At 41.6% G+C, this 558,938-nt stretch overlaps 3 protein-coding genes, 1 long non-coding RNA gene, 2 other non-coding genes and 6 pseudogenes across 24 annotated transcripts, besides 40 other annotated features; 4 read left to right on the plus strand and 8 right to left on the minus strand.

Moving 5' to 3' along the window:
* Window positions 51,475-51,574: a silencer, noted in NCBI's record as "silent region_956". NCBI's record gives its function as "represses an Ori minimal core promoter by ATAC-STARR-seq in GM12878 lymphoblastoid cells {active_cell/tissue: GM12878}" and the evidence as "EXISTENCE:reporter gene assay evidence [ECO:0000049][PMID:35858748]".
* Window positions 51,595-51,794: a silencer, noted in NCBI's record as "silent region_957". NCBI's record gives its function as "represses an Ori minimal core promoter by ATAC-STARR-seq in GM12878 lymphoblastoid cells {active_cell/tissue: GM12878}" and the evidence as "EXISTENCE:reporter gene assay evidence [ECO:0000049][PMID:35858748]".
* On the plus strand, window positions 51,821-139,978 carry RAVER2 (ribonucleoprotein, PTB binding 2). Of its 3 annotated transcripts, none has more exons than NM_001366165.2 (12): window positions 51,821-52,167; window positions 75,402-75,468; window positions 84,369-84,838; window positions 88,126-88,317; window positions 96,134-96,260; window positions 109,722-109,807; window positions 111,480-111,584; window positions 111,737-111,851; window positions 113,952-114,220; window positions 119,484-119,595; window positions 121,450-121,586; window positions 137,585-139,978. In NM_001366165.2, exons 1-12 carry the CDS (start codon window positions 51,919-51,921, stop codon window positions 137,729-137,731), a joined length of 2,076 nt encoding a protein of 691 aa, NP_001353094.1. In that variant the 5' UTR covers window positions 51,821-51,918; the 3' UTR covers window positions 137,732-139,978. The 3 variants fall into 3 exon arrangements, with proteins under 3 accessions (NP_001353094.1, NP_060681.2, XP_011540008.1); NM_018211.4 differs by having other exon boundaries at window positions 111,519-111,584; XM_011541706.3 differs by lacking the exons at window positions 113,952-114,220; window positions 121,450-121,586; window positions 137,585-139,978 and having other exon boundaries at window positions 119,484-119,589.
* Window positions 133,877-134,056: an enhancer, noted in NCBI's record as "active region_1129". NCBI's record gives its function as "activates an Ori minimal core promoter by ATAC-STARR-seq in GM12878 lymphoblastoid cells {active_cell/tissue: GM12878}" and the evidence as "EXISTENCE:reporter gene assay evidence [ECO:0000049][PMID:35858748]".
* Window positions 139,975-374,492, minus strand: JAK1 (Janus kinase 1). Of its 12 annotated transcripts, NM_001321853.2 has the most exons (27): window positions 374,350-374,492; window positions 373,374-373,548; window positions 263,680-263,763; window positions 193,005-193,087; window positions 190,023-190,221; window positions 185,771-185,894; window positions 180,116-180,269; window positions 176,057-176,220; window positions 173,612-173,954; window positions 171,533-171,718; window positions 166,851-167,008; window positions 164,402-164,525; window positions 162,255-162,444; window positions 157,550-157,656; window positions 154,278-154,421; window positions 153,395-153,482; window positions 152,259-152,386; window positions 151,500-151,635; window positions 150,810-150,961; window positions 148,197-148,347; window positions 147,991-148,085; window positions 146,349-146,541; window positions 145,211-145,335; window positions 144,678-144,850; window positions 142,844-142,961; window positions 142,142-142,252; window positions 139,975-141,403 (listed from the first exon to the last, which is right to left on the minus strand). In NM_001321853.2, exons 4-27 carry the CDS (start codon window positions 193,008-193,010, stop codon window positions 141,308-141,310), a joined length of 3,465 nt encoding a protein of 1,154 aa, NP_001308782.1. In that variant the 5' UTR covers window positions 193,011-193,087; window positions 263,680-263,763; window positions 373,374-373,548; window positions 374,350-374,492; the 3' UTR covers window positions 139,975-141,307. The 12 variants fall into 12 exon arrangements, with proteins under 12 accessions (NP_001308782.1, NP_001308783.1, NP_001307852.1 ...); NM_001321854.2 differs by lacking the exon at window positions 263,680-263,763; NM_001320923.2 differs by lacking the exons at window positions 373,374-373,548; window positions 374,350-374,492 and adding an exon at window positions 273,627-273,682.
* Window positions 153,030-153,531: an enhancer, noted in NCBI's record as "H3K4me1 hESC enhancer chr1:65311967-65312468 (GRCh37/hg19 assembly coordinates)". NCBI's record gives its function as "activates a minimal SCP1, AML or CMV promoter by ChIP-STARR-seq in primed H9 embryonic stem cells {active_cell/tissue: H9 hESC(primed)}" and the evidence as "EXISTENCE:reporter gene assay evidence [ECO:0000049][PMID:30033119]".
* Window positions 153,030-154,548: a biological region, named in NCBI's record as "BRD4-independent group 4 enhancer GRCh37_chr1:65312286-65313485".
* Window positions 153,349-154,548: an enhancer, noted in NCBI's record as "BRD4-independent group 4 enhancer chr1:65312286-65313485 (GRCh37/hg19 assembly coordinates)". NCBI's record gives its function as "activates an origin of replication core promoter dependent on BRD2, P300/CBP, MED14 and CDK7 cofactors, and independent of BRD4, by STARR-seq in HCT116 cells {active_cell/tissue: HCT116}" and the evidence as "EXISTENCE:reporter gene assay evidence [ECO:0000049][PMID:35650434]".
* Window positions 167,754-168,299: an enhancer, noted in NCBI's record as "H3K27ac-H3K4me1 hESC enhancer chr1:65326691-65327236 (GRCh37/hg19 assembly coordinates)". NCBI's record gives its function as "activates a minimal SCP1, AML or CMV promoter by ChIP-STARR-seq in naive H9 embryonic stem cells {active_cell/tissue: H9 hESC(naive)}" and the evidence as "EXISTENCE:reporter gene assay evidence [ECO:0000049][PMID:30033119]".
* Window positions 168,388-168,437: an enhancer, noted in NCBI's record as "active region_1130". NCBI's record gives its function as "activates an Ori minimal core promoter by ATAC-STARR-seq in GM12878 lymphoblastoid cells {active_cell/tissue: GM12878}" and the evidence as "EXISTENCE:reporter gene assay evidence [ECO:0000049][PMID:35858748]".
* Window positions 189,501-189,680: an enhancer, noted in NCBI's record as "active region_1131". NCBI's record gives its function as "activates an Ori minimal core promoter by ATAC-STARR-seq in GM12878 lymphoblastoid cells {active_cell/tissue: GM12878}" and the evidence as "EXISTENCE:reporter gene assay evidence [ECO:0000049][PMID:35858748]".
* Window positions 190,001-190,170: an enhancer, noted in NCBI's record as "active region_1132". NCBI's record gives its function as "activates an Ori minimal core promoter by ATAC-STARR-seq in GM12878 lymphoblastoid cells {active_cell/tissue: GM12878}" and the evidence as "EXISTENCE:reporter gene assay evidence [ECO:0000049][PMID:35858748]".
* Window positions 198,411-198,460: an enhancer, noted in NCBI's record as "active region_1133". NCBI's record gives its function as "activates an Ori minimal core promoter by ATAC-STARR-seq in GM12878 lymphoblastoid cells {active_cell/tissue: GM12878}" and the evidence as "EXISTENCE:reporter gene assay evidence [ECO:0000049][PMID:35858748]".
* Window positions 202,442-202,511: an enhancer, noted in NCBI's record as "active region_1134". NCBI's record gives its function as "activates an Ori minimal core promoter by ATAC-STARR-seq in GM12878 lymphoblastoid cells {active_cell/tissue: GM12878}" and the evidence as "EXISTENCE:reporter gene assay evidence [ECO:0000049][PMID:35858748]".
* Window positions 222,652-222,946: an enhancer, noted in NCBI's record as "tiled region #6411; HepG2 Activating DNase unmatched - State 1:Tss". NCBI's record gives its function as "activates a minimal TATA promoter and a strong SV40 promoter by Sharpr-MPRA in HepG2 cells {active_cell/tissue: HepG2}" and the evidence as "EXISTENCE:reporter gene assay evidence [ECO:0000049][PMID:27701403]".
* LOC100130270 (cytochrome c oxidase associated subunit FA4 pseudogene) lies at window positions 225,115-225,587 on the plus strand (annotated as a pseudogene).
* Window positions 240,536-240,585: a silencer, noted in NCBI's record as "silent region_958". NCBI's record gives its function as "represses an Ori minimal core promoter by ATAC-STARR-seq in GM12878 lymphoblastoid cells {active_cell/tissue: GM12878}" and the evidence as "EXISTENCE:reporter gene assay evidence [ECO:0000049][PMID:35858748]".
* Window positions 241,052-241,346: an enhancer, noted in NCBI's record as "tiled region #2453; HepG2 Activating DNase matched - State 5:Enh, and K562 Activating DNase unmatched - State 5:Enh". NCBI's record gives its function as "activates a minimal TATA promoter and a strong SV40 promoter by Sharpr-MPRA in HepG2 and K562 cells {active_cell/tissue: HepG2 | K562}" and the evidence as "EXISTENCE:reporter gene assay evidence [ECO:0000049][PMID:27701403]".
* Window positions 263,514-263,563: an enhancer, noted in NCBI's record as "active region_1135". NCBI's record gives its function as "activates an Ori minimal core promoter by ATAC-STARR-seq in GM12878 lymphoblastoid cells {active_cell/tissue: GM12878}" and the evidence as "EXISTENCE:reporter gene assay evidence [ECO:0000049][PMID:35858748]".
* Window positions 263,824-263,993: an enhancer, noted in NCBI's record as "active region_1136". NCBI's record gives its function as "activates an Ori minimal core promoter by ATAC-STARR-seq in GM12878 lymphoblastoid cells {active_cell/tissue: GM12878}" and the evidence as "EXISTENCE:reporter gene assay evidence [ECO:0000049][PMID:35858748]".
* Window positions 266,862-266,911: an enhancer, noted in NCBI's record as "active region_1137". NCBI's record gives its function as "activates an Ori minimal core promoter by ATAC-STARR-seq in GM12878 lymphoblastoid cells {active_cell/tissue: GM12878}" and the evidence as "EXISTENCE:reporter gene assay evidence [ECO:0000049][PMID:35858748]".
* Window positions 266,922-267,001: an enhancer, noted in NCBI's record as "active region_1138". NCBI's record gives its function as "activates an Ori minimal core promoter by ATAC-STARR-seq in GM12878 lymphoblastoid cells {active_cell/tissue: GM12878}" and the evidence as "EXISTENCE:reporter gene assay evidence [ECO:0000049][PMID:35858748]".
* Window positions 269,194-269,293: an enhancer, noted in NCBI's record as "active region_1139". NCBI's record gives its function as "activates an Ori minimal core promoter by ATAC-STARR-seq in GM12878 lymphoblastoid cells {active_cell/tissue: GM12878}" and the evidence as "EXISTENCE:reporter gene assay evidence [ECO:0000049][PMID:35858748]".
* Window positions 272,640-273,519: a silencer, noted in NCBI's record as "silent region_959". NCBI's record gives its function as "represses an Ori minimal core promoter by ATAC-STARR-seq in GM12878 lymphoblastoid cells {active_cell/tissue: GM12878}" and the evidence as "EXISTENCE:reporter gene assay evidence [ECO:0000049][PMID:35858748]".
* LINC01359 (long intergenic non-protein coding RNA 1359) lies at window positions 286,323-309,222 on the minus strand. Its single transcript, NR_119383.1, has 7 exons — window positions 309,075-309,222; window positions 301,733-301,834; window positions 298,044-298,187; window positions 296,181-296,240; window positions 294,009-294,419; window positions 286,557-286,614; window positions 286,323-286,478 (listed from the first exon to the last, which is right to left on the minus strand). It is a non-coding gene; the product is annotated as a long intergenic non-protein coding RNA 1359 (long non-coding RNA).
* On the minus strand, window positions 289,528-292,854 carry SLC2A3P2 (solute carrier family 2 member 3 pseudogene 2; annotated as a pseudogene).
* Window positions 309,238-309,317: an enhancer, noted in NCBI's record as "active region_1140". NCBI's record gives its function as "activates an Ori minimal core promoter by ATAC-STARR-seq in GM12878 lymphoblastoid cells {active_cell/tissue: GM12878}" and the evidence as "EXISTENCE:reporter gene assay evidence [ECO:0000049][PMID:35858748]".
* Window positions 309,448-309,587: a silencer, noted in NCBI's record as "silent region_960". NCBI's record gives its function as "represses an Ori minimal core promoter by ATAC-STARR-seq in GM12878 lymphoblastoid cells {active_cell/tissue: GM12878}" and the evidence as "EXISTENCE:reporter gene assay evidence [ECO:0000049][PMID:35858748]".
* On the minus strand, window positions 329,714-329,820 carry RNU6-1176P (RNA, U6 small nuclear 1176, pseudogene; annotated as a pseudogene).
* Window positions 332,741-333,558: an enhancer, noted in NCBI's record as "OCT4-NANOG hESC enhancer chr1:65491678-65492495 (GRCh37/hg19 assembly coordinates)". NCBI's record gives its function as "activates a minimal SCP1, AML or CMV promoter by ChIP-STARR-seq in primed H9 embryonic stem cells {active_cell/tissue: H9 hESC(primed)}" and the evidence as "EXISTENCE:reporter gene assay evidence [ECO:0000049][PMID:30033119]".
* Window positions 364,501-364,588, minus strand: MIR3671 (microRNA 3671). Its single transcript, NR_037443.1, has one exon. It is a non-coding gene; the product is annotated as a microRNA 3671 (primary transcript).
* Window positions 365,180-365,254, minus strand: MIR101-1 (microRNA 101-1). The gene has a single exon (NR_029516.1). It is a non-coding gene; the product is annotated as a microRNA 101-1 (primary transcript).
* Window positions 373,621-374,220: a silencer, noted in NCBI's record as "silent region_961". NCBI's record gives its function as "represses an Ori minimal core promoter by ATAC-STARR-seq in GM12878 lymphoblastoid cells {active_cell/tissue: GM12878}" and the evidence as "EXISTENCE:reporter gene assay evidence [ECO:0000049][PMID:35858748]".
* Window positions 382,272-382,321: a silencer, noted in NCBI's record as "silent region_962". NCBI's record gives its function as "represses an Ori minimal core promoter by ATAC-STARR-seq in GM12878 lymphoblastoid cells {active_cell/tissue: GM12878}" and the evidence as "EXISTENCE:reporter gene assay evidence [ECO:0000049][PMID:35858748]".
* Window positions 382,342-382,391: a silencer, noted in NCBI's record as "silent region_963". NCBI's record gives its function as "represses an Ori minimal core promoter by ATAC-STARR-seq in GM12878 lymphoblastoid cells {active_cell/tissue: GM12878}" and the evidence as "EXISTENCE:reporter gene assay evidence [ECO:0000049][PMID:35858748]".
* Window positions 384,158-384,368, minus strand: LOC100129205 (ribosomal protein S24 pseudogene; annotated as a pseudogene).
* MRPS21P1 (mitochondrial ribosomal protein S21 pseudogene 1) lies at window positions 398,771-399,431 on the minus strand (annotated as a pseudogene).
* Window positions 412,449-412,649: a silencer, noted in NCBI's record as "peak272 fragment used in MPRA reporter construct". NCBI's record gives its function as "represses an SCP1 promoter by STARR-seq MPRAs in K562 erythroleukemia cells {active_cell/tissue: K562}" and the evidence as "EXISTENCE:reporter gene assay evidence [ECO:0000049][PMID:32103011]".
* Window positions 446,536-447,075: an enhancer, noted in NCBI's record as "OCT4-NANOG-H3K27ac hESC enhancer chr1:65605473-65606012 (GRCh37/hg19 assembly coordinates)". NCBI's record gives its function as "activates a minimal SCP1, AML or CMV promoter by ChIP-STARR-seq in naive and primed H9 embryonic stem cells {active_cell/tissue: H9 hESC(naive and primed)}" and the evidence as "EXISTENCE:reporter gene assay evidence [ECO:0000049][PMID:30033119]".
* Window positions 454,116-454,355: a silencer, noted in NCBI's record as "silent region_964". NCBI's record gives its function as "represses an Ori minimal core promoter by ATAC-STARR-seq in GM12878 lymphoblastoid cells {active_cell/tissue: GM12878}" and the evidence as "EXISTENCE:reporter gene assay evidence [ECO:0000049][PMID:35858748]".
* On the plus strand, window positions 454,298-538,891 carry AK4 (adenylate kinase 4). 6 transcript variants are annotated; one of them, NM_203464.3, is made up of 6 exons: window positions 454,298-454,411; window positions 455,024-455,298; window positions 497,456-497,575; window positions 525,500-525,672; window positions 531,498-531,616; window positions 532,809-538,891. In NM_203464.3, the coding sequence occupies exons 2-6, from the start codon at window positions 455,154-455,156 to the stop codon at window positions 532,921-532,923; spliced, it is 672 nt and encodes a 223-aa protein (NP_982289.1). In that variant the 5' UTR covers window positions 454,298-454,411; window positions 455,024-455,153; the 3' UTR covers window positions 532,924-538,891. The 6 variants fall into 6 exon arrangements, with proteins under 6 accessions (NP_982289.1, XP_016856102.1, NP_001005353.1 ...); NM_001005353.3 differs by lacking the exon at window positions 454,298-454,411 and adding an exon at window positions 454,599-454,803; XM_017000613.2 differs by lacking the exon at window positions 455,024-455,298.
* Window positions 454,366-454,865: a silencer, noted in NCBI's record as "silent region_965". NCBI's record gives its function as "represses an Ori minimal core promoter by ATAC-STARR-seq in GM12878 lymphoblastoid cells {active_cell/tissue: GM12878}" and the evidence as "EXISTENCE:reporter gene assay evidence [ECO:0000049][PMID:35858748]".
* Window positions 455,246-455,545: a silencer, noted in NCBI's record as "silent region_966". NCBI's record gives its function as "represses an Ori minimal core promoter by ATAC-STARR-seq in GM12878 lymphoblastoid cells {active_cell/tissue: GM12878}" and the evidence as "EXISTENCE:reporter gene assay evidence [ECO:0000049][PMID:35858748]".
* Window positions 455,246-456,197: a biological region, named in NCBI's record as "OCT4-NANOG-H3K27ac hESC enhancer GRCh37_chr1:65614416-65615134".
* Window positions 455,479-456,197: an enhancer, noted in NCBI's record as "OCT4-NANOG-H3K27ac hESC enhancer chr1:65614416-65615134 (GRCh37/hg19 assembly coordinates)". NCBI's record gives its function as "activates a minimal SCP1, AML or CMV promoter by ChIP-STARR-seq in naive H9 embryonic stem cells {active_cell/tissue: H9 hESC(naive)}" and the evidence as "EXISTENCE:reporter gene assay evidence [ECO:0000049][PMID:30033119]".
* Window positions 455,606-455,885: a silencer, noted in NCBI's record as "silent region_967". NCBI's record gives its function as "represses an Ori minimal core promoter by ATAC-STARR-seq in GM12878 lymphoblastoid cells {active_cell/tissue: GM12878}" and the evidence as "EXISTENCE:reporter gene assay evidence [ECO:0000049][PMID:35858748]".
* Window positions 456,198-456,916: an enhancer, noted in NCBI's record as "OCT4-NANOG-H3K27ac hESC enhancer chr1:65615135-65615853 (GRCh37/hg19 assembly coordinates)". NCBI's record gives its function as "activates a minimal SCP1, AML or CMV promoter by ChIP-STARR-seq in naive and primed H9 embryonic stem cells {active_cell/tissue: H9 hESC(naive and primed)}" and the evidence as "EXISTENCE:reporter gene assay evidence [ECO:0000049][PMID:30033119]".
* Window positions 458,507-458,556: an enhancer, noted in NCBI's record as "active region_1141". NCBI's record gives its function as "activates an Ori minimal core promoter by ATAC-STARR-seq in GM12878 lymphoblastoid cells {active_cell/tissue: GM12878}" and the evidence as "EXISTENCE:reporter gene assay evidence [ECO:0000049][PMID:35858748]".
* Window positions 460,270-460,771: an enhancer, noted in NCBI's record as "NANOG hESC enhancer chr1:65619207-65619708 (GRCh37/hg19 assembly coordinates)". NCBI's record gives its function as "activates a minimal SCP1, AML or CMV promoter by ChIP-STARR-seq in naive H9 embryonic stem cells {active_cell/tissue: H9 hESC(naive)}" and the evidence as "EXISTENCE:reporter gene assay evidence [ECO:0000049][PMID:30033119]".
* Window positions 461,192-461,476, plus strand: RPS29P7 (ribosomal protein S29 pseudogene 7; annotated as a pseudogene).
* Window positions 514,204-514,283: an enhancer, noted in NCBI's record as "active region_1142". NCBI's record gives its function as "activates an Ori minimal core promoter by ATAC-STARR-seq in GM12878 lymphoblastoid cells {active_cell/tissue: GM12878}" and the evidence as "EXISTENCE:reporter gene assay evidence [ECO:0000049][PMID:35858748]".
* Window positions 520,273-520,372: an enhancer, noted in NCBI's record as "active region_1143". NCBI's record gives its function as "activates an Ori minimal core promoter by ATAC-STARR-seq in GM12878 lymphoblastoid cells {active_cell/tissue: GM12878}" and the evidence as "EXISTENCE:reporter gene assay evidence [ECO:0000049][PMID:35858748]".
* Window positions 538,892-558,938: the final 20,047 nt, after the last annotated feature.

Consider the following 558,938-nt stretch of genomic DNA (forward strand, 5'->3'; position numbering starts at 1 on the left):
AGAACATAGCTATCCCTTCCTGAGCATCTATATCCATGTCACTAATAATAAATGGTTCTTCTCTAACTGCTAGAAGGATTAAATGAGTTTCCTGCCTTCCCAGAAAATTAAACTTCTTCATGGGATACTAGTTTGTTTCCTAAGGTTGAGAAACTCTGTGTTAGGAAATTGATTGAGGAGGGAGAAGTGCAGTGGAAACTTGGTGCTTTCAAGAAAAGAATCACAAAACTTAGAGCTTAAAAATGAAATAGGTACCCCTATAGAAACACAATAACAGAATACATTTTGTATCTTTTGGGTTTTTTTGTTTGTTTTCGTTTTTGAGATGGAATCTTGCTGTGTCACCCAGGCTGGAGTGCAGCGGCATGATCTCTCAGCTCACTGCAACCTCTGCCTCCTGGGTTCAAGTGATTCTCCTGCCTCAGCCTCCTGAGTAGCTGCGATTATAGGTACTTGCCACCAGGCTCAGCTAATTTTTGTATTTTTAATAGAGACTGGGTTTCACCGTGTTGGCCATGCTGGTCTCGACCTCCTGACCTCAAATGATCATCCGCCTTGGCATCCCAAAGTGCTAAGATTACAGGCGTGAGCCACTGCACCCGGCCCATTTTGTATCTTTTGTGGTAAGAGTTTTTCCTATTCCGAACTTGAGGGGAAAGTAATTGAATGTTTATACCTAAACCAAAACATTGCTGAGTTTTAAAGATCCTGTGAAATATGACATATAGGCTGAAGTTTTGATCCTCTATAATTATCTTTTATCTAATCCAAGGGTTACATATAATGTCATTTAAACATTTGTTGTCATTGTTTAAAAGGAAAAATATGTTTTCAGAGACTTTTTATCATGGTGCCAGTTACCAGTGTTTGTTAAACATGAGTCTTCCCTGAGATCCTGAAGGAGGTCCTACCAATATCTTTTCATTCACCAAAGCCTCCTGCTGCCAGTAACCAACATTGCTTATCAATGTTGGTAAGTATCAAAGCTAAGGAAATTCCAGGTCACTTTATATAGCTAGGAAAAAAATGTCCTATTGTAGCCCAAGGAAAACGTGGCTCAGGCTCATGCTAGTCCTCATGGTATATACAGTTCATCTGCATTTCAGATAGGTTTATTTTAGAAATTTTGTAAACTATACTGTAGGGTATGTTTTTTCCTCCAGTTGATTGAATACTCAACTAAACCTCATTGATAATATATTTGAAAAACTTAGGCAATATGAACTTGTTTTGCCTCTCAGAGTGACTGTTATGTGGAAAGAAGTCCTGAAATACCACAATTTCATTTCCCCATGGCGATGGACTATCCTAATGATCACATTTTTAAAAATTTATATCTGGCAAAATAATTATATTCTTAAAACATGCCAGCCGGATCCAGGTGCCATGTCTCACACCTGTAATCCCAGCATTTTGGAAGGCTGAAGCGGGTGGATCACTTGGTCAGGAGTTTGACCTGACCAGTATGGTGTAACCCGGTCTCTACTAAAAATACAAAAATTAGCCAAGCATGGTGACACATGCCTGTAGTCCCAGCTACTCTCAAGGGAGGATTGCTTGAGTCCAGGAGGTCCAGGCTGCAGTGAGCTGAGATCACGCCACTGCACTCCAGCCTGGGCAACAAAGTGAGACCCTTTCTAAAAATGAAACAACAAAACAAAACAAAAACCCATACCAGCCAGGTCTCATCTATGTTCCTTTTGGTCTGTTTCAGAAGACAGGAGTAGTGATTTTCCTGGCTGAGATAGAATGCCATATTCAGAAATTTTTTTCTAATGTTTTAGTTAAAAAGAATTTTAAGTTTCCGTATCTATTACTTAGGAACTATAACTAGATATTTTTTTGTAGTTAAGTACACACACACACACACACACACATTGAGATTGAGATTTTTCTGGATTTCCTCCATTCTCTCTCATCAGCCCTAAATTGCTCATTAGGGCCCCTTCCTTCTCTTAATTCAATGTTTCTCATTTTTTATTAATTATTGCTCCCTCCCCTTGAGGAAGAAATTTTAATTTAATTTAAATTCTCCCTAACAAGGGAAATTAAATACTAGAGGTTAAGGTTTTTTTGGATTGGGTTGCGTTTTGGAGAGCTACAAATCATTGTAATCTCTGTTTCTTTTCCTTCTGTAAGAATTCATTTTCACTCCTTTATGGGCAGTATCTCCTCCGTTGAGAATGTGTGCCCTAAATAAAGGGGTTCTCCAAAGTTTTGACTTCAGCCCCTTTTTTCAGTACTATTTGTTGCCTTCCATCTCTTTTTAAGCTACACATGCTTGTCATTGCTTGGGGTGGTAGAGCACTGAGTTGAAAGCAAGAAGGCCTGAAGTTGAGTATATAGGAATGAATGAAACAGGCATGATCCCTTTCCACACTGAATGTGGAGATGTAAGTGGATAACAGGGTTGACTCCCCAGTATTGGACTCCCAGGATTGTTTATCCCACAGTTCCATTGACTTCAGTCATAGGGTGGGATTTCTTATTCCTATGACAAGAATAATAAATCCATCCTACTTATTTGGTCAGAAACTAAGACTTACTGCAAACAGCATAAAGCATTGTTCCTGATGATAGTTAGGGGGAAACATGTGACCTAATTTAGTTCAATCTGACTGAAAGGACTTTGGTTGCAAGGAAAGACTCTGTCTCCCAGTAAATGTGAAGAAGCCAGCAGGTAAGATCCATCCTATCTGGCTGTCATCTTTATTTCACCAGTGTCAGCAGCTTCAGGGTGACACTGATGCCATGGACAGTGGAGTACAGAGAATGAAAGAATAGGACATCTTAAACTGCTGACTCAACCAGCTCTGAATCCCATCCTACCTCTGGATTTCCACTCATGGGCGATAATAAAATGTCCTATTGTTTAAGATCAGTTGAATTGGCTTTTTAATACCTCTACTTGAAAGCATCTGGTATAGACATAAAACTAGCAAATACAAAAATATAAGTACATCTTTGCATAGGGCTATTTGCTGTGAAGGAATTGGAAGAGTGATGGGTGAATTAGCCCACAGTGGGAGTTGGGGGGGGCGGACAGAACCTGCTTTAGATTTGATGCTCGTGGGAAGCCTCTGAGAGGGTGATGTTGAAGCTGCCACCTGAAGAATAAGAAAGAGCTAGACAGTCAAGGGTACAGTGGGCAGGCAGATATTTCAGACAGAGGGAATAGAACCTCCGTAGGCCTGAGCTAGGAAAGCATCAGGTCTAGTGCATTGGTCAACAGAGGGAAAGCGAGATGCAGTGAGAATGAAGAGGCAGGAAAATTGAGTCCTTAAGCTATGGCAAGAAAATCAGTGAAGTAAAGGGAGGGGAGGGTGAGGAGATATATATATATCTCCTCACTATGTTGCCCAAGCTGGAATGCAGTGACTATTCACAGATACTATCATAGCACACTACAGCTTCAAATTCTTGGGCTCAAGCAATCCTGAGAAGCTGGGACTACAGGTACATACCACCATGCCCGGCTATCTATATTTTCTTAAAGACCATTCTGAATTGAAAATACATTGTAGGGTACCAAAAACGGAAATGTGGACAGGAAACCATTGCAGAATTCTAAGTAAATGCAGGATGATGACAGTGAAGACAAAGGAAAGTGGAATGGTGAAACATATATTTTGGAAGCAGAAAGAATAGGGCCTGGCTGGTTGTGGGCCGGATATAGAGAGTGGTGAGAAAAGGGTTCCTGGCTTGAATGATTACATCACTTGCTGTGCTGGAGGAGATGAGCAGGAACAGTTTGGTGCAGAGGATAAGGAATGAAGAGTCAATGTTTGATGTGTTTGGCATAAAGTGGCTAGAGGTGTCAAGATCATTCTGCACACCTCCGCCCAATAACAGTAATGCTGATGTCGCTCATGGAACACTTGCTTTGTAATAGGCATTGTGGTAAGGTCTTTCTGTGTGCTAATTCATTCAGTATACTTTAGCTCTGATTAGTCAGTACTATAGAAGAGCTGTCAGTCTAGCCTCTTTCTCTACCTAATTCTCCTAATGGCATGTTCCACAGTTCAAACCCTCCTTAAATTCAAAACCTCACCCTGCTACCCCTTGCACATCTCTGCTATACTCCAGCCAGCTGGTCTACTGACCAGAAACCATCTGACTTTCTTGCTGTGGTATGTGTATTTATGTGTTTGATCTTCTTGTGTGTTCTCTTTGCCTCTTAAGAAAAATAACCACTCTTTTCACCCCAACAAGTCTCAATTCAAATGCACCTTAGTCCATGGCCAGGTTTCTTAACTACCCCACTTACCCACCCCTATGTCTGATTTTTAAAGTGAGCTCTGACCCTTTGAATCTTCCAAAGCTCTTACTTCTCCACCAGTCATGAGATTCTAGTTCATCTTGCTTGGATGTTAGCTGCCTTTTCATATGAACTGGTTTGTTTTTTGTTTTTTGTTTTTTGTTTGGGGTTTTTTTTGAGACTGAGTCTTCCTCTGTCACACAGGCTGGAGTCCAGTGGCACGATCTCGGCTCACTGCAACCTCCGTCTCCTGGGTTCAAGGGATTCTCATGCCTCAGCCTCCCAAGTAGCTGGGACTTCAGGCATGCGCCACCACACTCAGCTAATTGTTGTGTTTTCAGTAGAGACAGGGCTTCGCCATGTTGGCCAGGCTGGTCTCAAACTCCTGACCAAAGTGCTGAGATTACAGGCATGAGCCAGGACGCTAGTCCCTCCTTTTCATATGAACTCTTATAGCCCCAACTAGACATCAGCTTTCTCAGGGCAGGGACTATTTCTTATTCCTCTTTGTAGCGCTCATGGCACCACACCCTAGACTTACACCACTAAATTTCTAGAGTGCCAACTGCAGTCATAATTAGTTGCAAGTTATAATAATATATATAATATTTAAAGCAGTGAATGAAGCCAAATGATTTCTCCAAATCATATGCTTAATCAATTAGTACAATAGATTTTTTAGTATATTGTACTAACAATTTACATAATGTTGCAGGTTTGAGATTTTTTTTAATGTTATCTCTGGTACGAAAACCCTCAACAACTTCCTAAAACATACAGTTTCAGTAGATGGGCCTTTTAAAAGCGGCCTATATTTTATTATAATAATTTATATGACATAGATGTACTCCTAAATGCAAAAATAATTCCTAATGGCTAATTTAAATATAGAGTTATCTATTCAAAATAGTTTTAAATAACATTTCTTTTGAAAAGAGAACTTATATACGAAAGATTTTCAAATCCTATTTCTTATAATACTACTTGTATTTCTTTTATGCCATTCCCATTCTATTTCAGTGAGACTTGATTAAAGTATTTTATGTAACACTATACCCACCAGGATTACTCTTAGTTCTTAGGCCTAGTACTTTTGGGGGAAAAAAAAATTACATAACGAGATGCTTGGCTCCCCTCCAAAGGTATGTTCTTGACTTTCAGGGATCCTTGGCAATCCTTTATCCAGACCCAGTTTACTCACTTGCACTTCCCTCTAAAATCCCTTCCCATGGCCGGGCACAGTGGCTGACACCTGTAATCCCAGCGGCTTGGGAGGCCAAGGCGGGTGGATCACCTGAGGTCAGGAGTTCAAGACCAGCCTGGCCAACATGGTGAAGCCCCATCTCTACTAATAAAGTACAAAAATTAGCTGAGTGTGGTGTCACTTGCCTGTAATGCCAGCTACTCGGGAGGCTGAGGCAGGAGAATCACTTGAACCCAGGAGGCAGAGGTTGCAGTGAGCTGAGATTGCGCCATTGCTCTCCAGCCTGAACAACAAGAGCGGGACTCTGTCTCAAAACAAACAAACAAATAAACAAAAAAACCTTCCCAAACATGTCCACATCCTTTGCCCCTTTTTTCTGTCCTGCCACAGTTTCTCCAAAGCTGCCCTTAGGTTCTACCCTCGCATTTGGGTAGAAGTCCCATAACTTTTACCCCTACCACATAAAAATTGCTCTCAGGCATCATCCTGCTCTCTATTCTCTCTCAGAGGAAGCAATGTTCCTGCTCCCTTGCAGGGCCAGCCTGTACACTTTTGATCTAGTTGCATCAAAAATGCATAGCCTCAGCTCCGCTTTCCCACCAGTGGTTCCTACTCTTTGAGCCTAGTGCACATTCAATTATCCTCTAACCTAAAAATACAAAACTTCCTTAGCTTTGCTTTCCCCTCACATTACTGTTCATGTTTCTCTGTCTTTCTGGGCTCATATTTCAAAATCACAGTGTTCGCTCAAGACCTCACAAACGGCCTCCTCCTGTGGCCACATTGCTGCACGTGCTGCCCCTGCTGAGTTCATCCCGGGTCGTGACTTCCCCTGGAATCTGTAAATGCGCTCCTCCTCCTGCGTCTGCACCCCTACCTCTGCCCCGCTGTCTGTTTCCTAAAATCCTGCCCCCTTATGCAGTTGTCTGTGTGGTTCTCCACATGAGTATCTCCCCAGCAGTTCCAGCACCAGAGATCCCATTGTCCCTTCCCTACTCTGAGCTACTGTCACTGTGCACCTGGACACTGCAGCAGCCTGCCTGTTGTTCTCCTCTCCATTCTTTTCCTTTTTCTTTTTTTTTTTTTCAGACAGTCTTGCTCTGTTGCCCAGGCAGGAGTGCAGTGGTGGGATCTCAGCTCACTGCAACCTCCGCCTTCTGTGTTCAAGCAATTCTTATGCCTCAGCCACCCTCCAAATAGCTGGAATTACAGCCATGCACCATCACACCCGGCTAATTTTTGTATTTTTAGTAGAGATGGGGTTTTGCCATGTTGGCCAGTCTGGTCTTGAACTCCTGACCTCAGGTGATCCACCTGCCTTGGCCTCCCATAGTGCTGGGATCACAGGCGTGAGCCACCATGCCTGGCCTTCCTCTCTCCATTCTTGTTTCCTCCAATTCATTCTCTATGCGGTGGGCAGAGTGATCTTTTTGTTATTGAAGTGCCCACTCCTATGACTGATAAGTATGCATGTCACATACCATAAAACTAACCACTTTAAACTGTACAATTCAGTGGCATTTTGTGCATTCAAAATGTTATACCACCTACACTTTGAGAAATAAAAATGAAATCCTAAGCCCCCACACTGACTGACCAGACTCCCTCTTGGCCAAGGGGACCCCAGAGAAACCTTAAAAACTGATTTCCCAGCCATGATGGGACCAGAGGTCCGACGCACCTCAAGATGCCCCTTCCTTACTAAGCTTTAACCAGAATTCTTTCCTAAGGAGTAAGCAGAGACCAGCTCTGGAAAACAAGAACAGACAACTCATTCCTTCATTGCCTTTAGCCAATAATCTGAGGCCAAAACTGGACTCCTCTTCCCTTTTCAGTTTCAACACAGCAAGTGACCAGCATTTCTTACTGACAAGAGAACACCTACCACGGGCTGGTTCTGCAGGAGATTTCTGTCCCCTAATTCATCTTTTTATTTTATTTATTTATTTATTTTTTAATTTAAGAGTTAGGGTCTCACTGTGTCACCCAGGCTGGAGTGCAGTGGCACAGTCATGGCTCAATAGTAGCTTCAACCTCTTGGGCTCAAACAATCCTCCCAATTCAGCTTCCTTAAAAGCTAGGACTACAGACACATGCCATCAAGCCTCGCTAACTTTTAAATTTTTTGTAGAGACAGGGTCTTGCTATGTTGCCCAGGCTGGTCTTGAACTCCTGGACTCAAGCAATCCTCCCACCTCAGCCTCCCAAAGTACTTGAATACTGGGATTGAAGGTGTGAGCCACCATGCCCAGCCTTCTCTTAATTTCTTGAGTAAACCTTGCTCTACTCTACCTCAGAGTCTTTGCACTCGCTGCTCACTCTACCTGGACCACTTCTTCTCCAAGCCCATCTCTCCCAGCCCCATCCCTCACCTGAATAACAACCACTCCTCCTCAGATCTCCGCTTCCATGCTACTTTCTCAGTGACTACCCACGATACACTAGCATGCAAAAGAAGTTACCTAAATGCAAAACTAAGTTTGGCTGTGCTCCTGCCTGCTAACAAGAGAGGGAGCATAGTTCTTATCAAAGGGAAAATCTACCTGCATATTGGTCCCTTCCACTTACAGAGGGAAACAAAGAAAGGCTGAAACTCTGACTCACCTGTCAGTTTTTGCTGTGCTATTAAAGGAGAAGCCTCTTTTTTTTTTTTTTTTTTTTGAGACGGATTTGCGCTTTATGGCCCAGGCTGGAGTGCAGTGGCACGATCTCAGCTCACTGCAACCTCTGCCTCCTGGGTTCAAGTCATTCTCCTGCCTCAGCCTCCTGAGTAGCTGGCATTACAGGCGAGTGCCACCACGCTCAGCTAATTTTTGTACTTTTAGTAGAGACAGGGTTTCGCCATTTGGCCAGGCTGGTCTCGAACTCCTGACCTCAAGTGATCTGCCCACCTCGGCCTCCCAAAGTGCTGGGATTACAGGCGTGAGCCACCGCACTCAGCCGGAGGAGCCTCTTTATTATGTGACATGGGTCTGCATAATAAACTGGGATAAATTGAGCTTCTGAATCAAGAAGCTGGGAGATATGTGGAAAGTCTTGAGGCAGAAACGGGACCCAAGCACAAAGGCTTTGGTACCCACGGAGAAAGGTCACCAGTGAACATCATGACAGGCACCAGTGGAAGACAGCTGAAGGAGTGGTGAGTGTAAAGCTCCTCAAAGTTTCACTGGAGTTTCATAAACTCACACCTCGAATGAGTGACTTGAGGGGAAATCAAGGAGAATGAACCAAGTTCCAACGGGCCAGGGCAGAGCAGAGAGAAGAGAACAGCTGCAGGGATGGGAGAAAAGTGAAACAGAATTGAGTGGGGCAAAGGCTCAGAGCCAAGGATAGCAAAGCCCTGATGAATTCACAGGAATCTTGAGAAAGTTATTGGACTTCCTGCAAGACATGGGATGAAAGGTCCAAGCTAATTTTATTTAAGCCTCCAAGGACAGCATGACCTCAGTGGACATCTGGATAGGTGTCAGCACCCTATGCTTGATGTCTCCTTCTTGGCTCTAATCACACTTACTGTTATTTGTTTTATTTCTGCCTCCTCACCAGCCTGTAAGCACTGCCTGGTCAGGAGAAAATCAGTCTTCATGCTACATCCTGATGCCTATCTCAAGCAGGCACCTAAAACATATTTACTGAGTGAATACATTATTTTTTTGTCTGAACAGAATTTAAAGTATATTTTATTTAATTTTTAATTTTTGTGGGTACATGACATATATACATATGGGTTACATGAGATGTTTTGATACAGGCATGCAATGCGTAATAATCACATCAAGGTAAATAGGGTATCATCACATCAATCATTTATCCTTTGCATTTCAAGCAATCCAATTATACTCTTTTAGTTATTTTTAAATGAGCAATTAAATTATTTTTTCTGTAGTCACCCAGTGGTGCCAACAAATACTAGATCTTACTTATTCTATTTTTTGTACCCAATAACTGTGTCCCCTTTCTCCCCACCCCACCCCAGCTACCCTTCCCAGCATCTGGTAACCATCCTTCTATTCTCTATCTCCATGAGTTCAATTGTTTTAAGTTTTAGCTCCCACAGATAAGTGAGAACACGTGATGTTTGTGTTTTTGTGCCTGGCTTATTTCATTTACCATAATGACCTCCAGTTCCATCCCTGTTGCTGCAAACGACAGGATCTCATTCTTTTTTATGGCTGAATAGTACTCCATTGTGTATATGTACCACATTTTCTTTATCCATTCATCTGTTGATGGACATTTAGGTTGCTTCCAAATCTTGGCTATTGTTATGGTGGATTTTAAAGAGGAATGTAAGACCCTAAAATAGGATATTTTTATATTGTTTATTTAGCCTCCCCACTGAAAGCCCGCTCACTGCCAAACTGGAAATAGGGTGAAAGACACAATTGTAAATTCAAGATACCTGAAGTGGTAGGAATATGTTTACTTGCTAGAAGACTGGAAGAGATTGGAGTGGAGTTGCTCTATTTATCCAAATGTCCCACAAGCACATCAAAATCAACCTACAACTATAAAAATCTCAGAAGGAAATAAAACCCTATGCTTATGACCTTAAAGTGAAGAAGACCTTCTTAGAGCCTGAAAAAGCAAAACTCATAACCCAAAGGTTGGGAAAATTTAAAAGTTTTGTACCACAAAAATAGCCTTTCCTCCCCAAAATGGGGTCATTTTAATTGCAAAAAAAAAAAAAAATAGAAGAAAGGTTGGCACTTAGAATGCTAATGTATATTAAAGCGAACTCCTAGAAACCTAGCAAGCAAAAGAGAAATGACCCAATAAAAACACTGAACTGAGTTCCTCTTCAGTGAAAAGACAAGACAAATAGCTAGTAATCATGAGAAAAAAAATCCAAACTTTTTAGAATTTGTGAAATACAAATTAAAATGGGGTAAGATTTTTCAACCATAGAGAAGCCAAAATTTCAAAGTTGTCTTAACACTCTAAGCATTAGTGGGAGTATATAAATTTGTGTAGGTACTTTGGCAAATCTATTGAAATTTAAATGTTCATAACTCTCTGACTCAGAAATTCTACTTCTCCACACCTATACTACAAAAACACATGGGGCCAGGCACAGTGACTCATTCCTGTATCCCAGCACTTTGGGAGACCAAGGCAGGCAGATTGCTTGAGCCCAGGAGTTGGAGACCAGCCTGGGCAACATAGTGGAATCCTGTCTCTACCAAAAAACGTTAAAAGTTAGCTAGGTGTGGTAGCATGCGCCTGTAGTCCCAACTACTCAGGAGGCTGAGGTGGGAGGATTGCTTGAGCTCAGGAGGCAGAGATTGCAGTGAGCCAAAATCGCACCACTGCACTCCAGCCTGGGCAACAGAGCCACACTCTGTCTAAAACCAAACAAAACAAAATAAAAACACATGTGCACCAGGAAATTTGGCAAATAGGTTTACTGCAGCATTTGTTGAAATGGAAAAAACTAGAAACCATCTCAGTAATGACTCAAATATTGAATATCTATATTATGAAATACTATGCACCATTTTAAAACATAAGGTAAATTTCTCTACACAGACATGGTTATATCTACGATATATTGTTGAGTAAAAAAAGCGGCCGGGCATGGTGGCTCACACCTGTAATACCAGCACTTTGGGAGGCCGAGGCGGGTGGACTGCTCGAGGCCAGGAGTTCGAGACCAGCCTGGTCAACATGGCAAAATCCCGTTTCTACAAAAAATACAAAAGGCACGTGCCTGTAATCCCAGCTTCTCCAGACCCTGAGGCATGAGAATTACTTGAACCTGGGAGGTGGAGGCTGCAGTGAGCTGAGATCGCACCACTCCACTCGAGCCTGGGCAACAGAGCAAGATCCTGCCTCAAAAAAAAAAAAAAAAAAGCAAATTGCAGATATATAGTGATGCCTGCTCTCTTAAAAAAAAAAAAACACAGTAAAATTACCTGTTTTCTAAAAGAACAGATACATGTTTGTGAATACATAGAAAGAAAAAATCATTAGGCTCTGAACCAACAGACCCCAGTAATTGCCTCTAGGTAGGTATAAGAAGGGGCAGCAGTGGGCAAAAGATATTAGACTTCTGATCTGTCATGTTTCACATTTTTGCAGGATAAAATGTAAACATGTATCGTTTGTATTATGAAAATAATTTAAAATTCAAAATTAAAAGCATAAGATACTACTCAGCAATAAGAAGGGATGAACACGGGCCAGGCACGTTGGCTCACGCCTATAATCCCAGCACTTTGTGGGGCCGAGGCGGGCAGATCACCTGAGGTCAGGAGTTCAAGACCAGCCTGGCCAACATGGTGAAACCCCGTTTCTACTAAAAGTACAAAAAACTAGCCAGGCATGGTGGTGCACACCTGTAATCCCTTCTACACAGGAGGCTGAGGCAGAAGAATCACTTGAACCCAGGAGGCAGAGGTTGCAGTGAGCTGAGATCGAACCACTGCACTCCAGCCTAGGCACAACAGAGTGAGACTCCATAAAAAAAAAAAAAAAAAAAAAAAAAAGGATGAACATGATATACATAACATCACGGCTGAATCTCATAGATGTTATACTAAGCAAAAGAACACAAAAGAGCACATTTGGGATAGATCCTTTGATATGAAGTTCTAGAACAGGTAAAATTAATCTATAATGGAAAAAAATCTAAGCTGCGGTTTCTTCTGAGGGTCTGGGGCTGACTGGTGAGGGGCTCTGAGGTCATAAAAAGATGTATCATCTGAGTGAATCCATTTGTTAAAATTGTATAGTTGTGATTGGTGCATTTTGATGGATGTACATTTAACTTCAAAAAATAAAATTAACAAAATTGAGTGTCTAGTGTTGTGTCTATCTTGATACAATGTTTTAAAAATCCATTTTACCGAAAATTAGACTATCAGTTCTTCACCAAACATGGTCATCCTGGAATTCCCATCTCTGCCATCCTATTGTTGATTACCAGTTACCCAAGACTCCACATAAGGATGACCAGGCAGCTATAGCCACACACAGGAACATGGTTTGAGGGAAGGAATATGTTAAATTTGTTAAACGTGAGCAGTTGGCAGGGGTTTTATTTTTGAAGAATGAGTTGTGAGTACTGAATGGCCAGCCACACCAAGGGGACACAGGAGAGGAATTGTGAGTCACTTACTGTGCTAACTGATCAGCATATGTCAGGAATCAGTTTACAGAGATGGGGAGCAGAATAGATTAATAGGAAAGGGATACCATTCAGCCTTTTAATTATGGAAAAGTTGGAAAGGGCAAAGAAACAAAGCAAATGGGCATGTACATGTAAGAGAAAAAGAGGCAGCCTTACAGCTGTAGTTCTTTATTGGCCTCCAAAGGGCAATGGCCTTTTCATTGCATCCTCTTTTCATATCTTGTAGAAACTGGGATGCAAATGTGGAATTTCAGCAGACAGTGTCTATGCTAGTGGTGAGGAGAGGGACAGGGTAGATAGATACTTTTCCTCCTAGGCTGATGACTAGAATTCCTGACAAAGTATAACAACTTCCAACCAAGTTCATCATAACGTTTAAAATATAAAATACTTGAAGGGTGTTATGAGGATTAAATGGATCCATAAATTAACAACATTACCTGGCATTAAAAAGCAATCAATAAATATTACTTAGACCAACAGTCACAGCAGTAATAATATGAAGAAAAATTAAATTCAGACTATTTTTGCTTTTTGCAAACACTTCTTAGTTAACTTCAGTTTTTAAGGACTCTAGCCTTTCTCAGCTGGAAGAAAAGCAAAGAGAGAAAATAGAATACTTTCACAACTTGATCCAGATTGATAGGGTAGTTAGAAATTGCTAGTTTCCTTTTTGGGGTTAGGGATGGATGGCATGGACAGCCTGGATACTCAAGCAGTCCCTGCCTTCGGGGAGGCTGGGGCAGACAGTGAAATAGCATCCAGATAAGAAGGGTATGAGGGAGGCCACTGGGGCCAGAGTACCTTTGAACTAGAGCCATCCACGTAAGCTACACTGTGGGCTATTTTCTCCATTTCTCACTGTCCCATAAGCCTCATTCATTAATGGATTAAATAGCTGATCCTCAATGTTGGAGGACAATGTTTGAATCTATGTGGGTACTTTTTTTTGTTTTGTTTCTTGTTTTTCTTTTGTTTTTCTTTTTTTTTTTTTGAGACAAAGTTGTGCTCTGTTGCCCAGGCTGGAGTGCAGTGGCGCAATCTTGGCTCACTGGAACCTTCGCCTCCTGGATTCAAGCAATTCTCCTGCCTCAGCCTCCCAGGTAGCTGGGATTACAGGTTCACGCCATGATGCCCAGCTAATTTTTTGTATTTTTAGTAGAGATGGGATTTTGCCATGCTCACCAGGCTGGTCTCAAATTCTTGGCCTCAAGTGATCCACTCACCTCGGCCTCCCAAAGTGCTGGGATTACAGGTGTGAGTCACCGCACCCGGCCTGTGTAGGTACTTTTTAAAATGTTTTTATTACCATAAAATATATACAACATAAAATTTCCTACTTTAACCATTTTTAAGTGTGCAATTCAGTGGCATTAAGTGCATCCAAAATGTTGTGCGACCACCATCACTATTTCCAAAACTTTTTCATCATCCCAATATGTGGGTTCTTTTTAATTCCTCTGATTTGTGAAATGATAATTTCATGACTGAATGTTAGAGCTAGAAGGAACTTGAAGATTATCTCCCCACCGCATTCGTACAAATAAGGAAATTGACATACTTGAAGGTTTTACTCAAGGCCACAAAGCTAGATGATGGCAAGGGCTGGAACTCAAATACAGGCTTCTTGATTCTTAAGCACAAGAGAGTAGTTTGAATAAGTGAATTAATGTCTAACAACCTGCAGAGGTTAATAAACAAAGGCAGCTAATTTTAGCTTATTATTGCCATCGATGGTGTCAATTTTTTAAAGAAAAAGGAAAGATTTTCATCTGAATATCAATAATATTAAACATCGTGTGGGGGAGAGAACATGTTTGGAAGGTGTAGTCGTTAATTTTGTGTGTCAACTGGGCCACAGGATACCCAGATATTTAGTCAACCATGATTCTGGGTATTTCTGTCAGGGTGCTTTGGATGAGATTAACATTGAAACGGGGAGGCTGAGTAAAGCAGACAGCCTTCCATAAAGTGAGTGGGCCTCAGCCAATCCGTTAAAAGACTGACTAGAACAAAAAGCCTGGTCCTCTTCTGAGTAGCAGAAAATTCTTCCTGCCTGACAGCCTTCGAACTGTGATACTGAGATTTTTCCTGCCTTTAGACTCAAACTGAAGCATAGGCTCTTTCTGGGTCTTGAGCTTTCTGGCCTCTGGACTGGAGCTATACCATCGGCTTAGTTCTCAGGTCTTTGAACTTGGACTGAAACGAAACCATTGGCTCTTCTGGGTCTCCAGCTTGTCAAATCACCCTGCAGATTTGGGGACTTGTCAGCCTCCATTATCATGTGAGCCAATTCCTTATAATAAATAAAGATATTCTATTGGTTCTGTTTCTCTGGACAATCCTGACTAATACAGGATTGAGTCAATATTGAGGCCCCTGGACACCCAGCAATCTAGGTGTGCTGTGTGGGAATCATTGAAGAGTGTGAATCCAGCAACTATCAAAGTGCCTGGAGTGAAATAGACAATAGACAGAATAGACAATCGGTGTTTATTTGGATACCTAAATGACTATATCATGAATAAGATTCATCATTTTCTCCACAGATTAGAACTTCAGAGGTATTCAAGAAAAGCCTACAGAAAAAATGTTTGTCTTCAGTGGGAAGTTAAGTAATTGACCAATCAAGTTAGTTATTCATTCATTCATTTGTTGACCCACTGATGTATTAATCATATATTGTACTATGTACCAAGCACAGTGCTAGATATTGAATATGTAAAGCACAAGGATACACAGTCCTCGCCCTCCAGGAACCGGCAAGCTCACATAAAGAATTATAACACAGTGTCATATATGTTACCAGAAAGATGGTACCCCATGCAGGTGTGATGAAAATGTACAAATAGGGGTATATTTGAGGGGCTCAGGGAAAAGGTGGGAGGGGCAGAAAAAATGAGTAATGGTCTACCAGTGACAGGTTGCAAACAGAAAATGAAAAAGAGGAAATGGTTGGGTAGATGGTGATTATAGCTCTAAAATTCTACATTCCTCTTGTCTATGTTAGGAATGCTGCTTACAAATGGTGGTAAGAACAGTTGTTCAAGTAAGCTTTTACTATAATGCCCTGAAACTACAGATACCCCTAATATCTTATGTTTTTGTACCCCTTTTATTGACTAAAAGTAATACTTATAGAAGTACATCAAGATTTATTTACAAGGATATTTACTATCTGGTATGGTTTGGATTTGTGCCCCCCCTGCCTCCAAATCTCATGTCAAATTGTAATCCGCAATGTTGGAGGAGGGGCCTGGTGGGAAGTGATTGGATCATGGGGAAGATTTCCCCCTTGCTATTCTTATAATAGTGAGTGAGTTCTCACAAGATCTGGTTGTTTGAAAGTGTGTTGTACAGTACCTCCCCCTTTACTTGCTTCCTCCTGCTCCAGCCATGTAAGTTGTACCTGCTTCCCCTTTGCCTTCCACCATGATTGAAAGTTTCCTGAGGCCTCCCCAGCTATGCTTCCTGTGAGCCAATTAAACCTCTTTTCTTTATAAATTACCCAGTCTCAGGTATTTCTTTATAGCAGTGTGGGAATGGACTAATACAGTATCAAATTATCTCATTATTTTCAATAGTAAAAGTTCAGAAATGAGAAAATCATGAAGAATTGATTAAAGAAACTATTATGCAATTGAATACCTTGCAATCATTTAAAATTGTTTTTAAAGAGTATATAATTACATGGGGGAAATGTACAAAATGTAAGTTTTGAAAGGAATAAAAAATGTTTAAAACCAGATTTAAAAATATATAGACAGACCAATTTGCATAGGTAAAAAAGTAAAATGCAAATGGTAACAATGGCTTTTTGATTGTTGTGAATGTTACAGATATTTAAATTTTTCTCTATATGTCTTTGTTTTCCAAACTTGTAACAATGATTGTTATTGCTTTAGTAAAGAAAAAAAAAGTTATTTTACAATGTTATTTTGGACACATAGTGGGTTAGCCAGACAGACAATTTTTCTGGAAAGTTTCCCCAAACTCCCACCCTAAATCCACAGCTTCATGGAGGTAACTCCAGGATCCATGAGTGTACAAAATGACCCTACACCCTTGGCTACAGCAAATTGGTCCGTAGGTGGGCATCTGACCAAAGCTAAGCCAATCAGATTACATATGTTGAAAATTTGGAGATTCAAATGATTACCAAACCAAGTGTTCCTTTGAATGGAAGAGATACAAACTTGAGAACTGGAGGGTGACTTTTTGTTGTTGTTTTTTTTTGTTTTGTTTTGTTTTGTTTTTGTCTTATGGACTAAGTAGTAGAGAAAACTAGTTTTCAGGAATTAAAAAAAAAAAAAGAATGTTGCCAATGTATAGAGAGAAACACAGCAGAGAGATAGCAGCTGCCAGATTTTCATGACAGATGTGACTCCACTTTTTATCCTTCCTGAGGCCGTGAAGCACCTACCTTATATTCCATGATTCCATGAGATATCCACATGCCTTATAAGATTTTTCCTTTTCTCACTTAATCTGAATCAATTTAGCTTTTTTTTTCTCAAAACCAAGAAGTCTATTAATACAATATCTTTGGGAGCATAAGGAGAAAAGCCACACTCACTAAGAGAGCTTCCAATGATACTAACCCATGAGGACAAGGACTGCATTTCTCAACTCAAGTTTCCATCGCCTAGCCCAGTTTCAAGCATGTGGCTGATGCCTGTTACAAGCTTGCTGACTGACAGTCTGGAAGAATGAATGATGTATTGCTATGCCTTTACTCCCCTTGCCCTACATTCCTATTTAATAATTAGTAAGAGTTCATCAGAGTTAATGAAAAGGACATATCTGAGTCCCTCTCTGCTCCCTCTTATAGGAAAAGCACTCAATGTAGGTGGCCTGGGAAATGTTATCTATGGTTCTACTCCACGTAATATTGTTGATGCTCAAATTCACTTGTAATTAAAGGTTAGGTGTAGCTGAAAACCTCTCCCTAATTGCTTAGGAGCAAAAAGCCTTCATTTGGAAAACCCAGAAAGTTTCTCATTAAAGAAAAATAATGCAAATTGATGTAGAAAGGTAATCAAATGGTACTTTCTTTTTTTTTTTTTTTGAGACGGAGTCCCGCTCTTTAGCCCAGGCCGGATTGCAGTGGCGCAATCTCGGCTCACTGCAAGCTCCGCCTCCCAGGTTCACGCCATTCTCCTGCCTCAGCCTCCCGAGTAGCTGGGACTACAGGCGCCCGCCACCGCGCCCGGCTAATTTTTTGTATTTTTAGTAGAGACGGGGTTTCACCGTGTTAGCCAAGATGGTCTCGATCTCCTGACCTTGTGATCCGCCCGCCTTGGCCTCCCAAAGTGCTGGGATTACAGGCGTGAGCCACCGCGCCCAGCCTCAAATGATACTTTCTATAATTTACTATTCCTTTGCTCAGGCCTTCAAGAACAGCCGTAATGTGCACCTTGCTGCCAGACCACTCTCTATGTTAAACATTATGGTGAGTTAGAGATAGAAAAGTGCAGAGCAAATCAATTGAGTCAATGGGATAAAATATGAATGGTACATAAATAGGGTGACTTGTAAACGTTTTGAGTGTTTTTAAAATGATGAAACCAGGTCAAATTTCTCAAGTTTCCAACAACTCCAAAATCTCACTTTGGAAATGGGAACATATGTTTTAAAGTTGAGAAACCACTTGCATTAACAGCATGCCTGAATGTTGTAACAGTGTGAAGTCTTTAAGAAGTTGTCTGACCTACTAAATTTAATTAAGAGTTTTAAAAGGCTTCTGGACATTGCATAATGGACTACCTTCAAATTGCCATGTCAGGCTGTTAATTGATGGGTTCCATGGCTAATTTAAAACTCTTCTATCACACCTATGACTTATACAATCATATAACTCTGAAGGGAGAAGTTGATAGGACCAATAGCAAGAAAACAGAAACAGTGTGAATCACAGCTATCCAAATATTTCAAGTGCACAGCTTTAACTCTTTGGGAAATAGACTTGTAATTTTCATTCACAGTCTTTATAAGCTGCAAGTTGACATTTGTGTTAAATTTCTCTTTAGAATCATGAAGATATTCATTAAGCCTTCGCCACATGCCCAGTGCGGTGCTGAGTACTGGAAATATAACGATGAACAAAAAGGGCAACCTCTGCTCTCACATGGCCTCCCTGATAAATGTCCTTCAGGTTAGGATCAGAAGGATGAATATGATCATATGAAAAAGGAAAGGAAAGCTGTTCCAAGCCAGGGGAGAGCATATCAGAAGACCTGAATGAAACAGTTTCCTGAGTTACAGTTTTAAACAGTTTTAAACTGTAACTCAAGCTTAAGGGATCTAGTGAAGTACTGCCCCTCCCAAAGTTAACTAATCCTCAGAGACTGCAAACAACCTACCTGTGAGCATGCCTTTGATATGCAACCCAACCAATCCTGAGTTCACCTATCCCTCTGTCCTAAATTACATCAGGGTCAGGTACAGCACAACAAAGGACCACTCTCTGCAGCCCAGAGCCTGCCAAAATATTCAAACTGGCCAATCCTAAATCTACGTACCCTGCCTTGCCTATTTCCCTTCAAAAAACACAACAAAGGCCGGTGCCCATGTTTTCCCCTCACTCCTGCATCCTGACCACCCTGGCACTTTCCCATGTGGCCCAGCATATTGTGGCGTGCTCCCTCCTCTTGGGAACCGTGAATAACAAACTATCTTTGCAACAGCAGTCATCTCCTGATCTGTTGGCCTCACCATAGCTGAATAAAAACAAAACTATGAATACATGTTAAAGCAGTACCTAACTCATAAGTTATCACAGAATAATCAAAATGGACAAAAAGTTATCAAGATAAACACTGATGAGAGAAATATTAGTAAATATACTACTAAAAAGGTTTTTAATACAAAACTGCAAAAAAGGTTCTTAGGGAAATGTCATGCATAAGAAAGAGTGGCGCTCATTCATTCAACATATACTTATTGAGCATGCTATGTGCCAGGGACTAAACTAGGTACTTGGATGCAATAGTGAACAAAACAAAGATCCCAGTCCTTGTGGAGCTTATATTCTAGTGGGGGAAGACAGAAGACAGGTGGAACAAAAAACCATAAAGTATATAAATACAAAAATACAATGAGGGCTAAGGAAAAAGATTTGCAGGAACAAAGTGGTCAGCGTGGGCTTCATGGAGAAGGTGGCACTTGATTAAAGACTTGAAGGAGATGAAGGCCATTTGGGTATCTGAGGGAAGAGCCTTCCAGGCAGAAGATGCAGCTAATGAAAGGCCCTAAGATGGGATCGTGTGTGGCTGAGCTAGAACACTGTGGCTCAAACAAGGTGAAGGAGGTGGAGAGGGCTGACCAGATTAGAAAAGTGACAAGGTTGGGAAGGTAAGACCGGTTTTGGGGGAAGGGAAATTTGTGCTGGGACTTTTGGTTCATTTTAAGCACTTTGGCTTTCACTCTGAATGAGATGGAGACCCACTGGAGGGTTTTGAGAAGAGAAATGACCCAATCTTAGTGAGGTTTTTAAAGGATAATTTTGGATCCTGTGTTGAGAATATAAAATAGAGTACAAGGGTGGAAGAAAGCACCCCTTTGGGACAACTACTGAACTAATCCAGGCAACAGGTGATGGGCTCTCAAACTGGAATGGTAGCAGTGAAGAAGGCAAGAAGTGAGCAGAGTTTAGATAATTTTGAAGGTTGAGTCAACAGAATTTCATGACACATTGGATGCAAAATATGAAAGAGTCAGGAATAATGACAAGGTTTTTGTTAAACAAGTGGAAGGAGGAAGTTTCCATCAACAAAGATGAAAATGACTGTTATGAAGAGACAAATATAGATGTCTGGAGACAAGAGAGAGGTTCATGTTGATAATATAAATTAAGGAGTTGTCATCATATAGATATTTAAAGTCATGAGATGGGTTGAGAGTGACTGCAAATGGAGAAGAGAGCTGATACCTCTGCAGAACACTTTTCCTCTACCCTGCAATGTCAACTCCTCTATCTCTTTCATGTCATTGCTCAAATGTCACCTCGGTGCAACCTGTCCCCTCTACCTGACCTCATAATTATCTGTATATCCTGCTCTTTTTAAAGCCAACCACTTATCATCTTCTAACATACTATTTAACTCACTTACTTATGTTTATTATTTATTTTCCACTTGCCCATGCTAGAATGTAAGCTCCATGAGGGCAGAGATTTGTATTTTTATTTTTGTTCACTGTTGTATTCCAGGTACCTAGAACAGTACCAGCTTATAGTAAATATTGCTGTCGAATTACCCCATTACCACAGGGTGCATTTTCTTTTCTTTTTTGAGACAGAGTCTCACTCTGTCACCCAGGCTGGTGTGCAGTGGCGCAATCTCGGCTCACTGCAACCTCCACCTCCCGGGTTCAAGTGATTCTCCTGCCTCAGCCTCCAGATTAGCTGGGACTACAGGTGCCTGCCACCATGCCCAGCTAACTTTTGTATTTTTAATAGAGACAGGGTATCAGCATATTGGTTAGGGTGGTCTCGAACTCCTGACCTCAGGTGATCCGCCCACCTCGGCCTCCCAAAGTGCTGGGATTACAGGCGTGACCGTAGGGTGCATTTTCTATGGGCCTCTTAGCGGCCCATCAATCCAGTATTGATCCTGGTTCTTCCGGTAAACTAGGAAAGAGATGATAACAGCTTAAGTTGATCGAGTGCTCACTCTGTGCCAGACACCGTTCTAACAGCATCACATGTACGTATATCATTTAATTCTCACAGTAACCCTCTGAGATGAGTGTTATCATTTGCCTCATCATAGGGGAGGAAGCTGAGACACAGAAAGGTTAAGGTTTATGTCCAGCGCCACACAGCCTCGGAGAGGCAGAGTTGGCATATCAACCCAGACAGTCTGGAAGCAGTCTGTGTTCTTCCCCTCTACGCTCTATACCCCTTAGAAGCACAGGCATTCAGGGAGTAAAGCTCGATGTGACTCTAGATGCTAGATATCATGACCAGTATTTGCTGAAGGTGCAAATGGCCTCCTCTTGGCATCATCCCCGATGACTTGAATGATTGTTGAGAATATTTTCTATTCATGGAATTTTAAAAGATCAAGTTAGTAAAGATTTGTTCCAATATTTTAACATTTCTTTGCTTTTTCTCATTGGTAAGAAAGAAAAAAACTATTTTCCCCAGCATTCACCTGGAGAATATTAATGTATTTCCTTCAATAAATTACTTTCCCAAATAAAATCCTTGCTTTGATCATTTTTGCATTAATGGGAAAATACATTTTTAAGGGAAGCCCAATCCTGATATTAATAATAATACTAAATTGAATATATATTATAGGGTAACTAATTGAATATATATACCTTGGAAGTATTTTTTTGGCTATGAGAAATAAGTGGTGTAATGTGCTCAGCAGAACTTATTTCTAAAAAATGGAAATAGGTTAAATTGGTCTTTCCAGTGCTGTTTGGATATTTTTATTGCTACACTAGTGGGAGATTTTATATAGTTCTTTCCTTCTGTGTTCATCTTCCATGATGATTAAAAATTTAAATAAGTTTGCCAGAAGGTCTGTTTGGCAGCTGTCGTGCCTATTAAATAGAGTGCATCCTTAGAGCATTTCATTCACTGCTAAAAGGAAAGGATTTTAGAGAAAAATAACCTAAGTTCCTGGGGGTTGAGGAAGTCACACATGCTTCAAGTGATAGCTAAGATGCAATGGATTCGTTGTGAATAGGTATCACTATAATCAGCAAGAACCTTGGGTCTAATTATAACATTGTGATCCAAACTTCTTTGGTTGTGGTGAATCTAACTAAGACAGCAGTTGATGTGTCTACCTTTCTCTGTGACTTCTTAAATTCTGAATTCAACAAGGGCATGTTCAAAGTGAAAAACTCCGGTACCTCAATACTTGGCACATGTGAAATATCTAGATATCACAGAGCTAGTTATTGCTTGATTGTTTTGAGAGCATGCAAGTACACTTTTTCTTATTTATTTTATTTTTTTTGAGACGAGGTCTTGCTCCATTGCCCAGGCAGAGGTTGCAGTGAGCTGAGATTGTGCCACTACACTCCAGCCTGGGCAACAGAGCGAGACTCCATCTCAAAAAAAAAAAAAAGACATGCGATCGTGCAGTGGCACAATCATGGTTCACTGCAGGCTTAACCTCCCTGGCTCAAGGAATCCTCTTCCCCTAGCCTCCCAAGTAACTGGGATTCAGGCATATGCCAGCACACCCAGCTAATTTTTTATTTTTTTGTAGAGATGGGGGTCTCACTATGTTGCCCACGCTAGTCTCAAACTGGGGCTCAAGCAATCCTCCTGCCTTGGCCTCCCAAAGTGCTGAGATTATTGGCATGAGCCGCCATGCCTAGCCTGCAAGTAGGATTACAAAGCCTCTTTGCAATCTATTGTCTTTTTTATTTATTTATTTTTATTTATTTATTTACTTTTTTTGAGACGGAGTCTCGCTCTGTTGCCCAGGCTGGAGTGTAGTGGCACAATCTCAGCTCACTGCAACCTCTGCCTCCTAGGTTCAAGCGATTCTCCTGCCTCAGCCTCCCAAGTAGCTGGGATTACAGGTGCACGTCACCACACCTGTCTAATTTGTGTGTGTGCGTGTGTGTGTATTTTTATTAGAGATGGGGTTTCACCATTTTGGCCAGGCTCATCTTGAACTCCTGGCCTCGGATGATCCCCCCATCTCAGCTTCCCAAGGTGTTGGGACTACAGGTGTGAGCCACCACGCCCAGACTATTGTCATATTTATCAGAGGAATAAGAAGTGCTATTCACTCTGCAGAAGGGCACTATAAGTGCACATAGGAATTGTCGAAATAGTTATCCTATATCTGAGCTCTTCAGGTATAAGTAGTATATAATTACTATTAAGAAAAATTATAACATTAGTATCATATATAACTAGTGTTTTTAATTATCACTAATATTGAAGGTATTTATACAAGGAAAGTATTTAAACTGAGGCTGAATTAGCTAGCTAAGAATTACCTAAAGAGCTTTTTTAAAATGCAGAGTACTGGGAAACATTCTCAAATATTCTGATTCAATTGGCTACAGCGGGGCCTAGGAATCTGGATTTCTAAAGGTATACCAAGCTGATTTTGATATGTATTCATGTATAAGAGCCAGAGTTCAAAGACATTCATATAGTCCTATCATAGATTCTTAGTCCCTAGCCACTGCTAAGATCATAAGCAATTTGAGATAGATTGTCTTACATATCGTTATATCCCCCTCAATGCCCAGCACATAAAGGTTTGTTGTTTGTTTGAAGTGCATTGCTTTGACATGGGAAAGTCATGCCTTGAAGTGAACACATTGTCAATAGAAATCTTCATCCCCTTTGCACAAAGCGATCTGTTAGGTAGGTGAGTGAGTCAGTTATTTCCCACCACAATCACCCCATGGGAGAGAGTTTGGACTTGAGAGTCAGAGCTGGGTATAGGCATTGACTCTTGCCCTTGACTACTTGTAATACTTAACCTCTTTCATCCTGTTTCTTCATCTGTTAAATGGGTATAATACCAACCACATAAGATCATTGTAAGGATTAAGTGACAAAATGTGTTAGATTCTTGCTACAAATAATGTGCTAAATATATGTAAACTGTCTACATTATGTCTTTATATTCTTCTGTGTGGAGCTGAAAATCATGGTTCTATGATGAGAATAGAAGAACAGCCCTGGCAACATAGCAAGACCTTTTCTCTACAAAATTTTTTTAAAAAATTAGCTGGGTGTGCTGGCACATGCCTATGGTCACAGCTACTTGGAAGGCTGAGGTGGGAAGATTGCTTGAGCCTGGGAGGTTGAGGCTGCTGTGAGCTATGGTCATCCCATTGCACTCCAATCTCTGATCATGCCATTGCACTCCAATCTGGGTGACAGAGCTGAGAACTTACATCAGAAAAAGAAAAAGAAGAAATTATCATCAGCAGTAACATTGTGACAAATGGCCACAAACTTGGTGACTTGAAATCATAGAAAGGTATTCTCTCACAGTTTTGCCGGCCAGAAGTCTGAAATGGAGGTGTTGTCTAAGCCATGCTTCTTCTGAAGGCTCTAGCAAATAATCACTGCCTTTTCTAACTTCTGGTAGCTCTTGGTGGCTTACTGCCTTTTCTAGCTTCTGGTAGCTCCTGATGGTCTTTGGCTTGTGGCAACATGCATTAGTCTGTTTTCATGCTACTGATAAAAATATACCCCAGACTGTGTAATTTATAAAGGAAAGAGATTTAATTGACTCACAGTCCCACATAGCTGGGGAGGCCTCACAATCATGGCACAAGATGAAGGAGGAGCAAAGGAATGTATTACATGGCAGCCAGCAAAGAGAGAGAACTTGTGCAGGGAAACTCCCCTTTATAAAACCATCGGACCTTGTGAGATTTATTCACCAGAACAGCACAGGAGAGACCCCCCCCGCATCCATGAAATAATTACCTCCCACTGGGCTCCTCCCACAACACGTGGGAATTGTAGGAGCTACAAGTCAAGATGAGATTTGGGTGGGACACAGCCAAACCATATCACAGCACAACTCCAATTTCTGCCTCTATCTTCACATGACCTTCTTCTCTGTGTCTCTTTGTATCCTCTCCGCTTCTTACAAGGACATCAATTTTTGGATTTAGGGCCATTCGAAATCAGGGATGATTTCATCTCAAGATCTTTAACCAATTACATCTGCAAAGACCCTATTTCCAAACAAGGTCACAATCTGAGGTTTGGGGTGGACATAAATTTTGAGGAGACACTATTCAACCCACTGCACTAACCATTTGTGATACAGATTGCTAAATATCCCCCCACTCCATTTATTCTTTCTTTCTTACTTAGTAATATAAACCTCAATTCTTAGTTAAACACAGGGCTATCCAAAGTAAAGATTTCATTTCCCATCCTCACAACTAAGAGTATGATCATGTGACTACATTCTGGCCAATAAGATGTAATCAGAAGTATAGTGTGAATCCCTAAAGAGAAGAAACATGCTCTTCTACCCTCTTACTCTTTCTTGTTTCCTGGAATGTAGATGTAGTGGCTTGACTTAAGCAGCTATTTTGGACTATAACAAATAAGGCACATGTTCAGGGTGGTAGAGCCTGGGTTCCTGACAACTTTAAGAAGTTGCCCTGCCTGGCCGTGGTGGCTCATGCCTGTAATCCCAACACTTTGGGAGGCCAAAGTGGGTAGATCTCTTGAGCCCAGGGGTTGGAGACCAGCCTGGGCAACATAACAAAACCCCATGTCTAGAAAAGAAAAGAAAGTTAGCAGGGCATGGTGTTCTGTGCCTGTGGTGCCAGCTACTCAGGAGACTATAGTGGGAGGATCACTTGAGCCTGGGAAGTTCAAGGCTATAGTGAGCCGTGATCACACCAGGCTGTGTGGCAGAGTGAGACTCTGCCTCAAAAAAAAAAAGAAGCTGCCCTATTCTGGGCTGTCTTTTACTGAACTTTGTGTAACAAAGAAATAAATTTGTCTTATATAAGTCTCGTTTGTATAAGTCACTGTTGTTTAGGACTTTTCTGCCACATTTCTGCTGGACCTAATCTCAACAAGTATATTATCTGTCTTCTGTTACAAAATGGATTTGAGGTTTAAAACCTCAGAAGAAAACATTAGAATTGCATTGAGCTTTTTTTTTTTTTTTTTTGTAGTGATCATTTTAATAAAAATCTCTGTGGTTCCAAATAATCAGCCCTCCATCTCGGGGTCTCATTTTCATTATAACCATACTAACTTAGTTAATAATTTAGTAAAACTTTATGTTATAGTTACTGTTTCTGTTTACTTTCTAACTTCCTTGTTATGAGACAAGCCAAATAAAATAATTTTCATGCTATGCCTCTAGCTCTCTACTTGGTTGGGCCATGGCATTGCCAAAATCCAAGAATGCCATTCACAGTGTAGCATTCTCAGGGCACCATTGCAATGTGAACAGTGTCCCCTGGAGGTGTGCAATATAGTAGCCCTGCTGCTAGGCTCCATGCATGATGGGGAAAATTTAAAAAGCAGAAGATGGGTATGATCCTATAAATTTAACCATGTTTAGTTTTTCAACTGTATGTCAGTATCACATTCTTGAAAATAATCACTCAGGGCTCAATTGCAGACAACAATATTCACTCCAGATAGTTTAAGAAGAAAGGAATGACTTACTGGATTAACAGGATGGCCTGGGCTATACTGTGGCAACCAACAGCCTCCAAATCTCATTCTATAAAAGAAATAAAGGTTTATTTCTCACATTATACTATGTGAACATTGTGGGTTTATTGGGGATTCCATTTTGTAGCATCCTCATTCCAAGTTAAAGGAGCAACCACTTTCTGGTAAATTGCTGTTACCCATGGTAGAAAGAGAGGGATGAATTGTGCACTGTTTCTTGAAGCTTGCATCCAGAAAGCACACTTTTGTTCTCATTTCATTGGCTCAAGCAAATCAGATAGCCAAAATCAATTCCAAAGCGGCAGATGGAGCAATCCTACCATGTGCCTAGAAAACAGAAAACCAGAAATATATTTGATAAACAGCACTAATGACTTCTTTGCTTACCCAAGCCCTAGAAGGACTGGAGGAGGGACATCTAGGTTGAACTTCCACAAACAACTCTCAGAACAATACTGCAGAACTGACCCATCAAGGATGCTGCTGCCTCTTCTAAGACTGGGAAGCTACAGCCGTGACAACTGATTCTACCACCACACAGCCTCAGCCTCGTTATTTCTGAAACACTCTCTTTCTTAGGGTTCCGAGCCACATTATCAACCTCCAAATACCCACAGGGGTAAGGACCAGATACTGGAACCTTGGCTACCACTGCTACAGAAAGATAAATGACCTCTGGGGAAAATTGGCAGACATATGCTCTCATTTTACAAGAGCCATTTTCATCTTCCAGTTTTTGTGTAATATACCTCTGTGGTAGAAGTGAGGCTACATATGGAAAATGAGATGTAAGGAAGTCTGAAACACGGAGGCTTGAGCTTTCCAGACTTGATTGTTCAGTAAGGCATTGTACAGGGAGGTTGGAATGGAGACAGACATTCTATATTACTTTTCGTGCATTCAATATTCCTTATCTTTCATACATTCTTTCATCCATCTTTTCGTTTGTTCTTTCATCTGATACTGAATGAATTTTTACTGTTTCTAGACACAGTACTAGATGGTTGGCAGGGGATGTTCAGTGAGGAGGCATGTCAGGGAAAGAAAGAAATAATGACATGCTTTGAAATTATGTCTAAGAACATTTCCAGATCAAATTTAACAATCCATGGACCTAAACTTGGAAACAAGTTTGAATGGAGGTGTGGAAACACATCTTTTTTACACATACCACAGGAAGTTGGTTTTTTAAAAATCACCCAAAATTAAATACTTTAAAGTGTGTAGAAATCAAAAGGTTTACATATCCAGAGGGGAGTAACGGTTAGTAAAGTACTTGAGTGGGAGTTGGGAGACAAAAAGCACTTAGCAGATTAGTTCCTTGTAAATACTAACTGGTACCTTTAGGGTTTTTCCTATTATAAGCAATGAAATACATGACATTCAGTTTAATTAGCTGTATAAATAGCACCAGGAGAACAAGTTAAGCCTCTTGTTCACCACCAAGACGACAGTAGTATTCACTTGAGAATGCAAAAATGCTTATAAAATTTTAGAACCCTATGAACATATCTACTCTGTTGAATGAAAAACCACAGCTGTCCAAGCATCATTATTCTTCACACTGAGAAAGTATTCCCGCTCTTCTTCTTCTCATCCCCCTTCCCCACCCCTGTACACCTATACTGGCATCCCACAGCCTACCAGCAGCTCTGCAGTGAATTGTAACATCAGTTATGTGAGTTAGTTTTCTTTTGGAGATGGAAAAATTACTGACTGAAAACCATTGCATCATCCATTTAAACTCTCATTCTCAACTAGCTCCTTTTTTGTTAGTACTAACACATGATCAAGTCTTTCACTGTAAAAAAAAAAAGAAAAACCAAACCTTCCTCCCACTCCCATGTTCCCCTTGAGCCCCACCTTATCTCTCCCTTCCCATCACAGCCACACTGCTTGACATGTGCTTGCAATGATGACTGTCCGGACCCCCTTACCTCCCTCTCACTCCTCAGCCCACAGTTACATAATTCATTCCCCACCATTCTACTAAAACCATCCTTGGCAAGGCCATCACATTTTCCCTGGGATCCAGTGGACACTTTTCTGTTCTTATTTTTCTTGGCCTCTCAACAGATTTCAAACTGTTGGAATCCTTCTTTCTTTTAGAAACTCTTTCCTTGGCTCCCAAGAATCTATGTCCTCCTGATTTTCTTCCTACCTCTGGTAGTTCATCCTCAGTCCATTTGGAGATATAATAAAATGCTAAATGAGACTCACCCTGATGTCTCAAATTTAAGCTGCAAACAAATGACATGGACCCCCACATTAAAAAGAGAAGCATAAAGAGTGGACAGATCTTGTCCTGTGCCCCTTTGCTCACTTAGGGATTCACTGGAAGATTTCTTGAAAGAGAGCTGCTGGCCAAGTATGGAGTGCTGTGGCTTATTTCTGTTCAAATAGAGGAGGTAAGGGGTGTGCTACTCCACTCGAAGCCAAATGAGAGAGGCAAAAGTGAAGACTCAGAGAAGCTTAGGGTTGGTGTTTTCCACAAATAAACACTGGCCTCTTACTTTTAGTTAGATGATTGCTGAAATGCAAAAACTCCTTAGCCCACCTTCAGGCTCTTATTAGAGCCAAACATAAAATTTTGGAGAGCCTGGCATGGCCTTCAAAGAGTTTAGGAGTCAATGATAAAGACAGAAGCTGGCTGAAAAGGCTCTGTCAGTGGAGCGAGCAGGAAGATGGGGAGAGACGATGGGAGCAGCCTATGTTCCCAGGGTTTGGAATTTTCCCTTGAGGTCACCTGGACCATGTGGAGATATGATAGTCATCAGAGCTGTTTAAAAATATTCTAATACTTCTGTCTATCTGAGCCTGTGGATTGTCCATCAACATGTGACCAGAGGGTAACTCTTTCAAGTTAGCCTTGCATATGTGACCAGCTTTGGCTCATGAAATGTGGGCAGAAAAAGAAGTATCACTTCAGGGTAGGAGCTTGAAGATCCAGCGTAGGATTCACTGTGGTTTTTTCCACCTGCTATGGTTATCACAGCATTAGTCAAGAGGCATTCTCTATCATCCTAGGTCCCTGAACGACTACAATAAGCAGAACCTTGCTGCTAACCTGAAATGTACAGCTAGCATGAATGAGAGTGAGTATCTACTGAAATTTAGGAGCAAGTGGCATAACCTAGCCCATCCTGATTAATAAAGGAAGGCAGCATGATCTTGCAAGGATCCTACCCAAGAAGTGGACCATGTAGGAGCTAGTGACTCCAGCAAGAAAAATTAAAAGGTGGAAATTGTGGGGAATGGTAAGAAGCCAGTTAGATAATGAATTTTTTAAGTCAAGGAAGAGTAGAGGTCCCCAAAAGTTTTGGGGGAAGATCAGTAACAAGCATCCTTAGAGAGCTCACAAGGTCCCCCACGAGAGGAAAGTCATTTTATCATTGGTCATGGCAGAGGACATCTGACAGCCAACTGCAAAAGAAATGTTTTTTCCATGTTTTCTCTTATCATACCTTCCTATCTTAACCTGGAGGGAACCAAGAGCAAGAGAGGAATGGGGGAAAATACGGACCAAAAAAGTGAAAGAATAGAACATAACCCTTTCCACTCCATGACTGGGAGCCTGGATCGGGCTCAAGCTAGAGGAAGGAAGAAAGTTTGGACTGGATGTGAGATAAAAGTTTTAATTTAGATTGGTCTGAATGTTTTAGTATATGAAAATGGGACTATTTGCATACCAATACATTGACAAAAATTAATGGATTGCGCTCAAGATATTTTCCCCAGGTATAATGGTTTTAATGCAATGATGGAAGAAAAAGAAAGCTATTTTCTAAGTATACCTTACCAAATGCAACAAATTCAATAAACAAGCTCTAATTCCTTTGAGAAAAACAGAACCTTAAATGTAGGTAGTCCTCAGAGTTTTATTCTAGGCTCTCATCTCACGGGCTGCTTTCATATATTTACATGACTGCAAATTTCTGTGGCTATGCCTTTCCCCAAACCTGTTTTTCAGGCACAGGCCACTGTCCTGCCTGAGTTATAGAGCTGATATACATAATTGCCTACTGGGCACTGATACTTGGATAGCTCATAGGAATTCACACCAACTGGACTCATTATCATCTACCTGTGGTCTCCTAAACCCGTTCCCCCTCAGGGTTCCCTTTCTCTTTTCATTACCCAAGGTGGAAATGTTCACTTTTTGCCCCTGCATGGCTCCTAATATTCAATCACCAAGTCCTAACTACCCTCCCTTCTAAGTATGTCTCAAATCTGTTCATTTCTCCACATCCCCACTGTGACTACATTGGCCTGAGTCATCTTCATCTCTCATTTGAAGAACTGCAGTGCTCTCCATCTGGACTCTGCTTCTAGTCCCACTGAATTCTAATGTATACTTTTCATTGCAACTACCAGTGATCCCTATAAAATGAGCCATTCATTCAACAAATATGTATTTCATACCTACTGTGTGTCAGGACCTGTGTTAAGCTTTGGGGGTAGGTGCAGAGCACAAAACAGAGTCCTGGTCCTCATATTTATTTATTTATTTATTTTCAGACCCTGTGTTCAGCAAAATGAGCAGAAGGCAACTATTAAACGAACAAAATGACCCATAGCATGGGTCAACAAAGGATTTTAAAATCTGTAATTATGTAGTTAATTATACTTGGAACTTTTCTGGGTATGATATATGTGTCTGTGTTATATTAACAGAAATACTGGTATTAAGTTAGTGTGTTTAGAAGAATGCGTTTTGACTAATAAAGACTTAAACAAGATAAATAGATATGAAGTGTTTACATTTTACAACCACATAATTGAGATAAACTAAGCATTTGGGAATTTGACAACATAGAGCCAGGGGTCTTCCTAAGACTCCACTGCGCCAGCAACATTCCCAGCTGTCTCGGTTACAGGCTCACATCCCCTTCCCCGCATGGGAATGATGGCACAGGGAGAAGAGCCACATGCAAGTGAAGTCAACTATCATAAGGGATGGAATGATCTCCAGAAATTTCTAGGGATTGAAGACCTGTTATAGCTCCCACAGATTTGATCGTAACTAGTGTAAACACACTAGATGGAGGGGTTTTTGGTTTTTGTTTGTTTGTTTGTTTGTGTTTCATTTTGTTTAGAGACAGGGCCTCATTCTGTCACCCAGGCTGGAGTCTAGTGGTGCAATCACAACTCATTGCAGCCTCAAACTCTTGGGCTCAAGTGAGTCTCTCTCCTCAACCTCCTGAGCAGCTGAAACTAAAGGTGTGTGCCACCACACCTGGCTAATTTTTTCTTTGTGCAGAGACAGGGTCTTGCTATGTTGCCCAGGCTGGTCTTGAACTCCTGGCCTCAAGAGATCCTCCCACCTCCCAAAGTGTTGACATTACAGGCACAAGCCACCACACCTGGCCCAGATCAGATATATTTAAGTCTGTTTTGCCTGGCAACATCACTTCCTGGAAGGAACCTTGGATTAGGAGACAGAAAAATCTTACTTTCCTGGTGGCTTTTGTCATTAGCTTCAGTTGCAAATTGATATCTTGATGCCTGGCTGCTCTCCTACCATGCCAACCCAAGAGGGGTTAAGCTTACCCAAGGTGTAAGGAAGATAGGAGGTTGCATCAGTCATAATAGATTAGGTTTGCTATGACAATCAACAATCTACAAATTTCAGCAGCTCAGCACATAAAAGATTATTTCCTATTCATACCAAGGCTGATAAGGAAGTGTTCTGCTTTCTCTAGTCATTTAAGGGCTTACATGACAGATGTCTGTTAACTGGAATGTTGCTGGCCACTTTGTCATGGGAAGAGTGAGGGATTAGAGAACCACAGAGGGTCTTTCACTGCCTCAGCCAGGGAGTGACACACATCACTTCTGCTAACATTTTGTTAGCTAGCTACATAGCCTAGATTAATTACAAAGGAGCCAGGAAGTGTAGCTTTCCATATGCTCAGGAAGGGAAAGAGAACTGGGTATTGGTGAGTATCAGAAATGGCTACTACCTAAGCCAATAGTCACTTTGTTTAGAGAGCCTTTTCTGACCAACACTCCTCAGTTTCCAGACTAGGTATGATGTTGCTTTGTTGTGCTTCCCTAGTCCCTTTAAATCTGTTTCTGTATTAGTTAATATACATTATTTTACTGCTTATTTATGTTCCTGCCTTATTACATCTCCTCTCTGCCTAAAACACCCTTGCTCCTATACTTCACCTGGCTAACTTTGACTTACCCTATAGATGTCAGTTCAAATTACTTCCAATAGTCATGAGGAAAAATACAAACTGAATTCCTAGTCCCATAGTTCTTCTTTTAAAAAATTATTCACTAAAGAACTAGGGCTCCTTGTAAGGTATATAGTACCAGATCTTAGGAGAGGACAAAGCAAGAAGTGCCTGATACATCTCATTGCTGTCAAACACTAAAGATGTTTTTGGAAATGCCTAATTAAGTGTTAAAAATAAGACAGTACAGCCTAGAGAGAATAGTCACTGGGCAAAAGGTAACAAATTTGGCATTAAAAATGATCACAATAATTGGAAGATATTCAATCTGTTTTTGTTTTTTGTAGAGACAGGATCTTGCTATGTTGCCCAGACTGGTCTTAAACTCCTAGGCTCGAACAATATTCAGTTTGTTAAAGAAGCTATGACGCCGGGCGCGGCGGCTCACGCCTGTAATCCCAGCACTTTGGGAGGCTGAGGTGGGCAGATCACGAGGTCAGGAGATCGAGATCATCCTGGCTAACACGGTGAAACCCCATCTCTACTTAAAATACAAAAAATTAGCCAGGCGGGCGCCTGTAGTCCCAGCTACTTGGGAGGCTGAGGCAGGAGAATGGCGTGAAGCCAGGAGGCGGAGCTTGCAGTGAGCAGAGATTGCACCACTGCACTCCAGCCTGGGCGACAGAGCGAGACTCCATCTCAAAAAAAAAAAAAAAAAGAAAAAAGAAGCTATGAGTTCATTGTAATTTTCAAAAGATAGAAGCTGTATAGTTTTTGTATAAATTTTGTATAAAATTGTTAAAAGGATGGCTTGAGGTTAATAAATAGGTATTGAATAAATGAATGAATGAGTTGTCTTTTGATACAAATGGAAAAATGGTAATTTACACAAAATTGTATATGAAATAAATAGTTACAACTTGGGGAATATGTTTGCCCATTGTGTAAAAATACACATAATAAGAATTTTAGTCAGGCACAGTGGCTCACACCTGTAATCCCAGCACTTTGGGAGACCAAGGCAGGTGGATTACTTGAGGTCAGGAGTTCAAGACCAACCCGGCCATCATGGTGAAACCCCGTCTCTACTAAAAAAGTACAAAAATTAGCTAGGTGTGGTGGCACGTGCCTGTAATCCTAGCTACTTGGGAGGCTGAAACAGGAGAATCACTTGAACCCGGGAGGTGGAGGTTGCAGTGAGCCGGGATTCCACCACTGTACTCCAGCCTGGGCAACAGAGTGACAATCAGTCTCAAAAAAAAAAAAAGAATTTTAAATTTCTATATCAGACATAATAAAAATGGATTTGAGCTACAACAGAGACATTTTTATAATCAAAGAAGAAATTTCTGTCTCTACCCATCGTTAAACTCTAGAGTGAGCTTATTGACTAATTTTTCTGGGGAACCTTTTGTTCCACCTTGTTTGTGTATGTACAATTCTGCCTGAAAACAGGAGAATACAGTGGAACTGAAACTCCTTCAGGCATATGATTCTCCAAGATGGTTATTTTGAGGCAGTTATAGATATGCATATACTATGTTAGAATCAATTTAGTGGAAACCTGGGTGAGCTTTGTGAATGAACACTTTGTAGGTAAAATATAATTGCATCAATGTGCAGTTGCACCAGAGATAGGTTCTATAATCATGGGCACCTGGGAAACTTTCAACTGTATATATGGAATTAGCACTAACCCAGTTTACTGAGGTTTTCTTTGTTATGCCCTATCTTGGAATCTTTTTCTGTGTTAGAAAAAATTTCACCAGCTGAAAAGTATATTAAGAAAAAGATCTGTACTCATGTGAAAACTATTCTGGAACAGTGCAGCTTCAAAGGTTGGGTTTCTCTTACTGGGTGAATAAAAGCAAAATGCTGCCCGTAAATGGACAATTGAGTGCAAAAGCAGAAGGAGTAATGGAATATTACAACCAAAAAAGAAATGGAAGAGCTGGCAAGAGAACTGGGATACAGCAAAATGGAGAAATATAAAATTAGCTGAAAACAGAGGCAATTGTAGGAACACTCCTTTTGAGTGGGCAGCTCAAATGTTAATGATTCTACAATAAATTCATGCTTTAACTGGAGAATCCTAGGAATTTAGATCCAGCAATATATTTGGAAAGGTGTGGGGAAAATTAACTTGAAAACCCACACCTCAGTTGGCTCAGAGGGAATGTGTGAATGTAGAATCTGTGAAAAGAAGTTTAATATGTTTTTAAAAACTGTCTGCTAAATGAGACCAGATAATTTATGCATTGATGATATGAAGCACCTGTTAGCTCAGTTTCAAAAGCAATAATTGTCCAAGGACTGTAATCTATTACTAATCAACTATAAGACTGTTGTCAGGACTGACCTAATTGGATATGGTCTTTAAAAGTACGCCTGAATGCCAGATTCAAGTGTAGATTCACAAAAACAGCCTGGAAATGTGCCAGGGGTGGAGCACTCAAGGGGCTAAACTGAAGGGGTAAAACTGAAGTGGATTTATCTAAGATGGCAGAAGAATAAAACAAGAATGAACACATATTGCTATGTTTTGAATGTTTGTGTTCCCACCAAATTCAAATGTTGGAATCTAAGACCCAATGCAATAGTATTAAGAGGTGAGCTTTTAGGAGGTGGTTAAGTTATGAGGGCTGTGCCCTCATGAAAGGGATTAGTGCCCTCATAAAAGGGCTTGAGGGAACTAGCTAGACCTTTGTTGCCCTTCCACCTTCTGCCATGTGAGGACACAGCAAGAAGGCGCCATCTTAGAAGCAGAGAGCAGGCCTCACCAGACACTGAATTTGCCAGCACCTTGATCTTGGGCTTCTCAGCCTCCAGAGCTGTGAGCAATAAATTTCTGTCTTTTATAAATTACCCAGGCTCTGGTATTTTGTCATAGCAGCACAAAAGAACTAATACATATATCAAAGTTTGTAGCAGATTCTAAATATCAAAAGACAATTTGTCTCAGTTCAAATCCTCCAAGAAGCAAGGCACCAAGAAAGAATGAGATGGGTAGGTGATTTATTGGGGGAAATGCCTGTGAAGAATAAAGGGGAGAGGGAGCAAGAGTAGGGGGGGTGTCACAAAATACAAGTCTGACTCTTGTACAAGGAGAGAAGAAAGGAAGGAGGATCTTGTAGAAAGAGCCCTAGACTGCAGTGCAGCCAGGCCAATGGCAAGTGTGCCCCAGCATGGAATGTTCATTACAGCAGTCATGCACTGTGGAGCAATGACCCAGTGCTAGTGTCCTCACTGTGCTCTGTCATTAGCTAGGAGCACCCTGGGGACAGTATGGCTTTAGCATGAATGCTGTGCCAGGTCAGAACATGCAGCAGCTAGATGTCGTCAGCTAGCTGTGTTCTTCACAGCAGGTTCTTTGGAAGGGACATCAGAGTGGCACACCACACGGCTGCTATGGCTTAACCTTGTGTCACACACATACATGTTCCCACACATGTTTATAGAGAAATCCTCCATGGTTCCTTTGAGCCTCTCTTCCTGAGAGGAAACTTCCAAGAGGGAGGCTGGCAGCAAAAACAACACCCCTAGAAGCTGCAGCTGATCTCAGAACTGTAACTGGTATTCATTTTCTCCCTCCTCCACTGTCCTTTCTAAATCCCTCTCACTCTCAATCACCTCTGCCTTTCCTGGTGGCTTACCTGGTGGTATGACCCAAAGTTCCATGCCTGAGGGATCTGATTCCTTGGTCATCACACCTTGTCAGGCTAATATGTCCATTCACGTGTCTATTCATAATTATAATTAGGCAATGCAGCACCAAGAGGTGCCCAAGCAGATTGTATTATGGAAATGCAGCCCTACTTCCTCCTGCTTTCCTGAGTCTATTGCCCTGGCTAAGATTGTTACTTCTCTTCTTTCCTGCTTGTCTCTGGACACAAGGAGTCCAAAATGCTCTGGAAGCAGCCATTGTTGTGGTTAAGTGGGACCTGTTCCATCCCTCTGGCAAGAGTGTGCTTCTTTGGGGATGAGAACCTCACCCCTCTGAGCTCAGAGTTGTGGGGACAGGAAGCAAAAAGTTCTCCAGTAGGTCATTGAGAGTGATGATAAGTGGGTCACAACTGCTTCTACTCTCAGGTTCCTATACTCATGTATTCTTTCGTTTGGAGACTCAGTGCCAGATGGAAGTCTCTGGTTTAATGCAAATACTGTACCCTGAATAATGTCACCCCACCTGTCTTAGTCTGTTTTGTGTTGCTATAACAGAATACTTGAGGCTGGGTAATTTTTAAAGAAAAGAGGTTTATTTGACTCATCATTCTGGTGCTGGGAGGTTGAAGATTGGGCAGCTGCATCTGGTGAGGGCCTCAGACTGCTGCAACTCATGGCAGAAAATGGAAGGGGAGTGGGCATGTTCAAAGAGATCACATGGTAAGACAGGAAGCAGGAGACAGAAACCGAGGAAGCCAGACTCCTTTAACAACCCACTCTCAGGAACTAATCCATTCCCTCAAGAGCAAGAACTCACTCACCCTCAAGGGAGGGCATTAATCTATTCGTAAGCTATCTGCCCCTATGACCCAAACACCTTCTACAAGGCCCCACCTCCCAATACTGCCACATTAGGGATCCAATTTCAACATGGGTTTTGATGGGGATGAACCACATCCAAACCATAGCACTATCCTTCAGATTATTGCCTGAGTTGGTTCTTCAGCTGTGCTTCAGTGAACTCTTCCAACACTTGATGCGGCTGGCTACGTTGAGATGGTGAAGGATCAGTGGATTCCATGGTCAAGGGCTCACTCTTGCACCTTCTTCACTTTAAAGCGATTTCCCTGGTCAAATGGCATGTTATGTGGAATTCTGTGCCTGCGAATCATGTATTCTATACATCATTGGATAATTAATGCTGGCTGCAGCTCTTCAGGCAGCAAAGGCAAACCCAGATATAGTGTTTATCACTCTGAGCCTGAACCACTGGCCTTTCTAGGACAGAAGAGCTCAATAGCACCAAATAGCTATTGGTCTTCTTGAGGAATAGTGTGATATCAGGTCTCAGTGTTGGTTTCTGTTGCTGATAGACTGCATATCCTGAGGCAGAAGTAGTTAGACTGGCCTAAGTAAGGAGGGATTCATTGATAGGGCCCATCTTTGCTACTACAGCCATTCCATTAATGTGCCCATTGTTCCAAATCTAGAATGGCCATTGCTGATGGCTAGCTAATGTCAACTGGCCGAGTCATTTTGACTATTTGGTTTTTCAGTGCCTTTTCCAAAATGAGTACTTTCTAGGGGCATTAACATGTAACACAAAATAATCTTCTCATTTTATGTTCACTCCCTATGTCTATCCACATGCTTCTGTGGCAGACTTCCTCATGTCTCATCTTCCAGTGGTAAGACTGCTTGAACTGCAGCCTGAGCCCTCAGAGCTCCTTTTGGCTCCAATTTCTACCCAAAGCTGGCTGCCTTCCATATCACCCAGTTCACAGGCTGAAACTGTATTAGTTCCAATATTAAGTGTGGACAGGGTTGCCTCCAGAACTCCGAGAAGTCCAACAGGTGTTGTGCTTCCTTATTCTTAGTAGGAGACATAAGATGCAGCAAGTTGTCTTTTACCTTGGAGGAGAAGTCTTGGGCCTGGCCCTGGTCACTGAATTCTTAAAAACTTTACTGAAGTGGCAGGTCCCGGGTTCTATAGAGGTCTTATCTCCTGCCTTCTAGATCTCATGTACCTTCTCAAGGCCTCCAGCATATAAGCCACCTCTTGCTAGTCCTGCATTATATCACTGATCAGCATTATATCACTGATGTATTGGATCAATGTGATGCTACAGACTCTTTAAACTAGATGATGACAGAGGGCAGCATGAATATAGCCCAGAGGACAAAACTGTAAATTAATCTTGTCCAGTTCATGCCAATGTGAACTGTTTCGGATCCTCTTTTCTGATTGGAATAGATAAGAATACAATCACCAAATCAATGGCAGCATACTCTAGAGCTGAGGCCTGATAGATTTACCATCAACATCATGTCTCACACAGCAACGATGACTGGAGCTACTACTTGGTTGAGCATGTGGAAATCTATAGTCATTCTCTAGAATCCATGTGGTTTCTATAGATGTCAGATTGGAGACTTCAATGAAGTCAATGGAGGTATGATTGGGACCACCCCTATGCATGCTTTAAATCTTTAATGGTGGTTGGATTAGTCAGGGCTCTCCAGAGCAACAAAACCAATAAAGGGTGTGTGTGTGTGTGTGTGTGTGTGTGTGTGTGTGTGTGTGTGTGTGTGTCTGTGGAGAGAGAAAGAGAGAGAGTTTTTTTTTTTTTAACAAATTGGCCCATATGATTGTGGAAGCTTGATTAATCCAAAATCTGATGAGAGAGGCTGGCAGGCTAGTGATCCAGGAAAGAGTCCCAGTTCAAGTCTGAAGGCAGTCTGCTGGCAAGCTAGGAAGAGAAAATGTTGCAGATGAAGTCTGAACAAAGTCTATTGTCAGAATTTGCTCTTGCTCTGAAAAGGTCAGTTTTTTGTTCTATTAGGGCCCTCAACTGATTGGATGAAGCCCACTCACATTATGGATGGCAATGTGTTTTACTTAAAGTCCACTGATTTAAATATAAATCTCACCTAAAAACACTCTCACAAAGATATCTGGAATAATATTTGACCAAATATCTGTGCACTGTGGCCCAGCCGAGTTGACACATAAAGTTATCCATCACAGTGGTATTAATGTCTGTCATCATTTCTGGGATGCAACATTATTTTTGATTCACTATCTTTGCTCAGGAAAGTGGTTGTTTCAAAGGCTTCCTCTTGGCCTTCCATGGTATGATGGTTCTTACCCCACTAGCTAAGGATCTACATGATAAACCCCAAATCTAACAGGGGCCCCTGAGATACTTTAAGTCTTCAGGCATCAATGTCAGCTCAGACAGTGTGTCCAAAGCCCTCTACATGTGTTTATTCTTCTTTCTTCAATGCATAGTCACATAAGTAAATGGGTGCAGGTCCCTTTGGGGCAAGACTGGGGAAATCACTATAGTTTATACTCATGGTGTTGCACAGTGCTTCCTTAGAAACAGCCACCTCTCAATCACTGCATTCTGGGTCTGAAAATCATCTCAGATGCAGGAACTGAAGGGTGAATTATGAATTTTTATTGGCACGACCACCTTTGTCCTGCTGCCTTCTCTGTTCTTGCCTGTTTCTGATGATAGATGTTAAATGCCAATCTCTTTGGCTGCCCTTCTATCTTTCCCCTGGAGACACCAGATTCTGTAAGTCATTTCCACAACTTCTTGTGGGTCATGCCCCTTGACAGCTATTCCAATATTGCTGGCAGTTACAATCATGGCAGCCCTCTGACTTCTGGCAGTTAAGCATTGTTACCTGGCCTCTACCTTCTTGGGGTACTATTGTCCCTATTGCTATTACTGAACCCAACTCTGTGACAGCTTCGGCTCTGGCCCATAAGGAGAGCCACCACTAAACTTCTTACTGATGCTGGTGTCCCTCTCACCAATGCATTCCTGATGGCCTTGGGGAATAATGTGTTATCTGAGCTGTGCTGCGGAACATAGTGTGGAATGCTGTGGTTTTCTGGCCTTGCATTATGAATCCACTTCCAGCAACCTTTATATTTTTCTTCCTCTACCATTTGCCATGGCAACTCCAGTATTTCCAGTTCACTCAAAATAGGCCATCACTGCCTCTAGGCTTCTGGAGAGCTACTATACAGTGAGTTTGCCCCATCTTGGGGGTAGAGATGGGGTTTTCCTTGCAATGATGTTAAACTCCTTGACCCAAGAAAGTGCTCCAAGTTAAACAACCTCTCTGTCTCTCATACTTTGCCTTTTACTGTTTCATTATTTCTCAGTTTCTCATCCCTCTGCAGGAATCCATAGAACTTGAGATAATCAGCCAATAGCACCATTCTTGTAGACATCATTCTCCTCATATCTCCCAAGTGCCTAAATATTTACATTAGCAAATCTGCTCCCCTCCACCAGGATGCATTCCCAAGCAGTATTCATTTCTCACATTCCACTCGGGATCAGATCCTCCTTGCCAGCCAGACATGAGTGAGCAGTCCCCAACTCTAATTTTACTGCCTGCTTTCTCAGGCCGTTTTTTGCCAAGTGTGTCAACTGATAGCCTCTGAGTAGCAGACACCAAGCCAAAATAATATGTGAAAACAATTTTGGTGAAAACGTCTGTGAAAGATAAAGAGGAGAGGAGCAGGAGTAGGTGGGGAGAGATTTCAAACCACAAGGCAGGTGTGACACTTGTGAAAGAAAAGAGGGAAGGAGAAAAAATGGGGTAGGAAGAGCTCCAGGCTGCAGTGCAGCTCTGAGAAGTCTTGACCAGGTGATTGGGAAGGCCTCTTGCAAAGGCCGTCCATTAGAAGAAGCTTCTGTCAGGCAGAAATGGCCCAGCAATAGTACTCCACTGTACTCAGGTATTGCCTGGGAGCAGTGTTGGGGAGAGGGGAGAGAGGCCTGAGTATGAATGCTGCAGATCTGTAGGTACAGCCACTAGCTGGAGGCTGCTGGCCAACTACACTCAGACGGCGTGTTCTCTAGAAGGGAGAGAGGCCTGAGTATGAATGCTGCAGATCTGTAGGTACAGCCACTAGCTGGAGGCTGCTGGCCAACTACACTCAGACGGCGTGTTCTCTAGAAGGGAGATCTGAAGGGTACACCTACACAATCAAGTCTAAGCGGCAGGAGCAGTAAATTAAGCCAAGGCCAGGAAGCCAGCTGGAAAATGGGATGGGAGCCTGCAAAGGGGCTCCCATTGTAGGTAATAAGCAAAGGCATGCGCAAATTCTACCTTTATTTACATGTGCATGGCTGTAGTGGGTGGGTTTAGTGTATGGGTGTATGGACTGGTTTAATGTTACAACAAGCATGAAGGAGTTCATGTGAGTACATGGACAGCCATGAGAAATGTGCATTGATAAGGAAGGAGACAAAAAAAATCTATAAAAAGCAGACACAAGAATAAAGAGGGTATAGCTTTATGGAGCCATTTAATATACGAAAAAATCACACTATAATCCTCAGTATACCCAGAGGGCAATCACTGTATTACTGGAATCATCACGAAAGGGCAATTCAAGTTGAATATCATCTATTTCAGGAGGTAAATATGTACACCTTAATATGTGTTATTTTAAAAGAGTTTCAACAAAATGGTTTTTAATGTCACATGCTTAAATGGTAAGTCCCTCCATCCTATACAAAATTTTTATAATTTAAAAAGACTTATTTCCCTGCTGGATAGCTGGGTTGTACTTTATTACCTTTCAAACATTCATGCTGCCTGCTCCATGGTTTTTTCTATAATTTTATAGCTTCCATTCTGCCAGTTTTATAAATTACATTTCTGATAGAAAGTACACTACTCTCTTAGACTGCCACAATTCAGAAAGCAAGTGCCAAAAGAAACTAAACTTTAATGTCCAAGAGAACAATTCTTTTTGTGTCATTTCATACAATTCAAGGTTCAAGGGAAATGTTCGTGGTTTGCATATTTATAATTTTTATAATACCTTCCATAACTGTACAAATAAAAATAAATGTAAATCTGTATCAGAGTAAGGGCTTAAAATATTTTTAAGGTATGTTTAGATTATGACAAGTGAAAAGTCTATGAGTGACACTCTGTGGCTAAATTTAAACTAAGAAAAGTCATTTGTATTAAGTAACATCATTTAGTTGTAAGTACTCACAGGCACTGTGTTTTATGGCATAAAGTTAGATATGAGGCCATGACTGCAGTTAAATTTTGAATAGCAGAAATTTAATTCCTCTGTTATCATCAGCACCACCATCAATTCATCTTCCTCATCATCGTTACTATTACTATATACTTATATATAAATAATAATATTTATACTACTACTACTATCATCACATCTATACTTTCACATTCCCCTTGGTGGCTCTAAATCTGAAAGCAGTAAGAAAAGCAGAGAATGTGGGAACAGACCTGGGTTTGAGTTCTAAATTTGCTTCATACTGGCTGTATGACTTTAGGCAGTTTTCTTAACTTCATTATGTCAGGAGACTTGTTTATAATGCAGGGATAATAATACCCACTCCAAACAGTGCTTGTGAGAATTAAATATATGTAAATCACCTATGAAGACAACAAATTTTAATGTCCTGCTAAAATCTCCCCACTATCAGAGGATGATTCCTTCTGCTTCTGGAGAAAATTAGAATGTTTAAAGTTTATTGAACTTTTTTTTAATAGGTCACTCTCCCTATTCTCTCCCCTTCAATAAACACGCTTGTTTATTGAAGTTGCTCTCATTCAAAGGCACCAGAAGCTTCCTAATGGCCAAATCCAGTTATAGTCATGCACTGCTTAATGACGTTTCAGTCAACAATGAACCACATGTAGGAAGGTGGTCCCATAAGATTATAATGGAGCTGAAAAATTCCTACCACCTAGTGATGTCCCAGCTGTCCTACAGTCATAATACAATGCATTACACATGTGTTTGTGGTGATGCTGTTGTAAATAAACATACTCCTCAAGAAGAGCCCCAGGCAGGTCCTTCGGGAGGTATTCCAGAAGAAGGCATTGCTGTCATAGGAGATGACAGCTCCACGCCTGTTATTGCCCTGAAGATCTTCCAGTGGGACAAGATGTGTGGGCAGAAGACAGCGGTATTGATAATTCTGCTCCTGAGGAGGCCTAGGCTGTTGTGTGTGTTTGTGTTTTTAAAAACACTTAAAAAGTAGAATAAATAAATAAATTTTAAATAGAAAAAAGCTTACAGAATAAGGATATAAAGAAATATTTTTTGTATAGCTGTACCATGTGTTGTTTTAAGCTAAGTGTGTTACAAGAGAGTAAAAAGGTTAAACAATTTTAAAGTTTATAAAGTAAAATAGTTATAGTAAGCTAAGTCTATTATCAAAGAAAGAAAATTAAAAAAATTAGTGTAGCCTAAGTATACAGTAGTTATAAAGCCTACAGTGTACAGTCATGTCCTAGGCCTTCACATTCACTCACCTCCCATCACTCACTCACCCAGAGCTTCCAGTCTTGCAAGCTCTATGCATGGCGAGTGCCCTATACAGGTATGCCATTTTCTTATCCTTTATATCATATATTTGCTGTATTTTCTCCTTGTTTAAATATGTTTAGATACACAAATACTTACCATTGTGTTATAATAGCTTACAGTATTCAGTATGGTAACATGTTGTACAAGTTTGTAGCCTAGGAGCAATAGTCTATGCCATATACCCTAGGTGTGGAGTAGGTTACCATATATACCTAGGGTATACCATATACCCTAGGTTTGTGTATGTACATTCTGTGATGTTTCCACAGCAATGAAATTGCCTGATGATGCATTTCTCAGAACATATCTCCTTCGTGAAGAGATGCATGATTGTATCTCCTTTATAGTCCTCATTCTATTTGTCCTCTCTGCTGCATGGATGTATTAACCACTCTCCTTGAAACTTTTTGTTCCTTGGCTTCTCTGAAGCCACTCTTTCTTTGTTCATTTCCTTTTTTCCCCTTTGATTTTGGGTTTTTTAAATAGTGGGTATGACACGGATTGCAAGGTAAGTAGCAGAAAGCAGTGAATGGTAAGTTGGTTCTGCTTCTGATCCAAGAAGGAAGTCAAAGACATTCAAGGTCAATACTGTGAAGACACAGAAACCAAGGAGGTGATGTGCCAGAAGCTATCATGGGAAGCTGGGGCCAAGGATTAGGAGCTGAACACCAATAAGGTACGAGGAGACAGGAATACAGGGAACAATACCTAATGTAATCCAACTAGTTTTGCCTGAAATCTCTTTCATTTTTACCTGGCTGTCATTTTGTGGGCTGGGCACATAAACAGTACAAGCAGAATCTTAACGAAAGTGCCAAATACTTTCTACTTCCTTTCCTCTCTGGCCTCTAAGTTGGTCCCTATAGTCCTATTTCTTGGACTTCTCTATCAATCTACAGACTTAGCTTGGATGATCTCATCCAGCCTCATTTTTTAACTACCATGTTCTCCTACAGTTTCTAAAGTGTCTTCCGGGTCTAGCTTTTTTTTTTTTTTTTTTTTTTTTTGAGACAGGGTCTCACTCTATCACCCAGGCTGGAGCACCGTGGTGTGATCATGGCTCACTGCAGCCTCGACCTCCCAGGTTCAAGCAATCCTTCTGCCTCAGCCTCCTGAGTAGCTGTGACTATACGTATGGGCCACCACACTAATCTTTTGGGTCTTTTTAATCTATATGCCCTGTAATATTTGAAGCTCGGATGCCTAAATCGACTTTGGTAATATGACTTTCTAAATTGCTACCTCTTTCAGTTGCAGCATCACCACCCATGCAATCTCTTATATAAGAAAGCATAATATATCATTTTCTTTGCTGACATCCAATAGGTCACGAAGAGTTTTATTTTTTTTTAATTTTTGTAGAGATAGAGTCTCCCTTTGTTACCTAGGCTGGTCTCAAACGCCTATCCTCAAGACATCCTCCCACCTCGGCATTCCAAAGTGTTGGGATTACAGGCGTGAGCCACTGGGCCTGGCCTAAGATTTTTAAAAATACTTATTTATTATAATTATTAATATTTCGACATGACTGTCTTTTGTCTAGCCCTTGAGCTAAGCGCTCTGCTATCCCTTTATAGATAGTACCTCATCTTGGCTGGGAGCAGTGGCTCACACCTGTAATCCTAGCACTTTGGGAGGCTAAGACAGGCAGATGGCTTGAGCTCAGGAGCTTGAGGCAGCCTGGGCAACATGGCAAAACCCTAACTCTACAAAAAATCAGCACATGCTTGTAGTCCCAGCTACTTAGGGAGCTAAAGCGGGAGGATCGCTTGACCCAGGAGGTCAAGGATGCAGTGAGCTGTGATAGTGCTACTGCACTCCAGCCTGGGTAACAAAGTGAGACTCTGTCTCAAAGATAGATAGATAGATAGATAGATAGATAGATAGATAGAATCTCATCTAATCTTCAAAACATCCTTTAATGATAGCCTTACAGGTTTTGTTATCATCTCTGTTTTAGAGAGAAAGAGTCTAAGGCTCAGCATATTTAAAATAGTCTTTCATGCTTTAAATATTAGGTTGGTGCACAAGTAATTGTGGTTTTTGCCATTTAAAGTAATGGCAAAAACCACAATCACCTGTGCATCAACCTAATGGTTGTTCCAGTTAACACAAAATTGAATTCAGGTAGTTTGACTCTAGATCCTGCTCTCTCGCCACTATATTCTGCTGCTTCTTTGCTCCATGTATTTTTCTCAGAAAAGTCTCACAGATCCAGCTCTTTCTCTGGCTACAGTTACACAAGGTTACATACCCGGGCTCCAAAAGCAGATGGATTTGCATTGGAACCCTGGGGCCCCTGCCTGCTGTGTGACTTTGAACAAGGCTCCTAACCTTCTCTGCCTTTGATTCCTCATTGGTAAATAGGTACATACTAGCAACATCACAGGTTGGTTATGAAATCACATCACAGGTTTTAAATGAAATAATATAAAGAAAAATGGAATGAATAAAAGCTTAGCTAACCTATGTAAAGCTCTATATACTTAATTGCTGTTTTTATTATTCTATGCCAGTATAAGCCCTCAAATGTTTCCACTGTGTTTCAAAAGATTTCTAACTGGTCTCCCTAACATAAGAACCGATAAATTCATTGTCTTGATTGTCAGAATTACATTTTAAAAAGCTAAATCTGATCATGTCACTTCCCTGCCACAAAACCTCTAATGTTCCTATTCTCTATTTGACTGCCTTTTATGCCATACTGAAGTATTGACTTAAAATGGAATCAACTTCTTTAAACTGGAATGACATCTTCTGCCTTTCTCGTTTATTTCCTGCTACTCTCCCAAAAGAAGTATAGTCTTCATAAACACCAAACTTATTCTTCCATAGACCTACCAGTCCCTTTGAGGCCTTTGGGCCTCTCTGTTTCCTGTTTCAGTACTTGCCCCATTTCGTCTAGAAAACTCCTACTTGTCCTTAAGACCTAGCTCCTCATAATGGCTTCCTCTAAGTCAAAATTGAACGCCTGTCTGTGCTACAAAGAGTACTTTATTCATGGCATTTATGACATGGAATTTACAATTACTGAGTTGCAATGACTTTCCCCAGGGAAAAGTCCATTTCTGAATAAAAATCAATCAAATTCGGTGTGTGGTACACCGGTGTACAGTGTCTGGTACATTATAGACATTCAATAAATACTGCTAAATGAATAATGTGTATTGTTTATAGTTTACAAGGTCTTTTCACATACTTAACTTATTTTCATCATATTATCATATCACATAAGCATAAGAGTTTGGATACAAGAAGCTGTTGTTATTACTATTATTATTAAACTGAGACTTAGTAAACATTTCTAGCATTTTCCCCACCTGCAGAACTTTAAAAATACACAAAAATTACCAATATGGGACAGTAAACTAGTTCAACCATTGTGGAAGTCAGTGTGGTGATTCCTCAGGGATCTAGAACTAGAAATACCATTTGACCCAGCTATCCCATTACTGGGTATATACCCAAAGGATTATAAATCATGCACATGTATGTTATTGCGGCACTATTCACAATAGCAAAGACTTGGAACCAACCCAAATGTCCAACAATGATAGACTGCATTAAGAAAATGTGGCACATATACACCATGGAATACTATGCAGCCATAAAAAATGATGAGTTCATGTCCTTTGTAGGGACATGGAGGAAGCTAGAAACCATCATTCTCAGCAAACTATTGCAAGGACAAAAAACCAAACACCACATGTTCTCACTCATAGGTGGGAATTGAACAATGAGAACACATAGACACAGGGTGGGGAACATTACATACTGGGGCCTGTTGTGGAGTGGGGGGAGAGGGAGGGATAACATTAAGAGATATACCTAATGTAAATGATGAGTTAATGGGTGCAGCACACCAACATGGCACATGTATACTTATGTAACCAACCTGCATGTTGTGCACATGTACCCTAAAACTTAAAGAATAATAAAAAAATAAATAAATAAATAAACTTTAAAAAATTACCACCAATATTTAAAAAAATAAAGGCTAAAGCTAGCATAGGGCTCATATTTTAATAACATGGTCATTATATAGATCATGATAATTACCTGTGGGTATTGGTAAATACATTGCTGCTTGATAATTGTACTTCACTTCAAGTTCAGATTAGAGTGTTCCTTTAGTATGCCATGGAAGCAGCTATTTAAAGAGTCAGGCTAAACCTGGCATGAGAGGAACTCTTTGGAATTACAGTAGCATTCCAAAGTCTTTGCAGTTTCCATCCAGTTCTTTTATGTGGCAATAACAATTAATTCAGTTTAAAATTATTTTTAACCAGTAGATTCTGCCATTTCCCTTAATTCCTTGAAAACAGTTGAGCAAATGTAAAACATACTTGATTTGAAATCTAGGGCAGTGTTTTTCGAAATGTGAGTAAGGACTCATTAGTGATATGCAAAATCGACTGTGTAATTCAAGCAATTTTAAAATGGAATGGAATAGAATAGGAAATACTAGAATGTGCTACATGATGAAGGAGCGTGATGTTTTGTGAAATCTTCATTTCGATTGTGTGTGTGTTTACTAAATTGTGATATAAAATATATTTCCCACTGTGGCATATATTTCCCACTAGATTGGGTCAAAAAAGTTTGAAAGCCACTACCCTATACGACGTAGCAATATTGCACAAGGAGTGGGATCAATTCAAAGTAGCCACTTAATAAAATTGGCTTAATAATTTGATAACATTGTAATCATGTCCCCATTGGGGCCAAAACTGGAATTACATTATCATAACTCCCAAAACATAATCAACACCTGATTCATTCACCAGACTTAACCTCAAATAACATTTAATTATTTCCAAAAATTAAACCCATCTCTAAGAGGTGAGTATTTGCTACCACATAAACTATGCAGAATAATTTGCTGTAGATTATAAAGTCAATTCCAAAAAAGCACTTTGGGGCTGGGCGTGGTGGCTCACGCCTGTAATCCCAGCACTTTGGGAGGCCGAGGCGAGCGGATCATGAGGTCAGGAAATCAAGACCATCCTGGCTAACATGGTGAAACCCCGTCTCTACTAAAAATACAAAAAATTAGCTGGGCTTGGTGGCACACGCCTGTAGTCCCAGCTACTCTGGAGGGTAAGGCAGGAGAATCGCTTGAACCTGGGAGGCGGAGGTTGCAGTGAGCCAAGATCACGCCACTGCACTCCAGCCTGGGCAACAGAGCAAGACTCCGTCACAAAAGAAAAAAAAAAAGCACTTTGGAGAATGTTTTGAGCAAAAGCAATCACTGAAGTTATATTCAGACCACTATCCGTTTGCATATTTATTATATTTAATTATAATCATTGCATAATTTTCTCTCAGTGAGACTTAGCCCCTATTGTACAGGAGCATTATTTTACTATTTCTGTCTTCTTATTGCCTTTATATATTATCTAGCACATAAGGGACATTTAATAAATGTTTGCCAAGGAGGTGGTACTCATTTGGATAAATACATGTTCTGAAACATAATGAATGACTCAAGGTTACAGCCTATGCTAAGGCTATTCATGCTTCTTCACTTCAAAGAATGTACTTTTCAAAGTCTCTCAGCTCTACAAAATAGGGCCTTATTGGAGTTTAAAATGTATACCTTTTAAAATCAAAGGAATACAATTTAAAAGCAAAATGATACATTAATACTAGAATATCATGGATGCAAGCAGAGAAATAAGTGCTCTTATACAATGCTTGTGATAGGGAAAACTGAGGTAAGTTTGTAAATACATACAAAAAATCCTTAAATATGCTTACTCTAGATGCAGAAATTTTGCTTCTAGTTCTTCACTCTGTGGAAAAGTAATGATCTTCAAATATGTATAGAGGGTTAAACTCAGTGCTGTTTACAATAGATAAAAATAATAGGAAATACTAATGCTAGGAAATAAGTGAATTTTCTAATTCAACAGAATAATATGCAGCCATAAAAACCATGGTATTCAAATACATTGGCATAGAAAGGGATTCAGCAGACATACTGTAAAAAGCAGAAAACAGAGCTGTAAACTACAGAATATCATTCAAAAACATTTTTATGCAGTAATAGTCACGTAATAAAATTAATATTTTAAAAGTGAATAGTTCAGTGACTATTTAGTACATTCATATTATTGGGCTACTGCCCCCTCTGTCTAGTTCCAAAACTAGATTTTCATCATTCCATAAGGATGTTTGCACCCATTACCTTCTCCTCCAGCCCTTGGTAAACACCAATCTGTGTTCCGCTCTATGAATCTACCTATTCTGATATTTTATACGCATGGAATCATACAATATATGACCTTTTGTCTCTGGCTTCTTTCATTTAATGCTTTGGAGGTTCGTCCACCTTGTAGGGGTCCTTAATTCCTTTTTATGGCTAAAAATATTTCTTAGCATATATATATCCCACGCTTTGCCTATCTGTTCATCAATAAATGGACATTTGGGTTGTTTCTATCCTTTGGTTACCAGGAATAGTGGTGGTATAGAAGGGTGTATTGCCGAATATCATTTTAATGATACAAGTATTAGCAGCCATTATTTTTGGGTGGACGGATTACGGGTGAATTATTTTATGTTATTCAGAACACTGGGCTTTGGAATCAATCAGAACAGATCCCATTTCCTCACGTGTAAAGTGAGGAAAACAAAACCTACGTAATTGAATGATCATGAAGAGTAAATAAATATGTATATGTAAAGCATTTAGAAATGCGTGGTTGGGGGGAGCACATGGTAAGGACTGAATTTGTAGTATTTTTAAAAAATCTTTAAAACATTTTGTTTTTCTTTTAATTAGTGTTAAAGTCTTTTTTTTTTTTTTTTTTTTTTTTTTGCTAGTGTACTTGCATGCTACACAATTAAGATGCATGGTCCCCTTCGCTGATGGTCACCTGGGCTAGTGCCAAAGGCTGCTGGATTGTTTGATCTGATGACATCCGTTTGACTAAGTATAGTTCTACACTGTAACTCTCCCTCCAAGTTTCAATTAAAATAATGTTCCAAGCAGCGTATTCTCCAGCCCCTCTGCCACAGCTCCTTTTCCATTCTAGTCTTTGTTTCAGCATCACTTTCCATGTTGCAGACCCAACTACCCAGGTTTTACATTTTAGGAACTGCATGACAGGGACAGAGGGACAGGTGAAGGGCACAGGCTTTCTCATACACAGCTAGCAAAATACATTACGATCAGGTTTTACCAAATACATAACATTTCTCCCACAATGTCCCTCTTTTTACTCCCCAGAAAATCTCATTGTAAACTCAAACTTTGCCAAATATGCTCTTCTTGAACCAACAGAAGGGTTACCATCGGGAGCCAGCCGGGCTGCAGGAGGCGCCCTCCTGCCACCCCTCCAGCCCCATCTCGGGTGTGGGAAGACCGAGTTCGCGCCCGCAGCCCCCGGGCCGCCCCAGCGCGGGAGTTTCGAGGGGAGCCGGGGGAGAGCTGCGGCGTCACATGGGGGGCCAGCCGGGGACAGGCGCCTGGGGCTGAGTCTCCCGGCGAAGCCACCGCGAAGGGGCCGCATCCCCCAGAGAACGACCCTGGGCGTTCGCGAAGGCCTCGCAGAGAGGGGGAGCCCGCCTGCGCGTCCGCGCCCTCACAGGTGTCCGGGTGGCGGCGCCCGGCCCCGCCTGCGGACCCGCGAGAGGCGGGCGCGGGCGCGCCTGTGCGCCGGGGCCGGGGGCCGGCGGGGGAGGTTCCCGCGAGGTGGTTCTCGGGCTCCTCCTCGGCGCCTCAGGTTTCCTCTCCCCGCCAGCAGGCTGCTGGCTGCGGCGCCGCCTCTCTCTACTCCCTCCTCCCACCGCCCCCCTTCCCCGCGGTTGGGCCCACTCTGCGGCCTCTGCCCGCCTCGCCCTCGCCCGGGCCTCCTCCCGCTTTCTCTCTCCGCTTCCCCTGGAGCCTCCGAGGAGTCCGCAGCCGCTGGGCGCCCGGGAAGATGGCGGCGGCGGCGGGAGACGGCGGCGGCGAGGGGGGCGCGGGCCTGGGCAGCGCGGCGGGGCTGGGGCCGGGGCCGGGGCTGCGCGGGCAGGGCCCCTCAGCCGAAGCGCACGAGGGCGCCCCGGACCCGATGCCCGCCGCGCTGCACCCTGAGGAGGTCGCCGCGCGACTGCAGCGGATGCAGCGGGAGCTGAGCAACCGCAGGAAAATCCTGGTGAAAAACCTGCCCCAGGACAGCAACTGCCAGGTACTGGGACGGTGATAGGGGCGACGCGTCCCGAGGGGCGGCGGGGCGGCGCTCCGTGTCCAGGCTGGGATCGGGGGCGCCTCAGAGCGGTCCTGGGGAGTGGGTCGGCGCCGAGTGGTGAGAGCGGCCCCTCGGTTTGACTGAGTTCTTGGGGTTTCTAGCCTGCAGACGCCCTGCCAGGGAGGGGGGCAGATTGGGAAACTGAGGCTCTGAGTGGCGAAGCGGCTTCTCCAAGGTCACGGGAATCAGGGGCTGCTGCCTCCAAGTTCGGCCCGGTCTTTCCTTCCCCTACGGCCGTAGAGGAGTAGGAGGTGAAGGAGAGTGGAGGTGAGTTGTGGAGCACACATTTTGCGGGGGGGAGCGGGGGTAGAGGGGGCCGAAGCTTCGGGAGCACCTTGGCAGGGGCGAGGGCTCCAACGTATAGTCCCCGGTGCTCGGGAGTGCCATAGGGGGCAGGGGCACGAGAGAGCTGGGAGTGAGTTTCGCTGTTGTTGCAGAAGCACTTGCCCAAGTTTCTATGAAACAACTCTGTCTTCTCAGTTTGCTAAGGCCCCAGAATAGAGTTATTGCTGCGCTCCTTGGAGCCTTGCAGCCGCCTCCTGCTACGCCAAGTACAGTACTGGAGGGTTTGTTCTCAGTGACTTGGATGAGGTTTAAAGATAGCTACTCTGTGTATTTAATCCAGATTAACTGTTGCTTTTAAGATTAGAAACTCTGCATCTATTTAACTTTTTTTTTCCCCTGATTTCAAAAGCTGCATGCTCATTGTAGGAGAGCTAGGAAAGACAGAGAAGCACAAAGGGGACACAGAAATTACCCATATTTCTGATACCTGAAGATAACCATTGTTATCCTGGGATGTTGTTCTTTTCTCTTTTCCTATGCATATATATTTTTGTTTTATCAAAAGCTTGAAATCATTTCTTTGATTCTTCAGGATTTCTTAGCTGTCTGGATGTTCACACATGTTTCACATATAACCTGAATTTATATACTGCTCCGAGTGTGGTGGGCTGTCCTGGTAGTTGCGGATTTGTAGTTCCTCCTGTAACCGGATGCATGAAATTGCAAGAGGGCTGGCTATTGACAATTGCATGGCAGTTCTTCCATGTGACTTATAAAATAATGAGACCAATGCCCCATTACTATGTAATGAGACCTTACATAGCCATTCACAATAAATATGAACATATAACCTTATAACCCGTAGGCATGGGGGGCTATTTTGTTTCAAAATGCAGTGTCTGTCAGTATTGTTTATCTCATCTGTCTTTCAACTCTTTCCATTCCGCCATGGTCCACTTCCCATCTGTCAGGTAATGTTTTGTGATACTACCTGTTAAGGACACCTGCAATGGACTGATTTCTTGGAAGCAGCCTCCCCTGCCCATACAAATAGAGGACTGTAAGGGAGCTCAGGAAGGAGGAGGCTTGGAAGAAGCAGATGGCATTTTTTAAAAAAACAAATTTAAAAAATAGCAGCTCTTTGTATAGACAGTCTAGGAGGAGAGAAATAGAGAAGTATCTCAATGTCTTTGTAGAATGTCAGCTGTTTTTGTTATCACAATTCCTTGCATTAATTCTAAATATATTTAGACCCCAAATTGAAGACGTTCTGTCTATTCTTGCTTTGCTGTTGGTATCTTTCTCATTTCCCTTCGCAATAGACATGAAAAATATATCAAAGGGTCTAATAAAAGGAGCAGTTTTAATTAGTGATAGAAGCTTTCTCAGAATTACACTGGGATTTGTATTTTTGAGATTTCATCTACTTAAACTAATATTTTCATATGTTCTGCATGAATTTTTTTGTATTTTTTGTTTTAACAATTTCCCTTAATTATAATGTCTGCTTTTTCTTAGTGACTATATTTTACTGTCAACTTACTGATGAAAGTTTCACTTTATTTTATTTTGTGTCTTTTTGCTAGTAAGGCCTACATAAAATCACCTGTGCTAAAACTACATATTTACCCTTATGAAATGGTTAATATGGCTTTTGTTCAATTATTAAGTAATCAGATATTTTTGAAATACTAAGTTCTTGTTCTTTTCCAGAAGAGACTGTGTTTATTCATTCATTTCTTTCTTTCTTTTTTTTTTTTTCTGAGACAGAGTCTCGCTCTGTCATCCAGGCTGGAGTGCAGTGGCGCGACCTCAGCTCACTGCAACCTCTGCCTCCCAGGTCCAAGTGATTCTCCCTGCCTCAGCCTCCCAAGTAGCTGGGATTACATAAGCCTGCCACCATGCCTGGCTAATTTTTGTATTTTTTAGTAGAGATGTGGTTTTGCCATGTTGACCAGGCCGGTCTTGAACTCCTGACCTCAGGTGATCCCACACGCCTCGGCCTCCCAAAGTGCTGAGATTACAGGTGTGAGCCACTGTGCCTGGCCTCATTTCTTTATTTTAGAATATCACTTTAAGGATCAAAGACATTCATAACTCTAGTTCTCAAACTGTGTATTTATGTCTCTAGAAAATACTGATCAATAACTTACTAGTAGAAACCCAATAATTTTTTCTTAACATTTGAAATATATGAGTGTTTTCTTTATTAAATGTAGTTTTCATAAATCTCAAATTTTGTTTTATTTTTGGTATAGCAGATTTATAATAGCATCCCACAACTTTATAGTTCCTATAATTAAAAGGCATACTGAAAGTATTTTTAACTGGAAGCTTTTAGAGGTATGTTTATCAAATACCTTATAGAAGTACCGGCTCTAAAAAAAAGTGAACACCTTTATATTAAGTTCTCAAAAGCTTTCTCACTGAATAATTACTGTGCATTCAGTCAAGCCCTGTCTGGTCTGCCTAAGCTTTCTGGAATCTTCCTGGCCCTCTTTGTTTTCACAGCCTCAGCTCTGGTTCAAGTCCTTTTCGTCTCTTGTTCACTGTTAACAACTTTTCGGTTTGTCACCTACCTTCATTACTGTCCTGTTTCTTACATTTTAGCTCCTTCTGCATGCTACTTCCCTTGAGGGATACTCCTGAAGCACAAATCTGATCATGTCACTCTCCTGCTCATAAAAAACCAGCCTTTGGCTGCACGTCCTCTCAAACTTTTCCTCAAATTGTCCTTAACAGTAAAGAACAGTGAATCTGAATTAGACTGTTGCAAGACTGAAATTGCTTTGAAGTTTTGTGTTCTGTCTGAGAATTTTATATTAATTTTATATTCTATTAGTAACATTGGATTTAACACAAAAATAGCATTTAACTCCCAATTTTTTTTCATAAACTTGACACTTATGGAAAATGTACTATATTTGACTTTTGATTCTCTGTATTTCTGTATTACCATGGAGTACACAGATATGAGTTTGAAAAGCATGAAATGATAGGACAGCAGTCTAAGATTCTTAGGCTTTTTGTGTGTTGGCCCCTGCCTACGTTTCCAGTCTCATTCCTTTTTAGTTTTTATTTATTGTTTTGAGACAGGGACTTGCTCTGTCACCTGGACTGGAGTGCGGTGGAACGATCACTGCTCACTGCAGCCTTGACCTTCCAGGCTGAAGCGATTCTCTCACCCTCTAAAGTAGCTGGGACTACAGGCATAAGCCACCATGCCAGGCTAATTTTTTTTTTTTTAATTTTTTGTAGAGACATCGTATCTCTATGTTGCCTAGGCTGGTCTTGACCTCCTGGACTCAAGCAATCCTCCTGCATTTGCCTCCCAAAGTGCTGGGACCACAGTGTGAGCCACTGCACCCAGCCATCAGTCTCATTTCTGATTAGTCCCGCATTGGATTCTGTTCATTTCTGATTAGTCTTGCATTGGATTTTTTGTTTGTTTGTTTGTTTTTTGAGACGGATTCTCACTCTGTCGCCCAGGCTGCAGTGCAGTGGTGTGACCTCGGCTCACTGCAACCTCCACCTCCTGGGTTCAAGCGATTCTTCTGCCTCAGCCTCCCGAGTAGCTGGGATTACAGGCATGTGCCACCACGCTCGGCTAATTTTTGTGTTTTTAGTAGAGACAGGGTTTCACCATGTTGGCCAGGCTGCTCTCGAATGCCTGACCTCAGGTGATCTGCCCGCCTCGGCCTCCCAAAGTGCTGGGATTACAGGCGTGAGCCACCGTGCCCGGCCAGTCCTGCATTGGATTCTATTCCACATTTATCAAACTACCTAGATCCCCAAGTACCTCATGCCACTGTGAATTGAATATTTATAGTTATATCTTTGTTTTGGAATGTATTTATAGTGAGTACTTTATAGTGAATAATATTTATAATTATTTTTAATGAATAATTTATAGTCAATAGTAATGTTGCAAATGCTGGTTCCTATTCATAGCCATTGTATATGTGTGTGTCTGGTCTTTTGCAACTGAATTTAGAATTTTGATTGGTTGAGGTAATGTTTTAATATTTTTTCTAATATATGTGTTATTGTATTTCTATAAATTGTATTACGGTTAACCTGGTTCTGTTTCAATATTGTTGTCATTGGGGTTTCAAAATGGAGAAAACAGGGGCATTTGCTTCTTAGATTATTTGTGTTCACTTAGGTTTTTTTTCTTACAGGTCTTATGTGTGTGCATGTGTTTTGTTTTTGTCATCTTGTTTACCCTAAAATCTTGAAGAGAGTCTCTTGTGAAATTAGAAGACAATGTGAAGTGCTTAGGGCCAACATTCAGGATCAGTAATAGAGGAAACAAAACATTCTATTGTCACTTTGGATATTATAAACTTACATTTCAAAGTACTCTAATATGATAGTTAATTTGAGAAGCTTGATGGTTTATTTACAGAGACCCATTTGAAACCATAATATTACCAAGTAAGCACTTTTTAGAATCACAAACAACCAAATGTAAGAAACTCTAGTTAATCTTTTTTCGTAATTAAATTTTTTTCTGCTCTTTCTCTTTTCTTTTTCTTTTCTTTTTTTTTTTTTTAAAGAGACAGAGCAAGATTTCTCTGTCTCCCAGGCTGGAGTGCAGTGGTGTGATCATAGCTTACTGCAGCCTTAACTCCTGGGCTCAAGTGATCTTTCCATCTCAGCCATCTGAGAAGTTGGGACCATAGGCATGCACCACTGTGTCCAGCTAATATTTTTTAATTTTTTGTAGAGACACGGTCTCTCTATGTTGCCCAGGCTGGTCATAATCTTATTTATAAAAGCTACGTATTCCTGTTTATACATCAGTATAAAAAAGAATTATCTTACATATTTTATGTCCTTTAACTGTGGGATTTAAAAATGTACTTTGTTTTCTCTAACAATATATTTGGTAATTATTGCCTCTTTTTAAAATAGGGCTATTATTCTCTACTTTTTTCCTGACAATATTGGGGTGTTTTCTCTTTTTGAAATTATCCTTTCTTTAAAATCAAAATGCCATTGCTTACCTCCAAAAGTTACTTTTCTTAGTGTATGCTGTGCAAAAATTATCTATTAAATTTTCTTTTCTAATGCAATTAAACAGAATTGAATTATGGGTTCTACTTCTTTTTCATGTGTTTTGTTATCCTATTCTCAATGTAACAAGAACACTGAAAGCTGCTAGGGAAATGTACTTCTAGATTTCTGGGACACCACTGTCTCCTTAAGTTTCTAGTTTTGGAAGAAATTCTTGAAAAGTGTTTGAGAAATGCAGTTCTCTGCTATGAAAACACATTCAAGAAGAGGAGGAATACTTTGTGGTTAGCATCAAAATGCTGTGTTAACAGCCATTCCAAAGAAATCTCATGTAATCTATAGCCCATTTCCCAGTTAATGACTGGGTTATGCTTAGAAATTCTTTTTTGAACTTGTGACATGTTTTCACATAGAAAGAATATAGTAGATGGTATTTAGTTTTCAGGTTAGCATTTTAGCCTCTATTTAAGTTATGATTGTTTATTAAGTGTAAGATTACACTAAGTAGTACGACAACATCTAACAAAGCTCCAGCTTTGTGCAGGAGCAGAAACTCTCCCAGCTTCAAATCATCAGTAGGTACTCCTGCATCTTATGGCAAAAGCTCAGGAAGAAGGGAATTTAAGGAAATTGCTCCTTGAATTAACAAGACTCAGATCAGGGAAGCATTAAATGAAGTCAACTCTGATCAAAGGCTGTTACTGCAAAAGGGGTTCCTATTACTAACTACCTGAGTTTTGTCTCTTGATTCTTCTATTTGCACTTATTCTTCTTTCCTTATGGACAAAAAGTTTTTGTTTTTCATTTTTAGATACGGGATGTTGCTATGTTGCCCAGGCTGGAGTGCAGTGGCTATTCACACATTCACAGGCATAATCATAGTGCACTGCACTGTGGCCTCAAGCTCCTGGCCTCAGATCCTGTGCTACCAAGCCCAGCCTTGATTTTTTTAAAATCTTTACTTTATTTTGTAAATTTATTTTTAATTTTTAATTTAATTTTTTTAAAAAAAGCTTTATGCTTAACTTTCCTCGCTCAGCTAAAACAGGCAAACCAAGGAATATTAAAATGTAAATAAAATTATTTATATATTTTTAAATCCTAAAATTGCTTATCATGTGTCTCGGCTGTTTGTATTTTGTTTGCCTAATTACACAATTGCCTGACTCTAAGGAGATAGTATGAACTGAGAGGGGTAATAAGTGAGAAGTCGGAAGATCAGATCACCTAGAACATTTGGCTATACAGTACTGTATATTTTTTGGCTGATGATTATGGGCAGGATAGCCCTTGGTGGTTGTGCTGAATAGCTTCCATTTGCTCTTCCAGATCTATTCTCGACCCTTCTCACCCACTCCTTATCCAGGGAGGCTAACCTGTACTGTGGATTGCACCAACAAGGCTCTCTCTTATCCTCTGTTTTATGGTTGCACTTGGCCAGAGCCACTAGTGGGGGATCAGAGGGTTGAGGAGAGGAGCATTTATTCACCCAGCATTTATTCACAGGTGACTGTGGGTTGGCTGCTTCCTCTTTAAAAGTCGGTTTCTATCCAGTGGCTCCCTCCATACCACCCAGCTCTCCTGGTTATCATAACCATTCTTCTTGTCTCTTTGGGTCCAGGAGGAGTACAGGAATGTTGCTAGCCTAGGATTTCTTCAAATCTTTGTAGATAGTCTCTTTTAAAAGTTCTCCCCAGTTAGTTTCTGAGTGTGCCTTCTGTTACTTGCTGGGGCCCTGATTCTGTTGCCTACTCAGTTGCCTTTCTTCCTCTTGCCTGTCCTAATTACACCCAGATTTCCCCTTGAAGACCTACCTCTTTTTTAGCAACTGTATGATTTGGGTGGATTTCATCTCTATCCCCATCTGTAGGGGTGACATAAACCAAAGAACACAGTTCTTCCCTTTTTCGAGAGGGATTGGTTAAAGACGGGCAATAACCTGGACCAAAGCCCATCAATACATGATAGCCCCTTGGTCATAGTGATTATTTCAGCCTGGCTTAGCAGACAAACTTAGGACTTGTGTTTGGTTGTTAAAGTAAGTGAATCTCTTTCTCTCTGCTGGATATGAATGCAGAGACATATGGCTCTGGCTGCAGCTGACAGTCATTAAGGGAGCAGACATGCAAAGGAGGACTGACCTTGGAGGGGAAATGTAGAGAAGCTGAGCTGGAGCCCTGATCGAACTATATCTGAAGCTTAACCTGCCTCTGGACTTCATATATATGCAAGCCACTAAATCCCTTTTATTGTTTCACTTATTTCAAGTTGGATCTTTTGTTACTACCAACCAATAGTATCCCAGATTAACAGGTTGGAGTACAGTGGCACAATCATGCCTCACTGCAGCCTCGACCTTCCTCGCTCAAGCAATCCTTCTACCTCAGTCTCCTGAGTATCTGGGACCACAGATGCATATAACCATGCTGGCTAATATTTTGAATTTTTTTCTAGAGAGGGGATTTTGCCATGTTGCTCAGGCTGGTCCCAAACTCCTAGGCTCAACCAATCTGCCCTGCTTGGCCTCCCAAACTGTTGGGATTATAGGTGTAAGCCACCATGTCTGGCTTTTTTTAAAAAAAATATTTTTGTTTCAAAGAAATCCCCACAAATAAGGTATCCTATTCCATCTTCAGACAGCTTTCTTTGTTATAAAGGTCTTATTTATGTGTAATATATACAATGTATTCACTTGAAGTCTTGATCCAACGTCTACCCTCTGGCAATGTATAGAATTCTTTTTTTTTTTTTTTTTTTTTGGAAACGGAGTCTCACTCTGTTGCCCAGGCTGGAGTGATCTCGGCTCACTGCAACTGTAACCTCCGCCTCCCAGTTTCAAGTGATTCTCATGCCTCAGCCTCCCGAGTAGCTGGGATTACAGGCGCCCGCCACCACACCTGGCTAATTTTTGTATTTTTAGTAGAGACAGGGTTTCACCATGTTGGTCAGGCTGGTCTCAAACTCCTGACCTTGTGATCTGCCCACCTCGGCCTCCCAAAGTGCTGGGATTACAGGCGTGAGCCACCGTGCCCGGCCTCTCATTTTTAACTTATAACTTAAATTCCTTCAAATGACTAGTTTTTAGGACATGATTCCAAGTTTCCTCGCCATCTCATTTATTTTTCTCTGAATACACATCATTACCACTTTGTCATTGTATCTTTTAAAATATGGTACCCAAAATTGAGTATGGTAGTCTAGTTGAGATCTCCCTGTAATCCCCAGCCAGAACAAATTTCTCTTTCCTCTGGATGTCTATAATAATAATAACCTTTGTTTTTTGGGGGCCTACCATTGCCAGGCACCATACTTAGAGTTGTTTAATATTATATTTAATCCTCATTTTAAGACTATAAGATTGGAATTTCTTATTCCCATTTGATTGCTAGAGAAACAAAGATGCAAAATTAATGTCAAACAATTTGCCCAAGATCATTCAGCTAATTGGTGGTAGAGTGGAGAACCAATTCTGTTTGATTCCAAAGCTTATATCCTTATCTCCCATTGTATTATAATTCCTCTCTATGCAGCTATATTGTTAGTGTTTCAAAGGGCAAGGATCATGTTGTGTTTACCTTTGTATCCTCAACCTGTAACCTAGAAACTGACACATTGTTTGAAGAGAAATGTAAAAGAAGCGGACTACCCACCTACCTTGTTCTAAAATGCTATATTTCCATTGAGACGTCTGACCCCCGGCACACTCTCAGGATTGATTTGTTAATAAATTTTGCAATGTACCACTCTGTTAGCTTTTTTGGCAGGGAACTCTCTCCATTCACTTATAATTATTCAATCAGTCAACTGTTTATGGCTTAAGAGTCTGTTGAAAGCTGTAAACCCTCCAAGAAAGTGCTAATATTCATAAGCACACAAAATTTGCATATTATTTCAAGGGGGTATGGATCTCTTATAGCTTATCCCTGATTTCATTAGGGGATTGTAGACCCTAGGTTGAAAAGTGCTGTTGCAGGTCAACAAAATTTTAGTCATGTCTTTGGGACTTTACCTGAGTAGGGACCATTTGGGCAGATCCAAAGCTGTTGCTTCAGTAGAGTTTTCATCAGAAACTTCTGTAGGCCACGTTTATGCATGAGGGTTTGGGTAGTGATCCTTTATCTGGGCAAGAATATAAATCAGGCTCAATAATTTTCTTTTTAAACAAATCAACCATGCGACTTCATGTTTGATGCAAAAGCTTATTGCTCTCTAGTCACTCAGCAGCCCACAACTGACATTTTAGGTTCTGTGCCTGGCCCAGAGTGGATGCTCAACAAAGTAAATTTTTAAAGAGGTTTTCAAGAAGTTACAATGTAATATTTCCTCCTTAACATTTATTAAAAGTCAAACATTGATACAAAGAATGTTTTTCTTTAAAACAAATCAAGAATATTATCCATTCTGTTTAATGTCTTCACAATAAGTATCCTGATTTCTTAGTAAGAAAATAAGTTTCTCTTTTGTTAGATTTTAGGGGTGCAACTCATTGTGAGCCCCTAAACTTGTCTTCTAGGTATTTGGAGCTTAATTTTATGTTTATTTACTACTGTTATCTTTAGGTTTGTAAACTTATTTCCCACTTCCCTATGTTAAGGCATTTTCTTTGTGTGTTTGAGACTTACTGTTTAACTTTTATTTCCATATGAATGCCAAAAATAGCATTAGATTCATTGAAATTTGTTTGACTCTGTATTTGTACATGCTTTCATTGTCTCTCTTCCTGCTACTCTCTCCTGCCCCTACCGTACCCCACCCTATCTGCTCTACCCTTAGACAATTGCTTTTTATATCTTTCCTCAACCCACTGCAGTGATTATCTGCTCTTAGTTCCTGGCTTGCCTTTATTTCCTGGACTTTGGATATTCTATTACCCTACCAGTTTAACTACTTGCTTTCGATTCCAAAGTAATCTCCATTTCTCTGACTTTATGCTTCATAGTTTTTTTTTTTTTTTTTTTTTTTTTTTTTGTAGCCAGAACTAGAGTAGAAAGTGATGGCAATAAGCAAGAACATGTGAATCTGGGAAGTTTTACACTTTGAAATAATCTCAGACTTACAGAAATGTTTTAAGTATAGCGTAAAGAATGTTTTCCCCCTGAACTGTTGGAGAGTGCTGACCCAATGCCCAACCACCCTGAATACTTTATTATGTATGTCCTACAAACTAGGACAACTTCCAACATAACTGCAATGCTACCCTCAAAGTCACACTACTGCCTCCCAGTCCTCAGATGCATTTAAGCTTTGGCAGTTGTCCCATCAATGTCCTTTACAGTGAAAGAATTCAGTTCAGATCATATATTGCACTTTTTGTAGAATGTCTTTCAATTTTGGTTCGTATGGTGTTCCTTCATGATTAGAGTCAAGTTTTATGTCTTTAGCAGGAACATCACAAGGTGGTACATGTTTTACATTTGTCCTATTGTTGATAAAGTTCACTTTGATCACTTTGATTCCCTTTGATTAAAGTGGTATCTGCCAGGCATCTCCATGTAAAGTTTTCTGCTTGTAATCTATAAGGATTTTGAGGGGAAATTCTTTGAGACTGTTTAAATATCCTATTCCCCTTCAAGCATTCAGTTTATTCATTTATTTATGGCAATATAGGCTCATGGTTTCCTATTTAGTTCAATGGGTTATGCTGCATTCCTACTACCATTACTTATTTCGATGCTTTGTTTTAGATTTGGAGAGTGGGAGCTTCAAATTGGCCCCTGTGTCTTCTTATTGAATAAGCTTTTTATTTTGGGGTGATTTTAGATTAGCAGAAAAAGTTGCAAAGATAACACATAGAGTTCCCATGTATCCCTTACCCAGTTTCCCCTGATGTTACATCTTATACAACCAATGTACATCAGTCAAAACTTAGAAATCAACACTGGCATATTATTTTAACTAAATTACAGACTCTATTTTAGATTTCATTAGTTTTTTCACTTAAGTTCCATGATTCAGTCTGAGATACATAATTGCATTTAGTTATCCTATCTCCTTAGTCTCCATTCTGTTACAGTTTCTCAGTCTTTTCTTGTTGTCTATGACCCTGATGGTTTTGTTTGGGTATCTTTTAGAATGTCTCTTAATTTGGGTTTGTAGGAGGTTTTTCCTCAAGATAAGATTGGGGTTATAGGTTTTGGGGAAGAATACCACAGAGGTGAAGTAGCTTCTGATGACATCATATCAGGGGGTACATGACATTAACATGACTTACCACTGGTGATGTTAACCTTGATCATTTGCTTAAGGGGATGTCTGCTAAGTCACTCCTCTGTAAAGATACTATTTTTCCCATTCACTATTCTTTGGAAATAATACATTAATTCCAGCATACACTTAAGGGAAGGGTCCTATGTCCTTTTGACGTGTCCCCAGCATTCACTGAGTATGTCCTTTGTTTTCAACACAACAGGACATTGCAGCTTATTTTGTAGTTTCTGTGCTCCAGCCCTAGAATCAGCCATTTCATGAAGGTGCCTATTTTAGACTGAATGTTTGTGTCTCTCTCCAAATTGATATGTTGAAGCCCCAACCCCCAGTGTTACTATATTTGGAGATGGGGCCACTAAGGAAGTAATTAAGATGAAATGAGGTCATAAGGGTGGGTTCCTGATCTGATAGGATTAGTGTCCTTATAAGAAGAGATAGCAGAGAACTTGGTCTCTCCACTCATACACCAAGGAAAGGCCATGTGAGGACATAGTGATAACGTGGCTGCCTGCAAGCCAGCCAGAAATTGAATCAGCTGGAACCTTGACTTGGACTTCTGGCTTCCAGAAATGTGAGGAAATAAATTTCTGTTGTTTAAGCCACTCAGTCTGTGGTAGTGTGTTAGGGTAGCCTGAGCTGACTATTACAGTGCTTAGTTTCTTTTAGGGGGAAAATGCTACCTAGAAACCAAGATCTGGAAACTAGCTATACTCATTGCCATTGGGTGTCAGTGCTCTCAGGTCCTCTTAGTAGACAAAGCTAGAGAATATATAAATGTGTGTATATGCACACACACAAACACTTATATTTCTATTGAAAGTAATGTGTTCATACCAATACATTAAATTTTAATCATTCCAGTTTTCTCCCATTCTGTATTTGTGACTCTTTCATCTGAAGTGAAAAGTTTGGTGTTCATTATCCTTATTTTATTTACTTATTTGATCAACCCCATTTACATAGGCATCTCCCATCACCGCTGCAGATGCTTGCCCCATTCCCCCCACAGATACCCACTTCACCCAATTCAGGCTCCATCCTCCTGCACTGGGTTTCTCTAGTAGCTGGAAGGCACCATCACCTTGCCTGGGTTCTGACACTCTGCTGGCTTCCTTCATGTACAGTGCCCTCCTCACCATGTTTGAGCTTTGAAACCTAAGATACTAAGTTAAGATATTTTGTGTGAAGTACATGTAAGTGTACAGTAAATGCTATCTATTATTTGTGCAATTGTGATAGCCACAGTTCTAAAAATGGTCCCCCATATTTTCTACCATAATCCATGGGACTTTGACTATAATGAGGTATCACACTGTGATTATGTTAAATGGCAAAAAGGGACTTTTTTGCAGGTGTAATTAAGGTTACTAATCAGTTGATTTAGGGTTACACAAAACAGAGATTATCTAGGTGGGCCCAATCTAATCACATGTGCCCTTTAAAAGCAGAGCATTTTCTTGGGCTGGAAGCCTTAGGGGAAATTCGAGGATTGAAGCACAAGAAAGACGTGATTCGCTGTTTGTTGCTGGGTCTGAAGATGGAGTGGGCATGGGCAAGGATGTTAAAGCAGTTTCTAGGAGCTGAGAGGGTCTTCAGCTGACAGCCAGCAAGAAAATAGGGACTTCAGTCCTAATACCACAAAGAACTAAATTCTGCTAACTACCTTAGTGAGTGGAAATGTATTCTTCCTTAGGGTCTCCATATAAGAGCCTAGCTTGCCTGACACCTTGATTTGGCCTTGGGAGACCCTAAACAGAAAACCCAATGGGGCCTGCCTGGACTTATGATCTACAGAACTATGAGAGAATAATAGGTATTGTTTTAAGCAACTTAATTTGGAGTCATTTGTTGCACAATAATAGATAACTAATACAGTATATCCAGGTGATATTTGAAAGAAAAATATTTAAATATTTAATATTTACATATTAAATATTTAAATATTGGAGGAGAGATTGTGATTTATGTATGGTTATTCTTTGGATGGATGACTATCTAAATCTATCTCTTGAAGATTAAAGCCCTCTTTCTTGGGATGTCTGCAAGCAAAAACTGCTCAAGGAGAACCTTTTATAGTTAGATATGTAATGTTAATTAATTTGAGCTATGTAAGTATTTTCTTTTGAAGAAGTGAGTTACAAATTAGGTTAGTGTACAGTAAGTATATTTTCAGGTGTAAGTATATTTTCAGGTTTTTTATTTTTTATTTTTATTTTTATTTATTTTATTTTTATTTTTATTTTTGGAGACGGAGTCTTGCTGTTTTGCCCAGGCTGGAGTGCAGTGGCGCGATCTTGGCTAAGTGCAACCTCCGCCTCCCGGGTTCATGGCATTCTCCTGCCTCAGCCTCTGGAGTAGCTGGAACTACAAGGCGCCCGCCACCACGCCCGGCTAATTTTTGTATTTTTAGTAGAGATGGGGTTTCACCGTGTTAGCCAGAATGGTTTCGATCTCCTGCCCTTGTGATCCGCCCGCCTCGGCCTCCCAAAGTGCTGGGATTACAGACGTGAGCCACCGCGCCCGGCCTATTTATTATTTTTTTGAGACGGAGCTTCGCTCTAACGCCCAGGCTGGAGTGCAGTGGCGCGATTTCGGCTCACTGCAAGCTTTGCCTCCCGGGTTCACGCCATCTTCCTGCCTCAGCCTCCCGAGTAGCTGGGACTACAGGCGCCCGCCACCACGCCCGGCTAATGTTTTATATTTTTAGTAGAGACTGGGTTTCACTGTGTTAGCCAGGATGGTCTCGATCTCCTGACCGCATGATCCACCCGCCTTGGCCTCGCAAAGTGCAGGGATTAGAGGTGTAAGCCACCGTGCCCGGCCTATTTTCAGGTTTTTTGAGCACTCTAAACATATTGGTTTATGTTAATGTCGTAAAATAATCTCAGAAAAAAAGATGCAGCATTAGAGTTGATAAAGGTAATCTATGGAAACAAAATGTCATATATTTAACAAATATCAAAGGTCTACTTTCTGCTAGATATTGTGCTGGATGTTGGAGATCTGTTTATGCATGAGGCAGATATGTGATACTTGCCTACAATCTTATGAAAATTATAAGCATATAAGCAGTTAAAATATGGATGATAGCTGCTGTAAGGGTTGTGATGTGGAAAAAAAAAAAAAAAAGCCTGTGGAAACACAGATATCTAATCCAGACTTGAGAGGTTCAGTGGCTGGAGTCACATGGCCACAGCCTAAGTCACATGCTGGGAAGCTACTTGTTGGGAAGGCTGAGAAATATAGTTGTTATTGGGCAGCCCTGTGTTCAGCTATATGTTCTCTCACGTTAGAAAGAGAGCAGTCTGTGCCTTTCTTTCCAAACCCTTCTCCCAAGGGAGACAACCCCAGATCAACTTCAGAGTCCAGAATCTCTGGGTGATGTATGTTTCAGGAACCTTTAGTTTAAGACAGAGAAAGTCACCTGAGTCCTGGGGAGAGAGATGGTAGCTAACGGAAAGAAGGGGAAGAAAGGGATGTAGAACATCCATGGCATTAGTAACAAGATGTACCAAGACCTAAAGACAAGGAAAAGCGTGGCCAAAATTAGTTCACTGTGGCTGAGGCATAGAGTTTGATAGGGTTAGTGGTAAAATATAGGGCTGGCACATTTAGCATTACTAGATGATTGAAAGTGTATAGGGCATGTTAGGGAATTTGGATTTTATTTAATGGGATATATTTAAACAAGGGAGTGATGCAATGAGATTTCTACCTGTCAGAAAGTAAAATTATATTGTTTTTGCTTTTACCTCCAAGGAATTTGCATGGTAGACATCCCAAATGTTGTTCTTGGCCCCAATTCCCATTCTAAGATTAGGAGGCCAGTGATGCAGTGAGCTTTAGGAATGTGATGGGAATGAATATTTTATAGATTTTGTTTTTGTAATGGCAATTCTTAAGGTACACCACTGTATAGTTGTGTTTGCTGTAGAGTCTGTCAACTGGGTTTGAATCACAGCTGTGTCACAAACTGTCTGTACAAGTCACTTAGTTTTTCTAGGCCTCAATGTTCTCATCTTTAAAATCTGGATGATAAAATCCAGCTTTAAAATCAAATTCTTAAGGTTGTTAGGATTAAATGAGATAATGTCTATAAAGTGCCTGGGATAAAGTAAATAATCAGTAAATGATTGTTTTTTATACTGCCAATAAAAAGCTGAAAGTTTATTAATTTATTTTAGGCCAAGTCAAAATGTGCTCCTGGCAAAAAGTTGGTATTGAAACGAACTTTCCAGCCAAAACCCTGCATTGAAAGCAGTTAAAAATTTAGCCAAGATAAAATTGATACCACATCCACTCAGCCAACATCATATATGATAGGACTGCGTTGGGCCCCCCCCAAAATTCATTGTCTGGTGTGGGACATCCAAATGCAGTTTCAAAAGAGGGAGAAGGGAATATATAGGCTTGGAGCTTGGGAGAGAAGTTTGAAATGGAAGTAAGAGTTTGGAGATTAACTATCATGAAGATGAGATTTAACTCATCTCAATGGGTGCAGAAAAAGCACTTTATAAAATTTAACACTCATACATCGTAATACTTACAGCAGGCAGGAATAGAGAAGAATTTCTTCAGACATAAAGATTATCTAGAAAAGCCAAAAGCAATCATATTCAATGGTGAAATGTTGACAGCTTTCTTTCTGAGATTAGGAACAATACAGGGATCACTGCTATTCAAGACTGTATTGGAATTCCTAGCTAACACAATACACCTAGATAAATAAAGTTTAAAGATATAAAAAAAGATGTAAAACTGTCTATTTGCAGATAACATGATTGTGTATATAGAAAATAAAAAAGAATCTATAAATAAGCTATTAGAAATAAGTGGGCCAGGCACGGTGGTTTACGCCTGTAATCCCCGGACTTGGGGAGGCCGAGGCAGGTGTATTGCTTGAGCCCAGGAGTTTGAGACCAGCCTGGGCAACATAACCAAAACCCTGTCTCTACCAAAAAAAAAAAAAATTAGCTGGGCCTAGTGGTGGCACATGCCTGTAGTCCCAGCTACTCAGGAGGCTGAGGTGGGAAGATCACTTGAGCCTAGGAGGTTGATAATAATTAAATGAATTTACTAAGATTGATACTTGTAAGGTCAATGTACAAGTATAAATGATATTTCTGTATACTAGCAATTGCTAGAAAATTAAATGTCAAATTTTAAAAATAGACTTCAAATAACATCAAAAATGTCAAATGCAATTTAAAAAATCTGATAAAAATATGCGAAATCTCTACACTGAAGACTATAAATATTTCAGAGAAGAATTTAAGAAGACCTAAATAAATGGAAGAACATTCCACATTTGTGGATTGGAAGACTCAGTATCATTTAGATGTCAGTTGTTCCCAAACTGATCTATAGTGTCAATGGAATCCACTCAAAATCCTAGTAGGTTTTTTTTTTAATGAAAACTGATTCTAAAATTTGTACAGAAATGCAAGTGACCTGGAATAGCCAAGATACTTTTGAAAAAAAAAAAACTTGGAAGACTTACACTACCAGATTTCAAAGCTTACTATAAAGCTCAAATAATTTGTTCAGTGTGATATTGGTACAGTGACTAGACAAGTACACTAGTGGGACAGAATAGAGTCCAGAAATTAACCCACAGAATATAGCAACTCAGTAGTAGAAAGAATAGTCTTTTCAACAGATGATGCTAGGGCAGTTTGATATTCAAATCAAAAAAATTGAACCTTGACCCCTACCTAATACCACTTAGAAATATTCTATTAAGATGGCTTATAGTCTAAATGTAAATGTTAAGACAATAAACATTCCAGAAGAAAAGATAGATCAGTGTCTTCATGACCTTGGGTAGGTAAAGATTTCTTAAAGAGGTCACAAAAGGCATTAACCAGAAAAGAAGATATTATATGATAGATGGGACTTTGGCAAAATTAATGTCTTCTTATCAAAAAGACATTACTAATAAATCAGTAGGCAAACCACAGGCTAGATGAGGATATTTGCAATACCAATATTTGACAAAGGAGACTGATATCCAGAATTTATAAATTCTGCAAGTTGACTGGGCACAGTGGGTCACGCCTGTAATCCCAGCACTTTGGGAGGCCAAGGCGGGCAGATCATGAGGTCAGGCGATCGAGACCATCCTGGCTAACACGGTGAAACTCCGTCTCTACTAAATATACGGGTGAGGTGGCTGGCGCCTGTAGTCCCAGCTACTCAGGAGGCTGAGGCAGGAGAATGGTGTGAACCAGGGAGGTGGAGCTTGCAGTGAGCCGAGATCATGCCACTGCACTCCAGCCTGGGCGACAGAGCGAGACTCCATCTCAAAAAAAAGAAAAATTCTACGAGTTAATAAAAAAGATAACCCAGTTAAAAATAGATGAAAGATTACAACAGGCATTTCACAAAAAAGGAATATCCAAATGGCATATTAAAAGGTCAGTAATATCATTATAAGTCAAAGAAATACAAATTAAGGCCATAGTTGGATACACCATTCCCACCAGAATGGCCAAAATTAAAAGACAGGCAAGACCAGGTGTTGGCTAGAAAGTAGAGCAATTGGCACTCATATTCTGCCAATAAGTGTGCAAATTGGTTACAGATTTTTGGAAAACTGGGTGTGTCTCTTAAGGATAAACATATACCAGCCGGACATGGTGGCTCACGCCTGTAATCCCAGCACTTTGGGCGGCTGAGACGGGCGGATCACCTGAGGTCAGGAGTTCAGGACCAGCCTGGCCAACATGGAGAAACCCTGTCTCTACTAAAAAAAACAAAAATTAGCTGGGCATGGTGATGGGCACCTGTAATCCCAGCTACTCCAGAGGCTGAGGCTGGAGAATCACTTGAACCCAGGAGGTGGAGGTTGCGGTGAGCCGAGATCACACCATTGCACTCCAGCCTGGACGACAAGAGTGAAACTCCATCTCAAAAAAACAAAAATACACACACACACACACACACACACACACACACACACACCCCTACCATGTAATTTAGCAATTCTACTCCTTAGTATATTCTACTCAGCAATTATACTCCCAGCTTCATTCTTGATAGCCCCAAACTAGAAACAGTTCAAATTCCCATCAACAGGAGATGAGTTACATTGTTGTATATTCCAAAATGAATATTGTACAGCAATAAAAAAGAGGATTTGTTTTGTCAGATATCAATGTTTATAAAGCTTTATTTAGGACAGTATAATATTAGCACAGAATAGGCAAAATGTCCAATAGAACCAGAAGCAAGAGACAAAAATATCCATGTATATCTTGGAAGTTGATATATGAGAGAGACAGCCCTGCAGATCATTGAGGAAAAGATGGACAATACAATTATGGTGTCCTAATAGTTGATTACCCATATAGGAAAAAAAAAAACTATTTTCCCATATGGGAAAAGGGAAAAAAAAACAGCACACAAAAATGAACTCCAAACTCACTAAAAACTGAAATGTAAATGGAAAAAATTTAGAATGATTGAAAGATGAAATAAGATCCCTTTATGACCTTGTTTAGGAAAGGACTTCTTAAGCCACAAAAAGCCTACATTTTAAGGAAAAAGATTGATAAATTTGATATTATTAAAATGAAAAACTTCTCTTCACCCAAAATCCCACAAATAAACACAATGACTCATCACACTGTAGGAGAATACACTCATAATACAGTTAACAACAAAAGGTGAGAATCCAGAATATATTATTTTAAGGATTTGGTTCACAAGACTGTGGAGGCTGGCAAGTCCAAAATGTGTAGGGCATGCCAGCAGGCTGGAAACTCAGGCAGCTGTTAATGCTGTAGTCTTGAGGCAGAACTTCTACAGGAAACTTCACTTCTTGCTCATAAGGCCTTCAACTGATTGGATGAAGTCCTCCTCTCCCCAACATTATATAAGATAATCTCCATTACTCAAGTCAACTGATTATAGATATTAACCACATGTACAAAATACCTTCATAGCAACACCTATATTAGTGTTTGATTAAATAACTGGACACTGTAGCTAAATTGACACATAAAACTAATAATCACAATGCCCTACATTGTTTATTAATCATGTAATGGAAATTAAGGCCACAATGAGACACAATTTTATATCCATTAAATTGACACAACTTAAGTCTGATAACACCAAGCATTGAAAGGAGTGGATCAGCAGGACTTTTATCTACTGTTGATGGGACTGTACACTGGTACATCATTCTGGCAAACAAGTTGGCACTTCCTCATAAAGTTGATCATATGCATACGTACACCACAGGAATTTCTCTCCTTGAGGAGCTCTTGCACATGAATGCAAGGGGATAAGTGAAATTTACAAGAATGTTATGGTAGTTTTTTAAAAATTCAAACAGTGAACAACAACCTGGAAACAAACCAAATAATCAGTCATAGTAAAATGGATACATAAATTATACTATAGTCACAGAATGGCATAGCAAACAGCAGTGAATAAATGAATGACAGCCAGGTGGAATGAGTGAATTTTAGAAACATAATATTGAGTCTAAGAATCAAGGCACAGAAGTTTAAAAATAGCATAATACCAATTTTATAAAACTCACAAATGAGTAATACAAAACAATATAATGTTTGGGGCCACATGCCTACATACAGATACAGACCTACATGTGAGGAGGAAGGTGGAGGAATGGGATAGTGAAGGAATGCAGAGGTGGATGCAAATGTCAGTGTTCTCGTCAAGTTTGGTAGTGAGTTTCTGGGTATTTATTTTGTTTATTACTACTCATAATATATGTTTGGTGTTTGGTGTTTCATCTTTTCATTTTATCAAGTTACATAAAATTTTAAAAGAAAATGAACAAAAACGTGCTTCCATTTCCAGTCCAAAGCACTGAAATTTAAAAGTAGTGTTTTTTAATCTATGAAAACATTTCTTAAAACATTTTTTTAAAAACTGAAACTAAGTCTGTGAAGAGCTTAGAAGACAATGTAATTCAGGTTTATAACTAAGGCCATGCTTCATCAAGGAGGTCTAGATCAGCTGGAACAATGGTTAACTTTTTTGTTGAGGGTGGGGTGATGACGTCATTGACTGACTGCTTTGCCATGGAAGCTATTGATCGTCTCTCCAGAAAGCATTTCATATGTGCAAAACTTGTCACTTCAGCAGGTGACACTGAATCTGGTATGGAAATAGTTTACTAAAGCTATCTAATACCAATTTTTATTAACTTAACTTGACATTGGCAGTCAGATGACAAAGTGTTTTCATCAAAGGTGCTACTTTATTCCTTAAAATCAGTAAGTTAGTGGAAATGTTATAAAGCTAAGTTAGTATAGGGAGGCTCTAATTTTAGTCCTTTTAGTTCTGTGTGATGGAGCATAGAATTATTTTGGCAAATGGTTATTGGGACTCTCTTTCAGGTTTTAAGTTTTTAATTTGGCCAACTTACCAAGGCTCAAATTGAGGGATGACCCACTTTTGCCTGGGTCAAAGCAACCAGGGCATGGAGAAAAATAATTGGGTTTTTCTTTGTAGGAAGCTTTGTAAGGTTTCGCAGTTGGCAAACTCTGTATCCCACATCTGATACATAGAAGAGCTATGAGTAGAGATATGGGTGTTTTCAACATAACATTTCTAAGTTGCAAAATGCACCTTTGAATACTTAAGCTCTCTTAGGTAATTCTCTTAGCTGAATGAGTAACATAACATGTCATTTGTTTACAGATACTTGATAATGTGAAGAGCAGTATCATGTTTTCTTTATCTAGCATTTGATGGCTGTTAACCAGTGAAATGAGAGATTAGATTCTATGCAACTAAAAGCACACACTGGATCCCTTCAAAAAAACCGTGTCACCTTCTATATAAAGTATTAAATTCGTTGATTGGCAAGATGCATATGTTATGCTGCTGAGACAGTGATGTTTTCTTATTGAAGAGTACAGTAGATGTTTTTGTAAGTTCAAGAAAATGTTGAAGCTTACAAGATAAAAATTACCATAGTAATATGTAAACTAATCTTTATAATTGAGCATAGTACCATATGATTCACCAAATGCTATTTTACAAAATTGGTAAGTGTATGTATTTTAAAAAATTTCTAATACTGGTTGGTAATAAAGAATACTAAATTATCAACTTTATCTTTCATATCATAGAGGATTACCTTTTTTCACTCAGCTTTGTTTTCATGCTTTGCCTATTATATCACTCTTTTCTCCCTCTTGGGTTGGATTAAAAGGGAGAATATTTTTCAACTTCTGTCTTCTTATTTATTATCCATTTCTATATTACTCATATGATTACTTATTAGGGCACTCGTGGTATTGTTTTTATAACTGTTAATGATAGTGTACTGTTTTTAAAGTTAATGCTGGAATGAATAAGTCAATATGGCATAGAGGTTGAGTGTCATCCTTGGAGCCAGACAGATAGAGTGAATCTCCTCTCAGCAAGTGACTAGCTATATGTCCTTGGCAACTTTACTCTGTTTTTCCTGATTTTTAATAAAAGTGAATTCAGTGCCTGATACCTTGTGATAACTATAATAATAGCAATAATAAGATTATTATTGAATTCAGCATTTTAGGTTACATACTTAACATAATAGCACCTGTGTATATTTAGCATATTCATTTGCAGTATAGAACAGGTTGGCTGTAACTCTCTAATCTGGAGTCAGAATGTCTACCTGTGTGAGAGTCTAGTTCCTTTGAATATATTGTAACTGCATCTGTTATGTATTATGAGTAAAATTTTTCAGGGCCACATATTGATTTAACAACGAAACAATTATATTCACTCTAATGTATGTTTGAGTGCCTACGATATGCAAAGCAATGCAAGTAGTATATAAATATGTAAAATGCAGTTTCTGTTTCTAAGTACCATCAGTCTAACAGAAAGGATTAGGGAAATAGAGGAAATCTACTCTTTTGGGCACCCAAGTGGATAGAGGTTGTGCTATCAGAAAAAAAAAGTTTAGGCTATGTTAATAATAGAAGCAGAATGAACCATAAACCAGTTTAAACATCTTGGGGAGCCAAGGGGAAATAAATGGAACTGCATGCTATGCCTTAGTAGTTAGTTTTTTTCATATCCAGGGATCTCTAAGCTCAGGTTTACAATCTATTTTATTTTTATTTTTTTACAATTTATTTTTTCTACGTTTGTGCTCTAAGCATCTACAGGTGTATTACTTGTTAAAAGCTCTATAGCATGCAGAAATAGAAATAAGTATAATACTTATTTCCACAAGAGAGGCATAAATAAAGTTATGACCATTGTTAGCATAAAGGTGGGAGAGGTCACATTCTGTGGAAAATTATGAGAAGCAACTTCATGAAAGAACATTTGAGCTGAGATTTCATAAAGATGCATGTGATTTCAGGCAAAGTTTGGGAAATTTAGTGATATGTTTGCCTCCTGCTACGTCAAGGAATAAGTGTGAGTAGAAAGAGAACAGTGCATGGTATACTTGTGAGATAGTGAATCTTCCATTTGAGCAGGAATGTGGGCTTTGTGTAGGATGTCTGGGGAATCTGGAAGACCTTTAATTTAAGTAAGTAATGGGGATCCATGAAATAATTTTTTTTTTTTACATGGGACATGGTGGTGGTAATGGTGGTGGTGGTGGTAGGCTAATAGAGCTAGATTATCTAGTAACTGCATTTGTATGTTTACTGAATTCGTGTTTTTTTCTCTTTCAGGAAGTTCATGATTTGTTAAAAGACTATGACTTAAAATATTGTTATGTGGACAGAAATAAACGAACAGGTAAGATTTCTATTCTAAGTGTCTAATTTCATTTTGATTCTCCCTGTACTCGTTATAGAACAAAAAAGCTCAGTGTCTTTTCATGCTTAAGCTAATCATGGAATTTTTAAGCCTTAAATCATTCGAATGTAACCCACACTGTCTATTTTCTGAAGGTAATATTGGTATCCTAAATATTAATTGCATAAATGAATATAGTGTTACTAGAGACTTATGAATTTTTATAATGAATGTTCTGTTACAGTGAATGTTCTTCATAGGCTCAGAGTTCCTCGATTTTAATTGTATGTTACTGGACTTAGTGAATAGACTGTATGACTTGACCTTTAGCTGGGGAAATTGAGAAACTCATTTAGGTTTTCTGGGTATTAGTTTTATATCTGTGAGATTAAAAAACTAGATTATTTCCTTTTTGTGCATGTAATATGCAGCTGTTTAAAAGCATCCTTTTGAGACTAAAAATAAATTATGGAGGATAATGTAATTACTATGTACACATCCACTCCCAAATTATCAAATGGTAATATTTTGTCTTTACAAAGTATGTACATAGCTAGAGCCCTCATGTAGATCTGTTGAATTTCTTCAGATTCAAAAAAAATGGTAAAAAGGAACATTACAGATAAAGATGAAATTCACTTTCTACTACTCTGATTCCATTCCCTCCCAGCCTCCTTGTCTAGGGGCAGGCACTGATGAATTTGGTGCATATTTTCCAATTTATGCAATTACATTTTGATAGCCATTAAAGCTGTTCACAAATTCTTGTTCTTTTTCTTCTGAGCACAAGGTAAGATAGTACTTACCTGTGCCTCTTTGAAGTTGAGAGTGGACTTGTGATTTGCTTGTTGATGAATGAAGTGAGAGTGAAAATGACATGTATCCCTTCCAGGTGAAAGATTTCAGAGCCAGCATGTGATTTCCTGCTCACACTTCCCTGTGCTAAAGTAATTGGGGAAGTAACAGAACCTCTTTCAACCTAGGTCTCAGAGTGACTATAATGAGCAAAACGTCCTTCCTTCCTTACCTTCAGCATGGGATATGCAGCATGAATCAGAAGAAAGCCTTTTGTTTTGTTATGCCATTGAGATTGTGCAGAAGTTTGTTACCACAGTATCTTGACTAACCTATAATTTTACCATATGTGCCTATATATAATTAATGGTAGTCTCTGTTTTAAACTTTTCATAAATGGCATTCTAATGTATATTTCATTTAGCAACTTGCTTTTTTTGGGTTAACGCAACATTGTTTTTCAGATCTTTCCACATTGATATATATAACTCAGGTTCATTGATTTAAGCTACTACATGTAATTATCATGTGAATTTATTACGATTAATGTATTTGTTACTGACTGGCATTCAGGAAGCTTTACCTTTCCCAGTATTTCAAACAGTGATGCAATGAATAGCCTTTTAGTTGATTACTAATATACATTTCAACTGTTTCTCCATAACTGAAGCTCTGAGTCATAGGTGTGCACAATTTCAATGTTACAGATATTGACAACGGGATTAGAGGTAACAGCCTTCACAGCTCACATAGAGCCAGGAATAGTGCTATTCCCACTAGTCAGGATGATAAACCTCATAATTCATGGGGCATTAGAAGTAATAATCAGAAAGTTTTTGCTCAGGAATGGGGAAAAGTAACTCAAGACCAATGATGCTCTTGTCCTACCTAACAAAACTTAAAAACAAGACCAGAACGGATCAAAGTGCTTCCTCATAACTTAACCACATCCTGGAACAAAACTCAAGAATATTTGTATGCATCCAAAACATCTGACACCCAACAAAGTGAAATTTATGATGTCAGACATCCAATAAAAAAGTAGCAGACATGATGAAGAAGCAGGAAAACCTAATGTATAACGAGGACAAAAATCAATCACAACTGGCCTAGAATTGACACAGATGAATTAATAAAAATGGACATTAAACCAGTTTTTATAATAGTGTTCCATATATATAGTAAGTTATAGTAAAGATTGAACATGGTAAATAGAGACTTGGAAGATATAAAATATCCAAATCAAACATCTGGAGATGAAAATTACAACATCTGACATGAAATACACTGGATAGGATTAATGGCAGAATAGACACTGTGGAAGAAAAAATTAGTGAACTTGAAAACAATGATGTAAGTGATCCAAAATGAAACACAGAGAGAAAAAAGACTGTAAAACATGAACAGAGTATCAGTGAACTGTGGGACAGCTTCAAGAGCAATTAGAGTCCCTGGGGGTAGGAATAGTTAAAAAAAAATTAAAGAATTAGTAGCTGAAAAGTTTTAAAATTTTGATGAAAATTCTAATCCCAGAAATCCACAGAGCTCAACCAACTTCAAGTACAAAAGCATGAGGAAAACTACAGTGTACGTTGTAATCAAATTGCTTACAGTTAGTGATAGAATGTCTTAAAAGCAGCCAGAAAAAAAGTATACATCATTAATACATTTAGCGGGACAAAGATTAAGATGACCATAGATCTTGGAAACAACACAATTGAAAAGACTGTAGGGTAACATCTTTTCATTCTTTACCAAAATAAACAAAAACACAACAGGTCCACATAGAATTCTTAACCTATTGAAAATATCTTTCAAAAACAGTGATGAAATAGAGATGTTTTTCAGTCATACAAAAGTTAAAAGAATCATCACCATTAGACTTGCACTATAAGAAATACTTAAGGAAGTCCTACAAGCAGGAAGAAAATTATAGATGGAAATCTGGACCTACCCAACAAAATGATGAATACGTGATATGGTCATTACGTGGGTAAAGACTTTTTTCTTAATATTGAAATCTTTTAAAAGTATAATTGACTGTTAAAAGCAAAAATAATGACATTACATTGTGAGATTTGTAACACATGTAGAAATAAAATGTGTAACAGCAATAATACAAAGGCTGGGAGAGGAGAAATGGGATTGCACTGTTTGAAGTCTCTTATACAGTACATGAAGTGGTGTGATACCGTTTGACAATTGACTGTGATAAGTTAAAGATGTATACTGTAAACCTTAAATCACCTGTTAAAATCACACAACACAGAAATCATTAATTGTATTAAATGATTTTGCCTTGGATTTTGGAACCTATAGTGGTGTTCGTGGAAACAGATATAATTAATAACTCAGTTGATAAAAGATGCAATTCTTAACTATAACCTTGCAACCAGAGCTTCCTATGGTAGATATGAGGAAATTATTATAGTAAAATAGGATACATTAGGGGAAAAAGTTTTGGCACATGCTTGCCTTCAAATTAGACCCAATAATAAACTAAATAGTAGACCATGCAATGACTTTTAAAAGAATTGGGATCAATTGTGGGATATTTAAATTTCACAAGGAAAATGGTAATGTAATTAATCCCAAATTCCCTTACAGCCTTTTCTCTGTAGAGTGACATCTACCATTTCTATGAGAACTAGTATGTGAATTTTTTTATTTTTTATTATTTTAGAGAATTCGTGGCCTTGGAAAAACATGGAAGAAGCTATAGAACAGAAAATGTGACCTCCTTTCCCTACTGTCTGAACTTTTAAATTTGTTTCATTATGTTATTTAAATTCTTCCATAAAACCTAAGTTGAGCAAATGCAGATACCTAAGAAAAGGACAAAGAGATTTTCAGTTTTTAAATTATTAGTTGATTTATATATGCATTTATTTATTCATTCATCTAACACAAAGCTTCTACCATATGTCATGCACCATGATAGTTGGTGGAATTAGGGAGCTCACAGTTTAGTAGGGTAGCAGGCATCTAAGCAAATAGATTACGATGTGATGTGATCTATGCAATAATCCGAGCAATGTTCAAGATAGAGAGGTATAAAAAAATAAAGAATGGTTAACTCTAAGAGAGGATCAGGGAAGCTTCCTGGAGATCATGATGGAGTAATGCATGGACGAATTTGAAAATCAGCTAAAAGGTTCTAGGTATCCTAAGGTATGGGGAGTGATCTTATAGGCAAGGGAATTAAATGTGTAATATATGGATACCTGAAATAACTGGATCTCTACAGGGAGCTACAAATATTTCAGTGTTCTTGGAGAATAAAGAGCTGTTGGGGAAGGGAGGAAGTATGGCAGTTAACAAGGCTGGAGTTAGATATAGCAGGCATTGTAGAGCATGATTACCAATCTGGCACTTGGCTTTTTTTGTGAGTAATAGCAAACCTTTGCATTTAAGGCAGTAAACAGGCACAATTAAACTTCTGTTTTTTAGAGATCACTTTATTGTCACTGTGGAGAAAGGATTAAAAAAAGAAAAAGCTAGAGGACTGAAGAAAGGGGGATGGATTCAAGACCTATTAGACGGGTGGAATTTGAGGATTCCTTTTATATGGGAAATGAGGGAGACAGAGTCTAGGTTAATTCCCAGGTTTCCAATTTCTGGGTGTTGTGTGACCAGCTAAAATAGGGAATAAAGGAAGATGAGAAGTATTAGGATTTTTTTTTAATATACTTAAAGTTCTGGGGTAAATGTGCAGAACGTGCAGGTTTGTTACATAGATATACATGTGCCATGGTGGTTTGCTGCACCCATCAACCCGTCATCTACATTAGGTATTTCTCCTAATGCTATCCCTCCCCCGCTACACCCCCCGACAGGCCCCAGTGTGTGATGTTCCCCTCCCTGTGTCCATTTGTTCTCATTGTTCAGCTCCCACTTATCAGTGAGAACATGTGGTGTTTGGTTTTCTATTCTTGTGTTTGCTGAGAATGATGGTTTCCAGCTTCATCCATGTCCCTGCAAAGGACATGAACTCATCCTTTTTTATGGCTGCATAGTATTCCATGGTGTATATGTGCCACATTTTCTTAATCCAGTCTATCATTGTTGGACATTTGGGTTGGATCCAAGTCTTTGCTATTGTAAATAGTGCTGCAATAAACATACGTGCACATGTGTCTTTATAGTAGAATGATTTATAATCCTTTGGGTATATACCCAGTAATGGGATAGCTAGGTTAAATGATATTACTAGTTCTAGATCCTTGAGGAATCGCCACACTGTATTCCACAGTGGTTGAACTAATTTACACTCCCACCAACAGTGTAAAAGCATTCTTATTTCTCCACATTCTCTCCAGCATCTGTTGTTTCCTGACTTTTTAATGATCGCCATTCTAACTGGTGTGAGATGGTATCTCATTGTGGTTTTGATTTGCATTTCTCTGATGACCAGTGATGATGAGCATTTTTTCATGTGTCTGTTGGCTGCATAAATGTCTTCTTTTGAGAAGTGTCTGTTCATACCCTTTGCCCACTTTTTGATGGGGTTGTTTTTTTCTTGTAAATTTGTTTGAGTTTTTTGTAGATTCTGGATATATTAGCCCTTTGTCAGATGGATAGATTGCAAAAATTTTCTCCCGTTCTGTACGTTGCCTATTCACTCTGCTGATAATCTTTTGCTGTGCAGAAGCTCTTTAGTTTAATTAGACCCCATTTGTCAATTTTGGCTTTTGTTGCCATTGCTTTTGGTGTTTTAGTCATGAAGTCTTTGCCCATGCCTATGTCCTGAATGGTATTGCCTAGGTTTTCTTCTAGGGTTTTTATGGTTTTAGGTCTTACGTTTAAGTCTTTAATCCACCTTGAGTTAATTTTTGTATAAGGTGTAAGAAAGGGATCCAGTTTCAGCTTTCTGCTTATGGCTAGCCAGTTTTCCCAATCCCTTTCTTAAATAGGGAATCCTTTCCCCATCGCTTGTTTTGGCAGGTTTGTCAAAGATCAGATGGTTGTAGATGTGTGGTGTTATTTCTGAGGCCTCTGTTCTGTTCCATTGGTCTGTGTATCTGTTTTGGTACCAGTACCATGCTGTTTTGGCTACTGTGGCCTTGTAGTGTAGTTTGAAGTCAGGTAGCCTGATGCCTCCAGCTTTGTTCTCTTTGCTTAGGATTGTCTTGGCTGTGTTGGCTCTTTTTTGGTTCCATATGAAATTTAAAGTAGTTTTTTCCAATTCTGTGAAGAAAGTCATTGGTAGTTTGATGGGGATAGCATTGAATCTATAAATTACTTTGGGCAGTATGGCCATTTTTACGATATTGATTCTTCCTATCCATGAGCATGGAATGTTTTTCCATTTGTTTGTGTCCTCTCTTATTTCATTGAGCAGTGGTTTGTAGTTTTCCTTGAAGGGGTCCTTCACATCCCTTGTAAATTGTATTCCTAGGTATTTTATTCTCTTTGTAGGAATTGTGAATGGGAGTTTCCTCATGATTTGGCTCTCTGTTTGTCTGTTATTGGTGTATAGGAACGCTTGTGATTTTCCCACATTGATTTTGTATCCTGAGACGTTGCTGAAGTTGCTTATCAGCTTAAGGAGATTGTGGGCTGAGATGATGGGGTTTTCTAAATATACAATCATGTCATCTGCAAACAGAGAGAATTTGACTTCCTCTTTTCCTAATCGTTTTGTTTTTTGGCAGAGATAGGATGAAAATCGTGAGTTATGTTTGGGAGTCAATATGAAGATATATGTGGCACTAAAGGTTAGAAAGATAGATTGGGGAGTATAATGGTATGGGAGGCCTTTTGCAAGTCCTCAGATGAGATTATTTTGCTCATTGCTTTCATAGCCCCTCATACTTCCCCTTTGGGGACACCACATTTGTAACTCTTTGTTAAATGTCTAGCTTCCCCTATTAGATTGTGAGCTCTGTGTTGAAAGGGATCTTACCTGTTCTGTTCACCAAAACATTTCCAGTGCCAAACTTGGAATCTGGCACATGATACGGAATACATGGGAATGGGTGTGATTGCCCCCAGAGGAAGAGGGTGTAGAGTGCGAAAAAAGATATTCAGCGGCCACACATTGAGTAACACATGTGGCCACACAGGTGTTACTGTGTGTGACTCTGCCAGGAAGGCACCCCAAGGAGTACTACCTTACAGCTGTGAGTGGAGGAGAAAGAGCTAGCAAAGGAAATAGAAGAAAGAGCTTGGACAGTTATGAAGCAAATCAAGAAAGAGTACATCAAGAAAGTTAAGAAAGGCCTGGTGCAGTGGCTCAGGCCTATAATCCCAGCACTTTGGGAGGTTGAGGTTGGTGGATCACTTGAGGTCAGGAGTTCGAGACCAGCTTGACCAACATGGCGCAACCCCATCTCTACTAAAAATACAAAAATTAGCCAGGCGTGGTGGCAGGCCCTGTAGTCCCAGCTACTTGAGAGGCTGAAGCAAGAGAATTGCTTGAACCTGGGAGGCAGAGGTTGTGATGAGCTGAGATCGGCACCACTGCACTCCAGCCTGGGCAACAGAGTCAGACTCTTGTCTCAAAAAAAAAAAAAAAAAAGGAAAGAAAGTTAAGAAAGGGAATGATTAACAGGTTCAAATGCCCTGAGAATTCAAGTTAAATATGACCTGAGATTTTATGGGCTGATACGAGAATATAACCAGTATTTACAAACTGTTGTTGGCTCGTTTGTTTTAGGGAAACAGAATTAAATTGTATTTTATGTCAGCATAAGGAAAAAAGACATAGAATCAAAATCAAGCCTTTTAAAAAAGATTGTTAGAAACTAAGAGATAGCCTTTTAATAAGGGCAGTAAAGCCATTTTTTCTCATTTTTTGGAAGAGATGTTGGAACAGTTAGCTGTTCCTTTGGCAATAGTTTTCTTGCGTGTGGGACATGTGTTAAATGAAAAATGTGTTTCTTTAAATGTTAGCATCACACTTAGTGTGGTGAGATGCTCTTACTCTGAGAGCCGCATGGCACTAAGACCAATTGAGGGCAGAGAAGTTTAGTGAAATGACAGGCAGAATTGCCCATGCTACTTAAATTACTTCTCTGTCTCTTGCTATATCCATATTTGCTGTATACAACATATTGTCATGCAGTTCTAATTGAATTTGGGTAAATTAAATGTTCATATGGAGTAACTTCACTATATATTTCAGAGGGAGAGGGAGAGGAACTTGTAGAGAGCAATTTATTTGTAATTTGTGGATTGCTATGTATTTTTTAATGGGGGCTTTAAACTTTTCCTATAAAATTGCTCAAAACCTTTTATATTCTTTTATTGCAAAAGGTAAACAAATTGATATGGTTAAAATGTAATTTTACCAGATATGAATGTACATAATATTTCATTGATTTAGAATGTTATATTTGTATTATGTTTCCAGTTATATAAGCCGTCATATGCATTTGTTGCTTGATGCTGGAACAACTTCATTAGCTAGACAGGGCAGACTATTTTTATTGTTTTATGAATATTCAAGATCTTGTCTTAAGATCAGAATCCTGTAACCTTTTCATTTGATATTATTCATCAAAAGTGTACCAAATTAAAAGTGTCTGTGTGTTATGTCAATCTAATCTGATATTAAGGAAATATATACATGAATTGGAGAAAGAAATGGCCTCCTTTATGCATTTTGATGTTTTTGCTGTACCTTCATTTTTTCAGGTCCTTGCTGTCAAATAGGCTCTTTTAGAACTCTTTCTAGGAAGAAAGAAAGATTTTGTAACTTCATTTTTATTTCAGTTAAGTTTTATATAAAGTCTTCATAAAATTTTATATCACAGGTTTTTGGGTGGGAGGAAATCAAATATGTGTGTGATTGGAAAAGACTACCAAAAACCCCCCAGAATATCATAGGATTTTACAGTGAAACTCCTAATATAATCCCTGTACTTTCTATTTTGGGTTACTGTTGATGAAATTAGTTTAATGGAGGTGTCAGCATTAAAAAACGCACTGAAATAGAATAAAAAATGTCACAATGCATTGCATATAGTAGGGGTATTAACTTATAATTTTGTTTCAGAAAAAAGGTGTATGTTTATGTGTACCAAGTCACAGAAGTAAGATATATTTCTTACTGTGTTTTCAAACAATTTGAAAACTCTTTAATTCATTTCGTTATCTTCCAGCTTTTGTTACCTTATTGAATGGGGAACAAGCCCAGAACGCAATTCAGATGTTTCATCAATATTCTTTTAGAGGAAAAGACTTAATAGTCCAGCTTCAGCCAACAGATGCTTTGTTGTGTATTACCAACGTGCCCATTTCTTTTACATCAGAAGAGTTTGAAGAACTTGTTCGTGCTTATGGAAATATTGAGAGATGTTTTCTGGTCTATAGTGAAGTTACTGGCCATTCCAAAGGCTATGGATTTGTGGAATACATGAAAAAGGACTTTGCTGCAAAGGCTAGACTGGAGCTATTGGGTAGACAGTTGGGAGCATCAGCACTCTTTGCACAATGGATGGATGTTAATCTATTGGCTTCAGAGCTCATTCATTCTAAGTGCCTTTGTATTGATAAACTCCCCAGTGACTACAGGGATTCAGAAGAGCTGTTGCAAATTTTTTCCAGTGTCCATAAACCTGTGTTTTGCCAGGTATGTATTTTTAAGAGATTATTGAAATATTTTAAAATATATACATATGTATCTAATCTACATACACTCACAAATTTATCATACCTGTGTGATTAACACAATGGAAATTTAATTCTGCATCATTCTGTAGGGAAGACTTTGATCTCATGGGAAATTTTAAATCAGTTCCTCTGTTTATGGGCCAAAGTATGTTGTTATGTAGTTAAGTATGCCTTAGCAAATCCATTGCTTACTCATTCACCTCATTCCATCCATTCGTCCCACCATTTTTCCATCAATCCATTTATCTATCCAACTTTTATTTACCATCTTCTGTGTACCAGACACTATGCCAAGTGTCAGAAAGGCAGAGAATGGAAAGATACTCTATCTCAATACCTCACAATTTTGTAGAAGAGACGGACAAGTAAGCAAATAATTGCAAATCCTATATGAAGAGTGATATAATGGAGGATAGAAAAGTACTATGAAGTTTAAAAGGAATGTGTAGTTCTATCTTAATGTGGTCACGGTAGGTGAGACATCTAGAGAAGATCCTGAAAACTGATAACACTGGCGAGACTTTTCAAGCACTTTATCATAGTAAAATTAAATACATTCTAATAAATATATATATATATACTATATATAACACTTTTCCTTACAGAGTTTTGATAGCAACTGATCAATTATTTCTCTCTTGTTTCTCTCCATTTCTTCCTTCTCCGTTTTCCTTTTTACCGCACTCCCTTCCCATCCACGCTCCTTTTCCTCTTACCTCTGTTGTTTCCTCTCCTCCTTTGCATCTTTTCTTTAATCATACATTTGTTGATTTCCTAGTATTGCAGTAGAAATTTTGGAGTTGGAGTACATATCTATATATGTATATAAATAAATATATTATTTAATATTAAATATATATTAAAATATATATTATTTAAGTTGACAGTTAAAATTGTATTTATCATGTATAACATGTTTTGAAGTATATATACATTGTAGAATGGCTAAATCAAGCTATTTAACATATGTATTACCTCACATAGTTATCATTTTTGTGGTAAGAACACTTAACATCCACTCTCGTAGCATTTTTCAAGAATACAATATGTTGTTATTAACTGTAGTCATCATGTTGTCCAAAAGATCTTTTGAACCTATTTCTCTTATCTAACTGAAATGTTGCATCTTTTGACCATATCTCCACAAGCTCCCACACAAATCACCCCAGCCCCTAGTATCCACTATACTTCTTTGAGATCACCTTTTTAAGCTTCCGCACATGGGTGAAATTTTGCAGTAATATATATTTTTAACATTTTTTTTTTGAGACAGGGTCTTTCTCTATTGCCCAGGCTGGAATCATGGCCCACAGTAGTCCCACACTCCTAGGTTCAAGCGATCTTCTTGTCTCAGCCTCCCAAGTAGCTAGGACTACAAGTCCACATTACTATGCCCAACTACTTTTTAATTTTTTTTTTTTTTTGGTAGAGACTGGGTCCTGCTATATTGCCAGGCTGCTCTCAAACACCTGGGCTCAAGTGATCCTCCTGCCTTGGCCTCCCAAAGCTCTAGGATTGGCTTATTGATATGTTCTTCTTGAATACTAAGAATTATATTATGTTGTCATCCTGTGGCCTTTATTTGAGGCCTTTGAAGCAGATGCGAAGAGAAAAGCCATTTATCATAAATTGTATTTGAATTGTGAACCCCCCCGAGTTGGAAGAGCCCTTAGAGATTATCTAGTATAGCTTTACATGTCATAGAAAATATTTGCTACCATATTTTTGAGTGACCATTTAGCTTCTGCCAAAATACTTCAAAAGAGTGGAAAATTAACTACATCACAAGTCAGACCATTGTGTTTTTGAATGGCTCTCATATTGAACTGAAATAGCCCTCTCTGAAACTACTGATGCCGTGGACTTAAAATGATTTTGTTTTTTGAAAGACTTAAAATATTATAATTTATACAGGCATGAAGATCATTATAATGAAATAGAATAGTAAAAAAAAATTTTTAAGTTTTCAAAAGATTAATAAAGCAGCTTTGGGATGGCTCTTTATCAGTGGGTCTGTTAACCTCAGGCTCTTTTGCATGGTAGATTGGCATAGACTGTATTAAAGACACAGCCTCTTAACTTGTGGTCAAGAGACCAAAATGATTAATTAGTGGCTTTTACAAACCTGATTTTAAGAACTGGTTTGGATTATAAGAGGAATAGGGTTGTTGGAGACATGTTTAGAAGAGGTAGATGTTTTTCCTTTTCCTGTGTGACTGGAAAAAGCTTTGTGGAGGAAAAGATATTTGTTGACAGTTTTTAAAGGAAGAAGTAATGTGAAGGAAAAGATAGAAATTTGATCTAAATATACAAGGAAGTAGAAGAAAGTTAAGCTTCAAAAACAAGAGAAAAGAAACTGAGAAGGACTAAGAAGTGATTTAGTTGTAATATCAGCTTATGAGATGCCACACCCAAATAGAAGTATTGGAAATGTGTCTTCTCAAAGATATACTAAGCTGAATTTTGTGTCATTTATCACTTTATAGCATGAATGTATTTAAGATAATTCAGACGTGTTCAAAACCTAGAAAGGTTTTAGTGTCTTATCTTGTTCTTATTTTTGCTCTTTGTACCAGTCTTTTCAGATCCAGGACTTTAGTATCTTCCATTACACTCTTACAGGTGGGTGACTGGAAATAAATCAAGTTCTACATGGCAGGAGTTTATTTAGGGCACATTCAGAAATAAAAGTTGTGTGTTGCTTATAATAAACCTGGGACACAGTTTTCCTAAATAAGGTTTGCCTGGGTATACTTGACTAAATTCCTGGGATCTGCCTAAAATAGTGAAATAAAAATGAAATATTCCTCCTACCTTCTCTTGATAATACTAACTTTATTTTCCATTGATGTGTGGTCAAATAATTTGTTCAGTATGTTTCACTGTCCATGTACCTGGTGATTTTCTTTTAAGGAAAGCTATAATTATTGTGTCCTCATGTTTTCCTATAAATTACCAGTTTATATATTTCTTAATATATAGAGACTATTACCATCTGGGCTTTTACTGTTAAAATAAATTAGAAAATTAAAGAATTGAATAGAAACTTGACAGACTCCTATCTTCCTGTCTTCAAGAAGAACTACATCTAAGCAATTAGTAAACATTTTCATAAAGAAAGAATATGTTATTTCCACCAGTATCATGCTCCAATGCACTTGTTCTTGAATTTGAAAATTATATATCGTAAATAAATGTTTCTAAGTAAAGATCGGAATTACTGTTTAATAGAATGTATTGTATCAGCTTGCACAGGATGAAGGTAGTTACGTTGGTGGCTTTGCAGTGGTTGAATATAGCACTGCGGAGCAGGCTGAAGAGGTCCAGCAGGCAGCAGACGGTATGACCATCAAGGGCAGCAAAGTCCAGGTTTCCTTCTGTGCTCCTGGAGCGCCAGGGCGAAGTACATTAGCAGCATTGATAGCGGCTCAACGTGTGGTAAGTTTTTTCTCTTTCTGTCTCTTTTTTTAGAGTATAGAAAATTCTAATACTATTTTAATCTATCCAGTCTAGCCAAAGTAATTGATTGTCGATTGCACCATCATTGCATTTCCATCACACTGAAGACTTTTCCTTTTTTTTAAAAAAGGTTAGCTAAATGGTTTCCTTGTTAAGTCAAGCCAGAAGTCATTACCAAAAAAAGAAATTGTGTTTAGTAAAGTGTATTTATCTTGAGAAATTTTTGAAGGAATTTCATTTATTCAGCAAATATTGAGTTCCTCTTGTGTTATAAATTTTGAGTGTAACATGCCTCCTTTTTCTTTTTCTTTTCTTTTTTTTTAAATTTTGAAATGGAGTTTCACTCTTTCACCCAGGCTGGAGTGCAGTGGCACAATCTCAGCTCACTGCAGCCTCTGCCTCCTGGGTTCAAGCAATTCTCCTGCCTCAGTCTCCCGAGTAGCTGAGACTACAGGCACATGCCACCATGCCTGGCTAATTGTTGTATTTTTAGTAGAGACAGGGTGTTGCCATGTTGGCCAGGCTGATCTCGAACTCCTGACCTCAGGTGATCTGCCCGCCTCAGCCTCCCAAAGTGCTGTGATTACAGGCGTGAGCCACCGCACCCAGCCGCCTCTTTATTCAAGAAGTTTTCACAAGTAGAGGAAAATACGTGCCTTTTTGCTTATGTGGCACATTGTACTTCCTTCTTTATAGTAACTGTCTACTCATTCTTCTCTACTTCTTTAGCCTGGAGGATCCTTGGAGATGGAGACTATACCTTCTTCACAGTTTTTACCCTAGTACTTAGCATAGTAAATATTTGTTAATTGAATGAAGGAATACATTTTTGAAGGAATTGGGAAAGACTTTATGCTGAAGGTGACATTTGAGTGTGACAACGAATGGATGAGATATTGACTTGTGTTGATGAGAAGTGAATAGGATTGCCACAGAAATACAGATTTTTGCATGAGATACTTGTACTAAAATATCATTCATTGTTTATCCGAACTTAAAATTTAACTGCACATTCTGTGTTTTTACTTGCTGCATCTGGCAACCCCAAAGAGGGAAAGTGAGTAGTCACTCTAGGTGGAACAGAAACTACTCATACAGTGCTTGAGGAGTGGTAAGTGGTCTGGTTGCAGAGTGAATATGAGGATGCTTGGATGTAGGCTAATGCCAAAGCAAGGAAGACTATTGAGTACTCAGCCAATTACATAGGTATACATGTGCCATGTTGGTTTGCTGCACCCATCAACTCGTCATTACACTGGGCATTTCTCCCAATGCTATCAATCCCCCAGCCCCCTACCCCGCGACAGGCCCTGGTGTGTGATGTTCCCCATCCTGTGTCCATGTGTTCTCATTGTTCAGTTCCCACCTATGAGTGAGAACATGCGGTGTTTGGTTTTCTGTCCTTGTAATAGTTTTCTGAGAATGATGGTTTCCAGCTTCATGCATGTCCCTGCAAAGGACATGAACTCATCCTTTTTTATGGCTGCGTAGTATTCCATGGTGTATATGTGCCACATTTTCTTAATCCAGTCTATCATTGATGGACATTTGGGTTGGTTCCAAGTCTTTGCTATTGTGAATAGTGCCGCAATAAATATATGTGTGCATGTGTCTTTATAATAGCATGATTGATAATCCTTTGGGTATATATCCAGTAATGGAATAGCTGGGTCAAATGGTATTTCTAGGTTCTAGATCCTTGAGGAATCGCCACACTGTCTTCCACAATGGTTGAACTAATTTACACTCCCACCAACAGTGTAAAAGCGTTCCTATTTCTCCACATCCTCTCTAGCATCTGTTGTTTCCTGACTTTTTAATGATCGCCATTCTAACTGGTGTGAAATGATATCTCACTGTGGTTTTGATTTGCATTTCTCTGATGACCAGTGATGATGAGCATTTTTTCATGTGTCTGTTGACTGCATAAATGTCTTCTTTTGAGAAGAAGACATTTGTTGTCTGTTCATACCCTTTGCCCACTTTTTGATGGGGTTGTTTTTTTCTTGTAAATTTGTTTAAGTTCTTTGTAGATTCTGGATATATTAGCCCTTTGTCACATGGGTAGACTGCAAAAATTTTCTCCCATTCTGTAGGTTGTCTATTCACTCTGATGGTAGTTTCTTTTAATGCCCTAGAAGAAAACCTAGGCAATACCATTCAGGACATAGGCATGGGCAAAGACTTCATGACTAAAACACCAAAAGCAATGGCAACAAAAGCAAAATAGACAAATGGGATCTAATTAAACTAAAGAGCTTCTGCACAGCAAAAGATACTGGGCTTTATAACCATGCAACCGGTTGCCTGAAGAATTAGGCCTCACTTATTGTCACCATTTCTTAATTTTCCATTTCCCTCTCAAGTCTAATGCAATGTAGTTTCTCCTCCACTGTTCAAGTGAATCTGTTCTCATTAAGTTAACAGGGGTTTTTAAATATTCAGATCTAGTGACTACATTTCAATCTTTTATTGGTTGGTCCCTTCGCAACATTTAAAACCTTCTACTGGCTGGGCACAGTGGCTCACGCCAGTAATCCAAGCACTTTGGGAGGCCAAGGTGGGAGGATTGTTTGAGCCCAGGAACTCGAGACTAGTCTGGGAAACATGGTGAAGCCCTGTCTCTACAAAAAGTTAGCTAGACTTAGTCGTGTGCACCTGTTAGTCTCAGCTACTTGGGGGGCTGAGGTGGGAGAATAACCCGAGCCCAGGAGTTTGAGGCTGCAGTGAGCCATGATTATACCACTGCACTCCAGCCTGGGTGACAAAGTAAGACCTTGTCTCAAAAACAAAGCAAAACAAAACAAAACAAAGCTCTCTACTACCTTGAATTCTGCCACACCATTCATTTTCCTATCTGCCTATGTGTTCTTTCCCTAACTTATTTTTTCCCCCTAAGAGCTGATATCAGTAGATTTCCATATTTGGCCTTCTCATTTTCTTCCTGTTATATATGCCTATTAGTGATTACTTCCAAGCATATAATTTCAGACCAAACTGCTCTCAGTACTAAATTATGTTTCCAAGGGATTCTTAGACATTCCCACTTCATGCTATATAAATAGTTCAATTTCAGCATTTCAAAGAAGACTTTTTTTCTGGGACTGCTTTTCTATGTTCTATAATATCTATATATGGCATCAGTTCATCCAAACTAAAACTATGTGAATCAAAAACTCAGTTAATCGTGATTGGTCTCCCTCACCCACTTTCTAATGTAAATGTCAGAAATACTATCACATCCTTTCAATTTCACCTCCTAAGATCTCTCAAATCCTTGGGACCTTGTCAGCATCTTGATTACTTCACTCAGGATCTCATCTTTTCTCATCTCTCTGATTAGAATAATTCCCTGCGTGGTCCCATGTCATTAGTCTTTCCCCTTCTAATCCATCTTGCACAGTGCACAGGAGAGCTCTTTCTCATCCTCAAATCAGCTTATGTCATTCTCTTGCTTAATATTCTTTAATGCCTGCATAAGTTCACCTTCCTTAGCATGGCATGCAGGCCCTTTACAGTCAGATAGTAGTGACAGTGAGAAATCTCAGTCTTAAAAATAAGGTATTCTAGATAATGTTTTCTATAGGTTTTTGGTACATATCCTTTGGTAATATCAAGTTTTCTGAGTTTTTTAATGTCATAAATAGGTGCTGACCTTTATCAGAATATTTCTACAACTATTGAGATAATCATGATTTCTCCTTAATTTCTTTAGCGTCGTTTGAGAGTTACACATTCTATCTCTATCCTGCTGGTGATTGTGCCTGTCCCTAACTTTTTTTTTTTTTTTTTTTTGAAATAGAGTCTTGCTCTGTCGTTCAGGCTGGAGTGCAGTGGCACGATCTTGGCTCACTGCAACCTCCGCCTGCCGGGTTCAAGCGACTCTCGTGCCTCAGCCTCCTGAGTAGCAGAATTACAGGCATGCACCACCACGTCCAGCTAATTTTTGTATTTTTAGTAGAGACGGGGTTTCACCATGTTGGCCAGACTGGTCTTGAACTCCTGACCTCAAGTGATCTGCCAGCCTCAGCCTCCCAAAGTGCTGGGATTACAGGAGTGAGCCACCATGCCCGGCCAATTGTCCCTAACTTTTTAACATGCATAGGTTTATCAGAACTTCTGTCTACTCACTTATTCTCACCTCCATCTGCTTCCTCCTTCCTACCATACCTATCATCATATTGGTGTCTGCCTTTTTGCATTAGGATAGTCTTAAATGTTTTTGGGGTGTTTTTATGGTTGTGGCTTTGCATACAAGATTAAAATTATGATATTGTGTACCTCAATTTCAACATATTATATAATAACATCTTGCATTTATTTCTTTTCTTGCTGGATTACTTCCTTCTAGGGCATTTTGAAAGATAGTATTCTTGTGGTAAAAACTTTTGAGAACTTATATAGTTGAGAATATTTTTATTTCTTTGTGATACTAAATAACTTAGATGAATCTAAAAATCTAGGCTCAGAGTTCTTTTCTTACAATACTTTGAAAATATTAATTCATTGTCTTCTTGAATCTAATGTTGATGCTTTGAGAAAGAAGATTATAGTAATTTGTTTCTTGTTCCTTTAGAGATATGTTCTTTTTAAATGGAAGTTTTTAGAAGGTTTTTTGTTGTTCTTATTGGCTTTGATGTTCTTAAATGTCACACAAATGTGACTAGGTGTGTTTTTTCTTTAGAAATCATATTTGGAAGACTGTGAACCCTTTCATTCTATGCTCTTCAATTGTTCTTTAATAATGGGAAATTTCTCAGCCATTATTTCTTCAAAGATCTTATTTTCTTCTCCTTCAGAGACTTCTAATATTACAAGTGTTGATGCTTCTACCTCCGTTTTCTTCGTCACCCTGCTTTTTCTTGTTTGTTGGAATTTTCAGTTTCTTTAATTGGATCTTTAAGATCACTACTTTGGGCCAGGTGCGGTGGCTCTTGCCTGTAATTCCAGCACTTCGGGTGGCCGAGGCAGGTGGATCACCTGAGGTCAGGAGTTTGAGACCAGCCTGGCCAACATGGCGAAACCCGGTCTCTACTAAAAATGCAAAAAACTTAGCCAGGTGCGGTGGCAAGCACCTATAATCCCAACTACTTGGGAGGCTGAGACAGGAGAATTGCTTGAACCCAGGAAGCAGAGATTGCAGTGAACCGAGATCACACCATTGCCCTCCAGCCTGGGTGACACAGCGAGACTCTGTCTCAAGAAAAAAAAAAAATACTATTTTGTTTTTTAGTCACATATATTCTACTATTTAACCTATCTGTTAAAGCACAGGGTAAATGTTAATAATAATGCTTCACGAATTCCTTCAGTTTCTTTATCTATAGAATGGAGATAATACTAAGCTTATAGAATTGGTTTTTTGAGGATTAAATGATCTGATTCATGTAAAGTGTTTAGAACAATGCCAAGTCTATAGTAAGTGAGGGCTGCTATTATTTTTCCTCAATACTTATGTTTTTCATAATCTAGCATTTCTCATTGGTTATTCTTTAAAAACTGCTTGTCCTTCATGTTATGAGTAAAAATCCATTTTATTTTTGTAATGTCTATTACATTTATTTGACATTCTTATTATTTCCTATTCATAATTCTGCTTTCTGTCTTATAGGTGGTTCAGTTTGTTGCTTTTATTTTTTAGTGACTGCATTCTCCAAATGTCTAGCTATTTTTCTTTTGAATGTATGAATATACATTTCCTGTGGGGGCTATCACCTTTCTGTATGTCACTGTTTAGAGGTTGTGGGGAAGGGGATGGGCAGAGGGAAGCTAAAGCCTGGTCTTAGCTAGGGTTTAGGGAAGGGCAGGCAAGGACCTCAGGGCAGAGAAGTTCTGCCTTCACCATCTAGGCTTGAGCCCAGCCCTTTTCCCACCCCAGCCAGGCAGCCCTGCACCTTAGAGAGCCTCTCTTCATTTCCACCCCTGCTCTTTTCCAAGTTCTGCCTTCCTCTGCTGTAACTCTTCTATCCTGCAGAGTGGGTGTGGGAGGACCTGAGAAGGTCGGGGAGGTGGGAAGGTTTTCAGTGACCAGCTGGTCTGCCCGCCTAGTGTTATCTTGTCCCCATTGTCTCTGCACTTGTGTGCCATCCTGCTGTTCGTTGGTCCTATGGCTGTCACTGGGGTGATGCTGCTGTTTTCCCACCTCACTGTCCTGGCCAAGAAAGCCATGCTCTCTGAAGGCAAAGTAGTTACACAACTCAAAAGTCCTTCCCTGAATTATCCTGTGTGTGGACCCATGCACTCTCATGCTCTCTGCTGATGTTTACCTTCACATCTTCTATCTCCCCAGGGGTTTCTCACAGGCTTTATGTCAGTTTCTTGGATGCATCACCTTCTCCCTCTCAATTTCGCAGTATGTGGGTTGGGAGAAGGTTCCAGTTGTCCTTGTCCGTTCTCCATTTTCTCATAGCTGAAAGTTTTTAATTTATCTTTTATGTAATTATATATATTCATATCACCATCCATCAAGCTGGTTTTTAAAACTGAAAATTATTTCATGTTTTTAGGAAGCTACTCGATTGCATGTATGTAAGGCCAGCTCATTTTAATCTCATATTAAGTTAATCAAGTAAAGACCTTTATAAAAAAGAAGATTTTGGGCTGGGCACGGTGGCTTATGCCTGTAATCCCAGTACTTTGGGAGGCCGAGGTGGGTGGATCACGAGGTCAGGAGATCAAGACCATCCTGGCTAACATGGTGAAACCCTGTCTCTACTAAAAATACAAAAAATTAGCCAGGTGTGGTGGCGGGCACCTGTAGTCCCAGCTACTTGGGAGGCTGAGGCAGGAGAATGGCGTGAACCCAGGAGGCAAAGCTTGCAGTGAGCCGAGATCGCGCCACTGCACTCCAGCCTGGGCAACAGAGTGAGACTCCGTCTCAAAAAATAAAAATAAAAAAACAATAATAAAGAAGATTTTGGGTCAGTCGCGGTGGCTCACACCTATAATCCTAGCAGTTTGGGAGGCCGAGGTGGTGGATCACAAGGTCAGGAGATTGAGACCATCCTGGCTAACATGGTGAAACCCCGTCTCCACTAAAAATACAAAAAATTAGCCAGGCGTTGTGGCGGGTGCCTATAGTCCCAGCTGCTCGGGTGGCTGAGGCAAGAGAATGTCATGAACCCGGGAGGCGGAGCTTGCAGTGAGTCGAGATCACGCCACTGCACTCCAGACTGGGTGACAGAGCGAGACTCCGTCTCAAAAAAAAAAAAAAAAGAAGATTTTGAATTGTAAGGCAACCCACATTGTTAAACTTCGTTTTATTTTATTTTTATTTGAAGTTTTTATTTGTAAAAATATAGAAACAGGGTTTCAATATGTCACCCAGGCTGATCTTGACCTCCTGAGCTCAAGTGATCCTCCTGCCTCAGCCTCCCAAAGTGTCACGATTACAGGTGTGAGGCACTTTGCCTGGCCAATTAAACTTTAAATCAACATTATAAGAAGGCTCTTCTGTAGTATCAAAGTATCCATATTGTGTCAACAAGTTATTAATAACTTCAGATTCCCTTGTCATCCTTCTATTTGTATGATATGATGAGACTCATTGTGCTAAATTGTCAGTCCTCTTAAAGCCAGTTGGTATTTACCTGAGACGTTCTATGAGGATTTTATGCCATATGTATAATTGAGAACTGCAGTAGAGAGTATAAAATAGATATATAATATAAATCAAATTATGTTTATCATAAAATAGATCTTGTCAGATGAATGAGGATTTCTAGAAGAAAGCCTTTGAAATTGTGTCTTTGTACTTATGCTGTTCTAATGTTTCTTATTTCTATATTCATTGCAGATGCACAGTAATCAAAAGGGCTTACTTCCAGAGCCAAATCCAGTACAAATTATGAAAAGTTTAAACAACCCTGCCATGTTGCAAGTTCTTCTACAGCCCCAGTTATGTGGACGAGCTGTTAAACCAGGTATGGACCATGTATGTATACTGATTAATTAAAGAATGCTAGCATGAAGTTAATTTTTTCACATGTGAAATATGGAAAAATACATTGATTTGTGAAAAATATATTTAAATTAGTATAAAATATTTAATTTTTCTAGGACCTGTTAATGAATTTTAACAATAATCTGAGGTGATATATTTTGACTATTTTTGACATATACAACCTGCTTATGTGGTATTTTTTACTATTAATAAATGCTAAATATCAAACCTTCTGTTTAGCTCTTAGTTGACATGAATTTATAGACCAAGGTAAAGGTTAACACACTACATTGTTATAACCTATATTAACAAAGAATTAATACTCTTCTATGTAATATTTTTAGCAGAATTATTTTGTTGAAAAGTGCCAAGTGTTTGTTTCCTCTTTGTTCTTCCCCTTTTTGTTGTAAAATTGTTTCACTTTGTAGCAAATGATGAAAACATTATTATTTTCTAAGTGTTATGCAAATCTTTATAATATCAGTATACATTAAATATCTACCTATTTAGTATTCTTTCTCTAGTAAGAGCTTACCTTCTGTGCATTCTGAAATGTACAACTTTTTATGTACAAAAATGTCTGTTTTAGCATTATGAGGAAATGAATGCCTATACAGTGGTCTCCCCTTATCTATGTTCTTGTGTTCCACAGTTTAGTTACCTGCAGTCTGAAAATATTAAGTGGAAAATTCCAAAAATAAACTACTTATAGGTTTTAAACTGCATGCTATCCTGAGTAGTGTGATGAAATGTTTTGCCATTCTGCTTCTCCTGCCTTGGCTATGAATTACCCCTCTGTCCAGTGTACCTACTCTGTATACATTACCCACCCATTAATCACTTAGTAGCCTTCTTGGTTATCACATCACCTGTCATGGTATTGTAGTGCTTATGTTCGAGTAACCCTTATTTTCCTTAATAATGGCCCCAAAGCGCAAGAGTAGTGATGCTGGCAGTTTGGATATGCCAAAGAGAAGCTGCAAAGTGCATCCTTTCAGTGAAAAGGTTAAAACATTTCCAACTTAATAGGGAAAAACAAACTGTGTGCTGAAATTGCTAAGATCTACAGTAAGAATGTATTTTCTATCCATGAAATTATGAAGAAGGAAAATGAAGTTTGAACATAGCGTATATAAATTTTGGTACTATTTATGGTTTCAGGCATCCACTGGGGTTCTTGGAACATATCGCTCGCTGATAAGGGGGAACTAATGTATTCAACATTTAAGTTTACAGCAAATATGTATAGAGCAAATATATTAAATACATTTATTATGTTTCAGTCCCAACTGGTCTAACACCAGCTCACCTACTGCAATTCAATTCTAGCACTAACTACCTGGAGTTAGCACAGACCCCACAAGTTAAGAGCTCAATCTTCCATATGGCTGCCCCCACTTTAGACCTAGACACAAGTTCGGGGGATTCTCCAGGCCATGTGCACTTCTGACCAACTAACTACAAATTTGGGAGTTCCCACAGTGCCCTCAGGTTCAATAGTTCAATAGAATGACTCACAGAACTTAGGAAAGCACTATGCTTATGAATACAGTTTTATTATAAAGAGCACAGGCAAGGGAAGATACACTTAGGGAAAAGTCTTGGAGGGTCTTGAATGCAGAGCTTCTGTGTCCTCTACCCATCAAATCAGGCCATGTCACCCTCCCAACACATCAATATGTTTTCCAACTGGGGATCTCTACTGAACTTCGATGTCCAGAGTTTTTATTGGAGTTTCACTATGTCAGTGTGATTGATGGGCCCCATGATTGAACTCAGTCTCTAGTTTGCTTCCATTCCCTGGAAGTTAGAAGGTCAGGCTGATATCACATGATGCAAAGCTCCACCTCTCCTTATAGAGTTGGTCTTTCTGCACAGCCAGCCCTCATCCTGAAGCTATCTATGTGTCCATAATGAGTTACCTCAGTAGCATATCAAAGACACTCCTGTAACTCAAGAAAATACAAGGATTTAGAGTCTCCCTCAGGAACCAGGGACAAAGGCCAGTCAAATTCTTTATTATACAACAATATTCATATTCAGTACTTCATATAATTATTTGTGTGTAAGAAGCAGCTTTGGTAGTTTTCTGGCTCAGGCTATTATGCAATTAGATATCTCTTTTACAATTTTAATAGTATAGAGATACTCTTTTTTGTCTTGACAACATGAAGGATTAGAAGCTCATTACTTCCCAAGGCAGCCTATTCCCTGGTTTGACAGTTTCAGTTACTGGAAAGTTTTTATATTACTAATATAAGTAATTTTTAGCCACTTATTCTGGTTCCACCTCTGAAGAAATACAGGATAAATGTATTCCTTCTTGCATAATAAAAGCCTCCTAATATTTGAAGACAACTACCATGAAACCTCAGTCATTTTTTATTTTACCTGTCTTCTTTTCTCCAGACCAGTTCTTTTTTTTACAATGCAACTTTATCAGTAAAATAAATTTTGAGCAGAGCCCCAGTATATACCATATATGTAAAAGATGTCAGTTAAACAGATGGACCATTGACAATCCATATATTTAGAAATGATCAAACCTAATGTTTTCCTTTTTTAAGATGAAAGTAAACATAAATAGAGATGGTATTTTTTTCTGCAATTCTCTTTTTATACATCTTATATCTCTTTGCAGATTACAGTTCTATATTTGACTTCCCATAACATGTCACAGGACATGTGCTTTAAATCCCCCACAAGTTGTTCTCTTGTGGATATAGTCTAGGTCTTCTGGGTTGTCCCAAAATATGATGTGCACAGACACAAACATATTCTGTATATTGGTTTTGATTAACACAGAATGCAGTGGGATTTCCTTCCTATTATCATTATATTTCCCTTAATGCAGTCCAAGATTATGTATTAGTGTCTAAAGAAGTATACCACATTCTTAGGTCTTTTAGAAAGTATCATCTGCCTCTTTGGACTCTGGGCTATCTTTACTAATTCATCTCAAGTATTATTTTTGTCTCTTCTTTTCATCTAAGACTAAATATTCTCCACTCTGCTGTTCTACTCAGATTAATGTATGGCCATATGGCAGTAGACTTCTTTATACTTAGTGCTTTCTCAATTTTAAGATGTTTGAATATTACACTGATGCAGAAGTTATTTCATAAGCATAGCTTTTTCTTGTGTGGGGTGGAAAGGGAAGAGGATTAAATCACTGCCTCACTTGAGCACATACATAGCTGGAAAATGTGTGGAAAGTTTCTTGATGTTGAGAAAAAAAGACAGTGTCTTGTTAATCAATAAATTCCGTTTATTTTTCTTTTACTATGTCCTTTACTATATCATAACTGTAGCCTTGCTATATCCTGAACTCCTCACAAAGGCCTTCTCTGAGCCAACTAAATTAATGATAAAGAATTGTAATTCTTGGCTGGGTGCTGTAGTTCACGCCTGTAATCCCAGCACTTTGGGTCACTGAGGTGGGCAGATCACCTGAGGTCAGGAGTTCAAGACCAGCCTGGCCAACATGGCGAAACCCCATCTCTACTAAAAGTACAAACATTAGCTGGGCATGGTGGCATGCACTTGTAGTCCCAGCTACTCGGGAGGCTAAGGCAGGAGAATGACTTGAACCCTGGAGGCGGAGGTTGCAGTGAGCCAAGATTGCACCACTGCACTCCAGCCTGGGCAACAGAGCGAGACTCCATCTCAAGAAAAGAAAAAAAAAATTGTAATTCTTATACCCTTGCTCTGCTTCTTTATCATTGTGTAATTTTAAAAACAACTGACATATATTATACAGGTACTTGTTTATTGTCTATTTCTACCACTAAAATGGAAGCTCCAACTGCTATTAGATTAATTTCCCTCCCAGGTCCAATTTTGATTATGTTACTCTGACCAAGCTGATCTTTTCTCTTCAATCTAGACCTTTTAACTACCTTCAAAAATACAATAAATATAATTATTCTAGACTTCTTTATGTATGTGTGTGTTCCTAATTTAACTGTTGTGTAATCACTTGATAGTATAAACTGTATTTTTTTAGGATAAACTATTTTTAAACAGCTTTATTGAGGAATAGTTTATGTACATTAAACTGTAGGTATTTGAAGTGTATGAATTGATATGTTTTGATGTTATGTATATACTCATGAAATCATTACCACAATCAAATAATAGACGTATAAATTACCCCCTAAAGCTTCTTTTTGTCCATTTGTAATCCATCCCCTATCCTGTCCCCAGGAAACCACTGATCTGCTTTCTGTCACTACAGTTTGTATTTTCTAGAAATTGGTATAAGAGGAATCGCACAGTCTGTACTGTTTGGCTTCATTTACTTAGCTTACTGTTTTGAGGTTCATTCACGTTGTTACATGGCTTAGTAGTATTTTTTTCTTTTTATTACTGAGTGGTATTTCATTCTATAATTTGCTTATTCATTGATTTGTTGATGGGCATCTGGATTATTTCCAGTTCGAGGTCATTACAAATAAAATCTCTATGGACATTTGTGTACTAGTCTTTATGCTTTTATTTCTTATGCTTTTATTCTCTTTGATAATTAACTATCTGTGGAATGGCTGAGTCATATGGTAGATATATGTTTAAGTGGTAAGAAACTGCCCAGCTGGGCCAGGCGCAGTGGCTCATGCCTGTAATCCCAGCACTTTGGGAGGTCGAGGCGAGCGGATCACGAGGTCAAGAGATTGAGACCACGGTGAAACCCCGTTTCTACTAAAAATACAAAAAATTAGCCGGGCGTGGTGGTGGGCGCCTGTAGTCCCAGCTACTCGGGAGGCTGAGGCAGGAGAATGGCGTGAACCTGGGAGGCGGAGCTTGCAGTGAGCCGAGATCGTGCCACTGCACTCCAGCCTGGGTGACAAATGGGGACTCCGTCTCAAAAAAAAAAAAAAAAAAAACTGCCCAGCTGTTTTCCAATGTGGTTGAGCCATTTTACATACTCACCATCAGTTTCTAGGGCTCCAGTTTGCTTAGTATCCCCACCAGTACTTGATCTGTTGGTCTTTTTAATTTTAGCCTTTCTATTGGATGTATAGTGCTCTCTTACTGTGGTTTTAATTTGAATATTTCTTTTGACTAATGATTTTGAGCTTCTTTTATTGTGCTTATTTGTCATCTTTATATCTTCTTTGGTGATATGTCTTTTCAAATATTTTGCACGTGTTAAAAACTGAGTTGTTTGTCTTCTTATCAAGTTGTAAGAGTGTTTTTTTATTTTACATACAAGTACTCTGTTGGATATATGGTTTGCAAATATTTTTTTAACAGTGTCTTTTGAGGAGCAAAATTTTTTATTTTGACAAAATCCAATTTATTATTTTTTCTTTTATAATTTGTACTTCCTGTGTCATATTTGAGAAATCTTTGCCAAATTCAGGTTTTCTAAGATTTTCTTGTATGTTTTCTTGGAGAAAGTTTTATAATTTTTATCCCTATATTTAGGTCTATGATCTATTTTGAGTTAATTTTAGTTTGTAGTATGAGGTAAGAGTCCAGATTTTTTTTTTACATATAGTTATACAATTATTCTGGCATCATTTGTTTAGAAAGATAATGTTTCATTGAATATTTTGACATTTCCCAAAAATCAGTTCACCATATATGCATGAGGCTATAACTAAACTGTGTTCATTGACCTAAATGTCTGTCTTTTACCAGTACTGTCTTTATATCAATACTGTCTCTATACCAAAATATATGTGTTATAAATCCTGAAATCAGTTAGTGTAAGTCCTTCAACTTTATTCTTCTTTTTCAAAGTTGTTTGGCCATTCCAGGTTCTTTGCATTGACTTATAAATTTTAGAATCAGAGTGCCAATTTCTATGAAAAATGTCGGCTGGGATTTTGATTGAGATTGTGTTGATTTGTATGCTAATTTAGGCAGAATTCACAACAATTCTGAGGCTTCTGATCCATAAGTATGGTATATCTTTTCAATTATTTTGAGGTCATATTTAATTTCTCCCAGCAATGTTTTATTTTTTCAGATACAAATCTTATACATCTTTGGTCAGATTTATTCACAGTATTTCATATTTTTTGATGTTATTTTAGATGGTACTGCTGTCTTAATTTCAATGTCCTGTTGCTTGTTGTTAGCATATAGAAGTATGACTGATTAAATATTTATTTATCTTATATCCTACAGTCTTGCTAAACTCACTTATTATTTCTAGTAGGTTTTTGCTGGGATTTTCTATGTAGATGATTATGTTATCTACAAATAAACATAATTTTACTTCTTCCTTTCCAACATGTATGGCTTCTATTTTTTTCCTTGCTTTTTTGCATTAGATAGAAATTCCAATTGTGCATAGAACTGGTGAGAGCAGACATCCTTGCCTCATTTCTGATCTCATGGAGAAAGTATTCATTCTTTAATTATTAAGTATTATCTTAGCTAGAGTTTTTTTTCACAGATTTCTTTTATTAAGCTGCGGAATTTACCATCTATTTCTAATTGCCGAATTTTAGCATGATGGTTGCTGGAACTTGTTGAATGCTTTTCTCCATCTATTGAGATGATCATATATTTTTCCTATCTGTTAACATGATACATTACATTGATGATTTTTGAATGTTATACCAACCTTTTATTCTTAGGGTAAACCTCACTTAGTCATGTTATATTATAATCTTTTTTATATATTGTTGAATTTGATTTAATAAAATTTAGTTTGAAATTTTTGCATCTATGTTTATGAGGTATATTGGTCTGTAGTTTTCTTCCCTTGTAATATATTTTCTGGTTTTATTATGCTGCCCTCATGGAATGATTTGGAAAATATTCCCTCTCTTCAGTCATCAGGAGAGTTTATGTTCAGTGCTATTATTTCTTCTTCATATGTTTGATAGAATTCGCTAGTGAAATCAGCTGTGTCAAATTTTTTAAGGAAGATTTCTGACTACACATTTAATTTCTTTAATATGTAAGAGCTATTTCAGGATCTTGTTCTTCTTAAGTGAGCTTTGCTAGTTTGTATCTTTCAAGGAAATTGTCTATTTTGTGTAAGTTATCAAATTTATTGGCATAACATTGTTCATAGTATTCCCTTATTATTCTTTAATCTCTGCAGGATCTATAGTGATGGCCTCTTTCACATTCCTGATATTTTTGTCTTCTCTCTTTTTTCCTGATAAGTCTGGCAAAAGGTTTATCAGTATTATTGATTTTTCCAAAGAGCTAGCTTTTGTTTTCATTGACTTTCTCTGGTTGTTGTCTGTTTTTTATTTCATTGATTTCCGCTTTAATTATGTCTTTCTGCTTACCTTGAACATATTTTGTTCTTCCTTTTCTGGTTTTTTAAAGTAAAACTAGATTATTCACTTGAGACCTTTCTTCTTTTAATGTGTTTAGTATTACAAATTTCCTTCTAAGCACTGTATCTCACAAATTTTGATATGTTATTTTCATTCATTTCAAAATACTTTTTGGTTTCCATTTTGATTTATTTGGTCAGTTGGTTATTTGTGTCACTTAAGTTCCAAAATTTGGAGATTTTCTAGATTTTTTTGGTTATAATTTAATTCACTTATAGACAGAGATGATACTTTGTACAATTTAAATTTATAAATTAGAATTTAGACTTGTTTCATGGTTCAGAATACAGGCTATATTTGCAAATAGTCCATGGACACTTGAGAAGAATATATGTTCCGCTCTTACTGGATGTGGAGTGTTCTATACACGTCAGTTAGATCAACATGGTTGATAGTGTTCATGTCTCCTATATCCTTACTGATTTTTCATCAACTTATTCTATCAGTTATACTGAGGAGAAGGATGGGGCATAGTGGGAGTCCTAGCCATAGCTAAGGGTAAGAGCAGGTAGGCATGATGCTATGGACATTTTCAGACTGTTTTTATTCTGATTGTTGTTTCTGTTGTTGTTATAAACTGGAAGGTACTGTGTTCAGTAAAAAGCTGTGAAGAAAAATTATTTCAGTTTTTTATAATAAAATACAGTGATGATATGAAAAAGAGAAGAAGAGTTGTTGAAATTTTTAATCATAATTTTGGGTTTGTCTACTTTTCCTTTCAGTTCTGTGAATTTTGCTTCATATATTTTGAAGCTTTGTTATTTGGTGCACAAACATTTAAGATTGTTGCATCCTCTTGATTAATTGGCCCATTTATCATTACAAAATGGTGATCTTTATCCCTGGTAATATCTTTTGATCTGGATTTTTTTGATATTAAAGTAGCCACCAGCTTTTAAAAATTAATATCACCGTATCTATCTATATCTATATGTTTATATGTTTAACAAAATATATTTTAAGTTGCCAAGTGGGTTTGTATTTTCTATTATCTTGGAAAATCCTTTTCTGATATTTGCAGTATTACTACTGGCTACTCCATCAATAATGTGTGACTTTAAAGTAATGTAGTTTTTTTTTTTCTTTTTTTTTTTATTATACTTTAAGTTTTAGGGTACATGTGCACATTGTGCAGGTTAGTTACATATGTATACATGTGCCACGCTGGTGTGCTGCAGCCACTAACTCGTCATCTAGCATTAGGTATATCTCCCAATGCTATCCCTCCCCCCTCCCCCCACCCCACCACAGTCCCCAGCGTGTGATATTCCCCTTCCTGTGTCCATGTGATCTCATTGTTCAATTCCCACCTATGAGTGAGAATATGCGGTGTTTGGTTTTTTGTTCTTGCGATAGTTTACTGAGAATGATGATTTCCAATTTCATCCATGTCCCTACAAAGGACATGAACTCATCATTTTTTATGGCTGCATAGTATTCCATGGTGTATATGTGCCACATTTTCTTAATCCAGTCTATCATTGTTGGACATTTGGGTTGGTTCCAAGTCTTTGCTATTGTGAATAATGCCGCAATAAACATACGTGTGCATGTGTCTTTATAGCAGCATGATTTATAGTCCTTTGGGTATATACCCAGTAATGGGATGGCTGGGTCAAATGGTATTTCTAGTTCTAGATCCCTGAGGAATCGCCACACTGACTTCCACAATGGTTGAACTAGTTTACAGTCCCACCAACAATGTAAAAGTGTAGTTTTAAAAGTGTTTTGATATCTGTTATTTGTGGTTTCCATAATAGTTTTTTGAGGGAAGAGACTTCTATTAATCTTTCATAGGTAATACATCTAGGGCTTTGTAATTTAGATGTATTTCCCCAGGTGGTCATTAATTTAACAAGAAGGGATGTGTCTTAAAAACTCTATTTTTTGTACTTCAACTACAGAATTTGAAAAAAATTAACTCCTCCACTCAAGTTTTTTTCCATTAAGAAAATTTTTAATTGACATGTAATAATTATACATATTTATGGGGTACAGACTGATGGTCCAATACATGTATATAATCTGTAATAATCAAATGAAGGTAATTAGCATATTAACCACCTCAAACATCCATCATATCATTGTGTTGGGAGCATTTAAAGTCCTCTCTTCTAGCTATTTCAAAATATACAATAAATGTTTGTTAACTTAGTCACCCTACAGTACTATAGAACATGAAAACTTAATCAGCCTATCTAGCTATAGTTTTGTAACCATTAACCAACCTCTCCCTATCATCCCCTTCTCCCTTCTCTTCCCAGACTCTAATAACCATGATTGTACCTTCAACTTCTATGAGCTCAACTTTTTTAGCTCCTGTATATGAGGGAGAACATGCAGTATTTATCTTTATGTGCCTGACTTGTTTCACTTAATATAATGTCCTCCAGGTTGCTGCAAATGACCAGCTTTCCTTTTTTCTTATGGCTGAATAGTATTCCATTGTGTATATGTACCACATTTTCTTTATCCATTCATCTGTTGGTGGACACTTAGTCTATATCTTGGCTACTGTGAATAATGCTGCAATAAACATTAGGATGCAGATATCTCTTCAAGATATGGATTTCCTTTTCTTTGGTTTGTTGTTGTTTTTGTTGTTATTTGTTTGTTTTTTTGAGCTAGTCCCACCCTGTTGCTCAGGCTGGAGTGCAGTGGCATGATCTCAGCTCACTGCAACCTCTGCCTCCTGAGTTCAAGCGATTCTCATGCCTCAGCCTCCCGAGTAGCTAGGATTACTGGCATGCACCACTACACCCTGCTATTTTTGTATTTTTTAGTAGAGACGGTTTCGCCATGTTGGCCAGGCTGATCTCGAGCTCCTGACCTCCAGTGATCAACTCACCTCAGCCTCCCAAAGTGCTGGGATTACAGGTGTGAGCCACTGCACCTGGCCGTGATTTCCTTTTCTTTGGATAAATATTCATTAGTGGATTGCTGGATCCATATGGTAGTTCTATATTTGTTTTTTTGAGAAACCATCGTACTGTTTTCCATAATGGCTGTACTAATTTGCATTCCCTCCAGCAGTGTAAGAGAGTTCCCTTTTTTCCGCATCCTCACTAGCATTTATTATTTGTTTGTCTTTTTGATAATTAGAATTAGCTGTTCTAATTGGGGTGAGATGGTATCTTATTGTGGTTTTGACTTACATTTCCCTGATGATTACTGATGTTGAACATTTTTTCATATACTTGTTGGTCATTTATATGCCTTCTGAGAAATGTCTGTTCAGATCCTTTGCCCATTTTTAAATTGGATTATTTGGGGTGTTTTTTTGTTTTTTGTTTTTTTTTTTTGCTGTTGAATTGCTAGAGTTCTGTGTATATTCTGGATATTAATCCTGTGTCACATGAATAATTTGCAGATATTTTCTCCCATTCTACAAGTTGTACGTGTTCACCCTATTGATTGTTTCCCTCATTGTGCAGAAGCTGTTTAGTTTGATAAAATCCCATTTGTCTATTTTTGATTTTGTTGCCTGTGCTTGTGAAGTGTGACCCATAACATCTTTGCCCAGATCAGTGTCCTCAAGTGTTTCCCCCATGTTTTCTTCCAGTAGTTGTGCAATTTTTAGTCTTACATTTAAGTTTTTAATAGATTTTGAGTTGGTTTTTATATATGGTGAGAGATAAGGGTCTGGCTTCATTCTTTTGCATATGAATATTCCGTTTTCCCAGCATAATTTATTGAAGGGGCTGTACTGAAGTTATTTGTCTAAGTCAAGTAATATTTTCCCTAATTTTCTACATTTAATTCCCTATCACTTGCAGAGGAGTTCTTTTCCGTGTACCAGTTTTCCACTCAAAAATGCCTTTTTCCTCATTGAAGTAGATAATAGAATTCTAAGTGAGTCATCTTCCATATATCCTCACATTATCATAACTTTCCTAAAATTATGCTAGAATTAAACATTCCCTCCAATCCTGTGTACTCTGGGCACTTCCTCCTTTGCTAGAGAGAATATTGAAAACTGTTGAATTAAATAGTTTCCTGTGATTATCTCACTGATATCATTCTACTCCTGAAACCAAGAAGTTGGATCATTCTTGTCTTCTGAGGTGGTCCCAATGTAGACTTAGATGGATACTAAAAAATTTGGTTACAATGAGGATTTATTTCATTTATTTATTTATTTTACCTTTCATAGTACAGTGTTTTTTTATTTTGCTACATATATATTACAAGAAGATGTTGCCAGAACCTTTTCTGGACACTGTTTGTATATTTTATATATATATATATAATTTTGTATATTATTATTATTATTTTGAAATGGAGTCTCACTCTGTCAGCCAGGCTGGAGTGTAATGGCGTGATCTCAGCTCACTGCAACCTCCGCCTCCCAGCCTCAAGCAGTTCTCCTGCCTCTGCCTCCCAAGTAGCTGGGATTACAGGCATGTGCCACCATGCCTGGCTAATTTTTGTATTTTTGGTAGAGATGGGGTTTCACCATGTTGACCAGGCTGGTCTCGAACTCCTGACCTCAAACAATCCGCCCACCTTGGCCTTCCAAAGTGCTGGGATTACAGGCGTGAGCCACTGCACCCAGCCTAATTTTGTATATTATGATTATTCCAGTTATTTTACAATAATTAGATTAAATTTCTAAATATATTTTCTATCTCATGGTCCTCTTTGTGTCTCTATATTATCTATTCTAAAAACATCCTCCCTTTTTTTTTTTTTTAAAGTCAGAGCAAGTTTATTAAGAAAGGGAAGCAATAAAGAATGGCTGCTCCAGGCCGGGCGCGGTGGCTCACGCCTGTAATCCTAGCACTTTGGGAGGCCAAGGCAGGTGGATCTCAAGGTCAGGAGTTCAAGACCAGCCTGGCCAACATGGTGAAACCCCATCTCTACTAAAATACAAAAATTAGCTGAGCATGGTTGTGAGCGCCTGTAATCCCAGCTACTTGGGAGGCTGAGGCAGGAGAATCTCTTGAACCCAGGAGGCCGGAGGTTGCAGTGAGCTGAGATCGTGCCATTGCACTCCAGCCTGGGCAATAGAGTGTGACTCTGTCTCAAAAACAAACAAACAAAAAAGAATGGCTGCTCCATAGGCAGAACAGTGGCATGGGCCACTGGTTGCCCATTTTTATGGTTATTTCTTTATTATCTTGATTATGTGCTAAACAAGAGGTGGATTATTCATGAATTTTCCAGGAAAATGGTGGGCAATTCCCAGAACTGAGGGTTCCTGCCCTTTTTAGACCATATAGGGTAACTTTCACACGTTGCCGTGGCATTTGTAAACTGTCATGGTACTGGTGGGAGTGTAGCAATGAGGACGGCCAGAGATCACTCTTGTCACCATCTTGGTTTTGGTAGGTTTTAGCCGGCTTCTTTATTGCACCTTGTTTTATTAGCAAGGGCTTTATAACCTGTATCTTGTGCTGACCTCCTGTCTCATCCTATGACTTAGAATGCCTAAATTACTGGGAATGCAGCTCAGCAGGTCTCAGCCTTATTTTACCTAACTTCTATTCAAGATGGAGGCACTCTGGTTCAAACATCTCTGACACCCCCCACCTGCTCCCTTTTGTAAGTTTTCCATTCTAAAAACATCCCTTTTGAAATGTACTCTGGTATTTAGACTCTTAGACGCGATTATGAGTATTGTTACCATTTATTCTTTTTATGTCTGTGTACAGTTTTGCAGTTTCTTTTGATTTTATTATGTAAATATTTTTGTGTACATATATTGTCTTCTCAATTGGATTTTATGTAAGCTTTTCAAGGACAAGGATTGTATCTTGTCCCCTACTCCTACCCTCTGCCAAAATCCCTGAAATACCAAAAAAACACTGAATAAATAACATGGGTTCAATGAGTATTGTGCTTATTAAAGGTGGATGTGTTTTGTTGCACTAAATTCTAGAGAAAATTAAGCCTAGGTTTGGAGTTTTACAATTATGGCAGAAGGCTTTTGAATTTTAAAGCAAATTCCAGGGTTGAATCTCAGGGAAAGGTACCTATCACTTTTGACCAATGACAAGGTCACTATATCATTGAACTTTCAGTGGATTTGTTAATAGTTTAAAGAAATATTCATTTACCCTTTTCGAAGCTTGGTTTTTAAAAATTTTTAATTCCATATATAAATTAAAGTTTTTACTTTTATTTTCTCAAAGCCGTTCTTGGAACACCTCACAGCTTGCCACATCTGATGAATCCATCCATCTCTCCTGCATTTTTACATTTGAATAAAGCACATCAGGTACATAAATAACATTGAGTACTGAAGCATTAAATATTCGGAGTGAATATTTTGTTTGTTCTTAACACTTAAAGTTCTCAAGAAATTAAATGAGTATTTTGCTTTTAAAGAAAATCTTTAATAATAAGTATAGGTATGTAAAATCATAACTTATTGAGTATATCAGATTCAATTAAGCTAGCCAAAGCAGTAGTTATGTACCATGATAAATATTATTGATTCCAATTTGTATGGCATTAAGAAGGAAAGTGGTATATTTTTTTCTAGATAATAAATAAGTTGTTCAAGACACGGCTTCTTATGTGGTCTTAACTCAAAAAAGTATTTCTAGAAAGAAAATATAAATGAACAGTAACTTAATTTTTAAAATTTAATGACTATTATAAAAAATAACTCATGTATATGAGAATAGAGTATGTTTCCTACCTTTTTTAGATAAATATTTTAAATGTGTGTTTATAGATTTAAATGTCTGTAATATTAGAGATAAGCATTACTCATTAATTTCAGGTACTGTTTAAGAACATAGAATTCTAATTACAAATCAAACAATATATAATCGAATTTTAATATAAGTTGAATGAATGAATATCTGGTCCTAAATCCAGCTTTTATTTTTCATCCTTAGAATCTAACACAGGACTTGGTGATACATTATAGAGTTTTTATTCATTCATTTACTCAATGTATTTTATTGAGTATCTGACATATATGTATTAGACATTGTGCTAATCATTGAGGCTACTGTGTGGAATGTAACATTTAAAGTCTATGTTATTATAGAATTTCAACCAGTAGGGAAAACACATTAAACAGTTAATTACAATAAGGAGTGGAGAGTAATATGAGAGGGGAAGTTCAGAGTATTGATAATATTCCCTGTGTTTTAAGAGAAACACCAAAATGCATTACCTTTAAGGCCCATACATTTGAGCTGGCCCCTCCTGCCTCTCAACTCACTGCAGATCGCTGTCCCACTACAACAGCCTGGTTTTGGTCCTCAAAGGACCTTGTTTTTTCCTCCTTTGGTCTTTTCTCCTGCTGGTCCTTCTTCCTGGAACGCTTCCCACCCCAACATCACCTAATTCCCTCCCAGACTTCAACTACAGCCTTCAGATTGCAGTACAATAATTAGTTCCTCCAAGAAACCTTCCTTGAATCTTCCAGGCTAAATAGCATTCCTCCACTATTTGTTCTTATAGCCCCCTGTATTTTTCCTTCATGTGATTACCATGTGTAATCCTGTGTTTTTTTTATTAATTAATGGCTCCCTTCCTTAGGGGATTGTAAGATCTATGAGGGCAGATCTTATTGTACTTCTCACTAAGTAGCACAGTGCCTAGAACATAGAAAGTGCTCAATAAACCTTTGTTGAATGATTAAATGAATAAATAAATGAATGAATAGAATGTCACTGTCATTGAAACCAAAAAGGGTTGAGAGGAGGGAACGAAGGATGAAATAATGTAGAATTATTTCATGACTGCATGGCCCCCTCTTGTGTATTATTAAAATAATTAATTAGCTTTGTCTGATAAGTTGGAGAGTGAAATATGTTTAGAAGCAGTTACTTTTACTCAGATCGACTGGAGAATTGAACTTCAAAATGAATTGGGTTATACAACATGTAGCTTTTCAAAATTAAACTGACAACGTTTTGTCATTTTCACAGAGCTCAGTTATGGGTAATACTTCTAATTTATTCCTTCAGAATCTTTCTCATATACCACTGGCACAACAACAATTAATGAAGTTTGAGAATATTCATACTAATAATGTAAGTATGGTATCATTTTTTCTTTTAAAATCAGTTCATTTCTTTTCTAGAATCAGGCTGTGGATCAGGTTGTTTATGAATTTTCACGTGTGTAGCTTTTTTTAGGTTATATCTTATGGCCATGGGTCTTACCTTTTTTTCTTCTTTTGTAGAAACCCGGCTTACTTGGAGAGCCCCCAGCTGTGGTACTTCAGACTGCACTAGGGATAGGGTCAGTGCTTCCATTGAAAAAGGAGTTGGGACATCATCATGGAGAAGCACATAAAAGTAAATGATGTGTATTTACTGAGAAGTCAGTAAACAGTCAGGTTTGAGATTTAAAGATAGTTTACCTATGTTCTAATTTTATTTACAGGGAGGTCAAATTTGAGTTTTATTTAGTCATTTAAAATTTTGAGAACCCTCTTGGCTTTTCGATTTTCAATATTGGTAAGTTACTGATGGACTTGCTTCCATGCCAAGATAAGACTTCCCCTATTGGATATGCTTTAATATTTTATGCAGGTTCACAGCAGTACAAGGTAAAGACACAGATCCATTTGAGACTGACATGCTGCCCACTGGGCTGACAGCACATATGGATCCATGTAATTATTGCTGGGATAAGAAACCATTCACTTTTATTTTTTAAAATCTAGTATTTATAAATTTAAAGTTTGATTATTTATTTGTATTATTTAAAAAAATTTAACCTCTAAATCAGTAGTCAAAACTAATGTGTGTACTATGTGCTTCTAAAAACATGGCAAACAAAATAGCTTTTTTGGCAGGAAAACAGAAGCATGGTGTTATACTAAGACTTCTTATTTGAATGTGATTTTGAAGGGCATTTTCAGCTTGAAGCTTAATTGAAATTTGCTTAGAAGTGAGCATGCTGAGTAAAAACAGAAGGGCCACCAATAATTTAAAAAAAAGTCAATTAAATATGCGTAGCTTACTTAACCTTTTGTCCAGTGATCAAATAACTTAGTTCTGACTGTTGAAATTGACTGGACAAAAGTTAAGCCAGTGAAGAAATTTTGTGATATCATGGGGTCTGTATTTCCAAAAAATTAAATTTTTTATGTCTAAAAGCTTATGCAAATATGTATTATTTGTGTTGGATTAACTAATAAATTATTTGCTTTAGTATATGCCGCTTTAAGAACACTGAAAAGTCAGTGTCCAAATAACTATATTCTAAACGTTAGGGGAACCAAAGTATCCATCTCTAAATGATTATTACTAAAAATAATTGAAGAAATTTGTTTAGTAAATTTATAAAATGGTAAATCTGACTTAGTTGTCAAAATTAGCTTTTTCCATTTAATTTTGACCTATAGATTTTTTAAAAAGTGGAACGGTTCAGAATTTTCCTATTAAAACTTTTATTTGCCAGCCTGGGCAACATGACAAAACCCTGACTTTACTAAAATGCAAAAAATTAGCCAGGCATGCTGGCACACGCCTGTGGTCCCAGCTACTCAGGAGGCTGGGGTGGGAGAATCACCTAAGCCCAGGAAGTCGAGGCTGCAGTGAGCCATGATTGTGCCACTGCACTCCAGCCTTGGCGATGGGAATGAGACCCTGACTCAAAAAACAAACAAAAAAACCCTTTTATTTCTTCCAGAATTTCTTGTTATTTTCTGTAAATAAAAACATAAAACTTTCATGTATTTAGTGCTTATCTATTAACAAATACTGATTTAAAAAAAGAAACCAGTGATATGCTGATAAGTGTTTAACAACCAGCTCTCTAGGTTGAAAAAAAGGGCTTGATTTGTAGCATTTGTGCATTTCTGTTTGTGAATACTCCAGCTGTGACTGATTTCAAGTTACCAATATGAAGACACTTAACTTGATAGCTGGGAAGAGATGTGTATTAATAGCTCTCATGAGCTGATGGAAGCCAGCTAACCAAATTTATTATTGGAGTCAATCAAACTTCATTAAATTTTAATTTCAGATAACTTTTTAAACTTAAAACTTAATTATTTCCTTCAGTTATGGAAACAGTCAAGTTGCAATGACTGGGCATAAAAAAAAGCACTAATACAGCTTAAATGCCAAAAAGTACATAAACTTTGCCCTCAACTTTAACAATATATAATTAACAATTATATATAGAATTTAAAAACTTAAAAATTCCTTATCATTGAGGTTACCCTGAAAGTTGCTGAAAATAAGAGCATTATTACTATTGTAGGTTTTTGTTTTTTTCATAAAGGAACCCACTAATTAACAACCTCTAACCTTACCTTTTGCTGTTATCTAACAGGTACAAAATTGGTTTCTCTGCATTTTGCTCATAACTTAACAAAATTAAAAGGACTATTGTGAATAAATATTTTCTAACTAAAAGCTTTTTGCATTTATGGTTTGCTACAGCATCTAGCCTGATTCCAACTCAAACAACGATAACAGCTGGAATGGGCATGTTACCATTCTTTCCAAATCAGCACATTGCTGGACAGGCTGGGCCAGGGCACAGTAATACTCAGGAGAAACAGCCAGCCACGGTGGGAATGGCAGAAGGAAATTTCTCAGGGTCGCAGCCTTATCTTCAGAGCTTTCCAAACCTTGCTGCTGGAAGCTTGCTGGTGGGACACCATAAGCAGCAGCAAAGCCAGCCAAAAGGCACAGAGATAAGTTCAGGGGTAAGAAAACTGTGGGTGCACACAGATGTATATATACATGTATATGTATATATATTCCTTTTAAATTATGTCTTAAATTGTCGTGTCAATGAAATGATGACTTTTTCATAGTTTACATTTACTTTTCAAAATTGAAGAAAACATTGCATTCTTTTAAAAAATCTGTTATAAATAAAGCAAACAAAAAATCCATTTTTTGATAAGTTATGCTAGCTGGCATTTGGGACTATCTTAATTATTTGCCAGTTTGTAAGTAAAGTAATTTTAATTTGTGTAAAATGAGTTACGTCTCTTATAAATAATTTAAATGTGGATTCTTTATTCCTTATAAGAGAATAAGGAATTTCCAAAAAGTTTGTGATATACATGGTTTTCAAAAATACTTGCTATTTTAAATATAAGATATAAACTAGTTTAAGTTCAGAATTTTGTAGTTTGAAAAAGCTTAGGAGTATCAATGCTTATTCGCTTACGTAGTAATGTTATTTGTAAGGCTTTCTAAGTACATAGTAATGCTGTTCTTTCAAATATACTTTTTTCTATCTTAAATATATATTTGGTAGCTAATTAAAGTATTTTAATATTTAAAGGCAGAACCAATTTTATCCGGAAAATATCAAAACCAGCTATTAAACTCTGGTCTGTTCAAACTAATCTGGTCTCTCTTTTAATTCTGGAAGATTTTACCGAATCATTTTATTGGCTAAAATACCACTGATATTTATAAATGTTGTAATAAGTAGGTAGACTAAAGTACATCTAATTTTTATTATATTTGTACCCTAAAATACACTGTGGTTTGTAAGTGGTATAAAACTTAGGCTTAAGCAGTTTGTAAGGAAAAAAAATCTATGTAGTTTCTTGTATTCAAGTGTCAAAATAATAATACTGAATTTGTAAGAGGTTTTAGTGTTACCTAGCCATAGCAAGAGGTATGACTAGAATGCCCTGCAATTGTATATTGAGAAAGCTAATGCAGTCCTTTTTTTTTTTTTTTTTTTTTTTGAGACCAAGTCTTGCTCTGTTGCCCAGGCTGGAATGCAGCGACACAACCTCGGCTCACTGCAACCTCTGCCTCCTGGGTTCAAGTGGCTCCCCTGCCTCAGCCTTCCAAGTAGCTGGGATTACATGCACACACCGCCATACCTGGCTGATTTTTGTATTTTTAGTAGAGATGGGGTTTCACCATGTTGGCCAGACTGGTCTCGAACTCCTGAGCTCAGGTGATCTTCCCGCCTCGGCTTCCCAATGTGCTGGTATTACAGGTGTGAGCCACTGCACCTGGCCGTCAATTCTTTATAGAATGAATTTTAAAAATTTATCTGCAGTGTTCATTGCTTGGGTTATTGAGGGAAATTACACAAATAAAACTTGTATATGAATACTTCATGTCTCTTTGCAATCTTTAATTCACTGAAAGCCTCAGAGTCTTTAGAAGAACTGTGGATTTTAGGTGATTCACATAATGGGCAAATGAGTCTATCTACAAGAGGACAGCCAAAATGGGGGCAGGTTCTGGAAAATAAGTCCTGTGAAGAAGAATTCAGGAGAAATGGATATATGGAACCTGGAAAGGGACAACCAAACATATACATTGTTAAAGCTATTTAAAGAGTAGTCATACAGTATTGTGTGTACCTCCAGTGGGCAGAACTGGCTATTAAGTACAACATACAATAAAGCAGATTTAGGTTTAATATAAGGAAGAACAATTCAAGCTTTTAAGCAAAGAGAAAGTTTATTTCACAAAGATGTGAATGTCATATCACCAAAAGCAATTAAGCAGAGCCCAGGCAAGCATCTGTAAAGGATGTTGTATTAATAGAAATGATCCCTCTTTCTGTCAGTAGGGGTTGTACCAGGTAACCTCAGTGTTTTCTAATTGTGAGATTTTAGACTTGGCTGAAATGATTGGTTTAACTTTGCTTCAGATGTTTAGACCTGCATCTTTAATATTGTGTTGGCCAGTAAGTCTTGAGTCTACCTTTTTGTTTCCAGAATCACCTCTAGTGCAAAAATAAATAAATAAATAAATAAATAAATAAATAAAAGAGATTTGGACCCCAACTCCAACCTTTGAGAATTTTATTCAGGGAGACAGGGATGATAACCAGTTTCTGTTTATTGTGGTAAAATATACATAACATACAATTTACCATTTTAACCATTTTAAGTGATGTGGCATTAAGTACATTCACATTGTTGTGCAGCATCATTACTCTCCATCTCCAAAACTTTTTCATCATCTCATACTGAAACCTGTACCTGTTAAATAATAACTCTCCATTTTCTTCTCCCACTAGCCCAGGTAACCACCGTTTCTACTTTTGTCTTTATGAATTTGACTATTCTAGGTACCTAGGTGACACAATATTTGTCCTTCTGTGTGTAGCTTAGTTCACTTAGCATAATGTTTTCTAGATTCATCCATGTTGTAGCATGTATCCAAATTTCCTTCTTTTCTAAGGCCGAATAATATTCCATTGTACGTATATACCATGTTTTAATTCAGCCATCCATGGACATGTGGGTTGTTTCTACCTTTTGTTTATTGTAAATAATGCTGCTGTGAACATTGGTATCTGAGTCCCTGCTTTCAATTCTTTGGGGTATGTACCCAGAAATGGAATTGCTGGATCATACCATAATGCATGTTTAATTTTTGTTGGAACTGTCATCCTTTTTTCCACAGCAGCTGCACCATTTTACATTCCTGCTAGCAGTGCACAGGGATTCTAATTTTCCAACATCCTTGCCAACGCTTGTTTTCTGTTTTAGCTGTCTGTAACAAAAATACCATAGACTGGGTGGTTTAAACAACAAACATTTATTTCTCACAGTTTGAGAGGCTGGGAATTCTAAGAGAAGGTGCAAGGTGCCAGCAAATCCAGTGTGTGATGAGGATACTGTTCCTGCTTTACAGATGACCATCTTTCCATTCCATTTTCACATGGTAAAAGGCTGGAGCAAGACCTTTCATGTCTCTTCTTATAAGAGCACTAATCCCACTCTTGAGGGCTCTACTTTAATGACCTCATTACCTCCCAAAGGCCCCACCTTCTAAGACCATCATATTGAGGCTTAGCATTTCAACATATGAATTCTGGGGAGACTTAAACATTCAGTTCGTAGTGATAGCCATCCCAATGGGTGTGAAGTGGTGTCTCATTGTGGTTTTGATTTGCATTTCCCTAATGATTAGTGATGTTGAGCATTTTTGTGTGTGCTTACTGGTCATCTGTATATTTTCTTTGGAGAAATGTCTATTAAAGTTTCTGCCCATTTTAAATCAGGTTCATTTTTGTTGTCATTGCTCAGTTTTTAGGAGTTTTCTACATACAGTTGACCCTAGAACAACACGGGTTTTAACTGCACAGGTCCACTTATACTTGGATATTTTCCAAGAAATATAGTGGGAAATTTTTTGGAAATTTGAAAAAGTTTGAAAAAACTCACAAATGAACCCCATAGCCTAGAAATATTGAAAAAATTAAGAAAAAGTTATATATGTCATGAATGCATAAAATATATGTAGATATTAGTCTAGTTTGTAATTTACTACCATAACATGTATACAAACCTATTATTAAAAAGTTAAAATTTAGCAAAACTAACATACATACTTACAGACCGTACATGGCACCATTCACAGTCAAAAGAAACGTAAACCAAAATAAAGATGCAGTATTAAATCATAACTGCATAAAATTAACTGTAGTGTGTACCGTACTACTGTGATAATTTTGTAGCTACTTCCTGTTGCTATTGCGGTGAGCTCAAGTGTTGAGAGGATCCACTTAAAATGCTGTATGTTGCTAATCATCTCCATGTGAGCCATTCATCTCTCCAGTAAATTGCTTATTGCAGTAAAAAGTGATGTCTCGTCATGCTTGCATATTTTTCATCATGTTTAGTGCAATACCATAAACCTTGAATAACATCCTACAATCCATAAAAATGCCACTAGCGATACTAGAAGTGCTCTCAAGAAACAATGTCATGACATTGTAAGAAAAATTCGAATTGCTTGATGTGTACCACAGATTGAGGTTTGTAGCTGCTGTTGTCCACCATTTCAGACAGATCCATATTGTAAACAAATGATGTAATTTATGGTATTGATAAATACTACAGTACTGTAAATGTGTTTTCCTTATGGTTTTCTTAATATTTTCTTTTCTCCACTTTATTGTAAAAATACAGTATATAATACATGTAACATACAACATATGTGTTAATTGTTGGCTGTTGGTAAGGCTTCTAGTTAACAGTAGGCTATTAGTAGTTAAGTTTTTGGGTAGACAAGGGTTATACATAGATTTTCCACTGTGTAGGGGGTTGGCACCCCTAACCCCCATGTTGTTTCAAGGGTCAACTGTGCTAGAATCCTTACACCTAACTAATACATAAAAATATACTGATATACATTTTCAAGAAATGTGTATTTCTAGCATCATCTAAATGTGGAGTTGGAGTTTATTAAACTCATTTATTTTGTTTGACATTATTTTTAGTACCAGAGGTAAATAAGCTTTGCTTTTGTTATTTGGTCATAAAATATAAAAATCTCAGTAAAAATATTGATAACAGGCCAGGCGCGGTGGGTCACGCCTGTAATCTCAACACTTTGGTGTTGAGCCAACACTTTGGCCAAGGCGGGGGCATCACGAAGGTCAGGAGTTCAAGATCAGCCTGGCCAACATGGTGAAGCCCCATCTCTACTAAAAATATAAAAAAATTAGCCAGGCATGGAGGTGCGGGCCTGTAATCCCAGCTACTCAGGAGGCGGAAGCAGGAGAATCGCTTGAACCTGGGAGGCGGAGGTTTCAGTGAGCTGAGATTGCACCATTGCACTCCAGCCTGGGCAATAGAGTGAGATTCCATCTCCAAAAAAAAAAAAAAAAAAAAATAGGTAGATAGATAGATAGACAGACAGACAGACAGATAGATAACAGTGTTTCTGGAAAAGAGATATGGAATTTGGTTTTTCTTGTGAAGATGAATTCTTTCCTGGTTCAAATGAGAAGGTTGTATAAGATGTCCTTTCATTCTCTTTTAGTTCTAAAGTTCTATGGCTCTACAATAGTTTTTTAAAAACCTAATTGAACAACTAATAACAGGTGAAATGTGATAATTTTAGTGAACATCCATAAATATTTCATAAGTACACTAGATGTATTGAAAAATAAGTATTTCTCTATTCTTTATTTTTATTTTCGTGTACCTCTCATTAAGTACTCCCTCCTTTGTTTTTGTTAAATAGGCTGCCTCTAAGAATCAAACTTCACTCTTGGGAGAACCACCAAAAGAAATTCGGCTCAGTAAAAATCCATACTTGAATTTGGCAAGTGTGTTGCCCAGTGTGTGCTTATCATGTAAGTAGGGGCTCAGTATTCTTGTTGTGGAGTTTTACTGAATACTTTTCATAATAAGTTTTACTTTAATTTTTGACTTCATGGAAGCAAATAATACCTATTGACCAAATTAAGGCCTAAATTATTCTTTAAATTGAAAGAATAATTAAAACTAAGACACTCAAAATGCGTGCTATTTTATTTAAGGAAAACATTACAACTCATAGAGAGTCATTTTTCTTAACCAGAAGTTTAAACCTATAAGTAATCTTATATATCTTGAGTATTTGAATACTCCCAGAATGTATGAGCTACCAATAATTGGTGGAAGTGGAATTCTCATTTACATTTTGGAGGAAACCCTCAAGCCTTCAATTACTATAAATCAACTATTCATTCAAATATCGTTTTAAGAGAAAATCACAAATGTGATGTGCTCCAGGCACAAGGATGTTCACTGCAACATTGGTTGTAAATAGTGGGAAAACTGGAAAATACTTAATATTTGTCAATAGGGGAATGCTTAAATAGTTCATCATAAAATTGAATACTGTGCAACTTTTTTTTTAATAATTGAGGGATATCTACATATACTGATATGAGATGAACTCTAAAGCATATTTTGGCAAATATATGCATAAAATGATTCCATTTATGTTTATTTAAAGTTATATATCCTTACATGTATATACTTGAGAGTGCAAATGCATGAAGTAAATCCAAAAAAGTAAATTCTAAACTATTACCTCTGGGAAGAAGAATAGGATTAAATGAAAAGAGATGAAAGATGAATTTCATTTTTAATATACATCCTCTGTATTTTATGAAATATCCTTGAATCCAAACATTAATTTGTAATTTTTTTTGAGCTGGAAAAAAATGTAAAGGCACTTCTAGTATACCTGTTATATATTGATCTGGTCTAAAAATTGATGGTGACAATTATTACATTTATAAGAATGGTTAGTTTACATTTTATATGCCTTGTTTTAGAGACTAGACACACACACACACACACACACACACACACACACACACACACACACGTTTTGTTTTGGGTTATTTATTTATTTATTTTTTTATTATACTTTAAGTTTTAGGGTTTTGCTTTTTTGAGACAAGGTCTCCCTCTGTCACCCAGGCTGGAGTGCTGTGGTGTGATCTTGGCTACTGCAGCCTACACCTCCTGGGCTCAAGTGATCCTCCTAACTCAGCCTCCCGAGTAGGTGGGACTACAGGCATGTGCCACCATGCCCAGCTAATTTTGTGTGTGTGTGTGTTTGTGAGACAGAGTCTTGCTCTGTCACCCAGTCTGGAGTGCAGTGGCATCATCTCGGCTCACTGCAACCTCCACTTCCTGGGTTCAAGCAATTCTTATGTCTCAGCCTCCCAAGTAGCTGGGATTACAGTCATGCACCACCATTCCTGGCAAATTTTTATATTTTTAGTATTTTTATAGAGATGGGGTTTCACCATGTCACCTAAGCCAATCTCGAACTCCTGGGCTCAAGTGATCCTCCCACCTTGGCCTCTCAAAGTGCTGGAATTACAGGCATGAGCAACCGTGCTCAGCCAGACATATATGTTTTTGAACCTTTCCACCAAAATTATTTACCCATGAGACAGGTGTCCATTTTAAGTTGTTCCAAATGAATAAGACAGTATTATATACTTCTCAGGGGAAAATTATTTAGTTATATATTGGCAAACTAAAATTTTGTTCTATTTGATAATGTGCTGAGTTACAATTTATAATAAAATATAATTTGTTTATAATATAACTTATAATAAAATAATTTATTTAAAATAACCTAAATAAAATAAATTTATAATAAAATAACCTAAATAAAATAAACTTGTTGATTCTGCCTTTAGCCCCTGCAAGTAAAACCACTCTTCATAAGACTGGAATTGCAAGCAGCATTCTGGATGCAATCTCTCAGGGAAGTGAATCACAACACGCATTGGAAAAGTGCATTGCTTATTCTCCACCTTTTGGTGATTATGCACAGGTAAATAATTCCCAGGTTCTGATGATACTCAGAAAAATTGGTTCAACTATATATTGAGTTCACTGAATATGAAATTGTGATTTCTATATTATTAACGTAGGCAAATCAAATTGCACTGATCTATGTATTTCTTACTCATCATTTGAAATTTGGGAATGTGTTCAAGACATTATTTAGTATCATTTTGCACTAGATATTTACCTCTCACTGTTTACCTAGTGGTTGGCAAACTACAGCCCATAGAACAAATCTAGCCCACCACCTGGTTTTGTAAATAAATTTGTATTGTAATACAGCCATGTCCATTCATTAACATATTGTCTATGGTGCTGTCATGCTATAATAAAAGAGTTGAGTGATGACAGTAGAGACTATGTGGCCTGCAAGATTAAATATTTACTATCTGGTTCTTTATAGAAAAATGCTGCTAACCTCTGGTTTGCACTAGTGTAGACCTAAGAAACCCAAGGGAATGCCTCTGTTCTTCTCCACTGATTGTAGATGGAGAAAGATGATCATATTTACAGACACTACTGTGCTAACTTCTAAACCAGCCAATCAATAACATAAAAATATTATGTTCATAAGATGTCCTGTGTCATTACTTAAATATTTCAGTTTTGCTTTGGCCCTTCTTCAGCTTACTCTTAGTGGTGTAAGCTGAATATATATCATGTTAGCCCTGTGTGATTATGGAATCATAAGAGTCCACAAGAGTCTTATAATTATCAGTTCTGACTCTTACTTTCCTAGAACAGCCAGCTTCTTCTCAGATCTATCCTGTTCGTTGGAGTCTTGTCTCCACTTTGATTTCCCTGGAGCAGCTTTGTGTTTGCCTGACCCATCCCTAATAAACTTAGAAAAGAAAACCACTTAGAACAATTGACGCCTGATTATAAGAGTACTAGAAACAGCCCAAGTTCTGTAAAAATGGTGCAGCTGGATATTAGTGAAATATTTGCCATCTCTTATATACCTGGGACAAGACGGAAAAATATGGGTTGGGTAGATGATGTAATTAGGTGACAGTATATCTATATTTAGAGAACAGTGATCACAAATTGCTGCAGTCTGAAGGCATTCTCTTATATTGATTCATAAGAGTCATCTTCAGTCCTTTATTAGATAACATTTGAAGTAATGACTTAGATAAAGACATTAATTGTAAAATTTACAAGATATAGTCCTGTACAATTCCAATTTGTTTCTTTTCAAGAAACAAACTTTTTATAAACAGGAGAAGCACAATAAATTTTTTAAAAATTCATTAAATACATATTTAAGCTTTAAAAATTTTTTGAACTTTTATTTCTTTTTAAATTTGCCTTTTTCTTAGCAGTTTTGCTTATTAGATTACTGTGATTTATTGTATACTTATATCCATGGAAAGACTTTCTCATTCACACATGGAGAAATTCTGTGATAATGATGCCTTTTGCATTACTGTATGTCTTCTGCCTCCACACTTGCTTGCCCAGAGATATGGTGGGGAAATGAATCCTCCCTGCACTGTTCAGTGTCTCCTTTGACAGTCCCTGCTTCTAGCGCACGCTTGTTCATAAAATGGGATTTGTTCTCTCTCTCGTGTTCTTTCTTCCTTATAAACTTAATTAAATGTTACTAATGGAACATTAAAGTACATGGAATTAAACTAATGGAATACTAAAATAACCATTATAGAAAAAGGTGGTCGTGTATTAGGAATTCCTTTTACTATTTCCACTGCTGGGATGAAGGAAGAGGTCTAAGGGAAAGGAACCAAAAGTGTTTGTTTTCTTTTTAACACTTGCTATATGCTTTGTGACATAAGTGATTACTATTTCTAAAAACCCTGTGAGATTTAGTAAACTGGCTAGCCATATGTAGAAAGCTGAAACTGGATCCCTTCCTTACACCTTATACAAAAATCAATTCAAGATGGATTAAAGACTTAGATGTTAGACCTAAAACCATAAAAACCTTAGAAGAAAACCTAGGCAATACCATTCAGCACATAGGCATGGGCAAGGACTTCATGTCTAAAACACCAAAACCAATGGCAACAAAAGCCAAAATTGACAAATGGGATCTAATTAAACTAAAGAGCTTCTGCACAGCAAAAGAAACTACCATCAGAGTGAACAGGCAACCTACAGAAGGGAGAAAATTTTTGCAATCTACTCATCTGACAAAGGGCTAATACCCAGAATCTACAAAGAACTCAAACAAATTTACCAGCAGAAAACAAACAACCCCATCAAAAAGTGGGCAAAAGATATGAACAGACACTTCTCAAAAGAAGACATTTCTGCAGCCAACAGACACATGAAAAAATGCTCATCATCACTGGCCATCAGAGAAATGCAAATCAAAACCACAATGAGATACCATCTCACACCAGTTAGAATGGCAATCATTAAAAAGTCAGGAAACAACAGGTGCTGGAGAGGATGTGGTGAAATAGGAACACTTTTACAGTGTTGGTGGGACTGTAAACTAGTTCAACCGTTGTGAAGTTGGTGTGGCGATTCCTCAAGGATCTAGAACTAGAAATATCATTTGACCCAGCCATCCCATTACTGGGTATATACCCAAAGAATTATAAATCATGCTGCTATGAAGACACATGCACACGTATGTTTATAGAGGCACTATTCACAATAGCAAAGACTTGGAACCAACCCAAACGTCCATCAGTGATGGACTGGATTAAGAAAATGCAGCACATATGCACCATGGAATACTATGCAGCCATAAAAAAGGATGAGCTCATGTCCTTTATAGGGACATGGACGAAGCTGGAAACCATCATTCTGAGCAAACTATCACAAGGACAGAAAACCAAACACCACATGTTCTGACTCAGAGGTGAGAATTGAACAATGAGAACACTTGGAAACAGGAAGGGGAACGTCACACACTGGGGCCTGTCGTGGGGTGGGGGGAGGGGCAGGGATAGCATTAGGAGATATACCTAATGTAAATGACGAGCTAATGGGTGCAGCACACCAACATGGCACATGTATACCTATGTAACAAACCTGCACGTTGTGCACATGTACCCTAGAACTTAAAGTATAATAAAAAAAAAACCTTGTGAGATTTAAATGATCACCTTCATTATACAAATGGAGAAGGGATAAATAATCTCTCCAAGTTCATACAATTGGTAAGTGATTTCTTGATTTCAAAGGCCACATTATTTATACCATTGAGAAGTTTCTTCAGGCATGGAAGTAATATCTCAGAGAAACTGTGTAGGCTGCTCTGCTTATGGATTAGGAGAGATGAATATGTCAAGGCATAGAGGGACAAAATAATCTTTATCTCCAATAAAACTATCAGATTTAAAAACCTAATTGGCATTTCCATTATTGATGTTGTTGCTTGTATCATACTATCTCCCTACAGATAACCATTATTAAAACTGGACTAGGCTGGGCGCGGTGGCTCACACCTGTAATCCCAGCACTTTGGGAAGCAAAGATGGGCGGATCACAAGGTCAGGAGATCGAGACCATCCTGGCTAACATGGTGAAACCCCATCTCCACTAAAAATACAAAAAATTAGCCGGGCGTGGTGGTGGGCGCCTGTAGTCCCAGCTACTTGGGAGGCTGAGGCAGGAGAATGGCGTGAACCCAGGAGGCGGAGGTTGCAGTGAGCCGAGATTGCGCCACTGCACTCCAGCCTGGGCGACAGAGTGAGACTCCGTCTCAAAAGAACAACAAAACAAAACTGGACTAAATATGAATGAAAACCAACTACTTGAAAGCACTAGAGAATGAATGACCAAAAGCAGGCAGAAACGGGAGAATTATTCCTTGAAACAGGAAAACATCACTGTATGGTATTTGTGTTTCTGTAGCTTTTTGCCTAATACCACTCCCTAGATGGAGAAAGCTGCAGTCTCACTAGCTTGAGGAGTCAGAAGACAGAGTTCAGGACTGTTAGCAAGGCTGTTAAGTGAAGGGGGGACATCGTGGAAAAGAGGGGGTTGCATAGGAAGGAGTCTCAAAATCTATGTGTAAACTTAACCCAAATACTGTTGGCTGGCCCCTAAACTGTGTTTGTCTGAGGAAAACTCCAAGGGACCTGGTAGAAAACAGCTGAAAGGCTGAAAGAACTGAGAAGAGATTCAACTCCTCTCCAGCACAGAGGAGACAGAGTTTGGAATTTGAGTTCAGCAAAGTTAACTCCTTCTAGAACAAAAATCAACACTCATCAGAGGAAGATAATAGAATCTGTAGGCTCTACAATATATTATAGTAATCAATATGTCCAGTAGAACAAAATTACTAGATAGTTGAAGAAGCAAGAAAATGTGACCCACAATTAAGAGAAAAAGTGGAAACGACCCCAAGGTGACCCAGATGTTGGTCTTATAGACAATAACCATAAAACAGCTATTATAAATATGTTTAGGAACTTAAAAGAAAATAAAGTAATAATGAACAGGTATGGAATCTCTGCCAAGAGATATAAACTAAGAAATAAAAATTTTGGAACTGAAAACTATAGTATCTGAAATAAATACACTAGATGGGCATAGCAGAAGATTGGAGAGGCCAGAAAAAAAAAGGTTCGGTTAACATGAAGACAACTCAATCTGAGGAACACAAAGAAAAGAGATTTTTAAAAGCACAATGAACATATCCTCAGGGACCTGAGGGAAAATATCAAGCAGTCTAAAATGCATGTAAATGGAGTCCTGGGAGAAGAAGAGAAAGATAATGGGGGCACATATTGTTTGAAAAAATAATGGTCAAACATTTTCCAAATTTGCTTCAAAAAACTTACAGATCTAACAGGCTCAGAGGCCCTCCTGCAAAGCAGGATAAATAAAAGGAAATTTTTACCTAGGCACATTATAATTAGTATGCTGAAAACTATAGTTGTAAAGAGATAATCTTGAGAGCAACCAGATAAAAACAATGCACGTTGTCTTGAGACAGGTTTCTCAATCTTGGTACTATTAACGTTTGGGGCTGAATAATTCTCTCTTAAGTGGGAAGGGCTATTCTTTGATTGTCGGAGATTTGGCAACATCCTTGTCCTCTAACCCCTAGATTGCCCCCACCAACACACACACCATTGAGAACCACTGTGTTAAGGCAACAGTAAACATGCAGGTGACTAAAAAAGACTATATATTTTCTCTTAGTTTATTTAAAAGCAAAAATTGTAACATATAGGGTTTATAATGTATATAGATATAGTATATTTGATAGCAATAGTGTAAAGGACAATAAGGTAAATGAAATTATGGTTTTGGGGTTATAATATTTTACATGAAGTACATCAAAAGTAACTCTAAGTAGGTTGTGATAAGTTGTGGAACGCATATTGTAATCCATACAGCAACCATTAAAAAATTATACAAAGAGATATAGCTAAAATATGAATAGTTTAATTACAATGAAATTATGAAAACATGTGATTAAGCCAAAATATGCCAGGAAAAACAAAAACAACTAGGTCTAATAAAAAACAAATATCCGAATGGTAAACCTAAATTGAACAGTAGTAATAATTATATCAAATGAAAATAGACTGCATGCTCCATTTATAACATATTTTCTTTTTTAATATTTAAAAATTTTTAATTTTAGGTTTGGGGGTACACGTGAATGTTTATTACATAAGTAAACACATGTCACAGGGTTTTTTTGTACATATTATTTCATCACCGAGGTATTAAGTGCAGTACCCAATAGTTATCTTTTCTGCTGCTCTCCCTCCTCCCACCCTCCACCCTCATGTAGACAGCAGAGTCCATTGTTTCATTCTGTGTGTTCATAAGTTCTTGTCATTTAGCTCCCACTTACAAGTGAGAACACGCGGTATTTGGTTTTCTGTTCCTGCATTAGTTTCCTAAGGATAAAAGCTTCCAGCTCTATCCATGTTCCCACAAAAGACATGAGCTCGTTCTTTTTTATGGCTGCATAGTGTTCCATAGTGTATATGTACCACATATCCAGTCTGTCATTGATGGGCATTTAGGTTGATTCTATGTCTTTGCTATTGTGGATAGTGCTGCAGTGAACATTTGTGTGCATGTGTATTTATGATAGAATAATTTATATTCCTCTGGGTATATACCCAGTAATGGGATTGCTAGGTCTAATGGTAATTCTGTTTTTAGCTCTTTGAGGTATTGCTACACTACTTGCCGCAATGGTTGAACTAATTTACACTCCCACCAACAATGTATTAGTGTTCCCTTTTCTCCACAACCTCGCCAGCATCTGCTATTTTTTGACATTTTAATAACGGCCAATTCTGATTGGTGTGAGATGGTATCTCATTGTGGTTTTGATTTGCATTTCTCTAATATTCAGTGATATTGAGCTTTTTTTCATATACTTGTTGGCCACATAGTATGTCTTCTTTTGAGAAGTGTCTGTTCATGTCCTTTGCCCACTTTAATGGGGTTGTTTTTTTCTTGTAAATTTAAGTTCCTTGTAAGTGCTGGATATTAGCCCTTTGTCAGATGCATAGTTTGCAAAAATTTTCTCCCATTCTGTAGATTGTCTGTTTACTCTGTTGATAGTTTCTTTTGCTTGCAGAGGCTCTTAATTAGATTCCACTTGTCAATTTTTGTTCTTCCTGCAATTGCTTGTGGTGTCTTGTCATGAAATCTTTGCCCGTTCCTATGTCCAAGGAACCATATTGCACTAAAACCGCCAGTAAAATGTTGAATAGAAGCAGTAGAAATATGTATTCACACCTTGTTGAAACTCTGTTGGAACAGGCACATAGACCAATGGAACAGAATAGAGAGCCCAGAAATAAGGCTGGACATCTGCAACCATCTGGTCTTCGACAAAGTTGACAAAAGCAATGGGGTAAAGACTCCCTATTCGATAAAAGGTGCGGGGATAACTGGCTAGCCATATGCAGAAGATTAAAGCCAGACCTCTTCCTTACACCATATACAAAAATCAACTCAAGATGGATTAAAGACTTAAATGTAAAACACAAAATTATAAAAACCCTGGAAGACAACCTAGGCAATACCATCCTGGACACAGGAACGCACAAAGATTTTACGACAAAGTATGGCCCATACACAAAGGGAAAGTAATTAATAGAAACTGCCCATAAGGAAGTGTAAACACTGGACTTACTAGACAACGATTTGAATTAAAGGGAGCCATGTCTCAGGAACTTTTAAAAAGTATGAGAGGCCAGGCGCGGTGGCTCACGCCTGTAATCGCAGCACTTTGGGAGGCCATGGCGGGCGGATCACGAGGTCAGGAGATCGAGACCATCCTGGCTAACAACAGTGAGACCCCGTCTCTACTAAAAATACAAAAAATTAGCTGGGTGTGGTGGTGGGCGCCTGTAGTCCCAGCTACTCGGGAGGCTGAGGCAGGAGAATGGCGTGAACCCGGGAGGCAGAGCTTGCAGTGAGCCAAGATTGCGCCACTGCACTCCAGCCCAGGTGACAGAGCGAGACTCCGTCTCAAAAACAAACAAAGTACGAGAACAACATCTCATCACTTAGAGAATATCAATAAAGAGAGAGAAATTATTTTTAAAAATCAAATATAAATTCTTGATTTGGAAAGTATGATAACAAATGAAAAATTTACTACAGCACAGCAGTAGATTTGTGCAGGCAGAAGAATCAACAAACTTAGAATGTAGGTCAATTGAAATTATCCAGTCTGAGAAACTGAAAGAAAAGAGAATGAAGAAAAATGAACCATAGCAATGTAGGCAAGGATGTGGAGAAATGGGAATCCTCATACAGTGCTGGGGGTTGGTGGGATGTAAAAGGGTGCAGCTGCTTTGGAAGAGTGTGGCAGTTCATCAAATGTTAAACATAGAATTACCAGATGGCCCCAGGATTTGACTCCTAGGTGTATCCAAGAGAATTGAAAACTTGTGTCTGTACACAAATGTGTACATGCATTGGCACAGCAGCATTATTCATAATAGCCAAAAAGGAAAACAACCCAAATGTCCATCTAGTGATGAATGAATAAACAAAATGTGGTAATATCCACGTGATGGAATATTATTCACTAGAAAGGAATGGAGTACTGATCCATGCTACAACATTGGTGAACCTTGTGAACATTATGCTAAATGAAATAAGCCAGACAAAAAGTCCACATATGATATTCCATTTATATGAAATATCCAGAATAGGCAAATCCATAGAGAATGTAAGTAGATAGTGGTTATTGGGGGCTGGAGGAAGGAGGAGTTGGGGAGTATGATTAACAGGATTTTTTTGGGGAGGGGAGAGTGATAAAAATACTCTAGAATTCAATTGTGGTGATAGTTGTTCGTAAGTTGGTGAACCTTGTGAATCAACAAATTTTGGACTCTTTAGAAATTAAGCTTCAACTGTACTAAACAGAGAATAGCATTTTCATTTAGTGTTTTAGAGATCCTAAAAGTAGTTAGTTATGAGCAAACAGATCAGATCAGTTTTTCAAGATCTAGGTCTAATTAGAAATCAGTTTTAAATGGACTACCCCTTCCATTTCTCTAGTCAGTTGTAATAATTAATTAGAATTGCCATTGAGCTGTGAATTTTCTCAAAAACTGCATGTCTTGAATATTTGAACTATGATTGGGAAAACTTAAATCAGAAATAAATTATTTAAAAATTTGTAGTATACACTCTAGCAGTTATTAATAGCATTATAGTCAGCTATGTAATCCTGTCAATATGAATGTACAAATTGAGTTTGAAATTTCAGATTCTGAGGTCCTTCTATGTCAAATGGTTGGGAGAAGTCTACCTTAAAAGAGAAGCTTTTGAGCCCATTTATTAAATGTCTATTAAACACCTAAATCTAACATCTAATTATAATCAGTCAAAGACAAAACATTTCACCCTTCCCCTTTTAATTAAAATAGGTAAAAATATATCTTAAGCACCTTTCCAGTTTGACATAGTCCCAATAATGTAAAGAAAAATGTAAGAGGTTTTTCAGCTGTTTGATATGACTGTGTAAGTTGTGATTTTTTTTTTTTTTTTTTTTTTGAGACAGCGTCTTGCTCTGTCATCCAGGCTGGAGGGCAGTGATGCAATCTCAGCTCACTGCAACCTCCACCTCCTGGGTTCAAGTGATTCTCCTGCCTCAGCGTCCCGAGTAGCTCGAATTACAAGCACCCACCACCATGCCCAGCTAATTTTTGTATATTTAGTAGAGACAGGGTTTCACCACATTGACCAGGCTGGTCTTGAACTCCTGACCTCAAGTGATCTGCCTGCCTTGGTCTTCCAAAGTGCTAGGATTATAGGCATGTGCCACCGCGCCCGGCCTGATTTTTGTTTTTCATTTAACACTTGCCATATGTGGCAGTTGTCCAGCATGCAGCACAGCAGTGTTATCTACTTGCACGGTGTGTTCTTGTGTTACCCTGATTCCAGGGATCTCCCCTGCCAGGAGGCTGACTGCCTGTTCCAGGGAATCAACCACAGAATATATGATGAGATGATGTGATGAGGGGAAGAGGAAAGAAAAATGAACAAAAGACCTGGAAAATGAATGCTTGGTCCTTTCATATGGAGCCTAATGCTGCCACCCAGTGGTCAAATAATGCAGACAGACTTGCCAAAAAGTACATTGTGTTATGTAATGAATGCTGTGTGGATTTTTGTATGGACCGTGATAGATCCGAATCGTGTGACAAACACCTACCATACAAAATATGTTTTAAAACATAAGCCTACTTTAAACAACAATTATGGGAGCACAGGTTATCTATATATTAACCCTAGACAATAACTTGGAAAGTACTTTTAAAAAGTGATTTTGGTTAAAAACTGGAAGTAAGGAAAGCAAGCTGTTGAAATGTATTTCGGCTGGGCGGGGTGGCTCATGCTTATAATCCTAGCACTTTGGGAGGCTGAGGTGGGTGGATCACCTGAGGTCAAGAATTCAAGACCAGCTTGGCCAACAGGGCGAAACCCCGTCTCTACAGAAAATACAAAAAATTAGCCGGGTGTGGTGGTGCACGCTTGTAATCCCAAATACTCAGGAGGCTGAGGCAGGAGAATCGCTTGAGCCCGGGAGGCAGAGGCTTTAGTGAGCCGAGATCCCGCCATTGCACTCCAGCTTGGGCAACAGAGCGAGACCCTGTCTCCCAAAAAAAAAAAAAAAAAAAAAAAAAAATTAGTGCTGTGCAATACCTTTTTGGGGATGAATCGTTAAATCCAAAGTTAGGACTCAACCATTATTCATATGAAGAAAGACAAGTAGCTGAGAGGCAAATATGAATATGAACATTGGAAACATTTGTTATGTATATATATCAGACAGAGACATTTTATTATATCATTAATGTCACAGAATGAAGCATATTGATTTTGAAACATTTTTAACAATGGGAGAAAGTTATATTTTTAAATAAAAATTTAAAAATGTTTAATGCAGAAATAATGATAAAATTAATTCATGTTTCTGTAGGTCTGAAATCTAAAAGCTGGACTTGAAGCTATAAGAAAGGGACATTAGGGGCTTGATTCAGATCTCAGGAGAACTAGTGCAGTCCCATTTTGGTTCTCCGTATACCTGACTCCACTGAAGAGACAAGACTTAGAAAAGGTGAAGTGGGGCTGAAGGTAAGGGTGAGACTGAGGAGTCCTTGAGGCAGAATTTTCTGAAAACAAATTTCATTTTGTATTTAAAGGGCTACCTGCTAGATGCTTATATTCTTTTCAGAAGAACAACAATAATAAATATCTTTAATTGGACTGATAGCAGATGAGCCTAATGGAATTCACTGTTGACATTAACATATCCCAAAGGAATCTTCTGAGGGATAGTCAAGATTCCCCTTTCCCCAATTCTTACGATGGCTTTGAAAACTAGCCACCAGTTCAATTATTGACATGAGCTTAAAAATTGAGCTTAAGATACATTGTATTAAAAACTGGCAGTCAACAAATGATATTGTGACATTCTGTTTCTACATTCACTTGGAAATCAATGGGATAAAAGAAAGTCTACATTTACATGAAAATAAAAAGATTTGCTTTAATAAAAGAAAATTAACTTTTTAAAATCCAAGAATAAAATAGCGACTGCATAGAGAATGGGTTTCATAGTAGATGTGTGCAAAAGATTGGATTGGTGAGCAACATTTAAAAGAGCCAACTAATTTGAAATTCTAACGAGAGGGCAGGTGCCCAAAGCGAGAAGCACATTAACCTTTGCTTTGGTAGGCTCTAGTAGATTACGGTGTTCAGTTTTTCCATGTCAGAGTGTCAGAGACCATGGCCCATGACTATTTGCTGAAGGAGCTGGGAATGGATGCTTAGAAAATATTTTTTGAAAGGTATTCATTTACTCATTCAACCAGTATATACTGAATGTCTACTATATGACAGGACTGTTCTAGGCACTAGGGATATGGCAATGAACAAAACATCAAAATCCTTATAAGAATGGAACTTACATTTAGGGGAAAAAATTAGTAAAAGGAATAGTGATCGCTGCAGAGAAAATAAGATGGAGGCTAAAGAGTGTCTGGGAAGTCTTGGAGTTTAAATACGTGGTCAAGGAAGGGTTCATAGTAAAACTGATTCTTGGGCAAAGACCAGAACTTTAGGGAGTATGCCACATGAATATCTATGTAAAGTACATTCCAGGGACAGGGAACAGCAAGTGCAAAGGTACTGAGGCAGAAACATGCTTGGTCTGTTAAAGGAACAGCAAGCAACCTTTAGGGCAGAAGAAGAGGGAGCAAAGTGGAGAATAGGAGATGATGTCACAGTGGGGTCGGGGAGGCAGAGGGCACAGACAATTTAGGACCTTTTAGGCCCTTGTAAGGACTTTGGCTTTTACTCTAAGATAGAAAGCCACTGGGATGCTTTGAGTAGAGGGATAATTGACTGTATTTATAGTTTAACATGCCTAGCTGCTGTGTTAAATAATGAATGTAGAACATAGCAGGGTCAGTTAGGGAGCTGCTGTGGTACAATCCAAGTAAAAATGCTGACTTGGACAAGCCTGGAAGCAACAGAGGCAGTGACATGTGGCTGGACTGGAGACATTTTTGGAAGCTGGAGTCAGTGGGGTATACGAGGGTAAGAGAGGAGCCAAGTCCCCAAGAGTTTTGGCCTAGAAAAATGAATTTGTTATTGATTGAGATGGGTAAGACTGTGTGGGTGGAGCAAGTTTTATGGGTACGTTTTAGACATAAGATCCCTAAGTGAAGATGTTCCTTTATTGGTGTTCATTATACAAGTCTGGAGGTGAGGGGAGAGTTATGGGCCTCTAGAGGTACATATTTGAGAACCATCGCATTCCTGTAAATCGCTATAATTGTGAATTGCATGAAATTGGATGAGATCACCAAGGAAGTGAGGGTAAGTAAAGACACCAGGGGTTAGTCACTGTGCGTCTTAAGATTTCTCTTTCGATTTTGTTTTCTTGGTGAAATAGAAAGCAAAGCATCAGCTGAGAGTGAAGATGAGGGTGTACTGTTGGAGCTTCGAGAAAAGAGAAGGCTTGCAATAGTCACTTAGGGGAGTGGAGATCAGTGGGCAGGGTAGGGTGGGGATATAGTAGGATTGCCCAGGGGCATGAGGGTGAGGGGCCTCCGTTGAAGTTATGCCCATTCTGATAAGGAAGTATTAGACTTGGATTGTAGTTCCAAAGTACAGAATGGAACCACTGGGTGCAAACTATTCATAGAGTGGTTTCAGCCAACCCTAAAAAAGACCCTGCTAAAGATGAAGTCCTCTAAAATGACTATTGTGTTTGATTTCCACCTGAATATTAGACATGTAAAACTAGAATATTATAGCTTCTCTAAAGGTCTTCCTTTTGTTTGGTATTCAAAGCATAAATGCTCATCAAAATTGTTTTCAGATTTTCTAAATATACCACTTTGTTCTGTCTCATCTGTAAGTTTCATGCTACATTTTAAATCAAGTCTTAAATCACATATAATCTGTGTGTTTGCTCACATGCAAGTATCTAATAGGGACAAGTTCAATAGCCTCCTGGTGAGACTTAATAATGCCTGTCTCCTTCATTGCCATACTTTTTACAGAGCTGCTTATTAATCTTGCCATATTCCAAGATCAAGGGTATGGTCCTGTTTACAGTCCTTAGCCTGGCGTTCCAGCCCTCCATGACTGAGGCCAGCTTCATTTTTCAACCTCATTTGCCACTGCCCTCTTCTGCCTGCCAGCTGCTACCATCACAGGCCTGGCTTTTTTGCCATCTGCCTTTGCACAGGCCCTGCCTTTCTCCTGGAAGGGTCACCACCTATCTCCTCATGTCCATATCTGACCTCATCTCCAAATCCTAACTCAGATGCTATCTTATCCATGAAACCAGTGCCTGTACCTTTCAAACCCACCCCCCCCACCCCCCGCCCATTTTCCTTGTCTGGAAAAAGCTTTAGCACTTCACTTCTATTTCTCTTTTGTCAAAGTGACAGTCCCCTTTTAGAATTATGTTTTGCATTCCTCTTCCTTCCCCTCCTAGGATATGAGCTGTGGGAGGGCATAGTCCAAGTTTCATTCATCCAGGTAAACCTCATAGCACACAAGCCCAGTGCCCGCAATAGACCACTTATGAAGGAATGGATGTCTAGATCCTACAAATACAAAATAGAAGGAAAAATATTTGCTAACTTTATATTCTTTCCCTCTTTTGTGTTTTGTTGTGGTTGTGGTTGTGGTTCTTATGTAGGAATTTATTTCTCCCAGAGCACTGAGCTTTCTTTCAAAATTTTAAATCATCATTCCCCATTCACCAGTCCTTACACTAGAAGTTAGATATCTTTGATAGGGCGTATCAGAAGAATTACCTTTCTCCCAGTATCACATGGGCTACAGTGAAACCCGTTTTCTTTTTTTTTTTTAAGGTTTAAATTTTTAATTGTGATAAAAACATAAAATTACTATTAAATATTTAAGTGTATAGTTTAGTAATGTTCAGTATATTTACATTATTTTGCAACAGATCTCTAGATTTTCATTTTACAAAAGTAAAATCTGATAATTAATAAACTGCACTTTTCCCCCTCTTCTCCTCAGCTCCTGAAGAGAACATCATTTGACTTTCTGTTTTTATAACTGGGACTAACTTTTATATCTCACATTGGTGTAATCATACCATGTCTGTCTCTTTTTGAATGTCTTATTTTACTCAACGTAATGTTTGCAGGCTTTGTCTTTATTGTAAGATGAGTGACACCCACTTTCATTTCCTGTTCTAATATTTTCCTGTGCTGCTCAGTGAAGTTTTTTGCTGATTTCATAGGTCTCAGTTGGTTCTCACTGTGAATGGTGTTAGCACCATTGGGAAGCCCTTTGAATAAAAGAATGTAATAAATTTCCTATCTGGCTTCTGACAGTGAAGATGGTATAGAAAGACAGAAACCCAGGCTGTTGCTTTGCTGCATGCCAAGACATGAAAGAATAGATAACTACATGGCAAGAAGAATTGGGGAAGGTGGGTGAGAAGAGCAGGAGCATCCCAGATCCCAGAGTGAGCAGTCTGCTTCCCTCCCCCAGTCTTTGGAAAATCTCACTTGTAGAATGGACTGATGACTTCTAAGAGGAGGAAAGCTGCTAAAAAGAGTTCTTTATACCTGAAGTAAGGTCTGATGGTGTTAGTGGCTGGGGTCCAACATTCAGAAAGATCACCTACCAGCGAAGGGGCCCTAATGAAGAAGGCAGCTGGAGAGAATAACCAAGAGGCTGGAGACTGGGAGGAAGGGTTTTTGGGGCAGAGGCTCCACCTAAGAGGTGAGCAAGCTGTTTGGTGCAGCAGCCCTTCTCTAGGGCTGAACCCCTCGTCACCATCAACTCAGCTTTGACAACTATCAACTTACGGCAGGTCTCCTTTCATCTACCCTCTCACCTGCTTCCCTTCTAACATTCTAGCACAAACCCCAGACATACTTTACTACCAGGAAAAAAATGTCGAGGCAGAAATTCAAGCCAGATTCTTTGCCCATCAGCTTCACTCTGTGAAACATTCCTTTACACTGGGCTTGTGTGAAGACGCTTTGTATTGGTCTGTCCCCACAGTAAGCCACTTTGAAATGAGATACCAGAGGACGCAGCGTTCTTTCAGTCTTGTCATCCCTCTAACATGGACCACTGAGAACTACTTTAGCAAGGAGTTGAGAGAGACCTATCATCTGTTCCCTCTGAGGCTGGCTGCACTTTTAAAAATTGTGACCGTTGTTGGTTCAAAAACAATTGCAGTTTTAATTGCAACGTGAGAAGGCTCCTGTGTGTTACTGGAAGCTTTACTCATCAGTCATTTCTAAGTTCTTGCATATTAAGTCACATAATTCTGCATTGATAAAAGCTTGCTGCACTTATTTTTGTAAAAGCTGAAACTAAGAGGCATTAAGCTGAGCAGTGCTACACCATCTGATTTACTGTGCTGATCACTGTGACCACTTGTGAGGACATGTGGCCCACTTTCAGGTCAGAATCTCTGGGATGGTGCCTGAAAACCTGCATTTTAATATGCTCGCCAGGCGATTATTGTGGAGACCAAAGCTCTGAGTTTCCCATTGCTCTCTAGAATGTTTCATGTTGTTTTCTTTGATGTCATTTGTCAGTTTCTACACCTATTGATTTATTCTCTCACCACTCCTCTTGTCACCAGGCACACTTAACATCTAATTCAATATGCAGCTTGATGTCTTAGCCACTCCTCCTTCAGAGGAATACTGACATTCGGTGTTGATATTCTGAGTCCGTGGGTTTAACTAGCTGTGATCAGCAGAAGCAGCTGCATGCAGTGCTCTAATTTTTTCTTTTCCCAAAAAGTTGGGGTTGGGAGTGAAGGTGCTGAGACTGGTTTGTGTCTTGCAGAAATTCCAAAGGCGATGTTGATACAGAAATTTAAAAGTCTTATTTAACAAAGGGGTTTGTGTATTTTTTGATAGTTTGGGTATTTATCCTGTTATTCTATATTCACCAAGTCAAAGTGGAATGCTTTTCTTATAAATATCTTTAATGAATAAGCCAACTTTAGATTTTAAAACTAGCTGCAATTTTATTTTCTCATAGGTGTCATCTTTAAGAAATGAAAAGCGAGGCTCATCATATCTCATCTCTGCCCCAGAAGGTGGTTCAGTGGAATGTGTTGACCAGCATTCTCAGGGCACAGGAGCATATTACATGGAAACTTACTTAAAAAAGAAGCGAGTATACTGAGTTAAGCTCTCTCCTAATAACCCCCTAAGGTTCTCTGCAGTATCTCTGCTGTTCATCGCTGCCTTAACTTCATTCAAACTAGCCATATCCTTTAAATACGGGTTTATAGTTTCCCAGAAGGAACTGTGTTGTGCAGCAGGCAGAAATGCCAAATAAAAAATAGCAATAAGAAGAGACATCAATTGAGGACATTTTCCACTAGAGTCAGATGCATCTTAATCAGTGTGCTAACTTACAATCCATTGGAGAAACTAACAATGTTCCAATATTCCTTGATTTAGGACTGGGAATAATTCTGACACCATATATAAAAGAAGTTTGAAGCAATAAATGGGAAACAGTGTTGTTTCCTGAGCCTTAGAAGAATGAGTTTCTTATAAGCCAATGTGCATTTCAATTTACTTTCCCTAGAAGTAATTGCATTTATAGATTTTTAGGACTTTTCCTAGAACTACAAGGGTGCAAGTACCAAATGTGCTGATGGTAATATTATAAAGATGCTCTACATGCACACTCAATTACGCCCACACCAGCCATGCAAAATTAAACCCGGTAAGAGAGTGACAGTGATATCCAAGGTATCCACTACTACCGATGCTTTAAGATGTTGTTTACCATTTATACCTTCTGTGAAAAATAGAAGGTATTTTAAGAAAAGTAACTTTGGTGATCTAATAAAAGGGTTTGGCAAACTACACCCTGGGTCCACATTTGGTCTACCACCCGCTTTTGTGCTGCCTGCAAGCTAAGACTAATGTTTACATTTTTAAATGGTTGGAGGAAAAAAGAAAACTTATGACATGAAATTTATATGAAATTCAGATTTCAGTGTCCATAAATAAACTTTTATTGGGACGTTGCCATGCTCATTCATTTACGTGTTGTCTGTGGCACTCTTACGCTACAAGGGCAGAACTGATTAGCTTCAACAGAGACTGTATGGCCTACAAAGACCATATGGCCTAAAATTTCAAGTATCTGGCCATTTATATATAGTTTGCTGATCCCTGATCTAATAGCACTAATTCTAATAGCAACTATTCCTTTCAATTCACCTAAAGACAGACCTTTAGCCTTTAGACAGACTTGTAAGTGGAAAGGAACATGGGTTTCTGTGCTCATTTCATAGCGTAGACTAGTAATGATCTAATGACTAGAATGGGGCCTATTTTGATCACTAAATGCCCTATTATTTCCACAATATAGTATAGTAAAGCAGTCAATACTGCACTTTCTGATGGAGTCTTAAGGAGTCACAGTATTTATAACCATTTTGAGCTAATAAGCTATACCTCACTCTCTGCTTTCTCTCTCACTCTTTTTGATAGTGTGTTAGGGTGAAAAATCAGTTATTTAACCCAATTTACTTGTGAAAGAAGTTTTATCTTTATGGACTATGATGACTTTTGACATCACCATTTCTTGAAGACCTTGGTATTAAATGCATGAGAAACCTTTTGCCATCTAGAAATTTCTAAGTTTGTTTATGTTATAAGACTGTAATTAATTGATAGGGAATTTGGGATCTCAATCCGGGGCTTTTTGAAATCAGATCATTAAATATCTCGTCACTTTGGGGACTTGTTATTTTTAACTATGATGTGGATATCCTGTTTTAATTATGAAGTCTAGAATTGGTACATATGTTGTATGCTTTGTAAAGAATTTCACTTGGTCTAATTTATTGCATATACTAGCTTCTGTTGGAAAATGACTGACAGCTAGAAAGTTTAAGGTAATTTCTAAGTATACTACCTATAAGTAACTGATAAGAATTAGGCATCATTCAGTGATATAGCAGATGACTAATGGGTTTTTCAGGCCCTGCACTTCTCTTTCCCATTTTCCTGTTGCATTCAGCCTCTTCAATGCTTAGTCACACCTCCACTATAGTACAAACAAACAAACAAACAGAAGAAAGGAAAGATGGTGAATTTTGCAACAGAGCTGCAAAAAGTCAGTCAGTCAAAGCAGGAAGAGGTTGAAGGAACTAAAACAAACAAACAAAGGTGTCTGGACTACAGCACAGTGGACATGCCATCCATACTGGCCTGTGCCCCGTTATCAATCACTGGGCACAACAGTGAAGAAGTGCAAATCAAGTGGTGTTTGTTTGTTTGTTAGTAGTAAGGACCGTAACCCACCCCTTCCTCCCCCCAAAACTATACTGTTATTTTTCTATGTAAGCAAATTGTTTGAAATGCTTTGAAAATGAAATCTTAATATTAAAAGGCATATGCATGTAAAGTCTTTAGTATATTTATTTGTATAAAGAGTAAACAAAGTGCATATAGAGTGGCCACAGGTTTGACACAGAGACCTTGGTGATGTAGGCTATGAACAAATTTAAATGGCAACTTCATTGCTGCCACTGAACCAATCCTGAATTTGGGCTCAACAGGTGAAAAGTAACAATATCAAACGAATACTAAACAGCATAACAAAAAGATTTTCAGACTCTTGGTCATAAAGACCGTAATCGTTCACATTGAATCAATGACTAAACATTTTTGATTACCCAGCTACCTCCAAGCAAACTGAAAACTGTCTAGTGGATCCTGAAGTCCATAGTGCCTCTAGCCGGGTCTTTCAAGTGTTGCACCACAGGGTGATGATTGATGGTAAAAACAGGGATCAACCCTTGTAGATCGGTGGTAAGTATGGAAACCCTCTAAGAACAGTGCAGCGTATGTGGTATTCAGACTGGTTGCATACAGCATTCAAAACCAGTGCTGGAATAGCTTGCCCCAAAGTGGTAGAGTTATAAAAGGATATACATTGACGTTTCTTAAAAGCATGTGTAATAGCATCCAGGTTCTGGGAATGAGTTCTGATTAAAGGTATACTGCTTAGGAAAGCACTGGCACAGGCTTAGTTCTTGAGAATTAACATGCAGCAAATTATCTATTCCACAGCTATCCCCCCATGTAGAACCAGCTTTCTCAAAAATGGGTGCTAGTGATCACCCAAAGGAACAGGAGCTAAGCCACTGGAGAAACAAAGTTTAAGTCCTACTGGTGAGAGAATACAGTCATTTTTGTACAGAAACAATATATACTACCTGGTATCTAATATTTTAAGAATGCATGGTCTAGTACTGTATAGATACTGAAATTTGAGGGCTAAGTCCATCAATCTTTCTTTATCTATGATTAATGTGCCAGCAAAACATTTCAGATCAGCTGGCAGCAGGGAAAAGCAATCATCTTCAGATATTATTTTGGTCAACTCCTCGTTTTCAAAAATCCCCTTTTGGTAATGCAGTTGTGATGGTGAACTAGCCAGATGAAATGGTGGTATATTCTTTCCACAAGGAGGAGTGCTTAAGTGCTTTCAAATATTTTGGTTGTCATTATGTGTCACTAAGTTACTGGTACCAAATTTAAAGAGGAAGTCCTTACACATATTAAGCACTACAGTGTGCCTTATACATGTATATGTACTGAAGTATGAGTTCAGTGACTTTTTGGACAGAACACAAACTTCTTTCATTAGAAATTTTTAAAAAATGACTTGGGCATTTGTTGCAGGAGAAGGACTTGATAATCTGTGGAATTTAAATGTTATTCATGCTTCTTATTTTAAAAGTGCTTCAAATCCTTCAATAAGGTTCTGAAAGCTTGTCCGATTGGATGGTTGGAATTCCCAGCATTTCCTCATAAGTTGATAAACCTGTAAAAAGAAAGAAGTAACAACAGTAAAAATGTTAGATCTGGGAACTTTAAAAAATAACAGAAATATCAAGAGTAAGAAAATAATTTTGGAAATGCAATGACTTTTCCTTAAAGACTAGAAAAACAAGAGTATTTGAATAGTTTAAAACACAGAAAATGGGATACAACTCTAGTTCATAAATAATATTTTAACATTTGAGAAGCTCAAGGGTTGACTGGCTGCAATAAAATCCAGGTCATTCCTGTAAACCAGTTAGAGGGTGAAGCAGAATCTCAGTTCAGACTTGAACTTTCCAGACTGGCTGCCTCACTCTCTGACTCATACTGTTCAGTGTGTCTTACACAGTCTCAAGAGTTTAGTATTAAAGGCTCAATTCACTTAGAAAACTGAATTATAAATGCTAATAAGTGGGATAAACTTACACACAAAAAATGCAATTATATGTATTTGTCACACTAAGGCTACACCAAAACCTGTCCCTCTGGGGCAAGCAAGTGGATAAAGAGGGGCTGGCTTTTGGAGGGAATCCTTGCTCTGAACCTAACTGGTGGCTATCATCTAGCCCCAAAGGCGATTTCTCAGTTATCTTATGTGAAATTCAGCTTCAGAAAACTATTTTACAAGGACTTCACTGCATCATTTCCTCGCTCTCCCCTCTACCCATTGCTGGACAACTCAAGCTGCGAAAACATAATAGAAATGGAGTGTTATTACTGTGACGTGGCCCATAGATACCTCATCTGGACAGTTAGGTGGGCACGGCAGGCGTTTTCCTTCTTTTAACGTATTCACAAGTCTTGTGACTGTCATCTGGCCATGGGTTGGGCCTATCATTTTCAGGAACAACTATATAAAATAAAATCAAACAAAACGTTTAACTTTGCAAGTATTTACATAAATGCCAAACAGATTAAGGTGAAATTTCTACAATCAACTGGAAATTTAAGTAGCAATAAAAAGGCTTTTCTCCTTAGTAACTTTAAATAAAAATCCAAAATCCTTATTAGCTTTCAATGATCTGTCTCTAACCAGTGTCTTAGACTCTACCAACCACTCCTTGTGCTTGTGCTGGTCAAGGAGTCTGTTCCCAAGAAAATGATCTGATTTAGGAATGAAGGAGGCACAGACAAGGCTGGTCCCTACCCAGTGCTACCCCACTTAACTTGCTCATTTTCCCATAAAACTGCCCTTCATCTCTACACAGATAAGATCCTTGAGAGTCAAGGTCATCCTATAGAACTCCGGGCTCGTTGTGAAAGCAAGACTTTAGAGATTCACAAATAACTGTCAAGTAGCAAACCAAGTTAATGGGAAAGTGACATTTTCCATTATAATACATTCATTGGATTCCATTTAAAAACAAAAGTTAACCAAGCAGAGGGATGGACACATTTTAAATGGGTACTGGATTCAAATGAAGAGAAAAGTAGGACTTACAGCCATGGGACTAGAATCTGAATCACAGTAAGTCAGCAGCTCATGCAGAGTGACTCCAAAAGACCAGACGTCAGAGGCAATATAAAATTTAGATTGCATTAAACATTCTGGAGCATACCTTGAAAGGAAGCAGAACACAAAACTTCATTTCCTGGGAGGCACACTCCATCCGACATTACAGGATAACTGAAAAATCACCTCTTCGGTTTTTCTTATAATTTAATACAGCATCTGACTGTGTATTATATATTTTACACATACCATGTATACGCTGCTATGGTGCACATCTGACCTATAGTACGGTATCCTTTACAGGCTCTCGGTAGCACGTATCTGCCCTAAAATAACACGCCAAGTCTGTGCTCTTCATTTCACTGAGAACATGCTCTCAGGGTATGGGAGGAGGTGGCCGTGTAATGATGAGCCCCAGGTCTGATTTGCCTGCAGGCTCTAAATGAGACAGCAGTGGCCTCACTGCACAATGTGGCATCGCTGTCCAATCCTCTTCCAGCATTGCCTACTTTGCTGAATGACACCCACTTGCCCAAGCCAAAAATGAAGGCATTCCACCGCACCCAATCTCCTTATATACTCCTTGAACCTACTCACTTCTCTCAAACCCTACTGTCACTCTCCCAGTCCCTGTCCTAATTCATGCTGTCACTAGCTCTGGCCTGAGCTGTTGAAGCAGCCAAATCAGACTCCCTGGCTCCAGACTCCCTGGCTCCAGACTCCCTGGCTCCAATCTTGTTCCCTTCATTCAGTGGTGGTCTTTTTAAAACAAAGTCTCCCTCCTTAAACTCTCCAGCAGCATCCCATTGTTCTTGAGATGAAGTCCCAGCTCCATGACTCAAGCTTCCTCCTGCAAACCTCCTATTCCATGATCTGACCTCACTGAGGTTCAGTTCCTGGGAAATCGACTGCTCTTGTCTCATTCTTCCTAGTCACGCATGCTGTCTAGCAACCGTCTGTCTAAACCCGCATGAATCTTTCAGGTTTCTTCTGAATACTCACGACTTCCAGAAAACCAAGCCCGAACCCTTCTGTATGTTTCCTGCTCCATGCCGTTGGCTGCCTAGCCTGTTAAACTCTAAACTCGGCCTACTTGTTCACCATATCTCCAGTACTGGCACAAAGCAGGACCTTGATGCATTTTCTTAAATGAATGAATGAGTAAGTTTAGGCTCCATAAGTGGGAGAGGTCTATGTTTGTGTCCATGTAGGATGCACCTAGGGGAGTGCTGATTGGTTATGTCGTTATGTGGTTACGTGGCAGGGTGCGGTAGAGATGTAAGCAGCCTCTCCCCTGGACAGTGTTCCCGGCTGAGACATGGTTGTAGCCAGTGTGTGGCCTTCTAACCTGGGAACCTCTGGTGATTCATGAGACAGCCAGGTCTCCCGTAGGTTTTGCTCTGCTCTGTCCAGGAGTTCCCTGAATCTGCAATGCCCACTCTGTCCTACAGCCTCCCTCTGCAGGAATGTGTTTAAGAAAGGAACTAGATTCTCTCCACCTGCTCACAGTTTTAAGAACTGCATCAGATGAATGCCCTCTCCTGGAAAGCTAGGAATGTTGAGCTGGTGGTTAGATTTCTTTCATTCCTTGGAAGACGGTGTCATATGAAGCTCAGTCATTTATATAGGCTGCTTTCAATGAAACAGGCTGAAAGGTGTGTTTCTTGAAGATAAATATCAATCAATTCCAAATGTTCTAAACCTTCTCTAACCTTGAGTCAGGCCAGAGGAATGAGACACATTAATATAGCCAGAAAGGGCCTATTAAAACAGTGTAAACTCTATGAAGCATTGATAAAACCTAGTGGTTTGATTCAGTTACCAAAACACAGGGCTGTCCCGGTCATCCTTGACGGTGTAATACTCCTTATCGGTTTCAATTGCTTTGGTTAAACCGAAGTCTCCAATTTTCACTTGGTGTTCACTCTCAACAAGGACATTTCTTGCTGCCAAGTCCCGGTGAACGTATTGCCGAGAACCCAAATAGTCCATCCCCTGAGAGAGAGAAGTAAAAGTCAAGCACATTGCTAAAGTCACTTTAGATTGTATTATCTATCACTTCATCAGAAAAAATAGAAATGTCATTTCATTCACATATCACTGACAATTTTTTTGGTTCTGACTTTTATGCAAGAATATTAAGAACAAACTGATTCAAATAAATACACATTAAAATAACCATATTTAAATCCGTTTACTTTCTTAGTAGAAGCTAACTTTTCATCTAAATAATGCAGAGAAAAACAAACAGTATAATTATCATAAACTTACCCACTTAGAGTCAAATTACAAACCAATTACCCAGGACAGAGTGCCTGATGTCTTAATCTGTAACATGATGTCTTTATTTTTTACCTTACAAATCTGAACGGCATATTTTAGCTGCTGTTTGAGGTTTATTTTGTTCTTATTCTTTGGAAGATATTCCTTAAGGCTTCCCGAAGGCAGAAATTCCATGATGAGCTTAATACCATTTCCTCCTGTTTAGAAAAAACATCCATCAGTCTGAGGCTGCCAAATGAGGGAACCATGGGAGAGGCAAGGGCACAGGATATGAGACAGAGGCCCTGAGGTGACGCCAGCTTCGCCCCTTCATTACAGGCATGTTACTTGACCTCTTATGCCTCAAGATCCTCAGCAGTGAATGGAGATGGTAACAATGGTGTACCTACCTCACAGGCATAAGCACTCACTGAGATAACAGTCAGAGTGCTCTGTAAACCACAGGCAAATGACTGTTTTCAAAAATTATCGGGCTGGGCGCGGTGGCTCACGCTTGTAATCCCAGCACTTTGGGAGGCCGAGGCGGGCGGATCACGAGGTCAGGAGATCGAGACCATCCTGGCTAACACGGTGAAACCCCGTCTCTACTAAAAATACAAAAAAATTAGCCGGGCGTGATGGCGGGCGCCTGTAGTCCCAGCTACTCGGGAGGCTGAGGCAGGAGAATGGCGTGAACCCGGGAGGCGGAGCTTGCAGTGAGCCGAGATTGCGCCACTGCAGTCCAGCCTGGGCCACAGAGCGAGACTCCGTCTCAAAAAAAAAAAAAAAAAAAAAAAAATTATCATCAGCTGTCAATTTCACTACCATGAGTAGATGCTGGCTTGCAAATAAGATACAATTATTAGTAAATATTACTTGCCACTTTGATTTAGACAACTAGAAAATGAAATACCCTGGCTAGTATTGGATCAGAACAGGAAGTGGGTGGAGGTAGAGTAGGAATCAGTTTCATAAGGCATAAGTGCAAGTGACGTGGAGAGACAGTGCTGGAACCAGCCCCTGGATGGAGGGGCCTGGGTGGCCTCCTCAGGAGCCCTGCAGCTGCTGAGGGATTTGACATATGACTTGGAAGCCTTGAGAGTGTGTGGGAACCACCAGCTAGCATGTCAGACGCCCAGGTAAGGCCACGGAGTGCCTGTTTTGCACTGGCCTTTATGACCCTAGACAGTCACCAAATCTTTAAACCGGACCCCAGCCTTGCATAACATACCGTCTTCTGTGCAGATTCCTTTGTACTTCACAATGTTCTCATGATAGAGGTTCCTTAAGATCTCGATTTCCTTTTTCAGATCAGCTATGTGGTTACCTCCACTCTCAGGCTTCAGAGATTTAACAGCCACCTGCTCCCCTGTATTGTCCCCTTCGGGGTCATACCTGCAGAGCTCAACCTTCCCAAAGTGGCCCTGGAGGGAAAGATGCATGTGCTGTTATCAGGGAAGCCCCATCGTAGGCCACGGAACACACAGAAGTCTTGCTCCTCACAGCCGTTCCCCTGAGGGCCAGGGGTTCTCGCTGTCTGGCCTTGCAGGCAGAAGCCTCTCACCTGGACTGTACTTGCTCACTACAGCCCCCTCGCTCTCTTGGCCTCACAAACTGTCCCCTCAGTTACTGAGCCAAGACAAAGTAGCAGGTGACGATGAACCAACTCATCAATCCCAATTTCTATGACCACAGGAAATGAAGGTTATTTCTGGGCCTGCAGGACAACTGCCGTTCTCTAAAAGCCCTGGGCTCACGTTACAGGACAGGCCCCACAGCATGGCTGAAAAGAGCAAATGCATGAGGAGTCTTTAGAAGACGTGAGATCAGGTTCCAGCCAAGCCACCTGACAGCGACAGTGGTGGCCAAGTCCCCAAATCGGAGCTGGCTCCTGATGCACTCGCTGCATACAGAAACTGGCCTCGGGGACGGTGGGGGGAACTAAGGATGCCATGCTTCTGACAATGCCTGGCACAGTGGCTGGCACACAGCAGATCCTGGAGATGTATCAAGTCTGTTTCATTAACCAGACTACAGAAAATCTGTATAAAGACACAAATCTCAGTAGCTTCTCTAGTCACAATTAACTGTTTGGAAACTCCCATTTAAGGTCCAAAGAAACGCTGACACTCTATTTTGGGATTCTGTGCAATAAACCTATCCCTGCTCTAAAGAGCCTTACAGGGCTGGGTATGGTGGCTTATGCCTATAATCCCAGCACTTTGGGAGGCCTCCTTGCTTGAGGCCAGGAGTCTGAGAGCAGCCTAGTCAACATAGCAAGACCCCATTTCTACAATAAAAAATAAAAAATATTAGCCAGCATGGGGGCGTGTGCCTGTAGTTCCAGCTACTCAGGAGGCTGAGGCAGGAAGATTGCTTGAGCCTGGGAAGTTGAGGCTGCAGTGAGCTATGATCACACCACTCACTCCAGCCTGGGACACAGAGCGAGACCCTGTCTCTCGGGGGCAAAAGAAAAAGAGAGAAGCTTACAGGATATATATGCCCGGGAAAGTCAGAGGCAAGGATTTTCCTATTCCACCATATCTATACCTACTCCCCCATCTCTCCCTCTTTCCATTCTCTTCTGTCCTGTAGAGAAAACTCAAGTCTCTCAAGGGAGCTGCCCAGAGTCCCGTGTGCATACACAGTCGTGCATGCAGGCAGGGACGTGCATTCCGTCCGTGCCGTGTGTCACATGGAGAAAGACACAATCCCTTGTGATGAAAGTGGCCCCCAAATGCAGTAAGGTGCTTTCGCTCATGGACCTGGCCCCAGAATGAAAAAGAATGGAGAGCAGCTGTACGTGCAGAGAGTGGCGCTGTGGATGGCGGAGGGCTCTGCCATCAGCAGCAAGCAGCACGGGTGTAACTTACCTCTCCCAAGTCACGGATCCTCTTTAGGAAGCGCTTTTCAAAATGTGTGGGGTCCACTTCAGTTGCTGGTTTTTTTTCTGAAACAATATCTGGATCTAACAGAAGAGAAAAGAAAACAGAGTGAAAGGCAGTCGATTGCCAGGGATTGCCACCCAGGCTCCTGTTTCTCCCCAAGCTGGGTTAAAGCAGCACATGGCAGGTCTTACTCTGCTCTTCAAGCTTATTAATGTCTCTCATGATGGCTCGGAAGAAAGGCCTCTGATTGGGGTCATAGTTCATGCAGCGGGTCATGAGGTCAGCCAGCTCCTTACATGATGGTGTCACTGGCCTGCACCGGCTTTCATAGAATCTCTCTTTCTGTAAACAAGAGGGGCACATGGAAGAAACCAAAGGAACCACCTACAAACTTCTCAGCCCCAGGTCAGGTGGAATTGCCAATTCCTCATTCGATTCTCAACATCTCCACTTACAGGTAGATTTCGTAAGTGTTTGTTACTGCTGCCTTATTCTTGCAAGGGGAAATCACAGTCCTAATACTGAATAGTCCAAATTCAAGGAGACTGGGCACTATAGCCCAGTCCCAAAAAGCTTCATTCAAGTAAAGGCATGCAGCCTTTCTGGAATACAATTGGGCAACATGTACAAAAATCTTCAGATTCTTCAAACCCTCTGATGCATTAACTTCAATGACTGAATGACTCAGAAATAAATCAGATATGAACAAATATTTATGTACAAGGATGTTTCCTGCAGAATTAGACAGAACACTGGAAATTTGAAAACTTAAATGCCAAATATAAAATTAGTCAAGTAAATTAAACAAAACAATTAACTCTTACATTAAATTTGTAAAAATTATGATTTAATCTCACAGGAAAGCATTCTCAGTATTAAATGAAAAAACTCAGAATTTTATATAACTCTATCTAGCATGGCCCCAATTTTGTTTAAAAAAGAGAGATACAAACAGGCTGGAAGACAAAATGCCAAAGTGTTAACAGTGGTCAGGGATGACAAGAATGCAGTGATTGCTGTTTTCTTTTTTTAATAGTTTCATTTTAAAAATTTTCTTCAACTGTTTATTACTTTAAATTTTAGAAACAAGAACTTATGCTACTTTTGGAAGATGAAGTGAAACCACTGCATTCCAGTTTCTACTTCATAGCTGGACTCCAAGGGTACTAAGTTCCTCTCTGGTCCCCGTGGGCCCTGGGGTGGGGTGGGGTGGGCAGGCCCCAGAGGACAGGGAGGAGGGAGGACTGGAATTAAGGAGCTGAGAATTGCTCTTGTCCTTGAGTGTCACTCACACATCCCTGCGTCAGTGCAGCCTGCAGAAAAGCCATCTAACCCAAGGGGACTTAGGTGGAGAGAGACCCCTATTTTATTAAAGACACGGGTCCTTCCTTACACCACCCTGTATGCTGTTCAGCCCAGGGTACGCAGCACGTGCTCAATAAATACTGACTGATGACAAAGGGTATGTTGTTTCATTTCCAAGGATCCAAGGAAGTTAAAAATAAATATGAATTTCCCAAAAGCCTAGGCTGAAAATTCCAAATAGCAGATCTGTAGATCTGATGGTTTCCCTGCGGGTTTAAGATCCTTTCCCAAGTCCTGCACCATCATTAACTGGCAAGTCATAAAGGTTCTACCTCTTCAATATCTCCCACCCTGCACTCTGGACTTCCGCTGCCATTTCCGGACATGGGGCTCCCATTGCTGAGAGACTCGGGGCCCCTGTCTCCCTCCAGGTCTCTCCTCTGTCCATCCCAGCTACTGCATCCAGAAGAACATCCCAAGGCCGACCTCCAAGCCCCTCCCTCCTCCACCCAAATCCTTCCTTGTCCCATGCCACCCCCAGTAAAATGTAGGTTCTGCAGCCTGGAATCAGGGACTTTAAAAATCTGAACCCAAATGGCCTTTCCCACCTGATCACTGTTATTCCTTTCCCCACTCCAGACACTCAAGGCCAGGCACACCAAACTACCCAGGCTCCCGACACAGCACTGAAACCAGGCTCTCACAGCCGAAACTGATGCCTGCCCCCTCTAAACAACAGGAGCACATTCCAATTGCAGTCACTGAGATGAAGGGACAATGGTCTTTCATTGTGATTTTTACTACTTTACCCCTTTGGAGTTAGAGTCTCCACTTTTTCCACAGGTAGATTTGGAGGAGGTCCACACCTCGCCTGTTTTGCATTCTAGCTGAGGAACCCAGGTAAGTGGGGCTACCTGAGTCTCAGTTACCTGATCTGTCAAATGAGGGTAATGACACCATCCTACCTAATTTGCAGGGCTCTTAGGGTGACACTTTCAGGTATTCTTTCTGGAATTCTTACCGTTGTTATTTTAGCCTAACTCCCTACCATACCCTAAGGCCCTCAAGGGAAGGCAAGGCCTGTATCTTATTTTATAGTGAACCTCCAGCTTTTCCCAAGCTTGATGCCTGATACACAATAGGAACTCCATACGTATTTGTGTGGTAATTTTGCTGAATAACAGGCACTTAAAATCTCAGATAAATAATACTATAACATCTATCGAGCTTGTACTGCATGCCTGTCACTCTATATGCATTATTTAATCTTCACAACAACCCTACAAGTAGTTACTGATTATCCCCATTTTATAGATGATGAAACTGAGGCTCACGGAAGTTCAGTTACATTTGTGAGGTCACACACCCAGTAGGCCCGTGAAGAGATTCAAACCCATGCCCATCTCTTCCCACAGTGCCAGGCTTCCGACAACTCCTGGGAAGCCCACGAGCACCTGAAAGCCCTCACTTGCCTCACGCCCCGGGAAACACCTGCTCACCTCAATCAGCGTCTTGTCTTTCAAGGGGATCTCGCCATTGTAGCAGATTTCCCAGAGCGTGGTTCCAAAGCTCCACTTGTCAGCAGCCACACTCAGGTTCTTGGAGTCCTCAACACACTCAGGAGCAATCCATGGGATTCGTTCAATGCATTCTGGAAGACAACAGACACACTGATGGAGCAGTTTCTGGGATCTCCTAGGGATTCAATTACTGTCACTGCAGCCAGAACAGTGAGCCAATGAAGGAACTACTTCAAGCAGTGTGCCCAAACATGGCCCATGGCCACATAGGCCCTGTGCGGGGGGCCTGCAGGCGTGCAGCCCTCCAAGCCACCACCAGCACTTCTGATACATCAGTCTGGGTCACAGCCAGCAGATGGGTCCCTGCCTCCAAGCTCCCCAGGAGGGTCGTGTGAAGCCAGGCTTCTGAAGCCCTGGCCTTAGGATCAGCAAAACATCCCAGGGTGGGGGCCATCACCCAGGGCAGGAGGACGAACGGGGGCTCGTTCAAGGACTTAAGAGAAGGCAGGAGATCAAGACCATCCTGGCCAACATGGTGAAACCCCGTCTCTACTAAAATACAAAAAAAAAATGACTCTCTAAAAGGAGACCAACCCCAGCCCAGCCCTTCTCTCTGCTGACTTGCCCCTGACTCGGGGTGGGGCCAGAGGGAAGAGAGGGGAGACACACCTTGCCTAGACAGCACCGTAATGGGGATGCCGGGGTCACTGAGCTTGATGAATGGGCCACACTCACTGTCGATGCCCTCACGGGCCAGGAGGAGGTTTTTAGTACACACATTTCCATGGACCAGGTCTTTATCCTCCTGCAGAGTAAAAAGGTCAAGTTTAGCCAAGCTGCTCCTTCCCGCATTCTATTTCCAACCCTGGTCCCTCAGGTCATCTCTTCCTACCCCCAGCTACAGCCAGATCTGGACAGCCTGGCCCTGCTGCCAATCATCTGTGTGACTTAGGCACATCACAGGTGCCCCTTGGCTCCAGCTCCCTCATCACTGAATGTGGCTAAATAGTGGCACGTATCTCATTGGGCTTCGTGAGCATGATACTGATTAGAATCTGTGAAACGCCTGAACAGCTGACCCATGGTGAGCACTCCACACGTCAGCTACTAGATGCTGGCAGTTCACTCATTCACTCAACACGTACTGCACTGCTTTCAGCCTTGCCATCCATATGCTGCAGTATGCAAGTCGGCCCTCTGACGTGCTAACATTTCCCACTAAACAGAACTCATGTGAGCACAGGGAACGGCCCCAAACGACCATCTTCAGTAAGCACCAGGCACACCTTTGTTCAACCACAGAGCCCTGGCCCCATGGAACCCAAGGACAGGCCCCTCTAGCTGCTTGGCTAGCACCTCCTTCCTGCCACCCCTCCCAGGACACTCTGGTTTCTGGTGGGACCATTATGGACATCAGGACATTCTCACCAAGTAGCTCAGGGCACTGGCCAGCTGTTTGGCAACTTTGAATTTCCATGGTGTGGTAAGGACATCGCTTTTCCGGTGCATGAAGAGATCCAGAGGACCCCCTTCCACAAACTCTTCCACCATGATATCTGTAGGCATAAAAATAGCCATGTCTGGAACCTGGTCTGTGGCACGGTCCTCTCCTTCATCCCCTTACGACAGTCCACTTCAGTGGACACTACTCGGCCTCAGAGTACACAGATATCCTTGGGGGGTGCAATGGTGCAGGGGCTTCAGAGCTGGAAAGGCCAAGTTCAACCCCAAGCTCTTCTTCTAAACGGTGGCACTGAGCAAGTGACACTTCTCTGAGCCTCAATTCCCTCATCTGTAATAACAGATGGCGGCTAAATGTCACAAGGCCTGGAAAGCCTTGGCGGAGGGCCTGACACAGAGAACAAGGGCTCTGGGAACAACCGCCACCACTGCTGCTGTTCTACAACACACTGTGATGCAGAGGTCAGGCCGCTCACACGGCAAAACTTCCCTCTCAACAGGACTCCTGTGTGAGTACACGGAACAGCTCACATTGTTGGATTCCACAGGGAAGAAGTCACTTGGGGTTAAAAAAAAAATCGCTCTTCTTCCAAACTTACATGTCAGGAACTCAGAGGCCAAGGCCACCCCTCCATCTCAGTGTGCAGCAGCAGCCCAAGGGCCCACCGGCTCAGTGGCTTGACAACCAAGAAAGGGCCAAGCCTGCCTGTGGTTAAAATGGAAGCCAGTCCATTCGAGGAGCCAGCGTCTTGCTGCTTGTGGGGTGCGCTCACCTCGCTCACCTGCCCAGAGCTCCTTGGGCCTGACTCTTGTGGCCTTGACCTCATTTCACTCACCTCAGCCTCCCAGGTCTAGCACAGTGTAGGGTTCTTGGCCAGCGTTGACAAGAAAACATTACACAAATGAATGAAAAGCAATTGGTTTTAGTTCCACCTCCACTATTAACTTAAGCAAATGACCTGCTCAGTCCCTCAATCTCCTCAACTGCAAAAAGAAAGGCAAGAAGCCTGGGCAACGTGAGGGTGGGAAGAGCCTCCACCATCTCCACAGCACCCAAGCTCCCCAGCCAGGCCACCCACCCCTTTGAAAGAGAACACACTTACTCTCCACGTCGCGGACACAGACGCCATAGAGGTACACGATGTGTTTGTGGGAGACCTGTCTCATCATGCTGGCTGCCTCGAAGAAGGCCTGTGGGCGAGCAGGACATAGGAATGTCTCAGGCCAGCCTCCAGGGGGCTGCTCCCCAGGGGCTCTGTTGAGGGGAAAGCCAGTGGACCCAGGAAAGCTCACCACTGTCGCCACCCCAGGCCCTGAACATCAATCCTCTGGCCTTGGCTGTCCAGAGGCACTGCCAAGCCTTGTTCTCTGGGCCAACCTGGCAGGGATGTGAGGTTTATTTAGAAAACCTAACAGGATGCAGAGCAGGGCTGGTGGGAGAAGCTGGCTAAGAATTTTCCCACTGGATACTCATGCCCACCTCTCTCTCTTCCTTTCAGCTCTGGGAAATACCCATATTTAGCACTATGCTGGAACAAAGGGGAAATGAAGGCAGCCGATCTCTGCTCAAGATTTGACTGTGTCACTCTAATAGTCTGTAGAATCCTGGGTGAGTCCTTTTACTCCTCTGGGCTTTCGTTTTCCAGACTGTGTGGTGAGAGCCATGGACTGTATCAGGAACTTTGAACCATTTGGCCAGAGTCCTAGGGCTCCACAGCACAGCCACCTGGACCTGTCCTTAGGAAAGGTGGGGGTTGGGGGTGGAAGGGAGGGCACAGGCTGAGTGTGAGGAGCTGTTCAACCCACCTCACTTACTCTACATGCAGGGTCCACTAAGATCATATGTGGAGAAAAAAATTCTGAGTAAAAGGCAAGTTTGAAAACCACTGGGCCACAAGAAGGGCAAGGGTTCTTCTCAACCCATTGTGTTCCACTGGCTCCAGAAACGGGAGAGGGGAGGGGAGGAGTTCAGAGGAAGACACTTGCCAGGGAAATATCCCTGTGGCTGGGGTCTAAGACTTTGAGGATCACTTTTATCTTCTTCTCTTCAGAAGTTCCTTCGTCATCCTTGTAATCCATCAGGGTCCCAGAATAGATGTGTGTTCTCGTGCCTCTCCCAAGGTGCTCGCCCTGAGGGAAGAAGCAGAAGGCTGGGTGACCTCTCTGTGCCCTGAAGTGATGGACCGTCTGGGAATGGGTCCTCAATGGGAACATGGACTATCAATGGGATGGGGCAAAGGCAAGAGGGCTCCCTGCCCCAGCTCGTGGTCCCCAGGCCTCCAGAGAAAACAACAAGCTATTTGGCCAAACACAGTGGTGACATTTGCTGGGCCCCAGGAGACAGTCCTCCTACTCCCTAAACGGCTCCTTGCTTTCTACCCCTAGGAACAGCCTTTGGCCAAAACACAGTCCTAACATGTCAGGACACTGCAAACAGGGCCATCAACAGCCAGCCACATGGGTCCCACCCCAGGCCTCCAGAGAAGACTCAAGAGAGGAGCCCCCAGGCAGCTCCTCTACTCACAGGCTGTGCTACCCTGTGAAGAGGCTTGCAAATCCCAGCTCTACTACCCGCTGGCCATGTGACATGGGGGCAATCTCTGCCCACTTTCTGCAAATGGAGGTAATAATGGTACTGACCTCATAGGGCTGTGGTAAGAATCAAACCAGGAAACAGGGATGGAGGCTCCTGGTACAGACTCAGGCACACGGGGGGATGCGTAGAAACCCATCTGGTGGATCCATGTGTTATCTGAAGCCCTCTGGCACAGGTAGGCACAGTTTCTCACACTGGAACCATCTGTTTCCCATCCATTTATCCAGTGTGTGTGCTCATGTGTGTGCATGCACGCTAGGATTTAAAATTAGTGGTGCAAAGTACACCTGCATTTGCCCTGGCAACCTCACAGAGGAGATGGCAATGTGAAGATGAAGGTGGAGCCTGGGGTGATGTGTCCTGGATTTCCTGACATGTGAAAGGGAACAATACCCCCAGATGAGTGGCAGGAGGACTGAATGAGATGATCCGTGCAAAGCCCTAGCCATACCATGATCTATTTCTGAGGACCCTTCCAGTTCAAGTTGCAATAATTCTGCTTTTAAAATTCTTAATATTTGGAAATCGAAATGGGATTCACGAAACTTAGGCAATGTCAAGTTGTTGACATTAGCACCACAAAACTTGTAAACTGAAGATCCATTATTCTATTATTTGAGGACCCCCTGGAAATGCAGAAAAGGGACTGTCACTGATACCTAGGGAATCAGTCTTATCCCCCATAGGAACATACACCATTGTTAATCAGGTATATTAATTTGCACAAATGCCACCATTTGTTATCTGTCAGAGCCGAATGGCGATGCATCCACCCTGTCTGCTGTATCCTGGCAAGGTCTTTGGCTATTCATTAAAGCTGCATCTGTCATGAAGTGATCCATCAAGGTTATGGGAAGCTGTATTCCCAGAACATCCCGTAAAAGCCATATGCTTTCAGAATAATTGCTCTTCCCGTGGCCAAGTCATGACACCATGCTGTCAGGATTCTGCAGGGACCCACAAAGGCCCATATGGCCCACTTCATCCTCCTCTGATGCTGTTCCCTCCACCTTGCCTAGCTACTTGAGTTCATCCTCCAGGAGGAGACCCTGATTTTTTTTTTTCCCCAGACAGGGTCTCGCTCTAACACCTGGCGGGAGTGCAGCAGCACAATCATAGCTCACTGCAACCTCAAACTCCTGGCCTTATGCAATCCTTCCAACTCAGCCTCCTGAGTAGCTGGGACTACAGCTGCTTACCACTACACGCAGCTCATTTTTTCATTTGTATTTTTAGTAGAGATGGGATCTCATTGTGTTGCCCAGGCTGGTCTTGAACTCCTAGGCTCAAGCGATCCTCCCGCCTTGGCCTCTCAAAGCGCTGGGACGACAGGTGTGAGCCACTGTGTGAGCCGCTGTGCCTGGTCTGGGACTCTGCTTTGATACCGCTTCCCCCAGGAAGCTATCTCCGTCCTCTCAAGATTAGGTCCACATCCTGCTGTACTTCCCTACTTTGGAACTTGACTCTTGCTAACGTGATTACCCCCTCAAAATAGACAGGAGCCTGCTGAAGCAGCAATCGTGCCTCGCACGTGTAATGCTTGATCTCTGTTGGCTAAGTGGATGTGGAAGGCATGGAGGATGGTGGTTACCTGCTTGGAGGCTCGAGGCAAGGGAAAAGAGGCAGGCCCCACAGACTATGTCAAGTTCTACACAGAAAAGAGGCTATGAAACTGTGGCTCTGGTGACTGTAATCTCAGGACACAGCTCTCACACCACGAGAGGAATAGAGAACAATGATGGGCCTTTGGTGAAGAAATGTACCACGAGGGAAGTGAGGCAGTTTAGCTGTGGATTTCCACTCCCTCAAGCCCCATCCAACAATCTCGGGGACTCACTGAAAAAGGTAAAGTAACAAACCCCCGAGTGCCACTCTCCCCAGGCTCCTTCACAGCAGGCAGCTTCCGCCTCACCCTCCAACACCTCCAAGGCGCTGCCATCTCCCGAGGTGGTGAGTGGCCCCGTGCTTGCTTCTCTCCAAGGCTGCCGCACCATCTCCCTGATACCCCAACGCGTGGCCCTATGCAACAGGGCTGGGGAGCGGTGGCAGAACAGAAAGTGGGCTTTCCCTGGGCCTCACACCACCAGCAACAGCTCCAGGGCAGCCCCTGGGGAGATCCTGGGCTCCCCGCTCAGCCTGTAGATTCTGGGCAAAAAGGCCTCCAAAGACTGGGATCTGTTTCTCAAGATAGTTCTCCTTCAGGCCCAGAGTGTGCATGTCCTCTTGTTCCCTCCCTGTGTTCTCTCCTCCTGAGCTCTGCTCCTTCTGGAAGCATCATCAGAAAGTGCAGGACTGAACTCTGGAGGTGCTCCATCACACAGCCTGCTGCAGGCAGCGAGGTGTGATGGCCATGCTCCCCTGTGGAGAGCCACCTCCTGCCCTGCCACCCCTTCAGCTCACCACAGAAGGTCCCTGCTGTTCTAGGTAACCCCACAAAGCCTGACCAAACCACTTACCTCAAAACATGTCTCTGAGGAGCATCAGCAAGGGTGAAGAGGATGGAGGCAATGGTTGTACGGCTTTTGCCATCAAAGGAAAGTCTCCCTGTTCTTTTTCTACTAAGATTTCCCCAAACACAGCCTTCCTTCCCCCAGATCCCCAAGCTGCTCCATCGTGGGGAGGCAGGACCACAGCTGGCCCACACCCTGCAGCCGTGACTCACCTGCACCAGATCCTTCTTGAGGATCCGATCGAAACTCAGCTGGCTCATGGGGTAGACGGGCTGCCACTCCTGGGCTTTCTTAGTAGCCACCAGCAGGTTGGAGATTTCTGTGGAAGAGATTGGGGGAGTCTGAGCACAGCACCCAAGATCCGAGCTCTCAGACAGCCAACGTCTGCTGAGCCGGGGCCGTGGGACCGGTGTGCGGGCGCTTGCTGCTTCAGTCATTCGACAAGTGCTTATTCAATAGGCATATGGCTCCTACCCTCCAGGAGCTCAGAGGGTAACGACAGAGCCAAAACTCCCAAATAAACAATTAAATGGAAAGCTACAATTTGTTCAGCTCCTCTAAAGAACAGGTGTGTGGTGCTCCAAGGTTGGCATGGCAAGATCTGTTCTGGTAAGAAAGGTCAGAAACAGTTTCCCTAATGAAATTAAAATTTAAAATGTAAGACTGGAAACTGAAAGAAGTCAGAGACTGTCTATCTTATTTTCTTCTCCACCTCCACAGCCCGGTACATAGTAGGCACTCAATTATTATTTGTTAAATGAGTGAATGAATGACTGGCGTCTTTCTAAAGGATGAGAGCTATGGAAGGAAGAAGCAGTACCCGGGCCCAGGGCATGATGGGAACCAGAGGAGGAGGTGAACAAACGCTGGTTTTGAGCCAGAAGATCAGGGCAGGAGACCCATAACAGTGCCCTGTCTGAAGCTCGTGGTACCAGCAGTGCCTGACATGGAGAGGCGCTTACCAAATGCCCCCTCAATATGCAGGTTTAAGTAGACTATCCCCCAGATTCTACTGATTCAAACAGCAAACCCAACACATTACAAAATCCTCGAGGCCAGGAAATCTACAATCCATAGAAATCACCTTTCCCGCTATGGAGCTACTGCAAGGAACGAGGTTATCATAAGGCAAGAAAGGACCTTCCAGATTCTGACTAGCAGGGAAAGTATTCTGGGAATCTCTGAAGACTTGTATGTTTTCATCAATTTTATTAACTGAAGCAGGAATATTAGCAAAATGACAACGAACATGCATTTCCCTTCACTTCCTCTTTCCTGCACTAGAAGACAATAACAAGTTAGGGGAGAAAATGTAGCCATTCCAGTCCTGATTCCTGGACTGTAACAGAAGGAAGTTCCTAAAAGAACATCTGTAGAACAGCCAGGCACAACCCATGGAGGCCACCACACACACCGCTGGGAGACAATGGCTGCTGAGCGCCGGGTCCCTGCACAGGGCCACGTCTCTAATCCCTGCTATCCCTCAGGACAGGGCATTCTTTTCCTTTCTAATTTTTTAAGCTCACATATTCCGACTGTTTTCTCCATGCCAGCCGGTGTTCTATGAGCATTATACACATTAACTCCTTTGTCCTTATGACAATCCTGTGGAATACACAGTATTCTTATCCCCATTTTATAGATGAGAAAACAGAGATTCTGAGAGATTAAGTAATTGGCCCAAGGCCAGGCAGTTCGTAATCTTAGGATTCACACTGAAGTCAGAGATGCTCTCGTCTCTACCCTTCCCACAACATACCTGGCCCTAATCGGGAGAACAAATGTGGGTGCCAGAAACAGGGCTCAGGGAGAGGCTCCCCTTGTTCTCACAACCTGGGCACTCTTTTTCCAGAGGCTGCTCCCTCCATACCATTTTCCTGACTCCACTCTGTTACCTGGGGAAAATCCGATTCAGAGGCAACTCAGGCTCAACTCAACTCAGGAGAAAAGGCATCAAGAAGGGGCCCCGTGGCTGGTGTCCACAGGCAAGAGGCCAGGCAGCAGAGCCACTTGGGAAATGAGAGGCGGATGGAACCGAAGCCATTTATGGACTATTCTTTGCATGGGCACTTCAGGGAACATGGCACCAGGGTTAACAATGTGAATGGGGGAAGCCACAGTGCCTCCATGAAGGTGTTTCCTCACTAGAAAAATGGGGGCCACAGTTGTGTCCTTCATAGGTTACCGTGTGGAAGAATGGGATGACGCAAGGGAACGGCTGCCTTCAGTGCCCGGTATGGAGTAAAACGCTCCCTGACTGGTTGCCGCCGTGATTATGACTGGCATTACATCTTAGTCACTGTCATCATTCTTCCTGTATCATCAGGGTTCTGGAGTGGGAGATGGGTAGTGGAGCTGGACACAGGACACAGGACTAGAGATGTGGGACCTGCTGAGCCGTCACGCCCACTCTGAATGGCCTCCTGCTTTTTCACTTTGCTTTTTATTTATCCCATGAAGAGTTTCTTAGTTGCATTTTCAAGTGAGAAACCCAGATCAGGGTCTGGCTATCAAAACCCCGTGGTTAGGAGAGCAGAGGAGCTGAAGAACCCAACACAATATTCTCATGTCTAATTTTCACGATTTCCCCACTTCTCTAATTTGCACATGGCAAAGGGAAGAGAGAGAGCTTTGGGGGACCTATGTAAGGAGGCCTCACACACAGGCCTTATTCTTACTCTCCCAAGGTCAGGAGAATTGGTGCCTGCTCTAAAGTCCTAGGCTGATGGCTGCACCTTTCCAAAGACAGTGTGACCTGGGCAGGGTGGGGGCAGTGGTACAGAAGGAATCACTGGACTTGGAGTCAGACAACGTGAGTTCAAATCCCCACTCATCCTCTACCTAAGTGATCTTGGGCATGTATAATTGGGATAACAACATATTCTGGGTTATTTTGAGGACTAAATGACTTAAAACATGAAAGATCTCCAAACAACGCCTGGCAAACTGTAAGCCCTGCTCACATGATAGCAGCCGTTCTTATTAATTATTACTACTGTTCTACCTACTACCGATACTACTAGCTACATGGCCTTGAGCAAGTCACTTACCATCTCAAGTCTCAATTTCATCACCTTTGTAATATCTACAAAAAGCTACTGTGTAGATGAAATAAATGAGGTAGGTACATAAACTGCCTGGGCCACAGTAGGCACCCACCATCCAGCAGCTCCTGCTACCTGTTCACTTGACAGGCATTATTCACGCTGACTCCGTGCTGGGCACTGTCCTCCCCACGAGCCCATAGAGTGGTGAGTGAGACTCAGGTCCTGTCTTAAGAGTTCACAGTCAGGTGGGAAAGGCAACAGGAAACACATTCAGCACTGAGTTTCAGGAGCCTCAACTGGGGTTCGTTCCAGTGTGTTGCTGTGAATAAATAGGGCTGTTGGGCTTTAAGGTTTGAACTTACTCTGAGGTCTCACAGCCAAGTGGCAGATGTGTTTTTACCTTTGCGGAAAATCCTCAAGCATGAAAACAAAGGCTGCAGTTATTCTCTGAGCCTGGCAGGAACCCCTATCTGATCAAGAACACAAGTCCCTCCTCTTTCACCAAGTTCAGTGACAAGCCCCTTGCTGAGACCAAAAACTGATTCAAACATCAAGAACCCAGGTCCCTTTCTATCCTGGTGCTGCTTCCTCTGCCCACTCCTGGTGGTGTGAGGGTTTATGGACACGTTCGCTTGGAAGAACAAGATGTGTCCCAGATAAAGACTCCTCAGAGGGTCTTCCTCTGACACTCATGGGGCCTCAGTGGCAATCGTGCTGCTCCTTCTTTGAGGCCTTCCTCCTTCTAAGGGAAGAACCTGACGCATGAAGGGCAGCATCTTGAGGTGAGGAGCAGCAAAATAAACCGTTCTCAAGAGCTAGGGCACTCAGGTTAGGCCTGGCACTCAAGCCCCTCTTTGACGCTGACCTTTGATGAGACCCACTTCGCTCTTCTGGGCCTCAATTTTCTCATCTATAAAATGAGACAGTTGACTGTGTGACCTCTACGTGTCTTTCCAGTCCTCACATTCTAAGAGACAAATCCACCTGCAGAACATCAGTGACGCCATTCAAGAGGCTTAACAAGAAACAGCTGAGTGGCTCCCCCTTGGATCCATTTCACTCCCTGATCCTCCCTGGCCCCTACAGCCTGCAGGATAAAGACCCAGCTCCATGGCATAGCACTCAAGGCCCCCACACCCTAAGCTCAGCCTCACCTGCCCCTCCCTTCCACCTTCACCTTCCTTCCACCTTCACCTTCATGGCAGCCCCCGCCCATGCCTCTGTTTGCACGTGCCGAGATGCCCTGACCGCACTGGCAACCTCCCACTCATCCTCCCACACTCAGTTCAAGAGCTGCCTCCTCCAGGCAGCCCCCTGTGCCACGGAACTCAGGGATTTTGACCATCCCTTTCTGTTTGACTCCAGGGTATGATATCTATGTTAGTTAAAACACCCATCACAAACTGCAGTGGCCTCATTTACCTGTAACATCAGCATTAGGCTGGGAAACCCCCAGAGAGCAGGGACTGGACCTTATGCATTTCTGATTCTTTGCATCTGATATAGTTCTTGGCCCACAAAAGATGTGCCAGGAATATCTCTCAGATAAATAAACCAGTGACAGGAGACTCCTCAAGGCATTTTATCTTAAGGAAGAAAGAAGTGATTTTCTGCTTACTAATGCTGAGCATGCCTCTTTCTGCAGCCTAATGAGATGCTGAGAAAGGTATATGCCTCTTCTACAGAAAATGCTCACACTCAAGGGATTGGATGTGAGTTGGGCACAGAAGTGTAATTAAACTCAATAAAAAACACCTAGAAACTGTGGGGAGGGTCCACTTTGTTTAAGTCAGTCAGCGTGTTTTGGTCGATCTGGGTCTCAGCACATTACTGATGGGATACAGCCTGGCTCTGGCACAGGGAGACGAACCTCGGGGCTTGGGCTGGCAGCAGCGTTTTAGCATGAAGCTGATGTTATCCGTGCGCAGGATCTGCTTCTTGAGGTGGCTCATGAGGTCTCCCAAGCTGGGGAAGCTGCGGTCCGAACCGTGCAGACTGTAGCGGCCCTTCTGCACCTCGATCTGAAAGTTCTTGAACTGCTTCTGGGCACCCTGCACCTGCTATTCGGGAAATGACCAGAAATTACATGTTTAAAATGGGGTCAGGCATGGGTATGTAAGATATTAACATTAGGGGAAGCTGCATGAAGAGTAATTTTGCACCATCTCTGTAACATTTCTGTAAATCTAAAATTATTCAAAAATAAAGTTTATTATCAATAAATAATCCAACCAACAACTAACTAAATAATAAAACAAGGTCCAGGAGAAGGCATTGATAAAAGGGAGTTAATACTACAGCAGACACAGTAGCTATTTCTACAAAAGCGTCACTTGGTTTTTCACCTGTAAGATAAAGTTCATGAAAATCCAACCTCATAGGATTGTTGCTACAATTATCTAACATGGTGTATTGAAAAACTTAGTAAGCCCTTTATAAAGTCCAGCAGATATTATATATGAGGTAATAATTATGATGGCACAACTTCTCAAGGAACAGCCTCAAACTGAGCCCTTCCAGGCCATGTCTCCACTTGAGGAAAACCACACTGGGAGCTGGTGTTCAGTGTCTGACCCAGGTTTGGGACACTGTGGTGCCAGATAGGAGGTATAAGCAGTTTTCCCTCATGGGCTCTTTTTGTACAAACTAAACTATTTTAGTGGTAAACAATGAGGGCCAGAAAGACTTACATAAGCTGTAAACTAGGAGATGATATTCAAAATCTCAGTTACTTCATCTGTACAATGGGATAATATCACCTACCTAATATGGCTATTACAAGGCTTAAAAAAGCACAAGTAGGTACAACGCTTGGCACAGGGTCTGGTGGGCCACAGTGTGCGGTGGAAGTAATCATTTCTATGACTGCTGTTTTCCCCGGGTGATGTGACATTGTTAGGGAGTCACGGACACTCTTGGTACTGCACAGGCCAATTCCACTTCAGGAGGAGGCTGGGCTGTCTCATGCACCCCTCCATCGTAAACACATTAAACTTCCTCCAATGACTGATGAATAGACGGCAAGCATTCTGGGAAGGCAATGAACCTGACAGGCTCTGAGCCACGGAGCCCCGAGGCCCAGCTGTTCAGCAAGAGCCTGGGCAGGTGGTGGTGTTCCTGCATTGCATCACCCAGGACACTTGGCAGCGCTGGTTCCTTCTGCCGTTTCCTCCTCCCACTCTTGACTGAGTCCAGCCCCAGGGGTTCGCCAATAAGCTGTCCTTCCTGCGTCTACCCTCCGTGCCAAAGGCCCCTCCGTGTCCCAGGTCTCCCCATGCATGTGGAGCCTAACCAGTACTGATTAAAGTGTACTGATGTAAAGTGTTTTGTAAAACTCACTGTCTTTGAAAATATTCCACTTTGTAGTTTTTTTAATTACATGAATAACAAAGGCATTTGTGGTCTAGTGAGGCAAAGTCAGTAATTCTGGTGAATATCTTAGCCCTCAGAATGTATCTCACATCATCCCCAGCTTCAGCTACGCTTCAATCACTAAAAGACATCTCTATTCATTGTTCTAAGATGGGGTGGCAATTTGTTAAAGTGTCTGAAGCTACCATTTGGAAAAAACTGTGTTAGGCCATGTGGATGAAGTGGCATTTGGGCGCTGGTTTGTACCAGTGAATGCTGTAGACAGGCATAGCTCTGGGTCTGAGATGATGGTGGCACTGAGTCTAAATAAACCACTCTAAATAATGACACTATACTTTCCAAGTGTTGGGTGTGAATTGGTTTTCTGGTCATGTTCTGTCTTCCAGAGCCATGGTGGACCCCCACCATGGGTCCCATGAAGGAAGAAGGGCCCTACAGGGGGAGGATGCAGGGGTCTGGCTACTGGGGAGCAGTCTCCTTTTGAGAGCAGGGGCCCTTGCCTGACCTCCCAGGGATCTTCTCAGAGACCCAGGCTTTTCAGTTCCACCCTGCCAAGGGTGGTTCTGTCTGCAGCAGCTCCTGAACCAGGCTACACTGGACACCTCATGGCTGTATGGCCTGGTCCAAGCCAGTGTCCTGACTGACCTCAGACTTCTCAAAGCAGGTGACGGTCATGAGGATGTTGTCAAAGTCGGTGCAGCTCCACCTCAGCACGTACATCCCCTCCTCGCTTCCTTCTTGCCGCAATTTATTGATGGCGTATTCTGTACTAGAGGGAGAAGTAGGCAAAGGGAGAAAGAGCTCACACCAAACAGGACTTTGAACCTCTGGGCTATCCACTCTCCTGAGCTGCCTCAAGTCTTAACAGCCCCATCACACTATCTGCCCTGCCTGGGATCCTAAAGTCCCCTCTGATGCCATCCATGAGCGTAGCGGAAATACCGAGTGGCCTCAGGACCGATGGAGTCTCCAAGGTTGAGAAGAGGACTCAGACTCCTGCCCAAGGCAATGAGCCCTGCTTGTCCCCGCATTCCCTACAGACATCATCTCCAGCTCAAGACAGAAGAGCCTCTCTGGAGGCTGGTGATGAGCATCTGCCACGCCTCCCCTCCACCCCTAGCCAGCCCAGTGGAAGCACAAACCTCATGGGGGTGGGAACTGGAGGCCATGTTGTTTATTGTTGTATCACCATGGGCTCACACTGAGAGAATACATCAGTGAGGACTGGACAGATGTTAGTAGGAACAGGCCTGTCTTACATTTCTTTGTATCCCCAGGACCAGTGAGTCCTGGCATGTAGAGAGCAGTGAATACTGACTGAATACATCCCTGCATGAGGTGAGTGCTGCTTGCTAAGTGCTGGTGAGAGAGGGCCGCCATGGTTCGTGTGTTTTAGAGAGACAGGGACATTGTGTACTTTCTAACTGCGCCATGCCTTTGCATGTGCTGACCTCTCATCTAGGTACCCTTTCCGTGCTTTAAGGCCTGGCAAGCCATCATTGATTCTTTGGTTTAATCAGATTTGAATGCCACCTACTCTGAGCAGGCTCTTTAGGCAAGGAATGTCAGCATCCCATCAAACATGAAATATCCATTCATTCAACAAATACTCACTGAGGGCCTACAATGTGTCAGACCCTGTGTGTGCTAAGAAAGCAGTGAGCAATGCAGCCCCAGCCTTTGGGAAGCTCATATTCTGGGAGGTGAGGGTAGTCAGACCAGGAACAAATGTTATGTTATGTAAATAAACATAGTATCTCAGGAGGTAACAACTGCCACTGAAGGAAAATAAGGTAGAGTGCAGTGGCCAACATGTATGGGATGGAGAAGGGAAAGAGGTATGATTGTATATAAGGTGGTCAAGGAAGACTTCACGGATAAGGTGATATCTGACTAGCACCTGAAGGAAGTGGAGGCTGTGCAGATTCTGGAGGAAGGGCATTCTGGGCCAAGGGAAGAGCGAGTGCCTGGGCCCTGAAGCACAACCATGGCTGGGACATTGGCAGAAGACGCTTTTCAAATGCTCAACCCCTTGCTCTGCCATTCTTTGTGTGTCTGTTTCCCTATGAGTCTGTGAGCCTCTCAAGGCCAGGGCCATGTGACTACTAAGCTACCTGTCCACAAGGCAGCCGGAAGAGGGAAGAAGGTGAGAAGCACATCATGTGAAAGGTGGCAGAAGAGATGCTTCCCCAGATATTCTGTGGTCTGAAAAGAGAGGCTCAGAAGAAACACAGCAGCTGGCTGTTTTCCTTTGCCTGAAGGGCTGTCATATGTAAGAGAAAGTCAAAAGAATCCCTGTTGTCTCAAAAGGCAGAATTCAAGTGAGTAGGCAGAAGTTACAGAGAAGCCAACTACAGCTCCATATCAGAAAGGTATGCACATCTCTCACAGTCAGAGCTCCAATCCATGGGCTGCCTCACACATTGCCCATCACCAGAGGTACTTCAGCACAGGCTGCCAGTTCTGAGATGCAGGTGGGACAAGGCATCCCACACAGCCCCTTCTGGCCTTAAGGCTGTATTACCCTCACGGTCCCCACTGTTCACCTGGCACCTTGGGACAAGCTGACTGACAATTCCATTTATTACACTGTCTGATGCTGAGATCATCATCTGATCTTTCTTTTTCTTCTTTTATATATTTTAGAGATGGGATATTGCTATGTTGCCCAGGCTAGAATTGAACTCCTGGGCTCAAGTGATCCTCCCACCTCAGCCTCTCAAGGAGCTGAAACTACAGGCACATGGCAGCACGCTCAGCTGTGTTCAGTGTTTCTTGAATTGCCCACATTGTTTGACACAGCAAGAAATCAGAAAGTGTAGTACTTCTTGATCAGCTATGGAGAGGTGAGGGGGTTAAACTATGAAGAGAGATCCAAGTAAAGAAGCAGCATTGAGGGGCTGCTGCAAAGAGGATGGTAGGAGATTACAGGAAGGCCTGACCAGAGCTTGGACAGCAGGGAGGAAAGGAGGACAGCCAACAAGTACCAGGCAGCATGGTCAACTGGCCTGACCTAAACAATGATGACATGCCCCATCACTAAAACACGGGCTCTCTGCACACCAAAGGCAACTGATAAGGTTCTAGGACCAACCAGATTGGACCATGACAGCCATTCTGTATGTTGTGGACGATCAACGGGGGGGCCACGTCGGTGCAGAGGTAATGATGGGCATCTGCTGTGAGCCGGAAGTAGCCATCTACCAGGGACACAAAGGACAAGGCCTCCTCGTGGGAAGAGAGCTTCAGTTCCTGTTGAGAGAGAAGAAATTCCCACGGTTACATCATGTCTCTATCAGCTTAAGTGGCTGACTCTGTAGGGAGGTGCACAGTGAGAAGATTTTTATAACCCAATGGGAACCCCAAAGGGAAAACCTTTTCATCAATACTAAATATACCCCTTGCATGCATTTATTTATTTATTTATTTATTTATTTATTTATTTATTTATTTATTTATTTGAGATGGAGTTTCACTCTGTCGCCCAGGCTGGAGTGCAGTGGTGAGATCTCGGCTCACTGCAACCTCCGCCTCCTGGGTCCAAGCGATTCTTCTGCCTCAGCCTCCCAAGTAGCTGGGATTACAGGCACCTGCCATCACACCTGGCTAATTTTTGTATTTTTAGTAGATACGGGGTTTCACCATGTTGGCCAGGCTGGTCTTGAACTCCTGACCTCGAGTGATCTCCCACCTTGGCCTCCCAAAGTGCTGGGATTACAGCCGTGAGCCACTGTGCCCGATCCCCCTTGCATTTATATAGGACTTTCACTGTTCAACACATTTTCCCATCTATTATCTCAAACTATCAGATGACTCTGTGTGTGTGTGTGTGTGTGTGTGTGTGTGTGTGTTGGGGGTGACGCGGTGGGGGAGGCTGTGGCAGGCAGGGAGACATGCAGAGAAGCTGTCCCCTGGGTCCGTGTGTGTGTGTGTGTGTGTGTGTGTGTGTGTGTGTGTATGTGTGTGTGTGTTGGGGGTGACGCGGTGGGGGAGGCTGTGGCAGGCAGGGAGACATGCAGAGAAGCTGTCCCCTGGGTCCAGATGGGAGAAGAGGAAGCCTGAATCAAGGTGGCAGAGGCACAAAAGTGGAGGTGGGAAGGGGCAAAGCATGCACCGTGATCTTGGCACTCAACGGTGAATGGCTAAATCGGCATTATTCCTGCTTAGGAGAAAAGAAACAGAGGCAGTGTGGTTCATCTCATAGCAGACTTGCTCTAGAAGGTGAAACTCCCGGATTTTAATCTAGGAATAATCCCAGGCCCAGTGAAGAGTTTGCTAGATTAAGCCTAGGGAGCTCTGAGAGTTGGAGAGAGCAGAGTGTCTTACTCAGAGTGGGAAGAGGCAAAGGCACCTGTGGAGAAGAGGAGGGAGGGGATTTCCATCAAGGAAGGTGTTCTGAAAGACACCTGTGTTGTAGATTTGGGGTACTTTTGTCCTGATCATTGATCCCTGAAGAGACTGCCCATTTGACAGGAACTATCAGGTCAATCAAGAACATTTCCTGGCAAGGGAAGGTATGCAAAAGCCATGATTTGGAGCTTTGACTCACAAAAAAACATTAAAAAGCATCTGAGGCTTCAAAAAAGGGCAAAATGACTCTTTCATAGCCCTGTAGAAAGGAGAGGCAGGTGGCAGAAATGAGAGGACAGTGAAGGGAAAAAGGAGCAGGGGAGACAAGCCACTCGGCAGGAGGGAGGTCAGGGGCCTAGTGCAGCTGTAATGCCGAAGGAAGCATGCCTGGGGCTATGAGGAAGGAGGCCTGGAGAGGGCAGGGTCACCATAGGAATGGCACTTCAGAAAAAAGAAACCACACTGAGCACACTGCCTTGCGGGTGTGACCAGGCACCCACCTGCGGATATCCCTGAAGAGCAAATTCAAGATGCTCTGAACAAGGGGCAGGCTGGCCTGGGCAGCCCCTCACCCAGCCACATGATAAGTAAGACCACATCTGCACTTACATTTCCTGAGAACAGGAGTCTAAACAGAAATGAGGGATGCCAAGGAGATGTAGAGAGAAGTGATACATGAAGGTCTGACTTGACAACATGCTGGTATCAGGGTTTCTTCAAAGCACTGCCTGATTAAAGGGCTTGGGAATCCCATGGCTGGGAGGGGACAACGAGGGCATGAGATTCTAAACTGGCAGCATGGAGCAGTGGTCAACCCTCAGCTCAGGCTCTAGAGCCAGCTGCTCTGGGTTCAAATCGCAGCCTCTCCACCTGCTAGTAGGGTTATGCATATGGAATCATCATTTTTATAGGTCAAAATGGTCAAATATTGGCAATTTCAAATGCTTTAACCTAACAGCTCTGTGACCTTGGACAGGTTACTTAACCTCTTCGTGCCTCAGTTTCCCCTTATCATACTCACCCATAGGGTTGACATGAAAATTAAAATAGGTGGTATTTGTGAAGTGCTCAGAATAGGAAGTACCTGACACACAGTAAGGGCTAGCGTGGTAAAGAAAAACAAACTAATGGAGGAATCAAGTATTTCTTTCTTCCTGCCCTCCTCCTGCTCCCTCCACAGCACTGTGGCTTGGCATAGAGTCATTGGCCCATGTGGCCAGGGTGAGCTCTGACTTAGATGATGGGTGCACCAACTTGTGTTGGTGCTAGACTTGACTGTGTCAACCAGGACAGGACAGGATGGGGCAGGCTCATAAAATGTGCACCAGGCATACACCACGTTGAAGAGCCAGATCATGGACATGTCAGCCTCTCCCTCACTCCCTTCGGGGTCTCTGGGGGATGATAACGCCTTAGAAGCCAAAGCAACACAGGCAAAATGCACAGGCAGGAACCAGACAGAGCTGGGCAAGTGCCTGCCACTTTCTCACTGAGTGACCCTGTGCAAGATCCCATGCCTCTTGATTAGTCTCAGATTCCTCATTTCAAGTAGAGCTGATGCTCAGTCCCCTAAGGTTCTTACAAGGACTAAGACAGACCAAGATACAGGCACAGCATATAACACGGGGCCTAATATCCAGGATGCAGCATGTGACACGGGGCCTAATATCCAGGATGCAGCATATAACAGGGGGCCTAATACCCAGGATGCAGCATATAACACAGGGCCTAATACCCACGATGCAGCATATAACACGGGGCCTAATACCCAGGATGCAGCATATAACACGGGGCCTAATATCCAGGATGCAGCATATGACACGGGGCCTAATATCCAGGATGCAGCATATGACAGGGGGCCTAATATCCAGGATGCAGCATATGACACGGGGCCTAAAATCCAGGATGCAGCATATGACACGGGGCCTAATATCCAGGATGCAGCATATGACACGGGGCCTAATATCCAGGATGCAGCATATGACACGGGGCCTAATATCCAGGATGCAGCATATAACACGGGGCCTGATATCCAGGATGTGCTCCATCAACAGCACTTCTTCTTTTCTCCCTCCATTTCGCATCTTTCCATTAACATCCATCTGAGCTCTTCTACTTCTCCCTCTTCACTTTGTTTTTACTATATTTTTCTAATAAAATTAATGTAAGTTTTTTGTTTAAAAAAAAAGGAGGGGAGAATAAGAAAATTAAAACCACTCATAATGCCACCATAAATAAGTAGCTGTTAATATTTATTTTTCTAAGAGCATGTGTATATACATGCATACCTATTGATATTTTGAACAAAACTGGTCCCATTCTATAGGTAAAGTTTTATATCCTGCTTTTTCCCCTGACCTTTTTTCCAGGTCATTAAAAAATTCAGCAACCTGATTTTCTAATATTCTGCTTCTCAGGCAAATTGTGATTTATTTTCCTATTCTCCTATTATTGTATATTTAAGTTATTTTCAGAATTTTGACACTTTAATTACTACTGGAATGAATATTCTTATTCATAAACCATAACCTGCCTCTCACATTGTTTCTGGAAGATAGATTCATTCTCTAGATTCCTGAACAGAGGGATATATAAATATTTTCAAGGCTTTTAACAGGTTACCAAACTGTTTTCCAAAAGGTTATATCAGAAAGACAAGTTATTCTGAATACAAGAGAGTGACTGTCTGCCCTAAACCGTATCACCAGGCTCTTCCTCAGCACTGAGCGTTATCATTGTGACACAGTATCTGCCACATTTTGGCAGAATGTGGCCTTTCCTGGTGTTGGCTCCACTCACCTTAAGAGTGCTAGCTGTCTCACCAGCCGCTCTCTCTGCATGTTGTTGGCTGTGACTTCCCCTGACACAAACAGGTTTATTTTGGCAGAGTTCCCACTTCCTGCTTGTTTAGATTATGTCCTCAAGTGATACCAAAAAAGAGGAAGTGAGATTAAACACCCTTTCCTCTGTCCGAGAGTCACTGGGGTGTGCCTGACACCATATCGATGACTGCCACTGTGGCCGAGGCTCGCCTGAGGGCAACGTGGGGCTTCCTGCTTTGCACTTCAGCTCAGCAGAGAGGCCGTGCCAGAACCCTTGGGAGGAAACACTGACATTCGCTGGTTTTCTTTTCCTTCAAATCCACTAGCTTTGTGAATTAAATATTGATGCTGAGGTGTATTTGGGAGGGAAGCAAATCCTAAGGCAGATTCACATTTCTGAGACCAAAGAAAGGCACTGGAATGTATCGGTGTAACTTTAAAACACTGAGAATGCCTTGGTAATAGGAACTTTTTGGCTTCAATAAGAAAATCCTGTTTTCTCTTTAGGACAGGAACTCTGAAAATCATGTGCTGCAGAACGGAACTCAGCAATTCTCCCTCTCATCACCAGATCCAGACTTAAGAGCTTCTGGGACAAACTTACCATTTTCTTGTTGTCCTGCTTGTTAATGCTGACCACAGACTCCTTTATTACAATGTGAGTGATTTCAGGGAAGTAAGAAAAATTGTTCCACTCTTCCCGGATCTTGTTTTTCTCCTCATCCTTCTTGTGTTTATTTTCCAGTTTTTTCCGCTTCAGTTTATTTTTTTCCTTTTCAACAGAAACAACCTGATAAGATACATAAAAGGGACAGGGTTAAGTTGCTTTCTTCATTTTCTATTGGTAAAAGGTCAGTGCTGCTGGGAAACCTATGCAGGGCCTAGGTCCAAGGAAGAGAAAGCCAGCTCTTCTGGACTTGCAGGATTGGGGGAGTTGGCACCTGCAGGGTTAGGACCAAAGAACTGGGTTGTATCAGGGAATCCTGGGCTTTCATATCTGGAAGAGACCTTAATGAGCACACTGTCTAAACTATATAATACGCAATGTGCACGGAAACTCAGAAAGGGAAATCACTGCTCACTAGACATGCATCTACATTCAGGTCTCCTCACTTCCAGACTACTACACATGCTCTGACACAAACAGATAACATACTCTTCCCAGTTACCACTGAGCTGAACATGAGCTTTCTCCTATCACCAATCGTCTTGACTTTGTAACAGTACTCAAGTCGGGATTTTCCAGAGAAGACACGAATTTCATGCTTGAAATAATCTACACACTGAATAATATATATCTGCACAAGTGAAAATATTTTGTGTCGCATGAGCCCTGGAGACCAGAGATCTAGGTTAAGTTCCTGCCTCTGCCAATTACTTAACTAGTTACATCATCTCTTTGAGCCTCATTTTCCTTATTCATGAAATAGCTTACATCTTCACAGGGTTCTCTGAGATTAGACAAGTGCTAACTAACATAGTATAATACCTATTATACAGAAAACCCTCAGTAAGTATCAAGCATTATTGTTTTAGCATGAGAATAAAACAGGAGGAGAAAATGAGTCTCATATTTTATTCATTTATTTAATTTTTTGAGACAGTGTCTTGCTGTCACCCAGGCTGGAGCACAGTGGCAAGGTCATGGCTCACTGTAGCCTTGACCTCCCAGGCTCAGGCGATCCTCCCAACTCAGCCTCCCAAGTAGCTAGGACCACAGGCACGTGCCACCACATCCTGCTAATTTTGGTATATTTTGTAAAGATAGGGTTTCACCATGTTGCCCAGGCTAGGCTCAAACTCCTCGGCTCAAGTGATCTGCCTGCCTCAGCCTCCCAAAGTGCTGGGGTTACAGGTGTGAGCCACTGCACCCACCCACATTTACTTTAATATTATTAATTACAGTAATAATAATTGTAACGGCTATAATAATTTATTCAACATTTATTGTATTGCCAGGCTTTGTGCTAAATGCCGTTTAGTTTCTTCACAACCTTATGAGTTAGACAGTAGGTACCTCCATTTAACAGAGGAGTAATTTTTAGCTGCTGATAAAGGTGAAATAACTCTCCTAAGGCCATATAAGTCATGAAGCTAGGATCTGAACCCCGTCGACGTGGGTCTAAAACCCATGCTCTTAAGCCACTCTGCTCTATTTCTTCATCCAATAAATATCTCATAAAGAAGCTCCCATAAAGCAAAATCAATTAGTCAATTTCACGGAGCCAGAGGCCTAAGTTCAATTCTTGGCACAAATGCTTATTAGTTATGACCTTGGGCAAATTTCTTAACTTCTCTGTGCCTCTTTGTATTCATCCGTAAAATGGAGATAATAGCAATACTTCCCTCAAAGGTTTTTTTATTTTTAGAAATAAATGAGTTAATACTTATAAAATACTTAGAAAAGTACTTGGCACATGGTAAACACTCAGGAACTATCTGCTATTATTATTATACTACTACGTATTATACATGTTGTTATATTTCTCTACATAACTCAATAAATACTTATTTAGACCTTGTGCTACAGGGATGAAATAAAATATGAATGATACATGGTCTCCTAAATAAACTCAGCCTATGGGAGTGATGGACATGCAGACAGATGACTCCAGAAGGATAAACAGCATACGCTATGTGACACGGGAATGTTCTCTTTGATCGACTGCCAACAGCCACTTACATTTGGTTTATGCCTCCACTGGATTCCAAGATTCCCAGTCACCATCACTTCGTAGTAGAGAACGTTTCCACCGTCATTCGAATGAAACCAATTCATCTCATTTTCTGATGAAATCAGTAACATGGAAGTCTCAAATATTTCAGCACCGTAATGTTTTGTCAAAGTTTCCAAGGTAGCCAAGTATTTCACCTTCAGGTCATGCGTGGACACGCTGCTGTCACAAATGGTCTTGTTGTTAAATTCCTTTAGGAAATCCTTGAAAACATTATTTATCCGCATCCTGGTGAGAAGGTTCCTCTGTCTGATGGACTTATTCAATGTTTCTGGAATATATCGCTTGTAGCTAAAAGACAGTAGAAAAGTACATCTCCTTTTCATGTACAGGTTAGGAGAAAATAGTTTAGAAACAAATCTAAGTCCATGAATCCACATGTTGCCAAATGGGAAAGGGAGATCTATTCCCAGAGGACGTTAGATGGAGTTAGCACTGAAGATGACCATCATAAGGAGATGCAGGTGAATAGAAACTGGGAAAGAAAAGCAAAGCACATGCTCCACAGATTTCACTGAAATGGGAATTGCTACAAGTATTGCCCAATTTTCTGGGTCACCAAGGCAGGGCATCTACATTTTTGCTTGCTAGCTTCACCATTCTTGTGCACATTAGTACTCACATCTACACACTGTTACTAGGATTGAGCATCAGTTAGAAAATGGTCTGCAAGGTGTTAGGAGCAATTGTCATTTTGTGTGATGAGAAATGCTTTGTATGTTCTATTTGCATGTCTGATTTATAACTTTTCTAAACAGATCACATTTTTTATTTTAAAAATGAGAAAGAAAGGCTGGGGGCGGTGGCTCACGCCTGTAATCCCAGCACTTTGGGAGGCCGAGGCGGGCGGATCATCTGAGGTCGGGAGTGAGAGACCAGCTTGACCAACATGGAGAAACCCCATCTGTACTAAAAATATAAAAGTAGCCAGGTATGGTGGCACATGCCTGTAATCCCAGCTACTCAGGAGGCTGAGGCAGGAGAATCGCTTGAACCTGGGAGGCCAAAGTTGCGGTGAGCCAAGATCATGCCATTGTACTTCAGCCTGGGCAACAACAGCAAAACTCCGTCCCCCCAAGCACCCCCACAAAAAAGAGAGAGAGAGAGAGAGTGAGAGAGAGAGAGAGAAAGACATACTAAAGCTAATTAATACAAAAGACTTAGTGTTTGCCATGTGAATATGAATCAGATATATTATTTAAAAGATCAACAGGTAAGCTGAAAGATTAGTTACCTATCCAGGTGCTAGTGGGCGAGTATCTACAACAAACAGAATCTAAACAAGCTGATATACTGCTAGAACGGGAGTCAATGTTAAGAAGAACGTTGAGTACCCCTGAAACAAAGAACAAGTCCACTGGGGGCCAAATGCGGAGACTGATCTGCTTGTTACTCCCAGGACTGAGACAGCACCTGGCCCCGGGTCATCCCTGCCGCATGGAGTGGCTTCAGAACAGTAGAAAATTGTGAAGTTTGGGATTCATCCTCAACAAATGTTATTTTTCTTTTAGATTAATGTAATATAACAGAATTAGAGAAGAACTGTCATTTTTCAATTTAGCTTATGAAAAAATAAAGAGGAAGTACCCAAAGTGAAGGCCACAGAAAAAAGAGAAAGCAGCAGTTGAGCAGTATCGACTCAATCCCTGCATCACTGAGGAGCAAGCTGTGATCTGCTCTAGACTCTGGTCAAGCGCAAGGAGAAACAAGCAGCAACCTAATGAGAAGACGCACGCCGCCTATCACAAACAATGCAGCTACGAAATCCCTTCTTCAAAATGAGACTGTCTTCATTTATGACCATCCTAATAGCCCACTGGTGAAAAAAAACTATTGGATGTCATAGATGGACAGAACTTAAATATTCCTTCACAGAGACTTGATCTCAAACGATATTTTTAAGTAAATGCAATTTTCTTGAGATATTTAATAGTAGTTGATCAATTCTCACATTAGAATTAACAGCTCTGTAGTGAACTACTGTAACGTGTTCAGAGTTCAGGCTTGGGATGGTAGTAGCTGCTTACAGAACTGTACTGAGAAGGATTTTTAAGATGGGTCCAAAACAAAAGGAAAAAATGCAGTGATAGACGACAGTGTCCACCATGGGCAAGGAGGGGACGGAGAAGGCCTGGGGGCCACTAATTTTATTGGCATCCTCAGCTCAGAAATTTCACCCAAGCACAAATTTCTGAGATTAGCAGCCAACATCCAAAATCAAGACACAATTATAATTAGGCTACGTGTATGTAGTAAACATTCTAAGGAAGATCTGGGTTTCATAGAGAGCAAAGGTCAGCCAAACCCTGGCAGTAATTAAGCTGAAATGTGTAAGAACATGTAGAAACACCACCATCCTCACAATCAATTCTTCAGCCAGTGGGAAGCTTTACCTGATGTCCTTGGGCAGTTCTGGCAACTGCATCTTCTTCATCATGGCATAGTGTGAGATGGCCAGGACAGCCATCCCTAGACACTCGTTCTCAATATCATGTCCATCCTGCTCGGTCTTGGGGTCTCGAATAGGAGCCAGGCATTTCACCAAATCATACTGTCCCTAGGAGCAAGGGGGAGAAACCATGAGAGCCCACCCGTTTTTGATCTTGACAAGAAGGCTACTACACAGGGAGGGGCCGCCTAGAAACGCAGCACAGCAACGAGACGAATCAGATTGGCAGTTTCTCTAGCATCAGAGCTCTTTTAAACAGAGTTGGGTGTGAAGGGGCTCAGGAGATGTTCTCCCCCGCTCATTCATTTAACAAAACATTGACTGAGCACTATGCCAGGCACTGGGGAACAGTACAGACATACGAAGTCCCTTCGCCATAGAAGTGACGCTGACAAACACTGTGTACTAGGCCTGGACTGCGCCAGAGCAAGGGAAGGTGACACTGGGCTGAGGTCTGATCATGCATGAATTCCACAAACATGCTTAGATGGCCTTGTCTAGGAGCTGGGTGTACAGAGTTGATGGGGCTCTCCCTCCATTCTGGTGTAGCTCTAGGGAAAGGGGAACGTTCCGCAGTGCATCATCACCACATGTACATTTTCCCACATCTACCGTTCGAGTTTCCCATAGTGAAATGTGTCACCAAAATATACCCCCCCACTGATGGAGGTGCACAGCATTCTAAGAACTAACGGGAACTTTAAACACAAAAACTAAAACAAGGCTAACCAGCAGTGCCCAGCCCAGCTTTGTACAGAGTGAAAACGATAATTCCAGTGCCGGCTCCCACTGATTAAACCCTGCCTCAGTGCTGCCACACAGTGCTTGGCTCCTTTATTTAGTCCTCATAACACCTTACAACGTGGATGTTAACATCGTCATCTCCAACAGATGAGGAATCTAAGGCACAAAACAGTAAACAGCCCCTATTCAGTCACTCCTTCATTTGGTAATTATTGAGAACTAATTATGGGCTAGATGTTATTCTAGGTGCTAGGGAAACAGCAATAAACTAAACCACGTTCCTGATCTCCTGGAGATTCCACTCTAAGGAGAAAGAAAAGAATAAATGACTAGGAGTATCTAACGTCAGGCAGTTATAAAACCCCAAGTCAAGTAGAAGAATTGAGTACCCTGGGGGCCCAGGGCTTAGCAAGTGGTAGGCTGGGATTAAATCTAGACCTGGCCAGGACCACTGTTCAATGCCGTGCTACAGCCACATTCGGTTTTCATCAAATGACTTAAAGTACATAGAACACTAAAGTGTGAACTCTTAAGCCTTTCTCCAGCTTGGAGCAGGGCAGGCACAAAGCCTGGGAGAAGTGTTCCTGCATATGTGAGATGCTCTCTTTCCCTGAAGAACTTCAGATTAATGGTTTTTGGATGGAGGGCTCCCACTGCTCCCGTTTCTCTTCTTTTCACCATGGGATATCTTGTTTCTCTCAGGTGAGGAAAGGTCACTGACATTCCAAAAACTTCTGAGGAACAATGATCTATGCCAGTAATGTGTGAAGAGCAAAGGAAAACCTGAAACTGTCCTGTTGGCCTGTGGTTTTTTTGTAAACATTCACTGTACAGCTACCTCAAGTCACTTATTCCTGAGCCTCCAAAAGGTCAATCTAACGCCATGCTTATTCTTCAAGTATGGCACACTCTTCCTTTACACCTCTGCTCCCGGGAAAGGTAAAGAATAAATCTCAGCTATGGATACACAAAACTGGGAAGCTGAATCCAAAAAGACCATCTAAAAATGGCCAGTTCATTTTCTTTTTTTCCACACAGTATCTGCCTGGGGCTGTGCACTGTCCCCTTTCTCTGTTGTCTCTATGGCAGTTCTAAGGCATAGATGGAATGGAGATAATGGACAATTAGTAACTAAAGCCCTACAGTGGGACATAACTCTGACACAGATATACTGATACGTGTGTGATCTCACACATAATGGTATACTCTAAGGTAATAATAAACAGAACGTGTACAGGACCACCTACGTATGCAGTTGTTCACAACAGACTATAAAGTAATAGCATAAAAGGGAAAACGAGAAAAACAGAAAATGTCCAGGAACGGGTGACTAAGTTAAATAAATGACGGCTTTTCCTCTGGACTCCAGCCTCATTACTCAATTTCCTACTTGAAATCTCCACTTGTATGTTTCACAGGCATCTCCGAAAAAGGACTCCTGATTTCTGCCCCTTCCCCACCCTCTTCCCCCAAGACCTTCCCTGTGTGGGGAATGACTCCATTATCCATCCGACATCACCCAAAACAGAAACCCAGTCATCATCTTTGATTCCTCAAATTCTCTCAGCTTCCACATCCAACTCAACAGCAAATCCTATCAATTCTATCTTCAAGATGAACAGCAGATCTACTCATTTTGCTCCACTGCCACTGTTGCTACACTAGGCCAAACCAGCATTTTCTCTCCCAGGATCATTGCTGCAGACTCTCAGCTTGTATGTTTCGAGTGTACTCTTGGACCCAGCACAATCTGCTTTCCACGTGTAACAAGAATCATCGACTTGAAACATACATAAAATGAAGCCTTCCAAATGGCTTCCCACCACACTCAGGGTTAAAGCATAACCCCTTGCCAGCTCCTACAAGGCTCTGTGTATGCAATCTGCCCCCACCTGCCTCTCCAGCCTCGTTCCCCATCACCCTCCTCTGGTCTGCAGCCACATGGTCTCTCCTTGCAGCTCTACTGGCCCTCAGGGCCTTCCCCCATTCTGTTCCCTCTACATCAGATCTTTTCAACTGAGGCTGAGAGGAGAGTCGGCAATATTGAAGACATTTTTGGTCATCACTGCTAAGGAGAGAGTGCTACTGGCATCTACTGGGTGGAGGCAGGGATGCTGGTAAATACCCTACAATGCATAGGGCAGGCCATCACAGCAAAGAATCATCTGGGCCAAAAGGTCAGTAGTGCTGCTGCTGAGACACTCTACATGGAAGAAATAGTCCCCCACCCCTCTCTTAGAATTGCAGATTCCTTTTTATTCTTCAGGATTCATTATAAATGTTACCTCCTTAGAGAGACCTTCTCTGATCATATGATTTAAATTAGGTCTTCCCATTCAAACCCCCCTGTCCATATTCTCTATTGCAAGCTTCTGCTTTCACAGTACTTTCCATAATTTCTTACGTATTATCTATGTATCATTTTATTTGCTTGTTTTCTAACTTGATGTACATCTGATGCATGCAGAGGCCATGTCTGTCTTGTTCACTCCAGCATCTCCAGCATCTTAGCAGGTACAAGTGCCTGAGGCAAATAGTACGCAGACATCCAGTCAATATTTGTTGAATAAATGAATTGTTACAAAGTCATTAAAACAACGAAGATCAATATTTTAATTGACATTTGAAGGACAAACAATAAAAAAAATCAGATGAATAAAAAAGCAGTTTACAAAACAAAATGAACCATAAAATATTTTCAAAATCTATACAGTATCTAAATTTGCATGTTAAAATCAGGAAGCATACTACTAAAAATCTTAGCAATCTCAGAGTAAATGTAATTTCAGGTGATTCTACCTTCTCTTTTGTTTTTTTTCTAGCGTCTAATCTTTCTATCCTACCACCAGTGACAGAGTGGCCATCTCCTTCCTCCCCAGACATTACTACGGCTGCTGAGAAGTGCCTTCTTCAGCCCTGTTGAATTACATCTTCTAACAAGCAGAGCTTCCCTCTGACCTCTGCACATAAGGCTATTAATACGGATGAAAAATAAAATGGTAGGAGGTGGGGAAAAGGAAAGGAATAGGAAAGAAAGGAAGCCCCAAAGCCCACAAGCTGGATAACCAGCCTCTTGGAAAGCTGAAATGCTGCCTTTTTTCTCCTCACTTGGGGCAAGTCCAGGTGTGGCAAGAACTTACCCAGAACAGGCCTTAAAGCACTCTAGCACCACCAAGTTCAGCTGCAGCAGGGGGTCTGAGCTCTACAATGCCTCTCCCATCCCACAAACTCCAGCTTCTCCTGGGCCCAAACTTCCTACCTGAGCAAACAGATACTCCAGTGAGCTGGCATCAAGGAGAGGGGTTGCATCTGGAATCTTTTTTTTCTCGTAGCCATTTTTCTGCTTCTTTGGAGAATGACGCCACACTGACTGCTCATTGTCGTTGGTTCCATGCCAATTGGTGAAATAGAACCTGGAAGGCAGGAAAATGAATGCCAATTGTGGCAAAGGGGACCCAGATGTGGGCAGGGCGTCCTGGCTCACCAACAGTGGTCAGTGCCGGAGGCTGAAGTGCCCTGAGAAGCAGGCAGACAACCCTGCCCCTTGTAGCCCCTCACCATCTCTTTCCTTCTTACTAGCGCTGCGTGAGAAGTGTCCCATCAGCACCTCCTCTATGACTCAGGGAGCTAAAGTGACTTCCCGAAGATCACAAAGACAGCTCCTCTGACTTCTCACTATGCTTCCAGAATAGGGAAACACCTGCTGACTGGAACTCCATGCTGACCACAGCTCCCTGCACGCTTACCATCAGCCACACTGCTAAGCCCATTCTACCTCGAATCCAAGACCAATTTGATTGACATTTTAACATTCCTGCAACTTAGTTTCATCACGCAATCAAGATATACAGCTTACGTGGCAGTGTTTCCTACTTCCCAGATTGCTGCTATTCAACTGATGGTGTATCTTACATGATGAATAGGATTTTAAAAGAGAGCTACCCAAACACCACTACAGGCATCATGAAACGAGTTAACAAGCACTTTATATATATTATGTTATTTAATCTTCACAGCAACTCTACAAGGAAGGTTTCATTCATTTTACAGATGAGGAAAACTGAGATTCCAAGAGGCTAGGTGACCTAAAACTACAAAAGCCTGTTCTCTTAACTACTACAGTTGACCCTTGAACAGCATGGGTTTGAACCACAGAAGTCCATTCATACACAGATTTTTTTTTCAATAAGTATATTGAAAATTTTTTTGGAGATTTGCAACAGTTTGAAAAAACTGACGAACTGTGTAGCACAGAAATTTTTTTTTTTTAATTTCAGAAAAAGGTACATCATGAATACATAAGATATATACAGGTTACTAGTCTGTTTATGTTATTGGTAAGGCTTCCAGTCAACAGTGGGCTATTATTATTAGCTATGTTTTGGAGGGTCAAAGTTATGCATGGATTGTCAATTGCACAGGGGGTTGGTGCCCCTAACCCTACCTTCCATATATAACTTCCTCTGTCACCTGTAAGAAAAACACAATTTCTGGAATGTGTGGAAGTGACTAAGGGAAGTGACTGAGCCAAGCCAGCCCAGGCCATCTGTAGGCTACAGACTCAGCTGCTACCTAGGTCTCTTTCCCTTGACTTGCCCATGAACTAATGAGAAAAGAACCATGTCATGGAGAAGCAATAAATACAACTCCCTCTTTCCCTGCAAAAAGCTGCTGCTACACTTCAACAACTGTCACTGTGCTATGTTTGCAGAGCCTAAGACAAGCCAGGCCCTGAGTTAGGGCCTGAGATGTGGAGGGCTCTCAGGCATGTTTCTCGTACTCTGTGAGTTCCTGTCTCTGGGAGCAACCGGTCAGGTCCAGCAGCAACTATCCAGCAACACACAATGGGGCACGTATCACAAGCAGGACTACACTGTGACTTCCATAGGCCCTAAACACTTTTCCCTTCCTCCATAAAAAATATTACAAGTTATATTTCTCAACTATGTTTTCTGATTTTAAGTGAAATTAGACATTTTATGGGCCCCTAACAAGTGTGTGCTCTAGGCACTGTGCTTAAAGGATAAGTTGTCCTTGGACATATGACAGTCTCTGGCGAGGTGCCGAGGAGACAGGTCGCCCTCCATTGCCAGGGGAGGTGGCAGGAGGGGAAAAAGCACCAAGGAAGGGAAGCTGGAACAGAATAATTAAATGCCAGGCTACAGAGCCTGGACCATGCAAAGCAGGCAGAGCAAAGAACGAAAGCCAGGCACATATGAGGCACGCTCTCCTGGGAGGGAAGCCCCATGGAAGATAGAAACGGAAGCGGCAGAGAGAAGCAGATGCCTGTGGCATCATTCGAGCAATGCCGTGAGCTGTGCACGGAAGCAAAGGCTGCAGCTGTCCTGCTCACCACTGAATCCCAGTGCCTGGTACCTAACAGCTACTGAACACATGCTTGATAGATAAACAAAAGATGAATAAACTCAGGGAGTAGCAATTAACATGGAAAGGATAAACAAAGAAGTTACTTTAAAGGTAAAAACCAACATTTTTATAATCTTCAATGATTCTATACAGCCCATCTTCCTTGTAATTTACGAAAGTGACTGAGAATTTGACTGTGGGCTTTGGTGTCTCTCTCACACACAGAAAGAATCACACATCTGCAGAGCCACGGGCAGCATGAGCCACGTCAGGCCTCTGAAGCTGCTGGACTGTTCCCTTACCCTCCGCTGGTGACAGTGGAAAGCTAGGGCTATCAGCTGGCAGGGAGGCTGCCACTCATGCTGTACCCAGGCCTGGCACTGCTCTTCAAGGGTAGAACAGAACACGTGCCCAGGAGAACTTAGCCACGATCCTCTCCCTGGGACAAGCAGGAAGGAAGGAGTGAACCAGCTACAGAGGTTCAAAGAGGGGTTCTGACAGAATGGCCAACAGGAGGGGTAAATGCTGTTTGATGGCGGAGGAAGGCAGTAATAAGAGAATGAGAAGTAGGTACAATATGGAAGGTTTCCCGAGATAAGGAAAGAAAAGGGTTCCGAGGATGGAGGGTGTTGTCCAAGAGAGAAGAATCTCTGATGAGGTGCCAAGGAGAGAGACAGGTCACCCTCCACTGCCAGGGGAGGTGGCAGGAGGGGAAAAGGCAGATGTTCCCTGAGCCAACGGAGCCACGGCCTTCTTCTTCCACATCCTACTGAGTCTCTGTGAGAAACAGTCCTTGGATCTGGTAGAGATGAGGGCCCAACAAACTCCCTCTGGGCAGAACACAATCTTCAATCTGGTCTGAACAACGATATTCTTCCAGGCTGCTGAGAGCCCTGTGGGACCATCTTTGTCTTGGAAGCCTTTAGGTCAGATACTCAGACAGCATCAGGCTGAGGAGACCAAACATAATGTGTAGCTTCTCCACTGGAACAAAGGCTAAAGGTAAACAGAAGATGAGGGAGCCTAAAATAAGGCCGGCAGCTTTCTCCTTAATAAGATGTCAAAAATATTAACAAAATTTTAAATCCATGACTACCAGAATCAGTACCCTCCCTATCACCCATAAGACCAAGCTTGAAGACACACTGAAGACAGACATTCCACACACCTTTTTAAAATTAATTATAAAGGTGCTCATCAAACCTGGTACACAAAAATTCCAGATACTATAGCATGCCAATGGAAAAAAAATTAAAAATGACATCAATAAATGTAGAATGATACCTGCCTATATTCCTTTTCAAAATGACGTGGAGGAACAAAGCAGGAAGAAAGGAGAAAGAAAAAAAAGACAAATAGACATCAATCAGAGCTACGCACTGCAAGTTTTTGAGAAAATTATGTACAGATAACTGCATATTTTAAGTTTATATGCAGATATTATACACAACAAACTCTCTTTAGGCTTCTATAAAATGTTTTAATGGACTGTGAAATTCAATTGTTTAAAAAAGCAAGAAAATATTTTTTGAAAAGGAATACAGAATATGGTTGTCTTATGCTAAGATATATATATAAGAGCTTGGTGTTCTCATCATACGGGGCAAAGAGGTTGTGACAAAGAGGAGAGATACCTGAGGATAACTATGATTACCCAACAACTATCAAAAGCATTATCTAAAAACAGAAAACGATAATTGAAATACAAGAATATTTCCCAAAGTAAAACTGGTACTCCACTGAAATCATCACCAACATTTATTTTCATTTACGCCTCCTTTAGTGGTGAGATTATGAGGTTTCAAAATCTTTGTAGTTTGTCATCAGGCAAATGTTTTAGCTTAGGGTGGTATTTTTTTTTTCCAAGTTCAAAGGGCCTGTGGTAACAAAGCAATATCCTGTTGAAGCACCATGTCAGGTACAGAGTCAAGGTGCTAAAAGTGAAGCAACCCTGCACTTCCAGGCAGCTAACAGAAAGAGGGAACAGGCAAAGACAGCCTTTAATAGCCAGGCACTCAGACAACCAAGACTAATGCCTCAAAGAGCTCTACAATGCCTCAATTGTAAAGCTAATCAGACAATTCACTAGATGTAATTTTTGGGTTAACTCTCTTCCCTTTTCTGGGTATTAGTTTTTCCACTGAAAAAAAAATGAAAGAGTTGAATTAGGTAACTTTGGTCTTTTCCAATCCTAAAAGCTACCATTCTAGACTCTGAGCTGAGTACAGAAACCTAGAGGGAAAGAATTAGAACCCAGGGACATACCCCTTCCAGACTTCAAACTGCAACAACCCATTTCAATGCTGATCACACAGCCAATCCCCAGGCCACAAAAAGCAAGATTACATGTGGAAAAACAAAGCCAATAGCCAGAAGGCTCAGCTGGGACCTGAAATCTCCACGGCACACAGCTTTCCTCTCCAGGTGAGACTTTGGTTAAGCATAGAAAGAAGAGGAAAAAGTCAGCCCTAGGATGATTATCAAAGAAAGTTAGATCTGGTTCAGTGTCCACTGAGAAAAACATCCCAGTCATTGTGTAATGGTGACAACTCCACCAAATTCTCCCAAAAATAGTAGCTATGATACTGTGAAGTCTCCGAGATTTCAGAGGGCTTTTCTAGCAAATCCCTGCATTCTATTAGCATCTGAGCTTATCTACTGTTTTAATACCTCTGTAAGTTAACCTGCTTTTCAAAAAGGATCCACCCTATTTATAATCTCCACTGCTAAACACACATTAACTTCTGCTTAGCAAGTATGTAACTAACATATTTTCCATTCTAGTTACTGAACAAATATGTTTACAAACTCAGGAGACTGCAGCTATTGAAGTACTGACTGTCTGTGTCACCTGTGACATTTCTCAAAGTCTGCAATATGGGAGAAAAGGCAGGTGCCCATCAGAAGAAAAATTACAGCTCCACAGCCAAAAATCCTCAAGGAGTAGTCAAAACATCCACTCCCAGAGAGCAAGGCCAACCTAGAATTTCTAGTTAACACTTCAGGCAATGTTTCTCGAGCTTTTTAGTTGCAACTTTTAGTAAGAAAAATATTTTATATCATGACCTTTATATATATAGTGTGTATATATATATATATATATATATATATATATATATATATATATATCTCAAAAGTTTAAAAAATATACTTAGGTTATGTATATATGCTGATAGTATCGTCTCCTGTTTCTTTTTCTTAAATTCACTAAATTAAATTGAATTCATAACTGTGAATCCACTAAATTAAATTCATAACTATGATTACCCATTTGAAAAACTCTGCTGTAGGACACTAATTCTATTCAAAATATCCTCTGCCTTATCAAGATTTCTTTTCTAAAATGTGGCAGAGGAAGGTGATCAAACTCATCTTGAATTGTATTCCAAATACTGAAGAAGTCCTTTCTCACATCAAGCAAATACAAAAGTTACAAATTACAAAAATGACTACAATACTTCTTGGTAAGTGACTCAGGGCTCCAGGCTGACCACTGTCCCTCAGTGCAGAGGGAGCCAGGCAGGTACCAGGTCAGTACTTCCCATACCTCATCCGGTAGTGGAGCCGGAGGGACATCTTGTCATCAACGGTGATGGTGCGATTTGGAGCATACCAGAGCTTGGTGTTCTCGTCATACAGGGCAAAGAGGTTGTGACAAAGAGGAGAGATACCTGAGGAAAAGTAAAAAAACACATCAGAAAATCAAGGCGGATACATTTGGCCATCTGTTTCTAAACCCAATATATGCAAAGATAAGGAACTCTCTCATCCACAAAGAATCTGGGTCACTCATATCCTCTTAGGGCAAACAGACTTCCGACCAGGTTCGGTCAGGCTGTTTTGATCATAATCATCAAGAACTATGACTCCCCAGAAATATGCACTGTAGCTCCTGGCAAACCAAATTTAGATCATTTAAAAATAAAACTCTGATGATATTTCTCATTACAGGTATCCGTCACAGAGCCTTATCAAATCCAGCTTCAAAAAAACCCCTATCTGAGAGGTTCACAGATCCTGCCTGATGTGCACTTTGCTAATCGGAAACACTCTGGGAGTTGGGGAAATCTTCCATCTGTTTCCTACAGAAAGCACTTAAACAATTCTAACACGCTCGTGATTATACATCAGACATGCAAACAAATTCCTGGCAGTAGTATGCAAAATGCATATTAGAATAAATAATAACCAAAGTGATTTTTGTCAGTGATTAAAATCTATTACCATTAATAATAAATATACTTCTTAAGTACTCTGTATGATTATCACAAATATTTTTTATTTAGTAACCAACTAGCAAGAAGATATATGGCTTCACAAAGCTGGCCCAACAGTGCTCCCCTGCCTCTCCACTCCACCAGTTGCCTCCGTCAATAAGAGAATGATGGGAAAGACCAGGGAGATTATGAAGTCACTCACTTCTACGCCCATGATTAAAATTTTATGAACCTGAAACATAGGCAGGTTGGGGGGAGAATGACTGCCAATAATCAGCTATTACTGATATTTTCATAAGCAGCCAGGCCTCAAACTAAGATGAGGTAAACTTAAATGACAAAAAACCTGGGAGAATATGAGGTAATAGGCACTTGTTTCCCAAATCGGACATCTGCAGTGAGACTGACACTGACAGGGCCCCCTCCCTGGCCCAGCACACCCAGGCGGGGACTCTCTCCAACGCAGACACTGAGTTAAGAAGCTACAGATACCTTGGCAGCTATCTAGTGCTCTCCTGAACACCTCAATCCATGCTTCTCAAGCAATATGAACAGTTACCCTTCAGAAGTTATAGTCTTTCTTATAAACCGAGAATATGGAGTTAAACTGTAAAGGGAAGTTTTCCTTGGGAACATAGGCAAATGGCTTTTGGATTCAGTATTATTAGGACAAATAATTCAAATATGCTATAGATTTTCATTCATAAAGTGGCTTTTGTGGACTGGGCTGGAAACCCAGCCTTTCTTTATGCATATCCACATTTGAATGTGCACCAACACTTACATATCTGAAGTGTAACTTATTTTAACCATGGAACTGTCTGTAATTCTAACACAGGTCTGATTCTAACAGTATTACTACCCATAAACAGAAAGATCAAAGACATATCTCTTTATATAAAAGTACTGAGTAGTAAAACAATAATACTAACATTTACTGAGGGCTAAGTGTCAGGCATCAGGCAAACAGACTCTAAATTTATTATCTTGGCCGGGCAAAGTGGCTCAGGCCTATAATATTCTCAGCACTGTGGGAGGCCCAGGCAGGCAGATCGCTTGAAGTCAGGAGTTCAAGACCAGCCTGGCCAACATGGTGAAACCCCACAGCCAGGCGTGGTGGTGTGCACCTGTAATCCCAGCTATTCGGGAGGCTAAGGCAGGAGAATCGCTTGAACCTGGGAGGTGGAGGTAGTAGTGAGCCAAGATCATGCCACTGCACTCCTAGGTGACAGAGAAAGACTCTGTCTCAAACAAACAAACAAACAAATAAATAAATAAATAAATAATTTTTTGGCTGAGTTTGGTGGCTCACACCTGTAATCCCAAAACTTCAGGAGGCTAAAGCAGGAGGATCACTTGAGGTCAAGAGTTCGACACCAGCCTGGGCAACATATCAAGACCTCCATAAATAATAAAAATGAGCCAGGCATGGTGGCACATGCCTGTAGTCATAGTTACTTGGGAGGCTAAGACTGGAGGACCTTTTGAGCCCAGGAGGTCACAGTTATAGTGAGCTATGATGGAACCACTGCACTCCAGTCTAGGGGACAGAGCAAGACCCCATCTCTAAAAAATATTAAAATTTTAAATTTAAAAAAAAGTATTACCCTTTAATCCTCCTAATATCTAATGAGGTAAATACTATTTTGACCATCTTGCAGACAAAGAATCTGTGGTCTCCTGAGATTTAGTATGATTCAAGGTTACTCATCTAGTAAAATGCAGAGCTGAGAATCAAACCAAGACACAGCTACTGAGGGGGTGAATCAATGAGAACTAAACAAAACTTTACCCCACAGAGGTGAAAAACAGGAAAGAAAACAATACTGCCCTCAAACATCACTTTCTGTAGTAACAGTGAGAGCTACAAGAACCTGTGGCATTCAGTATGTATTTCTGAAATTGATGAGTTTCTGCAATATTCTGTTGAGCCAGTTACAGAAGAGACACCACTCATTTTCTATAAGGTAGGCTAGAAACCGACACCCCAAACTGGCTGACCCTAAGCCCAGAGTTATAGGAGGTCCAGCGACTGTGTCCATCCTCAGACTCACAGGCTCTCTCCTCTCATCTCTTTCCCAGCAGCTCCTTGGTCCCTCATTAACAGCAGCCCAATGACTCTGCAACAATGACCTTTGCTTACAAACTGAGTGAGGTTTATACCTGCTGTGCTGATGGCAAGAAGCTTGGCGAAGAGAATAAACAATATAAACCAAATCTCAAGGGGAAAGGGAGAAAACAAAAAAACAAAGCCTTAAAAAAAACTTTAGAACCACTGATTTACATCTAGGTGTTCTGATAATTACAAACACACTTAAAGCTGCTGTCTAAAGATGGTTATTTGTACACATTGCGGCCTAGTCAAAATAACTTGACAATATTACTGGATTTTTCCCACTAATAATCTATACACCTCAGCCCATTTTATTCTGTGTCAGGTTTAGTCAGTAAGAGCCTACTACGCTCTTCCCCATACCATAAGCCTCTCCCCTTTTCCTGAAACTCTGGTGTGTGAAGATTTTAGGCAGAAAGACAAATATCAGAAAGAAGGTAGGTTTTCTAAACAAGCTGTACTACTAACAAGATAAGCAATTCTTAAAATAACCAACCTATCCCCTCAGAGTTGTTCTGAGGGTTAAAGGTGGGATAAGTAAAGTAGGGATCAGGCTGTACGGCATCATAAATGGCTACTTCATCATCATAAAACGAGTTGATAGAACCTTTTTAAAACAGCTTTGAGATATAATTTACATATTATAAAATTCACCAATTTTTAAGTGTACAATTCAACAGATTCTAGTGTATTTACTCAGTTGTACAACCATCATCACAATCCAAGTGGATTAGATCTGTGATTTAACTTAATTTCTATGATTTAACTTGTCATTTAAAATCAGGCAAGCAAAAACTGCCAATGTCCTCAAGTTCAAAGGATGAAAGGGACTTTGGTTTCCCACCTTCTGAGGGCAACAGGCTAACTTTAAGACAACTCTCACTTGAAAGGAGAAAAAAAAGCTTGTGTTGTTGAGAGCCTCGTCCTTTTCACAACTTGGGAACTTGACTAAGCCACAAAGCAACACTCAGCTTCTCACTTCAACTCAGCACCACGCATGGGAGGGCAGTCACGGCAGCAGAAGGAGGGGTCAAACTTTTTAGGAGAAGTTTCGAATAATTATTAAGATATTGAGATACGCTACTTGCTGAGCAGGGACTTAGTCCCAGGTGTTTTACGTAGCACCTCATCTAGTGCTGATATTATTCCAATTGTACAGATGTGGGGAAATGAGAACTGAGCCTGGATCCACAGAAGTCAAGCGTCATCCCCTGGTATCTTATAGTTCATTAGTGACGGAGCAGAAAGAAGCCACTCTGCAGATGAAGAAAGTGAAAAGCGAAACCCTCAGAATTAGAATCACTGGCCTAAGGTCACGTGCAAGTGGCAGTGGCAGAGGCAGGGAGGAACCTGACTCCAGAGTCCACAACTCTTTCTGCCCAGCAGCGCTACAAGGGGCAGAGACCCCCAGATCTTCTGAACTAGTGTGTTGGTGAAACCCCCAGCCCTGGGCAGCTGCCAGTACTCACGGCATGCCTGTGCAGCCCTGATGCACAGTTCCTCTGCTGTGTACTCTCCACTGCCCAGCCGGAGGGGCTCCCTGTCCGACAGATAGAAGATCACTTCCACCCCTGGCTCAGGGGCCTCCAGGTTCACCTCAGTCTTCTTGGAGCTCCTCATTTTAGCACAGAAAGCCATGGCATTGCAGTCCTCTTTTATATTTAGATACTGTTGTGGAAGGAAAACAAGACTATGTGGTCACTCTATGTGCTAAAAGTTCTTATGGCAAAAGGGAGTGTTCTGAAGGTAAAAAAGCAGAAACATTTGGTGTTGGTATTGGATACGTACCTCTCCCCTGCCCCTTCCCTTCCTGGAAACCAAACATGTCAGATCTCATAAGAGATGAAACCATGGAAAATAATTATGCATACTAATTAATGAATTGTAATTTATTAATTATGTATTTTTGAAAATATGGTCAGACCATATTTTCAAAAATCAGAATAATTTTAGACATGGCCTGAATTTATTTTCTCCATTTGCACCCAAGTTGTAATTGAAAAATGTAGCCCATTCTGGAACCAACAATGTTAAAGGACTGATTATTAGTTACAAATTCTGCTGCTGTTTCTACTGGAATCACATAAGCTTTGAACAGACTTATGGCAAGAATCAGCATTTTAATTTCATGTCCATCTCCCACTAAAAAGCAAGCATGGTGAGGGCATGAACCGTATCTTATCTCTCTTCACATCCCCACCTGAGACACTGCACACAAAATGATGACCAATTCATGTTCATAAGTCACATGGAAGGGCCATAACAATTAATGAATGGAGCCTGGTTCCTACCACCCCAGGAGGAGCGGCAGGACTTTGACGCAGCACCAGGAGGGCAGGAGGAGGCCTTACTTTGGAACAGTTAGAAAACCCTGGTGAAAAGTGCGTAAGTAAGTAATTCACATAAGCACCCTCCAAAGGGAGAGCACCTAGGGCCAAAGAACCAACCTCAGCAACTTAGCCTTGGGCAAGGCCAGAAAGGAGGAAAGAAATGAGGGAAAGCCCTACACATTCTTTCTTCTTCTTGCCCAATACCAATGGGCTACAAACTAATTCGCTGACCCCACACTCCTACTACTTTCTTCCTGTCTGCCAAGCCAACCTTCACTTAAACCCCTAAAGTAATTTCTCCATAACACATACCAGATCCTCCAAGGGCTTCCCATTAATCTACAGAGCAATTCTGAGACTCTGAAACAGAGCCCTGCTCCATCATCTGGCCGGCCAGCCTTCCTCACCTTATCTTCTATCACTCTGAGCTTCTTGCTTCATGCTTGAAACCCACAAGGCTGTCAGTGTTACTGTATCCTCCCCTACCCAATGCTACTTCTCACCCTCCTGCCTTCACTCACACTGATTCCTCTATAGGAATATCTTTCTACCTTATCCCTTGCATGGCAAACTTCAACTTTCTTTAGAATTCAGCTCAGATATCGCCTCCTGCAGGAAGCCATCTCTGAACCTCCATCCCATTCCCTAAGGCCCTCGCTTCTTGCTCCTAAACTTATCCCACTGCACTAGCCACAGGAAATTTAAGCATCTTATGCACATGCTGTGAGTTCCTTGAGATAAGAACTGAGTCATTTTTCTCTATATCCGTAAGAAGCACAGAGGCTTACACATAATGGGTGCTTGCAGAATGACCCAAGGAGGCTCCCCCAAACAAGAAAAGTCATACAGGGCAGACAGCAGTCACAGTTCTCTTCACCAAATTCATTTGCTTGGTCTATTAGCTCCCCTGGTGAGGAGAGATTCTGAAAAGAGGGACATTAACCAGATATGCCTCAATGCTACAAACTGAGAGGTATTCAATTTTAACTGTTTAATTTCCAAATAAATCTGAAGACCAGAATCTTCTGGAAACCAGCCTGAAACAGTTAGTTCATAATTAACCTTGAAATTCAGATCAACAAGCAAGACCACTTGAAAACCCAGCACTGAACCCCTAACCCCATCCCACATTGAAAAACTGTGATGGAAAACAGAGTAGCTAAAAGCCTGCTTCATAATGTAAGATAAACCTTTGTCCTTGAGAGTCTTTATAGACGTGACAGGGGAAGAATCCAAAGACAGTGTTGCACCCTCTAACTCTAAGGAAATAAACAGGCAAATGCATGTAATTATATATTTACAGGATGTCACATTGTTTGAAATATGAAAAAATCGGCTGGGTGTGGTGGCTCATGCCTGTAATCCCAGCACTTTGGGAGGCCAAGGCGGGCGGATCACGAGGTCACGAGATTGAGACCAGCCTGACCAACATGGTGAAACCCCTGTCTCCACTAAAAATAGAAAAATTAGCTGGGCGTGGTGGCATGCGCCTGTAATCCCACCTACTCGGGAGGCTGAGACAGGAGAATTGCTTGAACCTGGGAAAGCGGAGGTTGCCGCGAGCCGAGATCACACCACTGCACTCCAGCCTGGTGACAGAGCAAGAGTCCGACTCAAAAAAAAAAAAGAAATAAGAAAAAAATCCAACTGACAATGTCCAGTAGGAGAGGACTCACTAAACAAAACAGGCAGGACTACTATGTGGCTGTCAAAAAGGATAACATAAAGCTGCATATGAATCAACACAGAAAGATGCACAGGACATTCTGCAAAATGAAAAAAGCATAATATGGATAGTATGATCATGCATATGCACAACATGTATAATATGATTATGCACATGCATATTAAAATCTAGAAGAACGTACAATAAATTCTTAATAGTGGTGAACATCTAGGAGAGATTACAAGGGAAGTTTAACTTTTACTCTGTACCTCCTATACTTTTGTATTTGAGGTTTTTTTTAACCAGCATACTCAACATTGGGAATGAATAAATACATCAATTTCAAAAAATTAAAGGCAATAGCACCAATAGCCCTACAGCCTCAAGAACACGGTTTCATCAATTTTTTTAAAGCCAGATATTTTCCTTTTTTAAAAATATGCAAATCTACATACCTGCATTTATTCAGCTGTCCAGTGTTCTCCAAGAAGCAAACTGGATTTTCTTCTCTACTTTCCAAAGCTACTTCAGAGAAGCGCTAAAGACAAAAATAAATAAATAAATCAGTGGCAGAGGTAATTGCATCTGAAAATAAGAGGGCATTTTCATTAAGGAAGCAGCCCAAACCATAAGCAGGCAAGAAAAAGCATTTGAGAGGAAGAAGGAAAAAAACAAAACAAAACAAAAAAATGGCCTAGGACATCGAGAGGACAGAGAGACATCTTAGGGTGCAAACATCAAAGAGGATACTAACTTCACCGCATCAAGAAAGGAAGCCAGGGATTTTTGCTTCCCGATATGGAGTGTCCTGTCCAATGTAAATGAAGATTGTGTGCTTTTTCCATCAACAGCCCCTCTCCTGATTGTGTGAACAATAGTTTAAGACACCCAAAAACGCGCACTTTAATTTCTCATTCCTTCTAGAATTACCCCGCCCCAACCTTGTCTACACACACACACACACACACACACACACACACACACACACAGAGCTTTGTATTATTTTAACAGCTTTCCTTGTTGCTTCTCACAAATTCTTTAACAGTAGAATCCAATTATTTTTGCAAATAATAAGCTACCAACCTTGGTGATTCAAAATTGGTTCTCAAATTAACAGTGATTATCACCTCAGTTTTCTGTCTGGCCACTCAACACATTTTATCAGAATCCAGTTTTAGGAAGAGCATAGTCCCAGGCATTACAGGGCAGCAGCGAAGGGGGAGAGGGAGATGGGTTACCTCTGAGGCCACGAGGCCAGCATCCCCACAGGGCCTTACAATAGAAGGTTGGAGACAGCACAAATGGAAACACAAAAGCAACCTAAAATCAATAGTGTGAGTGCGTCAGGATGTTGTTAGCTCTGGTGACTGACACTGGCAAGGGCTGGCTTGGGAAGGCTTTCTGCAGTGGGTAAGACTTAAGTAAAAGTAATGATGGAAAGCCCGGCAGGGGAGACAAGTATGAATTTGATTGTGATGACTTTGATTTGGCTATTTTGGTATGGCCAATTTTAACAAGATTAAAATCACTGCACAAAAGTTTTTTAAAAATTAATATAATCAATTGTTTTAATTATGTGAATAAACACCCTGCCCTGCCTCAGAACAGCACTTAGAAACTAGCTACATGCTAATGCCTTGCTTCTGCTCATAAGCAGGACTTCAGATGCTATACTTGTTGAAGAGATTCACTCTTTCAACAAGTATTTTCAAACAGCTCTGCAGAAACTAAGCTAATTCAAAGGACAAGGGCAATACGGTCCCTGCCTACGTGGAGCTTACAGTCAATGGGAAGAATGGAATCAAACTAAGATGTACAGAAAGAGGTCATTACAAAGAGCTAAAATGCTATGAAGGAAAAGTAGAGAACATAAAATAGAGGGAATGTGATCTGGTCTGGGGCTCAGGAGGGAAGGGACATTGAGTTAAGATGCAATGGATGTCCATGGAGGTGGGGCATGAAGCCAAAACGGAGATAGCAGTCTCAGCAAAAGGATCAGCATGTGTGGGGAAAAAGGTCCTATAGCAGAAAGGAGCTAGGCTTGTCTCTCCCGTTGCTTGAACAGGAAAACCTCACAATACTCCTTTTTACACTTGGGCACCCAACAGCACTAGCCAGTCCATAGGCAGTGCTTGCTAACTGCATGTCTGGAGCCTGTCTACCCCAGGTTTCCTCACAGCATACCGTTACCAGCTGCCAAGGATCAGTGAAAACTGACCAGAGGGGAGTACTGAAAAGCATGCCTCAAACCCGGAAAGGGTCACAACTCAGCCTTTTAGGACAGGAAGAGAACTGTAAGTTCCACCAGGCCCAGGCTCCATTCAGAAGGGCTACCATATAAACCTTTTTAGAACTTACAAAGGTGTTTTTCTGTTGTTGTTTTGTTTTGTTTTGTTTGAGCCTAAGTCTCACTCTGTCGCCAGGCTGGAGTGCAGTGGCATGATCTCAGCTCACTGCAACCTCTGCCTCCCAGATTCAAGTGATTCTCATGCCTCAGCCTCCCGAGTAGCTGGGACTACAGGCATGCGCCACTACGTCCAGCTATTTTTTGTATTTTTAGTAGAGACAGGGTTTCACCATGTTGGCCAGGATGGTCTCGATCTCTTGACCTCGTGATCCGCCCGCCTCAGCCTCCCAAAGTGCTGGGATTACAGGCGTGAGCCACCACACCTGGCCAGAACTTAAAAAGTTTTTTAATATGCACTATCAGACCATGTGTTACTTCAACTTAGGAGTCATGGAACTTCTCTTAGCCTCATGTAAGATTCAAGGATCTGACTAAAATCACTAAGATTCTTTTAGAACTAGAATTCTACAAAAACCAGTAATCAAGGGGAGTTTGGTTTTCCAATCATTCTGTCTCTTCTGCAAGCAATACTACATTGCAATCACATTATACCTAATCTTCAAACTGACCTCCAGTATTATTGAACACAACAGTAAAATGGTATAGATTTGTGATGCTTAGCCTAGAGATTAAACTCTTCGAGAAAACAAGAACAGCAACAGAATTTCAAGACAATATGCATTAACTGTGATGCTTTTGAATGCCGATTCAATAACAACAAAATCTCTACTCTCAGGGAATTGCCATTCTGATGATAAAAATAGAAAACACCCACATAGCACTTAGAAGACATGGGAGGCACTGTTCTAAGCACTTTAAACCTAAGGCTGCTGATCCACTTTATATGAAATGACAACTGTCCTCATTCAGGATGACAAGCGGTTTTTTTGTGTGTGTGCTACAGCATTTGTGTAATGGCTTCATCCAAATAATATTTCTTCTAAAATAAACCAGACAATGTGATCTAGCTGATTATTTTTAGAGCAAGTAGAAAAGGAGCAAGATCAGTTTATATTAATAAACACTTTGGATAATTCCAAGAAATAAATTCAAGTTTCTTGCTGCAATATACAAAAGGAAAAATCATCAATGCTAGAAAGATTCACCAGGAGCAATCACAAAATACCCTTTAAAAAGAACATGATTCACTGGGTTCAATTCCCAACTCAAATGAATATAAAGACACTTAGAAAACAGGAAGGACCAGGAAGAGTAATCAGAAGGTTTTTGGTGATAGCAGTGAATTCTTCCACCCGAATTTATTTATAAAATTGTCAAGGATTTGAAAGAAAATACCTTTCTTTTGGTGACAGAGGATTACTTTTGTAGCTCAATTTTGTAGGTGCTGTTTTACATGAAAAAAAAATCAGGGAAATTTTGTGGGTTACTCAAATTGCTTCAGTTTACCACAGTCTTATAAAAAAGACAAGTATATCTGACACTTTCTCAACAAGGGAAAAAATAAAAGAAACAAGACACAATTCTGTGGGTTGGAACAAAGCCTCACTGCAATAGATAAAATGTCAGAAATTTTTCCAAGATGCAAAATTCCAGAAATCTATCTGAAAAAACTGGAACTCTCTTAAATTTTCAAGGGCATCTTTTGAAAGACTGGTATCTGCGCAAGGGAAGAACACACATTTTGGATAGTGGACAAGGAAATAAAAATAGACTATTTTAATGTTCATAAATATGATCATCAGAATGAGACCACTTTGGCCAAGGGCCACTGCCAGATTTTTACCGTTAAAAACAGACTGGTTGACAGTGAAACTCAATGACAAGAATTAAAATACTATGGATATAAAAGAAACCATCACACCTACAATGAATTACTTTGTGTTTGCCTTAAAGGAATCAAACCTTTTGATTTCTGAAGTAGAAAATACAACTAAAATGTTTATGAATTAAGGTATGAACTCAGAAAAACTGAAAGAAAAATATGTAATTTAGAAAATGCCCTGAAATCAGCTTCTTAATATCTTAAGAAATTTTAAGACTAAAAATCTTAAGCCTTAATCAACTATTTCAGCAGGCAGCAGTCTTAACGTTGGTAAGGAAACCTAACACAACAATGAAAACTACAGGAAGATCAGGATTTTTTTTTTTTGTCTTGTATTTAGTGCTTTATCCTCAGCACAAATTAGGTGATCAAGAAGTATGTTCGGTAACAGCTGTAAATGAAAGATGAAGGTACAAAGTAAGCAACATTATGCAATGAAAAAAAGCACAGTAATCCAAGGTGTGTAGGTTCCCACTAACTCTATACTAGCAAGTGTGACCATGAGCAAGTCATTTTCATCTAAGCCAGTTTCCCTACCCATTAACCTAAGAGGAAACATCCTGCCTAGAGGGTTGGTACAAGGATTAAAAATATCTTTCAGTGAGAAGTTGAGGCAGGAGAACTGCTTAAGCCCCAGGAGTTTGAGTCCAGCCTGGGCAATATGGCAAGATGTTGTCTCTTTTTAAAAACAAACAACTTTCAAAAACTCTTCATCAAGTACCTACAATGCCCTTTTTGCAAGAGGCTATAGATGTGTAAGTGTACAAAAAGGTATTGACGCAATATAAAATAGTCTTTATGGCACAGGACTAAAGTGGGCTATGAATCTGCTTCGAAGAGCAAAGTCTAAATAGGGATTCTGAGCAAAAGCCTAGATACAAATCAAAACCCCATTTCATAAAGCTCAGATGACACAGCAAAGCAGTTAAGAGCACGGGCTGGAGTCATTGCAACCTGGGTTTGAATTCTGGCGTCTCCACCGACTAGCTATTGTAATCTTAGGCAAGTTAGTTAATATCCCTAACCTTCAATGTTCTTGGTGTAAGTGGGGAGATAAAAATAGCATTTATCTCACTGGGCTATTAAGAGTTAAGTCAGTCAATGCATGTAAAATGCCCAACAGAGTTTAGCATGCAGTAAGCACTCATATTTTGACCATAATTTGTTAAACTGATTACAGCTTGATGAAATATACAGTTCCAGTCAAGGAAAAAAAAAACAATATCTACTAAGCATTTCAATATCTTGAGCCTGGAGTTAGGCACTCGCACTTAATTCTCATAAAAAGCATGAGAGGTTTTACGCTAATCAGCGAGAGTGCCAGGAGTCAAACACGTGACTACTGATTCTAAGGACCCTGCTCGTTCCACAGTGGGGAAGAACTGCTCTAAACTGTCCCCATCAGCAACACCACTGTCTTCTCTGGTTTTTTAGTACTTTTCATAGTCTAACAACCACCCAGGAGACTGATCTTACTCCAACACTCTTCCTTCTGTAGACTGAAAGGACTGTCATTTAAAAAATCACTGCATGGCCCCAGCCTTCCCTGTGTTCCTGCCCACTACTAATGCTCTGCCCTGGCACCACTGCCACAGTGTGAGAGGAAAGTCCTAGCAACATGTGAACAGGAAGCCTCCTAACAGCCTAACCTACACAACAAGCCAGGGAAACTGCCAGTGGCTTCACACCCATAGAGCCACCGAAAATGACTTGTATCTATTGCTACTGGGACCCCACTGCTATGCTGAGACGTGGAATAACAGTTCTGATGAAAGCATCACAAGATACTGTAAAGCTGATGGATTCCAGCCAAAAGGACGACATCATATAAATACAAAATCTGCTATTTTTCCTGTCAGGAAGTCAGAACTATGGCTTTTCTATATGCCACTCCTGCCACACAGAATAACTCACTTCTAACTATAGCAGCAATTCCAGGAATACCCCAGAACCGTAAGTGCTGCTTCATTTACAATAAACTAGGGATGATTAAATAATCAATGCCAGCTCAATGGTTCGGTGCTTCGCACTGCTCCCAAGGAGCCTGCATTCAGTGAGAGACAGTTTTTGATAAAAGTAAATACAGTACTTTGCTTAAAGTCAGTAAGTGTCTTTCTAAAAGCCACATTGTACCAAGAGACTTTGTTACTTTTCCTTTTCTAAAAAACTTTTTCTTCTTTTAAACTAATTACCACTAACACATCCATAATCTTATTAAAGAGCAATGAATATAAGATTTAGTGAAGCCATCCATATCCTTACCCCAGGGTCAAAGACTTGGTGGCACAAATGGACACTCAAAACATGGCGGGGTGGGGAGAATGGCTTGTCTTCATAGTATGTGCTTTTTTGGGGGGGATGGAGGGGGATGGAATCTCGCTCTGTCACCCACGCTGGAATATAGTGGCACAATCATGGCTCACTGCAGCCTTGACCTCCTGGGTTCAAGTGAACCTCCTGCCTCAGCCTCCCAAGAAGGTGGGATAACAGGTGCACACTACCACATTCAGTTAATTTTTGTTGTTGTTGTTTTTGGGAAAGGGGTCTCACTATGGTGCCCAAGGTGGTCTCATACTCCTGGGCTCAAGCAATCCTCCCATCTCAGCCTCCCAAATTGTTAAGGTTACAGGCATGAACCAACTCACCCAGGCACAATATGTGCTTTTTAATCATTTATCCCAAAAATACTTCTGAAGCACTTGTGCCATCACAATAAAACCTTGCATTTATATAGCACTTTATGGCTTAAAAAGGGCTTTCACATCTAAACCACATTCGAGTTTCACAGCCCCTTCAGATGGGAAGACTCGGCTAAGGCGTTCCCACAGTCAACTGGCCAGTGAGAGGTGAGATAGGTCTCAAACACATTTCTCAGCTGTAGCCTCACTCCCCTTTCCATTTACCACTCTGCCTTGGGCAAGGTGTGGGACTTCAGGGGAATCCAAAGAAGTAACACAAATACATCTGAGCATGCCAAAAATCTTACAATCTACTGACAGCTGGCAAGACTAACATATACACGGGAACCCCAGGGAAGAGGCTGTGAGGGCATGCTGAGAGACAGACACTGAGAACCATGGGAGTCAAAAACAGAGGACACAAGGGCCATGCTTTGGGCTGAGAGGGGATTAAGGAGAGAGGAATCTGCTCTCAGTTTTCAGAAATGGAGAAGACTGAAAAAGAGAGAGGAAAGGTACAGCTGTTCTTTAAAAAAAATAAAAATAAAGGCCAGGAAGAAGGAAAATCACAAGCACAATTGTGCAGGAAAGAGTATGCAGACAGGAAGAATCTTGCAGGAAAAAGGCAGACAGCAAGGAAAGGAGGGGAGGGTGCAAGAGGAACAGAGCTTGTGCGAGAGCTTCTTCCCACCAGTCAGAAAGAGGCCCATGTTCCAGCCCAGATCCACTAGGACCTGCCTGGTGTTGAGCAAGCCTCTTAACCTCTCTGAGCTCAAACCCTGCATAATGAAAAAGTATTGGATGCCCTCCAAAGTTCCTTATAGAAGCAGTTAAAAGCCTGCTCTTGGAGTCACCCTAACCTGGGTCCAGATCCCAGCTCTAACACCCACTGTCTGAGACCTTAGGCCAGTTTCTTAACCTCTGTTGAGTTTGTTTCCTCAGAATAATAGAAGTATCTACTTTACAGGGTTGTTGTGATGATGATTCAAGATTTCCCTAAATCTCTTAATGCTAAAATAAAATGCTCACACCCATTAGGAAATCAGTTTTCTGTGAGTATGCGCAAGGCTTTTAAAAAGCTTAAAACTGAAAAAAGAAACAAATAAAACAAACCCTAACTTATAAAAGTTTGAAACCATTTTGTACTGCACCTAACATAGCTCATTTTTTATTAACATGTATTTCCAAAATGTCACAATGTAAAGACATAGAATCTCCTGCTGATAAGTCATCTGACAAAGCTTGAAGGTACCCATAATTTAAAGGAATACAAAGGAAAACAACCCTGAATCCTTCCACCCCTTGCTAAATTTTACTATTTGTGTCTACCAAGCATTCACCTACTTCTTCTCACCTGTCACATACTAAGTTCATTTAGGGCAGACACAAATCTAACATGCTTCCTATATCCACTCAGTGTTCTTGGGTACAATCAACAGAAACCAGCTCTGCTTACCTAAGGGTAAAATGAGTTTAAGGGAAAGACAGAAGGACAGAGGAACAGCCTGATAAGGACACCACTGCTCGCACAGCCTCCACCGGTCACCAGCCATCACCAGGACTGGACTCCCAACTCTGCTGCTTCCATGAATGATCTCAAGCCACCTCTGTATGTTTGCACCACTCCCTCCAGATTCAAAGTCCTGACGAGGAGGAATCGAAGAGGTTGAACCTAGTTTGCCCTCAGTTATGTGTCTGCACCTCCTTCAGCTTCCACAGCAACAATGGGAGACCACTCTAGAAACAAAGGGGGTTCCAATGCTAGACAACCCCCCAAATGGCAAATGTCCATTTCAGTCTATGCACCAAAGGTACTCAGCTATTGCCTCAAAATGTAAGTTAGGAGAGAAAACAAAACAAAACGAGGCGGGGCACAATGGCTCACGCCTGTAATCCCAGCACTTTGGGACGCCAAGGTGGGCGGATCACTTGAGGTCAGGAGTTCGAAACCAGCCTGGCCAATATGGTGAAACCCCGTCTCTACTAAAAAAAACAAAAAACAAAAAACAAAAAAGGTTAGCCGGGCGTGGTGGTGGGTGCCTGTAATCCCAGCTACTCAGGAGGCTGAGGCAGGAGAATCGCTTGAACCCGGGAGGCAGAGGGTGCAGAGAGCAAAGATCATGCTGCTGCACTCTAGCCTAGGTGTCAGAGCAAGACTACGTCTCAAAAAACAAACAAAAAAAAACCAGGAAATCTCAAGAAAAATCTTTCTCTACATGGCCCCCCTACACTTGGCCCCCTCAACCAAAAAACTGTAACCAGTTTTTATGTTCAGCTTTGAAACTGCCCTGCCAACAAAGACTCCAATCTTAAACTGCTGGCAGAGCTCTCAGCGAACCCTATCCATATAATGAGTAATGCACTTAGTCTTCACCAAGGCGGCAGCAGCATCAGGGCAGAGCAGGATCGGCAGGTCACCACAGCGCCTCTGGAGCCACTGTGCCACCTCTCACTCCTCCCCAGTCTGCCCCAGTTTCCCCTAGCATTCAGCCAAGAATCCAGCTAGGGTTACACATCATTGTCTGATATCCTAGGAACCTATGCTGACAGCCATGCTTAAAACAGCTTTGCAGTCTTTTTTGACCATGATCCACCGTAAAAAATATATTTTGTAGTACACATGTGTGTATATGACATACAAGTTTCACAAAAAGATATTGATCCTTACTATGTGCCATTCCCTCTACCTTCTATTCTACATTTTCTTATATTTAATACATTTTTAAATGCTAAACAAGACCCACAAAACAGATTTCACAGCCCAGTAAAGATTAACAGACTACAGTTTGAAAAACACTGTTTTAAAGGACCCAACAAGGTTACTACTAATCAAATTTACCTTATTTTTGTTTTTATTTCAGCAAATATAAGAAAGTGAATATAAAACAGTGAGACATTCCCCAGCTGAATATGAAACAGTGAGACATATTTCACCTCAAACTTCTTTGGTTACCACAAGATTACTTCTCTTTTCTCACAATGTATAGCCTATGATGTTTCAATACAAACAGCTGGACTGAGACCCATACAACGCATATGCACAGTCTTCATTTCACAATAAGCTTCTCCTCCCAGAAAGCTCTTCAGTTGGTTACCTCCTACAGCCATATAATGGTACCACAAAGATCTAGAATATGTAGAAACTATACCCACAAAGCATGGAAGGTCTATTTTTAAAATTCTGCCAAACCACTCTTCTTACACATGACTTATTTTCTCACAGTCCCAGGTGTCTAACTTCATGATCACATCTAGGGATGCTTCGTACAACCAAAAGAATTCAAAATCCATTCTGTGTACCTTGCAACTGTGCAAAATTTTCAGTGTATTTCATGGAAACAACGGTTATCGTAAATGAAGAGTTCAGTGCATGCCTGTCAATGGGGAACTACTCGGGAACGGGGAAGCTATCCAAGTCTTGGAGATTTAGATGGTAGATGGGTATCCTGAAATAGGTTAGGAATCTTTAATTGTATTTCCCTATCAATGAATTGAAAACGGTGATCAGATGCAGTTATTCTTTCTCAAGATAAATGCTCCTTTTCCCACTCTGCACATAGGAAGGCAGTCTCAATGACACTTTTTTGCATCCTTGAAGCACAGTCCAGAGCATGCTTACATTCACAATTCTTTTACGAATAGCCCTTGTCTAACAGACAACACTTGAATTTAGCCAAACTGGCATCCATTTCAAAGTATCAAACTATTTAGTGGCAATGCCTGGTCATTCCACTTAATTTTTCTGTTGGTTTCTTTGCAGGGGATGGGATACACTACAGACTCCAGCCACGGAGCTTCTTTTGTCTTTCCTTCCCAGGAATAAAAGCATAGAAAAAGAAGACTGAAGGATAATTTGCAAGACTACTTAGCAATTAGTGGAGGCAAATATTATGGTAGGATGTAAATAACTAATTGGGCTAAATATAACTAGGAGAAATAACTCACTTGTTCCAGGACATCATTAATTAAGTAAAATCAACAAAAACGCATTGTGTAAAGCCTGCGATGCACAGCTCAGTAAGAAGAAAAGAAAACAACAAAAGATATATCGCCAAAGAAGAATTAGCAACCCAAGCACATAGCAAGGTAATAATACATGACTGATTGCCAAACACAGGACACACCCGACCAAGCGAAAAGAGCACGTCTGGAGAAGGTCTAAGAGTGGGGCTGGTGTAGTGAGTTTGATCGGATCCAGAGGACGGCAGGGAAAACCAGCATGGTGGGGTTGAATGTTCAGGCTCAGGAAAACCTCAGCCCTGCCACTTAGTAGCTGGCTTTGAATAATTTTTAACTTTCTATGACTGTTTTCTCATTTGCAAATAAGGATAATCATAATTATTTTACAGGCTTATTTTAAACTCTTGGAAAAATATATACATAAACACAGTAGGAAAACTGGCTCACAGCAGGCATGCAATACTACTACTATCACTACGAAGAAGGTGGGATACAAACAGGATGAAAACAGGAGCTGAGTGAGGACAACATTCCAAATAAGGGAAACATGAAGAAATAGCAAAAGAAGGAAAGTGGGGTTGGGCACGATGGCTCACGCCTGCAATCTCAGCCCTTTGGAAGGCCGAGGCGGGTGGATCACTTGAGGTCAGGACTTTGAGACCAGCCTGGCCAACATGGTGAAACCCTGTCCCTACTAAAAATACAAAAATTAGCCAGGTGTGGTGGTGAGCACCTGTAGTCCCAGCTACTTGGGAGGCTGAGGCAGGAGAATCGCTTAAACCAGAAGGTGGAGGTTGCAGTGAGCTGTGCCACTGCACTCCAGCCTGGGCAACAGAGCAAGACTGCATCCCAAAAGAAAAAGAGAAAAAAAAAGAAGAGGAGCAGGAGGACGAGGGAGGAGGAGGGGGGGAGGGGGAGGGGGGGAGGAGGAGGGGGGAGGGGGAGGGGGAGGGGGAGGGAGGAGGAGGAGGAGGAGGAGGAGGAGGAGGAGGAGGAGGAGGAGGAGGAGGAGGAGGAGGAAAGCCGGAGGGTAAGGCACTTGACTGAAGACTAAACAGGTTTGTGTAGAACCAAAAAAGATGAGGTAAGGAGGAAAACTGGGCCCAGGCTACAAATGCCCCCTAAGGAGTCTGGATTTTCTTCTGAGGGGATACTACCCAAGGAGAATGCAGATCCCCAGATTCATGTGAATTCCTCAAGTGGAAAGTCCCCAGTATGTGAAGGTGTGCTACGTGGGGTGGGGGTTCTCACACATAGGAAATGATGGGAAAGGCATGGGCATAGGACACCTGAAATTCAACTGTGTAAAAATAATGTCCTTCTTTTTAAAGATTCTTAATGAATCTGCTACTCTTTGATGGATATATAGGCACTGTACATTGAGAAAGGACAATAAAATTTAACTGAGCAAACAGTTCAAATACTGCTATGGGTAAGAGCTAATTTGAATATTCATTTGAGGGATCCATACCTTTGCCCCACCTCGCTATACACACATACAAAAAGGAAACTTCTTTAAAAAATAAAATAAAATGAGAAGCTAGAGGTTTTCTTGTGTAAATCATGATGTTAATGAGTCAGAAAGAACTTTCCCAAAGCTTGTCTTCCTGGTTGTCGCGTCTGGCTGGGACATCCACTAATAGCACTGGGAGAGTCAACATTCTGCTGCTGGTGACTCATCCTCCTCTGCTAGCACAGTCGGAGGGACCAGCAAGTTCACGGGGCTGCCCTTGGGAGTCACTCTGAATTATTTTTGTAACATCTTGTCCTTGGATAAAAGGGAATACAGAGTCAGAAACCAGAGGCCAGGAGGCCATCTATTACTCAGCAGAGTTGTTTACACAGCCCTGTTCCTCTATTATCCAGAATTCAGTGTTCTGGATAACTGATAAAATTAAGGCACCTATGTTTCCAGGGAGCTGAATACAGCAAATGCACAAAAGTCATGTTGGATGAAATTCTACCTTCCCTTGATGATTCAGAAGACCATATCAGACCTTCTCAGGCATGACTGCAGATGACAAAGAGATTATTAGAACCTGATTTTGACCCATTTCCATCTCACAAGCCTGTGAAATGTGGACTCAAGGGTGTGGGAGAACTTCAGTTAGCAAAATTTGCATAAATAGTTTCCTTCTACTGTCATCCAGTTAAACAGTCTCCAGGAGCTTGCATGAATGCTTTATCAGGTCACCAAGCTCTCTGATGTATGTCCAGCCAGGTGCTCCCTGAACATTTCTGGGCCTGGCCAAAACTGTGCTTGTTCAGTGCATTTCAGCTGTATATATAGCTAATAATTAGCAGCAGAAATGTGGCACAAACCCAAATCTCATGGATCCCACATTGCACCAAAATAAATATTAATGAAGGCACCTCTGCCTTTTTAGTCTTTCTCCAAATGAATTTTTAAAAAAGCAAAGTTGGCTTAACTGCTCATGACCATTGACTAATATAAAAATCAATAAAAAATCAATAATTATATACTTTTTACAATTTACAAAGCACTTTCAATACTTGATCTCAATCCTCACAATAATTTGAAGTATCATTCCTCTTATTCTACTCATAAGCAAACTAAAGCTTAGAAACACTAAGTGACTTGTGAAAGATCACATGTATTTATTACCTAGGACTCAAATCTAAGTCATTAGACAGCAAAGGAAATGGAAACAACTAATGGAAAAAGGACCTATAATCATGGTGAAAAGGTGAAATTTCAGTAAATTAAAATTGTTTATCTATCTAGTCAGTAAAGTTGGTGTTATACTTCTTTTTAAATGTAAATATAAGCCTGGATTAGGTAGAAGTATAAATTACTGTCACCTATAAACTATGGGTGACAACTCTAAAAATCATTTAGACTCATCATAAATGCACACATTCAACATTATAGAAAGATATCACTGAAAAGCCAAAGTTCCCCTCCCTCCTCCCAGAGATAGTCACTATTCAGTTTTTGGTAAGGCTGAGCAACCCAAATCAAAAAATCTGAAGTCTGAAATGCTCCAAAATATGACTTTTTGACTACCACATTTCTTGAAGGAAATGCTCATTGGAGGATTTTGAATTTTCAGATTTGGGATGCTCAATGGGTAAGCATAGTGCTAATATTATAAAATCCCAAAAATCTGAAATCTGAAAATTGTCTGGTCTCAAGCATTTCAGATAGGGGATACTCATCTGTACAACTCTCCCTGAGAACAATTTAGCTCCACTTTCAATTTGGACTTGAAGATTCTCCTATGTTTTGACACAAGAATCTTACAATATGGTAATGAAAAAATCAAATTGAAAAACAGCATGTATAGGATGATCCTAGCTATGATGCATAGACGCACACATGTAATCCTAAAGAAACGGTGACAAAATGGATGGGGAGGACATTACAAGAATAATTACCTGTGAGTATTCCAAGGTGTTTGTGATAGTAGTTACTTCATTTTGCACACTTTTAGAGATTTTCTAAGTGTTCTGCATCAAATATGTGTTACTACACTAATGAGGGGAGAAAAGTCATTCCCCCTGGGTTATACAGGAAATTAGGGCTGGGAGTAGGAATTCAGGAGAGCCAATTCACCTCTCTACCTGCTGCAATGGCTCAAGATTGACTAGCAATTCAAAGCAATTAAGAGATGTGACAAGGCAAAACATAATTATTTGTCATTGACTGATAGAGATATTAAGTGCTATGACTTCAGAGGACAAAGAGATCATTCTAGCATGGAATTATTCCAAAGGATTCATAAGTCAGAGATCTAAGAAGGTAAAGGGAACAGATGAGCTCCATTCTAGGTGAAGATAAAGGTGTAATCAAAGGTAACAGACATTAAATCACCAAGCGAGTTCTGGGGACAGTAAGCACAAGACTTAAGCATTTCATGAAGAGAAGAAAACAAGACTTAGAAGGCAGGCTGGGGTCAGACTGACATGAAGTGAGACAGCGAAGTGGACAGAGATCTTGGAGTCCTAGGAACTGCGACCATATCCACTTGGGGAGCAAGCCCTAATCGTTCTAACTCTGTTGTCTCTGTTCTAACTCTGTTGTCTCTACCCACTTATCTCCCAAATTACTGCAACAATCTCCTGAAAGTTTCTGCCTTCATTCTCGTCCGCTTCTATTCCAAGTCTCTACAATGCAGCCAGTCTTATTTCTAGACTGCTAATCTGGAAGTATCATGCTCTAAAACTCTTTTATTTCTTACTCTCTTAGGTGACATGGCTTACAAGGCTACTTGTAATCAACTTCTCATGGCTCATCCCCATTTGTGCCCTGAACTCCAAACGTACTGAGTTACCTGCAGTTCCTGTAATCCAGCATGACTTTGTCCTCCAAGCCTTTGCTGTCCCCACTCATCCTTCAGTTCCTAGCTCAGGAATCATCTCCATCAAGGTTTCCCTGACTTCTCCCATTTCCCAAGTGAGGCGTTCAGAGAGTCCTGTGCTTACCTTTGGAGTAGCACTTACATCCTGCTCCCTAACTGTCTGTAGAATCATCTGTCTTCGCTGTCTTTGAGCACCCTGAGGGCAGGGACTGCAGCTGTTATCTGGGTACATACAACACCAAATAACAATGCCTAAGGCATGCCAGATATTCAATAAATGTCTGTGTAAGAAGCAAATGTTTAAACATTTCCTTCCCCAGCATGCCTTCTCTGACTATCCCCACCTCCTTCCAGAAGTACTCACCTAATCCATGCAGACACCATAGACCAAGTGCATTTATAAAACTGTTTTATAATATTAAATGTGTAGTTTATATGCCTAACAGAATTGCGAGGAATTATTTAACTTCTTATTTTCTATTCTCTCCCATCATGGTACCCACGAAGAAGCCCACATGCTTACTCTTCTTTCTAATGGAACACCATGCCCTGAGATTTCCCAGTGTGCTGAGAGTTGCGTAGGCCTGGAAAGATAAAGAAAGTCTAATACAGTATGTCAAGTAAGGTCAGCCAGCAGGTGAAAAAACTCAAAAAACCAACCAGATGTTGGTTTCTGTTACAGAAGAATCATTGACAAACTGTGAACCAAAACTTAGACACAGTTTTAAAAGTATTCTCTTACTTATAATTATAATGCCCTATAATGACATTTAAATTTTTAACTTATTTTTTAGGTGCACAATTCAGTGGTTCTTAGTGTAATCTCAAAAGAGTGCAACCATCATCACTATCTACTTCCAGAACATTTCACCACCCCAAAAAGAAACCCCATGTCACTCTCCATTCTCCCCTATCGCATCCCCTAGCAACCACTGGTCTATTAGCCTAGTCTAGACATTTCATAGAAATTGAATCATATAATGTGTGTGTCTGGCTTCTTTCACCTACACAATGTCCTCAGGGGATCCATGCTGTAGCATGCACCAGTGCTTCATTCTTTTTGTGACCAAATAATACTCTATTGTATAGGGCATTTACGTTTTTTTAAATATTATTTTAGAGAAATAAAATAGGGATGATGATACTCCTTAATCTTAAAAATCACCATAAGAAGCCAAAATAATATTATCAGGGGTGTATTCTTTATCACAGTTTTCTAATTTAATCATTGTGAGGTCAATGGAGTCTTCACTTCCTCAAATGAGGAAACTGAGGCTCAAAGACATTACATAATTTGCCAAATGTCATTGTAGCTAGTAAGCAACAAAACCAGAACTGATGTGTATTTTACTCCCTTTAGTGCTCTTCTCAGCACGATACATTTCTAGAACTACTTCATGGTCCCAAACAGCCTCCTCAGCACTAAAGGGAGTAAAATCATCAGTCCTGTCATTTGTGCCATAGATGTTAAGACAGACAGCAGCATCTCTCTGTCAATCCGAGGATAAAGGATAGAGGGAAATGTTTCAACCCTTCACTCACCCACTTGCTCTCTCAACAAAGAGTTGTTGAAAAACCCCTATGTACTATGCCCTGCACAAGGATCTGAGTATATAACATGAGCACTGGGGACATGGTGCCTTTACTCATGAATTTGTGAGAGAGAGAGAGAGAGAGAGAGAGAGAGAGAGTGTGTGTGTGTGTGTGTGTGTGTGTGTTATGGCATGTTAAGATGGAAGAGACTTGAGAACATTTAAATAATAGGAAGAAGGGAGTTAAAGGATAAAGGTAAGGACAGGGAAAAGGATTAGCTACTAGCCAAAAGTCAGAAGAGGGGAGTGAATGGGCACCAGACCCCAATACGCAGTGGTGGAAGAGACAGCTGATTGTATGCCATTGTCCTTCCTCTTCTTCAACAGTAATTTTTAGCTGTGCACAAGAATGCTCACAATAGTGACTACAATTGCCAGCTTCCTTTGCGGCAAGATATGACCATGTGAGTAAGTTTGGCCAACAGGATAAAAGCAAAAGTACTGTGTGGCAGCTTCTACCCTGGAGACCACTGTAAGGTCTTTGCCCCGTTTTCTTAATTCCTTCTCCTATCTGCAGCCTAGAATATGGATGCTGCCAACATGGTTGGTAAGGACAAAGAGACAGAGTTTTGCTCTTGTCACCCAGGCTGGAGTGCAATGGCATGATCTCAGCTCACTGCAACCTCCACCTCCCAGGTTCAAGCGATTCTCCTGCCTCAGCCTTCCGAGTAGCTGGGATTACAGGCATGCACCACCACGCCTGGTTAATTTTTGCATTTTTAGTAGAGACGGGGTTTCACCATGTTGGCCATGCTGGTCTCGAACTCCTGACCTCAGGTGATCCACCGGCCTCGGCCTCCCAAAGTGCTGGGACTACAGGTGTAAGCCACCGCATCTGGCCCAAAGTCTGTAAACTTTTTATTACCTGCTCCAAAACTCACCCTAGCTAGCACATCAGCTGTAAAGAAAGCAGCCCTCATGGCATGGGGACAGAGGGAGCAGAGCAGGGACACAATGAAGACTGGAAATGTGTAATTCTCTGAGCCTGTTCAAGGTGAGCTTCTAATACAAATGAGACAATGAAAGATACTAGTATTGGTGAGAGGACAGGAAGCCTAGTGGATAAGTGCACAAGGTTTAGAATCACATACCTGGGTCCTAATTCTGGCTTTTCAGTCAGGAGGTATGTCAACTTAGACATGTCTCTAAATCTCTGAGCCTTAGCTCTTTTATCTACTAAAATGGGAATAATACTAGCTCCAATCTCTTAGTGCTGATAGCATCATAAAGTCTTTGCCAGGGATAAAACGACTATGTGGCTGCTGCAGTGACTATTACTGAAAGACACTTCTTGTCATGAAAGTTATGTTAACATAACCCAGCTGTGTTGTAATCCACACATCTGACACAGGGTCAGAAATAATGTCCAATCTATCTTTGTCCTATAGATTATCACAATCAAGCTCTAATTTGGGACCTCTCCATGGCACATTCCATGCTCTTAGGAAAGTTAATGACTTGACTACAAGTTCCTTGAGAGCAAAAACAAGATCATTCTCTCTGCAGCCTCAAGACATAGCTAGTTCAGTGCTCTGAATCTAACAGGTATATATTTGTTCAGTAACATTTACTGAGACACTACTATGTGTCAGGCACTGTATTAGACACTATGGTTCTAGTAAGGAACAAAAAAGACAAGGTTCTTTAATATAGAAACAGATATAATTTTTAAATATTGATTTAACGAATCAGAACCAGAAAATGTCACAGTCAGGAGTGACACAGTAATTGATTAATTCATTCAACCTGCTCATACTACATATGGGAACACAAACCAACAGAAATGAAGTATCGCATTCAATTTGAAGGTAAGAATTAAATTAGCATTCCCAAATTATGTTTTCTGGAATCTTGTACTTCTGTGCAATGATAGTAACTGTTCTATGTACATATCCTTCTAAAAAGAGAGAGAAGGAAAATGAGGGTCCATAGTGAAAAAATTGGAGAAACACTGGTTAAACATAGTTAAATAATATTTTTAACAGCAAGAGCTCTTAAGCCTTTCATAGTTAATAAATGCAGTGAGTCTCCAACTCCCAAAAAAATCATCAGACCAAGGCACTTCTTTTTTAATGGAATATACATTTGGAAAAGTCCGGATCAGATGTTCTCTATGCTCTCTTTCATTTCTCAAATTCTATAGATTTATCTGACAGCATCAATCTCAGAAGACTTTTCTTCTTGGGTAGATGACTTAATATACCAGATTCTCTAGAAAAGGCATTCATTCACATATATTCACATTCCCCACACACATATATACACACACACACACCCTATAAAATTGGATAAACACAAGCATGGGATAAAATCTAAGATTTCAATATAATAAGATTAGACTAAAACAGTGTTCATAAAAGTAGGGGAGAATGAGCCATTTTTGCAATTTTACCTTCAAGCAGATATTCCAGAAGGTAATGCCCGGAAAAAGTTATATTTACCTACTACTCAACAACCCAAACACCTGGGAAAAATCCTTGCAATTCTGATAAAACAGGTAGGCACAAAGAAAATAACCCAAAGAGGGAGAGAAAATATGGTCACCTAGGGAACAGTGGAGGCCCCTTTCCTCAACTCCCTCCCAAATGATCCTCTGCCTTTATTTGCCTCGGCCTTCTTGTTTTTTCCCCTTCAACCCACTTGATCTTCCTGTTCTCATCCCACATCTTTCTGCAAGTCTTCTCTAGGAGCTGGCTACAGGGTCTTCCCAGAACAGAGCCCACAGTTCAGGAAACCCTGCCTCATCTCCAGTGCGAGGACGGTGACAGAGAAGGGGCAGAGCAGACTGAGATGAAACAAGTTCAAACAGCTTACGAAAACCTGGGAATCCAAGCAGATATCTGTCCACAAAAGCAGACAACGTCAACTGTATCCGATTCACATTTAGAATGCATACATGTTTTTATAAATGTACATAGCTCTACATATGTCAAATATCAGTGTTAAATTTTTTTAGTATGAGAATCCTGTTAAAGGTAATAGCTCATGGATCCTACTGCTATATATATTTCTGGACTAATAAAGAAAGAAATAATCGTATTGAAAGCAGATATTGTACAGTAGGCCCCCTGTAAAATTTCCCAAATACCCTCCCTGTCTTCACTCCCTTAAATCCCACATTTACACATCTACACATTGGGAACCTCTGCCATATAACAAATTTGCACGCACCTCACCCAATCCCATAAAATAGACTTTCAGAAGAAAAATCAAGTGAAAAAGTGATTTATCCATGTAACCTCCCTTACTCCTATATTTAGTCATGCAATTAAGCACTAAGTTGTTTTTGATGTGTGTTTATGTGTACCTATCTCACATGATCCCTACAAACAACCTAAATGAGGAAAAGAGGTCAGGTTCCAGCATTCTCATTCTCAGAGGCCAGAGGGAGCTCCCCCACTTCTCAGTCTCCAAATGTCGGTGGCCCAAGGACTCAGGCCTCAATCTTCACTTTTTCTCTATCTACTGAAGTGATCTCACCCTGTTGCATGGTTCAAATGCCACATGCATGCCAACAATGTCCAAATTTCTATCTCAGAACTCCGATCTCAAATATCCAACTACCTTGGGAGGCCAAGGTGAGTGGATCACTTGAGGTCAGGAGTTCAAGATCAGCCTGACCAACACAGTGAAACCCCATCTCTACTAAAAATACAAAATTAGCTGGGCGTGGTGGTGCATGCCTGTAATCCCAGTTACTTGGGAGGCTGAGGCAGCAGAATTGTTTGAACCTGGGAGGCGGGAGCTGCAGTAAGCCAAGACTACACCATTGCTCTCCAGCCTGGGCAACAAAAGCAAAACTCCATCTCAAAAAAGAAAAAAAAAAAAAAATCCCAACTACCTCTTCAGCATCTCTACTTGGAAGTTAACAGGCATCCAAACCATCATCTATATAAAAAGCAACCTGGAATTCCCACACCATCAACACACACCTCCTCCCTCCTCCCCAGCATTCACTCTCTCAGTAAATGCCAGTATTCACCATGTTGTAGAAGCAAAACCCCCCAGCAGTCAGTCTTGACACATCTTTCTCTCACATCCCACATCTAAACCATCACCAATTCTATCAGCTTTAGCTTCAAAATATGTCCCATATCCCACGATTTCTCGCCACCTACACTGCTACTACGCCATTCTCAGTCACTATCATTGTCTTAACATAAGCATCAAGAAGGCAGGGCTGTGACAGTTTTGTTGTATCTGCAGTGTATGACAGACAAAGCTCAATAAGTGGTGAGTGAATACATAAATATTGACACAGAGAGGTGATATGACTCATAGAGCAAGTAAATGGCAAAAGCCAGGTCTTGAACCCAGATCTTTAGAAATATAGGGAAGGACTGTTTCTGCTATTCCACACTACCTCTTAAAGCTTTAAAGGAAAAACGGAGGAGTGTATACTACTACCTTTCATGCCAGTGCATGTTTTTCTTTTTCCTTTTACCACTATCTACCCACTAAATGCACATACTCAAAACTCCTTGTCCAGCAGACTTCTCTTAACAGTGAGGAGAAGCACAAAAAAAAAAAAAAGAATATTTATGGATCCAAAGTACAGTAAACTTTCCAGTAATGCCTTTATAACTGGGTTTGTTTTGGTAAAACTGTATTTGTAAAAAGAGAAAAGATGATAGGGAGGGGAACAATTCAGATGCTTCCACAGCCTAATTCCAGTTCTGAAATGAAAATAACAGTACATGGGGTTGGAAGTGGAGGTGTTTCTAAGACATGGAGATGTATGCATACGTTCTATCTAAATATACTTACATATTCCTCCTGGCATCCTTTAGGGAGGAATAGCTATTAGAAAATGAAAAGGCTGGGTTCTGAAAGGTTTTGATTCTGAAAGAGAGAATAACATTGTTCTAGCACAATAAACTTCTGGGCTTTTCTCAGACCTACAGCAAAGTAGAATTTAGAAAAAGTGCTGGACCCGTTAAAGGCTCTGCCATAATAAATCCTTTCACCTCCCTGAGCCCAGGTTCAATAAGACATACAAATAAGATATGTTTGGACACACAGCGGGGAACATCACACACTGGGGCCAATTGGAGGGTGAAGGGTGGGAGGAGGGAGAGGATCAGGAAAAATAACTAATGGGTGCTAGGCTTAATACCTGGGTGATGAAATAATATGTACAACAAACATGCATGGCACAAGTTTACCTATATAACAAACCTGCACATGTACCCCTGAACTTAAAGTTAAAAAAAACAAGATGTGTTATGAGTGTACCCTCAGCCCTGACATGCCAGGATCTCCCTAATTTTATAGGTGGAGCCCCTGAAAGGACACAGAAGTTACCTCCAAGTGTAATAAAACACATACTACTGAAACGCACATGTCTCTTTACTATCAAGTAATATGGACTACTAAAAAGCAAAGTAGACCCAGCTCACACCAAAACTGTATTCATTAATTGAAATACAATTATGACTCTTAACTCTGTTATTCTCACTAGCCTAAACACTTTTAAATCATATTTTTCGAATATGGAACTTGAGACATGCTCACAAGTGTATAGAGCATTGTACCATCTGTCCAAAAATGAAACTGGTAAAGAAAAAAAAGTGACAAAGTAGACTACTGACCTCCTTAACAGACAGAACATTTCAGACACTTTAGGAATACCCATTTATCTCTAAATAGTATTGGTAATATAAAGAGAAGTCAAGTCAGTACTGCTCAGGTTAGAACTTTAATGCACTAATCACAAGTAATTCTTATCAAATTCTTAAACATTAAACCTCTATTAAGCCATATATAAGGCTTATAAGGCTAGTTTTTCTGGTACTTACTCTCACGGCAGTGACCCTCTCAAAATGATGCATCTATTCAGCTCTATCCTTATTCATCTCAACATGATATGGGGCTCTCTACTGAGCCACCATTTCCACTTGTGCCATTCCTTTTTACATATTCTACTGTGCAGCTTTCAATATGTTCAGGCAAGTCTTCCTTCTCATTTGTTCCAATTAGTAAAAGTTTTACTACGTAGATTGAAAAATATATATATTAATTATGTTTTACTTAAATTAGTGCTTTTGGGAGAAGGTCCCAAAAACCCCAGAGCAGAAGCAGATGGTTAAGTCTTCTATCTTGCCTAGTCTTCAGGTTTTTATTCCTTTTACTAGTAAAATAGTATTTGAATAATCTTAATCAGATATTCAAATTGCTGTATTTCAAGCTTGTTAAAATGGAAGCATATGCCCACAATTTTTAGAATATACTGTGTGTATGTTCATGGCAAACATACACACACACACACACACCCCTTGTTAAAATAAAGATTCAGTGTACACTGTATTTATGAATATAACCTCTATGCATAGGAGAAACTGTATAATTAGAGGCAGTCTTTCTCCAGCCCAGAAAGCAAGCGAATACTAAATTCCCAGGCCAGGTCCCAGGTCTCAGAAAGCTCTATCATCAAAAAGCCCAGACCCAAGAAAACACTACTGGCAATATAACAGACACAGATAAGTGGTTGCTGAGTGAAAGAATGAATGAATGAATGAACGAACGAACGAGCTAATTACAAAAAGACAGAAGAACTGAGATTCTACTGCTACTGCTATCTAGCATTATGCTAGCTATCCGCCACATTTTTATTTCTCCTTCCTACCAAACTATCTGGATGCAACGTAAGGCATTCCAATCAGATGTGATGTTTTCTTTTGTCTCCAAATTACTGCTTGGTATTTAATGGTGTATCTCTTTTCCTAGTTTTCGGGAAGCTTGTTAGCAGCAGTTGCTGCTCACAAGAGCTGCTGACAGGGAAGCTGGCACGTGCACCCCATCTGGGCCGTGGTGAAAGAGGGGCTCAGAGGCAAGCACAGCTGAAAGCAGGTGGGGGCGAAATAGCGTTTAGTAGAGGGGAGCAGATGATGTGGAAAGGAAACTAGCTTGTGATCAAAGGTTTTAGGATGGAGGGGAGAAGAGGACAAGACAAGGAAAAAAGGATAGCTGGGAAAAATGACAAAGAAACAGAAAGAGATGGAGGGAGAGACAGTGTCACAAGAATTATTCAGAGAAAAGAAAACAGATCTTCTAGGCCAGGCACAGTGGCTCCCGCTTGTAATCCCAGCACTTTGGAAGGATGAGGCAAGAGGATCTCTTGAGGCCAGGAGTTCAAGACCAGCCTAGGCAACATAGTGAAACCCCCTCTCTCCAAAAAAAAAAAAAAAATTTAGCCAGGTGTGGTGGCACATGCCTGTAGTCCCAGCTACTTGGGAGGCTGAAGTGGGAGGATCACCTGAGCCTGGGAGGTCGAGGCTGCAATGAGCTGTGACAGCACCTCTGCACTCCAGCCTGGACAACAGTGAGACCATCACACAAAAAAATAAGACAGGGTCTCAAAAAAATAAGACAGGCGCTTGCTCTTATTCCCACCTGCATACACTAAGTGTTACCAATCATTTGTCCAAGAGGTTAATAGGCAACATATGGAGGTAATTTGCTCTCTTTAGCCCTGTTCTGGTGGGAGGTGACCTCCTCAGTGGGATGGTAGACCAGAGTATATTCTTTATTGACTCTCAGGCAGTATAGGTCTCTGTACCACAAAAGCTTGTGCCTTCTAAATTTCAAACAATTTCATGAAAATAATGTTGAAACTATGATACCATCTTTATATTCGTTATTTATTTAATCTTTAACTTAACCCACAAGATTCCAAGGCAGTTTATAAGAACACATTGAATAAAACAGAAATACGTATTTTTAAAATCCAGGACTAAGGAGATTGTAATACGGGACAAAAAGTCAAGGCTAGTGGAAAGTTATTTGTAGTCTACTGCTTTCCACATAGACATTAAGGATGGGCTACGAATTTGGCTTTGAGTTTCCTAGGGGTCAAAAAAAAAGCAGGGGAGAAACATGATCAAATGCATTGCTCTCGTTGTCAAAAAAGGGAAAAGAAAATGTTATTTGAGGAATGAAAAGTTTTTCTGATGGTAGTTCTTAAATTTCTCCGGGGGAAGAGGGAGATTTGAAATTTCATCTAGAGCTTTTGTGGTCTTCCCAATTACTTTGAAGAGTTAACGCTGTACTTAGAAATATCAACATATGGCCAGGTGTGGTGGCTCACGCCTGGAATCCCAGCACTTTGGGAGGCTAAGGCGGGCTGATCACTTGAGGTCAGGAGTTCGTGACCAGCCTGGCCAACATGGCGAAACCTTGTCTCTACTGAAAATACAAAAATTAGCCAGGCATGGTGGCGAGCGCCTGTAGTCCCAGCTACTGAGATTACAGTAGGAGACTGACGCAGGAGAATAGTTTGAACCTGGGAGGCAGAGGTTGCACTGAGTCGAGATTGCGCCACTGCACTCCAGCCTGGATGACAAAGCAAGACTCTGTCTCAAAAAAAAAAAAAAAAAAAATCAACATAGGGCATTTAGATTCCAAAACACCAAGTCAGAACATCAGCAAACAAACTGTACTCTTCATTTTTAGTGTACTTCCACAAAGCCATTTCCCGCTGGGGTTCCTCTGTCCTCTGCCTGCACTTCAAATTTACTTTCTTAAGATGCACCAACCAAAATGGGCAATTAGAATGTTTAAAATGCTAATACCATGATAAACAAGAAAATTATTCAGGAGTGAAAAAAAAAAACAATTATTATCTACTGACCAATGTAGTTGGAGAGATGAAATTCACATAAAATTGAAGAAAACTACCAGAAAGCATCTAAGAAATACTTATTTGGTGAGGGATTTGGGGCCACAGGAATGAGGCCAGAAAACCTTCCTACTTCGAAAGATTAATAGTAAACAATAGATGGGTGTTATGAATACAGGGTGACCATATAATTTATCAGCCAAACTGGGATACCTGAGAGTTAAAGAGTGTGCTATCAATAATTATACCCAACAACAGGTGTAAACTGGGGCTGCCCCAGGCAAACAGAGACATATGGTCACTCTCTGTGTTCATCACAGCTTTACATTCCTATCACATACATGTCCTCATTACACCCCCAACAATATCATGCCGGATAGAGGCCAATAACATTGTCTCCGTTTTACAGATATGTAAATACATGCCAAAAAGATGACTGAAGTAACTAACTCAGGTTTTGCAAAGAGAAGTATCTGAGCTGAGACTCCACGCAGGTCTACTGACTCCTAACCCAATGCCCTTCCATTAAATCATCTAAGTAATGACCTGGACCCAGTCAAGTATCCATGATATGCACCTAGCTAAGTTCTTTCTCCTTTCCAGTAAGAGCAATAAAAGTTGAAAACATTTTCAAATGTCAGGAGAAAATATCTACCTTTCAGTTTTAAATCCAAGCATAGCTAGGTTCATATTTTGATTATTTTACATTTCTAACAGGACTTTGTTCCTGATTTCACAATTTTCTGTTATTTCATTTCAAATGATCTAAATATAGGCAAGGATCCTAGACAACAACAACACAGATTCATGACAGGCTTAAATTCAAAACTCTCATAAAATTTAATTCCATTAATTCAGGCTCTCCAATAATCTTCCTCTGTTTTCTGACCCCTATGTCATCATCTGCCTTACATTAAATAGCAAATGATCAGGAAATGCTTTACAGAATTATTAGGTAATAAATGGTCACTCCATCGAGTAATTCTCAAACCCAGCTGTGTATCAGAATTACCTGGGAGCTTTTTAAAAATATATGAATTCCAATCCTTACCCTACATCCATCAGGGTCTCCGAGGCTGGAACCCAGAGTAGACAATTTTTTGAACTCTCCAGGTGATTCTGAGGCCCATCTGTTCTAATGTCAATCCAAATCTGACCCACCCAAGATTTCCAAGGTAGACACAGCTAGCCCCTGACTCACTAGCAACCACAGTTATGTCATTCTACTCTCTCCTTTGCAACCCACACATGATTTCTTCTTACTGATTTTCTTTTTCCATCCTCTACAGTGCAGTAGCATCCTGCATTGACAGGCAGTTAAGGGCATACACATTGCAATCAGAAAGCTGTGGGGCAGATCCTAGTCACTCCTTTCAAGACCATAACCAACGTCTTCTAAACTAGTCTATGTCAAAAGATAGTAATGGTCACGATCATAACACCAATAATAAAAGCTGATATTTGCTAAGCACTTACTATGCCACTAACAATGCTAATCACTCTACATGAATGATCTCAATTGCCACATTAACCCTGTAAAGCAGGACTACTCTCATCCCCATTTTACATTCCGGGAGAACTTTGCCAAGGTCATACTGCTGGGAAGCGGCAGAACAACAAAAAAAGGTCCATTTCTGAAAGGTAAACCACTTCTTGTAAAAGTACTTCTAAAAGGAATCAGCAGTCCTTCTGGAACATGAAACATTTAGGCTTTGAAGATGCATCAAAGGTAATTTTTTCCAGTGTGTGATTTGGGGCTTTGCTGATTGGCTGGCTGGAAAGAAACTGGATTCAATGTTTCAAATGCAACCTCATACCCCAAATATTTATTACTCTCTAGCTGTTCCACTGGATAAGGTAAAATGAGCTTCCACTTAGATCTGTTTAATTGGTAGGGTGGCCATATACATATAAAAATTATATATAAGTTTTTTTGAGACAGGTCTCACTCTGTCACCCAAGCTGGAGTGCAGTGGCACAATCTTGGCTCACTGCAATCTTGGCCTCCCAGGCTCAATGCTGAATCCTCCCACCTCAACGTCCAGAATAGCCGAGACTACAGGCGTGCACACCATCACGCCTGGCTAATTTTTCTATTTTTTTGTAGAGACAGGGTCTCGCCTTATTGCCCAGGCTGGGGTGTCCATATAATTTACTGTACCAACTAGGAGATATTAAAACATCAGGAACTATTCATAACTATGCTGGGAAAATAGGAATAGGCATATACTGGAACATATGACCACCCTACTGACAGCAGAATTCAAAGACAATAAATGGCAAGTGAACTGCCATGGACTCACTCAACACCATGGCTCAATTTCACTCAATAAATAATTTTTGTGTGCCTACAATGTGCCAGCCTCTGTGCTAGAAATTGGTCATACAATGATAATAATTCCTATGAACCAGACACTAATAGAACTGACTAATCATTCAATAGTTACAACATGATAAGCTTCGTATTAAGGAGAAAAATCAAACTGCAGAATAATACATATGGCAAGATTCCATTTGGGAGGGAGGGAGGGAGGAAGGGAGGAAGGAAGGAAAGAAGGAAGGAAGGAAGGAAGGAAGGAAGGAAGGAAGGAAGGAAGGAAAGAAGGGAGGGAGGGAGGGAGGGAGGGAGGGAGGAATTGAAAGGAAGTGTGTGGGAGCAAAAATAATCTTCTAACTCCATATAAGGGTGGATCAGACGAGGTTTCACAGAGAATGTCCTGGGGCTGGGATTTGCAGAAAAATAGATATTAAATAACAGAAATAGGTGGGACTGGAGATAGCACATTTCTGGCAGAAATAAGAGCACAAGTTTGAGAGCATGTAGTGGTCCTTTCACAAAGTGCACATTGGTGCACTGGAGGGTGCGTTGGGGGGTGAGTGGCCAGACATGGGGCTACAGCAGTGGACAGAGGCAGGCGTGGTCAACCCTCTAGACCATGCTGAGTAGCCAAGACTCTACAATGCAGGTTAGAGGAGGCCAGTGATTGTTGATTTTGAGAAAGACCAATGTCAGGTCATTTTGAGAGCAGCTGACAGAAGGCAGAGACCAGCAGTTTGGAAGCAACTGCAATGGTCCAAATAAAAGATGATGTTGAACCAAACACTATGAATCCCCTACCTCAGACAAGGGGCCAGGCACTAGGGATTCAAAAATAAACACGATCTACTCGCTGCCTTATGGAAAGTGAGGTTAAATGAAGAGGGAACAATTTTAATATAAGAGAATGACCATAGATGCTTCAAATAAAAGGTTTAAGTTAAACAATGGAATGCTTCTGACTCTAAACACTTTGAGAACTGCTAAAGAAAAAGCTAACACAAAGTTTAGAGGTTGTAAAGTCCCAAAACAACGAAATAAACAGCTGAGGAGAAAAGAACCTTTCTGAGACAGAACTATCCAAGGCTGACCTCTTTTATTAAGTGGTTGTAAGGATAACTGGGAAGTATCTGGGCAAATACATGGTTTTGTTTTGTTTTTTTGAGACAGAGTCTCATCTGTCACCCAGGCTGGAGCGCAGTGGCGTGATCTCAGCTCACTGCAACCTCTGCCTCTGGGGTTCAAGTGATTCTCCTGCCTCAGTCTCCTGAGTAGCTGGGATTACAGGTGTGCACCACCATGCCCGGCTAATTTTTGTATTTTTAGTAGAGATGGGGTTTCACCATGTTGGCCAGGCTGGTCTTGAACTCCTGACCTCAAGTGATCCACCCATCTCTGCCTCCCAAAGTGCTAGGATTACAGGCATGAGCCACTGTGCCCAGCCAAACACATGGTATTTAAAACACAACTATAACTATAGTATTGCAACTTGGGGAACGTGTGATGGGTGGGTCTTTCCTCAATACAAGATAAGGCACAACACTATTTAATAAAAAAAGCTCTCTGATTTTTTAAGTCTGATCCAACTTCAAATCCCACTTACTAGCTATGTGACCTTGAGTCAATTATTTTACCTGCCTCTCTTCACTATAAAATGAGAATAACCACATATATACCTTATAGGATTGTGAAGGTAAATGAGGCAGGATTCCCAGCTAAAATGGCAGATTGAACAGAAATACCCAATTTCACTCCCTTCTGAAACTCCACTAAAATATAGTACATATTTTTAAAATATATAAAGTAGTATAATAAATACAGCATGGCTTTTCTGTTTAAGACCAAATTCACAAATATGTAAGGGGAAAAGAAGAGGAGAAAACTACAACTTTGGAAACTGGAAAGTAGTTGGATATGTAAAAAAAAAATTGACTTCGATAATCCACAAATACTGAATCCCAAGCTGACAATGGCAAAAGCTGATAACCAAATTAACGTATACCACAGAAGTCTCCAAAGTCACAGGAACTGGAAGGAAGCACCAGTAACTGGGGTGAAGAAAGAGGGCCAGAGAAAGGTGTTTGAGAAAAAGAATCCCGTTGGCCACTCCTCTGCCCCAGCAAAAGTCTAGACCAGCACTGTCCAGTAAAATGGTCCACAATAATGGAAACGTTTTGTATCTGTGCTGTGTCCAGTACGGCAGCCAGTCACATGTGGCTACCAGGCATTTAAAAGATGGCTACTGTAACTGAGAAACCGATTTCTTAATTTTATTAAATGTTAATTTAAATTTAAGTGGCTACCATGTGGCTAGTGACTATTTTATTATAAGGAAACACATATCTAGAGGTTTAGTTTCTGGAAAGGATAAGACAAAGGGTCCTGTAACTAGAGATGTCAGGTGAAGCATGGGAACCTCTGGGCACGCAGAAAGACGGCATCTGCACACATGCTGAGTGCTGGGGGCCAGGATGCTACAGCCTTCACCCTCTTCCCTGCAGCTCCAGAAATGCTGGCAGCCAGTCCCTAGCCCTCCAGGTGAGAGACTGGAATACTGTCTTCTGAGGAATGTGACCATCTCACCAGGACTGACCTAAAGACACAGAGGCTGGGAGTTCCCCAATGAATGGCTCACTCTTAGTGACGTTCAAAGTTCACAAGCCCGAGGCACATGCTCAGCCTTCCTCCAAGTTTAATCATAAACAAACAGCCAAGGTAAACATATGTCTGAGGAAAGCCTCTAATGCAGACATGGAGATAGAAAAAAGCAACTCAGAGAAAACATTACACAGAGAGAAAACTTTAAAAATTAATGTCTTCAGAAAGATAAAAGAATACCTTTTATTTGTGAATCAAGAATAAAATGTTTCTTTTTTAAAGTAACATTTCAGAGAAAAAAGGAGCTCTCGAATATTAAAAAGATAATAACAGAAATGAAAACACAGCTGGGAAAGGGCCCTACGGAACTTCTAGGTTGATAGAAATGTTCTATATTTTGTTTAGGGTGGTAACTGCACAAGCCTATATGATTGTCAAAACAGCCAAAGGAACACTTAGCATTGATAAGCTTTGCTGTAGGTAAATAATATCTTAATTTTCAAAAGCTAAAAAGGTTGGAAGATAATGTTTAGGAAAAGGCCAGGCGCAGTGGCTCATGACTATAATCCCAGCATTTTGGGAGGCTGAGGCAGGGGGATCTCTTGAGGTCTGGAGTTCAAGATCACCCTGACCAACATAGTGAAACCCTGTCTCTGCTAAAAATACAAAAATTAGCCAGGTGTGGTGGCATGCATCTGTAGTCCCAGCTACTGAGGAGGCTGAGGTGGGAGAATCGCTTGAACCGGGAGGCAGAGGTTGCAGTGAGCCGAGATTCTGCCGCTGAACTCCATCCAGCCTGGGTGACAGAGTGAGACCCTTTCTCAAAAAAAAAAAAAAAAGTTTAGGAAATAGGTTAGAAAAGAACAGTTTGAAAATAGGAGAAAAGAGATAAGAAAATTAAAGGGGGCAATCCAGACAGTCACATGTCTGAATTCCTAAAGAAAAGACAAAGAAAGTGGAGGGGAGAAAATCATCAGCAAAACCATTTGAGAAAGATTTCCCAGAACCAAAGGCTACCAGTTGCCAGGTTGGAAAGGCCCATCAAAACAATGGAGAAAAAGACCTGTTTGGGGCATTCCTGGGAAATTTCATAACATTGGAAACAAGGGTCTATAAAGCTTCCAAAAGAGAATAAAACAGGCTACATTCAAAAGATCAAAAATTGAGAATATTCTCAGGCTTTTTAACAGCTGCACCAAGGAAAGAGACAGGCACCCAATGCCTGCAAAATTCTGAAGGGAAACAACTTCCAACCCAGAAGTCTATAACCAGCCAAATTATCAACGAAGTATGAAGGAAGAATCAAGATACAGTTAGACATCAAAGATCTCAAAAAACAAACTGCTATGCATCCTTCTGAAAATAACAGGAGACAGGCTCCAACACAGGAAATAAAGATTAAACAAAGAGGAAGTGAAGGGAACTCCCAGGAGCACAGAACAGAGCGGTCTCAACACAAAAGCTGTGGCCAGCCTCAGAGGATGACCAATCCCCATGTGAGCAGGGCAACTTGAGGGATACTTATGTTGAGGGCAGTCACTGCCAAGATCCCCGTAGACTGCATTGAGGGTAGAATGCCTGGGTGAGCCTGGACCAAATTCCTAATGGAATTTGGTTTTTCTTAATCATGCACTGATGAAATTCCTGTTCCCCTGCTGTGTCCTGCTGCCTGAATCAGCAGAAGACTATTTCACCCCGCAGAAGTATTCCATTTGGCCTATTCCTGAGAGCTGGACATAAGCCAGGGTGGAGCAGCACATTCCTCTTGACTCCACTCCTCCCAGGCTCCCAACAGCTGGGCCCACTGCAGTCTTCTAGGTACCTCCAACTATGAGAAGCCCTGTTTCCCACAACTCATTCATGATCTTTTCCACTGACTTTCCCAAAAGGGTCCCTGCAACCTCTCAACTCTGGATCCAGACTTGACCCAGAGTTTCTGTTCAGACACAGGGGTAATGAATTCAACCAGAGACCATGAAGCTCTTCTCCTGGGAGCCTTCATCTAGAGATGGCATCACTGCCCTTTCCTTATACACCTAGGTTTATGCTTGCTCTGGGGACATATACACTGGTAGAAAGGGCATGATTAATACCAAAGTGGGGGTGACTGTTACCTCTGAGGGAAGTGCAGTGGAGGGGACTACCAGGTGATTTCTAAGATACCAGTAATGTTCTCTTTCTTAACCTGAATGGTGGATACATAGGTATTTTTCTCTAACTATACACATACTGTTTACATAGTCTTCTCTATGTTGATACATTTTTCAATTTAAAAAGTTCCCTCCATAGAAAATTAAATATATTTAGAGACCCTAAGTAGATACTCATTAATTTTCAATTACTTTATTCTGAGATACTACTTAGTCAAGGGCCTGGCAGCTAAGCTAGTTCTCTCCTTTTAAATCAGATGCCCTTGCTGAAAACATGCTCCACCAGGTCCTTGGTCAGGCCAAGGAACTGAGTTTGATCCCCCTCTTTGTATTTAATGGAGCTAGAGGTACCAGAGCAGCACTGTATGTCTTGCATCTGGCATTTCAATCCAGATGTTAGTTGGGCCAGAAAGAATGACCCAGGGCCCTGGAATAAACTGGGTTCCAATGAGCAATACAAGTTCTACTCAGTGAATGTGGATTACAGTAAACTGAAGAAAGATGGTCCAGATTTCTAAATGAAATGTTTCACTATAAAGCTGCTTAGAATGAAGATCTTCCAGAAGCTAGCTGCACTATTTTCCACTTAACTAGGAAATATTTCTCCTTTAGATACATGAAATCATGTTGATATAATGTGTTGGAGATTACATTAACAAATAACTGAAACTTGAAAAAAAATCAATTACCTTATCCTCTCCAGTAATCAAATACTACGCTTCTTTAAAGACCATCTTGAATGGCAGCAACTTTTTTTTCGAAGAAGAAAAATTTATAAGTATCTCATAAACAATTCTCATATTGATTACATGTTGAAATAGGATATTAATTTCACCTGGCTCCTTTTACCTTTTTTTTTATTATTATACTTTAAGTTCTAGGGTACATGTGCACAACGTGCAGGTTTGTTACATAGGTATATATGTGCCATGTTGGTGTGCTGCACCTGTTAACTTGTCATTTACATTAAGTATATCTCCTAACGCTATCCCTCCCCACTTCCCCCACCCCACAACAGGCCCTGGTGTGTGATGTTGCTCTTCCTGTGTCCAAGTGTTCTCATTGTTCAATTCCCACCTATGAGTCAGAACATGCGGTGTTTGGTTTTTTGTCCTTGCGACAGTTTGCTGAGAGTGACGGTTTCCAGCTTCATCCATGTCCCTACAAAGGACATGAACTCATCGTTTTTTATGGTTGCATAGTATTCCATGGTGTATATGTGCCACAGTTTCTTAATCCAGTCTATCATTGATGGACATTTGGGTTGGTTCCAAGTCTTTGCTATTGTGAATAGTGCCGCTATAAACATACGTGTGCATGTGTCTTTATAGCAGCATGATTTATATTCCTTTGGGTATATACCCAGTAATGGGATGGCTGGGTCAAATGATATTTCTAGTTCTAGATCCCTGAGGAATCGCCACACTGTCTTCCACAATGGTTGAACTAGTTTAGTCTCACCAACAGTGTAAAAGTGTTCCTATTTCTCCACATCATCTTTCTAAAATTCTACCTAGGCAATAATCCCCTGGACTTTCATCATTTGCCAATTTGTGCCATTATTTACTTGTAATATATGTCTCCTTAGCTAGGTTGAAAACAGAAATGAACAAAAGCATGACTTTTCCTAATGAGTCTTTCAAGTAGCTACTATAAAAACAATAATGGTCCTAAGTCAAATGGGGTGGGGCCTGACGGACACCCTAGATCCTCTCAGGACAGAGTCGGGTTCTTGGATGAGGTCCTTCCATCACTTAGTGCCTTCTCACCTCCAGCACCTGCTAAGCACAGGGCCTGGCACAGAGTAAGAACTCAAATGTTTCTCAATAAATAATAAACGACATCAAAAGAAAAAAGTGCTAAGAATCAAGTGACAAATATGACCCAAGTAATTAATGAAAAAGTAGCTCCCTATTGAAAGTTAAAAATCACTATGATCATTTCTGGTTAAAGAATCAAACAAAATTTTTAAGCATAAAGAGGAGATGTAGTATTAAGGATAATCCTTGAAAAGTATTTCCAAATCTGAAATTGACGGAAACAGGGAAAAGTGGCTTACACAAAATGAACTGTAATTTAAATGGAATAAACAGGACAAGTGTGGTGGCACATGTGTCATCCTAGCACTTTGGGAGGCCAAGGCAGGTGGATCACTTGAGCCCAGGAATTCAAGACCAGCCTGGGCAACATGGCGAGACCTCATCTCTACATAAAACATAAAAATTAGCTGGGTGTGGTGGCACATACCTGTAGTCCCAGCTACTTGGGAGGCTGAGAACTACACGAGAATTGCTTAAGCCTAGGAAGCAGAGATTGGAAAGAGTCGAGATCATGCCACTGCACTCCTGCCTGGGCGACACAGCAAGACTCTGTCTTAAACTAATCCAAGACTAGACTACACTAGACCAAACTAAAATTAAATTAAATTAAATTAATGCTGGCAGTGGAAAATTTCTCATCCAGCACATATACACTGGAGACAGCATGGTGTGGACTGAATGAGTTCTAACCCTGCCTCTGCCAGAACCTAACCTTGGGCCTTGGATAATTCAAGGAACCCTTCTGGCCCTCAGTTTTCCCCACTGTAAAACAGGCAGGCAGAATAAATGACCATGAAGCTCCCTGAAGGCCAATAGGGTTATAGGAGTCCATATATTCCTGCTTACTGATTCACTGACTGAGTTAAGTATCAAGGCAGTACACAGGAACAGGTCCAGTGCAAAACTGTCCCTAATATCCTACTGATAGAAAAAATAAGAGACACAGTTTCCAATTCAGGTGCTTTTGTACAGTCTAAGTTCTAAAAGCTTTTTATAAATGCTATGCTTTAAGACAGTTAAATGTATCCAGTGACTTTTAACCTGAAAACTGCTAAAGCCAAGGAAAATAATGTAAGTTGAACTCATGCCCATTTCTATTATAATTCCATTTTTCAGAGTAACTCATAAGCGTGCATGACTCACACATCTGAATATGATGAGATGTTCCTTTATCATTTCATCTTCTATGCCAGTAATCCCACATTACAGAGTGCCAAACCCCTTTAATAAGTGTAGCATATGTTTCTACCACACTCCAAAATCCAGCACAAGACTGCTGCATTAGGGAAAAAATCTAAGTGAGGATTTCTGGGCTTTCGATCATAGGACCCCAAGTTAGTTGTCAAAAATATGACTCCCTCGCCTCTCCCTTTCTGCACAGCCACCTAGACTACTGATAACTGAAAGCATAACAACTATCCTTCAGGCTCATACAGACATTTAGACAGCCCTTTGAAGTGTACAAAGCACTTTCACATCTATTAACTTAACTGATTTCCAGTGACCTACTAGAGTATATAGTAGGTCACTGGAAATCATTTTACAGATAAAGAAACAGAGATTCAGAGAATTTAAGTGCCTTGCATAAGGCTATGCAGCTAGCAAGTGGCTGAACTGAGACAAGCACTCAGCTCATCTAAAACCAAAAACTGAGCTCTTCTCACCAAACTGATGTGTAACCTAGGGATAAGAAAATAAGTGGTTGAAATAAAACCTCTTAGAAATTGTTGTGATTATACTATTGGGAGTGGATCAACCTTTTATAAACAAGGCAGCTTCTCTATTCCCTTCTTAGTCCCTTTGTACAGTGAGTTTCTAGAGTGAGATGGCTTACCCATTTGGACTTGACTCCAGATATACCTCCTTTCCATTTCCAACCAAGAAGATAATTCTTGAACTCTGTCCTTGTAATATGAAATACCAGCTATAGCATGACTTCAGTCAACAACAGTAAAGAGAGATTAAGTAACTGGCTGCAAATCACAAAGTTGCACAAGCAGAGTAGATCGGCATAGGGACTTCAATCTTCTCCCGACAGATGGACATTTAGACATTCCATCACCCTTCCTGAGACACAGGGCTTGCAGCAGTTCTTTCAGTGACAAAAATTCCCTAAGCAGCCCACAGTGCTATTAGTTTCCTCATTTGATTGTTCTTATGGAAAAAAAAAACCACAACAACAACACTACTAAATGCCCCCCACCCCCCAGTTAGTTACTTGAGAACAACTAATCAGACCATCCCTGTACCCTGTATAAATAAAAACAAGGGTTTTTTTGCATTGACCTGATAATTTCATTGGTAGCTACAACTAACTACACAATAGTTGGAGGTAGAGAGATGCATTCTGTATCTTTACCTTTAATTATACAGTAAGGGCTGGAATCCCCTGTCAGTTCATTCAGCCAAGCTTACAAGAAGTCACAACGTGGGAATTTCCAAAGCCAGTCAAACATCAGGAGTATAAATGTCATGTACCTAGACTTCTCAGTTTATAAACACATTTTTTTTTAAAGCTGACTAGTAACAATATAAAAATATTCCCTCCTGTTCACCACTTCAAACATTTAGTATGATTTAGGTTTTTGGTTAACCATGCTTGTTGAATGCTTTAAGGTGCTAAATTACTAACTGGGCTGGAACTTTCTAACCATACCTCATTTAAATTCAATCATAGATTACATATCAAAAACTTAAATCTCCAAGTCTCGGCCAAATGAGATCTGCTTTATAATCTGAATAGAAAATGGTTGGTAAGTAAACAAGCTAATCATGAACACCATCTCTAGAGCAAAAATATCAAAAAGACCATAAGGAGTGGCTTTGACATCAGTCAAACCTGAGTTTAAATCCTGGCTCTGCCACTTATGAGCTCTGTGTGGTCCTGGACACTTGAGCTTCTAAGCCTTACATTTCTGCATCTCTAGTATCAATTCGCTCTCACCTAACTGTTGTCAAGGACCAACCACAGTGGAAATCATACGTTAGGTACTAAATAAAAAAGATACTTATTAGCTACTATAAAGTAAATTTGGAATACAAGCCAATGTGACTCTGTGGATAATAATAACTTGGAAAGTTGGGGTAGGAAACAATTGCAGGTTCTTTCCATTAACATTCTACTTACTACCCTTCAAGGCCCATCCCAATCCAACCTCCTCCTCCTCCACCACCTAGCTCCATCAATTGCAGCCTACAATGACTGACACGCAACATAATTAGCACTTCATTAAATATTGTATTGTGTTTCTGGGATCACTATTTGCTGGTCCTAACACCTATCTGTTTAAGGATACCTTAAGCAGAAAGGCTCTCTGCGTCTCTAACTTCCAGTCTCACTACCCCTTCATTATTCTAACTCATTATAAACTACACTGAGACCACAAGTGATTACACAATGCCATTTAATTAGAATTGTGCATGCTTGAAAATACAAAAATCACCCTTGGAACAGTTAACAGATAATTTTAGCTTATTAAACACACATTTTTTAACACTCCAAAACCACTTTGGTTCAGATCACATGGGGACATTTCCATTGGTTGCTGTGGTGACTATGTCACAAATTAGAGTCCCTCTGGCTAAGATTCTCAGGCCCAGGGTGCTGTGACTAAACCACTGTAACCACTTCACATCTACTCATACACTCCCATTTTCTAAAACTTCGAAACCACCAGCCAAAAACAACTTTATTCAAACACAGAGTTTAGAATCAAGGCCACACATGCCATGACTTAAAACAAAATGAAGCTTAAACTCTTTCCCCCACAGATTTCTCTGCACTTTGCCAGGTCTTACTGATATGGTTCCAGTGCATCAGACCAACGGTTCCCAACGCCTCCCACCCCGACTCCTGCTGCTTTTTAAAACATTTATGTCATAATGCTCTCCCTTTACTACCCTGAAATGAAAATCAAAAATAATATAAACTATATACAATTTCAACATAATATAATGTCCTAACTATAAATAAAGAATTTAAAGATATCTGTAAGAATATATATTTCAATAGTAATTGCTCTGTCACGAGTACATCAGAAGACATAATGAAGTAGTCTAATACAACAACAGAACAACTCTGAATGCAATAACTATAAATGCAGTCAGATACTTGCATATTATTCTTGATGACACAAATACATGCACACCAACATTGGCAAGTGATTTATAAAAATGGTAAACAGCTTTTGGCAAAGTTACAAACAAAATAGTGTAGTATCTTATATAGTATATCGTATCAATTTACAAAGTAGTGGCATTCCTAGAAAATTAAGGGTATATCAAAACAATGCAAAAAGTCCGTTACATAAAATGGAATTACAGGTTCTAGGTTCAGAAAATTATGAACAGGCTTTTTCCCTGCAAGAATGTCTGGGGAGACATTTGAAAGTCATGCAGGCTATAGAAAAATTCTTCTATCCACAGGACTATTGCTGTGCACATTATAGGATTCCTAGTATTCCTAGCCATGACCTCCTAAATGTCAAAGGTACCCAGCCCGGCATCAAAGAGACAAACAACAAGGGTCCACTGCCCCAGCTGTGCTCTGCTATGAGGCCAAGTAGGGTCTTGTCTTTGTATGTCATGCATCAACCTTAGAACTATGTGTGGCTCCTAAGCAGGTGCTCAGTAAGTCTGAGGAAGTGGGTGGTAGTTCTTCTAAAATTCCTCTGTTTGTTCTGAAGTAACAGAAAAACAGAATCAGTATCTTCAGCAAATTGAAAGATGGCATCTACTGGACAGGACTGTAGAACTGCTGACATTCACTTAAAGCCACAAACACCTTTATAGGATGCTATTTTTCCAACCCCATAATGATGATCTAAAACCAGGACAGCAAATACACATGGTCAGCAGGGGCTGAACAGGCAAAGCACAGAGGATTTTTAGGGCAGTGAAAATACTCTGTGTGATACAATGATGGGTACATGTCATCATACATTTGTCCAAACCCATAGAATGCACAACTCCAAGAGTGGACCCTAATCTAAACTATGGACTTTGGGTGATAATGATGTCAGTGTAGGTTCATCAAGTGCAACAAATGTACCATTCTGGTGGGAAATGTTGGTTATGAGGGAGGTTATGCAAGTGTGAGATCTGTACCTTCCTCTTAATTTTGCTCTAGGCTGGGCGCAGTGGCTCATGCCTGTAATCCCAGCACTTTGGGAGGCTGAGGCGGGCGGATCACCTGAGGTCAAGAGTTCAAGACCAGCCTGACTAACACAGTGAAACACCATCTCTACTAAAAAAAAAAAAAAATACAAAAAGTTAGCAGGGTGTGGTGGCGCACACCTGTAATGCCAGCTACTTAGGAGTCTGAGGCAGAGGAATCGCTTGAACCCAGGAAGTGAGCCAAGATTGCACCATTGCACACCAGCCTGGGAGACAAGAGGGAAACTCTGTCTCAAAAAAAAAAATTTTTGCTCTAAACCTAAAACTGCTTTAAGAAAATAAAGCCTTAAGGAAAAATAAAACAAGAAGAAGAAAACTGTGTATACATCATGGCCTGATGTCCCACAGAGCCTGGGAATGACTTTAAAATCCATCTCAATGTGGCTCCAATGAGTCCTGCCAACTGATTAGGCTTCCTGACCTCAAAAATATGGGAGAAGACAATTAGTCGGTTCAAACTGACTTCCTGTGGGTAACTGGGCCTTCCACACCATGCAATCTAGTAATTCCGACTAACATCATCTGAGCACTTACCATGTTCTTCAGGCACATAGTGTCATGCACTTATTTGACCTTTATATAACAATGAGACATGGTATAAATCCCTACTTTACAGGGAACTAAATGAGGCCCAAACACAAGACCCAAGGTCAAATGCTGTTAAAGCCCAGATTATACAGCCCAGATCTGTCTAGCTCCAAGCCTGTGCCAGTTATTTGCAATCACCTATAAAACCACCTGTCTGGAGGAGTGGGGTCATAAAGCTTCCCACTATAGTGGTACCTCTCCTCTGTATGAACCCAGGAGGTGGGCAGGCTCCTTTAGGTAGATGACAGATAGCATATCAAATAAAAGCCAAAACAAAATTCCTCTCTGCTGCTCAGCCAGAGTCACAGAAAGCTGAGAAGATACCCAAATTAGATCTTTAAACCAAGCTGTGGACCCCAGGACCACACATTCCCTGATGCATAAACTGAAAGCTTCGCAATGGCATCAAGCCCCAGTGAGTGCTGGCTCTAACCTATCTTCACTCCAGTTCCTGCCTCTCTCCTACGGCCAGTGCTATTGTCTCCAGACCCCACTTTCCAACTCTGAGTACACACTAGATCTTTGCTCACCTGATGGTGCAGAGGAAATGCTCCTCCTACCTGCTCCAGTATATGTGACTCCTGCCCATTTTTCCAGACTCAACAGCAGGATCCCCTCCCCCCACCCCCAAGTGGCTCCACACTGCCCAGGTGGAACAAACTGACCCACTTCAGAGCCATCGCAGCACTGTTCATGCACACACTTTCCTCAGGGCCCTTACCCCTGTCCTCCTTACATTAACGATTATCAGTATACACGGCCCTTCCCTAGAGGGTTACTTCCTAATGCACCCCTGTATTTTCCTACAATGCTGACCACAACCACCACCACCACTAGATATACAGTCCACCTGATGAATGCTTATGACTTGATGTGGCTGCCATTCTATACACATTTTGTTTAATCCACATATTAGTTCCATTTTACTGATGACGAAACTGAGGTCTGGCATGACCCAGCCTTCACTGGCACTACAGCATAGCAGATATAAGCACAGTCTGGAACCAGAACACGTGTGTTTGAATCCCAGCTCTACCACGTGCCAGCTGGGAAATCCTGGGTAAGTTATTTATCCCATCTGTGCCTCAATTTCTTCATCTGTAAAACAATGATCGTAACACATGCTCCGTAGTATTTTGGTCAGCATTAGAAGAGTTAATGTATGTGAAGGCACTCAGCACAGTGTCTGGACATAGCAGGAACTAAACAAGTGCTTGCTACTGTTATCATCATCACTGTTTCCAACCTTGTCTTCCATTATGCCCCAAGTCCATATTTTTATGTCCTCAAATATACCAACTACTTCCCACCTTTGTCCAAGCTGACTCTTCAGCCCTGACTGCTCTCTGCAGGCCAGGTCCTCACCATTCTTTGGGTCTGCTTATGTGCTCACCTCTGATGGGCGTACCCTGACGACCCTATTAAGAAAGAGCTCTGTCTCTCTGGCACGGTCTCCCGTGTCCCCTCCCCCCACTCCCCAGGTCCTATTCATTTTAGCACATCCTTGTTTCTTTTCCTCAGGGCACTTATGACAGCCTAGAATTGTTATGTGTTGATCCATGTATTTGTTTTGTGTCCACATCCTCACTAGAGATGAGGGAAAGAACTGCGTCTGTCTTCCTTTTTTTTCCATCTTCATCCAGCCAAGGGAAATGCTCAATAAATATCTGTTGAATAAGTGGGCAAATGAACGAATAAATGAGGCTCAGAAAGTTTAATAATTTGTCAAATATTACACAGACAATCAACAGAAAAGACAAACTTCAAACCCAGATTTGACTCCAAAGATGGTGCTCTTTGTAGCTTGGTACCCTGTCTCCTTTTACATTATAGGTATTTAAGAAGTAGCTGTTGAATTAATAAATGAATGAACTATAGAATCCTTAAGGTAACAGGTTGCTGATGGTTGCTGCTGCTATGGGGACAGCAGGAAATAAACATCCTGCAAAGTGCCATTCTCTCTATTTGGTCAACGATGAGTATCGATCAACTCAAACGTCTATTAAGCAGCCACAATGAACACATCTGTATAATGCAAAAGAATACAAAGCCCCTGTATTTGGCTGGAAGATAGCAGGTAGAATCAGGACTACAGCATATGGTTGGGCAGGTTGGGCACTGCCAAGAATGCCCAACTGAGGTAAGAAAGTGATGGCTGAAATCCAATCTGCCTTTTACTAGCCAGGCCACACTCTCTGGTGCAGGGCTACCCCACTCAGACAAGATGCTGTTTTCTAATTTTCACAAAGACAATATATAGACTAGCAGCAGCCCTATGGAGGGTCAGTCTTATTTCTTAAGGCTGGGTCTCTCTACCATGGGAGTTTAATGGCACAAAAGGCACTGACTATTCAAAACACAATGCCCCTCCAAACCTGCCAGTGCCCCTGAAACAGCCGCTTGGGGTGAAAGCATTCTATGCCATGAGGTGCTTATGATAATACAAAAACAGGGAGGGGTAGCTGGTTCCTTCACTGCCACCTTTTAACTCAGACTAGTCTATCATATTGGCCTCTAGTACTTGTCAGAGCAGAGAAGCCTGAAAGTTGGGACCTGAATAGATTAAGTTTCCATGCAATAAAAGGTGATGAGAAAGATTCCAGAACAAAGAATACTGCGAGAAAAAGTAGGCTCAGGCTGGGGACCCCAAAATCACGCATTTCCCTTTCTCCCTGAAGCCAGCTCTCACTGCACCTAGTAGGTATACAAGAGTGCATTCATGTGCCTACACAAATATGCACACACAAAACTAAAGAAAGGATGTCACTTGAGCACACAGCTTCCTGCCCCCTCCAGGAGTCCTAACTGCTCAGCAGAGAAAAATAGCTTAGAGGAGCATAAAGAGACCCAAGAACTCTTCCTCTTGGCTTTCCCAGTAACTTCTGGAATTACATTTGGAAAGTCACTTCACCCCCAAGACCTGAATCTCATCATTTATAAAAGGACTGAGGCTGCAATATGTGAAAGATCAGGATTTTCAAGCTATGTTCTGAGCAACCAAAAGGTTCTGAGTGCTATAAAACTCTGCAAAAAAAAAAAAAAAAAACAAAAAAAAAAAACTCTGCAAAAAAAGTATTCAATTTTATTTTTAAGGTAATATATTAATGATTTTAGAGATTATAATAAACTCCCACAGATTCAAATTTTATTGGAAATTTTAGCACACTGATGATGACAAATGTGTTCACATTATCTTCCTGTAGACCTCAGAATAAAGCTGCTCTTGCCAATTCTAAGCTTATATTAGTATCTTGTAAATATGTCACTGATTCTGAAGGAAACTGGAATTATCTTTTTAAAAATTCAGGCCTGTACTTGTCTGGTGCCTTAAAACTGTTCAAGCAAGTATACTGCTATAGCACACCTGCAGTATGTTCAGTTAAATGCCAGGTAAATCTCAGGCACATCTGCTGGCTTATGCTCTTATCACAGGGGAATAGTCAGTTATGCAAAAGCAAATGAATTCATAACAGGCTGCATTGTAATAAAAAGAGTGACCATACATTATCATCTGTCTTGCAGTTTGTAATAAAGAATGAAAGTATTTGTTAAACAGTGTGATTCTCCTTGGAGACCAAAGTTCCCCCTATTCATCTTTCAGGCTTCTGGATCAATTTAATTAAAGAGTATCCTGAAATTGCAAGGTATTAGCAAACTATTCTTATCTGCAATTACTTATCCATGCAAATCAGACTTTTCTATACTGCAAACAAAATTAAATCCAGATGGAACCTGGGTAATGAAACTGGCATTTGACTGGGACTGCCACTCAGAACCCAAGTTAAAATTCAGTGCTCACTACAGCAGCTTCATTGTTCTCTTGACTTTACCATAAGTAAATGGATGATTCTTGTAAGTTATGATACCTACAAGTCTGAACATATAAAATTAATCTCTTGTAAATCCATTTATTTAGGGTAAGTAAATGGATGATTCTTATAAGTTATGATACCTACAAGTCTGAACTTATAAGATTAATCTCTTGCAAAAAGAACAAAGCTGGAGGCATCACACTACCTGACTTCAAACTATACTACAAGGCTACAGTAACCAAAACGGCATGGTACTATTACCAAAACAGACATATAGACAAGTGGAACAGAACAAAGGCCTCAGAAATAACACCACACATCTACAACCATCTGATCTTTGACGAATCTGACCTAAACAAGCAATGGGGAAAGGATTCCCTATTTAATAAATGGTGTTGGGAAAACTGGCTAGCCATATGCAGAAAACTGAAACTGGACACCTTCCTTACACCTTATACAAAAATTAACTCAAGACGGATTAAAGACTTAAACGTTAAGACCTAAAACCATAATCAGGACACAGGCATGGGCAAAGACTTCATGATTATAACACCAAAAGCAATGGCAACAAAAGCCAAAATTGACAAATGGGATCTAATTAAACTAAAGAGCTTCTGCACGGCAAAAGAAACTATCATCAGAGTGAAGAGGCAATCTACAGAATGGGAGAAAAATTTTGCAATCTATCCATCTGACAAAGGGCTAATATCCAGAATCTACAAAAAACTTAAACAAATTTATAAGGAAAAAACAACCCCATCAAACAGCGGGCAAAGGAAATGAACAGACATTTCTCAAAAGAAGACATTTATGTGGCCAACAAACATAGGGGAAAAAAGCTCATCATCACTGTTCATTAGAGAAACGCAAATCAAAACCACGATGAGATACCATCTCATGCCAGTCAGAATGGCGATCATTAAAAAGTCAGGAAACAACAGATGCTGGAAAGGATGTGAGAAATAGGAACACTTTATGCTGTTGGTGGGAGTATAAATTAGTTCAACCATTGTGGAAGACAGTGTGGCAATTCCTCAAGGATCTAGAACTAGAAATACCATTTGACCCAGCAATCCCATTACTGGGTATATACCCAAATGATTATAAATCATTCTACTATAAAGACACATGCACATATATGTTTATTGCAGCACTGTTCACCATAGCAAATACTTGGATCCAACCCAAATGCCCATCAATGATAGACTGGATATAGAAAATGTGGCACATATACACCATGGAATACTATGCAGCCATAAAAAAGGATGAGTTCATGTCTTTTGCAGGGACATGGATGAAGCTGGAAATCATCATTCTCAGCAAACTAACACAGGAACCAAAAACCAAACACCACATGTTCTCACTCATAAGTGGGAGTTGAACAATGAGAACACATGGATGCAGGGAGGGGAACATCACACACCAGGGCCAGTCAGGGGGTGGGGGACTAGGGGTGGGATGGCATTAGGAGAAATACCTAATGTAGATGACAGGTTGATGGGTGCAGCAAACCACCATGGCACGTGTATACCTATGTAACAAACCTGCACGTTCTGCACATGTATCCCAGAACTTAATGTATAATAAAAAAAATAAACTCTTTAGTACACTGAGATTCCACATCGGACTTGATATGAAATAGGGTTCCTTGATTTTCAAAGAGTCAAAACCACCATGCTGGATTCCCTCAAAGTCCTCTTCACGTTCTAATATTCAGAGGAAGCAAATTCTAAGTACACCTGGATTACCTGCTCATCCTTGTTCAACCGCACTCCATGCAGACTACAACTCCCATAAGAAGGGAGGGCCATTCCCATCGAAAGTAAGGTTTCATCTACCATGGGCAGGTGGTAGCTGTCCACGCCGGGTGTCACTCATCCAAGTCCCCACCTCCCCCAGCAACAGGGTGAAAACATTCAGCCCTCCCCAACCATGGCAGTAGGACACCCAGCATGGTGGGTGTCCTACCATGGTGGCACAAGGCTGAGTGGTTGTATCCTAGGCAATTACTACGCTCCAGGGGCATCATCCCTAGGAGCTCAGACCAGCATTCAGAGGCCTCAACCTTTGGGGTAAAGGAGGCAATCCTTTTGTGTACAGGCTACTCCCTCTCTCCTACTCTCCCATCTCTGCCTATCAAAACTCTGTTCTTTAATGGTAAATTGTTACAAAATTACAAACTATCGGGAGGCACTCTGGTAAGGGAATAAAAAGAGCCAAAAAATAGGAACCCATGTGACTCTCAGAAATGTATCCTAAGAATACATAATGTACACACACAGAGATCTAGCTATACAGCTATTAATCCTATTAATGGAAGTGTTGTTCATAACAGCAAAAAACTGCAAGAAACCTAAATGTATTTTTTAAATGGATTTTGGCTCTAAAAAAGGAGGGGGGGGGATATTCAATCAACAAAGTGCCCACAATATCTTTAACAATAATAATACCTACACTTTAGACTACTTACCATATAACTGGATCCTCTGATCAGGTTCTTTACATCTCATTTAACGCTCATACCAACACTGTGAGGTAGACATCATGGCACTTTATAAATAAGAAATCTGGGCCAGGTGTGGTTGCTCACGCCTGTAATCCCAGAACGTTGGGGGGCCGAGGTGGGGGGATCACGAGTTCAGGAGATTGAGACCAGCCTGGCCAACATGGCGAAACCCTGTCTCTACTAAAATTACAAAAATTAGCTGGGTGTGGTGGCACATGCCTGTAATCCCAGCTACTTGGGAGGCTGAGGCAGGAGAATCGCTTGAACCAGGGAGTCGGATGTTGCAGTGAGCCGAGATCGCGCCACTGTACTACAGCCTGGCGACAGAGCGAGACTCTGTCTCAAAAAAATAATTAAATAAATAAATAAGAAATCTGAGATTCATAAAAGCAGTAATTAACCAAAGGTAATCTAGCTAATAAGTGTCGAGGTTGGGTTCAAACCTAACTCACTCACTCACTCTTGCATCCAACAAACGTTTATTAAGCATTTACTAGTGTCAGCATGGTGCTACATCCTGCTTTGTTGCTGGGGCTTTAATTTTCATTTTGAAATAATTTTAGATTTACTCAAGACCTGCAAAGATAGTACACAGAATTCCCATATACTTTCACTCAGCTACTCCTAACACTAACGCTATGGTTTGTTTTTTTTTATTGACAAACTGCAATAATCATCCATTCCACCATCAAATAATTGAGAGGGCACTAGACAGTCCCAGCTGGCACCTGCCTCTGCCTGGGACTGCCCACAATCTCTGTTCCCCACTGACATCTGACTCTGCACTGCCCTCCCAACTCCACCATCCCAAAGGTAAGACAAGGGAATTAAGAAAATTACCACAAATCAAAGGTTTTTTCTCCCAGTTAGAATTAAGCCACTGCTAACGGGAAGTAAAGCCATGGAAAGAATTATACTTTTAAAACAAGTACAGAACCTCCGAGAAATCTCAAATAGAAAAGAACAGTAACAATGAGAAAAAATAATAAATATAATTAAACACTACACCAGTGGTAGCTATACGTGCCAGGCATCATGCCAAATGTTTTATATTCATTGAATCCTGAACATCCCATAAGGTGGGTACCACTGTTATCCCCATTTACAGATGAGCAAAACAAGGTACAAAGAAGTTAGGTTTTACTCGAAGTTCCACAGCTCAAAAACACTTCCCTTTCCAGGGAAGAAAAAAGAACACAAGGCTCCTACCCCCGTTTTGAACTTCTAAGCTATTTTTAACAACAATGGCCACCATCCAGACATCAGATGTGACCAATCTCCAGCTCAGCGAAACTATTCATGAGTGTAGCATTTTTCAGCCCTTGAGTAGTCTCTGCCTAAGTGACGTATCCCTGTTGTACATGTTTCCAAGGGAAGTGACAAAATTTCTGAGGGACTTGCACAACACTGCCAAAAAGCAGGATTCCAAAAGGCCTTTCACGCATGTTTTCACAATGCCCCAATACTACCTGCCTCTCGTCTGCACCATCCCCTCAGCAATCTCTGCCATGGGCTGACGCCTGCTCTTCAACAGAAGTTATTCAAATGACACATCGTATGCCCTTCTCATGCTGTACTACACTGACTGTCTCTACAAAATTGTGGTGCCAGAATTCACTTCAAAGGATCTGCATGTCTCTGACTACATGACAAAGATGTAGCGTATAAAAAGGGAACTGTCTATTTCTGGCACCACAAAATGCAATCTATTTGCCTCACCAAGCACGCCGCTGCTCTAAAGAAAGTTTTTGCTTTCAAAGAATCCTGGGTTTGCCTTTAAATTCACACTGTTTCATACTGAAGTGACTAACTTTGAATCATTCAAAATCGCTGTGGTCCTTAGAATTTTCAGGCACTACGGAATATACTACATAAATATGAGCATTCTCAAGCAATACACACTAAAAGACATACAGCCAATGGCCTAACCCAGGTCCACCTCTGGAATTTGGGAGCTGACAGAAAGTGACCCAGAACCACTAGAAGCACAAAGCAGAAGGAAAGATAAGTGCTGACCAAAATGCAGGAGGGGACAGGGTATCTTAGGAAGCTGGAAAACATGGAGAGATGTAAAGGACCAAAAGCAACTCCTGTTCCTGGTCACCAATTGGGATCAGTGGAAAAGAGTTTCAGTGGAATCCCAGGAGACATCTCTCAAATGACCTCCGGCTCCAGTCCTGGGAAACTTGCTCAACAAATGATGCAATAAATAACACAAAGGCAAAACATATGAAGCTGCTTTTTATTTTTAAGGCTGTAAGAACCTCTTGTCACAGCTCTGAGAAGGGGAGACTGAAGGCTGGAGGCAGCCACACCAAGGAACCAGGCAGTGAAGAGCAGGGTCGTTTCCTAACTGGGAGACGTGGCATCACTGCAAGCAGAGGTTGTCGTGACTCATCAGGATGAATCCACAGAGCAGTAAAGAAAAACAACAGTGAAGGAAGAGCTTGGCAGCCATTACGAAATGAGAGGGGCGAGAAGCTCGGGTTGTGGACCCACAAGAGTGCCCCCTCAACCTTGACTGTTCCCAAGGCTCTGTCTGCCTGCATTCTTTGAAAACCTTCCATCTACTGGACCTACAGAGTTCTGGTTCATCCTCTCAAAGTCCAGGTCAGATGCCTCATCTTTCCGGTGAAGTCCTGTGGACTCCAAACGTAGTCACTCTCTTCTCTGTGCTGCCACAGTACTTTGTTAAACACATTAATTACAACCTTAGCTTACATTGTATTGTAAATGTCACCCACCAGACTATCCTGGGGGCTATGATTATATTTTACTCATTTGTATTTCTCACAGTCAGTGCCTAGAACATAGTAAGTGCTCATCAGATGAATGATGAGGGTCCACTAGTAGGACCCTCCAGAGTTCCTAAGGCCACAGCAGTTTTCAGGAAGATTCATAATCAACTTATCAAACCAATTTACTTGAGGACCAATCTATTTCTGGCTGTGGGGATATGCACCACTACTCTCCCTGCTCCCTCTGAAATAGGAATGAGGAAGCTTCTCCCTTGATTCCATTCTAGCCATGGGAACAAGAACGCAGATGCATCAGACATCCTTGGGGATGACCCTGCCAAACAAATTATATTCCAATCTCACATCCACCAGACCAAAACCTAAACTAGGTCAAAATCATTCATTCATACTGAGAGGGTATTAAAAGAAATATTTCTGACCCTTTCCCTCCTCTACCCATCAGCAGATGAAATGAGAAAGACCAGTCATAACTCTTTTTTTTGTTTGTTTGAGACAGAGTTTCACTCTTGTTGCCCAGGCTAGAGTGCAATGGCGTGATCAGGGCTCACTGCAACCTCCGCCTCCCGGGTTCAAGCGATTCTCCTGCCTCAGCCTCCTGAGTAGCTGGGATTACAGGCGTGTGCCACCACGCCCAGCTAATTTTTGTATTTTTTAGTAGAGATGGGGTTTCGCCATGTTGGTCAGGCTGGTCTCGAACTCTCCTGACCTCGTGATCTGCCTGCCTCGGCCTCCCAAAGTGCTGAGATTACAGGCGTGAGCCACCGCACCCAGCCCATAATTCATCTTTAAACCAACTCTCCAACAACCTGTCCTCTTTCCTCCTACTCAGACTGAATGAGAAGTCTGGTCTTGGCAGTCCCTTGATGTTTATCCAGCCTTTCCTGCTGTGACAGAATACTTGATGTGCTACCACAGAACTGCTTGCAACGCTGACGGGTCATCTCTGATGCTAAGGGAGAAGAAAAGGGAAAGTCCCTGGAGAGCCACCATATTGAGTCTTTACAATTTCATCTAGTGGACTGTGGAGCCATAAATGGTGCACAATAAATCCAGGAATGCTGGAGGGCGAACTGACAGGATCCAGTAGGAACATCTTAGAACAGACCGGTGTGTGTCTCAACACCTAGGACAGCTGCCCCACAAACAGACGGTCCAGGGACACACCCTTGCCCCTCCCCATTTCACAAAGCTCCCATGGGGCCTTGTCTCCCAGCCTCTAGCCTTACTCCAGTGTCAATATGGGATCCGGCAGGAAGAGGCCAATGTGCAATTACTAAATAAAACTCCTTCATTGACTGAGTTGCCTCCTCTCCTTCCAGGCTCAAGATCAAAGATTAAGCAACAGAGGAGAGGTGGAAGTTTATCAGAGAATCAGGATTTCAAGGTTGGAATGGACTCTACAAAACATTCACCCTCCTCCTCCATGGCAATAACTATCCATACTTTCATTATTAGGCCAAATAAGCCTCTACATTTACCCTCAACTCCACAGGCCCATGGATGGACTCTAAGAGTATTTGGTATTTAAGATAAAAATACAAATTTGACACAGTGCACCCTCCAATGCAAGGTAGGAATTGGTGGGCACCTTGAAAGAAGTATCCTTGTTAAACCTCTAAGACTCTTGTATTGTGGAAGAATTAATTCATTCTTGGGGAAATCCAGTTATTTCTCCCATGAAGACAAAGAGAGGTACCTTATGTCACTCACCCATCACCTGTCTAGACACCCAGGACTTTCACAAGTATGACTGGAGAGGTGAGGCCAAACACAAGAGCTGAGAAACAGCACAGCCCTGTGACCAGTAGCCAGGGTGTAAGCCCAGCTCCACCACTTACTAGCTCTGTGATCCTAAAAAGCAGGAAAACACTAGGACCTACCTACCTCATTTGCTTGTAAAAAGATTAAGTTAGTTAATCTACTTAGAACACCATAAGTGCTATATTTCTTCCATAAATGAAGAGGCTAAGCCAACGTTTCTTTGAAACATGGTATCCCACGTTGGTGAGAATTTCCAATGTGACAGCAGAAAACAGTAGGTTGTACCATATGAAACTGCCAATATTTGACCATTTTTATGTACAAAAATGGCAATTTTATATTAATAAATCAAATATATGTGAAAAAGAATACAAAGCAGTGCATTTACAATCATCCTAAATGCCTAAAGCTTAGGCCTTTTACAGAAAATATTTCAAATGACTGTTTAAAAAAAAAAAAAAAAGGATCAACTATTTGTATGGGGCTAATCCTCCCCACCCCCAGTTTGGTCTACAGGACCTCATGTAGATTGAGCAACTTTGGCTATTTGGGTAGCTGATCCACTGCCAAGCTGGCTCCCAGCTACCACCTGTTACTTTGACAACTCTAGCTTCAGGGCTACCAGGACCATTTGCAAAACTTACACCCACAGAAAACTCAAAGTCTCCAGAGGCATAAGCTCCAACCCCCAGAGAGCTCCACAGCATTCTTCTCCTTCTAGTAGTACTTTTGGTTTCCAGGAAAATCATCTCATGCTCGGGCCACAGTCACAGTCCTGACCAGCACCATAGAAATTTCAGCCATTATTCTAGTTGTATGGAGTCATTCAAAATACTAATTCCGAAAGAAGTTTCAAAGGTCCAACGCCGAGCATCTTTTACCTTTGCTAATTTTTCCATAAATTGAAAGCCTTTCTAGAAAGAAAGGAGCGTATCACTGTTAAACTTCAATTATACAACACAGGCCCTCTGTTACAACTTCTTGTCAATCTATAATTATTTCAAAATAAAGTTTCTAAATAGGCATTAGTGGAACACTGATTAGTAACTGAAAACCAAAGCAGACTTAGTCGATCATAGAATGACAAAAAAAAACCTGGAAAATGTTGACCTCATTATTTCAGTTTTTCAGACATATCCTTAAAGCGAGGTCAAACTGATCCATCAACAAGTCAACTGAACATTTGATATTCTACCTTGGAACAAGGAAACCCAACCATCGATCACTCCAACATTGTCTGAGATACACTAAATTACTCTCACTGTAAAAGTTTCTTGAACAGAGAATGTCAAAATCTTCTTTTTTTTTTGAGAGGGAGTCTCACTCTGTCGCCCAGGCTGGAGTGCAGTGGCGCGATCTCGGCTCAGTGCAACATCTGCCTCCCGGGTTCATGCCATTCTCCTGCCTCAGCCTCCCAAGTAGCTATGACTACAGGTGCCCGCCACCACACCCAGCTAATTTTTTGTATTTTTCAGTAGAGACGGGGTTTCACTGTGTTAGCCAGGATGGTCTCGATCTCCTGACCTCGTGATCTGCCCACCTCGGCCTCCCAAAGGAGAATGTCAAAGTCTTTAAGGCTAAGAAAGAATGTAATTTCATGGCTGAAAAAAAAAAGTTTTTTTTAAAAAAAAGTTCAATTATACAAAGATATAAAAAAATACTCTTTCGTAAAGAACAACTTTGATGAAACCTTTTAGATGTACTGTGTGATTTTATGTCTTCAGTCCACTATAATAGAAAGGCTCTTTTCAATGACTGCCCCAGTAATAACAGGATAGTAGCAGAATCTTTCTGGCCTATAAACTAAGCCTAGTTAGGAAACAAGACCCAGAAGCATTTATACTTGTCTGAACTCTTGATTCCATGTTATTACATGAACTAAGTGAAGACCTGAACCAAGATCATCAGCCTTCTATTAAGGCACACAGATGATCTGATTGGCTTGGGCTTAATGGTCATGTTTCAGCTTCATTTTATTGCTCCGCTTCCCTTGACACCAGAACTATTTATCTCCTCTACTTCTCAATACTAAAACCATTTATAAATCCCAAGAACAGTATTCACTGTAAATCAAACTAGTAAGTAAACTCGTTCTCCAACACCAAACCATACACTTTCATGTTTCTCAACTAAAAGTAGAGTTCATTACAAAAGAAACTGAGAAATGCCTCCTCATGAAGTCTCTCTTAATATTTTATGTCTACATAAGGATATGATGTGGGTAGAGGTAGATGGCAGCACCAGTGTCTCAGGAACTGTTTTCTAGTGCCCCCCAAAACAGAATCACGGGTCTCTATCCTCCCCTGGCATTCTTAATGTTATAATTAATAGTTAATAATTAAAATACTTAATTAACTGAACTAAACTGAAGATCCACCTAGCATTTTTTTCTTTTCTTTTCTCTTGAGACAGGGTCTCACTTTGTTGTCCAGGCTGGAGTGCAATGGCATGACCATGGCTCACTGCTGCCTTGAACTCCTGGGCTCAAGCAATCTTTTCATAGGAACTGTTGGAGCAACTGTTTGGAGAACTACTATCTGAAAGACAATAACATATTTTTCCCTAAAGACATTCTTGCCCCCAGGGCACACTTTTCTGGCTGCCATCAACCCTGCTGCCTAGATTCAACGAAATGGGGATGTCAGATGATTCTGTGAGCAACAGATCTAGGCATGAACATATACATATAAGCACAACTCATACCTCTAAGGGTGACCATACAGCTAGGAACAGCAAATGGCAGATTACCATGCATAACACAGGACAAGGAAAGAAGTTCAAACGTCTAATCAGTGCCAACTTCCATACATTCACACAAGTTCACAATAGTTTCACAGTTTGCAGAAGTTTGGAGTCACTAGTTTGCAGTAAGCGGAAAGCATGGCTTACTGGTAAAATGCATGAACTCTGAAGTCAGAAAAGACTTACTCATTTATAAAATAAGGTATTTAATTTATCCAAATATTGGTTTCTTCATCTTTAAACAGGGATAATACCATGTAACACAAAAGAGTTGTTCAAGGATTAAATTAGGTATATACTAGGAGCTGGGCACATAGTAGATACATAATTTATAAGGTCCTAGTCATGCATATAATTCCTATATAAGGCCTAAAAAATCTCACAGAAAACCACATGGTTTCATTCTGCACTCTGAAATCCAGCTGGTATTATGCCACTACTGTATGTGTGCTATATAAGTCAATAAAAGTGGGAACCAGAAACAAAATAAGAGAATAACTACTTAGACTGTGTATCCCCCAACTGGGTGGCTCAATACTATTTCTTTATAAATAAAGACCAGGATGCAAATATACTCCTGTGTTGTAATAGTGCTAAGTTTCATTGTTTTGAAGCACACATAAAATATGAGTTCCCCAAAGTAAATGCTGCTGAATTTCATACAAATATTCACGAACATTACATATTGCCAAGCCTTCTCACTTAGAGCTGTGTATAAAATACAAGTAACTAGATGTCAACAAACCTATAAATCCTATGAGAGCAGGCACTACACACAGGCATACTGATAGCTTCAAGGAGAGAAAACCGGTAAGTTGACAGAAAAACAATAGAAGGCACAACAGGAAGTCCAAAGCTAGTTACTATGGAACAAATACACCGTGTGTGTACATGTGCATGCAAATACACATAACTCAACAGACCTGCAGGGAATCCCTATTGTAAGAGTCATCATTTACAGAAGACCTAGCTTATACCAATTTCAATTTCTTTTTTTTTTTTTTTTGAGATAGTCTCACTCTGTTGCCCAGGCTGGAGTGCAGTGGCACAATCTCCACTCACTGCAACCTCTGCCTCTCAGGTTCAACCGATTCTTTTGCCTCAGCCTCCCGATTAGCTGGGATTACAGGTGTGTGCCACCACACCTGGCTAATTTTTGTATTTTTAGTAGAGATGGAGTTTCACCATGTTGGCCAGGCTGGTCTCCAATTCTGGGGCTCAAGTGATCTGCCCACCTCGGCCTCCCAAACTGCTGGGGTTACAGGCATAAGCCACTGCACCTGGCTCAATTTCAATTTCTTAAAAAATGAAGAAAATGAGGTTAAGACGGGTTTACTGTTCGTAGGCAAGAGTCAGTAGGTGGTGAAATTTAAACCCAGGTCTTTCTACTCCAATTTATGCTATGCTCCATAAACACAGTGCTCAACACAAATTACATTTGTAGCTGAACATGATTAATAAAGAGAAAATAAACTGTATTCAGTCGCTTCAGTTCAAGAACAGAAAAAATATATTTTCGGATTTTTTCATTAAAGTAGTTAAAGTTTTGGCCAGGCGCAGTCAGTCACTCACGCTTGTAATCTCAGCATTTTGGGAGGCTGAGATGGGTGGACAACCTGAGGTCAGGAGTTCAAGACACACCTGAGCAACATGGCAAAACCCTGTCTCTACTAAAAATACAAAATTAGCCAGGCGTGGTGGCGCATACCTGTAATCCCAGCTACTTGGAAGGCTGAGGCAGGAGAATCACCTGAACATGCAAGGCAGGGGTTGCAGTGAGCCAAAGATCGTGCCACTGCACTCCAGCCTGGGCTATGGACTCCAACTCAAAAATAATAATAATAAAAATAAAATAAAGTAGTTGAAGTTTTGTGGTTATTATAAGAATAAATTCTCACCATCTAGAAAATGGTTAACCCAAAATGATTAATCCCTAATGGTTCAAAAGGGCCAAGAATTTATTGTAACTTGCATCCACATCTGGGAAAAAAAAAATTCATTCCTTAACTCTAGAGAAACACTTTTAAATATAAAATGTGACAACATGACTACAAATTCTTTCAGTTGGGGCTTTCACTGGGACTTATCCAGTTATTATTCTGATAATTATCAGAAATGAAAAATAAAACAAAGATGATTTATCTTGACCAATCAAATATTTTAGGGACCAAAAAAAATAAGCAAAAGAAGTCAACAATTATTTCAAATTTCCCATGGTTAGAATAAAAAAACTGGCCTCCTTTCAGAGTCCTCTGCTCTATCAGAGAAACTGGGGATGGAAAGGGAACCTCAGAGCTGTGATGTTACATTCAAACTCCCACAAACGGCCTACATTTTGAAAATGAAGAAACCAAAGCTCAGCACATGACATGACTAAACCTGGGTCTCAAAGTCAACTACTATCAGATTTTCAACATGAATCCAGGTACTTGACTCTCTAAGTTTAGTGGAAATGTCTGAATCTAAAGACCAAAGGAAAAGCCTGAGGTCAGGCCAGTGTCCCCTGGGACTTTCCAGTGTTCTCTAGGAGAAGCAGGGAAGATTAGGCAGGTGTGGTTTACACTACAGATCCCCAGAGAAAGCCCTAGAGAAAGCCCTACCGACTGGAGCCCAGTCGGCCTGGAGCGACTGTGTCAGCTTGGTTGTTCCTGACAAATACAAGAACGATCCAGAATTATATAAAAATCCAAAGAGAGAGAAACTACTCCTGGATGAACATAATAACAATATGCAAAGATAAATTACCAAATTAGAGGAAAAGATGATGTCTTATGAGAAACATTTACATTTGAATGATGAAATTCGATATATCTTGGATGGAAGTAGGTATTTTGACATAAAAGATATAGAGGACACATGGATCTGAATTGCCAGGGAGAAAAAGATATACATATACTTCGTGTGGGAATTTATCATCATTTCACTCTGGATGAAAAGTACTATGCAGAGACAATCTGGCCCTTTGCTAGATAACCGGTATGAACCACTTTGATACTCAAGGACAATACATGACACTTTTGGCACAGGCAGCATAGTGGGGCTCTCTAAAGGACTAATACACTATTTGTAAAGGTAATAAACATGATAACTGATCAGAAAATCATTTTATTTTTGTTTTTATATCGCAGACTTGATGCTAGGTTATCTTTCCTTTGCAAGATTATTTCATCAGAATATTTTTAAAGGAACAATAAAACTGATCTTACATGGAAAAAACTGAAAATGTGTACAAATCTCTAATTAAATCAAGAGTAGTGGTCTGGCATCCCTATGTTAGTTCAAGTATTCAACATTAACTCAAATGTAACAATTTAGCATGTTCTATCTGGACAATATTCTTAGACTTCAAGCCAAACATCAGCAAATGCCATGCCTGCCTTAGCAAAAGGTGTAATCGTAGATAACATAATTAACCAAATATAAGATACTTTTTTCTCCTAAAATTATATTTTAAGGTGGGAAGTAGAACGAGGGAAGAACCTCTCATATTACAGGGCACACTCTCAGTTGCTTACACCACTTTCCTGTTCTAAATAAAGTAACTGTCTTAATTTTTTTAAAAAAAGAAAAAGGCCAAATGAATTGCGTCATGTGAAAAGTACAGCATTACATTTGCTGTCTATATTTAATCATTAAGGAAATTAAATACTATATTTAATCCATGTCAAGATAAATAATTAAAACAGGCCCATTTTTATTATTTACAATTAGGCCCTATTTGGCTAATGGGAAATAACTCAAAAGTCAGAGAAGTTATTTCTTTAGTTTTCCTAATTCTTCCAAAAGACAATAACTAAACTTTATTATATCAAATTTTGACTATGGTTATAGTTCCTCAGGAATACCTGGGCTCTCCTAATTAGTAGCACTATAAAGATTACTTCCCATATAATGGTTCAGAATTGATACCTATTACCTCATCAGATGACCATAACACCCTGATTGGTGGTCAGGTGTGAATCCCCAGAAGAAACCAAGTCTAAGAAGAGGTTAGACCACCTCTTCAATGTCTCACTGGCATCAACTGCCTGAAAACAGTCCAGGGATAGGACCTTGTGACTCTAATGCCCTTTTTATAGAGTTTTAGTGTAAATTTTCGAATGTGTTAAAAAACAAAAAAGCAATTTGTAAAAACATGGATTTCAAGTTAGTGGGGAGATGATGATTTTTTGTGGTAGGACAACTGGATAGTCAGAGAAAATAATAAAATTAGAATCCCTCTTACATCATAGACTAAAATAAACATCCTATCATTTCAAATGACAAATATACCAAATATTAAGTCTAAGAGTTAAATATTTGTAGAATTAGAGGCATCAAAAGGTCTCTCAAACATGACACCAAAAGCAGAAGCCTTTATAAAGAAATGAGTGATTGATGTGAGTTCATGAAAATATAAAACTTCTATAACAAAAGGTTCTTAATATATAAGTAAACTTGAGGAAAAATATTTGTACCATATGTGACAGAAAACTAATATCCTTAACATATGTAGCTTTAATAAATAAAAAAAAAAAAGACAAACACGCCAGTAATAAAATGAGCAAAGGGCTTGACTAGGCAATCCACATCAAAAAAATGAGTTCTCAAACTTGAAAAAAAAAAGTTTAGGCCAGGCGCAGTGGCTCACGCCTGTAATCCCAGCACTTTGGGAGGCCGAGGTAGGCGGATCACGAGGTCAGGAGATCAAGACCATGCTGGCTAACACAGTGAAATCCCGTCTCTACTAAAAGTACAAAAAATTAGCCGGGTGTGGTGGCAGGTGCCTGTAGTCCCAGCTACTTGGGAGGCTGAGGCAGGAGAATGGCATGAACCCAGGAGGCGGAGCTTGCAGTGAGCCGAGATCGCACCATTGCACTCCAGCCTGGGCAACAGTGCAAGACTCTGTCTCAAAAAAAAAAAAAAAAAAAAAAGTTTAAATGTACCAGTAATTAAATATCTACAGAGTAAAAGATAGATTTATCACTTTTTACTAATAAATTGGAAATTTTTAAAAAATTATTATATCCACAAATTGAGTATGATGACAGTGGTACTCTCATTTAGGAATATAAATAATATGTCACTTTTGGAGAGCAATGTGTACATGTCTTTTGACCTAGAAGTTCTAATTCCTGTATGTTATTATTGTTTGCTAATTCTAGAAATGTATTCTAAGCAAACAATAATAACATACAAGATTTAGCCAGAAGGATTTTCATCGTAGGGTTGTTGACTAACAAGACAAACATAAATGTTCATCCAGGAACACAGAATCACGGTGAAGCCACCCAATAGAAATCTACACAAAACATGTGCATGTGTTGGGGGCAGGGGTATATCACTACTGAAAGATGTTACAATAGTCATGATACACTAGCAAATGGAAAAAAAGGTTATGAAACATTATGCAGTATATAACCACCATTTATGTTGGGGATACACACACGATTGAGAGGATATTCGTGAAAATATTAACAAAGGTTGTGAGAGTCCAAGTGATTTTTGTCTTTTCTCTGGATTCTAAGTCTTCAATAAATAGGAATAACTTTTGTAAAAAGTTATGAAATTAAAAAAACAGAACAAAAACTTCCAAGGAAGGGAGGCAGCAGCCAATACTGCTTTAATGCACAGAGCAACTGATTCTCCCCCGAGAAGCACTTGGCACCTTGGGCTCACAACACACTCAGCCATTCCATCCTCAGGTCCTGAGACGGGAACAGGAGCACATCGGGATGGGCAGAACCCCTAGTCGCATATCACACTACAATCTCAAACCCTGGCACCTGCTTGGAAAGCACTCCAACAGTCCACTAGCCCTTACGAAACACAAGAAGGAATCGCCTGCACTTGCCAGTTCTCTCCATGTTAACAAGATGGCAGTTCAAAAGAAGGTATACAGCAAGGGGTGAGAGGTGTCTGCAATGCACAAAAATATGTAAATTTCAAGGCATGGAAAAAGGTACTAACCCCATGGGGAGCAATTGAGAATATTAATAAAAATTATTAATGCAATTATCTTTTAACCCAGCAATTCCACTTCTGGGAATTTATCTGACCTTCTACATACAAAGTTACACAAATAGCACTATTTATAACAGCAAAAGTGCAGAAGCAAACAAAATGTCCCTTACATGGGGACTGGTTAAATAAGTCATGGTCTATTCACACGAGAAAATACTTGATGTACTAATAAGGAAAGAGAGGAGGATATATGGTAAAATGAAAAAAGCAAAGGGTGGAATAGTATATAGTATATATTTACCTTATGTACAATAAAAAAAAGAATACGAATATATACTTACATTAATAGGTCCTAGAGATGAGAAGAGCACTTAAGGAAACAGGGAACGAAGTTGACGGACAAACAAAAATGGGAGCAAACCTTCTCAATTTGTACCCTGTTATACTGGTTTGCTTTCTTTTTTTTTTTCTTTGACACAGAGTCTTGCTCTGTCGCCCAGGCTGGAGTGCAGTGGTGTGATCTCAGCTCACTACAACCTCCACCTCCAGGGTTCAAGCCATCCTCTGGCCTCAGCCTCCTGAGTAGCTGGGATACTCCTGAGTACAGGCGCCTGCCACCACGCCCAGCTAATTTTTGTATTTTTAGTAGGGATAAGGTTTCACCATGTTGGCCAGCTGGTCTTTAACTCCTGACCTCAAGTGATCCACCCACCTCGGCCTTCCAGTGTGCTGGGATTACAGGCATGAGCCACGGCACCCGGCCCTGGTTTGCTTTCTGAACCATGTCAATACAGTACCTATGCCAAACAAAATATCAATAACAATAATAAAAAAATAAGAAAATGTAAAGTTTAAAAATGCTTGCCAAGAAAGCCTTGTTAAGAGGGAGATCTACCACCCACAGTAGGAGGAGCATCAGAGCTGAACAATACAGAGATCCTCACACAGTGGTCGTCTTCTATTCCCCTGGAAGAATACAGGAGAGAGGAAACCACTTACTGACCACCTACCACTGGCTATGTGTTCTGCACATGTTATCTCATTTAATAGTCTAATTAACCCTAGCAGGTATAACCAACCCCCTCTCTGCAAATAAGTAAATGGTGGCTGGCAAGGCTTTAGGTAACTTCCCCAAAGTCATAGGTCTATGATCGGACCTCATGCTCTTGTCTGCTAAAACTTGCAAAGGTACATATTTATGCATCATAGTAAAAATTAAAATCTTCTACGTCAGCCAGCTACCCACAATCATACTTACTTCCACAGTGTTCTCTAATGTTCTTTGTTTTCTAGATTTTGAGAAGGTGTTTGTTGAATAAAGCAAACATTTTGCTGTTCTGAATTTTCCACTTACTGGGCACCAAAAAGAGTTAATTACGGGCAGTTTTTAAGGAAAAAAAGATGAACATAGTTTCAAATGAGAGTTATCCAAAAAAGTGGCAGTTCACAAAACAACTGAAAGCAGGGTCTCAACGAGATATTTGCAAACCCATGTTCATAGAAATATCATTCACAACAGTCAAAAGGTAGAAGCCACCCAAGCATCCAACAACATAGATGGATAAACAAAATGTTGTATATACATACAATGGAATATTATTCAGCCTTTAAAAGGAAGGAAATTCCATCATATGCAAAAACATGGATAAACCTTGAGGACATTATGCTAAGTGAAACATGCTAGTGAAAAAGGACATTATGGACAATTCCACTTATAAGAAGTAGCCAGAGTAGTCAAATCCATAGATAGAAAAAGTAGAATGGTAGTTGGCAGGAGCTAGCAGGAAAAAGCAATGGGTAGTTATTATCTACTGGGTACAGAGTTTCAGTTTTGCAAGATGAAAAGAGTTCTGGAGATTAGATGTAAAACAACGTGAATGTACTTAACACTACTGAACTGTAAGCTTAAAAATGGCTCACATGGTAAATTTTATGTTGTTTATTTTCCACAACTTAAAAAAAATTTTTTAACTGCCAGTTCAATATATTACAGCTGACATCTGTTTTTATCTCTCTAGAAACTTCTCATACCAGGTGATTCTGTTAACACTACAGATCACAGTGTCCCACCTGACCCCCATCCATGCCTGCACTGTCCACCTTCCAGACCAAGGGTGACACAAACACAAGTCTTTCAGGGAGATTTGATAAACAGACATCATCTTGGAGCAGCCAACTGTTCTCTATTCAAATCATGTGGATAAAACCTCATTGTGGCAGAACATAAGACCAATGAACAGGAAGCAGAATAGCAGGATTCTTACTGAGAAGGGGAATGCCTTTATATCCTTGGAGTCCATGAACCATGGGTCCTCCCCCAACCCCCTTAAGACATAGGCCAATAAATCCTTTTTTTTTTTTAACTTAACCAAAAAAGAATACAGGTACCCAACAGAAAAGCAGTTTCACTGAACAACAGGTCCCTGAACAAGAATTTTTTCACCACAGATTGTTTTGGAACTTTATCTGCAGTATCATATAGCTCTACTAAAACAGTAGTACACAAGTCCAAAATTTAGGTAGTAGAATTTCAAATTTAACATAACATTTCCAGCTGGGCCAGAATACTCTTATACCTCTGAAGGGAACAATGAATTTTTCAATTTAAATCTATACTATATAATATAGAGAGGGAGAGATATACAATTCATAGAAAGTTTATACAGAAATAGATTTAGAAATACAAATGTTTCCAAATTACCTGAGGTATAACATAGAAGAGAATGCCTAAATATTAGCCTGAAATTGAGGTTTTGGGTGAAACATTTGAACAATTAAATCCAAGAACAGGAGGGTAATACATAGAGATCCTTTATCTGTGCCTTATTTGAAGAACTGAGATCTTCGATGCAATGCTCCATTTACTATAGGTTGCCTTGGTTTGGTTCCCACTAATTATTGGCCAGGCTTAAATTTATTAAATCCAAATCTAATCAATGACTGTTTACTGACTGCCTAGGTATACTGACTCTCGTATGAACCAAGATACACAGACAAAGCAGCTCATATACTGAGCATAGTGCTAGGCTCTGCAGATTTTGTCTGACTTAATGCAAGCAAAGAGTGTATCTAAAAAGCTATCATGCTAGGTATTAATGTCAAACCAGTTTCATATCTAGAATCTGAAAGACACAGCATAAAGCTGAACAGAGGTGCCTGAGGCAAAATCTTAAATGTGAACTGTGTTCCCCAAGGAGTGTAGCTATAAGCTTGTCACAAGTTTTTGCAAAGATAAACTAGCCTTGTTGATTTCGCAGATCTCACCAATAAAATAACTTTCAAACACAAGGAATACTATCCATGTGAAATCATTATAACCACTAATCAGCATGAGATCCATGTTCTGAAATTGCTTTTGGGCTTCTCTCTTCATCATGAAAGATTAGCAGCCAGTAATTTAATCATAACAGGGGAAAAAAGAAGACTCTATTTTTTGTGGAAGGCTTTTCAACACTCACTGCAACACACCTGGTAAAAATAAAATGATAAAGCTTATCTCTCCCACAGGACTATCTTCCAGCCATTTAACATGGCTTCCACCTCACATCTCCAGAGTAAATCTTGAAATGTGGCAGCCCAGAATGTTAATGGTACTTGGAGGGAAATCTAACCCTTAGAAATACTGCTCAGAATTCTTGCAGTCTCTAAGGCTGTATATTCACCAAGGAATCTACAGAACTTACTGTCCTAGAAGTAAGAGAGATCACAATATATTTAAGAAACAAAAACGGTCAGAAGGGCTGGAGTGCTGACTGCAAGAAAGGGAATGGAAGGAAAGGAAGGCTGTGACCATGAGAGGCTCTTCATACCATGCTAAGGAGTTTGGATAGACTTAATCCTAACAGCAAAGGGCAGCTAGTGAAAGATTTTAAGCAAGGCAGTGATGTGTTCAGATTTGCATTATAGAATTGTTTATCCTGGCTTCACAGAAAATATCCCCACTAAGCAGAAAAACACCAGTCATCAAAGTAGAATACATTTCCCAACTAACAAAAAGTTAAGCAAAGGGCAATACATCACTGTCTTAGGGAAACCAGCAAACAGGTGATTTTAACCTGACTGATGTAAAAGTCAAAGCCCCGCCCCTACTCCTATTAGTCATGCAAAAATGTACTGCATTTACTAGGGTATTTCATCAGCCTAGAAGTGACATAAAGTTTGTTTCCTTTATTATAACCCAGTTGTACAAAAATAAAAATAAAAATCCTCACTACAACTTCACATTCAAGTGCACATTGTGCACTTACAGAATATCATTTCCCAGTGAGAAAAGGCATCAAAAGCAAATAAATTATTTTCATGTCCTTTGAAGAAAACTGTATCTGCCTTTATGATAAGGAATTATAATGGTCCGTATTTGACATGTTACTTGCCAGTGGGTTGCCTGTACAACAGTCAGGAAATCAGCAGCTTCCTGCCAATGTTTAAGGCCATTTGTGACTTAAGTTTCTGTTTAATTTTCCAGAATTACATACTAAAGGTCATAAAATTGGTTATAACCTTTGACACAGTAAATCTATGCATTCATCCTAATAAAGCAATTAGCAGCAGAAAAATGCTAATTGTGTGTTTTTAAAGGTTCCCTACAATATTCTGTAAAAACAGAAATAGCTTATTCTATCATAGATTACTTAAGAAAAATAAAATAAATTAACACAACTAAATACTACATTCAAAAATGATTATTACAAAGACTCTATTAAAATAGAATAAAAAAGTTTAAGAAGACAGGTATATGTATCCAGCAATTAAAATTACATAATACAGTACATATTTATACATTATCGATAAAGACTAGAAAAGAATAAGTAAAAACATAACAGCTTCGTGTAGGAGTAAAAAATGTCAACATTAGGCCGGGCGCAGTGGCTTACACCTGCAATCCCAGCACTTTGGCGGGCCAAGGCGGGCGGATCACAAGGTCAGGAGATCGAGACCATCCTGGCCAACATGGTGAAACCCCGTCTCTACTAAAGATACAAAAATTAGCCTGGCGTGGTGGCGGGCGCCTGTAGTCCCAGCTACTCTGGAGGCTGAGGCAGCAGAATCACTTCAACCCGGAGGCAGAGGTTGCAGTGAGCCGAGATCATGCCACTGCACTCCAGCCCGGGAGACAGAGCAAGACTCTGTCTCAAAAAAAAAAAAAAGTCAACATTAAAGAAAGCATTCTTCTTAAATGCTTACAGAATTATTATTACAATTTAAAAAACTAGAACAAAGTTTTATCATTCTTAGGAACAAACCAATCGTAGGCTGATTAGTTTGAACAAACATCCACACAAGTTCAGTGCTAGCCATCCGGCCAGCCCTTGGACTGAGCACCTAGAACATCTCACTCACCAAGTAACTTGATCTCTCTTCTCTCATAAGACACTGCCCTTCAGAATCCCCACGGTAAGGGGTGGACCCTAGACAATCCTAATTTCTCTTAAATAACCTCTAAATCTTCTACCCATAGATATATCTCAACCTCCTGAGAAGTATTTGAACAAATGAGTATTTTATTTCCTAAATTCTCTATGTGACTACCTTCTGTACCATTTTATCGCTCAGTAACAAATCCAGCATGATGATGGATTAAAAAACAATCCCTAAAGTGGTGGCCCAGACAGGTCTTAGGCAAGTCACTTAAACACTCTGATTCCTTTATTTCTCCACTGTAAAATCAGAAGGAGGTATTCTCAGGTGACTTCAATTTCTTACACCTCTTAAAAGTATTACAAGATTTTATGATCATTGTGTGCTAATAACCCTTAAACAGTATTTACTAGACAATGGCTATAAACTCAGAACCAAATATTCAGGTTCATGGTGGGCCTGTTCTCCATGACTTCTTAAAACCATTAGAACTATCAATTCTAACCTGAGAAAAGTAAACAAAACTCCAAGCCAAGAAGAAATTCGTTTGACTGCTTTGCTTTCTTCCAATATTCAAAGCAATATGTATTCTCATAAGTGTCTGGCTCCCAAATACCTTTCAGAGTCTCAATTCGACCTAGCATAAGCAGTATTTTCATCAGATTGGCAACTGTGTGGCAATATTCCTCTTTCAATGTTGCCTGATCCTTCCTTACTCCACTGATTTTTTTAAATTGAAATATATCAAGCATACAGAAAAGTATAAAGAACCATTGATCTTTAAAGAGGACTAAATAAGTCTCTTCACAGGGTTCCTACTACGTGCCAAACACAATGGCAGTGGTTCAGTGTACAAAGGTCAGCAACAGTGAGGACAATTAACCAAGGAAGTGCAATAATGTATACATTCCAGAATATGTCGCTTCAGGCATGACACAGAAGCCCTTAAAGCATACCAATGCAGGTAACACACTCAAATAAATACACCAGCAGCCCTTAGCTATAAACAAGTTCTGCCTTTTTTTTTTTTTTTTTTTTTTTTTTTGAGACGGAGTCTCGCTCTGTCGCCCAGGCTGGAGTGCAGTGGCTCGATCTCTGCTCACTGCAAGCTCCACCTCCCGGGTTCACGCCATTCTCCTGCCTCAGCCTCCCGAGTAGCTGGGACTACAGGCGCCCGCCACCACGCCCAGCTAATTTTTTGTATTTTTAGTAGAGACAGGGTTTCACCGTGTTAGCTAGGATGGTCTCGAATCCTGACCTCGTGATCCGCCCGCCTCGGCCTCCCAAAGTGCTGGGATTACAGGCGTGAGCCACCGCGCCAGGCACAAGTTCTGCCTTTTAAAGAATTCATTCCCAGTTGGTTGTTTGAAACTTGGCGCACATTTCCCCCAGACACACTGCAGTAAATGTGGTTAAGTTTCCAAGCCAACACACAAAAGGCCAATTTAACACATAAAGTATCTGAAACGCTATACATTTGCCCTGCCAAAATAGCAGGAAACATTACTGCAGCCAAAAAGAACCATAAGTGATTTTGCCATCTCAAAAGCAGGAGTGTGAGGGAAAGCAGAGTGTAGGTTCATAAGGGGTGCAGATGGAGTCTTGAGGTGGTGCCTAGAGGCCTTATTAAGGCAAGTGAGCTTAGGGATTGTGAAACCAAGGGCCAGGTTGGTCTGGCTTTGATCAAATCTAGGTTCCTCCACTTAAAAGCCGGGTACCTTTAAACATCAACCATTCTAAGGCTCAGTTTATTGATCTGAATTTCTGGCATAAACATTCAATAAACAATTAGGCATTTTATATAGTTTTTTCATTTGCTTGAGACTGTATAGCTTTCATTTTCCTTGATATAGGAGTATCCTTAACACCTGGCTGGGTTTATGAGTCATTATTAGAAAATGTTCAGTTTCCACCCAAAACAAAAACACTTTTTCAAAGTGTCTAGGCAAGAAATGTATAGGGAAGGGATCAATGAGAATGTATTGCACACTAGAACAAGATAGCCTCAATTAAAATGAAGCAACTAACACGGGACCAAAGACAGAAGAAAAAGGAGTCTTCCAGTAACAGAAGATAAGAAAGAGATACTAGGGAACTTCCAGATAACTTATGGGGCTGTTTACACAGGGAGGAAAAGAGAAGAGGAACAGTAAATAATAGTGGTAAACTCCAATAGGGTATTGGTACAAATACAGACAAACACACACATACATAAACACACATTCTCATTTAATTTTCACAATCCCATAAGGTAGGAGCCATTATTATCCTATTATCCTTTTACAGATGAGGAAACTGAGGCACAAAGCGGTTGAATAACTTGCCCACGATCACTCAGCTATGACTGATCATAAGCCAGGATTCAAACATACAGACTGGTCGCAGATTTGGGAGTCTAAACCACTATCTTATTACTGATGTTTCTGTAGTGGGAAGCCAACCATTTGCATAAGGAGGTTTCCTAAATCAGAGGTTCATAACTTGAATAATATTTACCTACAAAGTTACCACTTATAAAGGTGTAAACATTATGTAATCATTTACAGATTTTCTGGCAATATTCAGTATTTGGGGTAGCAGTGGGTAACTTTCGTTAAATGCTGCTGGATCCCAGGCACTGTCTGAAGCTATTTTGTAGGTTCTACCTCATTTAAGCTTCACAAAACTTCCTCTGTGACAGGTCTACACAGTCCATTTACAATTGAGAAAAAAATAAGGCTCAATTATGAGCCCAAAGTCACAGAGCTAGTAAGTGGCAGAGGACAGCCTCACATCGGCTCGTCCTGGTTCCAAGTCCAGCACGCTTTTCATAACACCACATCTGGTACGCTCAGACCCACACAGGTAAACACAGGACGTGTTATATAACAGTCAGGTAATATAAAGCAACAGTAAATCTCGTCTGACTTAAAATGTCAAAAACAGCAATACAACTTTTAAACTAAATATTTCACAAAAATATACCAAACTTACTTTAGGACAGCTAAATGAACCCAACTGCCCTGCCCCAAAACCTAAAAAACAAAAAATTTTTTTTTATTTTTTTGAGACAGAGTCTTGCTCTGTCCCCCAGGCCAGAGTGAAGTGGCATCATCTCAGCTCACTGCAACCTCTGCCTCCCAGGTTCATGCAATTCTCCCGCCTCAGCCTCCTGAGTAGCTGGGATTACAGGTGCGTGCTGCCACGCCCAGCTAATTTCTTTTTTTCTTTTTTTCGTATTTTTAGAAGAGATGGGGTTTCACTGTGTTGGCCAGGCTGGTCTTGAACTCCTGACCTCAAGTGATCTGCCTGCCTTGGCCTCCCAATGTGCTGGGATTATAGGCATGAGCGACCGCACTCGGCCTCAGGTCTTCTTTATATCTAACAATACCAAATACTATATTGTATAGACACATCAAGGCACATCTCCAAGGACCTAAAACTGCTTCAAAAACATTAGGTTAGAAGAAACAAGTTTCCTAGGTTCTCATTTTAAATACCAATGTCAGGAGAGAAAGAGAAAGAAAAGGACAAGTGACAATCCAGGAGAAAAAGTCTCTTTGAAGAGTAGAAACATGTTTTGTTGTTGTTTTCAATGCCAGAGAGCCTCAGATTTGAATTCTAGTTCTGCCATTTATTAGCTCTGCTCATCTGGAAAATGATGCCAATAAGATCCAAGTCTCTGGCTATTACAAAGATTAAATTAAATATCAAATGCAAAATACATAACCCAACAACTGACACAGTAAAAGCTAATAAATAGTCTCATGCCCGTGCCCACTCTCCTCCCCACGTGGGATGATGTGCTACAAATCCCACAGAGCTGGGAGGACATGACCTACCCCAAGCACACCTTAATCTTCAGACTACAAGATCCTTACAAGGTGCTTTGCTCGTTTTCCACCAAACCCACATCATGATTCCCATATTGTCCCAAAGCCTTTTTGCCTGTTTTATATAGGATAAGTATCTGTTTTATTATCTTGTTGTCACCACAGGTTGGGGAAACCAAAGGGCAACTATTTATTATTTATATTTCTATTACCACTCTCCAAAAAAAGGAGAGTTGAGGCTACCTATATAAATATAAAAGATATATACAACAGAACCATCAATTAAAAGAAGGATTTAACACATGTGACAAGTAATCCGATGAGGAGACTGAGGCAGAGAGATTATTGTAAGAAAACTGGATAGCAACTAAAAACAGGCAAATAACGTATCTTTGAGCTTTCTAGCAAGGAAACATAATGAGTTACAGATCACATTTTTTCTTTTTCTTTTTCTCTTTATATAAAAGAAAACACATCAATTTTTTTCTCTGAGGAGAGAGATCAATAACTTGCCCGAATTTATTTATCTAAGCCACTGGCAGAGCCAATGAGTCTTCCAAAATACTTGATGATCCTTTACAAAACTGTACCACCTATACAAGAATCAAGGATGTAATTTGACCGAATTCCCTTCAGTAAAATGTTTCCACTTTGAATCTCCTGCAAATTTTGTACAATTTGAGCAAGTGTACACAGGATCTGTGTTTATTCAATAAACAGCCGTGTGCCTACTGGGAAAGGTGACATTACGAAGAAAGAGATGGTTCCTGTCCTCAAGGGCCTCGTGACTGCATAGTGGAGGTGTGTCTGCAAAAGAACAGAAGCACAGACCAGAACACGACGTACTGGAACAGAGGATCACACACCACCAGGGGACTATGTGTATACACACCGCTTGTTGGGGTAGGGAGGGGCAGAGGAAGAGACCAGGGACATTTGAAGGGGCCTTGAAAGCTATGGAATTCTGACAGATGGAAAGCATGAAGCACGGGAAAAGTGCATTAAATGAACAAGAACACAGAAAAGCATGGGAAACATTGAAAGCAAAATAATGAATAATCTATTTTGGGACAGTGTAGAAGGAGAGAAATAGGAGAGTATGCTAGAAAGTTAAACTGAGGTTTTAGCATAAGGAACCTTTACTATCAGACTAAGGTGGAGTTTGGATTGTTTTCTATAGGCAATAGGGGCTTCTAAAGGCTTGTGATCAGTAGTCAGACACGGAAAGATAAATACAGCATGTGCTCACTTAAAGTGGGAGCTAAATAATGTCTGCACATGGACATAGAGTGCGCAATGATAGATCACCCAGGTAAAGAAAGCCAAAGGAAGGCTGCAGCAGTGGGGACAGCGAGTGGCAAAGGTGCTGAATACGAATACCAGGGAGGGAGCCCTGAAAGGGCCTAGGGAGGAGGTGGGGTGGGGCAAAAGCAAAGGGAGAGATCAGGGTTAGTCTAAGGCAGGGGGCAGCAGATCCTGGCCTGTGAGCCAAATCTGGCCTGCCGCTGCCCATTTTGAACGCCAATAAGCTGACGCATTTTTAAATGGTTGGAAAAAAAAGAAAAATATTTTGTTACAAGTGAAAATAGAAATGTCAGTGTCCATACATAAAGTTGTATTGGAGCACAGCCACACTCATTGGTTTACATACTGTCTATATCTACATTGGTGCTACAATAGCAGATTCAGTACTTGTGACAGACTGTACTGTGCTCAAAGCTGAAAATGTTTACTGTCTTTCCCCTCACAAAGTTTTCAGACTGCTGGCCTAGGGTTTTCAGGGTGGTGGATAGAGACGGTATTAACCAAAACAGAGAAATCATCCATTATTATGATGATGGGTCAGAAAGAAAGACGGTATCAATCTTGGAGCAGTTAAATGGGAGGTGTCAAAGGACACACAGCAAGGCAGCCCAGTGTGAAATGGAAAGCTCATCCCACTGAAGGGGCGTGGCACTGGCTATCCCCTCTGCCTAGTACATTTTTCTTACAGATCATTGCACTGCCTGGCTTCTACTCATTACTCATCCTTCAGGGCTGAATTTAAATGTCACTTTCTCAGACCAGGAGCCCTTCTCCCAACCCCCCAACCTAAGCATTCACTACCCATACCTTGCTAACTTTCTCTATTGCACTTATCACCACCTGAAATTATCTTGTTTATCAATGTGTTTAACATCTTAGACTGTTGGCTACTTAAGGACAGGGACCTTTCCTCTCTTGTTCCCCAGTGTCCCCAGTGCCTTGAATAGTGTCTGAAACTGTGCAACCAGTATTTGGGGGAGGTAAGGAGCAGAGAGGAAGGAAAATAAATAAAAAGGGACAACTGGAGCTCAGGCAAAAGTGGGTCATCTGCACAGTTTTCGCAACATATAAATCTACCATTCACAGAACCTTTAGAAACATCCTCATTGGGGGAGGAGGAGAAGTGAGAGAAAGAGACGATACTCAAAAAGAGAACAGAGACATACAGAGAAAGGAAGTCCTTACTGTGTCTCAGAAGCCAGGCACCAGTAGGGTTGAGGGACATCTGCCAGGAAGGAGGTTTTCAGCAGCATGAACTGTTTTAGATAACTAGGGCAGAAAAAAGGTGTTAAAATGTGACAGCAAGAAGGTCACTGGTGACCTCAAGGAAGCAGTCTCATGAGTGTAGAGGTGGCAGTCAGTTTGCAAAGGGTTAAAGAATGAGTGGGTGGGAGGAAGTGAAGGTTTTCAAGGTATTTGGCAGCAGAATGAAGGGAAAGAGGAAAGAGAGGAGAGGTGCTCTAGGGGCAACAGTGAGTGGATGGGATCCTTCCGTTTTTTCATGGGACACAAATCTCATCATGTTACTACCCTGCTTAAAAACTTCAACTTCCCCTAATGCATTATAAGGCCCAAAAGTAATAAAGCACATAAGGCCCTGCTTGACCAGGTTCCTTCCTGCCTCACCAGCCTCCACCTTTGTTCTCTCTGCACCAGCTGCAGGGTGTTGGTCCCACCATAGGTCTTTGGCACATATTCGTGCCTCTCACTGGAAATCCTCCTCATTCTCTTGGCACAGCTCTTTCACACTTCAGATTTCCATGTATAAAAGTGTACTGCAGGCCGGGTGCAGTGGCTCATGCCTGTAATCCCAGCACTTTGGGAGGCTGAGGCAGGCGGATCACGAGGTCAGGAGATCGAGACCATCCTGGCTAACACGGTGAAACCCCGTCTCTACTAAAAATACAAAAAATTAGCCGGGCGTGGTGGCGGGAGCCTGTAATCCCAGCACTTTGGGAGGCCGAGGCAGGCGGATCACGAGGTCAGGAGATCGAGACCATCCTGGCTAACATGGTGAAACCCCGTCTCTACTAAAAATACAAAAAATTAGCCGGGCGCGGTGGCGGGAGCCTGTAATCCCAGCCACTTGGGAGGCTGAGGCAGGAGAATGGCGTGAACCCGGGAGGCAGAGGTTGCAGTGAGCCGAGATAGCGCCACTGCAGCCCGGCCTGGGCGAAAGAGCGAGACTCCGTCTCAAAAAAAAAAAAAAGTGTACTGCAAAGACTCCCTTTTCTTACAACCCACCTCTGACATCTCTCCCGGTACTCAGCATCACTGTAACAAACAGTAATATAATTGCTGAATTGTTTTTTCAACTAGCAAGGAACTTTTCTAAGGGCAGGAGCCAAGCCCATCTTGTTCTCACATACAGTGAGATCTACAGAGAGTTGCTGAATAAAGGAACAAACATGAAAACCTAAGAGCATTTGTATTTCAGCCAGCTTGTAGATGGTAGGTGGCCTGCTTCCTAAATCACATCAAGTGGGCTTACAATTTATGTTTGGGCCAATATGACCTCCTCTGACTTCTTCCTACTTCCAACCAACCCAAGTGAATGGTCGTTCTACACAAGTAAAAACATGAGGTTCCTTGGAGTTACCACCATACATCAAATGATTTTCCCAAAAAGATAACCCGTATACTGTGATTCGTGGACTTGCCTTAAGTTTTACAGAATGGTTTTAACTGAACAAAATCAGTCAGAATATTAAATTAAGACATTAGCATATTACTTTTTAGTCTATGTTATGTGAATTAGTGCTAAAATGGGTTTGCAGGTACACCTGGCAAAAAGCCATTGTACTTCTTTCTTTATAATATATATTGCATCTGTCCGCATCCCTGTGTGTGATCCACCAAACTAGTTTAATAACAAAATTTTTATCTGGAAAGACACATATTTGGCAGATTATTTTTTCCTTGAGTTGTTTTCTGTTATCTTTTCTCTTAGTACAATATAAACATTATTTTAAATCATAATTGAAAAAAACTGTTATATAGCCTTACTACAACCTGATCAAATTAACTGTGCAAGCAAGCCTCCAGATAAAATTGTGCTTAACTGAATAAACTGTTGTCAGTTCTAATACCCTTAAGTCCTTAAAACACCATTAAAAACAAATAAGAGTTGCATTCATTACAAATGGTTCTTAGCTATTTCTACTTTATATTCAGACCAGTCTGAGTTACCAAGTGTATGTGAAAATAACAGACCTAAATTTATGTTTTAAATACCTACAGGTCAGCCTTTTCAGCTGAAGTGGACTTTCCTACCCACTCCCCCTCCATACAAATCAAATTAGGGAGCTTTCTTGTCTTTCTCATTCTAGAGTGGGAAGACAAGGGAAGATACAGCTAACTCCTTTGCTGTCAAAGCATATGGGATGAGAATGACATCAATAGCGCTTTTCCAATCACGTGGCAACAACTGTTCTTGAGTATAAATAATGCCCAGACCCAAGAAACCAGTCCAACATATACATCACCAAGAAGGAAATACATTTAAAATATTTTAAAACACACATCTATGATTAGGAGGAAGGGCCAACTCTTTGCACACTTTTACATTTTGGGTAAATCTTGCTTTAGGAAAGCAAAATATGTTTATGGAAACAGAAACTGTAAAAGGGCATTCCATAGAAACTGAATACATATTTGAGAGTCCCTTTAAACTCTTATAATTCCTTACCAGCAAAACTCCCTGGAGTATTATCTGATTTACAAGATATTTAATTTCCACACAACTCTGAAGACACCGTTTTACAAACAGGTATACATGGTGCCTCTGCCAATAGCCCACAACTTGCTAAGTAAACTGAATCAGTGAGGTCAACACAGTATCTTCACATTAACTTTCCCAGAAAGTCAAATACATTCCTACCAAATTATATACCTTGGATGGCACTTTAAATTAAATAAAAGCACCTTTGTTAGTCATTTTTCCTTAAAAATAAGAGTAAAACCTAATTTACCTAGCACCTTTGGCACTGTCTACGTAATAAACCCTTCTAGATTTGAGAAACTGCCTTCTTTTTTGATTTACTCATTGCTAACTGAAATCTAACATAGAATATATCTGTTAGTTTTTGTTTTGTATCTACTGGTGGCATCTTCCCTACTATGTTAAACATTCTGAATATAATTTGAGGGTTTTTTTTAAAATACACATCCTATTTATCAATCATTAAAATAAAATAAGCCAGGCATGGTGGTTCATGCCTATTATCCCAAAACTTTGGGAGGCCAAGGCAGGAGGATTGCTTGAGCCCAGGAGTTCGAGACCAGCCTGAATAACAGAATGAAACCTCTCTCAACAAAACAATTTAAAAATTAGCTGGGTATTGTGGCACATGTCTGTGGTTCCTGCTACTCGGAAGGCTGAGGTGGGGAGGATTGCTTGAGCCCAGAAGGTCAACGCTGACTTGAGTTATGACCACACCACTGCACTTCAGCCTGGGTGACAGCGCGAGACCTTGTCTCAAAATAAAATAAAATGTAAAAATAGCTAGCACATTTTCAGCTCATGCTGGCATCACTTCAAAATCTTAAGCATAGTCATTCAACCCTCAAAACAACCTCAGAGGTAGGTACTGTCTTTATTGTCATTCTATGGATAAGGAAACAGGCGTAACTTGCTTGCAAACTCACAGCTAGGATCAAATCATACAGTGTAGATCCAGAGCCTCCAAAAACAGACTATCAGAATCAAAAAACAAAACAAGGCTAAAAGACAATCAATCAGTCTGTTTTCTACTCAGAGGTACCATAAATTGATGTGATTTAGTCTCCTACAGCCGGCTTCAAGTTATTACTATCTTCTATGCAGACGGCCGCAGCTCCTCTTCCTAGGTTTCACAGTCAACCTTCTCTCGCAGCTCACTCTTAAGTAATCTTCCCTGAGTTAAAGCAAAGATTCCTCACTGGTGTTTCACCCTGAAGAAAACCTCTTCTTTGAATTTGTCTACAGAAATTCTCTGAAAGCAGCTTCTTATATTGTCCTCAGACCTTCTTACATACCTCCTAACCCCTAAATGAGACATCTGAAGTTGCCCTTTTCTGCTAGAGATGTGAACTTTCACTTCATTTATGCTCAACAACTTGACCTCTTCTTCATGGCTTGATGATCATTACCAATACCAAACACCATACTGTGCTGTGATTAACAATGCAACCTCAAATTGCTAGCTTGTTGACAATGGTGTTTGCCCTCCACTAAATGCCCCAGATTGTTTCACTTTTGAGTTTTGGTTCTCCTTGTCATAAACCAGTAGAAACTCCTTATTCACTTCTAAGATAAAAATTAACACTGCTTGCCTCTGAGAACATGTCTTCCTGTATTCATCCACTTAACAACTCTTGCCTCTTAGGTTTCTTGTATTTAATTTCCTAATGGCTTAAAAACCAGTTAGATAAACTGTCAAAAAAAAGTCTTTATAAATTAAAAGCAAATCAAAGTAGGTTTTATTCCACTGTAAGAAAAGCATGGATGAACTTCATGACATCTTGCTTGGCTCGAAGCCTTTCTTGTTTCCTAGTAGTCTTCTGGATAGTTGATAAATGGCAGATAATAAAAGGCGTTTTCTGGGATGGGGAGGAGAGAGTTGCACAATGGTCAGATGAAGCTCACCCTTCATAGAACTCTCAGTGCTTCAGGTCTTCATTTGCTAACGATGTTATTCTTGAGCTTGGAAACTTCAAATGGCTTCTCATCTTCCCCACTCATTCGTTCAACAGAGGCCTCAGTCCCTAACCTAACACTGCTCACAAATTTGTGGAAAGAGCTACGGTCTTCACAATCTGGATCCAACCTGCATGTCCTGCCCTACCTCCTTCCGCTCCCTCCCAAGCAGTCTTTGCTCTAATCTAGTGGCCACTTCCAAGTCTGCCACTGACACCACGTACATGCCCACTTTTATGTCCTTGCTCACACTGTATCTCTGCCTAGACTTCCTTCCCACCCTAAAACAAAGGAACTCCTACTCACTCCTGAAGGCCCAACTCAAATGAAGCCTCTTCAAAAAAGCATTTGACAAGGGCTCCACGCAGGAATTAGCTCTCTTCAGGGTCCTGGAGCTCTTAATTCTGACTGCTACTACAGCATCACCCACAATGTGTTACAGCCATGTATACCAAGTTTATTTCCATATAAACTATGTCTTATCCTTCTGCCAGGCACTTAATAGGTACCAAAGAGATGTCTGTGCATACAAAGAATGAATTAATCTGTAACATTAAAAAAAGAAAGATAACAAGGGGAAGCTACTTCCTAGTCCTCAAACTTCAAAGGAGTGCCATGAAGGGTTCTAGGAAACATTCTACAATCACAAAGATTTACTCTTTTACATGCATATAGTCTGCAACTGTAAAACTGAACATGCCCTCAGGGTCTTCCACTAGACTGTAAATTCCACACGAGGACAGATTTGTACCTGTTTTGTTGTCTGTCTATTCACTCTCTGAGATTCACTGCAAGAGCTCAACAAGTATTTGCTAAATGAATAAAAGAATGTATAAAATGCTAGTGTGAATAGTACTGTTAAATAAATTCAGTTACTGCAGATTAAAAATATCCCAACAAACGCCAGCTCTATCTTCTGGCCAGAGTAGACTTAAAAGAAATTATCCTTTTGCTTCTAAAGCAGGTCTTGCCTCGGGACTGGGCAGTTTATCCGCAGAGCACCAAGGAAGAATGTGTGCCCACTGCCAACTACAAAGAATCATGGATCATAAACCCTCAGAAGTGGAGGTATCACGGAAATGAGCTTAATGTTTTATGCTTTCCTGTCGCCTTAAACTGCCAAGAAGGCTGGTGCACCTCAGAGGAAAGAATACTCACAGGAATTAGTTTCCGGTCCCTGAAACCCAGTCATTTCAACATGACAGCTGTTTGAAATCCCATGTAACCAGAGGGTTTCTGAGACAGGAAGCAACAGTGGCACACCTAGCTGAGCACGGGGGAGAGTAAGAAGCAGAGAGGAAACAAGCTGAATGAGAACATGGCTTGGAGGCAGCAAGGAAAGTATAAAAACAATGAACCAGGCCAGGCGCGGTGGCTCACGCCTGTAATCCCAGCACTGTGGGAGGCCAAGGCAGGCGGATCACTTGAGATCAGAAGTTCTAGACCAGCCTGGCCAACATGGTGAAATCCCATCTCTACTAAAAAACAACACAAAAATTACCCAGGCATGGTGGAACGTGCCTGTAATCCCAGCTACTCGGGAGGCTGAGGCACGAGAATCACTTGAACCTGGGAGGCAGAGGTTGCAGTGAGCCTAGACTGTGCCACTGCATTCCAGACTGGGCGACAGAGTGAGACACCATCTCGAAAAATAAAAATAATAATAAAAACAATGAACCGATGTCTCTGATGCCTACTATAATGTAATTTACCTTTACATCGTAATTATTAAAAAAGAAAGAAATGAAGGGCACAGAAACAAGGAACACCTTCCTTGGTCACCAGCTACTCTCTCTCATCATTCTCTGAATCCTAACTGCTCTTATAGAAAAGAAATTGGCAAGGATGTGAGTGTGCTTAAATGGACAAGCGAGTAGAGCATGAATGACTTGTTCCCTCTATTTTCTACTTTCCTATATTTTCTAATTTTTCTATAGTGAATTCTCCTTATTGTTATGATGGGAAAAATAACCTTTGCTTAAAGAAATTATAGAGCTAAAAAGTACATGTTCTGACAATAAGAAAACTAAGTATACTAAAAAAACCTTTACCCCAAAAAATGAATAACAAAGAATTCGATAATATCAAACCATCCACAGGCGGCTTTTTACTCAACATATTGCCTTAACCCTGGTTCCCTCAACTACCGGTAAATCTAATGATTCACTTATGAAAAATACTCTTCATATTAGTTATGATTTGCATAGCACGTCACAGTTTCCATGCATTATTTACCTGACTTCCCCCCAAAACTCTGCGAGATGACCAGGGAGAATATTTTTATCTCCATTTTGCAAATGAAGAAAAGAGGTGCCCTGAAGTGAAAAAATTTGCCACAAGAGCCCAGATCTTCTTGCTCCTTACTCAGTATTCCAAAGCAGGACTTCTTAACCTGGGCACTACTGAGATGGATAATTCTTTGTTTGGGATGGGGGGCTGTCTTGTGCGTTATAGGATGTTTAGTAGCATCCCTAGCCTCTAACCACTAGATGCCTACCAGTAGCACCGCTCCCTTCCCCCAAGTTGTAACAACCAAAAATGTCTCCAGAAACTGCAAATATCTCATTGGGTGCAAAATCATACCCTTACTAGTCTAAAAAAATCTGAAAGTTCCTTCCAACACTCCTGTTCAATGACAAGGTTCCATATACCACTGAGCCACAATAATCACAGAACATCCAATGTTCCTTCTTCAGCGAGATTCCATTAATAAGCCAATTCCCCATCCACTTAAAATAATGGTTTTAAATGTGAAAATGAACAAGAAAAATTTATTTGTATGAATATTCACATCTCAGACAATAAATCTTCTAACAGCATGCTATTATCTTATCAGGACATAAGGACATACAAAATGGGATGTGTCTTTGAGGGGAAAAAAACACCAGAGGAATCTGAGAATTAGAAAACACAGATCATGGTCTTTGCTATGCAGTTATACCTTAGTGTTCTCTTGTTCTCTCTACACAAATGAGTATCAACCTACACGTTCTCAATGCTTGTTTCAGTCGGAAGTATATGGCTTTAGCCAAGCTCATGTTAAGATCCTAAATTACAACAACTGAAATGTAGTTATATTTTAGGAAATGTTTGAATTATTTTACCTATATCTAATTTATGCATTCTCTACAATCATTTCCCAATGGTAGTAAATAATTAGTATAGTATGAAATGGAGGAAACCATTTAAACTGGCTGTATTCAGTGTGGAGTATCACACTGCAATCCTAGCAGTAAAAAAACATAGTTTTGTATCTATTTGCAGAAACTAAGACTCAGTCAAAGCACTTAGTTAATATGATATACAGAATTAAGAAGAGGTTATGATTATTCCTATTTATAATGTCCAAAGTCATTCCAGTATGATGTCTTCACATCTTTAAATGTGATCTGGATCTATACAGGGGAGACATTTTCTCCACATTACAAAGCATATTGTACCAGAAATGTCTGGAACCCTGGTGGTCTCCATTAATCTTCACCACAAAGTACAAAAGAACACATTGATCCTTCAATGAAAATAATCCCCTGGTCTTGGAAAACATCAGAGTCACCAAAAGCAAAATCAAGAAACAACACATAATGGGGTTTTGGAAAGGGAAGAACAAAGATTCAATCAATACGAATTGCTCATCTTAAACAAAATCTACTGTGCCTATACCCATATTTAACTCAAATCTTTTCTTCAAAAAATAAAAAAATAGCCAAAACCAAACACGCCCTGATTTACATCTCTCTCTGCATTATTCTCATCACTTAACTACCCATGTTTTACTCCCTGAAAGAAGTAATGACAATTTTATACCACTGTAAATTCCTGCCAGTGAGAGAAAAACCCTATGACTTGGGGGGAAAAGTGTCAATGACATGTATAGCGATGTACTCAACCAGGGGCAGAAGGCAGCTCACAGCCACGTAGTAAGAAGAGTGGCAGGAAGGACGGGGTCCCCTTCCCCAGGAACACACAGGAAATCATGGAGTGCAAACCCTCCAAAAAACGTGTGCACAAACACCTGGCAAACATCGCATCTTTTATCTAGAAGTTCCGTGGTAAACACACATCCAAGGAGCCCACATCCCAGGGACCCTGGGGAGTGACTTTGGAGGAGTGTCTATTAGTCCTCCGATGCTCCCGGTCGCCGACGATGCGCGGATGGAGTTGGAGTGAGGGAGCCAGAGACCAGCCCCAGTTTCGGTTAATCAGTCCCTTTCCAGTGGGATTCGCAATTCCCCGGGTAGTTCTCTCCCACTGTTCCCCTTCCCTGGTCCTCTCGCCCAGGGTCTCCTTTCCCACTTCTCGCTGGCTACCTGAGGCCTGGTTCCTAACAGAACCTAAGAGGGGAGGGGGCGTTTCCCGAGTTCGCGGACGCCCAACACCCAGCTCCAAATCCCAGAAACTTTCCCTCGCTGAGACCGCAAGGAAGGAAAAAAGCTAAGACCCTCAGCCTCCTTCCTGGGGCCGAAGAAGAAAACCTTTCTGCGCTGCCACCCCGGCCGGGAGCTGGCGGTCAAGTTCGCGGTACAAGGAGCTAGGGACGTCAGCCCTCCAGCCCGCGCCTGTATCTCGGGGTGGTATAAACAGGATGTCAGACAGCGCGCTCCGGGCTTGTTTATGAAAACTTGCCGTGCGCGCTGGGGGAGGGGGCGGCCTGGCTTAACCGCTCTTCTCCCGGCCGGGGGCCCCCGCCCGGCGACCTCCTCGCCGCCCGCCGGCTCCGCGGGGCTGGAAATCCCCGCCTTCCCCGCCCGAGCCGCGGGGTCCTGAGCTGCGCTCAGGAGCAGCCCGGGCCGCGCAGCCTAAGGACCGACCAAGAGCGGTGGCCGCGCCTCCGGCCAGTCCGGGCTGCGCGCCCCTCGCCTGCCGACCGCGGCCGCCCCGGCTCCTCCACCTCCCCCGGTGACACTCACCACTTCCGTGTGCGCCTGGGCCAGGCAGCGCCCCGTCGCTGCGCTGGCTGGGGTCGACCGGCAGGCTCGCTAGGCGGCCAGCCCCGCGGGGCCCCAGCGTGCGCGCGCCCAGGGCTGAGGAGGGGTCGCGGCGAGGACAGCCGGGACTGGGCGCAGGCCCGCACTGTCTGCAGCTCCAGGATACTCCGCGGCCGCCGCGGCCTGCGCTCAGCGACGCACCGCCTCCCGTCCCGCCCCGCCCCGCCCCGCGGCCGGCCCCACCCCCGTGGCCGCCGGGCCCACCCCCTCGCGACGTCACCAGCGGCAGCCCCGGAAAGCGGGGCGGGGTCGCGGTCCCGGCGGAGACTCTGCGCCTCCGGCCTACCCGCCCCGCCCCCATCCGGCTTCGCTCGCGAAGCTGCCCCCACTCGTCTCTGTTCACCGCGTCCTCTAGATTCTAGAATCTAGAAACTCATCTAGGACGCGAGGTCATCTATCGCGGGGAGTAAAATTGCCAGGATTCGCCCGTAGATTGACCCCTCCCAGCTCTGGAGCCCCCTCCGCCACACCTTTGTGCGCTCGATGCAGAAATGCATCCCGCCTCCTCCGTATACGCTCCGCTTCTTACCCCAGCTCAGTAGGAGAGGAGCTAGTGGAGCACTAGACTAAAAAGAATTTAACAATACAGCCCCCAGCTTGGACAAGCTACTGCAGATCCAACCCATTCCGTATTTTAAAAGCTCTTTACGAAAAAAAAAAAAGCATATGCATAATAGGAATTAGAACTACATTCACTGATACCTAATGCATGTACAGCGCTTTTCATTTTTTACTAATAACCTCTCAAAGTAGTAGCATCATCTTATCCATGAGGAACAAATTAAGTCTTTAGTGTCTTAATCAAGGTCACACTGTAGCCAAGATTCATACTTCGTAGGCAGTCCACGGACAAATCCTAACAATTTTATTTCCTTAGGTATCTCTCCAATCAGTTCACTTGTCTATGTTCCGGCAACACGGTCCGAGCTGCCACCATCTCTCACCTGAAGGGACCACGAACATCTCTTAAATCGTCACTCCATTCACTCCAGCCCCCAATTAATTCTCTACAATGAACTTTTAAAAATTCAAATCTGTTCCACACACTCCCATGCTTAAAACACTCCAGCGACTTCCCCCTGACAATCCCTGGATGAAAATCCTCCGAGGCCGTGCACGGTCAGAATTCTGCAGCTTCAGGGCTGTGGACAGAGGCTGCCCCACCTGTGCTGACTTCACTAACCCTGCTGGACAGTTCCTGATCACTTGAGTTACTGCAACTGAAACTGAGCAAGATATTCTGGGTGTGGAATAAAGTCAAGCATCCGAATTAGACTACTGAATTTGAGGTTTGGCCTCCACCAGTAACCACCTGTGTTGCCCTAAACAATTCTTAGTTGACTCAATTCTCAGTGGAGCAGCAGACAAAAGGATCTCCAAAGTGCCTTCCAGAAGTACAGAAAAGAGGACCAAAGAAGACCGGAGATCAGAGCAGACAGGGAGGCAACCCGGGTTGCCTGCATTGTGGGTGTTTGTGTGCAAGTCTTGTCTCATCTGCCACACTCTGAACAACACCTCAGGGCTGTTTGCATCATTTTCTTCACCTGTTAAATAGGGATAATGCCTTCCTTAAAGGGGTTTTGCTGAAGGTGAACTATGATAATATAGCCCACATGGCATGGGCTCAGGAAGTGGTAGGGGTTTTTATTGAGCTGGACCATAAAGAACAGGTGAGACTGACATGAAGGGAGACAGAGACGTGAAAGAACAGCATTTCAGGTGAGGATGTAAAGAAAAAGGAAAGTCAGGAAGGCAGCAGTGAACCCATTGTGCCCACGAACGAATCTGGCTGTTCACAGGGTGGAATCAGGGGGAGAGGGCCTGGATTCAGTTTAGATCTGTTCGTCTATAACAGACATTGTGCTAGGTGATGAAGATTCAGAGAAAAAAAAAATAGACTAGGTTCCTGACCTCTGAATGCTCAATGCAGTCAGAGAGACAGGCAAGTAACAATTCAGTGATTCCCGGTCCTGTAATGGTGATCACAGAAGACAGTCACCCAGCCGAGTCTGAGGAAGTCAGAATAAGCTTCAAGTAGCCGACAGGAGGCAGGAGTCAGGAGGTAGCGGCATATTCAGGCAGTAATAGTATATGCTGGCTGGGTGTGGCGGCTCATGCCTGTAATCTCAGCACTTTGGGAGGCTGAGGCAGGAGGACTGCTTGAGGCCAGGAGTTTGACACCAACTTGGGCAACACAGCAAGACCCTGTCTCTAAAATAAAAACAAACAAACAAACAAAGGCCAGGTGCAGTGGCTCACGCCTGTAATCCCAGCACTTTGGGAGGCCGAGGTGGGCCAATCACTTGAGGTCAGGAGTTTGAGACCAGCCTGGCCAACATGGCGAAACCCCATCTCTACTAAAAATACAAAAATTAGCTGGACGTGGTGGCGGGAACCTGTAATCTCAGCTACTTGGGAGACTGAGGCACAAGAATCGCTTGAAGCCGGGAGGCAGAGTTTGCAGTGAGCTGAGATTGTGCCACTGCACTCCAGCCTGGGCGACAGAGCGAGACTCCCTCTCAAAAAAAAAAAAAAAAAAAAAAAGGTAAACTAGCTGGGCATGGTGGCACATGCCTGTATTTCCGACTACTTGGGAGGCTGATGCTGGAGGATCACTTGAGCCCAGGAGTTTGAGGCTGCAGTGAGCTAGGATCACACCACTGCACTTTAGCCTGGGCAACAGAGTGAGACCCCTTCTCTTAAAAAAAAAAAATAAGTATATGCTGTGTGACTGGGGAATGAGAAAAGTTGAATCCCATGCAAAAACTTTTGCCTAAAATAAAATAGTGGGTTTTTTTTTTTGAGAGATTTAAGGTTTTTGTTTTAGAAGAATCACCCTAGGGCAAGGGCTCTCAACCTCAGCACTATTGACATTGTGGGCTGGAAAATTCTTGTTGTAGTGGGGGTGTCCTGTGCATTGTAGGATGTTTAGCAGCATCTCTGACCTCTGACTACTAGGTGCTAGTAGCAAGTCCTCTTGTTCCCCCATCACACCCCCCCGCAACTCCCCACCCTCCTCCTTTCCCAGCTGTGACTTCCAAAAATGTCTTCAGACGTTGCCAAATGTCCCCTGGGGTGCAAAATCACACCCCACTGAGAACCACTAGTCTAGGGATAATGTGGAAGATGAATTGGAGGGCAAGGAGATTAATTACATGTCATTGTAAAACTGCAAGCTGCGAGAGATGACAGCCTATCTAAGGCAGTGGACTGGGGAAGGATACTGAGGAAGATGCAAAAGGCCTGAGGAGATAGAATGGACAGTGCTTGGTGACTGATTAGATGTGGCTACTGAGGCAGAGAGAGGAATCTCGCATGACTCCCAAATTTTCTGAATTGGTTAATAAGCTGACCAAGGATGCCACCGACTGGATGCCACCGACTAAACAGGATAAGAAATTCAGTTTTATGTTTGAGAAGAGGAAAGTTTTAAACAGTCACTGAGCCAGGCGTGGTGGCTTAGACCTGTAATCCCAGCATTTTGGGAGTTCAGGAGTTCAAAATGGGTTCAGGAGTTCAAAATGAGACCAGCTTGCGCAACATGGCAAAACCCTGTATCTACAAAAAATACAAAAAATAACTGAGTGTGGTGGCACATGCCTGTGGTCCCAGCTACTCAGGAGTCGAGGTGGAAGGATCACTTGAGCCCAGGAGATCAAGGCTGCAGTGAGCTAGTATGGTGCCACTGCACTGAAGCCTGGGAAACAGAGTGAGACCCTGTCTCAAAAAAAAAAAAAAAAAAAAACGGCCGGGCACAGTGGCTCACACCTGTAATCCTAGCACTTTGGGAGGCCAAGACGGGGTGGATTGCTTGAGGCCAGGAGTTCAAAACCAGCCTGGCCAACATGGTGAAACCCCGTCTCTACTAAAAATACAAAAAATTAGTTGGGCATGGTGGTGGGCACCTGTAATTCCAGCTTCTCGGGAGGCTGAGGCAGGAAAATAGCTTGAACCCGGAAGGCAGAGGCTGCAGTGAGCCAAGATGGCACCACTGCACTCCAGCCTGGGCAACAAGAGAAAAATTCCATCTCAAAAAAACAAAACAAAACAAAAAGGGCCGGGTGCAGTGGTTCATGCCTGTAATCCTGCAATCCCAGCACTTTGGGAGGCCAAGGCAGGTGGATCACCTGACGTCAGGAGTTCAAGACAAGCCTGGCCAACATGGCAAAACTGTCTCTACTAAAAATACAAAAAAATACAAAAATTAGCCAGGCGTGGTGGCATGCACCTGTAGTCCCAGCTACTCGAGAGGCTGAGGCACGAGAACCGCTTGAACCTGGGAGGCGGAGGTTGCAGTGAGCCTAGAGCACACCACTGCACTCCAGCCTAGACGACAGAGAGACTCTGTCTCAAAAAAAAAAAAAAATGCCACTCAGTAGAATATATGATATATAGGAGAGACACAATAGTGTAAAACAAAAGAATACAAATATTTCCTTCTAACATGCAATCCATGACATACATCTAAATTTAATTAAACCAAATGCAGTGTAGAAGCCTCTTATTAGAAAATTAATAACAACCACCCAACCATCAATCATACACACAGTTTCACACATAAATCTTCATCAAAAGAATATGTCCCCATCAGTCTTCCTCTGCAAAAGCTATTGCTTAGATAACAATGGGAAAATATGTTAGATGCAAACAATGATGTTTTTTCAACAACACTAAACTAAACTAAATCCCCATTGTACAAATCATGAAATTTGTTTCCAAAAATTGGAATCTGGAGAAAAAATTGACTGTAATCTTGCAAACCTGATATAAATCAGTCACCATATTATATGTTTTCTTCCCATTATCTTTTTCCACGGGGCATATTTTTCATATAAATATAGTCATGGCATACATGTCACTTTGTAAACTGTTCCTTAAACTTAATTGTAATTCATAAGTGTATTTCAATGTTTCTATACAAGTCTTCATAACGAATGAAGTTTTTCATGCAAATAATTTTTTTTTGAGTCAGAGTCTTGCTTTGGAGTGCAGTGGCACAATCACAGGTCACTGCAGTCTTGACCTCCCAGCCTCAATCGATCCTCCTGCCTCAGCCTCCTGAGTAGCAGGGACTACAGGTGCGTGCCATCACACTTGGCTGCTTTTTGCAGAGACGCGGTTTCATCATGTTGCCCAGGTTTCTCTGTCATACTTTTTTTTTTTTTTGAGATGGAGTTTCACTCTGTCGCCCAGGCTCGAGTACAGTGGCGTGATCTCGGCTCACTGCAAACTCTGCCTCCCGAGTTCAAGCGATTCTCCTGCCTCAACCTCCCAAGTAGCTGGGATTACAGGCACGTGCCAACATGCCTAGCTAATTTTTGTATTTTTAGTAGAGACAGGGTTTCGCTATGTTGGCCAGGCTGGTCTCAAACGCCTGACCTCAAGTGATCCACCCACCTCGGCCTTCCAAAGTGCTGAGATTACAGGCGTAAGCCACCGTGCTCGGCCTTATCTATCATACTTTTGATATGCATTTTACGGCATGTTATTTGCCCTAAAAAACTACACTTGAAGAAGTTCTCCATTTTCTTGTACTCAAATATGTTGAATTGTTGTGGGTTTTTGTTTGTTTGCAAACACTGTACTGCAGCCTGGGCAACAGAACAAGACCTTGTCTCAAAAAAAAGAAAAAAGTGTGACAGATACAATATTGCTATCTTTATTAAAGATCTCATTATTACAAATTGACAGAAGATACAATGACCCTAGTAGATGGTGGGCAAAGAACAAAAACAGATAATATTCCCCCTACCTACTCTTCCACATGCACATTGATATGTTAAAAGAAAAATAGAAACTAGTGAGAAAGCATATAGAAAATCATTAACTTCTTTAATAAATGTAAAAATTCAAATTAAAGCTACAAGATACATTTTTAAAACATTAAAGGTACAAACTATTTGAAAAATTATAATGTCCACTGTTTTAGACCCTGATAGGGTGTATGCTTTTCAGGGCAGTGTAGATTTGTGGAAACTGAATAGAAAGTAACTTGCCAATACTAATCTATGAATTAATCTAAAATTATACAGTCCATTTGACTCAATCCCATTTCTGTGACTGTGTTCTAAAGCAGTCGTTTTAATATACAGTTTAGGCTGCATGCAGTGGCTCATGCCGGTAATCCCAGCACTTTGGGAGGTCAAGGCGGGTGGATCACTTGAGCTCAGGAGTTTGAGACCAGCCTGAGCAACATGACAAAACTCCATCTCTGCAAAAAATACAAAAATTAGCCAGGTGTGGTGGCTTGTGCCTGTAGTCCCAGCTACTCAGTAGGCTGAGGTGGGAGGATCGCTTGAGCCTGGGAGGTTGAAGCTGCCATGAGCCACGATCCCACCACTGCACTCCAGCCTGAGTGATAGAGTGAGACCCTGTCTCCAAAAGAAACAAAACCATTTAATATTTATTGTTTAAAAATTATTTGCATAGGCTGGGTGGTGGCTCACGCCTGTAACTCCAGCACTTTTGGAGGCTAAGGTGGGAGGAATGCTTGAGGCCAGGAGTTCAAGACCAGCCTGGGCAACATAGGGAGACCCTGGACTCTATAAAAAATTTAAAAACTAGCTGGGCATGGTGGCATGCATCTGTAGTCCTAGCTACTGAGGAGGCTGAGGCAGGAGGATTACTTGAGCCCAGAAGGTAGAGGCCACAGTGAGCCATGATTGTGCCACTGCACTCCAGCCTGGGCAGCAGAACAAGATTCTGTCAAAAAGAAAGAAAGAAAAAGAGAAAGAAAGAAAGAAAGGAAGAAAGGAAGAAAAAGAAAGAAAGAAAGAAAAAGAAAGAAAGAAAGGAAAAGAAAGAAAGAAAGGAAAAGAAAGAAAGAAAGAAGGAGAAAGAAAGAGAGAAAGAAAGACGGAAGGAAGGAAAGAAAGAAAGGGCGAGAAAGAAAGAGAGAGAAAGGAAGGAAGGGAGGGAAGGAGGGAGGGGAGGGGAAGGGAAGGGAAAGGAAGAGAACAAAAGAAAAGAAAAGAAAGATTTAAGGAATATAAATATTGGGGAGGAGGGCATAAACATTCTATTTTTTTAATCTATTATATTTTATACAGCTAAATATTTTACACATTCAGTATTTAAACCTATAAGATTTCAATGGATGTTCTGAAGTGTCAAAATTGCTTTTTTTAAAATCAAACTGTCATTTTCTATTGAAAATATAGTATTAAGTAAATGTTCACCTTTTAACAATCCCTTCCCTCGTCTCACTTTGCAAAAAAAAAAAAAAAAAAAAGGAAAAGGAAAATCAAATGTTGAACCTCTTACAACCTACCGCTGAAATAAACTTTGACACTGACTGAGCAGATCTTTCTCTACATGCTCACTAACCCATTGAATCAGCTTCCATCTAAGGTGGGGTGTGATTAGACTTACAGGAAGGAGGCCCTTTTCTATTGCTTAGTACCATGCAAACAGTAGGCTGTCTAAAATACTTATTCATAATGACAGAAAGTAAGAAAAAAATCGGATTAAATATAATGGGAAGGAAAGGGAATATATATATTTTTCCTTAAAGGTATCATGCATGACATATAATAAAAATTCAATAGATATTTGCTAAAGCTATAATTCAGTAAAGAAAAAAGATGAAAAGCAAATGAATCATGTATGTATATATAATTATAAATGTCCACATTATGTTTTTAGACTGAAAATTTTCAGTTAATTGTCCAAAGTAGAACGTTGGTAACTCTGTCATAAATTCAATACATAGGTATCACACATTTGGTATGGGTATCACACATTTGGTATTGTCCTAAAATCATTGCTTGAGAAAAAAACTTGATTCTGATTTGGAGAACTTCCTCCCCCAACTTCTGTAGAACATCAAGTTTATCTTCCTCAGATACTTCAACTCTCATAAGATGTCAACTTCACTCTCAGTCTAACTGCCCCACAGATGAGTAGTTAAGGTAACTTTGGAGTAATACCAACTTAAGTTTAAATTTCAGCTCAGCTCTGCCACTTACTAGTGTATATCCCAGGCAAGTTCCTAAATTAATCCTGTTTCCTTATACATAAAATTGCAATCATACTACCCAGCCCATTTACCTCAGTAAATGATTATGAAAGTTAGATAAGAAGGTATATATAAACTAACCATCCCTACCATAGTATGGCACATGGATCTGCCTTTAACTAGCTAGCAGCTAGCTGGAGAACATACTTAATTCAGGTCCATCTGGAAACTCATCAGACAGGATTAGCCAGGCAAGAGATGTATTGAGGAAAATGCCTGTGAAGGATCAAGGGAGGGGAAGCAGAAGAAAGCGAGGAAAGCCTCCAGATCATGCTGCAGCTCTGACATCTGTGGAAGAAGAGAGGGAAAAAGAGACGATGGGGATAGAGAGTCAAAGACTATATAGCACAGTTCCAAAAGAGCCTTGGTTAGGCCAATCAGAGTCCTTGAGCCAAAGTGGCCACGGCTCACGGGAATTAGCCAGCATTCTCTTTTCTTTTTTTGTTTTGTTTTGTTTTTGTTTGTTTGTTTTGTTTTGTTTTTTGTTTTTTGTTTTTTTGAGATGGAGTTTCACCCTTATTGCCCAGGCTGGAGTGCAATGATGCAATCTCGGCCCACTGCAACCTCTGCCTCCCAGGTTCAAGCAATTCTCCTGCCTCAGTCTCACAAGTAGCTGGGATTACAAGCATGTGCCACCATGCCCAGCTAATTTTGTATAGTTTTTTTTTTTTCCTTTTAGAATCAGGGATCTCACTACATTGCCCGGGCTGGAGTGGAGTGGCTATTCACAGGAGTGATCATAGTATACTACAGCCTTGAACTCCTGGCCTCAGGTGATCAGCCTTAGCCTCCTCTGTAGCTAGGACTATAGGCATGCACCACTGCACCCCAAAAGAACTGACCAGCTTTCATATACCTGCCATGCTCTGTCATTGGTATGGAAAGCCCAGCTCTGTGCAAACATGGTGGTGTGTGCACAGAGGCAACAGCTGGGGCTGTCAGTCAGTCATGCTCCCACAGCAGGAGATCTGAGCAGTGCACTTTCATGGTGGCCACATTTCACACACTGGACTGCACAGATCCACCTCTGCATGCATGCTCAGGGAGCAGCCTCTCCACAAATCCATGGACTGCTCTTCCTGAAGGGAAGCTTAGAAGTGATAGGTTAATAGGACAAACTATGGCCAGTTCTCAGGCCCAACCTGGTTCACATCCTGTCCCTTTTGCATGGCCCATTTCCCTCACCCTTAGCTATCACCTCAGCAAGTCCTGATGTTTTTTTGAGAAATGTTATGTGGTGACGTGACCCAAATCTTCATTCCTTGTGGATCTGAGCCCTTTGCAGTCATACCCTTCTCAGGCCAGGAGCACTATACACATCCAACCCTAATTCCAGTGAGTCAAGGGAGTACCAGGAAACGCCCAAGGAGATCTGGGTTCCACACATCTTCCTCCCTAGCGCCATCCACTTCCTCGGGCTGATGAGGATGGATTCCCCCTGTCACGATGGTGACTCTTTTCTCCTGCTGGTCCCTGGAGACAAGGAATTCAAAGTGCCCTGGTGGCAGCAGTAATTTGTAATACAATGGGACCTTTGTTGTGTCCCCTGGCAAGAGTACACTGAGTTTGGGGACCAGGATCTTTACCACTTGATTAACACAGAGTTTTGGGGACTGGAAGGACAGTTCCCATTGGGTCACTGGGAGTGATGGTAAGTGGGACCACGCCTACTTTGACCCCTTTGATCCTAGATCCATTTATTCTTTTTATTGTGGACACAGTGCCATATAGAGGTCTCTGATTCAATGCATATCCTGTAGAATGTCATCCCAGCCTATTAGAGGGTTGCCTCCTATCGCTGCAGGTGTGCTTTTCCAAGGCCATTTCCACACTCTGTGAAGTCAGCTCCTCTGGGTGGTGTTATGTATGACCTGTGGACCCCACAGTCATGGACCCATGCATTTTGAGATTTTATGTAGCATCTTTTTTGGCTACATATTTGCCTCTAAAGAACACTATGCACTATTAACCGTCTTTGCAATTCCTGCAGATCAAGCCACCTTGGCTGCTCCTCTGACCTTGTTGGTTATTATGGTAATTGTGACCTCATGGCTTCTGGGAGTTACACACTTCCAATTGGTCTCCATTCCTTGGCCAGAGTCCCCATCATACACATGGCTGTTAAGGAGCTCAGCTCTGGGATCACTCTCCTACTTTCAGCAATGCCCTGCAGAGGAGGCTATTATTATACTTCTTAGTGACGCCAATGTCTCTCTCAACAGTGTATTCTTAATGGTCTTAGTGAATAGCGTGTTCTTTGGGCCTCACATGGAACATAATCCTCAGTGGGTCTTCTGGTCTTACATGATATTTCCATCCTAACATGCCCCTTCCCTCAGCCTTTTAATCCTTCCTATACCTTCTGCCAGGGCAACTTGGGCTTCTCCACTTTACCCAGGTTAACAACCACCTTTTCCAGGCTTCTAAGAGCCACCCCACGATAAGTTTACCCTCATTCTCTAGGGTCCTTGCTGGGGTATTAGATCGTGTGTCTTGAAAGAGTGCCCTTAAGTCTGAGCTCCAGAAATAGCTATACTTCTCTTGGGCAATGTTCCTTATCACTTACATACCTGATTGTATTTCTCCCTTTGATCTGATTGCTAAGAAGTTCAGAATCAAATTTTAATCATACATCTATTACATATACAGGATACAGATACATAGAAACTTATAACATGTACTTTCTATATTGTCCTCACAACAGCTTCATCTTGTTTGTTTGTTTGTTTGTTTGTTTGTTGAGATAGGATCTCCCTCTGTCGCCCAAGCTGGAGTGTAGTGGCACAACCACAGCTCACTCCAGCCTTGACCTCCTGGCTCAGGCCATCCTCCCACCTCAGCCTCCCAAGTAGCTATGACTGCAAGTGCATGCCACCACACCCAGCTAAATTTTGTTTCATTTTTTGTAGAGATGAGGTCTTGCTATGTTGCCTAGGCTGGTCTCGAACCCCTGGGCTCAAGCAGTCCTCCTGTCTCAGCATCCCAAAGTACTGGGATTACAGGCATGAGCCACTGCACCCAGCCATCTTTTTTTTTTTTTTTAGATGGAGTCTTGCTCTGTGGAGCAATCTTGGCTCACTGCAAGCTCTGCCTCCTGGGTTCCTGCCATTCTCCTGCCTCAGCCTCCCGACTAGGTGGGACTACAGGCATCCACCACCATGCCCGGCTAATTTTTTGTGTTTTTAATAGAGACGGGGGTTTCACCGTGTTAGCAAGGATGGTCTCAATCTCCTGACCTCATGATCTACACGTCTTGGCCTCCCAAAGTGCTGGGATTACAGGCGTGAGCCACCGCGCCTGACCCTAATTTTTAACTTATTTTCACTTCATACTGAATCTCTTACTTGCATTTGTTGAACACACTATCTGCCCAGCACTGTGCTAAGTACATATGTGTTATCTCATTTAATCCTGGCTTCCCTACTGTGGGATCTTGAGCAAGATACTGAATTTCCATAAGCTTTAATTTCATCGTCATCGGTAAGTAAGGATGATACTAATGTCCACTTTGTAGAATTATAATGAGGATTAACGATGGTAGTTAATGTCAGTAGTTATTAAAATATACTTGGCTGGACGTGGTGGCTCACGCCTGTAACCCCAACACTTTGGGAGGCTGAGGCAGGCAGATCATGAGGTCAAGAGATTGAGACCATCCTGGCCAACGTGGTGAAACCCCGTCTCTACTAAAAATACAAAAATTAGCTGGGCGTGGTGGTGCGCGCCTGTAGTCCCAGCTACTCAAGAGGCTGAGGCAGGAGAATTGCTTGAACTCAAGAGGCACACGTTGCAGTGAGCCGAGATCACACCACTGCACTCCAGCCTGGGCAGCAGAGCAAGACTACATCTCAAAAATAAAACAAACAAAGAAAAAAACACTCAAATCTTTTTGCCTAAAACAACTCAAAATATCTGATTTAATTATTGTATAGGATGTCAATGTAGTAATGTCCAGAAAGATAAACATTAGTTTATTATAAAAACACTTAACATACAGAGCAGAATAAGTGTTACTAATCTTATTTATTATGGCTTTAATCTAATTGAAGGCTTTCGTGGTTCCTATAATTAACGGCAACATAACAGAATCAATAAAGCTTAAGACATAATGAATGTCCATATAGAACACTCTTTTATGGGGTTTTTCTTAAATAGGTAAATGAGATGATGGCCTCCTCTGAGGCCAGTGAGCCCAAGGATGCTTTACTTCAAAATCCATTCAGTTTTACAGGAATATCAGATTGCTCTGGGCTGACTTACTAGCCGTAATAACAAGGCTTATTCTACTCCTGGGATTTAGTATACTGTATTAATAATTTAAAAACCTTATAAGCAGATGCTATTCTGACAATCAAGGCCGGGGTGCTAGAAAGGCTGCTGGATCAGAAAGCAGGACACTTGCATGCTGGATGAGCTCTTTGATAGATTAAAAAAAAAAAAAAACTTAGGGTGGTCTTTTTACTGTCTCTGAGCTCAGATATCTCCTTAGTTTGGATCACATTATTTTATGATACCTATCAGCATCAAAATTCCGTGCATCTTTATTGTTTTAACTTTACTGTGTCCACGTACAGGTTATTGGCCACGAAATCATGTATGCATTTGACAAGTGGGATAACTGAAGTGTAAAGTTTAAATTACATTCCAAAAAGCAATAGGAAAATAAATTGTAGCTGAACAAGAACTGGCCAGGCACAGTGGCTCCTGCCGGTAATCCCAGCACTTTGGGAGGCCAAGGCAGGAGGATCACTTGAGGAGTTTAAGACCAGCCTGGGCAACATAGTGAGACCTCCTCTCTATAAAAAAAAATGAATAAATAAAAATTAGCCATGTACAATGGTGTGCAGCTATAGCTGCAACTACTTGGAAGCTGAGGTGGGAGGATTGCTTGACCCCAGGAGTTCGAGGCTGTAGTGAGCTATGCTCATGCCATTGCACCCCAGAATGGGTGACAGAGTGAGACCTCACTTCTAAAAAAAAGAAATAAAATGAAATAAAAATAGAAAAGAATTAGATGTGACTTCTTCCCAAGTTCTAATATTCTCTTATTCTGCTAGGAGAGTGATACATAGAAATTATATATTCTCAGAGGTCTATGGCATCCAACACTTTAAGTCAATTCAGCAAATACTTACTCAGTACAAGTATGTGCCAAGCACTGTGTTAATTTTTTATAACATGATGCAGGATACATATGATCAGTAACAATCAACTGATCAGCTACATGTATAGGGTACTATACTAGGCCCTTGGCAGGGGTGGCCACTCTTCCTGTAGTGTGTAGAGGAAAAGGCAAGACATCCATCTGAAAAATAGATAATCAAGCATCAAATGGCTGATACAGACATAAATGTCATAAGATTTCAGAGACAGGAAACATTACCGAAAATCCAGATAGACTTCATGGGGCTTGTGAAATGTGAACCGAACCGTGAAGGACACTGAAAAAGAGGCAGGAAAGTGTCAGGCCTATTTAATTGGCATTTATATCCTTCCCAGAATTGTTAAGATTAGGTTTATTTTTGTGTCTGAAATGCACGTGTATTGTCTTCCCTCAATTTTAGGTACCACGACAGCAGAAACCATGTATAATACAATATTTATATTGATTCAGCATGACAGATATTTGTAGAGCATCTACTATACGTCAGACACTGTACTAAGTAAGCTTTGGAGGGGAGGGAAAGGTCAAGAAGGAAAGAGAAAAGACTTGGAGATAAAACTCAGAAGTCAGATGAGACCTGTTTGTTGCTGAAAGATCTGGGTAAACTTGGTTTGAACTCTCAACACGGTGCCTGGACTGTGGAAGTGTAAAGCCCTTTCAAGAGTGAGGTAACTTCTGGAGGGACACTTCCACCTCCTCATTCTACTCTGTTTTGCACCATGTTACAATGAAGGCACTCACACAAAGCTCCCTGGGTTTGGCAGCCATCCCTGAAGATGTAGGTAGGTAGGAATCACAGCTCTGCTGCCCTGGTGGCTGCTTTCTCCATTTTCCCTCTGCCCTCCCTCCTTTTGCCCTCGCGTTCTCCATTGCAGATTGCCCCCCAAAATTTCCAAAACCTCCCTGCAGTATGCACAGCAAGTTGACCCTCCTCTAACAGCTGGATCCTTGGTCTCAATTTTCTTTTTTTTTTTTAAACTCTTTTTTTATATATATATATACTTTAAGTTTTAGGGTACATGTGCACAACGTGCCGGTTTGTCACATATGTATACATGTGCCATGTTGGTGTGCTGCACCCATTAACTCGTCATTTACATTAGGTATACCTCCTAATGCTATCCCACCCTCCTCCCCCTACCCCACGACAGGCCCTGGTGTGTGATGTTCCCCTTCCTGTGTCCGAGAGTTCTCATTGTTCAGTTCCCACCTATGGAGTGAGAACATGCGGTGTTTGGTTTTTTGTCCTTGCGATAGTTTGCTGAGAATGATGGTTTCCAGCTTCATCCATGTCCCTACAAAGGACATGAACTCATCATTTTTTATGGCTGCATAGTATTCCATGGTGTATATGTGCCACATTTTCTTAATCCAGTCTATCATTGTTGGGCATCAATTTTCTACCTCAAGCATTTTCCAACCTATTTATTCTATTACACCTAATTTCTCAACTGATTTTTTCCAAGCCTAGATGCTTCTATTTTCAGGAAGAAATATGGCACCAGCTGTAAAACAATGGCGATATTGTCTCCACCTTGTTACACAGAGATAAGTGCCCTGGTAACTCTAAGAGAAACCCACAGGGCTATGAAGGGACAGAAAGAGAAAGTACAGGAAATGAGTCAGGAAGGGTTTTTTGGACCTTTCTAAGTGATCTCTCTCTCTGTCCTGAATTCACACAGTATTTATTGCCTACATCATTCCTTGGAAACGTGTCTTTTAATGCCTTCTATTGCTGTTTGTCTTTCCTTCTGTTGGTGCTATATCTCCTTGACCAGATGTTTTGCAGTTCCAGTACGGCAGGCTTTTCCCTTCACCCCTGGAACGCTCGTGGCACCTGGCCCAGTGCCTCCAGGGTAAAATGGGCCTCACTGATTGGTCTGTTGAGCCTCAACCTGTGGGAGCTTTATGATTTGCCTAGTTTCACAAGACCTTCCCTAAATTTTCCTAAAAATGCCACATGGCAGGTGTTTGTTTCAATTAAAATAAATTAAAATATCTCTAAGAATGCACTGAGTATTTAATCAATTTGCTTGAGATGGCTGGAGATGTCCACTCAAATTCCAGCAATGAGGACCTGGAAAGGACTAACATGTATTTAAGTACCCTTACCTCCCAGCCATCTGCTTTCATTCTCAAAATCACCTTTTGAGGTGAGATTAGGTGATTTGCCAGTGTTTACACTATTACACAGCAGGAACTGAAGTTTTAACAGGGCACACCTAGCTTCAAAGCTCCTGTTCTTTTCACTGTCTCACACTCCAGGATAATAATGCCCCTTTAGAGATATTCAAATTTTCATCATCACTAAGAAGAGCACTTATCCACTAGGATGCAAACTAAACAAACTATCCCAACAGTTAGTGTCCTGGAGATGTAAAAAGAAAGTTGACTCCATGAACTTGAACAAGTGGCTTCACCTTTCCGAGCTTCCAGTTACTTATCTGTACATATACAATTCTACAGAGTTGATGTCAACACTAAGTTAAATAACACACACACACACACACGCACACACACACGCACACACACGCACACACACACACATACAACCAGGGAAGCAGTCTTTCTGTTGGCTGAAAAAGATCAACTGTATTCTTTGAAGATTTCGAGTGTTAAGTTAAAATCCTCCTTCCTTTTACAGAGTGTAAAATGGGAGCTGACACTCAGGTCTGACATTCAGATGAGTTGGGCAGGTGTCTTTTAACTGAGTTAACGCATTATGTGATTTGGGAGGGGCATTAGCTGACTCACACAAGAGCAGATTAACCATTACCCCAACATCACACAGCAGCAGCCACAGTCCGGGAGGTAAATTGGCACCACCATCCATATTCTTTGAAGCCCTTCTCCACAGTAACTACCATTGCCCCTCAAACAGGGCCCTTTCAGATTATTGCAATCAGCCCAGGTAGGAGGTAAAAGGGTTGAAGGTATGACCATTATAAAATACGAGGAAGTTCTCTGGGGGAGGATTTGGGGGAATGGAACCACTCTCCCCAGTCCCTTAATGACACCAAGTCCTGCTGGCTTATGTCTCTAAGACCACAGGCTTGGCAGTGAATGAGAGCTGAGTTTTAGCTCTGCTTCATCCTAGTTGTGTGGCTGTGAGTAGTACATTACTACTTTAAATCTCAGTTTTTTAATCTGTAAAATGGGAGTGATAATATTTTCTGTCTTTTTTTTTCATGTGTACATTCAGAATTTTTATCTTAAAACAAAGAAGCACCAGAGTAACATTAATAAGAGAAAATCCATATGAAAATATTCACAGTCTGGTCAGTGAGAAATGAGAAAACAACTTCCCTGCCTTACTGTCCACCCGCTGTTTGAGGAGCCAGAAGTAGAGGTGAAGTTGGAAGAAGGTCACCTTTTCCAGCTAAACCCCACTGCTATGTGCATTTTTATTCGACGCCTCAACAACCAGAGGGAACAGTGAGAACTGAGAACCAAAATACTGTTCAAGCATTTTACTTTAGCAAGCATTCAGCTAAAGGGTCTGAGATGTGTAAGCACCAAGAAGGGAAAGGGAGATCCAGCAACATAGGAAAAAGGGGGCTGTGGGAATAAACACAGAGCAAATAAGTCAACAATAACCTACTTCCACCCAGAGCAAAGTGACAGTGCACATACATTCATACTCTCAAGTATGGGCTACACTGCACACTGACTCATACTATCTCAAACATGGCCTATTGGAAAGATTCAATCCCCCTAAGGGCACTCGGCACAGGACCACGGTGGTCATGGTAACAGACATAGACAAGCATGCCGTGACCCTGAAGCAACAACACACGTTAGATAATAATCGTTCAGAAAAAAATCTTCTCCCAGAGCTGAGGCTACAAATTCCAAGTCAGCTATAAACATTCTTTCTGGAATTCCTTTAAAGATATGGGTCAAAGTAAAACAAAAATCAACACCTAAAATCTCCTAAAGAACAAAATGGAGAAATGACGAACCTCTACCAAGAACCAATTATTTTAGGTTTCTCATTTGGATGGCTCTACCACCAGATGGGTGGTGGGGTTACTTAAAAAGTAATGAGTCTACTACAAGGGGAAGGAGTTGTTTGGTCCAGTGAGAAGGAACAGGCTTTCTAGAAATAACTTTCCCTGCCCTGGACTCCATCCAAAATTAGAACCCATCAACTGCCATTAACTACAATGCCCATCTTGGTTAATAATCCTGGACTTCAAGTAATACTACATATAAACTATAATTTTAAAGAAAAAAGTTCCAAAAGAAATCAGTAGCTTTATTATATAGGCATATGACTTTTCTGAGAAATTAAACTTAAGAGTTTCCACCTGAAGGACAGAAATTGTTAAGAGGTAATGTGCAGATCTCAGGCACCACATCATTTACCCTCCAATAATTAACTACATTTCTCCCTAAATTCTCCTTATTGCACCTTAACCGCTCCAGCATCAAATCTTCTACTCTATAACCTCTTTTAAACACCTCCTTTTAACCTCAGTTTCCTTATGTTTTCATTATTTGGCAAAATTACACTTAAAACATAATATTTATGTAATTAAACCAGGAGGTAAAAATAAATAAAACTCAAGTTAATTTGCTGTGTACAGCTGTATGGAAGTGAGGAAGGTGCTCTTACATAAACCCTGTCTGCCTTCCCACAGTGTGTGTGTATCTGCTTCCTGGTAAGTCTGCGGTTGGGGGAACTGCACCTTACTTTTCCTCCCCTATATCCCCTAGAGGGCAATATTAGAACCCAAGGGAGAAGAGCTGGCAAAGTTGTCGTATCCCAAGTGGTCAATCCCTCCTGAAATGAAGGGTAGGTTCACTTGGTCTCTCCTACGCAGAAGAGAATGTCCAAGAAATGAAATATTTTAAAAGCCATTGAAAATTCAACAAGCTCCAGTCTTGTTGAGGGAGAAAGGAATCAAGTAGCAGCATTCAGAAGCAGCCCTGGGTTCATCCTTATGAGGTCTCTCCCTCATTCAGGGAGGTGGCTTTCCCTTGCTGGGAGGGAGGTTGAAGGAGGCATGATTTAGACATTGGTGGTGGTCTCCTTAGCAGGCTGGATACTGTTCATCTCCATGACACAGTCCTTCCAGATCTATTTGCATCGTGTGCCTGCCCCTCAAAGGCCTATGTGATATCCTTGAAAGTCCTGTAACACATCTCAGGGACTTTGAAGAAGGTAAAGATCAAGAAGGTAATGAGGAAGTCGGTGAAGATAATAAAAACGTAGGCTCCTAAATAGTAAGCAGCAGAAGGGAAAAGCAATCTGACTAGGAAGTTGGAGGTCCAGGTGGAGCAGCCGGCCACTGCCATCACAGCTGGGCCAGGGCCCTGGCTGAAGAGTTCAGCCACAATAAACCAGGGAATGTGGTCTGGCCCAATTTCAAAGAAGACCACAAAGACCAAGATAGCCCCAATACAGACAAAGCTTATCCCATTACACTCATCCTTCAATAACAAACAAACAGACATGAGGATGGAACAAAAAGCCATCCCTCCAAGGCCTATCATATGTAGAGTCCTTCTTACTGCCCTTTCCACTAGAAATAGGGAAACTATAGTGAAGATAGTATTAACCACACCCACACCAATGGTGACACAGATGGGCTCTTGAACACCTGCACCCTTAAAGATTCCTGTTGAGTAATAGAACACAGTATTGATTACAGAGAGCTGCTGAGAGAGCTGGAGCATGATGGAAATGATGATGGGCTGTCGGTAGCTGGATACTCTAAAGAGCTCCAGCACAGTGACTTGCTTTTCTTGTGCCATCCTTGCACTCTCATCTTTCATCTCCTGGATGTCTTGGGATACATCCTGGGTGCCCCACAACCACTGGAGGATCTCCTTAGCATTCTCCTCTTCTTTTCTGTTAATGAGCAAGAATCTGGGACTTTCAGGGCAAAAAGGAAGGGCTGCACTTTGTAGCATAGCAGGAGAGATGGGAAAGCCTAATAGCACAGGCCATAGGTCTTCAGACCCCAGGATGAATTCCAGATCAAAGATCTGGGCCACCAGAATTCCAACAACAATGCCCAGCTGGTTGAGAGTGCCAAAGACACCTTGCAGGCCAATAGGTGAGATGTCTCCGATGTACGTGGGCACAAAACCTGTGCAGAGTCTGCAGAAGAGGCCAATAACCAAGTAGGCCAGGATCAGTATTTCAACCAACTCAGCTACTTTACACAGTCCCATAAGGCAGCCACCAGTGGCAGCCAACAGGTTGACAGTAAGCATTGAATTACGCCTGTCAAAGCTGTTGACAAACAGTCCAACAGAAAAGGAGCTAATCATACAACCAATGGAGAATATGGCCATAGACAAGCACCAAAGGGACAAGCACAACATCTCAGAGGGAGGGGTATTTGCCTTGTCCTTCAAAGTGTTGATAAATTCCCTTATGATCATCTCAGGAGCATTGATGACCCCAGTGTTGTAGCCAAATTGGAAAGAGCCGATTGTAGCAATTGTGATGGCGAAGATCAGAGATGGGGTGACCTTCTATGTCCCCCATGGCCTCAATCTAATTGTTTTTTTTTTTTTTGGACAGAGTTTCACTCTTGTTGCTCAGCCTGGAGTGCAGTGGGGCGATCTCAGCTCACTGCAACCTCTGCCTCCCGGGTTCAGGCGATTCTCCTGCCTCAGCCTCCCAAATAGCTGGCATTATAGGTGTGCACAACCACACCCTGTTAATTTTTTGTATTTTTAGTAGAGATAGGGTTTCAAGATGTTAGCCAGGCTGGTCTCGAACTCCTGACTTCAGGTGACTCACCCACCTCGGCCTCCCAAAGTGCTGGGATTACAGGTGTGAGCCACTGTACCTGGCCCCTAATCTAATTCTTTTCAAGTCTTTAAGAAAGATCTAGGAGTGTGATTCCAGAGACACCTTTTTCAACCAATGAAACCTTCAAAATTTCCTTCTCGGCAGCAAGTTTTCTCCAGGTCCTCAGGAATGCTCTAAAACTCTCACCATTACAGCATCTCCTATTTTCTATCTTCTAAAGTTGTTGTGAAGATTAAGTTAAATAATAAGCTGGGTGCAGTGGCTCATGTCTGTAATCCCAGCACTTTGGAGGGCTGAGGCAAGAAGATCACTTGAGCCCAGGTGTTATTCAAGACCAGCCTGGGAAACAGAGAGAGACCGTCTCTACAAAAAAATGGTGTTGCATGCCTGTAGTCCCAGCTACTTGGGAGGCTGAGGTGGGAGGCTTGAGCCCAGGAGGTCAAGGCTGCAGTGAGCCATGATTGTGCCACTGCCCTCCAGCCTGGGTGACAGAGTGAGACACTGCCCAACAGCCACCCCCCACCCAAAAAAAAAATATAAAGCACTTAGTACAGTATCTGGCATATTGTAAGCTCTTTATAAAGTTGATTATTATTTTATTATTAGCAGGGACCAAGGCCTTAACGTTGTAAGATGCAGGGAAATAACAAAAGGAAAGAAAGGCTCCCTGTTGCTGAAGCAGCCATTGCCACAGTCAGGTGCACAAGGTCTAGCACAATTTGGCTCCCAGCCAATCTTACCCTACGGTTACCTGCACGCACTCCCTGAAAACTTCCTTAGTTCCTCAAGGTAGGCAGAATTCCTCCTTTAGTTTCCCAGAGTACTTTGCATGTACTTTTCTACTTTCCCTTATCACAATCCATTCTATTTTGCTTGCATATCTATTCACTCTACCCTACCTTATCCCAGGCTGTGAGTTTATGGACAGCAGGAACCAAGCAGTCATCCTTGTATTTGCAGCCATAGGCATTCTGTAAGTATTGGATGAGGATGGAAGGATAGATGGATAGACAGACAGATAAGGAACATGGGATAACTAGTGACTTGGTAAAGGATTAGGCCTGGGTACCCAGGAGACCAATTAAAACAGTCATTGCTTCACAAGCTTCTCTAAGGCTGGATCTGAACAGAAGTGCAAAGGGCATGACATTTGAAGAATTGTTTGCCTGGTGTGGATGGTTAGGCAATCTACATGTGCCTTCAAGGGAAAAGCATGGCTAGTTGGTGACTGCTGACAAAGTTGGTATCAGGCAGAACACCTTGGCAACCAGAAGCCAAGGCAGGATGATGCCTCTAAGTCTTCCTGCAGCCTGAAAAGTTAATAGATTAGTCAATTAGAAGCAAGTCCTTTGAAGTGTGGTCAGTTTCAGGCAGACTTGTGGACAATGACTATTCTCTCTGTGATTGTGTTCACTGTAAACAATGATGCAAGACCTAAAGATAGAAAGGGGATGTGAAATGTTGTTCTCACAGAAGATGGACTGTCTGGAGATAACATTTCCAAGTACCTAGAGTATAAAGTATTTTATAACATAGGGCAATATAGAGGGAGATGCTGTATCTTGACTTTTCAGAAACCATTCTTATTTTATTCATTTTGTTCAAAGCAATTGAAGATGATAATATTTATTGATTGATCACTTATTGTGTACCTCATACTTTTTAAGAAAGTGATATGCTAGAGTTGGCCTTCCCTGGCTCATGAGAGTCAATTATGTGTGTGTTTTCTCAAGCCGCATTAGAAGATTTTACACTGGCATCTTAAATTCGGCCATATCAGGAATATTTACACCATGGAAACTGGCAAACACTAAAAATCAGGGTTTTCAGTCCCATCCCTTCTGAGAGCTGCTTGTCAAATATTTACTGCACACTACTGATTTTACAATAAATGATCCTAATTAGCCCTTCCCATATTCCTACTTTACAGATGAGAAATTGAAGTTTAGAGATTAAATAATTCACTTATTACAAACTTTTTGGTGGCACAGGCAGGATTAAAATTCAGACCATCTGTCTCCAAAGTTCATTCATTTAACCATTTAATTATTTTAAGATTTCAAACTCTACTTAGGTCAGCAAAATGGCAGAGTAGGCAGCCCCAAGCTCCTGTCCCCCCCATAGAAACTCAAAAAACAAGCAGAATCTGTCAGAATTAACTTCTTCAGACTCTGGAAAAAAGTCAGAGGCTTACAGCCACCAAGTGGATGCTGAATTAAGAAAAATAAAAAATGGGCCAGTTGCAGTGGTGGCTCATGCCTGTAATCCCAGCATTTTGGGAGGTCAAGACAAGAGGATCTCTTGAGCCCAGGAGTTTCAGACTAGCCTGGGAAACACAGTGAGACCCTGCCTCTATAAAAAATAAAAAAATAAAAATCAGCCAGGCCTGGTGGTGCATGCCTGTAGTCCCAACTACTGGGGAGGCTGAAGTGGGAGGATCATTTGAGCCTGGGAAGTCAAGGCTGCAGTGAACTATGATCTTGACACTGCACTGAAGCCTGGGTGAAAGAGTGAGCCCCTAACTAAAATAAATAAAATTTAAAAATATATATATATGTATGTATGTGTATATATATATGTATGTGTATATATATGTATGTATGTATATATATATGTATATGTGTGTGTGTGTGTGTGTGTATATATATATATATATATATATATATAAAATACAGAGATAAGGCTGGGCATGGTGGCTCACGCCTGTAATCCCAGCACTTTGGGAGGCCAAGGTGGGTGGATCATGAGGTCAGGAGTTCAAGACCAGCCTGGCCAACATGGTCAAACCCCATCTCTACTAAAAATACAAAAATTTGCTGGGTGTGGTGGCACGTGCCTGTAATCCCAGCTACTCCGGAGGCTGAGGCAGGAGAATTGTTTGAACCTGGGAGGCAGAGGCTGCAGTGAGCCAAGATCATGCCACTGCACTCCAGCCTGGGCGACAAAGAGAGACTCCATCTCAAATAAATAAATAAATAAATAAATAAATAAATAAATAAATAAATAAAATAAACTCAAAAATGGTAGGAAAGTTTTGTGGCATTTTTATTTGCTGTTATTCCACACCTTACCTTGCAATGGTCCTGAAGACAGCAGCCCATACTGTCGGCATGGGAGTGGGGTCCCTGGTTCTAGAGGGAGCAAAGCAGACCTTATTTGCAAATTATTGTGTAGATCGGTTTTAACCTGTCTGTACGTGAAGGACTGGCACAAAATGCTCACCTCTGTTTGCCTAACTCTGAACTAACCCAGATTGGAAAAGCAGCAGGCATTGCTTGAATCATCATAAGGTAGAAGAACAAGGCCTGAGGCAAAAGGTCACAGTTGAGACATGCAATAAACCACCTAAGGCTTGGGCAAAAAATTTGAGAACAGAGTTTCTTTGGGAAGTTAGGACAATCAGAAGCACCTGTGAATGCAGGGAATTTAGCCAGCCATGCATGTGCCCAGGGCAAGATGCTTGCTCAGAAAAGACATGATTAAAAACTTCAGGTTTCATCACAGCTGATTCCTAAGCTCAGTGAAAGCCTGGCTAAGTGTTGAAGGAGGGCCCCAGTACACGCCCAATTGGCAAAAACTGAGAAAAGTATTTTTGTTTGTTTGTTTGTTTTGTTTTTTAGCTCTTGACATTCAGGTAAAATTCTGTCAAAGCACTCACTGAAGGCCAGGCGTGGTGGCTCACGCCTATAATCCCAGTACTTTGGGAGGCTGAGGCAGGCAGATCACTTGCGGTCAGGAGTTCGAGGCCAGCCCGGACAACATGGTGAAACCCCATCTCTACTAAAAATACAAAATTTAGCTGGGTGTGGTGGCATGTGCCTGCAATCTTAGCTACACAGGAGGCTGAGGCAGGAGAATTGCTTGAACCTGGGAGATTGCAGTGAGCTGACATCAGGCCAGTTCACTCCAGCCTGGGCAACAGAGCAAAAACTCTGTCTCAAAAACAAACAAACAAACAAAAAAACCCCACTCACTGAATACAAGCTAAGGGACAGAGACTTCAGCAACCACACATGACAAAGAAAAGTCTCTGCAAAAATAGGAAAAGTTACTAGAACAAGACTATTACAGGTCTCAACAATGAAAACAAAAACAACCACACACACAAAAAAATAAATAAAATAAAACAGTAAACCCCAAAGAAGGAGAAGAATCTTATTTTCAGAGTTGCCACAATATACTATTCAAAAGTCCAGTTTTCAAAAACAACAACAAAAAAAATCACAAGAAGGTACACAAAGAAACAGGAAAGTATACTTCAATAAAAGAAAATATGGGCCAGGCACGGTCGCTCACGCCTGTAATCCCAGCACTTTGGCAGGCAGAGGCAGGCGGATTGCCTGAGATCAGGAGTTCGAAATCAGCCTGGGCAACATGGTAAAACCCCATCTCTACTAAAATACAAAAAATTAGCCGGCAGTGGTAGCATGTGCCTGTAGTCCCAGCTACTTGGAGGCTGAGGCAGGAGAATTGCTTGAACCTGGGAGGCAGGGTTGCAGTGACCTGAGATTGCACCACTGCATTCCAGCCTGGGCGACAGAGCGAGACTCCGTCTCAAAAAAAAAAAAAAAAAAAAGAAAAGAAGAAAAAAAAAAAGAAAAGAAGCTGACAAAAACCACGTGTGAGGAAGCCCAGATATTGAACTTATTAGACAAAAACTTTAAAACAATGCTCTTAAATATGCTCAAAGAGCTAAAGGAAAATGTGGACATAAAACTAAAGAAAATCAGGAAAATAGTGTATGAACAAAATGAGAACACCAGTACAAAGATAGAAGTTATGAAAAGGAACCAAACAGAAGTTTTGGAGCAGAAAAGTAGTAGAATAACTGAAATGAAAAAAACCACTAGAGGGGTTTGTATTAGTTTGCTAGGGCTACCATAACAAAATATAACAGACTGAGTGGCTTGAACAACAAAAATATATTTTCTCACAGTTCTGGAAGCTGGAAGTCCAAGATCAAGATGCTGGCAGGGTTGGTTTCCTCTGTGGCCTCTTTCCTTGGCTTGTAGATTGCTGCTCTCTTGCTACCTCTTCACATGGTCGTACTTCTGTGCATGCACACTGTGATATTTCTTCTTCTTATACAGAAACCAATCATATTGGATTAAGGCCCTAACCTAGCCATTTAAATCTAATTGTCTCAAACTAAATAATTACATGTATTTTAATTTAATTAGTTTGATCACCAGGAATGCAGATGCCTGCTTTCAAAACTGCTATTCAACATCCTACTGAAAATTCTAGCCAGAGCAAGTTGACAGGAAGCAGAAAGAAAGAGCATCCAAATGGGAAAGAAAGAAGTAAAACTGTATCTCTACGACCAAAGAATCTACAAGAAACCTACTTGAACTAATAAATGAATTCAACAAAGTTGCAGGTTATAAAATCAACACACAAAAATCAGTTGTCTATACATCAGCAGTGGATATTTGAAAAGGAAATAAAGCAATTCTATCTGCATTACAATCGCATCAAAAAGTATAAGATACTTAGGAATAAATTTATCCAAAGAAGTAAATATTATACACTGAAAACTGTAAAAACATTGCTGAAAGAGATTAATGAAGAAATAAATAAATTAGAAGTTACCCACATTCATAAACTGGAAGACTTAGTATTGTTAAGATGACAATACCCAAAACAATGTACAGATTCAACACAATCCCTATAAAAATCCCAATAGCTTTTTTGCTCAATGGAAAAAGCATATCCTCAAATTCATATGTGATTGTGGCCAGGCGCATTGGTTCACACCAAAATCTCAGCACTTTGGGAGGCCGAGGCGGGCGTATCCCCTGAGGTCAGGAGTTCGAGATCAGCCTGGCCAACGTCGTGAAAGCCCGCCTCTACTAAAAATACAAGAATTAGCTGGACATGGTGGCTCACGTCTGTAGTCCAAGCTACTCAGGAGGCTGAGGCACAAGAATCACTTGAACCCGGGAGGTGGAGCTTGCAGTGAGCTGAGATCATGCAACCGCACTCCAGCCTGGGCAACAGAGTGAGAGTCGGTCTCAAAAAATAAAAAATAAAAAATTCATATGGGATTGCAAGGGACCTGAAATAGCCAAAACAATCTTGAAAAAAAAGTCAGGGCTGGAGGACTCACACTTCTGATTTCAAAATGGTTCAAGAAACACCTCCCTAAATGGTTCAAGAAACAAAGGTGTGGCATCCCAACTTCCTGAAGCTGACTGTTCCCCAAGTGTCAGGCCACAAAGACTGAGTCTCCTTAAAAGATTTAGGCCAGGCGCGGTGGCTCACGCCTGTAATCCCAGCACGTTGGGAGGCCGAGGCGGGCGAATCATGAGGTCAGGAGATCGAGACCATCCTGGCTAACATGGTGAAACCCCATCTCTACCAAAAATACAAAAAATTGGCCCACCATGGTGGCAGGTGCCTGTAGTCCCAGCTACTCGGGAGGCTGAGGCAGGAGAATGGCAGGAATCCAGGAGGTGGAGCTTGCAGTGAGCCAAGATTGCACCACTGCACTCCAGCCTGGGCGACAGAGCGAGATTCCGAGATTCTGTCTCAAAAAAAAAAAAAAAAAAAAAGATTTAGTCCAGCCCTTATGAGCTTATCCTCTAATGTCCCCTGTACTTATATTCCTTCTTGGTGTTTTTCTTAAGTTTGGGAAAATGTTTGATTAACTAGTTGGCCTTTTCACAATTATCCTGAAGCTTAAAGGTATTATTGGTGGACCAGGACTTTCTTGTTGAAGTGAGAATGCAGAACATAATCTCTTCTTGTACTACTCTACAGACCTGCCCACACATCAAGGGAAAAGGGAACGCTCATTGTTCTTTTGTTTTGGGAGACTGGACACAATGTTGCATACATGTTTTAAAGTCGACTTTTAAAATTTACTTTATAAAACCGTGTATGGTAGTGGTTAAGAGTTGGGGCACTGGTGTCCTATATTCATTCTTGGCTCTGTCCTCTCCTGTGTGCCATGGACGTCTCTCCCCTTCTCTGGGTATTGATTTTCCCTGCTGTAGAGAGGATAACACCTACCTCAGAGGATTATATGAATGAGAGAAGGTATGAGAAGTACCAGTACAGTGCCCTACACAGTGTAGGTGCTCAAGAAAGTTAGCCTGTTAGTTACCTAACTTATTATAGAACATCCATGAACCGCCAAAGGTCTTCTCCTCTCCATGAAATTTTGTCCAGTGAACAGTCCATGATGATTTCTCTTTTGTCTACAGTCCTGTAATCCTTGATGAAAATACAACTTATGCTTTAGCCATTTTATTTTATTTTTATTTTTATTTTTATTTATTTATGTATTTATTTATTTTGAGAGAAGTCTGGCTCTGTCGCCCAGGCTAAAGTACAGTGGTGTGATCTTGGTTCACTGCAATCTCTGCCTCCCAGGTTCAAGCGATTCTCCTCCCTCAGCCTCCCAAGTAGCTGGGATTACAGGCGCCCACCATCACGCCCGGCTAATTTTTGTATTTTTCAGTAGAGATGGGGTTTCGCCATGTTGGCCAGGCTGGTCTTGAACTCCTGGCCTCAGGTGATCCACCCACTTCGGCCTCCCAAAGTGCTGGGATTACAGGCATGTGCCACCGCACCTGGCACCTTATTTTTTTGAGACAAGGTCTCTCTCTGGTGCCCAGACTGGAGTGCAGTGGTGTAATCACAGTTTACTACAGCCTCAACCTCCTAGGCTCAGGTGATCCTCCCACCTCAGCCTTCTGAGTAGCTGAGACTAGAGACACACACCACCATGCCCAGCTAATTTTTGTATTTTTTGTAGAGACAGGTTTTGGCCATGTTGCCCAGGCTGGTCTCAAACTCTTGGGCTCAAGTAATCCGCCTTCCTTGGCCTTCCAAAGTGCTGGGATTGCAGTCATAAGCCACTGCACCTGATCTGTAGCCATTTCATATTGTACACAAACTTTCATCAAATAAACATTAAGTCATTTGAGAGTAGTGGCAATGTTGTGCACTGTTGCAGCCCCCAGCGCCTGATGCAGCCACACATGTAATGAGCCCGGAAGGAACATATCTTAGTTTTATGTGGCTGTAAACAAAATACCTGAGACTGGATAATTTACAAAGAACAGAGATTTATTTCATACAGTTCTGGAGGCTGGGATGTCAGTGTCGAGGGCTCTTCTGCTGCATCTTACCATGACAGAAAGTGGAAGGGCAAGACAGCATGCATAAGAGATGAAAAGCACAGTCTCAGCCCTTTTACAGTCAGTATTAATCTATTCTTGAGGGCGGAGCTCTCTTGACCCAAACACCTCTGATTAGGCTCCATTTCCCAACACTGCCGCATTCAGGATTACATTTTCAACACATGCTTTTTTGGGGCACACATTCAAACCGCAACAGAACACATTTTAATTGAATGGCCGAGAAGTGATTTGGAGCCCAGGATAAAGCACTGGATTTGTCATTAAAAGATTGAAGTTCTAGCCTTGGTTCTCATATGGGTGGGCTTTGTGACACTGGACAAGAAACTTCAAGGCAACTCTCATAATCAGTCTCTAAATTAGGATAATAGGGCTGCCCTACCCACTTTCAGGAAGAATTACAGTAAGACGTGACACCATACATGTGAAAGTATTTGGTAATTCCTAAACTGCAAAAAAAAAAAAAAAAAACCTACCCAGAATCCAGCAGGATTGTACCTTGAATCTATATAAGCAACCAAATTCTCCTCGTGTTGTCTTTATTTTAGGCTGTTGATAAATGTTCCATAATTCTGGTGCTATAAAAAGGCAGAATAAAGGAAGATAAAACCTGTTGGCTGCTAATCATTTACAATCAGATCATTGACTCAACCAATTAACCAATTACACTTAAAGTTAAAGCCCATTTGCAACCTACTGCCAGGATTAGGAGATTGATAGATTTTTAGCACAAAGGCTTAGGCTCAAAACTCCCATTAGCAGTAATGGGAACTATGCCCATTAGGCCCATCGAGAGATGAGAGTTGAATGCGATCTATAATCTATCTTGCTTAATGTCATCAGTTTCCCTATAGCCCCTTCAAACAATCAGACGCCACTGAATGCCCTAAACGGAACTAATAGCATTGAATTAGGAGAATATTAACAGTCTATTTCAGTGAGGCCTTCCAACACAATAAGCCTGTAGGTATTTCAAAATCTTGACATGCCTGTGCACGTTTTTTGTTTGTTTGTTTACTTAAGGAGGAAGGTAATCCTTTAATAATGCGAAAATACTGAAAGAGGATAATTTACATGACTGTATCAGACAAACTATTTCCCCTAATACTTGAGCTTTTTGTTATATAAAAAGTGATCAGTTGAGCCTTATACAGATTACAAAATCATTCACATTGCCTTCAGTTTATAAGAAATGAAGAAACCAAAAGAAAAATGATATTGGCCTTTTGTTTTGTTTTGTTTTTGAAACAGGGGTCTCTCTCTGTCACTCAGGCTGGAGTGCAGTGGCATGATCATGGCTCACTGCAGCCTCAACCTCCCTACTCTCAGGTGATCCTCCCACCTCAGCCTCCTGAGTAGCCGGGACTACAGCTGTGCGCCACCCCACCCAGCTAATTTTTATATTTTTTGTGGAGATGAGGTTTTGCCATATTGTCTAGGCTGGCCTTGAACTCCTTGGCTCAGGCAATCCACCCACCCATTTCGGCCATTGAAAGTGCTGGGATTATAGGCCTGAGCCACTGCGCCTGGCTGACATTGGGCTCTTTTTTTTTCTTTCCTTCAAAATAATCATTGAAGATACTCTTTAGACAGTCACAAAACATAATGCTTGGTTAAAATTTTCCCAACCACATAAGCACAAAATATAATTTCTCCCTTATTCTTACCCCACATGCATTATCAACTCCTATCACATCATCTTTTAAATACTTGATATCTGCCCTTTTCCTTCTAGTGCCATCATGCCCACCCTAGTTAAGGCTCCTTTAAAGCAGACTCAGACTGAGCCAATGACTTTCTAGTTGCTCTTCTTTAAATCTCTTGACACTTCAATCCAGTGTGCACATTCTGTAATGCATAGAATGTAAAATTTTTGAGAGCAGAAACTATGTCCTATATTTCCCCATATTATAGATACAGTGATATTTCCCGAATTAAAAATGTAGACACATAATCTGATAATTACATTTGTAGAGAAAAAGAAACAAATCTAAAATTGGACTTTTCCTTCCACATTTGTGGTTATTGTATCTAACAGATACATTCTAACAAAATGCATTCTGCATCATATAAATACAATACACATGGGTTGATTGGTGGGTTAATTGCTTAGTCTGTTTAGAAGAGAGATTGTAAACTTATACAGATCAAATATGACCTGCGGTGATTTTTTCCCAGCACATTAAAACATTTTTTAAACTGTTTGCCAACACTTAAAAATTGCTGAATTCACATAAAAATCAGGCTACACTTGAGAAATCTGAAGAACACCGGATTTTTAGACATCAGCTCAAGCTGAAGCTCGCCTAAGACAGGAAAATCTAACAAAGCTGCAAACCCCAAAGGGGCTGCACTTCCAGTGCAATGATGAACAGGAAAGAAACCTGCTGCACAGAAAGGAGCAAGGAAACTTGCCCATCTGTACCTTGGCATTTGGTAGAGGAAATATGTATATTTCCTCTTTCAATAATTTATATCCACAGTTGATACTGTCATACACATGGGTTTGCAGGTCAAGTCACCCACTTACATAGTTAAAAACAAAAACAAACAAAAAATCAAGGAGAGAGATTAATTTGGTCCTGAGTAAGTAGTTAACCCCAGGCAACTAGTAAAAGTAAACACAAATAATCTCTGAATGAAGGTAACGTCAATCTATGCCTCAAGTAATTTCTACGGATAAAATCCAAGGAATATAAACCCAGAGTCAAAATCCACAAAACATAAAAGTAAACGGCACAATGGGTAAAAACTAGAAGGAGGAGATGGTAAAAATCATACATGCAGTCTTCAAATGTAGAATGACAAGACATAGAATATAAAATAAGAATGTTTAATATTAACTCACATGACAAATATTATTTGAATACCTTCTATTTGCCAGGTATTGTTCTAAGCCTTAAGGATAAAGTGGCTAACAAAATAAACACCCTTGCTTTAAAGAAGTTTACATTTTAAGAAGGGGTGACAAATTACTTAATAAAAGATGTAGGATGGTAGGTGGTTAAAAAAAATCTAGAAGAGAGATACAGAGTATTATAATATAGGATATTTCACTGTCCTTAGAGCCACGCTGGGATTAGCTTTGGGTATGAGAGATAACCTAGGGGTCCTGGACTTTTTGTGTGACTGACATAAACAAGGACAACGGCATAATGGGTTTATAATGGTTGCAGAGAATGGTGGTATGAGTGTGGGAGTGTGGGGCTGTCGGGGACTGTTGTGGGGAGGAGTCTCTTCTCCAGAACATACAGAGTCCTGGGCCTCCCTCTTCATTCTTGACAATGCTTATGTGAAGGATAGAGAAGGAATGTTCTTCTCCAAGGCACAGGTTACCCCAGGGATCCCTCTTGTTTCCTGCTGATGGAAGCCCAGAGCCACAAGACGAGACAGCCTCTCATCTTATCTTTAAAACTTTTGTTTCAAGAAATAAAAGCCTGTAAATATGGTGAAGAAACAAATGACTATACAAACTTTTCCAAACAGATCTGAAATAGAACTTCTAGAAATAGAACAAAAAGATAGAAATTAAAAAGTCAAACAAGTTAAAAAGAAGATTGGATACAGCTGGAGAAAAAACTCATGAACTGGAAGTCAGATCCTAAAAAACTGTCCTAAATGCAGTCCAAAGAGTATGAAGAGATGCAAAATATGAAAGAGAGATTACAAGACTTGGATTATATATTAGAATGTCTAATACACATGTAATCACAATTCTCCAAAGAGATAGAGAAAATGAGGGAGAGGAAATAGTAAAAGAGACAACAGCTGGGAATTTCCAAGCATTGTTGAAAGTAATTACCATACTTACATGGTCACAGCAGGCATTTGAGTTTTTAACCCTTTGTACAAGTTTTTCTTAAGCTACCGTCCAGAAAAATGTCTTTCATTGAGTACTACTTTATAGTTTACAAAAGGCTTTCACATACTAAAATCTATGTAACATGTTTTTAGACTCATTGAAAGTCTTGGATTTGTTTTCCTATTACAACAGGAAACTGAAGTAATCTCTGGCCGTAAGATTAGTATTAAAGCCATTCTCTTTTAAGTGGAAAAAGAGAAGAGGATGTTGATATGGTTTGGCTGTGTCCCCACCCAAATCTCATCTTGAATTCCCATGTGTCATGGGAGGAACCCAGTGATAATTAAATCATGGGGGCGGGTCTTTTCCATGCTATTCTTGTGATAGTGAATAAGTCTCAGGAGATCTGATGGTTTTAAAAATGGGAGTTTCCCTGCACAAGCTCTCTCTTTGCCTGCTGCCGTCCATGTAAGATGTGACTTGTTCCTCCTTGCCTTCCACCATGATTGTGAGGCCTCCCCAGCCATGTGGAACTTTGAGACCAACTAAAACTTCTTCCTTTTGTAAATTGCCCAGTTTCAGGTATGTCTTTATCAGCCACGTGAAAATGGACTAATACAGATGTTTAGGACCAAACTTAACTAACAATAACTACAGCACTTAAGTATGATGAACATGGTAGTAAATTTGATTCATTTTTCTGCAGTTTTCATTTCAATACTCATTTGGGATATTTCCCTTGTAAATCTTCCTATCTTTTGTTTTCTCTCCTCAGGAATGATTTTTGGGGTCCACAGAAGACAGTGCCCTTCACTGGGTTAAGTGATGAGATCTAATTTCATCATGACCTTGAAGGCTCTATAAATCACTTTCTCCTGTTGCTATGTGAACAAAGTCCAAACCTTCTCAGCATGACATAATAGGCTGTTTCTTTGCCATATGTCACTGCCCTCCTTCTCAGCTCTACTCTCAGTGCAAGCACATAAGATAACTCACATGTGTTCATTTATTTGAACACATACCTGGGCACCTTGTTTCTGTATAGGACATTCCCCTTGGCTCTCTCTTTGCCTTTCTCATCCTTCCTCAGTACTCCCCATTAACTTCCTCTCACTTCTCAATCTGTTGGTCTCAAGAAAGTCAGGCTGGGTGCAAAGGCTCATGGCTGTAATCCTAGCACTTTAGGAGGCCAAAGTGGGAGGATGGCTTGAGCCCAGGAGCTCGAGACCAGCCTGGGCAACATAGGGAGACTCCATCTCTACAATAGAAAAAATTAACTGGGTGTGGTGGCACATGCCTGTGGTCCCAGCTTCTTGGGAGGCTGAAGCAGGAGGATCACTTAAGCCAGGGAGGTCAAGGCTGCAGTGAGCCATGATCACACCATTGCACTCCAGCCTGGGCAACAGAGTGAGACCCTCTCTTTAAAAAAAAAAAAAAAAAAAGTCTACTGGTTCTTCAGGATCCTCCCCAAACTGGGTGGGCACCTGGCTGCCCAAAGCTTTCTCTAACAGTATCTACGGCACCTTGAACTACAGTGTATTTTTTTCAGGTCTGTGCTATAATGTATCCATCTCTATATTCTGGCATGTCTGGCATGTGATGGGCACTCAAGCAATTTTTGGTAAATAAACATTATAGAAAGTCTGGGAAAATACTGGGGGTTGGGGGAGAGAATCATAAGTTTTTTTTTTTTTTTTAAGATGGAGTCTCACTCTGTCAACAGGCTGGAGTGCAGTGGCACGATCTTGGGTCACTGCAACCTCTGACTCCCTGGTTCAAGCGATTCTCCTCCCTCAGCCTCCCGAGTAGCTGGGATTACAGGCATGTGTCACCATGCCCAGCTAATTTTGTATTTTTAGTAGAGACGGGTTTTACCATGTTGGGCAGGATGGTCTTGATCTTCTGACCTCATGATCCGCCCGCCTTGGCCATCGTAAGTCTTAAAAGATCATTGTAGGGCAATCCTTATTCCTGAACCCAGCAATACCACTTCCAGAAAATCTACCCATGCAAATAATTGAGAATGTGTTCAGGTATAGTTACAGCCTGGCAAGATGAGTCCTGCCTGTAATCCCAGATACTTGGGAGGCTGAGGTGGGAGGATCACCTGAGTCCAGGAGGTCAAGGCTGCAGTGAGCCATGATTGTGCCACTGCACTACAGCTTGGGTGAGAGAGACCCCATCTCTTAAAAAAAAAAAAAATAACTACAAAGCTGCACACTCCAGTCCTGTTTAAATAGCAATACTTCCGGACACAATTTTTAAGTTATTCAATAGGGCTTTGGTTAAATAAATGTACAATGGAATACGAAGTAGTGATTTAAAAACACGTATGGAAAATATTTTTCCATGATATTTGATTCAAAGGAAAAAGGTGACAAAGCATTGTGTTCGATGTGATTACATATAATGCTATACATCAGATTGTTAACAGTGGTTTTCTGGGTGGTGGGATTTCCATTTATTTTCTGATTCTGGAAAAAATCTGATTTTTCTGCAATGAATAATAATTATTTTTGTGATTTTTAAAAAGGAGGGTTTTTTTTTTGGTGGGGGGGCGGTTGGATTTTTGTTTTGTTTTGTTTTTGAGATGGGGTCTCACTCTGTGGCCCAGGCTGGAGTGCGGTGGCGCCATGGAAGTTTTTGTTTCTAAAGGGTCCTTTCCTTTGGAGCTCCAACTCTACTAAGAGGCCATTCATATTCCCAACATTCCAGGGTGCCCAAAGGAAAGACCTGGCCAGTTATTTCAGCATCAATTCACAAAATGGGGCGTTGGAAGGGGAAAAACAGCTGCTCTAGTTGGGCAGTGATTATTAAACCCCTCCCAAAAATGGAGTGGACAATTTCCAAGATCTCATCATGTTAGAAAACTTTCATTCGCCGATTTCACTTTTCAAGTGAATCCTAAAGCCTGTTTCCTTAATCTTCATAATTTTGGACATTCCACAGCCCGACCCACGCGTTTATCTTTCACTGGGCTGCAGTGATTCCCCTTGTTACCAAAAGGGGCCCAGCCTCCGCCAGCAGAGGCCTCCTGCGGAGCTGGGGGCGGGACCTCTGGGCTGGGTCCCCCTCTCCCTGTGCGCTGGCTGGCGGCGAGTGCAGTGACTGATTTCCTCTGCTCGCCTTCCCGGAGGTCCCCACCCACGCCACTGCCAACGCTCGGAGGAAGTCACGTTCAGGCCCCAGAGCTGGTCTGAATCTTCCAGGAGGAAAAGAGGGGGTGCATGTGTGCGTGTGTGTGTGGTAGTGTGTGTGTTGTATGTCTAAGAGGTAGCAAGTGTGTTTGTGTGCGTGATATGTGTGTTTGAGAGGCAGCAAATGTGTGTGTTGTATGTGTGTTTGAGAGGTAGAAAGTGTGTGTGTGGGGGGGGGGGTATGTGTGCCTGAAAGGCAGCAAGTGTGTGTGCGTGTGGTATGTGTGTTTGAGGGGCAGCAAGTGTTTGAGTGTGAGTGTGTGGTATGTGTGTTTGAGGGGTAGCAGGAACCCTAGCTTGGTGTCTGTCAGTAACTAGATGGTGATGCAGGTAAGTGATTTTCCCGTTGAGTGGATTAAATTCCTAGTCTGTCAGAGAGGGTGTTGACCTAGAATGACTGCGCAGGTCTCCTGTCCAGTGTTAAGGAGCGTGAGTGCCCTGATGTCCCCAGGAGTGCTGCAAAAAGAGCAAAATGGCATATATCAGGCGTCCCCGAGATGCTGGCATCTATGTTAAAACTATCTTATTTCATCTTCCAACTACTCCTTACAATAGGTGCCCTGATCCCAATACAAGATTGAAAACTGAGGCTCAGAGTCTGCGGTATGCTGTCCAATATGTATGTATACACAAACACACACACGTATATACGTATGTTTGTGTGTATATACGTATGTGTATATATGCACATATATGGGTGTGTATGTATATATTTTACAGCCCATTTGGGCAAATGAGTGAGCCCCAGCCAGAAGCAAGCGCCCCCGCTGCCCCTGGGCAGTGGGCTCGGTACCGCCACGCACCCGTCCTATGTGTTACCTGGTCGCTGCTCACTGGAGTGAAAGCCATTTAGTGGCTGATCCAAGGGAAGTATGAGCTAGTGGCATGTCGAGACAAACCTGGATTTGATTCGCAGCTCTGCCTTCTGTTTGACTACAAGCAAGTAACAAGCTTTTGGAGCCTGTTTCCTCACTTCTAAGTGACGCTAATTATAGTATGTACATCACAAGGATAGTGACATAAGTGATGACTGTGACCAAACTTGGATCACCAAGCCTGCACCCAGGGAGCGCTCAGTAACGCAGCGCTGAGGAGTAGGCCACCCCGGAGGGCTCCAGGTTTCAGCGCAGGCTTCCGCGGAGCCAGCTGGATGCGTCACCATCCGAAAGTGCGAGCCTGGCCGGCGGCGGCGGAGGCGGGGGCACCGCGCAGTTGGAAGCCCGGGCGCTCTTACCGAAAGCGCGAGCCCGGACTTCCCCGCCACGATCGATGTGGCCAGTCTGCGCCTGCCGCAGTTCCCGCTCGCACCCCGGCCCCTCGCAGAGTCCCAGGAAAGCGCTGTGGCGGGCGGGCAGTCTCTGCCCCCGGGAGGGGACGCACGCACGCGCTGCTCCTTCCAGGTCCCGGCGGGGAAGCGATGCTTTCTTGGCCCGGGCTTGGGGCCAGCGGGAACCGGGCTGTCCGGCCGCGCCGTCGCGCCTCGCACGGCGTGAGACAACCTAGCTTTTTTTTTTTTTTTTTTTTTAAGAAAAGCATTGGCACCGCAGCAGCCTCCCCCGCTTCTTCCCTACTAGGACGCCCGCCTGACTCGCCCCATTGCACAATTCTTACCGTGGAACAGCCGCGTGACTCGGCGGGAGCCCAAAAGTTTCCCAGGTTTCCTCAGCCTAGAAAAGCGTGGGTGGGTGTCCCGGCCTGGCTCCAGGCGCCCTTTAAGTTGTATTTCTTCGGGTAACTGGGTTGCCCTTTAAAATGTGGAGATTGTCCTTTAGAAAGAAAGAAAATCTCACGAGCTCGCTGGCCCGCCAGGTCTAGGTTGGCGCCGGGTGACTGCAATGAAACGCGTTTCTTTTCCCATGTACATTTTCAGACGGTAAAAGTGTTTCGATTTGTTTGGGGGAGAAGTCAGGCGCTGGTTTTAAAGGAGGAAGGGGAATGATGCTTAAAAGCAGAGACACGATTTGGAGCTCTCCAAGAATCATAGTGTTTATTAACAATGATTGTGCTTAGTAGACACTGAGAAAATATCGAACGAATGAGTATTTGGAGGAGGGATTTAAATGGGTGTCTATAGGCCAACGCTTTCATTCTGCTGATGAGAAAACCTAGAGGTTAAGTGATTTGCCCAAAGTCACCTAGCTAATTAATGTGGAAGGCAGGAATGGAATCTGTCTCGTTTTGACTCCAAATTCTTGTTATGAGATGGGTGCGTTTTCCCCTCTTTATGAAAAAAAAAAATGCCTTCTGTAGTAATCTCTGTAAAGCCTTACTCCACTCCCTCTGTCTACGCATCTAAAGCAAACATACAAAACAAAAAAGAAAACAGCAATCCCCAAATGCAATCCATGCACTCAAATAGGCTAAATTTGGCAATGCCAAAACAATATATTAACAAGGCATTTTAGTTCTTATTCCTATAAATAACACTTTTTTGTTTTGTTTTGTTTTTTGAGACGTATTCTCGCTCTGTCGCCCAGGCTGGAGTGCAGCGGCGCGATCTCAGCTCATGGCAACCTCTGCCTCCTGGGATCAACTGACTCTCCTGCCTCAGCCTCCCGAGTAGCTGGGATTACAAGTGTGCACCACCATGCCTGGCTAATTTTTGTATTTTAGTAGAGACGGGGTTTCACCATGTTGGCCAGGCTGGTTTCAAATTCCTGACCTCAGGTGATCCACCCGCCTCAGCCTCCCAAAGTGCTGGGATTACAGGAATAAGCCAACCTGCCTAGCCAATAGTACTTTCTTATTCACACAAAATATGTGAAGAAAAGGAGGAAGAGGAGGAGGAGGAAAAACAGAATAAGCAAAACAGTGCTTCTCCAAGATGATATGGAAAATACCAAGCTCCCACTAACCTTACTTTTGTAAGTAAGGTGTTTGGTGCTCTGCATAGAAACTGCTGGACTCGTGAGTGACCATCAGGGTTGATCTAAGATTGTCAGTTATTTCACTCAGGCTTTGACTGGATTTGTTGCTCATCTTTCAGAATAGACAGATGCAATCTGTGCAAACACAAGGGACTTCAATGACAATCTTGCAAATAGCTAGACAGCTTTTGTCTTTGACGTTTCTAGGCTGACCAACTATACCAAATGTCTGATTTAGGAACCAAAATTGCAAAACAAGTAGATGTGAAGATCAAAGGAATCAAGACTATAAGTAGGGATTATGACTAAAAATTCTTTTACGTGTTGTCTGTGGTGTTTCCACAATAATAATTACAATGTGGTTATAATAATATAATCCAAGTACAACTTCTTATCCAGGAAGAAGCTGGGACTTCCAGTGATGAGCAGACCAGAAGACCAAATTGTGAAATGTCTCATTTCAGCCAAATACCTTCTGAAATGGAGACAATTCTCATATTTCACTCTGCTATCTTCACTACCCTTTATTTCTGATATCGTGAAGGTGGGGATGTATACTAATGTCTAAAAATTTTTGAAATTCTAAGAGGCTAAATAGAATCTGCTAATTTTAGTTTGATAATCCACAATATTCCTGAAATCAAAGCATCATCTCCTATATTTTTCCCATACTGTGATTTCTAGTTTGTCATTATACCAGGCTACTGAATCTGAACTCAAGAAACAAACAAACAAACAAAAAGCATTTTATCAAACGAAAACTGTAAGACCAGCCTGGCCAACATGATGAAGCCCCATCTCTACTAAAAATACAAAAATTAGCAGGGCATGGTGGCACGCACCTGTAATCCCAGCTACTGGGGAGGCTGAGGCAGAAGAATCACTTGAACCCAGGAGGTGGAGGTTGCAGTAAGCCGAGATCACGCCATTGCTCTCTAGCTTGGGCAACAAGAGCAAAACGCCATCTCAAAAAAAAAAAAAAGTGAATTTTCTGTGGTTATTAGAGGCTGGGAAGGGTAGTGGGAGGGGAAGATGATGAGAGGTTACATAACAAATACAAATTTACAGCTGGATGAAAGGAATAAGTTCTAGTGTTCTATAGCACTATAGGGTGCATACGGGTAACAATAATTTAATGTATTTTTTTCCAAGAAGCTAGAAGAGAGAATTTTGAATGTTCACAACACAAATAAATGATATACTTTCAAGGTGATGGATATGCTAATTACCCAGATTTGATCATTGCACATTGTACACATGTACTGAAATATCATTGTATCCAATAAATATGTACTATGTCAACTAGAAATAAGAGGGAAAATCAATTAATTCTTTAAAAATATGTGAGTTATCTCCAATTGACCTATAGATTTGATTGCAATTCCAATTAAAATCCCAGCAGACTTTTTGATGGAACTTGACAACTTAATTATAAAATGTATATGGAAGTGCAAAGGGCCAAAATTAGCCAAGATGGTCTTGCAGAAGAATAAGTTATAATAAGATGATCTTGCAGAAGAATAAGTTGCCATTCCAGATATTAAAATTTTAAAAGTCATAATAATTAAGATAAATATAATTTGTGAACTCTCATGCTCAGACACCAGTCACACCCATTTTAGGACATCTCACAATTAAATGTTTCACTAACCTTGATGTCTACACTAATATAGAAGTAAACAATAAATATGGGCTTTCTAAGCAAGAGAGATTTTATCTCTTCACATAAGTGTGAAGAAATAATATAGAAGTATCTGTTCCTTATAATGGAGAGTTGAGTTTGGTAAACTCAAATTGTATTTGGTAAACTAATTGATGAATCTCTTAAGGTTTTTTGAATAGTTCACTATGTCATAAACTTAGCTTTCCCATCCACACAGACTGAAATATTTTACCAGACAGTATCTGAATTTGAAAATATCTTTAGGTCTAGGTGATTTGCTTCATGGCTTTTCTTTAATTAAAACGGCTTCTATTGTTTCTTCTTTTTTATTTTTTAAAGATGTGGTCTTACTCTTTTGCCCAGGCTGGAGTGCAGTGGTACTCTCATAGCTTACTGTAACCTTGAGCTCCTGGGTTCAAGGGATCGTCCTGCCTCAGCCTCCTGAGTAGGTAGGACTACAGGTGCTTGCCACAATGCATGGCTAATTCGTTTATTTTTTGTAGAGATGGGGTCTTGCTGTGTTGAACACCTGGCCTCAAATAATCCTCCTGTCTTGGCCTCCCAAAGCACTGGGATTACAGGTATAAACCACCACACCCAACCCAGTTTCCATTCTTAAAGGGGAACTCATATATCTGATTTCATATTTCCCTTTCTCAAACAGGGGTCTTATTTTGTTGTTTCAGTAGCAGGTACTTACCATATTAGCTGAACCTGTAGATTCACTGAATTACGCCTTGTATATAAAATATTTTATCTTCATAATATTTACGTTGATTCATCCAGACATTATTAAATAGTAATGCACTCAATTTAATAAGCTAAGTAAGTTTTGTCATCTGCCTTAAAAAGTTCCATCTAAGATGATTAACATTTTTAAAAGGAAAAAAATGTTAATCCTTATCTTATCTACAGTTCCTGTTTGCCCAGTAATGTCAGATAATCATGATTTTGAAACAAAGTGATGAAAATGAGTAGTTTAAGTTCCAACTGAGTGGACCTAATAGCCAAGCAAACAAGTTTAGCTTGGGGCTTGGGTGGTCAAGGAAGCCTTCACAGATCAAAAGTAACTGGATAAGCGCTTAAAGGAAGACACAATCAGACTCACTTTTATGAATGTAAATAGGACAAAGACAGCTTCAGGAAGCCCAGTATCTGACAGAACCCAAGGCAGGCCTGTAGGTGGGTTCCCGAAAGGAAGAAGATCCGGGTGCCATACTGGAGAAATATCCAGACTTGGTCTCTTGTCTTCTCTCTGTAGGTCTGTCTTATTCTTGTTCTTTGTCAGGCAACTTTGGCTGTGTGTCTGGATCCCATGGATCAGATAACCACCACATCACTCCTGTGGTGACCCGAGTCTGGTCACCTGGAGAGAGGCTGACCCCTACTCTTATTTCTTTCTTTGTTGTTTTTTGTTTTGTTTTGTTTTGTTTTTTGAGATGGAGTTTCATGCTCTTGTTGCCCAGGCTGGAGTGCAATGGTGCAATCTCAGCTCACCGCAACCTCCACCTCCCATGTTCAAGCAATTCTCTTGCCTCAGCCTCCCAAGTAGCTGGGACTACAGGCGCATGCCACCACGCCCAGCTAATTTTTCTGTATTTTTAGTAGAGACAGGGTTTCTCCATGTTGGTCAGGCTAGTCTCGAACTCCTGACCTCAGGTGATCCGCCCACCTCGGCCTCCTAAAGTGCTGGGATTATAGGTATGTTTTTTTTTTTTCTTTCTGATACAGCGTTTTGCTCTGTCGTCCAGGCTGAAGTGCAACAGCATGATCTTGGCTCACTGCAACCTCCACCTCCTGGGTTCAAGTGATTCTCCTGCCTCAGCCTCCTGAGTAAGTGGGGCTACAGGTGCACACCACCACACTCAGCTAATTTTTGTATTTTTAGTAGAGACAGGTTTTACCATGTTGTACAGGCTGGTCTCGAACTCCTGACCTCAGGTGATCCGCCTGCCTTGGCCTCCCAAAGTGTTGGGATTACAGGTGTAAGCCACCATGCCTGGCCTCTTATTTCTTATTTCTAAGTTCCCAGGGAATTTAGATTGTGATTAGCACAGCTTGAGTTTGGTGACAACCCCTGATCCAACCAATTGGGATTAGGGTAGAAATCCAGGAAGCCACCCGTATGGGATGGACAGACCACCCAATGATCACCCAGTACGGAAGTGTAGGAGAGAAAAGCCCAGGGGAGCAGGAAAGCAAGGAGAAAAGCCCGGGCAAAAGCCTGAAGGCAGAAATGTGTATGGTGTGTCCTAGTAACATTGAGTAGGGCAATTTGCAGCTTGATACATATGGAATTTATGCAAAAGTACTAAGAGATTAAATTGGAGAAATAGTTTGAGGTCACATTAGAGAAATTCCTGAATGTCAAACTAAAAGGTTTAAATTTTCTATGAACTTCTTTTTTTTTCTTTAAGAGACAGAGTCTCACTGTGTTTCTCAGGGTGGTCTTAAAATCCTGGCCTCAAGTGATCCTCCCACTATGGCCTCCCAAAGTTTGAAATTACAGGCATGAGCCAGCATGCCCCACTGACTTTTCCTTACAGCTGTACAGGTTCATATAATAAGTCCTGCTCCCCTTCCCCTTCCCCTTCCCCTTCCCCTTCGCCTTCCTCTTCCCCTTTCCCTTCCCCTTCTCCTTCTCTTTCTCCTTCTCCTTCTTTTTTATGACAGGGTCTCACTCAGTTGCCCTGGCTGGAGTGCAGTGGCATGATCACAGCTCATTGCAGCCTCAACCTGCCTGGGCTCAAGTAATCCTCCCAACTCAGCCTCTCAAGTAGCTGGGGCTACAGGTGCATGCCACATGCCTGGCTAATTTTTAAATTTTTTGTAGAGACAGGGGTCTCCCTATGTTGCCCAGGCCGGTCTCAAACTCCTGGGCTCAAGCAAACCTGTCTTGGCCTCTAGAAGTGCTGGGATTTCAGGCGTGAGCCACTGCACATGGCCCTTGTAACAAGTCTTAATTGAAAATATATTCACAAAGTCTTTGAAGGTTAGGAAATATATTTAAATGCTTATGTTCACTACACAGTTGTTTATAATAAAATGTTAGAAACAACCGGAATGTCCACCGACAGAAGAATGGTTAAAGCATCTATGGTATAGCCATCCTATAGAATTTAATATTAAATTAAATTAAAAGGAATGATGTAAAGCTATAATCACTAAGATGAAAAGATCTGTTAATTACAGAAAAAATCAAGTAGAATGATATGCATAGTTTGATTCCATTTATGTTAAAATATTTCAAAAATGCATAGCTTTTAAATAGGCAGAAACATTTCTAAAAAAACATTCATGAAACTGCTAAAGTGGTTTCCTCTGGGGAAGGAAGTGGAATTGATGAGCAGGTGGGGGTGGAGGTAAAGAGTGACATTTACATTTTATGACATATGTTACATGCTTAAAAAGAAAAAAGTACAAATGTATCATTAAAAATTAAATTACATCGGGAAACTTACTGGAAATGAAAAATAATTAAATTAGGAAGAAAGTTAATTCCATTTTCAATAAGACAGGGAAAAGGACATGTACCTAGTTTCAAAATTAGAATAATAATACTGCCATTTCTGAAGTGGCTTGCAGTTTACAATTAATAACTAACACCTGCTATGATCCAGACACATGTTTAGCCTTTTACATATGCTAACTCATTTAATTCTCACAAAGACCCTATCAGATAAATACTGTTATTCTCCCATCTTACTGATGAGGAAACTGAAGTACAGAGAGGAAGAGTTACTGGCCCATGGTCACATTGCCAGTAAGTGGCAGAGCTGGGATTCTGGCTCTTACATCTCAGGTCTTGATCCCCTTTGCTAAATTACACTTATGCAAAAGCATTTTTGTATTGACTCCTGTGCCCTCAAGCACCTACTGTCCCCCATGTCACATGAGAGAAAACTAGGAGCTCTATCTTAGTGTACTGCAATGGATTATTTTCATGTTCATGTACCCACTAGACTTTCGACTCCATCATGCAAGGAATCCCCATTTTGTTGCTGATATATCCTAGTTTTGTACTTTGGCACACAGGAAGTGGGCAATTTTGAATGCTGTGGTGGTTTAAATTGTCCACAAATTTTTTGGCACTCCCTTTAAGAGGAAGAGTCTAATTGCCCTCCCCTTGGGTATGGACTGGATTTAGTGACTCACTTCTAATGGATAGAATAAAGCAAAAGTGACATTGTGTGACTTCAGAGACTAAGACATACAAGGCACTGTGGCTTCCTGTTCTCTCTTATGCTTGCGCTCTCTCTCGCACGCTCATTCTCTCTCTCTCTCTCCCCCTTCCTCCATCCATCCTCCTGCCCTCAGAACACTTGCTCTGAGGGAAACCGGCTGCCACATCATGCAGAGAGGCCTATGTGTTGAGAAACTGAGGCCTCCAGCCAACAGCCAGCAAGAAACTAAAGCCTCCTGCTAATAGCCACGTGGGTGAGCTTGGAAGTTGATCCTCCGGCCTCAGTCATGCCTTCTGATGACTGCAGCCCAGCTTTCCTCTGGACTGTATCGTCCAGTTAAGCTCCTACCAAATGTATAACCTTTAGAAACTGTAAAATAATAACTGTTCATTGTTGGAAGTCACTAAACATTGGGGCAATTTGTTACATGGCAATAGATAACTAATACAAATATTCTTTATTTAAAAAAATAGGTGGCCAGGCATGGTGGCTTACACCTGTAATCCGAACATTCTGGGAGGCCAAAGCTTGAGGTTGGCAGTTTGAGACCAGCTGGGCAATATAGTGAGACCCTGTCTCTTAAAAAAAAGTAGTAAATAAACTAGCCAGCCGTGGTGGCATGCCTGTAGTCCTAGCTACTTGGGAGGCTGAGGTGGGAAGAAGCTATTCTCCCACTTCAAGGCCATCCAGCCACTTTGTGGCTGTAGTGAGCTATAATTGCACCACTGCACTCCAACCTGGGTAACAGAGACAGATCCTGTCTCTAAAATAATAATAATAGATATGTTTATATTCACAACTTGAATATTTATGAAACATATTAATGTGCTTTTTTCTTTTTCATTTTCATGTATATGATCTTTTCTTTAGTAGACCAAAAGCATTCATTTGCCTGGGGGCAGTGTGTGGAGGGTGGGATTAGAACTGTCAAAGCAAAAATTTTAAAAGGAAGAGTTAAAAATCAGCTTCTGGCTGGACACGGTGGCTTATGCCTGTAATCTCAGCACTTTAGCAGGCCGAGGCGGGAGGACTGCTTGAGCTCAGGAGTTTGAGACCAGCCTGAGCAACATCATGAGACTTCATCTCTACAAAAAATGGAAAAATAAGCTGGGTGTGGTAGTGCATGCCAATAGTCCCAGCTACTTGGGAGGCTGAGGCAGGAGGATCACTTGAGCCCGGAAGATCGAAGCTGTAGCAGCCTGGGTGGCAGAGCAACACCCTGTCTCAAAAAACAAACAAACAAACAACAACCAACAAAAAACAAAAAACCAGCTTCCGATATCCAAAATAGGACTTTTCATTGAAATAGTTACTTAGAAAGCCAGAAAAAAGGTGAGAAAATATATTTTCCAGATTCCTTTTACTACCACTGACATATCGAAGGTTATACCTGGTAAACTAGATCATAGTTTATTTTATAGTATAAGGAGACATATTTTTTCACCTGTGATGACTAGACCACTGAGCTTGCTGTCCCAGGATGGAGCAAGGGTAGGACATTGAGGAAGTAGAATGTCTGAACCTCTTCCTGTTCTAGTGGATGGCAGGGAGAAGAAGGGGAGTGGAGTTAGGAAAACTAGGTAATGAAAAGTTCTCTTGATCCCAGGAGTAAATCCCAGGGAAGGAAGGTGTTTCAGACTGATTGAAGGCTAAGGCCTGAGGGGCTTCTCTTCTGTTTCCCATTTGGGATTCCAGAAGGAAATCGCTAGTTAAGGTGAGTCAGCAGTACAATTGGGTAGGCCCAGAAGAGGAAAGAGAGCAAAATAGAGTAGTCAGGAAAAGAGGGCCCAGTTTGGGCGCCTGTTAGCTCCTGTGTGGTGTGAAAGGCACTCAGATGTTCCTGCATCTCTGATGGAAAACACAGAACCTGGCTCAGCTGAGAGACAACAGCTCTGTCATGGGGAGGTTGAAGTGACCCCACAGCAAAGTGGAGAGGAAGTTGTTGAACAGAAGCTGTGGCAGAGACTCAAAGAGGCCTATAATGCTGGTGAGAACTATGGTGGCCTGAGTCATCTGAGGTCTGAGGTCTGAGGTCCTGACCAAGTAGAGAAAAAGGACCATCCTAGGAAATACCCCAGCTACTAAGCAAAGATACCAACAGAAGACCATAAAGAGCACCCGTGAGGCCTTAGTGGACACCAGTCCAGGAGCCAGCCTAGGACAGCTCACCTCAGTCACCTGACTATGGAAACTGACAAACTAAGAATGTTAGATTGAAGATAGAGTATCAAATATTAAAATAATTATTAGAAATAAGATTAGAAGTATCAAAGTACTAATAAGACAGTAAGGAATTAGCAGGACAAAATCTAAGGTATACTGAGTACTGAAGCCACTTTTGCCCTGAGGACATTTGCCAATACAGCCAATTTGAGCCTCTATCTCCTAAGAAGGAAAGTACAAAAGAAAATTCACCAAATTAGCTAGGCATGATGGTGTGCACCTGTGGCCCCAGCTACTGGGGAGGCTGAGGCAGGAGAATCACTTGAACCCAGGGGTTCAAGGCTGCACTGAGCCATGTTTGCACCATACCACTGTACTCCAGCCTGAGTGACACAGTAAGACCCTGTCTCAAAAAAAAAAAAAAAGGCCAGGCACGGTGGCTCACACCTGTAATCCCAGCACTTGGGGAGGCCAAGGCAGGCGGATCACGAGGTCAGGAGATCAAGACCATCCTGGCTAACACGGTGAAACCCCATCTCTACTAAAAATACAAAACTGGTTTAGCTGGGCGTGGTGGCGAGCACCTGTAGTCCTAGCTACTCTGGAGGTTGAGGCAGGAGAATGGCGTGAACCTGGGAGGCGGAACTTGCAGTGAGCCAAGATCGTGCCACTGCACTCCAGCCTGGGTGACAGAGCAACACTCCGTCTCAAAAAAAAAAAAAAAAAAAGGCCGGTGCAGTGGCTCACACCTGTAATCCCAGCACTTTGGGAGGCTGAGGTGGGCAGATCACTTGAAGTCAGGAGTTTGAGACCAGCCTGGCCAACATGGTGAATCCCCATCTCTACTAAAAATATAAAAAATTAGCCGGGCGTGCTGGCATGCACCTGTAATCCCAGCTACTCAGGAGGTTGAGGCAGGAGAATCACATGAATCAGGAGGCGGAGGTTGCGGTGAGCCAAGATCATGCCACTGCACTCCAGCCTGGGCAACAGAGCAAGACTCTGTCTAAAAAAAAAAAAACAAAAAAAACAAAAACCGAAACAAAAAAAGAAAATCCATCAATGGAATTGGAATTCAAAGGCTACATTTTCCCCAAATTTCTACCCTAAAGGGACTGCTGCTGACCAGTACAATGAGGAAACAATTTCATCTCTGAAAATTTGTAATCACTTGCTGGCATTATTGAAGTTATAACCACAGGGTGGTCCAAAAGAATTCAAGCCACAAATTTCATTTAATTTGGTGCCATATTGATGACGTCCCTAGGAAGCAAAGGAACAAATACAAATCCATTTTGAGAAGTTACCCTCATCCTGGGCCTCAATGTATTTACACAAATAAGTTTTCAAGGTTAACAAGCAGTACTGGTAAAAAAAACAACTAAGCATACATAATAAGCATCACGTATGAGAGCTAGAAGAAATGAAAGAGTAGAAACAGAGTCAAAAAGATTTCAGATGCTGGAATTATCAGACACAGATTATAAAATTATGCCTACTATTGTTAAAGAAATAAAAGATGAGCTTGAAAATATCTTCAAGATACTGGAAACTACAAAAAGTGACCAACAAATTTTTAAGAACAATAAAATTAAACTTCTAGAAATAAAATTTACCATTACTGAGATTGAGAGCAAAACAAAAACCAACAGCTTAACAGCATATTACATACAACTGAAAAGAGAATTAGAGAACAAGAAGGTTGGGTCACAAGATTTTACAGAATGAAGCATAGAAATTTAAAGAAATACAATATATGAAAGAGAAATTAAAATTCATAGAAGATAGAGTGAGAAAGTCTAACATATATTTAATTAGAGCACTAGAAGACCAGAGATTATATGGCAGAAACAGTATTTGAAGAAATACTGGCCTAAACTTTTCCAGAACCTATTAATGAAATTAATTCACATACTCAAGAGGCCAAACAAATCCCAGGAAGAAAGGTGGGCAGGAGAGAAGGAGAAGAAGAAAAAGAACAAAGGAGGGAAGGAAAGGGAAAAAAGGAGGAAAAGGAAAGAAGGTAGAAAGAAAAGAAAGAAAGAGAGAATGGGAGGGAGGGAAAGGAAAGGAAAGAAAGGAGAAAAAGAAAGAAAAATTCTCACTCAAATTCATCACAATAAAACTAATGAACATCAAAGGAAAAAATTTGAGGTCAGGGAAAGTGTGGAGATCATTATCAAAGGAATGGCAGTGAGATGGACCACTAACTTCTCAGTAGCTGCAATGGAAGCCAAATGACAATACAATAACACACTCCATGGGTTGAAAGAAAATAATAAATAATCTATTATTCTATTCTTTTTTTTTTTTTTGGATATGGAGTCTCTCTCTGTCGCCCAGGCTGGAGTGCAGTGGCGCGACCTCGGCTCACTGCAAGCTCTGCCTCCCGGGTTCACGCCATTCTCCCGCCTCAGCCTCCCGAATAGCTGGGACTACAGGCGCCCGCCACCACGCCCGGCTAATTTTTTTGTACTTTTAGTAGAGACAGGGTTTCACCGTGTTAGCCAGGAAGGTCTCGATCTCCTGACCTCGTGATCCACCCGCCTCGGCCTCCCAAAGTGCTGGGATTACAGGCTTGAGCCACCGCGCCCGGCCCATATTATTCTATTCTTAGTGAAAAAAAATCTTTCAAGAATGAGGGCATAGTATTAATATGTACATTTCCAAAAACAAGTAGAAACACAGAGACTTTGCTATTATCCAGACCTTTGTACAAAGGAATTCAGAAGGGTGTCATTCTGGAAGAAAGAATGAGATCCTAGATGGATGCTCTGAGGTACAAGAAAGAATGAAGAGTAAAGAGAGTGGTAAATATATGAATAAATCTAAACAATGCAAAATTGTGCATAACACAGCATTAACAATGTCATATGAGATGAAAAAGTAAATAAATACACAAAAATAAAAGCATGCAAATTAAGAAGAGAGTCAATGAGGTTGGTGTTTAGTTTTTGTGGTATTTAGCACAAGAAAAACATTAGTGACTAACTTTTTACTTAATAGGTGATATATACATATAAACATGTTAGGCTAAACTCTAAAAAATAATAAAGACAGAATATAGCCTATAAACAGAGTTAAAAAAAGGAATAAAAATAATACAAAAAAGAAGAGAAAAAGAAGTATATAAAAGTGAAGCAAAGAGAAAGCAAAATGTAAAGTGATAGATTTAAAATATTAGTAACTAATATCAGTTAATTAAAATGAATAAAATGTAAATGGATTAAATACTTCAGTTAAAAGACAAAGCTTCTCGGACTGGAGAAAACTTATAGATATTCAAACAGGTTGAAATTTTAAAACGGAAATATAACTCCAAAAGAATTGGCATTTTTATGTTAATAGTACACAAAATAGACTTTAAGCCAAAAATCATTATTGAAAACAATTTGGCAATTCCTCAAAAAGCTAAAAATAGCATTACCATATGGCCCAGTAATGCCACTCCTAAGTATTATATATATATCCCAAAGAATAGAAAGCGGGGACTCAAACAAGTACTTGTATACCAGTGTTCATTGTAGCATTATTTACAATGGTCAAAAGGTGGAAACAACCCATGTACCAACCAGATGTATGAACGAAATGTGGTATATACATACAATGGAATATTATTCAGACATAAAGAGGAGTGAAGTTCTGATAGATGCCCCATGGTAGATAAACCTTGAAGACATATGCTAAGTGAAATAAGCTAGATGCAAAAGGACAAATATTGTATAACTACACTGACATGAAATATCTCAAATAGGAAAATTCGTAGAAATGTAAACTAGACGCAAGTTTGTCAGGGGCTGGGGAGAAGGGACCTGGGGAGTTTTTACTTACTAGTTACTGAGTTTCAGTTTGGGGTGATGAAAAAGTTTTCGAAGTAGATAGCGATGGTAGTTGTATAACATTGTGGACCTAAGTAATGCCACTAAATTGTACCCTTAAAAATGGTTTAAATGGGCCGAGCATGGTGGCTTATGCCTGTAATCCTAGCACGTTGGGAGGCCTAGGAGGGCAGATCACTTGAGCACCAGAGTTTGAGACCAGCTTGGGCAACATAGTGAAACCCTGTCTCTACAAAAAATACAAAAATTAGCTGAGCATGATGGCATGCGCCTGTAGTCCCAACTACTCCGGAGGCTAAGGTAGGAGGATCACTTCAACCTAGGAGGTTGACTGCACCACTGCACTCCAGCCTGGCAACAGAATAGGACCCTGTCTCAAAATAAATAAATAGGCTGGGTGCAGTGGCTCACGCCTGTAATCCCAACACTTTGGGAGGCTGAGGCGGGTGGATCACTTGAGGTCAGGAGTTAGAGACCAGCCTGGCCAAAGTGTGAAACCCTGTCTCTACTAAAAATACAAAAATTAGCCGTGCATGGTGGCAGGCACCTGTAATCCCAGCTACCTGGGAGGCTGAGGCAGGAGAATTGCTTGAACCCGAGAGGCAGAGGTTGCAGTGAGCCGAGATCGCGCCACTGCCCTCCAGCCTGGGCAACAGAGCAAGACTCCATCTCAAAAAAATAAGTAAATAAATAAAAACTTAAAATGGCAAATTTTACTGTATACATTTTATCAGAATTTTAAAATTACAACAATAAAGATAATCACTTAACAATACAATTTCAGCTTACTAGGAAAATATAAAAATTTTGAATTTATAAGTACCTAGTAGTGCAGCCACAAATTATATAAGAGAAAAATCAGAAGATCCATATGGAGAAATAGACAAATCTACAATTATATGGGAAATTAAAAAATACATCTCCCGATAATTGATAGAACAAGAAAAATCATTAAATAGGCCAGGACTGGTGGCTCATACCTGTAATCCCAGCACTTTAGGAGGCCTCCGAGGCAGGTGAACCACCTGAGCTCAGGAGTTTGAGACCAGCCTAGCCAACATGGCGAAACCCTGTCTCTACTAAAAATATAAAAATTAGCTGGGCATGGTGGCACAGCCTGTAGTCCCAGCTACTCGGGAGGCTGAGGTATGAGAATTGCTTGAACCCAGGAGGCGGAGGTTGTAGTGAGCTGAAATTGCGCCACTGCACTCCAGCCTGGGCAACAGAGAGAGACTCTGTCTCAAAAAAATAAAAATAAAAATAAATCATTAGAGGATTCAAACAATAATGATTAATAAAACTGATCTAATAGAGATTATCTATATTTCATTCAACAACTGCAGAAAAAAATTCTGAAGTCCACACAGAATATTTCAAAAATGGACTCATACATAGTCATTAAAACAAGCCTCAACAGATATTAAAGGATTAATACAGAGGATGTTTTCTGACCTAAAGTGATCTAACTATAAATCAATAATAAAAAGGTAAACAGAGCATCTCCATGTTTGGAAAATTAAAACCATGCTTTTAAATAACTCATGGGTCAAAGAAGAAATCATAGTGGAAAAAATTTTTAATTGTGAACTCTGCCTTTTTTTTTTTTTTGACAGATTCTCACTCTTGTCGCCCAGGCTGGAGTTCAGTGGCAGGATCTCACTGCAAGCTCCACCTCCTGGGTTCAAGTGATTCTCCTGCCTCAGCCTCCCAAGTAGCTGGGATTACAGGTGTCTGCCACCAGGCCCAACTAATTTTTGTATTTTTAGTAGAAATGGGGTTTCACCATGTTGGCCGGCGCTGGTCTCGAACTCCTGATCTCGGGTGATCCTCCCGCCTCAGCCTCCCAAAGTGCTGGGATTACAGGTGTGAGCCACTGCACCTGGCTGTGAACTGTGCCTTTTTAAAATGTGTGAGTGACTTAAAAATTACTTCATATCAAAAACATATAGGGTAATAGCTAAAAAGTGTTTACAGAGCTGATTTATAGCCTTACATTTTATATTAGAAAAGAAAAAAGGCTAAAAGTAAGTAAGTCAAGCATCTGCCTCAGGATATTAGAAATAAGCTGCAAGATAAACAGAAATAAAGAAGTAGGAAAGAGATAACAAATAAGAACAAAAATGTGTAAAATAGAAAAACTATGTAACAGGAACAATAAAGCCAATAGTTGATTCTTTGAGAAGACTAAAAAAGGTGTAAAATATTTGGTGAAACTAATGAGAGACACACATACATACAGAGAGAGAGAGAGAGAGAGAGAGAACACACACACACACACACACACACACACACGCTATCAGGAGTGAAAAAGGGGATATTACTCCAGATGTTGTACACACTGGAAAGATAATAAAAGGATATAATGAATGACTTAAATCTAATCCATTTGACAAAGTACACTATATGGACTAATTTCATCGGGGAAAAATCAACAAACCTTATAAAGATATTTTAAAAACATGAACATGATTCTGCTAAGAGAGCATTTGAAAAAAATAATAAAGGCCGGGCCCGGCGGCTCACGCCTGTAATCCCAGCACTTTGGGAGGCCGAGGCGGGCAGATCACGAGGTCAGGAGACCGAGACCATCCTGGCTAACACGGTGAAACCCCGTCTCTACTAAAAATACGAAAAAATTAGCCGGGCGTGGTGGCGGGCGCCTGTAGTCCCAGCTACTCGGGAGGCTGAGGCAGGAGAACGGGGTGAACCCAGGAGGCGGAGCTTGCAGTGAGCCAAGATCGCGCCACTGCCCTCCATCGTGGGGGACAGAGTGAGATTCCGTCTCAAAAAAATAAAAATAAAAATAATACAAAAAACAAAAACAAAAATCTCGAACAATCCTATGATCATTAAATAAGTTGAATCGTTTACAGAAAATCCACAAAGAAAATTCCAGGACCAGAAGCCTTTCATATGACTTCCACCAATCTTTTAAGGAACAAAGTATTTTAATATTACATAAACACATACAAGAAGGAACAACTCTCAAACTCATAAGACACTAAAATTCATGTGAAGACTATGTCAAAATAAAATTACAATCTAATTTGACCTATGGATGTATGTTGAAAAAAATCTGAAACAATATATTAGCAAACTGAATCCAGCAATACAAAAAGATAATATAGAAAAGCAAGTGTATCCTAGGAATACAAAATTGGTTTAATATTTGAAAATGAAACAATGTAATTTGTCATGTTAATAGAATAAAGGAGAGAACCCATATGACCCCCCCCCCAATATATTTAGGAAAAGTGAATGGTTAAAAAAAAAAGTCAATATGTATTCTTAATTTTAAAAATCAGCAAACTTGAAATAAAAGGAAACTTTTAAGTGAAATAGGGTACCTACAGAAAATCTGTAGCAAACATCATGCAAAATAGCGAAGTTGCTATGTCAGAAGATGTGAGGCCGGGCATGGTGGCTCACTCCTGTAATCCTAACACTTTGGGAGGCCAATGTGGGTGGATCACCTGAGACCAGGAGTTCAAGACCAGCCTGACCAACATTATGAAACCCCATCTTTATTAAAATTCAAAAATTAGCAAGGTGTGGTGGCAGGCACCTGTAATCCCATCTACTTGAGAGGCTAAAGCAGGAGAATTGCTTGAACCCGGGAGGCAGAGGTTGCAGTGAGCCGAGATCATGCCACTGCACTCCAGCCTGGGTGACAGAGCGAGACTCTGTCTCAAAAAAAAAAGAAGAAGAAGAAGAAGAAGGCAGAGCGTGGTGGCTCACGCCTGTAATCAAAGCACTTTGGGAGGCCAAGGTGGGCAGATCATCTGAGGTCAGAAGTTCAAGACCAGCCTGGCCAACATGGTGAAACCCCATCTCTACTAAAAGTATAAAATTAGCCAGGTGTGCTGGTGCATGCCTGTAATCCTAGCTACATGGGAGGCTGAAGCAGGAGAATCGCTTGAACCCGGGAGGCGGAGGTTGCAGTGAGCTGAGATCACGCCATTGCACTCCAGCTTGGGCAAAAAGAGCAAAACTCCGTCTCAAAAAAAAAAAAAAAAAAAAAAAGCTGTGTATAACTTTAGTTCTGTTAGACAATGCCACACTCTTTCAAAGTGGTTGTGCTAATTTATACTCTCAGCAACAGCCTATGAGAACTCTCATCACCAATCCACATTATCACCAAAAGACTGTGAACCACTGTCCTAGAGAAACTCTTGCAATGTGTACTACAGACAAGTACAAGAATTTTCTCAGCATCATTGTTCTGAGTAGCTTGAAACTGGAAACGATTCACTGTGCTTCTGGGGAGGCAGCAAAATTTTATATCTGGATCACAGTACTGGTTATGTAGATGTTCATTTTATAATCATTCAAACTGCACATATATGCTTTATGCACTTTTCTATATGTACTGCATATGTCTCATTTGAACTTCTACAAAGGCATTATATTCTTCAAAGAAACTTCACACACATTTTAATAAATCTTATCTGATTTTACAATTACCACTTGTGGTTCCTATAAGAAACTTGTCCATATTAGTTAGGGCTCCACTAGAAAAGAAATTATTTGTACAAATTTGGTAATTTGAGAAGAGTTTAATTTAAAAGGACCATCTACAAAGGTGTGGGCAGGGTTTAAGGAGCTCAAATGTGGTAACAAAATACTCTAGAACTAGTAACTTGGGGTGCCTTTCCCACCCTTTGGGGCAGGGAAAGAAAGCCTTTATTAGAACCAGGAGATAGAGCTATGTGGAGAGAGCTACTCAACTTGAGCTATGACCTCTAGTGGAAAGACAGAGCCAGTCCACACCACAGTGACCGCATACAAAGGGGATAAATACCCTGATTTTGCTCCTCTCCCTTCCCTCTCCCAATCTTCTGTCTGTGCTCCTTGTTGGTGAACCCAACCAGAAGCCAGAAGACAAGAGAATCTGTGGATGCAATGCATTTAGGTCAACCACCCAGAGAACCCAGCAGAATGGAGCTGGGCAAAGAGTAGATCCGAAGTGATGAGAAGTTGTTCACATGTCCGTCTGAATCTAAAGTGGTAGCCACTTCCAGTGTTTTTCTTTTAAAATACAAGGTTTGGGGAGAAGGAGAAATGACCAAGGGATTTAAATTATAGCTGTTATAATCCCTGCTTCTGCAGCTGATGACAAGGCGTACATTGGTACTCAAGGCTACCTTCTTCCACCTCCCACTTCTGTTCTTTCCTTCCATCGGCACTTCAGCAGGATGTGTTTTACCTTTTTCCTTGTCCCAGGCTACTTGTCCCATAGTAAAGATGCTTTTGCCTATTTTCCAAAGTAGATTTGGAGAGACCCAAACTTCGTTGCGTGTAGGATATGAGGCATTGATAATCTTGTCTTTATTGGGTGGCTGCACTTTTCCATTCACCAGAACAGTGGGCCAAGGAATGCTAAGAAGTTGTTCATTGAATCCCTGAGTTCTAAACATAGCTCTCCCTGTCTATCCCCGCTAGGTAGCAGCAATCTAATTACTGCTGTTAAGGATATATTACCCCTTTTCTATATATTGGTTCTATGACCTAAGGAACCCCTAATGCCTGGGGGTAAGACTTAGCTTCCATTTCATTGGAACCATGTCTATTATACTTCCCATTTTTTTAGAAGAGGACACTAAAACCAAGAGAATTTGCAATATTTGCCTAAGAGTGCATAGTTAGTACAACAATGGAACTAGAAGCTCAGCCTCCTGACTTTCAGACTCATTTGCTTCCCACATACTGGAGGAGTACAGCTGTGTCTTATCACTGTAACAGGTGGACATGGGAAACAGCAATAACACAACGTTAGACTGTGATAAAGGTGACTCAAGGGAGGGAGGAATACACAGTAGCAGATGTCCTCTAAATATTAAGGCACAGTAGAGAATAAGACATTTGTCATCCTGCCATCTCATTGTGCCAAGCTACAAGAGTAATGTTTTTGCCCTGTGTTTTTCCAAAGCAGGGCCTTTTCCAAAACAATTCAGGGTGATGACTACTTGAGTGCATTTTAATGTGTTTGCTAATGAATTTTCTTGATATTGGAAAATAACATTTTTCTTGTGTAATGTCCCCTCTCCTTTCTCTCAAAGGAGCCCACATTGCCATTTTTTTATTTTTTTATTTTTTCTTGGTCACAGAGAAGTCCATGCTAGTGAAGCAATTAAGGGCTCTTTCTAACCCATAAATCACCAACAAAATGGATATTCCAGTGCACCCATAGGGATTGGAGGGCTCATGTGAGGGAAGTTTGTAAATGACTCTGCATTTTAGGATTTCCATAGCCTTTCTGAGGCCCATTAAACTGATCAGTAGGTAGTAAGTGATGAGGCATAAGGCTGGGAGGTGGGGTGATGTAAAGAAAAAATTAAGAAATGAGACTGAGTCAGCCAAAGTGAAAATTTAGTTTGTAAGAGTTGGTGCCTCTTCAGACTTCTAAGCAACTTGAAGAAGGTAATCACCATTTTATTACTTTTATTATCTTCTTTATTTTTAGACTTTAACATAGTCAATAGTGGGTTGCAGTACCTTGCTAAGAGGGAGGAGAACCAACTTCATACATTAGTGTCATGCTAAAATATTCATTGGGAAAAATTAATATAGCATTTTATTTAGGGCTTTCAATGTGTATATCAAAGGAGAAACTAATCAGGGGAAATTCAGTCTATTCTTAAGTTGGTGGGGAATGATATTTTTTGATAGGGAGTTTTTCACACCTGTTAGATCATATAAATTCAGTGGATGCTTTTTTTCTCATGAAAAGTGAGGAAGCAGTAAACATTTAAAACATAGAATTTTTTTTCCTGTCATCCTTACACAGGGGCCATGCTAATCTTCTCTGTATCATTCCAACTATTAATTATTTTTAAGTGAAGTATTTAATACGCTGATGTTAAGGTTCGGTTCAATGACTTTTTTTTAAATTTTAGAGGTAGGGTCTCGTTCTGTCACCCAAGCTGAAGTACAGTGGAGTGATCATGGCTCACTGCAACCTCAATCCCCTAGGCTTAAGTGATTCTCCCACCTCAGCCTCCCAAGTATCTGGAGACACAGGCATACGTAGCCATACTGGGCTAATTTTTATTTTTTATTTTTGTCAAGCTATGTTGCCCAGGCTGGTCTTGAATTCCTGGCCTCAAGCAATCCTCCCACCTCAGCCTCCTGAGGCACTGGTATTACAAGCCTGAGCCAACATGCTTGGCCAACAGATTTCGATAATTGTACACATTAATGTAACTACCATCTAAAGTTCCAGAAAGTTGTCTCATCCTCTTGTCCCTTTCTAGTCAAACCCCCTTTCCTTCTCACTGAGGGAACCACTTTCTTTTTTTTTGAGGCTGGACTGCAGTGGCACAATCTCGGCTCACTGCAAGCTCCACCTCCTGGGTTCATGCCATTCTCCTGCCTCAGCCTCCCGAGGAGCTGGGACTACAGGTGCCCACCACCACACCAGGCTAATTGTTTGTATTTTTAGTAGAGATGGGGTTTCACCATGTTAGCCAGGATGGCCTCGATCTCCTGACTTCATGATCCACACACCTCGGCCTCCCAAAGTGCTGGGATTACAGGTGTGAGCTACTGCACCCTGCTGAGGGAACCACTTTCTAATCCTATCACCATAGATTAGTTTGCCTGCTCTGGGATTGCATGTAAATGGAGTCATACCGTATTTATTATTTTGCATCTGGTGTCTTTCACTCACCATGGTTCTAGATTCATCCTTTTTTTTTTTTTTTTTTGCATGTACCAGTGGCTCGTTCCTTTTATTGCTGAGTAGTATTCCTTTGTATGAATATATCACAATGTGTTTATCCAATCTCCTATTGCTGGACATTTGAGTTGTTTTCCATTTTTGGCTGTTATGAATACAAGTACTATGAGCATTCTTGTACAAAACTTTTTGCGGCCATATATTTCCATGTTTTGGGGGTATATACCTAGGAGTAGAATAGCTGGTAACTCTATGTTTAATCATTTGAGGACCTGCCAGACTGTTTTCCAAAGTGGCTGTACCACCTACATTCCTACCAGCAAGGTACAAGGGTTCTAATTTCTCCATATCCTTGCCAACACTTGTTGTTCATATTTTTTATTACAGCCATCCTAGGGGGTGTAAAGTTATATCTCATTGTGGTTTTGATTTGCATTTTCTTAATGATTAATGACGTTGAACATCTTTTCAAGAGTTTATTGGCTACTTGTACACCTTCTTTGGGGAAATGTCTATTCATAACATTTGCTCATTTTAAATTGGGTCATTTGTCTTTTTGTTGTTGAGTCCTAATTGATTCTTAACTTGGGTGAAATTGAATTGAGAGAGTCTGTTGTAACAGGTAAGCCTCTTGCAGTTGAAAGTAACAGAAAACCCAACCTACATTATTAGCTTAAGCATTAATGGAACTTGTTGTATCACAGAACTGAAAGTTCTTGGAGGTAGTTGTGGCTTCAAGAATGGCCTGGTCCAAAGCAAAAAAAAAAAAAAAAAAAAGAAAGAAAAAAAAAGGCTAGGGGTGGTGGCTCACACCTGTAACCCCAGCAGTTTGGGAGGCTAAGGTGGGCAGATCACATGAGGTCAGGAGTTTGAGACCAGCCTGGCCAACATGGTGAGACCCCATTTCTACTAAAAATACAAAAATTAGCCAGTCGTGGTGGCAGGCACCTGTAATCTCAACTACTCAGGAGGCTGAGGCACGAGAATCATTTGAACCCGGGAGGTAGAGGATGCAGTGAGCCGAGATCGTGCCATTGCACTCTAGCCTGGACAACAAGAGCGAAACTCTGTCTCAAAAAAAAAAGTGACACCAGAACCTGATTTCTTCCTTCTCCCCTCTTAGCTCTGTTTTCACTGTCTGAGCCCCATTCTTGGATAGGCCTCACCAATTAGAACAGCAAGATGGCTATAGCAGCTCCAGCCACACGTTCTTCCAGGTTCAGGCCCACAGGAGAAGAGTGCTTGCTCACAGAAGCACTGGCAAAAAGACTTACGGGTCCTGACTGATTACAGACCAATCCAAACTGCAGTGGCCAAGAGGAATAGGTACACTGATTTAGGGGGATTCACAGATCCCATTCCCGAAGCAATGGTTAGAGCCCACCCGAAACATGGATTCCAAGTCGGGGAAGAGAGAGAGTTATCCAGAGAGAAATTAGAATACATTTACCAAAATAGGAGGAAAAGGGATGTCGGGGATGTCAAAAACTAGCAAATGTCCACTACAGTGCTTCCCAACCACGGCCTCACTAAAAATCAACATGATTTTTATCTAAGCAACTAAGCAAAGAGGTGAGGCCACAGGGTAAAATACTATTATTGACACAGGAATATGGATAAAGGCAAGAGAATAGTTAGCCAGCAGTAAAATCATTAAAAAGTCACTAAATTTAGCATCTGAAGACCTGGCTCGAATCCTAGGTTTGCTACTTGCTAGCACTATGACCTTGGAAAAAATCACTTAACTTTACAAATCAATTTTTTTCTTTCTTTCTTTTTTCTTTCCTTTTTTGAGACAGGGTCTTACTCTGTCACCCAGGCTAGAGTGCACTGGCATGATCACAGCTCACTGTAGCCTCGACCTCCTAGGCTCAAGAAATGCTTCCAGCTCAGCCTCCCGAGTAGCTGTGACTATAGGTGCATACCACCATGCCTGGCTAATTTTTTATATTTTTTGTAGAGATGGGGTTTTGCCATGTTGCCCAGGCTACTCTTGTACTCCTGGACTCAAGCGATCCTCCTGCCTTGACCTCCCATAATGCTGGGATTACAGGCATGAGCCACCACACCCAGCCAAACCACATTTTTCTAAGCCATAAAACAGGGATTACCTCAAATTATCATTCCAGCATCATAGGTTGGTTCTAGAAATATAAACCTGTAAAAGTGCCTGGCACATAGAGGATATTCACTCTGAAATCCTGGGTCATAACTTTGTCTACATGCCTTCCATGTGATCCCACCCCAACGCTACTACCTATCCAGCCAGTGTTTGCTTTCCAGATGGGACTGCAGAGATTTCCACAGAAAATCTTTTGAACCATTACCTTATTGAGCCCCAAACTGTAATTTCAGCTATGTGATTAGAGCATTGTTCTATCAACACCGAGAATGGTTTCTGGCTGGAATGTCAGTGGAGCATGGTGAGCCAGACACAGGCAGTCCTTTGAACACAGCCTGGGGTATAAGACAGAGATGATCATCACAGTTGGAGATCTAGAAAATGTCCCTGGAGACCTCAGAATCCCACGGTTTGGCTTCCAGCAGTGAAAATGAGTGCCAGCTTCCCCTCTCAAAGCACGCTGCCCCCCTGGATTCTAGTTTGTTAGCTAATCCCTTCCTCCTCTAGAACAGGAAAGAAGGAAGGAAGGGTTTGGAACTGTTCCATTGGTAGCCCCAGAATTTCTACATAAGAAAAGCTTAGGGGCAGCCATCTGGCTGCTATGAGCTTCTAGAGGAGTTGCTTTTGAAATTGTTTGCATTTTAAATAAGAAGGTTTGGCCAGGTGCAGTGGCTCACACCTGTAATCCCAGCACTTTGGGAGGCAGAGGGCGGGCAGATCACCTGAGGCCAGGAGTTTGAGACCAACCTGGCCAACATGGTGAAACCTCATCTCTACTAAAAAATACAAAAATTAGCCAGGCATGGCGGAGTGCACCTCTGGAGCCAGAGGCAGGAGAATTGCTTGAACCTAGGAGGTAGAGGCTGCAGTGAGCTGAGATTGCGCCACTGCACTCTAGCCTGGGCAACAGAGTTAGGCAGTCTCAAAAAAATAAAAACCATTTTTTTTAAATAAGCAGGTTTCATTCAGATTGTATACTATTTGAGATGGCCTGGGTAGAGCTGGTTATCTGGAAACTTTTGGGGTTTTTTGTTTTTTTTAGATGGAGTATCACTCTGTTGCCCAGGCTGGAGTGCAGTGGTGCGATCTCGACTCACTGCAACCTCTGCCTCCTGGGTTCAAGCTATTCTCCTGGCTCAGTCTCTTGAGTAACTGGGACTACAGGTGCACACCACCACACCTGGCTAATTTACCACACCTGGCTAATTTTTTTTTTCTTTTAGTAGAGATGGGGTTTCACCATGTTGGCCAGGCTGACCTCAAGTGATCCGCCCATCTCAGCCTCCCAAAGTGCTGGGATTACAGGTGTGAGCCACTGCACCCAGCCAATTATCTCGAAACTTTGATCATCCTTGACATCACTGCCGACTGCCCTCCTCCAATTCCCTTGGTCTATCTCTGACTGATGCCGGCAGAAGAAGCAGAGCAAAATCTCCTTACATGTATTTTTGTTCCGCTTCCTGTCAATTTGGGTCCTCTAGGAAGCAGACAGGCACCAGGATGGGTTTATAAGTGAAAGCACTGGGTTGTAATAACTGTGAAAGGCAAAAGGAAGAGGGAGCTGGAGAGGGCAGGGAAAGCCTTAAAACCATGTTGCAGGTCTGAGGCTTGTAAAAGGAGAAGGGTAAGGAAGGATGATTGTGTGGGTGAATAGAGTCTCAGACTGTGGTGCAGCTCTGGAAATGTCCTGGTCAGCCTAATAGGGAGCTCTGGCACAAGGATTGCCCTCAAAAAAGTCCCACGTTGCATGGCAGTGGTCATGCCCTAGTACCCCTGCCATGCTCAGTCATTGGTAGAGGGCTGCCTGGGAGAAAGTGCTGCACCCTGGATGCTGGGGTGGATCCAGACTAGAAGCTGTCAGCGTTCTGCATTCCTTGCAGCAGGTTCTTTCTGGAAGGGAAGTCTGCGTGGCACGCTGCCACAGCTGGCACAACCCCAACAGCTGTCCAGCCATTCTGCTCTTACCTATAATCAAGCTCACAGAAGGGAAGTAGAGTGTTTTTGTGCTCCACAGAACTGCCTGAGCTCTTTTTATGATTCCTTTGGGTGAACCCTCAGTAAGTCAATCTATGCCTTAGGTTTCTTGTCTGAAATATTTCCTTTGCCTGGAACGCTTTTCCCTCAGCTACACTAATAACTCAATGCCTCATCTCCTTGAGGTCTCTGCTCATGTGTTGTCTCATCAGTGAGTCCTTCCCTGACTAATTAAAATAGCAATCCCCTCACAATTCTTATTCTCCTTCCCAGTGTTATTTTTCTCCATAGCACTTACCCTATCTAATTTTAAAAGTTTATTTATATATTTATCATCTGTCTCCTTTGATTAGAATATAATGGATGTCAAGTCAGGAGATTTTGTCTGCTGTTCTATCCCTAGCACCCAGAATAGTGACTAGCATATAGCAAATGCCATTAACTATGTGGCAAATGGAAGGAAGAAAGGAAGAAAGGAAGGAAGGGAGGGAGGGAGGGAGGGAGGGAGGGAGGGACTGGTATAACCACACAAATCATGTAAAAGTTGATAGATACCACTAATCCTTTCTCTTTCTGATGCAAACTTCTTATCTAAGAAGATCATCTAACCCCTTGAAGAGAGCAATTAAGTCATTGAAACTTATAAAAATGTGTCACTAAAAATTGGAACTTTAAGTCAAAGACAGAAAACTTATTTACTAATTGTATTCTTTTTATCAGATACCATGTTACATGTTTTTACATACGTTATCTGATTTAATCCTCCCAATAGCACTGAGATAAGGGTTATCATCCCTATTTTGTGGGCAAGGAGGGTGAGGCCCAAATAACATGGCCAATGTCACACACAACTGGAAGTATGGAATTTAAATTCAGATTTATCTGATAGCAACAAATAAGAAACAGACTTCAGTGCCAAATAAGAGGAAAGGAGCAAAATTAGCTCACCATTTGATAGTAAAAATATGAACAAAGTAAAAGAATCATTACAAAGGACAAAGGAAGGAATTACTTTTACTATGCAGGGGTCAAGGCTCAATATCAGTTACCCAATCCAATGAGGATACCATCTTCTTACAATAGTGGGTATTTATTTTTCCTTTTTTTTTTCTCCTGAGACAGGGTCTCACTCTGTCACCCAGGCTAGAGGGCAGTGGCATGATCATAGCTCACTGCAGCCTCAAACTCCAGGGCTCAGGTGATACTCCCATCTCAGCCTCTCAAGTAGCTGGGACTACGGACATGCACCACTGTGCCCAGCTAATTTTTTTTGTATTTTTTGTAGAGATGGGGTTTCACTATGTTGCCCAGGCTGGTCTTAAACTACTGAACTCAAGTGACCTGCCTGCCTCAGCCTCCCAAAGTGCTGGGATTACAGGCGTGAGCCAACACACCCAGCCTATTTTTCCTTTTAAAAGTCTGTTATGCAGAAATACCATTTGACCCAGCAATCCCATTACTGGGTATATACCCAAAGGAATACAAATCGTTCTATCATAAAGATATATTCACATGTATGTTCACTGCAGCACTACTCGCCATAGCAAATACTTGGAATCAACCTAAATGCCCATCATTGGTATTTGAAAATAAAATATGGTACATACACCATGGAGTACTATGCAGCCATAAAAAAGAATGAGATCATGTCCTTTGCAGGAACATGGATGGAGCTGGAGGCTATTATCCTTAACAAACTAATGAAGGAACAGAAAACTAGATACCACATGTTCTCACTTACAAGTGTGAGCTAAATGATGAGAACGCATGGACACATAGAGGGGAACAAGAGACACTGGGGCCTATTGGAGGGTAGAGAAAGAGGATCAGGAAGAATAACGAATGGGTACTGGGCTTAAGAGTGTGTAATGAAATAATCTGTACAACAAACCCCACAACACAAGTTTACCTACATAAGAAACTTGCACATGTACTTCTGAACTTAAAAGTTAAAAAGTTAAAAAAAAAAAAGTCTGTTATGGACTGTGTGTTCCCCCACACCAAAATCCGTGTTTTGAAGCCCTAATCCCCCATGTGATGGTATTAGGAGGTGAGGCTTTGGGGAAGTAATTAGGTTTAGCGAGATTATGAGGATGGAGCCCTTGGTGGGATTAGTGCCCTTATTAAAAGAGGAAGGGATACCAGCACTCTCTCTGCAATGTGTGAGGGCACAGCAAGAAGGTGGCCATCTGCAAACCAGGAAGAGAGCTCTCACAAGGAACTGAACCAGCTGGCATCTTGATCTTGGATTTCCCAGCCTCCAGAACTGTGAGAAATAAATTTCTGTTGTTTAAGCCACCTAGTCTACAATATTTTGTTATGGCAGCCCAAATAAACTGAGACAAAGTCTCAGAAACTCATAGACGTGTTGTATCAGAAACCATCCCTTAGAAGAGAAAGTTTCTCATTCTTGCAGTAAAAAGCCAATTAATAAATGGGAGGATAGAATTTGAAAATCATCAGTGAATGCTAAAACTAGTGGGTGAGTGTTTGATGAGGAACAGAATATTAACATAGTCCCCAAAACCTCCTGACAATTTTTTTTTTTTTTGAGACAGAGTCTCACCCTGTCACCCAGGCTGGAGTGCAGTGGTGCGATCTCTGCTCACTGCAACCTCCACCTCCCGGGTTCAAGTGATTCTCCTGCCTCAGCCTCCCAACTAGCTGGGATTACAGGTGCACACACCAGGCCCAGCTAATTTTTGTATTTTTAGTAGAGATGGGGTTTCACCATGTTGGCCAGGTTGGTCTTGAACTCCTGACCTCAGGTGATCCACCCACCTCTGCCTCCCAAAGTGCTGGGATTACAGGTGTGAGCCACCGCACCTGGCCTCAGTGACCAATTGTTTTTTAATTGCAAAAGAAAAAACGGTGGCCAGTGCAGTGGCTCATGCATGTGGTCCCAGGACTTTGGGGGGCAGAGGTGGGTGGAATGCTTAAGCCTAGGAGTTTAAGACCCCCCTAGACAACACGGCAACACCCCATCTCTACAAAAAATACAACAGCTAGCTGGGTGTGGGGGCGCACACCTGTAGTCCCAGCTACTCAGTAGGCTGAGGTGGGAGGATCAGTTGAGCCAGGGAGGGTGAGACTGAAGTGAGCCGAAATCAAGTCACTACACTCCAGCCTAGGCAACAGAGTGAGAGACCCTATCTCAAAAAAAAAAAAAAAAAAAAAGGAAAAATAGTCACTTTACAGTGGGGAAATATGGTGGATACCGCCTTAACCAGAGATCAAAGTACGTGATGTTCTAAGATAAAGCAGCATCATGTACTTTCTCATATAAAGTGCTGAGAAGGACAAAACACTACTTCTGTGGTATTTCTGCTCAAAATATACAACCTGAATGTGATCATTAGGCAAGTCAGAATACTTGTAGGAGTTATTTTGTAGAACATTCTACAAAATAACTGCCCTGTACTTTTTAAAAAATTTCAAGTAAGAGAAAGTCAATGAAAAGCTGAGGAACTCTTCCAGATTAAAGAAGATTACAGAGATGAGACAACCAAATGCACTGCATGGTCTAAGACTGGATTTGACCTGGGAAAGTCAAACAACTACAAAAAGACATTATTAGGGCAATTAATGGAATTTGTCCATGGACCCTGGATTAGATAACAGTATTGTATCAAAGTTAAATTTCTTGTTTTAATCATTTTGCTATGGTTATATAAGAGAATGTCCTTTTTTTCAGCAAATAATCTGAAGTGTTTAGGGGTCTCCTAACATCTCATGGCTCCAATTTACTCTAAAATTTTTTCAGAAAAAAATCATACACACATGCCAGAGACAGAGAGAGAATGATAAAGGAAATGAGCTAAAACAATTGATGATTCTGGGTTAAGGGCACACAGAATTTGAGACTGTATCAAAATTAAAAATTAAAGAAATGTGCTTTGTATCTCAAAGACCCTCTCTTGATGTTAACCTAGGGGCTGGAAAAACACAGATTTTTCTTTTTCTTTTTTTTTTTTTTTTTCTTGTGAGATGGGGTCTTGCTTTGCTGCCCAGACTTGAGTGCAGTGGCGCGATCTCAGCTCACTGCAACCTCTGCCTCCTGGGTTCAAGCAATTCTCCTGCCTCAGTTTCCCAAGTCGCTGGGACTACAGGCACGCACCACCACGCCCAGCTAATTTTTGTATTTTTAGTAGAGACGGGGTTTTGCCATATTGGCCAGGCTGGTCTCAAACTCTTGACCTCAGGTGATCCACCCACCTCAGCCTCCCAAAGTGCTGGGATTACAGGCGTGAGCCACCACGCCCAGCCTAGATTTTTCTTTGAAGCTTTGAATTATTTTGCAAATCAAGATAAGAAACTCAGGAGAGTTCCAGAATGCACAGTGCTAATTTCTATTGGAAATGTAATTACTCTTTTGTTCTAAGTGCTCATCAGATACTGTCTGAGTACTGGTCATTCTGTCTGAAGTGGTTGTTTACAGCGAGCCCTTTTGCAAAATGGAACATTTTCTAATGCCAATTTCGTAAATGGAAACACAATATATGCAAAACAACAACAACAACAACAAAAAAAACAGGCTAAAGGAAATACAATGAATCCACTCAAAATAATTTCAAATGACCTGGCTTTATTTTCTTAACCTTGATGTTACTGTTATAATCCTTCCATACGTGAATCCTGAGGGACAGCAGGATTGTTTAGGGAGAAATCAGTGGGTATCTATTTTCTTATAAAGTACTTATAAATTAGAAACTACATATGGCCATCTTCTCAGTGTCTTCATGCATCCGTTTTTTAAATTACCTTTGCTACTGTCTATTTCTCTATGTTAGACTGCCCACCAGTGTTATGGGGCACCTATTAGGTGCTATGAAAATGTAAAAGACTGAGACATGGGTCTCTGTGGCAGAGACCACTACTTAATAGCCATTCTTTCTTGGAAACAAAAAACCTTTATTGTTGGGTATGTCAGTGTACCTGGCTATAAAATATTTTCCAGCCTTCCTTGCAAATTTGGTGGCCAATGAGCTATTAGCGAGACTTCCAGAAAAAGTCTTTAAAATTTGGCTGGGAAACCTACCCTTTACCCTTAATCCTTTCCTCCTTCTTGCCTGGAACAGAAATATGAAGGCTGGACTTCCAGAAGCCATCTGGTTAACACAAGGAAAAGGCCCCCACCCTGGGGATGGCAGAGGAAATAGCAAAAAGAGGCTATGTTCCTGTTTTTGGATTTTAGAGACAGACTCTTGTGCTGTCACTCTTGCGCTCTCACTGCAGCCTCTAACTCCTGGGGTCAAGCGATCATCCCAGCTCAGCCTCCTGGGAGCTAGAATGACAGGTGTGTGCCCAACATAATAATAAAATAATAAATTTTTTTTAAACAATAAAATTTTAAAATTTTTTTATTTTTGTAGAAATGGAGTCTCGGTATGTTGCCCAGGATGGTTTCAAACTCCCAACCTCAAGCAATCCTCCCACCTTGGCCTCTCAAGGGGCTGGAATTACAGGTATAAGCCACCACACCTGGCCTCAACTCCTGTATCTCCAGAACTAGTGACTGAATACAACTCTTAAATTATATAGTATCTGATTTCATGAACAAATTCAGCAGAGACTAATGCACACAAAATAATTAGAAAACATTGCCCATTTGGGTGAACTGGCTCATGCCTGTAATCCCAGTGCTTTGGGAGGCCGAGGCAGGAGGACTGCTTGAGGCCAGGAGTTTGAGATCAGCCCAGGTAACATTGTGAGACTCCCGTAGTACCAAAAAAAAAAAAAAAAAAGGAAACACTTCCGTATAGTATGTAGTGTAAGAGAAAGTATAGGTAGACAGAGTAAGAGCTTTAGAATCCATCACTCCTGCAGTTCACTCCTCAGCTTAGCAATTTAGAGTGTGTGATTTTGGGCAAATTATATAACATTTCTAAACTTCTGTTTCCCTTTTCATGAAATGAAGATGATAATAATTACCTTGTGTAATTGTAATAAGGAGTAGACATAATGTGCCTGGCACTCAAAATATGCTTAATAAATGATAATAGTAATTTATAAGCTATACAAACTCACAGAAATAAGAAATTGATGTGGATCAAAAGCCTTAGAGAATAAGTAGGATTTTACTATTCAGGATGGGTAAAGGGGAAAGGTATTCCACATGGATAAAAGGAAAGGTAAGTACAACGTGGGTAGAGACATAAAGATTGGCTGAATATAACGTATTTGATAACTACAAGGAAATTAACATAACTGGTATTGAAGAGTTGAGGAAAACGGGATGGCATATAAATAGGGTGAGATCAGGATGGCACAGATGGGGTGGGATCAGGCTGAAAGCCAAAGAGAAGATACACGACTTGATATGGAAGAGCAAGGAGAATTCATAAATTTTGTACAAAAGGAAGGATCAGGACAGACTTAATAAAAGCTCATTACCCTAAGGTCTTCAGTTATCCTAAGTGATTTTCTTTTGGAACAAGTGACAAGGAAATGACTCTGAGTGCCAAATGGAAGGTGAGTGTCTAATCCAAAAAGGTAGCCATTAATTTAATGGAAAGATTTTCTAATGGCAAACATTAATCTAGTTGTTAGAAAGGTACTACAGGGTAGCTTGAGTCCACACAAGCTTTCTTCCTGTGGTTTCTCTATAAAATGAAGAATTATGGCAAAGTTGTTTTTCACTTAAAAAAAAGTAATCAAGCCAATCAGACAAAATATGTTTCTCCATACAAACCATGAAACACCAGCTGAAATTCACTGTTTTGTTTCTCATGGTATCTTTTTCTTCTCTATCTCATTTAAAAAATTCTCTTAGTGGCTGGGCATGGTGGCTCATGCCTGTAATCCCAGCACTTTGCGAGGCCAAGGCGGGCGGATCACTTGAGGTCAGGAGTTCAAGACCAGCCTGGCTAACATGGTGAAACCTTGTTTCTACTAAAAATACAAAAAATTAGCCAGGCATGGCGGTGTGCGCCTGTAATCCCAGCTACTCAGGAGGCTGAGGCAAGAGAATTGTTTGAACCTGGGAGGCGGAGGTTGCAGTGAGCTGAGATCGCACCATTGCACTCCAGCTTGGGCAACAAGAGTGAAACTCCATCTCAAAATAAATAAATAAATAAATAAATAAATAAATAATAAATAAATTCTCTTAGTAATGCCATTTGTTTCCAGAAAATACTTCAGGATTTTCTCGAGGTAAAGATTAAGAGGTCATTAACCCACCCTTTCATGTGGTTTCACAGAATCATCACATTGTACAATAGAGTTCATTATTGCTTTTCCTACATACCAGAATAGAAACTGGCAAGCTAAACCAGCTTCTTGTGACCTGTAGTTTCTAGACAGAGCCCATCCATGAGTTCTAGTCAGAGAATTCTTCTCTTCCTTCTCATAATCTGATATAGAATGTGTAGTAGGAACTATAAGCAAGTGAGTATAAAGTTTAGCTGAGGAAACGCATCCGTGAGATGTCATGGAAAAGGTATGAACTTGGAGTTGAGGAGACTTGACCTTCAGTGCTGACTCTAGAAGTAAACTGGGAAACGTTGAGCAAATCAGATTTTCTCAACTTCATTCTACTCTCCTGTAAAATAAGGATAAACACTTCCTACTTCAACAAGTCCTTCCTTGAGACGTCTGCATAAAATAATGTATGAGAGTGTTCTCTAAAGTTTAAAAAACTGTAGAAGTGTGATATTTTCTATAGACACTTGGAGTGCCTACCCACCCTGTTCCCTTCTTTGGGGAGTGTCCCTATCACACATTCCAAAGGACAGACCCAGGAAGCACATCTGAAATAATCATAGCAACATAACTAAAAGAAAAGAGCTGGCCGGACGCGGTGGTTCACGCCTGTAATCCCAGCACTTTGGGAGGCCGAGGCGGGCGGATCATGAGGTCACAAGCTCGAGACCAGCCTGGCCAACATGGTGAAACCCCATCTCTACTGAAAATACAAAAAATTATCCGGGTGTGGTAGCGCACGCCTGTAGTCCCAGCTACTCAGGAGGCTGAGGCAGAAGAATCACTTGAACCCGGGAGGTAGAAGTTGCAGTGAGCCGAGATTGTGCCACTGTACTCCAGCCTGGGTGACAGAGACTCTCTCTCAAAAAAAAGAAAAGAAAAGAGTGACAGTTTGGGATGATGAAAAAGTTATTGGGATGGATAGTGTGATGGTCGCACAACAACATGTATGTATTTAATGTCACTGAATTGTACACGTGAAAGTAGTGTACCTTGACTAAGGTGGGAAGATTGCTTGAGTCCAGGAGTTTGAGACCAGCCTGGGCAAAATAGTGAAACCCCATCCCTACAAAAAAAGTTTAAAACTTACCCAGGAATAGCGGTACACATCTGTAGTCCTAGCTGCTTGAGAGGCTAAGGTGGGAGAGTCACTTGAGCCCAGGAGTTTGAGGCTGCAGTGAACTATGATAAAGCCACTGCACTCCAGCCTGGGCAACACAGTGAAAGTCCCCGTGCAGGCCAAAGTTATAAGGGAGCAGGGAACAAGGTATGGGCAGCAAAAGTCTGAAGGAAATAAGAGACCAGAGAAGGGTGAGGGGGATTGTCTGACAACTTTCCAATTTCTATGTGTCTTGCACATTGTATCTTCGTGACTGCCCTATGTGCTTATTAACATAACTGCTTTCACTTAGGCTACTCCAATGAGCTTTGCAATTTGCAACCAAGTGAGTTCTAATTATTCTACAAAGTATTTCAAGAGTAAAGAAGAGCTGTGTATGCAAAAATATCTGGAGCATTGCTCTTTATAATAATGAAACTTTGGAAAGAACTGAGTTGCCCAATAACTAGGGAATAATAAATTGTACTATGTCCATTCAATGGACTATTATGTAATCATTACAGTACATGGACATAAAAACTGTGCATAACTAGAGTAATTACAGTAGTCTTAAAAAATAAATACATGCTTATAAGGATTGAGAAAAGCTGGGTGTGGTGGCTCATGCCTATAATCCCAACATTTTGAGAGGCTGAGTCAGGTGGATCACTTGAGACCAGCAGTTCAAGACAGCCTGGTTAACATTGCAAGACCCCACCTCTACAAAAAATTTAATAATTAGCAGGGCGTGGTAGCACATACCTATAGTCCCAGCTATTCAGGAGGCTGAGGTGGGAGGATCACTTAAGCCCAGGAGTTCGAGGTTGCAGTGATCTGTAATTATGCCACTGCACTCCAGCCTGGGTGACAGAGCAAGCAAGACCTCATCTCAAAAAGAAAAAGAAAAACAATTGAGAAAAAAGCTATGCAAATATATCAAAAGCTGTGATGGTAGGAAAAAGGGGTGTGTGTGTGTTTTCTATATTGTTCAAAATCATATGAAGTTTTTTTGTTTGTTTGTTTTTAGAGATGGGGGGGGTCTCATTATTTTGCCCAGGCTGGCCTCAAACTCCTGGCTCAACTCCTCCTGCCTCAGCCTCCCAAGTAGCTGGGACTACAGGTGTGCACCACCGTGCCCAGCTTGTATTAAGTTCTTGAGAAAAATTTGAGAGCTCTTAAAAATCCCCTTTATTAAAATATTTGATAGAATTTTCAAGTTTCAGAACTTAAAATAATTTTAGAAGTCAATAAGTATAGATTTTCATTTCTTCAGACTGTACATTTCTAGTGATAATGAGCTCTCTGCTCTCTAATATAAAGTAACTGTACCCAGGTAGGAAGATCGCTTGAGCCCAGGAGCTGGAGACCAGCCTGCACAACATAGAAAGACCCCATCTCTAGAAAGAATTTAAAAATTTAGCCAGGAGTGGTGGCATGTGCCTATAGTCTTAGCTACTCGGGAGGCTGAGGCAAGAGGATCGCTCCTCTTGCCAGGAGGTCAAGGCTGCAGTGAGCTGTGATGACACCATTGTACTCCAGCCTGGGCAACAGAGTGAGACCTTGTTTCTGAAGAAGAAAATAATAAATAAAACAAATAAATCAATAAAGTCTCTATAAAGTGGCTGCCCACCCTCTGCTTGAACAACTTTGGGGACCTAAGTGCCCAAGTTGCTCCTATGATTGGCTTGTTACAAAGTTCTGCCTCACATTATGTCTGTAGTTTCTTCCCCTTAGCTCTAGTTTTCCCTGTTGAGGTCAAGTCTATCCCTTCTTACGTGGGAATGTTTGGGGCCATCCGGGTGCACAACCTGTGCAACAGGGCACTGTGTCCAGAAGGGCCCCAAGCTTGGTTTAATGCTCTTATGTTGCCATTTTGAAATTCTTTTTCTTTTTTCTTTTCTTTTTTTTTTTTTTTTTGAGACAGAGTTTTGCTCTTGTTGCCCAGGCTGGAGTACAATGGCGCGATCTCAGCTCACTGCAACCTCTGCCTCCCGGGGTCAAGCAATTCTCCTGCCTCAGCTTGCTGAGTAGCTGGGATTACAGGCATGTGCCACCACGCCCAGCTAATTTTTGCATTTTTAGTAGAGACGGGGCTTCCCCATGTTGGTCAGGCTGGTCTGGAACTCCCGACCTCAGGTGATCTGCCCGCCTCGGCCTCCCAAAGTGCTAGAATTACAGGCGTGAGCCACCATGCCCAGCCATTCCATTTTGAAATTCTTAATACTTTTTTGAAGAAGGGGACCCACTTTTTCAGTTTGCACTGGGCCCCACAAATTATGTAGCCAGTCATGAAAATATTTCACATAACTTTTATGTCAAACCTCCCCATTCCTTTAGACATCTTTGTTTGTTTGTTTTGAGACAAGGTCTCACTCTGTCACCCAGGCTGGAGTGCATTGGCATGATCTTGGCTCACTGCAACCTCCGCCTCCCAGGTTCAAGCAATTCTCATGCCTCAGCCTCCTGAGTAGCTGGGATTACAGGTGCCCACCACCACACCCAGCTAATTTTTGTACTTTTAGTAGAGACGGGTTTTGCCATGTTGGCCACGCTGATCTCAAACTCCTGGCCTCAAGTGATCTGCCCACCTTGGCCTCCCAAAGTGCTGGGATTACAGGCGTGAGCCACCGCACCCAGTCTTGTGTGTGTGTGTGTGTGTGTGTGTTTGTGTGTGTTTGTGTAGAGACAGGATCTCGCTATGCTGCCTAGGTTGGTCTCAAACTCCTGGCCTCAAGCAATCCTCCTGCCTCAGCCTCCCAAAATGCTGGGATTACAGGCTTGAGCCGCCACACCCAGCCAGTACACACACACATACATATTAACCTCATCTGATAGTTTGAGATAATAGATGGGAAAGTGTTTTGAACAGTAAAAGTCCTATGAAAATGCAAGGGGGCCAGGTGTGCCACCACTGCCAACCTAGACATCCTTTTGACCATGCCAGTTGCTCTCTTTGTTCCCACAACTCACTACAGACTCTAGATATGATTGAGTCAGTGTGGAGTATAGAGATAACTCAAACAACCTTGTTATAAAAGTTCCTAGTATGTATGTTTTTAGTAATAGATAATGCTTATCCAATGTTTCCTATATGGCAGGCATTATGTTAAATACATTATATGTGTTATTTAGTCCTCACCACCATCTTTCTAGTTAAGAAACAGATTTATCTTCAGTTTACAGATAAGTAAACTGTGGCTTCGAGAGGTTACATCATTTGTAAGCTACTACAGTCAATAGGTGGCAGAAAGAAACTCAAACCCAGGTTTGACTGACTCTTTTACACTATATTCTACTATGGCTTCTCTCAAATTATTAGAGGTATTCACACTATTTGGGGACACTAAAGGCAACACACATTGAGCTGCGTACCAGTGGTGATCTTACTGTCAATGACTTTTGATCTAGGGTGATTCAGCAGGAAAGGTATTTTTGGATGCTGACTGAGCTTCTCCGACACAGCCATTGCCTTTTCCAGGGTTATGTGTTCTATTTGGTTCCTTCCTGAGGATTCCCCCCATTCCCCTAGGCTTAGCCTCTGTATTAGTTTCCAATAGCTGCTGTAAGAAACTACCACAAACTTAGTGTCTTAAAAACAACACAAGTTGTTTTTAAGGTCAAAAGTCTGAAATGCGAAGAGGCACAGTGGCTTACACCTGTAATCCCAGCACTTTGGGAGGCTGCAGCGGGTGGATCACCTGAGGTCAGGAGTTCAAGACCAGCCTGGCCAACATGGCAAAACCCTGTCTCTACAAAAAATATAAAAATTAGCCAGACATGGTGGTGGGCACCTATAATCCCAGCTACTCGGGAGGCTGAGGCAGGAGAATCCCTTGAAATTAGGAGGTGGAGGTTGTAGTGAGCCAAGATTGCCCCACCACACTCCAGCCTGGGCAACTAGAGCAAGACCCTGTCTCCAAAAAAAAAAAAAAGAAGTCTGAAATTGGGCCTCAAAGGGCTAACATCAAGGTGCTAGCACAGATGCTTTCCTTCTGGAGGCTCTGGAAAGAATCTGTTCCTTGACCTTTCTATCGTCTAGAGGCCACCTGCCTTCTGTGGCTCGAGGCCACTTCACTCCAGCCTGTGCTTCTGTCATCACATCTTCTCCGACTCTCCTGCTTCCCACTTGTAAGAACCCTGTGATTACCCTGACCCACCTGGGTAATCCATAGTAATCTCTCGACCTTACAATCGGGATGAGCAACCTTCATTCCATCTGCAACCAGAATTCCCTCTGGCATTTAACATAACGTGTTCTCAGGTTCCAGGGATCAGAATGTGGACCTTTATTCTACGGACCATTATTCTGTCCACAACAATCTCCCTACTCAGCCCTCACATACACACACATGCCCAGGTCCCCCTGTGCTCTGGATTTCAGGGCCTTCCCCATCCCACTCACCTACCCATAGTGGCGCTCTGGTTTTTCTGTATTCATTCAACAAACATTTATAGAACACCTATTATGTCCTAGGCATTTTGCGAGGGGCAAGGGATACCACGAAAAAAAACATAGTCCTGCTTTGAAGGACCTCACATTTCAGAGGAGCTGACAGAAAAATCATGAAACACAAGAAAACATGGCAAATATTGGGGTGGGGTAAAGGAAGCCCAGGAAGTGAAGTTTTTATATAGGACTTGGGGTCTGGGGAGGGCAGGGATATACAAAGATGTATATCATCGCTCCTGTTGCTATCACAGATCCATCATTTCAATGTAGTGGGTATCATCACGGAAAAAGAGGGCCTGCAATCTGGGCTCAGGATTTCCTGAAATGTCAAGTGCCCAAACTGATGGCAGGCAGAGCTGGACTGCTCAGAGACCACAAAGTGCAGGGACACCAGACCTCCTGAAGGCCTGGCTGTCGCACGGGTCGGAGCAGCCAGCAAGAGCTCCTTATTACCGTGGCGAGGAGACCGCGCCAAGTGGAAAAAGCTATTTACAGTGTTGAAGGGGGAAGGGCTCATCCCAGTGGGTGATTTTCTCATTTCCCCAGGCTGAACCTGACCTAAAACAAACTTTCATTTTCAAAGCTGAAAGGGGAAAACTTGCTACATACACAAAGATGGAGTTTTAGTTCCTCTGCATCTCAAATGTGGAGTCTGAGGAAAGAGCCAGTACCCCGTAAGCACTGGATGTTTTCTGTTTTAGATACTGTATCAGCCCAGGACCCTGGATATGCCTAGCGACCCACCTGTGCTCCAACCTGTGCTCTCTGTGTCGTCTCCTACCTGATGGCCTCTGTGTAACCCTTATCATAGCAAACACAGAAGCGATCATCTGATTCTGTATGTTCCTGTACACAGACATTTCACAGGAACCATGGGGCGCTAGTTTCCAGCTCTGTACTGAACTCTACTGTCTCCTTTCAGAAACACAAGCAAATACTTATACTATATATACATACAGTTGGTCCTCCCATCTGAAGATTCAACCAGCCATGGATCAAAAATATCTGGGCTGGGCACGGTGGCTCACGCCTGTAATCCCAGCACTTTGGGAGGCCAAGGTGGGTGGATCACCTGAGTTCAGGAGTTCTAGACCAGCCTGGCCAACATGGTAAAACCCCGTCTCTAGCAAAAATACAAAAAATTAGCCAGGCATGTTGGCAGATGCCTATAATCGCAGCTACTACTTGGGAGGCTGAGGCAGGAGAATCACTTGAATCCAGGAGGCGGAGGTTGCAGTGAGCAGAGATCTCACCACTGCACTCCAGCCTGGGCAAGAAGAGCAAAACTCTGTCTCAAAACAAAACAAAACAAAACAAAAAAATCTGGAAAAGAAAAACAAAACAAAAAAACCCTCAAAACAGAAAACACTATAAGAATAAAAAATAACGAATTTTAAAGCAGTACAGTATAACAACTATTTACATAGCATTTACATTGTATTAGGTATTAGAGGCAGTCTAGAGATGATTGAAAGTATACGAGAGGATGTGCATGGGGTAAATGCAAATATTATCCCGTTTATTATCAGGAACTTCAGCTTCCATAGATTTTGCTACCTGAGGGAATCCTGAACCAATCTCCCTCAGATACTGAAGGACAACTGTATATACTTTTCATTTTCTTAGTCTTAGTTATGAAAAACCAGGCACTCTTATTTAACACACACACACACACACACACACACACACAAACACACCCCAGAAATTTCTTTTTACAGTTGCTCATACACAAAAAGCATAGAGAAGACTGAATTCATGTTACATCAGGTGACTTGGTGAAATAACTGGTGTTTCATATAGGGCTTTAGAGTTGGCCGAAGGTTGTCCTGGCCACTGAATTTTCTCCTTATAACAACCTTATGGAATAGCTGTCTTTGATGCGGGTCCAGTAAGTACTAGGTACCTGTCAAATCCAGAGTCCTCTTCTGAGAGCACTGACTCAACGGGGACTTTTCATTTTTTACTATGTTTGATAAAATAACTTCTGTTCTTGGTCTACAGAGAACTAAACTGAGGATGAGTTCAACTCTCTGCTTTTCTGCTTTTAGTCCCTATCTGCTAGGTGGTCATCAGCCTCAGCCAGAACACCTCTATCGCATGGGCATCACCTCCAAGGCAAGCTCCGGCTTCAGTTTGTTCTGACTGATGGCCAGAGAGAGAAGTGTAAAGATTCTCCTAGTGCTTCTGCAAGAGAACCACAGAGAGGAAAACACCTTTCAAGGAGTTTGGTGTGGGCCCATTACAGGTTCTCTATGTTGGAAATGACAAACCAACCCAATCAGATCCTTTCTGCAGGACAATATGAATGACAGGTGGTCTCAGAAAAAGTAGATCATGGAATCTAATGTTTTTCACTCAAAACAGTGCATGAGACCTGCTGTTTATCCCAATCGCAGAAATATGAGGACTTGGAGTTACTCTGTGACTAAAGAAGACATGGTATTGCATCTTTGTAATTAGCCTCCATTAATAAGGGGAATATAATATAAAGTCCTAATTTTTATGCCTATTCTAAAGGTGAGGAGATGGAGTCTCAGAGATATGAAGTAATCCACAAGGTCTCCTAGCTAGGAAGTGGCACCTACTTTCAATAACCTTGGTTACAGATTTTCATTAATAATAAAACAAACTCAATAGAAAAACTTTTTTAAATGTATAGACTTCAGATAATAAAAACAAAAACCTATACCACAATTTGGATGAATCTCCAGGGAGTTATTCTACATTGAAAAAAAGCCAATTCCAAAATGTTACATAGCATATGATTATATATATATATAGTTTGTTTTTGTTTTTTGTTTTTGAGACAAAGTCTTGCTCTGTTGCCCAGGCTGGACTGGAGTGGCATAATCTTGGCTCACTGCAACCTCTGCCTCCCAGACTCAAGTGATTCTCCCACCTCAGCCTCCTGAGTAGCTGGGACTACAGGCATGCACCACCACACCTGGCTAATTTTTTTTTTTTTTTTTTTTTTTTTGCTTGTTTGTTTGTTTAGATGGAGTCTCCCTCTGTTGCCCAGGCTGGAGTGCAGTGGCACAATCGCAGCTCACTGCAACCTCCGCCTCCTGGAGTCAACAATTCTCCTGCCTCAGCCTCCCAAGTAGCTGGGATTACAGGGGCCCACCACCACACCTGGCTAATTTTTGTATTTTTAATAAAGATAGGGTTTCACCATGTTGGCCAGGCTGGTCTCGAACTCCTGACCTCAAGTGATCCACCCGCCTTGGCCTCCAAAAGTGCTGGGATTACAGACGTGAGTCACCGCACCTGGCTGAATTTTTGTATTTTTTAAGAGATGAGGTTACACTGTGTTGGCCAGGCTGGTCTCAAACTCCTGACCCCAGGTAATCCACCTGCCTCGGCCTCCCAAAATGCTGGGATTACAGGTGTAAACCACTGTGCCCAGCCCTATTTACGTAACATTTTTGAAAGGACATAATTTTAGAAAGCAAGGATAGACTAGTGGTTGGCAAAGGTTAGAGATATGGATGGGGCTGGGTTTGGAGGCTCAGCAGGCTGGGACCCTGAACTGGTGATGTGGAGATGGTTGTTTCTGCTTTTTGGCAAAGTGCAGAGTGAGCTTTAGGTCAGATGTTTTTCAGTGAGCCCATCACAGGAAATCCTTGGCTTTCAGGACAATTTCTGAGCTTATTGTCTACCTTAGAGAAAGTAAATGAAGTTGCAAGTTTTTCAAATGGGTTAGTGTGACATTAGGATTAATACCTACGTACCTGCCTGTAGAAAAAGAATGCTTATGGCAGCTTGGTGCTGTAGAGAGTCAACGTGACTTTTAAGTGAAGGTGAAGATTGATGACAATCTGCAAACCACTGCACCTGTGTGGTGGAAAGTCAGGGTGACCAGATGGCTTGGGAAGTGGAGCCTGAAAGAGTAGTTCCAATTTGGTCTTGTTGTTTTTGCTGAGCTGGTGGCTGTTTGTAGCCAACAGGCCAACGGCAAGGGGAGAGATGTACACGCAGTTTGGGCGGCAGTACAAGAGAGGAGTGAAGCAAAAGAGGACAACTGAGTGCAACAGCAAGATTCATAGCTCCAGCAGGCTGTGTCCTGCTGTCACCCTTGGAGACTGTGATGCCCTGGGCAAGTCTTTTCTCTGAGTTTGATTCTCTGTTTGTAAAACATAACAATGAACTGTTGCCCAGCCTACATTACCAGGTTGTTGGAACAAATGGAATGATGCAGGTAAAAATATTGTGTGATTATAGACTAGTAATGGGATTTGGTAGCATTCCAAATCTAGTGGTCCCTAAATAAATAATTTCTGTACCTATGTTTTAGAAAGTAAGTCAACTCAGTCTGAAGACTGGTGGGTCCACGGTCCTCGGTCAGCACCGCTAAATGACTGGGTCTTGGCAGTGCCTGTCACACTCACCATGAGTTCTTGTATTGGGTCATACAGCTGGGGAGGAAGAAGGCATGATGGCCACATCAAAGCTGAGCTCTAATAACTGCAGCGGACTTCTTACTTTGCTCCCATGGCTGATCTCTGGCCCAAAGCCAAGCATATAGCAAGTCTAATGAATGAATGAATGCTTATCTAATTTAGTGAAGGGTTTTTTTTTCTCCTTTTCTGCTTAGGTAATTTGGTCAGTTACTAAGATTGGAAGTGACAGACAGGAGAAGAGAGACTATCACAGTGGGTAAGGGTCTAGCTAAAGACCCTCTGGGAGAGTGGCAGTTAGAGTTCAAAAACCTTCTCTGTGATGTGGCATTTGTGTGGTGGGAAGCATGAAAGCATGGTGGGAAGCATGAAATCATGGTGGCTCTGGAGTCAGGGGGTTGTGTGAGTGACCTAGCTTTATCCTCTGTGAGCCACAGTTTCTGCATCTGTGCAATGGTGATGATGACAGTGCCCTCCTCATAGAACTGTCATGAGGACTAAATGAGATCAACAGATATAGAACAGCTGGCACAAGCAGGAACACAATAATATGGGCCCTTTCCTTTCTCTTTCCCCTCTTCACATGATAGGAAAAAGATGTCATCACTCCTTTAAAATATCTCTCTTGCAAGTTTTTGAGAGAGAATGAAAATGGGAGCCTCAAATAGCTAAGCTTATCCTCTTTATAGCTCCTGGAAGTAAATCTTATCAAGCTTGGGATTTGGAGTCAGACAAACATAGCTTCAGATCCAAGCTCCACCAATTACAAGCTATGTGATCTTAAACACATCAGTTAATCTCTTCTAATCTGTCTTCTCAAGAGCTAAATCATATCTAAGAATATGGTTGTTTAGAAAGTTAAATGGGTGGTGTATGTAAAGTGTCTAGGACAGTATCTTATACACAGTCAGAACTCAATAAGTGGTCACTCTTTTAAGAACTGTCTTGGGTGTGGCACAGGGAGTGCACAGAAAAATGGAGAGCAGAGTGTCCACAGACATCACTATTATTTTTCATAATCATCAGCAATCCTTGGTTCCACCTGTGCAGTACTTTCTTCCCACTAGAGTTCAACAATAGTTTACTTTGAAAGACTTGGGGGATATGAATGAACAACAGGGTGGTATGATGCACTCCCAATACCCCACCTGCAGGCCCGGATGAGGCCCTTAAGTCAGACACGGACAAGCTGGAGGCCATGCCAAAGGGAGCCCACAGGATGGAAAACGGCTGGAAAGATGCCAAGCCAGGAGTGTCTGAGGGACTGGGACAAGAGACACCCACTGAGGAGTATAAGTAAACCAAGATTATATTTTCCTTTATTTCGTCATTCTTAAAGGGGAGGACTCAGACCAACGTTTGGAAGTTACCTGGAGATAAAATTCAGCTTGATACAAAGAATTTTCTGACAATGCAGCCATTCAATGACAGTGTAGCTGTCCATCAGTGGAACAGGCCATTTGGTTGAAGGAGACCTGAGTCCCAGAATCTGGCACTGGGGATGGGGCTGAAGGGGGTAGGTAGGCTGGTTCAAATAGCTCCCAGGTCTCTCACAGCTCTGAAATTCTGGTTTTTTGTGTTTTTAGTAGAGATGGAGTTTCACCATGTTGGTCAGGCTGGTGTCGAACTCCTGGCCTCAAGTGATCCACTCGCCTCAGTCTCCCAAAGTGCTGGGATTACAGGTGTGAGCCACCGCAGTGTGAGCCACCGCATCCAGCCCCAACCTCTTTTTTTTTTTTTTTTTTTGGTTAACTTTTTCATTTCAGTGTCAGGCACAATGGCCCACACCTGTAATCCCAGCACTTTGACAGGCTGAGGGAGGATCACTTGAGGCCTGGAGTTCAAGACCAGCCTAGGCAACACAGTGAGATCCCATCGCTATAGGAAAAAAAAAATAGCTAGGCATCTTGGCACATACCTGTAGTCCTAGTTACTTGGAGGCTGAGGCAAGAGGATAGCTTGAGCCCAGGAGTTGGAGTCAACAGTGACCTACGATTATGCCATTGAACTCTAGCCTGGGTAAAACCCTGTCTCCAAAAAATTTTTTTTGTTTCATTCTAACCATACAGTGGGGGAAAGGAAGCTACTGTTACCATGAATACTTAAAAACTGATTTTGAAATTAAAAATAACTACTTCCCCTTTGAAACACATTATTTAATCCCATGAACCTCAGTTTCCATATCTGTAAATGGGATGATATTTACCTATATAGATTGTTCATTAATTCAAAAACATTTGAACCTGGTCCTACTTGGTAGGGACTTATCTCATAACTAAAAAGTCATACAAGGCTGGGCGCGATGGCTCACGCCTGTAATCCCAGCACTTTGGGAGGCCAAGACGGGCAAATCACAAGGTCAGGAGATCGAGACCATCCTGGCTAACACGGTGAAACCCCGTCTCTACTAAAAATACAAAACAATTAGCCGGGCGTGGTGGCAGGTGCGTGTAGTCCCAGCTACTCGGGAGGCTGAGGCAGGAGAATGGCGTGAACCTGGGAGGCGGAGCTTGCAGTGCGCCGAGATCACGCCACTGCACTCCAGCCCGGGCAACAGAGCGAGACTTCATCTCAAAAAAAAAAAAAAGTCATACAGATCGCACAGAGCTTACATTCTAGTGGAGTCAGGCAGCGTTAAACACAGTAAGTATACTGAAGTACGTTAGTGTGGACGTACTGTGTGCAAGTGTTAATGCTATGAACAAATAAGGCAGAAAAAGGGACAGGGAGGGGGATGTGGCTTCTGTGAAAGAATTGAGATAATACAGGTAAAAAAAAAATCAGTTGTGGACAGTTCAATAGAAAGTCCTCAAACAATGTTAAGCTATTACTACCACAGGGACTTCTGAGCCCACGGACCTACAGTTAAGTGCATCATCCCACTTCTGAATTATTAAATAGGTGACGTATATTCAAAGAAAAAAACCAAACAGGAGTAGATCCTGATGTTGTTTGCAGGTGGAAGAAAAGAATCAATGAAAATGTCATGATTTGGGGGTTCTGGCATAGCCTCATTTGTCAAGGATGCTGATAAGAATCTGTGGAAAATTTAGAAATGCAGAAACCTGGGCTTGAACTGAGTGACATCAGGTAAGTGACCTAGTTTTTCTAGGTCTTCATTTTCCCTGCATTTGACCAGGGCTGTTGTGACACTCAGTTGTAACATGTAAAATACCAGACACACAGCAGGTATCGCTAGCATATATTATTATTACCATTGTCCAAACAAGCTCATCTGCATTTTCAGAGACTTTCAATGTGCTCAGGATGAAAAAATAAGGCAGTATTTCTCAGGAGGGCACATTCCACAATCATGTGTTACTAGGAGTTGGACTAAGGTCGCTTGTTATGAGAACACACGAGGAAAACATAAGGAAGTATTCAACCGATTAAATGCTCAATCCATTTCTCAGCCTTACTAGCTCCTTGGCTGCAGTCTTCAGAATCTCAGAAGATGCAAACAAAGACACGCTGATTCATTTAAAATAGTTCTTCGTATAAATCTGAGAGTTTAGCCAAAAAACAGTCCAAAAGGATTTATGAGGTGTGCTTTCCTTCACAGAGCCTGCAAGTCAAGGAGGCTACCTTTAATCAGCCTGAGTTTCCCAGACACCTCTGTAGCGTCGTCCCTTTGCTTCTTACCACTCTGATTGAGAGTCTTGGGAAATGGGCATTTAATATGTTTTCTGTTGAACTTTTTCTCATGGGAGCAGCTGTACGAGGAAGGGTTTCTTTCTGCTTTCCCAAGGGAAAAATCAGAAATCACTTCACTCCCATTTCTGCAAGTTCAAAAGCAAATGAAATCTTTGAGGCATTTATTGGTGTTAGTACCTTGTCCACTATCCACCCCTAAGGCAACGGGATCTATTTCTAGAATTGGAAGTCCCTCATTCACTGTCAATAGCCTTTTTCTGCTGTTAGGGGGCTTGCATCCACAATCTGCCCCTTCCAGGGGCAGCTGTAACCACCTGGACTTCAAAAGGAGTAAGGGCGAGGCCTGGCATGGTGGCTCATGCCTGTAATCCCAGTACTTTGGGAGGCTGAGGCGGGAATATCTCCTGGAGCCAGGTGTTTGAGACCAGCCTGAGCAACAAAGAGAGATCCTGTCTCTACAGAAAAATTTAAAAATCAGCCGGCCAGGTAGTGCACACCTGTAGTCCCAGATACTCAGGAGGCTGAGGCAGGAGGATCCTTTGAGCCCAGAAGTTTGAGGCTGCAGTGAGCCATGATCGTGGCCCTGCACTCCAGCCTGGGTAACAGAGTGAGATCCTGTCTCAAACAAACAACAATGACAAAAAACACAACCCAAACAACAACAAAAAGACTACACAAAAACTCACTTCTTCACGAACTTCAAAAGAGGTTGGTCCCTAGAAGAACCACCCACCTTGGTGGGCATGAGCTTTCTGACTGGCCACGGGTCCTTCCTTTGGGATACCATCCATATTCTAACTCACTCCTTGGGGCACATGTTTGTTGAGAGGCACTGCTGTGGTCCACAGATGGGTTGTGGAGGGTACTCTTTTGTGGGGCACTAGCAAAAAAGCTTAAGTTCCAAGCCATCACCCACATATTCACTGGAGGCCATGATGTCCAAGGAACCTCATATCCTCACCCCACCAAATGTAGTGTCGCTCCCTGTCTCTCTCCTGCCTCCTTCTCTTAGCATTGCAAGCCCTGGGCATAGGGAGCTCTTTCTGGGATAGTGGCTTACCAATTTTCAGACAATCATGATGTCAAATTCGCATGCTCCGCTTCGCTGAGAGAAGTTCCCACAAAAGGTGACATCTCCCCCTCCTCCAGTCATCTTTTTATGGGGGTGAAGGGTGGGGGCAATGTGAGAATTGGTTCTGCTGAAATGACACCTTTTGAAAAAGCTCTGCAGGAAAATGCCGCAGAGATGCAGATCTCTGACCACAGAAAGTGGGGATTTTGAACACCTTGTTTTTAGCTGTGGGTTCTTCTCACCCATACTTAGCAAACAGGAAACATTCCACTCACATCTCATAGTACACTAGTTTTCTACTGTGAACTCCATGCCAGGCTTATGCCAGACACTGCAAACACAACAATGGGTAGAGCCATGTTTCTTGTTTCACAGAATTCGCCATCTAACGAGACATTAAAAATATGCACCCGCAACACACGTGATTCAACTGTGACAAGTGCTCTGAAGGAAAAGCACAAAGTGCCATGAGATCAGACCTAGGCAGGATGTCAGGAAAAGGTCTCTGAGGAATCAGTACTTAGCCAGAAACTGAAGGATAAGAGGTAAGGTGAACTGAATGGTAAGGGTGTCCCAGGCAGAAGGAAATGCATCTGACACAGAAAGGACTTGATTCCCTGACAAAGGCCAGGCCAGTCAACTGGGTACAAGAGATGGGACCTGAGGAGTAGGTGGGACCACACTGCCCAGGGCATCATGGGGCAGCTGAAGAGGAGAAGCCACTAGAGTGTTTTAAACCAGAGGGTTTTTAAGTGATGGCATGATCAAACTTTCATTTTACAGAGGTAACTCCAGCTGAAGAGTAGAGAAGGCATCAGAAAAAGGCAACAGTGGACAGGGGAGGCAGTGTATGGTGCAAATTTTAAAGCAATTTTACACATGCTGGGTCTAACTCTGTTTCGAAGCCTCACCTACTAATCAACATAATATTAACTTCTTACATTGTTTCTGGACTCAAATGCCTGCTTCATCACTGACTAGCTGTGTGGCTTAGGGACCCACTGGGAGCCTGAGAGCCTCCTCAGGTTCTTCAATTAGGAAACATGGAGAACTCTTCTACTCTTTGAGGATTTCAATGAGGATGAAATGAGTGCTTTGGTACACAGGCGCTCAACAAATATTGACTCATCTCAAGCAAATACAATTAAGGAAATAAAAGGAGAAAGGGAAAGCCTCTTCTAGCTATTTGATCCAATTACTTAAAATTCTACCTGTAAATTATGCAGGGGATAAGCATTTATTTAACAGTAGCAAATTTTATGCTATTAGACTAGTGCTATTAGAATAGCTTGAGACCTGATAGGTATGTCAGGTTTTTTTTTTTTTAACAGAAATTAGTGAATGATGATAAGTGGAAAGATTCATGTCTCAATATACACTATATATTACACTAGACTTTTAAAATTAAAAATCCATAATTCCCTCTCCATAAAAAAGGGTGTCTATATTCCCAGTGATATGGTTTTCCAGAAATCTAGTCCCTATCAATATAAATCTGGGAATTTCTGCCATTCCAGAGGATCTAAGCTTCTACACTACCAATACTGCATACTAAGGTATCAGCAAATGTAGCACTCCTCCTCAGTCTGATGTCCACAGCACACCCGGGTTGATCACAGGTAGACCCAGAAAGGTGGTTACAGCACTCCTTCCTGCAGAGCCCAGATGTGGTCTCAGAAGTCTTCCCAGCAAAGTGCCCTAGACAGCTAGCCCCCAGTGGACCCCAAGATATTCCTGGTTCGAAGATACTCATTTTCAAATTGAAAAAAACCAATGGGAGTCTAAGTAATTTTTCTGCAATTTCATTTACAAAGATAGTAGCAAAAAAGTGAAAATACATTTTCTACAGACTAAATCGAAATGGTTCTCTATTTCTTCTCACCTTTTAACATCATCAATCTCCTCATAATCTCATGGAAAATAAAATACAGTAATAGTCTAAATGCACAAAGCAACGTATAATCAGCTTACTTTACTCCATTTCAATTATGTGCATTTTAACATATTTACATTAGAAGCATGTATTACAACCCGAAACCTTGTCAGACAGCTTAAAGAACCCAGCTGAGAATGTTCCATACCTGCTTGCTTATTTGTTTATTAAGAGACAGGGTCTGGCTGTTACCCAGGCTGGAGTGCAGTGGCACCATCCTAGCTCACTGCAGCATCAAACTCCTGGGCTCACGCAATCCTGCCTCAGCCTCCGGAAGAGCTGGGACTACAAGCATGCACCACCACGCCTGGCTATTTTTTTTTTTTTTTTTTTTTTGGTAGAGACAGTCTCACTTTGTTGCTCAGGCTGGTCTTGACCACTTTGGTCTCCCAGAGTACTGGGATCACAGATGTGAGCCACCACACCCAGCTCAGGCACACATTCTTGTACTTGGCAATCTCCTCCAGTGGGAATCCTTACACTCATCATGTCTTAAATATGAAAGAAAAATACAAAATGGACTTTTGGTGCCTCCCTTACCTAACTCGTTCATGCTTCATGAAGAATTCTTGTGGTTACAAATGATGACTAGGCCGGGCATGGTGGCTCACACCTGTAATCCCAGCACTTTGGGAGGCCGAGGCAGGTGGATCACCTGAGGTCGGCAGTTCAAGACCAGCCTGACCAACACGGTGAAACCCCGCCCCTACTAAAAATACAAAATCAGGCTGGGCGCAGTGGCTCATGCCTGTAATCCCAGCACCTTTGGGAGGCCGAGGCGGGCGGATCACGAGGTCAGGAGATCGAGACCATCCTGGCTAACACGATGAAATCCCATCTCTACTAAAAATACAAAAAACTTAGCCGGGTGTGGTGGTGGGTGCCTGTAGTTCCAGCTACTTGGGAGGCTGAGGCAGGAGAATGGCGTGAACCCGGGAGGCAGAGCTTGCAGTGAGCTGAGATCGCGCCACTGCACTCCAGCCTGGGCGACACTCCAGCCTGGGCAACACTCCAGTCTGGGCACTCCAGCCTGGGTGTCAGAGCGAGACTCCATCTCAAAAAAAAAAAAAAAAAAAATTAGCCAAGCATGGCGGCGCATGCCTGTAATCCCAGCTACTCAGGAGGCTGAGGCAGGAGAATCGCTGGGACCCGGGAGGCACAGGTTGCAGTGAGCCAAGATCACGCCATTGCACTCCAGCCTGGTGACAGAGCAAGACTCTTGTCTCAAAAAAAAAAAAAAAAAAAAAAAAAAGACTAGAGGCTGGGCACAGTGGCTCACGCCTGTAATCCCAGCACTTTGGGAGGCTGAGGTAGGCAGATCACCTGAGGTCAGGAGTTTGAGACCAGTCTGGTCAACATGGCGAAACCCCATCTCTAAGAAAAAATACAAAAATTAGCCAGGCATGGTGGCATATGCCTGTAGTCCCAGCTACTCGGGAGGCTGAGGCAGGAAAATCGCTTGACCCGGGAGGCGGAGGTTGCAATGAGGCAAGATTATGCCACTGCACTCCAACTGGGCGACAGAGCAAGACTCCGCCTCAAAAAAAACACAAAAACAAAAAACGATGACTGGTAATGGTGAAGACAAAGTATGAATAGAATGCACCTGTAAATATGAATAGAATGCACCTGTAAATATGAATGCAGAGTTTTAAAGAAGCAATTTTTAAAGGAAAAAAATCTCTGAAGTGTAAAAACGTAAGAGGTTTGTCTCAAAGAGCAACTGATCTGAAAGAAATATACTCACTTAAGAACAGGATAGACAAGCCAATGTGGTGGCCTAGGCCTGTAATCCCAGCACTTTGGGAGGCCAAAGCAGGAGGATTGCTTGAGCCCAGGAGTTCAAGATCAGCCTGAGAAACAGTGAAAACCTGTCTCTACAAAAAAATTTTTGAAAAATTAGCCGGGCATGGTGGTGCACACCCATAGTCTCAGCTAATCAGGAGGCTGAGGCTACAATGAGCCGTGATGGCACCACTGCACTCTAAGCCTGAGCTATGGAAGACCCTGTCTCCCCTGGGCCCCCCAAAACAGGATAAGGCAAGTTTGTGGCACACTTAAAATTGGGTGGTTATTCAGAGAAGCTAGAAATGTACTAGGCATAGCAAAATATTTGAAATTAGCGTGGCAGGCAAGAACAACAGCTAGCTGTCTGCTCCAACTCTGTGTAGTATGATCAAGGTAGAATACTGTGCAGGATCTGGTGGAGGTAGTCTAATGTTCCTAAAACTAAAATCTGATTTTAGTTTTAAAAGCATGACCCTAAGTGAGGACTTTGTGATGAAACAGATACGGTCCACAAATGAATCCTTTTTACCCACAGCTAATAAAACATGTGATCCCTTAGGGAAGGTTACTGCTATTTCCAGCCTCAATTATTATATTCTTATTATCAAATTTAAGCATGTAACAACAAATAGGAAAACTATTCGTGACAGACAGCAAGCTGTAGAATGCTCCTTTAATGAAGCTGCTAATACTTGACTTGTAAGACTAACCAGGATACTTTTTAAAACTATACTTAATACTATTATTTCATATATTGTATGTTTATATTTTAATAACATGCCACATTTAAATGCTGCTTTAGTCTCTTATATATATGATTTTATATATATGATTTCCCTAAGAAGGGAAAGGTCTGGGATTGGTGAATCCTCAAGTAATTTGAAACACTAAACATTAGGAGTATTTTAAATTACCTGAGGATTCACCAATCCCAGACCGTTCCCTTCTTATGAGTTCTTCCATAGGTTGTCAGAAATTCCTTTTCTGTTTAAAAAAACTCCAAAGAATTTCAGGAGTGGTAGCATAACTCCAAAGACGTGGGCAGTTGAGGCAACTGGAACAGGAAGAGGACCAGTGAGTTGCCCAATCTCACCAGAAAAGACATAAAGCCAGCAAGAGATGCCACATCAGGTGACTTCTTGTCCACGCCTTTTTCTCATTGTTTTTAATATTCATTGCTACTATATTGAGTTTTCTTTACATTTTACACAATTCTAAAGCTATGCTATGTTGGAAACCCTGGAAACATGTGTAAAGGACTTCAGATTAGAGAACTTGAAATGCATAAAGACATGGCAATTACATTTTAATTGCTTACTTGAAACAGCAGTTATCTTCACACGGAAAACTAAGGGAGAGCAGAGAAATCAACTAAATCCTGTTTTTGGCTTCAAGAGGGTTATTATCCTGAATCTCTTTTATTGTGGTAAAATACACATAAAATTTTCCATTTTTAGGTGTACATTGTGTCATTAAGCACATTCATGTTGTTGTGCAACTGCCATCATCCATCTCCAGAATTTTTTCATCTTCCCCAAATACAACTCCATTAAACACTAACTCTCCATTCCCCCCTCTCCCCCAGCTCCTGGCAACCATCAGTTCCTGGCTGTATGAATTTAACGACTCTAGGAGCCTCATGTGAGTGGAATCATAACAGTATACACCCTTTTATGTCTGGCTTATTTCACTTAGCATGGTATCTTCAAGGTTCATCCATGTTGTAGCATATGTCAGAATTTCCTTCCTTTTAAGGCTGAATCATATTCCAATGTAGGTATACACTACATTTCATTTATCTACTTATCCATCAATGGACACTTGGGTTGCTCCTTTTAGTTATTGTGAATCATGTTGCTATAAACATGGGTATACAATATCTGTCAGAGTGCCGCCTTTCACATCTTTTGGGTATGTATCCAGAAGTGGAAATGCTGGATTATACGGTATTCCTAGGTTTAATTGCAATCTTACCATCTCACATACTTCACCTAAACTGAAAAATGTAACGAATATACCAACCAAACACACACTGTGTTTTAAGCAAGGCAGTGGAAAAACCCCATTGGATCTGTCTTGCATCACTTCTCTCTTAACCTGCTGGAACACCTTACGTCTATGAAATGCCTTGAAGATGCCAAAGACCTCCAGGTCCAGGCAAGCTTCTGGAGCTCCTGCTGCAGACTAAGCCTCAGCCTTCTTGTTTAGAGGAAAGGGGACCCAGCATGACTCTGTCCGTAGTGCAGGGTGACTGCAAATGACACCCAACACTCAGTTCTTCAACACCCCACAGGCCTGGTTGTAGATTTTGAGGTCAAGGTTGGGTAAGTATAAAACCCAATGAATTTTTATAAAACTAGTAACGGGGAAAACAGGAAGATCAGGGAAGGTGGTGAAATCTTCACCAAGGCCAATGATTGCACAACACATAACTTCTTGAAGCACTTTTTTCCACCTGCTCAAACACTAAACATAAGGAGTGTTTCAAATTACTTGAGGATTCACCAATCCCTAACTTTCCCTTCCTAAAAGTTCTTCCAGAGTTTCTGTCAGAAATTCCTTTTAAGAAAACTCCAAAGAATTTCAGGAGTGGTAGCATAATAACTGGGGAGACCCCTCTCTCTAATTAATCAAAAACGTAGTGTAGCTTATATAGCTTAGAGAAATTGTGGATCTATGAGGACATGTGAAGGTACTGGGCTATAATGTGGTCAATGTGTCTGAAAAAATAACAGTTCTGGGCCAACCAAGTGTGGCTCAAGGGATCACTACTAAGAATGGTTCCTCTTTGGGTAGAGCAGAGGGAAGAGACACTAAAGGGAACTGCAATCACCAGCAAAGGAACACAGTGACCATCAATGTCTGAGGACTGGCACAATGAAGGATAAGAAAGAACCTCTCTGTACGAGGCCTACTCCCTTTCAGTTCCCTTTCTTCCCCATTGTGTCCCAGTGGAGGACCTGATAATACACCTGACCCATATCTAAGACATGCAGTTGGCAGGGCTGATAGTAGGTAAGGTTCACAGTATGTTAAAAAGTCACACGAGGCCGGGTGCAGTGGCTCAATGCCTGTAATCTCAGCACTTTGGGAGGCTGAGGGTAGGAGAATCACTTGAGGACAGGAGTTTGAAACCAGTTTGGGCAACATGGTGAAACACCATCTCTACCAAAAATACAAAATTACATGGGCATGGTGGTGCACACCTGTAATCCCAGCTACTCGGCAGGCTGAGGCATAAGGATCACTTGACCCCGGGAGGCAGAGGTTGCAGTGAACCAAGACTGAGCTACTGCACTCCAGCCTGACCGCAGACTGAGACTCTTTCTTTAAAAAAAAAAAAAAAAAAAAAAGTCACAAATGGTTTTTCTCTCCCTGGCCCCTCTTCTCTCTGTGGTAGGTAGGTTCAAATTACAGCCTAACCTCAGCCATCTCTGTTCTCTTTGCTCAAGCATATGGGTCACTGCTTTGGGTTCCTACACCAGTCAGACATCCACAGGCTCCCAGATACAGACATGAGCCTAGGATGAGGTAATATACCCGATTAGGCTCTGAGCCTAAAACACGTTCCATGAAATTACCTGAGCCTTCCTTGCACAGTACTGTGATCTAAGATCTAACACATAATCAAGTCATGCACTTTGTTTCTTATTTGCTATTGTTACATGTGTACAGTGTCCTTAGGAGTCTACAGGGAAGAGGGATAATTGGCAGAGATTGGCATTGGCAGAATCCTGGGTTCTCCAATAACCACCTTTCACCCCCAGCAGTACTCTCTAGAGTAAGATGGAGGTTGAAGATGTGTGCTGTTAAATTTCCTAATCCTGGCTGGGTATAGTGGCTCATGCCTGTAATCCCAGCACTTTGGGAGGCTGAGGTGGGAGAATCAATTAAGCTCAGGAGGTCAAGACCAGCCTTGGCAACATAGTGAACTCCTGTCTCTACTAAAAATTTGCAGGTGGGTGGCCTGAGCCTGTAGTCTCAGACTCGGGAGGTTGAGGTGGGAGGATTGCTTGAGCCTGGGAGATCAAGGTTGAAGTAAGCTATGATCATGCCACTGCACTCCCGTGTGGGCAACAAAAAAAAAATTTCCTAGTCTTTCATGCACGTGATGCTGGCTTGGTGTTTACAGCTTCGTATTCCTGAAATCGATATGTGCCAGATATCACTGCAGACTAGTCCTTATTTGATAGAAATAAAATAATTTACATTTTATTTTCATGTAAATGTGACAGCAGCAGCAATAACATAGGCATTCAGTAAATATTCTTTTGAATTAGGCCAGATCCTAAATATCCTGAAAGAAACATGACATGTCACTATCTACTCCTTCAAGACAAAGATATACTTTTTTTCTTTCTTCACTTCAGTAAGCTGGTCTACAATGATGGACTTTTATTTATGCAACAATTTCAATACTGTTCAACATATTGGGCTTTTTTTTTCTCCCTGTAAGTAGAATCTGATTTTGAAATCTAGTAGTGTACTGACAAGTGCCAAGCTGTTCTAATTAGGTTACCTTTCACATTTATAAAAATGGTACGAAGTTCTCTGAATACCATTCCAGAAATACTAATTCATACTTACCTATTTTCAGTCTCCTAAAGGTTCCAAAGATCTTAATATATGTTCACTCAGCACAACATGGCTGCACCAACAACTACCCCATGTTACAAAACAAGGCAAAGAGAAGCAGAATAACTCTCCCTATGCCCCGGGAGAAGTATGACAGAGGTGCAGGGTAAGAGGGTTTCTGGGTCCCAGCCACCTGTTTCACATTCCTCTTTCACCTTCTTTCTTCCTGGGTACGGTGAGGCTCCTCTGATGGAAGGTAAGATGGCTGCCATCCTTCAGTTATCACAGTACTGTACCTTTAGAATAGACAGCATCAGCACTGTGATAACTGAGCCAGGGCAGCCTGTCAGTCACTGTGTCGGTCAACGGCATCCTTTCTGGTGGCTGCATTACTCTCTCTGAAGGCTCCCCATGAAGTGAAGGACTAAAAGATCACCTTCTGGTTGGAGACGTGAGGAGGCAGAAGAAAAAGAAGGATCAGAGCCCAGCAAGTGGTGAGGCTGAAATATTAAAAGGCCCAGTTGAATTAAATTAGAATGAAAGATGAACACATGACTTATCCATATTAATGAGGATGAACAACTGCATGATTAGGTTTTCACTCTAATACATCAAATATGCAGTAAGCTTCCAGCATATTTCACAGCTTATCTCTTCCATGCATGGATTCACTGACTGTGCCTCCCTGACCTCAATCATTGATTTTTCATATATATACCGAGGAACTACTACGTTCTAAAGCCCTCTTCTAGATGTTCAGGAAATAAAGATAACTAAGACATGATTCCTGTCTTCAAAGTGCTCATAACCAAACATGACAATAATACTTCATATCTGCCAAACATTCAAAACTGCTCTATATGTTTTCTCATTTGGTTTTCACAAGACGCTATGGGGCTGGCAATGAATTATTCATTAATTCATCAAAAAAGGATTCTGGAAATAGATTAGATATTATTACCCCATTTTATAGGCAGAAAAAAAAAAAAAAAACTTAGGTGATTTGCCAGAGATCATATATTGCTAAGTTATGGCGAACCCATGTCCAGAACCATGTCAAATGAGTGAACACAGTGCTTTGTTTTCTCTACCCTACCCTAGCTGTCCAACTCCATCAACTGGATATTCAGTTTACACAAACAAAAGGATTTCTAAAAACATTTACTTTTTGTTTTAGTTTTCTCAGTAACTGAGATCATGAAGCAGAAGCTAGTGGGGCTTTATAATTAAGAAGAAAAATGCACATTAGCAAAAATGACTTTCATTCCTCTTGCTCTGAGTGCTAAGAATGTACTCAAATTAGTAACATTGATATTTTTCACTATAGTTTATGTCAATTCTATACCTATGGTGATACTGACAACCTTCAGAATACCTTTTTAAAAAGTAATAATAACATATACACATCACTTGCTTTTAAATTATCTGTACCTTTGAGACGTACTCTGAAGTCATTTTAGGGATGATTCTTCCTTTTAATAAAAAGTACAAAAGATTCTGAAATTGGAATTCAGGCATCAGAATATCAACTTATTAAAACCATGATTCACTTGGGTTTTTTCCATGTCATAAGGTTTCAAGTTATTTCAATATGAGTGGAACTTGACAGATATTTGAAAAATAATTATGTTTTCATTAGGCATTTGCTCAATTTCAAAGACTCATTATATGCATATTAGATATTAGCACTGTACTTCAAATAAGTCAGGTAGATGAATCAATTCTTTAGATCAGCAGAAGTCAGAAAATAAAAGTACAGTGAATCTAACTCAACTATTAACTTTACGTACTATGAAAATGACCTTATCTTCAGAAAAGCAACATCCAATGAAACAATCCACCTACACACAAATTAAAAACAACATTGCCTAAAATGCAAAAATATCTAAAAATTAAGGAGGTCATCATCTAGGTCTTAGCCAACTGTAATACAGAGTTGAAACACGAGAGGGCAACGAAGATTAAAGAAAAAAAAAAAATCACAGTTGGATCCCATAACCTAAGGTTCTTGGAAATAGTTGCACATTTTTACCCGAATTATAAACATCTGCTACGTGAACAAAGATACTGTGATTATTTTAGAGTAAAATTTTAGATAGCTGTTCCACGAAAAAGGATAAGATTATCAACTAATATTTCTTGACCACAATTCTGTCAGCTTTGGAAAACTGAATACTTACCCTGAAACACTGAAGGTTGGGTAAGTATGGAGACAAATAAATAATCCTGACATATTTGTAGTTATTAGACTGTTCTTCACCAAAATATTAGTGTGATTCAATGTCTAAATATGAAGTATAAAGACGAAGGAAGTGTACTGCAAAGTTGAAATTCACTCTACTAGCCATCACCAAAACCCATGCAACAACTAAACATTTTTGGTAAAGTAAAAGATACTTCCTTTTTCTCCTTATTTTTCTCTCATTTCATTTTTTTACCTAAATTAGAAAAAAAAAGAAGCCAAGCATCCCTAATAACAAGCAGCAAATTGTCATTATTCTGTGAATGGTTACTTAAATTAATATTCTCTCAGATTCTAAAGCAGTTTCAAGGAAGAAAAATATGGGTTTTCAAAATGGTATTTTTAAAATAAATGTTTCAAAAATGTGTCTTGCTTTTTCTTGAAAATGTTTATAAACGTGCATTTTTGAAAATTTAAATCCATCAGAAATATTTCTTCTTCAACATGTTTCGTCTAAGAACTGAACTGTCTAAATTTATAAACAAGTGACTACAGGTACTCATGCTACAGTAAGAAAAAATAACTGCATACTAAGGAAGAGAGAAAACAGTGATGTAAAATGCTTTCTTCCAGGACCCAAACTGATTTTAAACTACTTCTTCTATGTTAAAAATGATACAACTAGGAACAATTTCTTCATAACGCATATACCAAATATTATCTACAAAACCAGGCACTTATAGAAAACTGGCACACCAAAGAACTTTTAAAATAACGTGGAGTACAAGGCCAGGCATGGTGGCTCACACCTGTAATCTCAGCGCCTTAGGAGGCTGAGGCAGGAGGATTGCTGGAATCCAGGAGTTCAAGACCAGCCTGGGCAACATAGTGGAAGCCTGTCTCTACAAAAAATAGTATGAGCAGGGCCAGTAGTCCCAGCTACTTTGGAGGCTGAGGTGGGAGGATTGCTTGAACATGAAAGGCTGAGGCTGCCATGACTGCACCACTACACTCCAGCCTGGGTGACAAAGACCTTTTCTCAAGCGATCAATCAATGTGGAGTACAAATAAAAGCACAAAAAACATGCTACATCCCTCATATTTATAAACTAAGATGAAAATATTGTTTTAAACCTTTGAATATCTGATTATATATTAAATAACTGAAGGCACCGTAAGTTGTTGGCCAAGCAGAATATTTGAAAATACTTTTAAACTATAGTTTAGTGTATTTAAATCCACTGGTCTTTTAACTAGTGTGATTTGTTTTCCAATTTGAAAATTATCATCTAATTCAGTGATACTATATAAAATGGCCAAATTTGACCACACTGAGATGTTATAAACTGTCAGCAAAAGTTGCTCAAATGTCCAATACTGCTTTGTCACAAGTACACAGAATGTATACTTGCATTTTATTGCAAAACTTTGCTATACTGAGTTTTTAAAAACTAATTTGTGCCAAAGATTGATGAGGTGGCAGGTTACAGAATTTTTTTCTCTTTTATGGAAAAAGAAATAGGCAGAAAGGCAAGAAAATGTCAAGGACCACCGCCCTATACAAAGTTAGCCCCAATTCTCAAAGAGAAGCATTAACTGAGAGTGATTAGAGAAGAGGTGTCATCATTTTACTGACTTTGAGCACTGGCCCTAATTAATCTCATGCTATGTAACTTTATAAGGTCCATGTGGACGAAAAAAAAACCCTATGGACACGGTAACAAAGAGAAGACTGAGCTTTCTTCCTCATGTTGACCAAGAGTTTAGTCCAAAAAGGCTCCAGGAGACTAAAAATTTATAAATACATGACTGGCCCATATATTACATTATATGGGCCTCTCCCCTTCAAACATGTACTCAGCACAAATATTTTTAGTCCAACTGTATACTCCACAGTTAATTTACTTTCTGATTTTGCTCTACATCACATTTCACCACTCTCACCCCCCGGATTTTAGATTTTATGGTTTGCTCACAAGTCAGTTTTATATGCCAGCTAACTTCGGAATGATCCACCCCTGGCTAAACATCTCTAAAAACCCTGATGGTCTCCAATTAATCTATGATTGCCTTATTACTACAGCACTGCCATTTGAAAATGCTGGGTCTCAGATTTTCAAATTCCCTTAATGGACAGCTAAAGGAGCCAATACCAAAGACTTGCAATGACCTCCAATTCTACAGCCTTGGGCTGTTCCAGGAACACAATTACACTCCACTTCCCTGCAGGTTCCACCCTTCTCGAAGCTTCTATTCCTACATCTGTAAAATGAACACATTTCTACTAACTAGTAACACATGCCACAGTGGCACTGCACTCATTAAGTGCTGTGTTGTATACTGCAATTTAATTTGGTGCTGTTTATATCTTATTTCCTCAAGTCAACAGGACTCTTTCTAAAAAAGTCAGAAACTGTTTTACTCATGTCCCTTCACAACACTTAGTGGTCATTTCCACAAAATGCTAGCTCAACAGATACTTGATTGATTGATTAATTGATGAACCTCTCCATTTCTCAGGGAGCCTCTAAACAGTTATCAACAAGAGTATGTTTAATTCCAGTCTCTGTCTATATGGTCTTAGGTGAGGTGTTTGGCAGTTTGTCATCTATAAAATAAAGGGATAGCACCGAATAGCTCCTAAGTTCCTTCCAGTGCAATTTCTGAATCTCATTAGACAAAACAAAACCCAAAGACAGCACTACCTCTATTCACGTTAGCATTGTACTTTTTTTGGAGGAAAGGAGTCAGCAGCCTTGTGGGCCCAAATGCCACGAGTGGAGCCGTGATTTGGTGGGGAGGGGGACAGAAAGTAGATGAAGCAAAGAAAAAATAAATGGAAGTGAGTGACAGATGAGTAGAATCACTAAAATGCCACCAGGTGTCACAATTGTTACTTTGCCACACATTGTTTTCCGGTACCTTTTGCTATGTTCAGGATCCTTTTACAAAAGCAGCAATAGCCGGGTATGTGGGTATCCCAATTTTCCCATGACACCCCTGCTAGCCGTTCTAGAACCCTGGACTTTTACACTAATCTCCCTAATATAACAGTAATAATGTAATACTTGGGGTCCCCAATCATCACATGGAACACAGCAGTGGAAAATAGAAACACAAACATGAAATAACAATATTTCATACAGTCACCACTTTTGAAATTAATCCATGGGGCTAGGCACAGTGGCTCATGCCTGTAATCCCAGCAGTTTGGGAGGCCAAGGCGGATGGATCACCCGAGCTTAGGAGTTCAAGACCAGCCTGGCCAACGTGGGGAAACCCCATCTCTACTAAAAATACAAAAAATCTGCCGGGCGTGGTGGCACACACCTGTAGTCCCAGCTACTCTGGAGGCTGAGACAAGAGGATCGCTTGAACCTGGGAGGTGGAGGTTGCAGTGAGCCAAGATCGCGTCACTGCACTCCAGCCTGGAAGACAGAGAGAGACTCTATCTCAAAAAAAAAAAAAAAAAAAGAAAGAAAAAAAGAAAAGAAATTAATTCATAGATGAAAAGGAGTAATGCAGGCCTGAGCTGTCCAATGAAGTATATAATGCAAGCTACACATGTAATTTTTAATTCTCTAGTAGCCACACTAATAAACAGGTGGAATTAATAGCATATTCATTTAACCCAATATATCTAAAATATTATCATCTGAACATGGAATCAACATAAAATTAATGGGCTATTCTACTTTTTTTGCATTCTTTGAAATCTGAAGATTACTTTGCACTTACATATCCCAATTCTAAATTTTCATCAAAATACTTAATTTGCGTTTGGATTTCAAAACACTTAGTTTCAAAAGTAGATGCGTAAGCTCAAGTATGTTTCCAAATATAAATAAGCTTTCCAATAACTAAATCAAGTTATCAAAGTCTAAAATTAAATAAAATTTAAAATTGAGCTCTTCCTCACCCTAGCCATATTTCAGGTGGTTAATAGCCACGTGGCTAGTGGCTACCATATTAGGGCAGGTATCCTGTCTCTGTCACCTGGATTCTTTTAAACCCGAACCAGAGTAAAAGATGTTACCCCATCAACCAGAAAGTCATCTTACAGCACCCACCAAGTGCTCAAATTATACCAAGTATTTTCTGCTCCACTTCCAATCTTTAAGTTGTCAACACTTCAGTGATTATCGTTTATTAGGTAGCCCTTCCAAAAGACTGAGTATTTTAGCTCAGAGAGGAAAGCATATCTCAATTCAGGGACTGAATGGAGACACTGAGTGAGATTCAAAGACAAGAAGTTAATTTCCAAGGTAGAGGTGGAAAATCCTGACATCCTTACTTCTTTGTCCAGGGTATCAGTCACCTACAAAAGTTACAATTATTGTTTATCACAATTATTGTTTATGAGCCTCTCAACTTACATACTCACAGCAGCTGTCACTGCATCCTCAGGTTCTCTGTCTTCAAGTGCCCTCCTAGCTTCCTGAAACAACCTTCTCTATCTAGAGCAGATTCTGCAGAGAGGCCCCTCTTTAATTCATATTCTGAAACGTGCTTGTTATTGTTGACGTACAAAAACTTATGAATAATTCAATAAATGAATCTTGAACCATCCTATTTATCATTCAGTGGTCTAGGTACCCAACTCTAGAGGAAAGCTTTTCTGAAATACACGGTAAGTATCCCCCAACCCTCCCTCAAAGGAACCAATTATGAACACTATACAGTCTTCTCTCCCTTCTCACTCCCCATGTCAAAGTTCATTGTGTTCCTCCTGCAGCTGATTTAAAAGTTGATCTTTTCAAGGAGCTGGATTCCTAAGGTAGTTCTATTTTGAGCCTTCTTCCTGTTCTGAAGCTAAAGTTGGAAGGGCTTAGGTGGTGATGTCATGGAAGGGAGACTGTTGGTTTTTATAGGAGGGTCTTCTCTGGCAACTCTGGGGATGCTCAAATGGGGAAAACTCAGAGTGTTACTTTTGATCTTTTCCCCCCTCCTTCCCTTTATAGAATATCAGCTATTCCTTAGCCAGCAAGAAAACAAGTTCAAATAAGCCTGCAAACAGATTTACATATTTTACATGCTAAACATCTAATAAATGAAAAGACTGAGAAAAAGAAAAATGCCTCACTGTAAGGAACAGAGGGTGACAACCTCTTTCTCCACCCCTCTCCCCAAATATCTATCACAGAACAAGGGGCAAAGAGGAGGGGAGGGTCGACTGGTAAGCAGAATAAAGGGATTATAAAGCTAGGAGGCTTTTAGAGGGAAACGCTGTTGGAATATTCAGGACAGGAGACCCTTGGGTCCCTGCTCTTCCTCTGTGTTTTCCTCCCTTTTGGAATGGTTAGACTTGGGCTGGGTGTGTCTTCTGCTTGGGAGGCGTTTTTTTTGGCGCTGGAAAAGCAAAAGGGGCCAGGGTGGGGCCTGGGGAAAGAAAGCCAGAGACAGGCTGCTTAGGCCTGGCTCTGGGTTAAGCTTAAGGGGAAAATAAAGGGGGCTACGGAGGGACAGCAGATTCCATTAGAAGACCCAGAGGGGAATAAAAAACAGCGCACTGGCCAAAGGGGGTCACTTCTCTCTCTCCCTCAACCTAGGCCCAGGAGCTATTTGCTGGTTGGTGGGGGACAGGTCCAGAGGGAAGAGAAAATCCCAAAACATCTGCAGATCACAACTTGCCGGGGGAAAGGGGGGCTGGGGACAGACATGCCAAATTAAATCAGCAGGTGAAAGCAGCAATTTTTGGCCAATGCTGGGATTGCGGAGAGGACTAACTAAGAACCCTGGAGAGCAGGGGATTCCCTGGTTTCTCAGCTCACCTCTCCTTCAAAGCAGGGATAAGCACAGGTGTGGTCTTTCTCCAGGAAGGTGGCAGCTGGCGTGCGGGTAGCAGAGTGAGGGAAAGAATTCCTCGCACAGGAAGGCAGGGAGAAGCCCTGGGGTCAGCTGCGGCCAGGAGCCGGCGTCTCCGCCAAGTCCCCTCCCCCTTCCTGAAAACCGACCTGGACCAGCACAAATTACAGCAAAGCACCCCTCTCCCCAATAATGTTTCTAATAAAAGAAACAGACTCTCATGCCTATATTAAAAAACCACGAGCTCTAGCTGATGGAAATAAACAGGTGAGCCCGGGGAGAAGCGGGAAAACACTGGGAATGGGAGAATGAAGGGGGAGAAGGCGTTCCCGAACGTGCAGAGAAACCGAGGCTTCCCCGCCCTCCCTCCACCCTCCTCCCCTCCGGCCGGGGAGAATCTGCGTGGCAGGGTGCAAGCTAAAAATGCCACTGACGGACCCCTCTTCCCGCCCCGTGCCCGTTCTCCCTCCTACCCCAGACTCCAGCGTCCCGGCCTCGTGGTAGCGCCCGGTCCCCGGCGCCGCGCGGGGCTCGCCCTCTCTCCGGACCGCCGCCGCCGCGGGGACTCCGGTCTTCCTCTCTTCTCCCTCCCTCCTCCTCCTCCTCCGGCACCGCCGCCTCCTCCTCTTAGACTCCTCCCGCCGGATCCTTCATGTAAACAACATCCAGGCTCTATTTACAGTCGCCGCCGGACGGCAAGGGACCCACGCCAGCACCCTGGACGCGGGCGGGGGCGGGGGAAAAGCGAGTGCGCAACATTTACACACACACCCCGCCCCTCCGCGCCGCTCCCCTCCGGGGGCCGAGCCAGGCGCCCGGGGCTCCCCGCGTTGCCACTGACACCCCAGCGAGGGCCGCGCAAAACCGCGGAAATGCCCATGGGCGAGGTCGCCCCGCTACCCCTCGGGAAAAACACACGCACGCGCTAACAACAACAAACCCAGTCCGGCAACACCCTCGCAGTCGGTCCCGGAGTGCGGAGGCCCGGCCCGGCCCGCCCCGCGCCGCCGCCCCCGCGCTCCGCCGCCTACCCCGAGGTGGCGAACTGCGTGCGGTCCCCGGAGGAGGCTGAAGGCAGGCGCTAGGCGCTGGGCAGTGGCGCGCCCTCGGCCCCCGGCGCCGCCTGGCCCGCCCCCAGACCCCAGTGCGGATGCCTAGCGGGCCGAGCCCCACGGCTGCGTGTGCGTGTGCGCCGCGGCCAGCCTCGCCGGAGCCGCTCTGTGCGCCCCACGGCTTCCCGCGTCCCCAGGCCGGCTCCGACGCGCCGCGAGACGGGGCCGGGAGCGCAGCAGCCAGCGCTCCACGGCGGCGCACGGGCGCGCACTCGGACGTCCACACTCTGCGCCCCGAGCCTCGCGCGGCCGCACGCCCCACGCAGCCCGCCTCCCGCGGGCGCTCGGCCCCGCGCGCCCCGCCGCCCCCGCGCCCGGCCGCCGCCCCCACACCCACCTGCGCCCCCGGGGGTCCCGGGCTCCCCTTCCTTTGTTCTTCCCGCTATTTGCATGAGGATTATCTAATGACGCAGCAAGGCTCGCCACAACGTGACCGTCGCCATTTTTCTGTTTTTATTCTATCTCTGCCATGTGATAGATGGCGGGGGGGTTGGAAAAGGGAGAGAGACGGGATTAAAAAAAAAAAAAAAAAAAACTTCCGGGTCTCATGACCGGGAAGGGAGAAAAACAAAAGGGAGACGAGACACAACTCTAAGGGAAGGATGTGTGTGCGTGCGTGTGTGTATGAGAGTGTGTGTACGTGCGCGCGCTCTCCCTCCTCTGCTGGGAGAAAGGAGGCTCCGGCAGCGGACAGGCAGCAGCCATCCTCCCACCCTGGAGACCAGTGGCCCCGGTGGGTCCAGCTCGCACCCTCTGATTGTGGCGGTCGCCCGTCCTGGTCCCCCACGCGCCGCGGAAGCTGGGGGAGCTGTCAGCCTGCTCCCCTCCTCTGGCTGCCTTCACTCGCCTGTCCGCCCCAGAGCTCGCTTTCCCTCCCGGGCGGCTGTACCGTTGTGGGCTACGTTCAGAGAAGTCCCACTATTGCCATGAGCAGGGACATAATAGAGTTTAAAGGCCGCCGTATTTTCTAAGTTTTAAAACAGTTTGCTTCGACGCCGTTGTTTATGACAACCGCGTGGCAACACCAGGCACAATCTAATGTTGGTTCCAATCCTTCCCCTCTTTCTCTACCCCCGCTTTCCCCCTTTTCCCAAAGTGGGGCACAACTTGGTGTGGTCTTCAATGGGGATTGGTTTTGTGGGGATGGACCATTCACTACGGATTGATTGATTTAAGAACCGCTTATTTAAATAAGTGGTGTTCAGGGTCAGAGGATTGTTTCAGAAGACAGTTGCATAGAGCAAGGTGGATTCGTGTTACACTGATCTTATTCACATTCAAAGGGAGTGATAGACATTTCATTCTTTCCGAAGTTCACAGTTGCTGAAAAAAAAATATTTGGGAACTCTGCCACTGTTTTCCGGTGAGATATAGAATTTTGTACTCTTGTTTACTACTGGGTTCCCTTCAGGCACTTTCACTTTTGTTTTTCGTGAGTTTCCTTTCTGGTTTTTTTTTTTTTCCTCTATTTCTTAATTCAGAGCAGAAATGGACTTCATAGTTGAGCAGGGTTCCTGGCTTTTACAGGGAGAGAAACGGAGACTCTGAGTAGTGCTAGGAGTTGCTCTAGGGCACACATTTAATTAGAGCCCAGCTTGGATTGCGCCCTGCTCACCTGTCGTTTCTCTTAGGGGTTGGCTATAAGAGGATGGGGTGGGGACGGGACTCACGGAACATCGCTATGTGCTTATTGTGAATTATTTTTATTAGACTCACAGAGTTGACCACTCTCCCCTTTGTGCATCCACTGTATGGTTTTTACATTTATTTTCTGGTGCCTTTCACAGATCAGCGTACGGCACAGTTGCTGTATCTCCCACTAGGGTAAGCTTTGAGGCCAGGGCCATGCCATACTCATTTTATATCTCCCATATTTAGCACCATGACTAGCAATGAATGAGCAAATGAAGGCCTGAAGAGGATCTTTTCCATAATTCCATCCTAGGAAATTCCTTGCATGTTTCTGGTGAAGGTAGAACACTGGAGATGCTTTTTGATTCTTACACCTCTGCAGACCATTTTTGGCAGTCTTCTTTAGTTACAAAGCCAGGCAAAACATGTTTTGCTTTTCTCAATTTTTTAAATCAACTGCTTCCCCCCTCGCCCCGCCCCGCCCCTCGTTTTACCATATTTGGTTCCTCTTCTTTAAATTCTTTCTGATTCATATGAATAAATTAGTTATGCCAACCTTTGCACTTTGTGAGTTGCTTTTGCTTTTAGACTCCAAAAGTTTGATAAAGTTTAAGGTGTGATTTAACCTGGTGCAGACTGGAAGCAAATCATCATGGGCAGACAAGACTCTGATTCTTCCTGGGATCACTGAACTGGGAGACTGGCGGTTGAGCAGGCAAAAGAGGACTGTTGAAAAGATGTTAGCATCAGGCAAAAAGTACACGTTTACCAAAAACAACAACGACAACAAAACAAACAAAAAACAGAATAACTGCCGTATACAATTACAGCTCAGAGGAGGATCTGGATTGTCACAGATCAGTTCTTATACATCTGGACTGATAAGGTTCCATTGCATATCTGAACATGATCTACATGTATTCCTCTGGATGGGGTAAATGAAATTGGTATGAATGATTGTAACATCTACAACCCATATGTTTAATCCTTGATAACAACAGTGTGATAGTAATTTAAGTATATCATCAGTTTGCAGTCAAGGTGGAGATGAAGTCTAATTATATATGTAAAGTCATTTGTTCTTTTGAATACAAAACTGAACAGAAAAAAAAAGAACATGGCTCAAAACATATAGTTATAATAAATACCTCCATACCTCTTGTTTTACACACATGTGCACTCACACATTTTTAAAAAATCAAACTTTAGTCTTCTGAGGTACCATGTAGTGGCTGATTAAAGGAAGTTCTTATAAGCACCTCACCAGTCTTCCTCTCTCCAATATGTACTTGAAAATGACAATTCCTGGAGTCATGGTGAGAGCACAGACTTTGGAGTCTGGTACTAATCTCAGCTCTGCCAATTTGTTAACTGTGTCAGTCTGGGCAAGTTATTTATCAGTTGCGATTCTTAGTTTCTTTACCCATAATATGAGCATTATAACAGCTAGCTCAAGAGTTTTTAGAATTGAAGTGTAATCAAAATGTATTAAGACATATGTAAAGCACCTAGCATGATACTCGGAAAATAATCTTCAATAAAGGGTCATTATAATAATTTTTAAACTGCATTTTATTTACCCCATGCACTTCCCAGAATTATTCTTTCCCTTTTGGCTGCCTGACCTTGGAAATTCAATAAACCTACTATTAATGAAAGTTCTGTGACTATGAAGATAAATCAGAATAGTTCCTGGCCTCAAAAAGTTCACACTTCAGCTTTGGAAGAGATACAGATACAAGGAACTAGACTGATACTGGTAACCGAAAGAGAAGACCACTTTGTACCAGTTTATGATGATCTACCTGAGCTGTATTTAATTAAGATTGGGTTTTTTTTAAAGATTTACTAGTATCGACACAATGATAAAGCTTGTGGAAGCAGGAAAATTCAAGAAAAAAAATCTCACATTTTCACATAAATGAGGAATACTATCTTTAAAACTCCATCTAGTCAGTATAATTCCTCAGCTTTAAGAAACAATTTTCTGATCCATTATAAGAGGCAAGCTTCTTTTGCGTTCATGTGAAAAATATGCCAGGTTGTACCTTTGAAGTAATGTTGGAGAAATGTAGTTAATAGGAAGCACTTCTGGTTGTTAATTAATTAAACCACTTTAATCAAGAACTATTTTCTGAGAAACTTATTCCCAGCCCTGGGTGGGGTGCTAAAGAAACAAAGATGATGAAGATAACAGACTTTGCCCTTATGGAACTCATCATCTAAGAATCAAATGTTTATTGATTACCTACAGGGGATGCAATAGTGAAAGAGATACTGAGCTTAGTCTATTGAGAGATTGATATATACACATATCTTTCTAGCTTCCTCAAGAAGTATGTGATTGACACAGGATTTGGGCAAGACACTCAGTATATATATGTGTGTTTATATATATATATATATATTTTTTTTTTTTTTTTTTTTTTTTTTTTGAGATGGAGTCTCGCTCTGTCAGCCAGGCTGGAGTGCAGTGGCGCGATCTTGGCTCACTGCAAGCTCTGCCTCCTGGGTTCACGCCATTCTCCTGCCTCAGCCTCCCGAGTAGCTGGGACTATAGGCGTCCACCACCACACCCAGCTAATTGTTTGTATTTTTAGTAGAGACGGGGTTTCACCGTGTTAGCCAGGATAGTCTTGATCTCCTGACCTCGTGAATCTGCCTGCCTTGGCCTCCCAAAGTGCTGGGATCACAGGCGTGAGCCACCGCACCCGGCCTGACACTATATTATGTATATATAAATATATTCGGCCGGGCGCGGTGGCTCACGCCTGTAATCCCAGCACTTTGGGAGGCCGAGGTGGGCGGATCACGAGGTCAGGAGATCGAGACCATCCTGGCTAACATGGTGAAACCCCGTCTCTACTGAAAATACAAAAAAAAAAATTAGCCGGGCATGGTAGCGGCTGCCTGTAGTCCCAGCTACTCGGGAGGCTGAGGCAGGAGAATGGCGTGAACCCGGGAGGCGGAGCTTGCGGTGAGCCGAGATCGCGCCACTGTACTCCAGCCTGGGCAACAGAGCGAGACTCCGTCTCAAAAATAAATAAATAAATAAATATATTCTACGCTCCACCAGAGCTTTTTTTTGTTCCTTAAAACAAAGAGTAGGCTGGGCGCAGTGGCTCACACCTGTAATCCCAGCATTTTGGGAGGCCGAGGCAGGTGGATCACGAGGTCAAGAGACCATCCTGGCCAACATGGTGAAACCCCGTCTCTACTTAAAAAAAAAAAATTAGCTGGGCGTGGTGGCATGTGCCTGTAGTACCAGCTACTCAGGAGGCTGAGGCAGGAGAATCGCTTGAACCCAGGAGGTGGAGGTTGCAGTGAGCCGAGATCACGCCACTGCAATCCAGCCTGGCGACAGAGCAAGACTCCATCTCAAATAAAACAAAAACAAAGAGTAGCTCTTGAAAGAATAGTTGGTCTCTGTAGCCCAAGTGAACCTGGAAACCTGGGAGCCTTGCTAGCTTTAGGCAGAACTGTGAAGTGGGTTAAGTTATTTTCAATTTCCCTCAAATCTGAACTATTGAAATAGCTTTCTGGTCTCTCAGTTCCTGTCCTTCTGAACTCTGTTTTGTTTTCCACAGGCTACTACAGTGATTCTAAAATGCAAACCCTGTTACACTGTTCCCCTGCTTAAAAAACTTTCCTGGCTCCCCATTATCTGCCAAGCATGACACACAAGACCCTTTGTGATCTTGCTCTGCCAAGCCTTCCAGCCTCATCCTCCATCACACCCACAGGAAGAGTTGCCAGATTTATTAAATAAAAATATGAGACGCATAGTTAAATATAAATTGCAGATAAACAATAACTTTTTGGCATAAACACGTCCCAAATATTGCATGACACATACTTAATACTAAAACATTTCCATTGTTTATCTGAAATCCAAATTTCAGTAGGCATCCTGTGTTTTATCTGGCAACCCTACTCATGCCAGGCTGATTGATTAACTTTCCAATTCCTACAGTCTCTTCTTTCCTTTGCAGGTGCCTGATAACCTCTACACCATGTCCCTTATCCACATGATATTCTTTGCTACTTCTTCAAAGCCAGGCATGGAGTTCTGGAACTCTGTGGGTGTGAGCTTGGAATCCAATGTGCCCGAGGATGGGCCTCGCCACCTGTGTGCTTTGTTTACTATCTGGGCTTCTGCCCCAGTTCCTGTTCACCCTTCCCATTCTCCCTCCTGGAACTGGATTTCTGCCCCGAACCCCAGTTTACTTGGCTGGAGCCCACATATAGTTTTTCACCCTTGCCAGCTCTTTCTCTGGGACTGTGGGTAAGAGCCTTCCTCCCAGCTGCTGGCTGGGCTTGTGATCTAAACTGGATGGATCATTGAAACCTGCCACAGATGCTGCTACCTTTTTGCCTTGCTTGCTACAAAGGATGGACAAGAAACTCAAATGAAATCAAGTTTGTGAAATAGTTTGTAAAGTGTAACATCTCTATTATGGTAGTTTAACTTACAAAGTTCAAGCTCTTACTGGTATTGCACATGAAAGCCCCACTCTAAAGTGCCCCAGATTCCTCTTGTTTCTGCTCATGCCTAGTGATATATGATGCTGAAAATGATGTGGAAAATGTCCAAATGTTCTCGAATTTTGATTAGTACATTCTGCCACACTGGTTATTGCATTATGGATGGAGATGGAGAATTGCTTGAACACGGGAGACAGTGGTTGCAGTGAGCCAAGATCGCACCACTGCACTCCAGTCTGGGCGGCTGAGCGAGACTCTGTCTCAAAAAAAAATAAAAAATAAAAAATAAAAAAATTGTAATCTTATGAACCAGAACATACCTCTTCACAACTGAAACCAAAGTCTCACGAACTATGTCTTATCCTAAGTCTGTGTAATGCACTCTGATATTTTCTATTTTATTTCATTTTTTAAAAAATTGGTCGACCCATCAAATTAATTTTATAACTCATGAATGGATTGTTACTTGCATTTTCCCAGACACTGATATGCACTGTCTAATGAGATTCCCTATATTAACCAACTGATTGGGACAATTGTTAAATGTAATTGTTAAATGTTTACCTCATTTGGTGCTAGATCCATAGGAATCACCCTGCCCACTAAAGGAGTGAGGCCACCTCACTGAGGTAAGTCACAGTTGTTCTCACTGATAAGATCAGAAAGCACAGTACTGCAGCCAGACTTTCAAAGCTACCTGAGGTTAATATACATAATTCCTGGCTGGGCCATTTTTAAAAAGGGATAGCTGCAAAATTACCACAACTACATTTATCTTAGAATAGAGGGATATTGTTTGGGGGCAACTCTTTCTTAGACTGTTTAAATCATTCCTGGTTAGGTTAAAGAGACTTTTAGGTTTCTGAGGTTTCACGTCAATTTCAGAGGTAAGCAAACATAAAATAAAAGCTCTCTCACTGCTATGATTTTGTTTTACTCTCCTTTTCCCTAAATGGTGAGCAGATTAGTCTAATATTCAGATTTCACTCTAATAGCCTGCTTTGACAATCTGGGAAACACTAGATTCCAAAGAAAATAAGGAAATATATATACATATATGTATATATAATTATGGTCCAAACGGAGTGGAAAGAATACAACACATGTAAGGAATTCTTTTGTTACAGGTACTCAGTCTAGTCCTCTTCTGCCCATTTCCTTCCCCTAACACGTCTTCCCTAACTTACAGCTGCCTCATTCTTTTTTTCCTTCTGATAGAGTTTTGCTGGTTTTGTTGATCTTGGAAAGATCAGTTTCAGCTCAGTGGTGCACAAAAGCTGGATTGGAGAGAATTTAAGAGAGAATAATAGGAGAAGAGGAATTAGAGACAGCTAGTATAGACAACTGGCTACAAGGGTTACAGAGAAATAAGAAGGTAACCAATAAGGGAAGTGCTGTCAAGAGGAGATTTTTGTTTTTGAAATGGTTGACACAACAGCATGGTTGTATACTGATAGAAATGATCCAGTAGAGGAAAAATTGATGAAGTAGGGTAGACAGGGAGGATTTGCTGGTCTAGTGTTCTTTATTCTGCGAGAGGGGTGAGATCTAACGCACAAGTGGAGGCTTTTGCATGGCTGCACCAAGAGTGCTTCCTTACTGACAGGGAGAAAGGCAGGGCCTAAAGCCGTACCCCTGCATGGATAAGTGTGCATGGTAAGAGTGAATGGAAGTTCTCTTCTGATTCTTCAGTTTTTTCAGTGAGGAAAGAAGCACAGTCGACAGCTGAGAGTGAGGATGGGGGAGAAGAGAAGAACAGAGATGAAAATGTCCATGAATAGAGTAGGAGAGTGAAAGGACCAGGGAAATACAGGACATTTGCTGGGAAAATAGCAAGGGCCTACTTAAGTTCCTAGTGATACCTTTAAAGTAAGACCAAACAGCTTGGTGTGTGTGTGGGTGGGTGTGTTTGTCTATCTGTCTGTCTGTTTTCCATCTATGACCAGCTCATGGGTACAGAAACAGTATGGGTGGAAAGTTGGATTTAACCGGAGTTGCAGTTTTGCCCACCAGCATGGCAGAATTAAAGTGGTCAGGGAGTTCAGGGAGTGATTATACAGATCGACTCTGAAATTTAAGCTGGTTAAAGATGGAATAGAGGGCTTCAAATGGCTATGGCAGTTAAGACAGAAATGGTGCCTCTGATGTGCCTCCCTTTGGTCTTTGCACGACTGGCTCCCTCTTGTGGTTCAGTCATTCTGTGCTCTCACCCTTTTAACTGCAGAGGACTTAACGTTGTTTTCTTATTACTTTCTTCTATTTATCCACCCAGCTATGTATGCTCTGTGCTCTGCTTTACACTATTAGAATATAAGCTCCATGAGAGCAAGCACCTTGTCAGTAATGTTCATTGTTTTATAGCCACAGCACTTATTTGACTTATTTGGCAGAGTGAAGACAACAAGTATTTGATGGAAGAATGAAGAATGACTAGGACGTGATTATAAGGCCTTCGCCATCCTGTGCATGGTCTTCTACATGTGCTCCTGTTTGTCAGTTTTCTGTTTCTAACCTCCACCAAGAGAAAGAAGATGCTTCCCCAGGGTTAGGGTTACTTGCTAGTCAATCCACTCCAGGTCTCCCTCAAGGCCTTCCAAGGCTCTGGGGAGGAGAACTCAAGGAGAAATTTACCCCAGAGTTACTGAGGCACCAGATGTTTCAGAGGCCAGCCAAAGAGGAAGGAGGTGTCATAAGGGCATAATTGCTTTCCATTTTGTTTTGAATTTTTTTTTTTTTTTTTTTTTGAGACAGGGTCTCGCTTTGTCACCCAGGCTGGAGTGCTGTGGCACAATCATGGCTCAATGCAGCCTCAACCTCCTGGGCACAAGTGATCCTCCCGCCTCATTCCCCCAAGTAGCTGGGACTACAGGCCCATGCCACCCTACTCAGCTAATTTTTGTATTTGTTTGTATTCTTTTGTTCCACCATGTCACCCAGGCTGGTCTTGAATTCCTGGGCTCAAGCAGTCCTCTTGCCTCGGCCTCCCAAAGTGCTGGAATTACAGGCATAAGCAACTATGCGTGGTCTATTTTGCTCATTTCTTACTGGGTTATTTTCTTATTGCCGAATTTTAGAAGTTTTTAATATATTATGGATGCAAGTCCTTCATCAGATGTATGTTTTGCAAATATTGTCATTTCTCAGTGGTGTCTTTTGAAGAGCAGAAGTTTTAATTTTTATAAAGTTTTAACTTGTCAGCTGTGTCTTAGATTGTTCATGCTTTTTCTGTCATGTGCAAGAAATCTGCCTAATCGAAGGCTGCAAAGATTTTGTCCTGTTTTATTCAAGTTGTTGTATATAATGTGAAGTTAAGGTCAAATTTCATCTTTTTGCATGTGGTTATTCAGCTGTTCCAGCACCTTCTGTTGAAAAGACTATTCTTTCCCCACTGAATTATTTGGCACGTTTCTTGAAAATCAATTGAACCAAAGCGTGGGCCGCACAGTGGCTCATGCCTGTAATCCCAGCACTTTGGGAGGACGAGGAGGCCAGATCACCTGAGGTCCAGAGTTCAAGACCAGCATGGCCAACATGGCAAAGCCCGTCTCTACTAAAAAAAAAAATACAAAAATTAGCCAGGTGTGGTGGCACGCATCTGCAATCCCAGCTACTCAGGAGGCTGAGGCAGGAGTATTGCTTGAACCTGGGAGGCAGAGGTTGTAGTGAGCCGAGATTATGCCACGGAACTCCAGCCTAGGTGAGAGTGAGACTCTGTCTCAAAAACAACAACAACAACAACAACAACAAAAGTGTGAAGTCTGCTATTGGACTTTCTAGTCTTCCATTTATCTAAATATCTATTGTTCTGTCTTTATAATGCTTTCTTGATTACTGTGGCATTGTAGTAAGTTTTAGAATCAGGTAAATCCTTCAACTTTTTCTTTATCAAAATTGTTTCACTATTCTGGATTCTTTGCACTTTCATATAAACTTTTTTGCCACATGAAAGTTATTAGCTTATTAATCTTCTTATGAAAAGTCCACACAGTGGCTGCAGATAACGTCATGCAGCATCTTTATTCCTGTGGCTTTTTGCCAGCACCACCATTGGCCTTTGCAGTCCCCCTAACTTTCTTCATTCTGTTCTTGTGTTCTTTTTGAGGTCTTTTCCTTCTCATCCAAGCTATGTCTTGCAAGTCTATGTTTGGCTTCGTTTTTCTTTGCATAATCCAAGGAATCATAAATCACATCAAAGCCGGTTGTCTTGCCACCACCAGAATGAGTTCTGAATCCAAATACATTCCCACCAGCAATATGTGAGTTTCTCCATATGCTGGTCAACACTTGTTCACTTGGTCAATCTTTTTTGTCTTAGCCATTCTAGTAAGTGTATAGTGGTATCTCATTTTGGTTTTAATTTGCATTTTTCTGATGACTTATGATGTTCAGCATCTTTTTAATTTTGAGACAGAGTCTCACTCTGTCGCCCAGGCTGGAGTGCAGTGGTGTGATCTTGGCTCACTGCAACCTCCACCTCCTGGGTTCAAGTGATTCCCATGCCTCAGCCTCCCAAGTAACTGACATCCAGTGTAGCCTTGTACATTTTGGATAGTTTTTCCCAAATTTCTGTGTTGGGTACTGATAACTTTCCAGGGTGAAGGACATCAATGAACATTTGTTCATCTCCCAAATTTGTGTGTTGGGTACTGATAACTTTCCAGGGTGAAGGACATCAATGACGATTTGTTCATCTCAAGGAGTTGGCTGGTCATAAACTTCCTGATTCAAGTAGTTATTGTGTCATTCATGATGGTGATCAATCCTTAGGCAGCCACTTCCATATAAAATTTAGGAATAGCTTGTCAATTTAAAGAAAAAAAGGCTGGACATGGTGGCTCATGCCTGTAATCTCAGCTCTTTGGGAGGCCAAGGCAGGAGGATTGCTTGAGCCCAGTAGTTCAAGACCAGCCTGGGCAATATAGTGAGACCCCTTCTCTAAAAAAAATTTTTTTTTTAATTAGCCAGACATGGTGGTGCACACCTGTAGTCTCAGCTGCTTGGGGGCGCTGAGGTGGGAGGATTGCTTGAGCCTGGTAGTTTGAGACTGGCCTGGGCAATATGGTGAGATCCCTTCTCAAAAAAAAATTTTTTTAATTAGCCGGTCATGGTGGTGCACACCTGTAGTCTCAGGTAGTGGGGGTGCTGAGGTGGGAGGATTGCTTGAGCCCAGGAGTTTGAGACCAGCCTGGACAATATAGTGAGACCTCTTCTCTAAAAAAAAATGTTTTTTAATTAGCCAGTCATGGTGGTGCACAACTGTAATATCAGGTAGTTGGGGGGCTGAGGCGGGAGGATTGCTTGAGCCCACGAAGTTGAGGCTGAAGTGAGCCATGATTGCACCACTGCAGAGAGCAAGACTCTGTCTCAACAACAACAAAAATAGCCTACTAGGATTTTGACAGATATTACATTGAATTTATTTTATTTAGTTTTATTTATTTATTTTTTTAGAGAGAGAGTCTTGCTCTGTCACCTAGGCTGAAGTGCAGTGGCATGATCATATAATATCTCACTGCTACCTCAAACTCCTGGGCTCAAGGGATCCTCCCGCCTCAGCCTCTGTAGTAGCTAGGACTATAGGCACATGCCACTATACCCAGCTAATTTTTTTTTTTTTGGCAGAGACGGGATCTTGCTATGTTGCCCAGGATGGCCTCAAGCAACCTCCAGCCTTGGCCTCCCAAAGTGTTGGGATTACAGGCTTGAGGCACCGCATTCAGCCTACACTGAATTTATACATCAATATTGGGAAATTGTCATCTTAACAATATTGAATCTTCCAACCCATGACATCATATCTCTCCCATTTTATATAAGTCCTTTTAAATTTATCTTAGCAGTGTTTTGTACAAGTTTGCCTTTCTCTCGTCTAATTTAGTCCTAAGTATCTTATTCTTTTGATGCTCATTAAACGGACTTACTAGTTATGATACGTTTTTGTAGATTCTTTGCAGTTTCTTACATACAAGATAATGTTGCTTGAGAATCACAATAGCTTTTAAACTCTTTGCTCACTACATTTCAGTTAAACCTCTCACTCCCTCTAGCACCCAAGACCATAGCCCAAAAATATCCAAATGCTTCCCTTCTAAGGATAGAGTCAGGTGTCCTTAAATTTCTCCTAAAGATGGAATGTTCCACCAACAGCAGTGTTGATCTTCTACTATGGTAGTGTGCTATGTCCATCTCTAGCACAAAGATAAACATGTCACAAGAACCATGCATTCATGCACTCAGGATTCTTTTCCCCTTTGCCCCTGTGACTTGTGTGTATCTTTGCTTCAGTTATTGACCAACCATCCTACAGATGGCTATACTCTTAGATAAGTTTTTGATAAGTTTTCTGTCTGTAGTAATTTTGTCTTTGCTCAAATCTCAGACAGTTCTCTCATAGTTACATCTTGACCACTGGGATATTTTTGGATCCTGATTCTGCCATTCAGCATATTAGTTATCCCAACAAAATTCATGCTTTCTCATATTTGGGCAGTAGATCATAGTCTTTAGCCAAGTAAATTGTGAACAAAAATCTTATAGCAGAGACAGACCACTGTGGCATGGCATTAGAGACCTTCTCTCTGGTTGCCTTTGATCAGCAATTAGTACTCTTTAGGAATGACTGCTCTGCTAATTACACGTGAACTTACCTATGCTTCCTTTCTTCAACTGTAAAATGAGGATAATAATAGTACTCTCCTCACAAGACTGTTGCAAGGATTAGATGACTAAACATATGTAATGAAGTCACAGTAGTACCTACCACAGAGAAGTGCACAAGAAAGTGAGTCATGTTGGGCATCGTGGTTCATGGCTGTAATCCCAGCACTTTGGAAGGTCGAGGTGGGAGGATCGCTTGAGCGCAGGAGTTCAAGACCAGCCTGGGCAACATAGGGAGACTTCATCTCTAAAAAAAAGAAAGAAAGAAAGAAAGAAAGAAAAACAAAAAAAGAAAGAAAATGAGTCATTATTGTTTGGGGAAGAAAGAAAAGACTCTACAGTCAATAGCTTTGGCCTTTATCCTTGCCTTTTCATTTCCTACCTGTGTGCATCCTTAGACAAGTTATTTAACTCTTGTCAGTTTCTTCATCTTAAAATAATTGTAAAAACAGTGTCTTATTCATAAGGTTTTTGTGAGAATTAAATGAAATAATGCAGATAGAGTAACACCATGCACGACACTCAATCAGTATTTGTTGCAATGATAGTTACTGACATTCAACTTGTACACATTTTTATCTCCCCTCCACTGCAATCCTCCTGTCAAATTATTTCCAAAAGCTTGAGGATATTTGGACACATTACATTTATAGCACTTCCCTGATCAACCTACTTGATAACTTAGTAGCCAGTTTAGAGCATTATGGTTAATTTAAGTCATCTTTTATTTATTTATTTTTATTTATTTTTTTGAGACAGATTCTTGCTCTATCGCCCAGGCTGGAGTGCAATGGCGCAATCTTGGCTCACTGCAACCTCTGCCTCCCAGGCTCAAGCAATTCTCCTGCCTCAGCCTCCTAAGCAGCTGGGATTACAGGCACCCTCCACCACACCCAGCTAATTTTTGCATTTTTAATAAAGGTGGGGTTTCACTATGTTGGCCAGGCTGGTCTCGAACTCCTGACCTTGTGATCTGCCCACAGATCATGGCCTCCCAAAGTGCTGGACTATAGATGTGAGCCACCGCACCCGGCTAAGTTCTCTTTTAAAATTCTTCTAAAATTCTAAAATGCAAGCAAAATTCTTATTTAAATGTTTAATTTATATATATATACCCACATATATGTGTGTATATAATGGCTAGAATGTTAATTTTGGGCTCATTTTATGAGACTCTAGACTTGTGTGTTGTATATGCTACATGTAGTGTTTATAAGAGTACTCTGGGGACCAGCCCTTGAAAAATTGTGTTCATTTTATAGGCTGTGAGGCAGTGATTATTCGAAATTATTATGAAGGTATATGTTTGTTTTTATCAGTGCTTCTTCCTTTGATTTATTTGGTGCTGAGAATGTAGCTCAGGAATGCAACCACCAATGACAAAGCCGTTTCTATGAGAAAATAGTCTGCCCCTCAATGATCAATTGTGATACAGAATCTAGGACTCACGGTGGTTGAAGCAGATGCTGCTTACCAAATCACAACACTCCCTTTGTGTAGGAAAAGACATCCCAAATCTTAAAGGTAGGATTTCCACAAAACAAACAATTCAGAAGTTAATGCCTCATAGCAACTAAGAATTAAGACTTGATTTTTTGGTGTAGTTTTTTTCAAAGTACTATATGTCAAATTTTCTAAAAGTATCTGTGTGTGCAACAAAATGTTGCAAGTCAAAACCACTTGGATTTTATTTTCTATCCTTGCACTATTAAAAAGAATTGGGGCACATCGGCTGGGCGCAGTGGCTCACGCCTGTAATCCCAGCACTTTGGGAGGCCGAGGCGGGCGGATCACGAGGTCAGGAGATCGACACCATCCTGGCTAACACGGTGAAACCCCGTCTCTACTGAAAATACAAAAAATTAGCCGGGCGTGGTGGCGGGCGCCTGTAGTCCCAGCCACTCGGGAGGCTGAGGCGGGAGAATGGCGTGAACCCAGGAGGCGGAGCTTGCAGTGAGCGGAGATCCGGCCACTGCACTCCAGCCTGGGCAACAGAGCGAGACTCCGTCTCAAAAAAAAAAAAAAAAAGAATTGGGCCACATTACCTATCAATTTTATTTCTTTTTTTCCCCAAAATGCAGATAATAATTACAAAAGATTAAATGATAAAGTACAGAACATAGTACCTGGCACATGGTAGGTGTTCAATAAATGTTTCCTTCCTTTTTCATTGTCATTGATGGTCCATTACAAAATATATATTAAAGGAAAAGATGCTGAAAGCCTGGTAGATTTGGGTACTTCTATGTCAAAGATACCATTCATGCCCTTTTATAAGTGATTCAAAAAATTAACATATGCCTCAACTTCTACCTTGCAGTGAACTCCCGAAAGGTGGCAACAAATCCTTTTAGAGTTTCTTAGAACAGAGAAAATCCAACTGTGATGCTACAGAATATTGGCTCCTCTGTTGTGTTCTTGGATTTCCTCTCAACAGTTGCTTGCTGTGGTTTCTTAGGTTACAGGTACAATTAGTGAACTAAGGATTTAAGGTATGAGGCTTATTATTATTATTGGCTTTAATGTAACTATGGCTTATGCCTTATTATTTCTGGACTTCAGTCATCACTGTCATTATCAGATCTGCTGATCATCAGTCATTTCAGGGCCAAAAATAACAAAAGCACCAGAAACTGAAATACTGAGGACAATATAATCAACTCTGTTATTCAGGGACTCATTATTTCAATTTAGAATTTGTTCAATTCCGATTCAGAATTTGTTAGAATTTCCCAACTGGATGTGCATTCGAGCGTAACTTTGTTGTGTGAGTAGCAAAATACTTTGCAAAGCAAAATAATGAACAAGATTGCAGGAGGAATTTTCAACCCGCTAAAGAAAACAGTAGGATGAGAACATTGAGAACTCATAGAGGTTTCCATTTACTTAAAGAATTAGAAGCATGCATGTATACACTAAGATATCACGATATATTTGGCTGATCCATTTTCTTCTCTGTCTCCTTCATTAGACTTGGCTTTTTTGAGAATAGGAACAAAGTTCCTGTAAGAGTAGGTTTTTGTACATGTTAGCTAAATTAGTAGGTCCTTTAGTGCTGCGTGGATGGCTTAGGTGTTAATCATATTCATGAGTCTTTACCAAACACTCTCTCTCTCACACACACACACACACACACGCATGCAGGTGCAAAATTCTGTCACTAGGATCCACTGAGCTGGAGTTAGGATTGCAAGAGGTTGTTGGGGATAATTATGCCTATAAAAGATAAAAGTGGGGAAGAAGCAGGATTGTGTAGGAAAAGTCTCAGACCATGATGTGGATCTGAGAATGTCTTGATGACCCTCTGGAAAGTTCTGGAACAAAGATTACTCATTAGAAAAGCCCCACATTAGGCAAAAACGGCCAGGCCCTAGTATCCCTACCATGCTTAGTCATTGGCTGGGGGATGCCCAAGAAGAGCATGACCTCAGCTCAATAGCTAACAAATGGAGGCTATCGGCTAACTGCACTGCTTGCAGCTGAGCAGCAACTTCTTTCTTAAAGGAAGATCTGAGTGATGCACCTCTGTGGTTGCCACAAGTCCCAAGATAATGAACCTCCCTCATAACACAAATTCAGATATGAGGTGATTGACTCTAACTGCCACTTCCAAAAACATCTGCCCACCTCTTCTCTGAGGAAGCATGAACAGAAAGTCTTAGGTGGACAAAAGACAGAGAGCTGTATTACGCTGAGAGTCCCCAGGGTCTGAAAACTTGGTTGACAATAAGAGAATCAGCCAATTGGAGGATTCTGTGTATTGCTACTGTTGAAACCCAGCCAGGGCCAGATGTAGTGGCTCAAGCCTGTAATCCCAGCACTTTGGGAGGCCGAGGCAGAAGGATTGCTTGAGCCCAGGAGTTCAAGACCAGTCTTTGCAACATAGCGAGACCTCTACAAATAATTTTTAAAATTAGCCAGACGTGGTGATACACACCTGTGTCCCCAGCTACTTGGAAGGCTGAGGTGGGTAGATTGCTTTAGCCTGGGTGGTCAAGGCTGCGGTGAGCCATGATCACACTGTACTCCAGCCTGGATGACAGAACAAGACCTCATGTCAAAAAAAAAAAAAAAAAAAAAAAAAAAAAAGAAAGAAAGAAGAAAGGAAAGGAGAAAAGGAAAAAGAAAGGAAATCCAGCCAGCCACAGTTCCCAGAATCATTTTCATGAATATTTAAAGTAGAGAGGACGGTCACTAATAGGAAGTGCTAAACCACAGCCAGGGGAGGGATGGCACCAACTGACTCCCCTCCCAAGTCTTACCCAGCCAGCTGCTCAGGTTTTTCCTGGTTGGTTCAGTAATCTCATAATATCCAGGCCCCACATTTCTTTTTTTTCTTTCTTTCTTTTTTTTCTTTGAGACAGGGCCTCTGTCACCCAGACTGGAGTGCAGTGGGGCAATTATGGCTCCCTGGGTGATCCTCGCACCTCAGCCTCCCAAGTATTTAGGACTACAGGCACGCACCATCACACCCAGCTAATTTTTGTATATTTCGTAGAGATAGGATGTTGCCATGTTGCACAGGCTGTTCTTGAATTCGTGGGCTCAAGTGATCTACCCGCCTCAACCTCCCAAAATGCTGAGAATACAGGCGTGATCCACAATGCCTGGCTTTCCTTTCTTTTTTTGAGACAGAGTCTCACTCTGTTGCCCAGGCTGGAGCGCAGTGTTGCAAACTCAGCTCACTGCAACCTATGCCTCCAGGGTTCAAGCAATTCTCGTGCCTCAGCCTCACAAGTAGCTGAGACTACAGGTGCACACCACCACGCCCGGCTAATTTTTGCATTTTTTCGTAGAGATGGGGTTTTGACATGTTGATCAGGCTGGTCTTGAACCTGACCTCAAGTGATTTGCCCGCCTCTGCCTCCCAAAGTGCTGGGATTACAGGCGTGAGCCCCCATGCCCTGGCCTTTATTTTCAATTATACAAGTCAAACATTCTCTTCATAGAAAATTTAGACAGTACAACTTATTCTGCAGAATAAAATAAGTCACTCATAATATCACATCCCAGAAATAATTATTCCCAATTTTGTTTTCCAGTCACATTCATAACAAAATATACCACCCCCTCCTCCCTCCACTGATCTAATGTCATATACATTTTCCAAAGACAGGTCATTCTTGCAGCCTGCCTGGACTGAGAAGCTGGCAGTGCTAGGGTCAGATGGCAGAGTACTAAGAGGAAGAAGAGTGGATGGGGGATATAGAGTAATTAACTTCCAGAGTTCTTTTTTGATGGGGCGCTCTTTGAGGGTTGATCTGAGCATTCTGGGGCCTCATAATGAAACGACCTCTGTCCTCTTTTTGGCCTGGAGTCAGGCAGAGCAGGTAGATGTTCTTGGGTGTGGGAAAACATGGGGCTAAGGCAAATCCACTCCCTGTGCCCATCCATGTGTATGACCACCACCCAAGCCACCATGCAGAATTGCAGACAGACTCCTCTAGTTAATACTAAGTCCTTATTGTGTAATAGAATATTTTTTCTTGCCCTCAAGAAGTTTAAAGTCTAGTGAGAGAGACAGGCAAACTGACCTTTAAAATACATCATGCTGTGGCCAGGTGTGGTGGTGCATGCCTGTAATCCTAGCACTTTAGGAGGCCAAGACGGGTGGATCACTCAAGTTCAGGAGTTCGAGACCAGTCTGGGAAACATGGTGAAATCTTGTCTCTATTTTAAAAATTAATTTAAAAAGATTAAAATACATCATGCTTTGGATGTGGTGGCTCACATCTGTAATCCCAGCACTTTGGCGGGAGAATCATTTGATCCCAGGAGTTTGAGACCAGCCTGGGCAACATAGTGAGACCCCATCTCTACAAAAAAATTACAAAATTAGCCAGATGTGGTGAGCCGTACCTATGGTCCAAGCTACTTGAGAGGATGAGTTGGGAAGATTGCTTGAGCCCAGGAGGTTGAGGCTGTAGTGATTTGTGATTGTGCCACTGTACTCCAGCCTGGGTGACAGAGTGAGACCCTGTCTCAAAAATTTTTTAAAAATTAAAAAACAAAATAAAATACATCATGCTATTTGCTAAATAGCAAGATGTATATGATACTATGAGAGATAGGAGGGAGTAAACACTGTAACATATAAGTCAGAACATGATGAATAAGTTGGCATTCAAGGGAAAAGGGCATTCAAGGATGACAGAAAAGCTAAGACACAAGAGAGTGAGAGATAGGCTTGGGGATGAGAATGAGGCTCAGTGAAACCAAAAAGCAGGTATGGAAGGGGCAGGGCTTTGGGGTGATGGATTTCACTGTATGAATGCCTTTCAGGTATTAGGCTAGGGGTGTTTTTTTTTGTTTGTTTGTTTTGTTTTTTTTTTTTTGAGATGGAGTCTCACTCTGTCGCCGAGGCTGGAGTGCAGTGGCACGATCTCAGCTCACTGCAACATCCACCTCCCAGGTTCAAGTGATTCTCCTACTTCAGCCTCCTAAGTAGTTGGGATTATAGGCGCCCGCCACCATACCCAGCTAACTTTTGTATTTTTAGTAGAGATGGAGTTTCACTATGTTAGCCAGGCTGGTCTCGAACTCCTGACCGCAAGTGATCCACTCACCTTAGCCTCCCAAAGTGCTGAGATTACAGGCATGAGCCACCATGCCTGGCTCTAACATTTAATGAGATGGAATCTCTGCTTCCAATCAGGCCACAGTCTGGTTGAGAAGGCCCCTGAAGTGATGTTTGAGACCCAGCAGCATCACTAATTCTGAGAGTTCCACTATAGCAGTTCTGAATGTCCACCTCAAGCCAGTTAAACATTTAGTAACACCAAATTATTGGACTTTCCTTCTAAGAGAATTTACATCTGAAATATAACAATTAGCCAAGTAATTTAATTTTTAATAACTCTTTGATAAACTCTAGGCTCATAGTTTTAAAATGTACTTAATGCACACATATTGCATCCCCCCCAAAATTCATATGTTGAAGTCCTAATCCCCAGTACTGCAGAATGTGACTGTATTTGGAGATAGGGTCTTTAAAAAGGTGATTAAGTTAAATGAGAGCATTAGGGTCAGCTCTAATCCAATCTGACTTTATAAAAGGAAATTTATACACACATAGAGACACCAGTGGTGTGTGTGCACAGAAGAAGGACCATGTGAGGACACAGGGAGAATATGGCCATCTGTAAGCCAAGACGAAATGTCTTCAAAAGAAACCAATCCTGCTGACACTTTGATGTTGGGCTTCTAGCCTCCAGAACTGTGAGAATATAAATTTAGTTTAAGCCAACTAGTCAGTGGTACTTTGTTATGGCAGCCCTTGCAAACTAATAGATATATGATCCTGCCAGTAAAATGCATATGTACATACATTTTAAAATGCACTCATGTTTTCCCTGTGTTAAAAAGTCTGTACCTCATCTTATAGAAATCAGGAACCATTGAGATAGTTTTTGATCAGAGGAGTGACAGGACCATATCTATGTTCTAGAAAGAGAATTCTGATGTCAACCAGGAGAATGAGTTGGAAAGGTGGTGATATGGTTTGGCTGTGTCTCCACCCAAATCTCATCTTGAATTCACATGTGTTGTGGGAGGGATCTGGTGGGAGGTAATTGAATCATGAGGGCAAGTCTTTCCTGTGCTGTTCTTGTGATAATGAATAAGTCTCATGAGATCTGGTGGTTTTAAAAATAGGAGTTCCCCTGCACAAGCTCTCTCCCTCTTTGCCTCCTGCCATCCATGTAAGACATGACTTGCTCCTCCTTGCCTTCCACTATGACTGTGAGGTTTCCCCAGCCACATGGAACTGTAAGTCCAGTTAAATGTCTTTCTTTTGTAAATTTCCCAGTCTTGGGTATGTCTTTATCAGCAGTGTGAAAACCAACTAATACTGAGACTGAGGGTAGGAAACCTAACAAGGAGGCTGCTGCCATCAAGTGGAGTCACCAATCCCTTGACCAAAGGCCCTGAAACATCTAGAGGGTATGCTGAGAGCAGGGGTGCATAAGTGAGTTTACCCTGGGGAAATAAATGCATTTTGCACAAATTACCCATTGGCCTGAATTTAAACTTTCATCATGGACTAGACTAGCCTTGGTGACAAAGTATTTGAGGGAAGCTGACTTTGCTTGTACAGGAGATCCCTAAGTTTTGGACACCAGTCTCTTAGAGAGAGCTGTGTGTTTCTTTTTCAGATATTTGCTGTTCTTGGCCAGGCCTAGTGGCTTATGCCTGTAACCTCAATACTGTTGGAGGCCAAAGCAGGAGGATTGCTTGAAGCAAGGAGTTCGAGGCTGCAGTGAGCTAAGAAGCTGCCACTGCACTCCAGACTGGACAACAGAGCAAGGCCCTGCCTAAAAAATAAATAAATAAAAATTAAAAAAAATTAACTTGCTGTTCTTTACTTGGCTTGCCAACTGAGATATCTGCTTGTAGCCTAGGAAAAGTTACTTCTTAGGTAGATAGTTAAGAGATTTTATAAATTTATCATATGGGAAAAAGAAATAGTTTGGGGCTTGACATTAAGATACCAGGTTCAAACTCTGGGTGTTTTCCAGACTAGCGATTTGATATTGTTTAGATCTTTTTACTACTCTGGGCCTTAAGCTACTGATTGGTAAAATGAAGTGAGGAAGAAAACAAACAATTATTCAATCTTCTTGTATCCAAGGCACTATATACTGAAGATGTTCCTAATTAGAGGGTGTTTATACTATTTAGTACTCAGAAAAACTGAACTATTACTATCCCCATTTGACAGATGAAAAAACTAAGGTTTGTCTGAGAAGCCAGGATTCAAACTCATGTATCAAGCTCTAAACCCCACAATTTCTAAGGCTCCTTCTAATTCCAAAATGCTGTAATTCATGTGCAGTACCTGGAACATTTTAGGCTGAATAAACACTAATGTCTAATCAAGACACAATAGTAAAAACAATAGGTTTTCCAGTGATTACTAAGTGGCTGCGGAAGAAGCACTCATCCAGCAGGGAAATATAGTTTCTCAGTGGCAGAGAATGTAACAGGCAAAGGGAGGCAATAAATCTGCAATTTTTCAGGAGCAAATGACATTTTCTCAAGTTGAAATTGTAGAACTCTGTAGTCTGGAATTTGACTCAAACTTTGGGACAAGTGCTCTGGGAATGGTGAAAATAAATGCCCCAAATCATGTTAGACCCAGATTAAGGGGCATCTTCTGATGCTGCTGCCAAAAGGCTCTCCTCCAATACTAACATGAAGCAGAGAAGAACAATCCAGGTCCCCTAATTTCAAGTCTAGTGTTCTTTCATTTTCCTCAAGTAACTTATACCTGGGTTGAGGAAACATACAACTCATATCTGTTTTTTATTCATTCATCCTCAACAAGCCCTTATCAAGCACTGTCTATATGTTAACACAGTGCTGTGTATGAGGATATAAAAGCAAGGTCCCTGGGCATGGTGGCTCACGCCTGTAATCCCAGCACTTTGGGAGGCCAAGGTGAGTGGATCCCCTGAGGTGAGGAGTTTGAGACAAGCCTGGCCAACATGGTGAAACCCCGTCTCTACTAAAAATACAAAAAATTAGCCAGGCGTGGTGGTGGGTGCCTGTAATCCCAGCTACTTGGGAGGCTGAGGCAGGAGAATCGCTTAAACTCAGGAGGCGGAGGTTGCAGTGAGCCGAGATCGTACCACTACACTCCAGCCTGGGCAACAAGAGCAAAACTCCCTCTCAAAAAAAAAAAAAAAAAAAAAAAAAGGCAACTTCCCCTTGCTGCTGGGCACAGTAGCTCATGCCTGTAATCTCAGCCCTTTGGGAGGCTGAGGCAGGAGGATCACTTGAGCCCAGGAGTTCAAGGCCAACCTGGGCAACAGGATGAAAACCCATCTCTACTAAAAATACAAAAATTAGCTGGGCATGGTGGTGTGTGCCTGTAATCCCAGCTATTCGGGAGACCGAGGCAGGAGACTCGCTTGAACTCTGGAGGCAGAGGTTGCAGTGAGCAGAGATTCCACCACTGCACTCCAGCCTGGGCAGAAAAGGGAGACCCTATCTCAAAAAAAGTAATAATAATAAAGAAAGAAAGAAAGAAAGGAAATAAATAAATAAAAGAAAAGCAGGGTCCCCTGCTTAGCAGGGGTTTATGGTTTTGATGGGGGAAACAAGGAAAGCAACAAGCAATAGAGGGGATCCCAGGGAATCATGGGTACACAGAGGTGGGACATTCTACTTAGACTGCAGAGGAAGGCAACCAGGAAAGAATTCCTGGAAGTGTCACTCGAGTAGAGTCCTGAAAGATGAGCAGGAGGTAACTTGGAGAAAACCCAAGCAGAGACAGAGAGAAAAGCTCCTGCCTAGACATGGAAACAAGAAAAAACATGGCACCTGCAGGAAGGGCAAGTCGTTTGAAATACAGTGGTGGGAGAAAATGTTAGTGCTGTTGTATGGTCTTGACACATGTACATTAGGAGTTCAGAGAATGGAGACATTTTTAACCCCAGTAATGATAATATCTTACATTTTTTATAGCACTTTACAATCTGACAAAACATTCTCTACCTTATCTTATCGTTTAACCATTTCATAGATAAGGCAAATGAGGGTCAGGAGGTCAAATGCCTTGGGCATAGCCTTACAGGAAGTGAGTGGCAAGGCTGAATCAAAAGTTCAGGGATTTTCCTTCCCAATTCAGAATGGAATGGAGTGTCAGAGGGCTCTTGCCGAGATCAGCTGTTTTGTCCTAACTCTGTGTTCACAGAGCCACACAAGGGGCCGCCTAGGGACGGGAGTGGCTCAGTTTGGGGGGGTTCTACCAGACAGGAAGGAGCTAAAGAGTAGAGACCCATGACAAGACCACAACATCTATCCAGGACGTAACACCTCCTGGAGCCGTGAAAAGAGTTCTGGCCTCTGTGGAATTGCTTATCTTCTAATTCATTCTGTTTCTATGTATTTATTTTACTTTTAGAGACAGGGTTTCACTCTGTCATCCAGGCTGGAGTACAGTGGCATGATCCTAGCTCTCTGTAGCCTTGAACCCCTGGGCTCAAGTGATCCTCCCACCTCAGCTTCCCTAGCAGCTGGGACTACAGGTATGCACCAGTACCTCCAGCCAAGTTTTTAAAATTTTTTGTAGAGACAGGGTCTCGCTATGTTGCCAAGGCTGGTCTTGAACTCCTGGCCTCAAGTGATCCTCCCAACTCAGCTTCTCAAACTGTTGAGATTACAGGCATGATCCACCATGCCTGGCACTATTCTGTTTCTAATAAAAGGGCATTAATTGTCTCTGTGCGCCATTTTCTTCATTTGCCAAATAGAGACAATAGCAAGACTGTTTCTGCCCTCCCTGTCTCTCAGGAAGGACATTTCATAACTCTGAGGAGCCCCATTCAGGGATGACTACTGGTGCTCATTGCAGGGGTATCACCTCAGGGTTATAAAGGTGAGAGGTTTTTAAAGTGCAGGTGTTTCACAAATGCAAGATAATACTTGTATCTGTTTGGAATGGGCTGTGTTTAGGAGCTGGGGAAGAGGAAAAAGGAAAGGTTTCAAGCAGTTCTATTAGGTTGGTGCAAAAGTAATTGCAGTTTTTGCAATTACTTTAATGGCTAAAACTGAAATTACCTTTGCACCAGTACTTCACTCCTCACCTTTAGCCCTGTAGCAGGTGCTGCAGGTGGGGCCCCTTTATCCCTTGGCCTTAACTGCTTCCATGGTCTCTAGCCTGAATACTAATTGCCAGCACCTGGGTCTCTTTGCCTAGGGATGTTTTCTGGATGCCAGTGATCACTATGCCTTCACCTGCTGCAGGCTGGAAGCACCATGAGGCTAGTTCTCCCTGAAAGTGGCTCTCAATCATTGCCAAATGGGATTTGGTGGATAAGTACCCCAGCTCCTTTCTCTTCTTTTTGTTTTTCTTTGTTTGTTTGTTTAGACTTTCAAAAAAAATTTTTATTGTAGTAAAACGTAAAATCTACCATCTTAACCATTTAAATGTACAATTCAATGGCATTAAGTACATTCACCTTTTTGTGTAACCACCACCACCACCATCCATCATCCATCTCCTGAACATTTTCATCTTCTCAAACTGAAACTCTGTACCTGTGAAACAATAACTCCTCATTGCCTCCTCCTCCAGCCCCTGGCAAACACCACTCTACTCCTAGACTACTTTCAGACTCAGTTTCTTCTTTCACTTAATAAAAGAGAGGCTCCACTGCTGACTAATGGGATGGTTTCTACATGTGGAGGCCTTCTTGCAGACATGTAATTGAGTTTATTGTAGAGAACGGTAATAGGAAATGGGATTGTAGAAAGAAAAAAGAGACAAAACTGGATGAGGGTTTCATACTGGGTGTTGCATCCACAGGCCTCAGCAGCCCTGCACAGATCTGCCCAATTCTTGTGCATCAATAGTTGATCTTGCGAGCCATTTCCATGCCGTAGATCCGCCATCACCTTTCATAGCTTTCCCTCTGTCGCCGGTGGCATGGCTTCTCACAGTACCGTTGAGGCTTAATGCCCTCAATCAGCCTATCCGTAGTGAGGATTCTGCTTAGGGTCCTGTATGCACCTTCCATGTTCCCTTCCTGTACCATCACAGTCCTGGCGATGAACTTCAGATGTTTTGCCATGACCTTGGATTTAACTCTCCGCTCTGCAGGACCTGGTGCATTCAGTACCTAGCTGACCCGAAGGCTTCTCCTCTTTCCTCTTTTGTGGGGGTAACTATGCTGGTTCCTGGAGTTCTCCAGCAGAATTAAGCTCTGGTTGCCTCTAGTGATGACTTGCTTGGTAACACAATTTTTACTGGTATTTGTTCCTTCTCTACCTTACTTCTCCACTGTTCTACCAGCATTTCCTGGGGTCACTTCCCAAATAAACAACTTGCACTCCATTGCTTGTCTCATGGTTTGCTTCTGGGGAAACCCAAACCAGGATGACGCCTCCCTGAGTTACATGCTGCTTTCAACATTGTGGAAGGCGCTGGAGAGGAAAACTGGGGGGAGATTCAGAAATATAATTTATTTATTCATTCATACTTTCTACACTCAGCAAATACTTATTAAGCATCTATTTCATGCCAAGCACTGTGCTAGGCACTGGCTAGAACCCCATCTCTTAGGACTTTGAGGAATCCCCCATCACTTGAATCCTAGCTCACATACCCTAACCCCAGCTCTGTGGATTGCAGATGGGAGGGTTATTAGAGGAGGCTTCATGTGAAGGAGGTGGGGCCCCGAAAAAAGGAGGAAAAAATAGAAGTTCTGGGAATGTGTGGAAGGGAAATGGACAAGAGGAAATAATGGCCAGTAGGGAGAATGAAATTCACAAATGAAAGGAGCACAGGCATACCTGTGTTCTTGGGGAGCCCCTGAGTCTTGGGGGATCAACTGTCAGAGCAGAAAAGAGCCTTAGAGGCCACAAGTAACTCCCCTTCATTTTACTTCTGGAAAACTGAGGACCAAAGACAAAATAATTTCCTTGACCCCTTGTGCAGTGAGTGCTCTTTCTCTTGAGAGAAATAAGGTTGTATCAGTCTTTCTTAAACTTTTTCATTATTGCCGTCTGTCCAGAAACCTTTTTAGACATTTTTCCTAATCACTCCCTCTAATGAAATCTTAATACCACAGATACATTGTATCTTTGTTGTGTAGTATAGATAGATTTGTTTGTGTGCTATATCTATTAAAAAGTAAGATTTTTTTCCAACCCCTGGGAACCATTTGCCCCCTTGGGTGTGATATTACCCCTGTTGAGAATGTGTGAACTAGAGAGGCCAAATGTGGCCAGGTTACTGAGGCCTTAATAGTTAGACGGAGAAACTGAATTTAGTGGAGTAAGCAATAGGGAGCCATAATAAGTTCCTGAGCAAGAGCATGTGGTGAGGAAAGAGGTGAAGAGCCTACTCCACACAATAGTATCTATTGAGTTGTTTGAATTCCTTATATATTCTGGATATTACTCCCCTATCAGATGAATAATTTGCAGATATTTTTTTCCATTCAACAAGATGTCTCTTCACTCTGTTGATTATTTATTTTGCTGTGCAGAAAACTTTTTATTTAATTAAGTCCCATTGGTGTATTTTTGTTTTTGTTGCCTGTGCTTTTGAAGTATTAATCATAAATTCTTTGCCCAGACCAAAGTGCAGTAGTAGAGTTTTCCCTGGGTTTTCTTTCTTGTGTCTTTATAGTTTGAGGTCTTAAAATTTTAACCTTTTAATCCATTTTTGACTTGATTTTTTTCTAGATGGTGAAGGATAAGGGTCCAGTTTTATTTTTTTTGCATGGTGCTATCCAGTTATCTCAGCATCACTTATTGAAGCAGGTATCCTTTCCCCACTGTAAGTTCGTGTCAACTTTGCTGAAGATCAGTTGGTTGTTAAGTATGTGGCCTCATTTTCAGATTCTGTATTCTGTCCCATTGGTCTATGTGTCTATATTTAGCCATACCATGCTGTTTTGGCGACTATAGCCTTGTAATATATTTTGAAATCAGAAAATGTGATTTCAGGTCATGTTCTTTTTGCACAGGATTGCTTTGGTTATTTGGGCTCTTTTGGGGTTTCATGTGATTTTTAGGATTTTTTTTCTACTTCTGTGAAGAATAATGTTGGTATTTTTCTAGGGATTGATTTGAATCTGTAGATTGCTTTGGACAATATGAATATTATAACAAGATTAACGCTCCAATCCATAAGCATGGGATGGGTTTCCATTTATTTGTGTCATTTTTACTTTCTTTCATCAGTGTTTTACAGTTTTCCTTGTAGATGTTTCACCTCCTTGTTTAAATTTATTCCTAGACATTTTAATTTTTTGGTAGCTATTATACTATAAGTGGGATTGCCTTCTTGATTTCTTTTTTGGCTAGATCATTATTGGTATATAGAAATGGTAGTAATTTTTTATACATCAACTTTGTATCTGCAACTTTACTGAATTTATTTATCAAATCTAAGAGTTTTTGGTGGGATCTTTAGATTTTCCTACAAATAAGATAATGTCATCAGCAAAGAGGGACCATTTGAATTCCCCTTTCCAATCTGGACACCTTTTGTTTCTTTCTTTTGCCTGATGGCTCTAGCTGGGACTTCTAGTACTATATTGAATGAGAGTGGTAAAAGTGGGCATCCTTGTCTTGTTCTGGTTCTTAGAGGAAAGGTTTTCAATTTTTCCCCACTCAGTATAATGTTAGCTGTGGCTTTGTCATATATGGCCTTTATTATTTTGAGATATGTTCCTTCTATCTAGTTTGTTGAGAGTTTTTATCATGAAGGGATGTTGAATTTTAGCAAATGCTTTTTCTCTATCTATTGAGATGATCATATGGTCTTTGTCTTTCATCCAGTTGATGTGATGTATCATGTTTATTGATTTGTGTATGTTGAACCATTATTGCATCCCTGGTATAAATCTCACCTAATTGTTGTATACTATTTTTTTAAATTAATTAATAGATTTTTTTTTTTAAACACGGGGTCTTGCTCGGTTGCCCAGGCTGAGGAGCGGCAGAGTGATCTTGGTACACTGCAGCCATGACCTCCTGGGCTCAAGTAATCCTCCTACCTCGGCTTCCTGAGTAGCTAAGACTACAGATGGTTCCCACCACCATGCCTGCCTAATTTTTGTATTTTCTGTGGAGACAGGGACTTGCTTGGTTGCCCAAGCTGATCTCAAACTCCTGCCCTCAAGCAGTCCTGCCTTGGCCTCCTGTATTATCTTTGTGATGTGTTGTTGGACTCGGTTTCCTAGTATTTTTTTTGGAGATTTTTATATCTACGTTCATCAGGGATATTAGCCTGTAGTTTTGTTTTGTGATGTCCTTGCCTGGTTTTGGTATCAGGGTGATACTGGTCTTGAAGAATGATTTAGGGAGTATTCGCCTCAATTTTTTTTGGGATAGTTTCAGGAAGATTGTTATTAGTTCTTCTTTGTACATTCAGTAGAATTCACCTGTGAATCCATCTGGTCCTGGGCTTTTCTTTTTCTTCTTCTTCTTTTTTTTTTTTTTAGACGGAGTCTTGCTCTGTCGCCCAGGTTGGAGTGCGGTGGCACGATCTCAGCTCACTGCAAGCTCCGCCTCCCAGGTTCACGCCATTCTCCTGCCTCAGCCTCCCAAGTAGCTGGGACTACAGGTGCCTGCCACCATGTCCAGCTAAGTTTTTTTTTTTTTTTGTATTTTTAGTAGAGACAGGGTTTCACCGTGTTAGCCAGGGTGGTCTCAATCTCCTGACCTCGTGAACCACCCGCCTTGGCCTCCCAAAGTGCTGGGATTACAGGCGTGTGCCACCACGCCTGGCCGGTCCTGGGCTTTTCTTTGTTGGGAGACTTTTTATTACAGATTCAATGTCTCTACTCACTATCAGTCTCTTCAGGTTTTTATTTCTTCCTGATTAAATCTTGGTAGGTTGTATGTTTCCAGGAATTTATCCATTTCCTCTAGGTTTTCCAGTTTGTCAGTGTCTATTTGTTCACAATAGTCTCTGATGAGCTTTTGTATTTCTGTGGTATCAGTTGCAATAGCTCCTTTTTCATTTCTGATTTTGTTTTTCAGGTCTTCTCTTCTTGGTTACTCTGGCTAGTGATTTATCAATTTTGTTTATCTTTTTAAATAACCAACTTCTTGGTTTTTTTTTTTTTTTTTGAGACAGGGTCTTGGTCTGTCACCCACGCTGGAGTGCAGTGGTGTGATCACAGATTACTGCAACCTCAGCCTCCTGGGATCAAACGACCATTCTGCCTCAACCTCCTGAGTAGCTAGGACTACAGGCACATGCCACCATGACTACCTTATTTCTTTTCTTCTGATAATTTCGGGTTTGGTTTGTACTTGCTTTTCTTATTCCTTGAAATGCCTTGTTAGATTGTTAATTTGTAATTTTTCTACTTTTTTGGCCAGATGTGGTAGCTCATGCCTGTAATCCCAGCACTTTGGGAAGCCGAGGCAGGAGGATCACTTGAGGCCAGGAGTTCAAGACCAGCCTGGCCAACATGGTGAAACCCGGTTTGTATTAAAAATACAAAAATTAGCCAGGCATGGTAGTGTGTGCCTGTAGTCTCAACTATTCAGGAGGCTGAGGCAGAAGAATCACTTGAACCTGGGAGGTGGAGGTTGCAATGACCCAAGGTCTCACCATTGTACTTCAGCCTGGGTGATAGAGCCAGACTCTACCTCAAAAAAAAAAAAAAAAAAAAAAAAAGTCCCCTCTTAGTGCAGCTTTTGCTTTTGCTGTATCCTGCAGGTTTGAGTATGTTGTAACTCCATTTTCACTTATTTTAAGAAATTTGTTTATTTCCTTCCTGATTTCTTCATTGACCCACTCATCATTCAGGAGCTTATTGCTTAATCTCCATGTGTTTGTACAGTTTTCAAAGTTCCTCTTGGTATTGATTTCTTATTTTATTCCATTGTGGCCTGAGAGGATACTTGATATTATTTTGATTTTTAGAAAATTGGTTGAGAGGTCGGGCATGGTGGCTCACGCCTGTAATCCCAGCACTTTGGGAGGCTGAGGTAGGCAGACCACCTGAGGTCAGGAGTTTGAGATCAGCCTGGCCAACACAGTGAAACCCCATCTCTACAAAAAATACAAAAATTAGCTGGCTGTGGTGGCACATACCTGTAGTCCTAGCTCCTCAGGAGGCTGAGGCAGGAGAATCACTTGAACACAGGACGTGGGGTTGCAGTGAGCCAAGATCTTGCCACTGAACTCCAGCCTGGGCAAAGAGTGAGACTCGGTCTCAAAAAAAAAAAAAAAAAAAAAAAAAGAAAATTGGTTGAGACTTGTTTGTGGCCTAACATATGATCTATCCTGGAGAATCTTCCATGTATTGAGGAAAAGAATGTATATTCTGGCCAGGCATGGTGGCTCACACCTATAATCCAGCACTTTGGGAGACCAGGGCAGGTGGATCACTTGAGGTCAGGAGTTTGAGACCAGCATGGCCAACATAGTGAAACCCCATCTCTACGAAAAATACAAAAATTAGCTGGGTGTGGTGGTGTGCACCTGTAATTCCAGCTACTTGGGAGGCTAAAGCATGAGAATTGCTTGAACCCAGGAGTTGGAGGTTGCAGTAAGCCAAGATCGTGTCACTGCACTCCAGCCTGGGTGACAAAGTGAGACTCTGTCTCAAAAAATTAAACTAAACTAAAATAATAATGTATATTATGCAGTTGTTAGAATGTTCTGTAAATTTCTGTTAGGTCCATTTGGTCTAAAGTCCAGTTTATATCCAATGTTTCTTTGTTCCTTTTCTGTCTAGATGATCTGTCAAATGCTGAGAGTGAGGTCTTAAAGTTCCTCTCTATTATTGTATTGCAGTCTATCTCTCTCTTTAGATCTAGTATTATTTGCTTTCTGGTGCTCCAGAGTTGGGAGCATATATATTTATAATTGTTATATCCTCTTCCTGGATTGATCCCTTAATCATTATGTAATAACCTTCTTTGTCTTTTTTTTTTTTTTTTTAACTACTTTTGACTTAGTCTGTTTTGTTTTGTGTTTTGTTTTTTGAGACACGGTCTCACCCTGTCACCCAGGCTAAAGTTCTGTGGCACAATCTCCATCTCTAGGGCTCAAACAATCCTCCCACCTAAGCCTCCCAAATAGCTGGGACTACAGATGTGTGCCACCAAGCCTGGCTAATTCTTAAATTTTTTGTAGAGACAAGGTCTTACTGTGTTGCCTAGGTTGGTCTTGAACTCCTGGTCTCAAGTGATCCTCTCGCCTTGGCTTCCCAAAGTGGTGGGGTTAAAGGTGTGAGCCACCATGTCTGGCCTAAAGTCTGTTTTGTCTGATATAAGTATAGCTATTCCTGCTCACTTTTGGTTTTCATTTGCATGGAATATCTTTTTCCATCTCATTACTTTCAGTCTATATGTGCCTTTACTGACAAAGTGAGTTTCTCTTTTTTTTTTTTTTTTTAATAGTCTTGCTCTGTCATTCAGGCTGGAGTGCAGTGGTGTGATCTTGGCTCACTGCAACCTCTGCCTCCTGAGTTCAAGGATTCTCATGCCTCAGCCTCCTGAGTAGATGGGATTGCAGAAGCATGCTACCATGCTGGGCTAATTTTTGTATTTTTAGTAGACGCGGGGTTTTGCCAAGTTGGCCAGGCTATTCTTGAGTTCTTTACCTCAGGTGATGCACCCACCATGGCCTCCAAAGTGCTGGGATTACCAAGTGAGTTTCTTGTAAGCAGCATATAGTTAAATCATGGTTTTTTATTATTATTATTTTAATCCATTTAGCTATTCTATGTCTTTTAAGTGGAAAATTTCATCTTTTTATGTTCAAGGCTATTATTGATATATGAGGCTTTGTTCTTGTCATATTATTAATTGTTTTCTGGCTATTTTATATATTCTTTGTTCCTTTCTTTCTCTCTTACTGTTTCTTAAGTGCTTTGGTGGATATCTGTATGGGTACCATTTGAGCTTTTTCTCTTCCTCCTTTGTGTGATTGCTTTACCAGTGAGTTTTATACTGTTGTATGTTTTCATGATGGTAAATATCATCCTTTTACTTTCAGGTCTGGGACTCCCTTGAGCATTTCTTACAGGCCCAGTGAATATCCTTAGACCAGGTGCAGTGGCTCATGCCTGTAATCCCAACACTTTCAGAGGCCAAGGTGGGAGGATTCCTTGAGCCCAGGAGTTTGAGACTAGCCTGGGCAACAAAGCCAAACCCCATCTCTACAAAACACTTAAAAATTAACTGGACTTGGTGTGTATCTGTGGTCCCAGTTACTGAGAGGCTGAGGCAGAAGGATCACTTGAGCCTGGGAGGTTGAGGCTACAGTGAGCTATAATCATGCCACTGTACTCCAACCTGGGCAACAGAGTGAGACCCTGTCTCAAACAAACAAACAAACAAACAGACAACAACCAAAACCCTCAGCATTTGCTTGTCTGAGAAAGACCTTATTTCTCCTTCATTAATGAAAAATAATTTTTCTGGATATAGTATCCTTGGCTGACAGGCTTTTTTTTTACTTTCAGCACTTTGAATATATCATCTCATTCTCTTCTGGCCTATAAGGTTTCTGCTCAGAAACCTACTGTTAAGCAGCCTGGGCAACATAGTGAGACCTTCTCTACTAAAAATTAAAAGATTAGCCAGGTGTGGTGGCACATGCCTGTAGTTCTAGTTACTTGGGAGGATCGCTTGAGCCTGGCAGGCCAAGGCTGCAGTAAGCAGTGATCATGCTACTGCACTACAGCCTGGGCAACAGAGTGACACCCTGTCTCAAAAAAAAAAAAAAAAAAAGGAAAGCAATCCACTGTTAGTCCGATGTAGTTTCCTTTATAGGTGACTAGATGCTTTTTTTTTTCTTTCAGTTTTTAATATTTGCTCTTTGTCTTTTATTATAGACAGTCTGACTATAATGTGCCATGGAGAATACATCTTTGCATTATATCTTCCTGGGGATCACTGAGCCTCTTTTACCTGGATGTCTAAATTTCTCGCTAAACTTGGGAAGTTTTCATTTATTATTTAGTTAAATAGGTTTTCTAATTTTTTTACTCTGTCTTAGCCTTCAGGGACACCAATAATTAGAATATTCAGTTGCTTTATGTTTTCTCAAATATCGTGAATGCTTTGCTTATTCTTTTTTCTTTTTTTTTTTTTTTTTTCAGGATAGGGTCTTGTTCTTGCCTTGTCTAGGCTACAGGACAGTGGCACAATCACACTTCACTGCAGCCTTGACATCCCAGGCTCAAGCAGTCCTCCCACTTCAGCCTCCTGAGTAGGTAGGACTACAGGTGTGTGCCATCATGCCAGCCTATTTTTGTTTTTGAGATGGAGTTTCGCTCTTGTTGCCCAGGCTGGAGTGCAATGGCGCAATCTTGGCTCACCACAACCCCCGCCTCTCAGGTTCAAGCGATTCCCCTGCCTCAGCCTCCCGAGTAGCTGGGATTACAGGCACGCCACTGTACCTGGCAAATTTTGTATTTTTTTTAGAGACAGGGTTTCTCCATGTTGGTCAGGCTGGTCTCAAACTCCCAACCTCAGGTTATCCACCCACCTCGGCCTCCCAAAGTGCTGGGATTAAAGGAGTGAGCCACTACACTTGGCCATGCCAGCCTATTTTTTAAAAAATTATTAGTACTAAAGATGAGATCTTACTATGTTGCTCAGGCCGATCTCAAAACTCCTGAACTCAAGCAACCTTTCTGCCTTGGCCTTCCAAAGTGTTGGGTTTACTGACCTGAGCCACTGTGGCTGGCCTCATTCTTTTTTTCCTTATTCTTATCCTACTGAATTATTTCAAAAGACTTGTCCTGAAGTTTTGAAATTCTTTCTTCTGTTTGATCTAGTCTTTTTTTTTTTTTTTTTTTTTTTTTTTTTTGAGACGGAGTTTCGCTCTTGTTGCCCAGGCTGGAATGCAATGGTGCGATCTCGGCTCACTGCAACCTCCGCCTCCCGGATTCAAGTGATTCTCCTACCTCAGCCTCCCGAGTAGCTGGGATTACAGATACGCACCACCATGCCCAGCTAATGTTTGTATTTTTAGTAGAGATGGGGTTTCACCATGTTGGACAGGATGGTCTCAATCTCTTGACCTCGTGATCCACATGCCTTGGCCTCCCAAAGTGCTGGGATTACAGGCATAAGCCACCGCCCTCGGTGATCTAGTCTATTGTTGAAGCTATCTTTCCTTTTTTTTTCTTTTTTTTTTTTGAGACACAACAGTTTTACTCTGTCACCCAGGCTGCAGTGGCATGATCTGCACTCACTGCAACCTCTACCTCCTGGGTTCAAGCGATTCTTGTGCCTCAGCTTCCTGCATAGCTAGGATTACAGGTGTGTGCCACCATGCCCAGCTAATTGTTTGTATTTTTAGTAGAGACGGAGTTTTGCCATTTTTGCCCAGGCTGGTCTCAAACTCCTGAGCTCAGGCTATCCACCTGCCTTGACCTCCCAAATTGCTAGGATTACAAGTATGAGCTGTTGTTGAAGCTTTCAAGTGTATTTTGTATTTCCTTAAATAAATGAATTATTCAGTTCTAAGCTTTCTGTTTGGTTCTCTTTTTTTTTTTTTTTTTTTTTTTTTGAGATGAAGTCTCACTCTGTCGCCCAGGCTCTAGTGCAGTGGCGCGATCTCTGCTCACTGCAAGCTCTGCCTCCCAGGTTCATGCCATTCTCCTGCCTCAACCTTCCATGTAGCTGGGACTATAGGCGCCCGCCACCACACCCGGCTAATTTTTTGTACATTTAGTAGAGATGGGGTTTCACCGTGTTAGCCAGTATGGTGTCAATCTCCTGACCTTGTGATCCAACCGCCTTAGCCTCCCAAAGCGCTGGGATTGCAGGCATGAGCCACCATGCCTGGCCTGTTTGGTTCTTTTAAAAAATACCTCTGGTAAATTTCTCATTCATATCCTGAGTTGTTTTTCTGATTTCTCTGTATTCTTTTTCAGAATCCTCTTGTAGCTCACCAAGGTTCTTTAAAATCAGTATTTTGTGAATTTCTTTTTTATTGGGATCTGCTGCTGGAGAATTATTGTTTTCCTTTGGTGGTGTTATATTTTCTTGCTTTTTCATGTTTCCTGTGTCCTTGCATTGACATCTGCATATCTAGCATAATTGTCACTTCTTCTAATTTTTTGAAATTGCTTTGTAGGGGAAGATTTTTCCCTGAAGATGTGTATATGTTGTTGGTTAGATAGGATCATTGGTTGGCCTTGATTTGGGGTGCATGCAATAGCATGTGGGCTATGTGATTTCTTTTTTTTTTTTCTTTTGAGATGGAATCTCACTCTGTCACCCAGGCTGGAGTACAGTGGTGCGATCTTGGCTCACTGCAACCTCCGCCTCCCAGGGGTTCAAGCAACTCTCCTGTCTCAGCCTCCTGAGTAGCTGGAACTACAGGCGCATGCCACTATGCCCAGCTAATTTTTGTATTTTTAGTAGAGACGAGGTTTCACCGTATGGGTTGGACTGGTCTCGAACTCCTGACCTCAGGTGATCCACCCACCTTGGCCTCCCAAAGTGCTGGGATTACAGGTGTGAGCCACCGCACCCAGCCTGGCTGTGTTTCTTCAGCTGTAAATGGCATCAGTGGCATCCATGCTTTTTTGGTGGCTTCAGGTTTGGTTATTACTGGAGTCTGTGGTTAGGTTTTGCTGGAACTAGGGTGCCAAGTGGGCGGGCCAGTGTTTGAGCCCCAGTGGCGGTAGTGGTGGGCCAAGCATGCCTGTTTGTGGGCCTCAGGGGACCTATGTTGGCACCAACGTTAGTGGGTCCTGGAGTGCTGATTCTTAGCCTTCTAGATGGCTTGCTTAAATGCTGGTTGTGGCAACAGTGTGTTGGGCGTATGTGCAAGTTATCAGGCCCCTTGGCAGCTGGTGTGATGTGGGCCATGGCAGTAGCAGTGGTAGAACAAACCCACTGGAGTCCAGGAGGTCCATGGTGGTGTTGGTAGTGGCTGTGACAGGTTGTGCAGGCTAGTCCCTCTGGTGATACATGCAGTTGGGTAATAGCTGTGGTGGTACATGCTGTTGGGTGATAGCTGTGATATCTGGTCCCTGGTGATACATCCAGTTGGGTGATAGCTGTGGTGGTATTGGCAGGTTGGGTTGACCCAACCTCTGGATAGCACACTTGAGTACTGGTGGAAGGAGACCAGGCTGGTAGACATGTCCTCAGTCCCCCTTGGTAGTGCATTCAGGTGCTGGCTGCAATAGGAAGGGGCAGCGTGGCTCAGATGTGGGCAATGGTGACCACACTGTGGGCCTGCCACCATTGAAGGTGGAGCCTGTCTCTGCTGGAGCAGCCAAGGCAGGTAACTGTGGGCAGTGTAATTTGCTCATGCCTTGGTCCCACAGCATTCTGCCACAGCAGCAATGGGAATTTTCCTTGGGGTACATGGGACCGCCTAGCCTCCCCTCTCCCACCTTAGCCCAGTGATGACAGCGACAGCCCAGACCCTAGGGCAGGATGCAGACCTTTGAGAGCTTGGTTCTCAGAATAGCACCAAGCTGCAGCTGCTTAGGACATGGATGCCTGTGGGACTTTGTGTGTGTTCCCTCTCTGGAGCAATGCCTCTGTGCCTTTTTTTTTTTTTTTTGAGTCAGAGTTTTGCTCTTTTGTCCAGGATGGAATGCAGTGGCATAATCTCAGCTCACTGCAACCTCTGTCTCCCAGGTTCAAGCAATTCTCCTGTCTCAGCCTCCCAAGTAGCTGGGATTACAGGCACCCACCACCGTGCCTGGCTAATTTTTGTATTTTTAGTAGAGACGGGGTTTCACCATGTTGGCCAGGCTGTTCTTGAACTCCTGACCTCAGGTGATCCACCCACCTTGACCTCCCAAAGTGTTAGGATTACAGGTGTAAGCCACCACGCCCGGCCTCTGTGCAGTCTTTAGGCAGCTCCCTATGATAGTCTCAAGGCCCATGTGGGTTGGTTCCCCTATAGCTAAGACTATAAAAGGCTGTGGTGGGAATGTGGAGCCTTGGGGCTCTTTCTTACCCTTTTCCCATATCAAGGGGCTTTTCCTGGCTCCCAGCTGATCCGAGCCAAACAAACTGTCTTGCTTCCATCTCCTAACTTGCTTTCAGTGCTTCTCATCACTTCTCTGTTGAATCTCCGTATTCTCTCTCAGATCATCTAGTTGAATTCTATTTATTTATTTTAGAGATGGGGTCTCATTGTGTCACCCAGGCTGGCCTCAAATTCCTGGACTCAAGTGATTCTCCCACCTCAGCCTCCCAAGTAGCTAGGACTACAAGTATGCACCACCATGCCTGGCTTACTTTTTATTTGTTTTCTTTAGCTAGCATTTATATAGTGCCTATTATAGTCCAGATGCTATGGTAAAAAGTATACAAGTATTAGCTCATGTAATCCTGTGAAATAAGTATAGTTATCCCTGTTTTACAGATGAGAAAACAGGCACAGAAAGTGCCTTTCTTAAAGGCACACAACTAGTACTGGTGGAGCTGAGATTCCACTCAGGCTGCATGGCTCTAGAGTCAGTGTTCTAAGCCACTTGTGGCTTGAAAAATAGAACCTATTTGTGCAAGACATAACCTTTATTCAGCCTGAACCCAATGCTAAATGCCTACATAGACTTGTGGACTTTTTGCAATAATGCTAATGGAGCCAAGGGGTGCAAGTTGGAGACTGGCAGACTAGAGGACTTTTAATCTCTGTTTGACTCTAAATTTCATAATCCCAATAGAATTTTTGTAAAGGAGGTGGGAGTTAAGGCTCTCTCAACTTCAGCTCATGTAACCAGGACAAACCAGCTGAACTTGGGGTCCTTTCTCAGAAATGAGCATAAGAGGCACTCACCCTTGTGCTATAGACAAAAGAAATGTAGCACAAGGCCTGTAACTAAGTCACATGTGTCTCCAGGGAAATACATGCATGCCTTTGGAGTTGAAACTGGAGCGGCAGTAAAACCAAAAACATATGCTCACTCTTCACTATTCAGCCACCTCTGAACTTCTTCCTCCTCACCTTTTTTACTGTTACCAATGAAATATATTTTTAAGGGATTTTTTAAAAGGATAGCTTACAGAGCACCCATAAACCTACCCATCATTTGTAATTTCTTCCTTTAATTGAAAAAACTTGTTTTTTTCTTAGTGGTCTTATCCTACTGCTCTAGAAGAAAGCTCAAGATACTCAGGATACCAGTTTGATGGACAATGAACTAAGCCCAGAAGAAATCCCTCTCCAAACCTATCTTCTTGTTGCTGTCCTATCTGTGTACTTCTATGCCTGACACTATGCCAGTTATTAGAAATAGATCAACAGGACTCAGTTCCTGCTCTTAAGGAACTCATGGATGACTAAGGGAGACAGATATGTACATAAATCATTGCAGTGGAGGCTGGGTGTGGTGCCTCACACCGGTAACCCCAGCACTTTGGGAGGCTGAGGCAGGCGGATCGCCTGAGGTCAAGAGTTCGAGATTAGCCTGGCCAACATGGTGAAACTCCATCTCTACTAAAAATACAAAAATTAGCCAGACACAACTGGTGCATGCCTGTAATTGCAGCTACTCGGGAGGCTGAGGCAGGAGAATCATTTGAACCTGGGAGGCAGAGATTGCAGTGAGCTGAGATCACGCCACTGCACTCCAGCCTGAGTGACAGAGTGAGACTCCGTCTCAAAAAAAAAAAAAAAATCGTTGCAATGGAAGGGATAAATTAATCCATACACCACATGCTCTAGGATATTTTTAGCCTGTAGACTTTTGCACATGTGGGTCCCGAGGCCAGGAATGAGTTTCCTTGGTTCTATGGCAGGCTGATTCCTGTGGGATGGCGCATAGCATAGGAGCCCTTAACTTACCACAGGGACATCAGAGAAAGATTCCTGGAGGAGGAATGTTAACCCTGTCAAAATGCAGAATTCCAGGTCTGGAGTGGGGCATCACATACTGCATTTCTAACACGCACCCAGGTGATACTGCTGCTGCACCAAACTTTGAGTATCAAGGATGCTTGGGAAGTATGGAGATAGGGATGAAGAAGGGGAGAAAGAAAGATGATCCAAGCAGATGAGTCTGCTGTGAGCTGTGCTGGCTAAACCATAGTGCCTGCAGGGACCTCAGCGGTGCAGGCTAGGAATGAAAAGGAGAAAGGATGGCATGGGAACAGTGGACACATAGAATGTCTGTGAAGGAATGGCAGACTCAGGCTTTCATGGCAAGTGAAGGAGGCCTGAAGTAATGGACATAGCACCAGAAGCTGAGATTTGTAAATATAGGGATGAAAAACTAATGTTTCTTGAATATCTGCATACCTCTATCTATATCCTTATCTGTATCTATACCAATGTCTGTCTGTCTTTGGCACTTCATTTTGTCCTTGCAACAGCCTAAGAAGTAGAAAACGGAGATTCAGAAAGATTAGGTTAGTTGCTGCAAGTCACACAAATAGGAAGAGGTGGATTCCAGCAAGAACTAAGTAGGAGCTGGGCTCAATAGGCCTATAATCTCAGCACTTTGGGAGGCTAAGAAGAGAGGATTTCTTGAGGCCAGGAGTTCGAGATCAGCCTTGGCAACATAAGGAAACCCTATCTCTAAAAAAAAAAAAAAGAAAAGAAAATTTGTTTTTAAATTAACCAGGCATGATGGTGTGTGCCTGTAGTCTCAGCTACTCCAGAGGCTAAGGCGGGAGAATTGCTTAAGCCTGGGAGTTCAAAGATATAGTAAGCGGTGCTCATGCTACTGCACTCCAGCCTGGGAGGCAGAGTGAGACCCCGTTTCTTACAAAAAAAGAACAAAAGAACTAAGTAGGGTGTCAGGACTCAGATAAGTAGATGGAGATTCAGAGAAGAGCTTTTAGTCCAGTGGGCAATTCAAATATAAATGGAAACTTGGAGACCTAGTATAGTTGCAGTGCCTGGGTCAGTAGATCAGGATTTTGGAAGGCTGGAATCTGACGGTGGCTATGGCAAGAGACTAGGGCTCCTGACAGATTCAGGGAGCAGCCCAATCCCAGACTCCCAGACTCCAGCAAAACTCAAGCTGAAGTTAGAGGGGCTGTCCCTGTCAACATGGCTAGATGACTCCATGGTGAAACCCTGGAGAAGAATTCCACGATGGTAAATGGAAGGGCTGTTGAAGCCAGAAAGAGAGTGCAGAGGAATATTTTATTCACTGGGTAGACACAAAGATGGGAGAATCTAGAAATGAAGACAAAGCCTTATTTACATTTTAACAGATTTTCTCTCCTGCCATAATAGAATCATAACCTTCTTGAAACATATACAGTCTTATTTATTTACTTATTTATTTATTTATTTATTTATTCATTTAGAGACAGGGTCTCATTCTGTTGCTGAGGCTGGGGTGCAGTGGTGCAATCATGGCTCACTGCAGCCTTGACCTCCTGGGCTCAAGCAATCCTCCTGCCTCAGCCTCCTGAGTAGCTGGGACTACAGGTGCATACCACCATGCCTGGCTCATTTAAAAAATTTTTTTGTAGAGATGGAGTATCGTTATGTTGCCCAGGCTGGTCTCCAACTCCTGGGCTTAAGGGATCCTCCCACCTCAGCCTCCCGAACTGAGACTGCAGGCATGAGCCACTGTGCCCAGCCTCACAGATACTTTCTTAAGCTGCTCAATGCAAAGGCTTTCCCTACCTCCACCCATTTATTTAATGTTAAATAGAGACTACGTGTTTAACATCCAAGGACTGCTACTTTAACTAAGGAACATCTAAATAAAATATGTTTGTTTTAGGAATGAAATCGATTCACTTAGTTTCTCATTAGCCATGTTATTCCAACCCACTACTTTATGACTCATTTAGTTCCTTTATCAGAAAAACTGAAGACATATTTACAAGTCTATATTTCACAAATAGCTTTGTACAAACTAGGAATTGGTGGGCACTCCCTAAGTAAACATAAAAATAAATTACCTTCTGTTAAAAGTCAAAATGTTAGCTGTGTATGGTGGCACACGCCTGTAGTCCCAGCTACTCAGAAGGCTGAGGCTAGAGGGTGACTTCTAGGCGGAAGTGAGCTATGATTGTGCTACTGCACTCCAGCCTGGGTGACAGACTGTCTCTAAAAAGAACAGGTGAAAATGACAAGGTTTAGAGTATGACCCATGCACATGCATTTCCCAGGTGTGGCAGAGAACAATAAAGAAAGCAGGATACTGGAAGAATCACCTATGTGGGTAAACAAATCACAGGTTTTATGATGGGAGCCTGGTGACAGAAACAATAGGATAGTTACATTTATCTTACTTAGCAGGCAGATTGTTATTATTCATGCGTTATTCTGAATACTTTTACAAACATGAAGCCACTTAATCCTGTGAGGTAGGTTTTACTACTATCCTCATTATACAGAGAAGGAAACTCAGGCACAGAGAGCTTAAGTCGCTGCCCAAACCTTAAGAAACATATAGTTCAATGGGGACACCAATGCTCAAACAGGTTAAAATATTTGTGTAAAACCAAAGAGAAGCAAGAAGAGATGAGAATTCCCATCTCCAGAGTCTCAAGTCTTGCTTTTTAAGCTAAAATGTAAGATTTTAGAAACAAGAGCATCATTTCTTTGATATATTCTCCAGTCCTTTGTGCCTTTGCTATACTCTGCACATACCATTTGTGTAGTTATACCACTGCCTTGTGAATATCTGTGTTCTTTTCTTCCCTACTAGACTGTGAGCTGCTTGAGGGCAGCGACTGTGTGTCTTTTTCTTTTCTGTATGGGCAGCAGCTAAGCATAGTACCTGGAATATACTAGGTGCTCCATATGCTTATTGAAGTTTGGGTGTTTTTTGTTTTCATTTTTTTTTTTTTTTTTTTGAGACAGCATCTCACTCTGTCATCCAGGCTGGAATACAGTGGTGCGATCACAGCTCACTGCAGCCTCAACCTCCTGGGCTCATGCAATCCTTTGACCTCAGCCCTCTGAGTAGCTGGGACTACAAGAACCTGCCAACATGCCAGGCTTTTTTGTAATTTTTGTAGAGACAGGGTTTTGCCATGTTGCCCAGGCTGGTCTTGAACTCCTGGGCTCAAGCAATCTACCCTCCTTGGCCTCCCAAAGAGCTGGGATTACAGGCGTGAGCCACTGAGCCCAGCTGTTCATTGAATAATTGAATGGATTAAACTCTTGATTCTTTCCTGACTTCTGACGCCAATGAAGCCTGGCCTTGAGGCATAGGATGGCACCTGGGTTACCCGATGGCTCTCTGTGCCATGAATGTTTCATAACTGCAGGCTGTGTGTTGCTTGTTCTGAGCTTGGCACTATGCCAGAGAGATGTCTGACTGAGTGGTCTTTTGCAAAGTAGCCTTGATCTTCTATTTTTCCAGTTGTTTTAGTTCTTGTAGATTTTGTTTTCTTCATATACGCACCAGGGAGTTTCATACATTCTTTTTTGTCTATGCTTGTCAGACTGTATACAGTGTCCTTCAGTGCTTAAGCTGCACACGTAGTCTAAGAACTTAGGATAATAGTAACTTTTTATTTAGGTAAATTAACAATTTGTTCAGCATTTCTTATGTGTTAGGTACCTTACATTCATTATCTCTTTTAATCCTCAAAATATCCCTGTGAGACATTTTGTATAGTACCCGCCCCACTCCCGACAGCCTTTTTTTTTTTTTTTGAGACGGAGTCTTGCTCTGTCACCCAGGCTGGAGTGCAGTGATGCAGTCTCGGCTCCCTGCAACCTCCGCATCCTGGGTTCAAACGATTCTCCTGCCTCAGCCTCCCAAGTAGCTGGGACTGCAGGTGCCCACCATCACGCTGGGCTAATTTTTTGTATTTTTAGTAGAGATGGGGTTTCACAGTGTTAGCCAGGATGGTCTTGATCTCCTGACCTCGTGATCCGCCCGCCTCGGCCTCCCAAAGTGCTGGGATTACAGGTGTGAGCCACTGCACCTGGCCCAGTACCCCATTTTATGATGCTGAAAATGAAGGCTCAGAGAGGCTAAGTGATTGATTCAAGGTTATGCAGCCATTGAAGGTGAAGCCAAGATTCTTACCCAGGTGTATATGTGGCTGTGTTAGGCCACTTTTGTGTTGCTATAAAGAAATACCTGAGGCTGACTAATTTATAAAGAAAAGCAGTTTATGAGGACTGAATCAGAAGGAAACAAAAAAAAAATAAATAAAGAAGGAAAGAAAGAAAAGAAAAGAGGCTTAATTGGCTCAGGGTCTGCAGGCTGTGCAAGCATGGCTCCAGCATCTGCTCCTGATGAAGGGCTCAGAATGCTTCCAATCATGGTGGAAGGTGAAGGGGGAGCAGGTATGTCACATGGCGAGAGAAGAAGCAAGGAGGTGGTGGTGGGGGAAGGTGCCAGACCGTTAAACAACCAGATCTCATGTGAACTAACTAACCAAGAATTCACTTAGGAGATGGGCCTAAACCATTCATGAGGAATCTGCCCCTATGATCCAATCACCTCCCACAGGCCCCACCTCCAACATTGAGAATCATATTTCAACATGAGATTTGGAGGGGACAAACATCCAAATCATATCATTCTGCCCTTGGCCCCCAAATCTCATGTCCTTCTCACATTTCAAAATGCAATCATGCCTTTGCAATAATCCCCCAGAGTCTGAACTCATTCCTACACTAACTCAAAAGTCCCAAGTCCCATGTCTCATCTGGAAATGAATTCCTTCCATCAATGAGCGTGTAGGATAAAAAATAATTTACTTCCAAGATACAATGGCAGTATAGGTGTTGGATAACATTCTTGTTCCAAAAAAGAGAAATTGGCCAAAAGAAAGGAGTAATAGACCCCATGCAAGTCTGAAATCCAGCAGGGCAGGCATTAAATCTTAAAGCTCCAACATAAGCCTTGACTCCATGTCCCACATCCTGGGTGCACTGGTGTGAGAGGTGGGCTCCCAAGGCTTTGGGCAGCCCCACCTCCATGGCTTACCTGTCTGCTGTCACAGGTGGGAATTGAGTGCTTGTGGCTTTTCCAGGCTCAGGATGCAAGCTGTCAGTGGTTCTACCCTTCAGGGGTCTGGAGGGCAGTGGCCCCCTTCCCATAGCTCCACTGAGCAGTGCCCCAGTGGGAACTGTGTGCGGGCTCCAACTTCACATTTCCCCTTGGCATCATCTAGTATCTCTGTGGGGGCTCCACCCCTGCAGCAGGCTTCTGCCTGGGCACCCAGATTTTCCACACATCTTCTGACATCTAGGTAGAGGCTGCCAAGCCTCCTTCATTCTTGCATTCTGTGCACCTGCAAGCTTAACACCACATGGAAGCCACCAAGGCTTATGGCTTGTGCCCTCCAGAGCCACGGCCCAAGCTGTACCTGGGGCCCTTTGAGCCTTGGCTGTAGTTGGAGCAGCTGGGATGTGGGGAGCAGTGTCCTGAGGCTGAGCAGGGCTACACAACCATTTAACCAGTCTCTAAGAAGTTCCAAATTTTCCCTCATCTTCCTGTCTTCTTCTGAACTCCCAAACTCTTCCAACCTGTGCCCCTTACGCAATTCCAAAGCTGCTTCCACATCTTTGGTTATCTTTAAGGCAATGCCCCTCTTCTCATTCCCAGTTTTCTGTGTTAGTTCATTCTTTCAGTGCTCTAAAGTCGTACCTGAGGCTGGGTGATTTATAAAGAAAAGAGGTGTAATTGGCTTATGGTTCTGCAGGCTGTATAAGCATGGCTTCAGTATCTGCTCCTGGTGAGGGCCTCAGGAAGCTTCCAATCATGGCAGAAGGTGAAGGAAGAGCAAGTGTGTCACATGGTGAGAGCAGGAACAAGGGGGTGGGGGAGGTCTCAGACTCTTAAACAACAAGATCTCATGTGAACTAACTGAGTGAGAACTCACTCATTGCCAAGGGGATGGTGTTAAATCATTCATGAGGGATCTGTCCCCAGGATCCAATCACCTCCTGCCAGGCCCCACCTCAGGGGACAAACATCCAAACCATATCAATGGCCAAAGAGTATGCTCTTTCCACTAGAGCACACTGCTATGAAGTATGGCCCAAAGTTAAAATAACAACAACAACAACAACCATCAAATAGGATGGGAAAGTCCTGCCTGGCTATGTGCTGGTAGTTTTTACAAAGTCTTAGCAATTTGAGTGACAACAAACTGGGTAAGTTGTCAGTATTGGCCAGGGTGAGGGTGGGCTGCCAATTAGGCAAGCAGTGAGCTAGACTACTTTCATCAACCCAGGAAGCATCCAGAATGAGGAGGGGAGAGTCCTGCTCTATTCTGTACTGAAGCTTCCACATCTAGAAGCGTCATTCATTCATTCAGCAAATATATTGAGTGCCTACTTTATGCCAGGGCAACTGCTAAGAACTAGATAAAGAAGACAGATACATTCTCTGCCATTGTGGAATTTACTTTTGGGTAATTGTTATTTTCAGTCCTGGACATGACAATTAAGTTTGGATGTTACTGGACAAACTAGAGAGTGTATTGAGAAGTAGGACCAGGATGGTGAAAACAGAGGAGGGAACAGTTGAAAGAACTAAGAGCAGACAACAGAGGTGACTGAGGGATGAGATATCTTTGGCACTTAAAGGTCTAAACATGACGAATGGTTATGCTGGCTGTTTTCTGTACAGCCAGCGTCAAAAAAAAGTTTCCTCATAAGTAACGAAAAGGCTGCCTCTAAAAATAGTAAGCTCCTCATTACTGGAAGTGTCCAAGCAGAGACTGGTAACTTTTCAGTGATGTCATAAAGAAAGGTAGTGTACCTGAGGCAAAAAGCATGGAATCTGGGGATTAATTGCCTGGACACTATAAATATTATTTGTGTGACTTTGGCACACAGTGACAAAGCCCATAGCCTTCAGAAAATGGTGTCAAGTATTATTAGTATATAGGTAGAGGTGGGAGCAGATGGCCATTAAGTCTCTTCCAACTACATGATTCGGTAGTTCTGTACTTAACCTCTTCACTCCCAAGTGAAATTTTTACAAAAATGCTTTCTGAATATCCATGACTACTATCTAAGTACCCTGGTTGGGGAAGGGCAGAAGAAGGGGTAAAGAGGAGAAGATTCCTCTTGTGGGCTCTCAAGTCTTCCCAAAAGTTGCTGATGTCATTGTTTTTGTAAGATAAAAGAGAGTAATGTCTGATTCTTCTGGAAAATGTGGTTTTCCTTGCCAAACCAACAGTTCTTCACGTTTGTTTTGCCCTGACTTCCTTTTGCAGTTAATCTAATAATGGCCATGCATGGCATGGCACTTCTCTAGGGTGTTTGCATTTTAGGGAGGAACACATCCAAATATGAAGGCAAAAAAGAAGGAAAAAGAAAAAAAAAAAAAGGGCCGGGTGTGGTGACTAACGCCTGTAATTTCAGCACTTTGGTAGGATGAGACAAAAGGATCACTTGAGCCCAGGAGTTCAAGACCAGCCTGGGCAACAAAGTAAAACTTCGTCTCTACAAAAAATTTTAAACATTTGCCAAGTGAGGCTGGGCGCAGTGGCTCACACCTGTAATCTCAACACTTTTGGAGGCCAAGGTGGGTGGGTCACGAGGTCAGGAGTTTAAGACCAGCCTGACCAACATGGTGAAACCCCGTCTCTACTAAAAATACAAAAATTAGCTGGGCGTGGTGGGGCGCACCTGTAATCCCAGCTACTCAGGAGGCTGAGGCAGGAGAATCACTTGAACCCGGGAGGCGGAGGTTGCAGTGAGCCAAGATCATGCCACTGCACTCCAGCCAGGGCAACAGAGCTAGGCTCCATCTCAAAAAGAAAAAAAAATTCGCCAAGTGTGGTGGCACACACCTGCAGTCCCAGCTACACAGGAGGCTGAGGTGGGAAGGATTGCTTGAGCCCAGCAAGTGGAGGTTGCAGTGAGCTGAGATCACACCACTATACTCCAGCCTGGGCAACAGAGCGAGGACTCTGTCTCAAAAAAAAAAGAAAAGAAACGAAAAGAAAAAGAGATTTCTAATGGTGAAAATTAAGGCACGACCCAGTAAATACACTTCTGTTATGAACAGCAAGGGCCCCAAGATCTTCCTGAATAAATAGGCCCTGGCAGTGGGAAATGTGATCTGATTTTTCCTCTTCCTCTGCCATGGAAAAATTCCACTCCCACCACTCGCAGCAACTTTGGCTAAGAGCCAAGAGGCAATCAGGCTGCCTTTTTCTACTTTTCTCCTTCCTGAGAACACAGAGGTCCAATGGGCCATTTTAGAGCGTGGGCTTCCATGGCCCCACTGCTATCACTCAGCAGGCTAGTCAGTTTCAGAAAAGATTTCTGCAGCCCAGCCAGAGAGTTTTTGCTTCCTTTTTCCCCCCATTTTTCTCCAGATGTACTATTATAACAAGCTAAGCAGGGGATCCTTTAGGAGGAGTCAAAGGAATCCTGCTTGTTAGAATGATTTTTAGACTTAAAGCACTAGTTGAGGGCTTTTATCTTCAGAAAGTGTGTGTTGGGGGGATATTTTTTTAAATTTGGGTTTTCCTTTCAAAGTGCAAATGCAATGCCAGCTTGAGGGAACAAACTAAACAATACTATTGTGTAAAACAGTCAACAATATCCCTTTCTGCTCAATTCCCTCCTCCCCGCAACCAATGTGAACTTTTGATATGTATCTTTTCATACCTACGTATATCTGTGTGTGTATATATATAAACACACACATACATATGTATACATTCGGATGTCTAGAGATTTTTGTCATAATCTTTTTCAAATGGGACTAAAAATAATTTGCTTTTTTAATCTATATTTCATTCAAATTCCTCCAGGTTAATACACATAGATCTAACTTGCTATTATTATTTCTTTCGTTAGAGATAGGGTCATTGTTCTGTTGCCCTGGCTAGAATGCAGTAGTGTGATCTTAACTCACTGTACCCTCCAACTCCTGGGCTCAAGGGATCCTCCCACCTCAGCCTCCTGATTGGTTAGGACTACTGGCGTGCACCATCACACCCGGCTAATTTTTACTTTATTTTTAAATTATCTGTAGAGACAGGGTCTTGCTACATTGCCCAGCTACAAGGCTGGTCTTGAGCTCCAGGCCTCAAGCAGTCCTCCCCCATCACCCTCCCAAAGCACTGAGATTATAGGTGTGAGCCACCTCACAAGGGCCTTACTATTTTTAATAATTGCATAATATCTATAGTTTGGATATCCCATATTTTATTTTTATATTCCTCTATAATAAATATTCAAGTGGTTTCCGATGTTGTCTTTTGCCGCTTGAAATAATATTGCATAAAATATTCATGTATCTATGTTATTTACTCATACTTTTAGTTTAGTAGATGAGATTTCCAAAACTAGAACTGGGTTCACCTGAGGATTTTAGATTTTACCAGAGGGAAAGATTCAGTGCCTTAGCAAAACACATAGGTCTTTGGCGACAGCTTTTTCCTCTTTGTTGGGAAGGAGGCCTGGAAAAATAATGTCCCTTTCTATAATGTCCCTTTCTCTTCCTTCCGCACACCATTATTCTCCTGCAGTAGAATGGGCAGGGATAATATATCCTTTGTAATTCAGCAAAGAATAAGAATTACCAGTTTGCTTGGTTGTTAGAGGATACAAGAGAAGTCCACATTAAACAGCCACATATTCCTCCAGTAAGTCTTTTGTTGCTGTATTTTTTCCTTCATGAAAAGCTAGAAAATAAGGAAGAGGAGGCAAAAAGGATGGGTTGCACATTGCTGGGTTTTAATAGGCAAATAATTAAATGATGGCATCTGCAAAGTCATCAGCTTATCCCACATTTAGGGTACAAATATATTTTTCTCTGCAGACCAGAGAAGAGAGGAAGTCAGATGAATGAGAGATGAGATCACAATAAAAGTCTCCCTTCATTATTCATTTTGAGTTTTCCTGCCCCAGGAACTCATCAAAGCTGAAGGTTGGAAGGGGTCAGATGTCATCTGGACTGTCTCCCCATTATGTCTGCTCTTATCTTATTCCTGGATTCTACATACCTCCTTAACATAGTTGTGTTGGATTATTTCTTTCCTTCCATCCTTCAAAAGAACATTTATTGAATGCTTCCTATGTGCTGTACACTAAGCTAGGCCCTGGGACAAGGAGGAAAGAAGCAGACACTGGCTTCAAAGAATTTATAAATAAGCTGGATGTGGTGGCTCACACCTGTAATCCCAGCACTTTGGGAGGCCGAAGAGGGCGGATCATGAGGTCACGAGTTCAAGACCATCCTAGCCAACATAGTGAAATCCCATCTCTACTAAAAATACAAAAATTAGCCAGGTGTGGTGGCACACGCCTGTAGTCCCAGATACTTGGGAGGCTGAGACAGGAGAATCTCTTGAACCCGGGAGGTGAAGGTTGCAGTGAGTCGAGACCACACCATCGCACTCCAGCCTGGGTAATAGAGTGAGACTCCGTCTCAGGGGAAAAAAAAATTATAAATAAAGAGGAAGAAAAATAAGTAGACTTAACATGTATAAGGAAATGACAGGAACGTATACCACTCCTAAGGCAACAGACCACAGAGGAGATGCCTCTAACATAGCCACGGCCTAGGTATATGGGCACTGAGACAAGACTAGAAAGATTAAGCTGTGACTTTAAGATTGAAGAGAATTTTGCTAGCCCTGAATTTTTAGAAGGTACAGCACATACAAAGGCATGGAGATCAGTAAGGATATGACATAATAAAGTTTTGATTGAAATTAATTTGGACGCTGGTAATCCCAGTACCTTCGGAGGCCAAGGCTGGAGGATCATTTGACCCCAAGTCAAGTGATCATGCCACTGCACTCCAGCCTGGGCAACATAGCAAGACCTCATCCCTACAAAAAATTAAAAATAAATTTTAAAAAATTTTAAATGTATTTGGAGTAGCAGAAATATAGGGTGCCTGTGTGGAGTAATGAAATATGAGGCTGGAGAAGTCAGCAGTGGCCAGATCTTAAAAGACCATATGTTCCTTGCTAAGAAGTTTGGATTTTATCCTAATGGAAATTGAGACTATTTTTTTTTGAGACGGAGTCTCACTCTGTCGCCCAGGCTGTAGTGCAGTGCCACGATCTTCGTTCACCCCAACCTCTGCCTCCCTGGTTCAAGCGATTCTTGTACCTCAGTCTCCTGACTAGCTGGTATTACAAGCACATGCCACCATGCCCACCTAATTTTTTAGTAGAGACAGGGTTTTGCCATGATTACAGGCGTGAGCTGTCACAACTGGCCATCACTTTATACTTAAAATTATCTCAATTTCTGGCCAGCTGCAGTGGCTCTTGCCTGTAATCCCAGCACTTTGGGAGGCTGAGGCAGGTGAATTGCTTGAGCCCAGGAATTCAAGAACAGCCTGGGCAACATAGTGAGACCCCATCTGTAAAAAAAAAAAAGAAAGAAAAAAAAAGAAAAGAAATAGAAGTGACACAATCAGATATACATTTCATAAAAGTCATTCTAGAGTTAGTGCAGAAGGTAAGGTCAGGGGTAAGAGACCGGAAGCAGGAAAACCAGTTGGGAAGCTGGCAAACTGGCAAGAAATGGTGGGAAAGGATCTGCATGAGGCAGTGGCAATGGACAGAGATTGAGATACTAGATAAAAAACTAGTCCTGTGACTCTTCCAACAGGGAGGGAAAGAAAGTGGGAAGAATCTTACGGACATTTAGGTTTCTAGCTTAGGCAGCTAGGTGGTCCCACCAATTTAAATATGGACTATTATACAAGAAGATGATTTAGGAGGAAAGATGATGAGCTTATCTTTAGACATATTGACTTGGAAGTTTCCAGGATATATCCAAGAAGAGGTGTGCAAAATGATTGGATATGTGAGTGTGGAGTTCAGAAGAGAAGTGTGGGTTCGAAATATAAACTTTGGCTTCATCAACATGTGAGTGGTAGTTGAAGCCAAAACCACTGCGAGAGGCTGAGGCAGGAGAATCGCTTGAACCCAGGAGGCGGAGGTTGGAGGTTGCAGTGAGCCGAATTGCGACTCCAGCCTAGGCGACAGTGGGAGACTGTCTCAAAAAAAAAAAAAAAAAAAAAAAAGAATAGGGTTGAGGATGAGAAGCTCAAGAATAAAAGTGAGATGGGATGGACAGAGAAAAAGCAGGAAAACTAGAGAATAGTATGGTAGAATCCAATAGAGAAAGGACTTTCAAGGTGGAGGGAGAGAAGTTCAGAGTCGGTAAGTGTTGCAGAGAGTCTAACAAGGTTAATATTGACAAAGGTCTTGTTACTGGATTTAAGAAACAGAAGGCCATTCTCCCTTCTCAAGTGACTATTTGCCTCAAGATCCTTGTGCTTTCTGTTCTCCCTTTATAAACTCCTCTTCACCCCAACTCTCTAGATATCTGCATGTCTTACACCATAACTTTGGTGAGATCTCTGCTTAAATGTCACCTTTGCAAAGAGGCCTTCTTTGACTATTTTATATAAAATAACACTCTATTTTCTTGCCAGCCCCTTATCCAGATGAACTTCTTATCACAATACCTATCTCTACTTGATATTACAATAATTATTTATTAGTTAATTGTTTGTAATCCCTACTAGAATGGAAAGCCCATAACAGCAGGGATTTGTTTTGCTTATGGCTGTATTCCCAGAGCCTGACACAGAGTAGGCCTTCAATAAATATGGTTAAAAGAATAGTGACTGAATTGTCATCTTGGTAAGAATAATTTCAATGGAATGGTTAGGACAGAAGTCATATTGCACAAGGCCAAGGCATGAATGGCAGATAAGGGAGAGGAGACACTGGGTGAATAAAATTCTTTCTGGAATGGAAGGAGAAAGAGCTAGAGAAGACAAGAGAGCTCAAGACGTGAGAGAATCAAGCTGTCATGTGTAATCAGAATGGGAAAGCAGTAGAGAGGAAGAAGTGGAAGAAACAAAGGAGGACATAACTGAGAGGTGAGGATTCAAAGCAGTGGTGGATCCATTCTTCTCTTCCACCAGGGACTTCTCTTCCAGCAAGAGGAAGAAGAATGGCATAAGAGGGACTGTGATGTAGGTAAGTTTGGGAGATGTGGGTAGTTCAGTAGTTTCCTATTTAAGTGGCTACCACTTACTGAGTACTTATTACATGCCAGGCACTATGTCACCATCGTATTTAATCCAAACTATAACTATGCAAGACTACCATTTGACCTTCAAGAAAACTGGGCTGGCCGGGCACAGTGGCTCACTCCTGTAATCCCAGCACTTTGGGATGCCGAGGCAGGAAGATCACCTGAGGCCAGGAGTTCAAGACCAGCCTGGCCAACATGGTGAAACCTCGTCTCTTCTAAAAATACAAAAATTAGCTGGGCGTGGTGGCGGGCGCCTGTAATCCCAGCTACTCAGGAGGCTGAGGCGGAAGAATCACCTGAACCCGGGAGGCGAAGGTTGCAGTGATCCAAGATCGCACCCCTGTACTCCTGCCTGGGCGACAGAGGAAGACTCCGTCTCACAAAAACAAACAAACAAACAAACAAAACTGAGCTGAGGAGACAATTCGACAATTCATGCAGTCAATAAGTAGGTTGCAGAGGTGAGGCTCAAACTGCATTCTTCTGATTCAGAAGTTATGTAACTTCCCTTGTGCGCTTTGGTAGACCTCTCCATAGTTGGTTACCACCACTCTTGAGTCCTGTTCTTTATTATCTTCTTACCTGGTGGGTAGGACGTCTGCCTCAGTCCTGAGATCTTTTGCCTGATTCTATTTTGTCTCAGTCCTTTTTTTTTCAGTCCTTGGGGACACTGTTTTGATGGCCAGACCATGTTCCTTCTATCTGAATGTGCATTTGTGTCAATCCACAAGGCTTGGTCATCCCTGCTGGATGGATCTAGTCCCAGCTCCCGATTCCTTACTACTCTAAGTAACTAGGTTAGTAGAAAATTAAAAGTCAGGATAACTAGATGTTATAATGTGTGTGCTTTATGCACTAAACATCTATTATTTCTCTTTTTTTCTTTTTCTTTTTTTGGTGGGTGGGGGACGGAGTCTCGCTCTGTCACCTAGGCTGGAGTGCAATGGTGCGATTTTGGCTCACTGCAACTTCTTCCTCCCGGGTTCAAGCAATTCTTGTGCCTCAGCCTCCCAAGTAGCTGGGATTACAGGCGTCTGCCACCACACCTGGCTAATTTTTGTGTTTTTAGTAGAGACAGAATCTCACCATGTTGGCCAGACTGGTCTCGAACTCTTGACTTCAGGTGATCCACCCACCTCGGCCTCCCAAAGTTCTGGGATTACAGGCGTGTGCCACCGTGCCCGGCCAACATCTATTATTTCTAGTCCTGACAACTCCAGATAAAATATAAAGAGACAACAGCCTTCTAACGGGGATATGTGTACACCCTCCTCTGAGTCAGGAAGACTTCCAAGAGGGATGCAGGTGAGGATAATACTATGGTCTGAATGTTCATGCCCCCTTAAAGGATATATTGAAATCTTAACTTCCAAGATGATAGTATTAAGAGATGGGACCCTTTGGGAGGCGATTAGGTTATGAGGGCAGAGCCCTTTCGAGTGGGATTAGTGCCCTTATAAAAGATGCCTGAGGAAGCTCGTTCACATCTTCTACCACAGGAAGACACAGCTAGAAGGTGCTATCTATGAACCAGGAAACTGGCATTCACAGACACCAATTCTGCTGGGGCTGTGATCTTGGACTTCCAAGACTTCAGAACTATGAGAAATACATTTCTGTTATGTATAAGCCACCCAGTCTACAGTATTTTGTTATAGCAGCCCTAATGGACTAAGACAAATAGTTTTAAAGAAATAAAAATTTTCGGATCCTGAGCTTCCATATGTGCTGGTCCTAAATTGATCTGCCTAACAAAGTGGACTGAGGGAGATGCAGGTCCTTTGTTCCTACCTTCCTACCCACCTACTACTTCAAGCAAAGAAAGATGTGCACTCCATCCATCTCAAGCTTACTTTGGTGCATTGCTCTGGGGTAAAAATATCCAAACAAAGAGGCAATTAGAAATATTGATGATGGCGTTGAGAACTGAGTAACTCTAATAACTGGGTATCAATGCCTTTTTGTAAGTCAGGTGGTTTCTAATATTTTGTTTTCAACAAAACTGAAGGAAATCTTAATTAAGGTTGACAGTAGATCATTAAAATTATTTTTGATGACATATAACTATGTGATTCTTTTGTTTTGTTTTTTGCTTTTTGTTTGTTTTGTTTTTGTTTTTGTTTTTTGAGAGGGAGTCTCGCTCTGTCGCCCAGGCTGGAGTGTAGTGGCGCGAACTCGGCTCACTGCAAGCTCCGCCTCCCGGGTTCACGCCATTCTCCTGCCTCAGCCTCTCTGAGTAGCTGGGACTACAGACGCCCGCCACCACGCCCAGCTAATTTTTTTGTCTTTTTAGTAGAGACGGGGTTTCACCGTGTTAGCCAGGATGGTCTCCATCTCCTGACCTCGTGATCCGCCCGCCTCGGCCTCCCAAAGTGCTGGGATTACAGGCGTGAGCCACCGCGCCCGGCTTTTTTTTTTTTTTTTTTTTTTTTTGAGACGGAGTCTCACTGTGTCACCAGGCTGGAGTGTAGTGGCGTGATCTCGACTCACTGCAGTCTCCACCTTCAGGGTTCAGGCGATTCTTCTGCCTCAGCCTCCCAAGTAGCTGGGACTACAGGCACATACCACCACGCCCAGCTAATTTTTGTATTTTTAGTAGAGATGGGGTTTCACCATGTTGGCCAGGATGGTCTCCATCTCTTGACCTTGTGATCCGCCATACCTCGGCCTCCCAAAGTGCTGGGATTACCCGCGTGAGCCACTGTTCCCCGGCCAACTATGTGATTCTTTTATTTATTTATTTATTTAATTATTATTATACTTTAAGTTCCAGGGTACATGTGCACAACGTGCAGGTTCGTTACATATGTATACATGTGCCATGTTGGTTTGCTGTACCCATTAACTCGTCATTTACATTAGGTATTTCTCCTAATGCTATCCCTCCCCCAATCCCCCACCCCACAACAGGCCCTGGTGTGTGATGTTCCCTGCCCTGTGTCCAAGTGTTCTCATTGTTCAGTTCCCACCTATGAGTGAGAACATGCAGTGTTTGGTTTTCTGTCCTTGCGATAGTTTGCTCAGAATGATGGTTTCCAGCTTCATCCATGTCCCTGCAAAGGACATGAACTCATCCTTTTTTATGGCTGCATAGTATTCCATGGTGTATATGTGCCACATTTTCTTAATCCAGTCTATCATTGATGGACATTTGGGTTGGTTCCAAGTCTTTGCTATTGTGAATAGTGCCACAACAAACATATGTGTGCATGTGTCTTTACAGTAGCATGATTTATAATCCTCTGGGTATATACCCAGTAATGGGATCGCTGGGTTGAATGGTATTTCTAGTTCTAGATCCTTGAGGAATCACCACATTGTCTTCCACAATGGTTGAACTAGTTTACACTCCCACCAACAGTGTAAAAGTGTTCCCATTTCTCCACATCCTCTCCAGCACCTGTTGTTTCCTTTTTAATGATCGCCATTCTAACTGGTATGAGATGGTATCTCATTGTGGTTTTGATTTGCATTTCTCTGATGACCAATGATGAAGAGCATTTTTTCATGTGTCTGTTGGCTGCATAAATGTCTTCTTTTGAGAAGTATCTGTTCATATCCTTTGCCACTTTTTGATGGGGTTGTTTGATTTTTTCTTGTAAATTTGTTTAAGTTCTTTGTAGATTCTGGGTATTAGCCCTTTGTCAGATGGGTAGATTGCAAAAATTTTCTCCCATTCTGTAGGTTGCCTGTCCACTCTGATGGTGGTTTCTTTTGCTGTGCAGAAGCTCTTTAGTTTAATTAGATCCCATTTGTCAATTTTGGCTTTTGTTGCCATTGTTTTTGGTGTTTTAGTCATGAAGTCTTTGCCCATGCCTATGTCCTGAATGGTATTGCCTAGGTTTTCTTCTAGGGTTTTTATGGTTTTCGGTCTAACATTTAAGTCTTTAATCCATCTTGAATTAATTTTTGTATAAGGTGTAAGGAAGGGACCCAGTTTCAGCTTTCTGCATATAGCTAGCCAGTTTTCCCAGCACCATTTATTAAATAGGGAATCCTTTCCCCATTTCTTGTTTTTGTCAGGTTTGTCAAAAATCAGATGGTTGTAGATGTGTGGTGTTATTTCTGAGGCCTCTGTTCTGTTCCATTGATCTATATCTCTGTTTTGGTACCAGTACCATGCTGTTTTTGTTACTGTAGCCTTGTAGTATAGTTTGAAGTCAGGTAGCGTGATGTCTCCAGCTTTGTTCTTTTTGCTTAGGATTGTCTTGGCAATGCGGGCTCTTTTTTGGTTCCATATGAACTTTAAAGTAGTTTTTTCCAATTCTGTGAAGAAAGTCATTGGTAGCTTAATGGGGATGGCATTGAATCTATAAATTAGTTTGGGCAGTATGGCCATTTTCATGATATTGATTCTTCCTATCCATGAGTATGGAATGTTCTTCCATTTGTTTGTGTCCTCTTTTATTTCATTGAGTAGTGATTTGTAGTTCTCCTTGAAGAGGTCCTTCACATCCCTTGTAAGTTTTATTCCTAGGTATTTTATTCTCTTTGAAGCAATTGTGAATGGGAGTTCACTCATTATTTGGCTCTCTGTCTGTTATTGGTGTATAAGAATGCTTGTGATTTTTGCACATTGATTTTGTGCAAATCACACAAAATCCTGAGACTTTGCTGAAGTTGCTTATCAACTTAAGGAGATTTTGGGCTGAGATGATGGGGTTTTCTAAATATACAATCATGTCATCTTCAAACAGGGACAATTTGACTTCTTCTTTTCCTAACTGAACATCCTTTATTTCTTTCTCCTGCCTGATTGCCCTGGCCAGAACTTCCAACACTATGTTGAATAGGAGTGGTGAGAGAGGGCATCCCTGTCTTGTGCCAGTTTTCAAAGGGAATGCTTCCAGTTTTTGTCCATTCAGTATGATATTGGCTGTGGGTTTGTCATAAATAGCTCTTATTATTTTGAGATACATTCCATGAATACCTAGTTTATTGAGAGTTTTTAGCATGAATGGCTGTTGAATTTTGTCTAGGGCCTTTTCTGCATCTATTGAGACAATCATGTGGTTTTTGTCTTTGGTTCTGTTTATGTGATGGATTACGTTTATTGATTTGCATATGTTGAACCAGCCTTGCATCCCAGGGATGAAGCTGACTTGATTTTGGTGGATAAGCTTTTTGATGTACTGTTGGATTCAGTTTGCCAGTATTTTATGGAGGATTTTTGCATCGATGTTCATCAGGGATATTGGTCTAAAATTCTCTTTTTTGGTTGTGTCTCTGCCAGGCTTTGGTATCAGGATGCTGCTGGCCTCATAAAATGAGTTAGGGAGGATTCCCTCTTTTTCTATTGATTGGAATAGTTTCCGAAGGAATGGTACCAGCTCCTCTTTGTACCTCTGGTAGAATTCGGCTGTGAATCCATCTGGTCCTAGACTTTTTTTGGTTGGTAAGCTATTAATTATTGCCTCAATTTCAGAGCCTGTTATTGGTCTATTCAGCAATTCAACTTCTTCCTGGTTTAGTCTTGGGAGGGTGTATGTGTCCAGGAATTTATCCATTTCTTCTAGATTTTCTAGTTTATTTGTGTAGAGGTGTTTATAGTATTCTCTGATGGTAGTTTGTATATCTGTGGGATCAGTGGTGATATCCCCTTTATCATTTTTTATTGTGTCTATCTGATTCTTCTCTCTTTTCTTCTTTATTAATCTTGCTAGTGGTCTATCAATTTTGTTGATCTTTTCAAAAAGCCAGCTCCTGGATTCATGGATTTTTTTGAAGGGTTTTTTGTGTCTCTATCTCCTTCAGTTCTGCTCTGATCTTAGTTATTTCTTGCCTCCTGCTAGCTTTTAAATTTGTTTGCTCTTGCTTCTCTAGGGTGATGTTAGGGTGTGTCAATTTGAAATCTTTCTTGCTTTCTCTTTTGGGCATTTAGTGGTATAAATTTCCCTCTACACACTGCTTTAAATGTGTCCCAGAGACTCTGGTATGTTGTGTCTTTGCTCTCATTGGTTTCAAAGAACATCTTTATTTCTGCCTTCATTTCATTATTTATCCAGCAGTCATTCAGGAGCAGGTTGTTCAGTTTCCATGTAGTTGTTCTGTTTTGAGTGAGTTTCTTAATCCCGAGTTCTAGTTTGATTGCACTGTGGTCTGAGAGACAGTTTGTTATAATTTCTGTTCTTTTACATTTGCTGAGGAGCATGCTTTCCTTCCAACTATGTGGTCAATTTTGGAATAAATGCAATGTGGTGCTGAGAATAATGTGTATTCTGTTGATTTGGGGTGGAGAGTCCTGTGGATGTCTATTAGGTCCACTTCGTGTAGAGCTGAGTTCAAAAATTAACAGGTGTGGTGGCGCATGCCTGTAATCCCAGCTACTCAGGAGGCTGAGGCAGGAGAATTGCTTGAACCCAGGAGGCAGAGGTTGCGGTAAGCTGAGATTGTGTGACTGCACTTCAGCCCGGGTGACAGAACGAGACTCTGTTTAAAAAAAAAAAAAAAAAATTAATGCAATCTATCGTCAATTAGATGTACATTGCTGAGGTCTTTTATCTGTTGTAGATTTTTCCCCCTTTTTATTGCATCAGGCATATTACCCTGTAAATTGTGGTAGTGATAGCAGGAATAAAAAATTAAGTAATTTTATTGGGAGCAGAGGACTGCCCAAGTTGACTGAGGAGGGGTAGACTGGCCCAGGTTGGAAACAGAGCAGGTCAAAATTCTCATGCTGATCAGTAGTGGAGTCACACCTGTGAGTAGCCACTGCACTTTGTCCTGGGCAGCAAGCGAGACCCTGTCTCTAAAAAGAGCAAGGAATTTAAAACTTTAAAGAAAAAAAAAAACTCGGCCAGGCGCGGTGGCTCACGCCTGTAATCCCAGCAATTTGGGAGGCCGAGGCGGGTGGAACACGAGGTCAGGAGATCGAGACCATCCTGGCTAACACGGTGAAACCCCGTCTCTACTAAAAATACAAAAAAAAAAAAAAAATTAGCCGGGTGCGGTGGCAGGTGCCTGTAGTCCCAGCTACTCGGGAGGCTGAGGCAGGAGGATGGCGTGAACCTGGGAGCCAGAGCTTGCAGTGAGTGGAGATCGCGCGAGTGCACTCCAACCTGAGTGACAGATCGAGACTCTGTCTCAAAAAAACAAACAAACAAAAAAAAATTGATGCAATGGTTTTAAAAGGTCAATATTTATAATACTCTGGAAACTACAGCCTTTGTAATTACTTAAAATAATGATTAAAATGCAAGATATCAACATAAAAAGGTGCAAGGAGGTGTATATTATACAACATTATTTTAAGGGTATGTGAATAAAAACACATGAAGACCACAGTCATAGAGAAAAGAACATAGGCTTTGGAGTTTGGAGGCTTAGAGGCTGTTTCCTAGCTGTGTGTCCTAAGGCAAGTTACTCTGCCTCTTCAGTTTCAGCCTCTGTGCTATTATTAAAATGGATTTAATAGTAGGAATTGTTAGTGGTCTATCAATTTTGCCAATTAAGCCAAATAATACACATAAAAGAGGCTGAAATATGGTAGATAATAAATATTTCTTCCTTCCTCCTTATAATGCAGTAAGAAGGTATTGATTCATCCACCCAACAGTAATTTTTAGCACCCATGTGTCAGTCACTGTTCTAGGAGCTAGGGATCCAAGGTGAATGAAGCAAGCAGGGTCCCTGGAAGATGGATAAGAGTGGGCACATGGGGCTGGGCGAGGTGGCTCACGCCTGTAATCCCAGCACTTTGGGAGGCTGAGTCGGGTGGATCACGAGGTCAGGAGTTCAAGACCAGCCTGGCCAAGATGGTGAAACCCCATCTCTACTAAAAATATAAAAATTAGCCGGGCATGGTGGTGGGCGCCTGAAATCCCAGCTGCTCGGGAGGCTGAGGCAGAGAATTGCCTGAACCTGGGAGGCGGAGGTTGCAGTGAACCAAGATAGTGCCACTGCACTCCAGCCTGGGCGACAGAGTGAGACTCTGTCTCAAAAAAAAAAAAAAAAAAAGAGTGGGCACATGGAACCAGATTGCCTGGCTGGAATCCCCTCTTTACTAGCTGTATAATCATTGACAACTCACTCAACATGTCTCAGTGTTGTGGTCTGTATGACAGGGATAATAATAGCACCTTGAAGAGTTTGTGTGTTGAGTTGTTAAGGAGTCAGCACCGTGTCTGGCACATGGTATGCACCCGGCACATGTGAACTATTCATGTTATTCTTCATGATGCTTACATCTGAGGTGGGGAGAAGGGCGTGAGAATATTTGTCTGCATCTTACCTGAGGTTTAGAGAGGTTAAGTAAACTGCATCTAAACTGAGGTTTAGAGAGGTTAAGTAAACTGCCTCTCAAGTCAAATAAATAGGAAGGGTGGAGGTGACACTTTGTCCTCTGTCCCAACGGACTTCAAGGCCTGCACTATTTCTGCCATGCTGAGCAGGCTATTTCATGACAGTTCTTCTCTCTCTTTTTTTTTTTTTCAAATTGAGATGGGGTCTCGCTCTGTCGCCCAGGCTGGAGTGCAGTGGCACGATCTCAGCTAACTGCAATCTCTGCTGCCTGGGTTCAAACAATTCTTGTGACTCAGCCTCCCAAGTAACCGGGATTACAGGCGCCCACCACCACACCCAGCTAAATTTTTTTGTATTTTTAGTAGAGACGGGGTTTTGCCATATTGGCCAGGCTGTTCTTGAACTCCTGACCTCAGGTGAACTGCCTGCCTCAGCCTCCCAAAGTGCTGGGATTACATGTGTAAGCCACCACACCCGGCCAACAGTTATTCTGTAGGACATTTCCCGTTGCAACATTCTATTGGTAGGAGAAGGAGTTTTTTTATAAAAAGGTTTTCGGCCAGGCGCGGTGGCTCACGCTTGTAATCCCAGCACTTTGGGAGGCCGAGGCGGGCAGATCACAAGGTCAGGAGATCGAGACCATCCTGGCTAATACGGTGAAACCCTGTCTCTACTAAAAATACAAAAAAATTAGCCGGGCACGGTAGCCGGCGCCTGTAGTCCCAGCTACTCGGGAGGCTGAGGCAGGAGAATGGCGTGAACCCGGGAGGCGGAGCTTGCAGTGAGCCCAGATAGCGCCACTGCAGTCTGGCCTGGGTGAAAGAGCAAGACTCATCTCAAAAAAAAAAAGTTTTCAATGGAGGACTTACAAAAATCCAGAAACACAATTTATAAGCCCCCAGAGCTCTTCATGATCTCAGATCTGTACACTGAAAAGTCTAGTTTCTTTCCTTTTGGGTAAAACAGAGCATCTGTCAGACTGTCACAAGTCATCTGGAAGAATTCAGAATTTCAGAATTAGACCCAGGAAACATGTAATGCATGGAGGTGGTGATTGCCTTACATTCAATATAATATAAACTGGTCTTTGCTTTAAGTTTTGAGGCTATGCCATGCTCCAGACACTTTCCTAAGTGATGAGGTTATCAGGTCAAATACAACAGTCTCTGCCTTTTTACAGTTAGTGCGGAGTTCCACACAGGAGACAAACCTCAGCATAATCCTAGACAGTGACAAGATGAGAAACCAGCAGGAGGAATCCTGAGAAGGAAGTCATTAACTTAGCTGTAAGCCAGGTGGGACCTCCGAGGAGTGACCTGTAAGCTGGACCATGAGGGATGAGCAGGCCCTCTTTAGCCTGATGTATTAGTCCGTTCTCATGCTGCTAATAAAGACATACCAGAGACTGGGTAATTTATAAAGGAAAGAGGTTTAATTGACTCATAGTTCAGCATGGCTAGGGAGGCCTCAGGAAACTTACAATCATGGCAGAAGGAGAAGCAAACACCTCCTTCTTCATATGGTGGCAGCAAGGAGAATTGCAGAGCGAAGTCAGGAGGAAAGCCCCTTATAAAACCATCAGATCTTGTGAGAACACATTCACTATCACAAGAACAGCAGCATGGGGGCAGCTACCCCCATGATTCAATTACCTCCCACTGGGTCCCTTCCGTGACACTTGGGGATTATGGGAACTCCAATCAAGATGAGATCTGAGGCTGGGCGTGGTGGCTCACACCTGTAATCCTAACACTTTGGGAGGCCAAGGCGGGTGGATCACCTGAGGTCAGGAGTTCAAAACCAGCCTGGCCAACATTGTGAAATCTCATCTTTACTAAAAATACAAAAATTAGCTGGGTATGATGGCAGGTGCCTGTAATCCCAGCTACTCGGGAGGCTGAGGCAAGAGAATTGCTTAATCCCGGGGGATGGAGGTTGCAGAGAGCCAAGATCACGCCACTTCACTCCATCCTGGGCGAAGGAGCAAAACTCTGTCCAGAAAGGATGATATTTGGGTAGGAACACAACCAAACCATATCACCAGAGAAGAGGAAGAAGAGGATCCTGGGCCTGAACAAATATCTGAAGGTCTAAGAAGGAAAGAGAGGCAGGAGGGGCTGAGATACTCTGGGCGGGAGGGAACACTGTGGTGAGGCAAGAGGGTGAAGCTCCATGAAGGCAGGGATCCTTACTCACCCGGATGCCTAAAATGGTGCCCGGGTTGTTGCTGTTGGCTAATTGAATGCTAAAATCCTACCTCTTCCCCCAGAGATTCTGTCTCAGTTGGTCTGGGATAGGGCTGTGGCAATGGTATATTTTAAAAGCTCTCCGGGTTATTCTGATGTACTTCCAGGTTTGGTACCACTGGACTAAATGAATGACCTGAACCCGTGGAGATGAGAAAAAAAAATGTTTTTTTGAGACAGGGTTTTGCTCTGTCACCCAGGCTGAGTGCAGTGGTACAATCTCAGCTCACTGCAACCTTGGTCTCAGGTCTCAAGTGATTCTCCTGTCTTAGCCTCCTGAATAGCTGAGATAACAGGCATGTGCCACCACACTTGGCTAATTTTTGTATTTTTTTTTTTTTGATGGGGTTTCACCATGTTGCCCAGGATGGTCTCAAACTCCTGGGCTCAAGCAATCTGCCTGACTTAGCCTCCCAAAGTGTTGTGATTATAGGTGACAGCCACCGTGCCCGGCCAAGAAATTTTCTTTATAGTTTTCTGTGGGTCAGAAGCCCTTCTCCTTGAAAAGACCTCAGATGATGGTATGTGGTATTTTCCTATTTTATGGAGCTTTGGGGTGGGAATGTAAACTGCCAAGGATTTGTTTGCTCTTGCCTTTAATCCCAGCATTTTGGGAGGCCAAGGCAGGAGGCTCGCCTGAGGCAAGCAGTTTGAGACCAGCCTGGGCAACATGAAGAGACCTCCATCTCTACCAAAAAAAAATTAGCCAGGTATAATGGTGCATGCCTGTGGTCCCAGCTACTTGGGAGGCTGAGGTGGGAGGATCTGCTTGAACCTGGGAGGATGAGGCTGCAGTAAACGATGATCATGCTACTGCCCTCCAGCCTGGGCAACAGAGCAAGACCCTGTCTCGAAAAAAAAAATCTGGCAAGTATAGTTAAAATATTAATGGTAGAATCTAGCTAATGGGTATACAGTTGAGTATATAAATATTTTTCAACTGATATATTTTTAAATTTTTTCTTTTTCTTTTTGTTTTTGAAACAGGGTCACACTCTGTAGCCCAGGCTGGAGTGCAATGGTACCGTTGAACTCCTGGGCTCAAGCCCTCCTCCTACTTCAGCCTCCCAAGTAGCTGGGACTACAGGAGCCTGCCACCACTCTTGGCTAATTTTTTAAATTTTTTATAGAAATGGGGTCTTGCTATATTGCCCAGGCTGGTCTTGAAATCCTGCCCTCAAGCAATCCTCCCACCTCTGCCTCCCAAAGCATTGGGATTATAGGTATCAACTATCACGCCTGGCAGAAATTTTTCTTAATAAAATGGGGGAAAAAATTAGCTTGAGCCAAGGATAAAACACACTAACTGAGTCTAAATGAGAAATTGATAGAAACCTGAGTGTCATTTAGACCAGCATTCTACAAGGAGGCAGACAGAAGGACGAGAGCCTTTCCAGGTAGAAAGGCCAGTGGTGCTGGGAGCTGTGTATTGGTCTGCTTAGCTAGAGCAGAAATGGGGGACTTTGCTGACAGAGGCCAAGATACTGATTCAGCTGGGTTCAAGTGACCTTGGATAATTGGACTGATGTCTCTGCACCTTAGTTTCTTCATCTCTTAAATAGGAGTCACATTAACAGTCATTGTAAGTACCAAACTCAAAGAGCTGTTGTGAGGATCAAATGATATATCAAATAGTTTTCGAAGACAGATGGAGGGATTTTCCAAGAGATATGATGACACAGATGATTTGAAGGGAGTCAGTTTCTGGATTTCCATTTCCATATGTAATTCTGCTAGAAAGAATTAATCTGAGAAAATGCTGAGTGTTGAGGTGTTATGCCAGTTGTCCTTTTCAGCTCACCTTTCCTAATCACTCATACCCCGTTTGGTAAAATAAAAAGGCATACTTGTCCCTATCTTGTTATGGTACCTTACATTAGGTGTAAAAACTTCCAGGCTGGGCGCAGTGGCTCACACCTGTAATCCCAGCACTTTGGGAGGCCAAGGAGGGTGGATCACCTGAGGTCGGGAGTTTGAGACCAGCCTGACCAACATGAAGAAACCCCGTCTCTACTAAAAATACAAAATTAGCCAGGCATGGTGGTGCACGCTTGTAATCCCAGCTACTCAGGAGGCTGAGGCAGGAGAAACGCTTGAACCTGGGAGGCAGAGGTTGCAGTGAGCCAAGATCGCGGCATTGCACTCCAGCCTGGGCAACAAGAGTCAAACTCCATCTCAAAAAAACAAACAAACACAAAAAAACTTCCAGGGTTCCAAAGAGATTATTCAAGATACTAGAGGAGGTGAAAGCTCTTTGAATGTGGGCAACATGCACTCAAAGCAGGGCTGGCATTTTTTTTCTGATTTAACACATGCCCTGTGAAGGAAGAAGTATGGCCTCTGGAATGGACTATTTTGGCCCCTGTTGGAATGTTCTAAATTCAGTTACACTGTAGAGTGGACTAGGGATAGGATGACAATTTTTCTTTAACAAACTCAGCCTTTCTATCCCCTGACTGTTGTCGAAGAACTATCACTTCTGATAGGGGGCTTTTTGACAGCCAAAAAAAAAAAAAAAGGTGTCAGGGGTGGGAAAGATAGATAAAAAATATTGAAGAGAATAACAATTTCATTTAGGAGCAAATTCTTAGCAGGGCTGTCTCTCTCTCTCCTATCTCTCTCTCTCTCTCTGAATTCAGAAATGAAATGTTTGTCATGGGGATGTGTCTTTTTTTTTTTTTGACACAGAGTCTCGCTCTGTTGCCCAGGCTGGAGTGCCATGGTGCAATCTCAGCTCACTGCAACCTCCACCTCCTGGGTTCAAGCGATTTCCAGCTAATTTTTGTATTTTTAGTAGAGACAAGGCTTCACCATGTTGGCCAGTTCGTCTCGAACTCCTGATCTCACATGATCCGCCTGCCTCAGCCTCCCAAAGTACTAGAATTACAGGTGTGAGTCACTGTGCTCCTCAGTGGAGATGTGTCTTTATTTTATTTTATTTTATTTTATTTTTGAGACGGAGTCTCGCTCTGTCGCCCAGCCTGGAGTGCAGTGGTGCGATCTTGGCTCACTGCAAGCTCCACCTCCCGGGTTCACGCCATTCTCCTCTTTAGCCTCCCCAGTAGCTGGGACTACAGGTGCCCACGACCACGCCCGGCTAATTTTTTGTATTTTTTTAGTAGAGATGGGGTTTCACTGTGTTAGCCAGGATGGTCTCGATCTGCTGACCTGGTGATCCGCCCACCTTGGCCTCCCAAAGGGAGATGTGTCTTAATCTGTTTATTTGAATAGAAAAATGTAGTCACATTTTTACTGACCAAAAAAAAGTTTTACTTGGCCCCTTGGTTTGACAGTGAAGGCTGACTTTGCTAGTTAGGTAATAGGTGGACATTTTTCATAAATCAAATGAGCTAAAAATATAGCACTGAGATTTTGAATAAAATATATTTAAATCACATGATGAGAGAGAAATGCTTCATCAAAATTTTTATTACACAAGGTATTTTGAAATTAATATTTTCGGCCAGGCGCGGTGGCTCATGCCTGTAATCCCAGCACTTTGGGAGGCCGAGGCAGGCGGATCATCTGAGGTCGGGAGTTCAAGACCAGCCTGACCAACATGGAGAAACCCCGTCTCTACTAAAAATACAAAAAATTAGCCAGGCATGGTGGCACATGCCTGTAATCCCAGTTACTCAGGAAGGCTGAGGCAGGAGAATCGCTTGAATCCGGAAGGCGGAGGTTGCAGTGAGGCGAGATTGCGCCACTGCACTCCAGCCTGGGCAACATGAGCGAAACTTGGTCTCAAAAAAAAAAAAAAAAAGAAAGAAAGAAATTAATATTTTCATTTTCTAACCCTTTCTGAATATATCAGGTTAATCAAAATGTTTCTAGGTAGAAAAATAATAGGTGTAATTTAATAATCATTTGATAATTCTGGAGAGAGTCTTTTTGGCAAATGTTTCAGAAACTGAGAAAGTGAATGACTCTCATGACTGGACAGCAAACCCTTTTCTAAGTCAGATGTTTTTGGGAAGAATCAAGTTTTAGCCAATAGATCACTAAACAATGCATTTATTTATTTATTTAGAGATGGAGTTTCAATCTTGTTGCTCAGGCTGGAGTACAATGGTGCAATCTCAGCTCACCACAACCTCTGCCTCTCTGGTTCAAGCAATTCTCCTGCCTCAGCCTCCCGAATAGCTGGGACTACAGGCGTGCACCACCATGCCTGGCTAATTTTGTATTTTTAGTAGAGAGAGGGTTTCTCCATGTTGGTCAGGCTGGTCTCGAACTCCCAGCCTCATGTGATTCGCACTCTTCAGCCTCCCAAAGTGCTGGGATTACGGGCGTGAACCACTGCAGCTGGCCTAAACAATGCATTTTAATGATAGATCACTCTGCGATTTTTGGAATACAATTTGGAAGGACTTCAAAGAGTTTAATGACATTACTGTAAGAAATCTTCTATTCGCATCCTCTGCCTTACATGAATGAGATTTCTCAACACTTTTATCTATGAAAATGGGACAGAGTGGAATTAATGTTGAATACTATCTCAGTTGAGCAATCATATTCACACGTAATATGCATATGAACTAATTTCTTAAAATTATAATTTATCTTAGAGGCATTTATTATAATTTTTATTTAATGATTTTGATCAAAATTAGTAATGCATTGGTCATTTTGATCATTAGTGTACTACTAATAATTATAATGATAACAATTCTGAAGACTTGAGTTCTTAAAAAAGAAGAACTTAGGATCACAGGAGACTAGCAAAATTAATTTCCATCTATATGCATATTTTTCTTGCTGAGTACAATAGGGTGATGAAGAAAAGTCTTCTAAGAATAAAAATATGTCAGATCACAGTAAAATGGAGGGAAAGTGGAGTGGAAATTTTGGTTCAAGGTGAAAAAGAATTCATGTAAAAATTTGGCTTTCATATAAGAGCTTGTTCATGTAATTTCCTTTTTTTCTTTTCAGAGAAAGTCTCACTGTCTACCAGGCTGAAGAGCAGTGGCAGTGGCACGATCATAGGTCACTGCAGCATTGAACTCCTGGGATCAAGCCATCCTCCCACCTTGGCCTCCCAGGTAGCTGGGACTACAGGCACATGCCACTATGCCTGGCTGATTTTTTAATATTTTTTTTTTTGTACAGATAGAGCCTTGCTATGTTGCCCTGGCTGGTCTCAAACTCCTGGCCTCAAGCAATCCTCCTGCCTTGGTCTCCCAAAGTGCTGGGATTCCAGGCATAAGCCACCATGCCTGGCTTCGTAATTTTCAAGAGGATGCTAATGGCTATCAGTTTGCTATGGTATTTAGATTTCATTACACACATTAAAGGAGTGATGTGGCTGGGCACAGTGGTTTAGACCTGTAATCCCAATACTTTGGGAGGCCAAGGCAGGAGTTCAAGACTAGCCTGGGCAACAGAGTGAGACCTCCTTTCTACAAAAAGTAAGGAAAATTAGCCAGGCGTGGTGGCATGTGCCTGTAGTCTCAGTGATTCAGGAGGCCTAGGTGGGAGAATGGCTTGAGCCTGGGAGGTTGAGGCTTCAGTGAGCTGAAACTGTGTCACTGCACTCCAGCCTGGGGGACAGAGTGAGATCCTGTCTCTCAAATAAAAACAAATAAATAAATTTTTTGTAAAAGGAGTGATATAAGTTTCATTTTAAAATGTCAGTATTTGGCCGGGCGCAGTGGCTCACGCTTGTAATCCCAGCACTTTGGGAGGCCGAGACGGGTGGATCACGAGGTCAGGAGATGGAGACCATCCCGGCTAACACGGTGAAACCCCGTCTCTACTAAAAATACAAAAAATTAGCCGGGCGTGGTGGCGGGCGCCTGTAGTCCCAGCTACTCGGGAGGCTGAGGCAGGAGAATGGCGTGAACCCGGGAGGCGGAGCTTGCAGTGACCTGAGATCGCGCCACTGCACTCCAGCCTGGGCGACAGAGCGAGACTCCCTCTCAAAAAAAAAAAAAAGTCAGTATTTATAGGATGGCTGGAAATTTCACCCCTTCCAACATTTCACATTTGTGACGTACAATTTTAACAGTCAATGTCAAAATTTGTGTGCGTTACATGTTTCAAAATAATTTTGGGAAGTACTAGGATGCAAAAGTTCAAAGGCTCCTGATACAGTATATGTGAAAAAAATCATCCCCTCACCTATTTCTCTCCTTCTTGTGTATTCCAGCTCAGTGTGAGGGGCCATTTTCCCTTAAAAGCCAGAATCTTGAGCACCATCCATGCTTCTCTCTATTCCTCTGCATCTAACCAATTTATGCTATATCTAGGCAAAGCTTGTGTTCATCTCTTCTTTTCCATTTCCCCTGCCACTGTCTTATTTGAAGATCCTATGATCTTTCTCCTAGAATATTGTTAACATCTTCTTAATTAGTTTGTCTGACATCAGATTCAACTCCTTCTACTGAGGTATCTATAAGGAAAAGAAATTTATCTTTCTTCTTTTGTTTTTGCTTTTTTTTCTTGGAGATGGCATCTTGCTACATTGTCAAGGGTGGTCTCAAATTCATGGCCTCAAGCTATCCTCATGCCCCAACCTCCCAAGTAGCTGGGAATATGGGAGTGCACCAGTGGGCCAGCTCCGGATTTATCTTTCTAAAATATCAAGTCAGTCATATCACTCTTGTACTTGTATAACTCAATGATTCTCCATTCCTTTAAAATAAAATCTAAATGGTTAGGATGGGCTGGGCATGGTGATGCCTGTAATCCCAGCACTTTGAGAGGCCAAGGCAGTTGAACCACTTGAGGTCAGGAATTTGAGACCATCCCGGGCAACATGGTGAAACCCCGTTTCTATCAAAAAATACAAAAATTAGCCAGGTGTGGTGGTGCACACCTGTAATCCCAGCTACTCAGGAGGCCAAGGCATGAGAATCACTTGAACACTGGAGTTGGAGGTTACAGTGAGTCAAGACTGCATCACTGCACTCCAGCCTGGGCTACAGAGCAAGACTCCATCTCAAAAAAAAAAAAAAAAAAAAAAAAAAAATTGGGCATGGTGGTGTGTGCCTGCAGTTCCAGCTACTCCAGAGGGTGGGGGCCGGGGGTGGTCACTAGATCCCAGGAGTTTGAGGCTGCAGTGAGCCCTGATCGCATCACTGCACTCCAGCTTGGGCAACAGAATGAGAACTCCATCTCTTACAAATAAAACAAAACGATGCAATTCAATAATTACCAGTTTTGCTGGAAAGGCTTCTTGTGTCCTCAGACAGACTTGAGTGCTTTCCCCCTTTCTTTTTCTTTTGCTCTTATTTATTTATTTATCTGAGACAAAGTCTCACTCTGTCGTCCAGGCTGGAGTACAACGGCGTGATCTCAGCTCGCAGCAACTTCCGCCTCCTAGGTTCAAGCGATTCTCCTGCCTCAGTGTCAGGCCTCTGAGCCCAAGCTAAGCCTGTGACCTGCGTGTATACATCCAGATGGCCTGAAGCAACTGAAGATCCACAAAAGAAGTGAAAATAGCCTTAACTGATGACATTCCATCATCGTGATTTGTTTCTGACCCACCCTAACTGATCAATGTACTTTGTAATCTTCCCCACCCTTAAGAAGGTTCTTTATAATTCTCCCCACCCTTGAGAATGTACTTTGTGAGATCCACTCCCTGCCCGCAAAACATTGCTCCAAACTCCACCGCCTATCCCAAAACCTGTAAGAACTAATGATAATCCACCACACTTCGCTGACTCTCTTTTCAGACTCAGCCCGCCCGCACCCAGGTGAAATAAACAGCCATGTGCTCACACAAGCCCTATTTGGTGGTCTCTTCACACGGGCACGTGAGACACTCAGTTTTCCGAGTAGCTGGGATTACAGGTTCCCCCCAGTCACGCCCGGCTAATTTTTGTATTTTTAGTAGAGACGAGGGTTTCACCATGTTGGCCAGGCTGGTCTTGAACTCCTGACCTCGTGATCTGCCCACCTTAGCCTCCCAAAGTGCTGGGATTACAGGTGTGAGCCACCATGCCCGGCCTTGTTCTTTATTTTACGTATTTATTCAGAGCCTATCACATGCCTGTCACTCAGCGAGCACAGCAGAGCTGTTGGTTCCTTACCCATATCCCTTCAGCCCTCTCATCAGATCTGCAGAAAATTCTTGTGCGTAGGAATGACTTTCTGGGTCTTTCTGCTTAAGGGATGCCTCAGGAGCGAACTTCTACCAATGCAAAACAAGTTGGGGGACAGATATCCCAGAACACTTCTGAAGTGTGTTCTACACAGCCATTCAGAGGGTCTCTGTGAGGTTGAGTTCCATTCGCACATAGAGGTAACTCACTAATTCAGTATACTGTCTTGGCCTTTCTCCCTTTCCTGTTTGACTTTTTCTGTCCTTTACTGTGCTATCTAGGACCACCTCTCAAAGAAGTGAATAGACCCAATTCATTTTCTCAGGAACGGGGGCAATCCCAAGCCAAGACAACTAGACTCTGGGGATAAAATTGTTACCAGTGGAGGTTGTCCAGGTTCTTGGCATCTTGAACAAAGAATTGGACATCACGCCCAAGAAAAGCAAGGAAAGAATGAAGCAACAAAAGCAGAAATTTATTGAAAATGAAAGTATGCTCCACAGGGTAGGAGCGGGCCCAAGCATAGGGGCTCAAGAGCCCCAATACAGAATTTTTTTTGGTTTAAATACCCTCTAGAGGTTTCCATTGATTACTTGGTGTACGCCCTATGTAAATGAAGAGGATGATGTAAAATTACAAAGTCATTTACTTGATGTACACCCTATGTAAGTGGAAGGGATATTACCTGTCACAGCTGAAGTGTTTCCATTTGATTTAGTTCTAGGAAGTCCTTAGGTTCCCTGCCTCCAGGCCCTATTCTCCTGCCTCAAAATGATGAGTGTTCATACTTTACCACATTGCATGGAAATATTAATAGTAATGTAAGCTGCACAAGGACAGAGATATTTGTTTTATTCATTGATGTGTTGCCAACATCTAGAACAGTGCTTGAAATATAGTGTTGAATGAATAGTAGCAATAGCTAATATTTATTGAGTGCTTATGATGTGTTTGATGTGATTTTTCAGAGATAATTTAATCCTCAAAAACCTTATGAAAATAGATATTGGTATTATTAGTGGTAATTATTCCCCTTTGGGGATATAGGAGAATTAAGGTTAAACAATAGGTCTAAATCACCCAGCTTGTAAGTGATCGTTGGAGCTCAGAAATTAATACCCCAAAATATGGGGCTTTGACTTGCTGAATTGAAGAAGTCTCAAGATCTCTCTGACCTCCCACCTCCACCGTCTCTCCCAAAGCACAGGATGAAGTTGAAGTTCCTTTATCTGCCTAAGATCTAGACCTACCAAGAACAATTGTTTTTAATTATCCTCCTTTTAAGACCAAAAATGTAACCACAGCTGAATAGACCCTTTCACGAAGTAACGTGTTCGCCTCTCTGTCTCATTCAAATTCCAAAGAGAATGATTTACAAGTTAATCTCTGTTCACATTCACTTATCTATTCATTTTTCCTCTTCTCCCCTCCAAAAATCTATTTTTCCACCATAACCTGTTTTGCTAAGATGATATATAACTTTCTGAACCCTACTGGGAGGGTATGTAATCACTGTGTGATCCTCCCCGTGTACACGTTAATAAAATATGTATGCCTTTTCTCCAATTAATTTGTCTTTTGCAAATTGATTTTTCAGGGAATCTTAGGAGAGCAAAGAAGTATTTCCCTTGGCCCCTAGAATAACATTTAAAAATAATCTCTAAATATTTAGAGATTAAAAATAATCTCTAAATAATAATCTCTAAATAATCTCATAATTAAGCGGGGTGCAGTGGCTCACACCTGTAATCCCAACACTTTGGGAGGCCAAGGTGGGTGGATCACCTGAGGTCAGGAATTCGGGACCAGCCTGACCAATATGGTGAAACCCCGTCTGCAGGGAAAAGGAAGAGAGATCAGATTGTTACTGTGTCTGTGTAGAAAGAAGTAGACATAGGAGACTCCATTTTGTTCTGTACTAAGAAAAATTCTTCTGCCTTGAGATGCTGTTAATCTATAACCTTACCCCCAACCCCGTGCTCTCTGAAACATGTGCTGTGTCAACTCAGGGTTAAATGGATTAAGGGCTGTGTGGGATGTGCTTTGTTAAACAGATGCTTGAAGGCAGCATGCTCGTTAAGAGTCATCACCATTCCCTAATCTCAAGTACCCAGGGACACAAACACTGCAGAAGGCCGCAGGGACCTCTGCCTAGGAAAGCCAGGTATTGTCCAAGGTTTCTCCCCATGTGATAGTCTGAAATATGGCCTCATGGGAAGGGAAGGACCTGACCATCCCCCAGCCCGACACCTCTAAAGGGTCTGTGCTGAGGAGGATTAGTATAAGAGGAAGGCATGCCTCTTTGCAGTTGAGACAAGAGGAAGGCATCTGTCTCCTGCCCGTCCCTGGGCAATGGAATGTCTCGGTATAAAACCCGATTGTATGTTCCATCTACTGAGATAGGGGAAAACCACCTTAGGGCTGGAGGTGGGACATGCGGGCAACAACACTGCTCTGTAAGGCATTGAGATGTTTATGTGTATGCATATCTAAAGCACAGCACTTAATTCTTTACCTTGTCTATGATGCAGAGACCCTTGTTCACGTTTATCTGCTGACCTTCTCTCCACTATTATCCTATGACCCTGCCACATCCCCCTCTCCGAGAAACACCCAAGAATGATCAATAAATACTAAGGGAACTCAGAGGCTGGCGGGATCCTCCGTATGCTGAACGCTGGTACCCTGGGCCCCCTTATTTCTTTCTCTATACTTTGTCTCTGTGTCTTTTTCTTTTCCAAAGTCTCTCGTTCCACCTAACAAGAAACACCCACAGGTGTGGAGGGGCAACCCACCCCTTCACCCATCTCTACTAAAAATACAAAAATTAGGCCCGGCACGGTGACTCACGCCTGTAATCCCTGCACTTTGGGAGGCAGAGGCAGGTGGATCATTTGAGGTCAGGAATTCGAGACCAGTCTGGCCAACATGGTGAAACCCCATCTCTAAAAAAGATACAAAAAATTAGCCAGGCGTGATGGCAGCCGCCTGTAATCCCAGCTACTTGGGAGGCTGAGACAGGAGAATTGCTTGAATCCAGGAGGCGGAGGTTGCAGTGAGCTGAGATCGCACCACTGTACTCCAGATGGGGCGACAGAGCAAGGCTGTGTCTCAAATATAAGTAAATAAATAAAATAAAAAATAAAAATACAAAAATTGGCCAGGTGTGGTGGCAGGCGCCTGTATTCCCAGCTACTTGGGAGACTGAGACAGGAGAATTGCTTCAACCTGGGAGGCAGAGGTTGCAGTGAGTCGAGATCGCGCCACTGCATTCCAGCCTGGGCAACAGAGTAAGACTCCATCTCAAAAAAAAATTTTTTTTCCTTTAAAATTATTATATCTCTATTTATCTACCTATATCTTAGAGATTCCCCGGCACATAGTAATTACTCAATACACACTAATTATCATCTTCTGCTCTTAACAGAAGCCCAAACTTAGAAGTCTCTCCTAAGTGGGATCCCCTTTCCTTACCCAGCCTTGAGGAGCTACGCTTGGACAGAATAAACTTAGTATTCAGTTTCAGCCCCTTCATCCAGCTGGAGCAGGAAGAAAGCTGTACTTCCTCTGGCAGTTAACTTTGCACAGAGGAAAGACACGCCCAAACACATCTGATCTCCAGGCATGCCTACAAATCCCAAGGCAGCTTCTAGAAGGAATTCTCCTATTGATTGTGGTTGGGAACGTGGAGTGAAGAATGTGAATGACACAGTCCTGTCCATCCCCACTACCAGACGTACAAATTGGAGCAAAGTTTTGAGCAAGACATCATCATTATATCATTATGTTTGAGGGAAGAACATAAGAGATTGTTAAACTGCTTTCTAGTGTTTCAAGGTGAAAAGACCAAGGGTGGGAGTTCCACATCTTCCTGAGAGCCTGCCTCTATCATATGCTGTTATTCTAGGAATGATCTGTAGTCTGTTGCTCATGGAGAATAGTGGGCCATACCAGGTAAACTTAGAAGAATGTTGATTTCTTTCCTTCTAGTTTTCTTTTGTTAACAGCTTGGGAGCTTTTTTCTTTTCTTTTTATCTGAGAGGGCAGGGCTGTAAAATAAGTGCTGCTGCCTTTTCAAACCCTGTTAAGATGTTACAGGTTAATAACCATGTGGGCTGGTAAAATTGGGGCTAAGATGATTCTTTCACTTGTAAGAATGTATGAGGTCACACATAATACCATGTTAGTCCTTTATACACCATTTATTCTTCTTTCAGCAAAATCTTTTGGCTTTTTGAGTATTTATTGAGTGCCTACAGAGAGAAAGGAACAGCACATGCTGGGACAGGTATCTTATTACTCCTTCCCATTATTTTCTTTTCTGAATCTTTGCACATATAAGCCACTAGCCTTTCTGTTGTCTTTCCAGAGATGCTTCACAGAAGACAAAGAGAGACATAACTCTATCCACTCATTCATGCAGCAGTCCGTCTTTTAACAATGTTTGCTTAATATTCACCATGTGCTGCATTTTTACTAAGCTGCGTGGAAACCATGGTAAAAAAGATGAAGCCACTATGTTAAAGGAGCATACAGTCTTCATCAAATACAACAGAAATAAACATGAAATTGTGATACATGACAATGATGGAGAGATGTGGTAGCTGGAACAATGGGGGTTTGAATTTAGAGGTGAGGTCAGTGTCGTGCCTGTGAACTGTGGTTCGGGTGATATTTTTAATCATAGCATTACAAAAATCTGGTGAGTCATATTAAATTAAGTTTCAAAGGTATACTTCGAGGTACATTAGATTATGTGCAATGTATTACCGATAGTGGAGGAGATAGTTTGATGTGGTACTAGAAATTATTCAAAGTGGTACGTGGTCTGAGGCCCAGCATGGTGGCTCACACCTCTAATCACAGCCCTTTGGGAGTCCCAGGCGGGTGGAGTAGCTTGCACTCAGGAGTTCCAGGCCAGCCTGGGCAACATGGCAAGACCCCCGTCTCTACTAAAAATACAAAAAATAAAAAATAAAAAAAAATTGCTGGGTGTGGTGGCACACGCCTGTAGTCCCAGGTACTCGAGAGGCTGAGGTGGGAGGATTGCCTGAGCCTGGGAGGCAGATGCTGCAGTGAGCCAAAATCACCCCACTGCACTCCAGCCTGAGTGACAGAGCAAGACTCCATATATAAAAAAAATTAAACTGAATATTAGAAAGTACTCCCTGTCTTATTTTCAGCCATGTGATTTCAGTTAAGCAGAGTCTCATGTAGATGCTGTATGTCTTAAACACCTTTTAACACTTGGTAAACAAACTCTCCGACCCTCATCCCACCCTGCTTGGCTCTGTTTTTTTTGTTTTTTGTTTTTTGTTTTTGTTTTTTTTTTATTTAGACAAAGATTAAGCTCAGAAAATCAACAGGTGGTAGATTCCAGCTGGTATTTGGTATCTTATTTGATTTTTCTTGTATTTATTTCAGTGTATCCTTTTACTTATGGTTAGTGAGTTATTATTATATAAAATTTCTTTTTCAAATTTATTTATTTATTTATTTATTTATTTATTTATTTATTTATTTTTGAGACAGAGTCTCACTTTGCCACCCAGGCTAGAGTGCAGTGGCGCGATCTTGGCTCACTGCAACCTCCGCCTCTTGGGTTCAAGGGATTCTCCTGCCTCAGCCTCCTGAGTAGCTGGGATTACAGGCTTGCGCCACAACGCCCAGCTAATTTTTGTATTTTTAATAGAGATGGGGTTTCACCATGTTGGCCAAGCTGGTTTTAAACTCCGGACCTCCATCCGCCTTGGCCTCTCAAAGCGCTGAGATTACAGGAATGAGCCACTGCACTCAGCCTCAGATCAATTATTTAAACAAACTCAGTCAATATAAAAAAAATTAAAAAAACATGATAAGCAAATAACAGCCAAGGTGGTACAATGTTATGGCAAAACTGTAAAAATAGTGTGGAAATAATTGAAGTTTAGAGGAACAAGAGCACTGTGCTCAGAATGAGGAAATCTGATTTGAGGTCCGGCTCCCTTTGTACTATCGTCCCAGGCAGGCAATGCTGCATGGTACTGAGTGTGTTATGAGGGATAGAGACTTGCCAACATTAACAGATTATTACAAAGGGTATATGTTTGAGTACAGAAACCTCAGACTTTATAGTGTTAGAGGGGAGACAAAAACATAAATAGTTGTGTAATAACTCAAAGACTGTGATAAGTATTACAAATGGGTTAAAAACCCTAGACAAAGGAAATAGGAAGAAGTTAATTACCTGAGTGTATGTATATGATAAGAATGGCTATCATTAGGCTGGGCACGGTGGCTCACACCTGTAATCCCAGCACTTTGGGAGGCCGAGGCGGGCGGATCACAAGGTCAGGAGATCGAGACCATCCTGGCTAACACGGTGAAACCCCGTCTCTACTAAAAAAATACAAAAGATTAGCCAGGCGTGGTGGCAGGTGCCTGTAGTCCCAGCTACTCAAGAGGCTGAGGCAGGAGAATGGCGTGAACCCAGGAGGCGGAGCTTGCAGTGAGCTGAGATCGTGCCACTGTATTCCAGCCTGGGCGACAGAGCAAGACTCCATCTCAAAAAAAAAAAAAAAAAAAAAGTGCCAGGGAACTGACTAGGTGCTTTGTTGTATTATCTCATTTATTTCTCACCATTCAGGAACTGGGTTTAGAGAGGCTAAATAATTGACCCATGATTAATACTGGTGATGATGATGTTTACGACTGAATACTTATTGTATGCCCAGCCCTGTACTGAGTCCTTTATATACATGATCTCCATTTAAGCTTCACCACAAGACTCTGAGGTATTATTTTCCTTTTACAGATAAACTAAGGCTCACAGAGATCATGAAATTTGCAGTTAGTGAATGGTGCTGTTGCAATTTGATCTCAGGTGTGTTGGACTCCAAAGTCTGTTTCTTCATCTTCTGCTTCACTTCCAAGTCAGCAGCAGCTGAGCTGAGGGACCATGAGATGGCCATGCACTGGGATGGTCCATTGAGGGCTCTTTTGTGAAATGCGAGGTTCCAATCTTGGTTTCTCTAATGTGTGTCACAACTCTTTGTTTAATAATTTATACTCCTAAAAGCATAAAGTCCTAGAATCATGTGGGTGGCTAGCACTGTTCCATGACACTATAAGGTAATGTTGGTAAAGACATTTCAAAAGTAGACAAAAGAACTAGGTGGTAGGGTAAGGTAGGGCTATAGGATAGCTAGTCTGTGCGGGCTAAAAGCCATATTTCCTGTGGAAAGTTACAGTCAATTCTTAATAGATATGAAGGAATCTTCAGGATGTACTAAATCCAACCTCCTCATTTTACAAAGTAGAGGTTAAGGGCCAAAGGTCATACATTGGCAGAGGAATCAGGACACCACACATCTTGTGTCTCAATGCTCTGTTCACTATGGCAGTGGTTTTCAAGGTGTGGTCTCCAGATCAGCAACCTCAGCATCACCTGGGAACTTGATGGAAATGCCCACCTTCAATCCACTGAATCAGATTCTGTGTGTCAGGCCTCTAGCCCAAGCTAAGCCATCATATCCCCTGTGACCTGCACGTATACATCCAGATGGCCTGAAGCAACTGAAGATCCACAAAAGTGAAAATAGCCTTAACTGATGACATTCCACCACTGTGATTTGTTTCTGCCCCACCCTAACTGATCAATGTACTTTGTAATTCTCCTTACCCTTGAGAATGTACTTTGTGAGATCCACCCGCTGCCCGCAAAACACTGCTCCTAACTCCACCGCCTATCCGAAAATCTATAAGAACTAATGATAATCCCACCACCCTTTCCTGACTCTCTTTTCGGACTCAGCCCGCCGGCACCCAGGTAAAATAAACAGCCTTATTGCTCACACAAAGCCTGTTTGGTGGTCTCTTCACATGGACGTGCGTGGCACTATGCAGGGGGAGCTCAGCAACACGTTTCAACATGCCTTCCAGGTGATTCTGATGCATGCTCACTTCTGAGAGCCACTCCAAAGAAGTATCTGCTACATATTATACACATATACCCCCACCCCCAGACCCGCAAGTTCTTCCTCTTTGTTCCCAGAAAAGGTTTGAAGGGGCTCAGTATCAGGTCTACAGCACACTGAGATTTATTTATTTATTTATTTATTTATCATTTATTTGAGACAGAGTCTCGCCCTGTTTCCGAGGCTGGAGTGCAGTGGCGTGATCTCAGCTCACTGCAACCTCCACCTCCCAGGTTCAAGTGATTCTCTTGCCTCAGCCTCTGGAGTAGTTGGGATTACAGGCGTGCACCACCACACCTGGCTAATCATTCTATTTTTAGTAGAGACGGAGTTTCACCATGTTAGACAGGCTGGTCTCATACTCCTGGCCTCAAGTGATCCGTCTGCCTTGGCCTCCCAAAGTGCTGGGATTACGGGTGTGAGCCACAGCGCCCGGCCACACTGAGACATTTTAGAGGGAGATCAGTCTATGGAACAAATGCTGGCCTGGGGCTGGTGGCCTGGGTGTGCTGTCTGGCCAATTTTGTGCGTGGAGTAAGCAGTGGGGAGAGGCGCTGGGTGTCAGGAAACTATGCCAGGCCCTGCCCTCCACCAACCCCAATCAAAGAGCTGAGAGGGGGTTCTTCTCCACACCATCCCACTACTTGTGTCCCTCACCTTCTCTGAGTCCTGGGTATTGGTGCTGGGAACTCTGCAACAGATTTCCTGAAGGCAGGTGGCCTGTGGAAGGAAGGCAGAGGAGGGGGCCTGCAGAATGCAAAGGTGTACGGAAGGCATCTCTGCGCCCCTGCTGAAGATTTTTCACTTTATCCTGAAGGGAAGACAATATCTGAGGCCGGGAAATAATAAATATTGATTTTCACTTTATCAGTATTCCTGGCAGCTGCACGGAAAATGGAATGGCACAGAAACTGGAGTCTTATGGGCACTTATCCCACTAGTTGGGGTGGGAAATTAAAGGCTGTGTGTAAGGTGGGCACAGATCTAACAGAATGTGGATTGGGATATGCAGGGGAGGGTGGAGTGGGGGAAGACAGACTCCATTTGGACTTGGTGAGTTATAGGTGCAGCACCAGCATAATGCGCATGGAAGTCCTGGAATCATTTACCAAGAAGGTCCTGAACACAGGTGAGGGACATCCCCTTCTTCCCTGTTCCCTAAGGCGCCTAGACTTTGGAGTCAGTCAGTCTTGGGTTCCAGCCTCCCGCTAGGACGCAATTTCTTGAGAGCAGGATTCGATCTGTTGTTCACGGCTAGATCCTAAGCGCCTAGAATAGTTTCTGGCACACAGTAGGCACTCAATAAACATTTGCAGAATGAATCAATGAATGAATGGTCACGCTCCATTCCTCGGCTGTAAACACAATGAAATCACCTAGCCGCAAACTTGGCGCACAGTAGGCGCTCAACAAGTTGTATTTTTCCCTTCCCTTGCAGTAGACCGCGGTCCCCAGGCGACCGCGAAAGAAAAAAAGGGGTTTCTCTACCTCGCGTGGTCTGCACCTCGCTTCGCCCCCGCAGCCCTCGCTGGGTCGCAGGGAGCACGTGGGCCAGGCAGGCTGGGTGGGAGTGGAGTGGAGTGGAGGGGAGGGGGCGGCGGCCAGCGGCTCGCGCGGAGCCGGTCTCCCGGGCTTACGTAAGGCGCGAGTCCCGCGCGGCCGGCCGGGGCTCCGCGACTGGGCGGGCGGAGGCGGCGCCGCCCTGCAGGATCCGGGCTGGAAGCCTCTCGGAGTGCTGCCTCCAGCCAAGGTGTGTGTTTATTTGATTGCTTTTGGTGGCGAGGCGCGGGGCTCGGGCTCGTCGCGCGCCCCATGGCCGGGGAGCGCATCCGCCAACCCCGGGCGGAGGTGGGCCCCTCCGAGCGCGCGCGGGCGGCGGGCAGCGGCGGCAGCTGAGACTCCGGGGGATGTGACAGCCGCCGGGGAGGGGACGAGACGCAGACCACACGTTGCCCACGTGCGAGGACCGGGCAGGGGCTCAGCCCCTAGGCCGCCCGGTGCGTGGGGCGGCGGGGGCTGGCTTTGAGTCACCCCCGCTTGTGCCAGCTTCCCCGGCTCGGCGGAGACTGGCTTGGGGATGCCTGGCCGCCCGGCCCCCTTCTCGGACGCGGCGTGGGGAGCGAGCTGGAGTTAAGGATGAAGGTGGGACTGGCCGGGCCGACCTCTGACCCCTGGAGGCCGAGTCGGCAGGGCGGGGCACGGCGCGCTTCAGCAGCTTTGCGTGGGGGCGAGGAGGTGGAGGAGGGCGAGGAGGTGGAGAAGGGCGGGGAGGTGTAGCGTGGCGCTCAGTCCGCCTGCTACTCGGTCCCGGCGCTGGGCTGAGGGGAGGGGTTGTCTTAAAAGTCTCTCCTTCCCCCTGTAGGGGCGGCCGGCGAGTCCCAGTGAGAGCGGAGGGTGCCAGAGGTAGGGGGCCGAGAAACAAAGTTCCCGGGGCTTCCTCCGGGGCCGCGGTCGGGGCTGCGCGTTTGACCGCCCCCCTCCTCGCGAAGGCAATGGCTTCCAAACTCCTGCGCGCGGTCATCCTCGGGCCGCCCGGCTCGGGCAAGGGCACCGTGTGCCAGAGGATCGCCCAGAACTTTGGTCTCCAGCATCTCTCCAGCGGCCACTTCTTGCGGGAGAACATCAAGGCCAGCACCGGTGAGGGGCTGCGGGGACGAGGGCCGGGGGCGAGCCGCGTTGGGCTGGGGTGAGGCCCTGGAGGGACTGGGGCTCCCGGATCACGGCGCCCTTCCCCCGCCCGCGTGTGGTCGTGCAGGCTCGTACGTGCCGGGGCGCATGCAGCTGGCGGCCGCGCGGCTTAACCGCGCCTGGGGAGGAGGCCGAGGCTCCAGGGGCGGCCGGTGGGAGGTGCCCACGGCTCCTCTCCACCGCTCCTCCTGTCGCGAGGAATAGCCCGAGCCACCCGGCCGAGGGAACGAGAACTAGGCAGGGAAAACCCGGAGCTTCCGTCTCACGCTGCCCTCCTTAAGGCAGAGCCGTCCCCGTACCCCTTAGCCCTGGCCCCCTCCCCCGAGTCCCTAGAGAGCCGCGCGCCCCCTCCCGCGGGAGCCCAGAGGCGGAGCGCCGCCCACCTGTGGCAGTCGGGCGGGGCCGCGCGCCGGGGAACCTGTGGCGCCGGGGGGCTCGCAGCCTCGCGCCTCTCCAGCCCCTCCACGCAGCCTCGGGCCTCGGGGCAGAGCCCTGGGTGGCTTTGAAAGGCCTGTCTGTTCGTTGTCGCCTTCTAAGGTAAACTCTCCCCAGCAACTCCCCCCCCTCCCGAAGCCGCCGGGCCTGGCCGTCAGGAGACTCGGAGGAGACTCGTTCTGATAAATTACATTTTGTAATGCAGCTTTCCTGGAAATGGCTTCTTGAGCTGCCTCCCTTGGCATGAGATGCCTCCTTTGGCTGGCGTGGTGAACTTGGGGATATATAGATCGCCTGATTTCTTAGTCTGACGGGGTTGAGTGCGTCCCTTTCCCCCTCTCCTCCCACTCCACGTTCACACCAGTTCCGAAAGAATTGGCGTTAAAAGGCGAGAGGTAGCGGTTGTGCTGCTGCGAGGCTCTTAACCCTTCTGGGATGGAGATGCTGGTAATTAGCAACTCCTTTATGAAAAGTTGTTCTTCCCAGCAGGGGTCCTTTACTGTCGATGTACTTCTCAAGGATGTCCGGGCTGGTTATTGCCCATCATGGACTAATTATCCGGAGATCTGCATTTCAGAAGCACAGACTGGCTTGAAAAGGAAGGTGGAGGACAGTACCAGAAAACAAAAGGAAAGCTTAAAAGCAAGGAATTAAGAAGTATCTCCAGAATTGTATTCCTTATCTCTTAAGCAGATTGAAAAAGCGGACTTTTACAGGAAACTCTTCCCCCACCCCCATGTCTCAAAAGGAAGAATTATGTGTACCAGATTGCACTTGAGTTTTCTGTTGTGGGTATTGTTACCTCAAGTGCGCCTATTTTGATTTTAATACATTCACATGCATTTTATTCTTGAAATGCTGCGGTTTGAGGGGAGAGCGGCCTGAGGGGGAAGGCTGGCTCTCATCCTAATGGTTTTGTGTTTAGGTTGGGCTTCTTCATGGTAGGGGCATGGAGTCAGTGAAGGAAGACAGTGAGAAGAGATGAGCCCATTCCATAATTCTCTGTACCTGACTAGGAGACTTGTTTCCTTCTATGAGCCCATTCCATAATTCTCTGTACCTTACTTGGTGACTTGTTTCCTTCTGGAATGAAGGGCTTCACACTGTCCATCCTGGGACTGGACTCATAGCCCTTTCCATGTTTAAAGAGAGTGTGATGGGAAGTAGCTTATTTCTGCACTTTCTTAGGGGCTTTGAAAATTTTCCATTTGCTCTTTTCCCTTGTTCTCTCTTTCTCTCTCTCTCTCTTTTTTTTTTTTAACTTTCCTGTGTTCTAAATTTTAGTTTTCATTCTCTTTCAAATGCCTTCATTTCCTCCCCAGTGATCCTCCCTGGAGTGAGAAATGACTATGAAATGTTTAGATTTTCTTTTTTCTGTTGGGAATCAAGCAGCTTTTTGCATGAGCCAATTAAAAAAAAAACTTTATCAAAGAAAGAAGAAAAATAAAGGACAGCAATTTGTTTTGAAAGTGGCTTGTTTCTAGTGAACTTTCGGGTTATCGGATTATTTTTCCCTCTCAGAAGGTCTGAGAATCTTATAGGCTTACTGCCTGGTAAATAAAACATTCCTTTCCACGGTATTTATTTTTCTGTCTGTTACCTGCTGTTTGCTTTTAGCTGATTTCCTGGTGGGAAACACAACCACCCTTCTGTATGTACCCTTTATAATGGAAGGTTTGAAGGAGACGATGAAGCACAACAAAAACCCAGGAAATAGAACCGTGTAGGAATTTGAATTGGAAAGTAGCTCCGGCCATCTGCTCCAGCCTGGATTTGGGCACACTCTTGTCTACATGGCTTTCCTCCTCCTGCAGCCTGGTGAAAAGCTGCTCTTTCAGGAAAGGGCCATTCTGATGTCATTGCTTCTTGGAAGTCTTCCCTCACCTGCTCTGGCAGAATTCATCTCTTTCCTCTGCACATAACTTTTTTTTTTTGAGACGAGTCTCGTTCTGTCACCCACACCGGAGTTCAGTGGCGCTATCTCGGCTCGCTGCAACCTCTGCCTCCCGGGTTCAAGCGATTCTCTTGCTTCAGCCTCCCAAGTAGCTGGGATTACAGGCGTCTGCCACCACGCCCGGCTAATTTTTGTATTTTTCGTAGAGATAGGGTTTCACCATCTCTACGAAGGTTCGAGGTCAGGCTGGTCGCGAACTCGGGACCTTAGATGATCCACCCGTCTTGGCCTCCCAAAGTGCTGGGATTACAAATGTGAGCCACCGCACCTGACCTCCTCTCCTCTGCACATGTCTTATTGATTCTAATGTTGCAGTCATATATCATGCAGTGTAAAAATGCCTGTCTCACACCCAGTAAGATATCTGCTGAGTGGCTGCTGTGCGTCAATGTTCTAGGTGCTGGGGGCAATAGCATTAAGATAATCTTGTGCCTCTTTTATTATTATTTATAGATAGGGGTTTTGCTTTAGTGCCCAGGCTGGTCTCAAACTCTTGGCTCAGTCTCCCAAAATGTTGGGATTACAGGTGTGAGCCACTGCACCTGGCCCATTCTTGGGCCTTTTGTTCTTTCTGCCTATACCATTGTACAATTTCCACTCTGAAACTTGGAGGACAGGGATCAGGCAAAGTACCTAATGTATAAAAGGAGCTTACCGAGTCTGTATTAAAGGCCTGGGTCACAAATTCTAGACAGTACATCTTAGTCCAGAAGTCAAGCAACCTATAGCATAGAGACCATTTTGTTTAATTAGCTCTGATTTATGGTAAAAGTTTGTGCTTAATATGGATCTGAGATTAGCTTCATGGTAGCTGTCACCCATTGGCCCTTCCTACACTGCCTAGAGTGGTACAGGCTGAGGCTTATCAGATACCTCATTTGAAGAGTCACACCCATATCTTTGGCTCAGATTTTCTTTAGCACACTGCAAGAGTAAATAGAAGGGAGAGTTCTCTTAGATTGCCAGGAGTTGGGTCTTACCCTCTGTTGTAAGAAATATTAGCTTTTCTCTGTGTATGTATGGGTATGCACATGTATGTATGAGTATACACACACACACAGGGACTGGCACTCTATTGAGTGAGTCCTACTACAAACTCTGAACAAATTCTGATATTTAATGATAGATTCTTTTATTGGGTCATATCTAAAGGATATGCAAATCCTGTTTTAAAGGTTGGAGAAATAGTGGTATTTTTTAAAACCACATTATACTGGATCTACTATCTCAAGTGCAGGAAAACTGGCACATCTCCATTTGGAAGCATCTTGGAGTTAATTGAGATAAAAGATGTTAAGGAACAAACCTGTTTCTGCACTTGCTATCTCTCTCTCTCTCTCTCTCTCTCTCTCTCTCTCTCTCTCTCTCTATATATATATATATATATATATATTTTTTTTTTTTTTTTTTTTTTTTTTTTTTTTTTTTGAGCCGGAGTCTCACTCTGTCACCCAGGCCGGAGTGCAGTGGCACAGTCTCGGCTCACTGCAGCCTCCGCCTCCCAGGTTCAAGCGATTCTTCTGCCTCAGCCTCCCGAGTAGCTGGGACTACAGGCACACACCACCACGTGTGGCTATTTTTGTATTTTTGGTGGAGATGGGGTTTCACCATTTGGCCAGGCTGGTCTTGAACTCCTGACCTCATGATCTGCCTGCCTCGGCCTCCCAAAGTGCTGGGATTACAGGCGTGAGCCACCGCACCTGGCCTCTGCTTCTCAATATTAACTGCAGCTCTTGCTGGAGTTTTGCTGATGGGACTAGCATTTCAAGTTAGTCTATGGGCCCAGCCTCTTTTTGAAAAGATGGCCTAGTTCAGAGGGCTCAGGGTTCTTTTTGGTGCTCATTAAGTATAAATGTGTGTCTTATGTAAGAGGGAAAACTTCTGAGAACTGGAAGATAGAAACATTGTATTAGAGAGACTTGGGAGCCAGAGTTCAACAATGTATCTAAAACAGGTTTCAATAGTTATCCTTTTTATAGATCATACAGAGTCTTGGCTTATTACAGGGTTTCTAGAGTATGTTCTATTCCATTTCCCCCCCTAGCTGGGTGAGACTCAGGATGTAGCACAGGTCAAGCAAGGGTCTGACTGGTTTTGAGACCTCTCCAGTCCAAAGGTCCACTCCATATCCACTTATTGTTGCTTTTTTGGTTTCTTTGAGGATTTTCACACATATTTGAAGAACACTATTTGTGACTTGAATAAGGCATTCCATGACAGTAAGTCTGCCTTAGCCACATGTACATCTGAATCTTTGCACATTCTTCCAGTGGGATTTTTTTTCTTCTTCTTTTTGAGACATAGTTTCACTCTGTGACCTAGGCTGGAGTGCAGTGGCATGAACACGGCTTACTGTGGCCTTGATTTCCCGGGCTCAAGTGATTGTCTTACCTCAGCCCCTTAAGTAGCTGGGGCTACAGGCATGCACCACCATGCCCGGATAATTTCGTATTTTTTTGGTAGAGTTAGGGTTTCTACGTGTTGCCCAGGCTGGTCTTGAACCCCTTAGTTCAGGCAGTCTGCCCGCCTCGGCCTCCCAAAATGCTGAGATTACAGGTGTGAGTCACCATGCCTGGCCAGGATCATTTTTTAGAAGTAGTTTTTTCTGATCAAAGTCATGCCTTGTACAAAATTTAGAAAATATAAAACGGTAGAAGAAATGAAAGCAGCAAGTAAAAGTTACCCTTAATTCCTTAAGGGTAATTTAAGCAAATAAATTAAAGGTGACTGTCTTAGGTTGTGTGATTAGGGAAGGCCTCTCCAGGAGGTGAATGTCCTCATTCATACCGTAAACAATGAGCTTGTGATGATTAGGAACAGGTTGTTCCAGGAAGAAGGAACAGCAAGTGCAAAGGCCCTAAGGTGGGAATTAGCATAGCGTGTCTGAGGAACAGAAAGAAGTGGCAGTATGTTTGGAGCCTAGCAAGTAGAAGGGATGTGGAAGTAGGTCAGGTCAGAGAGACGAGCAGGTGCCAGATCAGGTAGAGCCTGGGGGATCCTGGTAAGGATTGGATTTTATTCCAAGGGCACTGGAAAGCCAAGGAAGGGTTTTCCATAGGACAATGACATGAAAAGATTTACTTTCTAAAAGTTGATCTTTTGCCTGCTGTGTGGAGAGGTGACTCAGGTGAGCAAGAGGGAGACCAGTATGGATGAGGAGAGTGGCCTGTGGTTTGAACTTGTTGGTGGCAAAGGAGGAGAGAAATAAAGGGATTTGGGATATATATGAAGGCAGAGCTGACTGGATATAATGAATTGGTTGTGAGAGGTGATGGAGAGAAAGAAGTCTACAATGAATCCTAGGGTTTTGCCCTGAGCGCCTGCCTGGGTGAATGTGCTATAGGGTTGAATGAACTAGAATGTGTCTAACCAATCTTTTGTGGAACATTTGGGTTATTTGCATACTTTGCTGATTAAGAATGCCCTTGGAAGAGCACATGCATGGGCTAGCTCCTTCCTTTTATCTTGTTGCACTCCTGACAGCAAGATGGGTCACCAGCAGCTGTACTGGAGCCACTGCTGAAAATTCAGCCAGGGTTCTCGCTCTTGTCGCGTCTGTTCAAACCGGCACTGTCTGATCCAGAAATGTGGCCTCAATACGTGCTGCCAGTGTTTCCGTCAGTACGCGAACGATATCAGTTTTATTAAGTTGGACTAAATGATCCTCCTTCAAAGGATTATCCAAGGCATCTACCCAATACAAAACCACGATAGTTCTTTGTACATAAAATAAACATTCAAACAAAGAACGCTCTTACAAATGTCATTGTGTACAAATCACTGGACAGATATACTTTCTCTGGGATAGGTTTCTAGGAATGAAACTACTGGCCAAAATAGAACTTAAATCATAGGGAGAATTTTTTTTTTTTTTTAAGACGTAGTCTTGCTCTTGTCATCCAGGCTGGAGTGCAGTGGCGCTATTTTGGCTCACTGCAACCTCTGCCTCCCAGGTTCAAGCAATTCTCCTGACTCAGCTTCCCAAGTAGCTGGGATTACAGGCGCCCACCACCATGCCCAGCTAATTTTTGTATTTTTAATAGAGACGGGGTTTCACCATGTTGGCCAGGCTGGTCTCGAACTCCTGACCTAGGTGATCCACCTGCCTCGGCCTCCCAAAGTGCTGGGATTACAGGTGTGAGCCACCACACCCGGCCGACATAGGGAGCGTTTTAAACGTAGCTTACAAATATTCACTCAAGTTCTTGGTAGTTTATAGGTGCTACTTTATTTGTGTACTTTTTGGCTTAATAAATGTTTCATTTAGGCCAGGAGTTCGAGACCAGCCTGGCCAACATGGCAAAATTCTGGCTCTACTAAAAATACAAAAATTAGCTGGGCTTGGTGGCGTGTGCCTATAGTCCCAGCTACTTAAGAGGCTGAGGCAGGACAATCGCTTGAATCCAGGAGGCAGAGGTTGCAGTGAGCTGAGATTGCGCCACTGTACTCCATCCTGGACGGCAGAGCAAGACTCTGTCTCAGAAAGTAAATAAAAAAATGAAAAATATTTTATTTAGGTATGGATATATGTAGCATACATATAAACTGATTTTCTGATTATAGAAATAATATGTATAAGTTAGCAAAAGTTTATAAAGATGAAAACAATCACTTGTAATTTACCAACTGGAAGGAAAAGTCACTGCTAATACTTTTTTTTTTTTTTTAGATGGAGTTTTGCTTTAGATGGAGTCTAGCCTTGCTCTGTCGCCTAGGCTAGAGTGCAGTGGCGTGTTCTCGGCTCTTGGCTCGCTGCAACCTCCACCTCCCGGGTTCAAGTGATTCTCCTGCCTCAGCCTCCCAAGTAGCTGGGATTATAGGCACTTGCCACCATGCCTGGCTTAATTTTTTGTATTTTTAGTAGAGACGGTTTCACCGTATTGGCCAGGCTGGTCTCGAACTCCTGACCTCAAGTGATCTGCCCGCCTTGGCTTCCCAAAGTGCTGGGATTACAGGCATGAGCCACCTTCCACACACACACACATAGATTTTGAGTTACATTATTATTGCATTGTATTATAGTATTACTGTTTTGAAAATTGCTTTAACAATGTGTCATCTAGTATTTTCCAATTTTGTTAAATACTGTTTTTTAATGTGAGTTAAGTACTCATGTATAATTCCAATATTCAAATATAATTTGTTATTCCATTTTTACTTTTGAAAAGGTAAAAAGGTACATGCAGATAGTAAAATTTTCAAATAATACACTAGGAATAGAGTGGAAAGTTTCATGCCTATCCCTGACTCTTGGTTCCCCAGTTTCTCTCCACAGGGGTATCTGCTTTTAACTTTTTTTGGATGTGTATCCAAAGATTTTGTCATATATCTATAGCATTTATGTGTGTATAGCAGTGCCTCTTTTTTTTAATGTACACATTTGTTCTTTGTATTGCACTTAAGAAAAACTTAGCAGTAAAGCTTAGATAGTGGTTTCCATCAGCATGTATCAGTTTACTTTATTCTTTTAAAAAGATATCTGCATTATTTTTTATTGTACAGATATATCATAGTTTATTTAGCCTTTCTCTTACATTTTGGCCTCAGGTCCTTTTTAACACGTTTGAAAATTGAGAACCAAAGAAGCTTTGTTTATGTGGGTTACATATATAGATGTTAAATGGATTTGAAATTAAAATTTAGAAAATTTGCCGGGCTCGGTGGCTCATGCCTGTAATCCCAGCACTTTGGGAGGCTGAGGCGGGCAGATCATGAGGTCAGGAGTTTGAGACCAGCCTGACGAACATGGTGAAACCCCGTCTCTACTAAAAATACAAAAATTAGCCGGGCGTGGTGGCACATGCCTGTAATCTCAGCTACTCTGGAGGCTGAGATTTACTTGAGAATTGCTTGAACCCGGGAGGCGGAGGTTGCAGTGAGCCAAGATTGCCCCACTGCACTCCAGCCTGGACGACAGGGCGAGACTGTGTCTCAAAAAAAAAAAAAAAGAAAGAAAATTGAGAAAATTTAAAAATATTAATTCATCAAAATAACAATAATCCACTGTATGTTAACAGATTTCTGTGAAAATTAACTATTTTCCAAAATGAAATCTAATGAGAAAAGTACTGTTATTTTTGCACATTTGCAAATCTTTCTGGCCTAATAGAAGAAAACTTTATTGTCATATCTGGTTCTTCATTCAGTCTTTGGTGCTATGTTGTTTTGGTTAAAGTATTTGAAGAACATCTGGCTTTATACACATGTAATTAAAGGGGAACTCATGGACCCCTGAAAAGGTCTCATGGACTCACAGGAGTCCTGGGACCACAATTTAATCAGTCCCCTGTTGATTGGAATTCAGGTTATTTATAGTCATTCGATATACAGAGCATGCTGCACTGAATGTCCTGGTAAATGTGTCTTTCAACAAATGTTTGAGTGCCAGGCAATCTTGGCTTGTGGGATGCAAAGAGGTGAAACAAGGTCTGTTCCTGAAGGAGCTGCTGTTTTTTGGTGGAGGCAGGCAGTCAGACAGGCAAGCAAACAAGAAGAAAATAACACAATTGGGCTGGGTGTGGTGGTTCATGTTTGTAATCCCAGCACTTTGGGAGGCTGAGGCTGGAGGATTGCTAGAGACCAAGTGTCCAAGACCAGCTTGGATAACGTAGCGAGACCTCATCTTTACTAAAAATAATGTAAGAAAATTAGCTGGGTGTGGTTTTACACACCTGTAGTCTCAGCTACTCGGGAGGTTGAGGTGGGAGGATCACTTGAGCCCAAGAGGTTGAGGTTGAAGTGATCTGTGATCATGCCACTGCACTCCAGCCTGGGCAACAGAGCAAGACCCTGTCTCTGAGAAAAAAAAAAATTAACTGAGGCTGCAAGATGTGCATGCTTACAGAAGAGGCAGCTAACCCAGCATTTAGGAGGAGGTGAGATTTGGGAAGGCTTTTTAGAGGAGGCGATTCCTGAGCTGAGTTTTGACAAATGAGTACAGCTACAAAAAGATGGCATGGTCATTGTCACAGCATACCTGAAACTCCTCTTGTAGAGTTTGTTTATGGTCCACAAGAGGTCCTTGCTTTTATGGCTTGGCCTTACCTTTTCTATTATCATTTTAGTCCGCATCCATCTCTAATGATATTGTCAAAGGAAAGGGTTATCATGCCTGCCCCATATCACCTTTCCAGCCCTCATTGCTTGTGCTTGCCTTTAAGATATACATACACATAGTGGCATTGTAGTATATGCATTTAAACTTCGGCTTTTAACTTCTGGAACTGAAGGATGGCAAACAATCCTAAAACTAGTAAATTGGGCTTCAAGCTGTTAACTATAAATTCACCCATTCTGAAAGGCATGTTGAATTACCTGTTCCCTTCAAAATCTACCAAGTAAATTGTTAAATGGTATTATATTATGCTAGTCTGCTCTTTAACAATCTGTATTGGTGCATATTGTGAGAAGGTTTAAGGAGTTGGAAATTTTGTAAGTTTTTTAGATGATGTACTTTCACAATGGACAATGAATCAGATATTTCAACCATGTATTTTCCTTTAGCAAACTAGATTTTTTTTTTCTTTGAGGCGGAGCCTCAGTCTGTTGCCCAGGCCGAAGTGCAGTGGTGTGATCTTGGCTCACTGCAACCTCTGCCTCCTGGGTTCAAGCGATTCTTGTGCCTCAGCCTCCCGAGTAGCTGGGACTACAGGCTCCTGCCACCATGACCTGCTAAATTTTTTTTTTGCATTTTTAGTGGAGACGGGGTTTCACCATGTTCGCCAGGCTGGTCTTGAACTCCTGACCTCAGGTGATCCACCTGCCTAGGCCTCCCAAAGTGCTGGGATTACAGGTGTGAGCCACTGCACCCGGCCCAAACTAGATTTTTTTTAAAAAAGCATGAGTAGATAATAGAGGCTTTTGGATTACTCTGTGTATTTTACCCCCTCCACTTGATGTTTAAGCTCTCAGGTTGGCCTTTAAGACATAGTACAAAAGGTCTTGTTTGTACAGCTTCATGTAGTTGAATTTAAATGGCTGATGTTATATTTTAACAGTCTCACCTCTAAGTTCTGAGAGTTTTTGTACTAGTTAAACAACAGATCCAGGAGCAAGCATCCCTTACTTAGCCAGACAGATAATACTGAAATAATGCAGAGTCATTCTTGTTTATCATCTAACTTCCAAGAAGCTAGAAATCAACTATTTTCTGATCTTCAGCACCTTCTGTCTGGGCAGCAGTAACCTGTAACCCTGGCATTTTATAATTCTTGTGACTTGGTCATAACCAACATTTGCAGGGGGCGAAGCAACTGCCAGGCCCTGGACTGACTAATGAATGCAAATTATCTCTAATTCCCACACAGATCTCCAGAGCAGTTTTTGTTATATCATTTGCTTTACAAATAAATAAATGGCCTCAGAAAGGTTGAGTAACTAACTTGGTCAGGTACAGTGGCTCACGCCTGTAACCCAGCACTTTGGGAGGCCAAGGCGGATGGATCACTTGAGCCCAGGAGTTAGAGACCAGCCTGGGCAACATGGCAAGACCCTGTCTCTACAAAAAATAAACAGAGTTAGCCAGAGTGGTGGCGCATGCCTGTAATCCCAGCTACTTGGGAGACTGAGGTGGGAGGATTGCCTGAGTCCAGGAGGCTACAGTGAGTCTATAGTGAGGCTACAGTGAGCTGTGTTTGAGCCACTGCACCCCAGTCTGGGCAACAGAGCGAAAACCTTCTCAAAAAGAAAAAAAGTTGGCCGGGCGTGGTGGCTCATGCCTGTAATCCCAGCACTTTGGGAGGCCCAGGCAGGTGGATCACAAGGTCAGGAATTCGAGACCAGCCTGGCCAATATGGTGAAACCCCGTCTCTACTAAAAATACAAAAATTAGCTGGGCATGGTGGTGTGCGCCTGTAGTCCCAGCTACTCGAGAGGCTGAGGTACAAGAATCGCTTGAACCCAGGAGGCGGAGGTTGTAGTGAGCCAAGATCGTGCCACTGCATTCCAGCCTGGGCAACAGCGCCGAGACTATGTCTCCAAAAAAAAAAAAAAAAAAAAAGTTGAGTGACAAATATGTGGCTTCAGAAAGGTTGAGTAACTTGTCCTAAGTCAAACAGCTAGTTAAAGAGAAACTAGCGTTCAAACCTGGGGCTCCATAGCTAGGATTAAACTTCTTCCCATTATGTCGTGCTGACATCTGAGTACTCTAGAAACTAGTGAAATACTCATGTCTTATAAATGCCATGTAGGGACAGTGTGTCTTAGTCTGTTTGTGTGGCTATAACAAAATACCTGAGATCAAGTAATTTATAAACAACAGAAATGTATTTCTCACTGTTCTGGAGGCTGGGAATTCCAAGATGAAGGTGCTGGCAGGTTTGGTGTCTAATAAGGCCTGTTGACTGCTTCCAAGGTTGCACCTTGAACTTTGTATTCTCACATGGCAGAAAGGATGGAGGAGGAAAAGGGCTAAAGGCCACATTAAGCTTCTTTGATTTTATTTTTTCTAATTTTAAAAATTTTCCACTAGAGACAGGGTCTCACTTTATTGGCCAGGCTGGTTTTAAGCTCCTATACTCAAGCAGTTCTCCTGCCTCAGACTCCCAAGGTGATGAAGCCTCTTTTATAAGACACAAGACTTAAAACAAAAACACAAAAACAATAAATTAAGTTTTTTTTTGGAGATGAGGTCTTGCTCTGTTGCTCAGGCTAGAGTGGAGTGGTGCAATATTGGCTCACTGCAGCCTGGAACTCCTGGGCTCAAGCAGTACTCCTGTCTCATCCTCCAGAGTAGCAGGGACTACAGGCGCATGCCACCACACCTGGCTAATTTTTAAATTTTTGGTAGAGACAAGGTCTCACTATATTGCCCAGGCTGGTCTTGCATTTCTGGCCTCAAGTGATCTGCCTGCATCGGCTTCTCAAAATGCTGGAATTACAGGTGTGAGCCACCACACTGCAGGGGAGGAGCCCTTATGACCACTTAAAGGCCCCACCTCTTAATACTATCACATTGGTTATTAAGTTTCAGCATATGAATCTGGGGGGCACGTTCAGACCCTAGCACCATGGATAGCAGGGAACAAGTATGCTGAGGCTCAGAAGGCCCTTTAAGGGTAGGATAGAGGGATGTACTTTTTGTTGTTGTTGTTCTGTCCCTAAAACATTTTTTTTTAAAAAACCTAAAAAAGGAAGCACTGACTTCCTCCTCCCATGATCAAAAGGACCAAAGGGGGTCAAAAATAGAAGCCATTTGGTTGTGAGGAGGTAGAAATTGCTTTTCATCATAATGGTAAGAGTTCAGGAATAATGCCTGAACTTGGTGTTATTTTATTATTCATTTGTCCCATTTGTCACATGTCCCAGCATTAGGTATGGGGAGGCGTGCAAAAAAGTAAAACTTGTTCTCTGTCTTTGAGGTACCGACAGTCTAGGGTTTGAGCTCTGAGTTCTACATTACGTTCCCAGGAGGCATGGCGGTGCGCATGCATGCAGGTAGAGCATGGGGGTCATAGACAAGGCAGCAAGGAGTGCTTTGTTCACATGTACCTTTTGCCTGTAATGCCTTTCACACTTCTTTAATCTCTCGAAGTCCATTTCTACTCTCATTGCTTCCATGAAGCCTTTCCACACCTGTTGCAGCTACAGGTCATTTTCTTCTCTAAAATTCTCTCATACCCATTGGTACCTTTAATTTGTTATTCATTATCTCTTGTAAGATGTTCTATTTCATAATTTCAGTTATTGTCTGTTGCCATTTGAATAGTAATTTTTTTTCATGACGGTTCAGTTCAACTAATGTTTTAATAGGCTATAACGAGAGGAGAGGAGACAGAAAAAAATAAGACACCTCATATACCTTATGCCTTGTACCTGATATCTTCTGGAAGTACTCTAAAGAAAATGAGATAGTACAGTGAGGAAGAGTGGGAAGACTACTTGAGATTGTGGCGTTAGAGGCCTCTTTGAGGAGGTAATATTTAAGCTGAGCTCTGAATAAGGGTAGGAGTCAGGCGTGTGAAGATTTGGTAGCAGGCCGGGCACGGTGGTTCACACCTGTAATCCCAGCACTTTGAGAGGCCGAGGCAGAAGGATTGCTTGAGGCTAGGAGTTTGAGACCAGCCTGGGTAACAGAGTGAGACCCCGTCTCTATAGAAAATAAAAATAAAGTTAGCTGGACGTGGTGGTGCAGGCCTGTAGTCCCAGCTACTGGGAGGCTGAGGTGGATCACTTGTGCCCAGGAGGTGGAGGCTGCAGTGAGCTATGGTCACACCACCGCACTCTAGCCTGGGCGATACAGTGAGAAGTGTCTTAAACAAGAAGATTTGAGGCAGAGGAAGCAGTATGTGGAAAGAGCCTAATATAGGAGTGAACTCTCAGTAAGTGGAGAGGATGCGGGAGGAGGCTTGTATCTTGAGCACTGTAAGTGGGGAGGAGATGGTAGAAGCGGAGGCTGGAAAGGTAGGTATAGGGCCTTGAGGCATGGCCAGGAGTTTGGGCTTCATTGTAACTGGATGAGAATCCATGGAAGGTTTTCAGGTTGTTACTTTTATTTTTTATACGTAACAGCTATACTGAATATAAAATTTGCATACAGTAAAATTTATTCTTTAAAAGTGTACAACTCAGGGCCGGGCGCAGTGGCACACACCTGTAATCCCAGCACTTTGGGAGGCTGAGGCGGGCAGATCACAAGGTCAGGATATTGAGACCATCCCGGCTAACACGGTGAAACACCAACTCTACAAAAAAAAAAAGTGTAAAAATCAGAGGTTTTCCTATATTTTACAGAGTTGTAAAACGATCACCACTATCTAATTTCAGAACATTTTCATTTCTCCAGAAAGAAACCCTATACCCATTAGCAGTCACTCCCCATTTCCCCCTTGCCCCAGCCCTAGGCAGTTACTACTCTAGTTCTGTTTGTATGGATTTGCCTATTCTGGATAGTTGTATGTTAATATATGTGACTTTTTGTGTCTGGCTGCTTAGCATGTTTTCAAGGTTTATCTATATTGTAGTGTGTATCAGTACTTTATTCATTTTTATTGCCAAATAATTTATTGAATGGGTATACCACATTTTGTTTACCCATTCATTCCTTAATGGACACTTGGGCTGTTTCCTGCTATGGGACATTTGTATGTAAGTTTTTGTATGGATGTAAATGTTCATTTCTCTTGGGTATATACCTAAGGATAGCAATACAGGTTCATTTGGTAACTCGACGTTTAATAGTTTGTGGAAGTGCCTGTTATCCAAAGCAGCTGCATCATTTTACCTTCCCACTAGCAATGAATGAAGGTTCGTTTCTTCTCATCGTCAACTTTTACCTTCTGATAAAAGAAAAACTTCAGCCAAGTTTAATTGAGCAATGAATGATTCACGAATCGGGCAGCCCTCAGAATCACAGCAAATTCACAGAGACTCCAGTACAGCCACATGGTGGAAGAAGATTTATAGACAAAAAAAGAGAAATGACTACAGAAATCGGAAGTGAGATACAGAATGGCTGGATTGGTTACAGCTCGGCATTTGCCTTATTTGAACACAGTTTGAACACTCAGCAGTGTATGAGTGGTTGAAGTATGGCCACTGGTATTGGCCAAGACTCAGCTATTGTTATAGTCACATACTCCTAAATTAGGTTTTTAGTCTTATCTACCTAAGCCAGGTTGCAGTTTGTCCACAAGTGTAACCTCCCGATGGGCTCACCTTGCCTGCTGCCTAGACAGAGCGGATTTATCAAGACAGGAATTGCAATGGAGAAAGAGTAATCCACGTAGAGCTGGCTGTACGGGAGACTGGCGTTTTATTATTACTCAAATCAATCTCCTTGAGCATTCAAGGATCAGAGTTTTTAAAGATAATTTGGTGGGTGGGGCTTGGGAAGTGGGGAGTGCTGATTAGTCAGGTTGGAGATGGAATCATAGGGGGTGGAAGTGAGGTTTTCTTGCTGTCTTCTGTCCTTGGGTGGGATGGCAGAACTTGTTGAGCCAGATTATGGGTCTGGGTGGTGTCAGCTGATCCAGTGAGTGCAGGATCTGCAAAATATCTCAAGAACTGATCTTAGATTTTACAGAGTGATGTTATCCCCAGGAGCAATTTGGGGAGGTTTGGACTCTTGGAGCCAGAGGCTGCATGACCCCTAAACTGTAATTTCTAATCTTGTAGCTAATTTGTTAGTCCTGCAAAGGCAGACTGGTCCCCAGGCAAGAAGGGGTCTTTTCGGGAAAGGGCTGTTAATCAATTTTGTTTCAGAGTCAAACCCATGTACTGAATTCCCTCCCAAAGTTAGTTTGGCCTACACCCAGGAATGAACAAGGGCAGCTTCAAGGTTAGAAGCAAGATGGAGTCGGTTAGGTCTGATTTCTTTCACTGTCATAATTTCCTCAGTTATAATTTTGCAAAGGCGGTTTCACAAGGACTCAAATACTGAAGTATGGAGTCCTTCTCAGGTCATATTTAGTTTGCTTTAACCACCCCTCCCTCCCTACCTTTCTCTCTCTTTCAATTTTAGCTACCCTATTGAGTATAAAGTGGTGTTTCATTGTGGCTTTGATTTGTATTTCTCTGAGGACTAATAATGCTGAACTTCTTTTCATATGCTTACTGACCATTTGCATATATCTTCTTTGGAGAAATTCCATTCAAATCCTTTGCCCATTTTAAAATTGGCTCATTTGTCTTCTTGTTGAATTCTTTATATATTCTGGATACAAGTCACTTATCAGATATATGATTTACAAATATTTTCTCCTATCCTGTTTCACTTCCTTGATGGCTCCCTTGGAAGCACAAGTTTTTGATTTTGATGAAGTCCAGATGATCTATTTTTTCTTTTGTTGCTTATGCTTTTGGTGTCATAGCTAAAACACCATTGCCTAATCCACAGTGTAGCCATTGTTTTTAAACATGGGACTGACATCTGACTCACATTTTGAATAGATCACTCAGGCTATTTGGAAACTGGGGTTGAAGGTTCTAGAGTGAAACTAGGGAGAACAGTTAAGAGGCTGTCAGTATTGACAGACAAATGGGTAGACTTTAAACTTATTAAGCACTTGTAAAATCAGTCTATTCCAAAAGCATTTTGTTAATCAGAGTAAGAAATGGTCTCTACCTTCAACAATTTACAAGATAAAAATATACTCAATTATTTTATAAAGCAAATTATATTGAGTGCTATAAAAATAGGAATGAAAACACTTTTTTAAGAACAGTAGAGAGAAGAGTTACTTGTATGAACTTTTATTAAGTTCATTTAAAAAATCTCTAGTGTCTAACATACCTTGCTTAATAGTTGTTTGTTATACCTCTGGACAAAAGAGTTAGAGGGCTTTGGGAAAGATGGCATTAGAACCGAGCCTTGAAGGATGAGTAGCAGGTGGAAACATGTGAAAGCAGGGTATTTTTGATGTAGGTATCATGTCTATGAGTAGACAATTAAAATTAAGGGAACTTTGTGAGGTGAGATGACACACACCACACCTTTTGTCCCAGCTACTTGGGAGGCTGAGGCAGGAGGATCACTTGAGCTCAGGAGTTCAAGGCTGTAGTGCATGATGATCCTGCCTGTGAATAGCCACTGCGTTCCAGTCTAGGCAACACAGGGAGATCCCATGTCTGGAAAAAAAAAAAAAAAGGAACCTTCATTGAAATCTAGAGTTGGAGGAATTATATGTAGAGTTGGAGCTTACATGTAATTCCAGATTGAGTTCCTCAAACTCCTTTTGGTGGCTGTTACTCGTAGCAGAGTATGATGTGGATTGTAGTGGGGGAAAACTGGAGCACAGCCAAGATGGTGCCACAACAGTTTAGATGCGGTCTAGGGTAACAGTAATGGATAAAAGGGGAAGTGAGAGGAGTGGGGGTAGTGATGGCAGTGTCTGATAGGACTGTAGGAGAATGGTGGGCGGGGCAGAGCCAAGTGCTGCCCTTTGAAGGGGTGAACTTGAATGACTGTGCCAGGAAAGTAGTCCCATTTAACACAAGGAGGGCAGTCCAGGCATGAAGAGGATAATGAGCTTAACATACCTGTGAGAAGTTTCAGGTGGAGGTATCTGGTGGCCTTCGGCACAGCAAGTGGTAGGCACAGGGAGTTGGCTATATGCTGTAGAGAAAATATAGGTGGGCTTTAGAGGCAGGCATAACTCTGCCTCCACCTTTTACTGGCTTTGTAAACTTTGGGGGAAGTTAATTAAACTTGATTCCTGAGGGTCAGATGGGGTCGTCTGTGTAAAATGCCTGGCAAGTAGGAGGCTTTTCTCTATTGTTTGTTCCCTTCTTTTCTGGAGTCCTAATGCTTTGATTTCATTTATAATCTTCCTTAGTGAATGTGGTGCTTTGAATGGAAGCACAATCCAGTGGGATTTAAGCTGTGTGTGTGTGTGTGTGTGTGTGTGTGTGTGTGTGTGTGTTTACCACCCAGCAGAGGCTACACTTGCTCACTGTTTGTAAACCCCCTATTAGTTGTGCTGTCCTTCTATTTTCCCTTGGACTTCTCTTGTGTTCAGTCTTGTCCAAACAAAAATATTTGCATTAAAGTTATGTGTGTTCCTCATTTGGAAGACTCCTTGAATCCATAATTGCTTTTTAAATTTTTTTTGAAATAGTCTTGCTTTATCTCCCAGGCTGGAGGAGTACAGTGGTGTGATCAAGGCTCACCGCAGCTTCAACCTCCCAGACTCTAGCAATCCTCCCACCTCCGTTTCCCATGTAGCCAGGACTACAGGTGCTCAACACCACACCACCAATTTTAAAGTTCTTTTGAAGACGGGGGTCTCACTATGTTGCCCAGGCTGGTCTTGAACTCCTGGACTCAAGCAGTTCTCCCACTTTGGCCTCCCACAGTGTTGGGATTACAGATGTGAGCCACTGGGGCTGGCCATACTTGCTTTTTAAGAATTGTGTCATCTTGGCCAGTGCAGTGGCTCACTCCTGTAATCCCAGCACTTTGGAAGGCCAAGGCGGGCGGATCACTTGAGGTCAGGAGTTTGAGACCAGCCTGGCCAACATGGTGAAACCCTGTCTCTACTAAAAATACAAAGATTAGCTAGGTGTGGTGGCTTGTGCCTGTAGTCTCAGCTACTCAGAGGGCTGAGGCAGGAAAATCACTTGAACCTGAAAGGCGGAAGTTGTAGTGAGCCAAGATCACACCACTGCACCTCCAGCCTGGGTGACAGAGAAAGACTCTCTCAAAAAACAAAAATAGAAACAAATTATGTCATTGTTAAGAGGGGCAGTTTTCTAAGTTTTCCTGTAGGTCTAATCGGATGGATTTTTTTTCAGGATCTTTTAATATGCTGGGCTGCTGATATATCTGATTCAACTTCTGGTCTGCTTTGTTTTTTGAACTCAGCTGCTTCTATATTTTTTCTTCTGCATAACTGGTAGAACAGCCAATGTAGTCTACAAGAGAGCTATAAAATATTGATTGCATATATGAGTACAGTTTCCCAGTTTTCTTAAATGGTAACTATAAATACTGTCTCAGGACATAATTTAGTTTTTCCAAAAGGGAGATAGATTTTTTTTTTTTTACACTTGTATTACTTTAGTGGCTTAGTTTAAAAAAAAAAAAAGATCAAGGATCTAGCTTGGAGCACAAAAAAAATGCAAGATCTCCTTTCCGTGGAGCTCAGTTCTGTTTTGGTTTTCTAGGGTTCTTAGAGACTAAACACTATGCATAACAATGAATGTGTTAATTTTAATGATTTGTTCCATTTCTTAATGTCTTAGAATTGGAAGGGATTTTTAGTCATTCTATCCAAGTGGCCATTCTGTGCTGGATCCATTCTATAGCAGCTGACAGCTAACTCGCCTTCTCTGGAAACAGGCTCTTTCATTGCTGGACAGGTCTAATTGTTGGAAGATTTTTTTTCCCCTTATACTGAGATGAAAGCCAGCCCCTTGAAACTGTCATCCATAAACTGTCATCCATTTGTCCAACTTCAGTCTTTTGTTGTCACATAAATTAAATCCGCTAGCTCTTCAGATAATTGAAAATAGTTGCTAGGCAGCACTTCTCTGACTTAAGTTGTCTTTTTTTCCCCAAGAAAAATAGCCCCAGTTCTCTCTACCATTCTTCCCATATCATTTCTAATTCTTTTTCAGCCTTTCACCATGACCCTTTTAAACTGCAATGACCACCACTAACAACTGGTTAAGTGTGGTAGAACCACTGTAGCTTTAGTAGGTTACTCTGCATATTCTTTTTTTTTTTTTTTTTTTGAGACAGAGTTTTGCTCTTGTTGCCCAGGCTGGAGTGCAATGGTGCGACCTCAGCTTATTGCAACTCCGCCTCCCGGGTTCAAGCTATTCTCCTGCCTCAGCCTCCCAAGTAGCTGGGCTTGCAAGCATGTGTCACCATGCCCAGCTAATTTTGTATTTTTAGTAGAGACGAGGTTTCACCATGTTGGTAAGTCTGGTCTTGAACTCCTGACCTCAGGTGATTTACCCGCCTTGGCCTCCCAAAGTGCTGGGATTACAGGTGTGAGCCACTGTGCCTGGCCCTGCATATTCTTTTTGTTTGTTTTTGTAAAGATGAGGGTCTCTGTTATGTTATCTAGGTGGGTCTTGAACTCCTGGCCTCAGGTGATCCTCCCCCGTCAGGCTCCCAAAGTACTGGGATTATAGGCATGAGCCACCACATCTGGCCTGCTCTCCATATTCTATTCTCTTTCTAAATAAACACATTATTTGGAAAGTATTTCTGAACATTGTCCTGCAGGGCACACTGTAGCTCAGCCTCATAAAAGCCTACCTACCATATTTGAGGGTGCATACCAGGGCCGTTTCAGAACGTACCAGCTACTCCAGGTTACTCAAATCTGTAGTCCTGTCCTTTGAGTTGGGCCAGAGATTTTCTCCCTTGGCTTATGCTGAAGAATAAGATGGCTATCTAAAATTAATGGCAGGACAAAAATGCTGGTAGCATGGTGGAAATAACACTTAGCCTAGGCCAGGTGTAGTGGCCCATGGCTGTAATCCCAGCTCTTTGGCAGGCTGAGGTGGGAGGACCACTTGAGGCCAGGACTTCTGAGACCAGCCTGGGCAATGTAGCAAGACCATGTGTCTACAAAAATAAAAACAATTAGCCAGCTGTGGTGGTGTACCCCGGTAGTCCCAGCTACTAGGGCGGATGAGATGGGAGGATTGCTTGAACCTAGGAGTTCAAGGATACAGTGAGCTATGATTGCACCACTGCACTCCAGCCTGGTTGGCAGAATGAGACGCTGTCTCAAAAAAAAAAAAAAAAAGAAAAAGAAAAGAAAAGAAAAAAACACACTTAGCCTAAATATTGCAGGATATCATTCAGCGGTGAACAACTCATGACTGAATTTCCCCAAATTATCTTTATTTAGAGTTTATTTGGATTGTTTCCACATATCTGGATTTTTTAAATTCCAGAACTGTATTGATTTATGCCAAATGACTTAGTGATGCAAAGCTCAGAGAGGTAGTGTGGTTGTATTTAAGAGTGTAGGCTCTGGATTTCGATCCTGATTTGACCACCCTAGCTCTGTGACTTTGGGCAGAGTAGCCAATGTTTTGTGTTTACTCATTTGTAAATGAGAGTAATGATAGAGCTAACACACAGGGTTTTCTAGTATTACACAGATTCATATATATTGACAGCCTGGCCAGGGTGAGGGGAGTGAAGCTGAGGCACTGTCCCCCAGTGAAAAGTTTAAGGGGGCACCAAAAACACTCAGTAATCAAGATAAATAATAGTTTAATGTGATAAAATGAACAACATACCAAAATTTCAAATAAATTCCAGATCTGGCCTGGTCAGGATGAGGGTGAAGTAAGACTAAGTCAGGCATATGTAGGGTCAGGTCCTATTGTTATTTGAACTTTCTGCAGTTTTTTTATCATGGATTTTTTGGGCATGTTTAAAAGTATTGCATTAAAGTATTATTTTTTCTTGGTCATTAGTTGTTCGGTTTTGTGTGTGTGTGTGGCCCCTCACTCACTCCCTCACTCTAGGTGGTGTGAGGCCAGTGTATTGGTATTTGTTATTAGTGATTACTCTAGGGTTAGTTTTGTAGAGGAAATGAATTTTAGTGCCTCATGGAAAGTCCCTCCCACCTCCAGGATATTTTCTGTTAGGTTGCGTCAGAGTCCCAATCCAAATCTCATAACTAAGATCAGTTTTGGCCAGGCGTGGTGGCTCACGCCTGTAATCCCAGCACTTTGGGAGGCGGAGGCGGGCGGATCACGAGGTCAGGAGATTGAGACCACGGTGAAACCCCGTCTACTAAAAATACAAAAAAAGAAAATTACCCAGGTGCGGTGGCGGGCGCCTGTAGTCCCAGCTACTCGGGAGGCTGAGGCAGGAGAATGGCGTGAACCCGGGAGACGGAGCTTGCAGTGAGCCGAGATCGCGCCACTGCACCCCAGTCTGGGTGACAGAGCGAGACTCCGTCTCACACACACACACACACACACAAAAAAAATCAGTTTTAAGGTATTAGAGGATGTCGTTCTTTCTTGTCTTCTGTTAAATGGTGCTTTGAATGTCATGTTTCAAACACTGCTGGAGCTCAGATCCCAGAAAATGAAAAATGTGTGCACTTAGCTTATGCGTAGAGGAGCCTAGCCAAACCAAACAGCACGTTTGAAACTTTGCTTTTCCTTTATGGCTGAGATTGTGAAAGACAGCCACAGATGGTGGCTGAGCTCTAGCTGGAACTGCTGTTAGTCGGCGCGAGATGTTCTAAGTGACGGGAGCCAGGAACTCACTGTGGTGTTTCTAGAAGTTAAATTATGATGATAGGATCTTCCTGTAATACTGGTTCTGTTCCTTGCCTTTAGTTATATCTTGGAAATCTGTCACATGGTTAGTGACTAGTGAAAGGCCAAAAAAATTTGCAGAATCAGCTATTTAAAGCTTTGTTCTTGATAGTTCAAGTGTTACGCAAGGCAAAGCAGCCCTCTGTTAAGGGTTTCAGGCTAGGTGTCTCCTTGTTAGGGTGTCATTCCTGTTGTAATTATTGGTTTGTCTTGTCTTCTTCCTTTTTTTTTTTTTTTTTTTTTGAGACAAGGTCTTGCTTTGCCATCCAGGCTGGAGTGCAGTGGCACGATCATGGCTTACTGCTGCCTCCACCTGTCACTCAAGAGATCTTCCAACCTCAGCCTCCCGAGTAGCTCGGACTACAGGCACATGCCACCATGCTTGGCTAATTTTTTTTTTTTTTTTTTTGTGCAGATAGGGTCTCACTATATTTCCCAGGCTGGTCTGGAAGTTCTGGGCTCGAGCAATCTGCTTGCCTCAACCTCCCAAAGTGCTGGGATTACAGGCATAATTATAGGCCTTTTTTTTTTTTTTGGATATAGACTTATTCTGTGTTTCAGAAATAGTTGCTTTTTTTTTTTTTTTTTTTTTGAGACAGAGTCTCCCTCTGTTGCCTAGCCTGCAGTGAGTGCAGTGGCACAATCTCCGCACTGCAACCTCCACCTCCCTGGTCAAGCGATTCTCCTGCCTCAGCCTCCCTAGTAGCTGGGACTACAGGCGCCCGCCATCATGCCCGGCTAATTTTGTTTTTTCAGTAGAGACGGGGTTTCACTAAATTGGCCGGGCTGGTCTCAAACCCCTGACCTCCTGATCTGCCCACCTCGGCCTCCCAAAGTGATGGGATTACAGGTGTGAGCCACTGTGCCCAGCCAATAGTTGCTCTTAAAAGGTCAGGTAAAACGAATGTTGTTGATCGTTTGCCTAAAATATATAGGGTTGAATAGACTGATAATCACCATAGCAGCTATCATTGGATTTTATTAGGTTTAAATTTATCTGAAGATTGTCATGTCTTTAAGTCGCAAAGAAGTGGAATCTAATTATATACTTAGGGCTAGGCATGGTGGCTCATGCCTATAATCCCAGCACTTTGGGAGGCTGAAGTGGGTGGATCACTTGAGGTCAGGAGTTTTAGACCAGCCTGGCCAGTATGGTGAAACCCTAGCTCTAGTAAAAATAAAAAATTAGCATGGTGGCACATGCCTATAATCCCCGCTACTCGGGAGGCTGAGGCTTGAGAATTGCTTGAACCCAGGCGCAGAGGTTAAAGTAAGCCAAGATTGTGTCACTGCACTCCAACCTGAGCAACAGAGAGAGACTCCATCTCAAGTATATATATATATATATATATATATATATATATATATATATTTAAACTCATTACACTTCCCAAATATATATATATTTGGAATGAGTTTAAAACGTAAGCTTTACGTTTTTTAAAACGTAACTTTTGTTTGTTGACTGATGCCAGACGTTGCTGCCTTGGTGAAGTAGCTCTACTGCACCAAGTTAAAAAAGTTAATCGTCTTTAAAGACTGTAGGTATCTTCTGGTTTAGTGTTAAATAAAAAGAAAAAAGGGAGGGGAGATTCTTGTCTCGAATATGTCACCTTCTTTGTACCAGTTTTTAGAGAGCAGCTGTGGCAGCTGCTGAATTATATATGCCTGCTTTGTTTTCCTCCTTTTATTTGGCGGTGGAGAAAGTGTGACAATTTTAAAGTGACTCTAAAATTAGTATATCTGGTGGAGCATTCAATTTCATGAATGTGCTGTTTGGAATAGCAGTATGGAATCAAATAAGATGCAGAGACTTGGGTATAGAATAAGCTTACGAATGGAAATCAGGGGCCTGATGCACTACAGGCGGTTTGATTTATGACGGAAACATCCTCAGATATCCAGGAACTCATATATTGGAATAGAGACAACTGTGGGAATAGATTGTCCTACCCAGAAAGCAAAATCTGGCAGAGTTTGAGGTTTCTTATTGGGTAATTTTATCAGCTCGTTCTTAGATTAATTAGTAGAATAAGACTTCCAGAGTTGCAAGATGAAATGCGATGCTTTCTTCTCTTCTTCTTCGCTATTTCTACTTCTGGGCCATCTTGGCCAGCAAGAGATTTTTTTTTTTTTTTTTTTTTTTTTGATACGAACTCTCGCTCTGTTGCCCAGGCTGGAGTGCAATGACATGATCTGTGCTCACTGCAACCTCCACTTTCCGAGTTCAAGCGATTCTCCTGTCTCAACCTCTCAGGTAGCTGGGATTGCAGGCATGTGCCACCAAGCCTGGCTAATTTTCTGCATTTTTAGTGGAGACAGGGTTTCACCACGTTGGCTAGGCTGGTCTTGAATGCCTGACCTCAAGTGATCCACCTGACTTGGCCTCCCAAAGTGCTGGGATTGCAGGCGTGAGTCACTGCGCCCGGCCTAGCAAGAGATTTTTGAACCACAAGTCTTGGTCGTCAGTATTGAATCATTATGGTGTGTGGCATGGTAGTGGCTGCACCATGTTGGAGTAAATGTGTTCTCATGGTGGGGGATATTAGTGACCCTGGGTAACAGTCCATGGCACTTGGCTTGCACCACAGAGTTAACATACAGCAGATCAGCTGTCCCTGTCCTCCAGCTTTATATACCGAATTAGAAAGACTTGGGCCCTCATCCTTTACTCAGTGGCTTCCCGGCACTCCACACCACATCTCTAATACTGGGTATTTTCTCTGGTCACCTCTTCCTCAGATTGCATACTTCCCTGTAATTTTTCACTTCTGCGTTTCAGTCTTTCCTTGGAAAGGCTGCCCTTTCTGTATGACTTCATCCCATGTTGGACCCGACCCTCCTTCTTTCCTTCTCCCAAAGCACTACTCATACCTGTAATCCCAGCACTGTGGGAGGCCAAGGTGGGCAGATCGCTTGTGCTCAGGAGTTCGAGCCTGGGCGGCATGGTGGAACCTCATCTCTACAAAATACAAAAATAATTAGCCAGGCGTGGTAGCGCACGCCTGTAGCCACAGCTGCTTAGGAGACTGAGGTGGCAGGATCCCCTAAACCCGGGAAGCTGAGGATGCAGTGAGGCATAATTGTGCCACTGTACTCCAGTCTGGGTGACAAAGGGAGACCCTGTCTCAAAAAAAAAAAAATAGACTACTTAGCTGAGGTGGTTGTATTAAGGTTTGGGGTGATGGGGATTAGAGTCTGGCACAAGGAAGTTGACATGGCATGTTAGACACCGGTGTCCTAAAAACCTATCAGCCATTCCCCACACACCCCTTCAGCCACTGCCTGCCCCTCCCCTGGCTTAGGTTCAGCTCACTGATTTCTTGCTCTTTTCCCTTCTGGAGAGTCTGCTCTTTTTCTGTTCCTCAGCTTTCAATCCTCCAATACCAGAAGGATTTGGCTTTCTAATCCAGAATAGTTTCCCTCTTCACCCTCAACCCCCCAAATAAACCCTAGCCTTACCTTTATTGATCCAAAAACTCATTAGTTTTTCCTGAATGAAGGGCCCAGAGCAAAGCATAGGCAGATGTTTTGACACTCTAGTTGTTTTTTTTTTAACCTGATTAAATTTTTAGATGAAGTTTATTTTCCCCCAAGTCTCTCTAAGAATACAAGGAACTCGTTTTCTTAATTCAGAGACTGAGTTTTCTTAATTTTCTTTCTTAAATTCAGAGACCGAATTTCCCTTTGGCAAAGACAGATCCTCGAGTGTCAGGACTTATTATTATTTTTTTCTTGGCTACAATTTGCCTTCTTTTTTCTTTTAACATACCTCATTTACTCACTTAATTTAAAAAATACTGTTGGGATCCTTTGCTCCCTGAGCCTTTGTTTAAGTCACTGAGCTCAACAAGACCTGCCCTTGAGGTGTTCTCAGTTCACAAGGGGAAAGGGGAAAGGGACAGATGGTTGAACAAAGAATTACGGTGTGAGAGAAATTGCTTGAGGAAGTGAGCAAAGGCTTTGGACACAGGGTCTAGGGAGCTACTTGCTGTAGGGCATGTGTTAAGAGTTCAGGCTTTGGAACCACATTGACTGGGAAGCCAGCCAGGCAAGTTACTCAAACACTTTCTATTTCTTCAACCACAAACCAAGAATAATAATGGTACTACTTCATACGGTTGTTGTAAGAATTAATTGAGATAATACGTACAAGGGAGTATAGAAAGACTTGACCCAATATTTGCTTATTTATTTTTTCTTTTTAAAATTTTTATGGATATCTATTTTTAATGTGCTCCATGGTAGGAATTAGCTTAATCCTGCAATTAAGTGAAACACATTTTAAGAATGTATAATATTTTCTCTTTTTGTGTGCCACTTTTTATTTTAAACAACCAAAATAGTGGTCATGACCTTCATTTGACAACCCCTGGTCCAGTACTTCCTAAGTGTTTCATTACTGTTGCCACTGGTATCGTTGTTCTTGCTGGCTGTTGAAGGATGATTGTGTGTTGGCCCGCTCAGTGGACTGCTTGTCCTTGCTGATTGCTGAGGAGGTCCTGTCAGAAGAGTGTCCGCATCAGCTCTCCCTGTTCCCGTTTCCCTTCCGGAGGTTGCTGAGCAGCACACATTTTTGGAGCCCTTGCTGTAGTTCTCCAACAGGGCATTGCCAGAGTTACTACAGAGAGAGAGAGGGAAGACTCTCATGGGCAGCAGTAGCAATCCATCCTGTGTGAGCAGATGGCACTGGAGAATAGCAGCCTTGCTTCTGCTGAGCTGCAGCCAAGATCCTGTTCAGAGAGGCAGCCAACAAGGTGCATGGCACAGCCGGATAGATTCACACTCTGGGCCTTGTGCAATGGCAAGGAATTACTATTTGTGTTGCTTTAAAAGTGACATTCCTCCTTATCCTCTGAATGCGTCTAGTACTTGGGCTGTGCTCAGGTTACAGGGAGGCTGTTCTATGGTTTTTACAGAGTAAGAAAATCCAGAGGGCCCCTGAGATTTCCAATGTAATCCTACTCTGTAGGGCTGAAAGTGCCTGCTATGGTGGATACCAAGGCAGATTTCCAGAACATGAGCTTGAGGAGACGGTTAAACATTCTGGGTTTAAAACTCTTCTGTGATTTTGGCAAATCTTTCAGATTACTTGCCGTTTTCCTATTTGCTCCCTTGCCCAACTTCTGTTGCATTCATCCCAATCTGCTTTTCTCCTCCGCTGCTTATATAAAGCCGCGTGTGGTATTACACCAGATGTTCATGGTGTGTTTATGAATGCATGTGTTCCTATCCCGGGCCAAGAAAATACACTTGACATAGGACGTCCAAAATTTTTTGGCTTATGAAGCTCCAGTATCTTTTACTTTCACTACTTATTTAATTTTAAAAGAAGGTTACTGTACTGTTTTATTCTTTGAATAAATATGAAGGGTGAAATAATAATTGATCTGCTGGCGGAATGAGAAAGCCTAAGGAGGAAGAATTGTCTGGATATCCTTTGTGCTTAGAGATTGGATCACCTTCTTTTTCAGTAATGCCAGCCCCTCCCCTACCCAAAGTCATGGCTGTTGTCCATGCATCTTTTTATCTTGGCTATTATAGAAGCATACCCACTGCCAACACATTTCTGGACCCTGGGTACAAAATTAGACTAAGTGAATATAAATATCCAGTCTGGCTAGAGAGAAAAGAGTGAAGAGGCCTCATGAAGCATTGGCCCTTATTCTCAGGAAGCGTTCTAGGGAAAGTATGGTAGAAAGAACACTAAATGATGATTCAGGCCTGAGTTCCCATCCCGACTCCACCTCTCACGTTTAGAACGGGCATAATGATCAGTTGATTTCGCTGCCCGTGAATGCCGGGAGACTCTCCTTAGTCTGTAAAGTCCCCTCCTCACCACAGAGATGGAACCTCTGTGGTTTAAGGAAAGCTGGTGTGGGGAGGCTAGTCCTCTACCCTTCACACAAGCCTCCAAATGCAGGGAGTTGAAGTGCCACCACAGAGATAGCAGAGGTCGAACGGTCTACCTCTCTCTTGCAGATGAGGAAACTTGAGGCCACGATAAGTGAAATACATTGCTGTGTTGAGAGTCCTGTGGGCAGTGAGCTGAAAGCAGAACAAAGAGCTGGGACTCCTGATTCCCAGCCTGGCAGTAGTAGTTCCTGGTGTCATATTTGCCATTGCCTCAGTATGAAGCCATTCCAGTATTTCAGTGTTTTTAAAAAGGTATTGTCCCTTGATAAAATGCAGATGTCAGGAAATAAATCACATTACAAATTCTTTCATTTTTAATCTCACAATTAGTGATTAAGAGATGCATATTTGTACTTTCGAGCTCAAATCTAGGTTAAATAATTTTTCATTTTACTATTAATCTGCTTTTGACTTAGGTGATAATCGATTGTGCAGATCACAGATTTGAGTAATGTTGGCTACAACTTCCTTTGGTTGAAGACCAACAATAATTGCCGCTATCATGAGCTAAATATTGCAGACTAAATGACAAAGGAAAGGTATTGAAGACGGGTGTATTCCATATGAGGTCTCTTTTTCCCTCAGAGACCAGTGACTAATATGCCACGAGCATATTAGTCTAATATCCAAAGGAACAAAAATGAGTAGGATTATAGTCTTTACAGTTTCAAAGTTTTAAAAATTATATTAAATAAGTTATAAACCTGTCTTTGTTGTCTTCTTTAGGAATAGCTTACAAATCCCTGCTGGCTTGGGATTTATTAGGACACTTTTAGGGTAAAATTTATCTGTGTCACACAGACACCCAGAGGAGATGGCACAAAGAGAAGCAGTTGAGTTTTGTTGGTGAAGCCTTGTACAACCTTCCTTGAGGTGACTTCCGCGTACCTATATGTTAAAAACGGTAAATTGTTTCCTTAATGCTAAACTTCCTGCTGCTTCTGTCAGAGAATACTTTGGAATCCTAATCTCAGAAATCTTTCAGAGTTGACTCATGCATTTTGTGGGTGTTTAAGAATGTCAGATAGCTTCAGGAGGAGCAAGCATCCACTTGTTGGGAACAGACCCTTCCTTGTTAAGAGATCAGGCTTGGGATCCAAACACAACCTGTGGTAATGATCTTTCTGCACCAATTTGTGTAGACTGAAGCAACGGTTGTGAGAACCAAGGGCAACATGCACCAAATGTCCACTTATGTAGTCTAATCAGGTAAGAGAATGCTTTGCTTAATTCAGTAATTTTCCTCAGTTATTCAAGGCTTGCCAAAGAATCAGACTATAAGATAGCATTTAAAAAAAAAAAACATTGCTGCACATGATGTTTCATTTGTTGAGAAGGGTTTTCTGAGTCTTAATTGCCTGAAAGTCATGACCGTGGCTGTCAGGGGTGAACGATACAAAAAGTAAGGTATGGTAAAGGGTGTAATGAGAAGTTCATCTAATAATTTGTAGGGTCCTGTGGATGGGAAGGTGGAAGAGTTCAAAGGTATGATAATTCTTCATCTCAAGTAGAGTGGCTCTTGCTTGACTGTTAAGATAGCCTCTGGCCTCAAGGGGATTATAATCTGCTCTGGAGGATTTGTAAACAATGTCTGTTCCACTGGAGGAGTGAAATGTCAGGTAAAGGTACAAGGCCACTGCATATGATTGTACAAATCGTGGCCTGTTGAGGGGAACCTGGCTAAGGGGTGTGTGAGGCCTGTAGTCCAACCCTGGTTCTGCCCACCGAGCTGTGTTCTCCGGCACACGGCTGAGTCTGCCTGGAGAAATGAGCATCTTGAAATGTGTGCATAGCCACAATGTGTTTACTCAGCTGGGGGCCCACAGGGCTGCCTCTTCCCAAAGGGAACACCTCTGTAGTACAGACACCGAATGAACTAACTTTAGCCCATGTGCTGGTAGATTACAGAAGGGGGGATTAACTCTCAAGGTAAGATAGGAGAAAAATGATCAGGGAAAGCTTCTTAGAGGAACACACAAACTGAAGGGTGTTTCTTCCAGCCAACATTTGCTAGCCCTTCAGAAGCCCAACTCCAGTGTGGGAAGCTTCTTTTGGACCTGAGGTCAGATTGGGGTGTCCACCTCTGTCTTCTGTTCCGTCTTTCCTCCACGAGTCTGTAGATTGCGGGAGGGTAGGAACCACAGTCGCACTTGACTCTGTGCCTGGCACAGACAAGGGGTCAAAGGATGAATGATAAGGAAATGAGGGTGGGAGGTGAGGTTGAGAAGTAGTTTCCAGCTAGATCAGAGAGACCTTGAATGCTATCCTAAGGAGTATTCATCCATGCCATCCTACAAGCCAAGGAACACACTGTGGTGTCAGCAAGGGAGCGACTTGTGCCACCTTGTGTTTTTGGAAGGTCTATCTTGGAGTTGTGTCTAGGATGGATTGGGGGAGGGAGAGGGTCTGGGAGAGAGGAAAGGAAGCTGACTGGTGAGGAGATATGGAATTAAAGGATGCTTATAATTTGGTAGGAAACAGCCACATAGAAACTGAGTTTTTAGTTAGTTAGATACAGTACCTAAAGGAAGCACTGGTTATACAGAGCAGGACCAGGTATTTCCTTACAGTCAGCAGCTCGGTTCTTTAGTAAGAACCTGTCCCTTTTATACAGGTGCTAGTGTCATATTTCAGCAGCATGTATGCTAACATGCAAAGTTGTTTCTGTTCAAGAAAATGCTCACAAACATTGAGAGGCAGTGTGTAGTGGTTAAGAAAATGGACTGGGGCCAACTTGCTTGAAGTTGAGTCTGGGCTGTATGACTTATTAACTCAGTTACTTTGGGCAAGTTACTTAATCTCTCTGTGTTTCAATTTCCTTATCTAAGAAATAGGGAATATTATACCCTAGACTTCATAGATATTTGTGAGCATTTGATGAGTTCATGTATATAAACTTTCTAGAATCGGCCAGGTGTGGTGGCTCATGCCTGTAATCCCGGCACTTTGGGAGGCCCGGGCAGGAGGATCCCTTGAACTCAAGAGTTTGAGACCAACGTGGGTAACATGATGAGACCCCCATCTCTACAAAGAAAAATTAGCCAGGCATGGTGGCATGTGCCTGTAGTCTCAGCTACTCTGGAGGCTGAGGCGGGAGAATCGCTTGAGTCTGGGAGGTCAAGTGTGCAGTGAGCTGTGATCACACCACTGCACTTCAGCCTCGGTGACAAAGTGAGACCCTGTCTCCAAAACAAAAAGAAAAAAGAAATGGTCTAGAACAACCCTTGGCACATAGACACAAATACTTAGTATCTCCATGTTCTTGAATGAAATTTGCAAAGCAGCATCATTCCAAGACCTTTATACATATGTTAATCACATGCAACTTTCAAAACAACCCTAAGTGATATTATTCCCATTTTATTGGTGAGGAAACGGAGGCACAAACTTGACTGAGGCAAAGACATACGTGACAAAAGTCTTATAGCCTTTAAGTGGTGCCAGGATTTGAACTCAGGCAGTCTGGCTCTAAAGCGTATGTACTTGACCAATTATACTGGATTCAGAATTTTCTTTGGGCCAGGTGCTGGGGCTCATGTCTGTAATCCCACCACTTTGGGAGGCTGAGGAAGGAGGATCACTTGAGGTCAGAAGTTCGAGACCAGCCTGGGCAACATGGTAAAACCCCGTGTCTACTAAAAATGCAACAATTAGCTGGGCATGGTGGCATGCACCTGTGTTCCCAGCTACTTAGGAGGCTGAGGTGTTTTCTTCATAGTTACCCATAGCAAGTGTCAGAGAGTGATTTAAAACTGTATTTTTGGTATGAAGGAAAAGAAAGTCAAGCTTTGAACAAATACCAATTGAAAGGTGGATACTGGATGTCTGAAATGAGTCACTTAAGTGCCAAAATGCCTTAAATTTAAGAGTTTCTTCCATGATTTCTGCCTCTAAAGGACTTTGACATCTATTTTTTTAACCAAGGTTTTTTATTTTTTAAAGCTTATTTTCTTACTGGAAGAGATTCAGCAGAGTGATATTAGGGATAACTTATAGAATGAAGTCTTTCTTCACTGTATTTTTTCCCCCAAAGTAGTTATTTCTACTTCAGTGCCAAAATATTCTTACAAGTGGGGAGATAAAGAACTTGCAGCTTGAAGAATTATAAAGCTCTACAGTTCATCTTTGACCAGGCCCCTTGAGATGCGTGTATGTGTGTGCGCAGGTGCGCACACACGTGTGCACTGCCATTATTAGTGATGTTTTGGCGAAGGGATGATACCAGGGTGAGCAAGGCTTCTCCTAGTTCTGTCCCATACATGCAGTCTGATACTTCAGGGTAGAGTGGTCTTACAAGGGAATTGAGCTCATTTACAGGAATCTTACTCTCAGCATTTTCTGTAGAACAATGAAAAGAACATTGAGTAATTATCTCTTTCTGGTGACTTAGCCAGGCATCTTGGGAATTTGCTGTTTTGTGAACATTCGTTCAGCTCTGTCTTGTATATCTAGTTTGCCTTCACTTTATAGACAGTCACAACAAAAAGAGGATACAGATGTGTGGGTGTGTGGGTGCTAGAAACAATAACAATTTTGTATCTCCCACCCAGCCTAAGAAACAGAGTGTTATCAGTACCCCATAGCTCCTTTTTCCATCTCTCTCCTCCAGCACTATCCTGCATCTTGTAATGATTCTCTTGCTTTACCATATACTTTTGTATATGCATGTAGCCATCAACATTATATTGTATAATTGTGTCTGTGTTAGACTTTTTCATAAACCAGCAGGCTCCTAAGCTGTAGAATTAAGCCTTTTTTTTTTTTTTGAGACAGAGTCTCGCTCTGTTGCCCAGACTGGAATGCAATGGCGCTATCTCAGCTCACTGCTACCTCCGCCTCCCAGGTTCAAGGCCTCAGCCTCCCAAGTAGCTGGGACTACAGGCATGTGCCACCATGCCTGGCTAATTTTGGTATTTTTAGCAGAGACGGGGATTCGCCATTGTTGGCCAGGCTGGTCTCAAACTCCTGACCTCAAGTGATCTGCCTGTCTTGGCCTCCCAAAGTGCTGGGATTACAAGTGTGAGTCACAGTGCCCGGCCAGAATTAAGCTTTTATTATTTTTATTTTTGGGTTGTGCCAGTAAATGATAGGAAGCCATTCTTATAACTTGACGTTGTTTTGATAGGCCAAGTTGTCATCTGTTTGATGTCACCTGGCCAAGCAATCTGAAGAAGATCACAGATGACTTCTGATGCCCCCTCCCTTTGTGGTTTCTCTGACACTTAGGGAAATGTGCCACAGCCTGGCACAGAGTAGTTGCTCAGTAAATTTTTTATTTTTTAGAGGCAGGAGTGCCTCTCTCTGTTGCCCAGGCTGGAGTGCAGTGGCGCAGTCATAGCTTGCTGCACCCTGGAACTCCTGGGCTCAAGTGATCCTCCCACTTCAATCTCCAGAGTCGCTGGGACTACAGGTGTGTGCCACCACGCCTGACTAATTTTACATTTTTTATAGAGATGGGGTCTTGTTATTAATATGTTGCCCCAGTTGGTCTCAAACTCCTGGCCTCAAGGGATCATCCCATCTTGACCTCTCAAAGTGTTGGGATTACTGGTGTGAGCTACAACACTCAGTTCAAGGGTACGATGTTTGTATCTTTAGTGCCTTGTGTGGTACCTGGTACATAGACTTGCAGAAAATTTTGGTTGGAGAAGTGGTGTGTTCAGAGAATTTTCAGCTGTGGTTCTGAGTGATTGGAGTGGCTTTGGAATCGAGGTGATGATCTGGGGTGAAACAGGAGTAGCTCTCTCATAGGTTACTGCACAGCTGACTTCTGGCATGTACTTTTCCTTTCCTGTGTCACAAAACACACTTTTCATTGTCCTTATGCTGGCCCCACCTGCGTTACTTATTGAAAAAAGTATATGACAGACAGAAATAAGACATTCAGATAAAAAAAAAAAGACCTCATTTGCCTTTGCTTAAAGTATTAGTAGTTGAGATTTGATCCTGAGAGACTTTCATTCCAGTTGATGGATTTTACCTAACTAAAGTCAATTATTTTGAGGTGTTAATCACCACTTTTATTAAAACAAATCTTTTTGTCTCCAGCGTCAAGAAACTAAGGTAACCTGGTTGGCTTTCTGTAACCCTGGACTAGTATTTTAGAGATAATCTCTTCAATAGTGAAAGGTGGATTGGCTGGCAGATTCATTGTTTGACTAAACGCTTTCATTTAGCTTGTGACCTATAGCCTATTCCTCTTTCATAGTGTATTTATGTAGAACTTTATTGGCAGTGTAAGAGCCTCTATATCTTAATTGTGATAACTACTGACTGTTTAATTTTCTGCCTGACACAGAGTAAAATTCCATGAACTTTTGCTATTGAAAGCTTTTGGTGGATTAGTACCCAATCCCAGTGTTTAAGACTCTGAGCTCTGGAACAGGCCTCATGCTAGATTGATATAGGGCCTGGCACATAGATGCTTAATAAATATTAGCTGAATGAGTATTTTGTGGATTTAAAGAGTATTCAAACCACAAAACTAACCATACCCTATATTGTCAGAGGGAACAGTGTACCTTTTTTTTTCTTCCCATTTCAGGACCAAAATCAGCCTTTTGTATTTTGGATCTTTACATATTTATTTATTTTTTCTTTCCTTTGTTTTATTTTGTTTTGAGTCAGAGTCTTGCTCTGTCGCCCAAGCTGGAGTGAAGTGGCGTTATCTTGGCTCATTGCAACCTCTGCCTCCTGGGTTCAAGTGATTCTCATGCCTCAGCCTCCAGGGTAGCTGGGACTGCAGGTGCACACCATCACGCCCAGCTAATTTTTTGTATTTTTGGGGGTTTTGCCATGTTGGCCAGTCTGGTCTTGAACTCCTGAGCTTGGGCAACCCACCCAACCTTGGCCTCCCAAAGCGCTGGGATTACAGGCGTGAGCCACTGTTCCCGGCCAATATTTCTTTCTTTTTGAGAGTCATTCAGTCCCTGCAGTGTTTATGCTGACTGTCCTGCATATTTAGGGTTGCTGTAGAATGGATTTTGTGCTATATAAATATCCGTGTGTGTGTGTGTGTGTGTGTGTGTGTGTGTGTGTGTGTGTGTATGTATGTGTCTGTGTTCTCATGGTTTTTCTAAAGAAATGTCATCTGCTTATTGGCTCTTCTACTTACAGGTCTTTTCTTTTTAACCAGCCTTAAGATGATGCAGAATGTGAGTCCAACATCCTACTCCTTCAGCAGTTGACAGTGTTTTGGCATATGTGCTGCCCTGAATACAGTGATCTATTTCAGTCTGTTGATATAAATGTGGACAGCTTTAATGTGTAGGAATTGAGGCTAACAAAATATCTTTCCATATCCTGGAAGCATGAATTTTGGAGAGATGACCAACTTAATAGATAGTCTTAAGTTTTGTGTTATCGTATAATTTTAAATGCGGTATTATCTTAATGCACAGTTTAATAGTCTTAAATCCTGAAAATTTGTATATTATCTGATCTAGTTAGAAATTGAAAATATATATTTCTCAAGGTTACCAAGATTATATCTATTTGAATTTAGTAGTGATTGAATGGAATAGGTTGTTAAGATGAATTGCCACAAAATTTATATTGTTGTAAGATATGTAGAACATTGATTTTCTTCTAATATACTTAACATTGTGGATGATACCATCCATCTATCTTTCTCTCTATATGAACACATAATTTTGTTATATATAATGTTTGGAATCTGACACTTCATCTTTCCTTTTCTGAAGAAAGATTTTTTATATGTCGCCTTAATCATTGGTGTTTTGTTTAATCTTATAAACACATGATGGATTTATTTGTTGGTTTGTTGTGAAACTTAAGAAAAAGGCAAAGATAGTGGCCTCTTTGGGGCACCCTATATTTATTACATTTATTTGAAACCTTCCTAGTGTTTTCTGAATTATTTGTGTGTGTGATGTGTGTGTGTGAACACACTCAGGATTCAGAAGCTGTGTGGGACCATGTATGTGTGTCCACAGCCTTTCTTTGGAATACTGCTTCAGAAATTAGAGCAGGTAAGTCCATGCATGCTATCATCAGCATTTAATGATGCTGCTTTCTCTTCCAAGCAAACTGACAAGGGTAGATGAAGGTCCAGTTTTCCGAAATGGGCCTCAGTCTTCTGACAGGGTGTTTTATTGTAGTTTGCTGTTGTCATGAGGTCTTCATTCAGATGCGGATATATTAAGGTCATTTTGCTTTGTCTGAGGATCTTTCTGGGTTTTCATGGTAGAGATTGAGATATGTGGGACAAGTTTGATCTTGTATCAGGTTAGAGGACATGTTGCTTGCCCTGCTTCAGAGAAGAGCCAAAGCTGGCAGGAATAGCTGCAAAAGTATGCTGCACTTAGATCTTTCAATTAGTAAATTAGAGTAAGATGCCTCTGGAAGTCTTCCACAGAGTTATTTTAAACTTGGGGTCGTACTGCTTGTGTTGAATTAACTCAAGGTTCTCTCTCAAGGGGCACATGAAGGTCTTCCTCCACTGCTTCTGCTTAGTTCAGGCCTTCATCTTGTGCTTGGATTATTATCGCAGCCTCCTTTGCTTCCACCATGCCACATCCAAATGTCACATTTCCAAGGGCCTGCGACCCATGTAGGCACGTAAGGCCCCGTGCGTAGTTTAGTGCTCTGCTGTTGTCATCTTGAAATTCTTCATTTTCCAACAAGAGGAACACCTTCAATTTGTACTAGTCCCTACGATTTCAGTAGCTGGTCTTGGCTCTAGGAATAGCATTTCTAAAACTATCTATTTAAAATTCCTCAAAGTTCACGCTCCATATCCTGCCCATCTAGCACCATCTCTTAGTGGTGGGCTTTTCTTTGACTGTCAGTGCTTGAAGAAGTTCTTCCAGGTATACCAAAGGGCCCCACATCTCTGCAACATTTGCTGTTGCTGTTTCCTTCTTCTCATTTCCCCTACCCAACCTGGTTCACTTCTATTCATGTTTTGAAATGCTGAAGAAATAAGGTTGGGCTGTGAAACCGAATATGACCATCTTTTTTTTTTTTTTTTTGAGATGGAGTCTTGCTCTGTCACCTAGGCTGGCGTGATCTTGGCTCACTGTAACCTCCGCCTCTTGGGCTCAAGCTCTTCTGCCTCAGCCTCCCCAGTAGCTGGGATTACAGATAGGCACATGCCACCACACCCGGTAAATTTTTATATTTTTAGTAGAGACGGGGTTTCTCCATGTTGGTCAGGCTGGTCTCAAACTCCTGACCTCAGGTGATCTGCCCACCTTGGCCTCCCAAAGTGCTGGGATTACAGGCGTGAGCTACTGTGTCTGGCCTAATATGACCATCTTAACTCATGATCACACTTTGCTTGTATCATACCTCTTTTCAAAAGGTTGCTATCTGGTGAGGTTGGGCCATATTTGATTTTGGGATAATGGTTCTATAATAACTCTCCAAGATGATCATATTGATTTTTGCAAGGTAAAAGAAAATTCTCCTATCTTCAGGGTGTTCATTCATGCAACATATTTTTTAAATTTTTAAATTTTAATTTAATTTAACTTAATTTTTTGAGACAGAGTCTCGCTCTGTCGCCCAGGCTGTAGTGCAGTGGTGCAATCTCGGCTCACTGCAACCTCTGCCTCTTGGGTTCAAACTATTCTTGTGCCTTAGCCTCCCAAGTAGCTGGGATTACAGGCATGCATCACCATACCAAGCTAATTTTTTTGTATTTTTAGTAGGGCAACGAGTTGCCCAGGCTGGTCTCAAACTCCTGGCCATAAGTGATCCACCCACCTTGGCCTCCCAAAGCACTGGGATTACAGGCACGAACCATCAGCCTGGCCCATGCAACACATTTTTATGGGTCATCTAATATATGCCAGACTATATTTTAAGCACTGAGGATGTGGCATTGAACCAACTGTTTTAACTTTTCCTTCTTTGAGCTAATAATTTCTAGTAGAGGGGGCAGAAAGTGAATGAACAAATACCTCAATATATAATTAGATCTGGAGTTCTAGAAAACAATGCAAAATACACATTTTGGTCTTTCACCTTGGAAGATGTGTATTTGTTGTTTATCTACCTTAAAGTTTGGTGGATGAGACTAAGAATGGGGCTCTGGGCCTGGCGTGACTATTGCAGAGTGGGACAGCACCCAGGTTGTCAGTTGCTCCTTGCATCTTTTCTGATAGTGATTGTTTAGACCTAGAACATAGATACCACACAGGTATTACCCAAGAGAACTGAAAACATACACTCACACAATGTATATGAACATTCACTACAGCATTATTCATAATAGCCAAAAAGTAGAAACAACCCAAATATCCATTATATGTATGAATAAAATGTGGCATAACCATACAATGAAATGTTATTTAGCCATAAATAGGAGTGAAATATGGATACGTGGTACATTGAAAACATTAAGCTAAGTGAAAGAAAACAGTCACAGAAAACTATGATTCCATTTATAAGAAGTGTCCAGGGAGGCCGGGCGCGGTGGCTCACGCTTGTAATCCCAGCACTTTGGGAGGCTGAGGCGGGCGGATCATGAGGTCAGGAGATCGAGACCACGGTGAAACCCTGTTTCTACTAAAAATACTAAAAATTAGCTGGGCATGGTGGCGGGCGCCTGTAGTCCCAGCTACTCGGAGAGGCTGAGGCAGGAGAATGGTGTGAACCCAGGAGGCAGAGCTTGCAGTGAGCCGAGATCGCGCCACTGCACTCCAGCGTGGGTGACAGAGCGAGACTCCGTCTCAAAAAAAAAAAAAAAAAAAAAGAAGTGTCCAGGGTAGGCAAATCTACAGACAGAAAGATTGGTAGTTGCTGGGGGCGAGAGGGAGATGAGAAGAAGGAGTGACTGCTAATGGGTCAGGGTTTCTTTCTGAAGTAGTGAAAGTGTTCTGAAATTAGGGAGTGGTGATGGTTGTACAACATTGAGACTATACTGAAAGCTGCTGAGTCCTACATTTAAAAATGGCAGATGTTATAGTGTGTGAATTATCACAATAAAGCTGTCATAAAAAAATGCTGGGATTACCTTCTATCTGAAGGTGAGGATCTTATGAAGATTAAATGAAATGAAATAACATAAAGCACTTAAAGCCCAGTGCCTGGGACATAGTATGCACTTAATTAATGGTGGTGGTTGTTGCTCTTGAAGTAATACGGTTTAAATATCTGTAAGCTGGAACTTTTATTTATTCACTGCTACATCTCCAGAATATGACCTGTTATGGAGTATGTAGCCAATAAATATAATACTAGTCAAATGAATGTGGCTTGTTCACATTCATGTTCAGTCACATTCACCAATGTGGCTGTCTTTCTTGTTCCGCCTTTTGCAGCATGTTAGTGAATCTGCATCAACTGGGCCTGTGTTTTGAGCTACTTGTCTAGTGGTAGTACTCAAGAGATATGGAGCCCTTCACAGCCCATCTTTCAGTGCTTAAGTTGGGGTTGGGGGTACAGACTCAGTCTGGGGAGGCAAGGCTTCTACCTAAATTAAAGGTGAAAGTGGGGAGGCCAGGCATGGTGTCTCATGCCTGTAATCCCAGCACTTTGGGAGGCAGATGTGGGCGGATCACTTGAGGTCAGGAATTGGTGACCAGCCTGGCCAACATGGTGAAACCCTGTCTCTACTAAAAATACAGAAATTAGTTGGGCATGGTGGCGCACATCTATAATCCCAGCTACTTGGGAGGCTGGGGCAGGAGAATCGCTTGAACCCGGGAGGCAGAGGTTGCGATGAGCAGAGATCACACTACTGCATTCCAGCCTGGGTGACAGTGAGACTCCATAGCAAAAAAAATAAAAATAAAAGAAAGTGGGGTCAAATGATTCTTGAGCCTTTTTCTAGTAATATAATTCCGCTTTGTGTTTTTATTTTTATTTTTATTTTTTGTTTGAGATGGAGTCTTGCTCTGTCGCCCAGGTTGGAGTGCAGTGGCGTGATCTTGGCTCACTGCAAGCTCCGCCTCCTGGGTTCACACCATTCTCCTGCCTCAGTCTCCCGAGTAGCTGGGACTACAGGCGCCTATCACCACACCTGGCTAATTTTTTGTATTTTTAGTAGAGACGGGGTTTCACCGTGTTAGCCAGGATGGTCTTGATCTCCTGACCTCGTGATCCACCCACCTCAGCCTCCCAAAGTGCTGGGATTACAGGCGTGAGCCACCGCGCCTGACCTACTTATATATTTTTTTGAGATGGAGTCTCGCTGTCGCCTGGGCTGAAATGCAGTGGCACGATCTTGGCTCACTGCAACCTCCGCCTCCCAGGTTCAAGTGATTCTCCTGCCTCAGCCTCCTGAGTAGCTGGGATTATAGGTGCCCGCCACCTAATTTATTTTTTTATTTTTATTTTTTTTGCGATAGAGTCTTGCTCTGTCACCCAGTGCAGTGGCGCAGTCTTGGCTCACTGCAACCTCTGCCTACTGGATTCAAGCGATTCTCCTGTCTCAGCCTCCCAAGTAGCTGGGATTAGAGGCACCCACCACCACACTCAGCTAATTTTTGTATTTTTTAGTAGAGATGGTATTTCACCATGTTAGCCAGGCTGGTCTCGAACTCTTGACCTCAGGTGATCCGCCTGCCTCGACCTCCCAAAGTGCTGGGATTACAGGCGTGAGCCACCACACCTGGCTCTTTGTGTTTTTTAAAAAACTGAATTGGTCTGTTGAGAATGTGATTCTCTCTCTTTTTTTTTTTTTTTTGAGATGGAGTTGTTGCCCAGACTGGAGTGCAATGGCTCAATCTCGGCTCACTGCAACCTGCGCCTCCTGGGTTCAAGTGATTCTCATGCCTCAGCCTCCCGAGTAGCTGGGATTACAGGCATGCACCACCATGCCTGGCTAGTTTTGTATTTTTAGTAGAGACAGGGTTTCTCCATGTTGGTCAGGCTGGTCTCATACTCCCGATCTCAGGTGATCTGCCTGCCTCGGCTTCCCAAAGTGTTGGGATTACAGGCATGAGCCACTGCGCCCAGCTGAGAATGTGATTCTTAGCATTCATTATAAGTTCCCCAGAGAGCAGAGGATTTCATTTGTGGTAAAACACATACGCGTGCACACACACACACACACACACACCCCACACATTTAGTTCTTAGAAATGTACAGATTTAAACTGATAGTTTGTTCTGCTGAACCTAACTCACAATTTCTACATATAGGAAATTAATGTTTTAAATGAAGATAGAAGCAGTTTTCTCCTGAAAGTATTTATGTGGTTTTGTTAAAACTTCACATCCTTTTATGAACTTGGCATTCCACTAACAACACTCAGCTGCTTTTACAATTGTGTCAGCAAGGTTCCATCTGCTTATATTGAGGTTGATGAAAAGAAGTAAAGCTGTTGTTGTTTGTATTATGTGGCATTCTTTTTAGATCACTGGAACTTTTTTTCCTTTGGTCTCTGTAAGAAATGGTTGTGCTTCTCATCTTCCTTTAGTCTTCTGTACATTGTGTGGTTGATCATGTTCCTTGTTACCATAAACTGTTGAGAGGCTCAGTGCCCAATTTGTGGCCTACCTCTAGGAATTATCCAGGGCTTCTCTTTATCAGCTTTTTTATGTACCATCCTGCTTCTTGACTTTATTTTCTACTCTTATTTTTTTCTTGACCAATTTATCTTTCTTTCTTTCTTTCCTGCTTTCTTGGTTTCTTTCTTTCTTTTTTTTTTTTGAGACAGGGTCTCCTCCTGTTGCCCAGGCTGGCATTCAGTAGTGCAGTCAATGAGCTTGAGCTCCCTGCAAGTGCAAACTCCTGGGCTTAAGTGATCCTCCCACCTCATCCTCCCAAAGTACCAGAAGTACAGGCACGAGCCACACACGTGGCCACTGTTTCTTTCTTCCTTTTTTTGGGGGGGGGGCGGGAGGAGGGGTGGTGCTATGCTATCTCAAAGAGCTGCTTTTATAATTTTTTGGGAGATAAATGTGTTAAATAAGCAACAGTCCCACCTTATTGACGTGAATATTTTAAAAACTTAAAACATGTCTACAACTTCCTAGGAATTTCTTCCCACATCAGGAAGGATGGAGAGAAGGCAAAACTAAGAGTTGGTAAGCTTTGTGTTTGGGAAATTTTCTTGAATACCTCTTTTTTTCTTGTCTTTTTAATAGAAGTTGGTGAGATGGCAAAGCAGTATATAGAGAAAAGTCTTTTGGTTCCAGACCATGTGATCACACGCCTAATGATGTCCGAGTTGGAGAACAGGCGTGGCCAGCACTGGCTCCTTGATGGTGAGTTGAAACTGTGGGTAAACCGAATTTCTGGGAATAGTCAGTTAAGGTCTTGCACACTCCCTTAACTTCTTACCGAATGGAAAATGCCTTATTTTCTAAACTTTCTGTCATTTATTTAATATTGCAATTTGGCAACATGATAGGAACCCATTGTGGTGAAGCCTCTTATTTCTTCTGTCTCCAGATCACCATCATGAGAACCACTGACTTGAAGCAAATATTCACTAAATTTCTGTTATTGCTTCAGCCCTTTTGTTTCCGTAAGCCATCCTGAGTATAACTCCTCTTCAATCAGAGGTTCTTTCATTCACCACAGGGCACACAAAATACAATTATGAGTTATTATTTTTCACCTGTCAGATTAACAGAGATAGAAGATCGGAAAATCCTTTATTGAGTATGTAGGAAACAAATACTGTTGAAAGTATAAAATGAGCAACCTTTGTAGAGCAGTTAGCATTATATATACTTTCTGATCCAGCAGTTCCATTCTGGATTTCTGCCTAAAGATGCAAGGAGGTTTATTTCAGCATTATTGGTAAATAAGAGGACATTATTACTGACACTATAAAAGAATCATTATATATGTGGTATTCTGAGGACACAAAGAAGAAAATTATTCTGTTGGTAGGAGGAGGGGTTGGAACAACTGTATGGAAAGTGATGAATAGATAGATGGTCCTCAGATAGATGAGTGGGGATAGGGAAGGTAGGTTTTTTTTTTTCAGCAGAGGGACAATGTGAACAGGGTGAAAGGGGAATGAGTTATCTTAGTATTTTTTCTGAGCCTGCAAGCAGAGGTTGGCAGAGGAAATCCTGGGGTGGATAGCCTTTGATTTTGCCATAAAGATGGTGGAACTGGATTTTGTTGGCTTTAGGGAGCACTGAAGAGTTGTTAAGTAGGGGTATAATATGATCATATTTCTCTCAGAAAGACTATTCTGTTAGCAGCACAGGAGAGATTAGGTGCTGGGGCATGGAGGAGAGTTGTGACTACAAACCAGAGATCATTGGAATAACTGGACTAAGGGATGTCGAAGGCCTGAATTTAAGCAATAATAGCAGTGGGATGGAAAGGAGGCACCATTCATAAGAGAGTGGATTGAGGAAAAAGAATTGATAGGAGTTGTGGCTGATGTTAGGTACTACAGCCCCAGGGTTTTCTTTTATTGCCTTTCAGGCTTTTTGAGTTTCTCAGCTTTCATCACCCTCTCTGCCCTTACCTAGGCATGTTAATTTCTCTAGACTCTACTTTTAACTCACAGAAGTTAGCCCTTTTCTTAGTCTGTTTTCTGCTGCTACAACAGAGTACTTTGGACTGGGCAATTTATAAAGAAAAGAAATTTATTTCTCATGGTTCTAGAGGCTGGAAAGTCCAGGAGCATGGTGTCAGCATCTGATGAGGGCCTTCTTGCTGCATCATCCCATGGCAGAAGGCATCAAATGGGGAAGAAGTGCATGCCTCTGAGAGGGAATGGGAGCCGAACTTATCCTTTTATCAGGAGCCTATTGTTTTATCTAGAACCCACTTCTGTGATAAGAGCATTAACTCATTCATGAGGGCAGAGCCTTTGTGACCTAATTACCTCTTAAAGGCTCCATCTCCCATAACATTTCATTGCCAATTAAATTTCAACATGAGTTTTGGAGGGGACATTCAAACCTTAGCATTCTGCCCCTACCCACCTCCCCCTCCAAAACAACTCGTGTCCTTCTCACATGCAAAATATATTCATTCTATCCTATTAGCCCCCAAAGTCTTAACTTAGCATCAACTCAAAAGTCCAAGCTAAATCAGACATGGGTGAGACTTATAAAGTACAATTCATCCTGAGACAAATTCCCTTCAGCTGTGAGCCTGTGAAATCAAAGCAAGTCATCTACTTCCAAAATGCTATGGTAGGAAGGTGTATGATGGACATTCCCATTCCAAAGGAAGAAATAGGCAAGAAGAAAGGGGCAGGTGGTCACCGATAAGTCCAAAATCCAACAGGGGAGACATTAAGTCTTAAAGATGGGGAATAATCTCTGTGGACTCCATATTCTGCCTCCTGGGCACACTGGGATGGGAGTTGGGCTTCCAGGGCCTCAGAAGCCCCACCCTCTGTGGCTTTGCTGGGTTCAATCCACTCAGCAGCTCTCATGGGTTGGAGTTGTATACTGGTGGATTTACAGTTCTGGGGTGTTGACAGTGGCCCACTCCCATGGCTCCATTAGGCATTGCCCTAGTGGGGACTCTGGGGCAGCCTTGACCCTACAGTTCCACTGGGCATTGTCCTAATGGGGGCTGTCTGCAGTGGCTCTGTTCTGCAATAGATTTCTGCCTGGGCCTACCAGGGGCATTCATTGAAATCTAGGTGGAGGAAGCCATGCTCTGTAGGTCTTGCATTCTGTGAGATGCCACCAAGGCTTATCCCTTTCTGAGCAGGTGGAGCCACGCCTGAAGCTGTTTGAGTTATGGTTGAGGAGGCCAAGGAATGCTATCCATCTTCTGAAACCATTCTACCCTCCTAGATCTCTGGGTCTGTGATGGGAGGGGCAGTCTGGAAGATCTCCGAAATGCCTTTTAGGTCTGTTGTCCATTGTCTTGATTGATAGCACCTGGCTTCCTTCTAGCCATGCTAATCTCTTTAGCAATAGGTTGTTTGACCACACACTTAATATTCCCTCTGGAACATGCTTTTCCACTCTTTACATGGCCATGCCGAGAATTTTCCAAATTCTTCTGTTTTGCTTCTCTTTTAACTATATGGTTATCCCTCAGTATCTGCTGACAGTAAGGGGTGTGGGAAGGGATTGGTTCCAGGACCACTCCCTCATACCAAAATCCATGCTTACTCAAGCCCCACGGTCGGCCCTGTGGAACCCATGGGTATGAAAAGTCAGTCCTCCATGTGCAAGGGTTTTGCATCCTGCAAATACTGTATGCATTTGGTTGCGAATGTGGAACCCAGTGATATGGAGGCCCGACTGTATTTATTGAAAAAATCCTTGGCCCATGTTGTGGCTCACACCTGTAATCCCAACACTTTGGGAAGCTGAGGTGGGCAGATCACTTGAGGCCAGGAGACCAGCGTGGGCAACATTGCAAAACCTCATCTCGACAAAAATTAGCCGGGTGTGGTGGCATGTGCCTATAATCCCAGCTACTTGGGAGCTGAGGTGAGAGGATCACTTTAGCCTGAGAGGTTGAGGCAGCAGTGAGGCATGATCACACCATTGCACTCCAGCCTGGATGACAGAGTGAGACCCTGTTTCAAAAGAAAAGAAAAAAATGTTTGTATAAAGTGTGCCCTCAGAGTTCAAACCCGTATCTTCAATGGTCAACTGTATTTGATTGTCTCTTTGCTCTCACATTGCATTTTATGCAATTAAAAGTAACCACACAGCAGCTTGAAAGCTTTACTGCTTAAGATACTTCTTCCACCACATATCCTAGTTCATTGCTCTTAAGTTTTGCAGTCCATAAAGCCCTAGGGCACAGACAAAATTTGTCAAGGTCTTTGTAACCGTATAACAAGAATAACCTTTACTCCAGTTTCTAATATGTTCTTTTCCATTTCTGTCTGAGATCTCATCAGAATGGACTTTACTGTCCAATTGCTGCTAATATGCCAGTCATGACCACTTGAGTAATTTCTTTTTTTTTTTGAGATGAAGTCTCTGTCGCCCAGGCCAGAGTGCCATGGCCTGATCTCAGCTCACTGCAACCTCCACCTCCCAGGTTCAAGCAATTCTCTTGCCTCAGCCTCCCAAGTAGCTGGGACTATAGGCATGTGCCACCATGCCCAGCTAATTTTTGTATTTTTAGAAGAGACAGGGTTTCACCATGGTGGCCAGGCTGGTCTTGAACTCATGACCTCAGATGATCCGCCCACCTCGGCCTCCCAAAGTGTTGGGATTACAGGCGTGAGCCACACCATGCCTGGCCCACTGAGTAATTTCTAAGAAGATTCAGACCTTCCCTACAGCTCCCCTCTTCTTCTGAGTCCTCATCAGAATTGCCCTTGATGCATCATTCATGGCAATCTAGGGTGTTACTAGCCGCTTCCTCCAAATTCTTCAGCCTCTACCCATTACTTGGTTCCAAAGCTATGACCGCATTTTTAGGTATTTGTTATGGAAACAGCCCCACTCCTTGGTATCCATTTTTTGTCTTAGTCTGTTTTGTGCTGCTATAACAGAACACCTCAGGTTGGGTAATTTATAAAGAAAATAAATTTATTTCTCACAGTTCTGGAGGCAGGGAAGAGTAAGACGATGGTTCTCACATTTGTTGGGAGCCTTCTTGCTGTGTGTTGGAAGGCAACACATGATGAGAAGGCTCACACAAGAGAGGGAATAAGGGGTTAAACTTACGCTTTTATCAGGAGCCCACTCCTGAGATAACCAACCCATTAATTCATCCATGAGGGCAGAGCTCTCATGACCTGATCATCTCTTAAAGGCCCCACCTCCCAATACCTTTAAATTGGCAATTAAATTTCAACATGAGTTTTGGAGAGAACATTCAAACTATAGCACCCCCCAGTGCTTTTTGTCTGGGTATTCATCATGACTGATAAACTTTGACTTTGCCACCACGTAACAGTAATTTCTCTAGTTTACATTTTTAAATTGTGAGTCTTCTCATCTTGCAAAATGAATTTGTATAGTTTTAGGGAACTTAAAAATCTGTGTTTAAAAAGGATCATCTGTGTTAAACTCCCCTGGAAAGAGGGTTAGTGTGATAATTGAGAGCATGGACCCGGGTGCTGCCAGACTGCCTGACTTGAATCCCCGCTCTGCCACTTTCTGGCAGCCTGTGTGACCCTGGGCCTCTGGTTGCTCATGAAACACAAATTAGCAAAGAGGGGCAAAGTGAGCAAATATATGTAAAGTGCTTAAAAGAGTGCTTGCCTTATATAAGTGCTGTATGAGTGTTTGTCATTATTTTGTGACTAGTGTACAGGTCCTGAAGTTTTTTGGGTGGGGGTGACTATTTGAAGTGTTCACTTCAAAAATAGCTCTAAAAGTATTTAGCCAGGCAGAATAAAAGTCAGTTTCAGTTATGGAATGTTTTCTCTATCTTTTCAGTGCTTGCTTTTGCCATGACTTCCTCTCAGGGTTGAATAACTGAAGTTCTTTGACATCATAGGCCTGTTTTAGTGAAGTACGTCATCCTCCCAAGTGATTTGGTTAGTATTTTTCTCCTTGAAAACCCATCTGGTCACTTTTTCAGTTGCGATTTTTCTTTAAAGCTCTGGAATAAATCCATTTGGCAAGGTGTGGAGTGCGAGGGATGCCTGGTTCCTATGTTCAGCTTTAGACTCCTTATGTTACACAGGCACATGCTCTGCGGAGGACGTGCCTGTTGAGCGTGCTAAAGGTGATTGAATGTGGAAAGGTCGAAAAAGGCATTCTGATGACAGATGACTCATCATCTTGGTCCATATGGCTGTAGAGAGGCATCCTGCAAATGGTGGGTGGAAATGAGTAGAGTGGATCCAAGCCAAGGGAACCCCAAGTGGGGATGTGGGGAGGGGAGGGAGGGTGAGTGTTCTGTGGTTTGGTCAGCTTTGCTCTTGCTAAAAAAAAAGTTCAGCACTACCTTCCCTTCACTGTGCTTTCCAGTTGGGTAAGAAATATTCTTGTTTTGTTTTGTTTTGTTAGAGATGGAGTCTCTCTCTGTCACCCAGGCTGGAGTGCAGTGGCATATCTTGGTTCACTGCAACCTCTGCCTCCTGGGTTCAAGCGATTCTCCTTCCTCAGCCTCCTGAGTAGCTGGGATTACAGGTGCACACCACCATGCCTGGCTAATTTTTTGTATTTTTAGTAGAGATGGGGTTGCACCATGTTTGCCAGGCTTGTCTTGAACTACTGGCCTCAAGTGATCTGCCTGCCTCGGCTGCCCAAAGTGCTGGGATTACAGGCATGAGCCACTGCACCTGGCTAATTTTTCACTTTTTTAAAAAAGGGTCACATATTAGACCGTTTTCACACTGCTGATAAAGACATACCCGAGACTGGGTAATTTATACAAGAAAAAGGGTTTAATGGACTTACAGTTCCACGTGGCTTGGGAGGCCTCACAATCGTGGCAGAAGGCAAGGAGGAGCAAATCACATCGTACCTGGATGGCAGCAGGCAAAGAGAGACAGCTTGGCAGGGAAACTCCCATTTTTAAAACTATCAGATCTCATGAAACTTACTGACTATCATGAGAACAGCACGGAAAAGACCAGCCCCCATAATTCAGTTACCTCCTACCAGGTTCATCCCATGACACGTGGGAATTGTGGGAGCTACAGTTCAAAGATGAGACTTGGGTGGGGACACAGCCAAACCACATCAGGCCAGCAGTGAGGTATAGCCATAGAGAGAGATGTATTAGTAACTGTTTTTTTTCGTTTCTAAACTTGCCTGCTTACTTGTGCCTTGAAATAGTAATCTAGAAGTTCCCCAAATCGGTTCTAATTTATCTTTATGTACCAAGATGTAGTAGAATTATCTGCCATATGATTTTAGGGGTAACTATCAAAATATTTTAAACTGGTATTTCAAAGTTTGGTTTTGTAGAAAACAACCTTAAATTTTGGAATTGTAAATGAAATGTAATTTAATCCTTTTCATTGGTAATAATGATAACCTTTAGCACGAGAGTCATCATTTTGTCCATAGTTGTATTTAGAACCTGGTTTGTTTGTTTCATTCTGTGCAATGTTGAACACTAACAAGTGCTTTCTGAAGGTAATTCTGTTTTTAGCATAAGTCAGAGTTGTTTGAATGTGTGCAGTGTTTGTGTCTATTTTCCCTGAGAGCTAAATGATTTCAGACTTGAGATGTTCCTGGCTACGCACTCACTTAGAGCCCTTGGTGTAGGTGTATGATCAGAAACTAAACTATAGATGCTGGAGCCAGAGTATTTTGCCTTGATTTTGCGAATGTGTTTTACCATACGAGGCTAGTACATAACAACTCTGACCTTATCCTCTCCACATTTTTCCTTCTGATTCAGACCTCTGAGGAGTGTCACATCCCACTGGGCGACATATGTCTATAGAAAAAAGCCAACAGTATCTTCTGAATCACATCTTTTAGGAAATGCCAAGGGTAATTTTTTTTCTTCTGTTGCCCTTGTGAGTCTAGGGTATCTTTCAAGAATAAAGTGTATAATAGATTTGTTTAGAAGGTTACTGAAGAATTCTGCTTTCATAATTAAAAAAACAGCTTTTTCTTCCTGTGTGTATGTGTTTATGTGTAGGAGGGCAGTAGTTTATCTTAGTCATTTATCTTTAAATATTTAGCCGTGAAAAATCATAGCCACATAACCCTTCTATCTCAGGTTGTTACTAAGGCAGTGATGTATATTCTGGTATCTTGAATGGAAAGTTTAAAGCAATTGTGGTGATTTCTAAAGAATGAAGAATAGTTGTAAAATTTGTGGAGCTCTACTAGGGTGCTGTGGCCATCTATGCCTGCCAAATGTGGATTGCACAATTAAAATGTTTGGTTCCTCACTGGGATTGTTCTTCTTGACATAACCATGATTTGCCCCTCTCATTGTAGCTCTGTTCATTCAGTAAGCATTATTATATCTAATGGGTCCTGAATATTTCTAAAGTGAATAAAGTGCAAGTATGACTAACTTTGCACTAGGCTGGTGACAGTGAAGAAGAATGTGTGGAAAAGAAGGATTAGAGGTAGACTAAGCTTGTCAGGGAGCTCCTGACATAGGAGGGTTCAGAGACATATATTCAGCCACACATGGTACAGGTGAGGTGTTCCAAGAGGTAAGTGGAATGATTTTTGCAAGTAAGGAGTGGCATTTTTGGTCAAAATGATTGCATGAAAAAAGATGGGTGTGTGTTTAGATTAGTCTTAGCGCTACATTTTTGGAAACTCTATCCATGCCCCAAGACAATGTAAATATGCCTGACAGTTTTTTTTTTTTCATCATCCAAAATTCTGATTTGAGGAGACAGTTGGGTGTGGTAGCTTATGCTTGTAATCCCAGCAGTTTGGGAGACAGAGGCAGGAGGATCACTTGAGCCCAGGAGTTTGAGACCAGCCTGGGCAACACGATGAAAGCCCTCTCTACAAAAATATAGAAAAATTACCTGGGCATGGTGGTGCATGCCTGTCTATACTCACAGCTTGTCAGAGGCTGAGGTGGGAGGATCACCTGAGCCTGAACCTGGGGAGGTCAAAGCTGCAGTGAGCCGAGATTGTGCCACTGCACTCCAGCCTGGGCAACAGAGCGAGACTCCGCCTCAAAAAAAAAAAAAAAAAAGAATTTGGGCAGTGACCCTTAGATGAATGTTATTTTCTTTGTTGGCATTTTCCCCCCTGGACTTTGAAGGTAGAGTTTGATCAAGGCATTTCTTTACTGTGTGTTTGCATGAAGGATCAGCAGTTATTTGTTGAGTTTGGTTTGCATAAAAAAATTATTTTTGGGCTGGGTGCGGTGGCTCACGCCTGTAATCCCAGCACTTTGGGAGGCCGAGGTGGGCGAGTCACGAGGTCAGGAGTTCGAGACCAGCCTGGCCAACATGGTGAAACCCCATCTTTATTAAAAATACAAAAAATTAGCTGTGCGTGGTGGTGGGCGCTTGTAGTCCCAGCTACTCGGGAGGCTAAGGCAGGAGAATCGCTTGAACCTGGGAGGCGGAGGTTGCAGTGAGCCGAGATCGTGCTACTGTACTTTAGCCCAGGTGACAGTGCAGTAGCCCAGGCGACTCCATCTCAAAAAAGAAAAAAAAAATTTGTAACCAGATAACTGTAACAGTGTTCCCCTGAATGCTGTGTCTTTAAGTTTGTGTTGTAAAGTAGGTTTGACAATTTTTATCATGTTAGAAGAAAGAATTGTAAAACCCAAGACCTATGTTTGATTATATAGCTTGAGTATCTCTTATCCAGAATGCTCGGGACCAGAAGTATTTTGGATTTCAGATTTTTTGGATTTTAGAATGTCTGCCTTATACTTACTGGTTGGGTATCTCTAATCCAAAAAAATGCAAAATCTGAGATGCTCCAATAGGCATTTTCTTTGAGGATCAAGTTGGCACTCAAAATTTTGGATTTTGGAGCATTTCAGATTTCAGATTTTCCTATTAGAGATACTCGTACTTTCTAACATGATAAGTATTTGGATATTCTCAAATAAAATAATTTGTAGACATATAATTAATTTCAAGTTAAATAGTGCACTAAGAGAGACCACATGACTGCTAGAAGAAGATGGGCAATAAGAAGAAAGTGTATCTACTTCACATAAGACTAGGTAACAGGTTTTTGTTTTGTTTTGTTTTGTTTTGTTTTGTCAGAATTTTGTTTTTGCTGCCCAGGCTGGAGTGCAATGGTGCGATCTTGGCTCACTGCAACCTCTGCGTCACGGGCTCCGGTGATTCTCCTGCTTCAGCCTCCTGAGTAGCTGGGATTATAGGTGCCTGCCACTATGCCTGGCTAATTTTTTGTATTTTTAGTAGAGACGGGGTTTCACTCTGTTGGCCAGGCTGGTCTCAAACTCCTGACCTCAGGTGATCTGCCCACCTCAGCCTCCCAAAGTGCTGTGATTACAGGCGTGAGCCACCGTGCCCGGTCTAGGTAACAGTTTTCTAAACAGAGTAATACTGGTTGAATTACACAGGAAATACCACTATTCAGTGGGGTTAAGTTATGAAGAGACATTTGGGTGACATGTGACCTGAAATTTTAGCACACTGCCATCTTCTTACACACTTTATCCAAAGTACACAGCCTGATCAGACTTTGTATCTAGCTGCTGATTGCACTGAAGCTATTGCAACTCCTTTGTTAATGCTCCCAGGTGATCGCATGCATTTCTTCTGGTGCTAAGCATTCATAATTTTCGATAAGTATTTATTGATCAGCAGCTGTGTGCCAGACACCACAGTAGAGCAACAAAGAGACTAGGTGGGGCCTGGCTCTCCTGATACTCAGAATCCAGTGGTGTTTTCAGCTGGGTTTTGTTTTTTTTTTTTGAGACGGAGTCTCGCTCTGTCCCAGGCTGAGTGCAATGGCGCGATCTTGGCTCACTGCAACCTCCACCTCTTGGGTTCAAGCGATTCTCCTGCCTCAGCCTCCCAAGTAGCTGGGACTACAGGCAGTGCCACCACGCCCAGCTAATTTTTGTATGTTTAGTAGAGACGGGGTTTCGCCATGTTGGCCAGGATAGTCTCCATCTCTTGACCTCGTGATCTGCCCACCTCGGCCTCCCAAAGTGCTGGGATTACAGGTGTGAGCCACCAGGCCCAGCCAGTTTTCAGCTTTTTTGCTACCCTAGGCAGTGAGGGTTATCTTTAATTTCTTTAATTTAAATCAAAACCCTGATAACTCACTTTTTCTCTTAGTGACTTTTCCTACGTTCTGCACCCTTGCTGTCAATATGAGCTCAGAGTAGCTGACTGAAAAACATGATAAAGCCTTGGATCTCTTCTCTTTCTCATTTGTTATAGATTCTGTCCTGCGTTCGTGTCCTCCATGTCCATTTCCAGTGTTTTTCTTCTGATTGAACTGACTGCTGCTTTGGGGTGAGGAACAGTTGTACCACAGTATAGTAGACAATGGTGGCTTATCTTATGTGTGTCTCAGAGATTGACTAGATTTTAACATTAAGGAACATTAAGGGGACAATATGGAAAACATATGTATACACATATTTGACTGGACCCTAGCAAAGCTTGGTTCATGGATCAATAAACAAATTGAGTATACATTTTTTGTGTCTTGATAAGCTAGGCATCCGTCATTCCCAAGAGGGAGTAGCATGCTTCCTGACCTCATAGTCCAGGAGTGCCGCACAAATGGTTGCAGAATAGGTAGGGTCTTGGGAGCACCAGTGAAGAGAGAGTGAAAGGTGATGGCTGGCGCAGAGAGGGAAGTAACTGACCCTCTTTTGAAGGTGAGGGAGGCAGGTATTAGGAAGGCTTCCTGGAGAAGCTGACACCCAGAACCATAATTGGAAGGTGGGAATGAAGCACATTTTAGAGGGAGGGAAGATCACATGGAAAAGCTCTAGAGGTATGAAACAACATGGTGTATTCTGGAAACCACAAGTAGTTGGGTAACCCTGGAGCTAAAAATATGAGCAGATGAGGCTGGACAAGTGGACAGGGGCAAAAGTTAACCTTTCATGAAATTTAGAAACAGGGAGTTGAGTAAGCATCAAAGTTAATATTAAAAATGAGGGGGAGTTAAAAGTAAAATTTAAAACTTTGAGTTTAAAAGTGTGAACAACATATTTTTAAACTCTACTTCCAACATTTAAAAATTAACTGGATTGGCCGGGCGTGGTGGCTCACGCTTGTAATCCTAGCAATTTAGGAGGCTGAGATGGGTGGATCACAAGGTCAGGAGATTGAGACCGTCCTGGCTAACACGGTGAGACCCCACCTCTACTAAAAATACGAAAAATTAGCCGGGCGTGGTTGCAGGCGCCTGTAGTTCCAGCTACTCAGGAGACTGAGGCAGGAGAATAGCACAAACCCAGGAGGCAGAGCTTGCAGTGAGCTGAGATCGCGCCACTGCACTCCAGCCTGGGCAACTGAGTGAGACTCCGTCTCAAAAATAAAATAAAATAAAATAAAAATTAACTGGATTATTAACCTTTTAAATTTAGATCTACATTTGACATTAAACTGTGGTTTCTCTGTATTTGGGTGTGTCTTGACTTACATGTTCAGATGCACCTAGCCCATTTGCCATTGCTGCTTAATTAGAAGTTGATAAAGTAAGGTACAGGATGAAATACTTCAACTCCTAAGTTTAGGTGTTAGGAGAACCTGCTTCCCTAATTTATGAAACAGGTAATTCATCCAGTTCCTGGGAATTGGATGAATTAAGAAAATTCATTACAAAGCATCATTCAAGGCATTTGAGGGCATACTTTGCTAATTGCTAATTTAATAATAATTATTGTGCACTTACAATGCACAAACCATGATGCTAAGAAGACATTAACATGATAGAAAAAGCATGGGTTTATGAATCAGACCTGAATATCAGTCTGTAACTTACAAGCTGCTGTGTAGTCTTTTTTTTTTTTTTTTTTTTTTTAAGATGGGGTTGTGCTCTGTCACCCAGACTGGAGTGTAGTGGCACCATCATAGCTCACTGCAGCCTCAAACTGGGTTCAAGTGATTGATCCTCCCATCTCAGCTCCCTGAGTAGCTGAGACTACAGATGCAGGCCACTACGCCTGGCCAATTTTAAAACTTGTTGTAGAAATGGGATTTTGCTATGTTGCCCAGGCTAGTCTTGAACTCCTATCCTCAAGCAATCCTCCTGTCTCAGCCCCTCAGAGTGCTGAGATTACAGTCATGAGCCACTGTGCCGAGTTGTATAGTCTTGAGCAAGCAAAGTTTTCTTTCTTGGATTCTTTTTCTTCATCCATGAAATTAGCACGTTCATGGCATAGGTTTGTGAGGATTGACTAACAAATGTAAAACTCTTAGTGGAGTTCTGGAAAATAGGTCATCAAATGGTAGACATTTGATATTATTATTTATTATAATTGATTTTAAGCTCCAATAGAAATACCTTGATACTTACATAGATGTTAGGACTTAACATTTCAATAATAACTTACTGAGAAACTTCACAAAAAATACTGTCATTCTAATGAATAAGGATCAACATATTCACCCCTCATAAAGCACATTTGGGCAAAGCATAAAACCACCCCTCTTGGCCTGGCGCGATGGCTCACATCTGTAATCCCAGCACTTTTGGAGGACGAGGTGGGTGGATCACTTGAGATCAGGAGTTCAAGACCAGCCTGACCAATATGGTGAAACCCCATCTCTACTAAAAATACAAAAATTAGCCAGGCGTGGTGGTGTGCACCTGTAATCCCAGCTACTTGGGAGGGCTGAGGCAGGAGAATTGCTTGAACCTGGGAGGCGGAGGTTGCAGTGAGCTGAGACCGTGCCATTGCACTCCAGCCTGGGCAATGAGAGTGAAATTCCATCTCAAAGAAAAAAAAAATCACCCCTCCTCCATTAAACCTTGTGTAGTAATGTAAAACAAAACAATGTAAAACTCTTGATTGTCCTGTCACCAGTAAGAGAACCCAGATTTTGGAGAGATGGACAGGTTGATTAGGGCTAAAGGGAGAATGAGATGTGGAAAACTGCAGAGAATTTAATTTTATCTTTTTCTGTAATACATGATCACTATAAAACATCCAAGCCATATGGAAAAATGCAACGGAAAGCAACAAATCACCTGAAATTCCACCAGCCAGAAACAACCAGGGTGAACAGTTGAAAAGCATCATTCTAGATACCTCTCTGTGCGCATATGTAGATGGAAATGTGTAAGAAGGCATCAGACTTTATATGCTTTAAAAAAGTATTTAATCTTACTGAATTTTTTTTTTTTTTTGACATGGAGTCTCGCTGTGTCGCCCAGGCTGGAGTGCAGTGGCACAATCTCTGCTAACTGCAACCTCCACCTCCTGGGTTCAAGCGATTCTCCTGCCTCAGCCTCCCAAGTAGTGGGATTACAGGCACGCACCACCGTGACTGGCTAATTTTTTACATTTTTGATAGAGACAGGGTTTCACCATATTGGGCAGGCTGGTCTCAAACTACTGACCTCAAGTGACCCACCCGCTTTGGCCTCCCAAAGTGCTGGAATTCCAGGCGTGAGCCACCATACCTAGCCTTAATTTTACTCAAATTTAACAGTAACAAAACTAAAGTGAACCTGAAGGAGTTATTACGGAGCTTCAGATAAATCTTTGTTCATCACCAAGGATATTAATTCCTGTGAGAGCTCTTCAACATTATAAAAGCCACTGGGAGACTGACATATTTGTTTTCTTTTGTTTTAAATTCACATTTCAAATTTAGACAGGAGGCATTGTCTCCACAGTGAACCCTGAGGGAACTTATACTTCCTTTAACCTCCTCTTACCCTTCATCTCTCCCAGTTTTTGTTGGCTTTTGTCATTAAAAATTTATTACAGTTTTCTTCTGCAAATGTAATTCCTCAGTTTCTTACATTAAAAAAATTTAGGTGAATTCTGTGCACTGGTTCTTTTACCCACCTCTACTCATTTTATTTTGATTAATCTCTTGGTTATATCTCTGTGAATATACTAGAAATCATTGAAATGTACACTTTAAATGAATTAATTGTATGGTACGTGAACTGTATCTGAGTAAAGGTGCACTGCTGTTTAACACAGCTTTTTCATTCAACACTGGGTTGACTGGATTTTGCTGGATATTTTTTTCGTCCCTCCCTCCTCTCCCCTCCCTGCAGAAGAGCTCATAATATGTTTGAGAATGTCTAATTTTTTAAAATTAGCTAACTGATATTTTTGAGTTGTTCTTGTGTCTTTCAAAACATTGCAACCATTGTTACATTTTCTTCTGGCCTGGTTCCCCATTTTATTTTATTTTTATTTGTTAAATAGAGACAGGTCTTGCTCTGGCACCCAGGCAAGAGTGCGATGGTGCAGTCGTGTTAATAGCTTGCTGCACTCTCAAACTCCTGGATCCTCCCGCCTCAGCCTCCCAAGTAGCTAGGACTACAGGTGTATGCTGCTGTGCCCAGCTAGTTTTTTATTTTTTGTTTAGACAGGGTCTTGCTATGTTGCCCAGGCTGGTCTTGAACTCTTAGGCTCAAGCAATCTTCCTGCCTCAGCTCTCCAAAGTACTTGGATTTACAGGCGTGAGCCACTATGCACAGCCCTTTTCCACCTGTTTCAAGGTGATTTTTTTTCACCCCGTATAGACTTTCTAAAGAGTTATTTCTTCATACTTGAAGTCAGTAGAATAACTTGATGTTGTTGTTATTTATTTATGTCCTATATAGAGTGTATCCTCCTGATCTGCAATTCAGTTCTTTCCTTTCAGGGAAGTTTTCCTGTGTTATATCCTTTTTGTCATTTGTTCAGATTTCTATTTCAATAATACTAGTTATATTGGATATTCTATTGACTATTTTTTGTCTTTATACTTTAAATTTTTCTTGCTTCTGTGTTTCCTTCTACTTTCAGGCACACTCATATCTTTTATTTTGAGGGCAGGAGAGAATGAAACTTTGTTTATATTCCATAACTGTTTGATTATTTTTCAACCTGTATGTGCCATGCACCTGTGCTGTGGGCCCTTGCACTTACTGTTCCCTCTACCGGCAGTGCCCTGTCTCCAGATATCCGTGTGGATCGCTGGATACAGATCCCTACACAGATAACCCTTCCTCAGAAGGTCTGTCTTGTACCATTCTGTCTACCTACGTCACTCTCCTTACATTATTATAATGTGACATTATGTATTTATGAGCATATTCGATTTTCCATTCCTCCCCTATCCCTCCACCCCCAGTGCAGGCCCCAGAAAGCACAGGTTATATCCATTTTGTTCATGGCTATATTGCCAGTACCTATAACAGTGCTTGGCATATAGTAAAGACTTGTACATCCAGTTGCAGACAGGTCATGCCTGCAATCTGTAGCTGAGCCTTTAGAAGGTATACTTGAATTCTGTTACTTTTCTGGGGATAAAAATATGGGCCTATGGTGAAATCATTTACAAATTTCTTTAGTCTTAATTGAGATACAGTGGGACCGGTTTTCCCCTAATTTGTGTATGGGGACTTATATTCAAAGAACAAGCAAGCAGGCCGGACGCGGTGGCTTGTGCCTATAATCCCAGCACTTTGAGAGGCCAAAGAGGAGAATCACTTGAGTCCAGCCTGGTTAACAAAGCCAGACCCCATCTGCGTGTGCGTGTGTGCACGTGCGTGCGCACACACACAAACACACACACACAAAACCAATGTCCAGGTGTGGCGATGTTTGCTTGTAGTCCAGCTACTTGGGTGGGGGGTGGCTGAGGCAAGAGGAACCCTTAAGCCCAGGAGTTAGAGATTGCAGTGAGCTATGATCGCATCACTGCCCTCCTTCCTGGGTGACAGCGAGACCCTGTCTCAAACAAAACAAAAGAAACAAACCACGCAGAATTCTTAAACAGAAGAGGCTTTAAGCAAGGGGTTTGTAGATGACAGCTCCTTCCTCAATGGAATATGCATTTTCCCTTATGGGAAAAGGGCTCAGTGATTTTAGTATAACTTACTTAAGAACAAGGGTTATAAGGTAACAGTTTTATCTGTGTCTTTATTCAGGAAAAATCCTCGCGATGATCCCAGAGGATCTCAGTGAAGCCATTTGGGAATTTCCCCAAGAATTCCTACCTGAAAGGAATTTATCTTTTATTTCCCTAAGCCTCTTTGAAGATGCACACTTGTGGTTTAAAACCAAATTTTCTGGAGTACTTATCTTCTGCTTATCAGTGGATCACCAAGTAGTGATTGTAGCATATCTAGGTTTTTAAAGTCTTTTTCTTTTTCTTTCTTTTCCTTCCTCCTCCCTTCCTCCCTACCTCCCTTCTTGCCTCTATCTTGCCCTGTCACCCACGCTGGAGTGCAGTGGCACGATCACAGCTCACTGCATCCTCAGTCCCTTGGGCACAAGAAGTCCTCCCATCTCAGCTTTGGGGTCTTTTTCTATTAACCTATAAGCTTCCTGAGGGCAGGACCCACTTATTTCAAATCTCTTAAACCCTGGGATCTATAACTAGTGTCCCAGGAAGCTGCCATGAGCAGGAAGTGGGTTCTAGAGCTCTCAGCACTGTGGGGAGTGTGGGGCTCACAGAGTGGTAGGAGGAAGCATAAACTTCAGTTGCTGACATCTGGAGCACAGCTGCTGTTTTTTTTTTTTTTTTCCTTCTACTTTCATTTTAGGTTTAGGGGATACATGTGCAGGTTCGTTACACGGGTAAATTTCGTGTACAGATGATCCTGTCACCAAGGTAGCGTAGTACCTGATAGGTAGCTTTCCAACCTGCACCCTGGTCCTGGTTCAAGCAGTCCCTGTTGTCTGCTGTGCCCACCTTTGTGCCCATGTGTATTCAATGATTAGCTACCCCTTATAAGTGAGAACACATGGTATTTGGTTTTCTGGTCTTGAGTTAGTTCTCTTAGGCTAATGGCCTCCAGCTGCATCCATGTTGCTACAAGGGACATGATCTCATTCTTATTACGGCTGCATAGTATTCCATGGTATATGGAATATATACCACATTTCTTTATCCAGTCCATCATTGATGGGTATCTTGGATGATTCCATGTTTTTGCTATGGTGAATAGTACTGTGATGAACATACAAGTACATGTGTCTTTTTGGTAGAACAATTTATTTTCCTTTGGGTGTATACCCAATAATAGTTTTGCTGATAGTCGTAAGTTCTTTGGGAAATCTCCACAGTGCTTTCCACAGTGGCTGCACTAATTTACATTCCCACTAGCAGTGTGTAAGTGTTCCTGTTTCTCTGCAACCTTGCTGGCATTTGTTGTTTTTTTACTTTTTCGTAGTAGGACAGCTGCTGCTTCTTTTCACCATCTGTTAATAATAACTGGATGACATGGAATATGGAGGTCTTTGATACATGTACAAATAAACATTGTGTAAACAGATAAGGAAAGTATACGATAGGAGAGAGAAAAGGCCTTTATGAAGCAGGTTTTGGTGGTAATTAATTTGCTACTAAGGCTTCCAGTTGGTGATGTGAGTGATTTGAACTCCTGGGCTAGGGAAGGCTGTGGAAGAATAACCAACCACCTGCTTTCAACTTTAAGCTAATCATCAGTGATTGATTGTCATGAACAATGGCTTGCATTTGTAACTTGGTTCTTACTTATTCAACAACTGGGAAGAGATGGGCGGTCCGAAGCAACTATGTTAGCTCCAGATCTTAATGGAGGTAGGAAGGGGGCTGATGTCGCATAGCCTTTTCACAAGCTGCCAAACCCAGGCGGATGTTGGAAGTTGCCCTTCTGAACTGCCCTTTCATTTCCATCAGGCGGAGGGCTTGCTTTGCTGCCTGGGAACGTGGTGGTGGACTCTGGCTCTGCACCCTTCCTGCAGAGTGAATGCGCTCCAAATTAGAAAAACAGAAGTGTCCTACTTTCTATTCCCCACCACTGCCTCAGCTTGTTGCCGCAGCACCTCCTGCTTCAGCTGCCCTTCCTTGGGTTCTTGGCATGGCTGGGAGGAGCAGGTGCCAAGGCCCAGTGGCCAGCACTGCTGGGAACACAATACCAGTCAGGAATTTAATGATATCTCACTGCACTTAGTAAATATTTTGTGGGGGGGGTCTTAAAAAAAACAACCTGTAGATGTCATAATTAGTGATATAACAAGACAGATTCTGGAAGAAATTTAAAAATATAAAATTTCAGCTTTCAATCTGGATTGGCTGTTTGAATGAAAAGAGTGAGCAGCTTTTCTAGGCTTGGTTAGGGGATGAGGGATAGCGATAGTCTGGTGTGGAAGCATGATAAAGCATGCGGTGGAACAGACCCTCTGAGGAGCTAAAGGGAGGAAAGCAAGCAGTCCATGCTTAAACATGATCTTTATTTTACGTTAGCTCTTGGCATTTCTACTTCTTCAACAATTAATGGAATATATTCACATTTGGAATGGGCTAATTAAGGAACCTAGAATAACGCTAGTCAGTCATTTAGAAAGCCTTTCTTGGAGTGTTACTTTTAGTAAATGTAAAAGCATACTTCAACTTGTAATTCTCTCTAAATGGAAAAATTATAAATGCTGCCACCTGTTGACAAAATTTGAGGGTGCATTCTACTCCAGTTGGTCAGTGATCCCTGCCGACAGGGGATCTTACTGGCTGGATAATGACCCTCAGCTAAAAATGCTTTAAAATGTGCTGGTCTGACTGTACCTTATCTGACATTCTGTTCTTGGCGGCTGATTGGTGTGAGAAGTACACCTGAATTGCTTTGATTTGTTTAGCCCAACTTGAGACACAGATGTAGATCAATTTAAAGAATGCTGAAGCTCCCATGCTACCTTATAGAATCCATCATTTAAGACACCATTTCATATTGTATGCCCTGAAGCCTTAAAGTGGATCTGTGGCTGAAAAGTATGTTTTTCTTTTTCTTTTTTTTCTTTTTTTGAGATAAGAGTCTTGCTCTGTCACCCAGGCTGGAGTGCAGTGGCATGAACATGGCTCACTGCAGCCTTGGCCTCCTGGACTCAAGCGATCCTCCTGCCTCAGCCTCCTGAGTAGCTGGGACTAAAGGCATATACCACCATGCCTGGCTAATTTTAAATTATTTTGTAGAGACAGGATCTCACTTTGTTGCCCAGGCTGGTCTCAAAATCCTGGGCTCAAGTGAAATCCTCTCAAAATGCTGGGACTGTAGGTGTTGACCATTCTTCTCGGCTGAGTATCCATATTTTAAAAGTCTTGTAGATGAATAAATACTACTACTTACTTGGTAGAGCACTTGCCCTTATGTCTAACCAGAGTGAGAGAGAGCCCCTTTTCAGGACCTGTGACACAGCACCCCAAACTTTGGAGGCAGCCTTAGCCTATCCCCAGGGCCTCTGTGACCATTGCTGGGTCTAGGACACCACACTCGCCCTGAAAGTGGCACTCTTTGAGGCCAGTCACTTCCAACTCTGCCTTTCATTTCTGAGAGGAAGGTAAGCCATCCTCCTGTTCTCCTTTCTTTTATATCCGCTTCGGTTTCTTTATTATTGATTCCCCTCCTCACCGTACCCTCTGGAATCCTTTTTCCTTAACAGTTTCCCCCACCCTCCTCGCCACATACACATGCTATTTGCAGAAGTCTCCACTTTCTGTATTAAAGAAAACCTAGATTTCCCCTTAGGATGCTACTTTCTTTCTTGTCTTTTCTGTTACCGAGGACTTTCTCCTATGTGAAAATCTCATGTTGGGTGATGGTGGTGGTGGTATTATTATTCTGTCTCCTAGTGTGTCTTTCATCCTTTTCTAAAAGCTCAAATCTATCTTTATCCTTCATATCTTTCTTCTCAAACCTGCTGTTTGTCTTTTTACCTCCAGTCCCACATTGCCTTCATTTTTTCCCAGTACCGTCCGCCCCCTGCCATGCAATTTATCCTGAGCCAGCCACTATTCTGGAATTTACATATAGTAATTTGCTTATTTCTCACAATGACTTTATGAATTAGGTATTACTATTTTCATAGGCACAGAGAGGTTAAGCAACCAGGGTCACAAGTAAGTGGCTTAGCTGGACCTCAAACATAGGCAGCTTGCCTCTGGATCTATATTCCTGTGAATCAACTTTTCCTTAGTCATGTGTTTCAGGTCATGTGCAAAGATGCTCATTGCAGTATGACTGGAAACAACTTGGATGTCCACCATTAGGGGATTGGTTAAATTATGCTCTATCTAAACCATGCTGTACTCTGCAGTTATTAAAGAGAATGATTCCCAGCACTTTGGGAAGCTGAGGCAACAGGATTGTTTGAGGCCAGGAGTTCAAGACCAGCCTAGGGCACAAACCAAGACCCTGTCTCTGCAGAAGAGAATGAGACAGTAATATGTAATATGAAGAAAAAAATCTCCAAAGAGAAAAAGCAAGATGCAGAACATTTGTTGTGTGTATGTGGGGAGAAAATCTGGTCTGTGCGTGTAGCACTGGATCAGGCGGTTCCTGAAGCCATACAAGATTTAGATTTCTCAAGTCGTTTTGTAAGCTGCCTGTCAGAGACATCAGGATCAGGCATTTCTCCCTGTCTGAGAATTTGCTTCTCACAGTCTGCAGTTTTCTGTTCAGGAGGAAGACAGCATGGTGTGGTACATGGCGTGTGATTGTAGAGACAAATAGCACTTGATTTAAAGCTAGATTAGTCACTTATCATGTGATCTTGAGCAAGTCACTTCACTTTTCCCAGCATTGGTTTTTACAGTTTTAAAATGGGGATAAGGCCTACCTGACAGAATTATTGTTACTTTTGAGATAATATTTACTCATTCAACAAATATTTTCATTCGGCACTTACTGTGTGCAAAGCACGCTTACAGCACTAAGGTTATAGCAGTAAACAAGAACTTAAAATGTTCTACTCTAATTTAGTTTACTTCTGGTAGGAATAGAAACACTTAAAAAATAAGGTAAATCATATATGGCAAATGGTGATGAATATTCTGAAGGAAAACAAAAAGAAAATAAAGGGTGAATAGGAGTGTTGGCGTGTGGTAGAGGTGCAGTTTAACAGGACAGTTAGAAAAGTCTTAACAAGGCACCACTGGAGCCAAGATTTGGAAGAGCTGAGGATACACATGGGTATCTGGAGCAAAAGCAGAGGGAATATGAACTGTGAATGTCCAGGGTGGGCACCTGCTTGAGAGCTGCAAGGATGCCGGTATGGCTGGCACGGAGACGTGGACAGAGAAATGAGGTGAGAGAGGTGGCAGGACAGGGGCCCAGATGGGTAGGCCTTTGCAAGCCTGTACAATTTTGGCTTTTCCTCTGCATGTAATATATCTGGCACATAAGGGATGCTCTACAAATGGTAACTGTGTTATAAGGATGCCACCATGATGCCCTGCTTTTTAGGTAGGTAGAAGAAAGATAGACAGGGTAACATTTTAGGATTCTTTTTTTTTTTTGAGACAGGGTTTCCCTGTGTCTCCCAGGCTGGAATTCAGTGGCGCGATCTCAGTGCACTGCAACCTCTGCCTCCTGGGCTCAGGTGATCTTCCCACCTTAATCTCCCAAAGTGCTGGGATGAGCCACTGTGCTCAGCCTAGGATCCACCCATGCTCACCCACCCAACTTTTTATTTTATTTTATTTTATTTTGAGACAGGATCTTGGTCTGTCACCTAGGCTGTAGTGCAGTGGCACAGTCACAGCTCACTGCAGCCTCAACCTGCTGGGCTTATGCAATCCTTCTACCTCAGCCTCCCAAGTAGCTGGGACTACAGACGGGCACTACCACGCCCACCTAATTTTTGTACTTTTTGTAGAGATGAGGTCTCACTATGTTGCCCAGGCTGGAGGATTCTTTTTAACAATTACTTTTTATATGCCTGATACAGCAGCATCGTTGCATAGAAAGAGAGAACACTTTAGCAGAAATCTAAGGACCAGATGTCATATGCATTGTGCTGTTGGCTTTCACTGAATCCAAGCTTAATTAAACTGAGGCTAATAACTTCTCTATCCACCTCATAGGGTTAATGAGAAGAGTAAGAGGTAAGTAAATTTATAGAAATGCTTTGTGAACAGTTTAGTATATGTGAAGCATAAAGGCTATGTTTGCTGAGTTGCAGACTTGGAAGCCATGTAGTCCAGCTCCTTCCAAGGCACAGTTGTCTTGTCTTTGTGAATGCTTCTAGAAAAGGGCACTCACTACAGAAAATACCACAAAGCTGCCACTTTTCTTGATTTGGATCCTTAGTTACAGTTAACACAGCCTGCACGTGCACTAGTTCCTTGGAAGTTATACCATGTTGCTACCTCAAGGTACACTTGTATTATCAACAGCTTAAGAGTGAGTCTTTGTGTTGAATTTATCCATCTGTAACCCAAATGAAACCTCACCGTGATAAGGTATTGAACCAGATCAGGAAAGTAGATTAAGGAGCTTTACTATTAAAGAGTCAGGTAGGTGATGAAAGGGGCAAACTGAAAACCAGTGGAAGGAGGCTTATGGAAGTAGTGGCTGTGTTGTGCCCAGGTTCTGTGCTGTGCTGGGGTTGAGCTCCCTGTGACTCATGACTACCTGTGCTGAGCTGTAACTGCCACAGAGAGCACCAGGGACTCCCCAAGCTCTTAGAAAAAACCCAGAAAAGGAATTAAATGTGGGTGGATGAGGGCCTTTCTTTCCTGCTGCTGCGTTTTTATTGAATTGGGAAATGAGCTGAGCTCCTAGGTGAGCTCTACCAAGAGCAGCAGCAACCGTTTATTAATCAGCACACTCTCCATGTGCCCAGCACTTTGCATCTTATACATTTGACAGGGATTGTCACTTTTAATCCTCAAACTGCCCTGTGCAGTAGGCATTACCCTTTGTCATGGGCTGAGTTGTGGGTGTGTCCTCTGACCCCGAATTCCTGTGTTGAAGCCCTAACTGCCCCCCCAGTACCTCAGATTGTGACTATATTTAGAGAGAAGGTCTGTAAAGAGGTGATTAACTTCAAATGAGGTCATTAGGGTGGGCCCCAATCCAATCTGACTGGCGTCCTTATAAGAAAAGGACATTTGGACGTGGATACATAGAGTGAAGACCATGTGAAGGCAGCAGGAGAGACAGCCATCTATGAATCAATTAGAGGCCTCTGAAGGAGCAAACCCTGCTGATACCTTGGTCTTGGACTTATAGCTTCCAGGATTGTTTAAGCCACCCAGTCTGTGGCAGCCCTAGCAAACTAATGTGCCCTCATTTTTGTTGTTGTTGTTGTTTGTTTGTTTGTTTGTTTTGAGATGGAGTCCCTCTCTGTTGCCCAGGCTGGAGTGTAGTGGCACGATCTCGGCTCACTACAACTTCCACCTCCGGGTTCAAGTGATTCTCCTGCCTCAGCCTCCTGAGTAGCTGAGATTACAGGCGTGGGCCACCATGCCTGGCTTATTTTTGTATTTTTAGTAGAGATGGGGTTTTGCCATGTTGGCCAGGCTGGTCTTGAACTCCTGACCGCAAGTGATCCACCCGTCTTGGCCTCCCAGAGTGCTAGGATTACAGGCGTGAGCCACTGTGCCCGGCCCCTTGTTTCATATCTGATGAAACTAAGGATCTGAGAGTAGATGAAACTAAGGATCTGAGAGTATATGAAACTTGCCAAAGTTCTCACAGTTACGGCTAGGTAAAGTCCCGGGATTAAATCCAGGTGCGTCTGATTACAGGTAGAGATAAATCTAGGCATTAAATCCAGGTGTGTCTGTTCCCAAAGCTTGTGCTTATACCTAATGTGTTATTGAGTCCTGAATGTGTCTACCTTAAGGCTATTTCTCCTCACTTTTGAAATAGTGAGTGGCACCCAGATCTTTGACTTATTTCTGGTCCATTGTTCTTACTAATATACCATGCTTGCCTCCCCTGCCACCACTTTCCTTAGAGGTAAGATACTGCACAAGTACATGAGAGCCTCTGGAGAAGAATGTCACAAACAGGTGACTAAGTTAGGGAGTTCGTAAATCTGGAAAGATTTGCATGTGTTTGGGACTTTCCTTCCCAGCTCACTTCTGATGAAGTGAGATAGAGGCGACTTGTTCTTCAAAGTGGTTTGTTACCTACTTAGAAGTAGAGTTAAGCCTGACAGAAAAATGGGGCAGATAAGTGTTTAGTGTCATACTTGCACTGTTGCTGTCACTGAGAAGTTTGGTGGTTCGTCATGAATCGGGGTAAATATTAGAAATACCCAAGTCCTGCTCTCACTCCTAGATGTTCTACTCTAGGAAAGTCTGGGACAGGATCTGAGCATCCATCATCATTGATTTTTTTTCTTTTCTTTTCTTTTCTTTCTTTCTTTCTTTTTTTTTTGTTTGAGGCGGAGTCTTGCTCTGTCACCAGGCTGGAGTGCAGTGGCACGATCTCTACTCACTGCAATCTCCGCCTCCCGGGTTTCATTGATTCTCCTGCCTTAGCCTCCTGATTAGCTGGGATTACAGGCGCCTGCCACCATGCCCGGCTAATTTTTATATTTTTAGTAGAGATGGGGTTTCACCAAGTTGGCCAGGATGGTCTTGATCTCTTGATCTCAGGTCATTCACCCGCCTCGGCCTCCCAAAGTGCTGGGATTACAGGCGTGAGCCACCATGTCCGACCCTGATTTTTTCTTTTGAGTCTTCCTTGGTGATTTTGATGTGCTCATCAAATGGAGAACCCTTGAAGTTGTGGAATGGTTTATTTCTATAGTTGTTCCTTCTAAACCAGCTTTAGGTACCTGTTGCTTGTAGTCTAAATCACTGGAATTAATTATCATCTGTGGTCTTTAGCAGGTCTGAATGTGAGAGTCCAGTAGGTAGCAGGTGCTATCCAACATGTTTTTGAAATTTTTCTTGCTGAGTTCAGCCTATTTTGTACACTTTGCATTTTACTCCTCCAGAGGGCTCTAGAGCTCAGCTGAGCAGACTGGCTTGTTACCCTCATTAGACAAAGAAACTAGCCAATAAGATTTGAGCTTTTATTTGTTGGAGGAACTAATGTTATGTTATCTTTTAGAGCTTCCTGTTCTTTTCTTTTCTAGTGCTTCCCCCGCTCCCAGCTCTCAACCTCTATCCGATATAAAGACTGTTTTCTTGTCAAGGTCACAGTTAGTGATGCTAGAACACAAGGCAGAGACTGTGGCTAAGCTTTCAGGTCTTAGAAGAGGGATCTCTAAAATTCTTTGTTTACATTTATCAGTGAGAAGGTTGAATTTACATCTTCAATATATGGATAATTATGTATAAATTATTTATTTACCCATGCAGTTTCACTAATGTGATTGCAGTGCTTTTTTTTTTTTAGACAGTCTTACTCTGTCACCCAGGCTGGAGTGCAGTGGTACAATCTCAGCTCACTGTAACCTCTGCCTCCCAGGTTCAAGCAATTCTCGTACCTCAGCCTCCCTAGTGGCTGGGATTACAGGCATGCGCCACCAGGCCCAGCTAATTTTTGTATTTTTAGTAGACATGGAGTTTTGCCAGGCTGGTCTCGAACTCCTAGCCTCAAGTGATCCACCGGCCTGGGCTTCCCAAAGTGCTGGGATTACAGGCATGAGCCATCATGCCCGGCCACTAATACGACATTCTTTTAAAAGAATGAGCCAAGCCCTCCCTGCCTCCCGCTTCCCCAAAGTTCAAATATTTTCTTTCTGTACTTCAGTGAAGATAACTTTGGAAGCCACTGCTTTAGAAAATGCTTTTCATTGATGTGGCAGAGGTTTGCGGGGAAAGAGTTTATAGATGATCTTGAGGTTGTTTGGGCTGTAGGTACCTTTCTTTTTTTTTCTTTTTTCTTTCTTTCTCTTTCTCTCTGTCTTCCTTTTCTTTCTTTTCTTCTTTTTTTTTTCTTTTTGAGACAGGAGCTCACTATCTCACTCTGTCACCCAGGCTGGAGTGCAGTAGTGTGATTGTAGCTCACTGCAGCCTTGAACTCCTTGGGCTCAAGTAATCCTCCCACCTCAGCTTCCCAAGTACCTGTAACTACAGGCATGCATCACCAGTAAAAGCAATTTTTTAATTTTTATTTTTGGTAGAGATGGGTTCTCTCTACATTGCCCAGGCTGGCCTTGAATTCCTGGCCTCAAGTGATCCCACTGCCTCGGCCTCCTAAAGTGTTGAGATTACAGGTGTGAGCGACTGTGCCTGGCCTTGCAGGCAACTTTTTATTCCAATTGCCATCTTGACATTGTAGTGAAGAGTGAGTTGTCCAGGGAAAGGCAGAACCTGACAGTCATTGAGAGGGGACTTTATGTGGATGGCTCACAGGCAGTAAGGAAGGCTTTGGAGGAAGCATTGGAGAGTTAGCAAGCAATAGGTACCTGAAGCAGTGGCGTGGGTGGATTTTGTCACATTCAACTCAGTGAGCACTCAAATCAGCTTGGCATTCACACAGACTTAGGGGTTTCAATGCAGTGCTGCATATTCATGTTTGAGCCACCAACTTCCTGCAGTAAGGAAAGGAATTCTTTGAATTGTAAGTGCTACAGGGCCATGAATACCCATTTTTAAGTTGTCATCTTGATACTTCCAATTTTGAAAGGGTAGAGATGGGCTGGTATCCTTATCTGAATGGATTTAAAGTTTCTCTTCTGGATGTTGCATCTTTTATTATACTTTCAGCTCTTCATCTACCTGGTTCTTTAACTAGGATATAAAGACATTTTTTTAGAAAATGATAGTAGATCCAGCAAGATTTTTGTCAGAGCAGATAAACTGGAGTGATTTGTTTAGGAAAAAGTTACCACTGTGTAGCCCCACCAGAGCCAAACCTGGAGTTACATTTAAACAGGTCAATCTCTGAAGAAAAGTGTAATTTGGGGTCATATGACCTAACTCCTGAGGTCACCCAGAGCTTATACTTAAATCAGAAAAGGAAGAGATGCCCATGAGCCCAAATTTTAATTTTGTTATTTCCACACATTTAGAAAAGTAGGAAGAATAAGTTTTGCATTATCCCAATAGATTTAAAAACTCTAGTTCCTTTTAAAATCTTTAAATAGACTTAAAACAATTTCAAATTTTTTCCAGCTTTATCGCGGTATACTTGACAAGTAAGTGTATATATTTAAGGTGTACAATGTGATGCTTTGATACATACAGTGTGAAATGATTACCACAGTTAGGTTTAATAATTAACATATCCATCATCTCACATAGGTATGATTTCTTATGTGTGTGGCGAGAATCCTGAAAATCAACTCTGAGCACATTTCAAGTGTACAATACAGTATTTATGATAGTCACCATGCTGTTAATCAGATTGCCTACCTTGGTTAAAGTGCAGACTCAGGTGAAGGTCTGGATGGAGGATCATACTTTAATTGATTTAGACTCTAAAATAAATGTATATAGTTATTTTTGCTAACCTAAGAACCTACTCATAAATGGCTAGTGTTAAAATGATGTAAGATAAAATGCTTTCCCTTCACTTTTTTAACAGAAGTGGAAATGGAGGTGATGTAACTTGCCTGAGGTGACACAGGTAGTTAAGAGCAGAGAAAGGACTAGAGCCAGGACTGGTTTAGTGATTTTTAGTTTAGCGCATTTTAAATTTTTATCATATGATTCCTTAATCTTTGAGTCTTCCAAATGCAGAAGCTAGGTTATAGAATAGCATATTTTATTTTAATATTACATTTATGGAGGTAGATATTCTTGGTTAAAGCTCATTTTTAAAAAATAATTTCAACTTTTAGATTCAGAGGATACATGTGCAGGTTTGTGACATGGATTTATTATGTGGTGCTAAGGTTTGGGATGCAAATGATCCCATCACCCAGATAGTGTAAAGCTCCTTTTAGAATGGTATATGCAGATTTAATTCTGTCACTGAAAATGTTTCAAGAACTAATTGGAACTGGGCAATAGCTTGCATTTCACTTGTTTTGTTCTTTGCATTTAGGTTTTCCTAGGACATTAGGACAAGCCGAAGCCCTGGACAAAATCTGTGAAGTGGATCTAGTGATCAGTTTGAATATTCCATTTGAAACACTTAAAGATCGTCTCAGCCGCCGTTGGATTCACCCTCCTAGCGGAAGGGTATATAACCTGGACTTCAATCCACCTCATGTACATGTAAGAATATACAAAGTGCTTTCACAACCTGACAAGAAAAAGACAAACAATTTCCATTGAAAAGTGGAGAAAAGGATATGAGTAGACCATTCAAAAAAGAACAAATCTACATGACCAAAAAACATTTTTTAAATGTTCAAATGTAGTTGTCAGGGAAGGGACATTTAAGTATTTAAATAGGATATCACTTTGGATCTATTGGACTGGCAAAATCAAAATATAAAAATTTTTAATTTTATATTTATTACTGATAAATATATGTATACAATGTATATAATTATATTTATTTTATTTAAAAAATAAAACTAAAAGTCTATTGCTGGTGGGATCTGGGGAAAATAATACTCCCTTTTTTTGTTAGCTGAAGTATTACTAGCCTCTTTTTAAAGCAACATAACAATGTACATTCAGAATTTTAAGTAAATAATTTAATTCAGGCTACTTTTAAGAGAATAGCTGTGGAAATGGAAGCATTAGCAGGTTAGGTCATGTATAGGTTGATGCTTGTTTCAATGTTGCTGTAGTGGGCAAAAAACAAAACCAAAAAAATCTCAAAAAAGCAAATGAATGTCCATCTGTAGTGGAATGGTTAAATACATTGGAGAATATTTATACCATCTTGGAATATAATATAGTCAGTAAAAAGAATGAATTAGCACTACTTAAAAATTAATATACTTGATTTTTAGATAAGCTTTAGGTTTACATAAAAATTAAATGGAAAATCCCCTCCCTCACCCTAGCTTCTTCATTATTAGCATTTTGCATTAGTGTAGTACATTTGTTACAGTTAATAAACTAATATAGAAAAGTTATTAACTAAAATTCATAGTTTGCATTGACGTTTTCGTTTTTTATAGTCTATGGATTTTCACAAATGCACAATGACATGACATTTTTCCATCATTACTGCATTATACAGAATAGTTTCATGGTCTTATAATTTATATTTCCTGTGCTCTACCTATTAATTCCTCCCTGATTTTCGCCAAACTTCTGAAAACTACAGATCTTTTTACTGTCCTTATAATTTTGCCTTCTATAGAATGTCATATCGTTGGAATCATATAGTATATCTACTTATCAGACTTGGCTCCTTTCACTTAGTGATATGCACTACACATTCTGTGTTTTTTGGAGGCTTGGTAGCTCATTTATTTTTGTAAGTGAATAATGTTCCATTGTATGGATGTACCACAGTTTATTCGTTTTGAAGAACATCTTGGTTCCATGTCTTGGCATTTATGAATAAAGCTGCTCCAAATATTCACGTGCAGAGTTTTGTGCAAAATGTAAGTTTTCAACTATTTTGGGTAAAGACCAAGGAGTGTAATTGCTGGATTGTAAGTGTATATTTTAGCTTTGTGAGTAACTGGCAAATTGTCTTCCAAACTGGTTATTTGATTTTGCATTTCCACCAGCAATAAATGTTTCTATTTCTCCATATCATCACCAGTATTTAGTGTAGTAAGTGTTTTAGATTTCAGCCGTTCTGCTAGGTGAGCATTATAGTTTTTTGACATGGAGAAATCTTCTGAAAGTGTTTTTCTTTTTTATTTTCTTTTCTGAGATGGAGTCTCGCTCCATCACCCAGGCTGGAGTGCAGTGGCGTGATCTCAGCTCACTGCAACGTCCGCCTCCTGGGTTCAAGTGATTTTTCTGCCTCAGCCTCCTGAGTAGCTGGGATTACAGGCATGTGCCAGCATGCCTGGCTAGTTTTTGTATTTTTAGTAAAGACAGGGTTTCACTATGCTAGCCAGGCTGGTCTCGAACCCCTGATCTCAAGTGATCCACCTGCCTTGGCCTCCCAAAGTGCTGAGATGACAGGTACGAGCCACTGCGCATGGCCCTGAAAGTATTTTTCAATGAGAAGTGCAAACAGCAGAATGATCCCATTTTTGTAAAACAGGGACTACACCTCTTTATGTATATCTGTTTGTGTGTGTGAGTGTGTGATCTATAGCTTTATAAGATCAGGGAGAAAGTCATGAGGGCTGTATCCTGGGCTGGAACTGGATGAGGGAAAGGAATCATAGTTGATGTGCAGAGTGGGTAGTTAAGTGACTAGGGAAGGCTAAAGGAATAAAAAGATTACCCTTAAACAGTTCAAAGTATAACATTGATACAGTTACCTAAAATTAGACATGTGTAAAGGTATATGTGTAAAGATATTTTAACAAATTTTCTTAAAGAATTATTGTTTTTTTGATAAAGACTATTTGGTTTATGATAAAGACTATCTGATAAAGACAGATTGAGCTGTCTTTATCATATAATAGTGAACGCCAGTTTTGGGTGGTAGATAGTATTACTTGTTATTCAAATGTGGAATACATGCCTTACTAGGTTAGTCTTTATGGAAACATTACACTTGGATATAGATGGAGTCAGTAATTACTATAGAAAATTTCTTCGAGGGGCTAAGAATGGCTTCCCAACTCCTGGGTGCCATTGTGTCAGTAAAGTCCCAGTGAGACTTTTTCACTAAGCACTCCTTTTGAAGTCTTCTTTTAAAAATGTAAAAGCAGGCCAGGCTTGTTGGCCTGGGAGGTCAAGGCTGTAGTGAGCTGTGATTGTGCCACTGCACTTCAGCCTGGGCGACAGAGTAAGACCTGGCCTCCCTCCCACCTCCAAAAAACATAAAAATTTTCTAATTCTTGTATTAGATCCCTTCCTGATATCTGTCTCAAGAAGCTATGATGGGGGAAAAATGGGTGGGAATAAAAAAGGAGTTCTGACAATACAGATGGGAAAACTGAAGTCCAACACAGACGCTTTATATTTTGCATTTGTCCAGACCTGCTGACGCAGAGATTCTCATAAAATTTGAAAAGCCTTACCACTGAGTTGCTTTTCAAAGCCTGGGTTTCCCTCAAAGAACATCTGCAATTACCATGCTGCTTTTGAAGACCATAGTGAAAGTGCTAACCTAGACCAGCTCTACCAGCTGTGGTGAAGTGGCTATGTTGTCTGGGATATATACCCTGGGGTTCGTCATCTCATGCCAGGAAAATTTAGGACACGGACGCAAGGAGTTTAGGAGCGGAGGTTTAATAGGCAGAAGAGAAGAGAAGAGAAAGAGAAACAGCCCTCTCTACAGAGATAGAAGGGGCTCCAAGTGGAAAAGACCAGCTGGTGGTGGATGCCCCGGATTTTATAGTCCAGGGTGAGGAGATGGTGTCTGATTTACATAGGGCTCACAGATTGTTTGGATCAGGCATGATGTTTACACAGTGCTGGAGAAAGGCTGGTGGCCCCACCCTAACCTTATTATACAAATGAACTCTCCCTGTCCTGCTTCTGATAGTACACGTGGCTGACAAAGAGAAGGGAAGATGGAGCCGCCATCTTGAACATGTCTAGTCCCTAGTTCCTGCCAGCATTCCCCCGTGCAAGCTCCCAGCTTGCTTGTCTATGTCTGCAGCTCGACTTTACAGGCTGATCTTTGTTAGAAAATGATTTGGGGCTGCTTTTCATTAAAGAGAAAAGCCTTACTGAGGATTCCCATGCCCTTACCATCTGCCTAAGTGATTTCTTCTTAACTCCTGTGTCAGTGGTAGCCGGATTCCCTGGGAAGGAGGGACGCTGTTGCTCTAGCATCATTCTGCTTTTTGGAAACAGGGTTGTATTTGCTGATGCTCTGAAATTCTGGAAATGACTTTCTGAGCCTTGTGGCTGTAAGTAAAATAAAGAAGGTGGCAATAGAGGTAATATATTCTCCCATCCCCATCTCTCTTGTCATGTTGGGTTAACAACCATAGAATACACATGTGATAATTACATGGCTTACTCATAAATCATAAGAATAAGTCATATACCCAAGGCCCTGAGCTGTAATGGAATTTTAGTGCATTTCAAATTTATAGCCAGTTTCTGATTATCCAGTTGAGTTGCCTGTGCCTCTCAGTTCTGTTCTGGCCTACCTTTTGACAGGTTTATTTCTTGTGACTATCTCCCCTGGTGAGTAATAGTCATGGATGTGGGAGGCAAAATTCAAAACGTGTCCATTTTGCAATTTTAAGGAGGCATGATTCCTGGGGAGATTAAAACAAATTGAAAATCAAGGTGTTTTTTTTTTAATTATAATTTTTCAGTTCTCAGAATGTTTGTCCCTGATTGTCATGGGTAATTTAATAATTTCTATTTTAATACACCTTTAAATATGTCATTTTTTAAATATTCTAATTCATGCCTTCTGTTTCTCTTTTCCTTAATTTTAGTGGTTAAGAGTTTCACTAAAATAAATGTTATTTTTTATTTTTTATTATTTTTATTTAAATTTTTTTGAGACAGTGTCTCGCTCTGTCACCCAGGCTGGAGTGCAGTGACACGATTTCACTGCAACCTTTGCCCCTGGGTTCAAGTGATTCTCCTGCCTCAGACTCTCGAGTAGTTGAGAATACAGGCACCCGCCACCACACCCGGCTAATTTTTGTATTTTTAGTAGAGACGGGGTTTTGCCATGTTGGCCAGGCTGGTCTCAAACTCCTGACCTTAAGTGATCCGCCCGCCTTGGCCTCCCAAAGTGCTGAGATTATAGGCATGAGCCACTGCGCCCCAACCAACTGATAAATGTTATCACGTATGATGAGAGTGGGGGGGTTCTTGCCTTTTTCCCCAAACTTATAGTAAGTGTATTCAATATTTAACCTTATGTATGATATCAGCTATAACTTTATTATAATGTCCTTCATGAGATTTTGGGGGGGAATAGAAAGCTAGCAAAATAATTAGACAAACATACTGCAGAAAATCATATACATTTTCAAATCAAATACATAAAACCAGCCAGGCGCAGTGGCTTATGCCTGTAATACCAGCACTTTGGGAGGCCAAGGCAGGTGGATCACCTCAGGTCAGGAGTTCGAGACCAGCCTGACCAACGTGGTGAACCACACTGTCTCTACTAAAAATACAAAAATTAGCTGGGCATGGTGGCAGGCACCTGTAATCCCACCTGTTCGGCTGAGGCAGGAGAATCACTTGAACCCGGGAGGCGGAGGTTGCAGTGAGCCGAGATCGAGCCATTGCACTCCAGCCTGGGCAACAGAGTGAGACTCCGTCTTAAAATAAATAAATAAATAAAATAAAACCTGTATTAATCAGAACTAGCAGTTAAGGTATATTTTTTGTTTTACATTGAGAAAGAAGCAACACATAGGAAAAGCTAAAATAAAGGATTTAACAAATCCAACACCAGCTTACCTTTTGAGTAATATAATTTAGGTGAGGACACAGTCACTTCAGTTTTTTTTCCCTTCTGTATGTTCCTACAGTGTATGTCATTATTTGATCTAGTAAAATAACCTGAATAAGAGAAATTTCATAGAAGCTCCAGAATAGAATTGGAAAGCTGGCAGAGATGGTACTGAACCGTATTCTCCTAGATTAGTATTTTTCCTAAGTAAGCCAAGTTGTTTTTTTGAGATTTTGTTTTCCGCATTAAGAACTCAGGCTTTATTTTAGAAGACAAGGTAGTTTTAGGGATATTTAGAGAACCAAGATGACAAGGTTTGTTGTTAGGAGAGGTTGCATGCAATTTTAGGCTGAATTGAAAGTACCATTTATCAACAGCACTGGAACATGTTTGAAAAGATCTGAACTGTTAATAAAGATTTAATGTCAGCTCCCAGGAAATAAGGTTAACATACTGTTAAGTGTGCTATTTCTTTTTCTACTACTCTTAAAATTACCACTGTCACCAAGGCCTAATTCATCATGTGGTAGGAGTTAAAGATGAATACATGGTTTTGCACAGAAAAGTTTTTAACCTATGAAATGGCCCAACTGTTGTCTATATTAATTGGTTTATTTGGTATTTGTAGGGTATTGATGACGTCACTGGTGAACCGTTAGTCCAGCAGGAGGATGATAAACCCGAAGCAGTTGCTGCCAGGCTAAGACAGTACAAAGACGTGGCAAAGCCAGTCATTGAATTATACAAGTGAGTGTGCTTCAATATTTTCATGACAAAGGACAGACTGGAAAGGTGTGGAGCCTGCTGGGAGGAACACGGGGCTGAGGCAGAGTAGTGTTTCTTTAAGACAGATAAACACTAGCGATCCAAAACCTTCCCAGAAGTCAGATGAAATGCTGGAGCTGTACATGAAAGATAAGGTTCAATACTTTTATCCTGAAACTGTTAGAACATAAGGACCCAAACCTGATCATCTCTGTCTGCTTTGGATGTAAAACAACATTGAGATTTATTTTCATTTTCTTAAAAATTTAAGTGACTGAGATAGTGGTCCCACATATGTTGATACTCCCACATATAAATATATGGTTTGGATAGAAGATTAGAAGACACTTGGTGTGTCCCTTCTTGAAGTGTCTGTAAGGAGTTTAACAAAAAAAGGCTAAAACCGTAAACCAGAGATTAAAAATTCAAATGGCTGCAGGGGCTAGGGCAGGTATTGGAAATGAGTCTCAAACATGGTGGGGGATGTGTCAAGCTAGACAGTTGAGTGACAGGTCTTGGGCTGTTCCGGCCAGTTATCATTCTAGGGCACGCAGGCCAATGATTCCCATTTTTCAGGAATAGCAGAAATCTGGTTTTCTGTGTGTATGTGTGTGAGGGGGAATCTCAGTTTTCATATTGGCAACATATTTAAATTTTTTAAATAACATGCAAGTCAAACAAAACTTTATGCTGAGTGCATTCAAAACAGCAGTTTATACTCTGTTACAATCACTTTCTGGCCTTGTAGTCCCCCCCAAAATTTAGCAAACCTTAAGATCAGAGTTTTATGATCATATTATTATGATACATCAATTATGTATTCCATGATTGACTAAGTAATATAGGTTTTAGTAAAGCTTTTCAGTGGTTCGCTTTTGAAAATTATATATTGGGGCACATTTGGAATGGCCCCTATAATGCTATTCTTTGATATGTTTTAAAGGGGGAGAAAAAAGGTGGCATCATGACAAGCATACCAGAATTGCAAAAGCTATGACCTTATTTATGTACACCCAGTGGAGGTGTTGATACCTTTGAAAGGGGCTGTTTTAGCACTTAGTGTGGTATATGATATAGACCATGAGATCATGCTTGTTTTATATCTAGGATCTTCTGCACTAATACGTGGAAAAGAAACCTAAAAAGCCATTGTATGTTGGGCTTTGTTTTTCAGGAGCCGAGGAGTGCTCCACCAATTTTCCGGAACGGAGACGAACAAAATCTGGCCCTACGTTTACACACTTTTCTCAAACAAGATCACACCTATTCAGTCCAAAGAAGCATATTGACCCTGCCCAATGGAAGAACCAGGAAGATGTGGTCATTCATTCAATAGTGTGTGTAGTATTGGTGCTGTGTCCAAATTAGAAGCTAGCTGAGGTAGCTTGCAGCATCTTTTCTAGTTGAAATGGTGAACTGATAGGAAAACAAATGAGTAGAAAGAGTTCATGAAGAGGCCCTCCTCTGCCTTTCAAAAGGCTGGTCACCTACACATGTTTAAGGTGTCTCTGCACATGTCTCAAGCCCATCACAAGAAAGCAAGTACAGTGTGGATTTCAAATGGTGTGTAACTTCAGCTCCAGCTGGTTTTTGACAGCTGTTGCTGTGGTAATATTTTTGACATGTGATGGTGATAGTCTCTGGTTCTCCCCATCCCCACAAAGGCTGTTGAACCACAGCACCAGGAAGCCTGAGAATGAATCCTGAGGGCTCTAGCCCAGGCTTTGTCCCAGGCTTTCTGGTGTGTGCCCTCCTGGTAACAGTGAAATTGAAGCTACTTACTCATAGTGGTTGTTTCTCTGGTCTTGAGTGACTGTGTCCACAGTTCATTTTTTTCCGGTAGGAATAACTCCTTTTCTACATCCACGCTCCATAGAGTCTCTCCTTTTCAGACATCCTGGGATGAAAGAATTTGGCTTTTTTTTTTCTTTTTTTTTTTGGACATCTGTTTTCACTCTTAGGCTTTTAAACAATAGTTATTGCTTTTATCCCTCTCAGATTCTAATAACTGAGAGCGATGGGGCTATATTGAATCTCTGTATGCACTGAGAACTGAGCTATGAAGAGGATCTTATTAAACTGCTGGTCTGACTTTATGGATTGACACTGTTCCTTTCTTTTATTGTGAAAAAAAAAAAAAACCCTGAAAGTCTTGGGAACCCCCTAAAGTCTTTTGGGAATCCTCAAAAAGCATGGGAAGTTAAGTATTTAGCTACATAAATGTTGTAAGATCATATCTTATGTATAGAAGTAATAAGACCATTTGGAATTACTGGACTAATTGAATAGTTAAGGTTTCTATTCGGGACAATAAAATGTATTTTGAAAGTGCTGCTAACTATTGATGCTGACAGTGTTTCACTCCTATGAGTGACCCAAACATATTATAAATATGTGGTAAAGGGAATGGAGCCTGTGGGGTTGAGCAGAATGTTGTACTAGCTGTGCCTGGACTGAGTATAACAGCTTTATGATTATGAGAAAACAAATTCTTTATTTTTTTTTTCTGTTCCAAAGATTCATCCTATGGGGTGGCCATAAAGTCTAGAATTAGATACTAATATTTTGTCATTCATTATAACATATCAATAAACCATTTGTTAAAAGATTTGCCTGGTTTCCAGACTTGGTGGCCACCTTGAATAATTCTTGCTGTCTTCTGGGAAGGATGATGAAATTTATTCCTGCTGCCTTAAAAATATGTATCCCTTCTTCACCCATCATGACTGTCCCCAGTGAGTGTCCTTTACTATTCTTGGGAGTGACTCCTGTCTAACTTTTCATACTGGCGAGAAGAAAAGAAGCCTATTTTAACACTTTAGTGGTGTTGAAACACATTACTTACTTTCTGAAGATGTCCCAGTGAATCCTCTGTCAATTCACTGCCATATGTAATCTATATGATAAGGAATGCATCTTCCTTCTAAGTACTGCCCAAACTCTTGCCAGCTCCTCTCCCATTGTCCCTTCATGTGAATATTTCTTGGCTACCTTAGTGGAAATATAGATCAGTTTTCTCCCCATCCATCCTCTCAAACATAATGAGATTGTTTACTTTTTAGATTTATGCAGTGAAAATGCCCAGTCAGGTCTGAATCGTCAGTGCATTATATTGACTCTGAGCACTTTAGAATTTAGAGTTGCAATTGAATGCCAGCTGTGGAGATGGGGTGCATATCAGATATATAAATAAAGCTCAGGTTTGCTAGGGAACCAGGTATAGAGAAAAATAAGTCTGATATGAGGAAAATTGCACAATTTAGAGTAGTTATGCCGTAGAGAAAATTTCCACAAACTAGGAAATGTAGAGAGTTATTCTATAGAATACTCAAAAGAGGAAAGTATGTGATTTTTGGAAACAGGAAAATCTTCAAACTTCTTTCTTCACTTCCCTTTGTGTTTAGCTGACCCTCCAATGTGATCATTGCCTTTGGAGTTTGGGAGAGGTACGGGAAGTGGCCTGATCCCTGCTTCCATACTTCACTCCTCCATCCATCCTTCCCTCCCTCTTCCCCTCCAGCTAAATGGACAATTCTAGCCAACATTGAGTCACTCAATAAGTCTCAACAGTGGGTGTGTTTGCTGAGATTGTCCAGCGGTTGAGCAGTTTGGTCTCACCTCCCTCGCTAGTTGAGACCAAAAAGAGACAAATAACTTTTTCATGGTCTTTGAAACATAATGCTTATTTCGTGGTCAATGGCTTTAAAAAAATCTGTTTCTTGTTTTCTTCAACAAACTCACTAGTTTTCCCTTAAATGATATTGTAAAAATTAAAGTAATCTTGAAAATGTTTTGACAAAAGTAAAATTAAAGGGACATCTTTTCTTGTTTTGTTTTTTTTTTTTCTATTGCCACACATGACCGTTCCTTCACCTTTAAGCAAAGAGAGTGGTTCAGATGGTTTCTAAGATGCCAACCTGACCTCGCATTCTGTCATTCTACCCAGCTCTTAATTCAATTTGCTTCCATTATCCTAACAGGCTTCTTTCTTACTTAGAACTTGGAAAGGCTGCTGTATTTAATACCCTCCAACACTAACGCAGACTTAAGATAGGTACTGTTTATTGAAAACCTACTGAGTGAAATGTGCGGTTTTAGGACCTTCATAAACATCTCATTTAATCTTTCTAGCATCCTGTGAAACAGCCATGATTTCACGTTGATAAACAAAGAAGACAGGGGTCCCAGGGATGTGAAGCATCTTGCCCAGGCTTCTGCTGCTGGTGACCAGTGTAGCCAGGACTCCAGCCCAGGTTTTCCTGACTCAGAAGACTGAGCTTTTTCCTGGATGTTATTAATAGCTAATTGTGTCCAAGCAACCAAGGGCCTTGAGTCTGCTTGGTTCTGCTTATGGCCTCACATCAAGAAATGGAGCTAGTCCATGTCTGTAGTCCCAATGCTTTGGGAAGCCATGATGGGAAGGTTGTCGGAGGCCAAAAGTTCAAGACCAGGCTGGGCAATATCACAAGACTCCATCTCTACGGAAAAGTAAAAAATTAGCCAGTCATGGTGGTGTACACTTATGGTCCTAGTTACTCAGGAGACTTAGGCAGGAGGATTGCTTGATCCTAGGAATTCGAGGCTGCAGTGAGCTATGATTGCACCTCTGCACCCAAGCCTGGGCGACACAGCGAGACCCTCTCTCTTAAAAAAAAAAAATAGCAGAGCTCACCAAAGTGATGTTCACCTTTTTATGACATTCCTTTTTCTTAGCTTAAGAAAAGAAAGCTGCTAGATGAGAGTCTTAGTTTTCCTGCATAAGACCTCCTTTATGAATAGAATAAAAGACTGTCAAAGTAGGCTGGGCTTGGGCCCAGGCTAATCTATGAAGGAAGCAAGCTCGTGTTCCTTACCTATCCTTTTGGTGTCCATTGGATTGTGCCCCGAAGTGGCCTTTACCCTTGAGCCGTCCCCAGCCATGGTGCTCACACATAGGCTTTTGAGCTCCTTGGAGCTATCCAGATCCTGCTCACTTTTCCTTCCTGAGATCAGAACAAATCACCCCCTTACTCCCACTCCAAACAAGGCCTTGATGATAAACTAATCCTTCCTAAAATGCTGGTAGGTAAACAAGCAATGATGAAGCATTGAACACAGGTTAACTCCTGACTTTTGTACCATTGTCTATTCCATTACACATTAACATGACTCTGAATGCCAGATCCAAACCTTTGCCCACCATCTGCTTGTCGTGCAACAGTTGAGGCAGTAACCAGGGGAGATTCACTTCCTGTCTTGTCCTTCCCCAGGGATCACCCCCCTGCTGCCCTCTAGCAGCCAAACTCAGATGAGTTCCATTGTTACCCTAGGTGTGCCCATCTCTTTGGTAGGGAAGGAGAAAGGTAAGAATAGCCATCAGTGAGGAAGGATTCTTGGAGCGAGGAGCCACTGTGGTTTTTCCTGCTATTTAAGATGTTGAGACCGGATAACTTTAGAAAGATACCTGCACAAACCCATAAATAGTGCTTTTATAAAGTTTAGTTCACCGGAACCTGAGTTCAGTATTTGACATTAGCTTTTTGTCCAAAGAGTTGAAGCCTGCTGGAGGTCTTTGCTCAAATAATAAATACCACATATTTCCAAGTGTGTTCAGGTATAGGCACTAGGTACTGTCTGTTTACTTCATGTTAGGCACATTACATGCATTGGCTAATCAAATCCTCATCAATTACATATGTAATAATCTAAACTTGCCTCCTTGTATTATAAATGGAAATAATCCTGTTTATTTAAACGGGTTTTCATGTACCTGTAGGGATTAGGAAACTCAAATGGCCTTTTTAATACCTTTCCCTAGTTTGAGCTCCCTGTTCTCTTTAACAGATAAAACAACATATTTGCTTCAGCCTGGAATCTGTTTTTGGTGCTTTGGTGCAGAGACAGGAAATGGGCACTCAGAGTCACACTGGTAGTTGCACACTGTATCTACAGAGGGCGTGTCTCATCTGTACTCTGCTGGGTTACAGGATTTCAGTAGGTATTTGTGTCCACCTGAGAATTCTGTTTATTACCTTTCATTTGACAGTGTCTTTCCTTTCTGCAGTTGATTTTGCTAGAGAGGCAATTCATAAGGTGAGGTCCTGTTCATAGTATGACTTGCTTTCTCAATATCTCCTTCAATTTTTAGTAACTCTTGGTCTATTTGGTGTCTTTAAAAAAAATAACCTAGTAATAAAGACTTCTTTTAATGTGGAAATGTGGTCTGGTAGTAAGTTATTTCTTTCCACATGTAACTGACCCAATCTGGTTTCCAAATGAGAAGTGTGCAGGCCCCAGAGGTTGAGAAGCCATATTTCAACTGTGAAAAAAATCTGCTTCCTGCATCTGTTGAAATATAGTTGTTCATACTTGCCATCCCTTATCTTTCTTGTAACAATTTGCACAGTTCTTGCCAGAATAAATGCCATTATCTGTATGTTTCAGGGAGTTCCCCAATTTGATCATTTTTGTGTGTGTGTGGTGTGTGTGTGAGAGAGAGAGATACTGCAGTAAAACATTTCTAAAGGATGAAAGCTCTTGTATGGCATAGATATGAATTCCTTCCTCTGGTAATAATTAGGTTATTCCCAGAAGCACAGTGTCATTCTTTAAATAAAAGCTTTCCTGTTTAAAGCTTTTCAAAGGAGCAGACCACCTTGAAGATTCCCCCTAGGGTTGATATGTGTCTAATTCATTTTATAAAAATTATTCTTGTCTTCATTTTAAAGCTTTGGCTATATAGTCAGAAATGTCCTAAATAACAAACTATTTTGTATTTAATTTAGGGAAGACTAAAGGGAAGAAAAATGAAAACTCAGTCTTTATGTAAGCTCCAAGGATATTAGGGCTTAAAGGGCTTTTCTAGTTTTATGAGAATTTGTACTACTGATTTTTATATATTCCTGTTTTTGAGATGAACAGATCTCTGGGGAAATTGTTGAGTTACAATGGCATTTCACTGTGATCCCTCTCAAGCTCAGATCAGTTCTATAACCCAATGACAACCTGTCTCTTTGGTTTACTGTCCTGTGAAATGTCAGCTCAAGTTTCCCAGAAGTCGTGTGTTTATGATGAGTCAGAGTGCTTTTCCTCGGTGGGACAGTTGCTGGCCCTCTTAATTTTGGTGTATGTGCTTCCAAGTATCTAAACCTCCAGTCTGATCTGTATATGCTATCCTAACTGTTAATTGTATTATTGATTATGTTGATTATCTTGCTTGAAGGTTCATACTTTTCAATTTGATAGAAATAAAGTTTTTTTCTGCTTATAGCTAGCGAATTCATTTGTTTGTATAGCTTTTTATACTTGATAATATAAAGTTTCACAAATACTTTCATTGATGCGTCTCTGCAACCACTACATTACCAACAATGTTGTCTCCAATTTGCAGAAAAGCAAGATCTTGAACCAAGAATTATTATCCCCAGTCCTGTTTTCTTTTCTGCTACACCATATTGCCTTATTCGTATACCCTTAAATTCCTTATTTGTCCAGCACTTTATTGTTTACAATTTTAATGTACATTCTTTGTTTTTTTCCCCCTAACCACTAGACAACCAGGGATTTTTCTTTTTCTTGAAATAGATAATGTGAGCAGATTCTCTCCCTGTTTTACACATTAGGAAACTGGATCAGATTATATGACTCTTAAGGTTGTAGCATCTGGGATTACTCAGCAGAAGCAGAAACTATAGCAGGCCTATCACATGGGAGCTAGAACCACAAAGAAAATAGAGCTGCTGTAGGAGAAGCTCCCTGAGATAGTGAGGGATGGGGAAAAATACTCTGGCATTTCCCAGCCTCACACTCTCCTGTCTCTGGGGCGGCTTCCCTTAGCTGAACCCAGCCAGAAGCCAGCTGACATAGGAGCCTGAGAAACATGTTCTAAAGGCTTGTCCATGCCGCTGAAAAGGCAGAGGAAAGGGGAACTGAAGAGGATGGAATGTAGTAGATTGTATTAAATTTAATGACATCCGTCCAGTCCCCTCCTTTTTTTTTTTTTTTTTTTTTGGAGACAGGGTCTTGCTTTGTCACCCAGGCTGGAGTGCAGTGATGCAATCATGGCTCACTGTGCACCCTCAACCTCCTGGGTTCATGTGATCCTCCTGCCTCAGCCTCGTTAGTAGCTGAGACTACAGGTGCATGCCACAATGGGCTAATTTTTTTTTTTCTGATTTTTTTTTTTGTAGAGACAGGGTCTCACTAAGTTGCCCAGGCTGGTCTCAAACTCCTGGGCTCAAGCAGTCCTTCCACCTTGGCCTCCCAAAGTGCTTGGATTACAGGAGTGAGCCACTGTGCCTGGCCACTTTCCCTTCTTTTGGGAGGATTTTACAACTTGGCCCCATTGGCTTCATGCTTGGACATATGGTTTGCTTTGACCAGTGAAATGTGGGCAGAAATGACGTGTGCCACTTCTGAGCAGAAGTTTTAGGAGCTAGGGCATGGTCACCATTCTTTTCCTTTGCAGTGAGACTGGCGACCTCACAGAGCTCTTTCAACCTGGATCCTAAAGTGAAGACGTGGACCAGAGATGTAGCCAATCCATCATAGATGAGTAGTGTGCATTAAAAATAAACCTTTGCTTTATAAGCCACTGAGATTTGGATAGAGTTTATTTTCACAGCATAACTTAGCCCAAGCTGACTGATAAAACCGGGCCTAAGACTAATATATCTTGTTATCCAGTTATAACTTTAATTCTTTTATTATGCATTTTTACTCTCTCGGGATGCAAAGATGAATCAGACCCAGTTTTTGCCCGAGACTTCTTCACAATGTACTGGAGGAGATGGCCATATTATTAGATTGCTCTATACATGACTGTTGGAGTTGATCACTGCGCTATAAAGGAAACAACAGAAGTAGTAACTCTCTTGGCTGGCCAAGTAGAGCCCATGGAAGAGCTAATATTTGAGCTGAGTGTTGCATGCAAAAGGGAACCCAAGCAGATGAAATGGTAGGCACAAGAAAGTCTGAGCATGCATGGCAGGTGGAGGCCACAGCAGTGTGAGGCAGGACCGGGGAGATAAAGATAAGATTGAATTCTACTGGGAAGGGCCTGGCCTTCATTTGGTTGGTAGTAGGCAGTATATTACCAGAAAATGACACCATCAGATTTGCATGATAACGTTGTAGCTGTACCAGGGTCTGAACTAAGATGTGGTAGCAGAGTTCAACAAAAAAGGATGGTTGGATAATAGCAGAAGAGAAAAACTTAAATGACTCTAGGGAACAAAAATGAGTGAAATAGTGGTGAATGTGAGGCAGGGAGTGGCAGGGCTGTGAGGACTGGAGGGCACTGCCCTATCAGAGGGGAGCCATTGCTCAGTTCTGGACAGTTGTTTCCATCTTAGGGATGGTGGCTCAATGCTGCCACCATCATTCAATTTGTCAAAAGAAGCCAAAAATTTGTGTTGCATGTGAAGTTTTATTTTTAAATATTTGCAGTTTTAATTTTAAAAAATTAGGGGAGGGCTTTCCAGCCTTAACAACAACAAAATGGAGAGTTATCGAGAATTCTGTTTTTATAAGAGAGCACTACCCATTTAAATCACTTGAGTTTCTCCCCTGCTCCGTAATTCAACTGATGTGATGTTTTCCCATATTAATTTCAGCCAGTGAATATGTGTAAGTATATCCAGTGATTCTCTCTCTCTCTCTCTCTCTCTCTCTACCAGAGGGACCACAATCAAGGCACCTTTTGCCTTGCTCAGGACCACAAGGAGTTGGAGACAGGGAGCTCTACTATTTGAAAGTGACTAGGAGCTAAGCAGTGCTGAGTCTTTCCTGTGGCCAGTTTTTCTCCTGCCAGGATCCTGGGGTCAGTCCCTTTAAAAAGTCTAGAAGGCCTCCCATGAAGAAATTATGTCTCATACCCCATTAGTAGTTGACACTTTGCATCCCTGCCAATCTAGTGCCATATAACCTGAGAGAGGGATGCCATTTCCTGACAAGGAGGACTCAGAAATACAAAAATGAATAGTCCATAACTAGATCAGTCAGGACAGACCAGCCACTCTCTTCAAAGTAGTGGCTCACATACACTGACCCCTCCAGATCCACTGACTATGTCAACCATCCTGGGGGCACTGACCATCTCAGACAGGCTACTCTGGACATATTGAACACCATGACATCCTGACTATTCTGGGTACATTGATCATATACACCCACCACAATATGAAAGACTTCTATTAGTCCAACAGGGTCAAGGAGAAGGGAGGCAGACTAAAATTGCTTAGAGACCTGGGTGAACCATCTTTTATATTTTATCTTTGTTAAAAAAACTTTGTTATGTTTCCTCAGTATAAAGATAATTTAAAAGAGGTGAATTATTTAGGATACACATGAAAGTCTTACCTAAAAATTTATAGATATTGTATTTATAAGTTGAGGCTAGATAGTAAGGATTCTTAGAAGATAATGACAGATGCCTAGATCTGAATCTTTCTACACATCTTCAAAAAACCATACAGGCTGGGCATGGTGGCTCACTCCTGTAATCCCAGCACTTTGGGAGGCTGAGACAGGAGTATTGCTTGTGCCCGGTAGTTCCAGGCTGCAGTGAGCCAAGATCATGCTGCTGCACTCCAGCCTGGGCAGCAGAGCAAGACCCTGTCATTCATAAATAAATAAATACATATATACACACACACATACATACATACATACAGCTCAACAAGGACAGCAAATAAAATTACAACTCATATCTACTACATATTAGGAAATTTAATAGAAACTCTCATTTTATTTAAGAGGGTAAATCATAGTCCCAGCTATTAAGCTCAGGTAGAAAGAAGAGAAAAACAGGAATTATTTGAGAAAAACATAATGCAGTCGGATCCCAGAGAGTCTCACACTAAGTGGAGAAATACTAAGAATAGCCACACTGCATTACAGCACTTGCTACTGGGGAATTGAAGGGGCTTGAAAGTGCATGGGCCCAAACATTTAAGTCTTCAGAGGGTACTGCTTCTGGGAGAGAAAAGAGGAACTAAGTAAGAAAAGGTATCTCTTGGAAATTTGGTGATGAAGAGGGAAGAAAAAGTTGGAAATTAAGAATCCTACAGAAAGAAGAGTTTCATAAAAATGATGACATATTAAACTCCCCCTAACACTCTCCACTCCATGCAGAGAAGAAAAAAAAAAAAAAAGAGAAAAGAGAAAAATGCTGTTCATTAAGGAAATTGCATTTTACTGTATCTACTGAAGAGGGCACTCTTGAGCTAAGAAACCTAGTAAACTACTCAAATCCTTCAGCCTCATTTGCAGAAACACCTGGCCCAAGAAAATCCAACAGTTTTGAAAATGAACAGAAAATCCAGCAGTCTTGAAAATGAACATCCAAAATTATTTTTTAAAGAAAAGAAAATGAGAATCAAAATTCTTCAGCTGATGAAAATATTCAAGACCCAACTTCAAGGCGGAGAAAACCACAGCACGACACTTCAACATAAATCAAATAGTATCAATGACATGTAGAAAACACACAAAACAGAAACTCACAAATGCAAAATAGAAGTGGGTACAAAACGAGGATTTGTGAAACAAGAGTTGACTGAGTACAGAAAAGAAAATGAAGGAACACACTAATCCTAAAAATTAGAGCTAAATTATAAGGTATGCAAGAAGGTGCAAATTCAAAAAAGTACACAAAGGACACATGAAAAATTGGAATGAAAATTTCCAAGAGAATTGAAACAAAATGAAAAGCCCCAAAAGAAAAGAATAGCTATAGAAGACAAAGAAGATCTAACACACCTATAATTGAATTTTCTAAAGAAGAAAAAGCAGTGAATTGAGACTAAGATTCAAAGCTATGATCCAATAAAGCTTACCAAAAGATTAAGTTGAAAAATCCTGAATCTATTTACTGAAAGGATGCTTTGTGTGAAAATTAACCCCAAGTGGTCAAGTGTAAGATATTTTCTTGTATGCCCGGGAAAATACCTCTAAACCTCCAAGCAAAAAGACCACGTGATTCAATACACAGATCAAAACAACAATGGAGCAGTGCTCTCAAGGACAGAAAGTGTGAACCATGGATTTTTATATCCAGTTAAGCTGATCTTCAGTTATCAAGATTGATAAATAGTTTTAAAATGCAAATTCAAGTTATATTTTCTTCTCTCTTTCCTTTCTTCCTTTCCTTTCTTTTCTTTTCTTCCTTCCTTTCTTTTCTTTGTCTCATATTGTCCTCCAGGCTGGAGTGCAGTGGCGTGATCATAGCTCACTACAGCCTCAAATTCCTGGGCCCAAGTGCCTCAGCCTCCAGAGTAGCTGGGACTGTAGGTGTGTGGCACCATACCTGGCTAATTTTTAATTTTAATTTTAATTTTTAATTTTTTGGAGAGATGGGATCTCACTATGTTGCCCAGGCTGGTCTTGAACTCCTGGCCTCAAGCAATCCTTCCACCTTGACATCTCAAAGTATTGGGATTACAAGAATGAGCCACCATGCCTGTATATTTTAATATTCCTTACTAGGAATCTTTTTTTTCTTTTCTTATGAGACGGAGTCTCACTCTGTTGCCCAGGCTGGAGTGCAATGGCATGATCTCAGTTCACTGCAACCTCCACCTCCTGGGTTCAAGAGATTCTCCTGCCTCAGTCTCCTGAGTAGCTGGGACTACAGGTGCACGGCACCACACCCAGCTAATTTTGTATTTCTTTTTAGTAGAGATGGGGTTTCACCATGTTAGCCAGGCTGGTCTTGAGCTTCTGACCTCAAGTGATCCGCCCACCTCGGCTTCCCAAAGTGCTGGGATTACAGGCATGAGCCACTGTGCCTGGCCCTTATTAGGAATCTGTTAACACTAGATAACAAGCCTCATTAAACCAAGAGATAACTGGAGAAAATACAGCAGGTAACTGTGGTGAACATGTCCTTTATTTAATTGAAGAGACTAAAATGAAGGCAGAGACAAAGGCGTGAGGATAATATGTAAATGTTCTATGTCCAAAAGTAGAAATAACAGAACTAAAGTAATAAAAATATAGAAGAACAGAGGGAGACAGAGGAGAGCAGAATAAGCTACTTGATTGCCATATATGTAATAGGTAGAAACTGGAGGGTATCTATATTAGTCCATTGTCACACTGTTAATAAAGACATACTTGGGACTGGGTAATTTATAAAGGGAAGAGGTTTAATTGACTCGCAGTTCAGCATGGCTGGGGAGGCCTTAGAACACTTACAATAATGACAGAAGGGGATGCAAACATGTTCTTCTTCACATGGCGGTAGTAAGAAGTGCCCAGCAAAAATGGGGAAAAGCCCCCTATAAAACCATCAGATCACACGAGAACTCACTATCAAGAGAACAGCATGAGGGTAACCGCCCCGGTGATTAAATTATCTTCCACAGGGTCCTTCCCATGACACGTGGGGATTATGGGAACTGTAAGATGAGATTTGGGTGGGAACACAGCCAAACCATATCAGTATCATTTAAAGTTGACAAACCAACTAGTAGAAAACTAAGTAAAGAAAAAGTTGTGGCAGCATTATATAGCATATTAATAGCAAATAAAAACTTTTCTAAATACCAAAATAAATTGAAAAAGGACAAAGAGAAAAGAATACATAAATGTGGTAAATTTAATGCTTAAAATAAATACAAAATAATATGATGAGCTAAGACCAAACACGTCAGCCCTATCCATAAATGTAAATGGGTTTAGTCATTTACTTTAAAAAAAAGCTTTCTCAGAGAAGCTCACAAAACAAAATCCAAGTCTATGGTATACAATGGGCATATCTAAAAATTATTCTGAAAGAGCATGTACAAAGAAAATGCAAACAGTAAGAAAACAGAAGTTGTGATTGTGATATAAAAGAAACTAGAATTCAGACCCAAAAGTGCCAAATGAGATAAAGCAGCACACTTCACACAATTCACACAATCCACACTGAAGATATACTAGATATGAAATGCACCAAATAATACAAAAATCTGTCCAGAAAAATCTGGGCAAACCCAGAAGTATATAGACTTTTTTTTTTTTTTTTAACAAATGTATGCATTATATTTATCTAGATACAGAAATTATAAATAAGTTCCTAAGAGGGTAACAAAGATTCAAAATAAACAATCAATACTTATTAAATATTTCCCCCAACTTCTTATTTAGAATTTTCCGATCTACAGTAAAGTTAAAGGAATTCTGAACCTGGGCTCTTTACCCAGCGTCAGCAACTAAAATTTTTTACATTTGCTTTCTCTCTCCACTGTCCTCCCACTTTCTTTTTTTTCTTTTTTGCCAAAACTTTCTAAAGAAAGTTATAGACAACATGACACTTCATCTAGGGTGACCCATGATCTTGGTTTTGGCCAAGACTGCCCAGTTTTAGCAATGAAAGCCCTGAGTTCAAGGAAATCCCCCAGTCCCAGGCAAACCAAGACTGTTGGCCAACCTACCCCTAAATATTTTAGTATCCATTTCTTTAAAAATTTCCTACACAATCACAATGCCATTTTCATAAGAAAATGAACATTAAAATAATTATATATTCTCATCTAATCAAGTCATTTATACTTGCCTAATTATCCCAAAATATGTTCTCTGGTTACGCTTATACACGCACATGACTGCCCTAAAAGTAGGTTTCCCTTTGTAATTAGTAAATGATCTGTGGGGTCATGCTCTGAGAAGTTATATATATCCTATTCCTCTAATAGCCTTCATTTAATGGTTTTCATATCCGCTGATAATACTTTCCTGAATAAATTATTACCTTGAGTTAAAAAATGGTCATTTTCTATTTTTCTTTTCTTTTCTTTCTCCTTTTTTTTTTTATTTTTTATTTGAGATGGAGCTTCACTCTTAATGCCCAGGCTGGAGTACATTGGCACAATCTTGGCTCACTGGAACCTCCGCCTCCCGGGTTCAAGTGATTCTCCTACCTCAGCCTCCTGAGTAGCTGGGATTATAGGTGTGTGCCACCACGCCTGGCTAATTTTGTATTTTTAGTAGAGACGGGGTTTCACCATGTTGGTCAGGCTGGTCTTGAACTCCTGACCTCAGGTGATCCTCCTGCCTTGGTCTCCCAAAGTGCTGAGATTACAGGAGTGAGCCACCGCGCCCGGCCTAAAATGGTCATTTTCTAATCGTATCATTTATTCTATATTCATTAGATTATATTCTTCTATTAAAAAAAGAGCTTTCCCCTTTTGCCTTTGTCTCTCTCTTTCTCTCTGTCTTTTTGGCAGCGTGGAGGATTGGTATCACTATCCAATTCGATATCACTATCCAATTCTTTTTTCAACTTTTATTTTAGAATCAGGGGGTACATGTGCACGTTTGTTACCTGGGTATATTGTGTGATGCTGAGGATTGACTGGGGTATGAATGATTTTGTCACCCAGGTACAGAGCGTGGTACCCAACAGTTTTTCAACCCTTGTCCCTCTTTCTTCCTTGCCCTCTAGTAGTCCCCAGTTTCTGTTGTTGCCATCTTATGTCCCTGAATACTCAATGTTTAGTTGCCACTTATAAGTGAGAACATGCAGTATTTGTTTTCTGTTCCTCAGTTATTTGCTTAGGACAATGGCCCCCAGCTGCATCCATTTTGCTGCAGAGGACATGACTTTGTTCTCTTTTATAGCTGCATAGTATTCCATGGTGTATATGTGCCACATTTTCTTTATCCAATCCACTATTAATGGGCACCTAGGTTGATTCCATGTCTTTGCTCTGTGAATAGTGCTGCAATGACCATGCAAATGCATGTGTCTTTTTGGTAGAACAATTTGTTTTCTTTTGGATATAGACCCAGTAATGGGATTGCTGGGTCAAATGGTAGTTCTGTTTTAAGTTCTTTGAGAAATCTCCACACTGCTTTCCATGGTGTCTGAACTAATTTAGATTCCCTATTCTGTGGATTGTCTTTTTACTTTTAGATAGTGCCCTTTGACACACAAAAGTTTAAATTTGTCATCTAATTTACCTATTTTTTTTCTTTTAAGTACCTATTATGTAATACATGGTCACAAAGATTTATCCCTATGTTTTCTTCTAAGGTTTTATAGTTCTTACACTTAGGTCTTTGATCCTTTTTTTTTTGTTTTTTTGAGACAGAGTCTCACTCTGTAGCCCAGGCTGGAGTGCAGTGGTGCAGTCTCAGCTCACTGCAACCCCCGCCTCCAGGGTTCAAGTGATTCTCGTTCGTCAGCAACCCAAGTAGCTGGAATTACAGGTGTGCGCCACCCTGCCCAGCTAATTTTTGTATTTTTAGTAGAGATGGGGTTTCACCATGTTGGCCAGGCTGGTTCAAATGCCTGACCTCAAGTGATCCACCTGCCTTGGCCTCCCAAAGTGCTAGGATTACAGGCATGAGCCACTGCACCTGGCCCATTTTGCGTTAATTTTTGCTTATGGTATGAGGTAGAGATCCAACAATTCTTTTACATGTGAACGTGCAGTCGTCCCAGCACCATTTACTAGAATGGCCTTTCTTTCCTTATTGAATTGTCTTCCCACCCTTATTGAAAAAATTGACCGTAAGTGTATGATTTTATTTCTGGACTCTCAATTCTATTCCATTGATCAATGTCTATCTTTATGCTAGTACCACACAGTCTTTATGGCTGTAGCTTTGTAGAACATTTTTTTTTCTTTTTATTTTTCTTTTTTTTTTTTTTTGGAGATGGAGTCTTGCTCTGTCGCCCAGGCTGGAGTGCAGTGACGCGATCTCCTCTCACTGCAAGCTCTGCCTCCCGGGTTCACGCCATTCTCCTGCCTCAGCCTCCCGAGTAGCTGGGACTACAGGCGCCCGCCACCACGCCCGGCTAAATTTTTTTTGTATTTTTAGTAGAGACGGGGTTTCACCGTGTTAGCCAGGATGGTCTCAATCTGCTGACCTCGTGATCCGCCTGTCTCGGCCTCCCAAAGTGCTGGGATTACAGGCGTGAGCCGTCGCGCCCAGCCGCTTTGTAGTACATTTTAAGATAGAAAGTGTGAGCTCTCTAACTTCGTTGTTTTCTTTTAAGCATGTTTTGACTCTTCCGGATCCCTTGCATTTCTATACGAATTTTGGGATCAGATTGTTGATTTCAGAAAAATAGCTAGGATTTTGATAGGGATTTTGTTAAATCTGTAGATCCATCTGGGGAGTATTGCCATCTTAACAATATTAAGTCTTCCAATATATGAATTTGTGATGTCTTTCCATTTATTTAGCTCTTTGATTTATTTCAATGATGTTTTATAATTTTCAGTGTACAAGTCTTAAAATTTATTTTGAAAACGTTTATTCTTAAGTACTTTATTTTTTTGATGCAGTTGTGAATGGAATTTTCACACTCATTTTGAGATTATTTATTGCTCGTACGTAGAAATACAGTGATTTTTGTATATTGATCTTATATTCTGACACCTTGTCAAACTCCTTTATTAGCTCTAATTATTATTTTTTCTCTTACTCAAATTGTCCCGAATTTGGTGAGACCCTCTTCAAATTGTTCTTGTTTCTTTTTAATGTGGCACCATCAGTGTTTGAGTGCTTCTGTGAGTTTTGGCATAAGATCTCACAGTCATCCAATACTTTCCCTTTCAAGACCTGGAATTAACTATTTTTCCAAAGAGCCTTGGTTTCTTTTAGTGGTGAAGGGTATTTTCCACTTCTTAATTTTAATTGTTTTATCTTGTCCAATTACACTAGTTAATATTTCCAATACACTGTTAAGTAGTGATGGAGATAATGTCATCTTTGACTTGTTCCTGACCTTAGAAGAAACAACTCTCATGTTTCTCCATTAAATAAGAATTCTTAAACTTCCTGTTTTAAAAGTTTGCCACATCCCTGTTATTGATTTTTTTTTCTGAAGTTTTAATTATGGGTATATGTTACAATCCATTTAATTTATGCTTTTATCTTTTAAAATCCCCTTCCTGGTGCTTTCTTTTAGTTCAGTTTGTTGTTTTCTAGCCCTTGATAATTTAATTAATTTATATTTGTTATTTTTTATATGTATTTAAGGTTGTGGATTTTTTCTGATATTTGTCATAATAGCTCACAAATTCAGAAATGTAACATTTTTCATTATAATATTTTTCCAGAAATTCTCCAATGTTGTTTTGTATATTCTCTTTCACACAATGGTTGCTCAATAGTTTTTCTTTTAGATTTCTAGGTAGAAGAGCTTTTTAGTTTTGATATTAATTTCTAGCTTTACTGCATTGTGACCAAATAATTTTTTTTGTATTATGCCTACTTTAGGGAACTTCTGAAGATTTTTTTTGGTCAAATTTTGTGACTCTCCATGAGTGCTTAAAAAGAAGGTGTGTTCCTCTCTCACTGCATATCTGCATTTAAGTCATGGACTGTGAAAAAGTTCAATTATTAGTTTCATTAAGTGTTGCACTGGGACCCAACCAATCAGCACTCCCCACTCAAAGGCCCCCCCCCACCCGCCCACCAAATTTTTCTTAAAAACTCTGATCCCTGAATGCTCTTAGAGACTTATTTGAGTAATAATAAAACTCTGGTCTTCTGCACAGCTGGCTCTGCATGAATTACTCTTTCTCTATTTCAATTCCCTTCTCTTGATACATTGGTTCTGTCTAGGCAGTGGGCAAGGTGAACCTGTTGGGCAGTTACAAATTTGGGGGCTTGTCTGGGATTGCCCTTGTTGGCAATGGTTCTGTAGCTTCCCTCTGGTGACAGATCCTGAGGCCAGCCCAAGTGGTTGTCTAGTTCTCTTAAACTGGGGGCTGACTCTGGCACCGTCTCTAGTGGCCAGGCACTGCCAACCCAATGAACTGACATTTGTGACCCATTGATATGACTCAACACACTCCAAACTAGAGATTCAGCAGCAAAAGAAGAGGTGACATGTACAAGGGATACCCCGGTTTCTCCTTCTTGTTTGCTGATATTTTACAAACAGATTGGTTGTGTTTCATTTCCTCCTGACTGGGGATATACTCATGACTAATGGATTCCTCAAATGAGTTTCTGATCTTATTTAACTTCCAACCAGGCTCTTCGGTAGAACCCCAAATCCTACTTTATCTCTATTGTTTCAAACTCCTCTTATGTTGAGTTTTGATTTTGTCACCAAAGCTGTTAGGGAGAAGGAAAGTAGACTATGCATTCCCTCCTTCACCACACTTGACTATCTTTATCTCACGTCTCATCAGGGAGACCTAAAATGGGGGAGGAGGAAAATCAGAGGGACAGGATCCAGTAGTCCTAGAGCAAGACTCCTGCAAAGATCAGTGGGAGGGGAAGTAGATCCATGTATTTAAAGCAAGGTCACACTTGTTTCATCATGTACAAGGCTTCCTTCTTAGCCTTGGATGGTTCAGTGACTTAGATGCAAGTAAAATCATGCTGATTAGATTTACAGCTGGGAGAGATCACTATTTGGATAAAAAGCAAAGATTTCAAAAGACCTTGAGTCTAGATCAAAACAACAAAATGCAATTAAATGCTAAGTTCTATATTTATGTTTTAAAATTCAGTTACAAAAGTATATAGGATAGGAGAAACTTGGTTTGATAACAATTTATATGAAAAAAATTCTAAGATGTTAGATGACTCTAAATTAGCTCAACCTAATGTTAAAAAATCTTCCACACCCTCAAAAACATCTGATAAAATCTTGGTTTCTATAATGGAAATGTAGCATTGTATTCAGATTCATGAAAGTGGTCATATAATTGAACTCGACACTGGAAATATTGCCAGATATATTTATTATAAATAAAAAATATGAACAATGTGTACATTATGACACCATTTGTGTAAATAATATCATGTATGTGTATGTACGTGCTTGTCTGTGTGGAATAGATATGAACAACGTTCTACATTTAGGTTTCAACATTCAGTTGCAGAAGTATAATCTTCATAAAATTTTTAAAATGCTTTAAATCCTTTCTCATGGCCATGCATCTTGGTAGACATTGAACATAGAAGTTGGGCAATATATGAAGAACTTAGGAGGGCTCTAGGTTCTATTTTTTAGAAAGATATTGTGAAAGGAGAAAATATTCAAAGGACAGGGAAAGGATATAGAAGGAGCAGAAGGAGGGTGTGACAGGGGAGGGGGCAACTGTTTGTATTCTTCAGCTGTAATGAGTAGCCCAAGGCAGAACAAAGACCAGCAACAAAATGCCATAAGAAGACAGTTCTGTGTTCAATTCAAGGAAGGCCTGCAATGCTCAAATTATCCTGTTATGGATAAGACTGAGTTTCCTTTCCTTTGCGTCCCCTGCCAACTGGGATGATGATGATGTTATGAACAATAATGCTTACCATTTAGTGAGTGTTTACTAAGTGTTTTTCACTATCTTGTTTAATCCTCCCTACAATGCTATGAAGGTCAGAGAGATTAAATAACTTGCCCAAGGGTTGAGTGTCCACCCACAACCCCACAAAAGGGGGTATGTTGGTCTGTTTGGGCTACTGTAACAAAATACTATAAATTGAGTTGGGTAGTTACAAAGAACAGAAATCTCTTTCTTTCTTTTTCTTTTCTTTCTTTACACCTTTGACTTCTTAGGCTCAAGTGATCCTCCCACCTCAGCCTCCCAAAGTGTTGTTATTACAGGCATGAGCCACCATGTCCAGCCCAGAAATTTCTTTCTCATAGTTGTAGAGGCTGGGAAGTCCAAGATAAAGACAGATGTGGTCTCTAGTGAAGGCATGCTTTCTGCCTCATAGATAATGTCTTCTTGCTGTGTCCTCACATGGTGGAAGGGGAAAGGCAGCTCTCTGGGCCTCTTTTATAAGGTCACTAATCCATTCATAAGGGCTCTGCCCTCATGACCTAATTACCTCTCAAAGGCCCCATCTCCTAATACCATCACCCTAGTGATTAGGTTTTAATGTACACATTTTGGGAGACAGAAACATTCAGACCATTGCAAAGGGGATAGTCCAGTATGTCTATATTTCATGCACTTTTTGCAAAATGAGGGTACAGCCTATTTGACAATCCATCGTAAGGTTTGATACACAGGGGATGTTCAGTGTACATTAGTTGAAGGAGAAACAATAATCTATGGCCAGATGTGGTGGCTCACATCTGTAATCCCAGCACTTTGGGAGGCCGAGGTGGGCAGATTGCTTGAGGTCAGGAGTTCGAGACCACCCTGGCCAACATGGTGAAACCCCGTCTCTACTAAAAATACAAAAATTAGCCAGGCATGGTGGTGAGTGCTTGTAATCCCAGCTACTCTGGAGGCTGAGGCAGGAGAATCTCTTGAACCCAGGAGGTGGAGGTTGCAGTAAGCCAAGATCTCGCCACTGCACTCCAGCCTGGGCAACAGAGCAAGACTCCATCCCCTGCTCCAAAAAAAAAAAAAAAAAAATTATAATCTCTGAAAAGGAGTAAGCCATAGTGAAGTAAGAAGGACTTTGGAATAAAATGCTCTGCTTGTGCAGATCTTGAAATGATCTTGAAATGAGCCCAAGGTACGTGAATCATGTTTCTAGAGCAGCCCTTGTCCAATAGAACATTGTGTAATGATAGAAATGTTCCATGACTGTGACATACAATAGATAGCCACTGGCCACATGTAGGTCTCACTCTTTCATCTTGTGAACTTTTTAGCAAAATGAGAGTGCAGCCTATTTGACAATCCACTGTAAGTTTTGATACTTGTGGATGTTCAGTGTACACTAGTCGAAGGAGAAAGGAATAGGAGTAAACCATAGCGAAATAAGAAGGGCTTTGGAATAAAATGCTTTGCTTGTGGATATAGATCTTGAAACAAGCCCAAAGTACATGAAGCATGTTTCTAGAGCAGTGATTGTCCAACAGAATATTCTGGAATGATAGAAATGTTTCATGACTATGACATACAATAGATAGCTACTAGCCACATGTAGGTATCACTCCTTAATCTTGTAAGCTTTAGATTAAAAAATAAATTTAAAGTGGAGACTACCCTTAATTGTTTTCTGTGCTAATGACAGTCCTATTGTCATTGCCACTGGGGAAACAGAAATGTGAAACAACACTATTGGTTCCAGTGGCTCCAGAGGCATTTGGGTTAGGTTATATAGTTTAGCTTATATTCTGGAATATAAGTTTATATTAGGTTATATAGTTTAGGTTATATTCTGGAACTTTCTGTAAAAGAGGACGGGCAACAGGGTTCCTCAAGCATAATAAAAGAAAGACATTTAAATAATGAAGTTTCAAGGATGTGATCTTCTCCAAAAACCAAGACCTTCTTATTTCTCTCTCTTTAGCCACACACATGCATATACCACACATTTATTTATTCATTGCAAAAAAAAAAAAAGCCATTCTGTCAGGTATGGTGGCTCATGCCTGTAATCCCAGCACTTTGGTAGGCTGAGGTGGGAGGATCGCTTGAGCCCAGGAATTCAAACCAGACTGGGCAATAGAGTGAGACCCCGTCTCTACAGAAAATAAAACAATTAGCTGGGTGTGATGGTGTGTGCCTATAGTCCCAGCTACTCTGGAGGCTGAGGTGGGAGGAATGTCTGAGCCTGGGAGGTTGAGGCTACAGTGAACTGAGATCATGTCACTGTACTCCAGCCTGGGTGACAGAGTGAAACCTTGTCTCAAAAAAAAAAAAAAAAAAAAAAAAAGCCATCCTTTTTGTCTGTCACTGTCTCTCTCAATGGACAAAGTATTATAGTAAGCTATCATTTACTGAGACTATTTCATCATTTACATGTAACAGCAAAACTTATCACAACTGTGAATTAGGTGCTAGGTATTATTTCCATTTTACAGATTGGGAAACAGAGACTTAGAGAAGTTAGGCAAGTTGGCCAAGGCTGTAAAGTCAGTCAGTGGCCGAGCCAGGATTCATACAGTTGTGCTTAGCTGGGAAGTCTAGGTCCTTTCTACTAGCTCTCCTCCACTCACACCACACACATGTGTGCATATACATGCATGCACACACACGGATCTTGTATCCTGTTGACTTTGAGTACTGTCATAATCATATTTCTGGACCTAGCTTTGTAAACACAATGACATGCATGGAATTCAGGATTTTTTTTTTCCCATTTTGTTTTTCTCCAAGCCCAGTGAACCAGATGTACAAATAAGTGGGCTTACTTGGTTTGCATTTTTGACATTTGAAAAGAAATTCCATGTTGCTCATGCTCATGAATGTGCCTCAGGCACTTGGGTGTTTCCACTTGGTGGAAGATCTTCTCTCAGACCACATTCTTTTCCCATGGACTCCAGAGACTGTGGCAAAAGCCTGCCACTGGATCTGCCTGGAGCGAGCAGTGATTGTGGGAGTCAGAGGCTTCTGGTCTTTTTTCAGCTCCAGTTGGAAGAGTGCCATAAAATCATGTGATGTTTGGACTAAAAGGGCAAGCCAAAGAATGTCCCTTGCATCTTTCTCTGACCAGTGAAGTCGAAGCAGTGAGCAAGGAGGCCTCTCCAAGGAGCTGTTTCAATCCACTGGATGTGCCAGGACTCACCAGGAATAAAAGGTTAGTCTCTAAGCCAGGCCCAATGGGGCTATTAACACTTAGCACTACTTCAGACCAGCCAGTGAGAGTCAGGATGCACAGGGAAGGAGAGTGGGAGACCCTGGAAGGGAACTTCTAGGTCATCTGGTTAAGTTTCCTCCACTAACAGGAGTGAGTAGCAGTGTTGGTGGTCAAGTAGTAAGCTAGGAGGAGAAAGGACATAACTAGTCTTTTACAGATGGTTTGGTTAACCAGGACTAGATTTCTAGGTGTCTTAACCCTGAGGCCAGGTGAAAGGTCCCAGGACAGAGGGCAACCCTAATTGGTGGCACGTGGTCACCATTCCTGAGTAGCTTTGCTAATTAGATCACTTTTTTTTTTTTTTTTGAGACAGGGTCTCCCTCTGTCGCCCAGGCTGGAGTGCAATGGCATGACCTTGGCTCACTGCAACCTCTGCCTTCAAGTGATTCTCCTGCCTCAGACTCCTGAGTAGCTGGGATTATAGGCGCATACTACCACACCTGACTATTTTTGTAGTTTTAGTAGAGAGGAGGTTTCATCCTATTGGCCAGGCTGGTCTTGAACTCCTGACCTCAAGTGATCCACCTGCCTCAGCCTCCCAAAGTGTTGGGATTACAGGTGTGAGCCACCGCGCCCAGCCAAGGTCACTCTTCTAAAGGCCTATTTCTTCAGTCCGGATGCCAGGGAGAGTGAGCTGCTGTAGAAGAAAGCAGCTTATTGCTGATAGACAGAGAACATCTCTCAATTTCTACCTTCTCCCCAGTTTCCTTCTTCATTTCATATTTAGAGCTTCCTATTCTTCTTCTTCTTCTTTTTTTTTTTTGAGACAGAATCTTGCTCTGTCACCCAGGCTGGAGTGCAGTGGCGCAATCTGGGCTCACTGCAACCTCCCTCTCCCAGGATCAAGTGATTCTCCTGTCTCAGCTACCCAAGTAGCCAGGACTACAGACGCGTGCCACCATGGCCAGCTAATATTAGAGATGAGGTTTCACCATGCTGACTAGGCTGGTCTCAAACTCCTGACCTCAGGCAATCTGCTGGCCTTGGCCTCCCAAAGTGCTGGGATTACAGGTGTGAGCCACCACATTGGGCCAGCTTCCTATTCTTCTGAATTAGAGAAAGAATAAAATGGGTTTTTCCCAAATTTCTCTCTCTCTCTGTCTCTCTCTCTTTTGTTGTTGTTTTTTTGAGACAGGGTCTTGCTCTGTCTCAAAAACTCCCAGGCTGGAGTGCAGTGGCATGATCATGGCCCCCTGCAGCCTCAACCTCACAGGTTCAAGCAATCCTCCCAAGTAGCCGGGAGTACAGATGCATGCCACTGCACTGGGCTAATCTTTTGATTTTTTTTGTAGAGACAAGGGCTCACTATGTTGCCCAGACTGGTCTTGAACTCCTGGGCTCAAGCAATCCTCCCACCTTGGCCTCCCAAAGTGCTGGGATTATAGTCATGAGCCACTGCATCTAAAATTTATTATAGAGTGTTACTTTTCTAGACCACTAAGGGCCTCACTCTGAACTGGGAGGGTAACTTAACTCTTCCTGACAGACCTGGGCCTCCATGCTACTGTAACCTCTTTGAGTCCTCCATACCTCCACCCTGGGACTTAGCAAATGGTCTTTGGCCTCCTTGAGTGAGCAAGAGGTAGTGAGGAAGTCCAGTGCAGTCATGAAGTCATGAGCCTAGGTTGAATTGTGATTCAGCTGAATTTTTTTTTTTTTGAGACGGAGTCTTGCTCTGTCGCCAGGCTGGAGTGCAGTGGCTCAATCTCGGCTCACTGCAACTTCTGCTTCCTGGGTTCAAGTGATTCTCCTGCTTCATCCTCCCCAGTAGCTGAGATTACAGGTGTGCGCCACCATGCCCGGCTAATTTTTGTATTTTTAGTAGAGACAGGGTTTCACCATGTTGGCCAGGATGGCCTCGATCTCCTGACCTTGTGATCCACCCATCTTGGCATCCCAAAGTGCTAGGATTACAGGTGTGAGCCACTGCGCCTGGCTGACTCAGCTGAATTTTAAGTATTGAAGTGAACTATACGAAATTGTTGATATGCAATCTAAAAACATTAAAATGTTTTGTTTTGAGATAATTGTAGATTGATATGTAGTTGTAAGGAATAATACAGAGAGACCCCATGTACTCTTTTGCCCATTTTCTCCTAATAGTAACATTGTGCAAAACTATAATCTAATATAGTAACCAATAAGTTGATATTGATACAGTAAAGATACATACAGAACAGTTTCATCACCACAGAACAATTTCATCACCACAGAATCTCTTCTATAGCCACATCCACCCTGCCCCTCCCTGGCAGCTACGATTTTGTCCTCCATTTGTATAATTTTACCATTTTAAGAATGTTACATAAATGAAAATGTAAAGTATGTAACATTTTGGGATTAGCTTTTTTCACTTATGGTAATTCCTTGGAGATTCACTGAGCTTGTTATATGTGTCAATAGTTTGTTACTTTTTATTGCTCACTAGTATTCCATGGTATGCATGTACCACAGCTTGTTTAACCATTGACCCATTAAAAGATGCCTGGGTTGTTTCCAGTTTTGGGTTGTTACAAAGTAAAGCTACTGAACATTCCTTTTATAGGTTTTTGTGTGTTTTCATTTTTTCTGGGATAAGTACACAAGAGTGCAACTGCTGGGTCATATGGTAGTTCTGTGTTTAGTTTTATAAGAAACTGCTAAACTCTTCCAGGGTGGTTGTACCAGTTTACATTCCTGCCAGTGATGTAGGAGTGATTCAGTTTCTCGGCTACATCCTCATTCTGTCAGGTGTGTAGTGATATCTCATTGTGGTTTTAATTTGTATTTCCCTAATGGCTAACAATGTTGAATTTCTTTTCATATGCTTGTTATCTATGTATCTGTTTCAGGGAAATATGCGTTTATGTCTTTTGCACATTTTAATTTTTTTTTTTTTTGAGACAGAATCTTACTATATTGCCTACGTTGGAGTGCAATGGCGTGATCTTGGCTTACTGCAACCTCTACCTCCTGGATTCAAACAGTTCTCCTGCCTCAGCCTCCCAAGTCCCTGGGATTACAGGCATGCACCACTATGCCCGGCTAATGTTGTATTTTTAGTACAGACAGGGTTTCACCATGTTGGTCAGCCTGGTCTTGAACTCCTGACCTCAGGTGATCCACCTGCCTTGGCCTCCCAAAGTACTGAGATTACAGGTGTGAGCCACTGCACCCGCCAGTTTGTTTGTTTTTTAATGCTGAGTTTTGAGAATTCTTTACATATTCTAAATACTCCTTTGTTGGCTATGTGGTTTCAAGTATTTTGCCCAGTTGGTAGTATGTCTTTTCATCTTCTTAACAGGGTCTTTCACAGAGCAAAAATAATCTTGATAAGGTCCAACATATCAATTTTTCCTCTTATTGTGCTTTTGGTAACAAGCCACAGAACTCTTTGTATAGCTCTGGGTACTAGAAAATTTTCTCCTATTTCTTTCTAAGTTTTATAGTTTTACATTTAAGTCTAGAATCCATTTTGACTTGATTTTTGTATAAGGTATGAAGTTTGGGTCCTGGATTTTCTCTCTTTTTTTTTTTTCCTATGGATGTCCAATTGCTCCAACATCATTTGTTGAAAAAGCACATTTCTTCCACTGAATTGCTTTTGATCCTTTGTCAAAAATTAGTTGGACAGATTTACGTGGGTCCATTCTATTTCTGGGTCTTTATTCTGTTCCGTTGATATGTGTCTATTTTTCTGCCAACACTGCACGGTTTTTGAAATTGTACCTTTACAGTAGGCTTCAAGTTTGGGTGGAGTGATTCCTCCCATTTTATTTTATATACACACACCTTTCCTCCCCAACCCCCAATCATTTGAAGGCATGTTAAATGCATCGTGGCTCTTTAT

The sequence above is a fragment of the Homo sapiens genome, chromosome 1, assembly GCF_000001405.40.
Source record: "Homo sapiens chromosome 1, GRCh38.p14 Primary Assembly".
Taxonomy (NCBI): Eukaryota; Metazoa; Chordata; class Mammalia; order Primates; family Hominidae; genus Homo; species Homo sapiens.

Coding starts and splice junctions, on each gene's coding strand:
- JAK1 (NM_001321852.2), bottom strand. Junction 144,851..145,210: donor ATGCCGTTCAGATTTGTAAG/GTAAAAAATAAA, acceptor TCTCTCTCTCAG/GGGATGGACTATTTGGGTTC. Junction 142,253..142,843: donor CAGATTCTAGTCCCATGGCT/GTAAGTCCTACT, acceptor TATTTTATATAG/TTGTTCCTGAAAATGATAGG.
- RAVER2 (NM_001366165.2), top strand. CDS start 51,919: ATGGCGGCGGCGGCGGGAGACGGCGGCGGCGAGGGGGGCGCGGGCCTG. Junction 52,168..75,401: donor CCCAGGACAGCAACTGCCAG/GTACTGGGACGG, acceptor TTTCTCTTTCAG/GAAGTTCATGATTTGTTAAA. Junction 121,587..137,584: donor CTTTTGGTGATTATGCACAG/GTAAATAATTCC, acceptor ATTTTCTCATAG/GTGTCATCTTTAAGAAATGA.
- AK4 (NM_203464.3), top strand. CDS start 455,154: ATGGCTTCCAAACTCCTGCGCGCGGTCATCCTCGGGCCGCCCGGCTCG. Junction 455,299..497,455: donor GAACATCAAGGCCAGCACCG/GTGAGGGGCTGC, acceptor TCTTTTTAATAG/AAGTTGGTGAGATGGCAAAG. Junction 497,576..525,499: donor CCAGCACTGGCTCCTTGATG/GTGAGTTGAAAC, acceptor CTTTGCATTTAG/GTTTTCCTAGGACATTAGGA.